At 40.4% G+C, this 467,546-nt stretch overlaps 3 protein-coding genes across 7 annotated transcripts; 1 reads left to right on the top strand and 2 right to left on the bottom strand.

The window, feature by feature from the left end:
- Window positions 1-5,240: 5,240 nt before the first annotated feature.
- LOC136002574 (interleukin-31 receptor subunit alpha-like) lies at window positions 5,241-35,423 on the bottom strand. The gene is made up of 15 exons (XM_065657753.1): window positions 35,376-35,423; window positions 35,121-35,171; window positions 30,934-31,045; window positions 28,235-28,401; window positions 27,015-27,154; window positions 24,168-24,309; window positions 23,924-24,006; window positions 21,175-21,385; window positions 19,357-19,515; window positions 18,236-18,358; window positions 17,498-17,650; window positions 15,518-15,661; window positions 13,782-13,878; window positions 9,171-9,234; window positions 5,241-5,726 (listed from the first exon to the last, which is right to left on the bottom strand). Exons 1-15 carry the CDS (start codon window positions 35,416-35,418, stop codon window positions 5,241-5,243), a joined length of 2,175 nt encoding a protein of 724 aa, XP_065513825.1. The 5' UTR covers window positions 35,419-35,423.
- Window positions 35,424-203,666: 168,243 nt separating this feature from the next.
- On the top strand, window positions 203,667-439,648 carry MAST4 (microtubule associated serine/threonine kinase family member 4). 5 transcript variants are annotated; one of them, XM_065657629.1, is made up of 28 exons: window positions 203,667-203,735; window positions 274,487-274,518; window positions 356,947-357,035; window positions 367,405-367,474; window positions 370,413-370,433; window positions 371,149-371,227; window positions 376,268-376,425; window positions 378,730-378,805; window positions 380,203-380,412; window positions 383,463-383,564; window positions 387,673-387,805; window positions 393,780-393,847; window positions 396,465-396,550; window positions 406,141-406,349; window positions 407,155-407,293; window positions 408,366-408,498; window positions 409,218-409,383; window positions 412,367-412,468; window positions 416,381-416,503; window positions 416,737-416,849; window positions 419,890-420,017; window positions 420,125-420,357; window positions 422,199-422,399; window positions 425,098-425,327; window positions 429,634-429,756; window positions 431,501-431,637; window positions 432,336-432,517; window positions 433,365-439,648. In XM_065657629.1, the coding sequence occupies exons 1-28, from the start codon at window positions 203,685-203,687 to the stop codon at window positions 437,246-437,248; spliced, it is 7,278 nt and encodes a 2,425-aa protein (XP_065513701.1). In that variant the 5' UTR covers window positions 203,667-203,684; the 3' UTR covers window positions 437,249-439,648. The 5 variants fall into 5 exon arrangements, with proteins under 5 accessions (XP_065513701.1, XP_065513702.1, XP_065513700.1 ...); XM_065657630.1 differs by lacking the exon at window positions 203,667-203,735 and adding an exon at window positions 224,138-224,221; XM_065657628.1 differs by lacking the exons at window positions 203,667-203,735; window positions 274,487-274,518 and adding an exon at window positions 326,251-326,627.
- A 4,359-nt stretch (window positions 439,649-444,007) lies between these two features.
- Window positions 444,008-449,133, bottom strand: CD180 (CD180 molecule). Its single transcript, XM_065657643.1, has 3 exons — window positions 449,083-449,133; window positions 446,398-446,564; window positions 444,008-445,733 (listed from the first exon to the last, which is right to left on the bottom strand). The coding sequence occupies exons 1-3, from the start codon at window positions 449,095-449,097 to the stop codon at window positions 444,008-444,010; spliced, it is 1,908 nt and encodes a 635-aa protein (XP_065513715.1). The 5' UTR covers window positions 449,098-449,133.
- Window positions 449,134-467,546: the final 18,413 nt, after the last annotated feature.

The following is a 467,546-nucleotide window of genomic DNA, read 5'->3' as shown; positions in this document are numbered from 1 at the left end:
ATGCTACAGTTGAGAAGCTATCTATGAACTTCAGTTTTTAAAATGTTTTCTGAAACCCTGAACTCTTACTATGCAAGAGGGCAAAAAAATGTTTTATTTTTAATTGACATGACAGTTATGATTGTTGTGCTTAACACAGCATGGACAGCAAAAATTAGTTTTTAGCTGTTTACATATTTTCTTCTGGAAAGTTTCAGCTTACACTTTTTTTCATTATATTTTTTATGTTCATCTAGTGCCAAATTTGACACAAGACTGTAGATTTTTGGTGTACAAAGTATGTTCCATACTAATCCTGTTAATGAAATCATTCTTCTCCCATTTAAAAGGTTACATTTGTCTTTTTTGACCTGAAAGACTGTTGTCAGCAATGGTAAAAGAATAATTTCATTTTCCTTTCAATTAATCCTTGATGTCATTAATGAGACTGCCAGTTAAGTGATTCTCTTAGAGGAAGAAGTTGTCGCTCTACTCAATAAAACCTTCCTTAGTGAAAAGATTTAGAACTACTGCTGCACTTGTGAGTAAATCATGGGCCACTTAGAAATTACTCTTCATAAATACATAATTTTCGTAACTTAATCAAAGGAATGAGTGATCTGTTCTGGAAACATGAAGAGAGTAGTTTGACATGCACACTTCATGTAGTCTATTGATAGATCCTTTCTGGTATTTTCCCCACAGATAGAGGCGCTGTGATTAACTTGTTATACACAGCACCTGTCACAGGCTGGGTTCAGATATGCCTGGGGAGCCTACACATTACAGCAGCAAAAATATAATTTCTCTTCTCTAAGTTTGATATTTCTGGCAAAAAAGTAGATCTTCTAAGTTTAATGAACATATAATCAAAATAGTTCCATGTTGGTAGAACATATTTTTGCATTAATGAAGCAACTATGAAATGGTACAGGTACAGGAATGCCAAATGCTGCTGTTACATTGTTGTTATTTTTGTAAATAAACAATGTCCCAAATCTTTGATAGTGTTAGAAAATGACATAAACTGTAGCGAGGTGGGTGCTGGTCTCTTCTACCACATAGAAAGTGATAGGACAAGAGGAAATGGCCTCAAATTGTGCCAGAGGAGGTTTGGATTGGATATTAGGAAAAAATTATTCCCAGAAAGGGTTGTCAGGCATTGGAACAGGCTGCCCAGGGAAGTGGTGGAGTCACCGTCCCTGGAGGTGTAAAAGATGCATCGATGTGGCACTTTGGGACATGGTTTCGTGGTGCACTTCACAGTGTTACCTTTGTGGTTAGACTTGATAATCTTAAAGGTCTTTTCCAACTTAAATCCTTTTGTGATTCTGTTCTATGAAGTACTGAAGGAGTCTCTTAAGTACGGGAGATATGAATGACCATGGCTAGCATGTCAGGTTGTTTTCAGTTTTATTAATCAAGCTGGTGATTCCACCGTAGAAATAAAATGGAAATGGGGATAAGATTATTCCCCCGACATTTGTCTTAGCAGCAATCTTCTGCAAACAGTGCTCAGAGGTGACTGATGTAAGCTGTCCCGAGTTTTATTACCTACATTCATATAGGTCCCATCAATGCAGTACCAGGACACGCTCATTATATTCTAACATAATTCAGGCAGTAGACACACAGTGCGATCAAGAGACAGGGAAACGGCAAACCAAGAGCCTGTGATAGAGTCAAGAGCTCTGACACAAGTATTGTCTGTAAGTAGAGGGCTTTAATGCAATGCTTAATTATTTTACAGTTTTTGTAGCAGTAACGAGTTGGCTCAGATTGACAGGATGTCCCCTGTGCTCTCTGCTTTTAGGAGGACTCTGCTCAGGTGCAGATACCATTGTGCCATAAAGGTGGCTTTTAAGGTTGCCAAAGTACCCCAAAGGCTTAAGTTTTTAGGGGATTTGTAGATGTTCTTCTATTGGGTAGCTAATACAGAGTGAAAAAACCTCTGGAATATTGTGGTTGCTGCAATCTCCTCTTCCAGGCTGATCAGTTGTTTATTTTGTCTCTGAAACGCTGTGATAATTTTCAGTGTTGTCTAGCTATGGCATTATAGTCTGACCTTAAGTGTGGGGAAAAAAAGTGTAAAAAAATCTCTGTGTCCATAACACATTAAAGTATGCAAGAAAAAGCATCTACTCTGGTTACCAGGAAAAACAGCTATGTACTAACTTTGCTTTGTGCATGTTTTTAGAGGTTATATTAGAGACTGAATATTACATTCCTTTCTCTGTATATGTAAAACACTAAAACTCTGTAGCCCTGCAGTATGATACCCCATGCTATGAATCACCACACTTATGTGCCTTCAGGCCTGCTGTTAAGTGTCTAAGCTTTTACAACATCTCAATTCTCACTAATGCTAACGGCGATCATCTAGAGCTATGTTGACAAAAAAGAAGAGAAAGGGAGAGGAGAAAGGGAAAAGGAAAAGGAAAAAAATGCCTCGAGTTTTATGGTCCTGAGCCTTCATATTTGCAATTTCACTCTTAATGTAACACATATTGAAGCTAAGAATACTGAAGCTAAGAACACTACTGAAACCACTTGAACAAGTACTGTAGCACACGAAAAGATGTATCTTACACGTTTATTAGTAGAGGTAGGTTTCTGCAGTCATTATAAGCCTGTGTATGCACACACTTTTCTAAACTGTCCGAAGAGGTCAGAAAGTTGGACTAGATGATTGTTCTAGGTCCCTTTCAACTGAAATAAAAATCCCCATAAAAGAACGAACCAAAAACAAATAAACAAACAACAACAACAAACCACACACACAAAAAATGTTGCCCCTAACCTGAAGACCTGAGCGTTATGGGTCTCCTAGTCCTGTGTCCCTGAGTAGGTACATGATTCCACCAAAACCTACTATTTGGCTGTATTAAACTGTTCAGCAAGTGTAGTCTCCTCTCCATGTAAGAGGTGCTTTATTCTCAAAGGATACATCACAATGGGATGAGTTCTTTGTTTATGTCTGATCTCCATACCAGGATTTTTCATGTGTCTCTCATTCTCTCAAATGTACAAATTACAGCCATTATACAAATACTGAGTGTTACAAATATCAAGTACTGCTCTAATGAGGTCAATTAAGAATTACATATACTGTGAGCTTTATAACTGAAAGTGGAATACGTCTATCCCTTCTATTTGAGGCAAATAGGTCCCTGTGTACTTCTAGGGAAAGTTTCCAGGCCTGTTAAATGGATTTTCTTCAGCAAGATGTCAGGCAATGGCTAATGTCATGGGGGCAATACCAAGTCAAAAGCCCAGACTTGAGTTTCATGTATGAAGGATTCTTCATATACTGAAACAGCTCACAAGCCATTGGTTTCATTCTACTTATTTGCTTTATACTTTATAAGTAACGTAATAATATGTACTGGTTTGGTAGGTGCAGAATAAGAAAAAATGAATTAAATGTTTACAGGGATGAGTAAGTTATTTAAGGTACCAACTGCACCAGGAAAATAAGTTGCTCTGACAAGAAATGAAATAAATATTATAGGTAAGGAGCATGGCTATTTCTTATATTTGGGAAATGGATAAATTAGGCTGTGTTCACATGACTACTTGATAATAATTATATATCATTTGAAGACTGTATTGTCCAGAACAGCTTTTAATTTCAGCCCCTCTACTAGATCCTGCAAGTAGAAACAGCTCTGCTTATAGCAGGATCATTTGTGTTCTCCTAAATTCAAATCAGGCAGAGTCACCTGACTGGAGTTAACAAAAACGAAGACAAATATTTCGAAGACCGCTCAAGTCTTTGAGGTGGTCTGGGCAGTGCTCCTGTTACCCCTTCTTTCAACGAGCAGAGGTAGCAAGGGTGAGGGATAATCAGTACATTGCTTTGTTTCAAAACAATGCATTTTAAGTGCTAAGAAAAAGTAATCCACAACACACAGCGAAATACAGGTTAGTTCCTGCCAGTCCTAACACACACAGAGAGCTATAAGGAGAATGAATATAAATAGGGAAAGCAAATAAACCAGGTTTTGTTATGGGGCCTCACTAAATCAGCCAAGTGGGGGATATGCAATTTCTTCAAGCTTTTTGTAAGCATGGTGTTCTATAACTCATACTTCCTAATATGCAGGGAAATATTTGAGTGAATGTGAATCATCCTTCACTTTTAATGAGAGAATTTTAAAAGTCGTCTGTCTAAGGAGCTCTGGTGCTTATGGCACAGTTGATCAATTTCTTTCTCCGCAAAATGATTTTAATAACATGCTCCATAAACTAGAGATGACAACTATAAACTGGGTCTTCTGCAACAACTGCATACCATTAATGCCTACAGAGTTCATGGGTGAGAACCTGTTTTAAGCTGAAAAACCAATTCGGACTCCCCGCATCATGGAGATAGTGGCGAAGTCTCGTAGAGAGCATATTAAGGAAGACCCTTTTATCCCCTATATTCTAATTAACTCCTTCTCTGTGCAAGCTTTGGAGGGATGACTAACTGAACTATCTGTTCAGCTCTTGAAGTCTGTGTGGCAGGTGTCATCACTGCATACAGTGTGAAATCGTACCTGCAACTACATCTCAGAACAGAACACAAACAGATTTCTATGTCTGTGTAGATAAATGCAGGAAGAAATAGACTTAATTTAATGCAAGTGAAAACTCCAATAGTAATAATGATACTTACCATCATCTTCATTTATATGGCACTATTCATCTAAGATGAATAAAGGTGTAAAGATCTAAGATGTAAAGCACTGTACATAGATGGATAAGCATCATTTTCTATTCCTAAATTCAAAGCTTTTCACTCTTTTGTTTGGTCAGCTTTGGCCAGCTGGAGACCTTCTTTGGAATGGTGGACACTTTCGATGCAATTTTAACTGAAAAACTTATCAGATCTGAAAATCAGGTCTTGAACCGGGCACAGTGATTAGAGAACTGTCCTGGTGACTAGAACAACATTGCGCTTAGAGTCGAAGCCTTGAAATGGCTTCCTGAGCACCTAGGACTAAACACCTACCAAGAAGTACCTTGCTGGAAGGTTTTTCATACAGTTCCCTGAAAGTTTTGCCTATGTGAATACAGTAGGAATTTCCACAGAATGACTGCGGTGAAATAGCTAATCTAATTATATAATGAATCTAACTCATCAAGGAAGCTTATTGAAGGATAAACTTACGGAAGTATTGTCACAAGCTCACTGTCCTATATGGTCCTAATGGCTTCATTCAAGCATCAGAGTTTTTGGAATTTGACTTTATGGTATTGGAAATTTTGAAGATGCTTCAGTTTGAATTGACTTGTCCCATCAAAGTTGGTCCAGATGGCAAAAAAACTACCTGGCTTTGTTTGAGGTAGTCTTGGGGACCAAACAAAACCTGACTTTTTGTTTGTGCTGGCTTGTTGCTTAGCTCCATTTCCAGATGAGGATGAGCAGCTCTTGCAGGTGATTTCACTGTCAGACCCACCAGGGCTTTCTGGCTGAACTCCATGCTGGTGTAGTCACTCAAGAGTGGTACTGTAATGGAAATGGTTCCTTCTCCTTCACTTGTAACTGCTTCTTCAAGAATTTCTCCATGCCTCAGGCTTATGTCTATATTATTGCTAGGTTCTTCTGACTGGCAAGTGTCACACTTGCTGTCTTCTCCACTATCTGTAAAGAGGTCTAACTTCAAAGGAGTCTTTGATTCATGCTCTATGACATAAAGGCTGATAGTATCATTGTCTGACAGGGCCTGAAGCAATGACCTTGAAACAGGTTTCCAATTAGTCTGCAAGACAAAACAAGAGAGTAATTTTAGTATCATGCTTTTGCCAAGTGCAATCGGCAATTTATGGAAATAAATAATGAATAAAGCTAGGAGAGAGGCAGCCTGGTCCTGCCTATATAATATGCTAACTACTCCATTTTATCTAATCTTCGTCGGTTTTAGAAACATGAATGAAAATATTTGTTTCCCTAATTCAGGGGACCATCTTCTCCTCTCCCATAGTATTTAAGCACAGTTTTGCTTGCTTTTATGTGTGCTTGGGACAAAATGTGGTGATAAAATGTAGGCTTTGCTATGTGCTGTTCTGAGACCCACAGCCTTCAAAAAGTTAAACAAATGTGTTATTATACAAAGGAACAACTTGAATTAAACAGTAGCTGAAAAAGTTTAGCTATCAGCTGCTGCAAGCAGTTTGTTATTCAACTTAATGCCATGTTGTGATTTAAGTATGTTTGGTTAAATTTTTTTGCAAATTCTGTGTGATCAAATGGAGAACTGTTTGTAACACCAAGCATCCTTCTTTTCCACTTAGATTATTCTGCTGGGTTTGCCCACTTTTGCCATAATATTTTTTAAATTATGTCCAGGTTGGTATGTTGTCTGGTAAAATTATTATCTTTCCCCTCTCCCCCCTGCCCCCTTCCTCAATTGCTCTAAATTTGTTTGAACTGTTATGGTTCTTTTGCAAGAAATAAAGTGTGTATTGTTTTTTATTTTCTTTCTCATTATAATTTGTTTTCTGACTCGGAAATGAGTATGCTGTTGTTTGAAATCTGAGCAATCCCACATAAAATATCTCTATTTTTCTCTTATAGTGGGATGAGTAGACACCTCTGCAGGGTCTGCTTTTGCCTTTTGTTGAGTAAAGACCTGTGTGATATGTATCCGCATTACCATATTTATTATAAACAGCAGCCTGAACTCTATGCATAACAAATCTAAAATAAACTGTGTATGAGCTTCTGTCTGAAAGAGGAACTAACAGGTGAAAAAGCAGCAGCATCTTTGAAAAATCTTGTCTAAACATGAAGAACGGGACACTGATGGGGCAGCTCGCTGGCCTTTGCGGCCTCCATAGCTCATTTTCCTTGCCTCTGTGTGCTGACTAAATTGACAGTGTCTCCACTTTCTCCTGCTGCTTTGTACCATGGGATGTATCATTACCTTAGATTGCAATAAAGAATGCTCTGGATTTAAAGTGCAATTTCTCTTGCCACCCGTCTGAACTATGTATGCGTTTCTATCAAGAGTTGTAACGTTGCTCAACTAACCTGATGCTGTTCAGTCTTGAAACAACTTACAAATATAATAAATATATGGAATATAGTAAGATTTTCTCCTTGCCTCCATTTTACAGTGCTCATTTGGGGAATACCTTTCTCCACATTTCATGAACTGTTCATAATATCAGATTACTTCTAGGCAATATATCTGGTAACTGCTTCACTGTATTGCCTCCTCACACAGAGCTTTTTCTGCTTCCCCCAAACCCCTTGTCTGATATCTGTTATCTCTGTTTCTGCCATATTATCAACATGACAGTATTTCTCTACCAGACCTGGCTAATACAGGCTTCATTCGTTTTATAGTTGCTTTGCCTCTATAGTTTCTATGCCTCTGCAGGAACATTTAAATGCATTTAAAATAGGTATATTTTAAAGTATTTATGTCCAAGTGGCACTCTGGCTCATAAAACCTATTTGTCCTTTCTATAACATGCAGCCTCAATGTATTTCACATGCACTTCTTCACAATGGCAAATTATTCTTTGGAAATGTTAGGGTTTTTTGGCTTTTAGTTCTTACTCCTTTCTTGCTGAAATTCAGCTCCACCTAAGCTTATTATTACATCAAAACGGCTTCAGGTCTTGTGCTTTCTTTAAGGAAGAAACTTCCCAAATGCTGAATATACCAGATTCTTTTTTTGGCTTTGAAAAGTCTTACTTCAAACAACTATTGAATACGCATCTTCCACTATCTAAGTGCATGGTGGAGAAGAAGCAAGAGGATTAGGTGGGGTTATTTTTACTGGAGTGGTCAGTGAGGAACAGCTGAATGCCAGCACTGAGAAAAGGAAGTTGCCTGGTGCTTGTAAGCAGATCAGTTTCTTTAACTGAACAGAACCGTGGAACTGCAATCTCCTAACAGCATTGCTTTCGAAACTCTGACCTTCTACAGCTGTGCTTTTGTACATCTGATCCTCCTTTGTTCAGCATTATCTGACTTTGGCACAATCACTGTCTGATGCTGCCTCTGAACTCACCACTTCTTTGTCTACATTTAGGTAGAAAAAAGGTATAGAGCAAGCAAGGAGTTCTTGATCTGGAACATGAAAGTTGATACTTGTTCTGTTCAAGGAAGCAATGTCCAGCAAAACCTTTGATTACTGGCAGCCTGTCAGGGTCTTCTGAAAATTTCGTTCTGTGTCCTAGGTTTGGACAGTGTCTAGCTTTCAGATACCTTTCAGCTTCTGCCTGATCTTTGACTACACAGATAGAAGTCTGTTTTGTTGAAGCTCACAAGTTAGCTTGAGAAACTAGATCTACGGACACCAAATTAAATTCAGGTTTGCTACAAAAATAAAAGAGGTTTAAAAAGGAAAGCTATACAAGTTCCTGCCCCAAAAATGTAATGGCTGGTAGTCTGAGACTTGGGAGATAAACTGAGGTGTCCTAGAGGAAGGACTTGTAGTATCAGGTGTCAACAAAACTGGAGCAGAAACTTGTTTAAAAGCGGGGAGGTAAGGAAAGGAAGATGCAAATAAGTCCAGTAATACGCGAAAGTGAATAACATGGTCTCCAGCAGCTTCTTCAGTCTTGAAATTCAGGTATCCTTAAACAAAGCATACAGGAAGGCCGTGGTCAAGATTTGAATGTGCTGCTGCACCTTGGTGCCCGTTGCCTGGAAGGTGCTCCTCAGCCAGCCGCCAGCTGAGCAGCCAAAGCCCCTGGGTTGCTCTGGAGGCAGATAGAGACTGAGGCGTGAGGAGCGGATTTCAGAAAACACCGTATACATGGCTTCCTTTGTGAGACTTATGTAGAATTAGGCCATGATGCATTACTTTGTATTTTGAGTAACTTGTACTTAATAATCGGTTCCAGTAAGTGAACACTGACTGCATATAAACCCCGCATTTTTCATTTTAGACTCCATCTCCCCCCATTCAGCTTTGCTTTGTTTTTTTTAACAACCATACCTTTAAATATGTTCCGTAATATTCTCAAAAATTCTGAGAACCTTTATAAAATTAAAAAGTGCATACAGACTCTGGCTAAACACCAACCCTCCCCCATCCTATATTTCTAATACTATCCTAGCTTCCCAGCTGTTGATATTAGACACTTACTAGGGTGAAATGTGACAAGCCTAGTAACTAGCATTACTGATTAATCAGTAGGAAAGACTGCCCCTGTGTATTTTTTCACATAATCAGAAAAGTACTTGCCATATCTTGGAGTGCACTGCTGTTTCTTGGACTTGGCACGCTGGGCCAGCATGATATCTTCAGCCTGTAAAGAAATATTATGAATTTATTGTCAGGTTAAATGACCGACATTTCCTATGCATTTACATTAACTAACATTTATGTTAATACATAACATTCTATTGGTATTTTCATGACCATCTGTCATGTACTGATAAGGATCATGGCTGAAACTTTGTGGCAAAACCAGTTCATCCAGCCACAGGAGATGATAAATTCAGTACAGGTTGAATTGCGATTTACATGTCAACGACAAGCTAACGAGCCACAGCCCAGGCCGGCTGGCTGATACAGGAGGTGGGGGATGTGCCAGAGGGCACATAGCTTCATCTTCAGATCTGCCTAGCATGGCACAAAGGGAAAAGCTGAGATCCTTCAACACGGCCAGAGACTTGTCGATCTTTCACAATCACCCCTTCCCCCCAGACTTTTCTCTCTTTCACAATAACACCTCCGCAAAAGACCAAAAGCTATGCAAGCAGGCAACCCAGAGGGCTATAAAGGCCCACCTTGTGCAAGCACTGGTGGCACCCACCCACCATCCTGTGGACCACTCTGCCCACCAGTCTCACCACATGAACTGAACAAGACACTGGAGGATGCCGCACATCGCTGGACCTGAGACTGCGAACTCCATCACACATAAAGTGGAGCCCTAAGGATGGTGAAATCTTTTTCTCTCTTTTCTTTCTTTCCCATACTTCTACCTTTTTTGCTTTCCATTTTATAAGTAATATAGTAACATAGTAACCCTGCATATGCAGCAAACTTTTTATATTTACCAATTGAACCTACAATAATGTAGATCCTTCTGCCACCGAATCATATACCATTTGGGCCAAGAGGCAAAATAAAAGCCTTTTGTTTACGGACCTTAATTACTGTGTGTACCGTTTTCCAACCAAAGGCAACCCACGAACCTGAGTCACTTCTCCCCCCAACTCATACCTGAGGGTGGGACGTGACACCACCAAATGAGACACTCTACAGTGACTATTAAGCATAATGCCAATTATTAATAAAAACTGAAGATCAAACTTGGTAGTCTATGCTGAAATGCCGAGTTAGTGCCAATTAGCATTTTTGTTTAAGAACAAAGAAGCTGCAACAGGAGCTGGTAATGTTGTCTCTTTCTATATGTATAATCACTGTATATGCCTAGTCAGTTATTATTTCCACAAAATCTCTATCTTCCTTGAGAACTCTTAGACATGTAGGAGGAAGTTTGTTTTAGTAAGTATTTGCTCCTGAGCTTCTTAGGAATAGTGTGGCCTGCTGGACTAGAGAAGTAATGGTCCCCCTGTACTCGGCACTGGTGAGGCCCCACCTTGAATCCTGTGTTCAGTTTTGGGCCCCTCATCATAAGAAAGACACTGAGATGCTGGAGAGAGTTCAGAGAAGGGCAACAAAGCTGGTGAGGGGTCTGGAGCACAAGTCTGATGAGGAGCAGCTGAGGGAGCTGGGGCTGTTCAGCCTGGAGAAAAGGAGGCTGAGGGGAGACCTGATCGCTGTCTACAACTACCTGAAAGGAGGTTGTAGCATGGAGGGTGTTGGTCTCTTCTCCCAAGTAGCAAGTGATAGGACAAGAGGAAATGGCATCAAGTTGTGCCAGGGGAGGTTAGGAAAAATTTATTCCCGGAAAGGGTTGTCAGGCATTGGAACAGGCTGCCCAGGTTGGTGGTGGAGTGTTTGAAAGGCATTTAGACAAGGTTCTTATGGACATAGTTTAGTGCTAGAGTTAGGTTATGGTTGGACTTGATGATCCTGAGGGTCTCTTCCAACCAAAATGATTCTGTGATTCTACTTAGAAGTTTACTTTCTCTCAAAGAGCAAGCTATTGCTGTTTTTAGCTTCTGTGCAATGACTCTGGTGGCCTGAAAGAGAGTCTGCCTGGGATCCACAGACTAGAAGAGGGGAGACAACATGGCTCCTGCTCTACCTTGATTGTTTTGAGTTTGGCTCTTTCTGGGAGCTATTACATATGGTGTCTCACTGTTTCACCTGACATGAACCTAAACACACTGTTACTAAAAACTCACACCAGTTCCTTCTGCTGTAGAGGAGGGGTTTGTAAGGTAGAGCTGAGTTTGCCAATTGATCTGTTCAAATGGGTTTCAGCTGGTTGCTTGTCCACACACCTCTCATCAGCCCTTTCTTTCAAGTGCCTTCCTTGCACCCAGGGGCTTGGAATCTCAAAGCTGACCACAAACTACTATGCTCTCCAGCCTCCGTGGGTCACCCCCACTGTGGGCACCACCTCAGGCATTGTCCTCCCTGGCCCTTCCCAAGAGGATGAGCTGTAATGGCAGCCCGCCTATCAGTCCCACCACCTTGCGATGCTGGTGCTGGCCCCAGGCTGGCAGAGCCCAGCTGTGATTTTGCAGCAGAAGGGCAGCAGTGGGGTGGGATGGGAATTTCAGAAGGCATTTCTGCTGAGCTGATGGATCCCACTGGCATCAGTCACCCCTGACTGCTCACCACTGGCTCCTGTGGGAGTGGAGGGAGACCATCTCTCAGCATTTTTGAGCTGATCTCCTCACTGTCAGCAGCTGCTCTCACAGCACTCTGCTGAGAGCTTTGGGAAATGACTTACCTCCAGAGGAAAAAAACTCAACATAGCTGTGAGAGGCTGGGAAGTTCTGTAGCCCATCACCCTGCCTTAGTGTTGGCTTCACTGTTGTCTGGTTTTCAGAACAAATCTAGACATTATTAACTGTAAAGTACTTTGCTTCTGTTTAGACTGTGATTTGAGGTAAAGCCTGAGGCTGTAGGATTACTGGATCTCCTTGTTGATCCTATGAAGATGAGTGCTGGGCTGGCTGGTGAGTGCTTTTTTACAAATCAAGCAGGCAGTTGAGGGGAGGGAATCCTTGGGACCCTTCACCTCAGTTCCAGGTCTTCAATACTACTACATACTTAATTGCTATTTTGTAGTGCTACACCAGTCTTCTGTGTGCTGTTTTTTCAGTTTTCTAAAAATTATTTCCTAATGGGAAATAAGACCTTATGTTTAATACGGTGAAGTTTGTTCTGTGTTAAAACTTCTGTCCAGGTCTCAGAAGTTCTTGTCAAAAAGGCTGGATCAGATACAGTGTATCACAGAATCACAGAATGTTAGGGATTGGAAGGGACCTCGAAAGATCATCCAGTCCAATCCCCCTGCCAGGGCAGGAACACCTAGGTGAGGTTACACAGGAAGGCGGGTTTTGAAAGTCTCCAGAGAAGGAGACTCCACAACCTCCCTGGGCAGCCTGTTCCAGTGTCTGTCACCCTCACTGAGAAGAAGTTTCTTCTCAAATTTAAGTGGAACCTCTTGTGTTCCAGCTTGAATCCATTACCCCTTGTCCTATCATCAGTTGTCACCGAGAAGAGCCTGGCTCCATCCTTGTGACACCCACCCTTTATATATTTATAAACATTGATGAGGTCACCCCTCAGTCTCCTCTTCTCCAAGCTAAAGAGCCCCAGCTCCCTCAGCCTTTCCTCATAAGGGAGATGCTCCACTCCCTTCATCATCTTTGTGGCCCTGCGCTGGACTCTCTCCAGCAGTTCCCTGTCCTTCTGGAACTGAGGGGCCCAGAACTGGACACAATATTCCAGATGAGGTTAACTTGAAGTAAAATCTGAAAATGAAAGTGCCCAGGAGACTTAATGCAGAGTGTCACCTGTTTCCCAATGGCAAGGGCAGGAGTTTAGCCTGATGCATAAGCTAAAGTGAGCTACCTCACACTATACGGCTTTCAAGCCACGAGTTGTACATTCTGTCTCTTCTGTCCTTTAGCAGCTGGGCTTTCAGCTTCTGAGGCAAAAAGGAGAAAAAGAGCAGGTAGTGTTCTAGGACATCAAAATAATATGAATGGCTGTATGCAACTGAATTTATCAGAAAATGAATATTACAGCCCATTACTATGAAAGCCATTTTTCTTTTAGTGATAGTGTATGCCTCTAGTATCGTACCTCAAATTAATTTTAGCGGTGTACTTTATTACTATAGGAAACATTTTTTCCTGCAATAAGAGGACCTCACCCATATCTTACAGGCACTTTTGTTATTTTATCTTTGTCCTACTCATCTATCCATTACTCCTTCTCACTGTGTGCTTATGTATGTAATTTATACAGTTAAAATCCAGATGTGCCTGTAGGAAACTGCCTAGATGGCAACATCAATTTGTGTATACTGCTGGAATTTATTTTTGTATTTCAGTAAAACAGACATGAATATATCTCTGCAATGAAAGAGTGAAAAATCAAATGCACGCTTTTCCCATATGTATAACCTATTTTCCACTGTGAGAAATGGTCCTTGCTCCTTTTCAAGGGTGTTTGAGACAGGAGGTAGTCAGATAATTGTATAAAAGGCAAAATATTATAGATTTTTGACGAACTATTTTAATCAGCTTGTCGTGGATTGTAATTGCTCTCACTGTGTAAATGAGTGGGGTGGCTTTTGTGTTGTGTGCCTTTTCAGTAGTGTTGCTTTTAATGACAAAAAAGGCCCAGTGCTATGAAACTCAGGGTTAAGCAAAACAGAAGGGCTGCTAACAACTTCAGACAATATTCCCATCTTACCTTTTAAGTGCTAGAGAACAAGTGAGAGGTGCAAAAACCAGAATGAACAGCATGCTGAAGCAAAGGCCAGTCACAAAGCCTTCAAATTCTCCTTTATCTGATGGGAAACAGAGACTGAATCAGACTTGTGGTATCAAGTATAGGAAGGCTATATTGCCTCTGCAAGACAAATATTTTAGACAGAAGTCAAGCTTTACACATGTTCTGAATTTATAAGAAACTATTTGCATGAAAGGGCCTTTTAATCTGTTTCAGGTTTTACTAATAGGGTTTGGGATTTATTTTTTGTGAGATCCCACCTGGTCCTGATAACAATAATACAGTTTCTGTATTTGGTAGGTGCCATGCTACACCTGTTAGAAACATTAAGATGATTTCACCTGTAATCAGCCATTTGTCAACCCTTGTTGCAAACCTGCGTCTCCTGTTGCCTATGTTAATATCTGCTTGAGATAATTCCCACCACCAGCACCCCAGCCCCCCTTAAGGAGATAAAGTGCTTGAAAGGTTAATGAAGATTAATAAAGTGTTCAGGCAGAGAGAGCAGTGCTGCTAACACAGGAACCCAAGCAGCCTATGATGTGAAGAGTGGGTCAGGGCTGAGGTATTCTTTACAGATAGCTAAACCAAACCTTTCAAAATAGCACCACAAAAGCGTGGTCGATACATGATAGTGTTGCTGATAATGACAAACTATATTTGCAAAAAGGCTGCTTGCTTTTTCTTTTCCTACCCACCCACCAACAAAAATATCTTTCATTAAAAATTGAACAGCTATTTTAATTTTGCTTAAAAAGGTATTTGAATAGCTGCAAATTGCTTTGTTGCTAAAAAGCTTTTGTGAAAAAGAAACCTGAAGTTTTTTTAATGGATTAAGTAACCTGCGAAATGTTGGGAAGGGGGAAAATAGTACATGTAATATTTACATTCAATATAATCTCTTGAATTTTTAAAATGTTGCATTAACTCTACACTTTTGTTATTTTCCTGAAGATTGAATCTATCCAAATATATGTTTAGTAGAATGAATGAAATAGAGTCCTGCAGAAAATCTCCAGTGGAGACACTTTAATTTCTTGTGTTGACAGGAGAAAGGATTTTGGGGAGGGGGAGGAAGATGTGGAAACCCTGTTGATTTCAAGGAAGATTTTGAATTTCTTTAACTTTTCTTTCGGCTTCACACTTGTGACCATTCAGTTATTTGTGTTTATACCTCTTTCACTTTATATAAAAAAGCTGTCGTGAGGAGAAACCATTTGCATACTTCAGTTCCTGAATGTCACAGGTTATTTTCCTGTGGCTGATACTGTCTTTGTCTGTTCTTTTTTTGTTTAGAAAACTTCATTTTTTTTTTACAGTTAATGACTCAGTGCTCTAACTGGAAATATGATTGCTCGGGATTTTGCCAACAGCAGAGGCTACTGAACTTAACTAGTCACAGGCAGCATACTTAAACTGCTGAAATCTATGACAGGAATCGGCAAGGAATAAAGTCTTCCCTGCGTGTTAGGTAACGGAATACAGGCAGAGTTGTTCTGTGATGCATAGTTTAGGTCTAACAAAGGAAAAATTTTGAGTGTTTGCTATCAGTAACTAAGGACTGAGTAATAAATCTTGTGCATAAGCACTTTATTACTCCTTGAAAAGCAGGAAAGGCTAGAGAATAATGTCATACATAGTGCATAAAGAAAGGATTGATGCTGGGTTTACACAGATGCATAGAGCTGCCACAGTACCATATTTTGGAGTGCTGAAAGGATGTGAAACAGTCAGAGGTCCTTCGCCAGCACTAGTGAATCCTGAAATCTGCACATAATAGATGGTTTTTGCCTTCAGTCTGGTAAGATGGTAACTTGTGGTAGAGGAACTGAGAGTAACAGCTGAAATGCAAGAGGGGTTGGGGAAGGAGATGATTAGATGAACTCTGATGGCTGAGTATGTGTCAGTGTAACTGACGGGGAAAATGGCAAAATTTCTGTGCCTTAATCCACACCTGGAGGAAGCCACGCTGTGCAGGTGTTCTTTGAATGGGTACAAGATTTCTCCAAAATACTCATGTACATTTTAAATCCACAAGTAAAAAGCATGAGCTTTTACCATACCAAGGATGTGCAGGTGGTAACTGCAGAAGGCTGTGTATACTGCAATACAGTAAAACACACCTAATGTGCTGAAGACTGATTTTCATTTTGGCTGTAACAGTTGATGTAAGGACTAGACCCTAGCACATGCTTTACTCTCACTACAGTATTCAGTAGTTATTCACTCAATTAATACCAGTGCTATTACTCATTGTTGAATACAAAAAAAAGGGAAAAAAAAAAGGGGGGGGCTACACATTGTGCTTCTCCTACTTTGAAAGGCTTTTAGCTCAAACTTTATTTTCTGATAGTGCATCAACCCTTCCCCTGGCCAGAATAATGCAATCAAGGATGCTGTAGTATGCCTTTAACAGGGCAGAAATTACTTTTCAAGTTTGCCACTGTGAATATAAGATCTTTGTTGAAATGGAGATGGTGCTGTAGCCTATAGGCTTTCTTCCCCCAAATTCTCCAATAAAAATTTACTTCCTGCCTGGAAAACATGGTAATGGAGTGTTGTGTCACTGCTCTATTGAATGATTAGGGCAGAGGAAAAAAAAAAAAGGTTTAGTCCTGGACACTGCACTTCTGTCTCCTCTCATGTTTTCCAATGGAAAGAAGGGGTAGAATAGAGCGCCCCTGAAGATGGTGCCAAACATCCTGCTAACGCTGTGTACTTGAAGCTTTTTTTACTTTTTATGGTCCTGCAAAGGCATGGGCCAACCTGAATCCTCAAACCCTTGCTGTTCTCTTTCGTTGAGTCTTAGGTGCTATTTTTCTTTCACAGCAGGTCTTTAATTTTATTTGAAAGTCAATATATGCAAAGTTAATGTATTATTATTTATGGCAAGAAGACTTTCCACTGCAGACCAGAGGAAAAATGTTTGTCAAAAGAAGTATGGGGAGGCTTTTTTTTGAAAGTCAAGTGGTTTGAGCTCACAACTATTCATTTATTTCAATGTATTGAAATTTCATGCTTTGTACTCAAACACAAAAGCTATCGATTTAAGAAAATGTTTCTAAAAATGAAAGTAATAAGTGTCTTTGAAAACAGGTAAGAAATACAAAGTGTATTTCCTGCTAATTGAGTTCAAGAAATAAATATATGATTTCTTAAGCCCTATAGAAACTCTCAGAGTCAAATTTGGCTGAGTTGCAATGAAACATAGAAGTATTATGACTGAGATCTTCATATCTCAGAAACACTGAGAGATTAAATCCTACTTTCAGTGTTACTAGAAAATTCTGCAGTAGTCTTCGAACTGTAAGTTTTAAGAAAATATTTTATTATCAATATTTAATTTGAGATTATATCTAAAAAATTCTAGGTATTCATAGAATCATCTAGAGCAGGGGTGTCAAGCTCATTTTCACTCCTACATTTATACAGTTCTAAAATTACATTCAGCCCTTTGAAGGCAACCGTGAGGCTGATGTGGCCCCCAGTGAAAATAAGTTTGACACCCCTGATCTAGAGCATTAAAACTCTAACCAGGAACTGACCCTTGAGTGCACTCTATTCCCACAGAAATATAAGTAACCCAATAGGGTGCTGCAAAAGCACTGAATGGTCTGTAGGAAGCTTTTCTGTTGTGGATCTGAGCTGCTGCTTTGTTCTGAGCAATGGTGACTTACTCAGAGACTCTTTCCTCGATGAATCTGTGTAGGTGATCCTGTATCCCTGGAGAAAGCCCAAACAGTCTTCGGCAGCTATTTTGGTCCACTTCACAAATGCAGAATGTTTTGTGATATTCAGAATTGTCACATTAGCAGGACCCGTCCTAGGAACTTAGTAATTGGATAATAATTTAAGTTCTGCATCAATACTTATGCAATAGACACAAAAGACTGAAATCTAGCTGCTTCCTAGAGAGCTCCTTGAGTGATTCTAGTTGTCATAAATATAACATAAAGGGTGGAAGAGAAAGTAGAAATCCCACAGAGTGAAAAAACTTCATCTTAAGCAATAATAAAGTAGGTAGAAATTGTGACTGATTCATGACAAACACTTTTGCTCCAATAGTCACATCTATACTCATTTCATCTTCCAATAGAAGACACTACCAAATTAGGATTGGAAAGTCTGAGTTTGGCCACAGTGAAATTTGAACTGCATAAAGTAGTTCTGCCAAAATAATGGAAAGAGGGTCTCAATGTCATGTGTAATAATAACATTTCTGTGGACCTGTCAGTAAAGAAAAACATTCAGGTCATTCACTGCCAGGGAATAACTGCTAGGACCAAAGGCGATGCTAACTGGAGAATGCTGTTAAGTCATCTGGAAAAGAAACTTTGTATAGGATTTCTTCTACTGCTGCAGATAGGAGATGAGAAGAAATATAAGGGATGAGGTTATATAAAGGGGAGGTATACCTCCTTCAACTGAGTAAAAGTGGGTCACTCCAAAAGTCTTTTCATGCCTTGTGAAATTTTCACACTGACACACATCAGATGCATGTACCATTATTTTGTACAACTTATACGGCTGAAAATTGTCTGGAAAACAAATAAAGGTGCATCAGGGTTTAATGAAAAGTTATGAATGATAAAGAAGGGGAGGAGAGACAACTTTATAGCTTTTCTGTGTAGTTCTTACTTTCTGAGACAAAGCACAGTATAAGTTTACAGTGCTTTACGCTGAGTACAAAATATGTGCATCCTTCTTCAGTGTCTCAAGATACTTAATACAAACTATTTCAAAAGCAGAACCAGATGTAACACAAGTTTACTTTTAAAAGATGACAGGTCTGCTTATAGTCTCCTTCTGGAAAGCTTGAGCTGCTCAAGTAGGGATCTAAAATGGCTGTAGATACCTTATTTCAAGGACAGACATTTTCCCCCTTAGTTAGCATATTTAAAAACAAGCAAAACAACTAGGTGTAATGTGGCAGTGTAGATGTTGCAGAAGGACCAAGGAAATCAGTACATTAATGTATAGAACTTGGAAGGTAAATGTTCTCTACAGAAAATCCAGTCCTGAATGGCCTTTGCAAGAGTCACTTTGATCATTTTAATCAAGATTTTTGATGACTGTCCTGTAAAGTCATCCCTGGCTGCAGCTCATCATGCCTAGCTTGGTAAGCAGAATACAGAAGTTGAGAACTTAGGCTTTAAGATAAAAAAATAATCTAAGGGAGACTGTAACAGCTGAGTTTATGCTTAAAGTTTACCTAGGGACAAGGGAAACTTTTTTTTTTTTAAAGCCAGTAGTGTACAGGTCTGCTTGGAATGTGGGCAAGGAGACACATCATACCAGCAAGAGCAGCTTAACTGCATTTCTTACTCAATTCTGACCTGAAGCGTCCTACTGAAAACTCTGCTTTTTATCTGCCTTGGTGTTGCTGAACGTTAGATCAGCACTGGACAAAGATAAGAGTTGCATTTATCTGGATCTTCAGTTTGTTCTTAAAAACAGGATGAAAATCCTACCCCATCAAAATGTAACCAATAAATGAAATGGCACCCCTGTAAGTAGTTGCAGCGGTTGCTGTTACCTAGTGTGAAATTTCCAGTAGCCGTAGTTATTATTTTCATGCGCATATCCTCTTTACCAGTGCCCCAGTCAACCACGAAACATTTTGGATTGTATTCTGGAATCCAGGTGACAACTGCATCAGTTCCCTGGTTTTTAACATGGATTTGGCCAGGCAAGTCTGTGAATAAATATACCATTAGAGATCAATAAACAGGAAAGCAATTTTCTCACTTGCTTTCTCTCTTTTGCTCTTTTTTAGAGATTATTCATTAGGTTGTTATAATTACAGGTGACCAGTATATGATAAGGTTTACAATACTATGTCAATGAAGGAAACTTAGCATCTAGTACTTTGCAATGGTCTGTAGGAGCTCCGATGTTAACTGATGTTCATGACTCTTAATTTCCCACAATCAGAAAAGAGGAAATATCTGTTCCGAGCCTCAGGAAGTGGAAGCCTAATGTTGCTATAATAAAAAACCTCCTGTGATCTGCTATTAACTGCTCTACATAGAGCAGCTAAAGGATAGTGCTTACCTGGGCAAGGAGAAGAGGCTAATTATGGATTATAGCTATGTAATTTCATATTTCATATACTCTGCATTTTCTGTAAGGATCTTAAGCATGTTGACATGTTTAAAGACATTGTCAAACTAGGAAAGACCTTCTGACTGAAACTAAGCAAGGAGAAAAGCAACGTGTCATCTTGGGGTAAGAAGTGGATGTTGTGAAAGACTAGCTGAGGAAAAGTTGTTCCTAGTGAGAAGGAATTTCTCTTGTGATCACACTTAAGGCAAGTGTCTTCCTATTAATTCATGATAGATACAGAGAACCTGCATAGAAGCACAACCAAATCTGAAACAGGTGTCTGGACAGAGCCAAGAAGAACAGGCTGAGAGGCTCAGTAAACAAGTAGTTGTCAGTCAAAAGACGGCTTGAGGCGGTAGTATGTGTTTCGTCAGAAGAGAGCTAAAGCAGTTAAATGTAAGGGCAAAACCAAATTGTTAAGTCTTTGCAGGGCAAAGGAGAATGGAATGATAGAACTATGTCAGAACATCCTGGAAAACCAGTTAGCTGCAGCTGTCTGGAGATCAACAATGGTACTTGCACTCTTGTTTACTTGTGCATCCTACCACTTCATTAAAAAACAAAATCTTTGGAAGAGAGATTTTTCTTATATTGCAATAACTATACTTCAAGATTATAGCAAATGAAATTAGCTTAGAAGAAAAACATTGTTAAATAGTTTTATTGTTTAAGTGGAAATGTGTATTTAGGGACCATGAAGTCTTACATATTCATTGGAATATGACGTGTACATCCTATCTATTCCTCCTCACAGGTGGCAGTAGGGGCAATACTGAAATAAAGGATAGTAGCTGGTCTCTTAATAGTTACTTAGCTCAAAAAACTTAGATTTGAACATAATTCTGTGAACTTTGTTTAAACTGCTAGCATCTACTTAACTTTGAGTACACTCCATAATCCCTTTTGATAGGTATGTCTAGCACACAGTTATTTCTCTAGCTGCAGAAAACAAGAAGTGCTGAAGAGAATGTTAAATTTCTTAGTCTGACAGTTAACTTCTATTGAAATCCTTTCTTAAGAAGCAATACAGACTCTCACTATGCAAAATACAGAGTATTTAAAAGAGACGGACCCAATTTGAAATGACTACTGCTTTGAAATTGGGTCCATCTTTTTGAAACACCTTGTATCAGCCTGGTAAATATTTAAGACAATGCTTAACCCTATCTCAAAGTTTGTAAAATGGTAGCCTCAAGATGGCTCATAAAACTTCTCCATGGCTCTAATGAACAAATTAAAAGGTAAGTACCTCTTGCAGAGAAGTCTGGAACAACGTAGATGGCTTGTGGAGACTCTCCTGCTTTGTTATAGGCGGAAATATTAACTGTGTAATAAGCCATGGAGAGATTTAGAAGAACTTTTCTATCCTTTAGAAAGATGCGACTTGGTGAATCCCTGCAACTGTTGGGTATTCTTTCCACATTAATGTAATATCCAAGGATGTTCTCACTTTGTGTTACCTAGAGGAAAGAGATTATTATCCTATAAATGTTATTATGTCTTCTGCAGAAAATCAAAAGGAATTAAATAGTATAAACAAAATGTCACCTTTAATGATGGGGAGAAAGTCCTACTGTTTTAATTAGGTCATTTTGAATCAATGAAGCAAAGCATTTCCTTAAAATTAAGAGCATGCTTAAACTGGGAGGATTTAAGCACAGGATTAAGAGTTTTGCTTAATTGGGATCTTAGTTATGTGTATCCAATTAGCAATAACAGCAGTGAAGCAGCTGTAACATTCTCTACATTTCACTGGAACATAACCCTCATAATTAGGAACTTGAAAGTTAATGAGAGGTGTTTAATTGCAATTTATGCCTCTGGGAATCTTCATCTACTAGGCTTTGTTAGGCATCTGGTCTCTTTGAGGATAAATACTAGTAATTATATGACAACTTTGGAATATGTTCTATATCCATTGATACAAACTTTTAGGTGATGATTGTTCTCTTGTTATTTTACTATACTAATCTTCATGAGAGATTAGAAAATGAGTGCACGGAAATGGAAATTACTGCAATCTAGATAAAAACTGAACTGAATACATGAAGGCCTGTGAATTCTGCAAGGATTACTCTAATATCAAGCTTATTATTGAGTTATTTCTTGGCACAAAATAATAGTGTGAAGATACCAAAAAGCTGGGAGATTAGGTTATCTTCATGAATAATTGCATAATTTTTGAGTAACATAGACAGGATGACATTCAGTAATTTAAAAGGCAGAGATACATGTTGACAGGAATTTCTGGTGAAGCTGGAAGCTCTTAAAATGGCAACAGACATTTTTCTCGAGACAGGGATGCAAGAATTGGTGCCATCATTTGGAGCTCTGGTAAAGCTGCTGGGGGAAGAGTGTTATGGTTCTCACAGCAGGTTTTGAAACAGGAAAGATTTCTGTGTAGGATAAATGATCCCTAAGATATGTGAAATATGAGGTCTATCGCACAAGAATAATCTGGTAGAATTTAGCTTCCTCAGCTTAGCAAAATGAGGCTGGAAAAGGCTGGCAGTGCTCTATCCTGTGCAGTCCTGCTGGAGACCAGACCCTGTGTTATTTGCAGCCATGAAAACAACACGTGCTGCCTGGTTGGGTGTTCAGAGCTGAAGCCAGCTAACCTTTGCCCATTGGTCTGAACCGTATAGAGGTTAGTCACTGAACATTAGCAAAATTAGAGGAGCCGTGGCCACCCTTTAACATCTTTAAGATGTTTTCTTTGTTTCAGAACAGCTTAAACAAGCATGGCAGCAGAGCTGAAGATTTTTTTTTTTCTCTACATTTGACAAGTTAATTGTTGAGTGCACGCCTTCCCTCTGCCCCTTTGATGTTTGTTGAAAACACCTGGACTTGAACCTTAGATTAATGTGTTATCTTGGATGAAGGTCCTAGTCCTGATACTATATTTAGTATTACTTTTTTGAACTAAAGCATTTAGATGGAAAATAATTTCTTCTCTTAGCATTTAAATTGGCATGTATAATCTCTTGCTTTATCATGAAATGAATCATGCTCTATGCAGTTTTGCCTACTTCTCAGGAGATAAGGGAGAAAGGGGATTTCTCATCCTTATCAGGAGATGAGGTGTCTATTTCCTCTGCTGTCTTTTCTTTCCCTTAACAAAAGTGCAAGAGGTAACTACAAAACTTTCCACACCTTCTGATCTTTCAAAACTCTGCCAGTCTCTGTCCTTTCTGCTAGGGATGTCCCCTATGGGAAACTTCTTGGAGTTTGCAGACACTCTCTCAGAATCTAGATAGAATTAATTATTTGCCATGCAAACACACCTGTTAACACCTCGCTCGTTGCAATTGCATGTGGGCCCCTGGACTAAACCTTCAGGGCTGTCAACTGTCCATTTCTTACCAAGAGAACTTCATCTGGTAAAACTGCCTGATCTGGTGTAGTTAGTCAGTTGACAATGACTCCTGCTGTACAAGAGGAGATGCATCTGACGTGTAGGTTTGAACTGTAAAGGTAATTATGGGAACTATGGAGCTAGATGCTGTTCTTGTAAGCCAGAGGCTCTTTTGCTATCCTGATTAAAATGCATTTGCACTTCTGAATTAGTAAATTTGTAGATTTACCAATCTTTTCTAAAAGGTTTTGGTCTCTGAAGAGTATGAATACTCTTTAGGAACACAAGAAACACAAGGTGTGTCACTTGTATGTGCTAAAGACTTATGACGATCTTTCAAAGAAAGCCTAATTCTGAGAGACAAACTTCAGGCACACCAATTTTTAATGCAAGCTGGAAATAATATTTATTCTAGTGAATTATTTTGAGCTCAGAGACTGCTGTTTTAATAATTTATATATTGGTGTAGTTTTCCCTGGCTAGCGTCTAGCACCTAAAACACCACCATGCAAATGCAGTGAATCCTGAATCAAGTGTATACAATGTAGTCTCAATACAATGAGAAAGTCTGTTTTCCCCTATGAATTAAAAAAATAATAGCATGGACTTAACAGAAGGTACCTAGACTCAAAGTGAACATTACCTCCCACTTTAGAAGAACACTTCTTCTGCCTGGAGAGATTTCTGTAGTTGCATTATATGATATTCTTGGCTTGTTCGTGAGTTCTGGTAAACATAGAAAAAGATGGAGACATACGCCTGTAGGAATCAGTTTGATCTTCATATTTTCAACAGTATCTGACAATGCTATTTCATGTGATATAAGATTTGAAAAGGCTTTTACATTCATGCTTATTCCCAGTAGGACAAAACTGTATTTCACTTACTGTGAGGGACCAAAATCTCTTTACTCCAAGTGCAAACACAGTGGAGACCATCCTTGGCTATGCATCTGAGCTGAACAACGTATGAAGACACAGCGTTTAGATTCAAAATGGTGACATTGACAGCATTGCTTTCTACAGGCACCTAAAACCAAATTATTTTTAATTTATGTGACAGCAATAAAATGTAATCTTACATTAACAATTTTCTCAGCCAAGGACCAGTGTTCTGACTGCAGCTGAAAGCAGGGGTTCCTATCGTCAAAGAGGAATTACTACATATTTTAGCCAAAACCTTTTAATACTTTCAAGGCAACACCCTCTTTTTCAAGAACTCCTTTTGCTCAGGCAGGGCATGTAACCAACAGTTTAGGTCTAAATATTCCTTTTAAAATCAATAAGGGATTATATATACTTGGTTGCTGACCTAACTCTAAGCCTCGTTGGCATTCTGAAGAACAAGACATCAAGGTTATAATTAAATATTTTTTTATATTTTTTTTAATTTTATTTTTTTTTAAATCCTCCTGTTCTAAATGCTACAATGTCTAAATAGATCCATGTGACTGATGTGGTGAGGAGTGTGGCTGTACTGAATGTGCAGCTGCCTATGCCTCAGCACCACGGGAGTAATGTGCGTCTGCAACTGATGATGGCACTGGAGCTCCAGTGACCGTACAGGGAATGTAGATTGTCTTGAAGTAAAGACACCACCTGTGTATATGGAAATCCTTGAGCTGAAAACTGTAGGAGAAAATATGATAGAAAACTGTTGCTATATGCTTGAACTATTTTACACTTCCCTAGACATCGATTGGTGGCTGCTATCAGAGCACAGTACCCTGCTTTAAATGGACCTTTGGTCTGATTAGTTCTAGGTGTTATGATGATTTTGGTAGAAGTGCTATTACAGATTGAATATTTGTTTTATCATTTGTCTACTGTGAAGTTTGTTTTCTTAATTATATGTGTTTCATAAAAAAACCCCAAACCACACATACATACAAACAAAAAACAATAAAAACCCACAAATAAAACCAACAACAACCCACCCAAATCCCCCACTATTAGGTGACCAATTCCTCTCTGGTTTTCTGCAGCACTTCCTCTTTTTAAAAAAAAAATTAAAGTTAAGTAATTAACTTTATATACTTTTGCTAATAAAACTAGCTTCATCACAAAAGAAACTCACAACACATAATACTACAGAAAGACAGAATCTCCTACTGAACAAGAGGGAAATGGAATGGACTTAGGACCCAAGCATTACATTACATTACGTGTACATTAATCCTACTCTTGAGAAGCGTTACTTCTCAGCTAGCATTATATATTCTCTGAGCTTGTATGCCCACACTCACCTTTTCCCTCCAGTCCCGTCTGTAAATGCAGCCTACATTCATGTGTTTAGGAAGCGTTTGCAGCCTAAATTCACAGGATCAACTGATACATGGGGGACAATGAATATGAACTGTAATCTTTCAGTAGTGGTCATTCTCATCACCTAGTGTGGCTGTCTCTACCAGTCCCTCACATTACTAACTTAAATCTCCTGTCTCCTCTGTCTCCAGCATCTGTGGGACACGCATCTTTACTGTTCTTAGCTCTCTGTTCTTCCACGTGCTGTGTATCAGATTGTCTGCGTGTGGTTATCAATCTGTTGCACTTCTGGGTGGAGAATGCTGGGGTATCTGGTTATCCTAGAATGGTCTAAGACTTGCATGTCAATGGACGAGGTGTCCCTTTCAAGACTTGCAAGATCTTTGTAACGAGATGAAACCTTCCTTACATGGGCCTCTCATGGTACTCCCAAAGTGGCTAAACAATGTGGCAGACAGCTACAAGAGAAATGGAAAAGATATCATAGGTCTTCTGATATAAAGGAAAGGACGTGGGAGATTCTGGTGGTACAAAAGAGGTGAAAAGACTTCTAAGAGAGTAGAGATGGCCAAGAAGTAGCAACAGTTGCTTTTTAGACTGTTTTCTTCTTGGGGTTCAGTTCTACCTGATAAACACATTCTTCATCCAAGTACAGATAACAGCTTGAAAAATAAACAATTTCAGGGACTCTGTGATACAAATCATGCATATGCGCATGCTAGCTGGTGAAGCCTTTGCATGATACGCCAGATGACAAGGCACAGGACGAGCAACATTTGCTGCTGCATGCAGATCCTACTGAAATTATGACTGTTTTTCCACCTCTTTCTTAGTCCCTCTAGTTCTATATAACGTCCTCTTGCTGCACCTTATTCTCACTGTAGCACATCGTAAAATGCTTCTGGAACCGATCCTGTATCACAGAGAAATTATTTCCCTTCTTGTCAAAGAAGGAAATCTTTCAAACTGATGCAAAAAACCCCAAGCGTGCAAGGTATGAATTATTACATTAAAAATCACAGCAACCTGATCTCTAGTCAGTTTGAAAAATTAATGATACTAGCAAAAAGGTAATACAGCCTATCACTTAAAGTGCCTTTGAGTTTATACGAGTTAATCATGCTTTGAGTTTATGTGGCATTTCTGATATCCTCTTCACCTTTTGCATCACTGATTGTTGTCATGTCTCATCAAGGGGCTAATGAACCAGCTGACAAACTGTTCTCGTTTTTTTGTATATAAAACTATTAATCATTCTTTCCCAAACAGCTTATGATCTATTAGAACAAAACTAAGAGACCTTTGTGAGATTTGCCTACAAATTGTCTGCATGCTGTGCCTCCTTGCTGCCCGTGTTGCGTATGCTCTTCAGTAGCATCCTGCTGATGTCCCACTGTACGCACCGTGTACTGCTGAACTGATAGCAAGGCAACTCATGTTCTCAAGTGTTTGTCATCTGGAAGTACTTACCAGTGTCCACCGAGTGGATTCTGTAAGTGCCTCTCTGTATCTCAGCTCATATGGTGTAGGAGTTGCAGGCAGGGCCCACTCTATTATCAATTGGTTTGTGATCTGATAAGCATTTATGTTAGATGCTGTCAAGCACTTCCCTAAAATGGGGAATATGCAGCTGTTATAAATGCATAAGAAGGAGGAAAGCTTTGGTAATTATGTTTGTCAGGTGCAGTTTACAAAAAATACAAGACTTGACACAGAATACTGAACACAGAAAGACTTAAAAGACTGGAAATAAATAATTACTAAATCCTCGTGGTATCAACAAAATAGTGTTGTTCCTCTTGCCTTTCTTTTGTGAATGCTTCTACTGATTACAGGAAAAACCTTTTTCTAAGCAGGTGCTATTCTGAATGAGTCTGAAAGGCAAAATCAAAACATCGAGAGTACCTATGATCATGAATTGTATAAAAATTTCCAGAACATTTTCCAATTTCAGCAACTGTACTTAGCTATATAAGTGTAAATACATTTTTACCTTTCCTTCCAATAAATACAAGGTGGCCAAAAGCCTCCAGAGGAGGTTGTAGTGATAATTTGGGTTGTACTGGCAGTTTCCCCCAGCAGTGAAAAGCACTGTTTTTTCTTGGGGTATGATTACTCTGAGAGGTGGAAGTTTTGGGAAGCTCTTAAAGTTATCCCAGTGACCAGATACTGTCTTTAAATAAACATCTACAGGACATAGTTAATAAGATTTATTTTTTTTTGTATCTGCCCTGCAGCACTGTGTAATGGGTAAGTGGCCTTCGAAAAGAGCTGAACTTTGGATTTTCTCAAAATGCTAATGCTCTATAACAAGGATTCCTTACATGCATGGAATTGAGTCAACCTGCTCTTTGTAAACCAATAAAGAACTTCAGAAACCATCAAAGAGAACACAAGAAGCTGGTTAAATACTGTAGACAAGTATCACTATATATTTTTCTGGGTATGACTATTTTGTAGTCTAGCAAATTATTTAAAGTAAAACCCTTCTCTCATAAAAGCTGATAGAATTCTGCTACTGACTTCAGTACAGATTTCATCCAAGGAAGCCAAACTGCAGTGTAGCTCTCTCAATCAATAAAAATAACAAGGGTATATTGGGAGTTACAACTTTGGAAATAATCTTTAAGAAAATGCTACCACTACTTCAGCTGGGCACTGCAGTAACACAACTTGAGAAGACACTGTACCTGCTTTGCTTGGTGTAACTGAGATGTTCTTCCCTTTCACACAACTGCCATGGGGATAATTCACTGCTACCCAAATAGATGCAGACCGCTTCATGAAAAGATCTTTGCGTTCTATCGTGATGCAAGATGATGATGTGTTTCGCTGAAAAAGTTTTAGAATTCTGTCCCTTTGGAGAAAAGGAGGCAGAACAAAAACCAAACATTTTATTGGATTATAGTTACTCTTAGCATCATTAGAGCAATTAATAGTTTTCCAGGTACCTATACACAAAATTCAGCATATTGAAATCTTGAAGATGAGGCTTGAGCAACTTGAAACAGTAAGTGTAATTCCAGTACACCGGTAACTAGCAAATTTAAACATGCAAATCCTTCTTGCGTGGTGGAGAACAGTTAAATTCCATAAACTTGTAAGGCACAGCATGATACAAGACAGAATTCATATGGCCTTCTTTCACATCTACAGTGGGATATGAGAGTGTTTAGAAGGTATAAAATTAAATTAGAAATTACTTCATAAACTCTACTTGCCACCTACCATAGGGGGACCTAAATTCCTTTTGAACAGCAAAATTTCCCAGTTACCTGGACCTACATTACCACAAAGGTATGAAAAACCTCTTACAAGTGATATGCCTGTCTTCTGACTTTTGTTCCTGCAAACCATCAGAGTTTTACAGAGATATTTAAATGCCAACTCAGTCCTCAGCCTTGTAGACTTCACTTGGTATACCCAATGCACAAAGTGCAGAAAGTCCAAGAGGTTTAAGGCCTTACACAGGAGGCTGTTCCTGCTTTGCCTAGGGTTTTTTCCCCATATCTCTCTCATTTATTCTCTGCGACACATAGGACAGATTTTTTTTCAAGGTTAAAGCCATGCCAGTTTAATGTTCTTAAAGAAATGGGCTGGCATACTAAGTGCCTACCTACATAATTCAAACATTAAATGTGCTGATCATGATACAATATTTAATAAGTGAACAAAGCCACTTGAAGGTTTCCCTGCCTTCTGCTTCAGACTAGTTGTGAATCAGCCATCAATATTTCAAAGCGTGATTTCGAATGCTTGGTTGGAACTTCTCTGTGGGAGTGTTTTTCTTTAATCCTTTTCTCCTGACAACTAAATCATAAGGAGCAAGGATAAGGAACAATTTCAATGTCAAACTGCTCTTACTTGCAGAAAGGGGTGATGTCCTACTCTAGATGAGCAAAAAGCCCTTTCAAACTTTGGTTTTCCTTTTAACCCAATAAAAGAAAGGAGAAAGGAAGTTTTTCTTGAAGATCACTGGGTTGAAGCCTAGAAGACTGAAGTTCAAGCCCTGGCTCTGGCTTGAGAAAATCAACATCTCTGTGAGGCAATCGCCTCCCTCCTGCCCCACCCACCTCTTCTTTCACTCTTTTTTTTCTGCCTTCTCTGTTCAAAACATCAACCCTGCAGCTTAGAAACAGCACAGTCTAATTTTGGCTGAGGACTCTAAGAGCTACTAGCTTAAAAATACTTCAGCTGATAGCATCTCTACAGAAGCAGAGCCATTTCATAGGTGCTTCTCCCCTTCCAAGAAATTGGGGCTCCTGGAAGACACAAGAGGCAAGACAGCAAATGCAGTGGGGTTTAGTGCTTATTGCAAGTCAACACCTGCTGCTGCCTCCAGTGGGAAAACATTGGAGGCGATGGGGGGAATAACCTCAGCCATGAGGAGGTTGCTTTGCTCCTCTGCAATGTGCAGAAGATCACCCTGGGGAATTTCCCAGTGTAGTGACATTTCCTTAGCTTCAGAAGATGCTCCTAACTACAGATCTTTTTAAATTCAGAGTGGTGGGTTATGTGGCAAGATAATCAGTAATGAGTACCAGAATTCAACAAAGGCATACAGTGTTGTGTGTACCCCATGACATGGTCTCACAGTAAAGATCATGTCTTCTCGTCTCACTTCTCTCTTTCTAAACATAGCCTTAACCTCATGGGAGATCCCAAATATGTAGCTATAAAATGAGGAAAATCCATTTTGTAATGCAGGTACTGAGACAGAAAACTGCCTTTTTTAAACAAACCCATGGGCAGCTGTTGATTAATCTACCTATCTACATTTTACCTGGCTTCTTAGTTTCAGCTTTTTCTAAAAAGGCATAACTGAAGACACTCATATTTTAAGATAATCGGTTTAAGATTAACCCTACAAATTCTGTACATCTATTAAACTAGCACTTAATAATTCAGAATTGCAAGAAAATACTTAAAAATCTCTTTTTCTTCTGTGATGCATCTGACATCTCCTTGGATACAAGGTATAACATAATTTATAATGTATAACAAAAACCAGCTTAATTCCTGTTGTTTGTTTCTGTGTTTTTTGTTTATTTGTGAGGGGTTTTTTTGTTTGTTTCGGTTTTTACTTTGAATACGTTAGAGTTGATTACTCAGTGGAAGTCAATAGATGCAAATAAACATAATTGATTAATGTAGTCTTTGGCAATAGCATTTCAAACAGTGTGTTGGAGGCACAGAAGGACATATAATGGCTCTTACCGAGCTCTTACCAAATCAACAGGTATTGATGAGATGTGAAGGAAGATTTTGACCAGTATTGTGTAACGACCTACAATGTGATTTAATACATTTGAGAAAAACTCTGGCAGGTAAGAATCATGTCAAAGAGCAATGACAGCTTTTGATTTTCTGAAAAGATTTTGAGACTTACCATTTTAAGAATACAGTATAATTAATGGTATTTGGAGCATTGGGTAGTGGCAGCCAGGTACAGGTTAGATCCTCACTTAATTCTTTGTAGCATACCAGTTCATTGTCCCAGTCTGCAAAAACAAAACACGTGGACTGGAAAAGACCCATTGCAGACAACTGTTTACCATTAAAATATGTGAGGTGACTATGAGAAGCAAAACCAAATACAAAACAGGCCAGACCTTTTTGTGCAACAAAATACAAACTAGCTGCATGAGTCCTTATGCCACATTTACTCTTAAGGCAAGTAGTTCACTAATGTTTAGAACAAGGGATAGAGACATTTAGAAAGGTTAAACCTTATCAGTCTAATGTTTCCAGGTAAAACCTGGTTTTCTTACGTCAAAGGAGAAAGGGATAACTCGTCCAGTATTTTCTGATGCCACTATCAGCTGTTATGTACCCAACAGCATAATTCTGAAATGCTTGCTATGGCATTTCCTACAGCTCTGGTATCACTACACCTTTGAATGGTGTTTCTTTGTTAAAATAGTGATATATTGCTTGCTGCTTGCCTCTGCAAGTTTTCTTGTTGTTTTGTTTTGTTTGGGGTTTTTTGTTCGTGGTTTGTTTGTTTGGGTGGGTTCTTCTTTTTTTTTCTTTTTTTGTTTGTTTGTTTTCTTTTCTTTTTCAATTGTGAATGAAGTATCTGTTCTACTATCGGCACTAAAACGGCGGAAACGAATTGCATATATCCAAGGAAGTATTATTAGCTTTTGGCCCTCTGCTTCAAAGAGAGTTATTGCAAGACAATCTCCTTAAACCAGAAGGAAAAGTTACTGTAAATCTCTGCCCTAAGAGACCTTAGATTTTGTCTCCCAGCTCTGCTCTAGTTTCACACCGTTCCCACCTGACAGAGAGTGCCTGTCTCCCCACTGTTGCTGGAAGCACCCAGTTGTCTCCCGAAACCTGCATAAAACATTGGCTTCTGGTGCGTTACTCTGGGTCTGGGGAGCAAGCCCCTTCTCTGGAGAACGTGGAGTATCTGCCTTGCATGGGAAGCAGGCACTGTTCACCCATAGGATTATCAACTGGACTTGGCAACAGCTCTGCCAGGAGCAGCTTATCGACTGTTAAGCAAAAATATATAGACATTTCTGAAAGCATAGGCCAGAACTGACCACACTCACCCTTGTGAAAACTCTTGGAAATTAATGCCATGCAATTAACTTTGGGGAAAAAGAATTAGAAAGGGACTGCATTTTAGTGAGTAACACCAAGGGCCAGTGCAATGATTCTGTAATTTCCAACTGGCAAGAATTATAGTGGAGCTTCTCACAAAGCATTATACACTGCAGCATGGGTCTAATTATCAACAGTAGAACCGATTGACTAAACTCCAGAATTACTCCAAAACCATCAGTCACCTCTATCTGAGGTTCAGAATAATATACTACTGCTGGAAAGAAACAATATGCTGCTTCTATTATCAGCTTCATAAAGATCACATTATAAAGCAGGGGAGCATAACTTCATGCACGAAATGACTTGTGCTTAATTTTTGGAAAGAAAAATATGAGGCTTTTTTGTGATTGAACATATATTTTTCAGCTGAAGAGAAATTGAAGTCTGTTAACATTCTTAAAGGAACTCATTTTTAGTCTCTGGCAGTTAAGATTATTTCAGTATTTCAAAAATCTCTTATCAGAAACAGTAGTGATAAAATATGACTGTTCTCCTTTTGCTTTCTGTCTTACTGTCTGAACTGTTAGTTCAGAAGAATCAGCCATGATGTCTCAAAGTACCACCCACACTTTTAAAAAAAAGACCCAGAATTTTTTTTTCTCTTCAGAAAAGTAGATAAGGATCTCAAGAGGTATAGGAAAATTAAGGTGACAAAAATGAATTTTCCTCATGAGTATATCTATTAGGTTTAATAAGTTGCCAACAGGCCCATCAGTCTTAATTAAGAAATGTTTTGCTATTTGATAAGTAAATATGAATATCTCTGGAGTCTGTGTTACAGCATGGTTATGGTATGTCATAACCTAAGTTATGAAATAAAAGATCAGTCCTTCTCATACAGACATGTTCCTTCCTACAACCTGAGTTACAGGGTATCTTTGGTATTCTTTTAATCACCCAGATGGCAGCTGTATATTTAAGTTAAAAGCTGATTTGGACCAAAAAGTGTGTCAGGTGAGCATAGCTTGGACCTTAATCCCCTCACTCTATGGCACTTCCTTGCTACTTCTAAAAGAAATGTGCTTTTCTAATAAAGTTATGCTGTATCAGCTTAGGTGTGTGCAGCTTCCTTTTAGGAAGGTGGAGCTCAAGTCTTCCTTGTTTCTACAGCAATATGAACAATTACTGAATTATTTGCTTTCCCAGTCTGACCACCAAACCAAATCTCGGCCACCTGACCCATGAACGTGGTGTTCTAATAACTGTGGAAAGCAGCAGCTGCTTTCATATTACTCTTTTACTCTGAATTAAGCCTCTCATTTACTTGGTGTTTCTTTTTTTACTGGTGTTGTTTCAAAGAAACACCTGAAAACAAAACCTTTTTGGAACTGCTTTAACACTTCATGTCAATACATTTGTAACATACTGCTTCTGAAACTATTTGAAATAACAGTTCTGCAGAGAGCTAAGAGAAGGAAATATTTTCACTCTTCTACTAAATTTCTTCCAACTTCTTCCCCAAATAATTTCTACTAACCGAGATCCAAGTGGTGACAATAGTGTTGCCGACTTGTCTCTGCTTACAGAACGGGGGGTTCTATTGTTCCTTAGGCTCTCAGTCTTACAAAAAACCTCTGGCTTTCTCTGTGAGATGATGGTATTCAAACAGATAAAGAAAATATAGTAGATTTTATGTGTGGAAATAGTGTATTAGCTCAGCTAACACTCTAATGCATCACCCTGTTGCCAAAATGCTGAGCTGCCAATATATTGAAGTGCTATGTTACTTTTTCTAGATGAACATAATGAATGTTGCACACTCTTTTTTTTCAGTTTTCCTGTTTGTTGGTATTAGTGTCCACAGGCACATCCAAATATATCCTTGCGTTTTGTTGTTGCATTTTTTGTTGTTGGTGGTGGTTTTGTGGGGTTTTTTGTTTTGTTCTGGGGTTTTTGTGTGTGTTGGTTTGGGGATTTTTTTTTGTTTGTTTTGTTTTGTTCTTTACTGTGTTGCTTACCATGAAAGAACATGCATATTGTTAGTTCTTCCCAGCCCTAGCATAGTACTACTCCTGTACCATGTCTGTGCTCCAAGAGCTACACAAAGAAGGAAAAAAAAATTTTCCCCATTCTAAAGACACCACAATCCACTTTCTTCCTCTTAAATAAAAAAAAAAATAATAATAAAAAAGCAGCTTGATTTTTTCACTCTAGAACTTTTTGTTTTCCTGGTGTTCTCAGAAATGCTTGAGTTGAATTTAGTCTGATTGGCTAATAGCAAGGACTAGCAAATTATTTGTGGCTCATCTCAGAAGAATATAGTCCTCCTGATAATGTCTTATCCAGTGCCACACTGTTCTCAAAAAACTTGCTCTCTGCTGGGTCTCTGTGCAAGTAGGATATTTCTGCCTACAAGAAGTTCAGCACGAAGTACACCAGATGACCACCAGCTGCTGTGTAATAACCTCTACTGAAATGCGTTGGGCTGGTCGTTTTTGCCATTAGCAGTAATTAATCAGTTAAACGTGGAGCGCAAATAATTGTCACACATAAGCACAACACATTCTAGTGTCTTTTGAAATCACGGACGTTTGTCCAGAGGCTGCACACACCAGGCGGGGTTTATTCGCAGCTTGCTGGTTGCCGCTCCCCGGCCCTCAGCGCTCCGGCATCACACACACACACACATACACACACAGGCGCCTCAGCCCGTGCTGTCCCGGGCGGGTTTTCCCTTCAGAAATCTGCAGACGCTTTATTTCCAGATAAAATCGCCCCCACGGGCGCCCCGAGCGGCTCCGCGGGCAGGGCGCGGGGGCGGTGCGGTGGTGGGCGGGGCCGGGCCGGTGGGCGGGGCCGGGCCGGTGGGCGGGGCCCGAGCGGTGGGCGTGGCGCCGGGGCTGATGGGCGGGGCCCCGCGGCGGCGCTGGGCGGCGGGAGCGCTCCGGCCGGCGGGTTCGTGCAGGGGCGGCGGTCGCCGCAGGGGTTGCGTAAAGCGTGGCGGGAGAAATATTTACCCACCTGGCAGCTGCTGGCAAAACGGAAAATCCCGGTTTATGCGGTTGCAGGAATCTGGGGAATTTAAAAAAAAAAAAAAAAGGGAATCGTTTAACAAGACAACTGTAAAAGGAATAGGAAAACAACTGCTACTAGCTGTTGTTTCTCCTATTCACAGAATTTAATTTCGTTATGATTTCGGTAATTCAGCCTTGTCTTTAGAAGGTTTTAAAAATTATTTATAAATACTTGTAAGTTATCCAGCAAATGAAAACTCACCGGTTGCAAATAAAAAGATAGCTGCCAGCAGGGAGTTCTTCATTGTCTCTGTAAAGAGGCATAATGATTACAATCAACATCACACTGTCTTCAGTCTATTTTTCGCACTTCCTCTTCAAACTTCCTATTCATTCCACTACCTATACTGTTACTTCCTGAACACAAGTAAGGGGTTTATTAACGACAGTGTGAGAGACACTTGGGTTTCTAATTATTAATTGTACCCATGAAATTCTAACAACCTCTGCACAAAACAGGAACTTTCTCCCTTGGGGTTTGTAAGAAGTCACAGTGAGATTCTTATATTCTTAACCCTGTCTGAGGTATCAGCAGTGCAAACCAAATTAAGCTCATATAGGTACTTCAAACTCCTTGGAAAATCCTAGCCTAGATGTCAATGTGAATTAGAGATATTGATATAAATAAAAAGTCAAGGTGTTTGACTTTAATATGAATGCTTGGATACTGTAGAAACAGTAACAGGAGAAGACCCTGACTATCTTCACTTTCTGATTTCTTCCCCCATTCAAAGTAACTTTACCACTGCAAAGATTCTGTATCTACATTGCTGGTAGTAACACTGGGAGCCACAATGTAGTAAAAAATCACCATAGCTGTAAATCAGATGTGACTGCCAACTCCACATTCATTAAGTCTGGTCAGAGAACATTTGAAATAACTCTAGGCACAGAAGCCACCAGAGCCACCACAGCTGGTGCTGCTAAAACAGTAAAGGGAGATTTTCAGAAAATTTTGGTACTGTGGGAAATTTCCATTCTGGGCTTAGAGAGCTATAATCAGAGGCTGGATTCAGACTTACTTCATGATAGGCAAATTATTAACTTATCTTGGCAACCATGTCATATTTCAGATTGAGTACTGAATACCAAAAAAAAAAAAAGTTTAAAATGAATCATTTTCTTAAAGGCAGTTATGGGCATGCTTCTGAGCCTGGCCTACAGTAGGAGTGGGTGACTAATGCACCAGCTATATCTTATCAGATTCTCTGTAAGGGCACAGCCATGAAATACAAGTGAACAGGGAATTCTACTGAGCGTTGCAGGGGGTTTCCTATTGATGAAATCATTTGGGCTTGGGAGTAAACTCCAAAATGCTGAAGCGTGGTGGACACAGTGTGTGCATGCACGTTCAAAACCCCTGTTATCTGTGCGACCCCAAAATCCGCCTTGACAATGCTTCACAAAAAACAGCCAAGAGGATGGTGCTAATTTATGAGCAGTAAGGAAAAAAACTTAAAAAGAGAAAATGCAGATCATCTGTAAGAAAGATGTAGGTGATGGTGGTTGAAGAGTTAGAGACTCAGAGTAGCGTAGAAATCAAGAGATGGAGAAATCTGTATAAACTATATGTGTTGGTTTGGCATGGTCAGGATAATCACATTTAAAATAACGTAACCCAAATAAAACCATGTAAGTAACTCAATGCAAGAGCAGGAAACTGGATTCAGCATGCACAGTATTGGGACAGAGCATAATGAGAGGAACAAATGCAGTTATGCAAGTCCATGTCCTCTTTGCTGCAGCTCTAGGTCTTAATATGAATGTTAGTGTCTTTTAAAGAAAAAAGGCAATTGTAACAAGTACAGAAAATACATTGCCAATCAAAATAGCAGAGGAGATAGAATCTCAAAAACTAGATTTTTTCATAGAAGTAAGAACCCATTTTTAATTATATCTCAGCTATCAGGTTGCCATAGTAACATTTTAATGTATAACAAAAGCTGAATTATTACTTTTGAGGTAAATTTTGCATAGAACCACTTTTTCAAATGTTTGATATTTTGGCTCTTTCACTGCTATGGACCTGTATCGGAATTTTAAATGCCTTAAGTTTTCTTGTTATTCAGACAAGGATAAATTATGCCATCTCCTGTGATATGCTCAAAAGTGCAAAACGACTGGGAGGATTCCACCCACTTTGCTTCATTTGTGACCTAATAGTTTATCAGGCCTAGGTTTATGCATTACTATAGATGTGTTTTTTTCTGAATGCTTTCCCTTGTCACTTGCTTATTTAAGTTCTTCAGTAAAAGACCAGACAGGCTCTCCATCTCCCCAGAATGCAATCTTGAAATAAATCAACTCTTCTATTTATATTGTGTTACATCATGTAAATTAATAGAAACCCCATAGCATTCTTCTCCGTTCCCTGCCCCAAATTTACCTGTTACCTGTTACACTTCAAAGGAAAAATAATCTGTGCAGATGGACGGGTACAGCGGGGAACACACTGCTGGCCCGCTCGTCCTGCTCCATCTCTTGTAGCCTTGCACAGGAGGACTGGTCAGGCTGTGAGCTTGTACGTATATTTTTTGCAGGTGACCCCTGTGCCCATGAATGTTAATGAACCAGGAGGGGCCTGAGATCTTCTTTGCTTGGTCCTAAATATGTCCCAAGACAGTCTGGGTTACCTGGGACCAGCAGCCTCCTTAGAGTGCACTCAGAACTTGGTGGGCAGCTGAAGCAGAATGTAGACTGCAGAGATAAGGCATCAGGAAAGGAATCTTGCATTTCTATTTGAAGTCTTACCTTGTCTGAAGTGCAAATAGTTAAGGTCTTCATTTTCTACTTGTTGAATATGCGTGTATTTTTTCTAGGTCGCTGTTTCTCTGGTGAAAAGTTCAGTTCCAATTGACTATAGTTGCTCTGTTTCAGGCATCTTGTAACAAATTCAATATTGTAGCAAATTCAAATTCAATTCTGGCCTATTGGTAATACATATTGAAGACCTATATCTTTCCTCTGTGGACCTAAAGTAGAGCTACACTATTTTTCACAAGCTATTTCTCATATAAATCCGCTTCTGATAAGCCGATCTCCAGATCTAACAGATTCTTACAGAGTGTTTTTTTGCTAGAGAAATGCATGAGTATCTGAATTCAAAGAGCAATGTTCATGTGGTCTTTGAAAAAAAAAAATCCCACACAGCTCTTAGCCACACCCTCTGGGGGAAATTTGCTGTGATAGGGAGAGTCTCCACCACACCCTCATCCTTTTTGAGTTCAAGTTGCATTGTGAAGCAGCTTATCATTCAAACAGTTCTGTGGTATCTTAATGAAAATCATTCTTCCCCATAACACATCAGCTGAGCAGAGAGCATTAAAAAAATTATATAAGAGATCTGCCCTGGAGGTTTAAGAAAATCCAAGTACAGATGAAGCATAAATGTCACTGAATAAACCAGACAGCCAACATAGAAGAACCAGAGATTTATGTATTTGCTTGAAGATTCCATTGAAGAAAAAAATGAAGAAAACTAAATTGATTTCATTAAAGCTAGATGTGGACTAAATTGTGCTTGTATTAGAGTAGGTCTGGGGTCTCAACACTGACAGTGATGTGATGCTAGATGTCCCTAGTGTAGATGCAGAGTTTTGCCTAGTGTATCAGCTAGAATACTTATGAGACATGAGGCAGTATGACTAGATGAGTCAGTCAACTTCTCTTTACCGCAGCACCACAGTTAGTGCTACAGGCTTGTTTGTGGGATAATGGGAGGAAATTCTGCCTGTGGCAGCTCAGACCAGTGATTTGAAAACAGAGCTCAGCAGATGCATGTTGGCTGAGCTGTGTGGAGAGCCAGAATCTTAAGTATTGTGGTTTGGACTGGAAACAAGGTCTTTACATCTGCTAGATCACCTTTGAGCACATCTTGTCAGTTTTACTAAGTTGTAGTCTCTGACTGCTCTGAAAATATAATGTTAGAGTCTGCTTAGTTGTGTGTTCATTGTGTCTTCCTGTGCAGCCAAGAATCAAGGATCATCCTTAACTTTCTCCATTTAAGACTTCATTAAAGGGAACTCCGTGCTTTTAATACACAAGCAGCTAATCAAGAAAATAAGCCTTCTTCCTTGCCATCCTGTTTGTCTTACCCAGTGGGCCTGCATCTACTACAGGGAGTTATTTTGGGATATGTGGTGTGAAAACAAAGACAATTTGACAAAACCTTGTTTACAGTCTCCCAACACACACTTGTGGAGTAAGCTTTAGCTTTTTGAAGTCTACAGGAAAGCTTGGATTTATTTTTGTTTCTTTAATGCCTGCTTCTTTTTATTCCTGAGGCAAGTGAGAGGGGATATAAGTATCTGAGTCACTATTTATTTATTTTTTCTTTTTTCCTGGGATTGCTCCTGGACAAAGAAATGCTTTCTAGTGAAACACAACTATTGTAGAAAGCATGTTTGGAGAAAGCCCAATAAAACAATGTGAAGAAACTTGCTTAGTTCAAGGCAGAAGGTGAACTTTTAAAACATATTGTTCTGTGTATATTATCCTGTCCTTTCCACTTCAGTAACAGTGCATGCATTTGTGCTGCTAGTGTAACTCTTTCACGATCAGCTTTTCTCCATGGTAATTTTTCTCTCAGACTTCTATCCAGTGTAACTGAGCTGCCAAGTAATTGTCTTTTCTTAATTCAAATATTTTCAAGCATCTTTCCTGTTTTGGAACAAAGTGATTTTAAAATAGAGTGATTATGGTTAACTGAGAAATCAGGATTTGCATACATGCTCACTTGTGGCTTTATTCATCTTGGCCATTTTCTTTTTCCTTGCCCTATTATTATCCAGTAGGTAACCTGGGGGAAATATTTTTTGAGACATCGTTTAATTAACTTTATAAAAACTTACTTCATCTTAAAATAATTCAAAAATAGCTCTTTGCCATTTATTTTTACAATAGAAAGCCAGAAAGGGGCTAGATTTGTCAAACTGGAGTAAGAGTGTAATGATTTTCATTATCCCCTGTATCTACCAGAGTTCAATGATTGGAATGAGTGCTCAGAGGGTGGGATCAGTTGATATACTTTGACTGCATGAAGGCTTTGCATATAGGACTAACCACCATGCTTTAAGACACACATGATGGCATGGCCTGTTTTAAATCTCACCTTCAAGATTATTCTGCTTTATATATATGTACATACATATAAATAATTAATAAAAAATCCCTTGAGCAAGGATTAGTATCTACTGAGGCATGTCCCATTTAAGCATTTTAACTCTTGACATAGAGCATCGCATTACAGCAAGAGTGACCAAAGAGTACCCCTACCCAAAATACTTAGCTATCCTAGAAGTTGGGTTATTCTTCTGACAGCTGAGAAATCCAGATTTCTTGTCTGCCTGGATAAGGATGCAGATCTGAGACAAACATTTTTGCAACTTTTGGGTTTGATTTGTCTGCCAATAGATTACTCACACTGTGCTGATTTTGATCTCTTTGCAGAAAAAGCTTGTCTGTCCATAAACTCTGTGAACTTGTGGATTTCTTGGCTTTGTTATAACACAGTGTGAATGTTCACACTCACTCTTAGCCTCCACCTTAGGTTTGCTGCTAGGAACACAGAAATATGAGGGGTGTCATGGACGCCTGAAGTTTCTGCCCTGCTATCAAGAATAACAACTTCTTGCCATCTCTGTTGTGAACTGACTAGTTCCATCTTAAGAGTGGTGGGTTTTTGTCCTTGTCGCTCATACTGGAGACTGTTCCTGAATTTAGCAATCCCTGGTGAAACTTCCTTCTAACTTCCAGCTTTATGTTTATTCCTGACTGGATTATATTTCTAAGTTTTTCTGCCTACTTTACTCTAAATGTTTTCTTTCATGCCTCATACTGATTATAAACCTGTGTTTTGCTAGGTTTAAACAAGTAATTTTTTTGTCTATTATTACATGAAAAATATCCATTTTTCTCAGTTATTTCATTAGCCTGTCTCTGCACAGTCTGATTCTCTGAGATTTTGCTACTAATGAAACAGTACCAAGGAAGAACACTTGCTTAGGGTCTTGCTGCCGTTGCCTCTCTTTTCTCTCTCTTTGACTACGTCTGCTGTGAGGGTGAAGTCTCTTCCTGCTGACCACAAAGGATCACGCTTTCATTTCAGACTTGGTGAACTGCGAATCAATGGTTAGCCAGGAAGTGTGACAGCTTGAGTCTGAACTGGCAAGTGTTTTGTTGTTTTTTTTTTTTTTAATTCTAAAAATGTTATGACATCTCATCAGAAAGAGGATGATTTGGATTCTGGTGAGTGGAATAGCATCAAGAGGTCATCATTTGGGCTTGTCTGCAAGTGTGTGGCAAAGACCTGGAGAGGACAGAGGGCTTGCATGAGTACAGGGCATTTTGCAACGTGAACATCTTCCACTTGCAAGCCGAGAGCACGAAGCAGCACAGTGCACCTCTGTGGCACAGTTGCAGAAGGAATCCTAACAAAGCAGTGCAGGCATGGTCCTGCTGTTTAACCAATGTAGGTAAAATGCATTGTGATTAAAAAAATAAGAAACATAACGATAAATTTCTGAAGGGGTATCGTTGACAAAAAAGAAACATTTCAGGCAAAGCTACCAATGATTCCTTACGATACAGTAATGCTGAACTGCCCGCTGCAAATTTCCCTCTCCCATTTTGAAGAACGCAAAACCTACTTAGCTCTCTCCAGTTAAAGAAGTTTACTTTAAATTTTTCATAGAATTTTCTTCAGTTTTCTGAGGCAAAGAGATGAATTTAGATCTGTCAAATGGTGATGAGTTTACTTCATGAGTTCTCAGCAAGAACCTTAAAGCAATGTGACGGGGGCATGAGGTGAAAGTGGCTGCATGAGACAGTGAAAGTCTGCATAATTACCATGATTGCAAACTCCTTTTTTTCATAAAGGTAGGGGAAGACCATGGAGGGAGCATAACAGGAAAATAGGAATTATATTAAGAGTGAAATGACATGCCAAAGAGTAAAACTGAACTGAAGAGGGTATAGAAACCCTGAAATTGGGGAAGTTTGGATCTAATCTTTGTGGCTTTTTGTCATTTACATAATGAATTGATGAATTTAGTGCTCAGTTTCCTCCGCAGGGACTAGTTCTTGGCAACAAAACACTACCTTGTCAATGCGTAGACTCCAGCACTCAGCAGAGAAAGATATGAGAAATGTGTGAAGGAAAAGGGTTACTGCAAGATGAAGTGGAACTGCGCTCAAGAGAAAATGCTTAACTGCACTTTGCAATTTCAAGACCTGGGCTATTGGCAAAGTAAAAGCTAGAATGAGCAGTGAGCTGGACTGCCTGTGGTTCTCTTTCTTGATCTTTCCTTTCTTTCTGAATGCGTAGAGATAGATGGGTATAAAACACAAAGTCAAAACACATAGAAAAGAGAGATGTTTTCCCTGTAGAACAATGCAGGTACTAAAGGATCCAGTTCTCTATGGCATGTGGCTATATACACAGTCAAAGCAAGTGCTGCCGCTCTGGGATAATGCACTTTGCAGTGGTTCAGGGCAGGGAACTATCATGCTGGAGACACATTTGCTTTACAGTTTTGCTTCGGCTACGTGGTTATAAGAGGATGTGAATGCAATCTGATATCTCTATGTACCACCCTGGTTTTTTAGAAAAGAAAGGCCTGGTCAAACAGGGGAGTATGCCTGATGGCTGTGAAAAGCTGTCACTGACCATTAGTCACATAAACAGCCTTGTGATGTCCTGCCTCACCTAAAAGAGGAGCTTGTGCTGCCATGGGAAGAAGACATATTGACTCCGAATGGTGGAAAGCTAAAGATGCTTTATGAAAGCTACCTTGCTTTGCTTCTAAAAGAGAGAAGCTGTGGCCTGGCCTGTTTGACCCAACATGCTGTGAACCTCACTTCAGCAGAAATGAAGCTGGAGAACTAATTCCATGCTTAGCCATGCATTCAGCTTTCTAGAAGTGAAAAAGCTCTCTCTTACTTGAAGGAACAACACTGCAACAAACAGAGAACATTTTTAATTTCATTTATCCCTTCTGTCTCAGGCTTTTAAATGAAAGGACAGAGCTTCTGAGTCACCAGTTCCAGTCCTGTTGAAGGCATTTGCAGTCAACCTGTTTGTAAATTTGTCAGGCTCGAACTTAAAATTGGTTGTTTCTGATTCCCATCACTCCTTATGGGAAGTTGTTTCAGAACCATGCATCTCTGACAGCTATTTGGGGGAAAGCGTCTGAGTGTCCAGTTTGTTTTCACTTTTGGAATAATTTGGAAGCAGAATTACAAAGAAATACTACAAACCACTTTTTGTTCTTCCTTGGTGGTACTCATTAGAGGGGAATACAAACTTGGAAGACACTGCTATGTTTAGTGCCTTGTCTTTGGAGTCATTGTGGCAATGGCTTTGTGACCCTCTAGTTCCATGTTTAATGGCAGCTCAGAGGTTATCAATATTCTTGCCAAACACAACAGACTCTTTATATGACAAAAAGAGCTTGAAGCATGCGTTGATGCAATAATTCTGTCACATAGCTCAGTAAAGAAGGTCTGGGTTTCCTTAATTTTATTACATCACATTACAAGTGGCATCACAAATGCATAGGACAAGAGGCATTCGCAATTCAATTTTTACTAGGGGTAATGGTCTTTAACCATACCTCTTAGTCAGTATGCATGGATAGAATCAAATAATCATTTTAATTGGAAGAGACCCTCAGGATCGTTGAGTCCAATCATAACCTAACTCTAGCATTAAACCATGTCCCTAAGAACCTTGTCTATACACCTTTTTAACACCTCCAGGGATGGTGACTCCACCACTTCCCTTGGCAGCCTGTTCCAATGCCTGATGACACCCTCCAGGAGGTATTTTTTCCTAATATCGAATCTAAACCTCCCCTGATACAACTTGAGGCCATTTCCTCTTGTCCTATCACTTGCTACTTGGGAGAAGAGACCAACACCCTCCATGCTACAACCTCCTTTCAGGTAGCTGTAGACAGCGATAAGTTCTCCCCTCAGCCTCCTTTTCTCCAGGCTGAACAGCCCCAGATCCCTCAGCTGCTCCTCATCAGACTTGTGCTCCAGACTCCTCACCAGCTTTGTTGCCTTTCTCTGCACTCTCTCCAGCACCTCAATGTCTTTCTTATGATGAGGGACCCAAAACTGAACACAGGATTCGAGGTGCGGCCTCACCAGCGCCGAGTACAAGGGGACAATGACTTCTCTAGTCCTGCTGGCCACACTATTCCTGATAAAAGCCAGGATGCTGGTGGTCTTCTTGTCCACCTGGGCACACTGTTGGCTCATGTTCAGCCACTGTCAATCAACATGCCCAGGTCCTTTTCCTCCAGGCAGCTTTCCAGCCACTGTTCCCCGAGCCTGTAGCGCTGCCTGGGGTTGTTGTGACGCAAGTGCAGGACCCGGCACTTGGCCTTGTTGAACCTCATACAACTGGCCTCAGCCAAATGATCCAGCCGGTCCAGATCCCTCTGTATGGCCTTCCTACGCTCCAGTAGATCAACACTCCCACCCAACCTGATGTCATCTGCAAACTTACTAAGGGTGCACTCAATCCTCTCATCCAGATCATTGATAAAGAGATTAAACAGAACTGGTGCCAACACTGAGCCCTGGGGAACACCACTCGTGACCGGCCACCAACTGGATTTGGCTCCCTTCACCACAACTCTTTGGGCCCGGCCATCCAGCCAGTTCTTTGTCCATCTCAGAGTACAACTATCCAGGTCATGAGCTGCCAGCTTCTCCAGGAGAATGCTGTGGGAAATGATGTCAAAGTCTTTACTGAGGTCTAAATACACAACACCCACAGCCTTTCCTTCTACTAGATGCGTCACCTTGTTGTAGAAGGAGATGAGGTTGGTCAAACAGGACCTGCCTTTCATAAACCCACACTGACTGGGCCTGATCACCTGCTTTTCTTGTAAGTGCCCTGTGAGGTCACTCAGGATGATCTGCTCCATGACTTTCCCCAGCACCAAGGTTAGACTGACAGGTCTGTCGTTCCCCGGATCATCCTTCCCGCCCTTCTTTTAGATGAGTGTCACATTTTGCCAACTTCCAGTCAACTGGGACCTCCCCAGTTAGCCAAGATTGCTGACAGAAAATGGAAAGTGGCTTTGTGATCACCTCCGCCAGCTCCCTCAGCACCCTTGGGTGTATCCCATCTGGCCCCATAGACTTGTGGGTGTAAACAAGTGGTGTAGCAGGTTGCAAAGCATTTCCCCTTGGATTACTGAGGCTTCATTCTGCTCCCTATCCCTGTCTTCTGGCTCAAGGGGCTGGGTACCTGGAGCACAGGTCATCTGGGTTTAAAAAGCCATTGTCCAAGCACTGCACATAGACTGGTTTTGGAGCTGGGGCTGTTGCTGACAGGCCAAAGAACAAATAATCATGTGGCTGTCAGCCCTTCTTCAGTGATTCCCCCTTGGGTGGAAAGTAGAAGATCTTGTCCCTGTATCTTCTACTTCACTGACTTTTTCCATACAAAACCTGGATATGAGTTCTACGAAGACTGCTTAACCTTGGCAGTGCCTCATGGTGACACAAATCCAGTAAAGCCTTTTTTCTTAACTGAGTTTCTGAATAATGAAGAGTAAGAAAAAAATAACACACACATCACAGATCTGAAACTTTGATAAGTTTCTGAGTAGTGTTGTGTAGGCTTTGTACATCTTTGTACATCAAGTTCTCACTTATGGTACTGGATAAGCTTAGCACAAGAAAATCAGCAGTTAACAGAGGGAAAAATCCAAGAAAGGTCCTTACATTACTTTCTTATGAGTTATTTAAAGGAAAGGGTTTTTTCATTAAAAGTAGTTTAAAAAGTGAAGATTATAGTACAGGACAGAAGCAATTAATGTGCATCCTGTACTAGTTAATCTGCTCACCTCGAGGAAGTTTATCTTCAGAGATCAACAGACAAAAGTCAGACTCAGAAGTATGTTCTCTCACATCACCTTCCATGCTTGAAAGAGCAAAACTTAAAGTAGAAGGAGATTCTGATGCTTGTGTTCAAGTAAGCCCTTAGGGGTTCTAGGGAGTTTGAAGGAGCTGGCATTTTTTTTTTGGTGAAAGTAGAGCTACAGGGTGCAGGAATTGAAATTCACTGTAGCTTCAAACATGCAAATCATACCAAGAAAGTTTTTGTATTTATGATTAACCCATGACAAAAGGGCAAAATCTGGTGGGCCATTTCTAAATTACTGGCAAACCCTAGAAATCTGTTGTTTGAGAAGGCCTTTTCAGAGAGCACTGCACAATGAGGTTGTGCAATTTCAACTACTGCTAGTAAATAAAGGCACTCAACTCCCATTGCACGTAACAGGCCATAATTCACAGCAGCAGTTATAAGAACCAGGAGTGTTTTGAATTGTCAAGTTATAATTTAAACACCTTGCACTGATCCAAATGGTTTTATCTGCAAAAGTCTTGTTTGTGCCACCATTATGACCACATAATGCTCTCTGTCTGGACAGACAGTGTAGGTTGAAGAGCTGCTTGACAGTAGTTCTCTTTTGATGCAAAACATTACATTAGGTTTCTTTTTCCATAACCTCTACTAGAAAACAATTTCTTGAAATAAGCCCCTGGACTTTTCTAACACATACTTCCTTAAATAAAAACATATTTTATCTTTAAGTGGAGATGAATGGCAAATTATTTGTATTCACAGAAATGTTCCTTTTTTATATAACCAGAACAAAACAAAGAGTATCTTACGAAAAGCTTAAAATGGGAAAACACTCCAGCCCAGAGGAGGTTTATGGTCCTGGGGCTCTGAAAAGAGACAGCCAAGAGCCGTAGTCTAGTGTGTTTTGGAGTAAAGAGCAGGTCAGAGAGAGCCTGGCAGAGTGCCCTCATCCTCATCTTTTGGATACTCCTAGTTTTTGTGCTCCTGTCCTGCTTCACTCCCTTCTAAAGGGAGGTTAGGCAAAGCTGGTATGGTTCCACAAAATGTCCTTATGTGTTAACATTTTTCAGAGAAAAAATACTGCCAAAAATGTCTTATCCATTTCTATATCTAAGTCTACTTGTGGTTTATATTGTATAACAATAATGTAATAATTTATGTAATTGAATAACTCATAAAGGCTATTATGACTGAATTTCCCAGACACATAGATATTGAATTGTTATAACAGCAAAAAGATAAAACCACTACAGAGATTAATAAAGCTATCAAACCTGAGCTGGAGTTCTGCTGCCAACCAAACTTTTCAGTTTGACCGCAAAAAAATGTGAAATTATGCTGACATTTTCAAGCCCGGGTTCCTGACCCCAGGCAGCCAGTCCTTAGGCATACATACAGTCACAGCGTCAAATAACATTGCTTTGGCAAATCAGTCCTACAACGGTCAAATTAAGGACTTCCTGACACTGCAGGAGCCCAGGCTTGAAAATGTAGGCTTAGCTACCGAAGCCTGCAAGAATTAATCCTGTCTAGGATTTCAGGTATTTCACACAGCCGTGCTGCCCAGCTCATGGAGCTGCTGGAGGGGGAGGGCATGGACCAAATGGGGCAAAACTGTACACAAGCCTCCTCCACCAGGTGCTGGACAAGGCCTATGGCTGCCTCTTCCCGGACACTTCTTTGACTGCCTGTGGTGTGTGTCAGGGTGAGGAACCAGCCAAGGTTTCTCACCATGAGGGTCATGAGCCACGGGGCCTCCACCCGGCCAGGCTAGGGGTGCCCTGCATCCCACCCAGCACCCCACAACCCCGTGAGGGGCTCGGATTTAGTGTTTATTACCTCACAGTGACACCTACTGGAAAAGGACCTTCATTTAGGCAGGAAATACACATTTGTAGCATGCATTAAACAGTAACTGGATGCCAGAAACAGGACATTATGTGTGGCAAGGGTCACAGAAAAGACTAGAGCAAGGGGAAAATACTAAGAGAATACTAAAAAAACTTTCTGAGAACTACCACAACCCTGTAAAGCGGTGTGTTGTGTATTCCTACAGGCATGTGATGATTGACGGCAGTTTTACATCTGAAGTCACTTGAGTCCCAGACCAGGCCCAGAGGAGTGCGCTGTGTTTCTCTGCACAGTGATTTCCGAAGATGCTGAAATCCTCTCCCAGGCGTCTGGGGAATTTGATCTGTAGATGGAACAACCATTTTTCTCCCATTCCCATGTTTTATGAATTGTTCTTTCATATATAAAGTGTTTCATTCTTGCCGGCAGTCCTTGTGGACTCTGTCAGCTTCCCATGAGATTCAGAAAGCAGAAGCAAGGTAGGAAGGAGATCTGCCACAGGGCATCCAGCATAGATGTCTTCGATTTAATAAATTAAGACTGAATGCGTTTTTCCTTCTCAAGAAAATACCACTAGGTGTCACTAAATGCCAGGGATTATCAGTACTGGTCTCACAGGACCTATGTGAAAGCAGTAACACCATGCATATTTCATAGATACACCTGGTTTATAGCTGTGGCATTTTTGTAATAACCAAAATACTAGGTCATTTTAGCTTTTAGCAAGATTTGCATTTGTATGGGGAAAAACTTCTGGCTTCCAAGTAGTACACATAAAGAGTTTTCTAATTTTAATGGGCATAGCTTATTTTATTTACAACGTGGGTGAAATTATCTTGGTCTATAGAAGCTGTGAAATTATACGTGTTTGCATTTGAGAGGGGCTACTTTGGTCTCAAGATTAAAACAGTGTTGGCATTTCACACGTGGTTTTCCTGTTGTGTGTGTTCAGAGAGGTTGCACTCGGTGGAACTCTTCTCATCACCTCATGCAGACAAAGCAAAAGCTACCCCAACTGTATGTGCTTTTAGAATATTTTTTTATGTGTGCATTCATTCTGTGTACAAGTCTTACAAGTGAGGCTGTCAATGTAGCTTCAGCCTCAGTTTTGTCCAACTGTCCTTTAATTTGCAGAGCAAGCATCATGTGGACTTTTTTTTTTTTTTTTTTAATGTGTGGTTTCTGTCTCAGACTGAGTTGTCTTTCCTTTGGAGGTGTGAAAGGGTGCAGAGAGGAAGGTTTTGAGTGCAGTGGCTGAGCCGATTTTGAGAGGTGGATCAGAGGTCTTTCCGCAACCTTGTAAAGCAAACTCTGCTCACTCCCCTGTCCCAGTGCCTGGTCTTTCTTCAGAAAGGAAGGATGAAGAGTCAGGATATAATTGTGCACATCCAGAGAGCAGGACCAAGGACTGTTCTGCACGCCAGCACAGCTACAGCTGCAGAGTATGTGGTCACCTCTACCTCTAGCATCTGCGAAGTGTCCGGAGTGACAGTGGCCTGTGCTGGAGCAACTGATGCCGGGCTTTGACCCATGGCCCCAGGCGTAGCTCTGTAAGGAACAGCCTCCTCAAACAGACAGTGCTGAGGACCTCCCGGGAATACCCCTGAGGGTATTTGCATTTCTTCCGTGGAATATTTGGCACCTAAGGCAGGATGGAAGTGTATCCTGAACAGGGAAATAACAAAGTGAATACTGAGTAACCATTACTACTACTGAAGAAACAGAAGCTCTGCAGCATAAAAAGTAGCGTTTGTGCCTCGTAGTAATGACTGCTTCATAATGCACGTAAAGAAACTGCTCTGAGACTACCTGGTCAAATTTTGTTCTTTGTCACATGATGGGAATATTCTCTGAATTTTTTCCTTTGCCAAATGTGCATTCCTTTTAATAGTTCTTTCAATATGTATTCAGTTCAACCTCTTCTCCTCTGAAGAAAAAAATGCCCCATCTAGAACCTCAGATTTTATAATTACAATTTTCACTGACAGGGAATAATAAGAATAAGTCTCTCCTTGATCTGATCATTTAGTTTGCCTGCACTTCTCTTCCCCACTCAAAGTGCTGCTAATTTTGATCTTGATGTAGTCATTCACAGAGCAGTAAAATTCTCTCTGGCAGAGTTTTTTTCACATAGAAAATGAAGATGACCTTATCTTATGTACCTCACAAGAATGTTTTAAAGTTTAATACATGCATGTTTGCAGAGCATATGGAAGATGAAAAGCAATATATGATAAGCATTACTTTATACTACTTTGATCATAAAAGGTGCATTAGTGCTTTTCCTCATCTCTCAAATAAGCAGAAATGCTGCCCTTTCCTAGATATCCACCAAAAATGTATCTATAAAACAGGAAGAAAAATAATTATAAGATAAAGAATTTAAAGAAGATAAAGAATATAAAGAATTATAAATAAACAAATACAGAAGTAATTTATTTTAAGATGACAATTGGAATCTCTCTCTTGGTTCTTTTGATCTCCTTGAGGCTCATTAAATTGTGGATGGCAGATCCTGCATCCATGTTTGAGTAAGGAACTCGAGTGCTGCTTATGAGCAAGCAAAAGTTTCAAAGGTAATGAGGCTTGGGACCTATGGACCAGAAAGTATAGCTTGATTTGCATGCATTTTCCACCTCCCCTGCTGCTTATTTGCATTGTTCTTCATTTTCCATCCAGCTCAGAAATCCTCAGCTGATTTGTTAATACTTGCATAGTGCCCGTAAGAATTACAGATATTCTTCAGGTATGCAGGGAAGAAAACCACTGACCACCCCAGTGAGCTTCCAATCAAATGACCTGAGTTGTGACACTCTCACTTTCATCTGCTACCTATCCTGGAGGGACATCAAGGATTTTCCATAGCAACTGTGAACAATAATTTCAAACACACACAAAAAGGGTTCTGAATGGTAAGCCTGTAATGAAAGGAAAGAGTGAAAAACCATTTCCTTGGGTTCCACCTATAAGGCATATAGACATCCCCTGTTCTTCTTTGTGTACTCCGTTTTCTTTTTCTTTCTGTTGATTTTGTTTTTCCTTTATATTCCTTTGCTGCTTAGGGTTGAAGTACCGCGCAAAACAAAGATCTGTGTAAGGAGTGGTGTGGAACTGTCTCAGCAGAGATGCTAAGAGGAAAATAGCTCTGGCTGCTGATTGATTGCCTTTGCCCAGCTTGTGCCACATGCTGTGCCAGGGAGCTCTGCAGGCAAGTGCTGCACATAAGCAGAGAGGAAAGTCAGACCCTCTGCACCTGGTATGCACTTCTATGGCAGCGAAGGCATGCAAACATGAGCCCTTTATTATTTACAAGAAGAGGTGTCTTAATGCCTGACAAAAACTATGAAAGTGCAGCTTCATAAAAGGGGAAGAAAAGACTTCCAAACATTCTATGTGAGGTAAAATAGACAAGCAAATTCTAAATCCATAAACAGCCTACACTGAAAACAAGATTATTACCAAAGTGGTCTGTAGTAGGTTCTTCCTTTGTTCTGATGATTATCAGTTCTCCTTTTCCATTCTAGTTGATGTAGACAATGATAACCCAGAACAGTATGCTGAGGTATCATAAATATGTGTTTATAAAATACTTGAGAGATGAAAGGAGAATCATGCCTGTACATCCACTGATTGCTACTGCATGTCCACAACATCTTCAAGCACAGAGGGTGAGACCTTACCACCGCAGTGAGCAGCCATGCCCATGACAGCCTGCTCTGTTGTGTGGCATCAAGATGGGTCACTGCTCCCCAATACCCAGCACAAGCCCATGCATGCTGCAACCTCAGCTGAGTGCTCACCGTGCTGCTTGGTTACTTAGGTGTAGTAAAGAGGTCAAGAAATGTGGCAACGGAGTTAAATTTTGTGCTTATTTTTATTGTGAGTGACCTTTCACACGCTCTTGAAAGTCTCTGATGGAGTTTTAAGGGCAGGGGAAGTTACAAGAAGACAGAAAAGGGTGACAAGAGCTGTCTACCCCTACATGGCAATACTAGTATGGAAGCTTTTTACCTAAACTGCATCCTCTCTTTATAAGCCCCTGATAAGACTCAATCCTAACTGGGACAAAAGCAAAACACAAGGAAACTGATATTGCTTAAATAAGCACTAGTTTACTTTCTCCCTCTTTCTTGTATGGTTTAAGGAGTGAACAGCAAGTATATAATGTTCCTGGTATGCTGCACTTCTACAATGCAAACAAAATTTCCTTAAATCTACAAAGGAGCTCCTGAGCATATGTTGTTATCAACAAAATTTTTGACAATAGACAAGAATAAAATAGAAAATACATTTTTGAGTAGCACTCCTACAGGTTCATTGAAGGTTGACTGTGAAATTACAGTATCTCTTATTAAGCCAAATCACAAAGAAATCACAAAATCAAAGGCACAGCTACGAAAAATATATCAGCTGTTAAAATAGAAGAAGTAAATTATGCTCAGAGAATAACATTTTCCACTATAAAGGCACCAACCAGCAGCTACAAATAGGGAAGAAAAAAAGCATTCTCTTCTGTTTCCAAACAATCCTCCGGCACAGGGGCCTGAGATCTGAAAAGATTTAGAGCTTTGCTTTCTGTGTCAAAACTGCAATGTTTTTATGCAAAGTATAGATTAAAAATAGTATGTGGATAATGGCTGGAAGATTTTTAACAGTGAGATGTTGTGACCTCTTCCTAACCTCCTTAACAGTAGCTGTTGATAGAGAGGAATGTAAGGTTTGCTGAATGACATTGCAGGATGTCAGCTGTTTTTTCCTTCAGCATTAGCCCCCTCAGTGATGAGGCAGGGCAATCAGAAGCCTGTTTGAACAGAGGAAAAGAAGAATATCAAAAGGCAGATTGGAATTTGTGTTCAAATGAATAGTGTGAAATCTCCAAGTGAGATTACCAGGGTAATGATAACACAGTCATCTCAAAAAGAAGGCTGTTATTTTAAGAAATGGAATTTCACCAAAAAAGAGAAAAGTGAATAAAAGAGATCAGCACTACTGAAACTGTGACTGTCAGATGAAAGGTAAATCTTTAATATGAAACACTTCTTTACCTACTGTCATGACATTGGCAAATATGTTTATATTATAGATTTTTATCTTTGCCTGAACCATAATACACTAAAATAAAGAGAATCACAATTTTATGTTTTCCCCAGAATCTGAGATAAAGACACCAAAGGGAATTTTTTAATTAATAATATAACTTTTGATAATTTAGGTTTATCCTTGCAGAATAAAAGCTACAAGATGCATATATGGCAGCTAAGAAAGATGGTTGGTTTACCGTCTTTGCTATTTGGTTGTAAAAAGTTTTGAGTACTTATTTTTATTTATTTTGAATAAGATGCTACCTCTTATTCTGTGATTTGCAACAAAGGCTAAGTGGCTCTGGAAGGAGAATGAGAGAACACAAGCGAGAGGCATTATTGCCTAATGAAATGCGACTGAGGCTTCTCTGACTTCATGAAGGTGACGAGCACATAAGTACCTGTATAGAACTAGAATGTACGGAACTAATATGTGTCATGCTGGTTTACAGTCAAAGGTTTACAGTCAAAAGTGATGAACCAACAAGATTATTTTTTGTACACGTCTCTGTACTTTCATCTTTCTTGCACACGATAGAAGTGTGCTTTTAGTTGTCTTCAATATTACTTTTTTTTTTTCCTCCATTAATAATTGATTTTGAAAATACCTTTGTCCATCAGTTTTAGGTTTTGAAGGAAAATTGGGGGCTACTTTTGAATATTCAGTGGCGAGTGAACCCCAGTACATTCCAGGAGAGCGCTGGACATTGACTACTTCACAGAATCACAGAATCACAGAATGTTAGGGATTGGAAGGGACCTCGAAAGATCATCTAGTCCAATCCCCCTGCCAGAGCAGGAACACCTAGGTGAGGTTACACAGGAAGGCGTCCAGGCGGGTTTTGAATGTCTCCAGAGAAGGAGAATCCACAACCTCCCTGGGCAGCCTGTTCCAGTGTCTGTCACCCTCACTGAGAAGAAGTTTCTTCTCACATTTAAGTGGAACCTCTTGTGTTCCAGCTTGAACCCATTACCCCTTGTCTTACTGTTGGTTGTCACCGAGAAGAGCCTGGCTCCATCCTCGTGACACCCACCCTTTATATATTTATAAACATTGATGAGGTCACCCCTCAGTCTCCTCTTCTCCAAGCTAAAGAGACCCAGCTCCCTCAGCCTTTCCTCATAAGGGAGATGCTCCACTCCCTTAATCATCTTTGTGGCCCTGCGCTGGACTCTCTCCAGCAGTTCCCTGTCCTTCTTGAACTGAAGGGCCCAGAACTGGACACAATATTCCAGATGAGGTCTCACCAAGGCAGAGTAGAGGGGAAGGAGAACCTCTCTCGACCTACTAACCACCCCCCTTCTAATACACCCCAGGATGCCATTGGCCTTCCTGGCCACAAGGGCACAGTGCTGGCTCATGGTCATCCTGCTGTCCACCAGGACCCCCAGGTCCCTTTCCCCTACACTGCTCTCTAATAGGTCATTCCCCAACCTGTACTGGAACCTGGGGTTGTTCCTGCCCAGATGCAAGACTCTACATTTTCCCTTGTTATATTTCATTAAATTTTTCCCCGCCCAACTCTCTAGCCTGTCCAGATCTCGCTGGATGGCAGCACAGCCTTCTGACATGTCAGCCACTCCTCCCAGTTTGGTGTCATCAGCAAACTTGCTGATAGTACACTCAATTCCCTCATCCAAGTCATTGATGAATATATTGAACAGTATTGGTCCCAGAACTGACCCTTGAGACACTCCACCAGATACAGGCCTCCAACTAGACTCTGCCCCATTGACCACGACTCTCTGGCTTCTCTCCTTCAGCCAGTTTGCAGTCCACCTCACTACCCGATCATCCAGTCCACACTTCCTCAGTTTTGCCGTGAGGATGCTGTGGGAGACGGTGTCAAATGCCAGCAGGCACTACTACTTGCCAGCAGGCACAGTTGCATGCCTGCTGCATAGGAATACCTTTATGTAGTGTTAGTTTTTTCTTTTTCATAAAAGCAAATGCTGAATCTTATGATGCCTTGTAGGGCTGTGTTGCTCCATCAACCACAGCTTGACTAATGCTGTTTTAGGGATTGCCAGGGTTCATAACAGTGGGATATTGAAAAAAGAATTTGTTTGTTTGTCTGTCTTAAATGACGCATATGTCTGTTAGGTGATATTCAGTAAAGGTTTTTATGCATTGAAGTAAAATGAGCCCCAGAAAGAGCTGGTGCTGAGTTGCAGGCAGGCTGTGGAGTTTATTTCAGAAGAATTTCCCCTGCTCTCCCTACCCCTCTCCACCTCGCTCTGTTAGAACAGACCAGCCTGTGCACTCAGTCCTGCTCTTGGAACCAGACACACAGTCACATTTTGACAAACCCAGAGAAACATAATTTTCAAATAGGATTCTTTGTTTTTCTAAGCATTACTTGGTTGTCAGTGTTCTTTCTCCACTGGAAAACTCAGCCTTTTTTTTCTGTTCTAACCAGTTTCTTTTACTGAAAGAAGATGAAAGACCAACGTTTTTGCTCCTTTTGAAGTTGCCCTCATAGTAAAATGCCACCTCCTGCTTCATGACAAGCTTCCTCTGTTGATGTTAGTGTGGAAAGCACATCCCAGTGACTAGATGAGCTGTCTCAGATTGACATGTGTTTCTGTTTCTGTTTGTGATTTATTCCCTATTTATCCAGAGGGATATTCCATACCAGCATCAATGCCTTTTGTGGCTCACATGATGCCTGCTCTGCAACAAAGACATCCCTGCTGTAGCACTCTGTTCCAGACAGGTGACACATCTGCTTGAAGAACCTGGCCCATCAGGCTGCTGTATGCCCGAACTGTGCAAATTCCAAGGCTAGATAAGATATGGATAAGATCCTAATTTATTCTAATAAAGGATATTTATGCCTCCCTTTCTGCAAGTCCCTCTACCTCTTTATGCCTCAGATGTTGTTTGTCCTCTTTCCCCCGCATACATCCTACTCACATCCTACCTGCCTGAACAATACAGCATATTGCAGACCAAACACAGGACTGGCAGGGTGAATTCTGTGCACTGGCGAAAGAGCTGAATGTCTGCAAGAGGGAAACATTTCCTGTGGAGATCTCCCAGCACTCACAGACTACTTCGTGTTGCCTTTGGTAGATGAGAAAGAGGTAATAGATATTTAACTGTAAAGAAAGCTAAATGAAATTACACTGGTTACAAAACCATAATGATTTCACTATTTTAATTGCAAGCATCTCGATGTGGTACTGACAGAACTCAGGAATCAGTTCTTCACCATGTTTACCAGCAGATTCTGTTGAAAAACAGCTAACTGCATGGGAATGTATATGTTTGGGGCTTTTTTCTAACAAAAGTGTGCAGCTGTGCATCCCTTGACCTGCTGCAGGAAGGCAGCTGTTCACAGGCCACGACAACACAGCTCAGAGTGGTGTGATCCTAAGTGTGCTAAGTGCTAAGTCTGTGTGGATTTCTGTGCTCAGTGACTCTCTCATTCAATACAAATAGATAAAGTATTTTGAACCTGTAGTCATTATGTCTCAGGTTTTTTTGTCTCGTTGCTGCCTGTGGATTATTGATGTGGATGTGACCAGTGTCGTTTCTATCTTTGCATACTTGCATGCCATCAGGCGCCTGGACCTCAGCATGTACAGATGAAAAGGTGTTGCAAACAAGTAAAAGAGCCTTCATATATTACTGCTATTGACAGTTTTGTTCAATGTAAAAAGTTATTGTGCAAAATACACATTCTGAAATAAACTGTCAAGGAAGTGCCCTGACACAATTATTTGAATGGATAAGCTCTGCTTGCTCCTGTGAGCTGATCCAGCTGACAGAATCAGATGGACTGAAAACCCAACTTTGTCATGCAGCCAGGATATTGACAATTGCTTTAATAAATCAAAAGAAGTTTTGCAATCATTAGACTTTCAGAAAGATGCAGCTAATTTGCATCACAGTTACTGAATATTAGTCTTGCCTTCTTCTAGTATTAAATCAACAGCTCACTCAGAATTAATAGCTGAGGCAGGGAATGAGTAAGTCCCCTGTGTGCAGCTAGTGCTGGTTACCTGAGTGATTCTTAGGCTAACGCATATCTCACAGTACAGAACATTTTGCCTTCTTTTGCTGAATACAAACAAGTATCTTCATCTTAACCCTTTAGGGTCATAGGTTTTTTTGTAACTTCAGTTGTAACTTTGACAAAACTTGCAGTGCCATCTAAATAAGTAAAAAGTATCAGATGTCTCAGGCTGCATTTGCTTTTCAAAACCCCCATGTCTTTGCAAAACACCAGTACATGATAGATTATCCTGATAAACTCCTACACCTGCTTTGGAAATTTTAAAATATATCTTTGATCTGCTGTGGCTGATTCATGTACTTGGGAACAGAGCGAAGTGGTTTGTAATAAGGAACCACTGCAATGTTGGTATAGAGACACATATTAGATAGACATCATACAGCATTTAACAGGTAGGCTTCAGACACTAATTCTTAATTGCTACCTGGGGGAAAAAAAAATCTAGCTTTTGTAAAGTTTCAGTAAACCTGAAGTCTAACTTATGAATTTTAATTAAGTTGCATGAGCAAATGAGTACCCCAGAAATGCTGATATTTTAAAATCCTTCTTTTGTACTGTCTACATTAGGAAGTGTGAGTGCTGAAACATAATGCACTTGACGTCTTAGAAAAAATTTAGACCTGCTGAGCCACCCTTCCATGGAGACACAGTCTTGAAGGTCTAAGCTCATGGCAGTAACTCATCAGTGAGATTCCTGAGGTAAACAAGTGTCACCAGCTGGGCTTGCTGTCATCGCTGTGCCATGCTCTGCCTTTGGAGGTTCCACACTGCTCACAGCTCTGAACCACATTCTGTGTACCTGACATGATCAGAAATGGTAGGGCTGGCCATAGGTCAGGAAACACATAAGCATGTGCTCAGGTCCTTCTGAAGTCAGTAGAGTTTCAATGTGTGTTAAAGCGTTTTGCAGAAGAGTAATGCAATTAGTTCTGCATTTAAAGTTCATTACTGAATTATTAAAAGGAGACCCTGTAAATAGACTATTTACTCGGGTAGGGATGATTCTGTTAATGATCCACATGGCACCAAAGCTGCAGCTCAGTTGATTTTGGTATCTGAAGCAGCTGACATCACACCTCTGACTGCAGAGAAAGAGATTCATAACTATATTCATAATCTTGAATGTTTCCAGGGATGGGGCATCTACCACCTCTCTTGGAAATCTGTTCCAGTGTTTCACCATCCTCATGGTAAAGAATTTGTTCTTATATCTAGGCTGAATCTATCCTCTTTCAGTTTAAATCCATTACCCCTTAACTTTTCACTACATACCCTTGCAAAAAGTCCCTCTCCAGATTTCTTGTAGGCCTTATTTAGGCACTGAAAGGCCACAGTAAGATCTCCCTGGAGCCTTCTCTTCTCCAGGCTGAACAACCCCAACTCTCAGCCTGTCCTCACAGCAGAGCTGTTCCAGCCCTCTGATCATTTCTGTGGCTCCTCTGGCCCCCCTCCAACAGGTCCATGTCTTTCCTGTACTGAGGACTCCAGAGCTGGACACAGGACTCCAGGTGGGGTCTCACCAGAGCAGAGCAGAGGGGCAGAACCACCTCCCTTGACCTGCTGGTCATGCTCCTTTTGATGCAGCCCAAGATACCATTGGCCTCCTGGGCTGTGAGTGCACACTGCCGGTTCATGTCCAATCTTTCACCCACCAGTTCCCCCAAGTCCTTCTCCACAGAACTGCTTTCAGCCCCTTCATCCTCCAGCCTGTATTGATACTGGGAGTTGCCCCAACCCAGGTGCAGGACCTTGCACTTGGCTTTGTTGAACCTGCTGAGGTTCACATGGCGCCATTTCTCATTCTTGTCCAGGTCCCTCTGGATGGCATCCTGTCCCTCAGGCATGTCAACTGCACCACTCAGCTTGGTGTAATCTGCAAATTTCCTGAAGGTGCACTTGATCCCACTATTTATGTCATTGATGAAGATATTAAACAGTACTGGTGTCAAGACCAATAGCAAGACAGGAAAGCTCTGTAACAGTAGATACAACTGTATTGAATAATTCCTGGCTATTTCTATTAAATGAATCTAGAAGATTCTTCTAGTGGCATGTCCACTAGCTTACACCTCAAAAGATAAAAATGTCAGCGGACTCCATAATATTTACTCTATGTGACCAGGCTAATATCTGCCCTTCCGGAGAAGGGTGAAAGGTCACTGCATAAGCGTCTGCCACTGTGGTGGTATCCAGTTCGATCTCATCAGAAGGGATTCCAGGTGAGCAAGATTACATGAAAGCCATGCTTTAGCACTGCTGGAAATTTAGTGATGTTCAAAGCTGCCCCAAGCCTGTCTGTTCATTACTACCAGCCTTTCTTTAACTTTCAAACAAACTTATTCTGTTTAGCAAATTCTCAAGTGTTAATAGTATTTGTACTATCTCCACTTTATGTGCACATGTCATAATACCTCTTTCTTTCTTTCTCTTTCTTTCCTTCTTTCTTTCTTTCTTTCCTTCCTTCCTTCTTTCCTTCTTTCTTTCCTTCTTTCTTTCTTTCCTTCTTTCTTTCTTTCTTTCTTTCTTTCTTTCTTTCTTTCTTTCTCTCTTTCTTTCTTTCTTTCTTTCTTTCTTTCTTTCTTTCTTTCTTCCTACCTTCCTTCCTTCCTTCCCTCCCTCCTTCCTTCCTTCCTTCCTTCCTTCCTTTCTTCCTTCCTTCCTTTCTTCCTTTCTTCCTTTCTTCCTTTCTTTCTTCCTTTCTTCCTTCCTTTCTTCCTTCCTTCCTTTCTTCCTTCCTTTCTTCCTTTCTTCCTTTCTTCCTTCCTTTCTTCCTTTCTTCCTTTCTTCCTTCCTTTCTTCCTTTCTTCCTTTCTTCCTTTCTTTCTTCCTTCCTTTCTTCCTTTCTTCCTTTCTTCCTTTCTTTCTTCCTTTCTTCCTTCCTTTCTTCCTTCCTTCCTTTCTTCCTTCCTTTCTTCCTTTCTTCCTTTCTTCCTTCCTTTCTTCCTTTCTTCCTTTCTTCCTTCCTTTCTTCCTTTCTTCCTTTCTTCCTTTCTTTCTTCCTTCCTTTCTTCCTTCCTTCCTTTCTTCCTTCCTTTCTTTCTTTCTTCTTCTTTCTTTCTTTCTTTCTTTCTTTCTTTCTTTCTTTCTTTCTTTCTTTCTTTCTTTCTTTCTTTCTTTCTTTCTTTCTTTCTTTCTTTCTTTCTTTCCTTCTTTCTTTCTTTCTTTCCTTCTTTCTTTCCTTCTTTCTTTCCTTCTTTCCTTCTTTCCTTCTTTCCTTCTTTCCTTCTTTCCTTCTTTCTTTCCTTCTTTCTTTCCTTCTTTCCTTCTTTCTTTCCTTCTTTCTTTCCTTCTTTCCTTCTTTCTTTCCTTCTTTCCTTCTTTCTTTCCTTCTTTCTTTCCTTCTTTCCTTCTTTCCTTCTTTCCTTCTTTCCTTCTTTCCTTCTTTCTTTCCTTCTTTCTTTCCTTCTTTCCTTCTTTCTTTCCTTCTTTCCTTCTTTCCTTCTTTCCTTCTTTCTTTCCTTCTTTCTTTCCTTCTTTCTTTCCTTCTTTCCTTCTTTCCTTCTTTCTTTCCTCCTTTCCTTCTTTCCTTCTTTCTTTCCTTCTTTCTTTCCTTCTTTCTTTCCTTCTTTCTTTCCTTCTTTCCTTCTTTCTTTCTTTCTTTCCTTCTTTCTTTCCTTCTTTCTTTCCTTCTTTCCTTCTTTCTTTCCTTCTTTCCTTCTTTCTTTCCTTCTTTCTTTCTTCCTTCCTTCCTTCCTTCCTTTCTTTCTTCCTTCCTTCCTTCTTTCCTTCCTTCTTTCTTTCCTTCCTTCTTTCTTTCCTTCTTTCTTTCTTTCTTTCTTTCTTTCTTTCTTTCTTTCTTTCTTTCTTTCTTTCTTTCTTTCTTTCTTTCTTTCTTTCTTTCTTTCTTTCCTTCTTTCTTTCTTTCCTTCTTTCTTTCTTCCTTTCTTCCTTCCTTCTTTCCTTCCTTTCTTCCTTCCTTCCTTCCTTCCTTCTTTCCTTCCTTTCTTCCTTCCTTCCTTTCTTCCTTCCTTTCTTCCTTTCTTCCTTTCTTCCTTTCTTCCTTCCTTTCTTCCTTTCTTCCTTTCTTCCTTTCTTCCTTTCTTCCTTCCTTTCTTCCTTCCTTCCTTCCTTTCTTCCTTCCTTCCTTCCTTTCTTCCTTTCTTCCTTTCTTCCTTTCTTCCTTTCTTTCTTCCTTCCTTTCTTCCTTTCTTCCTTTCTTTCTCTCTTTCTTCCTTTCTTTCTTCTTTCTTCCTTTCTTCCTTTCTTCCTTTCTTTCCTTTCTTTCTTTTTTCCTTTCTTCCTTTCTTTCCTTGTTTCTTTCCTTCTTTCCTTCTTTCTTTCCTTCTTTCCTTCTTTCCTTCCTTCTTTCCTTCCTTCTTTCCTTCTTTCCTTCCTTCTTTCTTTCCTTCCTTCTTTCTTTCCTTCTTTCTTTCTTCCTTTCCTTCTTTCCTTCTTTCTTTCCTTCTTTCCTTCTTTCCCTTGAATGGATGTCCCTAACCGATCCTGTGAAGCAGAGAGTACTTCATAGTAGACCTCTCCTTGTCCACCATTTCATGAATAAATTGAAGGGAATGATTGGGATACTCTGCTGATTACCAACGAAGGAAAGGAATTTCATTGGCAAACCTGATTTTGAAAGCTGTGTCTTTTAAGAGCAGAATATTTAACAGGATAGATTTTTACACAAATAATGTGTTGAATTCATTATATATATTCTTTTGGAAACCCATAGGGGATTTCACACTTAGAATCACAATGCAATTTGTAAGATACTGAGAGCTGCACTGTACTAGCACTTCTGTTTGGAAGATTCAGAGCCCTAAAGTGTGAGCTGGTGCAGATTCTGTGTGTATTATTACATACTAATCTTCAGCTGCAAAAATAAAACCTTGTGTTCTAGCACTTATCCTGGAGCTTGTTAAGTTAGTTAATTTTGAAAATGTGTTAGACTAGGAAATTGCATACCAAGGAGATAGAATAGCTTGTATATGACTCACAATGTGGAAAAAAACAAAGCCATTGTTAACAAGCAGATGTACATGTGTTTTCAAGAATAGGTTTTGCCAAAAGATATTTATGATTTGGTTGTTTTTAACAAAGGAGTCCACATGTGTCTCTGAGATCTGTTTTAAAAGCAGTTTTTCATTGCAAATGTTATTGCTGTGCACATGTGTGAATCAACATCCTCTTGTCTTCACCACGATTTTTACTTTTCACAAAGTGGGCAATAAGGTAGTGACTGCTTCTGTGCTTCATCTCCGCTTCTGCAAACCTCCTGATGGTAAAGTCTAGTCTGTGACTTGGGCTCCTCTGTGCTTCTCCCATACTAGAAATTTGCAATGAGAAACCGAAGCAGCAACTGTGGGAGCTTTGTAGTTCTGTGTTACTTATTCAAACCCATTGACTGAAATTCTACATTTCCTTTCCAAGCACTGGAGTTCTGTATTCTTGCCAAAACTCACCACATCTGTATTTTCCATGACCAGACAAAGAAAGCAAGACACTTGCAATAGCATTCTCCATGTCTGATATATACAAATGCTCTTTAAAAGAGAAGACCAGCATCTCCAGGCTTCCTGTTGAAAATTCTCTATTCTGTCTGAATCTACATACAGAGCAAATATCCGCCTGAAGTGCTCATGAACTGCATGGGTTTGTGCATCAGAACTTCTGTGGATTTGTTTTGTGTAGATCAGTGTTCAAGTATCCAAATCCTTGTGATCTCAGGAGTATGGAATATACCCCTCCCAAGACAAAACAAATGATGGCTAAGTAATGTGAGCTATCTACAGGGTAGAAGCAGAAGGGACATTATCTCCAGGTAAAAATAGCTCTTTCATTTGTGAATAGTGCCATGCTGCTAAACCTTTTGCTTCAGGCTGTGTAGTGTAGTCTCACAACTATTTTTTCACCTCAGTAATTTGCCAACATACTTTACCCATATGCAGTTAGTTCTTGCAATGTGTTCAAGTGACCTACAAGGCTTTTCAAGGTAATGACCTGCTTTGCATTAAAGAAAGATGAAAGTGTAGTCTTGAGAGCATTACAAAAAGACTGTCAGATGGAGAGGAAAATGCAGCACAGAGGCATGAGGTGAACAAAAGAGTTTAAGCATATGTGTAACTGGGACAGCAAGAACTGCTAATGCTGACTCAAGTTGTCTGGGGAGGACTTAGTACATCTTCTACTAAATCCGTCTTCTGTGGTATTAATATCATGGATGGTCTGCAGCAAGAGATGGAGGTGACCAAGAGATTGCAAGATAGATAAGTGACCGTATGGTGAATGAATTTTATCATATTTAATGTAAAAAAACATTGTGACAGCCTTGAAAATATTGCAATCCTCAGCGAGTCTGTGTAATCTGGAAATACAGAATATAGTACAACTCTACTAGTACAGTTGCATTTTACAGCTCCACCCAGAGAAGCACACAGAGGGAAGAAGCTGAATTTCAGAAAGCCAGAGAAGAAGAAAATGAGTTTTCACAGCTACTTTTGGTAAAAGAGCATAATATTCTTAAGGCAGAGAGCCATGGACAGAGGAACAAGTTGCCGCATCCCCATTTTAGCGCTCAAAGTGATTAAAAGTCTTTGGGACTGCATTTCCCACAGAGCTAGAAACAATTTGGGGGTTGATATTGTCAAGTGCTAGCACAAGGGGGAAATCCCATTAAATTGGTGCTCTGTTGGAAAGTGCTGAGCACTGCAGTGCCAACTCATGAATTTTGGGAGCTCTATTTTGTCACAATGAGTTAAAACTTGATGCTTATAATATTATATAGAATTTTGTAGTCTTCAGCAGAGGCATGAACATGCATAAAATCACACGTCTGTTCAGGGGAACTATAATTCTCATCTGTTTGTAATCTAGCAAGATAGAGATGTAGGGTTTAACCGATACATATGCACACCTCACAAGACCAGGCCAGTTTCATACAGCTGATGCAAGGTCTGTAATTTCTTCTGTGACTGTATTACAGCACAGACATACCCAAGACAACTTTAAATTAATGTGCTTGGGAAGTGCTGTTGATATTGCTAATCATCCAAGTACTTCTCTGATTTCATAGGTGGGTTTTATATACTTTGCTGAGCTCCCTGCTAAAAGAACTTGATTTACCTGCTATAAAACTGATTTAGATATGACTACACTATATGGTAGTTACTGTGGTGCAGCCTTGTTCAAAACATCACTACTTAAAAAAGCTTTTTAAACTGATGCACCTGAGAAATTGTCCCTCCAGGCTGTGTTTGCACGGTGAGGAAGCATTAATTCATTTATCTGCTCTAAGAGCAGCACTTCAGCTATCATGAATTGATGTGTACTTCATATCACCTTGTTATACTAGCGTATGGTTAATAATGACATTTGTATGGCTTTGCCCTTGTTTGGAAGAACTGTTCAGCCATCCAGCCACATATCCCAGCACATAGCTAGCTGGCAGGACAGCGTGTGTTCGCAGCAGTGTGATAACCAGCAATGGCAGCTGAGCTGTGGCAAGACAACAGCAATTTTTCTAAAAATCTTCACAGACCTGCAGCAATGGTCACTGATATGAGAGCTCCCCTTCTTTAGCTGCAGCCACTACTTGGGAACATACAGTGCCCAGGACCAGTCAGGTAATATTCAGCAGTTTCTGGCTGAGATATCAGCTCCTGGGATTATTCTACTGTTAAGGGTGTGTTACATCTCCACACACTCCCTTCCAACTTTTCAAGGTCACCGTTCCCTGCTCCCTTCTAAGAACACTCTCCTCCTTGAGTCGCCCTTAACAAAGGCATCTTGTAGCAAAGGCTGTATGTTTGAAACTGAAATTGCATTTTCTTTATAGTGTGGGCTGGTCAGTGGTTTTGGAGGAGTCTAACGTCCTTGTGTTTTACACAACCATTTTATAAATCTCAGTGACTAGATCCAGACTGGACTAGGGTTAGATATAGCAACTGCTGTCAAGGCAACAGAATTAAGACTATGAAACACTAAAGATAAATAAGACTGCGATCACAGTCTACTTTAGAAGTCAGAGTATCAGAAAATGCCATTACAAAATGAAGTTCAAGACAGAGAATGAGACATGATGGGAATAAATCTGATCTAGAGTGCTTGAAAGTATTTAGGAGGAAGAAGCAAGAATCTGGAGCAACAATGAGTGGTGAAGTAAACAGCACAGAGCAGCTTCTAGTTCTTAGAGGCTGCATTAGACACTCAATAACACGATCAAGTGCCAGTCGGATTCATTAGTCAACCCTTGGCTCTACCCAGCTTGATCAGATGAGGAAAGCACTGCTCCCAAAGGGCTGGCCGACTGCAGGGGCCCCTCCAATGCTGCTCCCCACACCAAGCAGCTGACAGAGCATAGAGGAGGGGACGTCAGTGCCTGTACACTGGGACAAGTTGTAAATGTCCACCGAGCTGCAGAAGTGACCTTTTCAAAAAGGAAGGGGGTGAAACAGGGATGTACACAGTGCTACCATTCAGGATCTTCCCAGGTGGCATAGGAAGAGAAGGAAACAGCAGCCACCATGGCAGTCCTGAGCACATTACTTTGCTATACAAGTTCAGACTAGAATTAAAAGCCTCTTTTTGTTCCAATTTCTTTCATATAATACTTATAAATCAGCATAAAGACAGCTGCAAAATTAGGAGCATTCTGTAGCAATTGTTATGGAGGTGAGTAGGCAATCATGCCTTAAAAAGAGCCATGATTTCTAACACGTCTCCATGGCCTGATTTGAGCCATTTATTTCTTGAAATCTCAACTTTAGAGAAGGCTGAGTGCACTCTCAAAGCTGTAAGTTAGAATACCTTTTCTATCAGTCTGTTGTGGGGTTTTTTATATATATATATATATTTTTTTTTACTTAAGCTTTCTGTACCTGAAGGCAAAATGCACATTGTGTATCTCTGTGTAGAGAGCTGATTGCGTTTTATTTCTTAACCCATCTGGTGCCAGCATTTTGTAGTTTTATGGAACCTGCTGAAGTGAGAAACCACGGCAAGATGAGACTAACCCAAGAAGGAGCTGGTTGACAAGAGCAGGCAATGCTCATGGGACTTCACAGTCAGAGAAACTCAGTGAAGAAATTCCTACATCATCTCTGTTCAGTTACGTTCAGGCAGAGAGAAACTCTTAGCTCTGCCATACTTAGGTCAGGACAACCCAGCACGTGCCTTTCCTTCTCTCCTTGTTTTGCAATATGACACAGTCCTCCACAGCAGAGGTGGTGTGGCTGTTTTCATAGGATTTTAGAGCAGGATCCAGATCTCTGAGGTGTAAATTTGTTGGTTCTTCCAATGACTCTCCTCCTGATGAAATCCCATGAAACATTTGAAGTTACCAACTGAGTTCCTGGGGGAAAAGAGTTAACTGTGATATATTTCCCCGTATCTCTTCTCCTACCAAGTCTGAATATGAAGTATACAATAAAGGCCAGGTCTTCTGTCAGGGAATATGAGGAGCCAAAATGGTCATTACTGAAAGGGGCATTTTTAGCTGCCCACCATGATTAGATGGGTGACGTCCAGTCAGAATAACCCCATGAGCAAGAATCAGTTCAACTAAGAACAATCTGAATGTGAACAAAAGACACTTTTCAAGTAAAATTAACTATGGCTGTAGCCTAGTACTATCCCATGCAGAATGGCTTTGTTGATCTCACTGTCCTTGGGTAGCAATCATAAGTAGAACAGTCCCACACCTAGTGAGATTTTTTTTTGACATTCATTTCTAAGCTGTTGAGCAATCTTTCCAAGATGTTATATCAGCTTATCTCCAAACACTCTTCAGGTTAGGACGCCACCATAGTTATATCCTAGAACAACAATTTGCCTCAGATAATCTAGTTTCATTTAATATGACTGCTTTTTTTTTCCAGCAGCCCTTGCACTAAAAGGAAGCGTCTCTCCAGCCCTGACACAGGATATAATATTTTAATCCAGATGAAAATGTACCTGCAAAATACTAACTACAGCGAGGCTCTAACTCATGAAGGTTTAAATGAAATATCCTGTAAGGTGCCATATTGCCTTTTTTCCTCAGTTCACGATCTCTCTGCTCTCATTGGTTTCACTGAAAAGCAAGGAAACTACACTATATATAAGAACATGAATTGTTCTGGTGATTTTTTTTTCTATATTACACTTAAGAGCTGCTGCCATGTGCAAAAACATTTTTCTAGGTGTGATCAGGAAGTAAATTGTCCCTGCCCTCCAGTATGCTCCAGCAATTACCTCCAATAGCAAAAACTGTAAGGTAATCACAGTATTTGCAAACTCAATCTCATTGTTCATATGCTGAATCTTTACCAGCAGAGTGTTATCCATTGAAATCGAGAGTTTACAGGAAATTCATTTGAGGCAGGCATTTCTTACAGGTAAGAATACTCTAATTATTATTTCTAATTAAATTAGGCTTTTTAAAAAGGTTAACCATGACATTTTAATAGCTTCAGCTCATATTGATATTCTAAGGACACACTTCAGCTCAACCACTTGTGACTGAAAAGGATGTTTTTCCAATTAAGAAATCTCTTTTTAAGGGCTTCTCCTAAATGACATCTGTTTTACAGAGAGATGTGGACTAGAATATAATCTGTTTCTCTGGCTGCACAATCTCATAGTTCAGCAGGTAGATATTTCAAACATTTTTATTTCAAAATTTTAAGCTTAATGCCACAATGAGTTTATAGTGTCCAACACACCAAAATAAAGAATAATAACAATAAAAAAATTATTAACAGTTAGTTGCAGTCAATCCATGCAAATTTCTTTCTAATACATCAGGGCAAATCCAAAGACATCCACAGAAAATTTATAGACATACTGGATTGATTAAGCAATGTATGATACTTCAAAACATTCCATGCAGTAAGTGCAGTACTGCTGGATTACAGTTAGAGTTTTCTTTCCTTCTGTCTTTACTCTATAAATTGTATGTGGGAACTCCTCTATGTATTTGAACTTCATTTTGTTAGGTGTTGTCCAGACACAAGAAAAAACACAGGAACTATTCCAGGTGGTCTACAAATAAATACATGTCAAAACTGTGTATGTATACAGCCAGATGAGATGGTAAAAAAAAGTAATGAAATAATATTAGTCAGATTGACAGCCAGCGATATCAACAAGTTTTCCAGTGAGTTAGAAGAAGAAATCTGAATGACAATGTTTGGGTACTTCTGCAAATGTGTCAAGTGGATTCCTATAAAGTACAATGAGCATAGTAGAGAAGGAAGAAAACTTTTAAAGCCTGGTCAGACAATGTGGGTCATTTGGCAATGGAAGCTGGGACTGGGATCCCGGGAAGAGCACAGGGACACTGCGCAGTTGTGCAGAGACAGGGTCAGGAAGGCCAAGGCACAGCTGGAAATGAATTTGCAAGGGGATGCCAAGAATAACAAAAAGGGCTTCTACAAGTATGTCAGCCAGAAAAGGAAGTTCAAAGCAAGTGTAGCTGGTAACATCAGATGAGGAGAAGTCTGAGGTACTCAGGCCTTTGTCTTTACTGGCAAGCTCTCTTCCCTCACTTGTTGAGAGCATGATCCTCAAAGCAGGGACTGGGGGAGCAAAGTTCCTCCCCCTGTGAAAGAAGACCAGGCTCATGACTACTCGAGCAACATGAACATACACAAGTCTCTTGGACTTGATGAGATGCATCCCAGAGTCCTGAGGGGACTGGCTGATGCAGTTGCCAAGCCAGTCTCCATGATATTTGAGAAGTCATGGCAGTCAGGTGAAGTCCCTGGTGACTGGAAAAAGGGAAACATTGGACCTATTTTTAAAAAAGTAGAAAGGAGGACCCTGGGAACTACCGACCTGTCAGCCTCACCTCTGTGCCTGGGAAGATCATGGAACAGATCCTCCTAGAAGCTGTGCTAAAGTACGTGGAGAACAGGGAGGTGATTTAAGACAGCCAGCATGGCTTCACCAAGGGCAAGTCCTGCCTCACTGACCTAGTGGGCTTCTGTTGTGGAGTGATTAAATCACTGGACAAGGGAAGAGCTACAGGTGTTGTCTATCTAGAGCTCTGTAAGGTCTTTGACACAGTCTCCCACAACATCCTTCTCTCTAAATTGGAGAAATATGGATTTGATGGACGGACTGGTCGGTGGATGAAGAATTGGCTGGATGGTTCCATTCAAATGGTAGTGGGCAATGGCTCAAAGCCCAAATGGTGACTGGCATAGAGTTGTATCCCTGGAGTCTGTATTGGGACCAGTACTGTTCAATATCTTCATCAATTATGTAGACAATGGGATTGAGTGCACCCTCAGGAAATTTGCAGATTACACCAAGCTGAGTGGTGCAGTTGACATGCCTGAGGGACAGGATGCCATCCAGAGGGACCTGGACAAGCTCAAGAAGTGGGCCCATGTGAACTTCAGCAGGTTCCACAAGGCCAAGTGCAAGGTCCTGCACCTGGGTTGGGGTAACCCCCAGTATCAATACAGGCTGGAGGATGAAGGGATTGAGAGCAGCCCTGCAGAGAAGGACTTCTGGGTACTGATGGATTGAAAGCCGGACATTAGCCAGCAATGTTCACTTGCAGCTCACAAGGCCAATCATATCCTGGACTGCATCAAAAGGAGCATGACCAGCAGGTCAAGGGAGGTGGTTCTGCCCCTCTGCTCTGCTCTGGTGAGACCCCACCTGGAGTCCTGTGTCCAGCTCTGGAGCCCTCAGTACAGGAAAGACATGGACCTGGTGGAGAGGGGCCAGAGGAGCCACAGAAATGATCAGAGGGCTGGAACAGCTCTGCTGTGAGGACAGGCTGAGAGAGTTGGGGTTGTTCAGCCTGGAGAAGAGAAGGCTCCAGGGAGATCTTATTGTGGCCTTTCAGTGCCTAAATAAGGCCTACAAGAAATCTGGAGAGGGACTTTTTGCAAGGGTATGTAGTGAAAAGTTAAGGGGTAATGGATTTAAACTGAAAGAGGATAGATTCAGCCTAGATATAAGGAACAAATTCTTTACCATGAGGGTGGTGAAACAGTGGAACAAGTTTCCCAGAGAGGTGGTAGATGCCCCATCCCTGGAAGCATTCAAGGTCAGGTTGAACAGGGCTCTGAGTAACCTGATCTAGCTGGAGATGTCCCTGCTCATTGCAGGGGAATTGGACTACATGACCTTTGAAGGTCCCTTCCAACCCAAACTATTCTATAATTCTATGGTCCCACTATTTTTGTCTCTGTTCTAGTTCACAGCAAAAAAATTGAATGTCAACTTATGACTTAGGTTCCTTGCACAAAAAAATACCAGATGGATGTTATGAGCATAGTGCCATCCTTACATTTAGATAAGAAAATACTCTGAGGACAGCGTCTTATCCCAGGACTAGGCAAAAGGCTTCCCTATCTAAAACGGTACCCCAGAATAGACTTGCAATTCATGAAGAGCTTGGACTGCGACCACCAAGGTTGTATACTTGTCTCTTGAGAAATTTTCATGAATGCTGCCCTTGGTAGGCAAAAACAAATGGCACAAGTAACCTATATGTAAGTACACTAACTTAACAATAAACCACAATATAACTTCTAAGAATAATTTTTGTTTGTTTGTTTAACCAAGCTTAAGGAGAATAGATATTGTGTTTACATGAGTTTGTCTTCAATTTAAAAGGTTTTAAATAACAAAATGTTCCACATTGAAACATTCTATGATACCAATGTACTTTGGAAGGAAAAGATTTGAGAGACTTTAACTCATGCCAGGAACAACACACCATCTGAGAATTTTATTTCATTGTATCTGTGTGTGATTTGGTTTCGTACCACTGCTCAAACTGTGGTTCAGTAGATAGGGAAGAAGAAGGAGGAACTCTTTGCCAGGACAAAGGAGAAAGAAATACTGCCCACAAGTCTCCACTTACTTTAAATCATAAAAGGATCAAAATCATGAGATACTTGATAGCTGACTTTGGAATCAGCAATGTCTGAGGCTGATTATTTCTGGCTCTGTCAGAAGGTCTAGCTGTAGTGAACTGAATTACTGCAGACCATTTCAAGGGATAAGGAAAGATAAATGAGCCAAACAAAAAAGGCCTGCAGAAAATTAAATGAAAACACAGACTGTGTTCTAATACAAGATCACTGCTAGAAATTACTGCAAAGGAAATAATGAACTTGCTAGAACAAACACAGGGGCACTAAGTCCTATTGCATCCAAATAATGTTTACATAATTTTCTTCTGTAGAATAAAAAGAGGTGGTGGCACCATACATACAAACTATGTTCCTGTTTAAACTTTGAAGGGTATTTAATCTTCTGTTCTGCTAATCAGACAAGATTTAAGCGATTGCACATTGTACAGCAAAGACAGTCTTTGAATTATGTCGTTGTTTATTACTTTTTGTAATAAGGGATGTTGATTTGCTTTCCTAATTTGTGTTAACTAACAGAGAATATCTGACTACATATTCCTGTAAAGGGTGGAAGTAATTTTGTTGAAAATACTGGCAATAAATGGCAGAAATTGCAAATTCAAGACAATATATGCATGAAAAGAATACTGGGAATAAAACACCCACAAGCTCAACATAAACTGCTAAAATGGTAAAGAACACATGACCCAGAGTATGTAAAGTATATTATCTAACTATCTCGTATAAAATCCATATACATGAATCGAAGGTCAAAATACCTAACATAACTAAGCCTTATGCAGCCTAGTGGTATAGGATGAATGATGAGAAGAGAACTTAGTGACACCCTGGTCTCCTAGTTTAAAGTAATGGTTTTGCTCATTTATTTTCAGATGTGACACATGTAATGCATTATCATTTCCTTTTGAAGCTCACTATTTAACCTAGCAGGCAGTTAGGCACCCCAGACTTTATAATATACTCATTAACTTGCTTGCCAATGGGTCAGATTTTATTGGTAATAAAAACATATATAGACATATACATATGTATGAACTTTGCACTCTTCTTACTGAGCCCTCCTGCGTTCGGTGTGACCCAGTGACTGAAGAGAAAAGTGAGGATTTCACAGGTAGCAACAAGGCGAAAGGAATAATATACAGAACTGACCCCCTTTCCCTCTCCCAGCTGGCTGACGTCCAGCTGTTTGCACTGTACAGAGGACACAGTGCAAAGACAATTTAAAGTTACACAACATAGGAGGGATGAATAAGCGGATCTCCTTTTTTGTCACAAGTAATATGTAACAAAGAGATGTCTTGCCCCAAGAATGCCTTCCCCTCGCCCCGTTTCATTAAGTAAAAGCAGCAAGAAATATGGGGATCCAGTCCAGGACTTTGGACATGATGAGCCCCAGAGCTCCCCTCCAACACCAGCTGTTCTGGGAGTCCATGACTTTCTCTAGCAGTCTCAGACAGAGGGATAGAAGAAAGAGAAAATGACATGAGTGGGTGTCACATCTGGTGTGCCATCTCTGGTTTGCTGATGGTAGAGAAGTGTCCGAGGTCTGGGAGCTGTACAGCACTCATTTGCACCTACTCTACATCTCTTGCTGTCTGGATATAGCTGAACTAGATTGAGGAGAGAACAGTCAATCTCATGTAATAAATATGTGATGAAAAATATATCCAGTGCCAGAAAATATTTTGGAATTTGGGAGATGTGGGTAAAGAGAAGGGAAAGACAAATACAGAGAATAGATATACTATTTTTCCTTCAGAGTTTCTGCATCTACGAGGGCCCCTTTTTGGTTTCTCTCAAAACCTGTGCATTTGCACTGCTGTGATTTAAAAGCAAAATGGGCATAATTTTTTCCTTATTCTAAGCCTAAGAAAAAGTAAAATTAATTGTCCAAATCTGCCACAGGAATCCTATGTCTTCTACCAGGCATAAAGCCATCTCCTGCATTCAACACTTTAACATAATTCTCTTTTTCTGTGAGTAACTGAGAGAAAAAGTGATTAGGATCACTTGGTGAAATTGTGATGATGATAAATGATGATCACTAATTATGACAGGGCCCTCTATGAACAGATCTATTAATGCTAATATGTCTTACCTCTATTTCCAGCGAAGGAAATCCATCTCCTTCTACGAAAAAGTCATCTGCTAATTTCCTGTATCAGGAGCCTAAAAAGAGCCTTCTGTTCCTTCCCTTAGTGTATGTGTGAGGGAGTTACTGAGACCCTTAACATTGCTCTGTTGATTAACTGGAAAACGAAAGAAGGGGATGGGCTCCTAAATGCCTAATTAGCTTATCCTCCTCAGCAATTTTGAACAAGTCTATTTGCAGCACATTTATATTATAACAGTTGTTGTTCAAGGGTGTTTATTTGAATGTGTCAAGTAAATCTATACATTATTCATTTGGTTTTGGTGATTTTTCTTGTAAGTGTCATCAGGACCTTTCATCATTTTCATGATTACCATTGTGGTGTTGAGGATTATAGAAATCCCTCAGATAAAGACTTTTTTATTTTTTGTGGGCTGATTTTCCTGTATTATTTCCCTTTTTCTCAAACCACTGTTTAAACTGAAGTAGATGAAATAGCTGGAGGTGTTTGGAATGGCTCTAAGTTTGCTATTTGGAAATAAAGTGTCTGTTTCTGTCTTCCAAATAAACAGCAACTAAAGACACAAACACCTAAATACAGCAGACATCTTCCAGTGAGTTAAATTCCATTTGAAATCACATTTCTCTAAATATAGGAATCATATCAGTTGAAGAAAAACTATTGGAGATTTGATTTTGCAAAAGCTGAGTGTTTCCAATCCAGAAGGAGAGGCAACGGAATTTAGCAATACTGATGTTGCCTGTAGCACTGACCAGTTACGTTAACCAGACACCGAATTCCCAAAAAGTGGCGTTTTTGTGCAGAGTGAGTATCTTAAGACATTACTTTGTTGTAACTCCCTGATTCTCCGTTGGTCTGATGGGGAGTGAGGAAGGAACCACTGGCAGGCCTTGTTCTAGTTATTGGTTTCTGTCAGGGCTGGTGGCAGACCAGGTTTGTAGCTTGCTGTTGTAGTCAGAGTCAGATCAAATTTTAATCAGTCAGTGCAGGAGTGCTTCCCTGAACCGCAGGTTCTGTGTGCTTCCAGTGGGGAGCCAGGTTCTTTCCCAGCCCCAGTGGAACTGGTGACTCCAGAGCAGGTCACATCTGGCATCTTTAGCCACCTCTGCAGCCAGCAGACAACCACAACCCTTTTTGTGGTTCGGGGCAAATCACCTTAAATTCTCTTGCTCTGTTAGAGATTTAGGTCCCTGCTGTGTCGGAGTTGCTGCACCTTCCCCATTTTGAGAAAGCCGTTTCAAAGGGGCTTCAATGGCAGCTGGTGCCTCGCCTGAGGGGAAGCTGTGGGTTTGCTCCCTGGACACACTTTCCCGATGGGACTTCAGTGGTATGAGAAGAGAGTGTCAGTGGCTGGGCATGCTTGGGGCTGTGAGGGAGACTCATTGAGGGAGCTGAACAAAACACTTTGACACCAGCCTTGGGATTTCCTTCAAAGGCAGTGTAGACATATGGCGTATTCCTGTCTTCCTGGAGACCTGTATAGAAATCTTGAGGACAAATATCCTCAAAGTCCATTTGATTGTTTGTTGCTATTTAAAAGTGTTGCAGAAAAGTATGTATCTTATCCCTACAATTTAGCAAGGTCATTAAAGTGCTATCATCTCAGGGGATCTCCAAAAATGTAAGGAATGAGAGCATACTTATTAGATTTGCTAATGACACTAATCTGCAAAGGACTGTGAGTATGCTGGAGGACAGGATTAGAATTTAAAGCAATCTTGACAAATTGAAGGTATGGTCTGAAATAAATAGGATGCTATTCACTGGAGATAGACATAAGGAGCTGCATTTAGTCAGGAATAATTGGCTGCACAAATGAAAGAAGGGAACAACTATTTAAGTAACAGTAACTTATTTGTAGGTTTCATGGCTAACAAACTGAGTGCAAGTCAACAGCATTGTGTCCTGCCTTTCCCCCTCTGCCAAACAAACCCATTCTGCAGTGAATAATGCAAACTTCAGCCTGTGGGGATGTGCAAAGTTATAGTCCTTCTTTCCTTGGCTCAGCTGGACTGTTGAATCCCACTGGAGTACTGCCTCAGTCCAATAAAATGTTTGAAGTGAAGGTACAGAGGATTCAAATGTTGAATAGTCTAGAAAACATTACTTAAGAGGAAATAGGTTAAATTAATTGGTTTCAGTCTTCACATATGTCAAAAGTTGCTATGTGGATTGACTTAAAATGATTTGTGACAAGTAATTAAGAAAAGCCAGCTGTGGTGTGTGGTTTAATTTGGCTAGATCCTGCACCTGCAATGGGAAATGTCTAAAGGTATTTTTGCAAGGAAAATGTTTAAAACCACCGAGTTAGGGACTGGAAGATGTTTGTAATGGTTTGGAGCAGGCCACCTGGGAATAATGTGCAGTCTCTATCTGGAGACAACTTCAAGGGCAGGTTAGATGAATGTCTGCCAGGATTGACACAGACACAGATGTAGCTGATCTGTGTTCAGGTAGAGGGGTGATTTGGATGGTTTCCTGAGGTCTCTTCCAGCCCTAGTATGAGCCATGCCTTAGGGAGATGAAGGCAGGAAAATAACTTTGAGACAGAAAAAAGCAGCTGAGCTGCTGATTCTTGACATTGCTTCAGAACATACTGCTTTCAGAGGGATTTCTTTCCCGCTTACACAGTTCCTTCTACATCTTCCCTCCTTCTGTTAAGTCTTTTTTCACTGTTGTTTCTATCATTTCCACCTATGCCTTCTTTCTTCCTTTTTTCTCTCCTACCTCAATATACAGGAGCAAATGAGGTTGTCCCTCATCTGAGACTAAATTCAAATTGATGACTTCACTGCTGCTCTAGCAGGTATTGTATTGACCCTCACCTTGACCCTTCTCTAACTACTGGTTCTTCAGGGATGCTTCACCGTGCTGCTCAGTGTGTTCTCATCTCAGTGTTTAAGGAGATATGCAAATACTTTGCCTGTACAGGCAAATCAATCAAAGATTGATCGCAGATAAACCATTTTGACCTGATGCAGAATTTATCTGAATATTCAATTACAAAATACTGTCACTGTTAATAAAGCACTACACACAGTTCAGGAAGACACAGGCTGAAGAACAACAGTGTGAAACTGCACAGGTGCAGCTCTTTTTGCCAGGGATTGAATTCTGCACAGAAAAAAACGGAGTTGAGTTGTACACAAAATTGAGAGTGCAGACAAGAGCAAACCCCATTAGACAAATTCAGGGTTTAGCACCTGGTGCAGAGTCATGGTCATGGCACTTCTTCAAGAGAGACACTTTCCCCCACACTATCACACAAACAGAAGGCATGTCACTTAGCTAGGCCAGGGATCTTGACTTAATTTGGAGCTATAACATTTAATTGATGTATGGCCTTAGGCAAATTACTTCTTCATTTTGACCTTTCGGAACTTCTCTTTCTCCTATTTATACTGCAAATGCTTTGATTTCAGCAAAGCCCCATATTATATGCTTACACTGCATCTACTGCTGTGGAATCTCATCAATGTCAGCCCTGCTACACATAACATTAATTGTTCTGATGTGAAGAAAATTTGAAGTTCGATACTTTTTGCCAGCTCACTAATTATGGAGAAAAATGGTGTGTTTCAAAGGCAATAAATGTTTACACAGAACATTTCTCATAGAACATTTCACTAGTTGTTAGTTTGCTCTGATATTTAGGACCCAGGAATTTTAGTGGGCTCACTGAAAGACCGTATCATTCTTTTAGGGATATAATTGATACATAGATTAAATATATATTGGTGGCACATGTGATTAATATTATTTATGTATGTATTTTTTTTCAAAGAAAAATCCCGTTTGACACAACCTTAATTATGATGATTCAAATCTCTGGTATTGTTAGCAACACTACTGCAAGCTATATTAGCAGAAAATACCACCTACAGCACTGGGGATTGTAGCCAGAAACAATATACTCCATCTTCATTTTATCTTTCAGCACGGAGTCCTTTTTAAATTATTCAGCTGTGCAAACTATAGGCAAGAAAAGCAAAACCAACACCCTCCCTCTTGAGAAATAAACCTCAAACCCTCTAGGTAGGGATATAGCTGACATTTACGCAGATGGTGTATGGTAGCTCAAGATATTTCTTTTATTTATCTGCTTGTGAAAAAACAGAGCAAGAGGATTCCATTGGGATTGATTCACTTAATACAGAAAAATAATTTTAGTAGACATTAATTTGTACTAAAGTCAGTAATTTCAGTACATATAAACATGCATCCTCCCTTAAATATGAAAAATAGCTAGAAAAAAATCCAAGGCAGTAGCCACAGCAGACAAACAGAAGTGGGATGCATTATTTAAACATACTAGATGTGAGTATAAGTTCTATAGTGAGCTAATTATATTCCTGTGTTAAGCGATACTTTAAAGCTCTTTTTCATAAACTTTCCACTCTGTTAACTACGGTGAAAAAAAATGTTGATTAATTGCAAATTAGCCCAAAAATCAGTCTAAATTAAGAAAACACCCACTAAAAATTGAAGATTAATGTAATACTGTGCAGAAAATGAGGAAAATCTGTATTTGGAGAGCTAGTGAACCTAGCTGGTTGCTCAGAGCACTCTTCCCTCCAACATGCAATTTTCCTGTGTATAGCTGCCTAGGTTAGATGTTAACTGAGGATGAATAAAAGAGTTTTTTACTCTGCTAATATGCAGGAATTTCTTTCCAGTACATCTACGCTTGGAGTTCAGCCCCTGGTCTTTTTATGTAGCGGCCTTTGTTGCTGGCACAGATATCAACATATTTATACCACTTTAATGATATGTCTGGCAGGTTTTGATCTGCTGTCTTTCTTACAGCTTCTCAATCGGCAGAGTGGAAGCATGGCTTGGAAATAGTTTGAAAAAAATCAATGTAAAGATAAACCGAAATTGTGGGAGGATAGGGGTTATACAAATATTCAGCAAGCTACCAAGAGCTTCTTGTGTGCATTCTTAAGGCAGGAGGATGTAAGTACATTCATGTGTCTTTGCACTCTGCTTTTACATTTTTTTGTCAAGAAGAAATTTTTTTCTGGTGAAGTGCAATTCGCAGGTGTTTGCTGAAACGAACCCTGGTAGTGACCTACATAATAAAGAGCTCTTTTCACTGATAGCTGACTCAGGTTATCATCAGCACTGTGTCTCAACTGATGCATAGCCTTTGATGAAGATAGAACAGTCTAGTCTGCAATGTTATTAGTGCTACTGGTAACACAGATGATAATGCTACACCTCTTGACATTTACAAGTGAAACAAAGTATTATGTCCTTCATTTATGACTGTGAGGACAATGAGACTTAAAATAGGATGTGGAATGGAGCCAAAAATGGTTTAGATGTCAGTGCAGAGGAATTAGAGTTCATCTTGTACAGGAGCAGCAAAATGAATAAATGTTGATTCACCTTGACTTAAAACTGCAATCTTTGCAACTAACAGACCTATTTATGCAGGTGTGTAGAGATTCTTGCTGTGGTTAGTAAACAAGTGCTTACAGCTTTGGGATGTGGGGAAGCTATACAGATACCAGTATACTGACCCAAACTTCAGACTATTCAAATAATAGACAGATCTAAAACCCGAAACATTGGTTGTATGCGTGAGGCTGTTAGAGAGGGGGAAATGGCGGTCAAATGAAATCAGACTATTTCTACTTTGTGATAGCATAAGTTTTGGCCTTTTCTCTCCTACCTTTAGACATCCACAATGAACACCCTGACATTTGGTGGGACATCTACTTCTGTTTATAGAAAAGGGAGAGAAACAGGGGGTTTAAGTCTTTATTAATGTGACCTAGTTTAGAGGCCTGCTTTAGGACTAGGTGAATCATACCCTAGAAATGCCTATGGGTTGAGATTAATTGCAGTCTCAGTACTCTGTCCCAGTCCTCCAAGGATGCCTTTTTGTAAAAAAGTGAGAAGATAGATGCTTGTGACATCAGCTTTGAGGGCCAGAACATCTAGCTTCAAGAGATATAATGTATGGGTTAAAAAAACCCCACCCAACCAACCAACCAAAAATGAGAGCAAGTAAACATATCTGCTACACACTACATCCACAAAACTTTCATCTAAGTCCTTTGGGTTGAATGCTCAATAGTTGGCTTTTGTGTCCTGAGTCGTTTTTGTATTGTTTCTGAAAGTATTATATTTTGGGTTGGGCTTTGTTTTAACTCCTAATGTCTATTCCTGTTCTATTTGCAGCTGATCTCAAAGGTTTACAAGCTGAGTTTCTTAGACTGTCAAAGTTCATTGTCAATGTCTCCGGCATGGTCACTTTTGATGTCTCTGTTCTTGGTTTGAAGCATTTTCAGTGGGACTTCCAGAAAACAATGGCCTTCTCCCTGGCCCCCATCAACTCTTGTCATGCAAACAGGTTGGGCATTCTTATGATCAGGCTTTTCTGACAATAATAGAGAAATACTAAATTTGCATATCGCAGTACAGGTAGGAGCATAAGTCTGGTGATAATACAGAATGAATGCTGACGTGGAGCACATTATCTTGGAGGCAACTGTTGAATGATAGTGTTCACAAAGGCATAAACACAAGAATGTAATACCTAATGAAACATAGATCAGCAGCAGGGTATGCATTTTCTCTAATTTGCTGAAGTATTGTAACTGCTGTCAATTATATCCTGACTAATCCTAGTCTGCACCTCATATAACTGATGGAGCTGTGACAAGTTGTTTGGTATGAATAATTGTTTACTAGATAATATGTCAGACAGCTCAATTACTTTTTTGTTTTACCTCATTTTGAGCCTCCTTGAAAACTTGGAGCTGGTGTCTGGAAACACTGCAGTGCCAGCCATCTGTTTTAGCTGGGCAAAATTTCAGATTTTCTATATTTTAAAAGTAATTTTGATAAATCTCTTGCAAATCTATTACACTATGAATTTTTATCTCTTAAAACCATATGTTGCCTCTCTAGTAGACCTTCCTCTTCTGTAGTATTCTCTTCATTCTACTTGGCCTCTTGGACTCTTGGCATGACATTATCGTGCTTTCAGTCTTCTGGAATTTTCTGGGTAGCCCACGATTTAATAAGTGTTAAGATAAGTGAGCCAGACTGTTCCTCAAATGGTACTTTTAGGAATTAGGTACGAATTTCCCCAGCCTGTTCATTTAAAAATAATTAAATGCAGTAGCTTTCTAATGTCTTTTGTCATTAATAGCCTAGAAAGTAGTTCATCATCATGCAAGAATCATCCTTCTGTGATCTCTCTTCGTTTCAAATACAGTGTGGAAATATTTCATAAACATTTCTACTTCTGCACTACTGTGAAAAAGTCTACCATCTCTGTCAAGCAAGGAGCCTATACCTTTGTCAGAATTTCACTTGTTCAAAATAGACTTCAAAGATAATTTTTTGTTGGACTCAGTCCTGCCATCCACAGAGTCTTCTGTCATCTTTAGCTTCCCTCATCAGTTTTTCACATTTTAAACTTTCTGCTACATATTGTTTGCTATCTATTTATCTTTTCTTTTTCAATTTGCAATATTTTTTCATTTAACAGAAGTTAAAGCTTTTGCAGTTCCAATATCTCTGCTATTCATAAAGGAATGCCAATGCTAAGATTCCAAAGACGTGCAGTCTAGAGGAAATAAAAAGAAACTGTGAAGTTGGGCAATTCCTCTGTAGGAAGAGAATCACAATTAGGAAATTACAATCCATTGCAAGGATTTCACCTAGTCAGGCTTTGCATTTGGTTTTGCACCAATTATATGTGATATTTTTAGTAAGCTATTAGTTGAATTTCCTTCAGTGGCAGGAAAATAGTCTTTGTGGACAAAAAGCATATGCATACATGCTGTACCTTGATTTTTGAAAGATTTTTGGCATTTTCGAATTACAACGTTGTATGCTAGGTAAAGAAATGTTGTGACCTGTGTGAATCTAGATCCAGAACTGGTTTGAAACCAATACTGAAAAAGTATTTATCAGCGGTCACTGTCAAAATAGAAGTATTCATAGAGTAGCATCTGAGTCTAATCCATATGCTGTTCAATAGTTTCACTAATAACTGGGATGATGGAGTGCAGAGTATGGTTATTAAATTTGCAGATGGAGTCAAGCTGGGGATGAATATACTGAGAATGGTATAACAATTTAAAGTGATTTTGACAAACTGGAGATATGATCTGAAAATAATCAGATACTATTTGACGGGGACAAATACATTAGGCAGGAGTTGTCTATTTTGTAGACAAGATGGATAAAATTTAAAGAACAGTTCTGCAGAAAAGGACATAGAGGTTAAAGCTGCCCATACAGTGGACTGGCTCAACACGATTCAACGATGTCATATTGATGAAAAAAAGACCAGAGCTCTTTGGGATCAAATGGAATTTATAAGCCAAATTGTAGCCTGCAAGACATGAAGGAATTCTTCCTATTGATTCAGCATTTAAAGGCTTCGCTCAAAGCAATTTTCCAATTACATGTGGACCAGTTGGAGAGAATTCAGTAGAGAAAAATGAGAATGTTTGGAGGTCTAAAAATGTGACCAATGAAAAATGATTGAACAAATTGGGTTATTTAGTCTTGAAAGGAGAGGACTGAAGGAACAAAACAATCTTCAAATATGTAAAAGGTCCTTGCAAAGAGCAGGCATAATCCATTCTTCTTGTTCTATGCCTAGATATAATGGGTAGAAACTGCAACTTAATTGGTAAGAGAGTGAAGCACTGGAATAAATTGCCTAGAAAATTGGTGGAATCTTCATCTTTTAAAGTCCTTAAGAACCAAATAGTGAAATATCTGTCAGAAATGACACTGGATAATTGTTCTTTCTGGAGCAAAGCAACAATAGACTTAATGACATCTTGAGGTTCCCTCCAGTCCTGAGCCACCAGAGAGTTATTGCATATAAAACACATCTTGATGGAGGGATGTGAAAAATGCCACAGTTCTGATTTCAGTAATGGAAGAAACCAAAGACACAAGAACTAGAAAATCAAGTCTACTAATTCTAATTCCTCGTCCTCATTTTTAAACATTGGTTAATCTTTATGGTTTGTATTTTAATCATTCATAATATGAAATATTATAGTACTCTATATAGTAATTTATACAGTACTTAATAAAACTCCAGTAGTACTTAATATAACTCCAGTTGTAAAATTACTAAAAATCAAATCCCTGTCATTTGTTGCAAAATATTTAAATGCAGCATGTGGCTGTAATATTTTAATAGATTTCTAAGTAATCTACAAAAAGTATTGTGATTTTGTTTAAACTAAGCAAAATTGAACAGTATACTTTATGTGATTTGGTGATTACAGAGTATTTTTCTCCCAAGAATAACACACAGTGGAAAAAAAACCAAAGCAAAACAACCCCTCAATATGTTTTTTCAACTTAGCCCAAAAAGCATCTTGCATCATATAAGCAGTTGAAACAGTAAAATAAAAAAGCAAGGTCTTGACTATGAGGGAACAACCATGGAATTCAACACAGTTTTCTTGAGTAAAATGATGGTAAAGTTTGAAGCATTCGGTCTCCTGTGCTTCAATGTTTACAAGAATAAATAGAAATAAAACAGAAACAATTTGTAAGTAGTATAGATGGTTGTGAAAGAAGCTTGTTCCATACTTGGGCAGTCATGAGATAGAAAAGTCAATCAATCTGACTGGGTGAAGAATAGCTAATTCAAAGTGAGCAGAAGCACAAGGACAGGTTTCATTAAAATCAAGGTAGTGGAGCAGAGAAAGAAACCCTGATGGAATGGATATAGAGCAAGGTTGTCCACAATGGACTTGTGCTTTCTGATAAGGAGAAATGACAGTTTTCATAGCTACGCCCAAGCTACTCCGCAGGAACAGAAACATTTTAAATCAGGAAAAAAACTATGACAAACAATCTGCACATCGTATTCTCCAGCAAGCATTAAGATTCAGCAGCAGAAATATGGTTACTTTTTAGTGGTGTGTTATAAGATTTGACATTTACATTTTCTACACAGAAAAAAACACTTTTTCCTGTTTATTGAGACTAAAGAAATATTTATGTTGTAGAGGCTTAGATTATCTAGACTAGAATGGATTAATCTGTGGTTATTTAGTTTGAGTTCTACAGCACAGGCTGTATAACTAAATAAACAAATTCTTGTTTAACCACAGTGCCTCTCCCAGAAAAACATTGAAGATTTAATTAAAAGTTGTCAGTGATAGGTCATATCACAACACAATCTTTGCAATCATTCCTTTATTAATAATACCTCACTTAAAACAGTAATAACATTTCATTACCTGTTTGAACTTCCTCACTTCAGCTTCCAGCTAATTGATCTTGCCATATATTTGTCTGATGGACTGACAAGCTCTCTATTATCCCATTGCTGTGGTGCATGTGAGTACTTACACAGTACAATCAAGTTGCCCATGAGCCTTCATATCGATTGACACACTACAATCTATCAAAACAGGTGAGGTTTTTCAATATTTAATGCTTCTCATTGGCTCTTGGGATGCTCACTCAATTATTGGTACCCAAATAATATTTCTCTAGATATTGCACACCTATTTTCTTTGGGTTTAGATGTACTATTACCTGCTTCCCAGGAGGAACAATAATATTGTCTATTACTGTACTGCAAGCAAAGGCTCAATTAATTGGTGAATGTCATGGGAAGATTTTTTCTTCATAGACAGATCCCCTGTAAAATGTGAAAATGCATTTCCTTGCATTGCTAACTCTTAAATAAACCTAGATGGAAATGTTGGAGCCATGTTTTATGGTGTTAGGCACTGCACAGTATATATCATCACGATTTGAGAAATTGAATGTCTGAGTATCCAGTCAGTATTCAGCAGATACTGTGGAGATGCCCTTAGCTTCAGCCATGGTAAGGAGAGCAAATTCAGGTATTCATTTGTGAAATCCTTGACAAATGATTCAGTTACACGTACAAGAAATAGTATAGTCATACAACCTCTGCTTATTCTAAGGCCAAATTTTTCTCTCCTACTTTGTGTTTGGCAAATGGTATGACCTGACCAGGTAAGAAGGGACTCTAGTTTTGAATACTCCAAACACCACCAGGTTAAGGAAACAAAAACTATAGGGAAACTATGCACAATCAGCCTTGCTTTGAATAACTGATAATTTCATATCTTACTTGATTGGCCAGGCACTTATGTCTACCAGCATGACCTTAGCATGATCTTTTAATGATTGCCCCCAAATAAAACACTGCTTGAGCTCTTTCTAGCTGAGTAGCCTTGTATTCCATTTCTGCATAAAACCCTTTCACTTGCTCAATCTATAGGACTTAGAAAACCTGTTTTCTGTCTATCACACCTTCCTTAGCTATATTAATGCATATGGCTCAATATTGGCTGTTGTTTGCAACATAAAAATGATAGCAAATAATCATTTTGGGGTGCTAATGGGCACAGAAGAGATCAATCATCAATCATCCCTTGGACACTGTGTGACTTTACATTTAGCTTTATTAAATACACTGTCTGTGCCTAGCTTCCAGGCTTTAAAATTACATGAGGTTAAGGACCTGTTTGCTCATTTGGCCTTCCATCAGTCTTTGTGACCACTGGAAATGTTATCTGTAATGACTTTGGTTTTTTTCCAAGTCATTGATTAAAAAATGTGACCTGTCCTAGGGCTATAGTTTCCTTGGGGAAATGAATTAGTACCTTGTCTATTCGGTGATGGTTCCCCAGCTGCATGCTGAGAGGCAGCCTAAAGCTCCATGCCTATGGATGAAGGTGGTCTGGACCTGGACATGGATACGGATAGCCCAGGCCAAACGTTGTACCCTTGCTAAGGTTAAATTGTTGTTATAGTCTTTTGAGGCCAATGGTCTTTGAAAATAATGTGCCCTAATGGCTCCAAACTTCTGGGGAATTGCTGCTCAGTCAACAACCCTCTCTGCTAATAATTTACCAGGCAACAACAATAATTCCGTTACAGATATTGACACACTGTCATGTCAGTCCTCCAGTGCCTCACCAGCCATCATGATTTATTTGCGATTGATGACACAGTGAAAGAAGAAACTAGAGCACTACTGTCAAAAGATCACTGAATTTGATTAATTTCAGCATAGAACATGTTTATTTTCCTGTGTGATGGCAATGAAAAAGGGTGAAGAAGTCAAGCCCACAATAATATTTTGTCTGATTGAAAATCCCTTGGGGTATTTTTAATGCCAGGATATGGAAACAGGGTAAATACTTGTGAAAATTGTGGGAAAATGGAGTGTGCCTCTATGGTTTTCAACAGAGCTACAGTAAGAGAGGATGAAACATGACATGTTGGGGCTGATACCTAAGAAGGTGAAAATTAAGTAAGTTAAATAATATGATTCATCTGAGAAAGATATCAGATGATGTGAAGGGACTACTCCTGTTAATCAAATTAAATATTTTTAGGAACAAGCATTTGATATATATTTATATAGGCAAAAGCTACACATATGCTTGGTTTTGTTAGATTTCATATTAAATGATTTTGATCAATTTTATGACAGTTTGCATTTTTAGATGGTAGCTTTTAGTAGAAAAGAACCTTACAGCTGTCCTTTGAAGCTGAAGACCTTGACATTTTAGAGCTATCGGACTGCTATTTATGTGTCAAACCATGTGTTTAGGTATCTTTTCTGGCACCAAAGCTTAAAAAAAGGCTTGAGACCTCATTTTGGGTGACCAGATTGTATGATTAATGGTACCAGACAATCTTTTTAGAGTTAAAAATGGAGGATCAAGAAAGACCTTTCCTGTGTTTATTCGGTTATTTACACATACACATGTACATGAAATAACCTCAGCAATACTGCGGCTGGAGTTATTTGACTAAGGATGGTGCTGAAAAGGCACAAGCCAGCTTTATAAATCCTTTCAAGCTCCACACCTATGGGAGTTCAAACACATGCAGCTAACACGTTGTTATTTAAAATCTAAAAGCATAATATGTTTTCAGTTATTTATTTAACCTGCATTATTTTGTGATGTGCAAGCTATGCCTGTGTTATATATATTTACACCACAAACTTATTAAGAGATTGTTATTGGTGTTGGCAACTCATACTCAAAAGACAGAAAAGACAGAATTAAGATTTCTAGCGGGGAACAGTGAGACTGAATGATTAAGGAGTACGTATGCCTTAGGAGAACAAACAGCCATAATTATGGAATTGTCTCGGTTTTCTGCTAGGTAAGTTCTGTGTTAAACCATATTTGGGTTATATTTAGTAGTTCCGTAAACAGTTCCTGAAAGTGTACCATTCTGTCTTGAGGATGATTGACTGGGCTTCAAATGCTTATTTTAGTGGTAAATGTGCTGTGCAGAACATGTAATTTAGTTCATATATATAAAACAAGATACATCAAATGCCTTTTGAAATCATGATGAAAAGATCTAATTAAAAATATCTTGATCAGTCAGATGCAGTTTTTGAATAAAGTTTAATGTCAGATTTGATTGAAACTTGTAGTAGAATATGAAGAACAGCATGCCTTATCCCCCGTTGCAAGGTTACTGTCTCCCTCAGCTCACTGAAATCATGGTCGATGCCTCTGTCTTTAAACTCAGCTGTTGTTCCCAGCCAAGGGGACATTTAATTTGTTGACAGGAGTGGCAGACTTTTCTGATACAAAGTAGCAGTAACTTGTCAATAGTCATACTTGAAACCACCAAAGGTGTAATTCAGTTCTCTTCCCACTATGTTCTAGAAACTATCTTTGCTTTCCATATCCAGTAACATGGAGTTAAAGTACTCAGTTCTCATTACCACATACTGGTTATAAACTTTGAGTTTATGGTACTGCTGGTGGTTGTTAGTTGCTGCGTTTTAAGCAGGCCAAGTAAAACTGTATTGCATGAAAGGATTAATTCACACCCTGCTCCACAGTAACAGAAGCTTGGGTAGAAGAAAGGAGAAAAAGTTTTCAAATAAGAAAGTGTGAAGACTTAAAAATGTTTCTAGACATCCCAAAATTTGATTCCTCTAGATATATCTTACAAAAATACTAGGAAGAGTACTACAGTCCTTTAATCTGTCACATTAGGCATAGCACTTTTGATTTATGGTGTTTAGGGATTTATTTGATTTTTAATGTTGTATTTATCCAAGCCAGTGAACAGTGAACTCCAGATGGGGTTTTGTACACTCAATTTACATCTGCACACTTAAAAGCCCATCCTGATAATTAGCCATGGATAGTCAGATTTAAGGTACTTAATTTTTTCTGAGTGCTACTCCATTCTAAATGGCTTTATGTGTGTTTGAATGTTTTATCAGTCAGGATAAGGGAGGCAGCACTGAACTTTTGTCTTAGCTCCAGCAAAAATGGACCGTTGTTGGTGGTATTTGTAGCATCAAGCCATAGAACAATGCTTCCTGTACAAATATAATAACCGTCCCACTGGTCTTGCAGTCCAAAAACACAGAATAAGAAGAGCTATAAGGATACAGAATGGTAGGACGGATTATTGGAGTCCTTTTTAATTGGGTGAATTAGTTACGTTCTCAGAGAAGAATACAAAAAAATGACCAAGACAAGGCTGGGGACAGAGAGAATGAATGGAAGGAATTTATTGGCAAATAAATTCTTGGCCGACATGAGGAGGGTGCTGCTGGCACCACTGTTTGATGCAAACAGCCAATTAGAAAAAAATCTTGGTGAAATCTACCACCACAGAGAGTTAACCGAGTTTTTGCAAGAGTCTGTAAGCATAAACTTTAATAAAAAACCTAATCAAACTGAGCTGCTAAGGAAAAAAAGAGAACGAATCTGCAAATTGAGCAAACCAAATTTTTAGCCAATTTTCCTTTTTGAATGGAAATTTCTGAATACTCCAGAACTTGGTTTACAATTATATTATGTGAGTTTATGTGTTGGTGCAGAAGTAGAGATACTTCAGTGCCTGCAGATATATGTGTGCATATATCAGATCAGTTCAAAAAAGTAGATTATATCGGTAGCTCCTCCTGCAGACTATAAAATTTTCCGTTTCTGTATTCTCTTTCAATTCAATTAAACTAAAATGGTGTTTGTACAGTTAGGTGACTTTTATCTCAGTTTTGTTTGCAGTCCAGCCTGTGTTTCAGTCTCATCTTTTGCAGAGATCACAGCAAGCCTACTGGCTCAATGAGAGTCTGCTTTTGCATTTTTGCTGCTTCCAAAATGAGATCATGGAAATTTTGACTGGTTATCCCAAATTTTTTTCAGTTAGGAACTTTACACAATTGGGAGAATAAATTAAGCTTATAAATAGAGGTCTCCTGTAAGCTCCTGAAAAAGAAAATTTTCATTTATCTGAAAAAAAGTATGCTAAAATGATCTTATAATGGATATTATGCAGAGGTAGAAACATCTGGCTCCTAATAAAATAACAAAAACTTATCAGCATACGGTGCTGATTCATGTTCATGCCTCTGTAATTTCACCTGATTAAACTTACTGAGACTTGTATTAATCACCCTGCCCTTTCTGCAATCAATTACACCTCAGTAAAGTGTATGTAAAAGGCTATTATTCAGAATTGACAATATTTTGTCCCCATTTTGCTATTGTTGAAAAGATTACACAAATTACAGGACCATGTTTGGTCCCTGTGTGCTTAGGGGAAGAGGTCTCAGAAAGTCATTTCAGGGCAACCAACACTGCAGGGAAAAGAGACCTTTCATGCCTTCTCTGGTACTTTCAGGCAGGAATAATATTTGACTTCTTCATGCCAGTCTGTTTTTTGGAGAAGTAGCAGATGTGCCTCCATATTCTATTTCCATCTGCTACAAAATTATAAAGACATTTTACATTCAAAAAGGGGAAGCATGTACCTTCAACACGGTTTTTACTAAAAAATTAAGATGGCACTGAAGGAGAAGCTGGGTGAAAGAGCACAATGCATGTCTCCTATATAAGCTACATGGTAGCTGCATCCAAATACTGCACAACCTCCTTTTCAGTCAGCTCGCTCTTGTTCTTAGGAAATGCATGGGGCTAGCGGGGAAGGGAGGAAAGCAGTTTCTTTGAAGTTAGATGCTTTATTTTGCATATATACTTAGCATAACCCCTTAAGTTGCTTGTCACAATCTGGGGAATAGGGCAGCTCTGGCAGAGTGGCACAGCCTGCTGGGCTTTGCTGCATTTGCCCGACAAGCCCCACAAACTTTCATTAATATTACACAGAACAACAGATATGAAGCTGGTGCGGAGGGTCTGTCAGAGGTGGCACATGCTTTGGTGGAAGCAATGTGCAAAACAAACTTTCCTTAAGGGATTCACATCTAGGGTATCTTCCAACATTCTTCAAACATAAAATGAAAAGTGCACGTGTTTATGGAATTAGCTACTTCAGTGCTAGAGCCTTCCTGTTTCAGAGGGGAGTGCAAAGAAGAGGTCATAGTCTTTTTATATAAGCTCTTGTTTCTGTGTAGGATTTTTTTAGAGGACAGTAGGTATGGCTTTATAGAAATACTTGGCTGCAAGAGAAATTAAAAGCCTCCAAACTGGTTGCTCAACAGCAACAAAAGTCTTTCTTTCCTAATAGTGTGGATACACAAATTTGTACACAGTGAGCAAACAACATAAAATGGAAGAACTGTAGTGCTTTGAATAAGTGGCTATTGAGGTTTACACCAAAACCTTTTGCTCCTGGCCCAGTACAAACAAGTGTACAGTAACTGTTTGCATTGGTCTTGCTCTTGGTGGGTCTGTAGAAATGTTTGGGTTTTGAATGGCACCAGCCCAAGTTTTCACATGAAGCATCAAAGACCTTCACAACCCACTGGATCTGCTGCTGTGTGGAAAGGAGCTCTGACCTTGCATGTGTCCCACAGCTCTCAACATAGGGAGTCTCTCTAGTATCTCTGGATTCAAGGGATCCAATGTTTGAGGCAGATGAGGCCTCGGAGGAAGGTAACGGTGAGGAAAAAGAGTCTAAGTTTAAAGAGAATATATTTTTACATAACAGCATTAGTCTGTTTTCTCCATTTGCTATTCCTGTCATCCCCAGGCCACAGCAAGGCTGAGCTCTGCCATAGCCTTCTCTTTGGGCCTCTGACTTCATTTCCATCCTGCCTGCTTTTAGTCTTGGGCCAGTCATGTTCATACTGTATTTTGCCATGAGCATGGCAAAGCTGGTAATTTATCCCATCTGCCTCTACACCCCTCTAAATCAACCACTTCTTGCAAATACATCTGCTCCAAGTCATTATGCATCACATACAACCTACGACTTTCCAGGGTGAGATATTAATAGAAAAGTCCTGCCTTTCTTATGTCAATCAGCATGCAGCACACTGAACTTGCTGAACAGCTGTGTTGCTTCCTTCTTGTTGCTGGTGAGATACACAGAGTGCAAGCAGGCCCAAGAAAACAGGTTTAGATCTTCCTATGCAAACTGTGCCAGGTTGGGTACACTGGAGGATGGAGGGCCAAGTGGTTCTTCTGTCCCTTCATTTGATCCTTGACACCAGAAGTGCTGCTGAGAGGTGGGACTCAGGACTCTGAACATATTGCATATTATATATATCATGGTGGTTATATCTGATTGTGGTCACAGTCATATTCCTTCCGTCTTTCAGGGATTTTCAGGACTGGAGAAGAAAGATCAACACCTTCTCATGTGACCTCAACATCCTCAGCATATGGAGCAACCAGCAGTGTGTTCCCCTTACAAAGATGAGTCTTGCTGCTCTGGAAGGTCAGGGAAAACCTCAGATCCCAGGATTTTCAGTCTCCATGTCCCAGCTCCACAGCAGGGACCAGTAAGGTCAAAGGTTTGAAGCTGGGGAATTTTAGGTCAGGAACGAGATGTCGTTCCTAGAGGCATAAGCACATCTATGGGCATGTGTAGCTACCCTAAGTGACACTGACAATGTGACTTAACCAATACCATCTGTCATAGTGCCAGAGAGCCTTTAATCTTCCCTGGGATTACAGTCTTATGCATTGACACCTGTGTTACTTTGTCTAGGCTGCTGTTGTATGGGTTTGCAAACACAGTTGCAAAAGAAAAGCTTTTAAAGATAGATATAGATAAGATTTAATGACAAGATGCTTCCTAGCTGCACCAGTGACTTAGTTTAGGAAACTGTCCGCTTAGTCCCCAGCTGTTAGGGCTGACCTGTCCTAAATCAGCTTCAGTGCAGATGTCTCCTCTGGCCCTTTGTTAGCAATGGCTCCCGTTTGGGCTGTTGAGATTTTCCTGCTCTCTCTCATCTCTTCTCATTAAACCTTCCTTCTTGTTCTTGGATTTATATCTCTCTGGCCTAAACCTCCTTTTCCTCTCCCCTTTCCAGAGCTGGATTTTAAAAGTGCAAGTATCTGTAGGTAGCTTTGATTCCTTCCTTCCTTCCTTCCTTCCTTCCTTCCTTCCTTCCTTCCTTCCTTCCTTCCTTCCTTCCTTCCTTCCTTCCTTCCTCCCTCCCTCTCTCCCTCCCTCCCTCCCTCCCTCCCTTTCTCTCTTCCTCCCTCCTTCCTTTCCTTTCCTTTCCTTTCCTTTCCTTTCCTTTCCTTTCCTTTCCTTTCCTTTCCTTTCCTTTCCTTTCCTTTCCTTTCCTTTCCTTTCCTTTCCTTTCCTTTCCTTTCCTTTCCTTTCCTTTCCTTTCCTTTCCTTTTCCTCTCCTCTCCTCTCCCCTCCTCTCCTCCCTTCCCCTTCTGCTTCTGCTTCCCCTGCCCTCTTTTTTACTCTAGCTTCTCTTTGTGTCCACTTCCACTACATTTTTTTTGTTAATACTTCTCTTGCATTTTTTATGTTTTATAATATTAAAAGATTATGAAATACTGAAATACATAGAATCCATTTATCTCAGCCATTTTAAACTCTGATCTTTGTGTATAGACTAAAGAATCTCTATTACCAATACAAATATGAACTTGTGCTCTGTCGTGATTTAACCCCACCTGGCAACTAAGCCCCACACAGCTGCTCACTCACTCCTCTGCAACGGGATGCGGGAGGGAATCAGAAGGATAAAAGCGAGAAAATTCATGGGTTGAGATAAAGACAATTTAATAGGAAAAGCAAAAGCCGCACACACAAGCAAAGCAAAAAAAGGGATTCATTCACTCTTCCCACGGGCAGGCAGGTGTTCAGCTGTCTCCAGGACAGCAGGGCTCCATCACACATAACGATCACTTAGGAAGAGAAACGCCATCCTTCTGAACATTCCCCCGTCCCTTTTTCTTACCCCAACTTTATATTGCTGAGCATGATGTCATATGGTGTGGAATGTCTCTGTGGTCAGTTAGAGGTCAGCTGTCCCAGCTGTGTCCCCTCCCAACTTCTTGTGCACCCCCAGCCTGCTCACTTGTGGGGTGGTGTGAGAAGCAGAAAAGGCCTTGACGATGTGTAACCACTGCTCAGCAGCAGCAAAAACATCCCTATATTATCAACACTGTTTTCAGCACAAATCCAAAACACAGCCACCTACTAGCTACTATGAAGAAAGTTAATTCTACCCCAGCTGAAACCATCAGAGCCTAAAAAGTGCTTTTTCCAGGTCACTATCACATTTTCCCAGTGCTAGGGAACTGGGTGACACCAGAGCTTACAACCTTCTTTGTTTTCTTCACTGAAGCACAGCAGCTTTCCTGCTGGTCCTTGGTCACGGATCTTGCAGTAAGAGAGTGGGAAGCCAGGCTATTGCACTGCGAACATGTGAAATATAGGGCTGCCTGGGAGACAGCAATGTTTTAAAAGCCTGTTGTGCTTCTCCTTTTCAATTTGCAAGAACTTGATAAGTTTGCTCTGTGGATGAGTAAAAAAGAGTAGATTCCTAAAGGAGGGTATAGGCAGTGTATAGTTTTGAATAAGTAAGAGTCATGTCTGTATTGAGAGTACCCTCTATGCTTAGTGATACAGCTGGAGCTGAGAGCCCCATATATTCCCCTCCTTTCTTGCTGAGCCCCAGGGGCACCCGTAGTGCTCTCTAGAACACAGAAGTTACAGCCCTTGTTGCAAGGGTTATTATTTAAAACCAGGTGCACAACAGCACTTAATAAATTGGTCCTGCCTTTTTATATAAAGTCTCTTGCTATGAGAATTGATCAGCTATCTCAGACAGTGATGAGTTTCCAAATACTGTCAAAGTTAGCAGGGACCCCTCGGGGCTTGTGAGGCTTTTTGAGTACTGAGTCTTGTTGGTGTGAATAGCTGGTCCTGTAGTATATACATCCAAGTTTCCCTCTGGCTATTTAAGGAGGAGATCAATAGCTCTTAAAAATGCCTCAGCTTTATTACTCCACAATATACTTTTTAAAAAGTTACCATTGGTTGGACTGTATCTCCTTGCTCCTGGGTACTGGTACTTCAATATTTATTTTGTTGCTGCTTTGGAACTAAATAAGTACCATCAATTCACATTGACAGCAAATAAGAACAAAAAACCAGAAAAAAACCTATTTAATTTGCTTTTAAATAAATTGGTGGTCAAGTTCCTAAGCATCGGATCACCTGATATTATCATGAGCGCTGAAATGAGTGCCTGTCGTTTGAACATGGAGGTAATGTTCTCCTTAATAATACCTGGTTACTGGAACTTATTGCCTATAAAAGCTTTCGCAATGCAAAAAGAAAAGCAGAATGTATCTTAGTTATGAGTTAGGTGAATTAAAATAAAATCAATTTCAGCGCATCAATATATATAATGAATTTTCCTCTAAAGGCTTATCAAATGGCATTTAGCCTGAATAAGTCTAGTAAGGCCAGGTGCTCAGCTGTGGCGTGCTTCAGTAACTGAATTGCAGTAGGTTCTTGAGATCCCATTTTCAAGAGAAAAATGGCCTGGCTAAAAGGATAATTACTATGCTAAATATTACTTATCTTCCTGCTTTCTGCAAACAAAGCTGGGTAGCAAAGTGATTTGTGTATAAAATGTATGTGCATATGAGAAGGCAGAACTGAAACATTGGTGATAGGTAAGCTTCATGTTCGGTATGCAGTGTGAAAAGACATTTAAAAATTGCAAATCAAAATGCTCAGCTAAGGCACTGTTTTTCACTTTACGAAGAGCCATAGTACATTAGTGCTCTTTGCAGGAAATTACAAATGTGATATAAAAGTTACACACTTCAATACATAATAAGGTTTAAAAGTCAAAATGCAACTTCCTTTTTTCTTCCCATTTTACCATGAACTGTCTACATTGTCAGTTTTCCTTCCCAAAACCTACCAGTTGACCTTCTTTAAGGTTAAACGTTCTCCAGCATTTATATATGGGCCAGGAGGAACCTGCTCTGAGGAGTTTAAAGTATTTCCAGCATTTTTATTGCTTTGTTATGGATCAGCTGAGATTGATGTAAACTATGCTGGAATCATTTGTGAAGATCTGTTAAAGCTCAGTCTGAAGAGAAGTCAGTGACCACTGGAAAGTCAGGCATAAGGAGATGTGGACTGCTAGTTCATCTGCCCAGGCTCATTAAGCCTCACAATGATTGCAGATAGTTAGCTGGTGGCAGTATGATATTCGGACCACCTCTCCTAGCACAGAAGAGAATCTGTACTCAACTAAACTGCCTGGCTGTGACATACAGCTAAGATGGGCATCACTGCAGAGTCAGTCAGGGTCCCCATCCTCAGGAAACAGAACAGATCTGATCCATGTAAATGTCATTAACTTCAAGATTCTCTGGAGTCACACAGGCATTCAGCAATCAGGCCCCCTATGATATATTTTATTTATTGGAGCAATATGTTAACACAGTTATTATTTATTGAAGCTCATCTGTAACTATGCATGTGCACATAATAAAACCCTCCTGCAATATGTTGTTAAGACACAGGAACAAACCTTTCAATATGTTATAGGTAACCTGTACTTATAGTGCTTCATGCTGTTGAAAATACCAGCTAGAACATAGACTAAATCATGCCAAAAATGATCCATGCATCTTGCAATTATTCATGAATCATTAATGATACTGGAGAGACAATTGTCACTGAAGACTAGTGGTCTAGTTTTGGGTAAGTCTGTTCCACCAGGAGAAAGAGACTGTATGCTGCTCAGACTTTTTGTGCTTATCTCTAACTTTCGTGCCTTTCTGTATGCTACACTTCTTCAATACCACCGACAAGATTCTGTCTGTTTCTGCTCAATAATGACACAAGAATGTGAGAGACAGTTGGATTCCTGATGTTTCTGTTGTCCTGAAACAGCCTCAAGCAGGAAGTAAGAAGTAGAAGAGTCACATTTTAGCCTGTTAATTCCAGGGTCAAAAAAAAGCCTTCTGCTGGTCTCTCCTCTGCCATACTTCCAGTCCTTCCTACCAGGGAAGTGCTTTTTTGTATCTTTTATCCAGCGAGATGCAGCACAAGAACTACCCCTTCATGCAGCTGACCAGTAATCTGACATCTGGGAGTTGTTAAATGAAAAAGCTGGGTTACATTTACTAAAAAAAAAATCTACAAAACTTTCAATGCAGTTGAGTTTGACAAGCAGCAATGACTACTCTGCCTTAAGTTGCTGTGGGATGAGTCATTTGTCTTTGATGATTTAGAGTTTCTGAGATGCTTCCTTCCTTCTTTGTCTAATGTTTCATTTGGGCAATATGCTTAATCAGTGTTTGCTAATGTTTATGGTCTAATGCATACTGACAGCAGGTGCAGCAAAAGTAAATCCCCATCTGCATAAAAGTCTTGCTGAAATTCAGAAGCATGCTGTTTCACTGTAATTTTCGTAGACAGGTGATTTTTCATGGTACCTCCAGAAGGTTCCTCCCAGCTCCCTGCTGTTACCTCTATTTTCCTACCTGCTGCTATCACAAGTTACGGCTTTGTTTGTAGCCCTACATGAGATGCCATTTTAAAGTATATTTATTTATTTTATTTGATGGACTCTCCTTTGATATTCAGTTCAGGTATGTGCTTAGGTTCCATGGTTTGCATCATAACTTGGAGTGTTCTGGTAGACAAGTGGCCTCCTTGGGCATTTCCTTGGATGTTTGCTGTTCACTGAGACAAAGGGACGTCATGACCAAGTCAGGGGTGGAGTTCCTGCATCCTAGGGACCAGACCCTCTGACTGTTTTGTCTGGTTTCTGGCAAGATATGGTGATTGATGTTAGCTTTTTGGGAGACTTTTTTTGTTATTGTGGAGCAGTATGTTAATGAGGTATAGTTAGGCAAACCTCTCTATGCTACTGCCAAAAGCTTTTGTTCTAAAATTTGTATCAGTGGTTTGAAGATTAGGGACGAGCAAAAATTATAGCAAGCTGTTTCTAAAAATGGGAGCGTCTTTGCAGTTGCTTATTTTACTGGTTTTTCAGGGTCAGCATTACTTTCCTGTCGCTTTTAATACACCCTTAGGAGGTGAGATGGCTTCCTTGCTTTGCTTTGCCTTGCTTTTTTCTGCGGAAACAGGAAACGGCATGGTTCGTATGAGCTAATTTATGGCCACAAACTGCTAGAATGTGTCTTAACTTTCCTGCTAAATTATTTGGAATAATTTGTATTAGTGTTCTTAGGGGTTGCCCAAGATCTGAGACACATTATATAAGCACACAATCCTCCCTCAAAAATTTAACCTAAAGGGAAAAGAAAAAGGAAAATAAAAGGCACAGATTTATCCACTGTGATAAAGCACTCCTGGAATCAGGAATAGAGAACTTGATTCCTACCCAGGTACAATACACAGGACCATGTTATCACCTAAGAGTCTATTTCTTAAAATTAAATAGTCTGATACCCTTCAAGAAGAACCAGGAAAAGCAAAATATAAGGAAATATTTTAAAAATAGCTTAACAGGAAATACTTACAGATTTAGTAAACAAAGTAATGTGATACTGCACCAGATAAGATCTGGGAGAAAATGTCTATTTAGAGCAGGAAAGCTCAAAAATCCACGTTAAAGCAAAACCAAAAAAAAAACCCCACCAAAACACAAAACAAAAACAATGACAAAATGGTACGTCACAAAACTGAATAGAATATGAGAAAGAACCATTACTTTTTATGGGATTTGGGGTTTTTTTTTGGAGGGGGAGCTGATTAAGGGATATTTTTTTGGTTGGCTGAAGGGCTGTTTTTAAAAAATAATATAACTGTATTATTCCATATACAGTTTTGAAAATGTTGAGCTATTTTATCTATTTTTCAGGTTAAAAAGCTAGGGAAAATTAGATAAGTTGAGCTACTGGTTCAAAGATGTAAAATGAAAATCAGAAAATAATTAAACCAAGCCACGTGAGAATAACCTCAAAGCAAGCTGAAGCTAAGCCAATGGTAGCTCAGGCTCAGCTGTGTCTATACAACAAAGGGAAAATGCAATACAGCAGGGAAAAGCTGTGGGAATAAATGCATTAGAACATTATCCATTACAGTATGCCTGAGAAAAATGAGACCCTGTGCTACTAGGTTTCTCAGAAAATATTTTGGGTAAAAATCAGCAACTAGCAAAAGCAAATGCCGTGCTATCCTTATGCTGACATTGGTAACTAGAAGATGTCCACGCAATATGTGGGATTGAATGCCAGCTATAACTGACACTTCCCTTGTAAATTAAGTCTTTGTCAGGACTCCAGTTATAGAAAAGAAATTGAAAGGTTATATTGCTAAGCAAGCTGGAGAGAAGACATTGAATAGCTGGGATTCTTCAAATATTAAGACAGTTGTTTCAGAGCAGTCATAAAATACTGGATGCTGATACATAGGAATTAAAAGATATGTGAACATAAAGTTTTTTCAGTCCTTTTGCACAAACAGCCAGAAAATTGTCCCACTTAGCAAGAAAGTAGAGGGCTACAGAGTGTAAAGACAATCACTAAGCTTGTCAAAATGAAAATTATATATATCTCTAAAAAATAAATATTATGAAAGATACTAGGAAAAACAGCTTGACAAGACAAACCCACTGTTAATAATTGATCAGTCTGTTGATTATACCTCAAGATGTGGAGGACTTTCTGACAGCAAAACAAACCAGATTATTTTTTGCACTACAGAAAAATTTTAGCCAGGGAGCTGGAAACCAGAATGTGCTTCAAAGAATGTTATTCTGAGTGTTCTACACAAGGTTTCATTTTTCTCATTTAACTTACAAGGAAGTGAAGTAATATTTTATGGTGAAAGCTTATTCTATTCTAAACATCAGGGTTATAAAATCTTAGTAATTATATGACACAGGTCCAATTTTCCTGATTCGAATTTCCACTATTAAGGTAAGTGTGTGCATAAAACTCTGGAAAAAAAAATTTGAAATCAAAGGCATTCAGTCTAGTTCTCTCCTTCGGTTTGTTTTCAATACAAGTGAATTTTAAGGGAAACAGTCTTGCACAACTGAAAACATTATCTACATCTGTTATATCTAAACATCTAGCCTAAATATTTCATAAGTGGTATTTCTTTCAACATCTCCTATTATTACCCTTGTTAGTTTATCTTTTTATCTTTACTGTCAATAGTGTTGATATTAAAGGTTTTCTTGGTCCCATTCTCATTATTCTGGAATCATTAAATATTATGCTTGTGACATAATGGACTTTTCCACAGCAATCAACTGTGATGTCATAAAGCAAAAATGTTATGATTTTGAATAAAGAATACATGACAGGAAAATGAAAATTCAGGTTCCCTAAATAAAGTAAGCTTAGAAGAATATTAAAAACATTCATTATTTTAGCTGTGATATTTTTGTTTTTCTAAGTAATTTTCATGAAATTAAATACCAGCACTGGTGGCATATTATTCACACAGTAATTTTGAGAAAAATGTGGGACAGCAGTGGGGAAGCAAATATGAGGAAGAATTTCTGCTAAGCTGTTTGGAACTAAAAGCACAAAATGTGCCAGTACAGATGAAGAGCTGCTATTTTGTTGTTCGATTCTCATTAAGCAAAAAGTCTGACAGAGTCAATGCTTTTGCTAGAAGACACCCACTGAAATTCTCAAAAGACCTGGCTTCAATACAGCGGCATGTAAGAAACTATAGTGCAGCTCTTGTAAGTGACAAGTTTTGAGGCTTTATGCTTGCAAAGGCATCCCTCTGAATGTGAACTGAAAACGGGTGCCCTTCATCATGGCATAAGGCAGCCTGCAGCTTGACCTTTCTCTGCAATCTCTTCTAATCTTCTGGATTGCTCCAGGTTACAGGAGGATCAACCACACATGCTGCAGCAGCTCTGGCTCATCCAGGTTCACGCGTCTCTTCCTTTTAAGGTCTTGTAACCTCTCACACGGGACCCAAAAACAACTTTGTTCAAAATATGACTTAATTTTAATAAGAAAAGAGGCTAACAGAAAAAGGGCTTTTTCAGTTAATCCAATAATTTTTCCTCTTATTGTCAGTCAGTATTGATCTTTAGCTATAAACTCTGTGTGCCTTGCATTTTATTTGTCTTGCGTGTCTGCTTAGTTGATCTTTTGGCACCATCTGTCAAAGGTGCTGAAATTCTCTTGTGCTATGGTTTCTGAAACTGTGTTAAACTAGTTTGGGTTGTTCAGCAGAATCAACATGTGTTACACTGAAGTCAATGGTCCTGAATGTTTGCTGATAGACTGATACTTCTGCAATTGTTCCTTCCTGTCTTCATTTCCTGATAAATCAGCAGCCAAAGTAATTTGAACACACACGGTAAACAGCTTAGTAAAAATAAAATAGAATGCATATTATTTAATTATTATAAATTACTACAAATAAGGCCTCTCTCTCTCATACAGTTGTACATGTCGTCTTCTGTCACCTTCTCAAGAAATACTGTCAGAGTCAATTAACAGGATATGGTTAATTTTGCTGCTTGCATTTAAGTGCTTCCTAGAAAAAGCAATCAAAATGAGGAGCTGAAACCAACTTTACAAAGCTACTGCTCCATCAGAGGGTATCACTGTTCTGTTTGTGTGCATGGAGCACTGAGGGCAAAGGAGGGAGTAGAGCCAGGTGCACATTTTGTAATTAATCCTTTTGATAATCACTGTGTGATAACGAAAATGCCAGAAGCTGAGAAGTGGTAGGAAGTAGAGCTTTTCAGGAGGAATTGCCTCTGACTTTGGCCATTCCTTTTTGACGCCCAGATATTTTTAACATGTGTCTCTAGTTACAACTGCTCTATAACTGTTAAATTACTCAAGGCTTGTTTAGGGGTTCCTCACCTGTGTAGAGATAAAGGCTGCAGTCAGTGCAACCTGTTTGAGTTGTATAGATTACATTTGTATATGAAAGATGTGCATGACTGGTGTTCTAGTTGTGGCTATTTATGCATATAAATTCAGTTCATCTTATACCTGAGATTTAAGAGTAAATAATTCAGTAAAACCTTCTCTACAGAAGGATCTTGCTGAAAAGTAGGTGCTGCTTCTGACCTGAATAAGGCAGCCAACATACATTTTCCTCCTCTTGGCTATAAACCTCCTAACTGAATATATAATATGCTTAAGTTTCCTCAGTCCAGGAAAAAACCCCAGAATTTCCTCTTTCAAGTTTCTGGTATCAATTCTCTCCTAGTCCACAGTTATTTAACTGTTACCAGAAAACTTCTGATATCAGGTAACAGTGATCTATTATCAATCATGCATAATGTTTAAGTATATACAAAAGGTCTTATCTGTTTTGTGTTAAACATGATATACAAACATGGCATATCAACTGCATTTTAAATGCAAGGCTGAGGCTTTACATAAATCTAATCTCATTCTGTTTCCAAAGGGCTGTAAATCCTGTTGAGGTGACTTTCAGAGAAGGCCATGGAGAAAATTTAGACCCTGACAATCCCTTAGCATGCACCGAAAGTGCCATGAAGGATCCCACATGTTCTTACCCACATGGCTCCTGGACTTTCATGCCGTAAGAATAGATGTTGGTGGCCTGATCTCAAGGTGCTTTTACAGTAGGTAGATGCTGGTAGCTAAGACAGAGGCACCTTAGAGCAGCCATAGGTGCATGTGTGTGTACATATGTATAGAGTCAAACTAGTGAGGTGTCAGATAGACCAAGCAGGTGGTGCAGAGTGTGCAGGAGAGGGCCATGTGTTCTTTTTTTTGTAGTAAATTGAAAACACAACAGAGATGGATTTTAATGTCATGTTAAACAAAATGGTTTTCTCAGTTTAGTTCCTTGTAGCACAAGCTATAAATCAGAACCAGCACTTTTGTTTGTGATTCCAGAAGTGAAATGGAGACCTCAAAGTAAATGACACTTTGGGGATTACAGTTAAATAACATTCGTTCATCAGCTTGCACTTATGCTCTCTGTCCTGTGCATAGTGGCTATGTACTTTTTGGACAGAGTCAATCTAATGCAGTTATCAAACATTAATTCTGCGTTTGAACAATGTTGTCAAAGAATAAGGATCACATATTTACCCTGGGCTAGTGCCAAAGATGTCAGGATTTGAAAGGTAGGTGTTACAGTGCCCTGCATCTTTGTCTTATTAAACTCTCTACCACACTGATTTCAAATGGAAAGGATGAAAAGCTACTGGCCAGTCTGATGGTGAGAGAAAAATACACATCTGAAATATTATGCACTGAAGCACAATCGGTGTTGCACCAATTGTACTAAGCTGTGCTCTGCTGATTTAGATATGTTGCTTTCCTGTACAGTGCCCAATAAAGTGAGGCACTTCCCATAACCACCTCCTAGGTTCAAAGGAAACTCAGTGCAGGTAGCCAGTGACTAGCTGACAACTAGGCATGTTTTCACGCTGTCCCTTCTCCAGATGTTGAGGCAGTAAGCAGGAAACCATGATCATTTGAGATCTACAGCCCAAAGCTGCCCATAGCAAAGGGCCAGAGAGGCTTGCTTTCCTCTTTCTAACCTGTTTTTTCCTGAAGCATATCTGTTTCTGTCACTCAGGAGAAGCCTCTTTTCTTGAAAGTCTGCCTCTATATGATAAAGCTAGTGTCTAGGGCACTTCCCATAGAGAGAAGAAATTTGTATGCTAACATTTGATCTGTGTCTAAGTTATGCCTGAAGAAAGTTTAAAGTGAAATGGCCACTGGAGTGGCTGAAAGTTGCATCTTCCTGATCTCGGTAGGGTGCTCTAAACACCTGGTTCTGGAGCTCGGCTGCTTCTCTCTCTTCCTCACTCTCCTTGTGAGTCTTCAACTCCTTGCTGGTTAACAGCACAGCTTCAGCCATGGAGGTGAGGGGCACCCCACTCACAGCAGGCAGAAGGAGACCTTATCAGGACACATACATTTTTCTCCCATCTGATTGAGGTGGTAATCTTGCTCTCTTAATTCCTGAATGAATATGTTAGCCTTCCAGCTCTTTTATCAAAGAATCAGGTGAGAGGAGGAGTACTCCTGCTGCATTTGGAAAGACTCTGGTATTCTATGGGGGCCAGAGCCTACCTGGACATTAAATAAGCTAAGAAAACATCTACCAAATGCAGCTCTCAAGGAGACATAGCTAGTTTTAAAATTCCAGTCAGATTCAATTGAGAAAGGTGGAGGAACCAGGTCTTGGGTAGAAACACTACATACAAAAGGAAGATACTTTCTTCATCTAAGCTCTTTACCCACTGCTATACTCAGCTCAGTGCCAAGACCCCATTCTGTAACAGGTGCCTAAAACTTGCCATGCAAAAGCTGCTGGCCACTTACTCAGCAAAAAATTTATTAAAAACCGTAATTCATTGTCATTAGTTGGTGCATGCCACTTTGTTTCGCAGAAAACTAAGGTTGTTCTTGCACTCTATGGAACATGGATAATGCATAAGCTTGAACCCACTGCAGGTATAAGTCACCCTGCCATGCATAAAGCAAGGAAGCTGAATAATTATTGATCACACTTCAAGAATTCAAATAGGCAGTGTGGGAACTATATTTCACAGCGTTTCATTTCTACTAAATGTATATACTAAAAGTGTACTATAAACTATATACTGTAGCAGCATTTCTAGTGCTGTGTAATTCAATAGGCAAACATAAACGCATATTTCAAGATAAACAGCATCTCAGTGCTTCTGGCACAATTTCTGATTACAGAAGTATACGTGTATTATAGACGTGCATCTGGTGGATGATACTTCATTTTCCACAGTGAAGGTGTTACTTTGCCTGTCTGGACTTTGACTTCAGAATAAATGAAGAACTGCATGGAGAGGTAATGTACCTGGAAATGAGAGGGCCACATACATCTCTGCTTCTCTGGCTGTTAGACTAGGAATGTGCTTACCCATGTCTGTGGTTCTACACAGTCTCACACTGAGTAAAATTCAGCAACTTTTAGTGATGGCATTGAATCAGCCTGCTCCAGTTCTGCTTTGGTGTAAGTGTCAAATTATGAGAGAAGCCAGAATGTTGTTATGGTTCTTCGGAGTTAACTATGAGCAATTAGTTATACCCCACGAGTCAATAAGTATTCTAGTGACTGTGGTTTCTGGAAAGTAGTTTCTGTAAATTCTTCTCATTTTTCTTTTTGAAGAGGCTGCATAACTTAGGATTTTGATGGTTGTTTAATACTTTCGACAGTTTAAATGCTCCTTATGGAAGAAGAGTTTACTTTCCTGCAGCAGGTAGGCCAAATACCATGTTTCTGCTGAGCCTGCTGTGAATTAAATGAAACTCTGTGCACTGCATAGTCTGAGCTAGTAACCTTCACTGCTTAATCTTCATATGGTACTTCAATTATTTTTGGCACAGAGGTTACTAAAGTGCAGGACTACAAATATTTTGCTCCTTTGCAGGATGACAATGATTGGACTCCATGATCTTAAAGGTCTTTTCCAACCTAAATAATTCTATGACAAGTATAAACACCTAGTACAGCCTATGTGATGAAATGAATGGATATTCATTTTCTGCCTAGAGAAGTATGAGGGCTTATTGTAACAAATTTTGAAGCATATTGCAGAAGAGAGCCACTCTGCCCTCTGTCTCTCAGTATCATGCGTTCTCACTAGCACTGTCAAAACACACGAATAACTTATTAGAGCTAAAAATTACTTCCATAAATACGAAGTGAGCTAGAAAGACATGTGCACTACAATGATCTGATCAAATAGCTCAAAATTCTTTAGTATTTCTTTTGTTCCAGCTCTCTTGTCTGCTTTTTAAGCTTCTGGTAGCTGTATTGCATTGTACAGGATCCACATTATAGTACAATAAAAGCAACATTTATGCCAGTAAAGGTGGTGAAATGAATTACAGTGATAGAAGTACATCTTTAAAAGCCATGAAATCATGTTTGAAAGTATACTTTTTTCTGCTTAAAACAAAGAAGTTTATCTGGAAAGCAGCCTACTCCTCTACCCTTCTATACAGTCTCTTTTATGCACAGCATCTATTTCTAAATGGCTTAAAGCAGAAGTAGCAGGAAAAAGCCATTAGATTCTTTGTGCAGACTCAGATTTAAAGAAACAAAAATAAAATCCTACCACTGTAGTAAGCACTGATGTGGCCAGAATGCCTCTCTTAGCAAGTCAGTCATGTTCATTCATCACAAAAATCTGCAAACTCAAAGTATTTGTCAAAACATTTTTATTGGTTACATCTGCTCATGTTGAAGAAAAATAACATAAAATTCTATGTATCTCAGTAGAGAAAGGAACCATTTTCTAAAGTAACAACACTGAGCATAGTGTGTGATTTGTGCTTGGATGTAACTAAGTTTGTCTCAGAAGCCGTTGCCTTCAAAACTGTTATTACTGAAGGAAAGAGAATAGAAACTGGCAAGAATTTGATAATAATTCTGTGTTTCTGTGGATGCAACTGCAGGACATATTTGGAAGAGGCAGACAGTTTAGCGCTGTATGGTTCTCAAAATATGAATGGCAACATGCTGAAAGTAGTAACATTCTATTGTTTTCCTCTCTGTGCTTGCTGCATGCAAAGAAGAGGAAAGGTGCTGCCACTGATTAGAAATGCTGTTTTGCAGAGAAATGTTTTCTGATCTGCATGCCCTAGAGAAATCCTACTTGTTAAAAAAACAGACATTGCTGAAAACCAGCTAAACTTCTTCCTCTGGATTCACTGCTGTTCATTTTAGCTAGGTTGGATGTGCAACTGCCTTTCACTTGAGGAGGAGTTTGCCATAAATACCAGGTGGCAAGGTTCCCATGCTAAGATTACACTTTAAAACTGAGATGTTGCTATGCAATTTTCAGTAGGAAATAACACGACAACTGTGAGCCTTCACTCTTTGTTTTCTCTTAGTCATTAGTAGCGTTAAAGTGTTAAAAATACTTCTTTGACACCGCTGCAACTCCCAGCCTTTTGGGGAGGGTTGCCTGGGGGATTAGGCTATGATTTGAAGTGTTATCCACTGTCTGTTACCACTTCACTCCCAGCTGGAGGAGATCTTCCTCTACAGTGCCTTGAGGTTGTGAAGTGCTAGCAGAAATTGCTTGTGTTCTTGCAAAGCAGCCTGCTGAAATGAGAAGCTGCATGGCTTAAGCCTGATTCTGCGATGTTTGTTTTTTTTTCTCAGCCCTTCCATGACACAAGCAGACACAGGTATCAAGATACTCTGTTCTTCTTTTCTGCAATATAAGTTCAACAAGGGCAAGTGTAGGGTCCTGCACCTGGGGAAGAATAACCCCAGGCACCAGTACAGGTTAGGGGTGGACCTGCTGGAAAGCAGCTCTGCAGAGAAGGACCTGGGAGTTCTGGTCAACAACAGGTTGACCATGAGTCAACAATGTGCCCCTGTGGCCAAGAAGGCCAATGGTATCCTGGGGTGCATTAGGAAAAGTGTGACCAGCAGGTTGAGGGAGGTTCTCCTCCCCCTCTACTCTGCCCTGGTGAGGCCACATCTGGAGTAATGTGTCCAGTTCTGGGCTCCCCAGTTTGAGAGGACAAGGAATTACTGGAGGGAGTCCAGCGGTGGGCGACAAAGTTGATCAGGGCCTAGAGCACTTTCCTTATGAGGAGAGACTGAGAGAGCTGGGTCTGTTCAACCTGGGGAAGAAAAGGCTGAGAGGGGATCTCATCAATGTTTATAGGGTGTCAAGAGGGTGGACCAGGCTCTTTTCAGTGATGCCCAATGACTGCATTTTTTATATTTTTCCTAAAGAACTTAATATTGCAAGAAGAGTAAACTGTACACTCTTTTCAGTGACCATGCTAGCATCTCTTCACAGAATAACAGAATGTTAGGGATTGGAAGGGACCTCGGAAGATCATCTAGTCCAGTCCCCCCCGCCGGAGCAGGAACACCCAGATGAGGTTACACAGGAAGGCGTCCAGGTGGGTTTTGAATGTCTCCAGAGAACGAGATTCCACAACCTCCTTGGGCAGCCTGTTCCAGTGTCTGTCACCCTCACTGTGAAGAAGTTTCTTCTCATCATTAAGTGGAACCTCCTATGTTCTAGTTTGTATCCATTGCCCCTTGCCCTATCATTGGTAGTCACTGAGAAGAGCCTGGCTCCATCCTCATGACACTCACCCTTTACGTATTTATAAACATTAATGAGGTCATCCCCCAGTCTCCTCCAAGCTCAAGAGCCCCAGCTCCCTCAGCCTTTCCTCATAAGGGAGATGCTCCGCTCCATCATCTTCGCAGCTCTGCGTTAGAATCTCTCCAGCAGTTCCCTGTCCTTCTTGAACTGAGGGCCCCAGAACTGGACACAATATTCCAGATGCGGTCTCACCAGGGCAGAGTAGAGGGGAAGGAGAACCTCTCTCGACCTACTAACCACCCCACTTCTAATACACCCAGGATGCCGTTGGCCTTCCTGGCCACAAGGGCACAGTGCTGGCTCATGGTCACCCTGCTGTCCACCAGGACCCCCAGGTCCCTTTCCCCTACACTGCTCTCTAATAGGTCATTCCCCAACTTATACTGGAACCTGGAGTTGTTCCCACCCAGATGCAAGACTCTACACTTGTTATATTTCATTAAATTTTTCCGTGCCCAACTCTCCAGCCTGTCCATGTCTCATTGGATGGCAGCACAGCCTTCTGGCGTGTCAGCCACTCCTCCCAGTTCGGTGTCATCAGCAAACTTGCTGACAGTGCACTCTATTCCCTCATCCAAGTCGTTGATGAATATATTGAATAATACTGGTCCCGGTACCGACCCTGGAGGCACTCCACCAGATACAGGCCTCCAACTAGACTCTGCCCCATTGACCATGACTCTCTGGCTTCTTTCCTTCAGCCAGTTCACAGTCATCTCACTACCTGATTGTCCAGTCCACACTTCCTCAGTTTTGCCGTGAGGATGCTGTGGGAGACGGTGTCAAATGCTTTACTGAAATCAAGATAGACCACATCCACTGCTTTGCCATCATCTATCCACCTGGTTATGTCCTCATAAAAGGCTATGAGGGTTGCTTAAGCACGACTTCCCCTTGGCGAAGCCATGTTGACTGCCCCTAATGACCCTCTTATCCTTGATATGCCTTGAGATGGCACCAAGGATAAGGTGTTCCATCACCTTCCCAGGGATGGAGGTGAGGCTGACCAGTCTATAGTACCCAGGTCCTCCTTCTTGCCCTTTTTGAAGACTGGAGTGACATTTGCTTTCCTCCAGTCCTCAGGCACCTCTTCCATTTCCCACGACTTAGCAAAGATGACGGAGTGTAGCGTAGCAATGACTTCAGCCAGGTCCCTCAGCACCCGTGGGTGCATCCCATCTGGACCCATGGATTTATGGATGTCCAGATTGCTTAATTGCTCCCTAACCCAGTCCTCATCAACTGAGGCAAACTCCTCCATTGTCCTGACTTCCTCTGGGACTTCAGGGGTACGGGGCTCCTCAGGACAGCCTCCGTCTAACATACTGCATGGGAATAGAGCCTATACCCATAGCGGTCCTTAGGTGTAATTGTGATATTAAGGCTACTGTGGGAGCCAATAGCAGTTCCCAGTTCCCAGGTCCAGGTATGTGCCCTGGCTCTGTCCCAGCTGTATGTTTGGGTGAAATCACTGTGTACACCCTTGTTTCTTCACACCCCAGAAACCTCTCATGGTTTCTGCTGGAAGGAATCCTGAGCACCTGGTCCAAAAAGAAGCTGGAGTGCGGTCATCCAAGTTCACAGGATGGATGGCTGGAGAACCGAGACCCTGAAACTACCATTCAGCTCGGATGTAGCTGTTCAGAAATGCAGAGAATAAATCCTGCTCTTCTCTGAGTCCTTGGGACCTGACAGGCAGCCAAAGAAAGGCATGCTTGTTTCTAGATGCTTGACTGCCTTCCGGTCCTCTCCTGGACCTAGGCATTTTAACTTTTCATTTTAAATTTTGTTTCTTTTAAAAAAACTCCTTAGTCAACTTGTATTCTGTGGCAGAGTAAGTAAGAATTTTTTTGACATTTGTGTTTTCAGGTCATACTATTTATTAATGTGATATGATATTGCATACTTAAAAATCACTGGTCCAATATATACATTTTAAAGTATTCAGAACTGAATGTTGTCCCAAAATAGAAGTTAATACTTAAATGTACATATTCTCCATAAAACATAAAGAAAGACAAACTACAAGCTTAGTGCACATTCAGATCTCTTGATTATATTTATGGATTTTAAATATCACACTGGTTCACATAGCCAAAATAGTTTGGCAGATCAAAATTTAACAATTATCTCAAGTTAGATAAATTGTAATTATATATATTTTAGAGTATTTACCCAGCTACAGATCTGTATAAATACTGTGATGGTTGAAAGAACATTTGTCACAGCAATTATTTTGTCGATAAAAGCCCTGATTTATGCACTGAGAGTGTTTTGGTTTACTTTTTTTTTTTCTTGCAGACATACATAAATATTTCTATGAGCCTTCAGCAGTTCATATTACTATGAACGGCAAAATCTGTCACAGCAGGCATACGTACCACTTAGGTATCTCACTTCCTCACGCTTGCGGAGAGGCTTGTCACAGGGGACAGATGTGCGGTGTCACAGCTGGCCAGCCTGACCCACGGCACCAGCCCCCAGCACGCAGCCAGTGAAGGGCAGACGCTCTCCACTTCTGTCAGCTCTCTGGCCCCCAATGAACTTTCTGACCCCAGTTTTCTACACGTTAGAGAAGTTAAAGGATTATTTTACATTGCATGTCTCACTTTAAATTTGTGTTTGTTTAATGAATTATGCTTTAGTTATACAACACTATGGGGTGTTTGCATAAACCGTGCTACATAAAGTGTAATAGTGGGTTAATAGCAGGATAATTTCCCTATGGAAAACAATTATGGCTTTGACCTTCCAGGAGTCAGAATAAAACGCTGCAGGGATAAGAGAACTTACTATTGTTAACTCCCTAAATCTTACCATAAGAGCGGAACTGAAAAATAGCTTATGTGCTTTGGGTAAATTTTTCATTCAACAAATTATCATGACACAGAATTGAGAGACATGTACATACTATCTTTTCCAACACTTCTTTAGCTTTTATGTCATTGATTTATTTTTTTTTTAACTGGATCAAGCATTTAATTATTTGATTTGTCTGGAATCTTATTTTAGAAGTCATTACTAAATCCATCATGACCTAGAGCTGTTTTATAAGGATTTAATATCCTTATATATTTCCCATATATTTGCTAGCAGTTCTAATTATCACATTAAATGCACTGCAATGACAGAAAAAAAAGCTAATACTTCAAAATGATTATAAATGGTTTTGGAAACTTGAAAACATTATTTCTGAAAGGAGAAAGTGTGGCTGTTGAAAAAGCCTTTTAAACTGCTATTTGAGAAGCTCTTTTTGTTCAACTGTTGATTGCATTTTTGGAAATAATTGCTTATTTTCATTTTAAAGGGATGGCTAAGACAGTTTACTCACCTTAGCATCTTATGAGTTTACTTCAGAATGTACTGTGTTGTAAACCTACAACATTGAAAGGACTTTAAAATCACTAAACCAGCTAATTGATTTTGAATCGGTCAGAATCAAGGTTTCCTGGGTAATTGTACACAATCAGATGCATTATTATAGTATTAAAAAATAGACTCATGTTATAGGTTACATGTCAAGTGCTCATTGAGGGGGTATCTTTTTTATATGTCTTTATATTCCCTTGCCTCATGGGTGAGCTCAGGCCTGGCATACCTCATAAACATTGAATTATTAATTTTTGCCTGGTGTTTCCTGTGACATTCATTGCTGTAATACAAGAGTGTTTCGTAATGAATTATTTTCTTATTGCAACAGTTCTGTGAGTGAAATAGATTTTATCTTTATTTAGGGTGAACAAGAGTTTCAGCTACTAGAGACACACTGATTGGGTGAGCTTGGCTGAAGACGCAATAGGACAATTTTTCAAAGTGCTTGGTAAGGCTTACTTAAAAATTTCCAGTGGATTTTTCCAATTCAATTTCTTTTTAGTGGTTTTGGCTGAAATTGCACTTTGTCTTCGGGAAAGAAATAACAAAGAAAAAGAAAGGATATCCTTACATTTCCCCAGGATATTCTGATTCAACTTTTAATTTTGCAATTATTTTGTTTCTAGGTATCTTTATAAAGTTGTATTTGAGTGGTTTTGAGACACCCTCATGTTGTAAAGCATAGTAATAAAGCAAACTATGGATTGTTATTGTATAAGTAACACAAAGCAGTAAAGGAACACAAAGCAAAATGTATGTGTATGCTAATTGCTGGATGGGAATTTCAGTTCTGTTCCCCTGGTATGGCTGCCATGGCTGTTAGAGTTTCGGTGAGGGAGCCTCTGTGCCTGCCTGGGCTCTCCCTGCCAGGATTTTCATAGCCCCCGTATCATTCAGGACACATTTTCCAGCTTTTCCCACAACTCCAAGCAGAGGCACCTGTGCCGTTGTCTCATCCCCCACCCCAGCTCACTTAGCTCCCAGATTACCATCTCCTGGTGCACTGAATGGGGCCCAGTCTATTTTGAAAGGCTAGATGTTAAAGATCATCATCCTTAAAGATCACTGTAAAGCACACGCACACTGACAGCGGCAAGCGTATTTCCTAAATTTGGGGTGCTTTCCCAGGCAGCCATACTGCTGTCCTCTACAGGCTGTGCTGCAGAAACACGCCCGCCCCAAGCCCTCGCTTTCTCTCCATCTCCGTCTCAGTGGCTTCTGGCTGGGCTAGTGTGCCCACTCTGGGCTCCACAGTGTGGCCTCACCTCACCCGAGTTCACACTAAACTCCGCTAAAACCAGCAGAGGTTTTCTTTTTTTCCAACAGTTCCTGCACATACTCATTGTACCTGCCACAATTCCACATCCTTGTTCCAACTCACCTTCTGCTCTTCTCCCTGTGTCTGGTGTCTAATGTCCATTCTTCCTGTGCACTTTGTAAAGTGGTGTCATTAAAAACCTCTTTCAGGCTTTGTGATTCTCTCTTACACATGGGTGAATATCAGGCACATTTCAGAAAAAATTTGGGCGATCTAGCTGTTACACAGAAAGACTTTTCTACAATCCTATACAAACTAAGATAGGTCTATCATCAAATTAGGCTAAATTCTTATAAGGATGGTAGTATCACATCCCTGACAGCAAGGTGATCCACCAAATTTTGGTCCAGGTTCTAAAACATAAAAGCACAGGAGCTTTGTATTGAGTGGCTATGAAAATTTTATAATTATTAAACAATGTATTTCCCCTGATGTATTCTTGGAGATGGCTGAATGGTTGAAAATTCCAAAAATTAAAAAAACCCCAAAACAATAGCCACAACAATAACAACAGAGAAAACATGGCTGATGATAATTTCAACTAAATTCTTATCATAGAAAACTTCAGCTTGAAAGAGTGCAATTTTGCATAATTATAAGCAGCCCAAGACAGACTTATGATACTGAAAGCATTGGGCAACACCGCTACCACATTTCAGTCTGGTATGAAAAATGAATCATTCTTTCAATACATGTCCCTAATTTTGGTATACTTCTTAAATTGTTTGTGTTGGCAAAGCTTAGGCTGAGACAGTGATTCATACCCACAGATTTTCTATTAAAGTGTACGACTATATCTTTCACTCTGAATATTTTTACTGTATCTCTGAGGTCTGGGCTTCAGTGCATCCCCTATAAAACTCATTAGTTTCAACAGAGAAAAGCTATCACTGGAGAAGCATAATCTCTTTACACTTAATAAATGAAGACAGGTTTGCATAAAGCAGTTCAAGTTTATTACATTGTTGCCATAAACAGGCTAGAAAGATGAAATGTCACATATGCAAAGATAATTTGGAGCACAAAACCCAATATTTAGAGAGAGCTGGTTGGAAAAGAGAGAATAATACACTGAAAAGGTGCAAATTTGATCTCTGCTGTTGACAACAAAACTGCTGAATTACTAAATCGAACGTAGAAAATTGCATTTATACATAAAAATCTCACATTACTTCAAAATAATTTATTATTATCAAAATTTATTATTATCATTGATTATTATTAACATCATCATCATCATCATCATCATCATCATCATCATCATCATCTCATCATTTTGAAGGTCTTACTCATTTTTGCCTGGGAGGAAAACTTGTTTCCTTAATACGTTTGACAGTTTGGGTGGGTTTCCAAAATCTCAAATGATCTTCTTGGCTAGGAAGCCATCTGGCACTTGCCCTTAACCTTTTCCACAACTCATATTGGCCAGATGAGTAACAACGTCTATTATTTTCACAGTGAGCAGCCTCAAATTGGCTCCCTACATTAAATTAACGCGGTTTCACATTTGCGAATAGTCTTTGTAAATGTTCAGGAATCTGATTTTAGGCATTTATTTTTTAAGTACCGACCACTATTTCCAATCTGGAACATAAAAATTAAACATTTGAATTTTAAACACGCAATGTTTGGATAGGTTGAGAGTTTCCTACATCCCTATTACGTGGAGCTTTTCTTTTAAACTGGCAGTGACTGGTATAAGCGGCACGGAAACTTTGGCAGTAAGTGAATCGAAGAATATGGGCTTGTCAGCTTCAGCTCTGAAAACATTATTGTAAAATACTTATTTTTAGACCTAACTTCCTACTATGAAACTGCCAATGAGACAATTACAAGATAGAATAAAAGCTGAAAAATCTATGCTTTAGGTAATATTTTCAGCAAAGTATGCCAGTGGTCACAGAATAGTACTATTGATGTAATTAGTCTATCAAGCAATGGATCAAGTGAAGACAACATTTTGATGTAGAATCCACTGAGTTCGTACTTACCCCTTATCTCATGCCATGCATGATACCTGAGCAAAGATATGTAAGATCTAGAGGCCAAACATCCCTATTGACAGGAACAAGCTTGCAGTGCAGATGAAGTAAATGGAGAATTCAGTCATCTTTAGGAAACCTTCCTCTCACGTATGTGCTTGTATCATAGTGGAGGATGATGGTGACAACAATGAATTTCCTCTCTATTCGGTCTCCACCTGAAAATAGAGAACTCAGTTTTGATATATAGTAGGACACATACATAGCCAATGAAAAATAAGAATAATAGAATAAAGAAAACTAAATGCCTATGTCATATGATTGTACTTTGAAAACTGAAAGTAGGCCACAAAAGATGTCATTTTAGCTATTAAAATCCTACCTAAAAAAATTTAAAGCAATATTTTGAAAAAAAACAAAACTGTTTTCTAATTCTGGTAGACAGAGCAAGTAAAAATTACCTTTCTAATATTTTACTTTATACATAAGATATATACACTAAAAATAGAACGCATCTTCTTAAGCATGCAATGTCTTCCTAGCTTTAGAGTCATGACATTTGAGTTAGGGAGAAGATTACTGTAGTTATTAACAGGAGAGAGATCAGAACAGAGTGAAACTCAGAATATTTGTCCCATTTACATGTACAATGGGGACTAAGCTTTCACTGTTTTTGTGAGCAACAATGTCTGCACAATACTGTGGCACCATTTTTAGGGCTCCCACACAATAGCTGATTTCTCAGAGAAAATCACAGCCTTTCCCCAAACACTGTGCCTGCTCTATTTAGGAACTGTGAGGCCTGAGATGAGGGCAGGCAGAGCTTACAAAAACCTCGTGGGCTGCCTCGAACAGGTTTCTGCTTCGGTTGTTGCCATGGAGCTTTGGAAAGTTTGACAGTTCAGGGCAATCACCGAATCTCATATTCGTCCCCCATGTTCATGTTGTTTTTCAAGGATGCTCTGGCTAACATTTGCCAAGGAGTATTTCTCTCCACAAACTTTGCAGCCCATCCTAACACTGTCAACTAGGGCCTTAACATTTATGGGAAGGATGCTGTGTAGACAATTGAGGGCATCTAAACTTGTCCAGGGAACTCCAGTACTCCCTGGAGCCTGGAAAGTCCAGTATTTCTCAGGGTGCAGGTGTAAATCAGGTTTACTTTCTCTCTGTTGAGCTAAGGTTTAAAACACAGTTTGGAAATGCTAGAAATAGTGACCAGAATACACCACAGGATGCAGCCCTGTATGTCTAGACTGTATTTAGCAGTCCACAGCTGACTATGCCTCTCAGCTAAGACCATGAGGTTGGCTACATAACTGCAGAGCAGGAAGGGTCTCAGAGCTCCTCTCTTCTCCACACTCCCTCCGCAGCTGGAGCTCTGGTTATCTGCAATTTCCATCCTTAGTCTGGACCATCTCTTCCTGTCTGTCTGTTCTTCATAAGAGCTCATGACTGGGCACTGGGATGCTGCATGGTAAAATGAGAAATTATCATCTCCTTCCTGCTTCTCTGGTTACAGCACTGTGATGGAACAGGGATAACCTTTGTTTAAATGTGTGGTGAGAAGTAATAGTTTTTCCATAATTTCATGAGAGTCATAACATTGACTTCTAATTTTTTATAAAAAACATACCTCATAAAGTAGAATGTGAATTTGGAAGCAGAGCTCTCAGAATGAGTAACCTTCTTGTTGTATGCCAGTTGGTAACAGGCCTGTGCCAAGCTCACACTGCTCTTCCCTGCTGCTGGCACATTGCTACATGTCCCTGATAGACAGCTGTCGTGAAGGTGAGGGAGAATTTGTGGAAGGCTCCCTGCTCAAGAGTTATTAATCATGATAAGTCAGCAGACTTGTGCAAAAACTCTGCACAATGTGCTGGCAGTATGTTCCTCTGTCTTAAGTCAAATTAAGACGGTATCACTTCTACTTGTCCCTGTCAGCCCACAGTCTCATGACCACCCTGAATCTGCCTGGAATCAAGGGCAGGGGTTTCTGATGTTCAGTCACAGTGGTACAACCCCACAGCAATGCCTTGAGGGAGTCCTGAAAAGGTGATCAGTGGGTTATGCTACCCTCTCGTCCTGTGCATCCTCCTGGTGCTCTGTGAAATATAAAGGCTTAAAGGGTGTTGGGCAGAATTCTTGTTTTTTACCCTGAAGGTATCAGAAATGTAAATGTCAAAGAGTGTAAACATTTGTCAGATGTTCCCTCTAAGCATGATTTTCTGCAGGTCTCCTGACAGTGATTCATGCAGTGTTCATGCAGCTCCTCAAGCGTCAGTAATCAGGAAAAGTGTCTTTAGCAACTAGGTTATTTAGTCCTGATCACATCATCTTTACCTGACAAGACAGTGGCACTACTTGGACTTGATAAAGGACCTACAGCAGGTGGAGGCCTACACTAGCTGATTTTCCTCCCCTGGCAGAGACACCTTACATCTGGTAACATATTCCATTAATAGATGATATGCTATATTTTTCTCAGGTTTACTATATGTTCCACTGACTTGAATGGAGTATTTCTGTTCATGCATATACCTATTGTTGCTAGGATTTATAATGTAACATGACCAGACTATTAATGCCTCTGAAGATGATCTGAAGCTAATCAGCATGTTCAAATACCCTTGCTTCATTCTTTGCAAGTGCTACGAAAAGTAAATTGTGCTTCAAATTCATTGTCAAAAAAAGCTCTTTAATGGCAAGAGTCTCAGAATTTATTCTTTCGGGAAGAAATGAAGTTGGTTCTGTTTACTATGAAGTAGGAAATTCAACCTATCCTAAAGTCTAAGGAGACTCTCAAAGATAAGAAGAAAGGACCTCCAAACCATGCTGTATGTTCAGTGGTGTCTGCCCCAGGACAGAGACTAGAGTTTTCACTACACATTGTTTTACTCACTTTCAGCCTACCACTGCAGCTGGCATTACTAGGTATTCCTGCCACTAACACCAGTGGGGTGTAGCACATCAAATAAAAGCTTTTGAATTCCTGATCTTTGACATTGCCTGAGAGTGAGTGTAGAGGTAAAGCACATAAGGTAAAAATTTAAGGTGGTCTTCATGGCACTGTAATATTTATTTTCAATAAAAATCCAGATTCCCAAAAAAAGAACTCTGATTCCAGAATTTACTGCTACAACTGGGATGAACACTCAAAAGCACAAGTTCCTGCTGGCCCGTCTTCTGCTTCTACTTCAGGTAGACAGCTTTTTTTCCCCCAGAGGTAAAGTAGAAATATGAGTGAATGAACAATCTCTTACAGAAAAGAGTGCATTAATGAAACATTTATACACCACCAGTGCAAATGTCTGGAATTAAAAATTGAAAGGCCTATTCATATTACAATTTGCTTTCAGGATTGGCACTAATTGGCAATGCTGTTGGCAGCCTCAACAGGGAGGGCAAGAACTGAGTAAGCATGTAGACTTACTCATCCAAAGAAGTGGTTCTTCCAGGTCAGGCTTAGTGCACATTTACTATGCAGAAAGAGAAGCAGAGTGCTGTTGTTGCTGGCAGTGTAACTATATTGTTTGGAGAGCCTTGCATTTGGCAGGTCTGTCAGTCTTGTCTAGGGATTTTCTCAGGTGCTAACCCCACTCTATCACTGTCTTTTGAAAACTTCTTCTTGCAGATGTGGACTTTTGCCTAAATATACAGAATCAAAGGGGGAGAAGAATATTGTAAGCAGTATAAAAAATAATTTGACGGAACACTGCCTAGTTCAAAAAGGCAACAATTTGAATATGACTTGTGTCATAAATCTGGTGCAAAACCAAAACTCAATGTTTTGCATTTGACCCATCGAAGCTTTAACATGGGACAGAAATTTGCCCTGATAAAACCCTTGTTCTAGCCTTTTAATTTTGTCTTGAGTTGCATACTTCTCTCTGACTTTACTCCCGTTTATTCAAAGCACTGTTACGTTGTCAATGCACTGCTGCAACATTCACTTTTTTGCTCCTTATTTTTACCATATATTTGCTCCTTTGATTCCTTGCTATCATTTAGTGGTAAAGACACTGATCCTTATCTTCAAAGCCCAATTACAAAACCAATCATTATCTTCTTATCTGTCTTTTCATGCTGTCTCATGTATAGCTATGATTTACCGACCATTTTTCTACACCTTTTCATGCTTTTGTGCAGCTTTTCCCTTATGCTTCGCACACTTGTGCCAAGCTTGTCAATAAGCATTAGCCAGCCATTCTTCCAGTCCTTCAAGACCACACAGCATGTAAGCATGTCCCAAGCATTGAAAACCACGTATATAATCAAGCAGTTTTGAGATGCATTTTATTTCTTGCATTATATTTTCCATTAGCTGACATGAGAGCACTGAGTAATGCCCATACTGAACAGCTGTACCCAACCATAGGACTGTTTTCCTTAATTATAACTAACATGAACATTGTGTTTCATTTTCAATTTGTGCAGCGCTGACCACAACTCATGGAGAGGATTTACGATCCTGCTGGAAGGACCAGGAGGAAAGCGACATGTTCTTGCCTGAGGTGAGGAGGCAGGAGAGGGGCAGGAGTAGCTTGCTGTGGCTGTGCAGAGCCAAGTGGGTGACTGCTGTGTATACTGGGGAAGAACAGAAAAGGAAAGCTGAGCAGATCAGAGGATGGCTGCTTGTAAACAGTGTGCAAATGGGTGAACGTTCCCAAAGCTAAGCCTGGCTCCTGCTGTAGCTGAGGTTGTACCACTCTGAGCTACACAGTTCTCTCTCTTCTCTCCACCAAATGAATCTAATGCCTGACAAGAGATGCTCAAAGCTTATGAAATATGGCCATCTTCTTAAAAAAGTTTTTTAAATGAGCTTCTCAAGTCATGCCAGATATTAAGAATTTTGCCACAAAGCACCTCACTGATTTGTGACAGTGAAGTGCAAGCAACAGCGCTCTTCCCAGGATGGAAAACAATGTAAACTTGTATCTTTGCTGCTTTTAGCTTTAGCTCCCTTTTAGCAACTATAGGCAGCATAGTAGCCCTCTTCTGTTTGCGTAAGATAATGTCAGCAGAGCACGTGATCTGGCGTAGTCTATAGGCCAGAGCAGAACCATATCGTCACTTGTCTTCTGTAACTCTGGGGTGATACACTAAATCTTGAGTGCCTTCTCAGATTTCAATGTATGGCATAAATAAGAGCAGTTCAGTGACTATTCTAATATATGCCTTGCTGCCCTCAGATTACAGGGACTGTTCTGGCAGATGATAATAACCGAAGTGCAGAGGCACTTTGGCTAAGATCTGTTTTTTCCAGCCTCATCTCAGGCATTAAGAGAAATAAAAGAAGTTACAAAGATCTGCAGTGTTGCTTTTCACCACCTGGCAATTTTCCTCATACATCGCAAATTTCCCAGGAAATTAAGCCAGTTGATCTGCTATGACACTAAACCAGAGGCAGAATCTGACTGGAGAAAGTTTGGAGAAATCCAAGGAGTCAGGAATTACAAGTAAGTGCAGGTTTTGCAGATACAAGAACTCAGAACCTGGAGTATTAAGGAAGAACTCTTTTCTCTGATTAGTTAAAACAATTATAGTTAGGTTTGGAGTAGTATATGTATATTACTCATGTAGCCAAAATTAGGTTTTGTGGGTTTGCATATATCTCGTGTTTCCTTATCATTAAATGTTGGTATAGGCAAATATCTGGGTCAAATTCTGTCCCTAGTGACTATTACAATCCTCTTCCCCAATAAACCAACTTGTAGGCATTTTAAGGGTCTGATCTAAGTACTGACAGGAAACCACAGAGAAGCATTGTTACATCCTAATATCCAGCTTTAATAGCTTGTTCAAAGCAGAGAAAGACTGAGATTTGGAGAATTTTATATAGTCATTTTTCCTTCCAGTATTAATCTGATAATCCACATAGTCATTATAGCATTAAGAAAATAGTTTTTTCCATTTACCATCTGGGAATACTGGATAAACTGATCAAATTACAAATCTGAAAAAGGGGAGACTTGCATTCTGTTCCTACTTTTATTATCTACATACTGTGTTAATTAGAACACATCAATAACTGGTTTGTGCTCACATTTCTTTTTCTATGAAATAGAGATGATATCTACTCCGTAGTGATGCTGTGGGACTTCATTCATTACCAAAGCGCTTAATCTGTTTTGGTTCCACAATTGGACTAGCCCAGGGGACCCTGGGCTGTACAGGCATAGGCAAATATGGCTCTGGTGTATATAGGTGTATATTTATTTATAATACCAGTACATTTATCATGCCAGCACAGTAATCATTACAGACACCTTGGGCCAGAAGAAAAAATAATATTTTACAATAATGTTTTAAAAATCGACAGGGCAACTATGTTTAAAAGCCATTTAGGTCCTTAAGGATGAAGGAGTTGCCTAGGAGTATTTGCAGAAGCTTTCAGGTGACTAACTCCTGTGATCTGCTTTGGTTTCGATGCCTCCAAATGCCTGGCCACAAATCCCAACGTCAATGCCCGTTTCAAAGTCAAACATTCAAAGAGACTTTGTTTGCTGCAAGATCATAACGAGGCGCCTGTAGCCTTTTGCAAACGACATGAAACTGGCAGAGCAGCAGCGACGAACTGCTGATAGCTCATTTTTAAATGGAGAAAGGTGCGTAGAAAGCCCTGTTGTCACGTGAAATACTTGCCGCTACTTAACCCCACGGCATTGCCCCCGGAGCGGAGCACGGCTCGCTGCTCCCCGCTCCGCCGAGGCGCACCTTGCGCACCGCCCGGCGGGGCGGTCGCGCCCGGCCTCCGGCAGACCCCGCTGCCCACTCCGCACCGCTGGCTACCGCCCGCCGCCACCGGGGCAGCCGCCGGGACCGGGCTGCTGGGGGCAGGGACCGCCAGCCCCGGGGCGTCGCGTCGTCGCCCCCACCTCCGCTCGCGGCGGCGGGCAGCGTGAGGGCTCCCCCATCCCTCGTACCCTCCTCCCCGCCCGCAGGCAGGCCCAGCCCGCTGCTGCCCGAACACCGCTCCGCCATCGGAGCCGCCCGGTCCCCGCGGCGCCCGCTGCCCGGCCTCCCCCGCCCCGTTACCTGCCTCCCTCCCGCCACGCTCCGTGCCGCTGCGCTCCGCCGCACCGGGCCCGCCCCCCCGCGCCATTGGCTCCGCCCGGCCCGCCCCGCCCGCCGGCACCGCCCGCCGCCCGGGAGCGCGGTGGCCGGCCCGGGGCGGGGAGCGCTGCTGCCGCCGCGGCGCTGCGCTGCGCGGGGCGGGGGGACCGCGGCTTCCGGCGGCCGGGCATGCGGGCGGCGCGGCTCTGAGCCCCCGGCCATGGCTGAGAAAGTTTCGGCGGCTCCGGAGCGACCGGGGGGCACCGGCCACGTCGGCTCCTCTTGCTCGGGCTCCTCCTCCGGCTCCGAAACTCTCTCCGAGGAGGGGGAGCCCGGCAGCGGCAGGGTGGCGGTGGCCCCCGGCGCGGGGGAGGCGGCGGGGCGGCTGCGGCCGGGCGAGGAGCAGGCGAGCCCCGGCGGGCGGCCGGAGGACGACGCCTCGCTGGAGGAGCGGGATGAGGAGGTGCGCGGGGCCGGGGCGGCGGCGCTTTCTTCTCCCGCCCGGAGGCACCGGGAGCCCCCGCCCGGAGTGGGAGGCGGGGGTGGCCCCCCATGCGGGAAGCGGCTTCGTGCTCACCTGGGTGCAGCCGCTTCTCGTCATCTCGCCTGCTAAACGCGGGGCGTTCTTCTTTCGGCTCCCCCGGCTCTCGCTGCTACTAGCTGCCGATACTGGGGATTTTTGTATGGAGGGGGTATTTTTTTTGTTTTAAGAAACCATGTTTTTTCTAGCGTGTCACCTTTGGGTAGCGTTGCTCTAAAGCAAAGTCTTCAATGTCAGGCGGAAGTGATGGGCAAGCCCCTAAACTATAGTAGTCCTCTTGGGAGAGCTAATGACAGGCTGTGGATTATGGAGGAGCTCTGTGGGTGATAGATCTGTAGCGTGATACGCGGATACCCGTGTTGTTCCCTTCCCTCTCCTCCCCTCCTGATCTAGTTGCAATACCTTCTAACGGCACTCTTAAAAACAAAACCAACCCGCCGCTCTGTTACAGTAAAGTGAGCCTTTTGTGTCTGAGACTGGTTGTTTTTTTTTTCCTTGTTGTTGTATGGTTCGCACTCCTTAAAGGTATTTCTTGCTGTGACCCCCGAGCCAAGTGCATTGTTTGGCCGCTGCTTTACCTTGCCTCTGTACGTCATTTTTGTATGCCTTAGTAGAGTGGCCGACTTTTGTTGTGGTCAACTTTTTAATTTGCTCTTACGTGGTGTTACTTTATTCTGTGCTTTTATGTGCCTGGATGTGCAAAGGGTTTTTTTTTGAGAAACCCTGGCATTATTAAAGGAGTATCTGTGAAGTGCTGGCTGAAGTTATTTGCAACTATTTAAGCTGTGGTTGTTGCCAGGAGTGTTTTCCTCTACAGTAATGGCTTGTTTATGTAGCTCCTGTTTTCCTCCTCATTCGCTGATGCCTCCTCTGTTGAATTGATGCAACTGTAGGACAGCATGGTGAATTGGATCTAAATATAACTTTCTCTATGCCCTTTTTTTCCCCTCTAAATACTCAAACTTGGACAAGGTTCCTGCACTGTTTCAACTGCATGAACCCACAAAGGATGGAATGTGTTAATAGCAAAGTACGTTTGTGATAGTAGTAGAATGAATTTGGATGTATTAATGTAATTTATTTTTTTGTAGAGATGTGAACTTGCTTTATTCACTGAACTGAGTAGCAGCTCTGTAGCTGCTGTTAGCATGGTGCTCACTGGTAGGTAATTAATATATCCTGCTTCTTGGCAGGTCTTGCATGTGTGGGCTGGGGGCTGTGCTTACCACCACTATGTGGTGTCTAGTTGGTTTGGTGCTTAGTTGGTAAGCCTGCAAAATACCGTGTAGAAATACACAAAGGCTGGCTGTTCAGTTAGCTGAACTCACAGACATTGGCAGACCAGTTAACTTCTGGTTAAGGCTAGTTATTTCTGTGTGTGCTTTGGAGATGAATTACAGGTCCTTTTTGAGCTGAAAATATAGGAAAGGTAAGCTCAAAAAGAAGTGAGCATTGCATTGGAATTTTGAAATTCTACATGGGCAATCTGATACCTCATCTGCAGTTAGTAATGCTAAAACTTACCAGCATAGCTCGTTTTAAAGTAGTGGGAAAGATTGCTTAGAATGTGTGGCCTTTTTCTCTGCCCCTTATTCCCCTCTGCTAGATTGCTTTGTTACATGAAACCAATCTGTTTTGTCTGTGGTTTTTGTGCTTTGGTTTTGCCCATCCTTCCATTTTGGTGTAGTCAGTGCTTGCAGCTGAAATCTTGCCTACCTGCAAAGCCACCTGACAAAGCCACCTGTATAATAATTTTTTTTGTACAAGGACACCACAGTGCATTAGACTGCAGAAATAAATGGATGCATGTTAGTTTAAAACTGAGAGAGCAATGATGTTACTTGCACACCAAAACCTTTAAGGGTAGTGGAAAAAGGCAAGGCTAAGGTCGGAGATGAACGTACAGATGATTTCAGACTTTCTTTACATGCTGCTACTTGTCAAAAGTGTAGCATTTAGAGAAGTGCTTACCATTTTCATACTGACATCCCAGCTAATTACTGTCAAATAATGAAAATTTTGAAGTTCTCTGCAATGTTCTGTTTCTGAGTTCTTTTGGTTTTATGGATTCCTAACACTCGATCCTGCTCCTCCAGGTTTCATTTCTGCTCTTGCTTTGTCCTTGTTGTCAGCACAGCAGAACTGAATCTGTTGTCGTAGCTGTTCAGTATCCTTGAGACAACAGTGAAACAGATTGTCCTGATACCTCTCTTGCTGCTACTTTAGCTGTCGGTAAATTCTTCAAAGCCCTGACATAAAAATATTTTCAAACTAGATCTAAAAATGAGTAATTAGAAAAATGCATATTTTCCCATGTGTTACTACTTCGTGTGGCATTCCAGTAGTATTATTTATTCTCCTGTGTCATTATAGATGACATACTTGACAACTCTGATCTCCTCTCCTACTAGACCTCTTCTTTAGACTAAACAACCCCAGTGCCTTTAATCTTTTCTTATAGAATGTGTCTCCAGACATCTGTTCATTCTCATTGCTGTCTTGTAGACTCTTTCCAGCTGGTCATGTCTTGAAGTGTGACATCAAAAACCAAGATGCCATACATAGATTTAGGCTTTGCCAGAGCTGAAAGAACAGGAAGATTATTTCAAAGGTCTCTCAAGTTATGTTATTTTTTATGTAGTCCAGACCGCTTGTTTACAGGTTGTGGTCCCTTATGAATTTTGTGTATTTTTCTGAAGAGTGATATGAACATTTCCGTTCTACCAAAAAGAATGGTTTGTCTCCTCAGCTCAGTGAAGGAAACTTAATGCTGTCACCTAAAGTAGGACTGCTTCTTTTATGTCCAGAAATTAAATAGAAGAACTGAAAGTTTGATAACTTGTCTTCTGAATTTCACGTCTGAAAGAGTTAATTCCTGGAGCTGACTGGGGAGGGGAGCTTCAAGGTGGGAAGAGAAGGTACATCACTCCTCTTTCCCCGCCCTTATTATTACTTCACCCTACTGCTCCATAAACTTCACCTTAAAAAAAATTACAAAATAACCAAAGAAAAGCAGTCTTTCATTTCATGTAAGCAAAACCAAATGATAGTTTACAAGATTATAGCCATCAGTTACTGAAGTGTTTTTGATATCTTACTCTGAGATCTTAGACACATGAGAATTAAACATGGGTTTAACTTCCTGTGGGATGAACTTTGCTTCTGGAACATGAGTGCATTGGAGTGTTGTGGGTGGAAAACACACAGAACTCAGATGAATTCAAGCAGATTATTTGCCAATGCCGTTGTGAGGCAAGTGGCTAACTGCTGACAGAAGCAGGCAGGATGGGATCGCATGGTGAAGGGCACTCAAGGCAAATGCTACATAGAGGATGGCTTGCTGCTTTCCTAACGCAGCATGGTGGTTTACTTTTTTAAGGGTTATTCTGTATTCTCTTTAGAACTCTTCTTGTTGGAAGGAATGTTTTCCAGACTATGAAGAGAGGAGTTGAGGCTGGGCAACAGCTTGTTTTCTGTTGTAATCTGTTTGCTTCTATGGTCTGTGTAGTCAATACCAGACCAGGATTATGAGGAAAGGGATGAACGCAAAAAAGAGCAGAATTTTCCCATTTTCCTTTCTGTTCTGTTTTTGTCTTCTCTACACGAGTCTTCCTTTTGACGGAAAAAAGTGACTCTGAACAGGAAGCATGTTTATGAGCTTTATTAAGGCAAATAGTGCCAAATGTCATTTTCGGCATTAGTTTCTGTCATTCAAAATGTCTTACAGTCTTTCAGTCCAGCATGGAATATGCTTTTTTGATTGTGGCTTCCAAATCTTAGTCAGTGTGTTACACGGCAGGTGAGAGCTCTCTTGGGTTAATCTTATTTCTTAAAAAGAGGATGAAGGCAAGCTATGGATATCTTGCCTATGTCTATAATCTCAAGGATCTGAAGGTTAAATTGTATGTCTTGGACTTGTCCGTCTTTCCCATCTCTGTCAGCTGACCTGGAAGAGCTTATCTTTCTACAAACCTTGTCACAGTGACTAGGAACATGCATAGTTTACCAGAGCAGAGTAGCAAGCCAGGGAGGGTCACTAGTCTTTCAGAGAGAATAATACTTCGTCATATAGTATAGCTATCTTGGTCTGAAATGCATCCAAAAACTTCTGAACCTGCCAGTGTCTTCTGAATTACAATAGCAAGTCGTCTTGATTATTTTAGATGCTTTAAAAAAGCCCTCAAACCCACCCACAAAAAACAGTGGGGAACTGGGGAGAGGAGATATGGTATTTTATTCTCAAATATCTTCAGTTCTTGCTCTCTAAACGTTTGACACTGCAGCAGCTATCAAAGCTGATAAGAGTTGGTCCTATGTTGAAAAGTTGATGAGCAATGTGAAAAAACAGGATTTCTTGTGAAAAATGTCCACTGACCTTTGAAGTTGATTATTCTACACTTTCTCCCACTCTATTGTTGATGCGTATCATATTAAAAAAGATACTTCCCTGCACAGAGTGAGAACTACAAAAGTTTTTTCTGTTGCTGCTAATTCTTCGTCCGAATCTGTCACCTTGCTGTTTATGTTGCAATCCGTTGTGGCTTCAGGAGCACTGTATGGTGGGTATTGATTACTAGGTAGCTAAGATTCTGTCATGAAAGTACTTATAGCAAGGCGAAGAGGATGGTAAAGAAAGTATTGCTCTAAAAGCTGCTTCTTCACACATTGTCCTTAAGCATATGTCCACTAGAAAGCTACAGTACCTCTAGTATTACACTGTCTACCAGATCTTCACCCCAACAAAACTGTAGTGTGATTTAAGGGAGGGGTGGAAATCAAATACTTTTAGGTAAAGCAAGAAAAGAATGTGTGAAGCTCTGCAGAAAGGGACCGGGGGGCTCTGGTCGATGGCAAGTTGAACATGAGCCAACAGTGTCCCTGGCAGCCAAGAGGGCAACCGTGTCCTGGGTGCATCCAGCACAGCATGGCCAGCCGGGCAGGGAGGGGATTGTCCCGCTCTGCTCTGCACTGGTGCGGCCTCACCTGGAGCACTGGGTGCAGGTCTGGGCAACACAGGATAAACAGGATATAAAGCTGCTGGAGAGTGTCCAGAGGAGGGCTGTGAAGTTGGTGAAGGGTTTGGAGGGGAAGCCGTATGAGGAGCGGCTAAAGTTACTGGGTTTGTTCAGCTTGGAGGAGACTGAGGGGAGACCTCATCGCGGCTACAGCTTCCTCACAAGAGGAGGAGGAGGGGCAGGCGCTGATCTCTTCTCTCTGGTGACCAATGACAGAACCCGAGAGAATGGCAGGAAGATGTGCCAGGGGAGGTTTAGGTTGGACATTAGGAAAAGGTTCTTCCCCCAGAGGGTGGCGGAGCACTGGAACAGGCTCCCCATGGAGGTGTCCCGGCCCCAAGCCTGACAGTGTTCAAGAGGAGACTGGACAACACCCTCAGACACATGGTGTGAACTGTGGGGTTGTCCTGTGCAGGATCAGGAATTGGACTCGATTGATCCTTGTGGATGCCTTCCAACTCAGGGCATTCTGTGATTCTGTAAGTGATGGCAGTGTCTGTATATGCATCCATGTGTGATGGACACAGTGGTATTTCTGTCAAAATGTCACTGTGACCTAACTAGTAGTAGTGGTTTTTTACCTCTTTCCCCTCCTCTTGTCCCGCTGAAGTACTAGGCATGGGACATGCTTAGACCATGTGGGAGAGACCACTGGTAAGTTTTTCTTTTAATTGTTTCAGACTTTCTTGTCTCTAACGGTGGTGGGTCATTCCCTGTTGTAGCATGTCCTGAATGTTACAGCTACCTGAAGATGAATGGCTTGATTGCTAGAGTGTGATCCTTAGATCATACTGAGGAATAATTATGCAGTCATTTTAACCCTGAAAAGTATACATTTTATGATTGCAGTGGGATTAAATAAACACTCATCTAGCCTAGAGCAGCCACAAAACTGTTCATGTGTCACGTGAGCCAGAGAAACAGCATTGCTTTTTGTTTTTTGGCTATGTTTGTGCTAAGTTACCTATAAAGTCAAATACTTTACACTTTGTAGGGCTGTCTCAACAGTCGTGTAAAACACTTTATTGATTTGCTTTTAGTATGAAAAAAAAAAAGTATGTTTTTCTCCTGCTTGAAACTTTCTGCATGCAGGATAGGCCTTTAACATGCATGCTGGTATGCACCCTTACTTCAGAAATGCACTGGGATGAGAAGAGGCACATGTTTGAGGACTTTATCTAATACAGCTGTGTGCTGTTGCCTGAGATTTTAGATGATCTGTACAATAGTAATGTTTGCAGCTCTTTGGAGCTTCTTTGCAAGATGTTTGGTAGGTATGAATAAGACTATAACATCTCCCTTCTCACTTGGAATCAGTGAGAGCTAAAGAAGCAGATTCATACATCTTCCAGCAAAAAGGTGGGTGAGGACCTGATAATTATGGTCTTCAAACCCAATTTGGAATGCATTTGCAAAATGATTGAGTGGGCCTTTTGCACCCTTTAAATTTTACAGACAGCATCTCTTAGGATCTGTATGTTTAACTGTAAAATCAAATGTAGAGAAACATATTTTTTGAAAAGTGGCAGCTCTGTAGAAGGAGGACAGTGTAAGTCAAACATAGTGTGCTGCCTCTGACGTAATTTTGGCTAGATGTAAGCTGCTTTGAACTCAATGTCAGTAAACATTTTGGTGTTACTCTGGTGCTATGAGGAAGCTCTATGTGATGGGCCTGCTCTACTAGCAGTAACTGCTTGCGGCAAGTGAAGTTTACACAAGGGGGTAAAAGAGCCCTTGACTCTTGAGGCATAAAATATGAGCACTGTCAAGTGCACTGCAAATGAGAAGATCCTCAAGGTAGCAAGGTGAGGAGCCAGGTAGCCTTTTACCGTGACAATCCATGTAATGGGGTAGCTTTCCTCTTGGTTTTGTTGCATGTTATGCACTCTCTCCACCTGCCTCCCAAGCACAGCTGTGGTCTCAAAGACTGCCATGTTGAAGCTTTAATACATGCCAATTATTTAGTTTATGGTCTTGCTATTTGGGTTGCCTGGAGCTGGCCAACATTAACCAGCAACGCTCTTCTGTACAAGACATGAGAAGGTGAGGTAATGCAGGGCTTATTTTAGAGGCAAAAATCTGAAATGCAGAATTTGGGAACTTAGCGAAGGGGACATGATGAATCTGAGAAGATGAGTAATGTGAACAAAGTCCTTAAAGTTTTCTACTAAAGCTTCCCTAGGCAGAATTGCTCTGACACTCGGACTGGAGATTTTCTCTTATCCCCAATGTGGTTATTAAGAACTTCAGTGAGGCAGGATCTGCTTGTTCTGCTGCTGGGTTGGGAAATGACCTGTTCAGGCTCTGACTTGAGAGAAATTCTAGTCTTTTTAATAGCTTGATAAGTGTAAGAGGAAAGGATGAACATTTTGGTTTTGTTGGTTGTGTATGGTACCAAGCACAACAGCATTCTAGCTTGTGTTGGGAGCTTCTCAGTGTTACAATATCCCAAGCAGTACTGTGCATGCTATTGCTATGGGCCTTTAAAAACAGTGACATGGCCTTCAAATACTCTGTAGTCCAACACCCCCAAATATTTTATCATTTGTTGCTTCAGCCTTCAGATTTGTGAGTTTATTTTTAGCTCTTTTCTTGCAGCTGTGGAGTTTAAAATTATTTTTGAAGCAAGGTTTTAATGGTTGAGTGACATTGGGTTTTAAGATGTAGGACTGATGAACAACTTGTGCTTAAGATCATGAAATGCTGGTAGCTCTTTGTGCAGTGATAGAGGGGAAGAAAAAAAGATGCAAGTACTTGAGAACAAGCAATCTGAAAGCTGAAAAACATGGGGAGTGGTGGTAAACAAACTCCACTTCGAAATCAAGCCAGAAACTTGTGTTAGCTTTTGATTTACTAAGGCAAGTAAAGTTCTGCTTATCCTTTCCTAACTGAAAGGAGTGCGCTCATCAAACTTCCCAGCTGAAAGACTGTCCTGCTCCAGCCAGGGAGCAGTGGTATGAATACCTCACCCTCCTGTACAAATGTAACTAAGCTGATGAATTTGCACTGTTCAGAGTTGAATAACAAGTATGTCAAGGGTTAAAGCTCAAGTGTTCTGCTGTATAAATAGCCTGGTAGTCCTTGCCACAGGTTTCTTTACTGAGTGCCTCTACATTTCAAGTGGGAACTAGGGATTAATGCAATACTTTTTTTCTATTTTAACCAGTATCACCTACAGTCTTCAACTAGAAAAACAGAAGTTTTGTGGTGTTCGTGTTTTTTTTTTTTTTTTTTAATTATTATTATTATTATTAATACTTTTTTAGTTTTTTGTTTGTTTGTGGGTTTTGTTTTGTTTTTTCCCTTCTCTGTTCAAACAGCTCTGGAAGTGACTTTCAGGAGAAGCAAAAAAAAAAAAAAAAAAAGGAAAGAAGCCATATGCAAGCTATGAAAAACCTCTTCCAAAATGATGAAGTGTGAATGAAAATAATTGTTTGTTGGATGGAAACCTGGATAACCAAGAAAGATGAATTCTCTGTTGCCTGGCAGAGAAACTTGTGTATTAGACGCATTTTGCAGTGTTTTATTGTAACCACTGTGTATATCTCAATCTGTCCTTTCTATTTATTTATATATAATTCCTGTAGGGCAGTGCATATATACTGAGTGACAAACTTTCTTTGTGAGGCCATGCTGCCATGCTAGTGGGACTGTATAATTAATTGCACCTGGACTATTAATGATCTCATTGTTTTTAATAGCCTTGCAATCCCCAGGAAGAGAGCTGTGGATGAATGGAGCAGATGCACTACTGCACTAAACTGCTAATTTGATTTTTGTTGTTACCTCAGGAAACTTTTACTAGAATGTAATAGTGATGTAGCTATGGCTCAGTGGATGTTTCATTGTAAAGCTGTTGTTCAGGCCATATAACAAAAATCTTTCAGATATCTTTCATGCTGTGTTTCAGGTTTTGTGCATAGTATATGACAGGGGAGGGCAAGGCAAAATGTGCCTGATAACTTTTGTTCTGAGCTAGCTAACAAAATAGATTGTTTACAGGCAGCCAAAGGGAAAACCTTAAGCTCTATTGGGTCTTTATAGTTTTGATAAGTAGATGGGCTAATGTAAACCTCCTGGATGTGTTTTAACCTGTTATCAGTGGTTCCTTCCCTGGCCTGTTAGTTCAAATACTGGTGGTGTTAACACATTACACCACTGGAGGCTATGTTCTGAAGTTAAATATTCCATTGATTGCTTTGGAGCAGCTCTGCAGCAAGCAGACTGCTGCATATTGAATTGGCTGTGCATGCTTTTAGAAAACGTGGGTCTAAATTACAGACTGATTAGCTGAAACAGCAAAGAAGTAAGCTTAGGCATATCACTTATTGGTTGTTGTAGATCACTGACAGTCATTGACTTTCTTGAGTTTCATTGAGTTCTCGAGTTTGCTGAACCACAGACCGTGTATTGGAATTATAGTGTGGGCTCAGGGCTGCACTGAATTCTGCTGAGAGATTGTATGTACACTCACAATGAATTCATGTTAAGGTTGTTGGTTGCATGGCATCTAGTCTTCTCAGGAAGAAGACACAAGTTAAAAAATATCAATAGTGGTTTACAATGCTGTCGTGGTTTGATTGCAGGGTGACAATAAAACCGTGGCAGATGTATTGTTAGCCCCCTCTCCCCTCCCTCTCCCCCCTTCCCACTAAGGACAGGCGATTGGGAGGAAACGAAGGACAGAGAGAAGAGAGTTGGAAAAATTAAAAATGTTTTACTAATGCTACCAATAAAAATAGAGAAAATAATGCAAAATATACAAAACCAATCTTGAAAGTCCCGGCAACTGCTCCGGCAGATGTGGGGCCGGCACCCGAAGTCCTGGACTGGACTGTGCAGCCAAGCGGAGCTGGATTCAGTCTGTCACTGGGCCTCAGTTCGCAGGGACAACTCGCAAGGTCCTCTCCCAATGTCGGCCATAAGGAAAAGGGGATGAGATCCTCGTGATCCCCTACTTTTATATGAAGTATGACGTGAATGGGATGGAATACTTTAGTTGGTCAATTTTTCAGTTCACCTCCTGCTTGCACATCTCACGGGATGCATCATTTTCAATAACCTTGCATTCCATTGCTATGTCTACCAAAACATGCACCTAACTTTCAGAAAAACTACAGTTAGTAAGAAGACTTTGGCTGACAGGGAAATTCACTAAAAGAGAAACCTGTTTTTACAAAACCAGGACAAATAGTATCACTCCATGCTGAGTATTACCTTCCCTCCTGGCACCCGTTTTTGTGGTCTCCCCTGGTTTGCTTCCATCCAAACTCAGCACGTTTAGTTTTAAATTCTCATCAGGGGTACTAACTAGTGGCTGAAAACTGAAGCAACTGAAACTTTAAGGGTTACATTCAGACAGCAGTGGTCCTACAGTTGAAGTAGGAGAGTTCCAGGTAGGATAAGGATGTGAAACGAGGAAGAGGAGAGATATTTGGTTAAGGTATAATGAAGTGCACTAGGGGAAAACCTTCTCCATAGTGTTCAATAACCTTTATTCTTCTAAGTATGTTACTGCTAGCATTGTGTTAAACAAGGCCATTAGACACAAAATGAAGGAAGTAGTATGTTAAAAATATGTAAAAACTTAAAGCCACATGATCAGGCACTGTAGGTATAAGCTTGTTTGAGGGTGAAGAAAAGTACACTCGAACTTTGGTGTGTTGGTAGCAACTCCCAACAGCTGGGAGGTGGAAGCCCTACTTTTATAGCCCTGCATTACCTCACCTGCATGCTGCCTGAGAAAGCAGCTGTGGCAGGACTGTGGCATCGTAACTAGTGCACAACGGAGGAACAGCCTCACAGCTCTATGCGCCCTGGTGACTTACGGGCAGGTAGAGGCAGGTTTTATAGCTGTAGGAGCTGAAGCACTTTCATTCCACACTTGCTTTCCCAATATGATACTCATAAGTAGTGTTTTTTTGGCATGGTAGTTAAATTAAAAAAGTAAACTGCAGAAACTGCAGATGACAAATGTAGATATATTAAGTCATAGATGTGTCACTGGAAAACAAAGACAGAACTGGAATTAGCAAACTAAACATCTCTGAGGACCTGGGCTCTGATCCAGGACAAGTTGGGAACGTTTTTCAAAGTATGTGCTAGTGTCTTGCCTGTAGCTAGTTGAAGTTACTGAAATCTTGTACGCTTCTGGATTTCTTTAAAACAAACAAAACCCCCTGCTGTCATTATAACAAAATACTTTAATGCTAGTGATCTACCTGTAATTACATTAATGCCTTTCCCTTAATTATTTCCATATGGAAGATTTAATAGATTGTGTTGCAGAAAAGTTTTTTTGACACTAAAACTAGTTGTGTGCAGCTTCTGGAAAAAGGATGTTACAGTTATCTGATGATGAGCATGATGTGAAGAAAGATTTTTCACAGAAATCTTGTTCCCACAAAACAAATAAGGAAGCAGAAAGAGCCTTGCCTACATAAACAAGTAGCACAATGCAATGGGAATGGATTTGTGGGGTGAAATGGCTCGTGTTGAAGACAGTGTTCACATTGTACATGTTTCGGCGGAACTGACTTTAGGCCAGCTTTAATCCAATCCCAAGGGCTGATGACCTGGTACACTGCCAGTTGTACAGGAGCTGGATATGCTTCAGGGCTTGTGAGAAGGGTGGTGGGAGCCTGCCTGACTTGGGCACTGATGGCGTTGCCTCCCAGATCAGCCCAGTTTAGACACCTGAAGTTCTTGGTTGGTGCCTGGCCATGTTTTTCTAGTATGTGTTGAGCTTCATGCAGCTGTTGATTGACAAACTGTTTTTTCTGGATAAGTTTGAGTGTCTCTGCAAGAGCTGCAGTTGCAACTTTGGTTATACTGTAAACATAAAATCATTTCAGTTGAAATTTCTGCTGGGTGTGGTGTTTTTCATTAGTCATTAATTCCTCTGTCCTCATTGATTATTGTTGAGGTAATGTGCTTTCATGAGAGAATTAACAGGGGTTGGTGTGTTAATCCTTTCTGTTTAGATTTGAGTTTGGTAATCTACCTCTTAGATGTCCTGCTGAGGTTAGAATTTCTCTATGCCTTAATTTTTTTGAACAGAAGCTTTCTTCCTACATGCAGTTAGTCCTTGGCAGTTTCTTCCCTATGTTTAGATATAGTTGCTTCTAAACATATTTGCCTGTCTCCTAGGAGACAAAGCAATACCATTGTGCATGATTTTAATCCTTAAAGGTGTTGCGTGTACATAAATAAACATAGAAAAAAATACATAGTATTCCCAATATTTTAGGGGGTGTGGACAAGTAGAGTGGCTTGGTCTGTTTTTGTCTCTGATGGTACTGCTAACAGATGCCTCCTGCAGTTTTGTATTGATAACTGTGCAATGTCTGTGCTTGTTTAGCTAGCATCCAAATAAAGACAGTTAAATAAACCTGTGGGCAAAATAAATTCCCATAAGAATAGGTATTTGTTTACTCTAAATATAAGGCTAGGTCTCAAGTTTTAAGGACTCCACTGAAACCATGCGGTTTTAGTGCATGTGTGTAGGAGATACTGGGACTTCAGCGGGTTAATGATACTTATGTACCAGAAAACTTCAGAAGAAACTTTTTGAACTTGTTTTTGATGTTACGGAGCATACATTGACAGATGTTGTATGTAAAAATGTATAGCCGTATTCTTTTCCTTTCATGTTAGGACAATTAAGACTCTTCTCTTTCTGCAAGTTTTTTATAGTCATAAACAAACACTTTTTTTTAAAGATCCGAATAATAAAAGTAGAAGTTTGGGGAAATTAACTTTGAAGGCTTTTTCCCACAGACACAGTATTTAAAATAATTCTGATGACTGCATTTGCAGATGATGTGGTAGAAGGCCTTCTGAAGTCTCTGAGAGGTGTCCTATATGTTACTGATCACTTTAGCACAGCTTGTGGGTGTTTGGAATTGTAGTACAGCACTATACAGCTAACTCCTACAGCACTTGGAGAGATTTTTATAATCAGGCTTTATCAAAACTATCATCATCCATTTTACTATGTTGTACTCATTATGCAGTAAGTGCTCTTACCCAGTGGCGATTATCCTTCAAGTGTTTTTATGTGGATGTGCAGACATGAAATGTAAGCCCATGTAAAATGTCGTGAAGCAAAACCAGTGTTGGATGTAGATAACAGAGCTGAGTCAAGCCTTCATTACTTGGCTTTTAGTTACACGTAGATGTAATACTAGTGTTTTTGAAGACTTTGTTGTCAAAAAGTTGTCAAAAGAAATCAAGTTCTCTTTTTCCTCTCTGCTTCCCTGGCCTGTGCTGTTAGGGACTGAAGGGTGGCTTTGCAGACTCTGGTCTCGATGGCTGCAGGCCCAGTTTGCTGAGTGTGTGTATAAACAAAAATAAAGACCTGTCTCACCTTGCAAAATGGTGAGCTGTCTGCCTTCCTCAGCTCTCTATAAAGCTGGAATTCAGATTTGGTGCTCATGAACACCTGTGTAAATCCATCACATTTGGTGTGGTTCAGTAAGCGTGTCTTTTCTCAGTGAAGTCCTTCTCAGATATTCTTGTTTCCCTTCAGCATGTATGTTTTTGCGGGGTGTGGGTGGCCAGGCACTGGCTGTGGGGGCTGCAGGGGTGGCCCCTGTGAGGAGAGGCGGTGGGTGCCCAGTGCCAGACACAGCCGGCTCCCAGAGACCCACCTCAGGGCTCAGCGGAGACGGTGGCACCTTGGAGAAAGTGTGTTTGAGAAAGGGCAAAATACCGGATGGCACTGAGGAATGTAGAGGAAGAAAAAGTGAGAAACAGCCTTTTGAATAGCAAGGTGGGAGAAGGAGGAGGGAGAGAAAGTGCTTCACCCTTCGGAGCAGGGATTCGCCTTGAGGAGACCACCCTGGAGCAGATATACACCTGGCAGCCCATGGAGGACCCCATCCCAGAGCAGATGGATGTTCGCTGAAGGAAGCTGCAGTCCGCAGAGAGTCAATGCTGGAGTAGGTTTATTCTGAAGGACTGCAGCTTGTGGAGCGGACCCATGCTGGAGCAGTTTGTGAAGGACTGTGCTCTGTGGGAAGGACCCACACTGGAGCAGGGGAAGTGTGAGGAGTAAGGAGCAGCAGGAAGGAGCTGTTGTGGTCCGCCTCCAGCCTCCATTCCCTGTCCCCCTGTGCTGCTCAGGAGAGAAGAGGTGGGAATGAAGGAGTGAAGTTGAGCTTGGGAAAAGGGAAGGAGTGGTTTTAATTAGTCTTTGTTTTGCACTATCCAAGTCTATTTTAATTGGCAGTAAATTTAATGAATTTTCCCCAAGGTGAGCCTGGTTTGCCTGTGACAGTAATTGATAAGGGATCTCTCTGTCTTTATCTTGTCCCACAAGCTTTTCCGTCTTATTTTCTCCCTGTCCTGTTGAAGGGAATGATAGAGCAGCTGGATGGATGGCTGGCAGCTGGTCAAGGCTACCACTGTCCTTTATTTATGTATATAATGCATTTAAAAAACTTTCTAAAATGAAATTGTCTGAAAAATAGTTGTTACATGCATTTAGGTAGGTGTAGCTCTATGCACTTATAGCTGACACAGGTTAGCAGCTGGAATTTTGCTCACTTTGCAAGTGAATTTTTGCTTTTCTTTCCAGAATGCAGCTCTGTAAGCTCATGCTGGGTTTACAGTTCAGTGTATTTAACACTTCAGATATCATTTTTGGTAGTAACTGCTGCTGGAATCTAGACTTCTCATCTGTAACCTTACTTTTTCTCTAAATATGCCTGGTGGTCTTGCCATGTGACAATGCCTACAAATTAATTTAAACTCGTAGTAATATCTGCATACCTTATGAACAGCAAAGTTGAAATGAGGTGTTGTCTTGTCTGCAGATCTGTTGGAAGTGCCCTCTGATGTTGGTTTCCAAATGAACCCCCTCTTCCATTGGAGTATGGAGCGGGTCCATAAGTGTTTGGTTATTTGCAATAGCTATGCAATTATGTCACTGCTCCTTTGGGAAAGAGCTGTGCAATGATTTCTTTATGCAGTGCTATTTTTAGAAGGTCACTTAAGTTGTGCATAAGATGTTTTTCTAGCATTTTTGTCCCTGAAGTTCCTGAATGTATATAGGGAAGTGGGTGCTGCTGCTGAGGTCTGTAGAGCTGAACATAAGTGAGTTCAGGTATGAATCTTTAACAGCTCTCCTGGTAGTGCTACGGGGTGTGTGTATCTGTCAGGTGTCATCTCATTAAGAAGAAAAATCTGTCATTTGAAAACTGTTAAGTATAAACAGTAACATTGATACCGATTTCGTAGTATGAAGAGTTACATTTGAACTGTATGTGTCTCCAAAGCTGTTTTGTGTGTGGAAGGGTAAGACTGTTTGATTTTATTTAGGGAGAAGATAAAATAAGTCTATGGATAAGGTGGAATACTTGAATTAAAAGAGAGCTTGAAAAAAGTTGGATTATCTGACACAGTCTACTCTCCCAGTTACTACTGCAGCCTCACTGCTGCCTGTTTGTTCGTCTAGGTAGAGGTGTAACTTCTTTTTCTGCTATGAGGGGACAAGATTAAGTTAGTAAATGGAGTCAGTTGAGAAGTCTTTGCAAATCAAATCAGTATTTATAGTGTACCCTTTCATTTAACAAAATATTTTTGTAAAAATATGTGGAATTTGTCAGAGGTGGGTGTTATAAGTATCTTAAGAGTACAAGTACGTAGCAGAGGAATGTAGTATTAATTAAAACCTTTGTTCTTACAGTATTTTTAGCTTTATGAAGAAAGATTGCCAAGAAAAACCGTTTAATAAAGTAGAAGTTGAGGGTTTGTCTATTTTGATGCTGGGTTCACCAGTCTTCTAATTGCCAAGATTTTAAAACCATTTAGTCATCTTAAATCAATCAGTCTCTTTAATGAATAGTTGTCTGTGAGTTTAGGATTTGAGTTGCATGGAGGCTGGAATCAAGCTGTTATTTTTATGAAAAACTGAAAATTCTGGGACTAATTGGATTAAGGATTATTTTTTTCCCCTAACAGGTGTGCTCTCAGGAAAGGTGCAAGAAACCCATTTCTTTTCCCATTGTTCTGTACATTATAAAATGGGCTGTCTGCACAAGGGCAGGGACAGCCTTGGAAGAATACCGCACTGGTAAGCTAAGGGACCTGTGGTGCAGGACTAGTGTTGAGGTATCTGTGGTGGTGTGCAGCACGCTGGTCTGAGGTTGTCCAGTTTGATGGCTCGATTCCACGTTCATGTGGCATGATGAATATATGTGGCCATGCACCTGGAGTTGTGATTTGCTGCCTTCATTTTGTTACTCTCTGCCTGGCTTCGGCCTCAAGCGCTTACTGGCATGGCTGATTTATCGGCTGTGTCACAGCCTTGGTATGAGTTTAAGACCGCAGAATTGATTTTGTAGAGAGAGCTTTTTTTCTCTCCTATATTTTTAGTTTATTTTCCCCAAACTGGTTGTTACTACTTTTCTATGGGTGGTAGTTCTTGCCGTAGTTCAGTCACCAATGTGTGTTGCTTTAGAAAAGTCATGTAGGATATTTTGTAAGCAGTCAAATTATTGTAACGAGGCTTCTACTCCAGAGGTATGTGTTCAGTTGGATGATTAACTCAGATGTCTTTGTCTAGAAGATATTGTACAGATGAGGAGATTTTGGAAGGAAACTAAGAGGTAGCCTGACTACTTAAAAACAAAGAGGAAAAAGAATAGTTGGCTTATTTGCATTGGCTTAATTTAATGATTTCCATGGAACACAGCTACTTTAACTGCAATGCCAGTAGTGAGTTCTTACATACATACCCATAAAGTAGATCTTTGAGAAGAACAAATGCCGGAGCTTGCAGACATGTAGCTTTTAAACTGTGTAAAGCTGTGTGTCTGTGTGACCGTATCAGCGACCTGAAAAAAACAAAGCATGGGAGTCTCAAAAGGGTTGTGAGCTTCACTTGTTTTGGGTGTTTTTTTTAGGTTTGGCTATTTTTTTGTTAATTTTTGGAGCTATCTTGTGCACTGTGTTATTGTTTTCCGGGATCTGGATTAGCATAACAACTCCATATTAGTACTTTCATCTGCTAAAGAGCTGCTATGCATTCGAGTCTTTTCATAGTGGCATTACACTTCTAGAGAGACCTTGTTCATTCTCCTGTATTCACACAGTCTGGATCAAAACACTTTATCCTTTCTGTCTAGCAGTGTTTTTATAGTGTATAGACCATGGAAGAATGCATTTAATATCTGTATTCACTGTGCTACAAGAAGATGATGGATTTTCAAAGCAAGTCAGTCAATTTTTAGTACTTGGTAACAATACAGATATTGAAATTTATGCTGCTATTTTTTTCCTCTGACAAGTTATGCTTTCACTGAAAACAGGGCATAGGAGAGCAGAGGAAACTACTGATTAAAATTTGCTGGCAGCTGATAACCAGTTTTCTTCAGTAAATGCAGTTGAGGGAGGCTCCTGATGAAGGGTCCGTTGATACTAATGTGTAAATACAAAGTTTTTAGTGTACCAGATGAAGTCTTGTCGTAAGGTGTAAGGACACTGTGTTCTCGAGAGTAAGAACGACATGGTAAAAAAGCATGTGTACTAGAGATCTGCTGTATTAATGGTATTATGCTGACCCCAAATAGTGAAGTTGGTAGGCTGCTCCTGCAAGAACCTACTGAAGTAACCTTTGCTACTGCTGAGAACCAGTACTCTGGTACTCCTTCTATTTTGGGTTTCTGCTACTTGAAGATTATTTATTATTGTCAGTGGTTTTTAACTGCAAGAGTTAAAAGGGGAAGAAGGAAAAATCTGTCCATTTTATGTGACCTAACTGAAGGAATTCCTACAATTGTCTTGCAAGGATTGTTGGCTGGACATCTGCGCAGTGGCCTCAAGACTCTCACAAGAAAGGGAAAGTAGTTTGATGCACAGTTTCATCTGTTCAAGCTGTTTCTCGTTGAGGAGACACTTTGGTTATTTGAGACATTGGGAATCTGTCAGTCCAACAGCTGAAGGTTTTTCCATGAACTTCACTTTGCACTGTGAAGAGAATACCTGTAAAAGAAGAAGAAAAAAAGAAACAGGCAGTTGATAAAATTTCAGAGTTCTCAGCCTGATTTTCTTGCAAAGTGCTGTCTCTCTATTTGAGAAAGTATATTGTTGCCCACTGTATGACTTTGAGCTTTTGGTTTTCTTCCTTGTATGTCTGTTCTCTGCCTGCCCAAATACATTAGTTGTTTTCCTTTTTAGTTGTCTTTTTACAGTATGCCCAGGTTAAGACTCACCCAGTATATATGTCACCTGAGGTTTATGATGCTGGTACTTGACTCCTTACATGCACACTGAAGTGTAGTTATGGCTGTGTGTGAAATGCATGTTGCAGGATCTCTGTTTATCTAATGGTAAGTGTGCAAACTTCACAGCGGTGCCAAACTGCTGTTTGCGCAAACTGCTGCCATCTGTTCTACATCTAGTGCTAACCTCTCTTCACAAAGCACTTGGTGATGCACCTAAGCAGATGGGACAGATTTCTGTGTTCATATGCACAGCTGGCTAGTAGAACAGTGATATTCCTGGAACAAAACTCTAATCCTTCTGCTTCTGGTGAAATCTGCAGGATTGCCTCTTGCCTCACCACAGACGAATGAACATAAAACGAATGAACATTTGAACTTGAAAAGCCTTAGGTACAGGTTCATAACCTGACATTATCCAAGAGAGAACTCTGCCAAATTACAGCATTGTGGATTTGTCTCAATAGGGCCAGTTTATCTGAGATGTTGTGGTTCAGATCATTGACCCCTTGGTGAAATACTGATTGACAAGAAAATTGAAGATGGCACAATGTTTCCAGCATGGATAGGGTGACTAGATTCAGAAAAGTGAAAGAGAATGGAATTTCTTTAATCTCTCGTGTCTTTACAACAAACGTCTTGTGAATGCTGCTTAGAAATTCAGGTTTTGGAGGGCTCATGAATGCATGTGAAAATCCTTGAGCTTGGAAGCATGATTAATCTCTGCGTAGCATCCCAATCTCTCATCTTAAGATGTTGCAGAATGTATCCTTGTAGACAGAAGCACTGTAGTCCAGACTTTCCTGTACAGAGGAGGTTGAACTATGGACAACGTGTCATTAGTGTGTTATTACTGTTACTGTACCCCCTGACAGCAGTGGTCATGACCCAGCATGCCCAGGCTGTGACCAGTAATTATAGCCTTAGAGGTGATAAAGTCTCTGCTGGATATTCAGTTTCCCTGCATGTATGTACTGGAGATGTGCGTGATAAACTTGCAGGAACCCAGGGCAGCTTCCCACTGACTTCCAGGGTAGCTTTCCAATTGAAGGCAGAAAATATATTACGTGTAGCCTCCTACTGATGTTAGTCATCACAGCCTGCTACAGATCTAGGGATAGATTTCTGTTCACCTTTCAGGCTTCTAGATGATTAGAGGTGCCATGATCAGAAACTTCATTCAGACTTGGTAACATCTAAGTTGAGATGCAGGGATTTCAAGTCTGGATGGGAGCATCTTGGCTGCATGCTTTAGATCAGGTACAGGCAGATAATGCAACCACAAGCATGAAGCTGGTATTGGATCAGTGAAGGAGAAACGGATTTCTAAATGCTGTAAGGGCTTTAAACTGGAAGGCTGTAAATGTTCATAAATGTGGCTGTTGAAAAGACTCAGTACCATGTGGCCCTATGAAGCAGTTTATGGTGACAAGATGTTAAAGCCATAATTACTTTCATTTGATATTGGGGGAAAAGAGGGTCAAGAAAGCATGGTCAGAATTCGATAATCTGATATTTTTTCTAGACAAATGTTAGCAAAATAACTTCTTTAATATTTGTTTAGCTTAATTGGAATGCCATAGAAAATCGTATGATTTTCTATTCTTAGTTTTCTGTGTCTGTTTTGATGATATGCTACATTAGATTTCTGTTGAATATTCTAAGCCATTGTACTTGTTGTCATATTGCATCTGCCTACGAGGAATTTGTTTGATCATTAAGTCACTGTGTGTGTGGGAAGATACAGCTCTGCACACTTTTTTCTTTTTAAGTAAATAATTCTGAAGCTGAGGTGTCTTGTTTTGCTGCTAGTGGGAGACTTCTCAAACATAGCAGTGACAGCATTAAAATATTCTTTTAAAGCCCCAAGAGCAGGCATCAGCAAGACTTCAGTCTTGCACCTTTAATTATCTGTTCAAATCTTGAATTTCCACAAATGCAAGATACTCAGCATTTTTGGGCTTTTTTTCCCCTTCCAGTGTTATGCTGTTGTGTATTATATTGCTATAAAGTTATAACTTGATGAGAAGGTTGCTAGATACTTCAGTTGAGGATAAGTTGCTTGGGAAAGAAGATGTATCTTTTTGGGTATGTTTTGGGCACAAAGCAATGGTTTGGTCCAGGCTCTACTATATATGTGGAATAATCTTGGGGGCAGTGTAACCAAATGGAAGTTAACTGGGTTGCCTGCATGATTGATTGCACTATATGAACAAAGGCAGGAGGTCTGGGAGTTCATGTTAACAGCAAGTATTTATATTTTTAAGATGTGCAAATTTTGAGCTGCAACCCTTGAAAATTGGTTTCTCTTGATCTGACAAGTTGAAGTTCATGCTTTGTTGGTCTCTCTGCAGCAGCACGTGACATCAGAAGTGTCAGGACCACTTTGTTAGCACGTTTATCTTCTTCAGTTAGAAAAAAACATGGATAATTCTGGTGATGCAGCCGCAGAAATGACCTCCCTTTCTTGCTGATTAATGTCAAAAGGTAGATCTGTTATCCTGTTTCTCTTTGCATTGTATATGAACTCTTAATAACTTGTTAGCTGCTGTAGTGTTAAAATTAATTACTAAATATATGTTGCACACATGCTTGATATTTGGTGTTAGGAAATGCTTGGTGTATATTTTATATAAAACAAAGCCAAATCCACAAATAGAAAGCTGTGTGTATTCAAAGTTAGATGAGGAGATTGTTTCCCTGGTGTTGAAGTAGCATGTGGATATGTCATGATTTTTTTTTTCTTTTTTCAGTTACGATTTGTTGATAATCATTATGTGTATTTGTCATTCTAATGATGGGAGGCTTAAGAAGGGAGAGAGGACAATTAGAAAAACAACACTACTGCTAAGAAAGAAACCTGCTGAGACTTCAGTGTGGTAAGACTGAGTATCCAGGGTCAAGCATAAGTAAAATCAAAACATCCAAATTTTTGTAAACTAATGCAGCTTAGTTGTCTGTCTTACTTCTCACTTCTTTTACCTGTACTATTCCATAGACATCTCCATGCTTCACTGGCCTGGTCACTGCTCCAAAGCAGTCAAATGTTCCGTGCATCTTTATGTAACTTGTTTATGAACGCACTGAAAGGTTAACCATTTAGTTTTTAAGCAAGTTACAACTCTATCTTTGCAAGCATAGAGCTGTTTTGAATTGAGACATTCTAATACCCTAGAAAATTAATGGTTCCAAATATAGTAGGAAACTAACTTTCTAATCAAGCAGTAGCTAGGAACAGGAAACTTTATTTAAAATTATATCCTCTTGACCACTATCTAGGAGAAAATCAGGGCAACACTACATGACTAATATATACATAACACAGCTTTTCACTTACAGAATTGTTTGTTATAAATAAGGTAAAGATGAATGCTAATCACATAATTTACTAGGAACCATTTTTGTGGGCCATGTAAGATTTTGATTTGTGAGTTTTTTCTTTTTCTTTCAGTTTTTGAAGAAACACATGAAGAGATAGTAGCAGAAAGCAAAATCTGTACAGAAGGCATTGACCTGCACTGTCTTTGCTGATCTGGCAATGTAAATGGAAAATAAGCAATCTGAGACCTCTCGGCTTTGAATTTATGTAGTCCAACTTGATTTGATTCTCCCTCTCTCCTCAAGTGAATTTATAACAGCAGATGTTTAGCCTGGGTCTTCATAATTGAGATGTATTGTCCCACATGCCTTGTGAGTTGTTATTGGAGTAAAAATCTATTGGCACTTGATTACAGCACTAAAAGTCTTTGTTGCATGGCTTGTTTTACTTCCACTGTTAAAAACAGTTAAGTTCTCACATTGTGAAATATTTCAGTATAAGTTACTACTTTTACTGTAGATTCTACAGGGCTTGCAATTTGATCTGTATTGAATTCTGCATTTAAGACACTGCTTTTGAAATAGTATGTCAACGTTGCTTTTTAGATACTTTTAGGATATTCCATTAACACACTCGCATGCGTTGTTAAAGTAATTAGGAGTACCCGAATCTCTTAGTATAATACTCATGTGGTTCTCACTGCTGCTGACATCAATTATAATTTGCTCTACATGTCCCTGGTGTTATTTAATAGCTGAAGCCATTCCTTTAGTGTGTATCTTATGCCTGAACTTCATTTTGTTCTGTACCGTTCCTCAGACTGGCCTGTGCTTGGTCACCCGGGCTGCTGTGACAGTGCACTCTCAGTGCTTTGGGTGCTTATTGCCAACAATGCGAAACCATCCATCTCTTCCTCCCTTGTTTTCAGTAGGGAAGTAGGAAGAGGTAAGCAAGCTATTAGATGTTTCCAGTTTTCATCTGCTTGGTTTTACCAGGATTACACTGGTTGAATGGAATGTTTCTCCTCTTCCATGGAGAGATGTTGCTCTTGGAAGCCAGCCCGGTGCTTATTAGTGCATGTAATTTCTTGTCATAATGCTAAACCATGAATGACTTTATAAGTGACTTTATGAATGTGTCTTCCTGTTTGTATTCATTTTTCCAAATGAAGGCATACTAATATCAAACTACGGTATGGTGTTTTATGATTCTTCTAACATGTTGTAGTCCTTTTAAAAAGATAGTACTTTAAGCACTTTCTCTCTTGGTAATGAACATTGAAAATAGTATTTCATATGCATTAGATAAGCTTCATTTACCACTGTCCACTTGAAGTCACTCCAGCTTGTTTACAGAATCACAGATCAGAAAAAAACTGTTCCTGGGGATAGCATTGTCACATTTTGGGGAAAATAATTACTGCAGTGACAGGTCAGATGCAGAAATTCATCTGTGGCGTTGTGTTAAGGATGGGTACTTGTGAAGTTCTGACTCACTCTTTGAGGTAATATTGTCCACTTATTACTTAAGTAGAAAGTTGGGCTTGTACTTTTTGAGATGAAAATAAGTGATCTCTTTCTTTAGTCATCTGTAGTAGTTATAAGAACCTGCTTCTCAAACCAGAAAACAGCAGAAAATGTGCAGACATAACAGCGAACTTCTGTTTAGATCAACAATCCTGTCTTACATTCAGAAAATCCAAACCTATAGTCATAGGGATTAAAGAAAGAATAAACACACAAAAAGACTCATTTTGGTGGCACGGATAATCAGAGACAGAATCAGCTGGCATTTTAATCTCTATTGCCTCCAACGAAGATGTTTGACTTTGTGGTCATGTGATTTAAAGATTTCTTAAATACAAAATTTACACACACACACACTCACACACACACACAAAGCCCCACCCAACCTTGGAAATGTTGAAATATGAAGTTTTTGTTTGGCTGACTTTGCTAGAAGATGCGCTCTGTAAGGAGTGCATACTGTGAGCTTGCTGAGTTTCATTTAGGAATGCCAATATTGAATCTCGAACATCCTTAATGAAAGAAACACTGGGGTAATTATTCACTGAATTGGAGTGGACTAAATGAAAAAGAAATGATGCTAACTCCTGGCTATTATTTTGTGTAGGTCCTGTTGCATTGATGAAGCCTCCAGTTTATTTCCTGTAGTCTTTTCCCAAACTGATCTTCTGTTGAGAAATGAAGCTGAGATGTTTGCAGCAGCAGACTCTTAATAATACTGTTTATGAATATTTTTTTCTAATTCAAGATAGAACCTCTTCTTCCAAAAAGCATCTGATGTACCTCTGTCCATGCAGTAGGTGAGCACTAGTGTTGTGTGCGGTGGTTTGGGAGAGATTTGGTTCTGCATTGCATTGCTCGATTCAGACAAGAGACTGAAATCCCGGGTGTTCTGCTCGGTCCGTGGGGCCGTTTCCCTGTGCTGGGAGAAGGGTCTGTACCCGTTTCTATGCGTGTTTGTAGCTGCTGTGTGTGCAACATCCAGCTGACTGTTCACAAAACCGGACAGAGAGGGACTTCATATAATCCGGTATCTGAAGCATTTTCTGCAAGCCTTGAAGACCTTTAAATGTGAAGTTATCTCAGTATAGTTTTTAACATGTAACCTATCAATTTAAATTATTCAGTGACTGGAAGTTTGTTGAAAAGAGTGGGCAGCCTGGTAGGGCTGAGGTCCTAGGTTCTGAGATGAGTTTCTCTGCCACTAGAAAGGGAGTAGTCTTTGATCAAGCTGCAAGTGAGAAATGCCACGAGGACCTTTTCTGATCATATGGAGTGCAAAGAAATCCTCTGTTTGAAGAACCAGTAAAATTTGTGTCTGTGGGGTTGCAGCATCAAGTCAGAGCACAGGGCAGTGCAGTCACTGCTGCAGAACTGAAGGCTGTGAATCCCCACTTTGTAATGCTGCTGCTGTGGCTTCCTTGTGCCATTTCCAGGTAATAAACATTCAGGAGATCTACCCCCAAATCTGCACTGACTGCGAACTAAGGTTTATGAACTAGTAAGTCTGTAGTTTACCTCTGCCAATACATGCGCTTGGATTAATTCTGATCTTTAAAAATTGTGTATTTGCATGGGATGCCCCCCTCCCCCTATGCAAAGGCTTATAAATGCTTCTACTACTCTTTTTTTATGTTGAAATGTGGTTGCTTGACACTAAATAATTGGGGTTGCTCAAAAGGTTTAATCCATATAATCTGCTAATGCCTTGTTTTGTAGGTAATTTATATTTTATGAAAAAAACCCCTCAACCATGAGTAATTTTCATAACTATATTCCTTCTAGCAATATGAACTGATCTGTGAACATGTCTCATACCTCTTGCACAACTGAATTGTGCATACAGCTTAAAAACTTAACTTATATATAGAATTAACAGGAATTAGAATTAAATTTAATATAGAATCAAATTGTTTAACTTCAGGCGTAATTTTTTTTTTCTGATAATTATGGTGCAGGGCTCAACATATTATCATGGTAATGCTTTAGTCATGTACTGCAGTCTTACCTAGGCAGCTGTAATTTCTAGTAACACTAAAAATACTGGGTAACTTGGGAAAGGCCAAAGCAACTGTTTTTAAAATTCTTTATTTAAAAAGCTGGATGGAATGCAGGACCTTTTTAATGTAAACTTAAAAAAAAATCCTAGCTAGGTTAACTTTCAGGCATCTTTAGTTCTCTCTTATACAATTCAGTTCAGTTATCTTCCTTTTTAATCAAATGTTCTTCATTCAGGCTAAGGGGATGAGATCAAGGGATTGTACCAGAATAGAACTGTAATCTAGTGATAAAACCTCATCGGCATTGTGAATGAAACTGAACTTCTCGACTCATTTCATCCTGTACCTGATTTCTCTAACTTTTAATAATTTAGATGAAGGCATTCATGAGTAGAACAAGTTCATTTAATATAACTCTTGGAAAAAAAATCTTTCTAACTTAATTTCAAGAACAAAGCTGTGAACATGTAAAAAGGCAAGCAGTGAAGCCTGATGTATGTCAGTGGCACTGAAAGGAGAGACTGTTTTGAATGGCACCAATGGAAGTATGTGTGATTGTGCAAAACACCCCATGCTCTGTTGTGGAAATGTAGGTGAGAAAGGGCCATGTTTTTATGAGATACAGCTATGTGAAGTAACCATGAAAGTGTTACTACTTGTGAGAAGGTAGGCCTGGGCTGACCCTGTTAGCTTTGGCACTTGTAGCTTCAAGGAGCTAAAACTTAGATTCAGTGACTTAAGTTTGACTTAAATATTAATACAGGACATGAAAACATTGGAGGTGCTTTGATGTTGTCTTCCTAGCAACATTGTCTCTTGCTATTTTAGTCTGTGTGGTTGGAAAGTGTACATAGTTGAAGAGGAGCAGCACGTGTCCAGTGTTAAATTCGAGGAATGGAAAGTGTTTCTATAGAATTACTTCTGTCAGTGTGTAACTTGTAAGGTTTGTTCTGTATGAAGCTTTTAATGCTCTTCAGGACTTCTACAAATTTGAGTTATTTGGTGTTAAATACTTCAGTCTTTTATATAATTTTATTTTATTTTTAAATAGCAGTCTGCAGTACCAGTCTTGGTTTGGGTGAACATGGGGTGCTGGTTGTTAGGAGTTATCTCCTCTTTCAGTTTTACCTGATGTTCCAGCACTGTGCTGGTTACAGAACTGCATGTTGACTTTCGGTGTTATCTGGTTACCAGTTGTGTAACATTGGAGTTGTTGCTATGATTTTCTTCAAGTGTAGCAGGGAAAGATTTGAGTTGTTTTGCTGTTAAGACAAATAAAACTGAGGATTTCATCTACTCTTTTGGAAGGAATATTAGGAAAATAGTTAACATCAGTCTCCTGAGCAGCCTTGTAGCTGTTTCTTGGGATGCTTCTCTTGAGTGGTGAGCAAAGATGGTGGCAAGTGAAGAGAGGGCTGGCTTTTACTGTGATGCTAGGTGGGGAAGGGAAGAGAGCCAGGCAGAAGAGTGAAAACATTGAACTTGTGCTCTAATGGAAAAGGAAAGAAGGAAGATGAGAGGGCCCCAAGGCTCTTTAAATACTGAAGAAAACTTTAGTACTGGGAGAGAGAAGCAGAGGCATGCAAAAAGGGATATTTCAATATATTCCCTGAGCTATGTAAATTGGAGAAAAGGGAAAACTTGCAAAAGAATTTTAAACACGTGCATCAGTACCTGTTTAGTTGAAGGAGTAGGTGGTAAACATGATTGCCTTTCCTTCTAATTGTAAATATACCAACCCAATAGCCTGGTACATCCCCTTGGTGATATTATGCCATACGCAATTGTTATACATTTGGTTTAGTTACTGTAAGAATTTCTGAAAGTTTGGAAAACTTTTTAAAAAGGCTTGATGATAGGACTTTATTTTGTGTAATTAAGATACTGCTATGGGCAATGGGCATATTTTAATGTTCAGAACTGTTGAAGTGATGCAGTAAAAAAGTAATTTTTTTTTTTCTTTCCCTGATCACCACTTTCTTTTCTTAGGCTACTTTTATCTAACAGAAATTTAGGTATACCTGTATTTAGTTTGAACATGTTCAGGTGTCTTTAAGCAACTTGCATTTCATGGGCTCCTACAGCTGCTGAATTTCTTTTGTTACAGCCTCTTATTCCAGAACTGGACATATTTTTTTTTTTTCTTCAGTGTTTGACTGAATGGATTTCTGAAACCATCACGTTTTAATATAGCTAGCAAAAAACCACTCCAAATTATAACTTCATATTGGATCAAGCAGGACTATTTCTGTGATGCTTAGTTGGACAGAACAGGTGGTCACATGCCAAAATACTGTGCAGTGTATACCAAGCAGCAGTTAAATGTAACCTTTTGAATTCTCAGCAGAGCTAGGTAAATAATAAGAAGTGTTTTGGGTAAATGATGCAGGATACAGAATTTCTGTAGAAGATGAAATCACAGGATGATTATTATGCTCAGTGAAAAATATTAATCTGTTTTTTACCTGGAAGGCACAATACTAATTAAATTACTGCAACTGAAAAAACCTTGCAGAATATATTTAGAGTTCTCTCCATGTGTCCCTCAAGGCTTATGGAATCAAGACGGAAGGTACTTGAATGACCGATGTATAATCAATACATGATGACAGAGTTTCAAGTTACTGGGGACCAGAAAAACATTTGGTTGCAATTTTGTATAATGGTGATTTATGCTAGAAAATGATGCACTGATTCATACATGTAGATGTCATTTTTTGGCTTTAAAGTATGTTTATGTACATACTCTAAAGGATGGCTGTGAAGTTTCCTGGGCCTTTGCAGTTAAAGTGGAAACTGCAAAGACCCCTTTAGAAATATGAGCGTTGTAAAGAGCAAAAATTGTAACTCCCCTTCCCATCCCTTCTAAATCTGGGGTGTGATTCATGGTAGGAGTTAACCTTCATAAATTCCATTCTCAGTAAAATATTAGTGCTGATTATAGCTGAATACAGAGTCATTTCAAAAGCTTAGATATGGGAGTTTGAAGAATTTACCATCAAAAGACATCCTTTTTTTCCATTCCTCAGAACTTCAGAAATCACATTGTGGATTTCTGAATGGAAAAAAATGAGAGCAGTCTCCTGTGGAGTGGCCACACTTTCATTATGTTTCCCTTCTCTTTGAAATTCAAAACTCTCCAGCAGCGTGGCTTTTTACCATCAACGATAACATGACCTCTGCCTTTCTTGGATTGTAATTCAAAGATAACTGAGATTTTCTCCTGTGCAGGAGAATGCATCTAGTCTGAAAGTCAAATGGTGCTTCTCTACTTGAATTGCCAAAGATCAGTTTGAAGCAGATGCAGTTTTAGAGTGTGGCCCCTTCCAAGGGCACTGCCACTGACGCTGTCCTTTCCCTTCCCTCTCCTCCCAGGTTCCTGTGCTTTTGTGTTCTCCTGTGTCTGCACAGAAGACCCACAATGGGGATTGTAGTGGACAGTGAAACTTGCCATCTTTTTTGGGGCAGGTAGACTGAGAATAGGCTGGTGGGTAGACTCATTGAGGTGTCGTGCTTATGGGAATATGTGTTCAAGTAGTTATTTTAAACATGTGCGATAGAGACGAAGCAGTTATCTTTTTCTTTTTTTAAAATAAATAACATGGAAAAAGGATTTATCTTCTGCCCAGCAAGTGTCAAATGCATGACTTGCATGCAACTTTTTGAGAAAAGTTCGTGGCTTTCTGAACTGTGTTACTTATTTTAAAACTTTCAATTTAATTGGGAGATGAGATAGTAACAGAAATCCCCGTCTCCAAGCCGGAACTGATGGGCCCTTTTGGGAAATTGACTGGTACCTTCTTCAGGGCTAACCCATAGGCGTATTCTGTATTTCCTCATCCTGTCTGACAGCTGAGGCCATCTCCTGAGGACTGCAGACTTTTATTTGTATGGCTACATTTGGTGGGCAGTTGCAAGTACTACTCTGTAGATTTGCCGAAGAATTTCACAGGCGCTTTGTCTCAGTGCTTCTGCTTCCGAGTGCACTAGTGCATGTGCGTATCTGTGTCTTAACCAAGGCAAAATGAAGAATGAAGCCCCATAATCCAACGGGATATGCTTAGTGACCTTCTACACCACTTGAACACTCACAAGTCTATGGGGCCAGATGGGATACACCCAAAGGTGCTGAGGGAGCTGATGGAGGTGATCACAAAGCCACTTTCCATTATCTATCAGCAATCCTGGCTAACTGGGGAGGTCCCAGTTGACTGGAACTTGGCAGAATGTGATGCCCAGACCTACCTGGATGGCTGGACCCAAAAAGTTGTGGTTAATGGAGACAAGTCCAGTTGTCGGCCGGTCACGAGTGGTGTTCCACAGGGCTCAGTACTGGAGCCAGCTCTGTTTAATCTCTTTATCAATGATCTGGATGAAAGGATTGAGTGCACCTTCAGTAAGTTTGCAGGTGACACCAGGTTGGGTGGGAGTGTTGATCTGCTGGAGGGCAGGAAGACCGTACAGAGGGATCTGGACCGGCTGGATCATTGGGCTGAGGCCAGTTTTATGAGGTTCAGCAAGGCCAAGTGCTGGGTCCTGCGCTTGGGTCACAACAACCCCAGACAGTGCTACAGGCTCGGGGAACAGTGGCTGGAAAGCTGCCTGGTGGAAAAGAACCTGAGGGTGTTGATTGAACATGAGCCAGCAGTGTGCCCAGGTGGCCAAAAAGGCCAACAGCATCCTGGCTTGTGACAGGAATAGTGTGGCCAGCAGGACTAGAGAAGTGATTGTGCCACTGTACTTGGCACTGGTGAGGCCGCACCTTGAATCCTGTGTTCAGTTTTGGGCCCCTCATCATAAGAAAGACATTGAGGTGCTGGAGAGAGTTCAGAGAAGGGCAACGAAGCTGGTGAGGGGCCTGGAGCACAAGTCTGATGAGGAGCAGCTGAGGGAACTGGGGCTGTTCAGCCTGGAGAAAAGGAGGCTGAGGGGAGACCTGATCGCTGTCTGCAACTGCCTGAAAGGAGGTTGTAGCGTGGAGGGGGTTGGTCTCTTCTCCCAAGTAGCAAGTGATAGGACAAGAGGAAATGGCCTCAAGTTGCCTTGGGGAAGTTTAGATTGGATATAAGGAAAAACTTCTTCACAGAAGGGGCTGTCAGGCATTGGAACAGGCTGCCCAGGGAAGTGGTGGAGTCACCATCCCTGGAGGTGTTTAAAAGGTGTTTAGACGAGGCTCTTAGAGACGTGGTTTAGTGCTAGAATTAGGTGATGGTTGGACGCGACTAATCCTGAGGGTCTCTTCCAACCGAAACAATTCTATGATTCTAAAAGTAGTTTGGGAAATCCTTGTAAGCCTTCGTGCACAAGAATTTATTGCAGAGTTATTTTATTGTTGTTTTAATACTGCAAGCAAGCTTGCTGTTTCCCTTAATGGGAGACAAATGTTTAACTTACAAATTTATATGAAATTTTTATGAAGAAATTTTGTTTGGCAACTTTTTTTTTTGTATAGTTGCAGATTATAACATAAGAAAATGATACCACCTGACCTGCTATGTAGCAGAGAATACTGGGCTTTCTTAAATGGTTTTCCTCTTGAGTAACAGCACATCTTTTTATGAAAAATGAGGATTTACTTCCATTTTGATTATATGAAGAATTAAAATCCTGAAAGCTGGTGCTGGATTGGTACAAAGTGGTCTTTTTTTAAAGTAAAATAAAATTAAATCTCTCTTAAACAGACAAAAAAAATGCAGCTTGGCAATTTCTAGAAAACAAATCTTATCCAAGTTGTAGGAGAAACAGATTTTTGGGATCTTAATGAAATGAGTTGCCGTGTTTCTTCATGGACTACAAAGTGGCCTTCTAACACAACCTCCCTGTGTTGGTGCTGTCTGGTGAGACACGAGTAACTGCTGTGCTCCTGCAAATTGTGCCCAAGCTGAACTAAAAAAATAATTAGAAAAGATGTATCTAAATATTCAACAATTTCCTGTTGCTTGAAGTAGAAGATGATGAACGTTTCTCAGAGGAAGTAGGAGAGGAAGAGAAATCTCCTCACAGGATACTTGCTGCTCAAGATAGGGAAACCCATTTAAAGTCTTGAACTTAGACATTCCAACATTTTATCTAATTCTAAATATTTTCACTTGATATGCAGGAAGGCTGTCCTTCCCTTTCTCCTCCTAATCAGGAGACGTCTTTTTATGAAGTAGATATGAGCACGGAGGATAATTTCTTCTGTGCCTGGGGTAAGTGTTAGTCAAAGCACGATTTCCTGCGGTGCCTTCTGCCCAGACACTGTCCAGCTACTTCTGCTGCTCTGCAGCGGATGTTCGCCAGGACTAGTGGTGGCTGCTTTGACAGCCTCTGGTGCCCCCTGTGTTTGACTTCCTCTGTGGTAGGCAACTCTTAGCCTGGCATGTTCATAATGCTTCAACTTAACGCAACTGCTCCTAAGGCTCTTAGGGAAGCCACGTTATTTTTCTGCATTAGCTGTTCCCTGCAAGGGGTTAATTTTCTGTATAGAGCAATCTCTGCCTGCTTTGCCTCTGCTAATAGTCTTTTTACTATTGTTTTCCTATATTTTTTATGAATACCTAGGAAAAGGCAGCTTTGTACTGTCATTGTCATCACATACCAAATGGCATACCTTCTCTTGTGGTGTGGTATGCAGTGTTAACCAAGTGAGTTGCTGAGGAACCATAGATACAGCAGCAGATACCTATGGTGCTGCTGCTCAGGAAGGTGGATTGAGGATGTGTGGCTGCTGAGGAAATGAACACTAAGTTGATGCATATGCCTGGGTCTCAGGTTTCCTTACCCTAAGTTTTGGATAGGCATTTCTTTGCCTGAAGGACTCTGCCTTCCAAAGAGTTGGAGAAATTCACACCTTCCTGGCAATTGGGGAAAACTCTGTTGGGGATTAGGATATCATTTGATCTATGGAGTGATCCTTTTGCCACTAACATCCTTTTTTGCATGTTCTTCATAGACTTGCGTGATCTCAGCAGAGCTGAGATGCCAGCTCCTCCTATCCAGTGGACTTTAGTTTAAAAAATAGAACTAAAAAAAAATTAGATGGTACCAGATGTACCTTGGTCATTTGGCATTTTAGAGCTCAGCGCTGCAATGAAGGCTGGTGTATTTCTGAAAAAAAGGCTGCCAGCTAACAAAGTAGGATGTATTTTCATTAGTATTTTTGGGTAAATGATGAGTGGCATAAGATTTGGAATAAAACTGAGAGCTTGTAACACTGACTGCGATTAATGTGATCGTACTGGTGACTAGGCTGATAACACAGTTAAACACAGGGAAGCTGAAAGAACTGTGGGCATCTTAAGAACATAACAAGTTGCCACTTGCTGTTCAAGCATGTGCTTGTGCAGATGTCCTATGTGCTGGTGTCAACTGGTTGTGTTCATTGTTGTGTGTCTTCTTGGAGTATCTCTGACTGGTTCCTGCCTGTCTACAGGGTTAACAGGGAAACAGCTCTTGGCTGCACACTTACACATGTGAGCAGGGTACCTTTAAAAAGTTCTTGCTTACTCTTCAGCTTCTTTAGAAGTCATAGCACAAATTCTTGTGCCTGTAGCCCTTCTAAAAATCTTTTACATTTCAGAGAAGGCAAGTACCATAATATTGTCATCCTCAAGCTGATTTCTGTAGGCTCCTTAGAGGAAACCTTCCAGCAGAACTTCAGGTAGATGGTAATGAAAAAGGCAGCACAGGGGGAGAATTCTACAGAGTGTCTTGAAAAACGTGAGTTTATCTTCCAGCTATATTGGAAGCCTTATTTTATATCCTGTTCTCAGGGATTGCTAGTTAATAATTCAAATGTTCTACAGTTACCAATTAAAGAAAAAATGAATTTGAAACAGCAGCAGGTTCAATTAAATATATTTGAGAATCAGTTATTTCTTCTATTGCTCAGGAAGGAAATTTAATTATTTAAAAAGTCATTTCTTTACACATTTTTCTTTTACATGGGCAAAAAGTACCAATGGCTAATTACCATTCCTGAGGAATTAACCATTTTCAGGCTCTAAAACTTAGGACTTAAAACCAGAAAAAAAAAGCCAGTTTGAGGTGAAATAGGTAGTTTACTTCAGTGCATGCATGAAGCTCATGACAGTCCTTACAAAAATGCGGTCAAATGTTGTCAGAAATCAAAACGTCTGCTTGAATGTATGGTGTGGAATAGCATATTAGATTGTATGTATAGCAAAATGAAGTAATTAGATATAAATGAAGTGAGTTGGAGTTCTTGCTTGGTCACAAAGAATGGAAAGTGAATCTGCTCCTTCTGGAGTGCCTTGCTTTCCCACCCCCTGCACCCCTCAGCAAGCGTTCCTTGCCACTTACACACAAGAAAGTAGACATGAAGGTGAAAAGGTCCTTTGTTATATGTAACACATATTACTGGAGTGTATTGGCTTTACTTTCTTCTACCTATTTGTGTTCCATAATTGGCTGCATTCATATGCCATATTAATCAGATTATGGCTATTTGCCATGGACTATAGGGAAAAAGATACTTGTTTCTAAATGGAAACTTGCAGACTTTCCTGTTTTGGTGAGAAGATACAGCTAGTTAACGTGCATTGCAGTTTTTTATATACTTCTCATAAGGCTATTGCTTCTTTTTTCCAGAAAAGCTATACTAAACAGGGAGTGATAAGTATTATAAACGTTTTATCTGTTTGCTTTTAAAAAGAAATGAGCTTCTCGCTTATGGTAATATTGCCCAACAAAACCACAAAGTTGGCTGTGTTAAAACAGCACAAGGAGAGATCTAAGTTAAATTATATTGATTCTTAGTGGGCTATAGCAAGGTTGAGATTATTGTTAGCTTTTGCTTGTAAGCCTGGCTTTCCTACTAGTAGAGACCCTTGACTTCTCCTCTCATGAACACAGCTTCATGCCTCATTGCAGGGCACCTTTCATAGCAGGAGCGATACTCTGAAGTGTTTCTGGTAGTACAACAGTGCACAGAATATAGCTGTCCAACAACCGAAGTCTGCTGGTTAGTCATGGCTTCCTTTATATTTTAAATAATCTTTGCTTCCAGTTGAATGACTGCTAGTTGATTCCATAGGCTAGTGCAAGTAGCTTGATGGGTTGAATAAATCTGGCATATGCCCCTTAGCTACGGTTGTAGCTACGGTTGTTCTGGTTTGTAATTGGCCTTCCGAATGCCGGTACTACCTATACAGCTATCTAAATGTCCTGTTAAGTTTCAGCTGGACCGTAAGCAACTCTTTCCTCCCGCTTCCTCCTTCTGAGTTTAAGGATGGTGTTAGTCTGACTCAAGATTGATTTGCATTCTTGAGCAGATAGCTCTGGAGAAGTCTCCTAGGGCAAGTTGAGATATTCGCTCTTGATATTTAGTCATGTATAATAAACCTGTTTTGAGGAACCAGAGTTTATGGGCACTGTAGGTTCACAATCTAACTAGGGAATACTTCCCTTTTTTAGTAATTACTGTCTTGATTAATTTGCTAGGGCTTTTTTTTTCCCCCCAGTAATATTCTAGAAATATGTTAGTCCTAATTCTGGTAAAAAACAATAATAATTTCAAGAGATTGAGAAAATTCACACATGTACTTTTGAATATTTGAATTTTGCAGCCATGGTAGGAAAGGAATACCAAATAAATTAACGTAATATTTACTTTTACATTGCTGACAATTTTTTTCATTAAAAAAAAGTTGGCCTTCTGTGTTACAGGGTTGATGGGAAGTTGCAAGAGGGATCAGGATATAACATCAGAGATTTTGGTTTTAAAAAAAAAAAAAAAAGTAAGTTTGCCCTGGAATTTTGGCAGAGGACTTATGCTTGAAATCAATTTGGCCTTCCAAATGTTATGAGAGGGCAAATTCATTTTTGACATTGTGATACCTGCATTTCCAGGCAATTTTCTGTGTAATTAAATTGTTTCGATACATGGTCACTTTTTTTTTTTTTTAAAGCAAGGCTGACACTTTCTCAAATTATTGCAGGAAGAATTTCCCTGGAAAACTGCCTGCATTAAGCATTTAAGGGCAACTCCAAATGTGAAAACAAATTTGTGGCTGTTGTTTTCCCTGAAAATGAGCTAAATGTCATTCCTGTCTGAACACACTTAAGAAAGGCAATCTTTTCTACATGAGACTCTTACAGTACTCTGTTCAAAGTGTTTCTTCAGCCCAGCTACCTAATGAATCACCTCTGTGTGCTAGATCAAGAGCGAAGTCAATAGTTTCATCTTGATGTGCTTTGCGTCGTTTGGACAACTGCAGAATGACAGCCGTATGTTCCTATCCCCATGGCAGCTGTGTACTTGATTAAAAGCAAATATCAGTTGTATCACATAGTGTTCATTTGAGATCTCTCAACACAACCAAGTTCTGATTTTGGCATAGCTTGTTAACTAGTTAGAGAATAGAAACTGCTCTTTTATTGTGACTGGAGCACAAGAGACTCAGGAAGCAGCATCTTATAAACTTGTGTAATTTGCGTGACATTTTAGCAGTGAATTAAAGGAAAACCGTAGATTCTGCTACACAGAGGTGCAGACAAGCCAGTAGTCTTGTCTGGTATATTAATGAAGTTACCTGTATGTTTTCTAGTGTGCACAAGCTGAATTTCCAGTTGTTGAAATTTAAGATGGAAATTTTTTTTATTAATAACATGATACACTCTATTAAGGAATAAATTCACATATGAAAGTGCAACTGGCTTCAGATTATTTTTATCACAGTAAGTTTTTTTGTTTTGTTTTGTTTTGGCTGCAAACATGTCATGCTTTATCCATGTGTTAGTTAGAGCTTGCTTTCTGTCTTAGGTAACCTTGGTAACTAATATTGTAGGTTTTCTGCCAAAAGTACTTTATGTGTCTTCAAATAACTCAAATTAGCTGTTGTTAAACATTATTGTTGATGGTTGTATTTATGGAAAACTCTTAAATATTGCACGAAAGGAGAAAAAATTCTTGAACATAGCCTATGCTGTCTTTGTACCAGCTTTGCGTAATTTTTAGTGCATTAATAAATAAAAGGGGGCTGGCAAAGTATTTTCCAAGTCCTGATGATTCCATGCGGGCACACTAGTGACTTGAAAAATTTTTCTCGTCATTTATATTTTGCGTCTCAGTGCTGTAAAATAGACAGATTACCTAAGAGTATGTAGTGGGCCACTAGCTAACATCAAAAAGTAACATTCCTTCTTAGCCTGAAGCAGCTCGTTTACCAGTAGTTGATATTTGAGTAAACAGTATGTAACCAAAGAGATTAAAAACGTTTAGTTGGAAGGTCATGGTGGTCATGGTAGCTTTTAGTGCTTTCTTTGATCAAACTTGGGATTTTTTTTCCTACTGACGTGCTGACCTTTGCTTTGTGTGTTTCTTTATTCCCCCTTCGCTCTGTATGCCCCCTTCAAAAAACAAAAAACCAACCAACCAAAAACCCCAAAAAAGAAAAGCTGAGATTACTGCAGGTACTGCTTGGTTGACAGGAGCCTGCCAGGAAAGGTAAGTAACTGGAAGATGTTGGCATAGCTGTTTTAAAAGCCAACTTGGTAAGAAGTTAATAATCAGCAGTAGTGAAGGTGTGCTTTCAGTTCCTAACATGAGGCTAGTTTTGACATTTTTAGTGGTTATTTCAGATTTGACATAAATGTGTATTTAAAAGAACTACTTCGAGTTCTAAAACTATCGCCATGAAACAGTCAGAAATGGGGGAGCCTGCCTGGGAAGATGCTTCTCCTTTCAGCTAAGCTTCAAAACACAGCATTAATTATGCTTAGGTTTCCTGGTCACCTGCAAACTTTCCAGGATTTATCTGGACTCAGCCCAAGTCTCTGTCCTGAGCCATGTCTCCCTAGGAAGTGGCGTCTGTGGACAGAGGAAGGTCCCTCAAGGCTCCCAGGAGCCCTGGGAAGGTAGGCAATGGTTGGGGAGCGGGGGCTCATGTAGTACTGGCCATGAAGCCTAACTTGGGGTGTGCTGCATTGCACTCTGGAGAGTTGCCCTTGGGGAGATGGTTCATGGCAGCTTCAAAAATTTCTCTGCTCAAGGAGCCATTTATGTGCGTGGTCGCTCTGCTGCTGGAAAACGGGACAGGCAGCTTTAGTTAAAAGTTGGCTTTGAGTGGAGTCTGAGAGCTGCCTTTGCTGAGCTGTGGTTGTGATGGTGGAGATATGGGAGCAGGAGGCAGGGCTGGATGACCAGAGGTACCTTCTGGCCTGGTGTGTTTTTTTCTTTGAAATGTTCTGATTTCCTGCTGCTCCCACCACTCTGCTGTCTTCACACCACATTGGCCATGCTGCCTTCATGTGTCCTTGACACAGGCAGGAATTGCAGGTTTTCTTACGGATAATAGGAAGATGGCAGAGCTGGGGCAAAGAAATAATCCATGCAGAAAGGTTTTGGTCACTGTCCCCCCACCTTTCCACTTGTAAAAAGGTGGGGCAGGAAAAGATGATATTTTCTAGTAGACTTCATAATGACTAAAGTAGGACAGTCCTCACAATACACAAGAACACCTGATATCCTGACCTGCTAGGGGATCATGATGTAGAAAATGGAAATAAACTCCTTTTAATTAATGCAGCCATCATATATAATGAATTAAATTAATATGAATATTAGTGTACAACAGTACACCAGTTCATTTTAAAGCATAATAGTAAATTATTTATTATTTTGAAACTGTGAGAAGAAAATGGACTTTGTGCAAAAGATATTTATAGATGTGGTACCTATGGACTTTAGAATATGAAAACATTGAAAGTACATGTAAGGAAGACCTGTTTATGTTCTTTGTGACTGTCACTTAAAAAGTTGGATGTAATTGCCATCCTATTTGCTAGTTAATGATGTAGGTATTTGAAAATCAACCAACAGTTCGTATAAATTACAAAAACATAGGAAAAGCAGTGGACTTCATGCAAAACTGGATATGCCTGTGGGCATGCAAGGTGTGCTCTTCTATTCCTGGGTTTCGGTGGGTGCACGTAGACTTGCCAGGTATTGGGATTTGTTTGTAAAGCAGGGTTGTGTTTCTGAGGTTGAACTACACAAAGTTATTTAATGCAACTTATTTCGGTATCTGCTTTGGCACCACCTGTGTGTTTTTACGCAGACTGGCCTTCCTGCTGCTTGGTACTCATTCAGCTGGATTCCCCGTGCTGCCTCTAGGAGAGGTACCACCAGGGTTAATATTCTTGCTTTTACTGAAGAGCAGGGTCTCAGATCTTCAGCCTGGGCAGCAGAAAGCATAGTAACAGTTTGAAATGAGCTTTCTTCTCCCGCAAGACTGCCTTAAAACTATTTCCTTAGGAGCATTTATAATCTCTCTTTTTTCTTGTAGATGCTGGAGAAGACAGACTCTATACTGCTGCTCCATACAGCTGCCTGCTCCCTGGGGAATGAGAGGGGCTGGGGAGCTGTGTGGGGGTGTTTTGGTTGATTTTTAAAATAACTGCCTGCTGTCTAAACAAAATTTCTTATCGTCCCTTCCTGTTGCATTACGTGGCTTGTGACTTGTGACCCTATGCTGGGAAAAAGTCTGTTGTGACTGCGGATTGTCACGTGCCTTGTCAGTAGGAGTCACAGCAGACCTGCCACTTCCCAAACTCCATCTCCAGCCCAGAACTGTGCATGTTCCTGTGCTGGCTCTGGAGCCCTGGCGGTGTTCTGGAGCGCAAAGCCCTGCAATGATGTATTGAGAGCCTTTGTGCAGTGCATCCCGTGGTCTCACTCCCTCCCTTCCTTCCCTGGGCAATACGTGATTGAGATGATCAGTAGTTGGCAGATGGCTACTAATGTGATTCCTTTCGGTAGCGTGAAGTGGGAAAGTACCTTCTGTCATTTGTTGCTCCTGGTGTGTCCCTTTTGGCTTCTACCGTTTTTCTGGAAATTTCAGGATTTGCCAGGGTTCAGTCACTGCTCCTTTGCAGTTTGATACCTCCCCAGTTAAGCCCAGCATTGGCCTAGTTTTTGGCTGTCTTTTCATCAGGGAAGTTCCTTCTTCCATGAGCTGCTGCTTTAGTTTCTGACTGCCCCTGTATGAGTCAACGGGATTTGTCTCTGGAAAGTTGTTTTAGTACTTCATCTCCTTGTTCCTTCTTAGGAGGCTCCATTGCTTCAGATCCAGCTTCATGGAGAAAACTAATTTTATGAACAGTAAACTTTAATCTGGGGAAAGAAGGGATTTGTGTGTTTTGGGCAACAAAGTAGTGACGAGTTTATAAGAGAACAGTGAAGTCCGTTCCTTTCCTTAGCGTCTGTGTGGGTGTCCAGAGGATAAAATGGTGAGAGAAGGTACAGAGAAGGCAGAGAAGGCAGAATTACTGAATGCCTTCTTTGTCTCTGTCTACTCTGCCGGAGGCTGTCCTGAGGAGCCCCGTACCCCTGAGGCCCCAGAGGAAGGCAGGGCAATGGAGGAGTTTGCCTCAGTTGATGAGGACTGGGTTAGGGACCAGTTAAGCAGTCTGGACATCCATAAATCCATGGGTCCAGATGGGATGCACCCGCGGGTGCTGAGGGAGCTGGCTGAAGTCATTGCTGGACCGCTCTCCATCATCTTTGCCAAGTCTTGGGAAACGGGAGAGGTGCCTGAGGACTGGAGGAAAGCAAATGTCACTCCGGTCTTCAAAAAGGGCAAGAAGGAGGACCCGGGCAACTATAGACCGGTCAGCCTCACCTCCATCCCTGGGAAAGTGATGGAACACCTTACCCTTGGTGCCATCTTAAGACATATCAAGGATAAGAGGGTCATCAGGGACAGTCAACATGGCTTCACCAAGGGGAAGTCGTGTTTGACCAACCTCATAGCCTTTTATGAAGACGTAACAAGGTGGATTGACAATGGCAGAGCAGTGGATGTGGTCTACCTTGACTTCAGCAAAGCATTTGACACCGTCTCCCACAGCATCCTCACGGCAAAACTGAGGAGGTGTGGACTGGATGATCAGGTAGTGAGGTGGACTGCAAACTGGCTGAAGGAGAGAAGCCAGAGAGTCGTGATCAATGGGGCAGAGTCTGGTTGGAGGCCTGTATCTAGTGGAGTGCCTCAAGGGTCAGTTCTGGGACCAATACTATTCAATATTTTCATCAATGACTTGGATGAGGGAATTGAGTGTACTATCAGCAAGTTTGCTGATGACACCAAGCTGGGAGGAGTGGCTGACACGCCAGAGGGCTGTGCTGCCATCCAGCGAGATCTGGACAGGCTAGAGAGTTGGCTGGGGAAAAATTTAATGAAATATAACAAGGGGAAATGTAGAGTCTTGCATCTGGGCAGGAACAACCCCAGGTTCCAGTACAGGTTGGGGAATGACCTATTAGAGAGCAGTGTAGGGGAAAGGGACCTGGGGGTCCTGGTGGACAGCAGGGTGACCATGAGCCAGCACTGTGCCCTTGTGGCCAAGAAGGCCAATGGCATCCTGGGGTGTATTAGAAGGGGGGTGGTTAGTAGGTCGAGAGAGGTTCTCCTTCCCCTCTACTCTGCCCTGGTGAGACCTCATCTGGAATATTGTGTCCAGTTCTGGGCCCCTCAGTTCAAGAAGGACAGGGAACTGCTGGAGAGAGTCCAGCGCAGGGCCACAAAGATGATGAAGGGAGTGGAGCATCTCCCTTATGAGGAAAGGCTGAGGGAACTGGGTCTCTTCAGCTTGGAGAAGAGGAGACTGAGGGGTGACCTCATCAATGTTTATAAATATATAAAGGGTGGGTGTCACGAGGATGGAGCCAGGCTCTTCTCGGTGACAACCAACAGTAAGACAAGGGGTAATGGCTTCAAGCTGGAACACAAGAGGTTCCACTTAAATGTGAGAAGAAACTTCTTCTCAGTGAGGGTGACGGAACACTGGAACAGGCTGCCCAGGGGGGTTGTGGATTCTCCTTCTCTGGAGACATTCAAAACCCGCCTGGACGCCTTCCTGTGTAACCTCATCTGGGTGTTCCTGCTCTGGCAGGGGGATTGGACTAGATGATCTTTCGAGGTCCCTTCCAATCCCTAACATTCTGTGATTCTGTGATTCTGTGATAAAATGGAAATCTCAGATCATATTGGGTAAACTCATGTGTGGATTGATTATATGGGCAGAAATAGAAATTGAGTATAAATAGGCAAAGTTAATAATAATTTGTCTGGTTTCTTTTGGAGCTGTTTCTTGGTGGGTGTTCGTAGTGGTTTTGTACTCTCCTAGTTAAACCTAGTGTCACCAGCCTTGTCAGTGTTGCTATTGTAGTTTTATATTTCAGTGTATGGGTTGTTTCTTTAAGCAAATCTGAAAAGAGATTTACTGTGGTACTGTGTGTTTTTTCTTTTTTTTGTGGTTACCAATCCAAGTACGTCTGTTCCATTGGTGATTTTTTTTTTTTCCTCCCCCTCACTTTATGCACACAAGACAAAACAGTTTGACACCAGAACTACAGGACTGCTTATTTAAAAAATAACATGGCAAGACATTTTTGTTCTTCTCTTAGTCTTCTGATTTTCAAGATTTTTCCCAAAACAGGAAAAACAAACAAATAAAGAATAACTTCCTGTCCAAACTTGTGGTCATCCAGTGAAGTTTTTGTATTTTTCTTTTTAAAGAAGCATTTTTAGCCAGAGTATGTTTGTTAATTTTCAATCTCTAGCTTTTCTGCCATCTCGCCTTCTAGATACTATGATCAAATCTTAACTAGAAATAGTAAATCTAAATACATTGCCCCCAAAGTGGTAAACAAAAAAAGGCAGCTTTATAAGGTCACCTGCTATATTTTGGCTCAGAGTCACTGTTTAAATCTTTAAAAGTAAATATTCGAAAATTCAGTTTACATGGTATAAATTTGTATTTCCAGTTCAGGAAACTGAGTTCATAGCATATTATCTGCAAAGCAGTAGATGTAATTCCAAGTTAACTTTTTTAAAAAAGCTACACATTTGTTAGCTTTAGGCACTTCCACTGTATTTATGCTTAGTTACAATTTTAAGGACATTAAAGAATGCCAGTATCAAGAACCATCAGTTTTATTCAGAGCAAACAGTTCAGTCTTCATTTCCTGTCGTCATTAGCTAGTCTTGATTCATTTAAGGGCAAAATGGCCCTTATTAATCTGGTCAGTCCTCAGGGTCATGCTTGTCAGCTCAATAAACATGAAAAGGTATTTTATCTCTTAGTGGCTTTTCTCAGAATTTGAGAGGGAATGCCACACAACTCATTCCAGAGCAAAATAGGTCATCAGTCTGGAAGTATCCTTTTCTTTCCCACAACTCCCATATTACTAACAAGTCATGTACCTGAAAATTGAATTAAGCACTGGATTTCCTATCAGTTGTGCAACTAGCTTAAGTCTGCAAAAATAAAGTAAGCTGTACCTTCTGAATTTGTCTTGTAATCGGGTACCACTGTTCCAGTTAATGAAAAGTTAAAATACTTCAAAGTAGTAAATTCCTGTGGCTTTTTAAATCTTATCTCACTTGTAGAAGTAAGTAAACCAAGAGATCAAAGAGAACTGTCGTACATTGATCTTTCTTTCTGAGGCTCTGCTTTTATAAATCCATAATGTTATGGAATGGGAAATGCAAAGCCAAGTGTATCCCCTAGATGCACATTAGCTTCAATTGTGCTAGTAGCAGCAGTTCGAAACCTGCTCTCTGTCTGACTCATTTGTATGTGATCTGCAAAGGTGTGATTTTTTTTTTAAACTTTTTCCTTCCTCTTAACCCAGGCTTGCTCAATATGTATAGATAGATATGTATTTGAGGTGTACACATATATAATTGAAAGCTTCCCTGTCCCGCCTTGTTAATAGAAGAATTAAAAAGAAAAAAAAGAAAAAAAAAAAAAAAGGAAAAATGGCAGAGAAGTGAAGTCTGAACCTTCATATTTTTGGTACACTTGATAAATTGCTGTTTTTATCCAAATACGTATATGAAGGAGTAGATAATGGAGTAGATTAACTGTAACTGAGTTAAGCTGCAAGTGTGGCCATGTGTTCAAATAATGAATGACCACCTTTTCTGTGATTAAAACTCAGAACAGATGATATAATAGTAAAGATGTGCTAAAAGTGCTTGAACCTCATGCACAAATCTGGACCATTTTTATGGAGGCTTATGATACAAATTATTGTTTTTTTCAGTGTGTATGTAAATCAGCTGCTTCTAGGAGCCGTGTTGCTGCTTTGATTAATATTGATGAAAGTAGAGAAGTGTTTTATGAAACTTCTGTGCTTAGTATAATTCTGCTTTATGCTGTACATCAACAAAGTGCAGTACAGATTCTTTTTGAAGACTTTAAAAATAATAATTTCCATGCTAATCTCACTTCCATCTTTTGGTGTAAGACTTCAGGTGTGATTTCTTGAGCAAAAGGTTGTCTTCATAATTCTAGTAGTAACGTGAGAATTTTTGTTTGCTAGAGGCTTCGATGTCAACTGGATTTTGAGTTTAAGTTTATAGATTTGCAAATGTTTAGATCTGTACCAGAATCCTTTCACCTTGAGCATTTCAGGTTTTGTGCATAAGCTCTTAAAGCTCTGAAGGACTAAATTCAAGTTTCGAATAATGGTCAAAGGATGCCGGCTCTTTGCGGCATGAAAGGAGAGGGATTTTGAAGGATGGAAGAAAATTCTGTCTGTGCAAGTTATAGTCTAATCTCTTTTCATTTTTCACTTTTTTGTCTGAAGTATTCCAGGGTCTTTTCTTATAAGGAACTTCCCCCCTGCCCCACTTTGATGCTTTATACCTCTGCAGGTGCTTGCGCTCCCCAATGTGGCTACATGTTCTGGTATATGGGCCATTAACAGAGAAGCCTACAAAAGCAGGAGTCGCCATTATAAACCACCTTTGTAACCTCAGCAATGCTGTCTAACCCATTAACTCCTGCCCTAAGCTCAGGTGCTTTCAGTGGAACTGTTGTCCAAGAATGCTGGCATAAGGTCCTGGCATATGATTCCTAGGTATTTGCTGGTCTAATTTTTTTACCAAATCAGACTGAAGCCAAATGGGAAATGTGGCAAGAACTTTCTCTATTCTGCCAGTGAAGGCCCTAATAATAAATGGATGGTGATGTTTTGAGATACTGATGTCTTAATGGCATGTCCCTAGAGCAGTCTCTGGGCACTGTGTTAAATCATCTACAGTATGTTAAATACATGTTTTGGGAGTGCTGCATCATCTGCACAGTGTGGGCTTTCCTCTAAGTTGTTGTGGGTTTTTTTGTTTGTTGGTTGGTTTTGTGGTGTGTTTTTGTTTTTTTTTTTTTAGCAGGGTTTGCTGTGAACAGGTGACTTTCTGATTCACCTGGAATGCAAACAGCTTAGGCCTGACTCATGAAAGAGCTTGCAGTTGTTAGTAAAAGTAGGCTTGCAGCTCCTCTGCTTTACTTTTTAAACACGCTGCTATTAAGGTAGGATAAGACCTATTAGGGAATTCATTTTTGGTAATGCAAAAGAGGGAGCCATGGAAACCTTCCCCAGAAAGGTTTGACTCTGCATAAATCTTGTGCTTTGAGACTGTAAACAAGTGATGAAAAAATTGTGAGGAGAAGTGGGGTCTTAGAATTTAAGTTGATCTGTAAAATGTATACATTTGTACTTTGCAAATACAAGATAGCATACTGGTCTTCAGTTTTCCGTATTCATGCCATGGCTTACCAGCTCTAACTTGTTCTATGTTCATATGATAACTAACTTTTATTTCTGACTTACGCATATGTAGGCATAAACCATTGGCACTACTTAACCTTGTATGATAGTGGAACTAAAACAAGATCGTGTTACTAGACCAGCACACTTGATCAATATAATTTTTCTTTTCTTGACTGTAACGTGAGTTTGTGAAAACTCAAAGTCTACTGTGCTTTTTGGTTAGTGGTCTCCCTAATAGTAAAGCTTGGTCTTTCCACAAAGTTGTACTTTGTGTGCTTGACAGCAAATCTAAAATTGCTAGCTGAGCTATTTCTTAATGAATGGAGGTCTGAATGTTGTGGTTTTGGAACTGATGAGAGTATGCTGTCTAAATGCCGGGATATCTTCAGTGAGTGTGGAAGAGTATGGTGGTTCTTCCTACCTAGATAAACTGCAGAGGAACCCTCACAAAAATGAATTGTGGGTGGAAGGCAGGAGGAAAACACATGTAAGAATAAAGTTTAAAAAACAATAGTTCCTCCTAGCACCTTGCAAACTTTCCCTCAAGGTTTGTTTTCAGTTGGATTTAAGACTTTGGCAATGTAAAGAAGAAAGGAATACCTTCAAGGTATTGGAAAGGAGCTTTGCTGAATTTTAAGGTCTTTTCATATTCCGAAGGGTACCAAACAGCCTCATTTCTTTTGATAATATCCTTAAGTATTACCTTTCTTTTACTGTGATCTCTGGCTTTCCCTGATGCAATCTGAAGACTCCTGGTAAGATCTCTCATATTGAGGTAGGACCTGACAGCAATACGGGTGTCCCCCTTCTGTTGCACCGCTTACCTTTTCTCTGGAAGGAATGTGGACAGAGCCCACAAAGATCCGGTGGGGCAGACTTTTAATGTAGTCCAGAGCCTGAGGATGAGAATGTGTCTGTCTTGATATAGATTTTTGACAGACAACTTACAGTGTAGCTTTCTCCTGAAGTTAAATGTTGGCTTGAAATGAGAGGATGAAGTGAGTGGATTGGTTGAGCATTTTATCCTTTATTCTGTTTTTTCTGCCAGGTCTTTACATCTTGGGGGACACAGCTGTCCAGTCAATGTACTATATGGGCTTGGTCTTCGTGCTCTGTTCTCAGAGAATTAGGAGGGGAGGGGTCTGCCTTTCTGCAATAACCTCAAGCCTGGTAGGCTGTTAAGTGACATGGTGAACATGTACAGGCTGAGCAACTAGTAAGAAGTCACTCGCGTCCAGTCTGCAATTCATCATGACTCTTTCGTCTTGTTTGGAGACGCTGGGATGCTTTCCTTCTCTGGAGTCAGATGGCTTTGCAAGACGGATGCAACCGAAAGAGTGTGCTGCTGTTTGAGCAGTTGTCTTTCAGATTGATCAGACAGAGGAGAACTGTCAACTGAGGCAGTCTCAGGACCCAGAGGCTTGTGATTCAGCAAAGGTTATGGTGCTGAGTTTAATGCAAACGCCCTCATGATCAGGCACTTTGAGATTTTCTGTCAACATTTCATCTCAGTCTTGTGATTGTTTTTCTGGCTGACTTAGACGACTGTTCTCTCAGTAGTGATGTTAACTCCATTTCTGTTATGAAGGCAAACATTGTCCATCTGCTGTCTGGAAGGGACTGCAGCCCCACCATGGTTCATATCAAACATCTCAGGATATCTTTCAGCAGTCTGTTCCTGAATATTTCTAGAACTTTAAATGAGCAGAATGGAAAAGAAATCTGAGTTCAGATTCCTATTTTGTGCTTCCTTATAAAAATAAGTGGTTTACAGGCTGTGCATCAGGAGCTACATACCCTGAGGTCATTGTTCTGGAGATAAAACACCTGACAGTGCCAGTTGTCTTATGAGAGTGGTAAACAGTAGCATATCTGCAATACAAACTAGAGAATAGAGAAGGCTAAAATGTCGAAAGTGGAAAAAAAAGTGTTAAACATTATGAGGTTTGCATTGCTTCATTTCTGGTTCTTTGCCTGAAACTGGCCTAGAGCTGCTTTCTTTCTTGTACTTAGATGACTTCCAGTAAATTAATTTCATTTCTGTAGTCACAGAAAATAGCATCCTCCATGGAAGCACAGCAGTTACTTGTGAACACATGTGCAAAAGAGCTTGGATACAATAGAGGACCCTGACAGAAGCTGGGCTGCCAGAAAAGGGCGATAAATGGGCTCAAGATAAGCAGGCTGGTAGGGACACAATTGCCTTTTCCCTCCCCTCATTGCTTCCTCCATGCTTCCTTCAGGGAAGGAAGTTTCTCTCTGTGCAGTTTCTCTCCTTCTCACCATTTTGGAGAAGGTATGAGGATGGGAACTCTGAACCAGGAGCCTGAGCTAAGGTGTTTGGAGCTTATAGAGGCTACTATTTTTAAGAAATGCAGCTACAGAGAAAATACTTGTGTTAGTTTTGGCTTGCTGTTGAGTCAGGATTTCTGACAGTGCTGCACTTCTTAATGAGGCTATAATGTGTGTTTGCAACTACAGCACAGTAGTAGCCTGGAAGAGATTTATGTTCTTTCACATTCTTTAGCAGTCACTCCTGGGGAGCCCATTGTTTCATGTTACTCTTGCATGACCTCCTGGTATGATGGCAATGTGAGATGTGAAGCTGTAGGAAAGGCTGTTTAATTGACAGCTCTTGTATGGGGCATGAACAAATGTGATGCGACACTCTGGGTCTTGCCACATGCATATGGTTCTATACCATTGCATCTGCAAAAATAGATGCAGCAGTAGCATTACTGGGGAGAGGATGGCTTTGGGAATCTATGCTGCCTGCCTAAATATAGAGGACAATTTATTGTGGTTACATTTCAATAGATATGCTAATTGTGCTAGTTCCTATATGATTTTATAAAGCAAGAGCATGCATGCAGCCTGCATTTACTTTGTTGAAAAACCTTGCCAAGGTTGCTTATTTTGATGTCTTTGGATGGTGTAGTGTGTACTTGTTACAGGAAAGAATTCGACATCCTATATTCACTGTACAGGCAGGTGGTAGTCCTACAGAGTAAATCCCTAAGAGAAATCTGGATTCACTGGTTTATGGGACAGCTGGGCTTTATAAAAGGGGCCTTGAAGTGTTTGGGATTGGTTCCTTCCTGGGGAGGAGTGTGCTGCAGAAAAGTTGTGTGTGGTTACTCCCTGCTGAGTAACTTTGGTAGGGTGCATTGCTGATTGATCAGATGCTAGTAGTCTTCAGGAAAACCAAATAGTAAAGCTGAACTCTGCCAAATCTTTATTCTATTGAAATTACATACTCAAACGTTATTATTTTTTTTTTTTTTACATATAAAATATTGTCTTTCCCAAATGAGCCTTATCTTGGAAACCACTAACTGGTGTGTGTAAGGAAACATATAAGTCTTAGCCAAAGGAAGCTTAGTGAGGTAGTTTTGAGATTCAAAGTTGTTTGCTCTCCTGTCTGTATGCTACTTACTGAGGCTGACCATTATGAGTAATTTTCTGGAGCTGCTATGCAAATAAAGACAAGGTCACTAAGAAACCAATTTGTGTATCCCAGTTGCTCTGCTTTTCCTTAACAACTTTTGCTATATCTTTATTCTAAACTATGAGAGGGGTGTGTGTCTCTCTTAGTGAAACAAGCAATTCTGCAGAATCATACTGATTCTGGCTATGTGTTGGAGGAGAGGACCCTGTTGGCCATTTTCACTGGTTTTGGAAGTGTACTGGTGTAACATACAGTACTGCTCAGGTCCCTCTGGGAAAGTGTGTTCTTGAGCATCGACTGTGGAAGGAAAAACCTTTGAAAATGTGTCCTCCTGTGCTGGGAATGGGGTTTCTGAAAAACTGAATGATTTCTAGAGAAAAGTCAGCAGATAAATTTTAGTAAGGAAGCTGGGAAAGCTGTCATGGTGTATATGTTTGGTGGTTTTTTTTTAATATAAAATCAATAAAGCCCTGATATCCAAATGATAAAACTAGAACTTGAATTTCCTTGTTATTAGCCTTGCCTCTTTTATTGTGTAGTAAGATGAAGTGAGCTTAAATACTGTCATGATTCAAGTTGATCGGTAGGTTTCTGGAGAGGTACACTGACTTCAGTGCTGCAGTTTTTCTTGGGGGTTAAACCTGGGCTTTGGCTTAAGATGATTCGATGTTTTTCTTTTTGTGAAATAGTTGTATTGAATAACTCTTAGATTCAGTATTAAAAACATCCAGTTAAAAGTGCAGTTAAACATCACTAAAAAACTGGGTTAACTCCCACAGTGGTACGTAGTCACACAAGTAATAAATTTCAAAGCTTTTAGCACTGCATGTTTTTCCTTGTGGGCTCTTGTTAGTATGGCTTAGCAAGACTGTTTTATTTGCAATTTAGGCTGTGGTTTCCTGGATTACAGCCTGCTATGTATCAGAATCAAAGACATCAACTAAATGAAGTGAAATTGTACTGTAGGTGACATGGCTATATCCAAACAAGATGCTATTTGTATGTACGGGTGAAACTAATGAAGTGTCCCTGATTTCATGTTGCATACTTCCAAACTGCTTCTCTCTACATTTGAGAGAACCTGAAAAACTAGATTATGTGGCATAAGAAGGAAGTTGTCTTGGGCCTTGTTTGTATATATGACATGTGTTTGATGCCAGCATGTCAACTGTTGTATGGAAAATGGCTGGTTTCCAGACAACTTTGAATCTCATTATTTTATTAGATTTCTCATCCCTTACACTGGTTTTGAGTACTTTTGAATAAAATGTCCATTTTCAAATTTGTGCTGTTATGTCTTCTAGAGACTTCAGATTTCTATAAAATGACAAATTTTTAAACCATAGAAGAGGTAGTGTCTTTGCCTCCTAATAGCTATAGTTTGTTTTCAGCTTTTGAAGTGGTAAAAATATTTCTGTATTTTGAAGCTACCAGTGTGGAATTACTCTAGTCCCCATAATAACTGGGCACAGATAAAAGGACTATGTGTGATTTAAACTTTTCAACATTGAATTGGACAGCTTTTTTTGTACGAAAGATGCAGGGTCCCATTATTTTGAATAAGAAGATAGAACTCTGAGAATACAGGATGTGGTATGTTGCTCACTTGAAGTGAGGGCACAAAGGTGATTTACAAGTCAATTAAAAGGTATACAGTCCATGCTGCCTTACAGGTATGGGGAACCCTAGTAGACTGGGGTAATAGAGGGGGTGTGTGTGTGAGTGCTTGTCCTGCTTTTGACAGCATTCCCCTTTCACTAGCAGAAAGAGGAAAAAAGTAGAAATAAGACTCTTAACACAGTGTGAAACATCTTTGGTAGAATTGTGCTTTACTTTTTATTACATGAGGCTACTTTAGCAAAATATTATTAGAAAACTCTTCTTATTCAGAGGTTACTGCCATGTTGCAGACATTGTCGTTCTTCTGTGCTAGTTTCTACACTCTCGGTGTTTTAATGAAACTTAGATTAAATTGCTTATGAGATTTGTGGTGACATCAAAGTAATCAACTGCTACAACTTAGTATACGACTAATGCTTGTAATTTAGAGATTTCTAAGTCATACTGAACTTTTAAGGAAGTGTGTATGAATCTCTGAGGTGGTATGATCTAAAAATAAGGCCGTAAAAGCCGTAAATCTTCTTTTGCTGTTAATTTTAGGTTTTCTGTACTAAGCTGAAGAAATCAGAGCAGCCTTCAACCATTTGTAAAGACAAACACAATCGTTGTTTTGATTTTGATATTTTTACCTGATTGTCAGTTTTGTGCCCTTCTACACATACATACTGATGTCTGTTCTTTCAGATACAATGTGTGATACATGCTGCTATCCTTTCCCTGCCTAAGAGGACTTAATGTATGATTTTTTAAAAATCTAAGCAGGAATCTTTCCTTTTCCCACCCATCAGTGTCATTGTATTAAATAGCTACCCATTTAAGTGGAAAAGCCTGGATAAAAAGGCCAGAGTGAATGAAGATAAGTGTACTCAATAAGTGTAGGTTTTTCAATGAGGCTATTTAGAAGGTAGGGTCGTTTACTTGCTTACATTACACAAAGAATTAAATAGAGGGGTAGAGTATTTAAATTCATCCCTCTTCACCTTCCTAGTTACATTCTCACATGGTCTTCATGGTTTTTTATAATTGTAATACTTTTTGAAGTCTTTAGGCTGAAGCCAATTAATGTTAAATAAACACTTCTGGTAATGATAGACTTGGGTAAATTGTCTGAGACTGACAAATGGCAGCTGACAGAAGATTTGAAATGCAGTGGAGGCACTTAAAATTACGAACGTGGTTCTCAGTTATTGTCCGTAACTACAAATCTCTGCCAAATGCAGATTGGGTTGTGCTCCCTCCTTCCCCAGATATGCTTGCCCTTTAATATTTTTTTGCTAATTGTGTTGATGGGACTAATGGAGAAGCATCTCAATCTCTGAATTCAGTATTAGACATCTAGGGTAAAACTGTAAAGCCATCAAATGCCTTATACTAGTTCACTTTCAAACCAGTTCAGGAAAAGGGTTTTTCGTGGCAGCTATTGTTCGATAACTGCGTGTTGTATCTTTTTCAGCACTGAACGGGAAGAAAGAGATCAAAAAGCCCTTGTCTGCAAGGTCTCTTGTGGCGAGGCTGCATTATTTAAAAACTTAGGAGCATGTTAAAGGCAAACTCAGGGAAAACCTGCATTTTCTGGAACTGTATATGCTGCTTGTTAAGGTTAATTAAAAAATATGAGGAAATACACTTACTGGTAATTATTACTAATTCATGCTCAGGTACACACATGCACATCACTGTATATTGATTAAGTAAAGCATTTCTTTTCTAAATCAGACTGTAAATTAACAATGCAGCCTCTTCACATAAATAATCTTGCTTTCATCTTGCATTGATTTATGGATCAACTTCAGCTTCATTACATGCTGAGAATCTTTTACTCCAAGCTCATTACATCATGGGTTTCTCTCTTTTGTTTTGTACCTGCCTTGCATAAATGTGTTGTGATTCGCTTTGATACAGTATTCCTAATGAAAGTGATGCTGGATTTGATGCTTTATATGGTGAAATGGATCATTTATTATTTTAACGGTCTGAATAGCTAATAAACTGAGAATAATTTTTTCCTTATTGTGTGTAAAGATTGTCTCCTGTTCTTAAAATTGAGGTACTTGTGAATTATTGTAGGTGGAGTGCCTGGTTACACTTAACAGTGCTTGGTAGTGCTTATTAGAAAGCTGCATTAAAAATGCGTTTTCCATTAGTTGGAGGAATAAGTTAATGAGTAGGAATTCTGTAAGTCGCTAGACAGGTCCCTCAAACACTGCATTATGGTCAAGAAGCTCTCGCTGCACATGGAGCAGCAGTCGTTCAGAGTGGCTTGTTACGGGGATCTGGTCAGTGGAACAAGGAATGTTTCACCTTGCATTTTTATTTTTAATTTCACTGTAACTGAGGGAAAACTGAGACCTAATTGAGCATGGATGGAGCGGATAGACCTGAATAAACAATTAGTTTTCTGAGGCCTCCAATGTGCTAGAATAAATGAAACCTTTATAGGTAGTCTAGGAGCTCATTGGTGAATGTGAATGGAAATAGATTTTATAAAGAGCTAAACTGCTTTCACTTCATTAGTATTCATGGTGTAACACCCACCCCACCCCCCTCTTTCCAGAGATATATGTTCTCCTCTGAATTATTTTTTTCATGAGACGAATGATGATGCTGTCAACAGCTGATGAAGATGAATAGGTCTCTTTCTTATGTATTTCATTTTTTTTCAATTGAAAGTGACTTTGAAGGTTAGTTTTAATAAATTTTCATCCTCCTAGTTAAAGAGCAACAAAAAAATGTTTCTTAAAAATCTTTGTATGAACAGCAGCATTAGAAATGCTTGAAGTGTGCATGTAGATGCCTGCACACACGTGGAGTATAAATATATATTTCCATGCATTTGTCATTACTTTCTTGTGCTGTAAAAAGGATCATTAAAATTATTAAGGGTGAAAATTCTGCCTGTGGTGTCTAGAAGTATCAAAGTTCTTTTCTGTTTGTGGTGTAGCTGATTTCTCCTTTCATTGAGAAATTAAAGAAATACTCAGTGTGGCTAGTTTGATGTTTTTTCTCTACAGCAGAGCATAGTGCATAGCATTGCTAATGCTACTAATAGCTCTGCATATGATTGTAGGAAAATTAATACAGCCATAGAATATTAAAGAACAAAAATCTGCCAAAAAGAGGTTTTATGCAAGGGAAAGTAAGAAAATACTACTTTGGGTTATATAACTTTTTTTAGTGATGCACAATATTGATAACTGTTCAAAGTTGTTGATGTTCGGTTCCTAGGGTTTCAGCTGGAAACTTGGTTGTTTTGTTCTCTCTCAGATCTTAGAAGTAGATAAATCAGTGCAAACGAAACAACCCCCCTGAAGCACGCGCTTTGTGTTGGGAAGGTGCGATTTTTACAGTGTGCTCTGCCATGCCATGTGAAGGGGATTGAGCAGGGGTCAGCCACCTCTGCTTCTCAGTGTCCACTGGCCTGAGGGAGGGAGCAGGATAGCGCAAGCCCTTGTGCCAGCATCTACACCTTAAACCTGCAGTGTCTGATCATTCCTGAAATGTTGTGTGCACGGCTGTTTTTTCTTCAGCACTGCAAGCATGCAGGTTTCCAGTCGTTGTTCTTTTTCCCCAGCAAAGGTGCTTCCCAGACCCTGGCAGCCGCCCACCAGGATTGGGAAATGGGTTGTGTCCTGATTTCCTCCCTGACCGAAGCAGGGCTGTTTGAGCAGCTTTCTGCTGTCTTTCTCTGGCTGCCTCCTGGCTGCTCACTGAATCTTTTGAAGCTGGCAGATGTGGCAGTAGTCACCGACAGCAAATTTCAACACTGCAAAACACTTTTTCCTGCCAAGATGGTCAGCAGGACAGGGACAGGAAGGGAGTATTCTTCCTGCTGCATAGTGGTGGCATGCACCAGTGCACATCTGGGCAGTGAAGGGTGGGTTTTCTTTTTTTGTCGTCTTTTGTCAGATCCCTTTTAAAGCTGTGGAAGCAAAGGTGAGATGTGAGCGTGCTTCCTGAGGTTCAGGCAGTGCTCAGAGGAGCTGTAAACCTACAGAAAGGGGAATTTTTTTCTGGAGAGTACATTATAGCAGAGCTGAGTGGCTTGGACAGATCCTTGAACCCTACTCTCTGTTTTCATCCTTTTTTGGATTAAATTATCAAACTTCCATACAGAATCCACTATGTCGAGTCTGGTCCCTCTGTGTCTTTACTGGTAGGGCTGACCTGTTGAGCTACTGCAGCTTCACCCTGGCTAGCAGCCTGTGTGCAACGCTTTGTCTTTTGTTTTTTGAGAGTGTTGGCAGTTGGAATTGAAGTCATTATTTTTTATTTTGGTCAGAAGCAAAGGCATTTGTACATGGTGTGCATTCCTGAGAAGATACCTGTATAACTGTCAGGTTAAAAAGAACATCTTGATGCTACCAGCAAGTAAAGTGCCCTATGTGATCCCCTTTAACCACAGGTTGAGCTATATGTACCTACAGGGTGTTTCAAAAAGATGGACTTGATTTCAAAGCAGTATGCCTCAAAATTGGGTCCTTTTTGAAACACTCTGTGTGTTTATTTAGAACTATGTTCTGGTTTTTTGCTCTTGTTGTAGGACCTTACAAGATATGTGAAGACCCTGCTTTTTATTAATCTTTTTCTTAATGGTCAATTAATCTTTTCCTTAGTGTTCATTAAAGCCAGGTGTGTAAATCCAAGGAGACTTAGGGCAGGCTGAGTTGTTGAAAGCAGTGTCTGTCTTCAGTACAAATAACTGTTGCTTCCTTCCCTGGAAAGAGAGCAGTCTGTCTGTCCATCTGTGTTTACAGAGCCGTCATACAGGAGGCTTTCAGGAACTGAAGGACTCAATCGTAGTGTAACAAAACTGTTCCATCTTAACTGGGGTAAAATAACAATTGTCTCAGACAGCAGTGTGCGTGCATATTTACAGGCCACTTACTGGCCTTGTAGCATCCTGTGAAGGCTGCACTTCATTTTCTGTGCAATCATGTGTAAATATGTTTGTGAAAAAGCATTGGATGCAAACTCATATTTTTTTTTAACATAGATACAACTGATTCTTCATATTCCTCTGAGTAGTATTTATTTATTTATTTTTAACTGACCAGAGGTCAGATTTGTTTTCAAGAAAAATACAACTGTTTTAAAGGCAAATCTGCATTTCTGGAGTGGGTGTGAAGAGGGTAGGAAAATATAATGGGGATAAGTGTTTATTGATCCTTAGCAGAATTCTTAAAATATTTCTGTACTGCCTAAGATATGATAGGTAAGAATATGCTATAGGACAGCATCATGAACCTTGTTTGCTGATTCTGTTTATCTATACATCATCATATATTCAGCAAAATAAACCAGACAATTTTGAACAGTGACTTTAGTTTTAAGCATTGTGTTTGTGTGTATGTGTAGGATGTAAAATCAGTTAATAAAATGGTTTAAAGTGGTGCTTTGTGAACAGCAGAGGTTTACAATGGGTTTCTCCTCTTTACCTTGGTAAGGACATGTTTGCAGTGTCAGCTGCAGGTTGTGTTCATATGTAAACTGAGAGTTGCCATATGAATGATTAACAAATAATTATCTTACTGTAAGCAAGACCCTTTCTGCCTCTGAGCCTTTTCCTTCAACAAGGAGTTTAGGACCTCACTTACTTGCTGTCCGTGCAGTAGCAGATGGGCTGGTGTCACCGTCCTAATGAGGAAGGTGGAGGTCATGGAGGGAAGTGAGATAGTCCAAGGCTTGAGGTCTAGAATGGGAATGACACATACCATTCACCTTGAGAACTAGCAAGGTCTCTCAACCCAAGCTGAGGGAGATCCTTCCCATGGTGGGACAGGTAGGAAGGCAATACCGAGTTTAAGAAATCTTGCTACTTAGCCTATGGTGGCTGGTGGTGGGGAAAAAAAGTATCTGCTTGGTTTTGAGGAAGTATGATAGGAAATGGGGGCAAGAAATGAGATCTTTCCTTGTCCAGTAAAATCCATGTGGCCTGGTGAGACTTCCTCTGTATCTTTTATCCTTCATTATCCATTGCTTCTTGGAAGTGGTGCTAGTTTTTGGAGAAGTGTTTCCTTTTATCTCTGTGTGGAATTAGATTATTTGAGATCCTCTGTTCTGCAAAGCAGAGGCTGCTCTAAGAGCTATGAATATTCAGAATAATTGCACGGTTCTCTAAACCCTGCTCAAAATTGAAGTGGGTTAATATTGCTTGTGGGCAAAGGGAATGCAGAATAATCCAACCATCAATTGATTTAATTGGAACTGCTAATGATCTCATTCAGCTCTTGGGTTTGATGCAGATTCCTTGAGACGCCTGTGTACCCTCAGATTGCATTCCCAAGCAGAATCCTTCAAAATTTGGTGTTGTGACCAAAAGCAGCAGAGCTGCTCCTCACAGATATGATTTACTGCAGGATATCTGTTGAAAATTTGTTTGCACCTCTGCTTGTGAAGGTACTGTAAGGCAGTCCCCTGGGGTGTATACACTACCCCATTGTAGCGTCTCCTCTTGAAGTCTGATTTGGTTCTCATCAAGTACTGGGAATAACTAAAGTGCGCTATGCTGACAATGAAAAGGCTTTTTAAAATACATTAATGGCAAAAGGCAAACTAGAAGTAGCATTGGCCCATTATTTGATGAGCATGGTCACCTTATTAACGGGGACATAGACAAAACTGAGACGTTTAATGCTTTCTTTGCCTTGGTTTTCAACACCAGTGATGGACTTGGGGGCCCCCATAACCCTGGGCTAGAAAACCATGACTGTGAGAACAATAAACTCCTGGTCAATCTGGAACTTGTATGGGATTTGCTACTCCAGCTACATCCCTACAAGCCGATGGGGCCTGATGGGATTCATCCAAGGGTACTTAAAAGAGCTGGCTGATGTTATAGTGAGACCTCTCTCTGTGATTTTTCAATGCTCTTGGGAATCTGGAGAGGTCATGGAAGACTGGAAGCTGGCAAACGTCCCAATCTACAAGAAGGGCAAGAGGATGACCCTGGCAACTACAGGCCTGTCAGCCTCACTTCTGTGCCTGGCAAAATCGTGGAGAAGATTGTTCTGGGAGTTATTGAAAAACATCTGAATGACGATGCAGTCATTGGTCTCAGCCAGCACAGGTTCTTGAGAGGAAAGTCTTGCTTGACAAACTTAATTTCATTCTTCAACAAGGTTACCCACCTAGTCGACAAAGGGAAGACAAGTGGATGTGATCTTTTTGGATTTCAGTAAAGCCTTTGATACTGTCTCTCACAGTATCCTCCTGGACAGGATGTCCAGCACACAGCTGGGTAAACGCACAGTGCAGTGGGTGAGCAATTGGCTGACGGGACGGGCTCAAAGGGTTCCAGTAAATGGGGTTATATCGGGCTGGCGACCAGTCACCAGCGGGGTTCCCCAGGGATCCATCTTAGGGCCAGCACTCTTCACTGTCTTCATAAATGGCTTAGACTCAGGACTTGAGGGATTACTTAGTGAGTTTGCTGATGACACAAAGTTGGGAGGAGCTGTTGACACTCTCAAGGGCAGAGAGGCCCTGCAGAGGGATCTGGACAAATTGGAGAACTGGGCAATCACCAACCGCATGAAGTTCAACAAGGGCAAGTGCTGGATTTTGCACCTGGGACACGGCAACCCTGGCTGTACATACAGACTGGGGAAGAGAGCCTGGAGAGCAGCTCCGTGGAGAGGGATCTGGGGATCTGGTCGATGGCAAGTTGAACATGAGCCAACAGTGTCCCTGGCAGCCAAGAGGGCAACCGTATCCTGGGTGCATCCAGCACAGCATGGCCAGCCGGGCAGGGAGGGGATTGTCCCGCTCTGCTCTGCACTGGTGCGGCCTCACCTGGAGCACTGGGTGCAGCTCTGGGCAACACAGGATAAACAGGATATAAAGCTGCTGGAGAGTGTCCAGAAGAGGACTACGAAGTTTGTGAAGAGTTTGGAGAGGAACCCTTATGAGGAGCGGCTAAAGTCACTGGGTTTGTTCAGCTTGGAGAAGAGGAGACTGAGGGGAGACCTCACCACAGCTACAGCTTCCTCACAAGGGGAGGAGGAGGGGCAGGCGCCAAACTCTTCTCTCTGGTGACCAATGACAGAACCCGAGGGAATGGCAGGAAGATGTGCCGGGGGAGGTTTAGGTTGGACATTAGGAAAAGGTTCTTTACCCAGAGGGTGGTGGACACTGGAACAGGCTCCCCAGGGAGGTGTCATGGCCCCAAGCCTGACGGTGTTCAAGAAGAGACTGGACAACACCCTCAGACACACGGTGTGAGCTGTGGGGTTGTCACATGCAGGGACAGGAGTTGGACTCGATGATCCTTGTGGGTCCTTTCCAACTCAGGACATTCTATGATTTTATGATTGGCTAAAATGTCTTTTTTTAACAAATTCTACGATGCCTTTGGCTTTTGGAAGATACAATCCTATCCATCAATAAGATCATATTCAGTGTTGCTCTCTGTGTCAATGCAGCTAATCAAAACTCATCTGTCTGTGCCAAATTTAATTAGACTTGGGGTGAATATTTAAGTGATAAGAACATACTTCTCCCCCATGGCCAACTGAAGTTGGTAAAGTTGGCTTCAAAAAAAGTGCTTTGCTGGGCTATGATGTTTCAGCATCTGTGCTTAAAATGCTCGCAAAGGAGCCAGGTAGAGAGGCAACGCGCTGTGAGGAACCCAGTGTAAATAATGTGTGGAAACAGATTGATTTATGATCCTAGCAGTCTGTTTAGCTACAAAGCCTCAATTGCTGTTGAACTAGCGGTGGGTCCTAACTGGCCTCAGATGCATGGTTCCTTCTGATACTGTGTTTGTCTGGAGATGCAAGAGACAAGGAGGGGTTTGTTAGGCTGGTGAAGCCATGCTCCTCTTAAGCATTTAGCTTTATAAAGATGAGAGCTTTTACTGAACAATTTAATATTTTTTCACCACCAGGTGGGCTCCTATACTTGTGTTTGGATGAGACCGGAGCATGATGCTTTCCATTCTCACTTCTTCAAACATCTGGATTAGTGTGATGCAATTTGGCATATTTGATGACAACATACTTATCAGTAAAATTTTATATTGGGACTTCTGGTTGATAATGAAAAAAACCTAAGCACTAAAAATATGCTGGGTATTTTCTGCTTTCTCTGTACTGTATGTGAGAGCTTTCAGGTGATAGATCTTTTCTGGATTGGTGCCTGACTGAGGAAGGCTTAAAATGGGTGACAACGCACAGCCTTTTTATGGAAACTTCAGCATTTAATGTGCATATACAACATGACCTGAGGTAGAGTGGAGCTGTGCAGCATTCAGGAGGGATAAATTAAAATGCTTAATAGAACATCTTTGTTCCTATTTTAAAGACTGAATACTTGACCTGTATTTCCCAGTTTACGTGGGAAGTAGGAATGTTGCCTATGGAGCAATTAGAGAAGGTTGGGGGTGAAGTATTTTGGACGATAAAACTATAGTGAATGTTTCAAGAAAAGGTGGAGCTGAGCAGATGAGTTCAGTTCTCATTTCCATTTAATTTTTATTGGAAAAAAAGTCCCATGTTGCAAAAAATCTCAGCCGCCCAGAATAGCTTATTTTCCTTATCCAGGTGTTATCAGTGTGATTGCATTATCTTAGCTTCATTCACCTTCTTGTACCGTGGATTTCCTTTCCTGAAAGCCATTATTTTCTTTCTGACTGTCCCATACCTCATTATGTACTTGGGCCAAATTGTACTTCTAAATTCACTGCCAGGTCTTATTTTGAACTGGCTTTCATGTCCTTAATTTTAATAAGGGCATGTGGGCTGATGTACTTGATGTCACTTTGATGGTATGATTATCCAACAGAAAATTCATTCTAGCTGTAGAATAAATAGATGATACTAGACAACTGGATTTAATGCTACTGAGGTTTTTAAAAACATGAAGAAAATCCTTTCTGAGTAGGTGAGCTGTTAAAAGTCCATGGCTAGTACACTGTAAGAATAATTTTCTTTAGAGGAATGTAGCAGATTCTATTCACACAAAAAATGAATAACTTCACAATATGGAAAAAAAAAAATTGAGGACAGATTGATTCAGTCCTGATTCCCTGGAGAAAAGTCCTGTATAACTGGAGGAGACTGTCAATCAAATTCCGTCTGTGTTTCTATAGGATCTTTAAATCTGCCTGTAGAAGTCTCTGGTAAGGATATTTTGATGATTCTGTTCTGTTTAATTTTGAAGCCATTCTCCTCTAATGACACTGTCTGTTCATTTTTGTAAGGTACATGGGAGGTGGGGGAATAGCATTTTGTGAAAGCTGTTATCTCCTGAATTTTGCAGTGCTTCTGTAGAAATTCATCATACCTAGAACACAGACAGATTTTTTTAATGATATGTATGGAAAAATGGATTGGAAGAAATTAATTTTGTAGAACAGTATATTCTGCATAGCTTGGAGTTTGCCATGTGTTTTCTGTCTTTCAAAGTGCCTTTGTCGGAAAGGAATTATTCAGTATTTAATGTTGGGGGAGGGAGCGCTTTTACCTAAGTTAACTATCCATGCATTGTGAATATTAACAGCAGAGACTGGTGGCGAGATGCGTACTGATTAAAAGTCCCTCTCTAAGCAGCCTGTACACACACTCAATGGCTAACTTAACTCCCTTTGTACTATAGATACAGGACAAGCAAGTATCCTAGTTTTCATAGACTTTGTCTTAGCTGTTATGGGCCTTTGAAGTAGTGACTTTCAGATGGAACTTCTCAAATTATTTTATTTGCTGCTCTGCAATTCCTTAGACAAGTGGAAAAACTGCCCTCCTTTATCCCATTGGTCCTTAAGTCACTAACATTTCTTTACAAAGGGTTTGGGGAGAAGTGTATGTTTGCAGCCTGAGTGCAGTAATAGTACAGTGGGCAGAGCATGTGATAGCCAAAACCTCAAAGTATAACAAAGTCTGTTTGTTGGAAACTGCCTTCAGGGATACAGCTATTGTATTTCTTGCAACTTGCTGCCAGGCAAGTTTCACTGGAAAAAAAGGTGCAACTGATCAAACCCTGGTTCTCCTGTTGTGCTTGTATGCTATCCAACATTGACACATGTCCGTTTAGCTAGTAAGCATGAAGTAGATACCAGTAAAGTGATGATTGTTGCTGGGCAAAACTATTTGATGTGCTGAGTAGAAGCAGCTTGAGTAAAATTATTTCAAATATCTCTGGTAGAATTTCAACAACCGTCATTCCTCAAGATACTTCCTTTGATGTTGTCTTGCAGACAGCAATATCCCATCTGTAGCTGGTAAGACACACAAACTGAACTTTCATAGAGTTCAGGTTTCCAGGAGGTCTTTCAAATAAATGTTAACAAGTTTGAATAGGTCTTGTTATTACTTATTTAAACTTGTGATAATCCTGCTACTGAACGATAGCAGCGTCATTTTGGCTGAATTAACCACTTTGTGTGATTTGAATATGTGCCATGTTATATCTCGTCAGAATCAGCTGTGTGTTCCAAGTAAGCAGGACCTAATACAATGTTCTCTGTTGGTTTCACTTACTTGGACTTGAATGTGGTGCCTGAAGGAGGGGAAGGCTGTTTTTTTGAGGACAGAGAGCTTCTTCATCTGCTTTTGCTTCAAGTAAGGTCTCAGTGGAGGCTAGAAAGCCCCTCTGGGTCAAATTGGTTCATCTAGCTGTCTGTCCTTTTGAGAGCAGCACAGGAGGTTATTCAGGGGAAGCTTGCAGGCCTGGCTACTCTCTGCAGTCCATTTTCCTCATGCTTCCCCAGCGTCCGGAGTTGTTATGTTAAGGCCGTTAAAGGGTATATCCTTGTCCGCTCTTCTCAGTCTGCTACAACAGCAGTTGCAATGTTCAGACTCCTTTCAAATACACACTCTGCGTGCTATAGATCTTATTTTGCCCTTTGGAAGCAAGAATGAGTGTTCAGATATATCAACAAAGCATTTCTGGAAGCTATGTGTAAATTGTTTCTGTAAAGCAGGTGTTGGCCACCAATACGAAAATGTTAAGTCTTGTATTTCCATATTGTTATTTGCAGTGCCAGGCCATATAATGTCTTTTGGTATAGTTGCTTCTGGTGATGAGGTACGGTTCTCCACATCCAGCTTGAAACCCGGCTAACAGATCTAAATGTTATCTACTATATTGACTGTTCCTATGTTAAAATGAACTTCCGCCCTCAAGGAACACTTAGTGAAACCTAATATTATTGTGATATTTTAGTCTTTAATTTGTCATATATAAGACTGCTGATTTTTGTTTTGTTATCTCCATGTAGTAGAATAATGTTCTCCTTCATCAGAATCTGAATTTCACCCTGTTGTGTTTAAAAATGGAAAACTTCAGAAATTTAATTTCATTCCCATGTTTCTCATGTCAAAGGATTGCATACAGAGTTTCAAATTGAGGGCAGGTTGACAAGTGTTGGTGGGAAGGATGTCTCCCCTCTTTCCCCCTTCCTGCTCCTCCCCAGTTCCGTTCCCAAGAACCTCCACATGTAGGACCCCAGGCATGGCCAGTTCATGTGGGGTCAAAATTACTTCCTCCTGGCTGGTAGCTTGTGTCCCACTGGCCAAGACCCAGTCCCTGGCCGCATGGGGTATCCTTCTCTATTTCCATGCAATTTCTTGAAGTTTGTATTGTTGAGAACTTCTGTGCCCTAAGCTGGTGCTGGCATTGTGTCAAACAGAAATTTTAGTTGTGGTAGAGTCACTTAGCAAGTGAGGAGGTACCTTTGCAAGAGAATACTGGTATGGCATTGCTGCTAAAACAATGAGCTAGTGGGAGTTAATATTTAAACAGTCTTAGCTTTCAATAATCATACTTTTCTGAAACTGCCAGTTTGGACACTGGAAAAACATCTTAAATATGAATTGAGGACCTGAATGATACTCTGCTGTGCTGTACTATAGCCCCATCTTAAAGTTTCTTCTGAAACCATGAAAGCTGTGGAAAAGGAGCACAGCTTAATTTGAAATAATGAATCTTGTAATCAGACTGCATGTCATGGAATGTGCAAGTCTGTTCATTGCGGGAGTGACTTGAGCAGCTGTAAAGGTTATATACCTGGTTAAAAAGTGAAATGGTGACAGGATGGAAGACACAAATTCTGTTGTGTTGACTTAAGCGCTAATGTGCAGGGAGCTTAGTGCATTTTTTGTTTGTTTTTCTTGTTTAAAGTTTCAATAAACCTTATTCCGGAAAAGAAATTTAAAATGTGGTTCATTACTTTGAAGTGTCAACCTGTTTTGAGAAAGTGCATGAATTTTTGCCAGTAACTCACCTAAGGCCTTGATTAGGTCATGTTGTCAGATGCATGGAGTCATTCGGAGTGCAGCATTGAGCAGTCGTCGCCATCCATCAGTCAGCAAGCAGTTTGAGTATTTGCTTATAGACTTATGTGAAAGAGTCTCAAAATAATGTTTTTAGAAGCCACTTGGCAGTCATTTTCTTTTTAAATGATTTGTAAATTCATCTTCTGAGGTATCTTAGCACTTGGGAATAGAAATATTTGTGATATGCCTGTGTTTCTAAAAGGTAAATGGTAACAAAGGTTAATTAAATATTCTTTGTGACCCCAAACCCTCCCTGTTTAGGAATTTCCTAAAGGCATGGGTGCGAGTTCATCAGTTACCTCAGTATCTGTTGTGAACATGAATGAGTCTTAATATGCTGAAGAAGTGGATTCAGAAACCACTGTGATTATTGATGCTTTAATGTGTACATCTGCAAATACTTCCAATAACCTGCAGACTCAATTTAAAAAAAAGAAAAGAAAAAACCAAAACAAAACCAAGAAAAAACTACCCCCAATACAAAAGAAACTCAGAACATGGAATTTGAAATGCTTTGTGGGGCATACAGTACTTTGCTGTGGGATTACCTGTAAGCAGAAATGGGCTTCACCATGCGTCTTCATTGGTGACTATGGTGACCTTTCCTCTTTCAGTGGACAGAGAAGATAAAGCAGCTGGATATGGAGATGATATGTAGATTGTCTGGCTGATAAGTCTCAGTACATGAACTGTAAAAACCTAAAATAATTTGATATGCTTTGTTTCCTAAAAAATTGTGGTAAGAATCAGGGTTTAAATGTTACAGAAAAAAAAAAATAGTGTCACTTTTTTGCAAACCAACTCAATGTGGCTGCACCAGTCTAAGGAGAAGGATGCTTGGAAAACGCTTTTTACTTTGTGCTCTTTCTTGCTTTGCCTGTATTCAATCCCCAACCCTTTTTTTGGTGCATTTAATCATATATTGAGACAAATGTGTTGTCAAAACCAGAGGGCTGAAATGTTGTGTACGGATGATGACAGGAACAGAATTTGAAGAACGAGGATTTGTATTTACACTTATTTCAAAATCAGTGTAAATGAATGCATTTTATAGACAGGATAATTTATTTTATTTTATTTTTTGCACTGGCTTTGATAAATCTATTTGTCAGTGTTTCCTTAGTCTGGGCAGTGGTTTGCATTTTATTGATAATACAGTGCCATCTAGTGACTGCTCACATGCAGCTGGGGAGAAATTGCCAAGGATAAGTGTTGGCCAGAGAAGATTGCTTAGATTGCAAGGTCAGATGGTTCACAGCTGCAAAAAGACTGCTTTATGGAAGGTCCAGTAAGCTGAAGTCTGATTCATAGAATTATAGAATAATTTGGGTTGGAAGGGAGCTTCAAAGGTCATCTAGTCCAACCCCCCTGCAATGAGCAGGGACATCTCCAACTAGATCAGGTTGCTCAGAGCCCTGTCCAGCCTGGCCTTGAATATCTCCAGGGATGGGGCATTGACCACCTCTCTGGGCAACCTGGGCCAGTATTATACCACTCTAATTGTAAAAAATTTCTTCCTCATGTCTATGCTGAATCTCTCCTCTTTTAGTCTAAAACCATTACCCCTTGTCCTATTGCAACAGACCCTGCTAAAAAGTCTGTCCCCATCTTTCTTATCGGCCCCTTTTAAGTACTGAAAGGCCACAATAAGTTCTCCCTGGAGCCTTCTCTTCTCCAGGCTGAACAACCCCAACTCTCTCAGCCTGTCCTCACAGCAGAGCTGTTCCAGCCCTCTGATCATTTCTGTGGCTCCTCTGGCCCCTCTCCAACAGGTCCATGTCCTTCCTGTGCTGAGCCCTTGTACCTGGATATGGCAGCACTGCAGAAAATGCTTCTTGTGCAACAGTGTGGTCAGAGGTAGTGTGAGCTGTACAAGATGAAGATGTCTTTCTTACACAGCCAGCCATAAATCTGGCATTTGTAAAATTTTCAGTTAGCAATTTAATTACCTTAATATCTTTGTAAACACTTTTTTGTTTGTTTGTTTCCAAATGCTGTCATAATCTTCAGGTCAAGGTAGCTTGCCTTTTTTTTTTTTTTTTTTTTTTTTTTGATGAAGGTAAGCATTTAAACAGTACATGTACATTATTTTTTTCTCTTTACAGCTTGATCACATATTGTCCCCCCCACCTATGCCTTTTCGAAAATCCAGCAGTCCTGAAGTCTCTTCTGGCTCTGGAAAGTCTTCTAAATTTAAGAGGCAGCTGAGTGAAGATGGGAGACAGCTCAGAAGAGGAAGCCTTGGAGGAGCTCTGACTGGTGAGTTTGGGTGTGTGTAATGTCACCTGAAAGTTTAGTGGCTGTGGAGCTGATGGCACATTGACTCCTGGTGTCTGCCTTGTGGCCAAACTCTTTGTGGGAGGTGGAGCTTCCATGAAGTCTCTACCACATGGGTTCCCTGACTTTTAGTGGGATGAGCTCAGGTTTGAGGCTCTGCCTCCGTGGGGTGGCCAGGCTCAGCCTGAAAATTAGTAATTTCTTGAATTTTTCAGGAATGTGTCATTTATCTTGCTGACTCTGGTAGCTTAAGGCTGGTTTGAGGTGTGCTCACATGCATTCATCTGTGGGATCACATACATCTTGTTTCCTCAAGGAGCTCAAGTGCAGACATGTGCCTTTTAGACTTGATTTCATTTTTAAAAAAAGGTCAGTTTGGCCTCATTTATCTAGTGGAGTCCTCCCAGAGGAGGAGGGGCATTGCTGGCTAGCCACTGGCTATGGACTCCAACTTCTCTGTGGAGCCATGCAGAGGTAGCAGGATGATTGAGGAGCCTCCCTGCCCTGATACATTCCGTGGAAGATGCCAGATTTTTAAATTCACTTGAATTTGGCAATTAAATATATTCCTGAAGTGTGCAGTTTCTAACAGTTTGAAGAAGTTGCTGTGAAGATCAGGATATTAAGTACTTGACGAGAGAGACAATAGACTTCACTGAATTTAGTGGAAGGGATAAATTTGAAACTCAACAACTTGTTTCATCTGTTCAAGTGATGTCAATATCAAAATAAAACAGGTGCAATTCAAGTTAGAGAAAGTTTAAATGGCATTTACTTGAGATGTGAATGACTTCTGTCTCTGAATTCTGTACTTTGTTCAGAGGTATTTCTGCTCAGGAATGAAAAATGGTGCCGTAGTCAATAGAGCTGACTCTTCTGCCATAAGTGTCTGGAAGTGCTTTTAAAACATTTGCTTTTCTCACTTCCTTCCCACCCCTCTCCTTGTCCTTATGCTGGAAGAAACTCCGAGAAGCTATTGCAATACTTCTTTATCTGTAACCAGTAGTTTGGCATTGCCTACAACACTTCTAATGAGTGACCAATAATGTTTTTTTTAACCTAATTAACTTAAAAAATTAAGTTGTCTCATACTATTAGTGAAGGAAAGACATATGCCACTAGAGTAACTTCTGTCACATTAGCATATAATTGTTACTGTGATTTTTAGGGTCACTAGGGTAAGATTTGCCATTTCCCTTGCAACTTCATTTTTATCAGGAGTTGTATTATGGAGATTTCAGAAACAAATACAAGTATTTGTGATTTGTATGGGCTTTTGTGAAAGATAAGTGACTTACAGTAGTCTGAAGTGACAATTTTGCTAATCATACCACTGAACTCTCTGGCTTTTCTGGAGTGTTGCTACTCTAAAAACATGAAGTGTAGACTAAACTAGTGTTATACTGAAACTAAAAATTGACAGCATACTACTTATTATTTCAGTAGGAGTTGGTGTGGGTTTTTAATTTTGTTTTCGTTTAACTTTAAATTAGGGCGTTAGTCTTTAAAAACTGAACTTTCATGTTTAAGCCCTCCAGATAGAGGGAGAAGGCAGCCTAATCAAAACCAAACAAAGCAAATGTGGTCTGCTGCTGTAGTCTCTGACCTTTATCTCTAGGCCTGAATTATTGCTTGAGATCTTTGTAAAGGGAAATGTATATGCTTTTTCTCAGCTTGCAATATGTTGTGCAGGGTTTCATGTCAGGATTTGGGAATATAGTGTGTAAGGATGTTAAACTGCTTTATTACTAATGCACTTTAAATGAACCTGAATACCCTAAGGCTTTGGTATCTTAAAATAGTTTAAATATCTTAACAGCTTTTGTGATACTGATTAAATTAATCAAAGTCATTCTGATGACAGAAGGTTCTTAATATTCTTTTGGGATTTTTCAAAAAATTGATTTTTAAAGAAAATTCTGCAGATAGAGAACTATTTCCTAGAATTGTTTCAAATGCTCAGTAACCTGAAGTTAATCCTTTCAGTGTTACTTTGGACTTGTATTTACCTACCTTTTTTACATACTTAAGGTGTGTGTGGGTTTGTTTCGTGTTGGTTGGTTTTTTTTTTAATTTTCTGTTCTTTAATGCATCATAGTGGCTCACTGTTCTGATTTGAAACTACAAGAATTATAATATCATTTATAAAACAAAAAAAGTGGGGGGACGAGAAGGCCTTCCATTAAAATGAATGAGCTGTCATGTCCTTGGTTTGGGTTTACTTCTATGCTCATGCATTCCCTCCCTCGTTTCCATTTGAGTCTGAATGTTTCTGAAAAGATACTCATGATCTGTGAGAGGGAAAAAGATATTTGGAGCCCTCTCATTTGGAAAAGTACTTAATCTTCAATATCACTTTACACTGGTTACTATCTTCCTTTATTCTTCTGTTTTGTTGCTGTTGATACTCTCTTAAGGACTAGCTTAACAATGGGAATCAGTGCATTGGAAAATAGTTCAGAAAGGTATTTTTTGAATTGTTTAAGGTACAGCCTTTACCTCTGTAATTCAAAAATGTTACCTTTGCTAAACTCCTAGAAATACATAAAGTGGGAGTAAGTAAAGCAAGAGCAAAGACACCTAGCGTACAGACTTGCAGAGTATTCCTATGCTGATGCTTGTTGTTCACTCCAAGTGTTAGCAAAATACGTGAATTGTGCTTTTATGTGTTACTTTGACTTTCCCTCTGCTGATAAAAACACAATAATACTACTTATGCTCTATGGCTCAATAATAAGGATAAGAACAAAAATAAAAATTTAATTTGTTTATATAAAACTGTATAGTTAAAATCCTGCAGGGCTGAATACCGATAGAGGTAAATAGATAGGGTTTTTATCTCTGGGAATAGATCCCAAATAAATGAGTTTATTGTGCTTTACAAGAGGGAATAATGTTATGCATGACATATGTGAAGAAATAAAATCTATATTGTTGCAATATATTGAATGAGACTTGCAAAACCTGAAGGATTACAGTTACTGAGAACCTAGTGCTCTGAATTGGCTAAAGTAAATTACAAAACTCTATACAGGAATATGAGAAAAATTGAGGATTAGGCACAAGGTCTTTCCAGTGGGAAATCAACACAAGGGAAAGGAGGTTTGGAAACCTGGAGGTGGGGTAGAAACTGAACTTACATTCTACACAGCTTCAGGGAAACTGGAATGCAATTTTTTTTTTTTTCCCCTTGAATTACCCAGTTGTAAGCAGTCTAGCAACCACACGTTTTCAGTGACAAGCAAAGAATGCTCTTTGGAGTTGAAGAAAATTAAATCAATGTTTTTGACAATAAATTTACTATTGCTTCCTGTTGAAAATTGCTGGGAAACCACTGATATTAAATAAAGTTTGGCGAATAAAAGAAATTAGTACTGCTTCCTGGAGACACCATGCTATTATAATTTGGAAAGTCGCTTCAGTCTAATTGTTGCGACAGTATTGCCTTCCTTAATCTTCATTCCCAAGGAGGGGGAGGAGGAAAACTGTTGGAGAACAAGAGACTGAATTTGGAGTGAAAATACTTTATTAGGTGTGGCCTGCTATTAGTCTAGCAAATCTGCTTTAATAGTTCTTGTTGTGAAGTGCAAGCAGTACTGCCTAATAGAAAGAAAGGATGAAAAATAATAATTCATAAGGGGGAGCTGCTAATCATAAGCATTCATGAAATACAACAACTTCAGAGTAAAAGTATTTGAAAGGAATGACCACTTCCTCTTTTAAATTAAAATTTCTTGTTTCCAAAGGGTTGTAAAATTTTGGGTAGCAAAAGCACTTATGCACTTATTGGATGTCATCTCCAAGCATGTGGAAGAAAATAAGGATATCAGTAGTAGTCAGCATGGATTCACTAAGAGAAAATCATGTTTGACCAACCTGATAGCCTTCTATGATGGTATGATTGGCTGGGTAGACGAGGGAAGAGCAGTGGATGTTGCCTGCCTTGACTTCAGCAAGGTTTTTGACACCGTCTCTCACAACATCCTCATAGGCAAGCTCAGGAGGTGTGGGCTGGATGAATGCATGGTGAGATGGATCGAGAACTGGCTGGATGGCAGAGCTCAGAGGGTTGTGATCAGCGGTGCAGTCTGGTTAGTGGTGTTCCCCAGGGGTCCTCAGGTCCAGTTTTGTTCAACCTGTTCATCAGTGACCTGGATGAAGAGACTGAGTGCACCCTCAGCAAGTTTGCTGATGATACCAAACTGAGGGGAAGGACTGACACAACTGAGGGGAAGGGCAAAGCATTGTTGGGTGAGATGCGCTCTGTTCCTCTTGGGACAATAGACTTCTGCACGTTCATGTGTATGTAAATGCCTCTCCCCCTAACCTTAGATTGCCTTCTTAAGGATTCCTAATAGTGCACGGACTGGGGCTTTAAAACTGGTTTCTAATCAGGAGAAAAGATGTTTAAAAAGCTGCTTTTCTGTGGTGGCAGGTTTTCTTGATCTCTACAAACTTCAAAGGCCTGTCTGCAGTCAGAGGGTTTTTGGCTTAAATTGTCTACAGATTTTGGTTTGCTGTGTTCAGAGATGCTTAAATATAATTTGCGGCAGAAAGTAATGTGAAAGGCTGAGAAATTAAATGAGCTTTTAACTGCGGAAGGGGTTAACCTGCCAAATCTCTTGGACAAGCAAATCGAATTGGCCTTGCTTTCACGCCCCATTGCTGCTCCTCAGTTTGCACCGTGGTGTGCGGTACAGCTCTGTTCAGTCTCTTCAGCTGCTCTGGTGCAGCATTTGGAGACTGCTATCTCCCTTTCTGAAGCTTTTGAGAGCTTATTGCTGGGAAGAGTTTCTATTTTGCAGAGTGCTGCAGCTAGCTCAGTTGTCTCTATACTGTACTGATAAGCTCCACAGTTAGATAAAAAGAAAAAAAATACACTTTGTTACTTACAGTTTGAACTTCTTATCTTGCTTCCTGTTATCAATAACTGCCTGGAAACAGACTGCCTGCTGGGCTAATTGTCTCTAATTGTGGTAGGGCTGTTATCTTGCTAACCTTAAGTTGATCTTATATAAGTACTGGTGACATAACACATACAGATTTCATTTTACAGCATTTTTAATCCAAAGATTCTAAAGCATTTTATATTAATGAAGTTACCTCATGATCTAGTGAAGAGCTAAAAACTAAGAAATCTTGGGAGGTATATATTTTTTTCTTCCCTAATCTTCCTGCTTTGATCATCTTTCCACCTCTAAGTCATCAGTCATCCAAATATGCTCTAGCAATTATTGCTGTTCCCATATAACTAATCTGTGGTTGATTTTAAATGAATTTGGGGATTATCAGTCTGGTTTTTGTATCAGAGATTCATTACTCTACTAGCACTAATTAGCAGAAAGATCAACAGCTTTATGGGCCATGAAGAACAAGCTGTTCTCTTATCCATGGGTTGGCATGTGCTGGCAGGACTTAGAAGGGGACGTTTTCCCCTTTCTTACAGGGGAGCAGCTGGCAGTGGTAGAAATCCAGAGTTTTGCAAATACCATGCTGTATACCTGTGTGTTTGGTGTTTTGGTGTTTTTTTTTTTTTTTTTTTTTTTTTTTTAAATTAATGTTGTTGAAAATCCAGATTAGCTCATTAAGCCTCGTGGTGTCAAATACTTGATACAACTTGGGGGATGGGGAAAGTCAGGCGTAAAATCACAGGACTTGCACCTTGAAACCACTTTTGAAATGGTACCTTCCCATTCTGTACAACTGCTTATCATAACGATGATGTGATTATTTTAGTGGCAACATTTTAACATTTTTAAAAGATTTTTTTTAATTAATTATGGTCAGTTGGTGTAGATAAGGGGAAGTGTTCCTGTTTCCTCTGTGTAATATCAGTTGTTTAGTGACTTCCAGTTATGGGACTAATTAATTATGCATGTGCCACTCCATAAGAAGCCCTGTGATTTCGTAGCTGTCTCTGGGGATACAGCTTGGTGGGCTCCATTGTCCAGCCCATCTTTGGCTCCATAAGCTGGAGTGCAGTAGGCTGCAGGGAAAGGATGGCTGCCAGCACCGAAGCTCCGTCAGAGGTGTCTTTTGTAGGAAATTTTACCTCCTGCGTTTTCTTCCTCTCACATATCAGAGCAGCAGTATGTTTCAAAGTTGCTATCATCTTTGTGATGCATGACAGGATTGTATGCACTCAGTTTAGAAAGTCTTTGCAGCTGCGGCTGCCCCGGGGCCCTCCCCGCCAGCAGTGGTGGAGGGAGGGTAGCAGCTCAGCACCGGTGCTGCCACCACTTGGACCCTGGGTACAAAAGGTGGTAAAGTTCACGGCCAGGTGTGCAAGCACAACATGCTTCATTCAGTAGCATTGCCTACCCAGAGCATGTCCTGGAGTCTTTTCACTGCCTCCCTCACAGGCTTCCTTAAAGCACTGTACCACGTGTTAAACTTCTTCCAGAATTGGTATTCTCTAATTACACACCTGAGATTTTTTTTTTAAAGCATGCAGTATAAAGCTGTCTTCTACAGATGAAGCAAATATATTCTGCTATGAAGTATGCATTTTTAAATAGTTCTTGGTGCACTGATGGTTGAGATGACATTAGGTTATATTTGTCATTGTCAGTTACCTTTATCATTTAAGGCTTCAATCAACCTGCATAGTTGAGTTGATTTTTACTTCCCTGTGCACCTAGCAAGATAATTTCCATATTCTTTGACGTCTGGAGTCTGCATCATGTAATAGTCTGAGATGAGAATAGAAGATATTGTATTCCTTCCTCATTATTTTGCCCTTAACTCCTCAGTTGCTGTTTAATTGCACTTGTATCATCAGAACACGAGAAGTTGATTGTTGTTGAGATCAAAGCAAACTGTAGCAGTAGTGTGCCTAATTAGCAGATACATTTGCAAGTTGCCTGTTTTGAAGGGTAGAGAATTAGAGTTTAACCCCCTTTGGGACGCTTATAAAAGCAGCTTGAAAGTTGTTAAGAGTCATTTGTCATGGTGGAAACATTAAATGTAGAGAAAATGAATATGCATATTAATTTCTGAAGTTTGAGTGGGGAGGTGGGGAAGTAGAGCTGTAAATGATAACTTCAGGCCGTAGGGCTTTTTTTATCATGTAGGTATCAGTGTCACTGGCTGGCTAAAACTGCTCTTGTGGTAGACACTTCTGGTATGGAAAACTTAAGAAAACCCCACAAACAAACACAAACCCCAAAAAATCCTGAAGCCAACCACCACCCTCAATCTTCAAACCTTAATAAAACTAGAGAGATTTGCTTGTGATCCCAAATGCCTTTCAAATATGTTATTGCTGCCACGGCACTTCAGTAATAGATTGTAAGTTGTCAAAATATAAACCTAACTTCAGTGAGTATCTGTTAGAAGAGGATCTTTGAATAATTTCTGTATAAGCAAAATTCTGTATTGTCTTTCAAGTGTCTTTCATTGAGAGAAATTTGTTCCAAGTATAGAAATGATATTTATTTCTGGGAGGAAAGCTAACTGTATTTCATGACTTTTTTTTGGTAATTGACTTATAAACAGTCTTTGTAGTTAATGGAGGCATTATTGTTGTCGTTGTTGTTGTTATTTTTGGATACAGATCTAAACTTGCATCCTCCTAGTTTCTGGTCCAAAAATGGATATGTTCTTTTCCGGTTCCAATTTTGCCAATATTGATGAAACTGTAAGACAGCTCTATTGCTTTTTAAAAAAAATCATAATCTCACCCCAAAGTTTTGCATTTGGTGGGGCTGCATTTATTTCATGCTTGAGCAGTTACCACTTTTTCACGTAACTTTAGAACATGAAACCAAGATAAAACATTTTAAGAACATCGAAAAGTGAAAAATCTATAATGAGTGCAATACCATTTTTTAAAAGGGCTTCTTGTACAGTAAAAAATAAATTATTATTGAGTCAGTTGTAATTATAGGCTTACCTGAGTAATGTTGTGTTTAGTGGACAGATTGGTTGAAAGAAAAATTTCATCTTTTGCATCAGACTGGGCAATTGGCATTGTCCATTAACTTCAACCATGTGCAGCTAAGTAATATGTAAAATGTGATAATTTTCTGAAGTTGTGGGCAATAAATGAGGCATGAATAAAACAGTAACTCTTTTATGCCTGCTTGTAGTCATTTGAAATATAAGTAAAGTTTGTTGAAGCAGCCACAGTAAAATAAGGCAAAATATTAAAAAGTTTCCTAATATGGCTTTAAATCCATTCCCTTCTCTTTTACTTTCCAATTACTGCTAATGGGAGTTATGGGCTTTAATTCCCCCCACACTGATGTGAGAGTAGACCCTAAACTTTACAGCCTCCATGTAATTTCCTACAGCTGGGCTGTCTGCAGCAGTTAAATGTGAAGCAGTAAAGTAGACTGCCCTAACCTGACAGTAAAATACTCATGTGGGAAGCTCTTCGCCTTTCACCTGGCAGGTTTCTGAAGCTGTAGTGAGGCTTCATGTATGTGTCTGTGGCAGTGAAAGTGATGGTATGTTGCCTCCAGCTTTGGTTTGTGCTGCCCAGGCCATTTGCTCGTGGCTGCGGCTGCTCTGGGACGTGCTGGGGCTGCCAGGGAGCCAAGGTGGCAGGGAGGTGACTTCAGTCTTTCCTCCATTCGCAGTGAGACCTGTCAATGAACTGTTCTGGTTTTCTGGGGAGGAAAGCAGAAGGAGTAGGAAGATGGAGAAGTACCCAACTGTGTTTCCATTCAGTGCATTTCTATGACCCAGAGCAATCTGCAGTAGGGCCCAGTTTTGTCTTCCGCCGCGGCTTGTGCCTGTTGGTCTGAGGTAGCTCATGCTCATGAGGTGCCCCAAAGAGAGGTGTGGAGTGAGCAACCCACTTGAAACCGTGCTTGGCCAATCTGACTTGACCACAAAAGTCAGTTCTTGAGATAAGATCCATTATTTCTTTTTTAAGTTAAAGTAGTGAGGGAGAAGAATCTAGCTTTCAGAATAGTTTTTAAATAATCTGCACTTACATCATAAATATACATAATCGATTTACCAAACAAGTGACATAAATATTTCTTGGCTTTTGCTGTAAAGATCTCAGGACAGCAAGAGGCTATTTTGAAGGCTGCTGTTTCACAGCAGCTAACACAAACACATTGATGCTTTCTTCAGTTCAGTCTGTGGTACACTGTAATTGTGTGCACAGCTTCTGCTTTGGACTAATTGTGTCCATAGTTTGTCGGCCCAAATCCAGACGCTTCCATTTTAGCAAAGTACATACCTGTCTTCTGTTTACAGTTGAACTGCTTTTAATATTTTTGTAAAAAACAACAACAAAAAAATATATTTCCATCAAAAACTTTGAAGATGCTTCCTTTGTATTTTTCTTTACGTTTTGACTAATTGCGAAACAGATTTCTCAGCAGTGCCATCTACAAAGTCCTAAGTTCTTTTGTGAAGGCAAAAACTTGCTTGGATGCCAGAAGGTTTTCTCCATCATATGCAAAACATCAGATCGCTGAAGATTTGAGACAAGTGATTTCTAAACTATAACTGAAAATGGAAGTTTTATAAATATTAGATTTAAGCTCATTTAGTAATTCTCAGCCATCCCATTGGGATATGGATTTGAGAGGGAGAAAGGAAGGACAGTGACGCTGTAGCAGTAGGAAAGATTTTTATAATTAGAATAAAGCAAAGCCCACCTTCTGTGACTGATCTCTGAGGAAATGTATGTGTTTTTTCAGTCTTTTGGCCTTACACAATAAGGTATGCAACAAGTATGCACATACTGGATGTAATACAAGAAAGAAGTAAAAAAGATTCCATTTTAACTTTCTACAGGTATCCATTATAAAGGAAGCTAGATATATGAGAGCAAGTTCAAAGGGAAGATGATGCTCTGAACTCCAGCAATGTATTCCCTTTGTCTACCAACGATTATGTAATACCATTAAATAATGCTAAGTAATTACCATTACATAATAACCTAAGTCATCTTTCAACAAAATGCATTTTAATAAATGCTCTGGACTAACAGATTGGATTCAGATGTTGGAAGAGATGCCCTTGGTTATGAGCAGTGTTGTGACTTCAGGCTGTCTTGATAGTTCCAGGCATGGGAATTGTAGCAGGGATGTCAGCAAAGCCTTTGCAGAAGGCACAGGAGCAAGTCAAAGGCCATCTTGGGGTTGAACAGGACAGCAGTAGGGGACCTGTATTGGTAGATGACACATCCATATCAATAGGTGATGAAAGTAATAAGAAAATTACTACTGGTGTGGCAATGGTTTGTTGCTAGATGGAAATTATGCTGGATACTGGCAGTATTTGTGCTGTATATGGACCAAAATGCTGAATTAAGGTGGAAGGGATGAGGTGGAGTTGAGGTGACGTTGTCTTCTCTGTCCCCCACAAGTCAGTTCACTCAGAAATGAAAGGCACTGCTTGGACCATTAAACTTGAAGGCAGAAATGAATGCTGTGTGAAAATCAATAATGCATTTCAGCTCAAGTTTTATGTGTAATACTGGTATTTAAATCACGTAACAGCGAGAAGAAGTGTGGATATGTGTAAATTCAAGAGGTTATTAAAGAAAATGTAAAAGGGGGAAAATGCATGCAATTATGAATAAAACCTATCAGGAAAATGTGTAGGAGTACTATATTGGCAAGAAAAAGGAGGACAGATAGTCTGAGGGGATTATTGATTTTTATATATATATATAATTTTTTTCTTTTTTTTTAATGAAGGAGTCCAGGGAGAGCTACTGACTAATTCATTGCAGGCAGGGACTCGTTTATTGTTTGGTGGTTTAATGCTGTGGTGCCACAATCCTTCAAAGAAAACAGACTGACAGACTGAGTTTTGGAAGAAGTTTTTTTTCCCGTAAGAAATTTTGATGTTCCATTTGCTTTTGGAAATGAAAGTGTCTCATTGCATTCCTGTGGAGTATGTCCAACTTTTCTTAAGAAGCACAGTATTAAAAGTACAGTTTTTATTTTCTGGATATTTTGTTGCAGTTGATTTCTTGTTGGTAAGGCTTGGGCATTGCAAGGAACAACTGCAGGAGATTTAGACAGTCCTAGGGAGCACAGCAAACAGGGTGAGCAAACAGGGGCACAGCAGTTTGTGCGGCAGTTCGTGCAAGCAGGGCGTGCAGGAAAGGAGCTGCGGGCTAGTCGGAGGTCCAAAGCCCAAGGTAGTACTCTAGATCTCTGCCATAATGGTGAGTGCTCACCTCAAGAGTTGAAAACAGTGCTCCTGCAGGGGAAGCCCGTGAGATATCTCATGCTTTCACCCAGGTGGAACCAGTAAGGAAGGAGACTTCAGTACAGGCGGTAGATTGCAATGAGTGCCAAGGCCCTACTCCTGGAGAAAAGATAAGTACCTGCACAAGGTGTGCACAGGTGGTCGATCTGCTATGTCAGGTGGCTGAGTTGCAGGAAACAGTCAACAGACTATGCAGTATTAGAGGAGCTGAGATGGAGATAGGTGGTTTCAGAACCGTGCTCCTGTAGTGGACATCACTGAAAATGTAGTGGACACCACTGAGAATGAGGCACCTTGGACCCTGGTGACCCACAAAAACAGTGCTCCATCTCAGTCTTCACCCTCCAACATCACGACCAAAACCAGATATGAATCTTTAACAGCTATAGACACCAACGAGCAAGGTCTGCAAAGAAAATCTGTACCAGCATCACGCAGTGGTTACCATAAGAAGAAATGAAGAGTGCTTGCAGTGGGTGATCCTCTGATAAAGGGCACTGGAGCACACATCTGCCATCCTGACAGAGAGCCATGGGAGGTATGCTGCCTTCTGGGAGCTAAGATCTGAGATGTTGCTGAGAGGGTTCCACAACTTGTCAAGAGCACAGACTACTGTCCACTGCTGCACTTTCTTGTGGGCACAAATGACACTGAAAACTGGAACCTAAGCAGAATCAAGGAAGACTATAAATCCCTGGAGTGGCAAGTTAAAAATATTGGTGCCCAAGTTATCTTTTCCTCCATTCTATCAGCTGGAGGAAAGGGGGCAGCCAGAAATAAATGCATAATGCACATTACCTCCTGGCTTCGAGGTTGGTGCTGTCTTGAGGGTTTTGGATTTTATGACAATGGGACATTCTTTTATGACTATAACCTGTTAGGGAGGGATGGAATCCACCTGTCTAGAAGAGACAAGGGAATATCTGGCAATAGTCTGGCCAGCTTGGCGAAGTGGGCTTTAAACTGATGAGCTTAGGGGGTGGGATCTAAATTGGCAATGCTCATGCCATCACATCCAACTGGGGAATAAGCCAGGCAAACCAGAGCTTAGCTGCCTCCCAAAATGAGAACCAGAAGGCTAAGCACTTCAAGGGTACTTATGGCTATGGTGGATCTTTCTGCACCTTTCATGGGAAACCCGCATACTCAATTACTCCTCTGAAGTGTTTGTACACCAACACACATAGCATGGAGAATAAACAGGAAGAATTAGAGATCTGTGTGTGGTTGTGGGGCCATGGCCTCATTGCAATTACAGAGGCCACAATCAGGAAGAGGAAGTTGAGGCCTTCTCAGCTGAAAGTAGCCTCACAATCATGTGCCCTCATTCTTATGGGAGACTTCAGTCACCCTGACATCTGCTGGGAAGACAACACAGCTAGGCACACACAGTCCAGGAGGTTCCTACAGATCACTCATGCCAACTTCTTGCCACAGGTGGTGGAAGAGTCAAAGAGGATAGGTGTGGTGCTGGACCTTGTCCTAACAAACCAAGAAAGACTGGCTGGAGATGTGAGGGTTGGATGCAGCCTTGGCTGCAGCGACCATGAGATGGTAGAGTTCAGGATCCTGTGTGGAGGAGATGGGAAGAGATGTGGTGAGGAAGGCTGAGTTCCACTTGGAATTAAATCTGGCCAGGGATGTCAAGGACAACAAGAAGGGCTTCTTCAAGTACATCAGCAGCAAAAGGAAGATTGGAGAAAAGTAGGCCCACTGCTGAATGAGGTGGGTGCCCTGGTGACAGAGGATGAAGAGAAGGTGGAGTTACTGAATATCTTCTTTGCTTCTGTCTTTACGGCTAAGACCAGCCTGCAGGAATCCCGGATCCCGGAGGTAAGAGAGGAAGTCTCGAGAAAGGAAGACTTTCCCTTGGTTGAGGAGGATCAGGTTAGAGAACATTCAAGCAAGCTGGACACCCACAAATCCCTGGGCTCCAGCGGGATGCACCCACAAGTGCTGAGGTAACTGGCACATGTTATTGCCAAGCTACTCTCCGTCATCTTTGAAAGGTCGTGGAGAACAGGAGAGGTGCCTGTGGACTAGAGGAAAGCCAACATCACTCCAGTCTTCAAGATGGGCAAGAAGGAAGACCCAGGAAAGTACAGGCCAGTCAGCCTCACCTCCACCCCTAGAAACGTGATGGAACAACTCATTCTGGACGTCGTCTCCAAGCATGTGGAGGAAAAGAAGGTCATCAGGAGTAGTCAACATGGATTCACCAAGTGGAAATCATGTTTGTCCAACCTGGTAGCCTTCTATTATGGTATGACTGGCTGAGAAGACGAGGGGAGACCAGTGGATATTGTCTACCTTGACTTCAGCAAGGCTTTTGACACTCTCACAACATCCTCATAGGCAAGCTCAGGAGGTGTGGGCTGGATGAGTGCACGGTGAGATGGATTGAGAACTGGCTGGATCGCAGAACTCAGAGGGTTGTGATCAATGGTACAGTGTCTGGTTGGAGGCCTGTAGATAGTGGGGTTCCCCTGGGGTCAGTACTGGGTCCAGTCCTATTTAACCTGTTCATCAATGACCTGGATGAAGAGACTGAGTGCACCCTCAGCAAGTTTGCTGATGATACCAAACTGAGGGGAAGGGCTGACACACCATAAGGCTGTGCTGCCATCCAGCGAGACCTGAACAGCAGGGGAGCTGGGCATAGAGGAACCCGAAGAAGTTCAACAAGAGCAAGTGTAGGGTCCTGCACCTGGGGAGGAATAACCCCAGGCACCAGTACAGGTTAGGGGTGGACCTGCTGGAAAGCAGTGCTGCAGAGAAGGACTTGGGAGTTCTGGTCAACAACAGGTTGACCATGAGTCAACAATGTGCCCCTGTGGCCAAGAAGGCCAATGGTATCCTGAGGTGCATTAGGAAAAGTGTGACCAGCAGGTTGAGGGAGGTTCTCCTCCCGCTCTACTCTGCCCTGGTGAGGCCACATCTGGAGTACTGCGTCCAGTTCTGGGCTCCCCAATTTGAGAAGGACAACGAATTACTGGAGGGAGTCCAGTGGTAGACTATGAAGATGATGAGGGGCCTGAAGCACCTTTCTTACGAGGAGAGACTGAGAGAGCTGGGTCTGTTCAGCCTGGAGAAGAGAAGGCTGAGAGGGGATCTCATCAATGTTGCTGAATATCTGAAGGGTGGATGTCAAGAGGATGGACCAGACTCCTTTCAGTGGTGCCCAATGACAGGATGAGGGGCAACGGGCACAGACTGAAGCACAGGAGGTTCCATCTGAATATGAGGAGAAACCTCTTTACTTGGAGGGTGCCAGAGAACAGGCTGGAACAGGCTGCACAGAGAAGTTGTGGAGTCTCCTTCTTTGGAGACATTCAAAATGTTCCTGGACACATTCCTGTGCAATCTGCTCTAGGTGAACCTGCTTTAGCAGGTGGGTTGGACTGGGTGATCTCCAGAGGTCCCTTCCAAGCCAAACCATTCTGTGATTCTGTAATAAGAGATTTATCTGTTACTATCTTTTTTGCATAAGCCATGGCTATTTTGCTTCTATAGAAAGCATATTTATCATATGCCATTTCTCTGTTTAAAAGCATGTATGAATTTAGTATGAAAAGAAGAACTGGAGTTCTGGATAGTCTACTCCGCTTGTCTCAATTTCAGTATGCTGTAAAATCTGTTGTGCCCTCAAGGCTCCTGTTTGGGTTAAGGATGGAAAGAGAGATCATTCCAGCATCACACATGTTCGTGTTTTTGTTGGCAATTTTGATTGTGTCGACTGCCTAGTTAGCTATTCCACAGGCCCTCCAATGTTATTTTAGATACTTCTTGAGGTTAATCATGCCAAACAAATAATGGAATATTAAATGAATTCTTAGAGTGCAGACACTGGCCATGATGCTGAGTTAATCTACTCTGCTTTCTTGCCAGTCAGGCAAAATCTTATAGTTGAAGGAAGGGCTTAGTAGATGATTTTGTTGTCATAAAGAGTAGGGTTGCCTCTCCTCTAGCCTCTGTACCAAAGTATCTTAGACTTTCCTTCACATGTTTAAGCAAGACAAAAACTGAATATAATACAGTTGCATGTAAAGGACAAAGAATAAAGGTGGCTATTAGTGATGTTCTTTGTCAGCATAGCCTTGCATGTGCTAAGGTACAGAGTGCTCTGCTCTGCTGAGTGACTGATGTGAAGAGGAATCGCGTTAGCTCTCCCTTTTTGGATCTGGCTCCCATTTAAAACAAGAAGTGAGTACAAGCATTAATAACAGCACTTATTTCTCATATACCTTTCTCTCCTAGACTTGACTTGTTATTTAAACCTTTTTGGCTTGGCCTCCAAACCTAAACAAAATCAGATTAATCCGTGGACAAAATACAAATGATTGCCTTCAATTTCTTCTCTTGGGAAGCTCAGTGGGATTCATCTGAATTGAAAATTAGTGCCGTCTGGGCAAGGCTTAGTTGTCTGACAATGGATTTCAAGACGAGTTTCAAACCCCTACTAGAAACTGCATTGGTTAACCAAAGAGTGATGGTCTTCCTCAGTTTTAGAACAAGCTTTATTAAAACAAGCCTATTTCTTGCTTGCATCCTCCTTTGTTCTAAAGATCAGAGGAAAACTCTATTGCTTTTCAACTATTGATTCCTATGATGATAAAATGCACTAAGATTGTGCTACAGTGATCAAGTTGCAAATTGTTTAATGTAATCTTCCTGGTGGCATCTAGAGTCAGTTAATACAGAGTTTCTAAAAGGGATTTGTGTAATGTATGTCTACTTGACAAAATAGGTGTTGCCAAAGTGTTTTACTGGTATTACTGTCAGTGACATGATGTCTTATTTGGAGCTGTCTTGACTAAGCTGGAATTTTATGAGCCTTCTTGCAGAGTTTCATTACAGTATTTGTAGTCTGCATTCTAGCCTGAGAGATTTTCGTAATTGGGGACCCAGCACCAGGAAATATCTGGTTTCACCTCAAGAACCTTGTCTTACCATTGACTCTCAGGAGAGGAGTCAAAAAGCAAGTAAAGAAAATGTGTAGACCTCTTTTGATGTGGAAAGCATTGAAGAAATAAAACATACCTGTTTAAATGTGAGGTGTGCATAACTTAGTTTTTTCCACTCACTTTTTTTTTTAAATGATTTTGTTTCCTGCCTGGATGTGAAGAAATTTACCTTTTGAGGTGATAGATAGAAGCTTTGACTGCATATGTCACTGGCATTTTCCAGGATTGACATCAATGGAATGTGGATGTTGCAATCGATGCTTTAAGGTATTTATGGCATCCTTTTAGTTGAGGATGGTGGGAGCCCGTGTAAAAAGGTAAGCAAAATGTGATAGAAAGAGGCAGAGAGAGCAGATGGGAAATTAATTCAGTTTTTCCAGTTCTGTAAAATGTTATTCTGGATAATTGGGCAAGAAACCACAGCTTTGTACATTTTCCTTCTAGTCTGGGGCAAGCTGTTAGCAAATTGTGCAAAAAGTGTCTGTGGGTTGTGCTCTACCAGTGTAACAAAGAACAATAGCACATTTTGAAGACTATTCTGTGCTGCTGCTTTGGAACTCTTTGTCTCCCAAGACAGTCAATTTCCAGAGACCTCAGCAACTCTCTGGATCTGCTGTTAAAAAGAAGGTTATGAAGCTGAGGCCTTTGATTTCCTGGCAAACCTGTGCCCATCTGCCAGGGTGCAAATCTGGTGTCAGTGGTCACACACATACCCACTCCATAGTTCCCTGAGGTGACAAGATCAATGAGGTGGGATTAAGTAGTTTCAGGAAACAAATGTTTAGGATGTGTAGTTTGGAAGACAGTTCTCATTTGAGCTGTTCAATCAAAATCTTGCTTGTGTTTTTTGAACCTGGGGTTGGTTAAAAAAAAAAAAAGTATTTTGAATTGTTACTTTGCATCAGGTCCCTGGTCTTCTAAGTCAATTGCTTTAGTACTGTGATTGTCTCACTTTTGCATGGTTTTCAGAGATAACTAAGAACTTAAGGTGAACATATTTGTTAAGACCATTATATAGGCTCTTGTGCTGTTTCTTGACAGTGGCTGAAAGGAAGCAAAAAGGAACTGTATCATTACATGCTTGTCCTCTTAATGCAGTTCCCTGAGTATTCTCCATGCTGCTGGTTTGCAGCTCAGGGGCTTCCTGAGCCAGAGATGCTTTCTGCCTGATTAGTACCTGTGGGGAGACAATGCAGACTGAGTGGCAGTGCTTTGATTGGGGGTGTGACCTTCTGGTCAGCACTGGGCCTGAGCTTGCCTGGGCACAGCGGCATGAACTTTTATTTTTAATTTTTATTTTTAATTTGTTTTATTTTTATATTATTTTTTAAAATTTAATTTTATTTTTATTTTTGGCTAGCCTTCACAATTTGTTTTGTTAGTTCAGACCCACTATTCTGGATGTTTGCATCTGTTGTTGCATTAATTGTATTTCTAGGTAGGGAAAAGGTACAGTTGATAGAATATTGAAAAAACGAATTTGCCTACGAGAAATGTAGCTTGTGAAAGGGTGATGTGAAGGGTTAGCAAGTGAATAGTAGGAATTCTGTTCTGATGGAATCCTTCTGGTCAGGGCGATTGTGAAAGAAACAGTAGCTTTAGAATGGTAAGAGCGTTACCTTAGGGTAAGCTCTGCCAATTGCATTGCCTCATCTACAACATCTGATTTTTTAACACACTCTTTCTTGACAGGCAAATATCTGCTTCCCAATGCAACTGGACAGCAGCTGTGGCAGTCTGCAGAAACCTCTAATCTTGTTCGCATGCACTACCAAGCACTTGGGCAATCAGCACCTTCCCTTACTGCTAGTTTGGTGAGTAATTTTTTTTCAAAGCTAGGAGTGTACAAAAAAAATCTGTTGTATCTCTGTATCTGCTGGTGGAAGTATGAGGATCAAACCAGAGTTTATTTCCAGATCAACCTCTCCTCCTTAAGCTGCATTTTTAAAGTACTTAATGTATTCCTGCATGCAATGCTACTTAATATGTTGAGTGCAGCTGAATAACATTTATGGTAGCAGTAACTCTGAATTGGGTTACTGGATTTTGCATAAAGTCTGAGCTGAATGTTGCATTAATATAGCTATTTGCATTTAAATGGTTTCTTTCTAAAAGAAGAAAAAAAAAAGCATGCTTTTAAAGACAGCAGTATAACTGTCCTCTCTCTTGAGCATGCTTTTCTGTCAGAGTCCTTGTTTCCACTTTCTGCAGGACTCTGTCCTCAGGAGAACATGAGTGTATGAAACATGAGCTTAATTAAGTCTCTTGGATAAAATGGTAGGGGAAGAGAAAGGGAAAGAGATGCTTCATACACTTGAACTTTCAGCTTTTATTTTCAAACAACCATTATGCTGCTTTTTGCTTCTGTATACTAAGATCTTAAGAAGAGCTGAAATTTAATGCAGGACCCTGTATATGAGTCTGTACTTTTCTTCAAGGAATTACTTTAAGGAATATATTTCATATTGTATTAAAACAATGTAGAAAAGTTTTATTAATGTTTCCTGTACCTCTTCTGCCTTTTGGCTGGTTATTAAAAGTTTGGTGATCCATGTCTACTTTCTAGGGGGAAACTTGCCTTTTTTTTTTTTTTTTTTTAAATGCGATGTTCAGGTTAAAGGATGCTATGATCAGCCAATGCTGAACAGATACCACCACGCCAATTTTTCATATCATATTGGTATGTAGGTGGCTGGTTTCTCCATTAATCTATCTGAAATAATATTTCATTTCAAGTACAATGAATCTGCACATAAAAATATGGTCCTGGTTTCTGCTTAGTGGTGGTGGTATTATAATTATTTGGAGCAGATGTGGTTAATTTGACTCCATGCTTATTACAAACACTTAATTCTATTGGAAGTTCTATGCTTTGAGCCCTAATATTTTTCAGGGAACTAAGTATCCACCTATATATTTTTGTTTTCTAGTTTGTTAGGAGAAACATGGTTCATTGTGAAGAAAGTATTCAGATTATGTATAGTTGAAATGAAAAGGAAAGAAGATGAATGTTCAGAAATCAATTTAAATTGCATCAAAATGGCATATTTTTCCCTTTTGTGTAGTTAGGAATTAAAGAAATAGTTTCTTCTCGTGATCTAAATTAATTAAATTTAAGCTGCTATGTTGGTATTTGATTCTCTGTTTCTGTTTGCACAGCTATTAGATGTCATGCCACTAGCAGCATTGTGCTTTTATTTTGGTGTAATGCCTAAACTTGTAGGTAGAGGAAGATTCAGCAGCATTTTGACAAAAAGTACTTTAAATGGTCATAAACCAACAGACTAATGAAAAATTCAGTGAGCCATACTTCCTTAAGAGCCTTTCACTCATCACCTATCAAGTTTTATGGCATATTTGTCTGCCACAGGCTTCTTCCTTCGTGTCTCTGCACATCTTTTATCTGTGCCTGACTGCAGCTTTCAGGCTGGTGCAGGCGAGAGCCTTCTGGGCAGATCAGAGCAGATTCTGCATAGGGTGGAGATGCAGGTTCCTCAGAAGTATTTATTTCTTATCTGGAACTGACGATCAGGGGCTCCTTAGTCGCATAAGCAGAGCTCTTCTCAAGCCTCCTTTGACAAATACTTTGCTGTCAGACTTCTGAAAGACTCTGGCCTTTTCTTAAAAGGGGCTATAAGTTAGGGGCCACTCCCTTTCTTCCCCCCTGCCCTTTTTTTTTTTGTGGTCTTGGTTCCGAGCTTTGTCAGAGTCTGGCAGGCCTATTGTTATATTCTAGTAATGGAAGCTTTTAATTATATTTAGGAAAGAGTATATGGAAGAGATTTGTATGAAGAATTCCCATGTTATCTGTTTGCAGTCTGAATTGAAATGATTTTAAATGTAATGTCTCACTCATCTGAAAAATTATTAGCCTGTTATTAATTTCACTACAAGGACTGATCATTCTCACTGGAGTTAATAGCTAGCTGATGTGGATCTGACTGTGAGCAGTGATTATGTGCCAGTATAAACAAGAATGACAAGTGAGCAGCTCAAAGATATGAATACATACCAGTGTTTAGTGGAATTGCAAATGGGATACAAAAGACTTTTTGCTTTTTCTGTCAATAATTTGTAAAAACTTTTCTAGATTACATACTGTGTCACAGATATAAATCCTTTCTGTGGGAAGTTACAGATTTTTTTTTAAAGTGAGTTATGGAATGTTGATTAAAAATGGGCTGCAGGTGTTGCTTTAGAATCAGTTCAATAGCTATGCATGATTCACTCCTGTAATACAAGCACTTGGACAATAAATTAAAAATACAGTTCAAGTATAGAACCATATAAGTGGATTAAAAATGTGTATGGGGAGGGCTGATTTTCAAATGAATGGACAGTGTATTGGATTTGCTGGGGGCTCTTAATTCAGAGATGGCTAAGGGATAGTCTTGTTACTCTTTTACTTCTGGCAGGAGCATGTTGAGCTGTCTATGACAGGCATATTTGGTAGCGGTCAGGCAGATGGTGGGAGTCTGCAGAGAGTATTAATGTGGACTTAGAAACATTAAGAAAATGATCCAGAAAGTCTCCAAAACTAAATAGAAGGGCGAATCTGAGGTGTGGAGCAGTTCTGCTTTAGGATGTTCTCGCAGGTCAACTGTTGGTTTGGCCCATCTCTTCATCTCTATAGTCAGTGGAGAATAATACATGTTCCTGGAAGGTAATCCAGACTGTGTCTCAGTGCTGAACTTTGCAGGAGTGTGGGGAAGCTACGGCAGAGCCAGCTTGACTCTCCTTGCTCCACAGCCTGACAGTCATCCTGCATGATTTCAGACATCTCTTCCAGGGTAGGATGAATTGGCCCTTGAATGTGCTGCTTTTCTACTCAAGTGGTTTGGGAGTTGACTTAGAGTTGCTACCTCCTTCAGTGGCCAAAATTTGGGAGTGATTCTCTTGTCATCTCCCTGCCCCTCTGCCACTCCACAAGTGTTTAAAAACACCATTAGTACATACTGTTTTGACCTGTCCATTTATATTACTGCTAGCAGAATTTTGGGAAGGTAGTTAAAAATAAACTGAAAGAAAGCCATTTTTGTTACTATTTCATTGTAATAAGCTGATGTGCTTAAAATGACGATAATGAGTGTGAAACTGTGTGAGCAATTACTTCCTATTTTATAGGAAGAAAGAAGTTGTCTCTGAGTGGCATGGATTGAAAGAAGTTCTATATTTTAACTTTTTCTGGAAAGCTGCATACATAAAACCAGTAGAAACCTGAACATAATGTGTCTTTATGATAAATGACGATAAATGTGTAGAAGAAAGGAAAAGATTTTGTCCAAATTAATTGGGCAAAACTTCTGTAGATTTGCTTGTCTTTATCATGAATTAATATCAAACTCCTTTCATTTTTTAAAATAAAAAAGTGATCTACTTTAAGAAGCATAAAGTTTTTCATTTTGTCTATGTTTTATTGAAATTAAAACAAACAAACAAACCCAAACCCAAACAGCTAAACAAACCAAACAAACTCAAAACCAAACAACCCACAAAAAAGACTTCTCATGCTCCAGAAAGCTTTTTAAGACAGTGTATTTATGGCTAGTGGACTGCTGAATGATAACTTGCTCTTTAAAATATCCACATAATAAAAATACTCTATGAACAAGATACTAAAATGAAACATGTAAGACACTTGGCTTTTAAATTCAATCAGGACTGGTTGTCTAACTTCAGCTTTATGGCAAGTACTGAGCATAGGTTGGCTATAGCTTCTGTTGTGGAAGATGAATATTCATGATACGAAGCAAAGCAAACTCTGAAAGGCATGTTGTTTCTTCTTGGAAACTTGAAATACATCAGTGAAATTACTAAATTTTTACTTGGTTTAGTAATGGAACATCTTTGACTACTTGTAAATAGTACCTAGTAACTTATCAAAACTTAACAAAAAGGTAAAACTGGCCTTTATGAATGGCTTATGCCCTTTTCTAGTAAGCAGTGAAAGGATGTTTTGTTTAGCTGTGACTAGAAGCATTTGCTACTTTTTAGCATACTCTTAACCTCTTTAGTTTTTTAAAGATTACCTCTTAATTTTTTTTTTTTTCCAACTTCCTCCCTCATCCCTCCCAGCCTTAACTGCCAAAATATAGTTGCCTTCCCCAAAACAATGGAAGGCTGAATTTGCAAGCATCTGTACTTTGGGATACTTGCTTTTTATTGCCAGTTTATCAGTGTTAATTTCTAAGAATGGTCTTACAGAACCTGGAGAGTCGTAATTGTATAAAGTGCTGTTTTATAAGATGGATTGCTGAAAGGAAACAAAATAAGAAATGTTCAGTGTCTATGAAAAGGAGCTTTACTTCTTCAGAAAGGGCCTTGCCGCCTCCTTGCTTTTAAATAGTATACTGAAAATAAGTGTGTCTTTGTTAAGTATGCCATTAACTTCAGCTAAATTGACATAATGTTGACAGTTATTATGAGAACTGCTTCAAAACTAATTATGCTAATTAGAATCTAACTACCAGTAATTGCATGTATTCAAACAGCACACCAACACCCTTTTGTGTGTTTTATTCTCCAGATGCAAGACAGCCATTTGTTGCCTGAGAAGCTGCAAAATTATAGCTTAGATAATAAATGATAGCAAACAAATAAAATACATTCTTTAGAAATACTAATTGGTTAAATAAATGAATGACAGTATCAATTGTGCTTTGGCAAACCACATAATTAAAAAAGGCCTTTATTTAAGTGTTTTATTTTAGAATTGTAGGGAATTTTTCAAATCATTAATTGTCTGTGTTCAGTTTTATCTAATGAGTATCAGATGTAGCTGAATTTATTTTTAAATAAACTTATTGGAGAGCAAGAGGAACCTGCATCGTAAACTTGAGTTGCTTTAAATTTTAGCTCTTCCTGTCCAGGAAATCAGGTCTTCAGTGCCTAAGAATCTTGGCTGTATCTCTGAGCAGCTATATAATACTCTGCATGTTAATGAATGTGTACAAGGATGGCACGTGTGAGAAACACAAAGATATAACAGAAATTGCCTAAGTAGCTAATCTTGCATCTGTCTCTAAAATCTTCCCAAAATAGTTAGCTAAATTTCAGAAATACTGAGTCTGAACTGTGGAAGTTATCTGAATGCTAAGCTGTTGTATGGATTTGAATGCCATATTCTTGTTTGCCTTAAACTCAGCTCAACATCTAAGACTAATCACTGCAAATCTCTTTAAAACATATTTATTCCTATGAAATGCTAAAGTTACAAAGTAATGGTAGCAGGTTTTCCGTGCTTCAGTGGCTTCTGGCTTTTAAGACTAGAGAGTTGTTCTCCCTCATGTATTTTATTTCAGTAACTCCCCACCCATGAATATGTATTTGCATTCATATTTCTTTGTCTGTATTTGCCTTCTAACAAATTCTTAATAGCAGTTCTAATTCAGTAGTTAGTTCTAATTTAGTAGTAGAGAGAGGGAAATGAACATACGTCATCATAAACACTCCTTTATACTCAGTATTTGTACACAGCAAAAGACAGGAGTAGACTGAGTCCAGAGCCATGAAACTAATGCGTCCTGACAAACTGATGCAAGAAATTGATGACTGGGCACTCTGTTTCACCAATATAGCTACATCTCTATTTGTCTGCGTCATTATTTTTTAAATATTCACTGCACATTTGGGTTTAAAACACATTTGTAAATTCAGTTGCTTGACAGAGTTCTAGATGTTTGACTTCTTTCCTAAGTTGTCTGATTAAAACTAATGGCTTTATTAATTCTGATGCTTTTCTTGCTCATTGTTGATGGATGAAATACAGAAGTGGTGATGGCCAGAGTTAACTCTGCTCTCACAGGGAGCTTTTGATTTCTCAGAATTGAGAACACATCTCATGCTGTAGAGTATTAGTTAAAAATAACGGCAAAACTAGGTAAAATAATCATCTCTCATAGAAGACTGACCTGGGTTAAAAAGTCTTGCAAGCAAATCCAACATATCTTCCAAACATACCCACTTTGTGGTGAAGTAGGTCTCAAATGTCAGCCTCAACTTCTAGTGACAGGATGTATTTGAGCATATTCTAGAACTGAAAGGAGATGTTACTCAAAGTATTTGCACAGTTTATTAGAGCTGAATGTACGTATAATCCTCTTCTGTATTCTATTAACAGTACAGACCCAACAGAAATCAAATGTGTTTATGAGCAATCAATGCATTCCTATTTTGCACATGAACACTATACTTCTGTTTTCCAGGCATCCTTTATAATGATCTTCCTCCCTATGACAGACTTTCCCTGAACAGTGAAAAGGCTCACAAGGACCAGTTCCTACTTCTGGATAATGAAGAAGCTAGGGCTGTTAAAATTAACTTCCTTAGCCTGTCTTGTCAGCTGAGCATGCCTTATTCTTTGAGATTTTCACTTGGCGTGCAGGACCTGCACAGTCGAGATCAGTAAGCAAGATTACATGTAGTGTTTCACCCCTAGAACTGAAGCTTCTGACTCTTGTTAGTAGTGACTCTGAATAAGGGCTTATTCTGCTTGTCTGCTGTGATATATGAGTCTCTGTGTGTGGTGTTAGGTTATCTTAAAATGTCATCTAGAATTGTGTTGCCAGTATCTCTTACAAAGAAAAAAGTGGAAAAAGTGGAAAGTGTTACAGAAGTAAGGCCATGAACTTTCATGCTGGTAAAATTAGCCACATGAGAAACAAGTAATGGTGGTTTGGCAATGAAATATACAACCAGAAGAAATTGATGTGTAATAATTTATAGTGTTTGAAGTTTGGATGCCTTTCTCAGAATACAAGCTTTCTCAGCTTGTTATTGGACTTCCCTTGGTGAATAACTGGATAAAATGTTATAATCTGTGATTAACAACGAATAAGAGTCAGGAATATAGTGATGGACTATTCTGGCCTTGGATGAAAAACTTCTGCAGCCTCTTAAAGGATTTATGGGGTGGAAATGGGAGGGGGACAGAGGGGGTACAAAGGACATGGAGAGCAGGAATAGGAGAGACTGGAAAAATGACTGGCACAGGGATGGATTTAGGAAAATTCAGCTATAATGCTGTTTCCTGATCCCCATCACAAAAAGCAGAAGAAAACTGACTACTGTGATTTTATTGTCTAGCCAGTTAACATGTTAGATCAAACACTGATTCATCTATAGTTTTTAAAATTTAATGAGAAAATACTTAACAAAAAGTTGCAAGGGGTTTCTCCTTTGCTTGAGGAGAGTGTGCTGATCTACAAATCTGCTGTTGATGGTCTGATTTCCACTCTTGGAAGTATGTGATAAAATATTAAATTAATGTCACTCACAGCTCTGACTTCAAAGTAAATGAGATAAAGGTCACATGGGAGAGTACTATTATAAGTGTTGAAAAATTTTCTGTATACACTACTTCTGTCTGCATTCAGGATCTGAAGGGATAGTAAGAGGCGTTGATAATCTCAAAGTGAGTATTCCCTCTGCCTAAGTGGGTAGCAGTAGGTTTGGGCATTATTTGGAGTCTTTATAGGGCAGTTACAACCTCTCTGACTGTTCTTAGTAGTCTTAGGAGTTTGATATTTATGCATAATAATTAGGAGGAGATGACCAATTAAAAAAAGATGCTGTAGAGGATAAGGTACCGGTCCACTGATCTGAGTTTCTATAGAGAAACTAAACATTGTCAAGAAACTTAATCTTGAGCATTGTAGCATTTTTTTTCTTGATGCTGCTTGAGAATAATTATCACTGTAGAATACTTTATTTCTGCTGTGGCAGTTTTAGTTAATGGCTTGGAAGCTGATGAGGTATATTTCCGTTCTGTTTTGCTGTGGACAGTATCCTTATATTAAGGGATAACTAGATAATGCACATTTTAAATTGATGAAGTAACAGCTTTATTTTCATCTCTTTATTGCAACACATACTCATGTCTATAATACTTGCAGTGATTGTAATGTAGCAGAGGATGGAAGCAGACAGTGTGGGAACAAAAACTCTCATCCCTCAAACTGAAGTAGTCCCATGGTTCTGACAACGGCCATAACTCAAAACAAAGAGACTCAAACTGAGCTGAATGACACTGCACTGGAATGGGGAGGGGAATGTAGTTATCCAGATCGCTCTGGTGCGAATGGAAGTTCCCTCTCTTTGATTTTTCTTAGTTCCAAGCAAGCAAAGATGCATAGCAGGGATTTTTTCTGCAGGCATTTTTCAATTTGAGAACATACTGCAGATCCTGCTTTTGTGTTGAATGATGCACTGCTACCTCTTAGCTCTTATGTTTCTAGGTTTAAAAGCAGATGCAGTTTTACTGACTTCAGATGGGCTGACTGCCACAGTTTGGCCTTGGCACATGCTCCTGGGTATTTGTACCTCTGGGGTTTAGTCAGACTTTCCCGTACATTCATGTGGAATCTGATGTCCTATTGTAAATTACGCTCCTGTCCTGTGGAATCAAGAGGGAATGTGGACTTCTGGTATTTTTTTACCTTACATTACCTGTTAATATTCCTGCAAGCCCTCCCTTGGGTTGTTATAGCAGCAATTTACATTTTTTTTTACTTCACTGGTGAAACGCAGTCACTATGTTTGTTCCATTCTGCTGTCACAGTGGACAGATGATTTTTAGCATCAACGCTGTTTTCGTCTCAGTGACGCCAGAAAATGCTCTACTTGCCTTTTTTTTTTAAATCACAATATGCCCTATTGTGGTGCATATGCCTATATCCAGTTCCATCATATATTTAGTAAAGTAATGCAATAGTATAGTAAGATCGTTGCATCTATTAAGAATTTTCTTTCATTGTGTTGTGGAGATTAAGAAACCTAGATAAGTGCTCAAGTCAACCTAGTGTCACTTCAGTAAAAGATGTAATAATCAGCAGGAGATTGGTTAACTGCTACTCTTGCATGAATGCATTTAACCTCTTGATCATTGCTGAATACCTGCAATTATATGGTGCAGTGGAAAGTACTCAGTATGTGGTCAGTTAAATTCAGAAATGATGATTTGCTTTGCAACGCATGGAATAACTTGATAGTAATATACACTTGGCTGATCATGTATTCCTAATTCACTGTGTTATCTAATCATAAAAGGATAAAAGTTGATAGTAAGAAACAAAGGTGAATTATGAGATTGCCTGCTGTAAATAACAGGAAAGCAAGTGAGCTCAAGTTAACTAAGAAAACTAACCTACAGCTACAGTGGAGTTGGATGTCAGTGTATTTCATTAATTATGTGGCCAGTAAAAGCATTTCCTGAACAAATTTCCCTAGCATGATGCTGCTTTTCCAGAAACTGTAACTGTGAATAAAGGGGTTTTGGTATGCTTGTTATATATGCCCTTCTTATGAAATATGGTACAAATTAAAACTACTGATCAGCAGGAGAGCATTCCCTTTTATTCCAAACTTCTGTACTTTGTCTGGTTTGTAATGGATCTTGGGTCCATGAGGAGTCATGACTTTGGCAAAGTGAACCTTCTGAATTATATGTGAAAGTTGAAATGCCTAACTGCTGCTCTCTAATGAAGGAAGGTGCTCTTGTGAAGAAGAATGACCATGTAGTGAGAAATGTTGAATCTTAGAGTGGAGGAAACAGCCAAAGCACATTAGGAAGAAGGACACATCTTTAGGGGAAAGTACAGTAATATGTTATGTCATTGATAACATATTGCATTATTACAAGTGTTGAGATTTAAGTGCTTCTAAAAAGGAAAATGAGGCATAAAAAGTAAGAAAACTAGACACATCATTGTTCAGAGTTATTTAAAAATAAAACAAGGACTTAAACCCTTACAAAGGTTAAAAGTTGTGGTTGGAATGTAGCTTGCCTATTATCATTTTCACCTAAGAACCAAACTTCTAAGTATCTAGGAGGGGATTATTCAGAATCTAATTGATAGTTATTGTTTTGCAATGAGAATTTTTAACGAATTTGTTTCTTTTTTCATATACAGAATCTAAAATATTCTTGTGAACTGATTGTTAGAAAATGCCCCAACTCAGAGGATTCTTTTTATTTTTTCTCTGAAAACATAGCTAGATATGTGGAACTGCAAACTTCCAGATTTAGAATGGCATAACTCCTGTATGTTTTTTGTTTGGCATTCCTTGGGGAAATACTGAGATAGATAGTTCACCAACTTTTTTGAAAAGGAAGAACATTTTGGTATGCATGTAATTTCTCAGTTCTTGTTGAGAGGAGATCTGTGAGAGAAACAGACTGTACTCACTATGTGCCTGTGCTTTCAGAAATATATTTGTTTTATGCTATTGTATAATTATGGAAAACTTGGAAAATCGGAGGGCTTGCATCTTGGTTGAATTGGTGGTTCATCTGTGCTTTTTGCTGCAATACAGAACACTATTTGGTGCAAAAGGCAAAATCACCGAAGTTGAAATGTCTGTTGTAACCAATGTTCTCCAATATGTTCTGTCATTGAAAGGGAGGTTAATTACTTATTTAAAACTTATTTTTAAATGTTTGCTTCTGCGACAAGTATTCTTCTTCTGATATTTTCATGACCAATTTATGGCCTTTGTAAGCCCTCTGAATGGCCAAACCAGAAATGGGTTGGTGCAAGTAGGATTTTGACCGGCAGGTGGCATGAAAACCCAGTGTGTACCTATACTGTCCGTGGCTACTCTTCCATGTATAATTGAGACTGTTGACAATGTATATATGCTTTAGTATGAAAAATTAGTTTAATTTCAAGAACCTTAAGATATAATAAGAAAAGTAATAGTATTTAAAATAAAACAAACACAGTCAACTGGACTTCTTTATGTGTAAGAAATTGTTGCACCCCTACACTGACCTGTGGCTTTCTGCTTCTGTAGATTCATCAACTCTAAAGGGAAAGAATTAGAAGCTTTGCTAACTAAGGAATCTTGAATCTCTCCCTGCTCATGATGTGTATTCTTAGTAACAGACAGTGGCTCAGCAGGATAGTAAAATTGCTCTTAATGTATTGCTGGACCTAGTAGCTGGTGTGTTCTCTTGGATACAGCAAATCAGCCTCACTTATCTAAATGTGTTTTTGTGTAATGTGTTGAAGGGGAACACAAACTAAATAGCACCCTATCAATCCATGCAGTGTATATTGCCTAAAAGTCTTTATTTCTGAAATAACAAGAGATGTAAAAGGACTAATGTGCTTTGCTCTGTGTGCAGGGGTGGGATATTAATACTGAAGGGGAATATAGGAAAATACTACTAAGAGCTCACAATTGTGTTGTCACGCCAGCAGTGCCTTCTCCATACTGTAGGTGAGGACTCATAGGAAGTGCCTTGAAAATATGTGGCTGGTGAAGCAAGTCTATTTTCTTTTCCTGAGGGGTAATCGTTATAATGTTGAGCCCTGCAAGGGAGCTGTTGGTTACTTGATTCTCTTAAATGAATTAGGTTCTCAGAATCACAATGTATGTTGTTAATAAATTATCTTTACCAATCTCATAATTTTAAACAAGGCACCTTTAGCTCCAAACACTTTAAATGCGAGAGTTGCTTTCCCTGTTGCCTCAAGTAATGTGCAAATTCATAAGATATCACTGCATAGCTTCTGTGGGTAAATAAGATCTTAGAAAATACATCATGAAAACCAAGTGGTAGATTTTCATTACCCTGTGCAGGTATTTTGTGATAAAGCTGGCCTATATTCCCTCACTGACTGAATGTCTTAAATATGCTTTCCTATTTAAATATTGAAATGAACAAGCCTTCCTGTGGTTGTGTAAGAGGAGATTCTTGCTGTATGTAGAACTAGTTGTGCTGCCATTCAGCATGACCTGGACAGGCTGGAGGACTGGGCAGAGAAGAACCTGATAAAGTTCAACAAGGGCAAGTGTAGGGTCCTGCACCTGGGGAGGAATAACCCCAGGCACCAGTACAGGTTAGGGGTGGACCTGCTGGAAAGCAGTGCTGCAGAGAAGGACTTGGGAGTTCTGGTCAACAACAGGTTGACCATGAGTCAACAATGTGCCCCTGCGGCCAAGAAGGCCAATGGTATCCTGGGGTGCATTAGGAAAAGTGTGACCAGCAGGTTGAGGGAGGTTCTCCTCCCGCTCTACTCTGCCCTGGTGAGGCCACATCTGGAGTAATGTGTCCAGTTCTGGGCTCCCCAGTTTGAGAAGGACAAGGAGTTACTGGAGGGAGTCCAGTGGTGGACTATGAAGATGATGAGGGGCCTGGAGCATCTTTCTTATGAGGAGAGACTGAGACAGCTGAGTCTGTTCAGCCTGGAGAAGAAAAGGCTGAGAGAGGATCTCATCAATGCTTATAAATATCTGAAGGGTGGATGTCAAGAGGATGGACCAGACTCCTTTCAGTGGTGCCCAGTGATAGGATGAGGGGCAACGGGCACAGACTGAAACACAGGAGGTTCTGTCTGAATATGAGGAGAAACTTCTTTACTTTGAGGGTGCCAGAGAACAGGCTGGAACAGGCTGCACAGAGAAGTTGTGGAGTCTCCTTCTTTGGAGACATTCAAAACGTTCCTGGACACATTCCTGTGCAATCTGCTCTAGGTGAACCTGCTTTAGCAGGTGGGTTGGACTGGGTGATCTCCAGAGGTCCATTCCAAGCCCAGCCATCCTGTGATTCTGTTCACTAGTCTGTACATACGGACTAAAAAGATATCTGCTGCTTCGGGTAGATTACAGCGGCCCTTATCTCAGTGACAGCATCAGTGTGGGTCTGTCAATATTGGCTGGTAATTTTAATGAAATATCTCGCTTCCAATTCTGTAGCCAATTTCAGTGACACTTCACAGTGCAACAGAGCTTTCAGAACTTGAAGGAACAAGAGGCAGATGGGTAGTGTGCTTCCATAGCCTTTTTTCCCCTCAGGAAACACTAGAAGCATTGCATTAAAGTAAAATCTTGGGGAATGTAACAGTAGGTAGTGATACTATAAGTTTCTCATTTTTGTAAAATGGCTAGGTGTTGATCCCTATAAAAGTCTGTAAAGATTGTCTTCATTTTGACTCACTTCCACAGTGATTTTTCAAACTGATATAAGAAATATGTGCAAATCTTCCAGCTCCCAATATCATTCATTACTTTGGTTTTTCGTTCTTCTGTAACTTTACTTGCTGACGGTGATCTGGTATCTGTTATGATTTCTAATGAAATCCCTGTGTCCCACACCATTGCAGAGTAACAATATGGGAGGTTTGCTGTGGATATATATGTACAAGAGGGTTGAAAAGTTTTGGGTGATATAGTTGTTTTTACAAGATGGGGTTTTTTGTGTGTCGTTATTGGGTGTTTGAGATTCAATGTAAAACATAGTGGGTGAATTCCTTTAGAAACTGAAACTATATTCAGAATGCTACAGAACAGAAATGTCATCTGTGTTATGATTTCTTACTCATATGCAGAATATGATTTATTTTGGTGTGGCATGTAAAGGTGGCTCGATTTCTCTTCCATTCAGAAGATAACCTTGGGCTCCTTTGTGGAATTGTAATGTCATGCTCTAATCTATCCTTAAAAGTAGCTTCAAAAGGCTTTAATATACACTTTTTGTGGTTGAAAACTGAGACCTATGGTGTGTCTTCAGAAGAAATAATCAAAGTGATATCCACCTCTGGGAGATGGCCAAAGATGTTGCCAGAATTTGATTCACATTTCATTTATAGTGGGTAGGAAGCTACACTGCCATAGGGTCTGAAAGGCTTTACAGAGTCAGCTCTGAAGTATCATTCCTAGAAAACTTGATATTCTCATGGGTTTGCAAGTCTCTGTGGTTGCATGGATGAAATAAATGTCCTTTGTGGTCAAGAACATACATATGACAAACTTTTTTGTTTCAGATGAAGTTTCTTTATGTCCGTGTTTTCGTGTTTTGTTTTAAACCTGATGTTTGCCCTTAGAGTGCAAGAAGGAAGAGACGCTATTTCTTTGGATGGCGAGCAGGTTATAGTGAATACTACTGAATGTTATTTCTTGGAGCTACAGTCTGAAACCCTCCTTGCAGCACCAAATACCCCTTTAGAATAGAAAGCTTTTAGTCATTCCTATGTGCAGTGAGGAAGATAAACTACTGGGCTGCTAAATCTTGGATATCAGGAATCGCTGCTACTTTTATGTGAGTCTTCGCATTTGTGGTGAGACAGGAACATTGTATTTTGAATGGTCCATCATTGCTATGCATTGTATAAACTGTGTTAAGAATCTGCTAGGATATTTGTGCTTCACTCTGAGATCAGATTAAAAGTCTTTCTCTAAGAAGACAAGCTCAATAAACTTGAAGGCTCTAGGTAGATTGAACTTGATGCAACCTTGGGATTTCAGTTTTAAAATAAAAAGCCTTTTCGCCATATGCCAGTATTGTTCATACTCTGATGTTTCAGTTTTCCTTTTTGTTGAATTCTGTGGCTAGCCTTGTGCAATTTTCCTTTGCAAATTTTTAACATGCTTGTAGTTTGCCTCATTATGCTAAACTTGTTGCACTGAGAAACTTGAAAAAGAAGGTATGGCAATGCATACAAAGAAAATGTTGAAGAAGCATTTCTGAATTACAAGAATTGTCTTATTTAAGCTGTTTCAATCTAGAATTCAAAGTTGTCTTAAAAGGTATGAAAGCTTTGAAATTTGCAAGAAGAATAAACTAGGACTGTGGAGTGTTGCTGAGAGAAACAGTAGTTTGTCACGTGAATTGCAATTGAGCCTTTTAGGACAGTAATCATAACACCTCGTAAAGCAGCTCAGCTGGTAGCTGCTGTTTGGCAAAAGTAAACCAACAAAAAAGTACGTTGGCAATTGTTTGGCTGTTTTGGTGGTTTAGTAAGATAGTTACTGTCTGGGAACTGGTGGGACAACAGTTACAAAGAATAAAAATTTCTTTATGCTCATTTGGTTGCCTCTTCAGTGCTGTCAGATTTTTTGGGGGTGGAGGGAAGGGGTATAAGGGTGGAGAGGGAACCACCTTTTTCTCTTTCTTCAGTGCTGTACCTCAGTAATAGCTTTTCTTAAAGTTATCTCCTGTCGTCTTTTTCTGTTAGTTGTGCATTAGTCTTATCCAGCATTATGTGTTACCAGGATTCTGCTGGCAGGAGACCTATAGAAATTGGAAACTGGTTCTTAAAGCTTGAAATTGAATGATTAGAATGATAAAGTAGTAATTGTGGATTGAGTTTGCGGTGATGTGAAGACCAATATACGGAAAAGATGTGGATGATGATTCAGCTACAGAGGTTAGGTCAAGTTTGCGTGAATTGGTGTGTCTGTGTGTGCTGCATGCACATACACATAGTTGGTAAGTTAACTTGCACTGCTTCTGCTTGCCATTTTCACACATGCAAAAGCAGTGTTTTCATGAGTTTGTTTCAAAACCATGTTAACTACAACATCCATCAGGGCACACTCTTCTACGCTCTAGCTGCTTCTCCTCTAAAGTGCTTAGAGAAAGGCTGCATAAGAATTAGGATTAAATACTTCCAGATTTTTCCATTCCCATACTTGTAAAAACAAGTATCTGTAGTTATAGTGTGTCCAGTTACCTGGACTTCTGAAAATATGGCACTTAAAATATTTTAATTTTTCTACTAACAGTTATTTGAATAGCTTATCTGTGGACAAAAATACAATGAAAAGCTTCCTTTTTACCAGCACTGGAGAAAAATGGTTCCTATTCTTCTGGATTGCAAGTTATCAGAATGTAAAGCAATTATTGCATTGTGTGTTATCTATTCTAAGCATTGGATTTTTCACATTTGGGAAAAAAATAATTATTTTAAAAACTCAATTATGGTGATTTGATGCTGTATTTAAGGTATAGGAAACAGCACTGACAGAGATAGATTTAGAGGGCAGAGTACAAGTGACTTGTTCCACGGTGCATAATAAATACAATTTATCATATGCTGCCACCATGTGTAGTATGAAAGCAGCAGCCACACACAGATCTGTGTAAACATAAAATTAAATCAAATCTGCATAGCAAAACCATAGTTAAAATATTCATCTATATTTTCACGCGCTCAGGTTTTATCTTTTAATTGGGTGATTTCAGTAATCACAGTAATTTCTAAATTCGCTTAGAAAATAATATTGATTGACAGTACTAAGTGAACCAATATCATTAATGCAAAAAAATAACAGTTGAATGAGGAAATAAGCATTCTGAATTTGTGTAATTGTCCTGAAAACTATCTGCAACATTTATTTTCAGCTTTAAATAAACATGTTCTTAGGTGTATGTATCTAAATTAATTCTGAAACATCTTTCGTATTTAGTAAGTTTAAATTCTGCATTTATAAGGGAGAAAGATTTTTGGAAAAAGTTGAGGTTATTTATTGTCTTTCTTAAAATAATTTTGAATTCCCTGATGGGGACAAAAAATGAAGTTTCCTTCTTCATATTCTGTATACATGTGCTATTATGTGGTGCATGTACAGCTGAAGTGTGCCTTTCTGCTACAAGTGATGTCAAGGAATCTGTGAGGTAGTTTGCTGTATTTCATATGTATATAAGGCTAGTATTGTTAAAATGTTCTAAAGAGCATGTTTATGCGTCATGATTTTCCTTTTAAAATGTGACTTTTTCAATTCTGCAATCTTGTCTGCCATGGTTTTGATAATATTACTGAAATAATAAGCTGGAAAGTAATGAAAGCCTCCAGACAAAAATAGCGGCTTTAAGCTATTTTAAACACCTAGCTGCACCTTTGGTAATATCTAAAAAGATTGACAGATTGGGAGAAAATTGAGCTGATGCTTGCTTTGTGGTCATTGCAACCCCCTTCCTTTCAGTACCTTCTGATATGCCTTTAGAACTTGCAGCATAAGCTTAGGAAAATGCCACTTTCAGAATTGGCAGTGAATGCACTTTTCATTGAAAGGTAGTTTTTTTACTTTTCTATTTGGGATTAATCTCATCTTCCACTGGAAGGCAGTCTTCTCTTTGTTTCATTCTCTTGCCTTCCGGTATTACTTAGGTAGCTGTACCAGTGCTCTCCAGCTTCTTGCAAAACAAGAAGCTGTAGCTTCTTCATGCGGGTGACATCTTTTCTTTGCCTGCTTGTAATTATTTCTGTAAATTGCCCATGTACACAACTGTAATGTCCATGATACTTGAGGTGGTTTGTTAGGTTCTGGACCTTCTGTGTCTGAGCCTGTCAGTTCATTCATTACTTGGTGGTATAACTTTGTGCTGTTGTTATTCAAGTAATGAATTAATAGAATTTTTCGTGCCTTATAGGCGCCTCAGCTAGATGGGACAGAACGCATTTAATTCATGCATTAGTCAGTTATGTATAGTTAGATAATGTTAAAATGATCATTGGAACAAAACCAACTACACTTCAGTATTATTTACTTTTAAAGGAACTGATAAATTGTGCGTTGTGGTTTTTTGTATTTCAGTGATTAAGATAAAACTTGTGTAAATATTTAGACTGGGTATACAAATGGCAAACAGCCTTGCAGCTGAAACCTGTGGTGTGCCGTGAGAGACAAATTGTAAGGTTTTGCCTCTCACACTTGAAATTTGACAATCTTTGGCTATTGCCTTAGATTCATTTTATTGTCCTCACTGGAAGCATAACAGCAGCATTTAAATTGTGGTTCATTTGCCTGTCTTTGGAAACAGAGACATATAGAAAAGATAGGACATGAGAGCATGTGGATGTGAATGATTGGGAGAAAGTTTTAAAGTGTTAATAGAGAAAGAAAGATGACATTTTGAAGTGGAAATGAGAAAGGAGGAGTATTGAGAGGAACCATAAGGAGATACCTGTAAATCCTTAATGTTACTCGGTTTTCCCTTTGTTTCACAGAGGTGAGAGATCTAGCCACTTTTTAGTTTGAATCTGTGGAGTGAAAAGGTTTTCACCAGGTTCAGCATGCTGTTTAAAGAGATGTTATGCTTCTAAAAAAAATAAATTAATTCAGGAGAGTTGTGAGTAGCTTTTGTTGCAGAGGTCAGACTTGACGGTCTTCTGGCCTGCAAATCTATAAATCTATCAGTGTGTTTGATTTTCTTGTCTCCCTCTTGTGGAACTGAAATTTTGGTCAGTAAGAGCTTCTTTTTGTCTGAAATGAAATACAGCTCTGATCCTGTAACTGAAATGGGTAATGGCTAAGTTTACACCATTGACCTGATGTTATGGATGCATTTGATGCTGGACACAATGGAGACAGGGAAGAGGAAACATGTCTAGTTAATGTCACTGTGTAATTCTGATAAAAATAGACTTTTTAAAAATAATGTACTTGGAGGTCTCAGAGAAATGTGGCTTAGTGAGAGTGCTGGAGTTTCACTTTTATTGTAAAATGTGTGAAAAAATAATGTTAATGCATTTCAGTCATATGAAGAAAAGGGGAGGGAGCAAATAGAGCAGCCTTTTCTTTCTCTGTTCTTCAGATAAGCTGTTATTGCTGAGCGTTATCCTTTCAGCAATCCTTCATTTTTTTGTTCTAAATGCTTTTGCCCCTAGCAGGTTTTACTACTATGGAATGTACATGGACCACTTCTCAAAATGATGCAATCTGACAGGAAATCAATATTTTTTTCATACTAGATTTGAGGGTGTGATTGTCATAATCCTCATCTTAGACTGTTAATGGGTGAATACTAACCTTGATTCTTATCTCTATTTGTATCCTTTAGTAAAAAAATGTACCTTTCTCTTCCTTGCTGCTTATTGCTCTCTAGAAGTGGTTTGAGGTGCATTGTTTCCAGTGGAAGAATACCTATATATTAGAATTGGCTATCCACAGGTATACTTGTGTTTTGTAAGTAAAGCATGGATATTCTGCAGATGGATCCTGCTGTTGTGTTGTGGTGTCTTACATTCAATTAGACTTTTCAAACTGAGAAATTCCTTAAAGCCATCTAATCAGGATGTTAGCTCTAGGTAAAGCAACTGCTCTGTTGTTCAAGTTTAATTATGCAAAGGAAAGTTGAAATGGAATTGGTGCCATTTCTTAACTGTTTGCAGTACGAATACAAGTCCTCTTTGTGTTTGACTTTTGTTTACAGTGTCTGGCAGCCTTGGTTTAGTTTTTATGCTTTTGGTTTTGTAAAGAGGGAAGCATGCTTTGCCTTCAAATGTTATAGTGTGAAGACATCCTAATTTTAAGTAAGATCAGATGAGGATTCCTAGCCGGAAAATATATAGGCATATTTACAGGGCTTTTTTTCTTGATGTTTAGTATTTAAGAAGACTTCCCCTTTAAGTCTACAGATGTATGCAGTGATTGCTTTTGAACAAAAAATGCAAGCAATTTTGCTCAGTTACTGGGTTTTTAAATCTCAAAACATATTTTTAATGATACAGCCTAATCAGTTGATACCATGGCTAATAATGTGATGACAGCTTTTGGAAGAAAAATCAATGATTTGTTTAACAAGCTGCTTAGATGGTAAGAATTAAGTCCAATACCTTTTTCCTCCTTAGAATCTGTGTCTTCAGACGTAACCTTTTTGGATTCGGCAGCTAGGTTTTGATGGAGGGGAGTTTTCCTTGCTTCAGTCAGGACAGCTGAGCTGATGCGAGGCGCCTGGGCGAGGTGCCCAAGGTCAGTGTCTGACCTGGTGGCTGCGGTTTTCTGCACCCCTGAGGCAGCTCGTCCTCCCTCTGCAGCTCCTCTGCTGCTGCAAACGGGAAACCCTGGAGGGGTAATTTCTGATAAAGTGCTATTATAGTATGTCATTAGAGCCGCGTTTTGCAAGTAAACGAAAACTTATTATTCATCGCTTGCCAGCCTTGAATTGAAAGAAAATGAGACAGAGCAACGTAAACAAGCTGAAACAGACTGTGAAATTACACATGATGGGAATGGTATTTTCTGACTGCTTATCCTAATGCCATGGGTTAACGCTCCACCTAATGACTGCATTTAAGCAATTTTTACCTCAGCGTATTTTGATCCGGTGATAACAGCACCGTGAGTGACACCGGCCGGCGGCGCGGTGCCCGGGGCGGGCCGGCAGCCTGGCGGTGCCGCTGCGAGGGTCGTGCCCGGCGGCGGGGGGCCGCGCTGCCTCCTGTTCTCCTCAGGGACAGGCCGGGGGGCGACCCGCGGGCCCGGCCATCCCTCGGCCGAGCTGGAGCTGGGGCTCCTCGGCCTCAGCAGGTGCGGGGCGAGAGCGGCGGGCGGCGCGGCGGAGCGGAGCGGCCCGGCCCGGGCCCGCCGAAGTTGCCGGGGTGCACAACTCGCCCGGTCACGTGCCGCGGCGGCGCCAATCGGCGCAGCCGTGATGTCAGCGCCCAGCAGCTGCGGGGATGCGGAGCGGCGCGCGGGCTCCGGGCAGTCCGGCATGGCCAGGCGGCGGGCGGCGTGAGGGCGGCGGAGCGGCGCCATGGACGAGCCGGGCATCCTGCGGAGACGGGGGCTGCAGGTAGGGCCGGCCGGGCGGTGCCCGCGGGGGCGGCCCCCGCCTCCCCGCAGTTTCGAAGTTGCCCTCACCTGCCGTGAGGCGCAGGGGCGGGCCCGGCGGCGGCGGACGGGGACACCTGTGGGCGGGGAGGGGCGCGCCGGCGCCCGCGCTTCGGAACGGCGCGGCCGTTGTCCCCAACGGGCAGGGGCCGGGGGGCGGCGGCGGCCGCTGAGGAGTTGTGCGGGGGAGCCGGCGGGGCGGGAGCAGCGGGGGCGGTGCGGGCTTGTTCTCCCCGTCAGCAGCGCTCTGAAGCGGGGAGGACGGCCGTTACCTGCGGGAGAAAGTTTCGGCTGCTCACGGCGCTCCGGTCGTCCGCCACGCACTTTGTGGAGCGGCGGCACGGGAGCGTTGCCGTCGTCAGCCAGCTCTTGGCTGACTTTTCCGCCGGCGTTCGCAAACTCAATGGCATATCGCAAATGGCGTGGGGGTTATGGCAAAATATTGGTACCGTGTGTTCTCTGAACTCAAGACTCGAGCAGTATACTCCTTCTGGATAGTGTATTAAACGCCCAAATATATATATATATATATATATATATATATATATTTTGGCGGAAACGGTATTAATAAAGAGCATGTGACAGCAAATCCAGTATAGGGTGTAGTTACTTTTTTACTATTTCACCAAAATGGAGCACCACCTCAAACTACATCATTCTGGCCCATTGTTTAGAAAGCCCCTTTGCTCAAGTCGCTCTCAGCGATGAATGTACTTCCTTTCTTTTGTTTTCCTTCACAATGTTTCAAGGGGAGGAGGGTGAAGAGGAAAGCCTCCTTGTAGTTGGGATCGTTATTAAGTAATAGAAAACCGCTTATAATGTTTAAAATGCACTGAACTTGCACAGCTCTGAACTTTTCAGAAAGATGCCCTTTCTGATCAGTGCTTTCAACTTGGTGCTGATCAAGTGTGACAATTTCTACTAGACAGATGAAGACAAGTAGGATCTATAGCCCATGTTGTCACATAGTCCTAAACCCCTCTGGGGCCTCTTAGTCTTTTAAGAATCCGTTACCTTTTCTTTAACTTTTTGTGTGACAGCATTTGCCTGTGGAAAGTGAATAACTTATGTAAACAGATTCTGAGATTTTATTTAGTCCTTAAATCCTACACTTTTCTATTAATTGATTGTAAAGTGGAAAGGACAAACTCTGCTGCAGGTTGGGACTGCTGACGACAGCTTTTAAAGGAGAATATTTGAAAGATTTAAGAGGTAGATCTTCACAGTGAAACCGGATTTCCTCCTGCTAAACCTGCTTGTAATACATTGAGTAGTGTAAACCGGATTTCTGCCTTTTCACAAGAATTGAACAGCAGTCTGTTCTGATTAAGGGGTAACTTAAATCTTACTGTGAAAACCTATTGTTGAGTTCTGGAAACGTTATTTTTTAGGTATTTTTTTAATCTTCTGTAACTTGAACAAAGTAATTTTGAATGAATACTGAGAATATTTCACAGAATACTTGCTTACACCTACATGTGCTTACATAGTCCCTTAAGAGCATTAAAAGCTATATAGTGAATAATCCTTGTATCAGAAAGACAAATTCACATTTGCAGTATATGCAGTTTTTGTAGAGTGTTTTTAAAGATGTATATCTCATGACTGTCATTAGAATCTGGTCGTACAGTGGAGAAGAATAGCCGATGGTCAAAAGTGTGCAAGTTGACATGCTGTCATCTAGAGAAGGATGGAGGCAGAGAAATCCTGTTTACACTCAAGTTGTATTCATTAGACCCTTAACTTCATATTATCCTTTTGCTCCCCTGTTGTCCTTGCAACTAGCCTAGAGACTACTGTGATGAATTTGTGAGCTGGTGCTTTCCAGCTGGTGATATGCCATATGACAAGGAGTGTAGCACCTGCTTAATTCTTGCTAGTAAATAGTCCTTAGATGAAGCCTCTGAGTTGTCCGCTTGGCTGACATTTGCTTTTTATAGTACATTCCAAAATAATGAATTTGTTATTTTATAGTAGTAATATATGTTCTTACCATTTAAAAAAACCCCACTAAATAATTCTTTTGTCGTTGTATTGTTCTCTGGGAGTAATCCATATATCTTTTGTCCCCTTTTTCGTGTGATATTGATACTTTTGTTTAAAGGCTATTGAGAATATTCCACGACGGATTAAAAAAAAAAAGGGGGGGGGGGCGGGGCAGAAAAGCCCAGAAAGGTCCTGGATTAATACTCTTCTGAAATACCTGTGCTCTTCAGTGAAAGGTCAGCTAACTTTACTTCATGTGTCTTTACATGTCTTTTGGTTAGAAGTAGAAATGATAAAAGATGGTAAATCTGCTTAAAAGGTGTGTGCTTTCTTAGCTGAAGGTGCATTTAAGTTAAACCAGTCATACAATGGGAAGTAGCACATGCTTAATTTAAAAACCAAATTGGTGTCACTGCTGTTTTTTTTTTTTTTTCTGTATGTACACAATTTGATTCAAAGCTTGATTTACAAGACACACAAACCATTTCCTTTTAGACGAGAACCTGATGCAGTTGTGTTTAATGTCATGCACCATCATGCTGTGTTTAAAAAAAGCCAGGAAGCAGCTTGTATTGAATCTCAAAAAGTAAGCCTTAAGTAAATATGTAGACTTCGGTAAATCTTGGTTTAAGTTGATACGTGGAAGGTTTTTCTGGTGCTCAGGCTTCTAAGAGAGAAACTGAGCCTTTAATATGTTACATCCTGGATGCATACACCTATTTTATCTTACTACAACCTCTTCCTTTGTGTCCAGTTACTCATATTGCTTGTATTCACAGAAAAAGAAAAGCTTCTGAATCTGTACTATATGCCTCTTTTTGGTGAGCAGATTCTGAAACTTTAATTACAAAGAACTCATTTTATTTTTAAGAAACATCAGGACAAAATTGATCGTTTCTTTCAGCTTCTAAAAATGCCAGGTATAGTTTAATGTGGATTGAAATAGATATATCTTGAAAATAAGTTAAAAAAAATGAAAACAGCTAACTACTTCTTGCATATTCTTCATCACGGTTCTTGATTGCATTCTGCTTAACAGCCTGTGTTTCATTTTTCTTCCATGAATTTGTCTAGTAGGTGTTCATCCAAGCAGTGTGTTTTATACTGCCTTAAACCAAAGACTCCAAACCAATGTGACGGTGGGCAGAGGTAACATGTATTTCCTTCAGTCTGTTAAGAAGGATATGGGAATGTGGGAGAAATCTTACTGCCAGATGCAGCCAGCTTCAGTCATGCTTCCAGAGCTGATAAAGCTTTCTCTTTGTTGAACAGATGTGCTAGATGCTTTGGGCCTTCCCTTTTCCTTTTGCTAATTTCAATTCTGCATGTAAGTGGCTGGTAAGCAGTGTCTGGTAAATCTTGGGTAATTACATGAGTTTTTTTAATTAGGCTTGCGGAGGAATTGACCAACAGCAGAGAAATCAGCTATACATGAAATCTCCCTAATGTCAAAGAAAATGCTGTGTTTATTTATTTTCTTGTCTCTAGGTATATTTTTTTGTAAATGCTGGAAAATTTTCACAGGGATCTAAGACTTCTTTAAATTCAGGATGACTGCATTGCATTAAGTTTGCAGAGATAAGATTATAACCAACATGGAAAATTCCAGTTGAAAATCTTCTAACACTGTACTTCACGCATTTATTGGGGGGTTGGGGTGAAGTAAAAAGAATTTAATTGCAAAATTCAGACTCATTACTGTAGAAATGGAAAAAGACAGTGTAAATGAAAATGTGATGTAAATGGAATGTTGCTGTTTTGGTGGAACTGAGGAGTCGGTTTATGCTATATATTATGCCATCTATTTCTAGAAAAGGTGACAAGGGCACGGTCATTACTAACCCTGACCAATCCTTTCCTCCACTTCCAGTACAAGTGTATAATTGGCTTTTGCAGGCAAACTTTTTGAAATTTGGTACATAAAGTGTGCAGACCTTTGCAAAAAGTAAAACCTTAGAGATATTTCCAAGTCTCTTGCTTATTGGCTTATCTAAAAATGCATTCTGAGGAATCAGACAGAGAGGAAATAATTTCTGAGGAAAAATGGCCTTATTCATGTCTCCTAAACAGGTGTGATCTTTTTGGGGTAAGAGGCTTCATTAAAATAATTCTTTCCCAAATACTGAAAATTGTCATGTGAAGTAGAAGAGTCAGCTTGGAAGCCACACTCTATAAGAGAGGAAAGGAAATAGGGAGACTGTAACTGTCTATTCTGTGGATGCAGTTAATACTTGGGAATGTGTTCATGGGGTGGTCAGCTTAGGAAAAAATGGTGATAAAAGCTGGAGAATATTAATTAGACACTGGCTTCTGTTGCAAACCGAAGACAAAGAGTGGAAAAGTCAATCTCACAGATGATGTTCTAGAAAGATTCTTAATAATTTTCATTGGTTTGAATGCTGTGTGCAACAGTGTTCTCCTTCCAGCTAGTCAAGAGAGACATGATCCGTTTGCTCGGCTGATGTTTCTGTACTGATGGCAATAGATTTACAGTGTGAAAGAGGAGTTGTGTAATTGTGAATCAGGTTAGATATGTGTCTGCCTTTCAGTGAGCATGTAGGAAAAAAAAATATGTGGATGGCGTGGAACCAGAGAAGAATTAAAAATAATCTTTACAATTTTCAGTATCCAGTAGATTGAGATTAATGAATTGAGAAGAAGATGTGATATATGTCTTCTAGTGTTGTGTGGTAATAGCTATGTGAGTGCTACACTCGTCCTCTGCTTAGTAGTTGTGTCCAGTCCTGTCTAAAATAGTATTTCTTCAGGGCCTGCATCTACAAAGTAATGCTCAGATTTACTTAAATTGTGACACTTATTCTTTTATTTTATGGGGTGTTTGCATGATCAGCTTACATAGGTGTAAGATTTAAAAAAAAAAAAAAGTATATTCTTGGTAAATTATTGATTATATTTTTCCCCTCCTTTGATAGAGCCTTATTTATTTTTAAGTCAGTCTAGGCACTGTTATAGGAGACAGCATCTTAGATCTATTTTTGTTGTAGGGGAGGGATAGTGCAGGATAAAATAAATGTTTTCTTTGCTTAAACAATGATAGGCACTGATAGTTGCCCTTAGAAAGCAAAGGACCTGCCTTCTGAGAGAAGAGACACTGATATAAAGAACACTTTTCCTCTTCTCATTAACTGTCACTTCTGCAGGCCTGATAGAGTATACAATCTCTTGATCAGTTAAATTCACCTTTAATTTCCAGGCTTTCATGCATTGTTACATGTTTGTCAGATCCTCTAAAAGCCTTTGTGTGAGACGTGTATTTTGCTATTATTTGAGCTGTGAAAGCTTTACTGAAAGAGTTAGCCTTTTCTTCTGTCTTTGCTTCTCCTGGTGTTATGGTCTCTATTTCAGGGTCTGAAATAAAATTTGAGGGAAAAAAACCAAACAAACAAACCCACTGCTGCATTCAGAGCTAAAGTATTTGGCATGGGGGCAAACTTGGTGTCTGTAGCCCATATAGCACTTCTCACTAATGACTTCTAATAATTGAAGTAACATTTCTTGATAACGTCTACAATATGTCACAAAGCTGACTGACTATTTTGTATTAGGCTTGGAAGGCAAAGCGTAAACTTAATGTTCCTTCATGTCAAATCCTTCAGTGAGCTCAATGGTGGAATCTGTAATGATTTGAACTGAGCTTCCTTGTGTTCTAGGAGTTATAATGAAAACCATCTTTGGAGTCCTCTGTGCACTCATTAGCTCCTGTTTCTGAGTCACTTGGCTTATCCTCAAAATCGGTGGGTTTGGGTTTTTTTTTTAATTTTTATTTTGGTTTTGCCTGCTTAGTTAGTAATAATAGGAATAATATCTGCAGGAAGAGTAGTAACTTCTGGTTGAAACTTTTTTTTTCCTATTCCATGGGTAGTTCTTGGTTTGACAAACGGTTTTGTTAGCATTGTTTTTTACTCACTTTGTCACATCTAATGACACTACTAGTTTTCCTTGTGTTCTTTTTAAAATTTTTCGTAAGATGCTTCATTTGAGTTCGATGCAGTTTTTTCTGTGATGCCACTTCCTGTGTCATGTTTAACATAAAGGTTAGAGATTGTTTTCACCTACGGATAGACTACATTTGCTTTAAAAGTTGTCTACTTTTTCAATTTCTTAAAATCAAAATTGCCCATGGGCGTGGTGGTTTTTTTTAATAGCAGTGCCAATTATCCATTAGAACATTAAAAATACAGAAAAATCCATAAGTGATTGTTGCAATCACAAAGCAAAACACTCAAAACTGCAATTTCATAATTTGTTTTAATTTTGTTTTCTTAGCTTTATTTTTTCCCCTTTACATGTAACACTTATTCTGCAACCTTTATTCTCTAAATGATCCTTGCTTCCTCTGTAAACAAGAACAACATTTTTTCCTGTCAACAGCTAATGTCCTTTTTAATCTAACTCATTTAATTGGTCTTCGCTTCTACTCTTATGTTCCTCTTGGATTCTCCCTGCTTCTTCATTCAAGTCCTCCTTGATTTTAGTTCTCACGTTTAGCACTCCACAGTGGCACGCAGGAGCTGGGATTAGTAACTCAAAGAATAACTGCAGTCAGTGTCCGTGCATTTGAGAAGCAGCAAGCTCTTCAGAGACTTCAGGTGCTAAACTCAGAGTCTCTACAGAGCACATTGTGTAAAAACAAGGGAACAATTGCCTTTAAAAGTATTAAGATATTGTTCTTAAGTTTTACTGTCAGAAATAGATGGTCCAGTTTAACAGCACTGCCAAATCCGTCATCCCCATGTAGGTGATTAGAGATTAGATCAAGTGATCTAATCTCAAGAAAATGTTTAAGTAATCAAACCCACAATCTTAATCTCATAGGTGACCCTTAGTTAAAAGATAGGGCTTCTGGCATTATTGGTAAACACTAGTTCCTGTTACCAAATAATTTGTTTTCCTGAATTTTCTTTTTAGCTATCTGGAAACTGGTAGTTTTTCAGAATACCTAGCTCGTACAATGTGTTCAAGTGCTATATTGTGTGGAGATAACTGTCATGTTACAATTCTTCTGGTAGTATTTTATCCCTAGAAAGCTAGAACTTCACGCATCCGTATGTTTTTGCATATGTTTTGTGTATTTGAATATTCTTGGTGTTCTCTACAGATAAATGATACTATATCAAATACAGTAAAGTATCTGAAGATGCTTACAACTGATGCAGTTTCCTCTCCTGTCCTACCATGTAACTTTTTCCTCCTATGTGGAAAGCAAGGGAGGTATAAAAAGTGTATAAACTGTGTGCTTGCATTAACTTCTGTTTTGAGTTCTTTTGATGTGAAAAGTTTTTTTAATGTATTTAATCTCTTTGCTTTAAATTGTGCCATAAGAAGGATACCGTTTCACTTGCTCTAAGAAAGTCTAGTTGTACACAAGTTCTGTGTGTACATTGGGGAATTTCAGTCAGAATTTTTGTGCAGAAGAACCTGAAAATAATCCCTATCCTCTTACGTTTTCTGAATACAACACTCATGGGCACAGCTGGAAAATTTAGGTTATGAGTGGAAAATTGATTTTAGGACTCCAATGCCTCTTGTGAACAGTTTCCTAGTTTTAAATTACTTCCAATTTTTCAATATTTTAGTAAATGTAGAGAAGTGCAAGAAAGGAAGGAGTAATATAAATGAAAAATTAGGAAGAGCAAATAGTTACGACCAGGGTAAAAGCTATATTTTATGGTACTCTGATTCTTCAATAGTTGTGCTGTTTCCTTTTTTGGTTCTTTAAGACACAGTAGTGTGTTTGTGTTTAAACATAAAAGATTATCACAATTTATTTGGTGTGAGCTGTGTAGTGATCAAGTATGTTGTGTTATTGGACTGTATCTGTGACAGTTTGACAATGATAAATAGCAGATTTTAACATTCAAGCATGAAGCTGAATAGCATTTTCTTATTTTGTCACTTTTGCTATGAATATTTTCTCTTGTCTGTAACCTATAGTTCAAAATTGTTCTTAGGACGAGGTGGCCAAAATCTACAATTTTCTTGGACTGGCTGGCAACAGAGGAGATCTAATGTAAAATGTATAACGTTTATCACTATGTATGGGGTGTTACTGCATTTGCCTACTCTTCTTTGCCATAGTGATGAGAGATTTAACTATTAACAAAGCTCTTTGTATGGGATGGCTGGAAAGACCTCATTGTGTTTCTCTCTGATCTCCTGAATATAGCAGTCCCTACCTAAGTTTGACAATGTGCCTGCTGAAGTGATAATGTCTTGATTGACTGTTAACTTGGTTCCATTTCATTTCTCCAATAGCACTTGATTGACTTTCCTGTCTGTGCTTTGGGATGCTGCTTAGGTCATCTTTCAGCATAGATTTCTTTCATGAGTCTTTGCATTTTGGTTTATGTTGCTCGCTGTTTGCCAGTAATGCCAACTTTGTTGCTCTGCTGTTTGTCTTTTGTCTTTCTTACATTTTCTTTAAGCTCTCAGCAAAATCCTGTTCTTACTGAGATTGCAGCTGAGGACTTGCTTTTTGAGGTTTTAAAACAGAATTATCATAAAACAGCCACTTTGTGTGTGTGCATTTTATTTTCTCCCTTTCAGTTCACCGGTACTTATTTGTGTGTGTTTAGGACTGTGGTCTTTCTAATGGTTTCTGTAGCAACTCCTTTGCTTTGTTTTAACAGGAAGAATGGAACATTCCACTTGGTTCTTTAGCACTGCTGCAAAACATAGTTGTGTATGCTTTTTGATTGCCAGTTTCTCGCTCAAGACACACTCAATTATTTCAATATGATTCCTCTCTGATGTGGAGTATATCTGACAAACCAATACTAAGCTGATCTGATGTGAACCCAGTAAAGCTGGTTAGGCTTATAGGTATGTGAAGTGTGTTCCTGCCTTAGGTTCTGTGGAGATGCAGGAAGAAGATTCAGGCGCTTTTAAATTGATGTGTTCCACAAAGGAGCTGTTCTACGAGAAAAAATGGTATTTAAAGTACCTGGTTTTCATGTGTATTCTCTCTAGCATCACAGAGGAAATGCAGTAATCAATGAGAATCCTGTCAGATATTAATCCTTGCATTTTTCTCCTTCAAAATGCCCCAGTATTCTTTGTTCAAATACCGTAATGATTATCTGTGTTCAGCAGGATACAGTCAGGGAGAAGAGGGCAGTGCCGTAACTAGCAGTGCTAATGGGAGTGTATCTGACACACTCATGTTAAACTGCTGAGCAGTTTGAGCAAACCTGTTAGTTACATGTTTTTATGTAAAATTTAACATCTATGGTGGTGTTGCAAGAGCGGGATCCAGAAAGTTACCTCAGATAATTTTTTCCTTTGGCAGTAGTTTTTGTTACTGGACAGATTGATTGGCGCAAGATACAGTCCTGGCCTTTGATTTCTGTTCTCTTTGGGGATTGATTTCAAGGTTTGTTTTCTTACTGTTTAAAAATTGAAGCCACACATGTACTTTTTTTATTGACTTGATTTCTAGCCTTGGCTGTAAGGCTTGCCAGATGTAGTGTAACACAACGCTCTTCGTCAGATAACTGACAACACATTACTTTTTTATTTTCTAAAAATCTTATAACTAGATAAAATCTTATTATGCTTTGGGTGTGCTGTGAGGTAGCTCTCTAGCAGATTTTTTTCTTGGTCAGCCTGTAGATCTTGGCACAGAGCCTAGTTAAGTATTACATCAAAGATCTAAATTTAAGGCAGTGGAGATCAGTAAGAAATGAACATCTTACTAGTTAAAAAAAACCCCAAACAAACAAGCCAACCAACCACTCCAGGCCAAATAAACCCCAAAATGTTTTACACTTGCTTGAAACTAAAGCTGAGAGGAAAGAACTGTGTGTTAGAATTTATAACTTGGTCCTGCCTCCACACTTGGCACACCGAATTGCCTACAGTCTGAAGATCTTGGTCTGTTTTACAACAATAAGTTATTTGAATTCAGAGTACTTTGAAGTAATGGAGACTATCATGAGAGAAAATACTACATTGTTACCTCTCATGCCAGTGCAAGGCTTGCATACATTTGTCTTACATTGTCAGAATGGTAAGTTTTGAGCCTCTGAACTTGTACTGAAGTTGTCCAGCTCTGCTTAAATTAATCCTCTTGGTTTTCTCATTAATCTGTTACATTCGTTCATGTCACCTTGAGTAATTTGATTTTCCTCACTGTATATTCAAGTGTTGGTGAGTTTTCAGTGTCATTTCATGTAAGCAGAACATGTTTTGCTGTCTTTTTGGGGTTTTATTTGAATCTATGTTGTTGTGATGGTTTTTATTCTTCCTTCTAACTCTGTGAAATTTTTTTGGAAACAGACTATGTGCCATCTCCCTCACTCCCTGAACATCCTGGGTACTTCTTTCTGCCTATGTAGAACCAAATTGGTTTAATGCCTTAAACTGACCTTTCTGGGAAAAGGGCTCCCAGTGCCTGTAAGGGCAATACTCCTTTTCCCTTTTTCATAGTAGTGAAAAGCTTATTAACCAACCTGCAGCTGTAGCACTGAGAACTGGAAACTAATTTATCCTTTGAGTCTCCCTAGATCTTTCTATTTTCTTCTTTCCCAGTGTCTTGTTATCATTCAGACAAGGGATAGCATTTCATTATGTCTTAGGTAAGCTGAGGCACAGAGAAATTTATTTGTTCAAGACTGCAAGACTGCTGGTGACCTTGAATTTCCTGATTGTCCGTCGTTAGCCATGAACTCATAACCTTAGAAAAGGCCATTTTGTTTCCTGTCAGCTATAACAAAATAGGGAGATGTCAAAGTTCAAGAACTTAGAGCACTAAGTGTGAAGTGACTGTAATACCTGGACAGAGCTTACCTAAGCACCAATCGTTTTTCTCAAACATCTATCTGATAGAGGTGGTCTTGGTAGTGTTCAGAGATCTGTTCAACAGGTAACCAATGCTAGAAAGCTGTGTGTATGAATAAATGCTATTGCTTATACAGTATGCTGACTTTATGAGTTGTGTCTATAATTAATAAAATCATAACTGGATAATATGGTGAATTAGTGTTGCAATGGTACTGGTTAAATTTTTAGCAACATGGAATGATGGGGTTCTGTATCCATCCCACAATATTTACTGCTTCCTTTGCAGTATATTTCATGATGGCAACATGTTACAATTACACAACAATTTACAAACCATTTAATGAGGCATCTAGTGATAATCATTTGAAACTCTACGTCCTGCCCTTTCAAGTGGTCATAGTTTCATTCATGGGTGGTTCCTGGTTGCAGAGATAGTGTGATTTCAAATTGGGTCCGTCTTTTTAAAACACCCTGCACTTCGAAGCTGTCAGAAGTTGAATGGCATCCTTTCATTACGGTGTTTTCGCCCCTGAGAGGCAATAAGGGGAAAAATCAGACCAAGATTTTTGTTTCTAGATTCATTATTTGCTTTGTCTCTTTGTTGTATTTTCTCTGTACTCTCACAGCTATGTTTATGAAGCTCTCCTAAAAAGATTAATGGTGACAGAGAGGAAATTTGACTTTTTGAAGGACTTTGTCTTTTGACCTTTTTCTTACACTGGAATAAAAGGAAAAAGTTTATGAATCTTTGGAGCATTTAAAAATTATGCAATGTTGTGGTTTGATTTTTTTTTCCTTCCTTTTTGATATTATGTCTCAATAGAGCTTTGTCTTTTTAAATAGTATTTGTGTGTTAGCACAGTTCTGTGTTTCACTTAGAAAATGTTGGATTGCATTATTTGTGATTTTTTTACCAGAATTTTATCTCAAAACAATTTTAAAAGTTGACTAATTTCATGAACGATTTTTATTTTGATATACTGAAATATTCTATCAGCATGCTATTTCAAAACTTTTCTGACTATTTTTAGCATGAATAATGAAGAACAACATATCAGAGAGGGAAGAGGGAGAAAGTCTTTGTATTCACTAATTATATTTGAAAAATATGTCATATGTTGTCATACAATATTAAAGAGAAAGGCCTTCCCTTAAACTGGATTTTTTTTAAGGAAAATTTGGGCAATTCTGTGTCACTGCAAATTTCTAAGCTGACTTTCTTTGTGAAACACTATTATGATTCCATGTCTGCCTTGTGATTTCTTCATAAAGCACTGTAGCTATTTAGAGTATCAGCGTGGGTAACCACTTCCCTGGGCAGCCTGTTCCAATGCCTCACAACCCCTTCCATGAGGAATTTTTTCCTCATATCCAATCTAAACCTCCCCTGGTGCAACTTGGGACCATTTCCTCTTGTCCTATCACTTGCTACTTGGGAGAAGAGACCAACACCCTCCATGCTACAACCTCCTTTCAGGTAGTTGTAGACAGCGATCAGGTCTCCCCTCAGCCTCCTTTTCTCCAGGCTGAACAGCCCCAGCTCCCTCAGCTGCTCCTCATCAGACTTGTGCTCCAGACCCCTCACCAGTTTCGTTGCCCTTCTCTGCACTCTCTCCAGCACCTCAATGTCTTTCTTATGATGAGGGGCCCAAAACTGAACACAGGATTCAAGGTGTGGCCTCACCAGTGCCAAGTACAGTGGCACAATCACTTCTCTAGTCCTGCTGGCCACACTATTCCTGTCACAAGCCAGGATGCTGTTGGCCTTTTTGGCCACCTGGGCACACTGCTGGCTCATGTTCAGCCACTGTCAATCAACATGCTCAGGTTCTTTTCCACCAGGCAGCTTTCCAGCCACTCTTCCCCGAGCCTGTAGCGCTACTTGGGATTGTTATGACCCAAGTGCAGGACCTGGCACTGGGCCTTGTTGAACCTCAAAAAACCGGCCTCAGCCAAGTGATCCAGCCGGTCCAGATCCCTCTGTACGGTCCTCCTGCCCTCCAGCAGATCAACACTCCCACCCGACTTGGTATTGTCTACAAACTTACTGAGGGTGCACTCGATCTTCTCATCCAGATCATTGATAAAGAGATTAAACAGAACTGGCCCCCATACTGAGCCCTGTGGAACACCACTTTTCACAGGCCATTAACTGGATTTGTCTCCATTCACCACAACTCTTTGGGCCCAGCCATCCAGCCAGTTCTTTACCCAGCGAAGAAAATGCCCATCCAGGCCATGAGCTGCCAGTTTCTCCAGGAGAATGCTGTGGGACATGGTGTCAAAAGCTTTACTGAAGTCCACAGAGACAACATCTACAGCCTTTCCTTCATCCACTAAGCAGGTCACTTTGTCATAGAAGATCAGGTCGGTCAAACAGGACCTGCCTTTCATAAACCCACACTGACCGGGCCTGATTGCCTAGTTTCCTGTACGTGCTGTGTGATGACACTCAAGATGACCTGCTCTGTAGTCTTTCTTGGCACTGAAGTCATGCTGACATGCCTGTAGTTCCCCAGATCCTTCTTCCAGCTCTTTTTGTAGATATCATGAGTGTTACTAGGAAGTAGCTAAGTATACTGATCCAAGAGCTCTGTTTCCACTCTGTGAGGTACGTGAGTGGTGGGGTTTTTTTAGAACTATGGACACGGACAGGGACAGTGAAAGAACTGGGGCTCAAGCTTTCAGAATAGAATATGTTTTTCACATTTTTTTGCCTTACTATCATATTAAGTAAGATTATAAAGATTTTTAGATCTTTATATATTTATTTATTTTGTTCATATATATATATCTCTAAATGAAAATCCTAAGTCACCTTGATCTGTTCTGATCATTATTACCAACAGAGCCAGCAATTCTGCTTTGGTATGGGGAAGAAAAAAGGTGAACTAGTTTAGTTTGTGTTTCCCTATTTCCTTTTATGTGTTTATCAGATAGCCCTCTAACACACTTAGACGGCAGAGAGAAGGGACTTAATTCTTGACCTGTGCTTTGAAATTTAAACTTCAGGTGCAGGTGCGCAGCACTGTGTTATGCTGTCCTGTGCTGCATGCAGCATAGCACCGTGGCCTCTCACTGATGCCGCCACGTTGCGCTCATGAGCATATTTGGTTAGGTAATTGAGTGGAACAGCTGCATCTAGTATTAGACACTATAGAGCAAGAGGTAGATTGCAATGTGTAAAAATGTTCAAGATATGGTCTTAACAGTGACCGGCAGGCCTTGGCCACGAGCTTTGCTGCAGCTTTTGCTAGCTGCAAATGTTGAGATGCTCAAGCTGAAGTGTAGGGCACTGAAGGATGTGGCAGGGACTTAAATGTTAGGTGCAGATGTGTCTTGAGGAGATAGCACAGGGCTAGTCTTCAAGGAGGAAGCATGCTTAGAGATCATGGTTTGGGGATGCGTGAGGAGATCTTCCTCAGTATCACACTCAATAACATAAAAATACTGAAATAGACCTGCTGGCATTAAGGATTTGTCCAGCTTGATGTGAATGGAGCTGTTGCTGTGAATTTTTCTTCTTCAGTGCCAAACACTTGCAAAGCTGTCAGGGGCCAACTGTGTTGGTCAGTGAATTTGCCTTCTCTGTATGGAATTACTGCCACTGTTACTTCTGATCTTGGTATGACAGCTAATAAAAACAGGAAAAAAAAAAGGGCAATGGCCGCTTCAGTCTCAAGGTAGAAATCTCTTCAGATAAGAGTGCATGCTTGTGTCACTTGATATTCTTGCTTGTCTCTTGATGTTGCCATTTTCGTGAGAACAACTATACTGTTGATGGTAACTGCTGTTATATGGAAACTGCTCGTAGTATCAAGCTTGTACATGGTTGAATTGGCTACCAGCCTATACAGCCAAAACCATGTTTTCTCCTCATAACTGCTTTCACACTTCTGTGCCTTCAGAAATAAGCTGTGTAACATGTGCAATACCTGATGCCCCTTATTTCTGTGGGCTTTTAAAAATTTTTGTATTTCTCTCCTTCCATTCCCAAGTGATATGTGTTTTCCACTAGGTTGTTTCTGGGACTACTCACCTGGGAAAGTCTCAGACTCTCTGGCTAGTTTTCTGCATGCCATCTACCTAAAATACCTTGTCATGGACGGGAATTATTTAGGATACTTGTATTTTTCCTTCAGCTGTCCTTGTTTATGTGAATCATGGTGGCCTTTCCAAGGTCTGGTTCTCTGACTGTTGCTTTATTATGTGAACTGATAGTTTCAGTGGAGTTATTCTTCTGGAAAGGGCATTCAACCTGTGAATGTCTCATGGATCCATAGCCTGTACTTTGCTGGTAGTAACTGCAGTTTCTATGAATGCATAGCCTTTTCAGTGTGTACGTTTTTTTCCCTTTTCTTTTTAAATGAAAGATAGTTCTGTGTCTGAGACACTGATGCTGATCCTAGCCTTTTTCTGTGGTTTGTGGCTTATTAGACAGTCCTGTCTCGTGAACTACATACAGCCAGTGTTTGCAGAAGGTTTTTTTCTTTTCCTGTCAGCTGGAATATAGTACTAAGGGGCATAAGATAATGATATAATGAAAAACCTGTATGCATACAGTCTAATGTCTCTGCATACTTCACATGTTCTATATTGCTCCTCATATGGCTTCCTCTCCAAACCCTTCACCAACTTCGCAGCCCTCTTCTGGACACTCTCCAGCAGCTTTATATTCTGTTTATCCTGTGTTGCCCAGAACTGCACCCAGTGCTCCAGGTGAGGCCGCACCAGTGCAGAGCAGAGCGGGACAATCCCCTCCCTGCCCGGCTGGTGATGCTGTGCTGGATGCACCCAAGACACGGTTGCCCTCTTGGCTGCCAGGGACACTGCTGGTGACTGGTTGCCAGCCTGATATAACCCCATTTACTAGAACCCTTTGAGCCCGTCCCATCAGCTGATTGCTCACCCACTGCACTGTGTGTTTACCCAGCTGTGTGCTCGACATCCTGTCCAGGAGGATACTGTGAGAGACAGTATCAAAGGCTTTACTGAAATCCAAAAAGATCATGTCTACTTGTCTTCTCTTGGTCAACTAGGTGGGTAACCTTGTCGAAGAATGAAATTAAATTTGTCAAGCAAGACTTTCACAGAATCACAGAATCACAGAATGTTAGGGATTGGAAGGGACCTCGAAAGATCATCTAGTCCAATCCCCCTGCCAGAGCAGGAACACCTAGATGAGGTTACACAGGAAGGCGTCCAGGCGGGTTTTGAATGTCTCCAGAGAAGGAGAATCCACAACCTCCCTGGGCAGCCTGTTCCAGTGTTCCGTCACCCTCACTGAGAAGAAGTTTCTTCTCACATTTAAGTGGAACCTCTTGTGTTCCAGCTTGAACCCATTACCCCTTGTCTTACTGTTGGTTGTCACCGAGAAGAGCCTGGCTCCATCCTCGTGACACCCACCCTTTATATATTTATAAACATTGATGAGGTCACCCCTCAGTCTCCTCTTCTCCAAGCTAAAGAGCCCCAGCTCCCTCAGCCTTTCCTCATAAGGGAGATGCTCCACTCCCTTAATCATCTTTGTGGCCCTGCGCTGGACTCTCTCCAGCAGTTCCCTGTCCTTCTGGAACTGAGGGGCCCAGAACTGGACACAATATTCCAGATGCGGTCTCACCAGGGCAGAGTAGAGGGGAAGGAGAACCTCTCTCGACCTACTAACCACCCCCCTTCTAATACACCCCAGGATGCCATTGGCCTTCTTGGCCACAAGGGCACAGCGCTGGCTCATGGTCACCCTGCTGTCCACCAGGACCCCCAGGTCCCTTTCCCCTACACTGCTCTCTAATAGGTCATTCCCCAACTTATACTGGAACCTGGGGTTGTTCCTGCCCAGATGTAAGACTCTACATTTTACCTTGTTATATTTCATTAAATTTTTCCCCGCCCAACTCTCCAGCCTGTCCAGATCTCGCTGGATGGCAGCACAGCCCTCTGGCGTGTCAGCCACTCCTCCCAGTTTGGTGTCATCAACAAACTTGCTGATAGTGCACTCAATTCCCTCATCCAAGTCATTGATGAATATATTGAACAGTATTGGTCCCAGAACTGACCCTTGAGGCACTCCACTAGATACAGGCCTCCAGCCAGACTCTGCCCCATTGATCACGACTCTCTGGCTTCTCTCCTTCAGCCAGTTTGCAGTCCACCTCACTACCTGATTGTCCAGTCCACACTTCCTCAGTTTAGCTGTGAGGATGCTGTGGGAGACGGTGTCAAATGCTTTGCTGAAGTCAAGGCAGACCACATCCACTGCTCTGCCATCGTCAATCCACCTTGTTACGTCTTCATAAAAGGCTATGAGGTTGGTCAAACACGACTTCCCCTTGGTGAAGCCATGTTGACTGTCCCTGATGACCCTCTTATCCTTGATATGTCTTAAGATGGCACCAAGGGTAAGGTGTTCCATCACTTTCCCAGGGATGGAGGTGAGGCTGACCGGTCTATAGTTGCCCGGGTCCTCCTTCTTGCCCTTTTTGAAGACCGGAGTGACATTTGCTTTCCTCCAGTCCTCAGGCACCTCTCCCGTTTCCCAAGACTTGGCAAAGATGATGGAGAGCGGTCCAGCAATGACTTCAGCCAGGTCCCTCAGCACCCGCGGGTGCATCCCATCTGGACCCATGGATTTATGGATGTCCGGATTGCTTAACTGGTCGCTAACCCAGTCCTCATCAACTAAGGCAAACTCCTCCATTGCCCTGCCTTCCTCTGGGGCCTCAGGGGTACGGGGCTCCTCAGGACAGCCTCCGGCAGAGTAGACAGAGACAAAGAAGGCATTCAGTAATTCTGCCTTCTCTGTATCTTCTGTCACCAGGGCACCCACCCCGTTCATCAGTGGGCCTACATTGCCTCTGGTGTTAGTTTTATCTGCCATGTATTTGAAGAAGCTCTTCCTGTTGTCCTTGACCCCTCTCGCCAGGTTTAACTCTAAGGAGGCCTTAGCTTTCCTAGTTGCCTCCCTACATTCTTTAACAACAGCCTTATATTCTTCCCAAGTGGCCAGCCCCTCCTTCCATGATTTGTAAACTCTCCTCTTCCACTTGAGTTTGCCCAGCAGTTTCCTGTTTAACCACGCAGGTCTCCTGGCTCCCTTCCTTGACTTCCTACATGTCGGGATGCACTGATCTTGAGCTTGGTAGAAGCAGTCCCTGAATGTTAACCAACTATCTTGGGCCCCTTTACCTTCAAGCAGCCTTGCCCACGGGATTTCCTCCAGCAATTGTTTGAAAAGGCCAAAGTCGGCCCTGCTGAAGTCCAGGGTTGCAATTCTGCTCGGTATTCTGCTCCCACCACAGGAGATTCTGAACTCCAACATCTCATGGTCACTGCAACCAAGGCAGCCCCCCACCTTTACTGCTTCAACCAGACTCTCCTTGTTAGTGAGGATGAGATCCAGCAGCGCACCTCTCCTAGTCGGCTCCTCCACCATTTGCATCAGAAAGTTGTCATCAATGCACTGGAGGAACCTCCTAGACTGAGGCTGGCTGGCTGAGTAGTCGTTCCAGCAAACATCAGGGTAGTTAAAATCCCCCATAACAACCAGAGCCTGTGACTGTGAGGCCACGCTCAGCTGCCCGTAGAAGGCCTCATCAGCATCCTCACCCTGATCTGGTGGCCTGTAATAGACTCCCACAACAGTGTCACCCCTGCCAGCCTGCCCCTTAATTCTCACCCACAGACTCTCAACTTGCTCCTCAACCACACCTGGACAGTACTCTATACATTGTAGTTGCTCTCTCACATAAAGAGAAACTCCACCACCACGCTTGGCTGGCCTGTCTTTCCTGAAAAGGGCATAGCCATCCATGACCACATTCCAGTCATGTGAGCTGTCCCACCATGTCTCTGTTAATGCCACCAGATCATAATCTCCTGACCGAACGCAGGTTTCTAACTCCTCCTGCTTATTCCCCATGCTGCGCGCATTGGTGTACAGGCACTTCAGGGAGCGAGCCGAGTACACCGATTTCACCCTAGGGGCCTGAGGGGCCTCCCGGTCTTTATGTATTCCAGCATGCTGCCCCACTGATGCAAGCCCAGCTACAACCCCATCCCCCTTCGAATCTAGTTTAAAGCCCTGCAAATGAGCCCTGCTAATTCCTGTCCCAGCATCTTTTTACCCCATATACCCCAACCTTTCCCACATATCACTGACCGGACTGGTGTCTTATAAAACCAGCCGTTATCAAAGAACCCAAAGCCCTGCCTGTAGCACCAGTCCCGAAGCCAATCATTTACGGACTCAATTTTTCTATTCCGTCCCACACCATCATCCGAAAATGGAAGGAGGGAAGAGAAGATAACTTGAGCCCCAGACTCTTTCACCATTTGTCCCAAGGCCTTGAAGTCTTTCTTCATTCCCCTCAGACTACGGGGTGCCACTTCCTCCCCATCTGTCTGGAAGATCAGTAGGGGGTAATAGTCCGTTGGGCGCACCAGTTTGGGGAGCGCCCTGGCGATGTCCCTGATCCGAGCTCCAGGTAGGCTACGAACTTCCAGATGCTGAGGGTCAGCTCTGCATATCGGGCCCTCCGTCCCTCTCTCCCTCATGACCTTGTGCTGGCTGAGACCAGTGACTGTGTTGTCATTCAGGTGTTTTTTCAATAACTCCCAGAACAATTTTCTCCGTGATTTTGCCAGGCACAGAAGCGAGGCTGACAGGCCCGTAGTTGCCAGGGTCATCCTGTTGCCGTTCTTGTAGGCTGGGACAATGTTTACCAGCTTCCAGTCTTCCATGACCTCTCCAGATTCTCAAGAGCGTTGAAAAATCATGGAGAGGGGTCTCGCTGTGATGTCAGCCAGCACTTTAAGCACCCCGGGTGAATCCGATCAGGCCCCATCGACTTGTAGGGATGTAGCTGGAGTAGCAAGTCCCATACAAGTTCTGATTGATTGAGCGTTTATTGTTCTCGCAGCCATGGTTTTCTAGTCCAGGGTTATGGGGCCCCCAAGTCCATCATTAGTTTTGAAGACTGAGACGAAGAAAGCATTAAACGTCTCAGTTTTGTCTATGTCCCTGTTAATAAGGTGACTGTGCTCATCAGTGAATGGACCAATGTTATTTCTAGTTTGCCTTTTGCCATTAATATATTTTAAAAAGCCTTTTTTATTGTCCTTCATGGTACTGGCCAGCTTCAATTCTAATTGAGCTTTGGCAGCACGAACTTCCTCCCTACAATGGTGAGCAGCATCTCTGTAGTCCTCCCATGTTGCCTGACCTTGTTTCCACTGACCATGTAATTTCTTTTTTCGCTCTTTCAAGAATAAGATTCCTTCTCAACCAAGCTGGATTTTCACCTCACCTGCTGGATTTTTGGCATTTTGGAATTGCCTGGTCCTGTGATTTTAGTAGGTGGTACTTAAAAAATTACTGACACTGATGGACCCCAACACCTTCAAAAGCTTCTTCCTGGGGAGTCTTACTAAGTATTTCTCTGAGCAGCCTGAAGTCTGCTCCCCTCATATCTAGTGTTAAGGTCTTGCTGGCAGTTCTCCTATTAGCAAAGGTCTTGAACCTGACTGCTTCATGGTTGCTGTGGCCAAGGGAGCCACCAGTTGCCACTTCTCCCACGAGACCCTCTCTGTTAGTGAGAATCAAATATAGGAAGGCACCTTTCCTGGTCAGTTCCCTTAGTACCTGCACCAAGAAGTTATTGTCCAGGGGCTTCAGGGATCTTCTGGACCTGTTGGTGCCAGCTGTGTGATATTCCCAGTTGACAGCTGGCAAGTTGAAGTCTCCCATAGGAACAAGGGCAGATGACTGGGAGGTTTCACTTAGTTCCTTGAAGAATAACTCATCAGTGTTATCATCCTGGCTGGGTGGCCTGTAGTAGACACCCACAAGGACATCCACTTTATTTGTCTGACCGTTAATCCTTACCCAGAGGCTCTCAACTTTGCCATCGCCAGCTGCCAGCTCCATGCACTTCAGCCCCTCCGCGACACAGTGCCAACACTGCCTCTCCTGCCCTGTCTATCCCTTCTGAAAAGCCCGTAGCCATCCATCATGGTGCACCAGTCATAGGACTCATCCCACCAGGTTTTGCTAATGCCAATTATATCATATCCCTGGGACCAAGCCAAGGCCTCTAGTTCACCTTGCTTGTTTCTCATACTGTGCACAAGTGTAGAAGCACTTCAAGTGTGTTTGGTTGTAACCTTCACCTCGTGGCGTAGTCTGAGGAATGTCGTTGCCAAGCACCTCCTCGAGCTTTGGTGTGCCATCCTGCTGCTCACCACTGACCTGCTTGCTACCCACCCCCTTCCCTTTCCAATCTAGTTTAAAGCCCTATCAATCAGCCTTGCTAGCTCCTGAGCAAGCACCCTTTTTCCCTTCTGTAAGAGATGCATTCCATCAGGTGTTAAGAGACCTGCGAAGGACTGACTTTTGCATGGTTGAAAAACCCGAAGTTCCATCGATGACCAGTCCATCTCCTTTTCAGATTCTTTGATGCTCCTCAGTCTGGACACCTCCTCCCAAAGCTCCGTCACCAGGCTGAGCAGCTCTTTCACTTGGGCACATCGCCCACAGGTGAGCTCACTGCTGCCATCAGTCTCCGAGCAGAAACTTGGGCACACTCTGCAGCCTGGGACCTGGACAGTTGCATCTTCCCTCCCGAGCTCAGTTTGGGTGGCTGCATCAGTTCTTGCAGCCAGAGGGACTGTGATGGATGCTGAAAGTACCGTTCTTCTCCAGGTGGATACCATGCCTCCTGCTGTACTTAGCTCCTTGCTAGCAGGTTGTAGCCTCTGTTTGAAGTGGCAGAGTCCTCTCTGCTCACCCTTACTGCTTCTCCTTCCACTCAAACTGCTGCTCTAACTGCCTCACCCCTGTTTGATGGCCCTATTCGCCATGCCTGGTTGCCTGTGTTCCTGGTCACCTGCACTCCCTAGGGGCCCTTTAAATATCCTGGCAATGCCCCCGCTGTGTCAGCCTCTCTTGCGAGATCAGCTGGTTTCTGGGTGGTACCTCTGCCCCTCCGCGGATTTGCCTGCTGCCGGGTCTGCCCCTCTTTTCTCCTTGATCTGTGCTCTGCAGCAGAACTTACCATAACTGCTGCTGTGCTCCTTGCTTGCTTGTCGCTGACTGAGATAAATTGAGATAAAATGATAAACTTTCATCCCTACTTGGATTTGCCTGCTAGGCTTTGTTGGCCGTTCCATTATGAAGAGTTTTAGCAGCAGAGTGGCATATGGAATTTCCAGTCCAGCTGTTCTCTTTAGTGGTCCATTTCACAGCAGCCTGACTCTGAGTTCATCAGAAAGACACTAGACTGGCTATGACCCCTCTGCTCCCACAAAATATATGTTTAACCTGGATTGTTTCAGTGTTGGGGTTTAGAGAACACAAACCACACAGAGTTGTACAGATGTGGTAGAGAAGTAGTGAACTCTGGCCTCAGGGCAGGAATGAACTGGTAGGAGAGCTGGGGAGAGGTGCTGCTGAATCTGGTTACTGTTGGAAGTCTTCTTGATGGGAAGCCGTGGCATGACTCACATCCAGACTTGTTCCTTGTCCAGGCAAGCAGGTGAAGCCTTTGGTACCAAGCAACTAGGGGCACAAAAGCAAGTGGAATGTATTTATGATTAAAAATAGAACTGAAATGTCCTTTGTTGTCCGCATAGGGGATAATGAATCTGGTGGCTGTCTTGAGTTTTACTACCTGTTAGTATCAGAATCACTATGTGTTCTCTGCAGTCCAGCAGTGTATCGTGTATCTGCTCATGTTAACCCTGCCAAAGGACAGTATTGCATGAAATCTACCCATCTCATTATTTTCTTCTAACAAAAGGAACAGTTAATATATTCCAATTCAGAACATTGTACTGGTGTACTGACATGGCTGGTGTTGTTAGAGGCATAGCCCATATAAGCATTTTAGTAGTCTGAAGACTCTTTGTTTGTTTTAGGAATAATCACATCAATTTGGGTATACTGTTACACTTTTGAAATTGTATGCGTGCTGTATTGGGTTTTTTCGAGGTATAAACTGTGTCGATTGCAGCTCTTAACTGCTCCTGAAAGGCATTCTGAAGGAGAGACAGGGAGGAAGGAAAATTACCAATAACAGAGAAGAATTCCCAGCTTCTCAGTTTGACACAGGATCTGATGTTACATGGGTTAATAACCTTAATAAGAGAGAATGTAGGGCCTCCAAAGATCAGCACTCTTGCTAGCTAATGACAAGATTAAGTTGACCTGGCTGCAGTTCCAAGCTGTGATAGAAAGGAGATCTTTTTCAAGCATCCGTTTTTAAACTATATTAATGTTTATGTTAAATGATAATGGGAGGACATTGAGAAATTAAAAAAGAAATTATTAAAGGTTTTAAGAATATTCCTCAAGAGGAGAAGTGACAATGTCGCCTAGCCCTCATACTTACTGCTAGTTTTAGTTAGGTATACCAGTAGTTTAGCAGTGCGTTATCCGAAAACATTACTGTCATCAGAAAAGCCTTCTGCAATTGTAAACATTTACACAAGTGTTAGTTAACTACTTTTTCTGTAATGCTGGTTCTATTAATAAGGGTTAGTTTGCACTACGACGACTACTACTGCTACTACTATCATCTTTGCTTTGGTGAATATGATGTAACCTTCCCAAAGTGGCTGTAATCTTTGCCTATTTCTGCCAGATCTTTTTGAGTTACAGAGCTGGCCTCTGCATAATCTCTTGCTGAGAGTGGAAATCTTTTTGTTAAGGAGGGGTAAAAACTACTTTTTGAAAAGCAGAGTCTTGAGATCTATTTACCAAGTTGAGCAGAATTTTATTTTCAGTTAAAGAACCCTGTGGATGTATTTTCAGAAGTATGAGCAAGTCCATCTTGCATTTGTTAAGCATTCTGATTTTTTACAGAGAAGACTCCTAGAAGGAATTGTATACTGGTTCTGAAGCTGAGAAAGAAAGGGAAACAGTCTCATTAAATTTCATCCTCTGCCTCATGTTATTTGGAGCAGGCTCTTGACCCATATCTTGTCCCTGTCAGATGCATACCTTAAATAGCAGACTGTACAGTTCATACTTGCTACAGCAATGAGGGGCTGTACAAATTGGAATGTCTGTGGAGAGACTGAGACAGAATATTTAAAGTATCTTGGGGAAGAAACTAAATGTAGATCTTCTGGCTCCTTGGATGTTCAGCAGGTAGAGTATTTTGAACCAGTATCTCATAGCATGGAATAATCTTTTAACTGTTGTGCTGTGTGAGATGCAGAGAGCATTGGGTAAATACCTTTTGTCTTAATTTCTTCCTGATTTCAATAATAGTGCTCATGTTGTGTATTAATTAAAACTTTACTTTCCTCTGTACTTACTTAAAAAGTAGTGAAGAGAGTATAAAGCCAAAGAAGAAGAACTTTTCAGATTAATTCAAGTGCTTTGATGAGAAACAGCACTATTTTAAAACTACCTTAAAAAATGCAGTTACAGGCAAACCCAAGATCTACTCCAGTTTTGGCTGTTTGGCACAATTATTCAGATGACTTAGTGTTTTGAGGCTTCTTCCTGCATGACTTTTGTGTGTGTGTGTGTGTATGTTAGTGGAAAATGCTCTCATTGAATTCTAATGGAAGCAGTGGTGTGTAGAAGTGTTCCTGTTTATCTGGTTGTCACCTGTTAAAATATAAGTAGTTCTTAGGATTTTATGACATTGATGGACAAACTTGAGGTTTTTTTCTGGTGTGTTTTGTTTTTTGCTGTGACATATTTTAATATTAATTACTATGTGTGTTCTTCCTCCCAAGACTTTTAACAATCTGTTTAAACCATACTTGTTTCCTGTCTTAATAGTTCTTCTGTACTACTGTCCAAAAGTAACACTGGAAAATAGCACATCTAAATGATGTATCCTATGATTTGGTAGTCTTCTGTGATCTGAGAAACAGACAGTGTGTTCAAGATATTTCTTATGCCACATACTACACAAGTAAGCATGCATATTTGCTCACAGGCCAGCTTAATTCTTATTCATTAGATTCAGTAGACTGAGTATGTTGGAAGAAGTGACCAAGTAGTTCAGTAGCAGAATATTTCATGTTCAGTACTGACCATAATTTTTATAGCTCTATGTAAATTAATGTAATTTTTTTTCAAAGATTTTTCTACAAAAAGCTGTTAATGAATAATTTAAATGCTAAAGACTCTGTATTTCAATCTGTGCATCTGAAATTAGCTTTTAAAAATGGTCTCTTGAAGAAAGGAAAGTGTTCCCTGTTTGAGACTTTTCAGAGCAGTGAAAAGCCTGAGTTGGGAAGTATTTGACTGTATATGTTGAAGTCAGCAGAGCTGTGTGCATAGTTTTGCATGTGCTTAATTGGCTTGTGTAACTATGGCCATTCTGTATGACTTCTGGAGAATAAAAATATTTAGAAGAAGAGTTAACGAATAATTTTTTGACATGGTTCTTTCTCTAGGGACTGCTTCGGAGCATTCCACAGATTGAGTGTAGTTCTGTAAGGTTAATTTCAGAAAGCCTTTTAAGTGTCAGTAAGCAGGCTAGGATGAGGTATTCACGTGATTAATTGCCACAGTTCTGTTGCTATAAGACAGCCACATGAGGTAAAGTTATTCACAGCAAGCATGATGGAGGAGTACTTTATGGTTATTGACAAAGACACCATAATAATTCTGGTTGGAGACTGTGCAGATATGATTCAGTCAAACCTAGATAATGCTCTGTCAGTATCTGTCTTATCCCCTTTTCTTGATTTTAATTTCCTTGCTGTTGCTCAGCAAAGCCCGTAATGCTCTCATATCTGCTTGCCATTTCTGTTAGTACCTTGGTAGGAACTGCAGTTAATGGTTTATTGAGTGTGTAGAAATGAGTTTCTAGCAACTGGCAGAAAAAGCAAAGTGTTTCTTGACTGGCAGCCGTGCTAGCTGGCATTCTGACTTGATTCACTGCTTGGCTCTTGCTGTTTTTTCACTTGGTGGCTTGCAATGTTCTTGTTCCTTCCCCCCCCCCCGGCCCCCCCCCGCTGGATGCAGCTGTTTATTCACATGGGAAAATGTATCTCCTGTAGGCAGTCTTCTGCTCATAGTTCATTTTGTCCTATAGATTTTTCCAACAACTGTCTCTCTTTACAAAGACTTTAAGTGATGGGCCTTTTATCTGTTGCTGGAAAGGAATGAGACCACCAAATTCCAGCAATGCTACTGACCATAAAGAAGTAGATTATTGAAGTTCCTATGAGTTTTCTTATTGTTCTTTGCATATTAAGATAGTAATGTTTTATAATGCCTAAAGTTTGGTAAGGTCAGATAATGACTTATGTTTAGGCTGAATTTTGAAAGATAATGGAGGGTTCATTGTAAGCGGTGTTTATTTTTATAAAAGTAGTGTTCGTGAAGTTAATGATCAAGTTAATTTTTGTGGTTGCCCCAGAGTTTCTAAAAACGATGGCATAGATGTTTAATCCTCAGTCCTGTTTGTGACAACTTATCTCCTGAAAATTCAGATGACATATTTGATAGAATTAATACAGAAAATTAACTTAGAAATTTTCTTAACTTTGAAAGCAGATGGAGCAAGTGCTTTTGTTTCAGCTGGTTAAAGCATTGCAAGACTGTTTAATTGAAAATAGGTATTTAGGCTGCCAAGAAGTAAGGAATAAATTGAACCAATTTCCAGAAAAGCTGTTCATCCTAATTTCAGAATTTGCCTTGTTTCAGAATATTTCTTAGATGTATTAGAGCAGCACTTCTTCAATATGGCTTTATGATGTCTGTAGAGTATCAAGATAATTTCAGTAAAGGGGAAAGTGTAAATGTGAAAGAGAAACAAAACTTCTCCAACAGTCTGATCTGCTGAAAGCCTGAGGGGCAGGAAGACCAGCAAAAGAAATAGAAATCTATAGTATTCTTTCCTTCCATTGTAGGAAAAGGAGATGCAGACACTAAGTTTTCCCTTTGTAAAGTCTCAGGTTGTACAGTATCATTGTTCAAAATACATATCTTTGCTCAAACTTTATATTTCTTTCTAGTTTATTTTTGTGGAACTTAAGCAGTTTACTGTGGTGGTTGTTGGTTGGGTTTTTTTTGTTTGTTTTGGTTTTGGGTTTTTTTTAGATTTTTTTTTTTTTTGAAAAGTGAGCAGCTCCATCCATGTAGGAAAAATTTAGGGACAGATTGGTCCCTGTTCTAGAGGTTGTTCAGTACCAGTTTCAATCAGTGAGAGGGAACCACAAGAAATACCAAGAATAGACAGCCAAGTGATGCACTGTTCAAACTCTAGGAGGCAGTCCTCCTTTTGCAGCTCCAGCAAAGCCAGGTAGTTTTAAGATAGCCTGCAGTGAGGTATTATCCTAAATAATTTTGCAGATGTAATGAAGACTAATGTGCTTCTATTTTTTCAGTTGAATCCTCTTTCAAATTTCTGTTTCTAAGAGAAAAAGCTTATGCTTTACATGTGTGAGCTTGTTTTTTCTCAAGTTTCCTCAGGGAAAGGTATTAATATCTGCTAGTTGACCTAGCTCTAGAACTGAAGGTGGTTGATAGTGTATTGAAGCTCTGGATGGAGAATGTGAATCTAAAAAGTCCTATTTTATTAGAGGATCTGCTGGTTTTTGGGTTAGAGTGTGAATCCGGCTGGATGGGATGGCTGATGGTTTGGGTTCTTCCGTGTGTAACAAGTTCTTAAGTTGATACGGAAATGTAGGATAACGTATATGCTTGGAAAGAGTGAGATTAATGTTTTTTTCGACTTGAAAGTGTGTATCCAGAAATGATGTAGGCATGTGTACATATGTGTCTATATGTGTGTTTATAGTAGACAGTGTCATTAAATGTGTATGAGTAATACATATATAAAAGCCTCATGAGGCTGCTTCTAGCAAAAGCTTCATTTTCTTTCTGATATTTGTATGGTGGTGTTATTGAAATTGATTTCATAGAGCTTTTACAAAGTTAGTGAAAATACAGTCTAGTTAAATACTCTCCCTCTCCCTTCTCCAACATCTTCCATTCCATCCCCTCCACGATCCATTTCCCCCCTTTTTTCTCTTCTTTTTCCTCCTCTTTCTCCATTCACTGTCAGGAAGGGGCGCCTCAGAAGAGTCATTTCAGCTCAGCACGACACCGTCAGAGACTAGTGGAACCAGCAGCTACAAAAGTGAGTGCCTTAATCAAAGGACCTTTTTTAAAATGGAATGTCATGTCAGCAAAATGTTTGTTACTGAAGAGAAGCTCTTCTGTGTGCTTAGTGGGAGATTTAGTTACTCTTACTTATCTGCAAGTGATACAATCACTGTCTCTGGAAGTGAACTTCAGCACTGGAGAGATTTGTATTCAAGTGCAGCTGTTGTACTTTCCTGGAAAAGTTGGGGTGAGGGTTTTTTTTTCCTGTATCTGCAAAGTGAAATAGAAACTGTATGGAGTGTTCTGCTTTGGTTTTATTACTTTGCATTATATCTGTTTTCTTAACCATGTGTGCCATTCATTTACCTCATTCTTAAAGGGCTTTCATTGACTAAAAAAATGGCAAGGATATGGAAAATAATCAAAGTCTATTATCAAGCTGTGATATGAAGTTTCAGAGTAAAAAAAAAAAAAAAAAAGACTTTGGCATCCAGAGATTGTATTAGCAGATATAATAGCAGTACCAGTTAGTTTGTAAGATCATTCCATCTTTTTAGAGACATCCTTTTTGTTAACAGTACATGAAACAGTTTGAGATATTCAGTGAGTGTGGTATTATTATAGAACTTTTTCCCCTAGGCTAATAAAATGTACTATAATGCATATTTTAAAGCACCAGTAGCTGTTCAAGTGTGTCTCTTTTTTGCTACTTTTTATGAGAATTCAGAAACAATGAAACTATATATCCATTACTACTACCTCCCTGCTTTCCTTTATATTTAGATTACTTGGAGAACTGATTGCAATATTTACCTACAACCTTAGATACAATTTGAAGTAGATCAGTGGTAGTAGTCCTGGTCTTGAAAGAAAAGCCCTGGTTTTAAGAAAGAAAAAAAGTGGACATATCTTGCATTCTAAATTATGACTCTGTTGTTGTTGGACTGATTCGTTCTGTTACTAAATGTGTTGACACTTTAAGTGTTAGTTTTGTTGACTTTACTGTTGCTAGCTTTTTTGAGTGAGTCTGTACTGTCTCCTAAGGAGTCCATTCTCTTGATGAGCCACTTTCCGTGTCCATTAATGTACACTAGAGTCACTCCAGGTAATTCCCTCAATGTGGAAAGCCAAAAGAAAAATGTGTACTCAAGTGCAGTTCTGTGGACATAAGCTGTGCTAGCTTTTGGCCCTCCTCTTATCCAGTTTTCCATCAGTTTTCCACCATGCTCCGGTGCCCTACTGTACCCCTGGATGCACCTTGTTGAAGGTAGGTGTGCTATCAAAACCTCAAACCAACTTTTGCAGTAGTTGCACTTCTGTTCTATTTGGGACAAAAGGACCAGAAAAAGGTCTTGATCGGTGTTTCCAGGGCCCTTAACTGCTGCCCTTTAGTCAGTTTTTGCTGCTGGGAGAACATGACAACCTGATGCCCTGGGAGCACGTCTGTTGGCATCTCAGTGCTGCTGAATACCAGCCTAGCACCTGGAGAGAGGCAGACCACAGACCACATCATCCTCCACCTCTCCTCCAACAACCATTGTGAGCAGCTTCAGAATGACCATCTGCCTGGGAAAAGACTTTTTGGCACACAGAAGGAGCACAGATCTGGTTGAGTGTTTTGTTTTGATTAAAATGTGTCCGTAGAGAAGAGAAAGAAGACAAACAAGAAGCACTGCTTCATTGTCGATACTGTGTGACGGAAGAGTACAACTACAATGTATAGAGTACTGTCCAGGTGCAGTTGAGGAGCAAGTTGAGAGTCTGTGGGTGAGAATTAAGGGGCAGGCTGGCAGGGCTGATACTGTCGTGGGAGTCTATTACAGGCCACCAGATCAGAGTGAGGAAGTTGATGAGGCCTTCTACGGGCAGCTGAGAGTGGCCTCACAGTCGCAGGCTCTGGTTGTTATGGGGGATTTTAACTACCCTGATGTTTGCTGGAAGGACTACTCAGCCAGCCAGCCACAGTCTAGGAGGTTCCTCCAGTGCATTGATGATAACTTTCTGATGCAAATGGTGGAGGAGCCGACTAGGAGAGGTGCGCTGCTGGATCTCATCCTCACTAACAAGGAGGGTCTGGTTGAAGCAGTAAAGGTGGAGGGCTGCCTTGGTTGCAGCGACCATGAGATGGTGGAGTTCAGAATCTCGTGTAGCGGGAGCAGAATACCAAGCAGAATTGCAATCCTGGACTTCAGCAGGGCCAACTTTGGCCTTTTCAAACAATTGCTGGGGGAAATCCCATGGGCAAGGCTGCTTGAAGGTAAAGGGGCCCAAGATAGCTGGTTAGCATTCAGGGACTGCTTCTACCAAGCTCAAGATCAGTGCATCCCGACATGTAGGAAGTCAAGGAAGGGAGCCAGGAGACCTGCGTGGTTAAACAGAGAACTGCTGGGCAAACTCAAGTGGAAGAGGAGAGTTTACAAATCATGGAAGGAGTGGCTAGCCACTTGGGAAGAATATAAGGCTGTTGTTAAAGAATGTAGGGAGGCAACTAGGAAAGCTAAGGCCTCCTTAGAGTTAAATCTGGCGAGTGGGGTCAAGGACAACAGAAAGCTTCTTCAAATACATGGCAGATAAAACTAACACCAGAGGCAATGTAGGCCCACTGATGAACGGGGTGGGTGCCCTGGTGACAGAAGATACAGAGAAGGCAGAGTTACTGAATGCCTTCTTTGTCTCTGTCTACTCTGCCGGAGGCTGTCCTGAGGAGCCCTGTACCCCTGAGGCCCCAGAGGAAGGCAGGGCAATGGAGGAGTTTGTCTTAGTTGATGAGGACTGGGTTAGGGAGCAATTAAGCAATCTGGACATCCATAAATCCATGGGTCCAGATGGGATGCACCCGCGGGTGCTGAGGGACCTGGCTGAAGTCATTGCTGGACCGCTCTCCATCGTCTTTGCCAAGTCGTGGGAAACGGGAGAGGTGCCTGAGGACTGGAGGAAAGCAAATGTCACTCCTGTCTTCAAAAAGGGCAAGAAGGAGGACCTGGGTACTATAGACTGGTCAGCCTCACCTCCATCCCTGGGAAAGTGATGGAACACCTTATCCTTGGTGCCATCTCAAGGCATATCAAGGATAAGAGGGTCATTAGGGGCAGTCAACATGGCTTCGCCAAGGGGAAGTCATGCTAGACCAACCTCATAGCCTTTTATGAGGACATAAGCAGGTGGATTGATGATGGCAAAGCAGTGGATGTGGTCTATCTTGATTTCAGTAAAGCATTTGACACCGTCTCCCACAGCATCCTCACAGCTAAACTGAGGAACTGTGGACTGGGTGATCGGGTAGTGAGGTGGACCGCAAACTGGCTGAAGGAAAGAAGCCAGAGAGTCATGGTCAATGGGGCGGAGTCTGGTTGGAGACCTGTATCTAGTGGAGTGTCTCAAGGGTTGGTACTGGGACCAGTATTATTCAATATATTCATCAACGACTTGGATGAGGGAATAGAGTGCACTGTCAGCAAGTTTGTTGATGACACCAAACTGGGAGGAGTGGCTGACACGCCAGAGGGCTGTGCTGCCATCCAGCGAGATCTGGACAGGCTAGAGAGTTGGGCGGGGAAAAATTTAATGAAATATAATAAGGGAAAATGTAGAGTCTTACATCTGGGCAGGAACAACCCCAGGTTCCAGTATAAGTTGGGGAATGACCTATTAGAGAGCAGTGTAGGGGAAAGGGACCTGGGGGTCCTGGTGGACAGCAGGGTGACCATGAGCCAGCACTGTGCCCTTGTGGCCAAGAAGGCCAATGGCATCCTGGGGTGTATTAGAAGAGGGGTGGTTAGTAGGTCGAGAGAGGTTGTCCTTCCCCTCTACTCTGCCCTGGTGAGACCACATCTGGCATATTGTGTCCAGTTCTGGGCCCCTCAGTTCAAGAAGGACAGGGAACTGCTGGAGAGAGTCCAGCGCAGGGCCACGAAGATGATTAAGGGAGTGGAGCATCTTCCTTATGAGGAAAGGCTGAGGGAGTTGGGTCTCTTTAGCTTGGAGAAGAGGAGACTGAGGGGTGACCTCATCAATGTTTATAAATATATAAAGGGTGAGTGTCACGAGGATGGAGCCAGGCTCTTCTCGGTGACAACCAACAGTAAGACAAGAGGTAATGGGTTCAAGCTGGAACACAAGAGGTTCCACTTAAATTTGAGAAGAAGCTGCTTCTCAGTGAGGGTGACGGAACACTGGAACAGGCTGCCCAGGGAGATTGTGGAGTCGTCTTCTCTGGAGATATTCAAAACCCGCCTGGACGCCTTCCTGTGTAACCTCATCTAGGTGTTCCTGCTCTGGCAGGGGGATTGGACTAGATGATCTTTTGAGGTCCCTTCCAATCCCTAACATTCTGTGATTCTGTGAGGAGTGAAACTACAAGTTCATAGCTCCCACGGATATGGATATTTGCCATTCAGATCACTATGAAAGCAGAGTAGGAAAGTGCTCTTAGCACAAAGCCTCCAAGAGACAAACTGCCTCTCCCTTGTATTCCTGCTTGCACTTCCTGAACTGCTGTTTTCTGACAGACTCACCTGCAGACTGCTGTATGTCAGTAGAGTGTCATCAGAGTCCTGTCACCTTTCTTTCTTCCTGTTGTGTGGCATTAGGGACCCTTTACCAATATTTGCAGTGAAAGCCTGACCAGCCACTCTGCTTGAAGGAATCCGTTTGCAATGCAGCTGATGAAGAAAGACCACAACTTTCTCTTACAAAGTTATGAATCCAGCTGGGAAAGTTGGACACCAGTCATCTTAAAAGGCAACAACAGCGCAGCCTGTCTCCAAACCCTACCAAAGACTTAACCTGCTTCCTTGGCGTACCTCTGCAGACACACCTGCTGCAGTGCCCTCTTGGTAGCCCCTTCCAACACTTGTGTGCACAGGCAATTGATCATCCATTCTTTGGGGACCAGGGAAGCTCTCCTGATGGAGACTAGGAGAACAGGGCCGAGAGTCAGCTGTGCAGGTAATTCCAGAAGTAGGAAGCTGTAGAAAGGCAACAGGACTGGCAGAATTTTCCCAGCAGCTTGGTCTGTCACACACCTTAGTCTGAATTTATTGCCTTAGGTAGAGCTGCCAATTGCTCCTGGTGGTAGGAGGGTTGGTTCACAGAAGCCAGCAGTTTTATGGTCTTGTTGACATCCTAAAGCAAGAGCTACTTTGCCTGCTGCTTTTAGATTGAAGATGACAAATTGCCATGAACAAAGCTGACATGCCTTTCTTTAAGCTTGTTGATTCAGCTCTTTCTGATTTAAAAAAACACAACACAACAAAACATCCCCCCCAAAAAAACCCCAAACCTAGCACCCCCCAAAAACCACCACAACACACACACACAAAAGAAAACAAACAAAAACCCACCAAACAAACATGTTACTTTGAAATGATGAGTTGTCTCTTGGCTCTGTAAAGGCTGGTGGGGATCCCTTTGACTCGTTTTGCCTTCCTGTGTAGCAGCTGTTTGCCCAGGTGGCAGGATGTTGTGGAAGCCCAGGCTGCACAGCTTGCAGACTGCTGCCTGTATCAGAGGCACTGTTTGTGGGTGGGGCAAGACTATCACAGACTCGTAAAGTATTACTGTTTTTTTGCCTAGGAAAGCATCGTGGTGGGTTTGTAGGGCTGTTTGTTCTGCATGTCTGGTCCCTGGGTTTCCTGCATCTGGCTCCTATCCTCATGGGTATGAGGGAACAACTCTATTTGGGAGACTTGGTAGCAATGAAATCTCATGATTTCATGATTTCATGATTTCTCATGTATCTCATGAAAGCAGCAGCAGTGGTTCAGAGGACACTGAGGTACTACTTGCCCAGAAGATCCTTCACCTATGGTCAGCTGACTACAGGTGATTCACCTGCATCTCAGTGTACATTCAGCAGATTGTCCTGGACCTGTATGAAGTGTATTTGTGGGTTAGTGATTTGATGACCTAAAGCAGCAAGGGACATACTGTGTTGACTTCTGATGTGGAGACTAATGTTTCCTGAAGGGAGAGGATCTTGGCCTGTCCTAGCAAAATGTAGCAGGGTTGTAAACACGTTGTGCTGTGAACTTGGCCAACCATGAGCTTGTGTTCAACCTTATGATTGGTTGATTGATTTGATGCAAGTCAAGGAAAGCTGGGCTTTAAACATTGATGATGAGCCTCTTTGTAGATTTCTCTTTTTATGCCAGTTTTAGGGCATACAGCTGCTGGTGGTTAAAGGTTCCTAGGTTAGTCCAATTTGTGAAACCTTGTATCTTCAGTCTATATTGGGTCAAGCTTGGAACTGGTTGAGACTCATACCTGCGTATGAGACAGGAAATAATAAAAATGTTTTGAGAGAACTAACTCTGTTTTCTCCAGGTGCTGGAGGAAGTACTTCCTTTATCCATTCAGTACTGATTTTCCTCGCGTCATGTTTTGGGCATGAAAGTGACTATTTGACAGCAGAATGAGCACCAGTGGCAGGAGTATTTAGTATGCTTACCTAAATAATGCTAAGCAGCTGTGGAGAAGGTATGAATAGGACCTTTATGTATTTGTTGGTGTAATCACAGGGCATGCAGAAAGTAGGTAAAATCAAAGACCTTACCCTCTAGGTTGAGGCAGGGACATAGAAGAGGCTACTGGAGAGTGTCCAGAAGAGGGCTACGAAGTTGGCAAAGGATTTGGAGAGGAAGCCATATGAGGGGCAGCTTAAGTCACTTAGTTTGTTCAGGCTGGAGAAGGGGAGAGTGAGGGGAGACCTCATATCAGCTACAGCTTCCTCCAACTCATGACATTCTATGGTTCTAATTATTCTCCTCTATTTGACCCTTAAGAGATGCATCTGAAATAACATTGTCCAGTTTTGTGCCCCTGGTATAGTACAAGAAAGATACTGGAGTTCATGATGTACAGGGAACAGCTGAGGAGCTAGGTTTGTTTAGCATTGCAAAGGCCAAGAAGGGATTTAATAGCTTTCTTGCACTATCTAATAGATGGATATAGGGTCACTCATAGAATCACAGAATGTTAGAAACTGTAAGGGACCTTAAAAGATCATCTAGTCCAATCCCCCTGCTGGAGCAGGAACACGTGGATGAGGTTACACAGGAAGGTGTCCAGGCGGGTTTGAATGTCTCCAGAGAAGGAGACTCCACAACCTCCCTGGGCAGCCTGTTCCAGTGTCTGTCACCCTCACTGAGAAGAAGTTTCTTCTCAAATTTAAGTGGAACCTCTTGTGTTCCAGCTTGAACCCATTACCCCTTGTCCTATCATTGGTTGTCACCGAGAAGAGCCTGGCTCCCTCCTTGTTACACTCACCTTTTACATATTTATAAACATGAATGAGGTCACCCCTCAGTCTCCTCTTCTCCAAGCTCAAGAGCCCCAGCTCCCTCAGCCTTTCCTCATAAGGGAGATGCTCCACTCCCTTCATCACTCATGGAGGTGCACTGCAAAAAGAAGGGAAAATCTGAATAGAAAGAATACATTTTTCTCAGTTAGGGTGTTTAAGCATTGGAACATGTTTCCCAGAGAGTTTCATCCTTGAAGATATTCAAAACTAGACTGGCAAAGGCCTTAAGCACCCTGATCTCACTTTGGGTGCTTTGGGTGGAGAGTTGGACCGGATGGCCTCCAGAAGTACTTTCCGGCCTGAGTTATTCTGTGATTGAGGGGTGTGGTACTTGCCTGTTGTGTAGAGATGCAGATCTCTCAAGTGGCCTTTTCGGCATAGCATCTTCTTAGCTTATAAGCAGTATAGACAGTGCAAAAGATACTGTAACATTGTGGATTCTAACTAGTCTGCTTTGACCCACAGAGCAGGTTTGTTTCTTAAACATACATAAAAACAGTGTAGATACAGTCTGCATAATCTCTTGCTTTATATATTATATTACTTGATAGTGCCTTAAAACAGAATCTTAATTTAAAGGGTTGCTGGGTAATTTGTTTGCTAGAACTTCTCTGTGGGTAACAAATATGAACACAGGTAGACAACATTAAAGAAAGTGCTGCAGGAGTAATGATATGAAGGATGAAATACAACATTTATGAAGCTGGGAATGGTAATGGTCAAATAAAAATCAATTTCATATGGGAGCATTGAGGATCAGACTGAGTTATAAGGGAAAGCATTCAGACTATATTCGAACTCTTACTGTGTTTCAATACATAATAAGAATAAAGCTGTATTCTAGATAGGCTGCCAGTATAAATTGGGAACACTTGTAGGTAACACTTATGAAGATTACTTTGTGTCACAGAGGCAACCCAAAATGACTCCAAGCAAATGTGAGATTAAACCAAGTTTAATTTGAACTGAAGTCACAACAACAGACTGAAATCAAACTACAGAAACCAGTGCAAGCACTGGGGGGTAATCCTGAATCGATCACCACTCTGGCAACATTTAATAAAATGCAGGTTTGATATACCAATTGGGGATATGATTACCATACAACTACACAAAAATAGTGATCCACAGTGTGTATGCACTCACGCAAAAGAGGAAGGCTCTTTCACTCAAGGCTACTGAGAAGAAATAATTGCTTACCCTCTGTGGGGCTGGTGGGGGCAAGGGCTTACTCATGGATATATCTGGGAGAAAATAATCATCCACCAAGGAGGAGATGAGGGCACTTAATCCTGGCAAGTCTCCTTAGATGGTGTCCGTGATCTGAGGGGAGGGCTCTGATCACAGTCCTGCTGCTCCAAGAACACCACTCAAAGCGGACTTTGGCAGGGGCCTCCTTTTAAAGCCTGGTTGGATCTGGCTGTGATCATTACAAGCGTGGTCCAAAAGCATGGCCTGGGCACCTCCTAGGCTGAGGACTCTGTCTGTCGACCAAGGGTCCAACCCCTTCTGTTCTCCCACCTGGGGGACACAGGAGTAACCGTGCCCCAGGGTGTGGGGGAGTATGATGGTTGGGAAGTGAGGAACAGCCACAGTGGGGCACAAGAGGTGCTTAAGATCCATCAACTGTCATATTGAAAGCTCTGCTCCTATCAGGGTGTATGCAACATATACTACTTGAATTTTGTTAGCTTGGAATAAAACTGATAGTAGAATGAATCAAATGAAGAACTTCAAACTGTTTGTGAAGAGAGAGGACATTTCGGCAGAGATAGTTTCTTTTTTTTTTGTTTTGCTCAACTCATGCTGAACAATTTATGCAATATCTGTAAATAAAGATTTAAAAAAAAATAGGCTTTCTTGCTTATAAAGTCACTTCTGGAGTTACAGTAGTCACTATTGCACATATTTTACTTTCTAAGCTGATAATTTTCTAGAGCTGTTTTCTTCTTTTCCTACCTCAGTGACTCATGACTCGTATTTGTGAAGAGATAGTTTGATGTTGAGAATCACGGAATGGTTGGGCGTGGAAGGGACCTCTGGAGATCATATAGTCCAATCCACCCGCTACAGCAGGTTCACGTGGAGCAGATCACACAGGGATGTGTCCAAGAACGTTTTGAATGTCTCCAGAGAAGGAGACTCCACGACCTCTCTGGGCAGCCTGTTCCAGGGCTCTGTCGCTCTCCAAGTAGAAAGTTTCTCCTCGTATTCAGACAGAACCTCCTGTGCTTCAGTCTGTGCCCATTGACCCTCATCCTGTTATTGGGCATCACTGAAAAGGGTCTGGTCCATCCTCTTGACATCTACCCTTCAGATATTTATAAACATTGATGAGATCCCCTCTCAGCCTTCTCTAGGCTGAACAGACCCAGCTCTCTCAGTCTCTCCTCATCAGAAAGATGCTCCAGACCCCTCATCATCTTTGTAGCCCGCTGCTAGACTCCCTCCAGTAATTCGTTGTCCTTCTCAAACTGGGGAGCCCAGAACTGGACGCAGTACTCCAGGTGTGGCCTCACCAGGGCAGAGTAGAGCGCGAGGACAACCTCCCTTGACCTATTGGCCACACTCCTCCTCGTGCATCCCAGGATACTGTTGGCCTTCTTGGCTACAGGGACACATTGCTGACTCATGGGTAACTCGTTTTCAACCAGGACTCCCAGGTTCTTCTCTGCAGAGCTGCTTTCCAGCTGGTCAGCCCCTAACCTGTACTGGTGCCTGGGGTTGTTCCTCCCCAGGTGCAGGACCCTACAATTGCCCTTGTTTAATTTCATAAGGTTTAATTTCTCTGCCCAACTCTTCAGCCTGTCGAGGTCTTGCTGGATGGCAGCACAGCCTTCTGGTGTGTCAACCACTCCTCCCAGTTTTGTATCATCAGCAAACTTGCTGAGGGTGCACTCAGTCTCTTCGTCCAGGTCATTGATGAACAGGTTAAACAGGACTGGACCCAGTACTGAACCCTAAGGAGCCCCACTAACTACAGGTTTCCAACCAGACTCTGCACCGTTGATCACAACCTTCTGAACTCTGCCATCCAGCCGGTTCTTGATCCATCTCACTGTCATGCTTCCTGAACTTACCTATGAGAATGTTGTGAGAGTGTCAAAAACCTTGCTGAAGTCAAGGTAGACAACATCCACTGCTCTCCCCTCATCTTCCCAGCCAGCCATACCATAATAGAAGGCTATCAAGCATGGTCTCCCCTTGGTGAATCTGTGTTTACTGTTCCTGGTAACCTTCTTTTCCTCCACATGCTTGAAGATGACGTCCAGAATGAGTTGTTCCGTCACGGTTCTGGGGATGAAGGTGAGGCTGACTGGCCTGTAGTTTCCTGGGTCTTGTTCTTGAAGACTGGAGTGATGTTGGCTTTCCTCTAGTCTACAGGCACCTCTCCTGTTCTCCACGACCTTTCAAAGATGACGGAGAGTAGCTTGGCAATAACATGTGCCAGTTCCCTCAGCACTTGTGGGTGCATCCCACTGGAGCCCAGGGATTTGTGGATGTCCAGTTTTCCTGAACAATCTCTAACCTGATCCTCCTCAACCAAGGGAAAGTCTTCCTTTCTCGAGACTTCTCTCTTAACCTCCAGTGTCTGGGATTCCTGAGGGCTGGTCTTAGCAGTAAAGACGGAAGCAAAGAAGGCATTCAGTAACTCCACCTTCTCTTCATCCTCTGTCACCAGGGCACCCACCTCATTGAGCAGCAGGTCTGCATTTTCCCTAATCTTCCTTTTGCTGCTGATGTACTTGAACAACCTGCTTGTTGTCCTTGACATCCTTGGCCAGATTTAATTCTAAGTAGAGCTCAGCCTTCTTCTCTACATCCGTGCACACTCTAACAGCATTCCTATATTCCTCCCAAGTGGCCTGTCCCTATTTCCACATTCTATAAACTTCCTTCTTCCATTTGAGTTTTGTCAGAAGCTCCTTGCTCATCCACACAGGTCTCCTGCTTCTTATACTTGATTGCTCATAGGGATGCATCGGTCTTGAGCTTGGAGGAAGTGATGCTTGAATTGACCAGCTTCCTTCAGCCCCTACCTTCTAGAGCCCTAACCGATGGAATTTATCCAAATAGGACCTTGAAAATCTCTTGTTGGCTCTTCCACCACCTATGTCAGAAATTTATCATCAGTGCTCTGCAGGAACCTCCTGGACTGTGCATGCTTAGCTATGTTCTCTTTCCAGCAGATATCAGGGTGGTTGGAGTCCCACATGAGAACCAGGGCCTGCGATCATGGAGCTACTTTCTGCTGTCTGTAGAAGATCTCATCAACTTCTTCATTGTAGCCTGTAGTAAACACCTGCACACTGTCACCTGTATTAGTCTGCCCTTTAATTCTTATCTGTAAGCTCTCAACTTGTTCTTCATCCACTCCGAGGCTGAGCTTGATACATTTCGGTTGCTCTCTCACATAAAGAGCAACTCCACCGCTTTGCCTTGCTGGCCTGGCTTTCCTAAAAAGTACATAGCCTTCCATGACAGCATTGCAGTCATGTGAGTAGTCTCACCACATCTCTGTAGCTGGAATGAGATCATGGCTCTGTGACTGTAGATAGATCTCTCATTCTTCCTGTTTACGCTATGTGTGTTGGTGTACAGGCATTTTGGAGAGGTAATAGAGCATGCAGGTTTCCCAGAAGGGTGCAAGAGGATTCACTGTAGCCATACATAACCTTGAGGTGGTTGGCCTTGTGGTTCTCATCATGAGAGGCAGCTAAGGAATATTTGTCATTGCTCTGGTTGGCCTGGCTTATTGCCCAGTTGGATGCGATGGCATAAGCATTGCCACTTCAGACCCTGCTGCCTTGAGTCCTTCAGTGTCATGTCTTCACCTTCTAAACCTAGACTGAAAATTTTAAATATGTGGGAAACCTCAGTAAAAGTAATTATTTACTTACAGCTGTCAATAGTAGATAGCTAGATGGATCAGATACTATTGTATATCTTGTGAGTCTACATCTTAAGTATGTTTTAAACCCACATGCATTCTTAGCATTTTATTGCTTTTGACCTAAACTCAACACAAATTGAAGAGCCTATTCCAAGAGTAGGGTATTACCGTAACTTGCTTATCACAGGATTGGCTCATTTAAAAAAGGAATCATCCAGTCGGCAGGGGAGTGCAGAAAAATAAGTACTATTCCCTAGCATCCTTTTCTGGCAACAGCTGATAAAAGTTTGATTTGATGGTCAATTGATTGCTAGAAAGTTATGTTTAGCAAAGGTTAGAGAGTCTGGCAGACATATAAATAGAAAGAGAAGATACTTTGCAGTCAGATATTACAGATGGATCCTCTCTTTAGCAAGTTAAGGTTGTCTTCCTTACAAAATTAATCTCTTGAATAAGTCAGTCTGTCAGTAACATAATATTCATTGTATTAGATAGGTTTTAGAACCCTCTATCTCAAAATGGAAACAAAATAAATCCACAGTACTCCCTTTTCTCCTTACTAAAACTTAAGTTTTGTAGAAGTTAATACCAAGTTATAATTAGATGTTTGCAGCTGTTACTTCAAATCTGTGGCTTCCATCCCAGTGCTGCTTGCATGCCTCCCAATTGCTTAAAAATAGAAATAGCTGTGTTAGAAATAGTGTTAGAAATTGTTTGGCTAGCATAAATGCAAGTATGTATGCGAAAGAATATTACAGAAATGTAAAGTTAGTGTTAAGATATCGTTAAATTAATGGACATAGATCTTCATTTAGGTGTGGGATGTCTGCATAATGTGGGCACAAAAAAAAAGGGGTGGAGTGAGACCAAATTGTGGACTAGAATCTCAAATGTTTACCAAGAACTGAGGCAGGAGGGACACCAGTATTGAGGAGTATAATATTTTGACCATACTGAGATAAGATCTGTGTTATCAAAAAGACAGAGGTTTTTTTTCTACCTCAGAGAAAGATTTTATTCTACATGTATTTAATCTTCACTAATGAAATTATAATGAAAAATACACTAGTGCTTTCCTTTTCTCAAATATCCTGGTGATGTGACTGCTGGAAAAATGAAAGCTGCTGTACTTAGCCTGCCAGATGGCTCATATAAATCAATATAGGAAGTATTTTTTATACTGCTCCCTATTGCAAACTGTTAAGGACTGCGTTACCTCCTACTGGCTTTAAAACAGCTAGAAAGTGTAGAGAAGAAACTATGGTTGGCAACTCTTTTAGCTTTTGTTTCATGTTGAATAGACGCATAAGTGAAGATGTTTGTCCTAATCCTTTTTGATTTTTTTTTTTCTTTCCCCTTTCCTTTTTGAAGGGTCTTTGAGACTAGTCACGTAAGAAATCTCTATGCCTTTGGAATGTTCTTTCCATTAATTAGTAGATATTTCATGACAGAAACTTGCAGGCAAACATATTAGATAGAGGTATAAATTCAAATAACCTTCACATATCCTGTTAGACCTTATTAAGGCAGTATAAATAGGATTATCAGTCGAAAGTAGAAGGGAATTAAAAAATGTAATGCTTGCATGACTTAATACAGTTGCTGATGTGATATACTGTAGTTTGACTTGAAGCAGTCCATCTACCATATTGGACAAGGAGTGGTATGAAATTGGCTGTAAAATGCCAATAAAACAGAAGATTATCTGGGTCTTAATCTCAATTTACCAAGAATATTAGTAGTCCAAACAAAAACCATAAAATATACCTGACTTTACTGCTAGCAGATACAGAGACCAAGTGATGATATAAATTGTGGAAAAGAACTTACCACTGTTACATGTTTGCTTTCTGTAGGTAAGAAGGATTGCTGGTCCATTGTGGTTTTTAGCTGAAAGCCTTGCCTAGGCTGAAGCAGTGATTTATTTCACATCAAGAGTTCAGAAATTCTTATACACAATGGTCTAGCACTGGTCTAGTAACCTGCATTGTTTTTTCAACGGTTTTTCCAGTGAAATTGTCAGTATTAAGAAACTGGGTTTTGCCTCAAGGTGGGTCTTTGTTAGACATCAGCTTCCTGCCTGCCTCAGAGTTTTTAGACCAGTGATTGATGTACCATGTATATCTGTTGTTGCACACATTTTGGGAGTTTTGGATGAAAATAAAATAGCAGACTGCTAATGTTTGTGTTATGATCCCTTTCTGATAAGGAAAGGAACACTTAAAAAGCGTATTCAAATCCCCAAAGAAAAAATTACCTTTCTCCCTCTTGCCTTTCCCTGCAGTGGATACTCGAAATTGAGATTGCAGCTAATTAGAGAAAACTGGATAGCATCAGCAGGGAAAGCCATGTAGTATCAATAAGGATCATGGAATTTTTTGCGATATTGTCTTTGAAATAAATTTTTCTTGCTTTGTAGTGTTGACTAGTAATTGAAGATTTCATGCAACAGCTGGCTTGGGGGGGTGTCCTCTTGCCTACCATATAGGAAGAGAAGTAGTGACAGTAGTCTTTTTGCAATTCAGCAGCAACTGTGGCAAACAATTGGGAGACAAGGTAGGAAACCTGTTGACAAGGTCCTTGAAGAGCAATGTTTAGATATATAATACTGGCAAAGACAAAACATCATGACAGTGTGGCTCCCTAAGCTCGAATGGGCTCTCTTTTGGGATGAGCAGACACTAGTGGGGATCTTTCGATTTTTTCAGGGCATTTAAAGCCCTGTAGGAAATAATTGAATTTAAGCCCATTGAGGGAAACATGTGACAACAGTTTTGAAGTGAAAAAATAAAGTATTCATTTTGACTAAGCTGTTTTCACAAATGGGGTTAATATTTACCTTGCTTATCTCCAAACAGTCTCAACTTTTCCAGCGTGACCTTTGCCCTAGAACTTGAACCTTTCTTCCATATCAGTGGAGTATATTACTAGTAAGCTGTGGGGTCAGGTGAACCAATCAAATTTGAATTTATAAATAGTGATTAAAATGTCAACATAAAGCATACTCTCTAATTTTGAGATCTTTAATTGCATAAGGGGCAGATTATGTGGAATCATTAACAGAGCAAATATACATTAGCCTTTTTCTGCAGAAGAGATAATTCTGCTGTCTGCCAATAGCGAAAAAGTAGTGTTTCGCCACTGACGTTCTGTTGGAGTTTTTTTGGGAAAAAGTGAGTCATTTGTGCCCTTTGTTTCTGGCCTGCCCAAAATCTTCTCTACCCTTGTGTGTGAAGATTAGCTGCAGAGCTCAGCTCTATGTATCCTAGAGTGGGCACAAGAGTGCCTTGGAAAGACTCTTGTGACTCAATTCCTCTGATTAATGTGGCTTAGAATTTAGTTCCTGTGTAATTTTTGCTTTCAGCATGTGTGGTCTCTTCCAGCTGACAATTGTGAATCTGTCAAGGTAGAGCGAGGCCTGTGTTTTGCTAGTGGTAATCAGCCCTGGAAAAAAGAATAAATGTGTTTGGACTTTTTTTAGCCACTTCCATCCTGTGCAAAATGACCAAAACAGTTGCAATCAAAGCCTAAATGTAGACAAATCTCTTTCATGCTGAAAGCAGGCTTAATAATTTTGTCTTCTAGTTACTGATTTCTACAGCGGTTTAGCAGCAGCTGCTGAACATACTCATTGTATAATACAAAACATGATCTGCAGATGGGAAAAAGAAGACAACTAGATTCCTGTGGGCATAATGGTCTCCAGCAACTGTATTGTCAAGAAATGCCGAAGCTGGCTGCTGCGTGCTGCGGTGTTGCTTTTTCTTTTGCTTTTTAATAGTAGACAAAATCCTGTGTAGGTATGCCTGTGTAAAAAACACTGTTTCTGTTTGATGAAAGAACCTAGAGAATCAAACAGAACCTAGAGGAATCCTTGGCTTTAGTCAAAGTGAATTCAAGGTGTTCCAGTTCTGGTAAACTTTATCATTGTTTATATTTGTTCAGCTGAACAGTTGTACCAGCAGCTGGCATTTATGTCTTGTGTGTGATTTTGTTTCCCTTCCCTTTTCCCTTAATGTATGACAGCACTCTTAAACTGTAAAGATTGGAATATTCATGTGAACTCGGTAGCTGGAATCTGTTTAGTGTTGGTGTTTCAAACACTTTGCAGTCTATGCATTTTCTCCATTAGTCATGTGGTGATGTGGTACTTTGCCAAGAGGTGAAATAGACTGTAAGGCAGCAGGTCAGAACGGAGCATGGATTTTCTAACACTGTGTTAGATGAAGTGATTTTCTGTACTTCGAGGTGGAAAATTCATTCCAAATTTTTATGCTTTTTTGTTAAAGAATCAGGGTTATTTATTGCTACTTTAAAAGGTTAGCTAAGAATGCAATATGGTAGGCAACAAACAAAACCTGAAGTAACAGTTTTCTATTATATTTTATTAGGAAGTATTTGAAAAGGGTTTGGACAACTAGAAAATTAATACAAAGATTTATTGAGTTAATGTTGGCAGCAGTCAAATGGTCTCTTTCAAAAAGGTTCGTGCTTCTTATTTAAGGGAGTTTTCACCTTTTACTGATTACAGTAGCTACTCTACAAGCAAGTTATGCTGCATTATTGTTGTAAGGAACTGGAGTTGATGGGTTCTGCCACTGCTGCTTTTGGCTGAAAACTCGAGATGTAGCAGAGATAATGTGATTAAGCAGAGCCTGAATAATTCTCAACTGCATTACCATTTCTCATTTGACCGGTAGGTTACTGATACAGTGTTTGGAGTGGTTTTTTTCATTGATTTGATATGTCCCTGAAGCATTTATGGATTCAGCTGGTGTAAACTAGACATGTCAATAAACACTTTGTGGTTGTGGTGTTTGGTTTTGGTTTTTTATTTTTTAATATCTTTTTTAATTGGCATTTCTCCCCCTCATTTTCTGTTGATGAATTTTATTTCCATAAAGAGTATGTTTCTAGCACTTTTGATTTTTTTTTTAATTTAATTTTTTTTGTGGTCAAGGTAATTTGATTATTCATTCTTCTTCTTTCCAGGGTAAATAAAGTGATTACACTCAAAACTTCTTCCAGTGACTGACTCCTATAGTACATCTCTTTGCAGGGAGTATCTTTGACTACCAGGCATTAATTTAGATTAATTTAGATTATTGCTACTGTCTCCGAAGAAGCCACTGTGTTACTTCTTCTACTTTAAAAAAACGAAAGAGCTAGTTAAAGCCTATACATTCTGGTGTAGGAGTGCTTCTTTGATTTCTGTTAATAAATTATTCAATAAATTGTTTCAAAATTTACTTGATAGTGTCATGTATTGTATGTCTTAAACAAAGTAATTCTGAGAAAGTTTTTTTCATTGCTAAATGTTATTAACAATCCCATAATTGGAAAGACTTCAGATTATAGTGTTACTCATAGAAGAATCCTTTCTATTAATGCGTAGAATCATTCTGAAATGTTTCACCTTCCTCCATAGGGATCAGTGGTTTTTAGTGCTATAAGTGAGTTTGTAGAAGAATACCAAGCAAAGCAAAACATGTTCAACTGCTGTTTACTTAGTTCAGTCTATCTAGTCCATTATAAATCTCAGTGTTGTATCTGGTTTATCTGTAGGAAAATACAAATAGATTACTTAAATTGCTTCTGTATTGTACATGATAAAACAATTGATTTCTTTTTATTTTAAGTTTTTTATATATAGTCTGTTTGGCATTCTTTTTGATCCAGTTAATTTGCATTTAAATTGATAATGCCTAGCTTTAAGTAGGCACCTGCGTATTCCTTTTGCATCACATTTCAGAACGTGTAGAGCTGACACACAGATATGTTTTTACTTTGAAAGATACAATCAGCAGTGCCTGTAACAAAAGGAGAAAGTTAACTGAGGAGATAAAAATGAATTGTATAGAACACAGAATATTGAATTAGACAAAACATGACCTTTTCTGTTTAAATCTAAGTTCAAGTGCCTACTTACTTTTACAGTGTATGCCCTGTTAAAATCTGTGGTAGTTGTTGCAAATTTGTGACTTCACGTTCATTATATACAATTTTTTTTCAGTGTTTGGGCATGTGAGGGGAGTAAATTTCAATGTGGAATAACATCTTTGTACATCAAAATGCACAGTTAAAAATATTTAAAAGAAGCCTTGTATTCTGCTCCAAGGAGTGTTCTCTGGGTGACATGGGAGAACTGAATGGAGTCTGCACAGAGTAGTGGTAACAACCTTCCTGAGGTTGCCAATGCAGAAGTGGCAATTTTCATTCATGAAAATGCTTGTGAAGAGATGACTTTTGATTTAATTGGTCAGGGTACACACTAAGCAAAACCCCTGGTAAACTGGTGGCTGCAGCTAGATGACTAGAAAGAATGTGAAAGCCTTCAGCTGAAAGGCAGAACATCAGGCTTCACCGTAAGGCGTTAATGATGCCTGTCTCCATGGCAGCCAGTGTGGAAAGACAGTCATTTTGACTAGGACTTGCGTTACCAGTGAAGAAGGTACTCGTACAGTTTTCCTGATAAAAGTGAATATAGAATTTGCATCTTGGACAAACCAGTTCAGACTAGGATTTCTGTGAAAGAGGTGGTCCAAACACAAGCTCATTAAGGTCATCTGGAAGGGAGAACAATTGTATAGTTGTATCTGTTTTTGCAAGATGACACCTTGCCTGACAATGAAAGAGCTGAACACCTTTCTGTACCTTTTTGAAAATCGTTTAATCCTGTCTTGAACTATATAGCCACTCCTAAAATTCAACTCTAGTGTTAATAGAAAACAATTTCTGAGGCACAGACCTTCTGTTCTTGGAACCAGGAAACATTATAAGTTGTCAGAAGAACAAATGACAGCTTTGACAGAGACATTTAGTGTGGGACACCTACACTTGGCATTTGAGGTGGTCAATCTGTCTCCACACTGAGCCCTTTGGTAATGTGTTTTGTGAATCCGAAGAACTGAATATTGGCAAAGTTGGAAGCAATCAAATGAAAAGCATAACCTTCCACTGCTTCATTTAGAAAGTATTTATAATGGGTTAATTCAATGGCTTGATATATTAAACTTACAAAAAGGTCAAGATTAGCCTGTAAAAAGCTCTTGCACAGTGCAGCAGCCCCTTTCCTTGATAGATCAACCCAATCCTATGCTATGTTATTTGCCCTGCTTTTTTTCCTTATTCTCATATCCAAATGCAAGATATGCTGTCATCCCCCAAATTTTCCTCAGCGAAAACAAAGTAATTGCTTAAAAAGAAAATCCTTCAAATTCATCACTCACAGCAGTGACTCTCGCTGTCAGCAATTATGATAAGAAGGTGAATTGTCTGCCATTGCTGATTTTTTTTTCTTCCTCCTGTTATTAATGCAGTGTTAATGTTACAATGTTAACCTATTCTAAAGGCAGTGTATTAAGATCTAACACGCATTAACAGGAATCCCTCAGATGCTTACAGCCTATGATGGATGGGTAGAGCAACAGTGCAAAAAACCCCCTCATATTAATTTTACCACACTTCACACCTTCCCAGCTCAAGAATGCATTACTGAAATTTCTCCTGAAAAGGTTAATTTTTTTTTCAGACTACTTCATGGACAACTGAAAACTCTGAAAGAGAAGACTTCTGGAATATTTGAACTTTGCAGTTGTTGTTGCAAGATGAAGCAAATTTACTGATGCTCTAAAACCAACCTGCACTGACAACATTAGCTGCATCTTTAGCAGCCTATGAATGTGTCAGATTTTTATTGATTCTTTAAAATTGAAGCCAGCAACAAGCAATAAGTTAATGGCATATTTTCTTCCTCCCATGTAGGGGAAGAAATCCAATATTCTAAATTTTCTGTAATTTGCAATTGCAAGAACTGAGATGACGTTAGTGTTTGCTAAGTCACCTCTGTTGTTCAAACCTTTTTATATGGTTCTGGTATTTAAACTATGTTTCTAGTTAGTGAGGTGAAGATTTTGACCCAAAATAAGAGTTCATTGTACTTTATTCGGTCAGTGTATTTTGGTTTCTTTTAAAAGGCTGGATATCTGCACTCTGGTGCATTGGTTGAACTTGTCCATAGTGAAGTGTCTTACAGATTGTGTAGGTCCAGACTAAGAATTATAATTACTGAAATAAAACACATCTATGCTTGTGAAACCATGTTATTGATAGTAAAATGCACAGAGTATGTATGGAGTTTGAACTGATTAATAATAGGTGCAGTTTGATCTAGTACACATGGGTCTTAATGCAACATCACAGCGATCTGGCAGACTTGCACAGATCTTTTAAACCTGAGGCAAGGTGTATTATGTTTTCAGACCACGGTTTTTGAGACACAAAGGGCAAGAGTCTCTGATCCAGTAGGTCTGCTTTGTGTTATTGCAGTGGAATGAAACAGCCCTAAAACCAGGCCAACTCAAACTGTCCAGAGGACGATTTCATGCAGGGCAAGGGCAGAAGAGCATAGCGTTGTCCTCTGGGGCAGAGCTCATGCCTGAGAACCATGCAGAATGGTAGTGAAAGCATCTTTTTCTCTTTTTAATACTCCAGGGGCTTGCCTGCGAAGTACGTGATCCGAAGGTCTTAACATCACTAAGTTTTTACCTTCAGCAGTCTGTGTGTGTGCAGCAGGACTAGGACAGCCAGTCTTTTGAGTCTGTTTTATTGAGACTTTTAGAAAGGAAACAGTGTAATGCCAGAAAACTGTTAAGTCATTATAGGTCATTTTGCAGTGTAACCAAGATCCAAGTTGGAGCGTGTTAAGTCTGAAGAGCTGAGTAGTTTTCAGTATGGTATTATTCAGTGCTTCCCTGTTTTCACTGGCTGTGAATAAAACAGGTGGGAGAAACAGAGTAAAATGGCATAGTTAGCTTTTGAATGGTACAGAATGAATTACATACCCAAGATTTTATTTTGTTTTTTACTTTGTATGAGGCAGTTTTGCTTAGTATCTTGGCAGTTCTTAATATCTTTACCAGGAAGTCATTACAGTGAATAATCTCTTCCAGAACCTTTATTCTGTAGTCAAAAGTAGTGCTTCAGGATGGCATGCATGAGAATGAGCCAAGAGATTAATGTGACTTCAAGTGTCTACAGAAGGCAGTGTCTGTCATTTGGTGTGCTGTTTCAGTGATAAGCTATAACCAAAACACTCCGATTTAAAAACAAACAAACAAACCCAAAACCTGAATCAAAGGAAATAAATTTAAAGTACACGTTGCAAATCTGTTAAATGGTATGCAAAACCAAGTATGATTCTTGCTCATACATTTTGGCAGTTTTTCCACAATCATTGTCTGTTACAGTATGACAGTGCCTAGAATTACAGGTAAAGTTTTCCATTAGAAATAGAACACAATGGCATTGTAAATATTAAAGAACAAAACATGCAAAGGGAAGTACGTGGGTTCTAAATTGCAGTTACATTTTGTTCATGATGAATGTGACATTTTAAATTTAGGGGAATTACTCAGCTTCATAATGCAATATTGTATGCAGGTGTAACTGTTCTTTTGTATGTAAGCACGTTATGCTAAAAGATGTTGTTTTAAATTGCAAATTCTGAACAGTTGCTGGAACTTCCTAGGAAGTGCCAGAATTTGTTACCAGGGCCCCTAATTCTGCTCTCCTATGCCTTTGCATTATGATCTCTAATTACATTGTTTCACACTATTTTTTCCTGCCTCATTCAGTGAACAGGATGGGCGGTGCTCAGGAATTGAGCCACTACTTGATATTTTAATCCTTATCATTCAGTTAGCAGCCTGGGCTTTATTTACTGCACACCGTTTAAAAGTCTCTAAAGAATACACAGTTATTCATTCCCTTATGGCCCTTTTAAGTTGCTTTGCTGAACTATTTTTATCTCTTCAATTCTATTTTCGTGTGCATTTTCTGGTCAATACTATATTTGCTATGTGAAATAAACACGTATGCACACATACACAGCATGCACATATATATTTATGACTGAAAGAGAAATATAGGATTATTCCCTTTGATAACTTCTAGAACGGAAATTGAATGTCTGTTTTGTACTTTAAAACAGCCTTTCAGGAGGGTGTTGAAAGTAAACATAATGTTTATAATTACAGTCCAAATGCACCACTTCTGTCTGTCTGCTACTAGTGGCATGGGATGTTTACAGTACTTGTCTTAAAAAGGCCACTGCCAGTTAAAATAAGTTTTGTTCCTAATACATTATAACTTTTTTTTTCTGTTGCAGAAGGAGTTGAGCCTTCCAAGAAGAGGAAGTTTGTAAGTATATGAAGTTATTTCTATTGTGCTCACAATATAGTATGTAGTTTTGACAGTTTTTGAGTAGGCTAGTCTTCATTTCAGGGTGGTTAAAATGAAGGTTAAATGTAGCAGTCAATCTGCCTTAAAATACATACCAAAAAATCAAGATTGTAAATGAAAACCTTTGGGTTGTGCAGTGACCTTTTTTATGCCCACCCCCCCTCTTCTAGAGGAGGTATTGTGAAGGATTTCCAAAGTGGCAGAAAGTTCTTATATTGAAGCTTTTCTTTGTATTGAAGTTTTCTCTTGTTAAAAATCAAAGAAGAAATTTGGTTACTTTGTGAATGATATAAATGAAACTTGACACGTAAGTAAAACTGTTTCCTTAGGAAATTCTGTGATCAGACCTATGGATGAAAAGTTCTACTAAATGTATAGGGTTGTTAAGCTACTATTTTGATTAGTGGAAGTGAAGACTATGTTCTCATGTAAGTTGTTACTGAGAGTAATATGAATTCAGATACCGTGGTTTGTTGTGCTTTGCTCAGATTTCTGTACCTTGGCTTTGTTTTTCTAGTGTTCAGCTGTTTGGTTTTAAAGCTTGCATTTTTATTTGTATCTATTTCATGTTTTCTAGTAGTAATTTATTGAGAAAATATTGGGATAAGAACATAGCGAAACATCTTCAGAAACAAGCTCTCTTCACTTACTACTTTCTTTCAAAAAATACCTTAGGACTATGAGGCTATCGCTGTACTTGAATAAGCTTGTATTAATGTGCCAAAATGTTGTGAATAAAACCCTAAGCCCTCGCATAAAAGACTGGTTACTTGGTTTTATTTTTCTATACTTGTTTTCAAATTGGTAGTGCTGGGTAGCTTTTGGTGATAGTAGGGTTGGTGTGTGAATAACTGGAACTGGAATTGCTGGAGATGCGTAGTTAAGTGCTCTGTTGTTCTGAGTTAAATGGCATACCAGAAGTCTGTACTTCGTAAGACATCTGCTGACTTGGAAGAGACTTTCTTGATTTAGATTCTGACACATGTAAAGTCTTATACTAAATAGTAAGCAAACCCATTATCTAAGAAATTCAAGAAAATATAAACTAATTCCACATCAAGTATTTGATTATTGTGATGACAGAGAGAAAAACAGTTAATGATTTTTCGCGCCTTCTTTTGGTGCCCTTGGTGCTTTATGTTAACCTAACGCTGTTGAAGTTAATAGCTAAACTCCTGTTGACATCAGCCAGAGCAGAGAGTGGCTTTTGAGGCTTATTTTTTAATCTGTAGCCATGGCCTTGCTTACTCTTGCTATGATGTTTGACATTGAACATTATTAGGTATTTTTCTCCAAGTCCGAAAAATGGCTGCAAGGCAATCACCTCAATTGCATTCATATACTTATTTTTTAACTGATTAGTGAGGTGTAAGTGCAGATTCTGTAATGTTGCTGAGCCTTCAATAAAGTATGGTAAAGGAATAGCCCCTTGTCAGCAAAATCATATATCTAGTTATTAAAGTGCTTAGGGTTTTGCAGATGGTATTTTAGTATATCTAGTACTGCGATGTTAGTTATCAGGGCTCGTAGTGCTGAGGTTAGAAAGGGCTGTAGCATCAGGGGTTGTGAGTGTGGGACATGTTGGCTGGTCTGTGTGTTAAATGCGTGTTGACATGAAGACTGAATTTTGAAATGTAAGAGGTCCTATGCTTTTATTGCCATAAACACCAAGAGGTCTTGAATGGCTCCAGGAAGGTGTATCACTTTGTCTGCTGGAGCTTCCGAGCCAATGGCATGCCAAGGATGCAGCTTTGAGCAGGACAAGGAGAGCTGGTTCAGAGGTGATCAAGTAGAGAAGCTTGGAAAGCAAGGTGTGGGCTGATGAATGACTGGTACTGATTCTCTCCCTCCCCCTTCCTTCTCTTTGGAAAGATCTCTTATTCTCTTATATGGAACAGTCAGAAGAGGAAAGGAAAGAGAGATGCATGAGGAAAGATGTCTTGCTTCTCGTTCACCACATGTATGTTTCAAAGAACTAGTGTGCAAAATATTTAAGCTTTCTTTTATATCTGTTACATGATTTTTAGACCTGTTTTAGACTGGCTACCGGCTGGACCATACAAAGTGGTTTTCCATATATGTGCAGATAGTTTCTAAAATACGTTTTCTATGACAACATAAAGGAGGCTGCTGTTTCTAAGTCTCAGTGGGATGGGATATGGTATATGTAATATGTTTGTATGGAAAGGTGGATATTTGGCAGGAAGCATACTGAGTTACAGATCATTTGAAAAGAAGTGGTATTTGACTGATATGGAGTACCAGCCTTTCCCTACCTATTCTGCTGAACCAACTAGAGCTCTTGGACTTATTTACCTACGTGCTCAACTCAATACCAGAAGTATGACTTGGATTTCTTTTACTAAGTTGATCAGATACGCTTACTGCCAGCAAAAGTATTAGCAGAGGAGTCTACCTGTGCAGTAGCTGTTATTCCCAGTTCATTAGCTGTGGCATCTGTTCCAACACATTGTGTTACCTACTGCAAGTCGGCGATGTTTGTTTACTTGTTGAGCCTCATCTGCCAGAGGTATCCCGATTGTGCCATTGGGCACGTTGATTCTTGCCATGTGTGGAGTTATTCCCCCTAACAGCTGGCCTTTTGATCTAGCTCTGTGGCTGTCAACCTACAAGGCAACTTCAGTTAAAAAACATGGCCTCTGTTTTCCCTGACCTATTTGTGTTAACCATTGCTCAGTACATACAGAGACTTCTCTGGAAACCAACAGCTTCCCTGCTTTTTGTTAGACAAGATTCAGCTGAGGTAAGGGCAGGGTGGTATGAAGCTCTATTTCTTGGTTTTGGAATAGAAGACTACAGGTTAAGGGCAGAAGTGGTGGCAGAGTCAAGAAAGAATCAAGAGGGGATGGAAAAGGAGGCATGGGAAATTTAATGTGTTTTAGGTGGAACTATGGGAGGGGACTGAGGATAGAAAGTGAAGGAAACTTTGAGAGGGAGAGGGCTTAACTTTTCCATTCTTCCCCAGTTGTGGCTGTGGGCCTCATTTTGGATCTCATTAAATAAGTTAATCTTTCTGTACACCTCCTACAATTAAACACAATTCTAATTTTACATAGTTGTTACACAGCAACTCATATAAAAAAGAACCGGAGACAAAAACACACTAGAAGGTTGAAGTTAATTTTGGCCTAGTTGGCATAACTGAGATAAGGGGTGCTGGCTGAGAAGGAAAGAAGCGATCTTTTCCATCCTCAGAGCACCCCCTGGCTGTGACGGCACAAGTGCTTGTGTGGGCACAGGCAGAACTGATCCAGGTTGTAATGAGCTGTGTTCAGGTTCTTTGGTGTGTTTGACTGTACAGCTGCACAAATGCCTTGCTGGCAGCAGGCTGTGGTAGTATGGAGACAGAATGAATGGTTGGGAGCTTTCTCTAGGGCTGTGTCCAGCAGCAGAACTGATTTATATAAGCTTAACATGATTGTAAACCTGCATGGCTGTTACTATCCCACTTTGCAACTCTATCAGAAAATTATATCAAAGTGTATTTCTGCACACTGCCAGTACGGGAACAGATTATTTATATGTTGTGATGATGTTTTTATTGATTTCCACCAAACACTTCCAAATACCAAGGGAGACTTTTGTGCTTAATGTTAAGCCAGACTCAGAAGTACAGATTTAATTTGATCAGAATTAAGTGCTGCTAATGTCTGTGTATGAAGCATGCAGATCCTCTGATGAACCAGAGAATGCCTAACTGCATCTAAAAATCCTTTTCCTTTACATATTCAGAGTGTGGAGTAGCTGGAGTAGGTAGCCAGTGATCTCTCAGTGTATGTTGTGCATTAACTGGGTGAGTTTCCATCAGTGAATTTAAGGCATCAATGTCTTTATCCTCTTAATGTTTCCTTCGCATACCCACAGAGTACAGCAAAATGAGAACCTACAGAGAGACTGGGCATGACCTCAAAGGTTGTGGCACAACAATGACCCTCAGCTTTAAGTAGGTACGTTCTGGTTTGAAATGCCATTCTCCTAAAAATAAGTTAACAACTGGCTTCTGTGGGGTGGAGAGGAGCCTTTAGAAACAGTAATACTTGCAAAGTATGCAGATGGTAGAGGATGTTCCTCCTTTCTTTAGAGCTTCAGTGGTTAAAGCACCTGCTGTAGAAATAAAATACCTCGCTTTTACAGACTTAAGTTTCTCTTTCCTTTTTCTTTTATTTAATCTGTCAATTTCAGTTTAATTGAGAGCTAGACAACTTTTATGTGTTTATTTTTGCTGCATCTGTCCTTCTCTTGACATTTCTGAAACTAATTTCAGTAATTATAAAATATGGACTCTAGTTCAGTAGCAGCAATTATATAATCTACTTGCACCTGTGGAAATGTCAAAGTTGGTCACAGAATTTTCGTAGAATTCATTTACGCATTACAGTGAAGCAGCTAATATCCTTAGATAACAGCAACATAAGAGTGTGACGGGCCAAGAATTCGAGAAAAGCACTAGTTTAAAACCACTGCTTACTGAGGGTTTTAATTAAATAAGTTTCAAGAAAGTTAATAACAGTTTTATAAGAAAGTTTTTTTCAATGACAGATATGGACTATCAGTTAACCTCAGGAAAAAAGTGGGAATGAGAAATTGAGTGGAATGGAATTATGAAATCACGCCAACCGTACTTAAAAAAAAAGCTCTGAGGCCAGTGTTGTGTAGGTGGACAAAACTGGAATTCTACAGTTTTTTTGTGCCTGTATATATGTACGCTTACAGATAGATACATGTATAAAAAAATAATATATAGATGACCTGTGATAAGGAAAAGTGCTTAGATCAGATGCCAAAGCACTCAAAGGAAACCTCAAAAATTAAATACATTCATTGTACAAACCTAACTCTCTTCCAACAGCTGCCCCTGAGTTTTGTCTCCCTAATTGGATCGGCTTCTTTGTGTCCTGAAGGGTACAACTGTCAAAGACAGTCAAGGAAATTAATTTTGAGTAACTGTGAAGAATTCAAAAATAACAAACAAAAGCCTTCAAGCACCCCAAAACATATAAGAAAGATTGCTACTTCCTTTGTTGTATGGTTGTATGGTTGTTTGAGGACCTGTGTAGAAGCTTATGCATGCAGCTTTGCAGCTTTTTTCATCGAATGTATTTTTGCAGAGGGGCACAATTGTGCTGAAAGTGCTTGTGTCACGACACATCATTTGCAAAGTGCAGAAATTCAAAATTGGCTAGTTATAGCTGAAGACAGAAATTTCATTTAAGTTCTAGAAAACTCATTAGTTTTGGAAAGCATAATCTAAACAATTTTAGACATATTGCTATAAATAATACTAGATTTTTGAGAAATAACATATTTTCCTTGTTAATTATAAAAGCTATTCAAAATTCAGTCTTGAGATACTCCTGTTACTGAAAATTTGTATTCCTAATTAAAATAAAACCTCTGTTTATGAAAGTCTCAGGGCTTGTTTGGAATCTTTTCTCTGAAGGTGCATGGCCTTTGCAATCTGGTGTTCACTGAGAGAAATTGAGTGCCTTAGTTACAATAATGTGCAGTATCCCATTAAAATTCTTATGGGAGAAAAACTAATACTTTGAGAAAACTTTCTGCAGAGCATGTGTAAACAGTTACACCTAAATCTGAGCAGTGAGTTCTTCATGCTGTGAAACAGTGTTGAACTGGAAACTTGTATTGTTTTATATCTCTTTTGTGTATACTTTTCTGGTACTGCTGTTTATGTTTGTGTAGAGAAGAAGTAAACAAGTTGACCTGAGGTGAATGTTTTGATAAGTACCATTGTCACACTGGAAGCATAGAGATGTGGATCAGTTAGAGTGTCTGCCTCTGTAGCGGTTGCTCACATATCTTCTGTTGGCTTGAATATCTTCTATTGCAAAATAGTGTATGCTGACAGAAGAATGATGGCAGCTTAAGGAATTTGGTGTGCTTGGACAAGGGGTGTGAGGCAAGGTTGCCCCCAGGAAAGTCTGTGTTGCATGTCTTTGTAGTGTGTTGGCCTTTTGCTGGAAGCACAGGGGGCAAAATAGGTAAGCAAGAAGAATTCTGAGCCAGGACTGGCAAGAGCTAGCCCTTTTTGTCTCCAGACTTGGATAGCTTGGTGGTGCAGTCTGTACTGTGGGTACAGCTCATGCTTAGCTATGAATCCTGCTATTCATGGAAGTTCCACTTATTACATGTGCATCAGATACTTTTATCACTCTTTGCCTGTGTGTTAGAGCAACAGACTTAGTTTGCTGATCTAAATTTTATCTAAAAAAAGAGTAACTTTCCTCTGTTGGGTTAGTTGTGTCCATGCTTAGAGTTTTTCAGGCAGAGTAGCAAAAAAAAAATCGTATTTTTTGGTGTCACAGTCAAGAATAACTGTTTTGATATCAGCAAATAACACAATACTGCTCACCTGTCTGTCAAAAAGAGAGCTTTTCTGGAAGGAGTGGAAGCTGTGGGTAGAGTTGAGAAGGTCTTACACTTTAGAGCCCTGAAAGTATAACCAGCTATTTTTTTTTCTTACATTTAATTTTCATTTCCATTTTATCCACTCATTTTCTTCAACTTCATTTGTGTTTAAGCTGAAACTCCACTTTGGATTTTAAAATGATTGCGCTCAAGATATTAATCTTGTACCTTTGTAACAAACAACAAAGCATTAATCATGAAAACTAGTCAGTTTTTCATCTTAAATTATTTGGGAGATTATAATTATCTTAAATTTGGAAACTGGAGTAGATTAATTATTGTTGCCAGGTAATCAATCTCTCAATTCAAATGTGGATGGTTTGTGCTCAGATGGATACTCTCCATCACCTGCATTTGATTCTCAAGACATGTATGCTTTAGTGTTACGTGTTAACTGGCACTATTTCTGTATGCACTTCTGTGTTAAACAAGAACACGCTTGTTTGGCTGGTTTTTCTCCCTGGCGGCAGTATACTATAGTTGGTATACTGCGTGGTGTTCAATAACCACGTTTCTGTCTTTCTGACAAACTAAGTAGATTAAAGTCCATAACTTTCAGCATTTTTCTATTGCTGTCATTGAGGCGATTTTTTTTCCTGCATGTCTAATTTTGTGGTGTTTGCCCACGCTACAGGTAGGCAGAAAAATTCTGTCGCCCTTTTATAGCTCTGTGTTACTGTTTCTATCAGCACCTTTTGTCACAGCCATGCACCAGGGGAACAATATCTTCCAAGCACCCTTGTATTATTTTTCTTAGTGGTGATTTCATAGGTGCAGCTGACACACACTCTTAAGTTTCTAGATGCTTAACATTGCATTTGTCATGAAAATGCATTTTTGTTTAAAGGAGTACAGATTACCAACAGATCCAGATCACTTCATATGTGACAACATTGTCATCCTTGGTATTTGTCATTTCTTCATTGTTTTACCTTTGAACTTTCAGCAGTGGTTTTAAATCTAATTTCCTTGCCACTGGTGAAAATGCTGAATAGGATCAAACTAGGCGATAAAATTTTATGAACTATTTAAAAAAAATCTCCTTTGTACAAAGGAGATGGGTCCACTATCAACTTTTTTTTTTTTTTTTAGATTTGATAATGAACTCTAAATCTATGTAATGTATGCTTTTTATTGAGATTTCGATGCAAATTCTGAACAAGGAATTCAAATACTTCATGAATTCTTTGTGTCTGGGCAGGTCACTTGTGTATGACATGGGGGACAATCGCCACCGGCTGTTGAACCTTCATCACATCTTTTAGCTTCCTTGTGACTGACAGTGGAAAAACTCCTTTTTGGACAAGTTTTTTGTATGCTTTAGGAGCCAATAGTTACTGTAGCATGATCCTTTTGCCTCACAATCTTGCTTACTTCAGCCTCCATAAATTTTATGCAAGTCTGCTGCCTATTGTTTTTGTTTCCTTGTTGTAGAGTTGTGTTGGCCAAACGGGAAGAGTCATGACACGTGCCTTGTGCTGTGTAGTCTTGTTGCCATCCTCCTGTTGTCAGCACAGGGTCTGCTGCAGACAAGTGCTTTGTGCCGGGGACGGCACAGCCTTGTTTTTGATGTAAACAACACATCCCTTGGTAACCATTCTGTGATTTTATTGCTGTTAGTTGTGTCCTTGGCTATCAGTATAGGCCATTCTGTTTAATCTTCTTCCTTTGTTTCTTTTGGTGCTTTCACATGCACATTTGCATCCCTGCTTCATTTGTACCAATATTAATATTGTTACATATCTCTACATCTTGTCTCTTGACTCATGTTTCACTGGTACATATGTAGGTTTTACACAGTGACGTCCTCTCTATGATTTATCACATCACATGTTAGAGAAAGGAGCTATCTGTTTTAATGTAATGTAACACATCCCTTCTTGGTGAAAGATGTATACACTGCTTGAGGATATTTTAGAGCCTTGTGAAACCTTGTTACCGGTAAATTCATGCTCATCTGTGTGTGTGCATGCACACAATCTTTATGTATACAGAAAAAAAAAGTCAGGTAGTGATGACTTTATGTGTTTTAAGACTATTTTTTGTTGTATTAATGCGACATATGTTCATACAGCATTGTCCATTATATTCTTTGATCATGTAGATATGTTTCCAAAGCCCAGGACATGACAAAATTTATTGAAATAACACAGCTACCTGGAGGATTGATGACCAGAAAATGAGGTGTTCAGGTTTTAAAAGCTTGTGTAACGTGATATTTATCTGCTCTTGTTCTGTGAGTGGTGTGGTGTCTTAGTAATGTAAATTATCACTTGACCCATGCTTGCCAAGGTACCATGCTTCTTCACAATGCTCTGGGTGTGCTATGCCCTGTTGGAATTTTGTTTTGGCTACTTAGGCAAAGACAGGACAGACTCAAAATTGAAAAATAACCTTAAATAATTCTGTATCGTAATTGTGATGAGATTAAGCCACAAGGAAAATGCAAAATGAAATCAATCTCTAGGGTCAAGTTGTGGTCCTGTAGGAATATTGCAGAATTTTAGGATAAGGGAATTGCATGATTCTTGGAAGGAGCAAAGAAAATCAAGTGTCTGGGTGTCTCCATACTTTGCCTAAATTAATTTTTTTTTGCAGTAGCTTATATGAAATTTTAAATATTTAAAATATTTGTATACTTGAAAATAATTATTTTATAGCACATGAGGTTCAACCTAGATGTTAGAGGGCCAGATCTCATGGCTAATATATTGCTGGCACATGAAGGCAGGTGCTGAGGTGCTAAAGTAATTAAATTTCTACAAAGAAGTAGCAGTAGAAAAGACCTCATCACTGCTAAAACTTGAATAGTGAACTTGACAAAATGTGGCAAGAAAGAGTAATGGGATGGAAGTTTGACGAACTGGCTAACCTACTGTTCTTGCTCTTCCCATGTGACGGTCCACTCTCCTCAGCAGTCTTTTCAGCTTGCGGCCTTTTTCAATGAACTGTGCTTTTTCTATTGGTTCTGCCTTTGTATCCTGCATTACCTGTTGAACCCCTAGTTCCTGGTGTTTGCAGTGTTTCTGTGTGCATAAAAGCAGCAAAGTACATAGCAAGAGAAGAGGGAAAATGCTAGGGGAATGTAATGGCTGGAAATACCAGCTGCTGAAGCAAGGGGGTAGTGATCTCTGAGCAGCAGGTTGGAGTCTAGAGGTAACTTTGTGAGCGCAATAATTACATTATTAAATTCTGATGTTCAGTGGCAAATGAGAGAGATGCATGCTGAATAACAAAAATATTTTGGAAAACTACTTGCTCTGAGTATTTTTAAATTAGCATTGGCCGTTTCCTTAAGTTTTTTGTGAACAGAGGTTTCATTGTGAGTAAAATTATTTCTCTTTGGTATTTGTTCTAGTAAAATTTAAAAATTGTATCACATATACAAGAAGAATAAATGACCATACAACCACCTGTTTTATTCTGCTGCCTGAGAAAGTACTTACCGAGTGAGAAACCTGGCAGAAGAACATCATGTGGTTAATTACTGCTAGTCAGCGCTGCTTGAATTTCAAATAGTAAACCTTGAAAATCTGATGTACTGAAAGAGCTTCTTGTTCCTCGTTTGTGTTTTCCCAGTGGCATTAATTTTGATAAGTCCAGTTTTCTTCAGTTAAGGAAAATTTAAGTTGTGTCAAAGAGAATTGTTTGTCACAAAGGAGTTATAATGTCCTCATGAATTGCATGATCGAGGCTGTCCTATGCTGTATTGATCAATTGATTTTTTTTTTTTTGGCACTGATGCTACAAAAATTTGAATAATCTCTTAATCTACAGAAAGAGCTTTCTGAGGCTGTGCAATTTCTAGCTTGCACACATTTAGCCTCTGTAGGATTGGGGTCATTGTGCGGCTCTGGGGAGATTACGTGATTGTTTGATGAACCTGTGCTCCGCTTAAAGAATTCTAATGATAGATTTTTTTTTTTTTGTGGAGATGGAAGGTGAGGTATAACATAAATAAATGCTTGTTTGCACTTAGGTTTCTGCACAATATATTTGTTCCTCTGATAGAAATATCACCAGTATTCTAAATATCTGCTTTCAAGTAAAAGATGCAGTTGCTGAACGTCAGGGATCTGCCTGCCTTGTCTCTTCTGGCAAGCATTCTGACATTACAGATTATCCCCTTGAAATTTTTGGTATTATGGTCATTTCATTATGTGAAGTAGAGGCTGACTTTGTAGAGATGTCAGGATCATGAAATCCCGATGAACCACTTCTGTTTGTCTTAGGGGAGGAGGGAAGTCTTTTTTTTTCCTCCCTATTTCCTATGAAATGCAAATTTGAACATTTTTTATTACTGTCAGTATTCTAAACTGTTTCTAAACATTTTTTATTACTGTCGGTATTCTATTCTGTTGCTTATCATAAAGGATATTCATGTATTTGTTATCTGTGGTTTCTTTGTGATTCAGCTGGAGTACCACAGTGTTATGTGCCTTGACATAAAGCACTTAGGAAACTCCTGTTTATGCAGAATGCTTCATTATCTCCTGAGGGGCAAATGATACCTGCTGACGTGTGCTGGCTTTCTGCAGAACTCCAAGTCAAGATCTTCATCCTGGTTGCTGCATGGCATGGGATAAAAATATTGGAGAGACTACGTGAAAAAGTAACTGTGTAGATGGTCTCTAATATTTGCCTCTTAGTTTGCATTAGTGTACTACTACATTTTCTTATACTGCACTGCTCTGTTACGTGCATCCTAGAGATTTATTTTGGATTAAGCCAAATGGGAAGATCTGCTGCAGGCTATGAATCTGATGTACTCCTACCACTAATGGGGAAGTAAGGGACCAAACAATGAGTGTGTAGAGAGCACATGTGTACTAGGAGAATGTTCTTGGACCACTAACTTTGTGTAATGTCCTCACATGCTTCCTTTGCTATGGAAGGGACAGAAGATACAGAGGAGGCAGAGTTACTGAATGCCTTTTTTGTCTACTCTGCCGGAGGCTGTCCTGAGGAGCCTCGTACCCCTGAAGCCCCAGAGGAAGTCAGGACAATGGAGGAGTTTGCCTTGGTTGATGAGGACTGGGTTAGGGAGCAATGAAGTGATCTGGACATCCATAAATCCATGGTTCCAGATGGGATGCACCCGCGGGTGCTGAGGGACCTGGCTGAAGTCATTGCTACGCTACACTCCGTCATCTTTGCTAAGTCGTGGGAAATGGGAGAGGTGCCTGAGGACTGGAGGAAAGCAAGTGTCACTCCTGTCTTCAAAAAGGGCAAGAAGGAGGACCCGGGTAACTATAGACTGGTCAGCCTCACCTCCATCCCTGGGAAGGTGATGGAACACCTTATCCTTGGTGCCATCTCAAGGCATATCAAGGATAAGAGGATCATTAGGGACAGTCAACATGGCTTCGCCAAGGGGAAGTCATGCTTGACCAACCTCATAGCCTTTTATGAGGACATAAGCAGGTAGATAGATGATGGCAAAGCAGTGGATGTGGTCTATCTTGATTTCAGTGAAGCATTTGACACCGTCTCCCACAGCATCCTCACAGCTAAACTGAGGAAGTGTGGACTGGACAATCAGGTAGTGAGATGACTGTGAACTGGCTGAAGGAAAGAAGCCAGAGAGTCATGGTCAACGGGGCAGAGTCTAGTTGGAGGGCTGTATCTGGTGGAGTGTCTCAAGGGTTGGTACTGGGACCAGTACTGTTCAATATATTCATCAATGACTTGGATGAGGGAATAGAGTGCACTGTCAGCAAGTTTGCTGATGACACCAAGCTGGGAGGAGTGGCTGACACGCCAGAAGGCTGTGCTGCCATCCAGAGACCTGGACAGGCTGGAGACTTGGGCAGGGAAAAATTTAATGAAATAGAACAAGGGCAAGTGTAGAGTCTTGCATCTGGGCAGGAACAACCCCAGGTTCCAGTATAAGTTGGGGAATGACCTATTAGAGAGCAGTGTAGGGGAAAGGGACCTGGGGGTCCTGGTGGACAGCAGGGTGACCATGAGCCAGCACTGTGCCCTTGTGGCCAAGAAGGCCAATGGCATCCTGGAGTGTATTAGAAGGGGGGTGGTTAGTAGGTCGAGAGAGGTTCTCCTTCCCCTCTACTCTGCCCTGGTGAGACCTCATCTGGAATATTGTGTCCAGTTCTGGGCCCCTCAGTTCCAGAAGGACAGGGAACTGCTGGAGAGAGTCCAGCGCAGGGCCACAAAGATGATGAAGGGAGTGGAGCATCTCCCGTATGAGGAAAGGCTGAGGGAGCTGGGTCTCTTTAGCTTGGAGAAGAGGAAACTGAGGGGTGACCTAATTCATGTTTATAAATATGTAAAGGGTGAGTGTCACGAGGATGGAGCCAGGCTCTTCTTGGTGACAACCAATGATAGGACAAGGGGTAATCGATACAAACCGGAGCACCGGAGGTTCCACTTAAATATGAGAGGAAACTTCTTCACAGTGAGGGTGACAGACACTGGAACAGGCTGCCCAGGGAGGCTGTGGAGTCTCCTTCTCTGGAGACATTCAAAACCCGCCTGGACGCCTTCCTGTGTAACCTCATCTGGGTGTTCCTGCTCCGGCGGGGGGATTGGACTAGATGATCATTCGAGGTCCCTTCCAATCCCTGACATTCTGTGATTCTGTCAAGAGTTGGATGGCATTTGAGCCTTCATATTGGCTGTTGTCCATGACCCACAATCCTTGGGTCTCACGTTTCTCTTTCACTAAGTTTTCATATCTGCTAATGTTCTTTATAGCCAACCTACCTTCCGTGTCAGTCTCCGCATGATGGACCACTTTCTGAACCTTTTAGCTCTTCATGATTGTCTCCCTTTTCCCTTTTCATTTTACTACTGTCCTTCCAACAATCCTTTGCTCTCTTAAAAATGCCAGCATGGGGCCTGAGGACTGGAATCTGCTCATTAACCTGTGCTGTGAGGAGAGTAAAAGCTAGTTCAGTGTCAGGCAGTTGCTGCTGGATGTGAGAGGGACTGGCAGGCAGATAAAATTTCAGCAGATGAACCCTTCCTTCTGGAGGACCAGGGACAACAGCTGGATCTCAGTGGAGGAGCAAAGCGGGCTTGTCCTTACTAGCAGAGATCTTGAACAAACAGGGCGATGTTACTGATCCTTATGCATCTTCCTCTGAAGGCTTTACACTGTAGTCCTATGCAGCAATGGGTGACACAGCTGTAGGAAGAGTTGGAGGAGGAGAAATGCTGGTTTGATCTTGGGTAGGAATATATGTCCATGGTCCATAGACAGACTTCTACGCTTTAAAGAAGCCAGAGTACAGCATGGCAGGAGAAGGCACCCTGTGCTGACTGTCAGGGCATCTGTTGTCCATGGCTGGGAATGATGCCTGCTCTACGGCTAGGTCACATCGGCTGTTTCTTGTTTGTTAGTCTCCTGTGAACATACTGCCTAATGTTTGTGGCTGTGGCCATTTTTGCCTCTACCACCACTTCTGTTTCTGCCTGAAATTTCTGGGCTCTCTTGACTTCCCTCCATCCTAGGATCTGCCTCCCCCTCCCCATGGGGGTTGTGGGTCATGTTTACCCTCTGGTGAGGTTTTGTGGAATGAATGCAGATCTTGGCACACTTCTGTTTTGTTGGAGGTTTCCCATCCACTTGTATTTTCAACCTTTGCCTAAAACTGAGCATTTTCCTTGCAGGTGCGTTTTCAGGGATAGGGCAGTTGAGATCTGGGGCAGGGATCCTGAGACAAGTTTAGGCTTGCAGGACTTGCTCTGTGAATGTAGTTTTCATATGGGGATAGGCATGCCAAGAACCTGGTTGCCAAGTGCTTTGTGCATGGGAGGATGAGTGATGGCTCCTGGCACTAAAATGAGGGGCAAGGAGCATAAGCAGTGCTTGGACCAAGGTTGATGGCTCACTCTGAGACTGGAGGTGGCAGAAACCAAATAGGTTACTTCAGCTGAAAGCATGGGCAGCAGGAAGGTGGGTGGCTACTGTGCTTGGCTGAAAAGCAAAGCGAGGATGGACAACAGCAGGACAGAGCTCTTCTCTTCTAGGTTTGGAGAAGGAAAATGCTACTTTGGCAGGATTCCTTTCTGTTCTGCAAAGGCTAATCAGCTGTTTTAGTCTTTAGTCTTAGCTCTTTAGTCTTTAACAAGTCTTTGCTACCTGAGTTGTGGTAGGAGCTAACCTAGCATTAGCATACATTTCTGCCATCCATGTGCTACTCTTCTCTGCCATCTCTGTCCTCCTTTCCTTTCTCCCAAATGCTATAGTGTTTCTGCTTCTCCGTCACGTTTTTCCCTAGCGAGCCAGTCAAGTTTACACCTGTGAGATTTACTGAGTTGTGTTGTGACAGCTTTTACAGGCACATGAAAAGGTCAGGAAGGGTACTGGGGATAAGTGGATCTGTAATATTGCCATGCTTGCCTGAAAGGGATGGCAGAAAACTGCCATTGGGGGAGCAAGTGACAGTCTAAAAAGCTGACACAGGTTTTGGGAGTCTCTTACTTTATATTCATTGTGCGTTGGTTGGCACAGAGCAAAAGGCAGTATGATTGGATACAATCACATTTCCTCATATTCCAGTGGCTTCGCTGATGAATTTTTCATGTGGTCATGCCCTTAGGCAGTGAAGGCAAGCATAGCATTTCAGACAAACGTGCTGTCCTGGGTGTCCCTAACATGTGGCTGAGCATGCCACTGGCAACAAGTTCTTGCTGTTCTAGCCTGAATGGAAGAGCTCACCTGTGCCTCCGTAAAGGTTGTGCAGGGAACATAGATGGTGAGAATGCCTTTTTCCCCTGTTACATAGTATTATTTGCAGTGAGGCAACTAGACACACCTCCAACTTCAAGGTGGCATGTGATGGAAATGGAATTAAACCAGGCATGTTCTGCATCCATGTTTGGGTATGGCCTTGAGAGCCAGCCCCAACTGTTCTGTGATTCTTCTTAGTATCATTGAGATGCTGCTGAAGATGATTTCTTATAGATCATTGTCATACTTTGTGGATGCTTCTCTCCTAGATTCTGCTAGGAGACACAAAAATGTTCTAATTTAGATTTTAAAATATGGCTGTTTTTATGGTTGAAATTAGTCTGTCAGAAGCAGCAATAATATATCTATCTCTCTATATATCTAAATCCAGAAAGCTTTTAGATTGCTGCTATATAAATCTGAACTCTGCTTCTTTTTTTTCTTTTTTTTTCTTTTTTTTTAAGCCAAGTTTTATCGATAAGCCATATCAACAAATCTGTCCTGGGGGAAGAGGTTGTGGGGTGGGGATATGGTCACTTTCGAGAACCTTTTGCTATATTGCATGTAGGGTAGAAACACAAAGCAGGAAATTACGCTGGGTTGCAGGTGTAAGAAACCTGGAGGACTGGCTTTAGTCATTATTTTTCATTAGTGACCTAGCTGATGGAATAGACAGTGTTTATTAAGTTTGCAGCAGACAACAAGCTGGAAAGAATCTAAGTATATTGAATAACAGTATGAGGTTTCAAAATCATTCTGACAACCTGGCAAAATATACCAGACAAAATAGGACAAGCTGGAGACTTCTTACTTCAGCAGAAAATATTCGGCTTTTCAGATGAAAGGTAGTTGGCTAGGTGCCAGTTTGCAGAAGAGGATATGAGAGGTATGATGGTTCCACAGTGTGATGCTGCTGGAGGGGAAGAAGATGCTGAGAAGCTGATGTCTTGAGCTGCAAATTGTGCAGCATTATTCTGCCCCACACAGAACTTACAAGGCCTTATGCTGGAGTGCTGCATTTGTTTGACCACTGTGCGTTGAGTTGGATCAGCTGAAGAGCTAATGACAAGTGTCAGCTGCTTCGAAAACCTGACATGATCTATGGAAAAACATTTATCAAGCTGTGGTTATTTGCTCTGGAGAAGGGGAGTCTGATGGGTGATCGTGAAAGTCTTCAAGTATATGGAACGTCTGCCACAAGCAGGAAATAGAAGTGTTATCTATGTTATTGGGGTGTAAAGCAAGACATAATGTGTTTAAATTGGAACAAGGGGGATTCAGCTTAGATATTGTTGCAACATTTACTGTCTCTGAATAGCGAAGCAGAGGAGTGGAGTACCTGGGAGTATTGTGGAATTGCTATCAGCTTTTAAGAACAGATGAAACAAACAGCTGGCTGGAGTGATATGGGTAATATAGGTATAATGGACCTCTCTTGGGGAAGGAGATGATGATCTCTTGACTTCCTTCTAGTTCGCTTTATAATGTATCATTACTTTCATGGGATTACTTGCCAAAACTTTCTGCTGAAACTTGATGCCGTATTTTAAGTATCTGCGTTCATAGAAGGAAAGACTGTCTTGCAACAGACAATATTATTCATTTCTGCCTGTCTGTAATAACAGAATTCCGTGTGGAAATGTGTATAGGGCTTTACTTAAGCATAAGACAGACTAAAAAAGACAACAAACTTCAAACTTTTGGAGGGTTTTTTGTGAAAGACTGTCTGCTCTATTTTTGCTGCTCACCTGCTTTCAGAGTGCTTGTTTACCCCTGTTTGTCTAATGGGTATCTAGAGAGAACCAGGAGGTGGATGTATTAAAAAAAAATCAGGCATACAGGTAGCCTTACAGAGCTGCTGGGAAGAACTTTCTGCAGGTATGTATGTATTCGTGTGCATGATGGGGCCTTACTAAGGAATCAGTTATCAGTCAGTCAGCCAGAACAGATCAGTAACTCATGAGGTGCATATTAGTTGTTGATAGATAGGTGTAGGGTGTTGGGAGAAGGGCTGCAGTCTAGATTATAGAATAATTAAATTTTCTATTTGTGCTTTAAATTTTTGAAGAAGATACCACGATGATTTTACAAAACTATTCAATAGAAGATTTTTAAAATGTTTTCAGTATATTTCTTTTGTTGGAAAAATAAATACAGGAAACTCAAATGGCATTAATTAGAACTGAAATATAGCTTAAATAAAGACCAGATAAACAAATGCCCATTAAGAGCCTGGGTTTGCTTATCCCTGTGTAACAAGGCTCTTGAAAAAACGAAACGAAACAAACCAAACAGTTTAAACCCTATACGATGTAGAACTCTGCTAGAAGTAGATCTGTTTTTACCTGTGGTTTTTTTTAATGCTGTTTCTTTTGTATTGAAAGGCAGTGCAGATTGAGACCGTAATTATTATTTAAGCCTGATTTGTCAAGCTTTTTATAGTTTTTATATTAACTTGATATCTGTCATCAAGAGACTTCATTAGTTGAGCAATTTTTATTGCTTTCTGATTTCAGATTAGGATTTTTTTCATATTCTTATAGTATGTGAAATATGACAGGAGGTTGTCTAAATCTGAAGTAGCTACTCTGGGAGTGTTCCAGAAGAAAAAATTTTGACCAAAGGTGTGCCACTGTAGTGGTTGAGCTTTTGATTTTGTATGAAATGTTATTTTGGAGCTTTCACAGACAGGTGCAAAAATGATACTGTCTAATAAAGGGAAATGGGAGACAGTGGTGGAATATGAGAAAGGCTACATAAATATATTGCATTAGATGGCACCTGTTGCTGGGGTTTTTTTCTGTCATCTATAATAACGACCCAGACGATATTTAGACAAAGAATAGAGAGCTTTTCTCTTTCACTTTTCTGCCAGATATCTTCATTATTTTTATCTGTCTTCCGAGCTCACAGTGTTGCAGGACCAGCCAGCATCAGTCCGATTTTAACTTACAGCATCTGCTTCTGCATACAAGGAGGGCGTTCGGGCTGCAGGGAACATTCCAGAGCTATCTGTTGAAACTCACTGTGGACAATTGGGAGTGAGGCGAGGTTGCAGAGAGATTTTGCCAGGTCTGGGCTGATGCACCTTATTGAGTCCTTTTGTCTGCAATGTTTTAAGATCAGTGTTGTTAGTTAAGATGTATAATGTGACAACCAGTTGCTAGGTTAGCTTAACCAGTGGTCTACACAGCAGTTCTGTTATTTTAAATGGTTTATTAATGTTGCTAATAAGCATGCTTTTTTGATCTATTCCTTTATTTAGTAATATAAAAAATACCATAAAGCTGTCAGCCGAATATGCAACTCATTTATAAAAGTTATTAAAATACATTTGAATTTAACAAAGTACTTTTAAAACAATAATTTAAAAACAAATCCCTTGCGGAATAGTAAGAATTACTGCGCTAAATAGGCTCTGGCAAAGTGTTTTGTAAGACCACCTGGGCTTTTACTGTGTACTCCAGTGATACAATAAAACGCATTATTGTAAATTGCTTACTGGTGTCAGATTTATGGGTGTGACTGTAAATGTCAATAAACCCATGATGCTGAGATTTACAGAACTTAAGGCTGGAAGGGTTCATCTGCTGTGTCTTTGTGTCATGGGATACCAGTTATCCCCCTACCCTATGAGTTTATAGTCCTATGGGCTGACATGTTTTGAACACAGATAACCAAGGAATATGCAGGTTCTACCAGAGTCTAACCACTGCCCTGCAGTGATGAGAATTTATTTCAGCAGGCCGTGCTGAGCCCATTGTGCACACTGAGCTCCCAGGTACAGGCAAGTAACAACACCTTCCACCATTGGCACCCGCATCTCCTCCCTTCCCCAGGGAAAAAAGTGGAAGACAGTCCCTCTCCTCTTCCTCATGTAATCTGACCAAGATGAAAAATTCTTTGCCATTGCAACTGTGCAATTGAGCCTGAGCATATGAGCAAGACATACCAGACAGGGATGTAAGAAAAAGGATTCCTTTCACCATCTGGTATTGCTTCCTTAGCTGTGGCCTGTCTCAAATACTTCTGGATAAAGTACATGATAAAAAAAAAAAACAAAAAAAAACCAACGACCTAGAATAATCTAGCCAGTTACACATCGACAGGAAGAATACTTGACGCTTTCTGGCAGGTAGCTGAAGCATGAGATCTGTTGGAAGCATTGTGTTGGTCAGTCTGTTGACTTCAGCCAGAGGTAACAAACCAGTAGATTCATATTTCAGACTTCATTTGTGACTACTAAATAAAGTGCCCAGACATGGTGTGTTGGAAAAAAATGTAAAAAAGAGGTTGGGCTTGTCTTTTCACCCCATTTCTTTACTTCTCTGTTTTGCTTCTCACTGATGCCAAGAAGCAGTGTTGCACTGAGCTGCTTCTGCATCACTCCTGCTGGAACCTCTTTAGAAACAACAGTGTTACCAATGAAGCAGCTGTTAGGATGTTGAGTGTTCTCAGGTTTATAACTCTGCTTTCCACTTGCTAGAGAATGCTGCAGTGTCTCAGGTTAGAACATCCAATCTGATGGTAAAACTACTTACCTGCTAATCTGAGAGAATTTCACGAAACTAAGTTTTGACTATAGCAGGAAAAGAAAGCAGACAGGTTGAACCACCAGGGATGCTAGAAGCTGATCCATTGAGAGAGCCACTGTGGCATCATGGTGAACTGTTGTTCATTTAGCAGTAGATCCTGAGATCTTAGATTTTTCTATTGACATGAGAGGATGCAAAGTTACCAGATGCCGGAGACTGCTGCTGAAAAAAATGCAAATATATACATAAATGTAGAAGCATGTTATATATATTCATGCTTATACATATGTATAGATAGACATACATTGCTAATATTTTCTTGTCCTTACAGGTTGTGCAATACAACACTAAACTGAGGAAAAAATGGTCTCTGAGTAACACTTACCAGTTACAAATCTATAACTTTCATGCAGTGACTTAAATACTTCATCACTTAGTGTGTGCAACTGACTCTTCGCAGATGAGCTTTGCTAGTAATTGTGACACAGGTGCATTTCACTTAGTGATTACTTTGTTGTAACCATGATTGCAGTTCAGAACTACTAATCACAAGTGCTTGTCTGATAGTCCCACTGGGAGAATGCACACTGGATAGATAGTCATGCGGATGGAATTCAGTGCACTCTTGCAAATAGAAGTTTCAACTTTTCTTTTTAAGCATGAGAAAATGGCATCTTGACTTATATAGAGAATGTGGACAAAAGCATTGCTTCTGTTATTGTGACTTTTAGAAGCTATTCTTAGGCTTCTCAATCACCTGTGGAATTACAGACTGCAGTACAAAGGCTGCAGTCAACAAAATTAATTCTGTCTCTAAGGTGTACTAATTTTTCTCCTCATGAGGAAGAAGGGAGCAGAGACCAAGTAGTAACTGTGAGTGCCAGGATGATGAAGGCACCACAATTTCCATTTTTGAAACCATGTTTTAAGAGTTTTACAATGTAGTATTGAAAAAAACAAATCAAGATAAAATATACTAAATAAATTGGCATTCTGAAGTTGTTTATCCCGTGCTAAAATGTGAAATCTGTTAAAAAAGTATTAGTAAATTCAGGCGTTTTCCCTGCTTATTATCCCCAAAGCATGGTATACAGGTAAATCTCACAACGTCTCCGTAAGATAAGTAGGTGTTGTCCTTAACTTGCAAGTTGAGAAACATGACCAACAGAAAATCAGGGAGAAATCATAAGTTGCTGTATGCTGGTATTACAATATTGGCATTCTTTAGCCTTGTATTCATTGGATTCTGATGACTATTTTTAAAGCAAAGCACGTTTTTTGTGTGTTACAATTTCAAAACAGAATTCCTCTCTGAAAGAGAAAAAATGAATGCTGTATGTCTATATAAGCGTTGCTAAAGAGACTGCTGGAAATGCATAGATGTTTGAACTGCTGTGCTAAGCAGATTAGATGATAGAAATTCAGATTAAATGATCTTTGGTTTAAGGACTGTCACAGAAAGAAGGTGTCTATTGTCATTGTTCTTTGGGAGTTGATTAGTAACTCTTGAGTACCTCTGGAAAATATTAGCCAAGAGTACATGCAGAACCAAGAGATGCACTGACTGCTTATTACCTCAGTGTAATTGCTGTTAAATGTTAAAGACTAATGAAAGTCAGAGGCATCTGCACTGTTAATGGTATTATTATGTGTTACCATCATTTAAGGGAAAAAGCAAGCATAGTCAACAGCTGCAGAAGAAAAAGGCCCTGAAAGCATAGAATATTAAACTGGAAGAAATGGAAGAAAAGTCTTCCAGGTTTGTGTTGCAGGGCAATAAAACGTTTGCTAGTTTTGCTTGGTTTCAACCACATATCTGAGATTACTGAGCCAGAGAGACCTAAGTAAGGATTTAAATTGCTAACTTGAGCCCTATATTCTTATATTTCACTTTTAAATTTGGCTTTATCTCTAGAACTATCTAAGAGGAGACCAGGGTTTACATTTGTGAAGGAATACAATTCTTTAAGTCCTTCAGTGCTGTTCCTGACTTTTGTTTGAGATTCTTTCCAGATGAGAAATTTTCTCTATAGAAGTTACATCACCATAGGCAAAATTCGTCAGTATTTTCAGGTTAATCTAGATAAGAAGAATACTTTAAATTGCAGATTGGATCGTGTGATATTAAAAGGGGTACGAAGCAGAAGAGCAGATACTCGGCACTGCTGTGGGGATTGACGTGTCTTGAGGATGAGCGAAAAGACCAAAAGATGTTCAAGGGACCTCTTTGGGAAGTTAAAGCCCTGCTTGATCTAACTAGTTTTTCTCATGGAATAACATTTTGCTTGTTTTGTTGTCTTCCTCAGCTGTGTATAGCATTACTTACCCTTTGCTTTATCTGATACTTCTGTGCTGTGTCTTCTGTACCAGTGTCAGAAGAATGTGATGTACAAACCTGAAATAGCTGCTGATTTGTTGGTTGGTTGGTTGGTGGTTTTTTTGTTTTTGTTTTGTTGGGGTTTTGTTTGGTTGGTTTTGGTTTTTGTTTTTGTTTGTTTTGTTTGCTTGCTTGCTGGCTTGGTTATTTTTAGTTTTATGTAACAAAATTTCTGGTATGTCTAGTACCAAGAGTGAATGTTTCTGGTCTCTATCATATTGCTAGTAGAGGTATCCTTCTGGTGAAACTAAGGTACTTTTTAAGAAGAAAGAGTAGACTTTCTTCCAGTAGCCATAATACAATAGAGCCATGAGGTGAACATCCAAGCTTTTTAGTTTCCAAGTGCCGCAGATTTCAATTTAAAATCTCATAAGTGATAAATGAAACTTTTTATTTATCACAGAAATTGCGATATTTATGGTAATTTAATCTCTTACGGTCATCATGCTGTGTTAAACTAATGGAATTGGTTTTATCAGCAAAGTAGCGCTCATGATGCCTATTTTAAGGATGATGCCCAAGATGAAGAAAATGGTTAAAACGCTACCTTTGAGACAGTGACCTTACTGTAGCCTTTGCAAGTATAATGAATGTTATTTATCCTAGAAAAAAACTGCAGTTACTTCAAGTGAATGAATGAGATTTGTCTTTTGTGGTACAATGAGCCTGCTTTTAACTTCCACTTGCTTCCTTAACTATATTTTGATGGGATGATATCTAGGCACTCATTAAGAGAAAGAATTGTTTTGATCAAACCGAAGTCAGCTTTTACTTGCAAGGCTTCATCTAATGAAACTGCTGCTATTTTTTGCCCCAGATACGTAAAGCAGCTCCTATTTACTCCAGCAAAAACTGTAATACTGTAACAATGGGCAGAATTTGATCACATGCTATGTATTCAAATCTCTATTTCATTAAATGATGATTTTCCAAACTTCTGCCTGCATCAGGCAAAATGCATAGAAGAAGAATTTTTCAGACCTGACTTATAGCTCAATCTCAGAATAATTTACCATTAATGAGATGTGAAGTGCCTGCATGCATTAGCTCAGGAAAGTGGTTGATTTATCATGGTCTCAAAATAGCTTTTACATGCAGTTGCTTATGTTTAAGCTGCTGTGTCCAGTTGTCAGTCCAACTCATTCTCCTTTAGACAAGACAAGCTGTCAGGCTTGTCCTCCTGCAGGTAAAATGTACTTGCTGCCTAACTGTAATGTTCCACATTAAAGGAGTGCTTAGTGACAGACTAGGCTTCTGCATGGTTTTCATCATTGCACCGCTTCAACAACAGCGCAAAAAAAAGCACCTTGATTTTGGACTTCTGTTCAGCCTAGTATTAAAAATTTGCTTTATGGGAGCAACGTGTAAAATTTATATTGTGCTTTTGAAGGAAGCACACCGTCTCCTTCCGATCCAGTCCTTGTGCTGGTTTGTGTATGGAAATAATTTTGATACCGTCCTGATTCAGTGGAGCTGGCTATCCTCCTGGGGCTTTTATGCTGTCTCCTGCTCTTTGCCTTCAGTGAAAATTTAACAGCTTTATACAGCTAAAATGAAGTACTTTGGTGTTACATGTGTGTGCATATATTTACGTAGATAATGGGATGAAGTACCTAACTAAAAGTTGGTATCCACAAAGTTAAGCCATTTGAATATTATATAAGGCTTACATAAATGTGTATGTGTGTGGTGTGCACACAGTCACAATTTACCTGTTGAAATTTTCTGTGTCCATCAGAAATCGGACTTTTCAGTGCCTGCAGAACTGTTAACGTACAAAAGAAATGTTATCAGAGGAATTTTAAGAGAACAAAGCCTGGTCTGAGAGGCACTGAGCAATGGGAATAGGGAACTGCCTGTTCTTGGCAGCTAAGGGAGAGCTGGGGCCTGTGCCTGCAGTCATACCTCACACTCTGCTTCTCTCGTTAAATTTCTGTTCCTAAATGGTTGTCTCCAAACTCAGTCATGAAAAAAACTGTAGATATGGACAGCTTCACCTGATAGTTTGTGTTGGAGATGTTTAACTGTTAGATAGTTGATTCTTGCACTTTTTTTTTTCCAAATTCGAGAATATTTACCAAAAATGGATGGTTTGCTGTGTTCTGAGTAAAATTTGAAGAAAATATTTTGAAAGTACCAATCATAGTTGGGCACCTAACTAAACTGTGTGCCCTTGCAAATCGGTGAATACACCCATTGCGGTTTGTGATCTTGAATGTAAACCCTGAGATCCAGTCCTTTCTTTTGGGAGGCAGGAGGATTTCGAACTTCCTTAGAAAGATTACTTACAGCATGTTTGTCTTAGTAATGGTTGCTGTGGCCTGAGCTAAGTCATCAGCATCCAGATGTATGTTAGGTTTTAGAAATTCAGATGCATAGTTCAATTTGTCATTCAGTTTTGTTTTCAGTGTCTGTAAAAGAAGGCTCCAGGTAATACATTGCTTAAATTTTAAATACTTACCAATAGAAATATGTAGGAGAAAGAAAAGAGATAATATAATGGTTATTTTCTACTGTTTGGTTGAAAGAGCATTCTAGTTCACCAAATCCAGTTCAGCAGTTTCAATAACCAGGAGATTTCCCTCTGTCTCTGAAACCCGTGGATCTCTACCTGTGAACTCAATAATTTCTCCCAAAAATGAGCTAGGGACCCAAAAAAACAGCAGCTACATTTAGTACTGTGCTTTGACTAGTCTGTAGAAGTTGTCTATGCCCAGAGCAGGGCCAGAGCTCTGGCAAAAAATAAAATCACATGGTTGACATTATCATAATGTGCAAAAGATAGAAATTAAGAGTCACACAGGAAAACTATGTGGGTGAGATAAAATATTCTAGCTCTTAAATTACTAAAAATAAGTATTTCCACAGTGCCCTTGCTTTTCATGGTGTTTTACAGCACATTAAAAAATGCTAGTCCTCATGGAACAATTCACAGTATTTATTTATTAAAAGGATAACCTCAGACTAAGAGAGACTACGTAAAAAAAGGTATGTAATTATATTAAAACCAGCATCCCATACAGCAGCACTGATCTAAAACTGCATAAACCATTGTATACTGGCTTACTTGTAAGTGAAATGACATTTAAACCTGAAATTTATATACTTTTCTGCAATTTCTCAGTCTGGCTCTCACCTTTAATAAAAATTCTAGATTATTTGCCTTTAAAATTCAAGTGCAATCATGACAGCACAGAATAATAACTTTTCCTTTTGTATTGACCTCAGTGTTACAAGAAGATATTTGTTCATCAAATGCCTTGGCAATTAATTTTCCCTGTTAAAGGAGAAGAGCCTTGTTTTTCATTCAGTGGTTCTATGACTGCAGGAACTGCCTGCCTGTTTACCAAGGAAAGGGATAATGTGACTTAAACAAGATGGCTAAATCCTATTCGGCAGGATCAGAGGGGGTGGCGAATGTTTGACATTTCCCGAGAGGAGCTGTCCGTCCGAGACACCGCGGGTGTTTTTGCGGTGGGCTGGCGCAGCGCGGGGAGTGCTCGTTGCTCTCCCGGGGTGCCGCGCTGCAGCGCACCGGCCATGAATCACTGCACGGGCACCACGGAACGCGCCGCTCGCTTCGCAGGATCACTAACCCCAGAGAGGCAGCCGGCAGCTCCTCCTGACAGCTAGAGGTGGAAGGACCCAAACTAGCGGTCCTCCCCCTGTCGTCCCCCCGAGATCGTTAGTCCGTTCCTTTATAGTGTTTCATTTGGCTCTCTGTCATCGCCAGGATGCTGCCAGTGAGTGTGTGTCATGGTTACAATAGAGTGTGGTAACACGTAACAGCAATGAAAGCCCAGCGGGAAAGGCTACAAATTCCAGGGCTGACCTTGGAGTAAGTATTGCGTGTCTTTAATATTTTAATGGTTTCTGCATGATGCCGGCTTTCGTGCAACCAGGAGCTGTGTAACATACGTTTGTGCTGACAGTCTGGGAGCGCTGCAGCTCCAGGTTGAAAGATCACGTTTTAAATGCATTGCAGTTGGTTTCAGAAAATGTGCAAGCCCGGAGCTGGGGTATTGCAGTACCTTTGGAAGGAAGGCATTTCTGCAAATTTAAAGTTACTGAATCTCAGTGCATGGAGTGTCCTGTCAGCTCGAAGGGGAAGAATCTGTCAGTAGGCCATGGTGTCTGTCTTTCTCTTCAGCTCTCTATTACTGTTTGTTTATTCCTGTGCTGCCTTTTAGAAAGGCCTCTGTGTCTGCTGAATAATAGAGAGCACTGCGAGAGATCAAAGCATTATAGAAATGCTGTTCCTGAAAATCCATCAGGAACAAGCTGCATTTTACGTATGTAACTACACTAATGAACTGTATTGACATTCTGGAGGATTCGTGATAGTCTCTGCAGTAAGTATGTTTACCTAATTTAGCGGTATGTTTACTTGGTACTCGCTTAAAACTGATTAACTCATTTGCATGCTTTCAGCTATTTAGAGAGTAACTACATGAAAATATGTAATTTTAATATATAGTGACAGTAAGTATAGTCTTTTATTCAGAAATGTCAGCATGTGTTTACCCAAGATTAGTTAGTTAAACCCAAATATTTATTTCTATGCATACATACCTACAGTCTTTGTTTACATGTCAGGCATGTATGTGTGCATGTCATAATCATCATGAGAACTTGCTAATTTTATCTAAGTGAATAGATATGGTTACGTCAGATCCTTTAGTATTCCCTGGGACTTCCCCATTCTTGCTGGAGAAAAAAACCCCTGAATGCTGCAGATGCCTGCGGTAAAGTTATTTAGCTATGAAAGGTATTATCTCTGACATCTGCCATATTTTAAAGAGAAGTCTATAGGTAAGCATGCAGCGTAGCAAATAATTTATTCTAATAATCACATGAAGGTGACAGAGCACTTTTTTTCTCAGAAGAACCGTAAATGTTACATTGGGTTCCCCAGAACTACGTTTGTGAAATGTCAGCGAGAAATTCTGCGTTTCAGTCTGGCATCTTCTGCTGAGAGCAGTGTGTGTTAGCTGTGAGCAGAGTAAGCTCTAGATATTTTTCTGAAAAAAATAGCATCGCTAATTTCTCAGGAGTTTTGTAGGAGGGGTCTTATCAGGGAGCTCATTAAAATGGTTTCCATGAATAATTGATAATTATACTCCTTTTGAGATGTGGCAATTTAAATGTTTTTAAATCAATCTTCACTGAATTATGTAATCATCATATGAGAATAACATCATTAACTGCAAAGGACAAAAAATGATTCATGCTACTGTTTTTTCAACATATGTGTCTGATTTTGTAATATGAGGTAATAATTTACTGCTTCCTCCTTTTTCATGCTAACGTGACATAATTACACTTGCTTTACCATATTTTGACAATATTTAATACTGATAAAATTAATAATTCTATTTTGAATTCAGCTTTGATCATTGTTTTTGCTAAAACATTGCCTGGATATATTTAATTTTTCCATATATTAGACTTTCTTTTGCCATCACACTTGCTACTTTCTAAACTTAATTTACTTGTAGAGAAAGTATCATATTTTGGTTGCTGGCACTTAATGATTCCCATAGAGTTGTTCTCTTATAATTTGTCAGAGCTGAGTCAATGCCAACCGAAGTCCTGTCTCCCAAATTCTTATTTTCAATCACCTATAAAAGCACATACCTGGGGGGAAAAAAATACAACTTATTCCTCAAAACATTCTTCACACACTGATTCTTTTCTTCCAATAAAGTTTAAATGTTGGGACTAGAATTATGTTGTCTCTCTCAGATATTAATACAGTCTGTCTACTTTATATTCATTACTTGCAGAAAGCTCTTTCAAAGAATATTAAGGATCCAAAACGAAGCAGTCCAAATTTAGTAAATGTAGGAATTAAGGCTGCTGTCAGCCTTGTGCATATGCTCTGTGATAATTTGTTTTAACAGGTTTTTGCATGTAATTTGTAGGTCTTAAAACAGCAAAGCCGAGAAGGAAGTTCTGTAGAAGAACTGGATTGACACTCCAGTGTCATCACTCAGTGGGAATTTATAGATCCATAGTACAAGCACATCTGATATTGAATGCCCTCAGAATCTGCTCCATGGCTGAGACTGAGGTGTTACAGTAATGTAAATGAGGAAGGTTATGAGTAACTACTATCAGGTGTAAGACTTCCTTTGCTGTGGATGTGCCACCCACTAGCGGGAGGGAGATGGGCTTTGCCACTGGACGTCACTGGGATTTGGGGTGATTTAGGGATCTCATTCTGGGGTGTGAAGTTAATATATTATTCTCCTTCAGTGCCAGAGCTGTTTTTCCCCTCTCCTTTTCACTACTGTGGCTTTAGTAGGTTCCTTGCTCCCAGTTGTTACTCCATAGCAGTCCCATGCTCTCTTGCTGCCAAAGCCCTGTGCTTTTTGGCCAGCTGGTGCCAGTTCTCCTTCTCCCTCGACCTGGCTTCTATTTCCATCAGTGTCAGCTCCCGTCCCTGCATGTGGTCCCGCTGGAGGCTGGTTGCTGTCTGCATCACCTGCCCTATCTCTTCCCCTGCTGTGCACCCCAGGAGCCGCAATGTGAGCACTGATGGTGCAGCACAGGACAGTTTCCCAGTTTATGAACAGCGAAGGCCACACTGACAGTCAAACGAAAGGGGGATGCACAAGCAAGCAAATGGGGACAAACCGCCAGCTTTGCTGCAGCAGACCTGTAGTGGAGAATCAGAGATGGGGCATATAGAGTTTAGAAGTACAAAAAACCCCTTTTTGCAAGCCTGTACTGATCACATGCAAATAAAGCCCTTTCCAGTGCATGTTGCAGCAGGTCAGTGCAGTGCATCAGAGAGTGCCCCAGCAAAACAGCAGAGTCACTTAATCCAGGTCTGTCTCTGCAGGCCTGCACAGGCAGACTGATGTGAGCCAGGTTCAGTTTAGCCATTTTCATAGTGAAATATCGAGCCGTTGGCTCTTAATGGAGCTTATTATCTCAGACATACTGTTGTGCTAGCACAGCTAGTCCGCAGCTGAAATTAAACTAGCTCATATCCAGCTGCTGGGCTGTGTTGGCAGCGTGCTCTCCTGTGCACCTAGTTCAGGGATTATCCAGGCACAGCCAGCAGCCAGAGGAACTTGCCCTAACTCAGTGGCCTTGTCAGAATGTAACAACAGGCCTTAGTCTGCAATGTCCCTGCCAAACTTTGTGTCCTCGCCAAAGCATCTCAAGAAGGAAAGGTTGCAAGAATGTACAACGTCAAAAAGTCATCCCTAATCTGTTTTAGAAGCAATAGTACTATTGCTGCTGAAATGTGCAGAAAAAAAACCTGAACCAGGTATCACTCTTGAAAAGCTTTCATGGAAAATTTTTAAAATATGGCAAAGTGTCATGCAATTGAAAACAAGCGTTTAGAATTGGAGCTAGCTGTGCTTAGCTTATTGGCCATCTGCGCCTCCCCTGGGGACAGGACAGGAGTGCTAGCGTTGGCTGACTGCAAGGGTCTGATCTATAGCAGAACAAATCTTCATGAAGGTGATCTGGAAAAGGTTTCCCGTAAGCTTCTGCCTTTGCTCAGTCTGCACAGAAGGCAGAGCTGCATGTTCTCTTGGGCAGGTAACTTCAGCTAAAAAAAAAAAAAAAGCTTTATTTGCAAGTTTCGTGGGGGCAAGTGCATGTGACTGAATGAGTATATTTTAAAAGAGCATCTGTGAAACCTGGAAACCTGTCAGTGGCCTACTCTTTTTTTGAGAGACCTTTTGAATCGAGATACGCTTGAGGCAACTTCTCAAAGTCACCTTTAAGCCAAATATTTGATATTTGTGAGGGAACATTTTATAGTGAAATTGGTGGAAATTGATGCTACATAGCATCAGTTTTTAGTAAGGATCTGAAATTGGATTTTTTTTATTATTGCTGATGAAAGCTAAAAATCCATTTTAGTTTTGTTTTTAATAAACCTGATTCACACATCAAAAACTTTTTAAAAACCCAAGATTTTTTAAAATTGAAAAAGTCCCAGTCACATAATCCTGTTTCATACAGAATGCTTAGAAGTCTGAAACAAGTTACCATTTTTTTCCCCCTCTCTGTGGACTTTGTACACAAGTATTGTTCCCGGAAGGAGTGTAAGATAGTTAACTATATGCACCAGCACCAGATTTCATATTTATTTTTATTTAAATCAATTTCATCTTAGTCAAAAACTGTGTGGCTACTGTCAATCACTTCATTCAGGAGGACAGTAATGTTTTGGTTCTAACCGAAACTCCTTTCGTAACTCCTACGCTAAAACATGCGACTCTTGCTAAACCTTCTGTTCACTAGAGTTGACATTATTTTAACTTGCAGTCTCACCCCAAGGAGCCTGAGCCCAACCCCAACAAGCCCCTGCAGTCCATGCAGTCCTCTGTTCGCTTTTCATTTTTGGAGGTAAGCAAGTAAACTTCCATTGTTGATGTTTTCTTCTGCATCCAGAACCTGACAATCAAAACACATTGCAAAGGGAATATTGAAGAAAATTAAATATGTCTCTGCAATCCAAAATATGTTTTACTTGAGCAGCTGTTGTTGTGAAGTATTTCATGGAAAAAATATAGGGTAATCCATATTTGGAGAGCTAGGATAGAGATAGATATTGGTGCATAATTCTGCCTTGCTCTTGACTATTTGTTTAGGAACATATCTGCTATTAAAACTTTCTGGTTTGCTTCTCGTGATCATACCTTACAGTGCATTCTATTATGTCAAAAGTTTAAGGTGAGTTCACACGTGAGGGTGATTCATTAAACACATCGTTATTTTTTACTTACCTGAGAGGTAGTAGTATGCTTAGTGATGCCAGTTGTGAGGAGAGTTGATTATCCAAGATCCGTTTAGAAGAACATGAAGTCATGTATAGTACATTGGTAGGACTGTTTCTTCTTCAGAACTAGGAGGATTTAAAGCCTTATTTCTAATGTAATGATGTTCTAGATGAGCCCTAAGCAGTGACATACAACAGCTGTATCCTGGGCTGAATGAAGACGAACGTGACCAGCAGGTCAAGGGAGGTGATTCTGCCCCTCTGCTCTGCTCTGGTGAGACCCCACCTGGAGTCCTGTGTCCAGCTCTGGAGTCCTCAGTACAGGAAAGACATGGACCTGTTGGAGAGGGGCCAGAGGAGCCACAGAAATGATCAGAGGGCTGGAACAGCTCTGCTGTGAGGACAGGCTGAGAGAGTTGGGGTTGTTCAGCCTGGAGAAGCTCCAGGGAAACCTTATTGCAGCCTTTTGATACTTAAAAAGTACCAATAAGAAAGATGAGGACAGACATTTTAGCAGGGCCTGTTGCAATAGGATAAGCGGTAATGGTTTTATACTCAAGGAGGGGAGATTCAGGCTAGACATGAGGAAGAAATTTTTTACAATTAGAGTGGTATAATACTGGCCCAGGTTGCCCAGAGAGGTGGTCAATGCCCCATCCCTGGGGACGTTCAAGACCAGGCTGGACGGGGCTCGGAGCAACCTGATCTAATTGGAGATGTCCCTGCTCATTGCAGGGGGGTTGGACTAGATGAGCTTTGAAGGTCCCTTCCAACCCAAACCGTTCTATGATTCTTCTCACTCTCTTCTTCTACTCCCATGTTCATTCAGAAGAACAATTTTTTTGGTACTCATCAGAAAGAGAGTTATTTTTATAAGATCAGAAAATCATTACTTGATTTAAAAATACTATGTCACACCTGCTATTATGGTAAAATTATCATAATATATAATAATTGAAGGATGTTTCTAATACAGAAAAGCATTTTTTGCCTTTTTAATCTTTTTTAATGCAGAAAATTAAATTGCAAGGCAGGGATCTCAGTGTGAGTTACTGAGGTTCTGCTCCTTCAGGAAAGTACTTTTCAAAATGAGTTACTAATGAGTTACGAATGCCTCATGGATTAAAAAAAAACTTTGGATTTTGATCTAAGGTCTCACTAGATACTGAGAGGATAAAGGAGTCTTAGAGAATTGTTACATGACATAAGGTGCATTTGTGCCTATTTAGAATGACCTATTGAACACAGCATGACAGAGGGGTAAGATTCTTGGATGTGTTAATCTGCTTCAGCATACTTTAAAGTTAGAAACAAATCAATACTTAAGGACCCTTCTAGCAAGGCTTCATGTGACACTGAAAAGTGGAGCAATAATTTTGTGTAACTTGCTATGTGTTTCTGAAGAAATATTGTAATTCTTTGTGTGTACTGTTTTGTTAGGGAGGAGATAGTATGAGAATCCCTCATTTGTGCATTTTTCAGTATGATTTAAATAAATATGCTTATTTTTCCTCATTGAAAACACCTCTGTGATGTTTAAAGAATTACCAGCAAAATCAGTATATTCTGTGAAGTTATTTTGTAGGGAATACTTGGTAAAAACTAGCATTTTCTCATTGAGTGTTTATTTTATACAGCCAGGACAAATCACTTTCCTCTCTAGGGGAGGAAGTGCTCTTTTGAAAATGTCTATTTCGTGGAATCAAAAGCTGTGTACAAAGTTTTTAATTCGCATAACCTGCTGAACTGCATCTCCAGGTGCATGGATGTCCTGCCATGCAAACTGTGCTAGGGACACAGCCGTCAGTGTCTTTGTGGTCTTTGGAACCGGGACCCTCAGGGCTTTTGAATTCCCCTTGATGGAGGGCAGAGACTCCCAACAACACTGAGCTTGAGCTTTCTGTCCTATGATGGAGGACGCTGGGAGCAAACTTTTTTTTTTGTTTTGTCCTGGAATGTATGTAAAACTCTACCAGAATGATGATTTTTCCCTGTAACGGAAATATTAAATCTTTGATTAATTCTGAATCTTTGTGCTGTGTGTAGCTATAGCTGTAGCGGACTGCTGGTGTACTGAGCAGCAAATGTTTCAGTATTAGTTACTGTTCAAGTTTGACCCAGGTTAACAGGGAAGAACATATGTGTTGATTTTTAGGATATATAACTAATTAGCATTTCCTGTTCCGTTAGCTCAGAGTACTCCCATATGTGGGAGGAGAGGAATTATTTTAGTGCAGCTACTTTTGCTCATATTCAGAAGCGTTAGCGGCCTGGGAACCTTACCAGAGTGAGTGGATAGGATTTTCCTGTGGAACCGTCTCTCTCTAACATGCTGGCTCATCTCCCTCATGGCCTTTGACTTGCACAGCTGCTCCTTAGGTGGTTGTTTTTGTTGAAGTTCTGCTTACAGCAGTTGTCGCATGCGGTAGTAGTCTAATGGGAACCTTTTGCCAGCTAGATGGTGAAGATCTTTTCAAAATAAACAGTACCATCCTGTGAATAGAAGTACCTGTGGTAGCAGAGTATTTCACTGATACCTCTTGGAGAGGATGGCGGATGGAGAGGTTTTTAAAATTTCAGGCAGCTAGCCACACATTGCTCATCAACTTTGTACCTATTGTTTGGGTCATCTGAAAAGTTTCAACTGTGGGGGAAAACTTACGTGTTATTTTAGTACTAATTAATATAAGCAGCAGATTTGCAAGGGAAGACAGAGGTGAAGATAATGTAAATAGCTGAGCACAGCTACTGAGATATTTAAGATACTCATGCTTCTAATATAATTTTAGAGTGTGTTTTTCTTTGCCTTGGACATTTTGTTGTTCTTTGTGTTAGTGATGGAGCAGTGAAAGTATTGGAAGAAGAAACACTAAGTGTGAATTTGTAGTAGTTTCTAATAAAAAGAATAAAGGAAGCGGAAATAGTAAATTAGAAATGTAGAACAGCACGCATTTGAGCTTGATTAGTAGAGCTGGTGATTGTCAACAGACAAAATTTTTTGCTCAGCCTTTTGCTGTAGTGATGCCACTGATACTGGACTGGGGAAAAAATTGTCTTTAAGCCACAGACGTGATAATGATAGCAGTTTCTGCTGCTGCCTGCTTGGAGTGGTGGTCCCAGGGAAATATTCATGTTTGCTGCCTTTGAGAGCTCTAGGTCTTCTTCATGACCAATAGAGGATGCATGCTGGCTGGTCTTTTCTCTCTGCTTGAGATGGGCATGGTATGTTGGTTTAGTTTGAGATTCTTTCCTGCCTTTGGGAATTTACAAAAACGTAAAGGCATTTAATGCTTATAGGCAGGATTGGGAAAAAGTACTTTATACAGAGAGCTACTTTGAACTTCTAATCATCTTCATTCTCAGTCAGAAGGTTTCAGTTTATATAAAGCTCTTAGTTTCTTAAGGGAAAAAAAAAAAAAAAAGATTGTGCTGAAGTCTCCAGAGGCCTTTACTAAGGAGCATGAGGACTGTGTGTCAGGTGCACACACAAGCGTTAGTGACCTCCTCAGCATGCTGAGGGGGTTGAAAGGATTAATTCTGAAGCCTCGAAAAACAAGGTGGCAAGTAAAAAGAGCCCAAGCTTGTACTTTTTTTTTTTTAATGGTTTTAGGGTTGGTTGGTTTGTTTTTGGTTGGTTGGTTTTTGTTTTGTTTTGTTTTCTTAATAGACAGTCTTATTTCTTTAGGAAAATCCAGTTCAGCTCACTGTATTGAAAACCATGAGCTGGCAGAAAGGTGAATGAACATTATTAACTACACCTTTTGGTAATGTAGCCTGTTCTCTTGGAGAGCTTGCAAGGCTGCCGTGCTGAACAGTGCATTTTACATGGGGTCTTGTTGTCAGCTGATCACATGTGTGTTACCAAGAGCAGCAATTAACGATTAGAAGTATAAAGGTCACTGAATTGAAAGAAAAACAAAATGTCAGTGTCGTAGATAGCTTGGAGCTCTTAGTGACTTGCTGGTACTTAGTTAGTTGGTTTTTATATCTGGAAATTGCCAAAAAAGGTTGACAGTCACATTTTCATTAAATGTAACCTGAATGTATAATATGAATGAGGAACCATTACAAACCCAAGGAAGAATTAATATTGCATTATTTAATAATTTTATAAAAAACCAAAACCAAATCAAATGTTTAATTTTACCTGAAACTATATTTAAGCTGTTTAAATTCAAATACCAAATTGTTGTATGCAGAAATCAAAATCTACTCTGTGTCCTCCTGTTCTTCCACTTTCTCTTTCTGCATCTCTTTTTTCTTCCCTCTTGACTTTCCTGCATCCCTGATCAGATAAAGGCAGAAAGCTTAAAACAGCTACTTTCTAACAACTGTATTGGTCTGTTTCATGAAACCCTCAATGCAATGGATGGATCTTGTAGGACAACAAGCAGGAAAGTTTCTAGTAGCTTTTAATTCTTCTTGTTCTGAAAGTGAACATGTTTAAAGAGCTTTTAAATGTTTTCTAGGTTTGCATGATGCTGTGTGCGCATGTGAACATATGCACCCTTGTGAAAAATATAATGGACAGCGGAAATTTAGTTTGCTGCTTGGCTTATACATTACAGAAGGCAATAGTATAATTTTTGAACTTACCAATATTCCTGTTCTTCAGTGGGGAGGGACGTGGTGTGGCCAGTCTGCATTTCTCTCATGGCATGGTGCAAGCTGCGGATCTGGGGAGGCAGCTGCAGGGTGGGAGCTGCTCATGACACCACTGCCCCTGGGGATTGCACAGCCCAGCTGGTGATGGAAACCCCTGCCAGTCTTGCCCTTCTATCTGACCCGCGACCGTGCTCCTGCTCACCTTGGTGATTAAAACTGGTGTAAGCATATCGTCTAGCTGGACCAGACAGTGAATACTGTAGAAAAGGAAGTATTAGTATTCCCTCTGTGATGGGGAGGGACTTGTGCAGGGGCATGATGTGGTCCTCTCAAGTTAGAGCAAAATTCTTGTAGAAGAGTTAGCAATTAAATGGGTACTTTGTGGTCTCAGAGTAATTACTTCTGTGTAATCTACTGTAGAACTGCTATATCTTGGATTCTTCAGGTTTTAGAGAAGACACTGGAGGAGTGTCTGTCAGAAAATGCCTCTTTCCCTGTGTCGGAGTGCTGCAGCTGCCATACCCAGGGATGCTCAAGCAAACATTTTTCATTAAAATGTATTCCCACCTTTGCTTTCTGAGATCAGTACAAAGTATGTTGACCTTAAGGTTATGCTGAAAGATGAAGTTGTTGATTTGTTACTCTGAAACAGGAAGGTCATGAGAAGGGCTGACGTGGATGAGGTAAGGAATTACTTTACTCAGTTTATTTCCCAAGCTATTAATTTCTGTTTAAAATGAGGAAAACCTGCTGTTTCATCTCTCAGAATAATCTGATTAGCATTCATGAACACCTACCATAAAGCACGAGTTCCCCAAGGTGAAAGAAATTATTCTTTGGCGTTCTCCTCCAAAAGGAGTTTGTCTACTGTGAAGTCGTTGTTATGTCCTTTCTGTTCTTTTAACTCTTTCCAGGGGCATGTATTTAGCCATACAAAACATTTTCCTCAAGTACTTCCCATACTTTCTCATATTAAGACTCATGACAGGTCAAGGGGAGAGCTGTTTCCGTTTGGACTTCAGAAAATGGAAAACTAGAAATGACTTCTTTGTGTGTATAAGATTTTTGTGATGTAGAACTGAATTTTGAGGAGTGATTAAGTAAAAGCAGCTACTTACTCAGCAGGTCTGTCTCTTATATATGTAAACGTGCTATACTAACTTCAGCTTTTGAAACGTTTTCAAAGCTTTTAAGTTTTCTGAGCCCTGTAGAGTCACAGCAGAGGAGAAGATTTTGTTTCTTTTTTTGCTTGCGAATAATCAGTACTTTATTGAGTGACAGTCAATGTCCGTGTAAGCCTATTAGTGTCTTAATGGAGTTGCACGTGTGTAGATGAGGGTCCAGTTGAGAACTGCAGGAGCTGCACCGATGTCATTTGTGAATAGGGGTCCCCTGGAGCACCGTTACTGTTGGTTTGCCACCTAGGGTTATGTGGATGTGAATTTCTGATCCCATGTGGTTTCTTCGGGCTGGCGCTAAAGTGAAGTTTTACTTGCCACACACTGATGCAGAATCAGAGAGGCTAAGCCTGTGTTGTAACAGTGATGTTTGGTAAAACTTCATTTGCTGATGTCATAAAGATTCAATTTAAGTACATTTTTAAAAGCTCCGAAGAGGAAACTGCATGCTTCTATATGTCCATGACAGTTATATGGAATATGGCAATTTGATTTATGACTTGTGCTACTTGATGTTGTTCAGAAGAAATATTTATTTCAATTTATTTTTAGATCATGTAAAGCAAGAACAGCAGCCCCTTCTCCCAACAGCATATTCCAACTTAGAGGGATAGATAACAGAATTTTAGAGAGCTTGCCAGAAATAGAGTTCTTTGCAGTAGTGCTGTGTTTTGTGGTTGTTTTTTTCCCCTTTATGTGTAAGGTGCATCTTAGGAAATCAAGGAAAGTTCTTGTGACAGTTATTTCTGTGGTAGTTTGAGAGCTCGCCTGAATAATTTCAAATGCCAGTTTGTTGATCTCCTCTCCCTGAAGTCTCATAAAAATCCTCCAAAAGCAGTTGTGTGCTAGTTTTATTAAATCTTGTGGCCTTTTGGATTGCATTTTGTATGTACTTTAAAATGTTAAATTTTGAAGTTAGCATGTTAGGCTTTCTAAGAATTTTGAGGAGGTAATACAAATGTAAATTGTAGTAATTGTGGAGTGGTGTTGTAACACAGGAACACTGAGTCTAGAGACAGTAAAGATTTGTTATTTTTGTTTTAAAATATTGTTTCAAAAAATGTCTTTCTAACATCTATGAAGGCTACACAGTCACAGGAGTGACCTGAATGGAGATTTCTTGAACTGCTTTACCACATAGAATTAAAATCTTCTAGAAGTATTTTCCACTAAGATACACCCTCATAGTGCTCATTTTTACCATAGTTTGGTGTGCTGCTCAAGTTACTTCGTTTCGAAGCCTAAAATGTTTAAGTCTTCACTAGCTAATCTGTGAATATTTTTGCAATATAGCTCTTAAAGACAAATGACCTAGTATAGTCCCCTTTTGAAGTCAAACCTGGGATTACTTGTTGGGCAGATTTTTGTTTACCTTTGGGACAGATTTTGGTTTTCCTTAACTGTTACAGGTGATGCAATAAAAAAGAGCTGGTCCAAGCTTTTAATCACATTCCCTGTGTCTTGTTTGAATGATGAAAGAGTGAAATGAAAGCAAGATGCAGAGAGAGTAATTCTGTAGATTTCCTTTTTCACATTTTCAATTAAAAAAAACAAACAAAAAACCCCAAACAAAAAACTGAAAACAACAACAAAGACAAAAAAACAACAACAAAAAAACCAACAGTGAATGTTTGTAATATTTACAAAAAATATGCCATACCTAAATCAGAAATTGGAGGAAAGGAGGGAGGACAGCATGGAGCTCTGCATGGGGTCACACAGAGACTATGTGAGTTGAATACTCCATGCATGGTGTTAAGAAATCATTCCAAGCCAAGGAGATGGCTAAAATTTGAATAACTGATCCACATATCTAGACAGGTCTTGCAAATAAACAGTCTGGACTCTTCCTATGCTGTCATACCACAGAGTTTCATGTACATGCAAATTACCTGCTAACAGCAATCATTAGTCACTGCAGTGACTGTACCTGTTGACCTAGAGGCTTTGCTTGTCACATGGTGACATATCTATTAGTAATGACCATAAATGTCCTGAGGCTCAGTTGCCTCAACCTGTATGTAAAATTTTGACTTCTGTAGTATGGCTTCATAATTGGCTTCATCTGATTTAACAGGAAAGTATTTAAAACATCTTGAATTCAAGGTTCATTTGTTGTCCAAAATGTGACTACTTGTCTGTAGTCTGTTGCCAATCAATTCTTGCAGGTACGAAGAAACTGCTAGGTTAGCTTGCCAGTTGTCCTTTACTTTTCTTTGAAAGTTTGGTCTGATACGGGTGTCATCAGCTCACTTCTTCCAAGAGAGGTATTTCCTGAGGTAATTCCGCTCCTGTTATCCCAAATATAGAAATTCTGCAGTCTGTGCTTAGCACAGTGACCAATTTCAGCTGGTCCTTGCATGAACTGACAGAGAAACAAACCTGCAGCTAAATTCTTGAGATGGAAATTCTCAGCCTTGTTCTGTGCCAATGCTGCAGCATTATGTTGCGTCTGCATCATTTTTTATTGCACCTTGATAAAAATAGATGCAGAACAGAAACAAGCACTGCACATATCAGCCTTCCCTATGACAGAAAATTCCAGCAGAAGAAATCCTTTTACACTCTCAAATCTTTAAGTGAGAAATGCAGAAGAAGGACATGTGTGTCGGAAAGGCACTGCTGTCCTTGCGGTGGACTTTTTTGAGGGCTTCATTATTTCTGCGGGATGCAACACAGCTTGTTTTCACTGCTGTGCAGGCTGAATTGCTTTGAAATGAAAGTTGGTGATCCCTTAGAGAAAGCATCTTGCTTTGGTATTAGCTTTTTCTTGAGTACTATTAAAGTGATAACTTCACAGCTGCAAGTTCTTAAAAGTCTTTTGAAATGAATGTTTTGAAAACAGATTGGTGAATAGGAATGAAGAAGCATGAGACCCAGCCCCATTATAAGTAGAAATCTTCTCAGTCCTTTTGTTTTTCACAGAATCACAGAATGTCATGGATTGGAAGGGACCTCAAAAGATCATCCAGTTCCATGCCCCTGCTAGAGCAGGAACACCCAGATGAGGTTACACAGGAAGGTGTCCAGGCGGGTTTGAATGTCTCCAGAGAAGGAGACTCCACAGCCTCCCTGGGCAGCCTGTTCCAGTGTCTGTCACCCTCACTGAGAAGAAGTTTCTTCTCCAATTTAAGTGGAACGTCCTATGTCCCAGTTTGCACCCATTATGCCTTGTCTTATCACTGGTTGTCACCGAGAAGAGCCTGGCTCCATCCTCGTGACACCCACCCTTTACATATTTATAAACATTAGTTTATAGTCATCATCAGTCTCCTCTTCTCCAAGCTCAAGAGCCCCAGCTCCCTCAGCCTTTCCTCATACGGGAGATGCTCCACTCCCTTCATCATCTTTGTGGCTCTGCGCTGGACTCTCTCCAGCAGTTCCCTGTCCTTCTGGAACTGAGGGGCCCAGAACTGGACACAATATTCCAGATGAGGTCTCACCAGGACAGAGTAGAGGGGAAGGAGAACCTCTCTCGACCTACTAACCACCCCCCTTCTAATACACCCCAGGTCCCACTGGCCTTCTTGGCCATGAGGGCACAGTGCTGGCCCATGGTCACCCTGCTGTCCACCAGGACCCCCAGGTCCCTTTCCCCTACACTGCTCTCCAACGGGTCATTCCCCAACTTATGCTGGAACCTGGGGTTGTTCCTGCCCAGATGCAAGACTCTACACTTGCCCTTGTTCTATTTCATTAAATTTTTCCCCGCCCAATTCTCCAGCCTGTCCAGATCTCACTGGATGGCAGCACAGCCTTCTGGCATGTCAGCCACTCCTCCCTTTCAGATATCTTGTTGCTCCTTTCACTTGCCACTAACCATTTCAGAAGAAAAGTGCATATGTAATTTCCTAGAGGCACTGCCTTGCAGCTGTAGAAAACTGAAGAATGTCACCAAACTGCTGTATTTGAGACTTAGCAGTTCTTTCCCTGATGCCCGTTCTGGCTAGTTTGTCATCTTGCACAAGATGTGTTAGTGGTTAGAACAGGGGTGGCCAGTACTCCTGATCTGTAGAGCTCTTCAGCAAAATATTCTCTTGGCTTTAAACAGGAGAACAGTTCCCCTGCATGTTTTAAGGGCAGGGGGGAAATGACAGCTTGTGGCATGATTCAGGCACAAACTAATCAGCTGTCCCAGTGACTCCATCCTCTGCTATGTGATGAGATGCAACTGGCCTGTTGAAAATGTGCAGCATGGTCCTAGAACCAATGTGGTGAATGTAAGTCTGAGTGATTCCACCTGCTCCTGGGACACCAATTTTCTGAGAAGGTCTTGGAAACTAGTCCTGGGCTAGAGCGTAGTGCTGGGAGACAGGGCGTATTGAGGAGCCTGGTGTTGGAATGACACCAACTCGAATGTGTCCTTTTCTCCACCTCCTGGTAGCCCTGCTTTCAAACACTGTTTGTCAATACGTGGAAACTGTTCCCTGTGGGTGAGTGGCAATGTCAGTATTCATGTGATACTGTGTTGTTTGTATTGTCTGGGGTGTATGTAGTGACATCTGGCTTTGATGAGCAATTTGACTTTCTGAGCCCCATCTAGAGCAGTCAGGTGCTGATATCCACAGGGCACTCTGCGGCAGTTGTAGTCTGATTGCTGTAGTTCTGTTGGCAAGCACACTAGAAAACATGCTGCTGCTGAGTTTGGGAAGGTGCTTAGTGCTCTGTGACCTTTCAAGCTGATGAAAACTGGAAATACCTCTAAAAATTGCTGTACTACCTGAGGGAAGGAGATCATGACAAGTGCCGGTGTAGATATATATCAACTGAAGCAAGTCTCTTTCATTATGAGCAGTCCGGTATGTTCCTCTTTCACCTTCATACTGTGGTTTCTTTGCCAGGAGAACATGTAGGCTCCCCACATGCTGTCTGCTACTGGACTGATGAAATCTTCTCTTGTGCCTATGTAGAAATGTGCAAGTGTGGGTGTTAAGGAAGAGCAGGATAGAATAGGCTATACCTTTGGTGGAATATGCTGGGATAATCCTTTGTCAATATTAAGCATGGTTTCTTGTAAATTTTGCTGAATTGAAGTGTTGTTTTTTTAATTGCTGGCATATGAAGAAGATACATTTTGCAGAGATAAATGTTTTGAAGTCCCTTTTGTATTGAGGTATGGATATTTCCATAAACAAATGTCCTTTGCAGTTATATGAATGAAATAATCAAGTTGTGTGGTACCAGTGAAATTAGGATTCTTAGACAGTAGTTTGAACTGCTATTTGAAAGCTGAGCAGTTAATTCTTTCATTTCCACTATGACTGATAGAACTTTCCAGGATGCTGGAGGTATAAACAGCTAGTGTGAGTTGTGCTGGTCCTGCACTTATTGTTGTACATGGTTTTGACTAGAGCATTGGTGACAAGTGAGGTGCTGACTGTAGTTTGTGTGTTACAGAAAGCTGATGTGCACTCTCAGTCCTATTATACAAAGCTGAAATGAAATGTGTCTGCCTGTCTTTGGAGAGGGAATGTGGAAGTCTGTGACTTGTCATGCCATCCTCCCTGGTTCTTGTCATTCTCCCTGATACGCATGAGAGCTTTAAGACTCTTTCTTAACTCATCTGCGTCCCTCTCAACTTCTGTTTGCATGGTCTTTGTCTTTATGGAGGAGGGGATTGTAGAAATCTTTCAGTACCTCTGAATCCGTAGAGTGGTCAGTCTGAAGATCTCCCTGCTATTGTCTACTCCTTTGCTTTCCTTCTTGTTTAGTATCTGAGCATTTAATGCAGATATTTCTGGAATTATCTTCACTGCACTCCCAAGAAGTAGTGGGGCATTGTTATCTTTGCTTTACAAGTGGGGAACTGAAGCACAGAGATTAAATGACTAGATAATAGTAGGTCTTAGACCCTGAGGCACCATAGCCATGAGATCATTTTTAGTATTTTGTCCTTCATTTTGAGGGTTTTCTCTCACGTTTTCACAGGCATAACTATCTAAAATGATCTTTAGCACTCTTGTACTTCCAGATGCTTGGTTTCCATTTCGTTTCTGTAAAATTACCTTCTTTCTGTGTAGTTAATTCTGCTGCTTCCAGTGATGCTTTGTTCAGCAACCATATCTTCTGCATGTACAGTTTGGATTATTCAGCTGCAGCACCATCTGAGGGACAGGGTAGTTAACTGTTCAGAAAACCCCACAGACATAAGAGTATGAGCTGAATGTAATTAGGATTATTCAGAAATTCAGATGTAAACTGTGGGGTGTGCATTGGAACAGAACTATTATTATTTATTATTTAGCCACTTGAGTAGAAGAGCATTAAGGGTGACATATAAAGAGATTTAAGGATGTTATCAGCTTGCAGTGCTGTGTACTCAGCTCATTGTTTGAAATACCAAGGGTAATGTTAATGGGCAGCCCATATAATATTCTTTTAAGCATAATGTTTCCCCTTCTAACTTCCTATGTCCCTGAGTTCCAATTTGCTGGCTTGCACTGCATGGGGTGCTCCATCTCACACCGTTCTGCTGACAACAGATCCGTCACACAGATCAGCTGAAGCATGAAGCCAGATGAGTGCAGGGAAAAAGCTCAGGAAATGCAGCTGCTTGGGTGTATATATACCGCAAAGCTCTGAATTCTTAGCACCCGATTTTTATTTTTTGGGATTTAAATCATGATTTGAAAATAAACTGTGTCTTTAAAATACCTGAAGTAAACACATTACTTGCCAGTACTGGGGAGCAGCATTTAATTTCCTTGTTCTGACAGAGACCTGTAATGGATCTGTAGCCATCAGTCTTGTGGTGATCGGGTGATTAATTTAGGACATTCAGTGTGTAAGCATTACAGCTGATGAAGTTTTCTTTCTCATTGAAGACAGCATTTACGCTGAATAACAGCTTTAAAATTCACTATCACCAGAATCGATCTATTTAGACTTTGATTGACAGGCTTGAGTGCTCCCCTGTGCTGACCTCCATTACATTTCTCCTCCCCCCAGGTGTTTTAAAAACGAGAAAAGTTACAACTCATGAGGACAGCTTTCCCAAACCTATTAGGGTTGAATGCTATCGCACAGAATTGCACTTGACTTCTTTCCCAAGTTCATTTGACTTTTGCATAGAGAATCCCTCAAGTCTGTTCTCTGGTGAGTGCAGCAGTGGCGCGGCCAGCGGCAGAGCTGAACTCGAGGAAATAGCTCTGTGTAAGGGGCTGTATTCCTCTCGTAGGAGGATGTTGTTTGGGATTCTCCAGAACAGAATGCTGTGGTGGCGTGACAAAATATTCTACTTAAGTGCCCTTCCCTCTGGATGTAGGGAGTTTTGGATTTTCACACAAAACTTAAAAATGCTGGGAAGTGTTTTTACAAATGTATTTCCAACTGTATTTTAAACAGTCTCCTCAAGTAAAAAAAAGTCTGATATGAGTATTTTCACCTTAAAAATGTACAGAAAGATTATATACTATATGTAATGTTTATACAGTCTACCAGAATTATTTGGTTTTAAACTTTAAATAATACAATTTTAAGTTTGCAGTTTAAAAAACCAAAACTTTCTGTTTTAAAACCAGAAGTTTTTCTGTAATTGAGTTACTTTTCTCACAGAAGTTGTGACTGCAGCTGTGATGCAGAACATGTAATAATAGCTAAATACATACTGGTTTAGAAGAATGGTTGAATCCACATTTTCTTAAGAAAGCATTTAGGAATTTCACCTTGACCCCTAAAGATAATGGCATTTGCCATATGGGCTATGGCTGTTGATTTTAAAAGACACCTGGTAAAATACTGCTGGATGTGTAAGGTCAGGAGGTCTACATACATAGAGTGGTCTGAGCCAGTGCAATAAAATGAGTTTCTTAGGTGTATGGTTGCTTCACATGAGTGCCCAAAACCATGGAAAACTTCATGTATCTGTTGGACAGCACATCTGCCTTCACATTTATACTTGTGGTGCTGCCACCACAAAAATGTTTAATGAATGATTTGAAAAGGTTGTGTGATCCTCTTAGGATGCTGCTACGTGCTGGCAAAAAGGCTCCTGAATTAAAACAAAGCAGGATAGGTTGATACTTGCTATGCAGTACAGTATTTCCTCACCCCCCCGGCATTTGTGATAAAGAAGTCAAGGTGCAAGCACCACAGTGCCTGGAAAATGATGACATTTTTGTCAGCTGTTTTCTGTTTTCTCTCCCTTTCTGGACTTGCTAACCACCTGAAGTAGCACTTCTGAACTGTAGTAATTCTTTCTCTACTTGCCAAGATAAATGTAAATTCAGTGATAAAAATGGGAAATACCTCTTTTATACTTTTTCATTAGTCTGCCTGTTTGCTAAATTAGCTTAGAAGGAGAAGCTGATCTTTGGGACCAGAGCAAATAGGTAGCATAGTTGTTAGCATGGTTGGCTCACTCCACCACAGAGGGGAAAACGTTGAATTAAGAATAGTGTTGACTGATGCGAATTTCGATGCCTGACGCAGATGGCTACACAAGGTATTTAGCTTCCAATTAATATTGTGCATCTATTTAGAGCCTTTCAGAAATAGGAAGAGATGCTGGGACCATTGCTTTTCCTAAATGTGTTTATATTAAATGAGCTATAATAAACCAGAGCAGTGGGAGGTTAATTTGAATTTTGCGTATTACTTCAGAACTGGTTAGAACAATAATGTTTACTTGTATTTATAAACAGTTCTAAGTAAATGTAGAAATTTGGCAGATATACATTGTACACCCACAAAATATTTCTTTCCTTTCTGCGATTTCTTCAACTTATTTTTACACTATACACCCACAGTGAAAATCATGTAAAGTCACTAGAGGAGGGTAACAAACATCAACATCAACCGCTAGAGGGAGCAAGATTTCAATTATTGTAATTAAGAGTAATATAATTATTAATTAGTACATTTTAAGGAGTGAATAAACCAACAAGATCTTTACGTTTGACTTCCTGTATAAAACAGGCTCTGGTACCTTGTCTACTGTTTTTCTTAATGCATCCTCTAACTCTTGTTTGAAATGTGATTATTTTTTTAATGTAGAAAGGCATATAAAATATAAGATTTATAGTGATGATAAATCCACTGTGTTACAATGGGTAAGGTGAAATAATATAAAACTGCTTTTTCATCTGACTCCTGCAGTTTGAACCCCTAACTCTGCTATGTGGACAGGATAGAATTCACTATTCTTGCAACCTGTCTCCTCCCAAAAATCTCTCCCTGCTGGGGATACACTTATTGGACAGCCGAAGTACTGCTTTAGCCTTTGCTAAATGAATAAATTAAGCTTTTCAAGCTGCACACTGTAGTTCAGATTTCATTATCTTTTTTCTTTCTTGATCTCCTACTGACTTCTGCAACCTTTGGGAAATGCCACAACTAACAGTCTCTTAGCCCCTCAGTGCTGACTTGTATCATGTCATTACTCCCATGAGGGATTTTCCTGCTTGTAGATCTGAGGGACGTTTATTCTTCTAGCTATATAGAGTTAAGACCTCCTATTTAGCTCTTTATCTATGACAGAACCTAGATTCTTTGCATTGTTCCTGCCTTCCAGAATCTTGCTGTATATTATGTCTGTGGGGGTTTTTGTGTTTTGATATGGCTTGATGTCTAGCAAGACCAGAGTGCATGTTGTTCAAACAAGGCTGCTTTATCCAATGATAAACTGTCTTGTTCCTGTTGTTATTTACCTCTTTGGTTTTGTTTGCTAGAAAGGGTATCATTTTTTCCCAGACTACTAATAGCTGTATTGAATTGTATTAAACAAAGAACATAAGCCTGTATGATCCACTAGAAACACTTAAAGTACAATTACGTTTTCAAATCTGTTGGTGAGTTTTAATGTTTCCTGTATCATGCATAAGTTTTTGTATTGTGTGAGTGAGTTATTAAGTCGTTGTGAGGAAATAGGTTGAATGTTTTAGAAATGTCTCAGTGTATAGATTTTTATTGACTAGGCTTGAAATCTCATTTGAAACAAGATCCTTTTGGGCAGACTGTTTTATATGTAAAACTGTGTTTAGTGACACCAAGTTTGTTACCATACCTGAATTTATTCCTGATGGCAGCTGTTTGTTCTTTTAAAGGAGAGCTACGGCATGACAGCTTAGTTTCAGTATTATAGAACTTTCAGATTTTCCAAGACACTTGGAAAACAGCAATAATTTGAATGGGCAGGTTAGCCAGTTCCTTTGTTACTCTTTGGATAATAATTACCTGACTATGAAGACTCATCTAAACCAAAACAAACTCCTCTCAACCCTGCAAACTCAGTCCTAATGTAACATCCTTCGAGTATATTGATGGAATGAGAAGCATTTCTTTGTTGCTAAAAGATGTTATTACATAATCTTCCTTTCCCACAAAAATAGAGGCATTAAGGCAACCTTTTTTTCATGGTTCACAGGTTTACCCTCCTTATTCAGTATGAGGCCTATACTATTAGGATTTTACTACTCTGACCATCTTTAAGGAACTGTATTATATGTACTGTTGCTGGTGAACTATATTCATCTTGCTATAAAACTGATAAGACTTGAGCAGTCTGTAATGCTTTTGGGCAGTGACTCCAGAATGTTTTCATACATGTTTTGAAAAATTCCAGTGCATATTAATGTAATTATCAGTGTGAAGAAGGTAGTTTAGATAACTTTTTCATTGGAGTACTATGTGCAAAATATTGACTTAGTATTGGTATTGCATTTTAGTTTTAAAGATACACTGTTCAACTTACTAAGTATTTCATGGTGGTACTTAAAATCAGTAATCAGTGTTATAGAATTAAAATGTTTGGGGGGAAGAATTATTATTGCTGTTAAATACTGGAAGTAGATGTTGACATTGTGAAATCTTTTTTGCTTATGTACTGAATAAGACTCATCTAAGGATGCCATTTATAAGTTTGCTTTTGGAAATCCAATTTTCTTCAAAGCAAGGGTAGATAAGTCACCTTTTCTGACTTGAGCGATGTTTTTCTTTGCAAGTGAATATAAAAGGGAAAACTTAATGATCCTTATCACTTGTTTTGTTATGTGCTACCTTATGTAATGCTGTGTGATAAATAAAACTCATCATCCGAGTTACATAGTAAAGCATCTCCTAAGTGATGGACTTGCCCAAGCTGCTGGTTGTTTTGGGAGTGGCTGTACAGCTGAAAAGTTAGGCAACAAATGCTGTTAAAGACCTGTTTACAGGTTCTTAACTGTTGTTATTTTATTTATTTGTTTTTGACAACTACAGCATTCAGTGTTTTTAATTGGACACTGAGAGAGAGGTATTTACAGTTGCGGAACATATCAATAACATTTCATTTCAGGGAAATATATCTGTCAGGTATGCATTTATCAGTGTGCCATTGATCTGTTCCTAACAATTTTGGGTTTACACATTTTGGAACACTATCATCTGCATTGTTCATTTTTTTTGTCCAGTTGTACATGGCAGAGGTGAGTAAATTGTGCTGGCTTACAAAACAAGAAAAAATCTGTTTGTTGAGCCTGTGTTTGCAGAGGATAAGCAGCATTATTGGAAAAGCTCCACTCTAAGGGATAGCCACCGCCAAAGAAGTGGTCCTGCTGCCCCTGCCTCCCTGCCTGACCATTCACTCTATCTGCTTCCCTTGCACTGGGTCTGGTCCTGGGCTGCCCCTCACTGAGCTGATTCAGCTCACCAAATTGGGGGAGAAGGTGTCCCCTTAGCAGCCGTGTAGTACCCACAAGATTAGCGTGCAAAACCTCACTCTCCCCTGAGGTGTTTGCCTTGAAATTGGGCATTTCTGTGGCATGGAAAGTCACAGACTGCAGGCATCACTTTGGAAGCTGTGTTGTTTATTGACAGGCATTACAAAGTTTTCACCATCATTTACATGTTGTGCTTTTAAGGGTAAGGACTGTGTTTCCCTTTATGAAGCTTATTAATTCTTATAAGGTTGTTGTGGGATGATGATGGAGTCCTTACAACTCCTCCCCTCATTTCCATGCCTTTGTCAAAGTCTCTGTAGTGCCTTAATATGCATATGTCCACCAAGCACTTAAGAAAAATAATTACTCGTCTCCTTGCTTTCAAGCCCATGTTAGAAACAGCCTGACTAGTCAGCAGGACTGTGTGTGCTTCCAGTTGTGCACAGAAAGCCAAGGTGAAGCTGTGTCATGTCATGTAACTTGGGGAGCTATTGCTGGTGAATGGTCTGTGCAGGGTCTAGAGAGGGAATTGCAAGGGGTTTGACCATGAGGAGCCATAGTTTGAAATCAATGATGTTCAGCATTGAATGTAGAATGACACTGATGTGATTATGATACTCTCTGTTGCTGTATACATGGACAAAAACTTCTACCCAGAATTTCTTCATTTCTTTCCGCTTTTGCAAAAAATCCAGCTTATCAGATCATGAAATGTGTGTTGCAGTAGCCAGGTCTGTGTAATGGCTTTTGGTATAATCATCTCTCTGGTTTTACATAGAAGGATTAAATGTGTTTTCCATCAGAATTTGTCTGCTTGCAAGCAGCAATCATCTTTTTTCAGGTGGGTCTTTGTCCACAGTATGATGGACTAGTCTTGCTTCATTTCTGTAAGTTTTTTGGGTATGTTTTAGAATTGGATGTTTCACATCATTGTTAATAAAGTGGTAGAGATGTTTGTAAAGAAATCTTGAGTTGAATTACAGCCTGGCCTTGCAGCAGAAAACATTGCTAATTTTTGGCCTTGATATGAAATGAGTTTCGTCCTCAGTGTTCCATGGTCAGCCCACACGTGATGTGCTTGGCTGAGGTACAGAAACCGAACTGCTTCTCTTACTCAGAGAGGGAAGGTACTTCTCTAACTGCCTCTTAGGAAGGGTGAGGAGAGGGGAGAGCTTGCAGGGTGATGGGAACACTGAAACATTTCCTGCATGATTGGTGGAAAACTGCTATTATTCTTTAGCCAGTGCTGTTCACAACTTCGGATAGGTAAAATTCCCTGGTTTTGTGTTTATGTGCATTTCTTTCTCCAAACATGCTGATTACAGGCAAAAACTCGTGTACGTAGAAGAGAATATGAAGTAGTGGGGTACATGGAGGAGATGTTTCTCAGTGCTTATGTAGAGATCTGGGAATTTCCTTATTAAGTTTTAAGAAAGGAGGGTTGCCAGCCATGCTTGCCTTTACATGAACCTTTAAAACTTCACACTGAGTATGGGCAAGCATGCCTCAAAGCAAAAAGAAATGTCTGAGAGGTTTTCTGTTCCCAGATACAGCAGGTGTGAATACTACTTCTCCGTCCTAATGGCGGGATATAAAAAGAGCAGGCATACAGGCTGGCTGGGAGATGCCCTCCTGCTGAGCCCCTATGAGGGATGCAGGCCAAGAGTACCGCCTTCTGCAGCCGTTTCAGCCTTACTCGTGCAAGAAAATCTCACCTGAGACCTACATGGGGCTGTTTTCTCTTCTTCTCATATGGAGTTGGTCTCTTCTAAAATTAAGTCATCTTTAGAGAAGTGTTGGATGATTCTTTTGTGTCTGACCAGTGTGAAACTGACTTGTTTACAGTGGTGTGTCAACAAATGGTATCTGCTGGGGATTTCTACTAAGGCTGTTGGGTGAACACCTTAATAAATGCATGTCTAAACCCATTTCCTGCATAAGATAAAGTTTGTACCTGTGACTTATAAAACTATCCCAACAAAATATTCTTCTGCACCCCAAAAATAAACATGTTTTAGTTTGAGGACACTAGTGCCTTCTTTGCAACGCGTATCTCTGGAGGCTTTTCCAAACAAGGGCTAACATTGCAAAGCTGTGTTAGGTGCTGAGCTGATATCCTGAGAACTGCCTCATCCCCAGCGCTGCGTGGGCGGTCCCAGCTCTGCTTTGCAGCGCTCTGCGCCACCAGTTTTCTTTCACTCAAGCAATCGACTAGTCTGTATTTACATCAAGGTTTTCTGTTTCCCATGATTTTCCTCCTACTATTGCAGAGAACCTTGAGAGATTTAACTGCAGTGCCACATAATTTATCTCAGGGAGTGCAGTGCTGCCATCACAGTAGTTAGTGTTTTTGTAAGATACAGCTCCTGCAATGTTGAGATTATACAGGAATCTTGCTTTCAGTAAAGTAAACAGTCTCAGTACAAAACTTGCAGCATTCTTTCTGTAGCTGTGTAAATGTGACCAAGTCCCTTAAATGTGACCCTTAGAGAAATGAAAAGGCAAATGGAAATTTTAAGTATGTTAGAACAGACCTACTGATTTTTTGAATCCACAGTAACTGGTTTTCTGTACTTGACCAGCATGGCTTTTGACAGCTTGAGTTTGGCATTAATGAATGACTGTGCAGTATGGTAGTAATTTTAGAAACACTTCTATTTGTGACATGTGAGGAAAAATGCCGGTCTAGACGGAGCTGTGGAGGGAGAGAGGAGAGGGCTTGAGAGGGGTGCTGGAATGAAGAGTGAAGAGACTGAGGAGAGCAGCCAGCACACACGGGGCTGAAGTGAGAAGTAGAGGTGGAATGATGGGGGCGGGGAAGTCAAGGAAACAAACCTGCTGAGCTGGGAGGCAGTTGGGGAAGCCCGAAGAGAGAAGCAAAGAAGAAAGTGGGGAGGAGGAAGAGGAGGAAATGACTCAAAGTACCTGAGGCATTAAGTCACTGTTTTGAGTAGCAAAGGTACTCAAAGCCTTTCTGTACCCTTTTGCCCAGTGTATGTTTAAGGGTAGCTTTCTCAAAAGAGCTGGTAATGGAGGCAGGTGTCCCAGCTTTCTGTGGCAAACGCCTAGTGCCTGGAGTGGCAGCTGGCCACTCTGAGAAATAGCAGTTAAGTACGTGTACTGTCAGTTCTCTCGGGACTGGCACGAAGTTATCGTAATGACATATGTACACTGTACATTTAAATAAATGGTCAGTGGTCTTCACTGGCTGTTCCCGCAGAGCAACGCGTGCCAGCCAAACCTCGCTGGTGGGCTCTGCTGCGCGCACCGCCTGCGTTTTGCACTTGCGTGTTTCTGCCTGCGAGGCGCTGCCCGTGCTCGCCGTGACTCCGAAGCGGGCCGCACCTGGCGCCGCCGGCGGAGGGAGCGGCAGCGGCCGGCCCGGCGGCTCCGAGTCGCCCGCTCCGCGCACAGCGGGCAGGACGGGGCGGCGCTACCAGCCGCCGCCGGGCGGGGGGCGGGCGGGCAGGAAGCGCTGGAGCCGCTGCCGGTGGCGAGCGGAGGAGAAAGCGAGGCTCCTGCGGCGCGACCCCCGCGCGGGCGCGAATGGTCGGTGCCGGGGCGGCGCCCTGCGGAGCAGCCGCACGGAAAAGTTGCCGTCGGTCCGAGCTGCCGTTGCCGCCTCTCTCCTTCCTGCGCCCGCGCTGGCTCGCTCGCGATCCTCTCTCCGTCTCCTGGGAGCAGTCGCGGGCGCTCTGCTTTTCTTCTCCTTGTATTATGGCTCTGAGTTTTTAGGAATTCGAACGCAGGGATATGGATATGTCTGACCCAAATTTTTGGACGGTCCTTTCGAACTTCACGCTGCCCCACCTGCGGAGCGGCACCCGTCTCCGCCGGACGCAGAGGTAAGGCTCGGGCCGCCGGGCTTCCTGGTGCGGCAGCAGAAAAGCCCCTGGAAGGGCGGCGGGACCCTCGGCCTCTTGGCTTCTCCCGGTCGGAAACTGCGAGAGCTGCCAGACTCTCCTTGCGAGTCCGTGGGGGTTCTTCTAGTTGGGTATTTTTTTGAACCAAACGCTGCTCATTACTCTGCCCCTTTTATAAGATGTTTTGTTTTCTCCTGCCCTTCCACCCTCCCCCTTTTTAACAATTTTTTTCTTGAAGACACTTTCAGCTTGCTCTCAAATATTTGACCTCTTATATAGAGCAGTTATACTTTATATGGACAACTCAGGATAGCCTACTTTGTTCAGTGTTCTTAAAGAGACAGCTTTGTGTAACTATTTTTTTAGGCAGGCTAGCTGATGTTTGCTAATACAGGAATGGTCTTTTTATTTTTGTAGCATTTTAATTATTGTCAGAAGGGGAAAATAAGTTTTGGAAACAGTAAATGATAAGTAAAAGTTGGAGAATTGTGCCATCAATGGACAGAAGACTGACAAGCTTTTACATCTTTGTAATTTTTTGTGCCGTGGTATCCATTTCAGTTAAGTGTATGTATCTATCACAAGGAATAGCAAAAGTTTATAGGAGTTTGTAACTTTGTTCACTAGTACCCTGTGTGCCATTTTGAGACATACCAGTTGTGATGTTGAATTATCATATACTTCTGTCTGTGAAACTACCTTGAGTATTATTTTATGAATTATCTTTGGAGAACGTGTGTGAAATGTTTCTTCTGCCTGCTGAAGCTGGCACAAAGCAAGCAGGACAGAGACTTAGCAGAGCTGGCTGTTCCTAAGCCTTAAGTCTTTAGGTACTGATATTTTTCAAAAGAAAAAGAACGTCTGTCTGTTGAATGGCAAAAGGTTAACAAAGGAAAATCAAGTGGCCTGTTTCACATGTTCCTTCAGTGTATATCTCTTCTTTATGTGTCTAGTTGAGGTAGCTGTAAGTGCTGAGTTATTTTATGATTATTATCCTTGTCTTGTAAATAATTTTTTTACTCTTACGTAGCATCAACTGAGTGTTTAAGTAGGTGTTATACATTTTTCTGCTGCAAATGCCTGTGTTTAAAGATGGGAACATGCTGGGGCTTTTTAAAATCATCTTCACTTTTCTTACTCAAGTAGGTTTGCACCTTTGTGAAGACTTTAAAATATAATACATTTTATGAAGTGTATGGTTGTTTGGCAGGTTGAGAAGAGAGACTTGGTGGACTTCACAAGAAGTGTGAATTACAGATTCTTTGTTTTTGTTTTGGGTGTGTGTTTTGTTTTGTTTGGATGCTTTCCTGCTTTCCAAACACAATACTACATGGGGTTTATTTAAATATTTGAAATAAATTTTAGAGCAGCATTGAATACAGCCTCAGCATATCTTATATAAGGTGTATTAGTGAACAGTAGATGCCATGTATGCAGATACGTTTTATGTATTACAGGGATATTCAATACTTAATGCCCTTTCTGTAGGAAAATCGGAGTGTCATAGCATTGTGAAACTAAACAGTAGACTTTCAAGGCTCTTAATGGGCCCCAATACCCTCCTTTCTTAGCCTGGTTCTCTCATCTGGGTGGGGAGCTCAGTGTCTGCTGCATTGCCATCTCCAGGGACAGGCTGACTAGCCCACTTCTTCAGCTCTCTTCTTAAAGGTGGACCTGTCCCCTGTGCCCTTACGCTCATAATTCATCTACTAATGTAAGTGATTGCTTCAAGAGTGATAAAACTGTCAGAAGAAATAAAAACAATATGGAGAGTGCAGATTCTCCTAGTTCTGCTGCAGAAATGGGCATGGGTTAATCAGGGTACCAGCTGGGTCTGCACGTTCTGAGCTGTATCTCATCTGAACTGTCTTCACAGACTCATAGTCAACCGTAGACTGAACTGTTACATGACAAGACTGGAAGGATAGCTGCTTACTTGCCACAGGATGTTTTCCCTTTGTAAAAGAGTGCTTCTGGGTAGTGATAGCTGCTTATGTTTTATGTAGCTTCCCAGGCGTTTTAGAGGACCAAAAAGTAGGCTGTGAGCCGGCCTGAAGGGAGCCTAGTTCCTATGATCTGAGTCTTCTGGCTGTGCTTAACTGAAAGGTTTGGGTCCACTGATTTAAGAGGGTTTTTTTCTTAATAGTAACACTGCCTGTGGAACTGTTATCCAGTTCATGACAAGCCTGGGTGCTTCGTGGAAACTTTACAAGGGACATTCATTGTTCTTTCTGCTTGTATGCACAGTTGGCTTTGGGGCTCCTTGCCAATGCAAGAGCATTAATTTTATGTTTTTGTTGGGCATTTTATCATCTTAGGTATGTTCCTTTTGCCTGTTCAACTACTTTTACTTACACTACCAGGATTCTTTTAGACTGCTAGGCCCAGTCCTTTCTGTGAGCACTGTCCTACCTTCTTGGCACTTGGTATAAAGAGAACTGTCTCGTAGGTACTAAGAATTTTGTTTCTTTCCATAGATTTATTTGTTGTGGGCATTTATTTCTCTTTTCATTCTTCTTATAAACTCAGCAAAGATAGTCTGTTCTCCTTCAGATTGCAGTGTCGAGCATGGCAGCTAAGTTGTAAAATTAAGTTTTATGGTCTTACTTGCTGACCAAAGTCTTTACATGTTTGTTTTGTTTGTTTTTAACTTCTGTTTTCCAACAGTAGATTTAGATGAATTGCAGTTGCAGCAGCTCTTTCTGGAAGTGGTACCTGAACAAGAAATATCCTAGCCTGACTTTCAAGTCGTGGAGTGGGTTTTCAGGACTGGTGGGTAGAAAAGTTCTCTTCAATTATACATTGGAGGCTTTTGGTATTCAAATCACTGAGCCTATGAGTGACATGGATTATGCCATGTGTGTTTACACAGAAGAAAAATGTTAACTTATTTTTCTATTGCTATAGGTGTGTTTACCCTTCATAGTACTAACTTTGTGTTCCTGCCTGAACTGATATCCTCTGGAGCAGAACTAGAGGGAGACAGAGGGACTCTGTGTATTTGTATACATTTATTTATATAGATCAATGTGTAGATTTATGTATGGATAGATGTGCGTCACGCACACGCTATTTTCATATGGATAGATCAGTAAATACTTTCTACTTTGTTCTGTGCTGTGTATTTAGTTATCTTCCACCACTTTCTCTTTTCTGTTATCTGTTACAAAACCAACAAGCCTGTGATTCTCTTGTATGTGTGTGCTTTCCTCTTGCTTCTTCGTGGTAGTTGCACTGAAACAATGTTATTGCAATCATTCTTCCTTGGGGTCAGTGTTTGTGTGTGGTGTGTTTTCTTTTTTGTGTGTGTTTTTGCAAAGGCATGGAATTATGAATGCTTGCCCAATTGTGTTGAAACTTCATGTTATTTGTGTACAGTCACTGAAGTGGTATTGAGACTTTCCTGATATGGGATTAAAATATTCATTAATTATCAAGTAGTAAGTCATACCTTCTAACTGTTTCTAACCATTTCTGAAACATTAAAAACAAAGGAAAATTACAACTTTTATTGAAAACTCAGAGAATAGAGTTGTCAAACTTTGCTGTGGTTTTATTAGTTTGGGGACATCATACTTCCTGGAAAATGTTGAGCAGACTTTTTGATCTTCTTTGAGTTGGTAGTTTTAGTAGGTGTAGGGATTTTAAAATTATGATATGAACTCTTGCTATTGGTTCTTGCATAGGTATTGTGTTTTTTTTTCCTTTGTCAACAAAGTATTATGTGTAAATATACTGTAAATGGATTGTTTTATTTAATAATAGGTGTTAAAAGTGGTCCTGTTGGTGACATAAGAAAATGACACTTACTTATGTAAAAGCAGCCACAGAAATGAAGTACAATTGTTGATGCCAGCAGAATCTGTCGGTGCCCCACTTGAGTTATTTTATTACATAGGAGTAAAGATCAGTTAAACAAGGATTGCTTTTTGCTGTATTTGTGTCATTTTTAATGTATGTTTTGGAGTGTGGCAATCTGAAGAGCTTTACCTCTTTCTTACTTTCAACCCTCTTCATTCACCTTAATTCCTACATGTGAGAGAGAGAAGCTATTATCCTACTGAATGCTGAATAAGTTTAGAGAGAAGATCGTTACCCCAAAACTGGGGGGAATAAGAAAAACCTCCATGCAGTCTGTCTCTGCTTTCAAAACACTTTATCATCGAATATTTTTTATTAGAAGTTAATCTGTTGGTCTAATGATCCCACTGGTTTCTGTGCTACATAGTGAAGTGTTAATGTATCTTAGTTAGGGCAACAGTCTTACAGTCTCACTGTCGAAGTGAATGTGTTGGTTTTATTCTGATTAGTTTACTTGGCCCATCTTTTTGTTCAAGCAACTAATGTATTTCAAGTTCCGCTTACAATCTGAATGTTGGCAATAATCAGTTTTCTCCAAGGAGCCATCGTTTCTTAGCTTCAGTCAGACTGGTAAGGATTCGTCTGGTCCTATTCCTGTTTTTTGCTTAATTTTCACTCTGAAAAAACCTTATTTTGTTAGAGTTCAGTGAAGATATTTAGGGTTTTACTGTAGAAAACTTGAGGAAAGCTGAAAAAAAGAGCAAAATAAAAAATAAGCTTAGAGAAGTGCTAGAGAGAAGCTTTCCCCTCTCCCCACCCCGCCCCCACCGTTGTGGCTAGTGTCTACTGTTATATGGTAGGAGACAAACTTTGCCTTTCTTACCTGAGGAATCAAAAGGACAGTAGTCCAAACATCCCTTCGTGAGCTGTGGTTGTTGGGGCACATTACACAATCTTCCTGCTCCATTTGAATTTGGCTTACATCTGCTATCGATATTCTGCAGAGCCATTACAGTTCTTTCTGTATTATAAGCAGACGGATCCTTCTCAAATGTAACTTTTAAGCACACGGGCTCACTCAGGCGGTGGTTAATACTTGCTGCACCTTTTGTCCTAGAGCTTTGAATTTCTGGAAGCAGTATGCCATGTACCCACTTGTGTGGCTGCACATACTGATTGATGGGCTTGCCTCTGGTAGTTCTTTGTGAAAGCTGGAAATGGTGGTCAGATAAGTGGATTTCAGGGTTAAGTTCCCTGTGACAATGTTAGACATGCCAGTGCGCTTGGCTTACAAAATAGGAAACATGAGTAGTAACAATTTGGTTAGTTATGAGACATTAAATCATTCAGTATTTTGGGCCACTGTGTTTAGAATATGAAGATACTGCTAACTGATTTAGGCTGAACATTTTTAGTGAAGCTTATTAAATGTGTCACACAAATTTAATAATGGGGTAAAACTATTTAATGTTGCTAGCAGTTCTTCTGTGTATATTGCCACATTATCTGTAGGCTGTATCAGACCTGGATCAGGATGTCAAGTTACATGTCATTAGAAAAACGTTCAGTAGGAGGTAGGTTCTTTGGAGGAGCACTGTGATGGCACCAGGACAGATACAAATGTGATGTACTGTGTTTCCCAGACTGAGGAAAACAGGGAAGTTCACATATGTTTGATTCAGCCTTATTCAATAGGTGCGTCACATTCAGTGACAACTCCTGGATTTTTTGGGAGTGGGAACCTTTCGGAAGATTATTTGTGTCTGGATCTTTGCAAATTCACTAACTGCAGTAATTGCGGAATTTTAAAGCCACCCAGAAGAACATATAGTATCAATATATAAAATTGTGTTTAGACATAATATGCTACTGTCATATTTGGACTCTGAATTTCATCTGATATTGGGGTCTACTGTGTAACACTGTATGGTTACTTGACTTAATTTTTTATGTCACTTAAATGTACACTGGTAGAGATGTTATTACAGAGATCACTCGCACTTAATATACTTGGCATTTTTATACCCACTTGTGAGACCACATACTTCTCAGCACTAATGTTTCAGGCCTGTTTTTGAAGCAGTGCATATTATATATACATTATTGATACATATTAGTATTAGATCTACTTCAGTGGACTATTCCACCTGAAAAAAGCTGAGATTAAAAAAACAAAACCAAAAAAACACCAAAACCCCACACTTCTAGTGTATCCTTAAATCTCATGATAGGTCAGTTCTGTGGTTTTATTTAAAATGCTCAAACCAAATCGAGTAGCAGTGAGCTAGAAAACTCCTTTTGGCGTGGTTCCCAGTAAATATAAACATATCTCAGAAGTACTGTAAACCAGAACAATTCCCAGATTGATCTACCCAATACAGAGACTTCAGAACTACAAACTGCACTTTACTGGTATTCCTGCCGCTGACAGATGAGTGCAAAAATTCTGTTTAGGAATAATGAAAACTATCATGCTCTGTTGTTCTTGAAAGATTATAATTATTATTGTAAGTAGAATCTGTTATTCCCATGAAATACTGGCATGTTCAGTTTGGAGATTAGAAGGTAAAAGCTGCTGTGATTTCCTTATCCCACCCGTTCTTTTTTCTGCATATGCAGTAATTATGTAGATATTCTAGCATGTAATAGCCTGCTTTTGATTTCTATCGTTTGGCTTTAACCTAGGTTTAAAATAATATGTGTAAGAAAAATTGTCAAAAGTTTACCCACTAGTGCATCTTCCTCTCCCCTCATAAAAATGTTGAAGATGTTGTAAAATGAGACACTGCTTACTAGTAGGAAAATGGCTATTTATACATGATCAAAGTGTCTTTCTTTTCTAACTAGACTAGATGCTAATAACTCTGTTTTAAACCAAATAAATTACAGGGAAGTTAAGGATACGTATATTCGGTTTTATTAAAAATAATAGGGTTTATCTAAATGTTTACATGTAAGCAATTTTAAAAATCTGTTTTAATGGTGAGTAGACTAAAGTTGTCCTGTATAAAGTCAAGGGTGTTGATTATTGAAGAAATACCATTCCTAGTGCTGCTTAATTTGCTGAAACAAATAATAATGTAAAGTGTTATATGTTGAAAGAATTTAATTTCATAAAAACATATATATTGTCAGTCCTCTTAGTGCTTCATTGTAGTATTTTATTGCAGAGTTTAAAAAACATTATTTCTCTTAAGGCAATAAGGTGGTTCTAAAACAGACTTTGTTTCTTTTGTGTGTGTGTCAATAAGGGAATACATCAGTCTGAATGTTTTTCTTGTGTCTGACAAAATTCCTATTTTTTGTTTTCAGAGGACTTGAGTGAATGTAAACTTACCTGTTGCAAGGTTGGAGAGGAAGTGTTATCAATATCTTTTGTATATTTTCATATGTATCAGTATATATGTATACATCTGTATACACTGTAAATACACACACTTAAGGGTGCACAGGCATTTGTATGCATAAATACTCAAGCAGTAGCTGTAAAATACTGCTTGTTGAGAAGCTGAATGAAATTGATACCATGGGATCAGTTCAACAGTTCGAAAAATGTAATTTTCTTACATGTGATTTATTCAAAGGCATATCTAGGCATAAATTGGATAGGCACTTTTCCATCTACAAGGATATTTATGCTGTTCTATAGTGTGCATTCATACTATGGCTTTTGAAATTTCCCAAAGCGTAAGCGTTTATAATCTTGTTTCTGGGAAATGTGGCTTGTTTCTCCAAATTGAACAAGACTGTTGACTCTGTTCCACCACTGGAACAGGCTGGTTTATTTCTTTGAATTTTTGAACTTGACTAGTTCAAACTAGTATAGCATTTACATTGTGAAATACCATGATATCTATCTCCTTTTCCCTTAAGAAATGGGAAGGATTCACTTTTTTTTTTCTTTTGAGGTAATTCTGTGCATAGCAGTTCATCAGAAACTCAATTCGAGAGGTCTAATGAATTAAAAGTTACTTTGTTTGAATGCTGGTACTTGTTATCTGTGATTGTTTTAAGTAGCATTCAAGATGTTCATAACTGAAACAGTAGTCCTTTATTTTCCCTAGATACTTTCTTTAATGCATTTGGGAACACTGTGTAGTCAGTCTTCCCTCACTGGGCTGCTTGGCCCCTATCCTATGAGATTTGGCACAGGCTTCTGAACAGAATTTCACTTCTCACAAGAGGTATATTTGCACACGTGGAACAACTTTCAGTGTTTTTTTGACTCTTTGCTTTTTATCATGAGCATCTGTGAGAAAGGCGTTTAGCTATTTGTTAAAGCTGTTAGTCAAAGATGGATTTCTATAAGAAGCCTTTACTTTGTTTTTGGAATAAATTTTAATATGATGCTTTTATACATCAGTTTTAAATCCCAAAGTTGTTACAGGGAAGATGGGTACAGTAGTTTGAACTAACTGAGCTTCCTTTGATAAATCAGGGTACAGTGAATCAGCTTCTATTTTAAATTCTTATTCTTAAAATGCTTTTGGGGCAACTGGTATTATAACTTCTTGTTTGAGCTGCTGGGTTTTTCTGGAAAGGTGTTGCTACCAAAACAAAAGGCAGAAACCTCAAAAGGAAACAAAAGAATGGCAGTCCTAAGATGAGCGTGTTTTGTAAGGGTGTACTTTAACTCCGAAACCTCCCCTTCTCAAACCTGAACCAAACTCTAGTACAGCATGGCAACTTGATGGTGTGCCTAATGGACACACAGAGGTCTCTGTAACTGTGAGGCAGGACATTCTTCCAGCCAAGAGGTGGTGGCATTCTGACTACATGTCCCAGAGGTGGCATCGCTGTGGCTGCAAGAAGCATCTCGTGCACTCTGGATAGCTAAACAAAAAGTGAGGGAAGGTGACCCCAGAGGGAGTGGGGAGAGTGAACGGAACATGAGAGAAGAAATATTTGCAGAAGGATTGTAGAAGGTGTAATGCTGTGACTCAGTGAGAGGACATGAAACCTTAGAAGGGGGAGCATTCCTGGTTCTTCTCTTGACAGAATTATTTGTAACAGGTGTAATTTAATTTAACAATATATAGCTTAATATCAATGAGCCTAGCAACTTATAGTGAAATTCTACCTTCAGTGATGGATGTTTCCTGTTGATTACAGTCCACGCTGACTGAGAGGAGGCAAAAATCTTTGTCAGAACTCTTAGTTGATAACTATATCTTTACAGATTTGACGTAGTTCAAACATAAACATAGTAGTCTAGTCCTTGATGAAATGGAAGTTAGATACTGATGATAGGAATAAATCAGATTTATGTTACTACCAACAGATGCTTTGGAATTTACCAGAATTTGTTGTCAAGACAGTTTTCATAATGTAACTCAACACATGGCTTTTTTCATTCCCTTTTATGGAAACTGGAAGGAAGATGTTTGAACATTAAGTCATTCGTCTGACAATGCTGTTCAGTAAGAGGTCATAATTAACTAATATCCTTTGTGATAATAGTGTTAACCCTCTTGGAGTTAAATAATAAAAAGCAGATTTGTGTACATTTGTTTCACAAATTTTCAGTGAGTCTAGGCCTGTCTAGCTTGTTCTTACACATGGGTATGTCAAGGGAATTTCCCTAAGCGCTGTAATAGTAGAAGTAAAGGCAGTCAGACAAGTCCAATATGCTCTATTCACCTTGTCTATGAACACCCCACGCAAAAGGATGATTATGTCAGTTCACTGTACGATCAAGTCTTACCAGAACATCTTCCTTTTGCTTCTCCCACATAATGGACAAATAAGTAACATATTTTGCGAGTAAGCTTGTATTTTATTTTTTTTCTTACCTGAGGCTTGGTGACTTGACTTCTTGTCTGGCCCTTCTGCTGTGATTTGATGATGGAACTGTTGTGTTTGGAGGCATCTGCTCCCCATCTGTGACCTATAACTCATGAAAGAACATGAGTTCTGTTGGGAAATACACTTCTGTCTAGTTTTTTCCTTCCTGCTTGATTGTGTCTTACATGTCTTGCCAAATGTCAAAATATTATCATCTTTTGCAAAGCTTTGATTTTGCTTGGTGGCAAAAAAATCAAAACCAAAAAATGAAACTTCTTCTTGTTTTCCTGTTAAGTTTAAAAATTTTTTTCTTATGTGTCTTCTTCAAGTCTTAGAACAGCAAACTGCTTTTTTTTTTTTTCATTTTTATAGAGGAAATGTTTCAAAGGAAATATATAACATACTAGAGTATATGAAAATAGTAGGTTCTTTTATTAAATATGCAAATTGTTTGTATAGGTCAGACCTAAGCATTCAGCATTATCTATAAATTAATACCTTTTAACCATCATGTGTTTCCTTCTTCTGATTCATAAATTATAAGGCAAGAAGGAACCAGTAGGATCACCTACTCCGACAGTCTACAGGAAACAACACACAGAGTAATAGTGTTAGCAATTTAGTCATTTGGCCCTCCCACTCATGGTAATGTGTTTGATTTATCATTGACGAGTTTGAGAAAATCTGAAAAGTTTCTCACTGCTCTGGTCAGCTTTCTTTTGATTCTTCTTGTTCCTTGAGTGAGCTGTGTTTTACCACTACTAATTTATTGCTAATCCTATTGTCTCTCCCACTAACCTTAGTAATGGCCTTAGAGACATTGTGCCAGTCTTTTTATAAACACAAAAAAATGTTCTGTATGTTCTTCAGGACTGTGACTGCCTAAATTCAGTCCAAGGGTCAACAGATGGATATTAATAGAAGGAAACAATTTGAAGAGAGGTCCAAAGGACCGTCTGTGTTTTCTGCATCAGATAGCACGGAAAAATGAGTTTTCCTTTCAAGTCATATTGAAGGAACAATGATGTCATGTTTTCTAAAAGAAATCTGCTCCAGGAAGCTGGCCTACAGGCCAACAGCTTCGTGTGGCTTCTGTCCGTGCTGGGGGCACTTGGCCCAGATCTCCACGAGAGTGTTGGGCGTGTGTGGGGACATGGGTGGAGGGAGTCATGTGGTGCTTTCTTCTCCTGGGTGGGCTGGACTGCCTGAAAAGGTGGAAGTGTGTGGGAGTTGTGTGAAGGAACACGTCCTGCTGAGGTGCTGTTGGAAGACTGTAGTGCAGTGGGAGGCAAGAGTGTCCCTTTTGTTTTGTTCATGTAGACTCTAGGGGAGTAGAGCTGCTCTCAGGTTTCATTTTGTAGGTCAATAGTTGGATCATTCCACAACGTGGTACAGGAATGACATAAAGCACATGCAGTACGGACAATCTCAAGACCAGGGTCCAGGAGCTACATCATCATATGTGGTAGGAATGCCCAGTGCATGCTAGAAATCTAGCACCCTAATGAAAGGAGATGTTGCTGAACATAGTTTTAGTACAGGTGTAGTGTATGTGTGTAGAATATTAGAATATCTGCCAAGTTTTATTATAGATTTGAAGTTACATTTTAACTTCTTTTTTTTTTTTTTTTTTTTAAGCAAAGGTGTTACTATTCCAATAAAAATAAGCGTATTAAAGACACATGTAACAGAAGATACAAAATTATGAAAAGCAGTGTAATTACCCTATTTTATGGAAAAGCTCATTTGAAAAAGCATTTTTTAGTTGTGAACATTGCTAATGTCAGAGGAGGGGTTGGAGTTTGAGAACTGACTCAGTGTTCTGTGTTACGCAGTGGCCTCTTTGGAGGCAGAGTAGCAATGCACATAAGGCCACACAACCAAAAGCAGCAAATGGAGACTTAGTTTTCATTCTGGTTTTTGTACACGTTTACTGATATTTCATCTGAACAGTTTGTGCTGTCAAAAATAATTTGGTTTTCTTCTCTGCAAACTTTGTATTTTTACAAAAGCACTTTTCTGATAGATACCAAGATTCTCTAAACATAAAACTCATAAACCATGAGTGGATGACTTATCACTAGAAAATAGCCATCCTGAGGGCTAAGGCAGGAAATATTATCAACACAACTATTTAAGATACGTGAAGGCAGGTAAGTATAGGACTTTCACTTCAAATACAGTAGAAGTCCAAGTAGTTAAAGTAGAATTCTTTATAACATGATTTGGGAGGAATGCGGTGCTGTATGTTCTTAAGGTAAGAAGTGTGTTGTATCATATTTTTTGTTTCTAAGGCATTCGTTTTTAATTGTCATTATTTTATAAGAAAACTCCCATTAATCTACTGACTTCTGCATTTATTAGGCAATGGATTATTAAAAGTCTTGTCAAAAATGAGGGTTACTGTTGCATCATAAAAATCTTGCAGAACAAGAGAAATTGATGTGGAAGGTTAATATGCTCCTGGCTGTTAACTTGGCTATGACTATGAGGGGATTTAAGTAGATTTTGGAGCAGTCTCACTTCTTTTTTTTCTTTAATTCTATGGCAGTGGTGTTCACAAAGCATAAGACACTTTCCAAACAAAAGCAAAGGCTACAGACATGGTGGTTTTATCATTTCTGCACATGCTTCTTCAGGCATACTTAATGCTGTGATGCAAATAGAAACCTTAAATTAGCTAATGGTCTAATGGGCCGGATGAGTAGTGAGGTGATTACTCTTCCTGATGGCCAAAAATTGTAGCACACCCTTTTCTGTCACCTTACTTCATCCACACCCTCTTCTAACCTGTTGGAGGTGTTTACCTCATCTGCATATTATGCCTGTGTTTTTTGGACTGTGTAAGCTCTTTCCAGCAGCTGTCATTTGTTGTGTTCGTATGATGTCTGAAAAATAAGTACTTGTAGCACTATTGCATATATAAGGAGTAATAACGCTTTTCACCACTGGGCTCTTTCACATGTTTGACCAAGTGATTTAGTTCTTGAGAGTAAAAAATGTGGGGTTTTCTCATTTATGGCAGATCTTCCCTCAACGTTCTTTTTCTTCAGAAGTCTTGGAACAAAGCTGACCTACTCCATTTTTCCAAAGTTTCTGCAAATTGACTCTATTGCAGCTTAAAGGAGGAATGGTACAGTATGAAATCATTGTACAGTTTTGAACAACAAAAAAATCCAGGCATTACTTAGTTTTAGATAAAATCTAGAGTAAGAACATCTAAAAAAATCATAATTTATTCCAAAGACTTTTTCAACCAAAAAGCACCATTGTATCTACCTGTAGTGGCATAGTTGTTTTGTTTTGGTTTGTTTTTTTTGGCTGGAAAAAATACCACATGGTTGTAGGGACATACGTAGGAGTACCTACAATCTTCTGTTTTCATTTGTCCTTCTAGAAGAAGAAGAAAGATATGTAGAAAATAAAAGCTACAGATTAAAATGCAGCAAGTATATGAACAATAATAGTGGAATAGAAAACATGCAACAGCATTAATGTGCTTGGCGAGTTTAGTGGTTACTGAGATTTTTCAAGCAAGTGCCTGATGTATAATGTGATTAATTTCATTGATTTGATTTGTTTGAAGTAAGCTAGAAGGCATCTTACTGTAGCATTCTAAGACCATAGTTTTTCTTAAGGCTTATTGGATTTTTTTTTTCCTTCCTTTCTCTCAGCACACTGAATTTATAAAATGATGATATTGTACTATACCGAGTACTTTTTCTATTGAAAATATTTGTATGTATCTCGAGACTATGATTTAGCTGCTTGAATGTGAAAATCTGACTTCTGTACTTGGCCACACACCACCTGTTTGAAGTTCACTGATTTTGTTGAGGCAATGTTTCTCTTTGCATACTAAGTGGTGATAACCTTCTGAAGAGCTTATTTGTATAATTCACCTACTTTTTATACTTGGCCTGTGATTTGATAAGAGTTTGATTTGTTAAACAGAGTAATTATGTATTGCTGAATTTAATCTCAAAACATTCTCATGGGGCTTTATTGTCAGTGATGATAAGTTCTCTTGAATTATAGAATTGTGTATACATAGTGTGTAACAGACCTATTTTTGTTAGTTGGGGTGGTTTTCAGTAGCTTGATTCCATCAAAACACAATTTGATTTTAAATTAAGTGTTGGTAGAGAAAAGCTTAAGGTAACCAGGGGTTTGCTTAACACAATCTGTCAAAATGATTACACTTTTTTTTTAATTAGCTTGTTGAGATCTTGAAGAGCAACCCAGGACTGAAGAAAACACATTCAGTTGATCTGGGTTTCCGAACGTTGGGAAGGTTTTTCTTCTTATATGCGTGCTTGACTACCTTTAAGCTTACCAAAAGCAGTGATCTTTAATGATCTCATGTGGTTGGCAGCCCAGATTCATCTGCAAAACAGCACTGTGCCCTGCAGCACCATACTGGGGTGTGTTTCTAGCTCTGACTCAGAGATCGTCATAGTTTCCTGCAGCAGCCAGTTAGCCTAATGCTGCGTAGCCTGAGATGTGACAAAATCGCAGCATGAGGTGATATGGCTACAGGCATTTGGACTATTAAAGTTAGAATGGTAAAGGGTATGACGTGTAGCATTGTATCACGTTGCAGCATGATTCCTGTCTCCACCACCGATGAATGATGTTTCTACTTTTCTGCAGTGATAAAGTGTGCTGGGACACGTTAGTGAATAGCAAGATGAGAATTTGTCTTTTGGAGAGAGTGACTGTATTATCTGTTTGAAATATATGTCTGATATAACATACTGAATAGTCAGAATTTAAAAGCAGAATATTATTTTCTGGAATTACTCTACTAACTTGTTTTTAGAGCTCTGAGTGGGTGATGTTTCAGTGGCTATCTGCTGAGCTGTAATATGAAACCTATGGCTATCAATAAGGTAATGTTCAGCTTCAGTCTTAACAAAAACTCTTGGGAGTAAGTAAAGCAGATTTTTGCAAAATGATGCTGTACCTCTTCTGTGTTAAGCAGGTGTGAAGCTGCTGTTCTTGTTTGAGTTCGTTTACTGGAAAAAAAATCAATAAAGAAAGGTATGCTATTTCTCTGAAGAATATAAAGAAATAAAGAATCTCTGTCAATCAGCAAACAGTCTCCACAATCGTGTGAAATCTAATGCAACACTTTGGAAGGAAACGAGTATTGGATTGCATTGCTATTCTGCCAAATTGTGGGAGAAATGATGAATTGTTGAATGACAGTTTACCAGTTAGAGTCTTGGGGTTTTTTTTTATTGGTCACTTTAAAAAATTTTGTTGTAGCTGCTTTCCTGTATCAGCTAAATTTTTGCTAGTCACAATGAGGCAGGAGATCATACATCCCCATAAAAAACAAGTCAGAGCTCTGTAATCAATTTAAGCTAGGTTGAGAAAACAATCAGTCACTTTTTAATTGCTCACACACCCATATGTACATCAAATTAGTTGTCCAGCCCTTCTGAATGGTGTGCTACCATTACCTGCACAGACTTTCTCAAGGTTTTGAAAGACTGAAAAATCATTTTAATTGAATGTTTAGTTATGCATTTGTAGAAAGGAGATTATTAAAAAGCATGTGATTATATTATCATTGATTTATGCGAATGCTTTATAGTTTAATTTACATCATCAAAAGTAAAATCTGTTTATATGACTAGTGGTAATTTTTGCAGTTATGACTGGAAGAAAGGATAATCCCAACTAATGTCTCTACTCTTTTAGATTCAAGACTTTTGGGGAAGTGGCTTTTGCTGACATTATTTTATCTTTCAGATGTGTGCCTACATTTGGCTTTCAAGCTGAACATAGTCTGAGGTCATTTGTAGTGATTATTTGAGAAGTTGAGCTAGAGCTTGTGTTAATAGGAAGTCTAATGTTTGATTAAGTCACTGAACCAAATCAGAGGTTAGAGGCCTGTATTTTGCGAAACCCAGGAAATTAAGGATTAATATTCAAACTCTCAGCGTGTTCTTCCTTACTGCTGAGGAGGTTAGAAGATCATAGAATGCTACGTGTGGTAGTTCCACTTGAACCTATCTCCGTTACATTAAACAGACAATATGTGGAAGTTGTGCCAAAGCAAGTTTTCAGTGGGACAGAGTAGTCATGTGTTAAAACTACTGAATTCATCTTAAACCGTAGATGCAACTTTAGGTTCTCTTCATCCACACTGCTTAAGATGGCTAGTAATCTGCAAGACCTCTTTCTGTGGTGGAATCGTAACAGGAATGATGATGGTGTAGACTTGTGGCAGTACAGCTTACAGAAATGCGTGGATAGTCTCAGTTTAAGCTCATGTACCTAACAGTCAATTGCTAGCATAGTAGTATGTCTTGGAGAATTTGAGGAACATAATGTGATGTGGTGGTACCTCAAGACATAGTTGAGGAAAGGGGGAAATTTGCTAATTATGGATCCCATTGTTTTATGACAATTTAGGGGTTTTTAGGTGTAAATCCAATGTAAGTCATGGGCACAAATTCTAATTCAAACCAGTTATGATCCATGGAAGCAAAAAATGTGAGATTTTTTTCTGATTTTTCTTGTAAGAACGTTGCTCATGTCTGAGATAACAGCTTTTGTATAATTAACACTTTATAAACAGCAAAGACTTGTGTAAAATCGCTCTTTGTAGGAGAGTTCCAAGTCCTCTCATTGACAACTTTGACACAAATTCCCTTTCAGATTTACTCTTGCTACCATCATGTCTTTGCTGTCCTGGGCATTGGTGCTCCAAGGTGGAATTTTAACTGAAGTTAAAAAGCCAGACAGATCTGTTCTTGCAGACTGAACTCTTGAGATTTTTTCACTATGTAAAACTAGAATTCTTGCAGGGATCGATGTGTAAAGAAGAAAGACTGCACACTGAATTGTTCTGTTCAACTTTGTGTGCATCCAAGCCAACGTTCCTTTTTATTTTGGAATTCATTACTGCAGTATAGATTTTGGCACTTTCTGATGTGGAAATGTTCATGGATAGAAGTTTTCCATCCATTTTAATTTGTTTAGGGTTCATGTTAAATCTCCCCATTGCCAAAACAGGACTTGAAACATGAACTTCCAAAAAAATCAGCAAACAGACTTCAAAGCAAGAAACCACCACCAAGGAAACCCTACCCTCAAACACTGAAAACTTGGAGTTCTAGAGTCATTGCATGAATTCAAAAGATAGAATTTGAAGAATAGCTGCACATACTACATCATACAGTTGGAACAGCTGACAACACACCTGCTTTGGTTTTCTCTTTTTTATTGTGCCTGCAATCCTGCTTGTTTTGGAGCAGATATTGTTTAAACTATTAGGTTTTGATACAGACATATGCCATCCTGTGTTGCACAGTTTGACAGGCAATGTTTCTGTAGCATCTCAGGTTGTTCCTGTTGCTAGCAGCACTGCCAGATCTGGCACCTAAAGCTATTGCAGCTCTTGCGTCAGGTAGGTTGTAGGCTTTCATAGCTGTGGACAGTAAATTAACGGATGTGTCCAAAATTAAAATGTTAACCGTAATTATCACTGCTGGGTTTTTTGTTTCTACAGTGGCTGTTGCATTACTAGTAATTTTATGTGATACTTCATTCTTGACACACCAGGGTGAATTAAAGAAATCTTTATTGTGAAATTGTTCCTTTTCACAATATTAGCTCATAGCTATTTGCACACCATAAATCATATCCTTGCACTTGTTTTTTCCTTCTTTCTTCTACACTGAGTCACTGGCATTTGTTTTCATGAATCCTCTGTGACCTACTTCTATTCATGAGCAATTAGTACATTACTTTGGTAGTAAAATACTCATTTCCTGGTATGGATATTTTGACAGGGTGAAGTATATGCAAAATTTGTTTTCATAAATTGCTTGTGTACTCTGCTGTGTTTAGGATGGACTTAATCTTTTCTGTATGTTCTTGTGGTATACTTATCATTTTCTAGATCTAAGTCTAGTACAGGAAAGTATACTACTGATAAAAGCTAATTTTAAACTATCATTTTGCCTTATTTCTGTGTTCTTGGATTTTCATTAAAAAATAGGATGTTATTGTCCACTGAAGGGATCAGGAGAACTACAAATGAGAAATCAAGCTTACTTGATCCCGAAAATTCCAAGTTTCTGTAAAACTTTACTCACAGAAAGAGGTCCTGGTAAAGACAAAGTATGGATGGATTTTGTGGACCAGATTCGTTCCCAGAGGTACATTTCATTTCATTAGATCTCTACTCTGAGACTTGCAGTGTTGAATGCATACTGGGTTTTTTTGCTAGGAAAATGCTGCTCATTTTCCAGTTTCACTCAGATTCTCATTGGATGTAACCATGTGGATAAATTTAAGGTCAGATTGTGTCTTAGTTATGCTGTGTCACAAGTTGTGGGAAAGAGCTTGGAATATATACCACGGCATAGAAGAAAAATTCCCCTCTCCCTGGGTAATGCGTCATCTCTTCTCAGAGCCTGTATAAAAGATTGCAACGTAGCAATATTGTGTTTTGATCTCCAGAAAACCTATCTTAGATAGACTTAAGGGATTCTAATGTTGTACAGTATTTGTGGTGCAGGTATTTCGATACTTGGGTCATTAAAATGACATAGCATGTCAGGGGGAAGGGAACATTTGGTGGCGGTACTTATTTGGGAAGACCTAGATAATTTGTTTGACTTTACTGTTTGTGTAATCGAGCCCTTGAAATGCACACCACTGAAACTTTTAAAATACTGCACCATACTATTTTTAATAGTATAAATGTGCATGTGTATGTATATATAAGTGCTATGACTGTGGCAGCAAACTAAAACACTTAAATCATCTAATCTTTCCTGGATTGTGTGGTGTTTGATGATTAAGCATTACTGAAAAAAAAAAAAAAAAAGAGGGCAAGTGGATGTCAGAAACCTTGTGTTGTCATCCCTGCTGATGACTCTGCCTGGAGATGTTTGAATTGCTTCACTGGAGATTATTCAGATGATTCCAATTACCTCACTGGGACTTTGTGGCAAAGCAGCATGAGCTGCGTGTGTGAGAGGTTGCCCTCCTCAGCTGAAGTTTGCTCCTAGATCTAGTGTACACACTGGATTTTATGCAGGGGGAATTATTTGAGCTGTAGCTAGTCAGTTAATTTTTCTGACATAGCTTTTCTAGTACACAATTACAGTTGAAAAAGACAGTTCGTGTTCTCATGGTTCACTTTTTTTTTTCCTATCTGGGAAAATCAGAACCAGTTACACTTTTACGCTATAGCGTAACTATGTTTGTAGAAGGGAGAATATACTTGTGTAACTGTAGCACTACCGATACACAGCTAACTCTTAAGAGTAGATACTGTATATCCATAAAAATTTTTGGTAGGGAGAAGCGATTGATGTAGTCTCTGTGGTTTTTTAAGTAGTGCGAGCTATGTGCCAGTACATACTTAATTTTTTTCTGTTAAATTTCTTGTGGAGCTTTTTAAAATGAAAAATAATAATCGTTATGTCAGTTACATAACCTCAGTTTTCATTTGGAAGAGACTGAGACCAGACATACAGGTTTTTTAATGTTGGTTATTTGTTGTTTTGCTCATAAAACGATGTAGCTGTGTTTGGAAAGTCCAAGGGCAAAAAGACTCTAATTTGTTACAGCTCCATATGACTGATGGGGAATGCCACCTTGCTGGCTACTTGTATGTGTCCAGTGATGTCTTAATATTGTGAGTGCTTGGTTGTGTACATTTCAGCATGACTTTGCCGAGGGACGGTTCCTACTGAACAAACAGCCTCTTCATGAAGGCCGCCATAGCTGGCATTAATTGATGCCCTCTTCAGGAGGCCCAGCAGACACCAACAGCTGAATGGGCACAATGAAAAGATTTCACTCCCCACTCCTCGGGAAAACAGTGCTTCTAGGTGCTTAATTATGATTTAATTAAGAGAGAAGGAGAACGTGAGTCTCAGTAAAGAGAGGGGATCTTTTGTTTCCAAACTAAATTTCTGAACTGCAGTCAATGTGTGCATGCTCAAATGTGGGGCACTGATGGTGCTGCCAGAGGTCTATGAGAACAAATGTGATTTTGGGGTTGAATGACTCCCACTTAATTGTTCGTATTCAGGCTCCTAACCAATAAAGGGCATCATTTTCAAACACCTAAATAGTGATTTTTATTTTTTAAAATGTTTTCTTTATTTCCTTAATTCCAGTGTATTAACTGCTTAAGCACTACTGACTACTTATGTCTAAGCAAAAGGCAGTAGAGAATATTAACTGCAAAATGTTTATTACTTGTATGGAAAATGTGTTACTTCAGTTACATAATATTGCCTTTTGCCTTTTAAAAAAGTTGAGAAATAAAAAGGAACAGCACCATTTTCCTGTTACTTGCATTAATTCCTTTAAAGAAAGGGTGCAAACTTATCTCATATTGCTTAGTGCAAAATTAGACATTTATTGCAAATTTTTGCCAACTCTCATACATGTAAAAGGAGGGGAGATAAACCACTGCAGTTAATGCCAAAGTGCCTAAGGAGAGATAAAGCTCATTTCCCTCATGTCAGACGCTCAATAGGCAACTGTGCTTCATTATGGCAGTGCTTTCCAATCTGTGAATGTGTATCCTTACCTCTGGCTCTCAAGAGGTTAAATAATGGCAGTGCTCAGGACTTCCCACTCGTGGTTCTCCCACTTTTTTTTTCATTTTCTTCTCTCCATGGCACCCGGGCTGCAACAGAGGGAAATCTGTTCTTGTTGTTGTTTTGGAAACTACTTTTGGAAACTTTCTGCTGAATTAAGTTGCTTGAGGTGGTGGCTCATGCAGCTGTACTATTTCACCATAATTCCAGCTGTTTTTAAAGATCGTGTGGTCCTGGCAGCTGGGCGGGAGTACATGGGAGAGGAAGGCTTGAAGATGCCCATTCACTAGGAAGTGCTCAGTGTCTCTGCTTCTGTTTCAAAACTGTGTGAAGCATTTGCTTTTTAAGAGGTGACAGGCCTTATGTATTTCAGTGTATTATGAGCAATTTTGGTGAATACAGGTGAGCCCTGCTTATGCTTGTGCATGTGTAGGCTGTCATCACCTATGTGTTTCTGTTGACGATGTGAAGTTTGTAGAAAAGAGAGTTACAGTACCAGAGGCATCAAGGTTTGCTGGGTTGGTGTCCGTGAACCACCTTCTTCCACAAGTGATTTTTGAGGTGGAGGTTGAGTCTACTGGGTTTGAAAGTGAAACCACGTAAAAATATCTCTACTTCAGGCAGCTCCCTATTTCCTATCCTTGAATTTTAGGATATGATTAATTTAGTTGTTCTCCTTTGTGATTATTTGGAAAAAAGGGGAGGGGAATAAAACCAAACAAACAAAAAGCTCAAAACTGTCCTAAAGTGTTGTGAAGTAATGCAGGGAAAAGTATTTATAGGAGCTTGTTTTTTAGTGGCTTTTCTCATGGAGAAAGTCTGTGGAGTGCAGAGGAGACAATGTTTCATGTGATAAAGGGTATTGTGTATCTTTTTGTTTTAATAAGCCTCTGCTTCTTTTTATGTGAAAGTAGCCTTGGCAACTTAAATTATTTTTACAAGTACAAACAAATTGAGGAGGCGAAAAGGAAAATGAAGCACAACTTTTGTAGCAAGAAGCAGAACAGGCTAAATTGTTCCTTCTTCCTTCCCCCAACTGGACGGAAACGGGTCAGTCATTTCTGAGGTGTCTCCTAGACATCTGCTGTGGCACCAGACTTTCTAGGCTTGCCTCACGTATAACCACATGATAATTGCAGACCATGGCAGGCTTTAACCCCTTGAGGCTCTACTGAGTATTGACACCATGCACGCTTTTTTGGCCAAGAGAAGCGCTTCGTAAAGCTACTCTTTGTCATATTTGGGGAATGCTTTTGGTGCTATGTGGAAGTCCCTCTGGCTTATTGTCCTTGCCCACTAATTCTGTGAAATACGGTGAGTTCCAAACAGTGCTGCTTAAGAGCTGTGGTTGTTGGAAACAACCACCAGCAAGGAAAAAGCAAAGAAGACCAAAATGTGGTAGATTAAGTGGAAAACAGAATGAGAATGCTGGAGAGGTGAACAGGGTTTCACTGTGCTAGCTATCTGGATAAACAGGTCTTCTGTCTGTAGTTTGGAGACACTCCCATGGTTTGTCTTAATGCTTAACTATGCTAACCTCAGTTTCATCCAGAGTTAAAAGAAAGCTCAGGGTATGTACTTGGCTCCCTTGCAGTACTGAAATGACCTAGGGAATTGGCTGTGGTTAGTTCTTCAGTCCAAATGGACGTTGTTCAAAGGAAATATGGCTGGAACAGGACTTGTTTATTTATTGGTTTTGTTTGGGTTTTTGGAGGTCTGAACTGAGTAAAAGATGCCAGTACATGGGCTGCTCTGTTCAGTGTAAGTGTGGAAAAGGCTCTTGCTCTATAACTCCAGCTGCCAGTGGAAGGGTGAGGAGGAGGACCCCTCAGCTACTACCTCTTTGCCTGAGTTTGACTTGTTGGTCTTGTGAGCAGCAACAGCAGCCATGGGGCACCAGCCTGTCTCCCAAACTGGGGACAGAGCCAGTGACAAGCACCACCTGTGACAGTGTCAGTGCTACAGCCTGGCAGACAGCACACCAGCCTGAGGTGGAGCAGAGGCTCTGAAGGGAGCAACAGCAGTGAATGGCATCTGACAGCACTGAATTGCCTCCCCATGCTCCCGCAGGTCCTCACAAGCTGTTAACAATGAGCAAAGGAGCAGAGTGGGAAACATTCTGCCCCCAGGCTGACCATCCCAACATAAGAAACATCTGGTGGCATCCTCTTGTCCCAGGAGATGCACCAGGAACTTAACAGTCTAGAGTCAAAATCTGGAGTAATGGATGTTAATGCAAAACTGCTGGGGATGGCCCAAAGCACAGTGAGACCTGTGTTTTAAACCTCCTGTCTGTGCTGCAGCCATGATAGACATGTGCTCCAGTACATAAAGTATTTCCTGTCTAGTGCAGGTGGTTTTGCGAGGTTATCTACTATGCAAGTCAAGGCCTACTTCATTTGGCTAACATCTCCAAATTGTTGATGCTTTGATCATCACAGGTGTGATGTATGACACTTTTATTTTTTTTAGGGTAGCATTTGCTAAATAATATAAACCCATCACTGTGGCTCCTGGTTGTTTTTTCTTTTTCCCAAGGGAGGTGCTTCTGCCTTTTTTTTTTTTGCACCTCCTGAATTACATAAAGATAATCGTACTTAGTGATGATTCAGGCCAGCCCTGTGTATTTTTCTTCTACTTATGGTACTAGCTTCTACTTACCTTTCTATTTTGAAAAAGTAATATTTGTGCATCAAGGAATTTAGTGAAGTATCTCAGTATGACAGCAAACGTGCTGTTCATCTAATAACATGGCTTATGTCCCTTCCCAGAACACAAATAAGATTAAAAAAAGAAATTCAAGAAGCAGTGGGATTTAAATGATCCCATCAGCATGTTCTCAATAGGTTGTATGATACGAAGATACAAAACCTGCATTTTGTGGATAATGAAGCAGAATTGTGCAGTGGGCTGGTTCATGATCCTGATTGTTCTTTTTGTCTGCTCTCTGCTGCCTGCCCACTTTGTGTGCATCACAGACTTTCTCTTGTGTGCAGCTGATTTATGGTACAACTATGGAGTTAGTAGGTAGTTTAATACTCTTTTTCATGTTACATAATTAAATATTTACCTCTGTAACAAGTTACAACTGAATCAGTTGTTTTAGGAAGGAACAGAACAGATACGAAATACACCATGAAGGAGAGAAATTGTGGATCAAAATTGCTTAGAGTAAAAGTGAAAGCAGTCACTGAGCTGAATACGTATCTAACTAGCAAGTGCAGTTGAGAAGGCTTAATGAAGGACCTGTTTATTTATTTTATAATACACTGGAAGGATGGACATTGAAAGGCCTTTTACAGCATAATAAATCTGTCTTTATGACAGTCTTCCTCAGGTCTGAACAGCAGAGATTTTTCTGATACTTTTGCAGTTCTGTGGTATGTGTTGGTTTTTCGTTGTTGTTTTTTCGTTGCAGATATTTTTGCAATGATGCTGTCTTGCATGTACTTGAACCCTTCAGGCAGTCCAGGCAGAGGGTGATGATGTGTCCAGTTGGTTGCATTTTAAGTTTTATTTTCCTTGTAGTTTTGGTTGTTGTTTTTTTTTTTTTTTTTGAGAAAGATGAAGAAAAAGCCTGAGATCTCCTCTTTTGTATGGTATAGGAAAGATGAGGTTATGGTGGCATGCTGGTAGGTGGTAGTAATGGCAGGGGAAAAAGGTGTTGGGCACAAATGTAAGTACCTAGAGAGGACCCTTAGCTTACTTACTGTCCATGCATACCTGGCCAATAGCCAGAACTGAAACCCTCACTGTAGTGTTGCAAAGATTCAGGACAAATTCTGCCAAATAGGGCTGCCAGCAGCTGCATACTTTGTCGTGTTGTGTTGTGTTCATTGTGTGTTTTGATAGCACTTTTGTTTCTTCAGACTAGAGCTGGCCTCATTTAATTGGCTAACCCTTAAACACAGACGACTAAACCCTGAATCCCTAAGTTACAACAGTTACAATTTAAATCCCAAGACCCATTTTTTTTCCCCATTCATTAAAGAATGATATGGAATAATTCCTCATGGAGAGTGGGATAGATAATAGATAGAATGCTTGGCTGTATGTAAAATGTTTTAAATGTAGGATTATATATGTCATTATGTAAATATATGTATATATTTTATCCATGTACATATGAATGTATATTCGTATATGCTTATACATGTAGATATGTATGCACCAGATCTTGAGAGTTTATATGCAGACATATGGTCTAGTAAAAATGTATCTGAAAATAATTCTAGGTGATACTAAATGGATATGAGTGTGGAACACTGAAAGCCATTAAAAGAACAAAAAGAAAATTCTGCGTGTTACTGATGGTATATGTTAGTCACATTCAGATGGTTTGCACATTTCTCTGATTGCAGGACCTTGAGAATTTACCTACTTTAGTCTAGGAAGTATTTCAAAATCATAAACCTTTGCTTGCTTACTCTTCAGTCTCTCTTAGCTAGAAGGTAGAACACAGCAGCAGCAAGTAGCACTGAATGGAGCCTGTGGATTTTGCTCATGTAAACCTAATTCCACTGTATTTAGAGAGGAACATGCTTGGTTGATTCATTTTCTTTTATAAAGTGATCTAGGTGTGGAACTACCATTAACTGCAGGCCATGTGTTACTCCAACTTTCTAGATCAGGAGCTGCTTCATCAAATACAAGCTTAAAGGCTACTTTTGACAAGGAAGCTGCTGCAGTATCAGTGTGCGTCATCTCTTCATGGCAGTGGGTTTTTGCGTTCATTCAAGTTAATGTCCCACAGAATTTGCCTGGATTCTGGAGAGCTTGGAAATACTCACAAACTGTTTTTTGATGCAAAATGCTTATTTTTCTTTAAAAACAAAAAACTCAAAACAAGCTAAATTCCTCACTTTAAATATTACAGTTTTTAAGTCAGTACCTTCTGCACTGTTGACTCTTCAGTGTTGCTATTTATGAAGATAATAAATAACTATGAAGTCATAGGTTAGCTACCTTCATAACAAGTTAAATATAACTGAAATATAACTCAAATTTAACTTTCCTATATAAACAAAGTGGCCACATCTGAAGTCTTGCTAGGGACAGCATGTTCCTACTGAGGTAGTTTTCAACTATGCAGTTTCAACACCAGAGAAATTATAGCCACCTTTTCTATCTCAAGAGCTGTTACAGGAGTGCTGGTCTTGCATTATTAGTCTCTCTGGTGTCTACATGGTCAGGCTTTGCATTCTGGGTATGGCAATAGAATAATTTCTCTGCACTTGTATTAGCAAATGAAACATTTTGTTTGCAGCCTCTCTTAAAATACGAGGAGTCCCCTTTTAATCTTTACCTTCAGCTAATAAGAATCTGTGTTGTGGAGCAGCGCTGTGCTCAGCATGGCCTGTGAAAGGTGGTCAATTGTCATAATAGCTTACAGTCCAAATCTATCTTCATTATAAGTGTAGATATTAATAATTCAGGATGTTGAAATCACTGTAAATTACTAAAGCAGATGCCAAATTTCCCATGAAAAGCATGGCAAGTGGTAATCTCTGTCAATATAGCCTTCTTTCCCTACTTCTTTTGAAAAAAGCAATTAACCTTTACTGCCAGTAATTTGCTCATATATTAGCCCTTGTTCTGAGGAAGAAACTTCAATTTCAGTGCATACCTCCGCAATTTTTGCCATTTCTTGATTACTTTTATCAGGAGATCTGCATTTAATATTTCATCTCTGGATGAAGTATTGCCTGTCCTAGAAGTGGATTTCTGCTTCAACTTTTTATTCTGTTAAGTGTTCCCAAGAGCTTGTGGAGTGCAGTTCTATTTTAATTGCCATACTACTATAATAGTAGTTTTGTCTTGTGAGTTGCTGGCTTCAATCTAGCAGTTGCCATAATCTCTACCTGAATGGCTTTTGCCTCATATGGGAAGAATTGTGCCTATTTAAGGAGCAAAGTGATCAACCTTCATGCAACTGGATTGCATCTTTCAGCAGCTGTAGTTCACCCTTGCTTTGCGATTGATGAAGTTGAGCACAAAGTACTTTTTGTGTAGTGTCCCATATTTGTTTTAACATGAGTGTGTCTCATGGAAAGTGTTGATCACCTGTAACAGCTGGAGAAGTGACTCAGAGGTTAGTGTGTTGGGCCTGATACTGGAGCTGGGATGAAGGAGGAATTCTCCAGCAGCGAGACATGGTGAGAAGTCCGGAATAGGGAGGAGAGGCGTGAGTGGGCAGGAACCTTAGTGGTGGAGAGCAGGAGGTAAGGCAGAACTGGGAGGGGAGTGAGAGGGGAGGAGGCAGATTTGGAAACCAAATAGGAAGTTACGGATTGGATTCCAAGATAAGAAACAGTGCCAGTAGTCAAGGGCACTGCTGATTGGGTGTAGTGCCAACAACTTCCAGATAGGTAGTCATCGACGACTGCCACTTTATGTTGTTGGCAACAGACTAAAGTCCAGGAAGGTTCTTCCTGGGGCAGAGAAGACAAAGGGCAAAAAATGTAAACTTTCTATTTTATTCAAGTTTTGCGTGCACCATAAAGTTTAATTATTGTTGAACATGACTATTTTTCTTGGGTTTTTTGGGGTTTTTTTGTGGTTTTGTTTTGTTTTGTTTTTTGTTTGGTTTTGGTTTTTTTGTTTTGTGGTCGTTTTTTCTTTGTTCTCCCCTACTCCCTCCTTCTCCTTGGAAAAATATGTGTGTGTTTGTTTTTTGGTGGTTTGGTTTTTTTGGGGGGGGGCGGGGTGTGTGTTTTGTTTTGGTTTGGGTTTGGTTTTGTGTATGTGTGTTGTTTTTTTTTTTTTTTTTTTTTTTTCCAGCGCTCTAAACCCTGTGTTGTATCTGTTGCCTGGCTTGGTAGACTCTTCTCTGTGGCATGCAACCTGATCATAACATGAAATCCAAGGCTTAGAGAATTGCATTTTGAGGGTGTAGCACTCTGTGGTTTACCAAGGTTTATGTTTCCCTCTGTTACAGTCCCTGTGGACTGTTCCACACTGCTATAACTTTCCTGCAGACAAAGAGGCTTTCTTTCTGGGCTGCCTCTTATCAGTTGGTGTATCTTGTCAGATTTGAATGGGAGAAGAATAGTTTTATGAAGACAATAGAAGTGGAAATTTACTTGATGTGTTCAGAGATCTAGGAAGAAGGATTTTTTTCTGCAGAATGGCTTTAACTTCTGAGATTCTTTTGTATACAGAAGATTGCTGTTTCAAGGCTAAATACAGTTCAGTCAGTAATGCTTTGATACTTCCTTAGTGTGACACTGCTTCCCATTTGTGGTGTTCCAGCAGCTTAGATCATCTTTCAAGGTTCCCTGAAGTTTTTTTTTTTTTTTTTTTTTTAAACCACACACAAAGAGCCTCTTCTATAATAGTATTATTCTGGGGAAGGAGTTGCATTTCACAGATTATACTGGATGGATAACATAATTTCAAAATCTTTGCGAAACAGAATGAAGGAAACAAAGCTTCAGCGGGAGCTCTAAGATGGATTTGTGTTTTCATGAAGTGATTTACATCTTAGCTTACTGATAAGACAAATAGAGGAGACTTCATATTTTTTATTTTTTATTTCTCAATAGAACATTTCATTTGTGTGTGATGAAACATAAATTATACATACAGTTGCAGCCATGTCTAAGCAAAGATTTATTTATTTATTTATTTAATGGCAGTTGGGGGAAAGTTTTCTTATTACATAAGATCTTGATGTTGAAGGTAATGCCATCGTATTTCCCAGAAATAATTCTTTAAAATAGCCACCCAAAAAATCAAGGTAACTTGAATTCGATATCTTTCATAATGATTTGTCAAAGATGTTGCACTAACTTCACGTAAAGAATATGTAGTTTGAATTTTAATGTAAAAATGAATACCAGGCAGTCAATTTATTTACATTGGGAATTCTGGCAAAAAATGGTAAAACTCTGAATTTCTACGGATAAAGGCAAATTATATCAATAAACCTGTATCTGGAATTATTGTAGCACAATCAGTGAAGAGTGCCTAGAATTTGTTGAAATTGATGTTTGTTTTGCTGAGAACATATACAGGGATTAGATGTTTAAAACAGATTCCCTCCTTGTGACAGGAGATGTGGTGATCCTGTAGACCCCAAACTTCAGCCGTGCAGAGCTGCTTTAAAGTCACATAGTGGGATCTCTTGATGCCAACCTGCACCACAGATGCAATAGTGATATCATCACATCGTCATGGATAGGTGCAATCTATATATCCTTTAATGAATGTCTAAGGAATGCCAAAAGTTTCTATTGGGTTCAGTTTTATGTTGGCAAATTGCAAAGGAACACTTATTCGAGCTTTGAAAAAACATCGTATCAGATAAAGTGAGGCATATCATAGTAAGATACAACAAAAGTTACCAAAAACACAGTGACATTGCATGAAGCAAAAAGGAAGAATTTTGACCATTCTTAAATAAGAGAAGGATTGAATATGACTCTTGAGCTGGACAAAATTTAGAGATGGAGGGGAAACAATACAACTTTGAGATTATTATCAAATGAAATACGGAATATTCGCTCAAGTTCCATCATTTAAAAAGTAGATTATGTGCTGAATACGTTAAAAATACTTGTAGAAAGCTGATCTTAATCTAGACAGGTTCCTAAAAAAATTATATATAATCTCACATTTTAAAAGTTTGCCCTATTTGTTCAGCTTAGACATTGAGTGTTATGTCTTGGCTTTTCCGATGCTCTAAATGTGACTCTTGCAATCGTTTTGTGCTTGCTTTTTCTTACATAGATCTGGAGTAATGATAAGTATACGTTCCTGAGTTATTTAATTGATTATCATAATAAAGTGATATGGCAATTCATCATGCAATTCATGGAAGCGAACTTTGCATTAACCCATTAAACAGTTAAAATGGCACTCTACTGCATCACAAAACTTTTTTTAAGGGGAGACTGGTCTTAGTGTTTGACTCTTTTTTTTCATATTGCAGGTATCTTCTATACTGCTTTCATACTCAGCATTTCCTCTGCCATTGTTTTCCTTTGTTTCCTTATTTTCAGTATTAGTTTGGATTACTTTTTAATCTGTTTTGCTTAGCTGCTTATGCTGTTAAACACCATCCTTTCTTTTGCATCCTATTTGACTTATACCATATTAAGACTAATCAGTCTTGCTTTCTGGCTGTTACATAGAGATTGTATTGTTACAAAATTCATCTTGGAAGACATGTACAAATACGATCTGAATCAGCTTCCGTTGGAAACTACTGTGTTAATGAGATGGCTTTTTCTATGAGTTTTTCCCCTTTTAGTGGTTTTGAGTTTTTCCAAATGTTTAAAGAAGAAAATTCTGATTGCAGTGCTGTAAACATTAGCATATGCACTTAAGTTTGTACAGTTATGGTCTTTTCAGCTTCAAGATACTATTTTCCTTGTGCATGAATGTTTGCAGTGTTGGGGATTCATGTTTGTGAGAATATTCATTACAGTAGGAGGAAAAACACTTCTGCCAACAAATATTTAAAAACTGTATAATCTATTTAAAAAAATATCTCCTTTCCCAAGTTTAATAGATGTGTTAATTTACTATTTATCTCACCTAATGATCTTGTGATATGGGAAATTAGTGGCTTTGCAGATGAAAAATGAATGAGTAAAAAAATTCATTTATCTTCTTAGGCATCATCTGTTCTATTGACAAAAGGCACAGATGTGAAATTTATCTCAATAATTAGATTTATAATTATCGTATCATTCTCAGAATGATAAATCATTGCTCTTCATGGCATGTGATTTGGAGCTATAGTTCATGCAACAGAAACAGGTTTAATCATTGAATGGTGGTTCTAAGCTTGAGACTGTTTTTTCACATTATGCTTGTATATTTTTATATACTATGAAAAGTGTATGGCAGAGGAACAAGCTGCAGTCAGAGAGGAACTCTGGTCTCTGCACAGAACAGCAAATGTGCAAGCCTGGAAAGTATCTATGGTGCATTTTCTTTGGAAACTGCTGTCTTTGCCATTATCCAGTATGATTGTAAACTTCCTGGACATGCCCACAAAAACAATAGCTCTGATTTTAATAGGAGACTGGGAAGTGAAGAAACAAAGTAGCAGAATCTCAAAATGTCCATATGCTGTACATACTGTATTTCTGATGTTAATGTTTTTCCTCTCTTTTTGCCCACAGTTGTAGAACAAGCAACAGGAAGACTTTGATGGGCAATGGCCAGTCTCCAGCTCTGCCTCGGCCTCATTCACCTCTCTCAGCTCATGCAGGTGATTTTATATCTATGCTACTACTGCTGTTATTAAATACTTAAAGTGTCTATATGAGGAAAGAAAAACAGACAAATTTGTTATCCTGCCACTCTTCTTTCCACTGTTTGTAGTAGCAAAAAGTTGCGTATCGTTCCATCCAAATTTCTTTTTAGATCCGTAAATGCTATGTTATGGTGAGAAGTAGGTCAGAAATACTTAATATGGATCCAGTATCTATTTTTTACTTCCTCACTTTGCATTCTGACATTCTGATGCATTTTTCTTTCCCCTGCTCTCTTCCCTTTCTGGGCCTAGTTCAATGTGGAAAGGATATAAAATAACTTGCACATGTGGTAAAGGCAGTGGAGTCCATCAGTAAGGTATTACATTCTATCCCCAGTGCTTTTGATACCTATAATTTGTGGTGTTAAGCACATTACAGGAAATTTCTGTGTTTAACTTTACATGTCAACAAGTTGATGATCATTTTCTTTTGCTTCTAAAGCACCTGAAGCGCTTAAAGCCTGAATGGACACCCATAAATAAATGTTTTATTGGTAATGATTGCCTTGATTTTAAAAAATAACATTTTTAGCATATCAAAACACATTTCCTCAAAGGTTTGTTATGTCTTCAAGTATTTTGGACATTGGCTGTAGCTACACACCAAAATTAAAGCCCCACACCAATTTCTGTGAAGGCAATGACACTGAATACTTTGGAGAACTGCTCTCAGATGGATACTAGAAGAGAAGATGCAGAGTTTCAGCTGAGTTTTTGAAGAGGATAGTGAGTTTAGTAAGGCATCTCCAGTTTTCTTGAGGACACAATGTTATTAGGGAAAATATGTTGGTGGTTTTCACTCTGAGCAGCAGGCTATCACAGAGGAATCCAGACAACATGAAAGTTTGTGGAGAGTTCAAGGCAACAGAGCATTCTAAACAAAAAACAAAACGAAACAAAACAACCCCAACAAACCATGGAACAGACTGTTTGAAAACTGAAAAATGAAATATTGGACTGTTCAGAATCCCTCTCTGGGTCCCCGAAATGCAGAAATTGTGTTTGGAATAAGGGATCTGTGGTCACCATGGAAAGAGGGTTCAGTTGTGCTGCGCTAACTTGATGACAGCAATAGCAGTGCTTGCTGTGGGAACTAGCACGTCTGCTGCTATGAGTGTCTGTACCACCCGTTTGGAAACTGATGATGTAGAGCAGCAATGCCTAACAGGCTTCAGAAGTGTGGAGTGACCAGCATGCATTACCTGGGGTGTGTACGTGGATTGTGTATTTGATTAATGCCGAAGAGTTCCTGTTAGGCAGTGGATTCATGCTTTCAGCAAGTTGTTTCATGTTTTGAATCAATTTCTCAAACTGTAAAAAGGGAATAATATTGTTCATGTCACAGCCGTTGACAAGTGGCTCTGAAGGTGGAAAACTGATACTATAAGGACCCTGTTAAAAACACAGAATTTTCTTCTGGAGGGAGAGAAGTAGTGCTTTACAGGCCCTTTGCAGTATTTCAGTAGGAAGATGAGCTATTCTGAGCACCGAGAGCTAGAACATGTTCATTGGTCAACCAGCTGGGTCCTGGCTCAAGTAGAAGTCTGGTTTGTGGTTCTTTTTCAAATGACATTGGAAACTCAAGTTTGGGACTTATTTTAATGTCCTTGGACATAGTGGTATATACTTAATAGCTTTTTAGCCCAGAAAATATGATATTGGGTTATTTCTGTCCATATGCTGCAAGACAATATTTTACTACCTTTTCACTTCTTGGAAGGTTAGCTGAACTTGGGCTTGATATGTCAGGCCGGCATCAGATTGCCATGCCATGGCCTATCTTCTGACATGGTTTTAGGAACAGTCACATTCGCTTCAAGATAAGAGATTGGAAGGGACATCTCTGAGGCTGCTTTCAAGGTCTGGACATACTATGAAGTCACTGGGCTTTGGTTTTGGAAGTGCCCAGGGTTTCTTTGTTGGGCATCTTCCTGATTCCATGAAACAGGAAAATGAAGACTATAACCTGCTGTGGTTTGAGTAATTCACATGGAAAGATGGATAGATTATGCATGACCCTGATTGCTTATGCCTTTTTAAAACCTTTTTGTCTTCTGGTTTTGCAGCATCAGTGCTTTTCTGCCAGATCTGTTTCCCTTAGGGTACTGTATCCCACTACTGTACTCTCTACTGTCAGGGTACTCCAAGCATCTCTGGGGAGGGCCTGCTGTTGCCCTTACTGAAAATAGTTCCATTAGATGCTCTTATTTAAGTGGATTACATTCTTGACTTCATGTTTGTACCATCTTAGTTGTTATTGCAAGTCCTTATCCCTTTATTATAGACTGTTCAAGCTGAAGGGAATCAAGATTGTCAGATTCTTCAAAATCCACCCAGGTTCAATTTCTATTAACTATCATCTTGATAATCTTCAGTGTTATCCTGGGCCTTTCTTGTAAAGTCCTAGTAAGATTGTTCATTCCTTGTGAATTCAGTGCATCATAGGTATCTCAAGTCAGTATTTTCATCACTTGTGAGGATACCCTTGGATCTACAAAAAACCTGTTCCCTTCTATGTTAATTCATTGGGTTTTGGGAGAACAGGCAAAATACCTCTGCATCTTGTACCCGAGATGAGTTTTATTTGAACGACTAGTTGAAGGTACCTGTCTGGTTTCTTTTCCCCTCAAGAGCTCACATCTTTGAGGGCAAAAACGTGCTATGCACCTTCTGTGTCAACTGAAGCAAGGTGTGTGAAGGCACATTATGAATCTCAAGGTGGAGCTCTCTTAGAGTGCAGCCCATTAGCACTCAGGCCAATATCTATGGCTTTGCTCAATAATGTTTTCATCCTTGGTCTCTGCAGAGTAGTCATTCAGAAGTCTGGCCGTACCTTCAGAAACAACGTGTCATTACTTCAGACCTCTCAAAGAGCTCAGGTTGCTACTACATAATCATAATAATCTGGATTGGAGTTAGCCAAAACAGACTGCATGTGAAGAGTATTGCTCTATTTTAGAAGAAACACTTCTTGAGCATAATGATAATTCTTTGAGGTGTGTTTTATACCCATGTTCTTCCTTGTAGTCCCATTTTTCTCACAGATGCAGTCTAAACTGAAGGCACTGGCTGTTCTCTAGTTTAGATAGACATTCTTTGAGGAGGACCAGTGGCCCAAGTTTAGGATGATGATAATTACCTTATATAAGAAAGTCATGTAGAGGTCTCAGGCAAATGTATTTCCCTCTCCCCAGTTTTCATGGTTAGCTCTGAAGATAATAGAGGATGGTTCCTACAGAGGAGTCTGTCATTAATCTTTACAGATGTAAACTGAATTAGACAAACACTGAATACTTACGTAAGGTTTTAAAATTGTTAGCCTTACTATCTCGGTCATTCTCAAATTCATGTGGTAAGATGGGAGGGAGAGACAAGTGAGACAGCACCATGCTGATGAAGTAAGTATATTGTGCAAGGTGCAAATAATGCATGAGTAGCACCTATCAAAGAAGAGGCAGAGTCATTTGTAAGCAACAGGGACCATGAAGGCTCATGGTCTGTCATGGAGGTGTCCCAAATATAAGTTTAGGCGGACTAGCACTCTGATAACATAAGATAAAGGTTCGGATATTAGATTAGGAAATTATTTGGGGTGCAGCGAAATAAGAATAATGAGGATCCACAGCGTGCACATACGCACTCACAAGAAAACAAACCAGAGCCCTCTCTGCCCCGGTTTGCCCATAATAGATAAACACTAGCCCACTGCGGCCAGGACTTTACACTCATCTGCCCCAGACGAGGAAGGTACACTTGCCTACCAGGCAAGGACTTATTAAAGCATATATTCAGTAATTTATCACTCACCCACACGCGGAGGTGAGGCGCTCCCCATCCCGGGAGGTTACCTTAGACGGCTTCTCCGTCTGAGGGGAGGGACTCCAGCAGCCTGGCAGACCCGCAGCTCCGAGGAGACCACACAAAGGGAGTCGCCGGCGGGAACCCCATTTATAGTCTGTTCAGATCTGGCTGTGGGCATTCCAGAAGCTCCTCAGCTTCTCCCTGCCTCCCGAGTGTGGGCCTTCGAGAAGCTTCTCAGCTTCTCTGGGCTGTGGGCGCTCTTGGCCCCTCCTCTGCTGACGACCCTGCCCAGCGACTCTGGATCTCACAAAGAGCCGTCAGCTGCCCCATTGAAGGCCCCAGTTCTGAGAGGGGGATGTGCAGCTACCAGTGCAACTGCCGCACCAGTTCCCAGGGCGTGGAGGAGCGGAAAAGTGCAACTGCCAACACATGGTCTATAGTAAAGAGTTATTAGAGCAGCAAGTAGTCCAAGGCTTGGGAGTGCACAGAGAGGCCTGAGACTGAGGGTTAAAAAGGGGGTAGGAAAAAGACAATGTATACAGCAGATATTAGATATCTCTGTTATATACATTAATTACTAGTACAATACATATAATGCCCTTTTCCTCTGTGCAGGACCTAGAGCTAGCTGCGGAGATACTTGATGTTGGTGGAAAGTCATATTTTAGTTTGCAGCTGAAGTATCCTGCTATGCCTTATGCATATGTGTAAATATCATAGAAAATTTCAAGAATAATATCAGCTTTCACTACGTGAAGTCTTTCTTATGAAAAAACAGATTTATAACAGGTCATTTTTTGGGGTTCAAACCTTCATCATTCTTAATAACTGTCTTAGGTTAGTTATTTGGACATCCTTTGCCTTCAGTATCTGACTTGGAAGGTGTTAAACCTGCTGAAAGGTCCTTTTAATTTTTGCATGAACTGTGGATACTTTGAGAATTGTGGAAAGTGAAGGGTTGCAGCATCACCTTGGACAACATCTGGTGCCCTGGTCATTAATGGGTTTTTCCAGCTGACTGCCTGCTACTGCGTAGGCAGGTCATCTGTACCACCCAGCCTGCAAAATGAATGATTATAATCTCAGCAAGTCACGGCATTCAGGTGTCCCCACCTCAGTAGTCACAGGAGCTTGTTGATGTGGGTGATATTAACCCCTAATGATTAATAGTCACATGTGGTACTGTTTAATTATATCTGCTGTAGGAACAAGATTAGCTGTTAGGAGCAATGCTGTAAATCTTACTTGTCTGTATTTTAGTAAAACGTTTCATGTGATGCCACTAAGACAACAGGTACAAGGACAAGAATTGCAAGATAACTAGGAAATTGTTTGAAGAGGGGAAGATGTGGGTTGTACTAAAATGAGTAATAATATCAAATGGGAGCAGAGGTTATCAGTAGAGTCCTCAGGTTTTTGGTTTTGTGACCAAGCCTTTTTAATCTTCTCATACATGACACTTTTGATAAAATTACTGTAGCTGATGTAAGTTTGGAAGACATCCAGTATGAAACAGCATTGGGAAACTGTTGAAGTGACTGAATGATCTTGAGGACTGGAATTAAAAAGGTATGAAATTAGATAGCAACATGCAGCATTTTGTGCTAGAGGACCAGTAGTGGAAATGTCTGCTGTAAGCTATGGAGATCAGAATGTAGGGAAGGACCTGACTGCACTTTTGGGATCAGATGATTTTTGCAAGGACCAGTCTGGTGCAGCTTTGAAAATCAAATCTCTGAAGATATATAAAGGAAGTAATTTTCAACTGAATTTTGGAAGATTTCATGCTACTGTACAATGTCCTGGTTAGATTTCATCTGGAATACTGTGTGCTTTTATGGTCATAAGTGTTCAGATGGGATCACATGGGGAGAGAGACTGGTAGGATAATGTGAGAGCTTTTTTTGGTTTTGTGGGACTGAAAGAATATAACTTACTTGCCTTGATAACAGGAAGACTGAAAAGCCTGTATTGTCTTCTAAATAAGTCAGAGGTGTCTTCTTCGTGGAATGGAAAGAGGAATCCATGCTCGCCATTTGTACCAGAACATGAGGGTTCCGAAATAATTGTCCACTAAGTGTGACAGGGACAAGCATGACCTTTGCTGTTGGATTCAATAAACTTATGAATAGGATGACATGATGCAATTGCTTAAAGCAACATATAAGGCCAAGGGGGTCTTACCTCCACTTGTAATCCTTTTCCTAGGGTTTTATTTTTTAGCTCTGCCTAGACCTTTCTAGGCAGACACTGCTAGTCAGTGCTGACTGCTGATATTCTGGTTTTACTAGCTTAGGATTTATTGCTTGCATCAGATACTTTTGTTTGATACACTTACATTAGCTAGCTACATTGAAGTAGAGTAGTGAACAAAGCTGCACCATATATTTTAGTTGTGTTAGACTCTGAATGACACTGAAGGCGTTTGTGTGTATGCATCAAATTTAGAGTTATAGTTTCCCTGGATTTTTAACTTTATCCTGTGGTTTTTTGTCCAAGGTAGATAATAAGAGTACTGTCTTACTACAGTGCATTTGAAGCAAAGAAGAATGTCTCTCATATGCAGCTTCTGTGCTGCTTTAGCTACAGTCTGCATTTACTGGATTTTGGGGAATGGAGAACTAAGTTTGTAAATGAATGAAGCCTCCTTAGTGTGTTTTCATGGTGAAATACAGGAATACTGAAAGTTTAAGATTAAGGCAGGGTTTGAGTACTTTTTTTTTTAGATCTTGATATTTACAGGAAGGAAAAGAATACAATAATTCAATTATTCTGACTGTCACGTGGAGAACAACAGAAATGGTTTTGCTAACTTTTTATATAGTCTTGCTTTTGGGTGAAGTAAAACTGTTATCGGAATTTCAGAGCATTTTCTACTAATTTAGGGACAGGAGGGGAAAGTGTAAATGGTAAATTACATGCAGATACAACTGGCTCGAACATTAAATCCCATTAAAACATAGCACTGCCAGTATTTTAAGTAGTGGTCAGAACATGTGAAGCATCCTGGCAAATGGATTTAAGGAGCGTGGAAACCTTCCTTGCTGTTACTGGGGAAAGTAGTTTGCTAATGTGAAGTATAATTAATCCAGGTATTGAAATAACTTGAGCTTCTCACCTCTGAGTGGAAAGCACCTGCAGAAGTATTCAAGATGATTCTGCTGCCCAGCTCTGTGTTCTGCTGACTGGCATGGTGTGTTGTGCTATGAAAGTCAGACTTGTAAACTGTTGGTGGATGGTTTCTTGTGTATTGTTCACCACCGAGTAAATTGACACAGGGGAACATATGATCCATTGTTATGTTGTATTACTGTAGTGCTGATGTACTGTGATTCATTGTAAAAGACCATCAAATAATGACATCAAGACTTCCAGCTGAATTTGTCTCTGATCCCTCAGGAATTTGGGATAACAATTATCGTTAATCTGTTATTCCCTCAGTACTAACAGAAAGTCATTGCATCTGAAACTCTTTATTTTTTAAGTAGACAGCTATTAAAAATACATTAATACTATACAGTGACTGTAACATATGCCTTTTAAAACTGTTTAAAATAACTTCCCTCTGTGGCGAAGTCACAGGACTTCTTGGAGCTACTTACAAAAAAATCACAATTTAATTAGTCTCAATGTAGTTTTCTTAACAATAGCTGCTTGCAAAATGAGCAGCTCTGTGCGTTGTCATGAGGTAGAGTATTGTTTTGGTATGTTGATTGCCTCTTCACTGTGGCTCCCAGAGGATGATGGAGTTAATTACTTACCTAATGCCTGACCACCAGTCAGGTTTACTTTCCCAGGTCAGAAACACAGACAGTAATCTCAGCAGTATAGAGCTACCCTAGGACTAAAATGTACAACAGCCAGCAGTCCCAAAGAACAGCAGGATTTGACTAATAAGCAATCACTGCACATATGGACAGAGAATTAACTGGCACTGTTTTTTGTTTGAAAATCTCCCAGGTATTGACTTGCAGATGGGTGGATAAATGTGTGATGGTTGAAGGTCACATATAGGACTCTCCTTCTAACCTATCGTGCTTTTCTGGAACACCACACCTTAAACCAATAATAGCACTAGCTGTTTCTCCAGTCATTTGGGGTTTGGATTTTCATTCTATTTTTCCAGGCTTGTCTGAGTTCTTAGACTTCTAGATAAAACCCACAGGATTCAATATCCAGGAATTCTGTATACAGCTTTACCAGTTTTGTTACATTTAAAAGCTTGTTTGCTATGGAAATAGTGCTTGCAAATTGATTTTCCTGATAACAGGATATGATGCTCTTCCTGAATAAGACTTTAAGTTCTTCAGGTTTTGTCAGTAAGAAAGTGATGTTTGTTGATTCTAGCGAGGTAGTTTGCAGCATTGTGTCTCCTCAAATCTACTGCAATAGCTATAAAATTACTGCCTTCTCCAACCATGATTTTTGCTTCTATGTGAAGTTTGTGCGTATGTTCTGACCAACTGATGGACAGTTAGACATGTCCGTGATGTGTGTTAAATATGTGAATATATCCATATATAACTTTAAAATAGTTATAGGAAAGGAATTCATTAATGAACCCCCATGTGCTGGTTTGTCAAATCATTTCCTGTCAAAAGCTGTTTACGTCTCACTGAATTAAACCTAATTCTCTGATTTTCTGCCAGAGTTTAAGGTAGATTCGTTGTATTTTTTTTTTTCTCTAAGTCCACAACACACTTCAAATTACAGCTAATTTTTCTAGTGCAGTAGCTGAAGTTTGTGACAGTGTTTTATCTGCACAGTGTTACAATTTTTTTTTAGCTTATCTTTATTAAATAAGCTCTGGTAGCAGCAAAACAAATCCAGTTAGCTGTTGAATTAGATGAATTCTTGCTCTTAGTAATTTGGTGTTTGCAGTTCCTGCAGGACAAGAATAGATTTTGTTGGTCCCCAAATAAAGATTGAAATCTATTCCCTCTGCTTCTCCCCTTCCCCCCACCCCCATGGGAATGAAAATCCTTGCCACCTTGAAATTATTGAAGCTCTGAGAAGTGTCTGAAGGGTAATGAAGAAGCTGGAGTCTTGAGGGGGAGGAGGGAAAGCCAGAAGAACATAATTTAGCCATGATAGATAAATGGACAAAAAAGGAGGTATTGGCCAGTGAGAGTGGAATCCATGTCTCTCGGGGCCGTGGGAAGAGCAGCTGTGAAGATGTGATTTAAGCACAGCTCAAAAAGCATCTTCCATCTGCTTCTAGCCAAGAAAAGGCAGGGGGCCTGGGTGTTTTCTGTATGTGCTACCTAATGGCTCCATGATTATGCTTCCTCGTGTAGAATTAATGGGATCTGTTAAGGACATCACTATGATAAATGCAATGCTAATTCCAAAATTTGAGTAGAAAGCAAGCCCACTTGAAGTCCTTTTAAGGACTCATTCAATTGTACTGGCCTTTTCACACATAGGTAGTAATTTTCTCCTCAAAAATTAAGTGTCGATTCTGACTGGGTACATACGAGCTTTTTTAATTTGTTCCTTGATGTTGTGGTCTCATTTATGTCCAAAAATAAAATGCTACAACGAATATATTAATTTAACCTATTTTTGTTGCAGTCTGTTCCCTATTTTAAGGAAAGATTGACTTTTAGGTGGATGGTAGTGCTACTTTAAATCGAATACTTTTAGTTGTGGGGGGGGGGGAGGTTGTTTGGGGGAGTTTGGTTTGTTTGGGTTTTTTAGGTTTTTTTGTGGTGTTTTGTGGGTTTGTTTGGTTTGGGTTTGGTTTGGTTTGTTTGGGTTTTTTTTACGGGTCATCTTTATTTCTTCAACTACTGTGTCTCCTCTAGTTGTGGGTGCTGAGGAGCAGAGGTGACAGGAGCAGCCCTCAGCTCGGCAGCTGCCTTCTTTCTGCACTTGTGCCGGTCAGCAGGGCGTCGGGCGCTTTTCATATGAAGAAGTAACAGACCCTAAAGTTACAACCTGTTCACAATGTGCATTCGCTGCTTCTTATCTCAGAGGGTGGTCGCCTTTCCATGCCTCAGTCTAACAGAACTGAGGCGGGGGGGGGGTGGGAAGTCATTCAGCGTGTTTTGTCCACTTGTTTTGGAGCAAGAAAAAAAAAAAGAACAATGAAAAAATCACAATAAAGCTCCTAAGGGAATGCTGTAGAGACTTTGTGTAAGGGCTAAACCATCCCGATCATGATTCTTCTATTTTCAGATGTTTTGATTTTCTTTTTTTGTTTAAACCACCTTATTTCTGACACTTAAAATATGTTTCTTCTGAGCTAATATTCTGGTTTTCTAAACTTTAGTTCTCAAATTAATTTGAGTGTTCTCAATTGAAAGGATGAAATAAAGGGTTTCCTATGAGTTATAAAATGCAATAACTAAAAATCAAATATAAATGAAATGTGAGTAAGAGACGAAATTCTGAAATTAGTTTCTATCCTGACTGGATATGCTTGGATTAATATATCTGAAAGTTTTTTAGTGGGTTTTTTTGTTTGTTTGTTTTTTTCCTCTCTCTCTCATAATTATTTTTTTTGTATCTCCCCCAACAGGAAACAGTCCTCAAGACAGCCCTAGGAATTTCTCTCCTAGTGCCTCAGCCCACTTTTCTTTTGCACGAAGGTAAGAGATTGTTTGTAGCATGCCGCATGCATTTTGCATAGAGGAAATGTTGTTGTACACCGTTATTAAAAGATGTTTGCAAATATATCTGTCAAGTCTCTCACTTAGAATGACCAGTGTTACCTCACTTACGGAAACTCTCCTAAACCTCAGTTGCAAAAAAGTTGTACTGGATGATTGAAACAATGCAACCATACCTTTTTGAAATAACAAAAAAAAAATAATGACTTAGTGTTTCGCTTGGATCCATTACAATTATCTCCTCATCTATAGAGATATGAGGAAATTTTAAGATACATCTATTTTTTTTCTTTTTTTTTTTTTAACAGTGTAAGAAGTGCATCACTTATAAGAGCGCTCTTACAAAGTTCTTGAGTTCAGGACCTGATTTTAGTGGCAGCAGCAATACTGTCACCATACCTTTAATACCTGACCTTGACCTGTTTTACTGCCTGTACCACTGAGACAGTCAGCTCTGTCATGGGAGTGTTGTGAGGATTAATTAATACTAGTAGAATTTTTGAAGTGACCTATGAAGTAAATTATTATTAAATGAACCCTAACCAAAGTTGATAGCATGTCATGGGAAACTGTTCATGCCGGTGTGGTTCCCTGTCACTTAACACCTTGTCAGCCTACCTCAAATAATATGTTCATTAACTCTAGGCCTGAGAGGTTAGGCAGAGTTTATATGTTGACCCAAGAGTATGTACACAAAATGGAAATTTGAATGCAGTGGCTTTCTTTGTCATTAAGTAGCGCCAGGCATGCAGCTGTTACATTCTCTCTGAGACAGCACTTGCTGCTGTAGTTTTGCTTCCTTTATCTTGGGAATTCAGTGAAGTAACACACACAAGCTCTCAAAACTAAGTGCGAGGAAATAGTGTGATTCTTTTTAAAAGCTGCGAGGGAGAAAACTTTACTTGTGTATTCCTTTTATCTGAACCTAATTCATTTGTGACAATAGATCTTGTCAATCTTTCTGATAGCATATGTCACTTTTAAAATCAACATTTTAAAGTTGAGTATTACTTTTGAATCTACATACTCTGTATAGTATCTTTAAAAAAAGGAAAGCTGTCTTTTCATAGATGGCATTTGTTTGTGACCATGTTTTTAGAAAGATTCATTAAATCCAGAAATAGCTTGTAATGCAAAAAGCAGTTGTGAAAGACTGAGCATTACTTAGAAAAACAGTGGCAGGAAGTAGTTTTCCTTTCCAGCTGTAATCAACAGAAAGTTTAAATCATTATGTTTTTCCAAGACTTAAAATTCAGGAGGAAAAAAATGAATTTGTCTACCAGTGTTTCATTTGGATTTTGACCATTTTTAGAGCCCTGTAATAAGCTCTAAATAAATTGTTTAATTAAAGGAATGATAACATGAGAACTTTCTGTGTTTTTAAAATATTTCACCATTTCAGTGGGATTCAATAAATTTCTTTAAAACAGTTTTCTATGGAAGCTGATTTTATTCTATGTTTATAGTGAAAATGCCTGATGACACTTAAGTTCAAAACAGTGCTAATGTAAAATTTTCATATGAATACAGTGTCTGTGTTGCAGTTGTCTTCATTTAAGTGGTGATTGGATCCATTTGGTAGTAAAATGGCCTGTGGCTAATGAGAACAGTTGTCAGACTTCTGACTTTGTGCCTCTTCTGTTATGTTTTGTAAATTTAGTGATGGTACAAAGGAAGGGAAGGACAGTGTGTGTGTGTGATGGAGCAGGCTGAAGGAGCAGAGGTGGGATGGCGTATAGGTGTATGGATACACCTCTTCCATCCACTGCTCTCCAGTCAGTGGGGATACCAAAAAGCTGGGGAAGCGTGTGGAAGAGAGGGAAAGGTAAAAGAAATGGTTTGGATGGCTCCTGTGGGACAGGGGCAGGAGGGCAGGGAGCAGCGGTGGGAAGGGGCACCCAGCAACAGCCTCTGCCTCTGGCAGACACTGCTCAAGCCTCTTCTGCTGCTCATGTAAGTGCAGCATTTACAGGCACATGGGTAGGTGACAGATATTTTCCAGAGCTGCTCAACTGGGTAGGACTGAACTGTAGGGCAGGGACAAGCAGCGTATGAGCGTCCACGGGAAAATGCTGTTGGGGCTTCCCTTGTGTTTTGGCTGCTCCCTGTTCACCCACGTTTGCTTCCCAGATAACTTTCCATGATATCCCATCCCTACCCTCAACGGCTCTTCTGTGGGAGAATTGCTGGGTGGTGCAGGAACCCTGTTCAGTAGGGGTTATTCAGTAAGGAAGTACTTTCTGTTTCAGATTCAGATTATATGGGTCTCACCAGTGTTTAATACCTTCCGAGTTCTTGTTCTTCCAGCTGTGAACTTATTTAGGTTGTGCAGCTGAGCCAGAGTGAAGAGAGAACTCCTTTTGGAATTGTTCATTCATCTGGAGATAGCTCATGCATAGCTGGGGGAAGGGGAGAAAGGAGGAGATTAAATGAAATAAAAGCAAAATTATGGAGGAGAAGGAAGTTTTTTTCAGAGTTTGGTCTTTGATACTGTCATAAGTCCCCTTAGTGCATGTTCTCTTTATATTTTAAACTAATTATTTACTGTAGTTCCTTTTCTCACACTGTATGTATTCAAAGTCCCATGGACTTGGGTTGTAGCTTGTGGATGGATAAATGGGAGTAGGAAATAGGATGTTAGAATGGAGAGACGCAAGGAGATTTGCTTGAAGGGTAGGGAAGCTGCATCAGGTTTAAGGTTCCTGATTTGGCATGACTTCACTTCTCTTTTATGGAATTACATGTTTTGTGAGAATCAGACTTGAGAGATGACCTTCGTACTGACTGTAAAACAGCTTCAATTCTCCTTTCTCCTCTCCCCCACGATCATACTGTTTATTTATGAAAACTTGTCCTGTTTTGTTATTTATATTTTATTTTGCTTTTTCTTAACATATTGGATACAATTTTGCTCCAGTCATGGGCACCGAAATGACAGGTAAATGTTACCCCCTCAAAAAATCCAAACATGGCTCCCATAGTTTTTTGGTTGGTCACTTTGAATGTTGAAGTTCTATGTTGTCTGTGTGTAGCTCACCTCAAGCGGTGAAGAACAGAAATTGGTTTTGTTGGGTTTTTGTTTGTTTGTTTTTAATTCTGAGTGAGCATGTTTTCTGCTGCAAAGTTGTTTTTCTTGGTTTACATAGCTAACATTTAACAGGTTTGCTTTTACCTGATCATTCTTTGCAGTTATTTGACCTCAGCCTGCTAGTTTGCTGGTGTCCCTTACTGATGTAACTTTAGTGGTTATTCTGTGGTTCAGAGCATTATGGTTTGCATTTGTTCATAATTTTTTAATTTGCTTCTCATTGATTTTCATCTGATTGACCTGAGGGTTATGAAGACTCCCTGTGGTCCATTTCTTTGTGTATTAGTGAGACATCAATTCTGTGGAGCTGTTAATTCACTTTCTGGTTGTTTCATCTCATAGAATTTTAACTGGAAAAAACACTCTGAAAAAAAAAAATCTGTAAGCCTAAGTCATCCTTGCTGAATGCTTGTTTATTGTGGTCTTCTGTGAAAGTTTACTCTTTATTAAAATCCCTGTTTGTATCATGCTTTTTGGAATGCAGTTTTACCCAGTAATACTTCCACAAATGTTTCTGTGCCAGGAGACTGCAGTGTTCATTTGACTAACCTTGGTTTCACAACAGGACTGATGGTCGCCGCTGGTCTTTGGCTTCCCTCCCTTCTTCTGGCTATGGTACAAATACACCCAGCTCAACTGTTTCCGTAAGTACCCGCTATTCTATTACATACCATGTCTTCTCAAATGTAGCTTGCTTCTCTTGGGTAAAGGCAATGTAGGTTTTGTTAACTGTTGATAGACTTTGACTTAATATGTGGTATAATCTTGCTTCACTGAAACAGAAGACTTTAAGCATTATGTGCTTTGCTCAGAGATATTTTCTGGCAGTGGTGGTGAACTGCTCACTTTTGACCTGTGGGGCAGTGGGCATGGAGACATACTGCCTTATTTTAACCATATGGTAGCTAGTCTTAGGTGAGGCTGCCTTGATAACGAGAAGAGACACTCTATGACACGATTCATCCATGCCAGATTGGACTGCTGTCTTAAGATGGGATGAATCACACATTTGCCTTTATTTTGGCAATAGTGAGATGTTAGCGGATGATAATAGGTTAGATATTTAGCATTTCAGATGGCTACAGTTAGAATGGAATAATCCTTTGGGTTACCTAACAGGATAAATATAAGTCTAATTTGTTAATTTTTGCCTGTTAGAGCAATCCTTTCGATGTGATCTTGTATCAGCTCTCTTGTCATTCATGTACTATGTGACTCGTGACATGCACTATGGCAGTGCATGAGACCTTGCTTCAAGACTCAGGAGCGAGGCAGTGGGCAAAGTATCAATCTGTGCTTTTGCACATCTTGCACACCTCCATACTGGAGAGGAAGTGTAGCGTTGTGTTACAACCTGGAACTAAGCTGTCTGTTGTGATGGTCAGAGAGACTATGGAGAGAGAGCTGTGGAGGAAGCCTGCTTTGGAAATAGCAAATAGTTGGCATTTTGACAGTTACATTACATCTTCTGCCATAAAGTGCTTGTCTTTGTAGATCCAGCTATGACTCTTCAAAAAGGGTTTCGTATCTCTAGCCTGGTTTTTTACCTTTAGGGTTGCATCATTAACAAACCTACTGTTTTCTGAATAATACATATTACTGGACACTTGATACCTCATTTTTTTAAAACTCTTTCTTTTACAGTTTAAGTAAGTTTTTTCTTCCCCTGGGTATGTTCTGTTTCTCTTGTGAAATAATTTGAGTTCCACATGCTGTACACTAATGAAATGTGACCATTTTATGTTATGATCAACTGTATTTTTTTGTTGTTGTTCACAAAGGCTTCTGGAAAGTCAAGTCGGTTCTTGCTGACTTCAAACCAGGTTGAGGGATTTCATGTATCTTAAGAACTATTACTCGGCAGCACTGATTCGTGACCTCTGCTTTCCTTCCTATGTAGATCTTGCTTTTGCCAAGCAAGTTGCTTGGTTTCACGCTAATTCCCTAACCACTTTCCATAGTGCATGTTTGTACACCTCTTGTTGGAACTAGATCAAATATGCTGTGCTCCTCACTTAAAATATATTGACGTAAAGGAGGCTATGTCAGATAATAAGTAATTGCTATAGCAACTCCATCATTATTATAAGAAGCAGGCTTGTGCTAGAAAGAAAATGAAAAGCTGTGTCAGAAACATATCAAAACAGTTCAATTTTCAGTCCGATCTCATATGCTTTTTCTTCATCATCTTTAATTTTAAAATGTTAAGTCCAGTACATATACTTATTTCTGACCTAGATTTACTAACTACGGTATGCGTGCTGGACTGTGGAGCAGTTTTACATAATTTTTTGCATTTCTTATGAAAAATATACCCAAGTCTATAAATGACAGTAGTATCTTTAACTTCTTTAATAGGCTATTGTTGAGTTTTTCCTTGTTACTTCATGACTAGACCACATCGTATAAATATTGAAGTAGATGTCTTCCCTAGCATTGAACAAACAGTTTGTGACTTCTGGAAAGAAACTTGTTTTTCCAGTAAATAACTTTAAATTTTGTTGAGGAAACCAGCAGTAGAGAATTCATGCCATATTTCTTATGGTTAGGTGTGGGGTTTTTTTCCCCCCCAAAAAAAATCCTATGCTGCTGATGAGCCCTGCAAAAGTACCGTGACAACCTCTGAATTTTAAATCTATCCACTATTTCTTTTGTTCTTAGGAGAGATGCTTTTCACTTTTTTTTTTCCCCCAGTGGATGAATATATGAATCAGAAAATGAAAACTGTGCACTGACACTGTGCAACCTCCTCCTCTACCAAATTCTTGGAGGCAATGAGTGACCACCCACAATAGCCTAAGTGCACATACAGAAGGCTCTCTTTTCAGTGCTGGATAAATAAGATTCATGTTAATCCAGAGATGTATCAGTTGGAGACCAGAAATAGTTTTTACACATCACATTAGCACAACTTTGATCTTTATAAGCAAGTGAAAGTCAAAGCAGGGGCAGGGGGGTCTGTGGTAATCACAATTATCCTCAGATGAGTGTAGCTCACCATTTCTTGTTAGCCTGGTTTTTGTTTGGTTGTTGTTTTTTTGTTTTGTGTGGGGGGTTTTTGTGTGGTTTTGTGTGTGTATTTTTCATTTCAATGTTGAAAGTGATTAATGGAATTACCTATCTAATGGAAGCTCATGGGTTTAAAAGTGGTGCAAGTACCACTACGTATAGTTGATCTCACAACAAAATCAAAATGAAATGGAAATATCTCCTAAGATGATTAGATTGAAAAGAAGCTCTTGGTATGTTGTATTGTATCAAAGTTGGATCAGGTCTTGCCAGTTAGGAGGTGCAGTTGAGATGATTGTGTGTCTTCTAGGAGAGCAAGCCTATAAAAATGGTAAAGTGAGAGAATACTCAGTTGCATATTACTGCCAGTAGATTTTGGGTTTTGGAAGCTTATTCGTATTGGTAAACAGGGGAAGGAGATGAGGAAAGAGACTGTGGGGTAACATTAGCTGATATTGGTGGCAAATTCTCTTTTCTATGTTAGAAGTACAATTTGCATTGCCATGATGCCTTGTGGTTGTGCATATTAAAATACACTAAATCGTACATGATTTTTGGAGCAGCTATTCTAGAATGCCAGGAGAGCTAATTTTTTAGAGTTTGGGTATAAGAATTTGGATTTGTAGAGAGATCAAAATTCAGACTTCCAAGAAAACACACTCTGTGCCTGTGATAGTCCTGATAGAACTGAGAGTTGTTAGCGAAGATTCTCACTTTAATCTGTTGGATCTAGACTCTGTGACATATGAGGAAAGGTATGATACAGATTACTGTCCTCCCGATCTTCCCAGAATCCCCTGAAGCCAAAGAGGTAGAGACTGATTTTTATAGCACTAGCCATCTGTGAGGGTCTGTATTGGGAAATTTCCCTTTGCTAAGGGTATCTTTTATCTAATGGAGCGTGGCCGTAGGACATACGCCATGAGGTTAGCTGCAACCAGCTGCTATAGTATGAGATAAGAAAGAAGACTTTATCTATGGTGTGTGCTGAATTACACACGGTAATGTGCTAAGGCTGAATATCATAAATGAATTACTGTTACTCGACAAGTTGCTACCCATCATGTGAACTGTGGTAAATTCTTGGTGTGCATGCTTCTTAGCCAGCAGCAAAGCAAGGTAATGTGATCTTCCTAACTTGTTTCCATGTGATGCAGCCTTCCCACATAGACCAGTCCTATCTAAGTTAGCCTTTCCCAGCATAGGTTTTTCTTCTTTTTTTCTTTTTGCTTTTAAGATATGACTTCATGAGATCTAGTGTGATAAGTAATCTTTTATTGAGTTCCTAGGAATTGGGATATATTCAGCCTTTACCACACAAGTTGCCAGGAAGTTATCAAGACTTTCTAGTTACTGTGCTTACCAGCCTGGATAGTACCTGCCCACCTTAGCAATGTAGGACAGTGTCTGTACAGCCTGAAAGTTTATTGATTTCCATCACTGGGGGTCATATAAGCAAAGCAGCTTTTACTGTGCTGGCCTCCAGTAAAAGAGCAGTTAGGCAGGGGCCTTGTTGTCCTGTACAAGAAGACAGTTAAGAACAATAATGTGCAGGTGAAGACTTGACATATAGAAGAATCTGATTTTGTCGAAAAGCCAGATGGAGACTGAAGAGGTCCAGGAAGAAGTACAAGCTTTTGGACTTCTTTCTCTCTGTGGGTAAAATAAAGGGAACGTCTGCATAATACCAAGCAGCTTTGTGCAGTCATACAAGGGTATTTGTGGACAAGCTATCCTAGAAACTGGTTTTGCTACCAGAAACAGTAGAGCATTTCTGTCTACACTCATCAGTCCAGACTAGCAAGGCTGGCTGTTAATGCATTGAACTATGTACATGTTCTTTACAAGGACCTCAAATCTAAGCTCAGGGAAGTAGTTGCAGAGTTCTGCCTCAAGACGTTTAGTGTGGCTCAGGTAGCTACATGAAAGACAGTAAAACATGATAGTATGATCATGTACACTGCTTTACGTAGTGCATCTTTCTGTGTGCAATTTTGCAGGGCTAGTTATAGTGGTAGCACTTCCAATTTCACACTTGTCTGTATCTTCCAGTTTTATAAGTGGATGGTTTGAGTGTAGTCACTTTCACTTTTGTCAGCCATAGAACCTGTCTTGATAAATGTATTAAGTTCTTTCACTTCATTTTAAATGTACAGGGGTTTATAGGAAAATAGGGTGTGATTTTTTTTTTTTTAGCAAGAATTTTGAGACTTTATTTAATTTTATTTTTAAAAGTATCAATAATGTCTTAAATATGGATTATGAAGTACCTTCAGCATGTAGAATTACAATTTGTGTTATAGCAAGAAGTTGTACTCTATGTTTGTTATACTTACACCATCTTAATTTTCAGCAGATCCTGTTTTAGCTGTTCCTTATGTGTTGTTTGTAACATTAGATACCATCTTTGCCTTAGAGGAAATTTGAACTTTTGTAATGCAATGGTTCTTTCTTCTGGGACTGAAGAAGGTTTTTTTGTACTTTTTATTTAGCTCATTAAGTTGAGACTAATTATTTCGTTTCTTTTTTATTTATTTTCATCTTTAAATTGGTAGTCAGGCATGGGAGACAGTAACTATAATTTTTAAATTAAATAGCTTTATTCATGAACACCAGATATAGTCTTGCAAATGTTTTTTTTCATTCTAATAGAAGCTTGTGTTCTGTTCTTGTAGTCATCGTGCTCATCCCAAGAGAAGCTACACCAGTTGCCATACCAACCGACACCTGATGAACTACATTTTTTGTCTAAACATTTCTGTACCACTGAGAGCATTGCCAGTGACAGCAGGTGCAGGACCACTGCAATGCGCCCTCGGTCCCGAAGTCTCAGGTGAGTTTGTCTATCTGCGAACAGGGGTTGGATCTAATGTCACATACTCTGGAGAATCGTGGGTTTGTACACTGGGAGCATTCCCTATTTTTGAAATTGCTGAAGTATAATACGCAAAAGACATATCAGGCTGTATTACTAATAGTGCTGTGCTTTTAAATCCTTACTCCTAGTTTTGATCATGCTTTACTTCAGTGCTTAATATTGTAAGCTAGGTCTTTGTGAAGGCAGCTAGCTTGCATGAACTGTCTTGATGAGCTAGTCGTTGATCTGACTGTAGCTCTGGTTCTCTTCCAGAGTTCAAACTGTTCACAGGATCAAGTCTTTATTTAAAAAACTAAGTCAAATTGTATTTATATTCTAGGGCTATATGGAAAGAAACTTGATAAAGAACAAATGGGTGGGGGGTGTCTGCACTCATTTATTTTCTGTAACCAAGCTTTTCGTTTGCAGTGGCCATTTGCATAAGATGTGTTTTATCCAAGATCAGTTCTAAACCATCAGAATAGTTTAGGTTTGCAAAATGCAGGTGAACTCTATGGATAAGTTTTCAAGAACAAGAAAGAAAGAAAAAAAAAATTATATTTCTAATCATCATATTAATCCTTTCAAGTTTAAATATAATTTCAGAGGTATACAAATCCTAAGGATTTAAGGTTTTAGTGCAATATATTTTAACTCTGCTTTTTGATTATTTTATTTAGAAATCTGTGTAGACTGTAGTGACAAATGTAGTTGCTACCTACATGAGACTGCACAACAACTACTAAGAAAAAAATCCTGTTTCTTCATTAGAAGATTACAGATTGAAACTGTATTGTATTTTTTGCCACGTCTTTATTTTTTTCAATTTCTGTTATGCTTTTAACACTTAAAAAAACGATCTTCCACTTGATCTCACAGAATGTGTAAAATGCTCCTGAGGAAAAACAAGAACCAAGCATTTTCAGCAAGGGAATTATGCTGTAGAATTGTGATGGAAATATGTAGCTACTCTGTCCTTAGTCGATTTGCCTGTGGATGTCCGTAACAGATTGTCCATATCAGTTAAAGGACCCACCATTGTGATATCTTGGGACAAATTTTAGTGTTAATTTTTGCCCTTTTAAAAAGCCAAAATGCAGTTGTTCTCCTCTCGCAAGAAACCTCCGTGTACATGTTATGATAAGGTCTTTTTCCTGTTCCACATCTTCTAGACCAGATGGAATAGGCCAGTGTCACCAACCCAGGAAAATCAGACTGAGATTTTTCAAAGGAATTGATACCAGACAGTGAGGCTCATGATAGCAAAACGTAGTTTTGTAGATTAGCCAAGGCCATGGATACCTTTTATGGATTGTTTTCCTGCGAGTCCTGTGCTTTTCTTATAGCACAACACCCCATCACTGAGGGACACCATACATATGTATGGCATTATTTGTAGGAAGTTGCTGCCATTATCTGCTGGTCAGATGCAAAATAAATTGTTTGGGGTTTCTTTAATGTTGTGTTTTTAAAAAAATACTCATTCTTCTCAACTTTTTCACTTGCAGCGAACAGAGTTCTTAGTCAAGTCTTGCTGTATTGATTGTAACCTTCAAAGAGGCAGGCATAGCCATAATTAACAGTTAAATATATCTCTGTTGCCCTTCTGAGAGAAAGATTATGTTCAGAATTGTTGCAAAACTGCCTGCATCCTGAACTGTGGTTACAAACTAAGAAAATAATATAGTTAGTAATTAGATGTCAAGGACTTCAATCATAAAACCATAGAGTGGTTTGGGTTGGAAGCAACCTTGAAGATCATCTAGTTCCACCCTCCTGCCATGGGCAGGGACACATTCCACTAGACCAGCTTGCTCAAAGCCCCATCCAACCTGGCCTTGAACACTTCCAGGGATGGGGCATCCACAGCTGCTCTGGACAGCCTGTGCCAGTGCCTCACACTCTCATGGTGAAGAATTTCTTCCTTATATCAAATCTAAATTAACCTCTTTCAGTTTAAAACCATTACCCCTTGTCCTATCACTACATGTGCTTGTAAAAAGTCCTTCTCCAGCTTTCTTGCTGGCCCTACTTAGGCACTGGAAGGCTGCTGTAAGGTCCCCCAGGACCTTTCTCTTCTCCAGGCTGAACAACCCCAACTCTCTCATAGGGTTGGTCAGAAATAGCAGAAAGGAACCGTGTCTACCACTAGCGAGAGAATGTACCTTTCCAGTGAAGTCTGTGTTGACTTTTTGTTGCAAATAAACTGTATGAAAATATAATAACTAATTCTAGTTCATGCTGAGACAAGTTTAAAGGGATAATTTGCTTTGCTTGCAGCCCTGGACGTTCTCCTGCCTGCTGCGACAATGAAATAATTATGATGAACCATGTCTACAAAGAAAGATTCCCAAAGGTAATGAATTATATTTAAGACACCCAGTATCTGAATTGATAGGCTACACAGGTTTTAAGTAAGTGGTGTTTTTGTTATGGGAACTAATGATCCAACCCTGTAATGGCTTTCATAAAGCATCACCAAGCTCTTATTACAGAGATAAAATCACAATAAAGAAAAGCCCTGCTGAGAACTGGACATTCATTTGGCAAAGCTGCTGAACTGGTTTTGAAACGAATCATCCTGGTAATATATTCTACTGATTGGAAAACAACAGTACATTCAATTTGAATAGGTGATGTGTACTTGGGGCAAACACATACTGAATTAGTAAAACATAAATGGTTTCTTCTGCTAGGTCTTGTGCAGCATTTGCTGATACACCTGCAAATTCCTTCCTTTAGTGACATTTATTCCTTTTCCCCAGCACTCATTATATACTTATTTTAGTTGTGAAGCTCAGTACACAGTTCTGGGTGTTTGACTATGAGATACCAAACGAGGACACGTTACTGTCGTGTCTGGAGGTCTGAGACATAGGTGCAGGTGTGTAGCTCAGAGCACTGCACTCTCCATTGCCCCTAGGATTTTGATGACCCCTGGAAAATAAAATGAGGTGAAGCTGATACTATTCAAAAAAGTACCTAAAAATAGAAGAATTTTTTTCATATTTCTTTGTAGAAATATGACGAGAGATTTGTTGGGATTTGCAGGGTGACTGAGCAGCAATCTGAAGTGTGGAACAACCCACTCGTTTCAGTGTTCAAGATGTAAACTAAGAAATGTGGGTTTACTTTTTAATAATAAAAGTATTTTAAAGGTGTTTTAAAGCATCTACATTTTTGTGAGAACCAGGTGGTTGGTTCTGTAAAACACACATTGAGCAACCTGCAGACACATCTGACAAGACCTGTGAGCCTGTGGTGCTTTTAATCAGTCAGTATTCATTCAAACTCTGCCCAGTGAAATATTTTTGTGGTATAACCTTTATGAAAGTGAGGAAAATACTCAAGCCTTTATTATCTGCAGTTTTAGCAAAACAGACAAAGTAGACCTCCATGAGTTTTTTTGTGATTTTTGACTTGGACTTAAAGTTGTGAAGTCATGAGTGTTCCTTTGGTTCCATTCAGTGATCATCACAAGATTAGTGCACAGTTAATCACCAGTGGCAGACAAAGGGGAGGATCTGTGTAGTAGAACAGTAAGGCTGTTGCTTTTCTGGACTGGTAATGTGGGAAACGGCGTCTATCACTTTGACTTTCTCTTTGCTTGCTTTTTTGCTTCAGTCGTTTCACATATTCCAGCTAGGTAACTTCATAGACAATACAAAACCACTGCAGAATTGGAAATAAGCTCTGTGGCTGTTATTTTCATGTAAAGTTGATTTAATGTATCATGTATCTATTTGTGTATAGGCCACAGCTCAGATGGAAGAGAGACTTCGGGACATTATAACAAATTATTGTCCAGAGAACGTCCTTCCCCTGGCAGATGGAGTGCTCAGTTTTACCCACCATCAGATCACAGAACTGGCTCGAGATTGTTTGGATAAATCCCGCCAGGGCCTCATCACATCACGATACTTCCTTGAATTACAGCAGAAATTAGACAAATTGCTACAGGAGGTATGAGCCATGAGACTACTGTTATGTTTGCTTGAAAAATTGTTTAAATCTGTTTCCTTAAGAGTTGTTGTCCAGACATCATCATGACTGTTCACTCAAATAATTGTCAAAGTGGTATTCACAGCAGTTTTAGTCTATATAATGATTACTACAAAGGCATCGTAGTGTACTAGCCTGAAATAGATGGGTCGTAAAGATTTCAGAAATAACGGCATTTTGTCATGCAGTGCAAGTTATAAATTGCTTACAAAGCGTGTGCATAAACCCTAAATGAGGAGGCTTGCTATTCCGTTTACTGTGGATAAATGAGGAAACATGCACACTTTCCACTTTATCAACCCTACTAATTGCCTGCTGTGTTGAGAAAGCAGACGGCAACCCTTAGTTTTCCATTAGCTGGAGGTTATTTAATTATTTAAATATTTATAAGATTCATTTCATAATTAAACTGTTTATTAACAGAAATAATGTAGTTTATAAAAATGTTGAAACTTCTATAGAACAGTCGGCTAAATGAATTAAGAACTCATAACTTGACAAGATAAATGCACTATGACAGGAGTCACCACAGTTTATTAATGTATCCTTTTTTAAAAAATGAGTACAGAATGTATAATGTACTCATTTGTTTGTGTGGGATTTGATAGCACATTATGAGCCAAAGTTAATGTGATAGAGCAGCAGATTTGATATTGACTTGAAATTTTCCAACGGAGATAAGATACGGTGCTTGTCTTAATTTATGTCTTGGGTTTTTTGTTTTCTTTTGAATGCAGGAGCAGTTGCTAAAGGTTTTGGTTGATTTTTTAAAAAATTATTATTTTTTTTATTTATTTATTTTTCTTTCTCTCTCCCCGTGCTGCTTTTTTGTTAACTTCTATTCAGTAACTAGGTTTTCTGCAACTACTGTATTTTGAACCCTAACCCTTCTTCATAAAGCAATGCAAAACTTAAGACGTAAGTGATTTATTTCTGGATTATCTAAACCCTGTTTTTCAAAAAGAAAATACTTAGAGCTTGCTTACTCGTCAAAAGGAGGTTTGAACTAGTGAGCTTCTTGTGAAATGCTTTTATGATGTCAAAGTGCAGGCAGAGTTGGCCACTTGACTGGAGATATGACTGTGAATTCTGTTATGCTAGTGATAATGTAAAAATACAAGGGAACATGCCTGAGCTAAGATTCACAGAACACTGTTAATCACTGTTAACATATCACTTAGAACAGCTACATGGTAAGTAGACTTTAGAGTATATGTTCACTCATGCACTTAAGCCCCTCAATCTACTAAAAAAAATTCAAGCAGATAATTCTTCAATCTGCATGTAAAGCAGTGCATTATTTTTAAAAAAGGCAGCAACACTTGATTTGTCATGTGCTGTGATGCTAGTTTTTTATTTTGCAAAAAATTTCCTGCTTTACAAAAACATAATACCTTAAAATATTCAGACTTAACTTTTGAGTCAATTGTGTAATACTGTCATATTATGTTATTAACAGGCAAGAAAACTTCCTCTTTGCACAACTCAGTTACAGGCACTCAGTTATGCTTTGGATCCATGTGATCCATTTATTGTCAATTCCCAGCTGCGACGTTGAGTAGAAATCTGCGTCTCCTCCTTCTGCTTCACATGTTGCAATTGCTTTGCATAACCAGGGGAAAACTCCGTTGAGATTTGAGCAGCTTGGTTCAACCAACATTTTTAAAATTCTGAGGTCACGGTCAAGTAGACCTGAATGCTTTCCTGCTTCATCTCTCTTAAATGTAACATATATTCAGTCTCTCGTTCATGTATGCACCTGAATGTTCACAAAGCTGTACAAAGGTGCTTTAAATTTTGCTGGTGATTAAAACAGATGGATTCTTTTGTTTACAGAAGTGTTTTCTTTGGACTTGTTGATAGTGTGCAGAACACGAATGCTTGTATCCAGTTAAGATTCTTCCGAAACCTATTGCAGAGTGCTAGATAGTATTTGTGCCTTTTCTTTTTTCCCTCTTTAAACTTCCCAGATTAATTCTTCTCAAATATTTGATGTTTTTAAAATTGTAGTCCTTATATTGAAAGCAATATTTAGCTTCATATTTTCATAGTTTGTTTTTTTAACTTCAAAAAAATGTAAGATGTATATTATATGAAAAGTACTTATTTGTACAAATTAATCACTTTAAAAATGTTAGTTTCTTAATTGTCTTTGTGGTTTTGAATAGGCAAGATATGAGGAAAAACTGAAGTCTACGGTTTCTACTGTTCAGAACAAATAAATGCTTTGATATTTGAGTGAAGGGCTATTAGGCTTTTTTAATTAGAAGGAGAGTGATATGGTTTCTTTGCATTCATTAGCATCCTTAAATTATATCATTTGTTCTTAGCGGGGTGCATTTGAAAGAAATTTGAAATGCAGCTCAGACCACTGTGCAAATGTTACCAAACCTTCTAGAAGTATTTTTCCTGTATGTGTTCTTTTATAGCATTTTCCCTCCTTTGTTGTCATCTTTGTAGAATTTTTTAATTTTTCATTTTCTTTCAATGTGTACCTTTATATGGAGCCTCTATGCAAGTATAATTTTACCTATATATGTCATTGTCATTTTAGTATGATATGCGGCCATAGGAAATCAGTATCAATTTGGCATGGAAGTTGCTTATGTTTATTAATGTTACTTAGGTCAGTTTTCATTTCATCCTAAAATTATCAACAAATTGAGACACATCTGTACATATGGAGAGGTGTATGTTTGTATTGAAATGTAGTACCTTTTGCAAAGCTAATGGTAATAATACTGTATAAGTTAAAAAAAAAAGGTAGTAAGTATTATGTCTATTGTAGGCATTTCTGTTTTGTTGTTGTAGTGTTAGAATTGTCCAAATGGAATTAACTTTGATTTGAAATCACAGCATTGTTCAAATCCTTGTTATTTCTGCTGGCATCTTGAAATTGACATCTGTTTGTCTCAAGTACATACTTCAAACCCTCAAAGGTTTGAATATACTTTCCTGAGTAGGGTCTCAAATGCAGTTTGTTTTGTTATCACGTTATTTTTATCTCTTAGGCTCAAGAGCGATCAGAGAGTGAAGAACTGGCATTTATTAAGCAACTTGTCCGAAAAGTCCTGATAGTTATTGCTCGTCCTGCTCGCCTACTGGAATGCCTGGTAAGGTCATGCTTGCTATAAGTAGGTTTTTCACTTGTGTAGGAAAGTTTCTGGGTTAGTATTCAAGGCCCTTTACAACTGTTATTTGAAATATGTCAAACAACAGGGCAGGGCTTCATTGTTGGTGAGATCCTTTCTGCTTTTATTTCAGGAACATGGGACTGACAGGGACCTCCTACAGTTGTGTTTGGTTCCCTGCTGTTGCAAATACGATGTTATAGAATCCCTTTCATCAATTGAGGAAGTTCCAGTTCAAAACCAGTTGGGTTTTTCTGTTATTTTGTTAGACTTTGCTGTTCCCGTGGGACAACTGTTCCAGAATCATAGTGGCTTGGTGGTTTTCCTGTTGTTGTTCTTCTCCTTAGAAGTTTCATCATTTTGTTCACTCAGCAGCTGCCAGAGCTGTAAGCAGCTTGCAGTCAGCTCTGCAATACCTGATCTGGGGAGAACAGCAGCAGAGGGTTTAGGGTATCTGCATATATAGTCCAAGTTATACTGACGGCCAGAAGAGTTAACCTGTCGATGCATGAGCATTGCACTGATGTTGCCAGAGTGGGCTAGCTTGTGAGAGGCCATGTGGGTGTCTTTCTGCTTTTCCTGCCCATGCTGGGGGAGTTGTGGTGGCTCAGGTGTAGGGAGTTGCTCCTACGCACAGAGCCAACAAGCCTGAGTTCTTCAGTGAAACTAATAAGCCCTCACAGAACACAGTGTACTCTGGAGGACAGCATAGACACCCAAATACCATGTAAGTGCCAGCCTGAATCCAACAGACCTGGCAGGCAGCCGGAGCTGACTTTGTTGAGCCACTCTGCTTGCCAATACCAGGATCACAGTGTTGATGCTGCATACAGCTATTTGAGGCTGGCAAGGCTTATGTGGGAGCCACTAACCTGCTGCTAGACTCAAGTTATGCCTTGAAAGTGTCATAACTGCATTTGCATGGCATTGAATCTGAGCTAGGAAGTCTTTCCAACCTGCTTTTGGCTCTGTGCTGTGTCTCTTCATGTGTGGCACAGTTAATCCACAACCTGGCTCATTCAGCCACTGGCATTCTGAGAGCTGCCTCTGTTTTGTTTTGGAAACACCATGTCTCGGTGTTCCCAGTTTGTTCACAATTTGCAGTTTAGAAGGAATGTAAAATAAGATATGTGCTCTGAATCATCATAAGAGAAGCTTTTTTTTTTAAAAAAAAAGGCAGGCTTTAGAGAAGAGGATACCTTAGAATCTGCTGCCTCTGCCATAGAATCAAACAAAATTTGCATTACTCCTTCACCCTCAACACTGAAATGCTCATACCATATCTAGGGTGATCTTCCCTGCTCCATTCCCAGGGTTCGCATAATCCTTGTCCAGCTCTCAACCCAGTTCTCATATGATGTCTTCCCTCTGGTTTGCATCCTTCTCATCATCACACATCCAAAAATGCCCTTAAATACATCCTGTGGACTGACAGACTGAGGCTTCTTTATGATGCTTTGTCCTTTTCTTCCCTACCTACTGGCTCTCTCCCACCCACCCCTACTCCCAGTGTCATCACTGTCTTCAGGTTTTTTAATTCAGGTTCTCTACTGGTGACCTATTTGCACATTAGTTCATTCTCCTAAATGCTAACTTTATAGCTAGCAAGTCCAAATCTCTGTTCACATAGTTCCCAGTTTCTGCCTCTGGCATTTTATCTAGGCCACTTCCCTGAAGCAGGGTAGAGCTGCTGTGCGTGCAGTGTCCTTCCTTTTGCTGGGCCTGTTGATGCAAGTGGAAGGACAATCTTGCAAGGCCAGGAGATGACTGTGTCTCTTAGTTCAGAGTTTCAGAGGAGCAATTGCAGAGAAAACCAGCACAGTTTCCCCAGTTCTTATTTGCAATGGGATCTTTAGAAAATTTGAGATAGACTGTAACAACTCAGCACAGTATGTTTCTTGAGAGGAGAGCAACTTGAACAAATTTACACATACTGTCATGAAAACAATACATTTCTCATGGAAGAAAGTATTAAGCGTGCTCCATAAACATCACTGGAATCATCTAATCTTACAGAAACAATATTGTTGCTTTTTCGTAGCTTCCTGCTGGAAACTTTTGAATAATACTGGCTAACATTTTAGAATGTCTGTCTGAAATAGATACTAAGTATGGAAAACTTCAGCCTCTGTAAGGAAGTTCTTAGTGTTGTAGGAAATAAATCGAGCACTTTTGTCATGAGAAGTTTTAGATACCATGCTGTCAGTTTTCTGATGCTGATCTTTGCTCAGGTGTTCATGGTATGTGAATTCCTATTTTTATTCACTTCATAATCGTATGAATAAAGCTTTTGCAGTTTTACATGTGCCAAAAAGCTACTGCCAAATACTGGAAGTTTTTCTTCATTTGCACATGAAAAATGATACACAGAGTTGGAAGTAAACATCAGAAAATAATTTTTTTGCTTCCAGTTATTCATGCGTGTGTATGTGTGTATATGTAATATATGTTTGGAGATATACACACACACACACATTCAGATGATTCAAAGTATCTGTTTTGAAATTACACTGACTTAGCCAAGTGGAGAAGCTGTATATCTACCACTGCAGCAGGTAAGGAGATGATGATGTTTTCATGAAGGTAGATAGGAAGTTTTGGCACACATCATTGCATGTTGTTGTGGGGAGAGCATGTCAGATGACGAGAGTAGTGCTAAGACAGTATGTGATGCTTAGTTACTCTGTTCAGATTTTTAGGCAGTGTAGCAGCATCCTGAGACTTTGAGCTACATAAGAGAGTTTGGGGATTTCGTGGGTTTGTGGTAAATCCTTTGGAGTAGGCTGGAGATGACGAAAATTCTTTCATGACAAATGAAAAACTAAGATTGTTTTCACAAGAGTGAAAAATCCAAAGGTATTTCATTTCAGACGCACTTGCCAACTCCTCCTGGTAGCCATAGCAGTTTCACTCCTTCCAAAATGAAACATGATACCTGATTTCTCAAACTATCTTCCAGGTTGGGATGTTTTGTTCCCAAGTCCTGGGTAGCCTGAGGAGCTAGGACATGAGCCTTGTGACCCAACATGCAAACTAAATCCCCCTGGAGTTATGGCAGGCCATGAAATGACCTGCAGGGAAGCAAACTAGCTGAGCAGTCTGCCTGGCTTCCACAGATATTTTTGACAGAGCTGACTTACTCCAGCAAAAAGTCCATTTAGTTACATCAGTGTTTCATGAGTCCAGCTGGCTCTCACTCTATTGAGCATTGCACCTGTCATGATCTATGGTTGGCACAAGCATCTTCGAGAATGTAATGTCTGTATGAGAGATATTTTAGTACGAATTCATACTGGTAGATGAAGGAGAAAAAAATACCCCATACAACTGTTAAAAAACTTCCTTCTTCCTTTCAAGGCTTTCCTATTTCTATCATCTATCAAGGTAGTAAAATAAATGTATTTCCAAGGGACTTAGGGGATAAGCAGTGTTTTGGGGTTTTGAGTTTCTGGGTTTTTTGTTTGTCTTTGAGGCTTGCCTTTTAGGCATGGTATAAATGATGGTTGTAATATAATTGGTTCCCAAAGGAGGATGTTTCATTTCTAGATTTGCAATAATTGGATCAATGAAGTTCAAATGTTGTTTTCAGCAACTTACGATTTTGGCTTCTTTCTAAAGTTAGTGATTTATTTAATTGTATTCTCTGTAAATCATAGTGCATATATATATTGATTAAAAATACTTCAAAATAAGTAAAAGTGGAAAGCAATATATTTATATAATTTCTTCATTTCAGTAATGGATTTCTACATGCAAGCAGGTGCAGGGAGATGATGTCTTCAGTGTGTGAAATCTTATCACTGCTGGTTGTAGGTCATTTCACCCTGAGCATGGGACATTTTGAGGGCAAAGAACTTACTACTCTTATAAAGCAGTGCTCTGAAGTAATGGTATGAAATTTCATTTCATAGAGCATGTTACATTGTGTAAGAATTGTAACAGAGTAATAGGCTACTAGTAATAAAGAGGTACGGGTTCTAATAAGGGAAATGTCTAATATTTGCCATCAGAGAAGCAAAGGAAGTTTTTATGTTAGGTTTTAAGAGTTCAGCTTCTGCAGAGAGAATGATGGTGATTGTTTTTCTTCTAGGAATTTGATCCTGAAGAATTTTACTATCTTTTGGAAGCAGCTGAAGGCCACGCTAAAGAGGGACAAGGCATTAAAACGGACATCCCTCGATATATTATTAGCCAGCTGGGCTTAAATAAAGATCCTCTGGAAGGTAAGGGCACCTCCTGGTCCAGCTATAGGCTCCCAGATGCTCCTTCTCAATTCGCTTAATCACTCTGGTGATCTGTGTGTACCTGAAAAGGGTCAAAGTAAAAATGGTAGCAGAACGAGCATTTGCTAACCCTCACAGTTCTCTCACAGCTCAAAGGTATTAGAAAGGCCATCTGAGATTTTTTCTGTTGTATCATTCACAAATACACTGTGTCAATGATACTCGTCATCTTCTTCCAGCTTGAGAGTGTAACTTTCTTATTTCAGCTCTAGCTGAAATTTACTGCTACAATTTGATGGTGACTATTATCCAGCCATAGGTATAAATGAAACCAGAGTGAACTGTTACTTGCCCTTCATTGCCCCCAGGCTCCCATATCTGAGAAGAATATCCACTGTTCCTATTAAAACTGCAGAGATTAATTTTCCTGGGCAATTTATGTGTCCATGTTGAGGACTTCTGTAGGGAGAACTTGAGTTTCCATGGAGCTTTATCTTCGCAGAATTTTTGTTTGCCTGATTCTTCTTTTCAGGATAGTGTTGGGAAAACTACAATTATTTCTGTCTCCTAACCAGACCATCTTTTCCATCCTAAGTTCTATCACTGGTGACAAATGGAAATTGGTTCATTTTATTCAGACCTAGTCCTACAATTTGGTAGAAATTGGCAGAATTGCGATTGTGGAAAATCAGTCTACCTAGTGCAATTTGGCTTGTCTTCTGTGTTATGACCCAGGACAAGGAGGATCTCTAGGAGAGGACTTAATGACACAAAATAATAGCGGGAAAAAAAAAAAAGATAAACATCTTTTTTTTTAAACCAGTTCTTATGATGCAAGATCACTTTTCTTTAAATCGAAAGAGTAGTATACTGTGAGAATGTCAAAGGTAAACTTTTTTGGTCAACTTCAGCAGCGTTTGAAGTTCAGCACTGCCAGATGTTGCCAGGAATTTGATTAGATCAATTAGGTTGGATATTGTTATAGATGATATTCATGTTATATTAACAGATTTAAAGAAAGTCAACCCTGTTATTGGTCTACTTCTTCACAGAAGAAATTCCTCATCTAAATCTAGTCGTATTTTTATCTGAGATACAGGCTGAAGCAGCTTTGACACTTTTTGCTTGGATTTGGTGTGCAGCAAGGATACAGGGCAAATTGGAAAAATATATGTAAATATTGTTTTCCATGTGGTACTGGAGAAGATCAAGAAGCATCTTATTTCTCTGCAAGATAAAGATGTGCCTGCTGGATTTGGAGAGCTGTTGGTTTGGCACAGACTGACAATTTATAAATTCTTAACTGATGAAGTATACAAGATTTAATTTGGAGTGTGAGTTGAGAGTTTAGAATTATTGACCCTGGTTCTGCCACTTAAACCCGATCTTACTGACTGACTCTTTCTGACCACTTGCATAAAAGAATCTGACACTCCCTAAGTTTAATAGTATATTGTAATTTTTTTGACAGTTTATTGTGAGCGAGGTCTAGAATATTTGTTTTATGTGAGTGTACTTCATCTAGAACACATAATTACGTTTAATAAATTGGATATTAGTGAATATAACAAACTTTGAAGCATTCCAGAATGATTTAAATGTGGGGAGTTTTCTGCAGGAAAAATTGGCTCTGTGGTTTGTCAGTAAATATTGAGGGGGTATATGCTGTATGGATTACTGACCTTTGGTGCAATGGGAGATTTGGGTGATTGAATTATTTTGCATAGCATTTTAAAGGTTAATGGATATGTAGATTTGTGATCAAACAATACAGGCCATCTGGTTTGTATTAATTCTTTCCTGCTTCCCTGCAAAAAGTTATGTTTATAAGCAGTATAAATGACTGTGCAATAACTTAAATGATCTGGTTTTAGTTTTAAATTGATGCCTCTATAGGCAAGGACATTTCCTAAGCAAAAATAACAGAATGGCACTATGGGTTTGTGCCCTGGAATTAATCAGTTACAAAGAAAATTATTTGGAAACACTGTTTTCATTGCTATAAAAAAATAAATGAAGATCATCCTTCTGAGAGAACTTTAAATTCCTTGTATGCAAAACCAGAAAATATTTTAAAATATTTAAATAGCAGAAGACCAGATTTTTCAGAACAAACAAAACCCACCTTAGTAACACCACTTATCCTGAAACACAGAATTGTATTTTCAGCTAAGCTGTTAAATTATGTCTGCATTGTTCATCAATGTTCGTGCAGGGGATTTTACTTCCTCTGCAGAGAAAAGGAACCTTCTTCTTTAGACCCTTCTCTACTTACCTCCTTTTTTTGCTGCAATAGCTATAGTGTCTTTGAGTGAAATGATGCATGCATTCCTGGAGATAATGCCAGATAAATTTATACTGTCCTGAAAGAAATACCACAACAGATTCATCACTTATCAGAGACTGGTGGCTGCATTTCTGAAGAGTTCTCCGGGGAGAAATTTTTCCCTATGGCTTTTAGATTACTATCTTTACCTTTTTGAATAATGAGTCTTCAGAAAATGGTTTAAATCAATGAAAGAAAAAGGGCAGATGTTTAATGGTATTTAGATGAGTTTTAAAAATCTCTTCAAGCATTGCAAAATGGTTCCATAGCTCCCCATTTCTAAAGCTGACTTTTGGTTCCATTCCATTACTACCTACTGCTTGCAAATAATATGTATTTCTCAGATAATGGTTATTTTGTGAAAGTTCTCTTTTAAAATGGCTCTTTTTAATTTGCTGTTTATGAAAATAAATTCAGTTGAGAAGGCTGTCAAAGTATATTATTCTAGCTTGCTTGGTTCTCACCCATACAAGATTTCATCAACACTTCTATTATAAAAACCCCACATTCACAAAACTGACTTTTGCCAGGTAGGTCCACTCCAGTTTCAAGTTTGGCTTGTATCATTTTAGCTTAGGCCGTCTTTTTTTTTTTTTTTTTCCTAAAGGTTGTTTTGTTCTCAGTGGAGATATTTTTACTGCATATAGACTTGATATTCAGGATTTTTAGAATGTTTTTATCTTCTCTGACACTTTAAAGATATGTTTATTTTTTGAAGTGACACTTTCATTACTTCTGATTCTTACACTTAACGAACGTGTTTTGGGTAGTGATTCCAAATAAGAGTTACTCCTTAAATCTTTAGCTGTTCCAACAGAGAATTATCTGTGTGGTTAATTTGCTATTATTGATTACAGCATGTGTTGTGCAGAATTTCACTTGTAGTGGTCACTTCTTGTTTTATAGAAAAATCAATTTTTAGAGACTGTATGTGAGTATTCAATTATTTTTCATATTCATAAATTCGGTTAATAGTCCTGATATAAAAGTGCACCTCACAAATTTCAGATGGTCTTGTCTCTGATCCCCAGCACATAATTATGATAAAATGTGCATCTTTGGCTGTGTCTAGTATATAATTCACTATGTGTATGATTAAAGTAACATTGGGCTTCATGAGGTCTTTTGGTTACCAGCTGTCCTGTGTAGCTTTTATTACCCAGATGAATTCTAAGTTACTGGGCCCTGAAGAACAGGATGGGCTTAGAAGCTCTGCAGCGTAGGGTGACAAAATTCTAAGAAAGAAGCAAATCGGTTTTAGCTTCTTCTGTTAGGCATATCAGCATTTCCATGTAGAAGATGCAAACCATTTGGAGCCCATCTCTGTCTAAACTAGAACCTTTTTTGCTCTGTGAGGAGTCCAACAGAGATGGGGCCTACTATGACTCTCTATGCGATGACTCTTATAACTGGAATGCTGCATCAGATGGCTACAAACTCTTCAGAAGGGGGATAGGTGAGGAAGGAGAGGAGGCGGGGTAGCCCTGTATGTTAGGGAGTGTTTCGATTGCCTGGAACTTGATGAGAGTGATGATAGGGTTGAGTGTCTATGGGTGAGAATCAAGGTGAAGGGTAACAAGGCGGGCATCCTGATGGGGGTCTGTTACAGACCACCCAACCAGGACAAAGAGGCAGATGAAATATTTTGCAGGCAGCTGGGAGAAGTCTCACGATCGCTAGCCCTGGTTCTTATGGGGGGCTTCAACCTACCAGATGTCTGCTGGAAGTACAACACAGCAGAGAGGAAACGGTCTAGGATGCTCCTGGAGTGTAAGTAACTTCCTGACACAGCTGGTTAGCGAGCCTACCAGGGAAGGAGCCCCACTGGATCTGTTGTTTGTAAATAGACAAAGACTCATGGGCAACATGTCAGTTGGAGATTACCTTGGGCATAGTGATCATGAAATGACTGAATTTTTTATTCTTGGAGAAGTTAGAAGGGTGGTCAGCAGAACTGCTCTTTTGGACTTCCGAAGGGCAGACTTTGCCAAACAGCCTTCTAAACAGGTCAGAGTCCCTTGGGGGACAGTCCTGAAGGACAAAGGAGTCCAGGAAGGCTGATCTCTCTTCAAGAAGGTAATCTTAGAGGCACAGGAGCAGGCTGTTTCCGTGTGCCAGAAGGCGAGCCGGCAGGGAAGAAGGCAGCCTGGCTGTGGAGAGCTGCGGCTGGAACTTAGGAATAAAAAGAGAATTTATAACCTTTGGAAGAAGGGGCAGGCTACTCAAGAGGAATACAATAACTCTGTGAGGTTATGCAGGGAGAAAATTAGAAGGGCCAAAGCCTAAGTAGAGCTGAGCTTTGCTACTGCTGTAGAAGGGAACAAGAAATGTTTCTATAAATATATCAGCAACAAAAGGAGGGCTAAGGAGAATCTTCATCCTCTGATGGATGTGGGGGGACACATAGTGACAGAAAATGAGGGAAACGCTGAGGTGCTAAATGCCTTCTTTGCCTCAGTCTTTAATAGTCAGAACAGTTGTGCTCTGGGTACCCAGCCCCCTGAGCTGGAAGACAGGGATGGGGAACAGAATGAAGCCCAAATAATCCAAGGGGAAATGGTTAGCATCACAACAACCCCAGGCAGCACTACAGGCTCGAGCAAGAGTGGCTGGAAAGCTGCCTGGCAGAAAAGGATCTGGGGATGCTGAATGACAGCAGCTGAACATGAGCCAGCAGTGTGCCCAGGTGGCCAAAAAGACCAAGAGCATCCTGGCTTGTGACAGGAACAGTGTGGCCAGCAGGACTAGAGGAGTGATCATGCCACTGTACTCAGCACTGGTGAGGCCGCACCTCAAATCCTGTGTTCAGTTTTGGGCTCCCCATCGTAAGAAAGACATTGAGGTGCTGGAGAGAGTTCAGAGAAGGGCAACGAAGCTGGTGAGGAGTCTGGAGCACAAGTCTGATGAGGAGCAGCTGAGGGAACTGGGGCTGTTTAGCCTGGAGAAAAGGAGGCTGAGGGGAGACCTGATCGCTCTCTACAACTACCTGAAAGGAGGTTGTAGCATGGAGGGTGTTGGTCTCTTCTCCCAGGTAGCAAGTGACAGGAAAAGAGGAAATGGCCTCAGGTTGTGCCAGGGGAGATTTAGATTGGATATTAGGAAAAAACTTCACTGAAAGGGCTGTCAGGCATTGGAACAGGCTGCCCAGGGAAGTGGTGGAGTCACCATCCCTGGAGGTGTTGAAAAGATGGGTAGACGGGGTTCTTAGGGACATGTTTTAGTGCCAGAGTTAGGTTATGGTGGGACTCGATGCTCATGAGGATGTCTTACAACTGAAATGATTCTATGATTAACCACTCAGGGGGTAAGATCCTCAGGGTTTTTTGCAGATTAGTGCTGTCTTTCCCTTAATGATCTGATCACACTCAGATCTCACAATTCCCCCATCTCAGCAGTGATAACAGTGTCACTCTTCATTGCTTCGTGGCAGTTTGGATTCTTCAGTGTAAGATTATGTAGGCATTGAACAGCAGGTCTTCGTTTTCTGGGTGATTTTTTTTTATAAATGCTTGGGCATGCCTTAAAAGATTTTTATCAAGTATTACAGATAGGACATCACGTTTATTAAGTATCCAAGAAAAGTGTCACTTCTCAGATTTTTTTCTATTTGTAATAGTTTAAAATTAAGTTTCTAATCTTTGTTTCCAGAAATAGCTCAGCTAGCTAACTGTGACAGTGGGACAGCAGAAACTCTGGAAACGGATGAATCAATAAACGTAAGTTGCCTTGTTATATTGCTGCTTTTGCTGAGTCTGAGCAAGGAGAAATGAATGTGTTTTGTTACATTCCCTGCTCCCCTCCTGCATGGTATTTTCTCCTGGTATGTGTAGAGGGACTGAATAGAAGAGTGGTTAATCCTCGCACTAATACCATGATGCTCAGCAGACAGAAGGCTTTAAAAAAAAAAATTAGAACAAAACTTTCTACCTAATTTTCTAAATGTTGCTGTATCTGTAGGATCCACAAGGTTAGTGTTCACCTTGTGGCAGTTGTTCTACCACAAAATCCACCACTCTCTCCTTTATTTCTGTTTAATTGGTGTATTTCTTTTTCTTCTAGAAGCACTTCAAAACCCTTTCATAAAAAATAAAGTATTTTAAACAGTTTTTTAAAATAGTCCATTTACAGAGGCAACTAATGATCAAATTGAGAGAATCTGAACAGATCCAGTGAAGAGACAAGGAAGAAATGAGCAAGTTAGCCAATAGCCTGGATTCAGAAAGTTAGTTTGCAATCTGGAAGATTGTGCATTGTTTTTCTGAATCTGTGTTCAAAAATATTTGACTACAATAATGGGTATAGTACAGTAATATTTTGTCAGATGCTTGTTCAGGTTGGCAAAAAAAATGAGGTTGAGGAATTGTTTGGGCTGAATATTGTGGGTTTAAATGCTCTCAATTTAAATCCTTATTTTAAAAGTTCGTTCTTATACCTCAGGTTTCAGTCAGAGTAAATGGTGTTCTAATAATGTAGTGTCAATTTTCAGTGCAAATGAATAGAAAAAGCAAGTGCAATTTTGGAGGATGCATAGGTAATGCAGTGGTACTTTACAGGTATTTACAAGTGTTAGGAGAGTTTAAAATACGGGCATAGGGTATCTGTTAAACTAATTGTGATACACTACAGAAGAGACATCATCCTCTGGTCCATGTCATATTATCTTGAGATAATTTCTGGTTTTCTGGCAAAGTGCCACCTATAAATGCTTCCAGAGCCATGACATGAAGAGTGTTTCTTATTCTGCTGTGTTCATCTGCATTTAAAATAGTGTATTAGACCTGAGCGGTATTTAGTGGAAGGATACTGACGAACTGGAGAAAAGACAGAAAGGATAACTGGAAGGCTTAAAGGAACTGCTAAAGTGCTTAGGAAAACCTAAGGTGCAAACTGGCTTAGCAATAGCTAAGAAATTGCAGTTTTAAAGTTATTCGTATTGTGCTAATGTTGGAGAAATAAAGGAAGGATAATACAGTGTAATAAAGGAACATAAGCAGGGGAGGTGATGCAATGAAATCAGTAAAAGAGAAACAGAGAATGAATACTTAGAAACATTTGCTCAGTGTGTACCTGTGGAATAAGCACAAATGGGAAGTGACAGGAAACATAATTTATAAGTACAGGACCATTCAAAATCATTATAAATACGCGATTAGGAAGAATCCTGTACTGGCAGGCAAGTGGGCTAGACAGTTTAATAAATCGTCCCTCCCTGCTCCTGTTTAGTTCATTATATTAACAAATTCACTAATCTTGGACTGACTTTTCTTTAGCGAGGATTTAATTGAAAATGTTCCAACCAGGTCTGCTTTCAACATTAACTGTTACCAGACTGCCTGGTTAGGGCTTGCAGAAGTTATTGGAGATCTGGCACACATCTCAGAAAGGATCTTGTGGGTTTGGAATATTGAATTTGAAAGTCCCATGCCCTCTTCATCCTCTCCCACTCCCCACACACCAGTTCTAACTCATGCTTACATCTTCAAGATTAATTAAAAATGATAGCTAGAAAAACGGCCGTGCAGTACTTGGGACAACTCCATTTTGAAAATGTTCTGGCATACAAGTAGGTAAAAGTCACCTTTGTAATGGTAGAATTATTGCGGTTTTTTCTTCCATATTTTTCTCTTTCATTTTGTGCCTCTTCGTAGTCTATTCTAGGTTATATCAGAGTCTATCCCAACATTAGTTCAAAATGTGCAGAGGCTTATTTGATTAACAGGAGCTCACCTACATTTTTTTACTACCAGGCTGTTCAACTACAATCAGATTTACTGAAGTGGGAAGGCAATGGCCAATGAGTGCCTAGTGAGATTCACAGAAGTCTGTAACTCTGGATAGGAATTGCCAGTAACTCCTTACCAGCAGCCTTCGTGCTGCTGTAACCTGTGTGTGTAGATAAGCAGACAGATAGCTATGGTGCAACAGGTTTCTTTTTGATGAAAAAGCAGCTTTGCTTCAGCAGTCCCTTTGGTCTCTCTCTGTGCTAGCTGTGTGGCTCACTGGCCAGAGCCTTTAGGTGTTCATCAAGGTGTGACAGCCTGGTGATAGTTTGCTAGTTGATTTTTGGTTGTGTGTGGTGCACTGTGGTTTGTGTGTGTTCATGGTGTTGGTTGGGTTTGTGGATGTTTGTCTGTTTGGGTTTGTTTTGGTTTGGGTGTGCTGTGTTTGGGGTTTTTTTGGTGTGTTGTTTTTTGTTGTTGTTATTTGGTTTTAAGTTGTTGTTTGTTTTTTGTGGGTTTTGTTTGTTCTAGGGGTTTGGGGATGTTTATTTTTTTCCTGATTTTGAAAAAAATACCACATTAAGTTTGTTTTTTCTCCTCTTTTACTTTAAAGAGCTCTAATACCTCACTGAAGCTGCAGAGGAAGCCTCGGGAAAGTGATTTTGAAACAATTAAACTGATTAGTAATGGAGCTTATGGGTGAGTAATCCATGAGTACAACAGCTCTTTTACATTTTATTTTTTGTTAACTTCCCATTACTTCTTATTGCAGGGATGTTTATGTGAGGGAGTTTGTTTGCGTGGCTGCTTTTTTCATTCTGCTTTCCTGTTTTGTTGCTAATATTCAAAGTTTGCAAGAAAAGCTTTTGGGAAAGCTTACTTGGCAATAATGAATTACTATATGCTGCAGTAAATTAAAATACCGAAGATTTTTCAGAACTGGGTGTCATGTAATGTTGAAGATGAAATCTGAACAAATCAAGACAGATTTAAAACCACCTTTATAATACTGCAAACAACCTGTGTTTATGCAGATGTGAAACAGAATGAAAGTGCATCTGTGGGGGGACAAATTGTTAAAACTGAGTGCTTACTTGACTGAAAAATATTGGTGAAGTAGAAACAAATTTCCTTGAGTAGGGCAGCACTGTTTGGTTGCTCCTCCATGGACACTCTTATCAAATTCTAACCAGTTGGCTTTTATGGAATTGCTGTTTATTGGTTAGTTGCTGTGTACTTGCAGAGTGTGTAGCTCACTGCCCAATGGTATGAGTCATCTGGAAGACCAAGGGAAAATAATGTTAGCATGGGCCTTAAATGAACACAAAATGTTTTCTGGAAGTACCGTGCAAGGGTTGTGTCTGTCAGCAGGCAGATGTCTGTCTTCAGTTGCCTTTTCCAATGAGATATTATCTATTGGACCCTTGGTTGCTCCTCGTCTGCACTGAAATGTGTCAAGACAAGAACTGTTGGTCTATGTAACCTGCAGGACCAGGAAGGAGGCATTGGTTCATAACAGACAGATTTCCATCTTGAGGTGAGGAACCCATCACTAAAGAAGATGGTGTCACAGCCCAGGAGTGGAGAGGGCTGCGCTGCTCTCCAGCACAGACCCCATTAGACTGGCTTTGCTCAGTGGTACCTCTGTCAAGGCAGGAGGCAGCAGAGACCTGAAAGGACTGAGCGCTCTTTGCAGAGACCTTGGAAATACAAGAGAAGGCACCTGTGATCTGCGCACTGGAGTTTTGCATGGCATTTTAATGGCCTGAGGCTGATGGACACAGTAATACTCTCTGATCATATTTAGTTAAAGGTAACCCTGAGCTCTGGAACAGGAGGCATTTGGTACTGCCTGATAGCTTGCGTTGAGGCTATTGCTTGTGTCCAGACCTGCTTACATAGCTCAGCAAAAAGCCTGAGGGGAAATAGTATGATTTTCATTAAAGTTATGTAAATATTGAAATACAGCTTCTCACTAGTCAGCCTCTCCACAATCCATTTATCAGAATTTCTCCCTAGGCAAATTCATTACTTACCATACGCCAGTTTCTCCCAGTTACCCCAGGACTTCAAAAGCCTTTCTTCCAGTAGTTAGCAGTAGCTACTGCTCCCCTCCGTGGCTGCATCCCTTTCTCCATTTCTTGGCAGATGCTTACTCTCTGCCATTCCTTCATCTCCTACCCAATTTCCCCTTTGTCTTACTGGAGGAGGATAAGAACAACTATGTGTGGTGGATCCCCACCAGAGAAAATGGTGACTGATTCACTAGACCTGCTCAGCTTCCCAACAGTTTTAGGACACTGAGGGATGAGGAGTGGAGGGAGCAGAAGGATATGATGCAACCAGCAGCGTGAGGCCGGCCACCTGTAGTCAGAGGTTGGGTAGACCTGTGGCTCTTGAGCCATAGGTGTTACAGTCAGGAGACTTGATGGGCCATTAAGAAATACAGACTGGAAACAGCTGTCCATTTGATACCAGAGACAAGTAAGGATCTGAAAAGCTGGAAAAGAAAGGATGAAAAGCTATGGGTTTTTTCCTCATGTTTGTGGCAGGGAAAATCAATACTTACAAAACACTTTTTTAGTGCCAATTATATGTGGAATTGGCAGTATAAACGTTGAAATTGGATGACACCCTGATAAATTTGTGAGGAAAAGGAGAGCTGATAGAGGGTGAACAGCTTGGAGTGTATCCAGATTATGCATATGAATCATTATTGTCTTTAGCAAAGGTTAGGACAGGGGTAGGCTGGTGGGTTATACTGTGGTAGTATTAGAAGTGGAAATAGAAAAATCTCATCGGTTTAGTAGAATGTCATTACTTACATCCTTAAGCAAGCAATAACAGAGTAAATTTTGTTCATTTGGATTTTTGCTTTAACTAGTTACTTCTTAGAAGAAAAATCAAGAACAAGAAAGAAAACAAAGGTAAAGCCCCTGTGCTGGTTTGAAAGCCGGTTAATTTTCTTCATGCAGTTAGAAACCTTTATTTTTTTGTAGCTAGCACAGTCATTGTTTGGATTTAGTTTGAGAACAAGAAGACAACACCCTGGGACAGAGCTAATGTTTTTAATTGCCCTGGTCTGAGAGCCAAGGACTGTTGTGAATGCTCTGCCCACAGGTGTGAGGAGCGAGGAAGCGGGGCAGGGATGGGCAGAGCTTGACTGACATCCAGGGTGATCAATAAGAGTGTTCCATCCCATTAGCATCATGCTTCATATTTAAGGAGAGTCAGGATTTTCTGGCTGAGTTCTTTCCTCGTTTGATGAGAGGCAGGATGGAGACCTGTTGGGGGAAGTTCTGTTGGGGAGTTTCTTTAGTTCAGCCTTTTGCCATCCTGCCATTTTGCAGAGGCCTCTGGGCCTTTCTGCTTTTTTCTCTCTTTTCTCTCCGGGATCGGCTGTTGGGTCCAGGTGCTGCTGCCTGGGACTGGCTGCTCCGTGTGAACAGAGTTTGTGAGGAATTGCATTGAGTATCTTTTATTTTATATTACATTTTTATTTTATATATATATTTACTAGTAGTGTATTAGTATTTTGTTATTTTATTGAACTGTGTTTATCTCAGTCCACAAGTTTTTCTCTTCCCTTTCAGTTTTCTCCCCTGTTGGGGGGTGGGGGGAGTGAGCGAACGGCTGTCCTGGTTTCATTGCTAGCTTGGGTTATACCATGACAACCCCTTGCTAATTAATATAGAGGGAAAGGAACAGTCAGTGAACTGTGAGACAATGGACTTTTAAAAGTATGTACTCAATTTTAAATGTGATTTTAGCACTTAGTCACTCCACCTCAACTACTGTAAATTGAGGAGGCTTCTGCTCCTAAAATGCTCCAGGATATAATTTTTTCAAAACTATATGTCTGCTTGAAAGTCTCCACTGTGGTATGTCAGATAAGAGGGACCATAATATCGACAAATCATATTTTGATCTTTAAGTGGCACCAATATGAGCGGCAGTTACTTTAAAGTTATAGTCAAGTTTAAAGGGGAACACATCAGGATAACCTAACTGCCCTTTAACGCATGTACAAAATGGAATGTAATAAAGCAAAAATACCTGTTCCATTTGTGAATACAAAGCAATAAACTGCCCCGTAGTCATTTATTGCAGTTTATTTACAACTATAAGCAGCTGAAATAAAAGTTATTGTTGTTATGCTACAGGGATTATTTTTTTTCCCTTCCATGTTTTTCCACACCATGAATTTTTTGAAATAACCTAAATATGTGTGAAGTCTACCTGTGCTTCATTGTTGTATTCTCAAAAACAAGTGGGCGTATTTTGTGCTCTTACTAAAGATTCCGTGTGCTATTGTAATTTTTTTATTTTTATTTTGAGGCTATAATGAAGGGTTTAATTCTGAAGCAGTTTTTTAAAAAAAACCTACATTTTGTTGTCTTTGATTTTGCTGTGGTGTTTTTGCTGTCATTAGTGAAATGGAAAGCTTTGCTTGACAGGGTAATTGTTGGTCTTGGCATGCTGTAGCAGAGATTTGTCAGATGTGCTAAACTCGATGAGTTTCAATATAAACTGTTGGTTTTGTGAAGGTTTGAGTAAATATCTTAGCAGTTCTCTGCTTTTAATTGATTGGGTAAACTCATCTGTAGTGCAATTAAATGACTGTATAGTACATGAGGTGTATCAGGCTTTTGGGAATGGCTAGGAATATACAAGAAGTTAAACAAGCTGTGAATCAGTAAACATGTAGGATGCTGGCCAAGTCATTAGTGCTTTCACAAACTGTCTATCTGACTCTTTTCAGCCAGCCACAACTTTTCATACTTCCCAAGTTTTAAACTTTTGCTGCAATCACAGCAACATTATTTCCATATTCCAGCTTGGAATAGGAAGCAGGTAGTTGTGTCTCCTTCTCTGGAGACATTCAAACCCGCCTGGACATCTTCCTGTGTAACCTCATCTGGGTGTTCCTGCTCCGGCGGGGGGATTGGACTGGATGATCTTTTGAGGTCCCTTCCAATCCCTAACATTCTGTGGTTCTGTCATTCACTAACATAGAACTGTATCTGCGTAAAGCAAATACATGATACCACTTCTGCGATTGCCTGGAGTGGTTTTGCTTCTATGAAGATGGTAATGTCAATATGTACGCGACATACTGGCTAATGGTCTTGCCTGCTAAATTTAAAAACTCTGAGGTGGTGTTGGCCTGAGCAGCAGCTGCCCCTAACCTGTGGGTGCTCATCCCTGTCCCTTTTCCACTGAGTTGACAGTGCTTGCTCATGTATAGTTGCATTGGGAATGGACCTAAAAGTTACCAGCTGCAGAATAACACCCTGTCAGTCAGGTTAGTTCATAATCAGCCTGACAGCCACCAGTTCAGAAGTGGAAGGGGATAGGGGGAAGTGTGGCTTTGTAGGTTCACTTAAGTGGTGCCACCTCTAAATGGACTACAGCTCTAATAAGCTGTATTTCTTTCTGTTCCATTTACACCTGTGAGTGACTGGTCTATGCAGAGTAAGAGGCTTTGATTCCTGGAAGCCCAGAGCTTTAAAGAGCAGTTTAGAAAGCAGAGGCTGGTAATTTCTGTGCTAGGTATCTTATATTCATTGTTCGTTGTGAACTTACTCAAAATGATGAACTTTGAACAAATGCACTTCATTGCCCCCAAGTGAGCCTCCCAGTACAGCACAGGCCAAGTACCTTATCTTTATTCTGTAACTAATATATGTGTGAGGATCTAATACTGGCAGCTAATGCAATTCTCTCCATGGTAGAAGAATGTCGTGGTTGTGTTGAAGTTCTTGAATTCTGTCTTCCCTGAATGTTCAGCATGCTATAAACTGGTGAGGAGCTCAATTTCTCAAGTGTTTCCTTTTCAGACAGTTTACCCATAGGAAATCTGGACAGCAGCTTCATCATTTTGCATCTGTCTTTACTCGCTGCCATAAAGACAGAAGACGTTCCTACTGTTAGATACAGAGAGGTGGTTTTATTAGTCAAAGTTTGTGATATATTTGAACAACTAGGACTAGTATGAGAGAACGATCAGAGCCATCATGTTCTCTTCTTCAGATGGCCAGCTTCTCATTTCCTCCAAGCAGACTAGGTAGGTCTGAAATATTGCTGAGAGGAGGCTGTGCATGTTGTCCCGGGGCTCGGAAGCACTACGCTGTGCTGGATGTTCATGTTAGGAGTGCTGCAGTGCTTCGGCAGCGTTTCCTCCTGCCCCCGAATAAATCTGATCTGGTCATGGGCATCGCCTAGCTAGGAGGCAGCGCAATGCTGCTTGTAAATTCTGATCTTATATAACTGTGCATAAACTTTACCATATTGCTGTAACATGAATCACAGCTTTACAAGTGGCTTCTCTTCACTGGAGGCAACGTCAGATATAATTCCAAGGTAGTACAGAATTTAGCAGTCTCTTCTCAGGAAATTGCTTGTGAGAATGAAACAGAACTCCTGGTGAGCAGCTGTAACTTTTAAGCAGCAGGTACAATGCCTACAGTGCCCGTGTTTCCCCAAGGAGTTCAAGGTCCTTTGACAAATTAGAGAATCGGGTCAAAGCCAGCGCCCAAGCTATATTAGCCCCAAACACTTAATTGTAGATTCTAAAATGGCTTTTAAAGTTGAAGTTACTGAAGAGCTGTAAACTAGGCCTGAGCCTGTAAGTAATTTAGAGAAAAAACCAGGAATCTTGGTTGCAAGATTGGAGGGATATATTGCATAATATTAAAGTTGGAGCAATTTGGGAACACAGTTAAATGTGTTAGCATTTTTTGGTCATCTTAATACATGTGCACAGTGCCTAGCTAAAGGTATTTTAGAGATACTTTTTCAAGCTAAGGCTTATGTTGGAAGTGGAATAAGGTAATGTTTGGACAATGCCAAAGTTTATGAATTTTCTTATTTCTCTTGAAAAGTAAGCTTTTCTTCCTGTGTTGAAATACAGCATCAATAAAATACAGAGCACTTGTATACCTGTTGAGATCCATATAGTGAAATCAGAGGACATTTTAGAAGTCTCTTGTTGCCATGTTATGAAAACAGAAAGGGGAGAGGTAGAGAAGCAAATTCTTCATTTGAAATCACAGGAGACTGCAACAATACCACTCTGATTGTGGCTTTGCAGGCAGACAGGGCATGCCACTGCCATTGAATAGGTCAACAGGGCAATCAAATGGTCTGGATGTTCTTAATACATTGCTTTTGTGTTAAAGGAATCCTCAAATTTATAATTATCTTTATAATATGCTAAAAATCATGAGCAGCATTTAATGATCAAGACAAAGAAACCAGCAGTGAGGTATTGTCCTGTCTCTTAAAAGCACATACAAAGCAAAGGTAAACTTCTATCTGGTTCTCCAGCTGTAGCATTCTGAAAAATAAAGAACAGAGACAGATGTGGGAATGTGGGCCTGTGGTGGGGGGAAAAAAAGGTGCAAGTTCAGTGCCAGGACTGAGAGAATGTAGCAAGATGATAGCTTCAAGGGCAGTGGACAGAAACTAGAAGTCCATCACAATCTACACAAGAAGTTGATGTACAATAACAGAAGCATACTTCAGGTGTGGAAAATCAGGGTTCAGAATCCTCCAAGACAGAGTTGTTTTGTGCTAGAACTTAGTGTGGCTATTCCCATCATTTTACCTTAAAGTTCAAAGTTATATCTCAGCAGATATGTGCTTTGCTCCAGGTTTTCCATTTAGATTATGTTGAAGCCTGGTTGTGCAGAAACGTGGAAGGTTTCCTGTTTTGGGGTTTTTTTAAAAATATCTGGGCAATTTGTACATCTTTATTTAATTTTTTCTCTTTGGGAAGATTTCATTTTCTATTTATCATTTTATTGACATTTCAGCAAATTCTAATATGCTCAGATTCTAATACGCGAATTCTAATACTGTGTAAGCTGAGAACAGTGGTGTCACAGGCAGGCCGGGGTGCAATAGTCACAGTGTGCTTAGTTTAGTGTACTGGCAGGCTGACGAAATGGCATCACTCCTGTGAACTGGGAGCATCCTGGGGGAAGAAAGGAGGTTTTCTACAGGAATAACATGCTACTGGCTAGGGCATAATTTTCTTTGTAAAGCACAAATGCCATTTGCTGGGGTTACTGTGATTAGAGGATGTGAGTAAGTGATGTTAGACATTTTTATACATTGAGGATCGTTTAAAAGCACTTTATATAGCATAAATAGTGTATGCATCTGTAAACATGAGAGAGACAATTGTGTTGCAGTTGTCTGATGAGTCTGATGCACTTGAACTTAACAGGTTTTTTTCTGAGGAGTTGTAGATAACTGAATCCTCAGGTTGAGTTACTTAGTTGTCTGCCTGTGTCTGTAAGACTGGAGAATGCAATTTAGAGAGTTGGGGGAATATAACCAGCATGTCCCAGATATTTACTGGACTAGGTAGTCTTCAGAACTTAACTGGTTCTTCATCTTCAAATATGGTAGTAGTGACTCTTCAGATCCACATGATCTGCAGAGGGGGTTTATTAAGATGCTGTAATAATATGCCCTGGTTAATATCTGTCTCTTAAGAGTTCATCTTGGCACACTGTCCAAATTAAAGCTCTGAGAAACATCTGCGTGACCAGTCCTCGAGCAGTCCTCAGTTCATTCGTGTAACTCTTTTTTTTTGAAGGATTGCGCCTTCAGGCACCTGAACGGCTCACTTTTCTATGTGTGAGGAGTGCACAGGGGTACTGAAATAGAGAAAAGATGGAATTACAGGAGATTAAGAAGGTCGGGCTGACTGACAGGAGCTAGCAACAAGAGAGGGGAAAACTAAAACGTAAGGCAAAGAAAAGCAAAAGAAGAGTTGTAATGAAGGGGTGGAGAGACGTGAGTATGAGGGGAGCGGTAGGAAGAGGTGCAGGAGAACAGAAAGCATGAAACCAGCAGGGAGGAGCACTGGAGCTGAATAACTCAGTCTTTATTCCCCTTTGGGAGTGGCAGAAGGGAGTGAGACTTAGTAGGAGGCACGAAGGGTGGGGTTTGTCTTGGGTTTTGCCCAAGGTACTTTTTGCCTACTTTCATAATGATGTAATGTCTTTTACCTGCTCTGTGCTCAGACAAGACACAAGAGATTAATGAAAGCTTTTGGAATCAGTAAGAGAAACTTGTCTAGGAAAAGTTTTCCTCCACAAAGGAAAGCAGAAACGTGGATTTTTTTCAGTGCCTGTAACTTTGGTAGCTGTGGGAAGCTCCTCATAGAAATAGTAAGGCAAGAACTGCTCTTTGCTTTTAAATAAATAATTGTATGCTGACAATTGGACCTCATGGGGACAAAAAATTGAATTTAAAAACTACATAATTGAATCCGGTTTTCTTCCCCCTCTCTTTTCTCCTTTTAGTCCTCTCTTTCCATAAGAACTGAGTACTGTGGTACTTAATATGCTGGAGATGCTATAAGCATTAAATGCTACAAAGTAGATTTCAAGCAAGGCAAACACTTTCAGGATTTGCCACAAGGGATTTTGAGAAAAGCGTCAGTAATGTCCTGTGTCGGTGTTTCACGGCAGGGTGATTCCTTCTCCTGAGTCTTGAAAGACAGAAGGCTTGTCCATGTGAGGTTTTCCTTCACTTCGTTTCCCTCACTGCCTTTACCTTATCTAACCAAGCTTACAGGAAGCGTTGTGCCCAGTGGAAATTCTGCATGTCAAGAAACATCTTAATCCCACATTACCATGTGGTTCTGGCAGTGATCTTTCTTTTGGATTACCTACTAGTGACCTCCCTCTGATACAGACCAATGCTGATGTCAGGGACTGAACAAGAATGGAAGATTTTGCACCTGGCAATGAGTGAGGCACCTACCCAGCAACTTCTGAGCAATCTTCATGAGAAACCCGTGACGTGTTTTAAAATCTCCTGGACAGAGTCTGACTCATAATTATCCAACAGCACACTTGCAGAATAAGCATTTGTCGGAATGATTTATAACACTGTGCCAAAGCTGGAGTTTGTATATGATCCTTTGCCAATGGAAACGCCCAAAATCTGCCTGAGCAGAGAGCATTTGCTGTATCTGCTGGGGGCCCATTTGCTTTATCAGTTGTTTGCTTTGGGGGCAGGGAGGGTTGTTTGGTTTTCGTTTCTGTACTAATTTGTGTTGGCTGAGACTCATCCTGGTTATGAAACAAAATGAGGTTTGTGGCTATTTTCTAATGTGAAAGGCAAGTCAACTACATTAAATTAAAACCAAGTCTTTATGTAATACTTACACAATTAAAAAATATTTGTTTAAAAAAGGTATTTTAAAACAGATTTTTAATAGTTATGCAGACGTTTTTTCTTTTTCTCTCCTATTTGAACTTCTTCAGTGCGGTTTATTTTGTGAGACACAAAGAGACCAGACAAAGATTTGCCATGAAGAAAATTAATAAGCAGAATCTCATCCTCCGAAACCAGATCCAGCAGGCGTTTGTTGAGCGTGATATCCTGACATTTGCAGAAAATCCATTTGTTGTCAGCATGTATTGCTCCTTTGAAACAAAACGTCATTTATGTATGGTCATGGAATATGTAGAAGGTAAAATGTTTGTTCTGTTTTACAGAGGAAGAAGAGAGTTTTCTTACACCAAGAAAGAAAAATAACCCATAGAGTATTTGCATTAGAAAGGCCACCCGTGTGTTGTCTGTACTCTGGCAATACAGATTTAGTATCTAAATCTAGCAATAAGGTGGCTTTTTTCCCAGTCATTATCTCACAGTGAGAGCTTGTAAAAACTCTTGTGCTTCAGCTGTAATAGGAAATAACTGCTCTTTGAATAAGTTCCTCATAGAGTGTGATTTTAAGTGTCCTAACGTTCACATTTCATGTGGAAATGCTGTTTGCTTTTCTGGAGTTCAAATTTTCCGTTAGCAAATGTTGAAATGTTGGGATATTTGTAATCATTCTTTTTACAGAGAAAGAGGGAGAAGGATGTAGTTTGAAAAGGCACTAAGGCACTGATGCTGAAGGAAAGCAAGGGACTGTAGTTGTGTGGGCTTTTTTGTTTTTTTCTTGTACCCCATTCCCCCTCTTTGTGGTTTTTTGTTTGGTTGGTTTGGGTTGGGTTTTTGGGTTTTTTTGTAGAGTGGGTCAGTTGGTTGGTTTCGGGTTTTTTTGGAAAGTGGTAGCACAGACTTCTAGCTGAACCCTTGTACTACTTGCTCCCAGCTTCACACACTGTTTCCAGTACAGCAGTTGTTGTGGTTACAGGTTCAGCTGAATCATTAAACTGGAAAATAAACATTTATGACTACCGTTTGTCTCTTCCTGCAGTATATATGGATTATACCGATACACCTCAGAATTCATAGTGTCATCTGGAACATTTATCCTGTTTCCACAGGTGGAGACTGTGCTACTTTGATGAAGAATATGGGTCCTTTACCTGTAGACATGGCAAGGATGTACTTTGCGGAGACTGTTCTGGCTTTGGAATACCTTCATAATTATGGAATTGTACACAGGGATTTGAAACCAGACAAGTATGCATATAGAATGTAACCAAAAGAGGACTTTGAAATTGTTAGATAAAATATGAAAGGTGTAACCTTTCTTTGAATGTTTTTGAAATATTTTCTTGTTTGTTTGTTTGATCGTGAATGTTATGTAGGGTTCACAATTTCTGCTCAAAATTTGAATTTTCATTATCTGCAGTTACAGAAGGTAGTTCGGTTTGGTTTTGTTTTTGTTTTTTTTTCCAAAACTGCTCTTTAAAATTTTCTGTCTTTAAGATGGAATGAGGCTATTGGAGTAGCTAAAACAAATGTACTTACCCTTCTGGCTAACATGGAGGGAAATGCATTTTGGTCATTAAGGAAAACATCATTCAAAGTATGCTTAAAACACTGTTTAACATAAAGTATCATCAACTTGGAGATATTTGCATACAAAGACAAGATTGAACAGATGGGGAAATCTTTCCTGTTACATGGGGGTTTTGTTTGTTTGTTTGTTTTTTACAATATTTAGAAATACAGTATTGCTCCTATACATTGCAGCAAGTAGCTGCAGTAAGAGGTATGGCTGTTGCAGCTCCATTAGTCTTCTACCCCTTTCACACTTAAAAACCCATATTTATATATATATATAAAAAGAGAATTGGAGTTAATGTCCGTTGAGTGGCAATACCTTCATGACATGATACCTCTGGCCAGTGTAGTGTTAGTTACTAACTTAATAGCTGATTTTTTTCAAATGAAAGATCCAGCTTGTTATGGACAGAAAATGCTCACCTCACTTCAACATTTATTCTAGGTCTTTCAGATGATGAGTGTTTCTTTTTCTTTAAAACATCTAGCATTCAGCTCTGAACAGTTATATAGTTCTATAAGATATTGTGCAATTGCATATAAAAAGTTTGTTTACATCAGATAATAATAGTAACAAATGTAAGACTGTCAGATTTTTAACCTGTTTATTTTTTACCTGGTTAAATTACTTTCAAAGCTGTCCTTTTATTTTTGCAGTGCTAATGAAACGTTTTCCTTCGAGTATAATAATAAGCACATGATGTTGAATTATACCGCAGTAACTTCAGGTCTTTCTAATTTTCAGTTTATTGGTAACATCCATGGGCCATATAAAGCTTACAGACTTTGGCCTGTCAAAGGTGGGACTAATGAGTTTGACAACCAATCTGTATGAGGGTCACATTGAGAAGGATGCCAGAGAATTCCTTGACAAACAAGTAAGACGCAGCCTTTTTCACTTCTACCTTCACTGTTCCAAGAAAGTGATGTTTTGCCAGCAGAATGTACCATAATACTATGTAATCTGTTGTTATTTCTGCATCGGTGTTCCAATTGTGTATGTCAGTTACTTTTACTTAGACCCTGCAGATCATTCTAGGCTTTTTTCTTTGCACATTAGGATCTATTAGTAAGACAAACAACCTAATTGTGTGCAAGTGAATCTGTGAGAGAGACAAATGGAAAACAGTTTTTATAAGGAATTCAAAGTCTCAGCAGAGTACTTGTGGAGCTCATGATGCATTGTACAACCAAGGGTGCTAAAATCCTTGCTATGGCCCATTTCCCTTTAAGCATGCCTCATTACCATTACTCACAATCTGTTCACTGTAAGAGTTACTTAAGATAAAACCATCACAACTTTCATGTGAAGACAAGGATATGTTTAAGTTAAATAAAATATTTGCTGTGATGGTCTCCCTTGTACGAAATGCAAACTGTGCTTTGCGTGACAGGTGCACAAAAGTTGATTATGATGTCTATAGATGTAGCTAGGTCATTCTAAAAATATTAGCTGTTATGCAGACTCAGCAGACTAAAACCTACTGAATTCCATTTTTCAGTGTTTCAATATTATTTTACATTTCAAGAATTATAAATGATGTGACATAGCCCAGTTATACTTGTTTTACCATCATGCTTATTTTCTATATTTTAGGTCTGTGGTACACCTGAATACATTGCTCCTGAAGTGATACTGAGACAGGGTTATGGAAAACCTGTGGACTGGTGGGCTATGGGAATTATCCTTTATGAATTTCTTGTTGGGTGTGTGCCATTCTTTGGAGATACACCAGAAGAGCTGTTTGGACAAGTAATCAGTGGTGAGTATCACAGACAAACAAAAAACCCCCAAACTTAGCTTGCTGTGAAATATTTCAATTTCTGTTAGTAGTAAAGATATTTACAACTTCATTGATAGACTAGGTTTTCAAGCTAGTTTTGCTCAAAAAAACCCACATTGTAATATTATAATACACAATTTGCTGCCAAAGCAATAGGAATAAAATTGGAATAAAAGCTGATCTTGTTGTATATTGTTGCCGTAATGTAGCCTCCAATGGTTAAGCTGCACTGTTTGAAAAAAGAAAGCAGTATTAGTAGAAAAGTAATACCACTATGGCACAGTGATTTCAGTCTTTAGTAAAGAAAGTATACCAGAGAAGAAACAGTTAAAATAAATTTGCATAAATGGGAAAATGCCTCATGGCACAATGAAGAAATTAACAAAGATGTAATAAAACCCTAAAACAAATGTCTCCCAAATAATAAATAATGAGAAAGAGAAGGAAACAAATTTAATTCACAGATTGTTAATGATTTCATTGATGGTTGTTATAGTATAATGTTATTTCTGTAGCAGCTGTTCTTCTTCCATTTAAAATTCAGTAACCTTTTAGATCTTAACCTGCAAGCTGACCCTAAGTATTGTTATGTGGCTTGTGGCAAAACTGAATGATAATTAAACGGAATTGTTTACTATCCTACCCGCTGTTTCCATAAATTTCCCAGATGCATAGATGTAGAAGGCCTCTATTTATGCCAGAAGTTTAACAGAATGGCACCTTTGTTACTGAGTGTTTCCTAGTCTGCTTTATGGTCTGCTTAAAAGGTCCAGTAGCTAAGACCGAGGAGAGAGAGACACACAAAAAAAAAGCCAAGCATAGAAACAAAGCTGGCAGCACCTCTGGTTCCTTACTCTCTGAGAATGTGACAAATCCCCTTTGTACTTAGGGAGACACTCTGTAATCATCTTGCTTGCTTCAATCTCTGAAGTTGAAAGCCAGACTTGTTTGTAAACTGTAGTGAAATGCATTTGCGAATTGCTTCTAGTACAGGACCTCTTTATGCAACATCCTAGCTGTTCATGGATTTATAACCACGTTGTTTTCTGATGTGATACGCCAAGGCCTGAGTGGCAAGGAGAATCAACTGTTTAATTAACACAAGCAGCAAATGCTGGCTTTTTTCTGGATGCCTCATGGCTGCGATGCATATTCATGCTTTATTTTCCAAATCAGATTCAAACTGCAGTGGAAACTGGAGGCAGGCAAACATGGAAATAACTCATGTTTTTATTGCATTTTCAGGCACATGCACATGTGTTTTTATCTTTATGCTCTCTGACTGGGAGAAGCGGGGGGAGTAGTCTAAAATTAATGACAAAATTTGCAGTTTAGACTGTATTTTGTATGTGGTATTAATTTTATACTTTGTAAAACAAATTGCTGTGTGTTAAAATGTAGCTGATACTTGCGTAAATCACTTTATCTGTTTGAATGTGTCCATTTATCTTACAGAAATTATCTGTGGAAGTGTATGTTAGTAAATCCGATCTATTCCTATTCAGTCTCCAAGACTGTTGGTCAACTTAGTTTCTTGTTTTGATGTTGATTTGTCAGTTTCTTCTCTTTTATTTTAAATATCCTTACATACTGAAACCATTTTTACTGTCAGTATCTGAAGGAGAACTCTATTGTTTGATACATTTCGTGTGCTAAAATGTATGTTGTGTTGTACTCAACTGTAACAGCCATGTTAAAGAACCCAAACTCTAGCCTAGACTTCTGTTCTAGTTTCAGTGGGTTAAATCTACATTCTGTTTGAAAATCTGCTTTAAAGTCTTGCCCCCTTATTTTATCACAATGGTCTTCATTGTAGATTGCCTTTCCTGCTCTCAGCTTGTATGAGTGCAACTGTGGGAGGCCTCAGTGTAAACTTAGATGCCTAAAATGGTCAGAATTAAAAATAATGCTCCAGAAACAGGCTATATTTCATACCTGTTTATTTCAGTTCCTTTCCTTAAATTCTGAAATACAAATACTAAACTTGTTTATAGCTTCTGATGATTATTTCTCCAATGATGACAATTGCGAAAGAAAAGTCTAGATCATATAATGAGAACAGAATTCTTAACAGTCTTCTGTATTTCCTGAACTCCTAGCTTTCAGTTTCTCTGATGTCAAAATCCTTGTACCTCATAAGAACCTTCTGCAGAGTTTTGTCTAAACCTGCAATATGTTACATCTCTGGAGGCAGCTTCTCCTAAAAATCAGACAAAAGTTGCTGTGTAAGCTGTTATAAAGTTATCTTCAAACTGAAACTGACTCATTTTTCCATCGTTTAATTTAAACGAAAGTTTGGTGGATTTTTATTCAGCCTTACTTTGAATACTACAAGGTTTAATATCTTGACTGGATGATTTAGGTCCAACTTGCTATGAAGTACAAAAGCTTTAGTAGTATAAAAGTCAGCAGAGTGAGGTGGTTTTCCTCTGAAGTAGGAGACGCTTGGAAAAAAGCTCCATTGGCATGTACCTCTCGAGAGCAGAGTCTGATACCTCTGCCCTTAGTCATGGGAGTGATGACTTCAGTGAGTCTACTAGCATTAGAGGAGGGTTGCAGATGTGAGCAGTGACTGCTGGGTCAGGTCAGCTGTGTCCATCTGAACAGTAGTTTCCGTGGAACAGAACTAAAATTTAAACTGTGATTCTTGGTGGGGGAAGGGAAAAAGGATAGCATACAAGTCGTGCTAATATTTTGCAATAGTTTTCTATGAGCCGAGCGTTCCTGTTGTTAAACACTGTTTTGGGCTAAAGGATACTTCCGAGGAAAATGAGATCATAACATTATGTTTATGGAGTCTGTATAGAGAGTATAAAAATTGGAAGTAATTAGTATGCAGCAGAGATCAACTTGAAAAAATTACCTTAACACTGACTTTACTGCTAACTCACGAAGAGCTCTTTCACACAGTTTGTGCTGAATGTTGGGATGTTTGTAATAACAAAAAATTTTGTGTTACTAGATGAAATCAACTGGCCTGAAAAGGATGAAGCGCCACCTCCCGATGCCCAGGATCTGATTACCCTGCTGCTCAGACAGAATCCTTTAGAAAGACTGGGAACAGGTTAGGAGGCACTGTTTTAAATTGTTCATGTGATAGAAATAGCTTCTATATTCAACACTGGGAAGCTTGTGTTTGCTATTTGCTTTGCCCAAGAAACATCTGTCAGGGCAAGTAGCATGACAGCATGCCATTATAGCAGAGGGTATGTTATAGATTCAGACCAGTAATATGAGCTTAACAAGCTGATGGCTGTCTTTTTTTTTCTCCAAAGTTTACATGTGGTCATTTGCATTTACTTTTCTCTTAATTTGATAAATAAAGCAGAAATTCCTCACAGACCCACTTAGCCATTGAATGGGGTTCCTTCATTAATACAGTATTAAATAACTAAACACAGAAATAGAGAAGAGGAATTGATGCACAAAGGATGCTTCCTTTTTCAGAAGTATCTTAGCCTGGCACATTAGTTCCTCCAGACTTTAAGTGATGAGTACGCAAACTAATTGTTCAGAAATAACTGTCTGAGGTTGTGTTGTGAAAAGTCTTGTCATTGTCATTCAGCAAGCACTACTGCCTTGCATGAAGTAGAATAAAACCCAAAGTATGGATGTTAAGGAAGTAAATGGATATTGGTGAGAACACAAGCTGCCAACTTATTCCACTGTGGTCATTCAGTGCTGTGCTCATTCCATTTCAAGAGAAGAACATGTTATGTCATATTAGGAGCAGTGAGCCTGTATGGGCTAATGAAAGCACTGTGCATTTATATAATAGAGTCTGTTAGTTGATGGAGCAGGATTTATTTAGGAATTTGGGTGAGAGGCAGTAGTGAAGAATATTGCATGTGATAATTGAAGTGCTAATGTATGGGAGCCCTGGTCACTGACTGCCATCCCACTGTGCAAAGCACTATTTAAACACAGCAAAAAAAAAAAAAAAAGCCTCCTACATAAAAGAGCCCAAATATAAAGGTATAGTCTTATCTGTAATGAACTCTATATGCCATGAATATGAATACTTTGGGGATGCTAAGGAAACCAAGTGGCAGGTTGAGTCAACATGAGAGTGCTTGGAAAATTGCTAGCAAAACTGAGTCCAGTGGTCAGATAGTGCTGCATATTTTTAGAACTCACATGAAAAGGAGCTTTATGAATCAGTTCATAACTGGCCTTACCACAGCCACTCAGGGGAAACATGGGTGTGACACAAACCCCACATACTATTGATACAGCCCAAACAACAAGTCTTCCCTGGGACATGATGACATGACTGAGATGAGTGAATTCCGTGAACATCTGGGAGCTGTGTGGACAACCCTTAGACCTCACTGTAGCTGATGGTGTGGAGTAAGTGGCATCCAACTAAGTTTGTTGTCCTCCCTTGCCCCATCTTGAACAGAGTGAGGGAGGTGTGATGCCCCTGTCAGCTTCTCAACTTGCTGCCTGCTTCATCTGCTGCAAAGGGCACTGCTGCCAAAGGGGAAGTGAAGAGCCACAACTAGTTCCATTCCCTTGTTTTAAGTGTACTCCTTTCAGGCGTTGTTGTTTCATTGCCAGGATGCTTTTTCCTGTTAAACACAGTGTCAATTCAAGACTATCACCCTGTAAGAGGCTGGATCAAAAGTAGATGGCAAATTCTGCCTTTTTTGCTACAGTTGGTTGAGAAAGTGAATTGGCTAGAATGAGGCTGGCTTAACTATGGTAATGGCGAGAGCCACCACATGGATCATCAGTGCAGCTCGTTTATGGGCTGATTTCTTTCAACTATTCGTGGTCTATCAAGACCAGGCAGTCCGAAGAAGGAAATTATGCAGCCATTTCCTTGAAGCGTAGAGAGGTGTGTAGAAACGAAGTTTTTAAGTATCAGAAGCAACTCACAGAAAGGGAGGCTGAAATGTGACGGGTCCCAGGGGGTCACTGGAAAATGGCACAGTTTATCCCAGGCTCCACCATGCATTTCAAATGCCAGCCCTATCTATTTAATATATATTAGCTAGCTGCATAACACTCAATGAAAATCATAATTGTGTATTTGCTCAGGAGACCTGAGTGGCATAGTTGAGTCGAAGGAAGAGAGGTAGACACTATACTTGTTTTGGAGAGGGGAAATGACAGAGAAAAAGACCTTTGGGTTTGACATGTCTGATACCAATCAAGAATTATATGATTCTGAAGTGATATCCCATTGCTCTTCTCAGAAAAATGTTCACTCCTTGGCTAGTGACTTAAAATGAAATGTGATTTTGGTTTCCTTTGGGAAGCTTGGCTTTTATGAATTTATTCCTTAGTGCCGTCAGAAATGCAAAGAACCCAACCTTGTAATCTTGACACTCTGATTTAGAAGACCAATTCTGGAGGTTTCATGCTTTTTCTGTGGCTCTCTTCTGACTTAGCCTTGAGATAGAGATGTTTACATGCTGTATCAATGTGGTGGGTTGAGCTTGGTTGGCCACCAGGTGCCCACAAAGCTGCCCTGTCAGTCCCCTCCTCAACTGGACAGGGGAAGGAAATATGATGGAAGGCTCATGGGTTGAGATAAGGACAGAAGATCACTCATCAATTACCATCATGGGCAAAACAGACTTGACTCGGGGAAATTAATTTATTGCCAGTTAACAACAGAGTAGGATAATGAGAAATATTAACAAATCCTAAAACATGTTCCCCAAACCCTTCCCTTCTTTCTGGGCTCAACTTCACTCCTGATTTCTTTACCTACTCTCTGCCACTGGCACGGGGACAGGGAATGGGCAATGTGGTTCGTTCATCACATGTTGTCTCCGTCACCCCTTCTTCCTCACACTCTTCCCCTGCTCCAGCATGGGGTCCCTCCCGCATAAGACAGTTCTCCATGAACTTCTCCAATGTGGGTCCTTCCCATGGGCTGCAGTTCTTCACAAACTGCTCCAGCATGTGTACCACATGGGGCCACAATTCCTGCCAGCAAACCTGCTCCAGTGTGGGCCCCTCTCCATGGGGCCACAGGTCCTGCCAGGAGCCTGATCCAGCAGGGGCTCCCCAAGGGATCACAGCCCTTTCAGGTGTATCCACCTGCTTTGGCACAGGATCCCAGGCTGCAGGTGGAGATCTGCTCCACCATGGACCTCCATGTGCTGCAGGGGCACAGCTGGCCTGAGCATGGGCTGCAGGGGAATCTCTGCTCCAGAGCCTGGAGCACCTCCTGCCCTCCTTCTCACTGACCTTGGTGTCTGCAGAGCTGTTTTTCTCACATATTCTCACTCATCTCTCTCGGCTGCCGTTGTGTAGCAGTTTTTTGCCCTTTGGTAAACATCACAGTGGTGCTGCCACCATCACTGGTGGTCTCAGCCTTGGCCAGCAGTGGGTCTGTCTTGGGGCTGGCTGGCGTTGGCTGTCAGACATGGGGCTGGCTTCTGGTGTCTTCTCATAGAAGCCATCACTGTATCCCCCCCTGCTACCAAAGCTCTGCCATGCAAACCCAATGTGGTCAACTTGGCAGTAACTCTTGCTGCTGCAGATTACCTGTTCAGTTTTTAGAATTAGGTGTATGCATATTAGTGACATCCTTGCCCACCTCCCTAGGACAAATATTCCAGTATTTCATTGTGTTCTTCTGGTTGTTTATTAACTTGAAACTAGTGTAATTTTTTGACACATATTATAACAAGTAGGCCACTACTACATCTGGTGCTTCTGACTAATATGTAGCTGACAGATAATAATCAGTATATCCAGAAAAACCAGAAGTGTTAAAAGGGGTCAGATGATAAGGAAATGCCACCAGTGTTAAAGAAATGGCAACAACAAAACAGGGACAAGGAGGTGCTCTGATAGATGTAGGAGATTCTAGTGGAAATGTGTAGTAGATGTTCCTGCCTACAGTGATGAATATGCCTTTCCATGTTAACTTGCATTTTTTGGCCAGGGGTTTAGTTGCCTTAATGTCAGAGGATTTGGTATGATTTGCTCAGTGTTTTTTCTCTGGCTCCCCCAGGTGGTGCATATGAAGTAAAGCAGCATCAGTTCTTCAGGAGCCTTGACTGGAACAGTCTGCTGAGACAGAAAGCAGAATTTATTCCACAACTGGAGTCTGAAGATGACACAAGTTACTTTGACAGTAGGTGTTTGATGGTATTAAAAAAAATGTTATGAACTCCTTGTTTAAATAATCACTGATTTAGCTTTTGCTTACTGCTTTGAAAATCTCCTTTATCAGAACGACTGACAGCCTGCATTTTCACTGGTGGTTTGACATTTCAGCAGAAATAATCTTAAGAATAAAATTACACCCGTAATATTGGTACTCTTTCTTCCTGATAAATTCAAGTACTTTATTTCTGTTGTCTGTAGCTCGTTCTGAGAAATACCACCATATGGAAACTGAGGAAGAAGATGATACCAATGATGAAGATTTTAGTTTGGAGATAAGACAGTTTTCTTCATGTTCACACAGATTTTCAAAAGTAAGTAAAAATCACTGTAATGTTAATATATATTGTGTACCTAAACATTTTGCTACTATTATAGAGTTTGGAAATATTAGATGTAGAAGAAATGTACAGGGTATTATTTCTTCAGGACATGTTAACTGAAATTGAGCAAGAATGAAGTCAATATCATTAAATCAAAACAAAGAAGATTCTGCAGGAAAGTTATTTCTTGAGTCACTAAGAAAATAATAGAAAATTCACAGAATCACAGAATGTCAGGGATTGGAAGAGACCTCGAAAGATCATCTAGTCCAATCCCCCGCCAGAGCCGGAACACCTCAATGAAGTTACACAGGAATGTGTCCAGATGGGTTTAGAATGTCTCCAGAGAAGGAGACTCCACAACCTCCCTGGGCAGCCTGTTCCAGTGTCTGTCACCTTCACTGTGAAGAAGTTTCTTCTCCAATTTAAATGGAACCTCCTGTGTTCCTGTTTATACCCATTGCCCCTTGTCTTATCGTTGGTTGTCACCGAGAAGAGCCTGGCTCCATCCTCCTGACACTCACCCTTTACATATTTATAAACATGAATGAGGTTACCCTTCAGCCTCTTCTTCTCCAAGCTCAAGAGCCCCAGCTCCCTCAGCCTCTCCTCATACGGGAGATGCTCCACTCCCTTAATCATCTTTGTGGCCCTGCGCTGGACTCTCTCCAGCAGTTCCCTGTCCTTCTTGAACTGAGGGGCCCAGAACTGGACACAATATTCCAGATGTGGTCTCACCAGGACAGAGTAGAGGGGAAGGAGAATCTCTCTTGACCTACTAACCACCCCCCTTCTAATACACCCCAGGATGCCATTGGCCTTCCTGGCCACAAGGGCACAGTGCTGGCTCATGGTCATCCTGCTGTCCACCAGGACCCCCAGGTCCCTTTCCCCTACACTGCTCTCTAATAGGTCATTCCCCAACTTATACTGGAACCTGGGGTTGTTCCTGCCCAGATGCAAGACTCTGCACTTTCTCTTGTTCTATTTCATTAAATTTTTCCCTGCCCAACTCTCCAGCCTGTCCAGGTCTCTGGATGGCAGCACAGCCCTCTGGTGTGTCAGCCACTCCTCCCAGTTCGGTGTCATCAGCAGACTTGCTGACAGTGCACTCTATTCCCTCATCCAAGTCGTTGATTAATATATTGAGTAGTACTGGTCCCAGCACCGACTCTTGAGGCACTCTACTAGGTACAGGCCTCCAACTAGACTCTGCCCCATTGACCATGACTCTCTGGCTGCTTTCCTTCAGCCAGTTCACAGCCCACATCACTACCCAATCATCCAGTCCACACTTCCTTAGTTTAGTTGCAAGGATGCTGTAGGAGACTGTCAATTCTAGAAATAGGATGGTGTTTTCTGTAGAAAATTTGTGATAGCATAAGAGAAAGTTTAGGGAAGCTGTTCTGTTAAATGCTCATGCATATTCCTCACATTGGTTTCCTTGTGCATAGTTTGCACGTTGCTCCAGTTGTGTCCTGGGTGCCTTGCTGTAAGAAAGCATAACAGACTACAGTACTAGCCTATAGTAGCAATTAATTAAATGACATTAGGCTGAAGGGAAAAAAGCAAAGTAGTGGTTATCATGTGATTTGGTCAAGGAGAGATGTAGATTTGAGGGAGTGATTTGAATGCTGTGAAGGTGAAGCTGACTGTCAAAGAAGTAGTATATTTCAGTAGCTGAGATGAGAGGTAATTATTGCTGGAAGGGGACACCAGTCGCAGCAGAGTGGACATGCTCAGGAAATACTGTGGAGGGCTGGCAGAAAATAATGGAAGTGGAATGCCTAATGAGCGTGCTTTTAGTCTTAACGTAGTATCCAGCAGTGATTTTCAAAAGCTTTCTATTTAAAAAGTTTGGAACTGTTTGAAGGTGTTTGGAAAGTTTGTGTTTGTATCTTGTTTGTCCCGGGTTATGTTTAAAGGAATTGGTGGATTTCATGTTGGCTCTGCAGTACCACATATGTCATAGTGTAGAAGAGCAGAGATGGGAATTGTGGATGTAGTTCTCCTTGTTCTATGTAAAGTTCTTATTTTGAGTTGGTGGTATGTTTCAAATTCAGATACTGGTAAATAACAGTCTCTTTGGGGATAACTTGGACCAGAGGCAGTAAGCACAAATTGAAACACAGGAAATTCTGTCTGAAGACAAGGAAACACTTTTTTTAGTGTGAGCGTGACAGAGCACTGGCACAGTTTGAGGAGATTGGGGAGTTGCTATCCTTGAAACTCTTCAAAAGCCATCTGGACATGGTCCTGGGCAACCAGCTCTAGGTGACCCTCCTTGTGCAGAGAGACAGCATGACCTGCAGAGGTCCCTTCTAATCTCATTCTGTGATTCTGTGAACTTTTGTCCTTTTGAAAGCTCTGTACCACAGTAATAATTTGGTTTGTTAATGCTGTTATGTCGTTGCATCTCTCGCTGTGCCTCTCAGGCTGTAGAATACACAACTGACAATTGCTGTGTGCTGTTTCTCAGCTAAGCAAACAACAGACTTCCAGTGATCAGAGTTTAATTTTTCTAAGTGCTTTATCTAACTAATTTATTCTTAACTTTAAAGTCAATTCAGATTGATTTTTCTGCTTTCCACACCTGGCTGGTAGATACTAAGTCAGTATCTTAGGGTTAGGGCTTTTTTTACCTTGATTGGCTTTATGTTTGTGAGTTAATCCAAGATGTGCATTAATCCTGTAACCTAGAGACCCCAAGGCTATGGATTTTGTTTGTACTCTCTCAGTTCACACAGTGAAATGGGGAGAAAGCTGATGAATTCATAATGAGAAGAGATGTTACTCATGACCCTGTATGTGAGGAGCCAAGAACGCAAAAGAGTAAAGCATTTTAAGAACACAAACTCTTGGAAATTTAAAAAGGCTCAAGAAGTTTGAAGTTTGCACTCTGAAATACTGTATAAGCATTTAGAACATGCAGAGTACAACCTGAAATGTGCTTTCCTGCATGTTTTTTTACATAAAATACGTCAGTGATAAGGTGGCTTTTTTGTATATATTTTCTTTTTGTCTGTAATAGGTTTTTAGTAGCATAGATCGAGTCACTCAAACACAAGGTGAAGAAAAGGAAGATACAGGAGACAAAACAAAAGGTGTAACATTGCCTTCTGTGGAATCTTTAAGCTGGAGTTCAGAATATTCTGAAATGTAAGTAGAAGGGGGTACTGGAAGTGGTCTGCATCCAGTCCTGCTTCCCAGGTAGCAGGGCTCCTCATCCCAATAACTGCATGAGCATTTGGTTATTTTTAATGCAGACAACAAATATCTACACCCATCTCCTCTGACACTGAGAGCAGCAGGCAGCGACACAGTTCTGGTTTGCTTCCAAAGTTGTCCATATCAGCTGAAGGAGAACAGGATGATTCCACCAACTTAGTGGGGCCCCGGGAGGAACAGGAAAAGCACACGTTTGTGAGTGAAGAAATAGTGCAAGACGAACCTGAAGTAACCACTCCAGCAAGTACAATCAGCAGCTCCACACTATCAGGTAATTCACAGTGGGTCTCTTGACTAAAGACATTAGAAACAGTTGTGGACCTTCTTTGTTTAGCAGTAGCTTGCATGCATGTGGAAGTCCTGTATTTCAGAACTGCATTTAAAAAAAGGCATCCCAAGATGGATCTGGTTTGTGCTTAGGCTCAGATTAATAAAATCTCATGAATGTATGTATGGGAAAATTTCAACATCTTTGGAAGTGCCGACATTTGGTGTCACGCCACTGACTCTGGAGGGCTGCTAGGCAAATGAATAAGATGGTGACTTGACCATAGGGCTTTTGCAGGATCCTTCCGTGGAGAAAAGGAGTCTTAGACCCCTTGAGCTCTTAAAGCACTGTTTTTGTATCCCTCACCGAAGTTGATCTTTTGATCATCCTGGAGTCATTCCAACTGGTATATGTTGCTGTTTTCTAACACTGTGCTGCACAATTGTGTGGTTTTAATTAAGATATCTTAATAATGTATGCCATTCAGAACTGGCAGGTTTGTCTTTGATATGTGGAAATCACTTTTGGCATTAGGAATCTAGGAGGGAGTGTTGTAAATCTTTCCCTACTTAAATAATTGCTTTATGCATCCCTTTCCCAACTCAAGTATTTGCATGCATTTCAGTAGGATCCAAGGCCCTAGTATCTTGCTGGTTTTGTACTTTCAGAGGAGAGTTTGGTATAACTGTTGAAAGACCTTATACACAGACTATATCAGTCTCATGATTGTCCATATGTAGGTTCCAGTTACCTTCTCTACACATTTGCCTGTTTTCAGCTTATTTCTCTTTTGTACCTCACTGAGTTTTCTCAAGATACCCCTTTCTGTGCCCAGATGCCTAATTTCCCTTGTAGTCCACATTTTCCTTCCCCTTCCTCCTCTCCGTTTCTTCCTCAGGTTCATCCAGCTGTACAACAACTTGCATCTCCTTCCCTTGTCTAAAACGTTGACTGTGCTGTATCCCAATTCTTGCTCACTTCCCCCAGCCCTGTGTTATGGTGTTGGCATTAGCACAGCAGTCACAGTGATAACTCAAAGCATCTGCTCTTCTTCTGTCACTTACCAATTAAACTTAAGAATAATTTCATTTTTCTATGGTCCATTAGCAACTGGATATTCAGTGACCTTAAACAAATACTAGGGATTACTGCTATGTCTTTAAACAGGCAACCTACCCTTAGTGCATATTTCATTAGGTCATACAACTTTCCTGTGACATCTTTCAATTTTTGAAGAAATCCCATGCAGGTTGTTCACCTGAGACAAGACCTTTATGGTTTTTTGGTTGTTTTGTTTTGTTTGTTTGTTTGTTTTCCATTTTTTGAAATATTGTTGTCCTTCCTCCATCCAAAATTGTGGAAGTTAATTACCCATGATACGTTAATATCAATGTGGTTGTAATAATGAGTATAGTGGTGCAACGTATCTTTCTCCTCTGTGGTAGAAAACCACCAAACAATTAAAAAATCATTATTTTTGGAGTTGTTAAGCTGATAACAACTTCCATAGGATTGGAGCCTTGCATTTATTTTTCATGTGAACTACTCCTGAAGTAAATTAATGTTTAAGTTCTCTAAGGTGGGTGCTGCATATTGAGATACCCAACTTGCTTCAGCTTTTGTCTCTTATTTTACTTTAGTCAGTGACTACAAAAAGCTGTTGATTCAGTTCTTTCTGTTAACGTTTATGCATTCTGTAAGTTTAGAAGAATTACCTAAGTTTCTGTTATGTTGTTTTATGAACTTACTAACAGGAAGAAAAATTCTTGTCTCATGATTGTATCATTTCCCCACCTTGACCCCCAGTTTTCCCTCAATGTGTTTATCCCTTCTTCTTTGTACAGTTGGCAGTTTTTCAGAGCACTTAGATCAGATACATGGAAGACATGAGAGTGTGGACAGTACAGATAACTCCTCAAAGCCACCCAGTGATGTTGCGTCTCACATGGCTCGTCAACAGTTAGAAAACACAGAGAAAAAGATCATCTCTGGAAAAGTCACAAAGTCCCTTTCTGCAAGTGCTTTGTCCCTCATGATCCCAGGAGGTAGAGATAAATCTTTTTGTTTGAAATGTTATGATTTATGCAGACTTGATGGTTTATGATGCAAATTCAATATTTTGGAGAGCCCGGAATGGATGATGTCACACTTTTTTGTTTCTCCTGTTCAGCTGTGTTATTAGGTGGTGCAATCTCATCGCTGAGTTACAGTGGTCTTGTTACAGCTGTGGGGCCTTCTCTGGCAGGCAAAAATGTAGCTTAGTGGTGCCAACTTTGTGTTTGTCTGTGTGCATGCACAGCAGGATGCAGGCTTCAGTCCTTGGCCCACCCTACAGCAGGGGTGTAGCTTAAGTTTTAAGTAGCTCACTGTGTACAGCTCCAAGAATAGCTGTTTGTTACAGCAGCACATTCAGCCTGATTAGTTCTCTCCCATCGCCCATAAGGAAAGGCAATAAGCCAAAGAGAAGTGTCACAAAAGTGGAAATAGCATGTAGGCTCCTGTTCTGTACTACATAGGCTTACATGGAGTGCTCAAAATCTGAAGCCAGAAATACTCCTACAAGTAGGTGGAGGAATAACAGTAGTATTGAGTGTTTCCAGATGAAGCTTTGGTGCTTTGTGTTTTAATGGTTCAGAATCAAAGTCCAAATTTCCCAGTGTTTGAGGGTTTTTTTTCCCAAAAGTGGGATGACATCTCAACTTTGCACACTGGCCATATGCTTCTTTTAGACCTTAGGTGAAATACTGAAGTGTCTGCTGGTCTGATAACCCTCCATATGTTCAAAGGTGGCTTTGACAGTAACTTCAGCAGGTTGCATTGAGTCCTCAGGCTAGTGGAGAATTGTTGAAGAGTTGGTTCTGGCTCTTCTCTTCACCTGTTTTCTTCTTCACCATACAGTTTAAAGAACAGCATAGGCTTCCTGTGCAGTAACTAATTCCAGCAGCTAACTATGAGGATTTTTTGATAAATAAGTCAAGAGGAAAATATTGAGTCTCAGTTAAAACGAGTATTTTGCCTCTGCTTGAATGAGAACAACTGGGTGACAATGAAAAGAATTCTTAGCATTTCTGTGATGCTGTCTGAATATGAATGATCATTCTCACAAAATGCATGAAGATCACTTTATTTTTAAAATGAGAAAATTGTGATTTACAATGAGACCACATGCTCAGTCTGTTCAGGGCATTGAAAACCACAAGCAGCTTGCAAACACTCTGGGCTTGTTCCTTGTGCAGACTCTTCCTTCCAAATAGTACAGGGTGTTTCAAAAAGATGGACCCCATTTCCTGTTTTCAGTGTGTTTTCAGTGTATTTTCAGTGGTTGTTGCTATACCCCTGTAACAGATAGTACCAGGACTATTTTTTCCTGCTTGTAGAGGGCCTGTAGTGCATGCCAGTTAATGAGATTAGCTGTCACAGAAGCATGATATACACACAGCAATCGAGTTATTCATCAGTTTGTATTCTAGTAGTGCTTCCAGAGCTGTCTAATAAGAGTCACTAAGTTCAGAGATTATATAGACTGAGTTACTGTGTTCATTAAACTACAGTTTTCTTTCAGTTTAATCTCAGCATCATTCTATAAAATCCAAGCTTAGCTTTGCCTACGCCTATAAAATCTTGTCATTATATCATATACCAAATCTTACATGTTAGCTGTACCTAATACTGTCCAAAAAACCTACCTTATTCATGCTTATCCATAAAATAAACTACAGCAACAGATGGTCAGTGTTCCCAACCTGAGACATACAGTTCAGAGTCATAAGACATGTCCCACATGCAGCAGAAAGCAGACCTGGCATGTTTCAGAGCCAGCGTGTGACAGATACAGCCCCTTCGGGGCTTGGCTCTTTGGGATTTCAGCATTAGCTGGTGATACCAACCTCTGGGAGCCTCTGGTGAGTCGCATCCAGGGAGTAGCGCCTTTACTGTCAAAGCGTATCTGCCCTTGCATGACAGGGCTTGTCATGGACACCAAACCTGGGATCTTTCTGGTGGTCTGCATTCCTTTGCAGAGCTGTCACCTTGTTACAGTCACCAAAGTGTGTTTTATGCTGCTGCAATTGTTTTTTATATTTGCACAAGCATGAGCACATAGTGCTTTCAAAACAATGAAATAAAATGGAGCAGTAATTGATATTGTTGTTGCAAGAAATTCTTGTGGTTTTACATGGTGTAGCAGAATGTAGAAATGGGGGCTCGGTACAAGCATTGAGTTACTGTCCTATGTAACAAAATAGATATTGTGGTTTAATTACAGTACTCTGTATCTATATATAACTGAAAATGAAAAAACAACTAGTGCTTTGTTTAGCACTGCTAGATGCTTTGGGGGATGATTTGGGGTGTACTCACAATAACATATGCTACCAAACTCGGGTTTTCTTTTCATGAGTGTTTGTTAGGAAGAGGCTGAGAATTGTTTTTTCAAAATTAGCAATGAATGTGTTTCCTGTCTAAGAGAAAAAAGCAGTCTGCATCTAACAAGTTAACATTTGCTTTAAATAATACGGTTTATGCTACAGGGAATGAAATTTCATTCTAAGATATAGTGTTGGTTAAACTTCTCATTCGCTAACATACACACTGATAGAGGAGGAGAGAGTATTTATGTAAAGGCAATGGTATATTTTGACACAAAGGTGTTAAAACTAAGCAGCTTCCCTGTTCTGTGTCTGTATATGTGTGTGCTCACAATACACTTTAATAGGCAGATTGTTTGTTTGTTTGTTTTTGCAGATGTGTTTGGTGTTTCTCCTTTGGGAAGTCCTATGTCTCCTCATTCCCTATCATCTGATCCTTCATCTTCCCGAGATTCATCTCCCAGCCGTGATTCATCAATTGCTGCTGCAAGTCCTCGTCAACCGATAGTAATTCACAGTTCAGGAAAAAAGTACGGCTTCACCATCCGAGCCATCAGAGTTTATGTGGGTGACAGCGATATCTACACTGTGCACCATATTGTTTGGGTAAGATAATATGGTTTTTTGCTTATGTACAGTCACAGAAAACTGTAATGATATATTTGGTTTGGGTTTTTGTACCTATAGTATCTGTTTGTTGGGAGTTACTGTGTAAATCATGATGTTCTGCAAAACAGTTTTCTTAGAATGCAATTTGTGCCTGTACATAACACCAGTGTTGGCTGTAGGGAGAACATAAGCCGCTTTTGGCAGAAGTGATACGTACCTACAATGTTGACGTTCTGCATGGGTCACTCTCACTTTTGGCAAGTTCGGCAATTAGGAACAGCCATGTCTTAAGTTCACAGTACTGCGGCTTAGAAAACCAAAGGTTTGATGCAGCCTCTCTTTGATTGAGGGCAGGATCTGCAAAACTAAGAGACTGTAAACAGAGATTGTCGAAATATACATGGAATTTATTTATTAAACTGCATCAGTTAAGGGATTCATAAAAGTCCACAGTATTTTACTACACACAAGTAGGCTGATTTCAAGCACTGACATTCTTTTGTGTAGAAATGTGCAAATCATTTGGAATCGTGAATACCTCTGAGGATCTGTGGCACAGGAAAAAGACTGACTGTCTTGAATAGATCATGTGTTTTTCATCCTCTGTTCACTACTGATTTGAACGAAGCGGGAGGCAGGCTAAGGGAAAAGGCAGCAGTTCTTGCATTTCATTGGTTATTAACCTCCTTAATTGTAAAATAAATAAGTATTTATGTAAGTATAGGTGTAATTATATTAATTTTGTAATCGAGGTTCATAACAAATCATATATTTTCTATCATTTATGTATTATATATACATAAATATTGTGTGTGTGTATAAACTAAAATATTTCAACCACCTTAAAATAGTTTTGAAAAATGGATTATAAATATATCAAAAGCTTTGAAGTTTTGTACAGATAGGGCACTCAGCCAGGATGATGACACTGAGTTATTCTTTAAGTAACTAGGGGAAGCCTCTGAGTCATCTGCCCTTGTCCTTATGGGCGAATTCAACTTGCCAGCTGTCAACTGGGAATATCACACAGCTGGCACCAACAGGTCCAGAAGATTCCTGAAGCATCTGGACAATAACATCTTGGTGGAAGTACTAAGGGAACTGACCAGGAAAGATGCCTGCCCGTATTTGCTGTGCACTAACAGAGAGGATCTCGTGGGTGAAGTGGTGGTTGGTGGCTGCCTTGGCCACAGCAGCCACAAAGCAGCCAGGTTTAAAATCCGCGCTATCAGGAGAAACACTGCCAGCGGGACCTCAACTCTGGGTATGAGGAGAGCAGACTTCAGGTTGCTCAGATAACTACTTAGTAAGGTCCCCTGGGAAGAAGCTTTTGAAGGTGTTGGGGTCTGTCAGTGCTGGTCATTTTTTAAGAGCCACTTCCTAAAAGCGCAGGAGCTGGCAATTCCAAAATGTCGACAGTCAAACGTGTGAAGCAAAGCGCTGGCTTGGCTAAGCAGGGGTCTTCTTCTTGAACTAGAGTGAAAAGATAAAGTACATAGTCAGCAGAAGCAAGGTCAGATTGTCGTGGGAGGACTACAGAGATGCTGCTCACCACTGTAGGGAGGAAATTTGTGCAGCCAAAGCTCAGAGTTGAAGCTGGCCAGTACTGTGAGGAATAATAAAAAGGGTTTTTAAAATATGTTAACGGAAAAAGGCAAGCCAGAAATAATATTGGCCCATTACTTGATGAGCATGGTCACCTCATAAACAGACATAGACAAAGACAAGACTTTTAATGCTTTCTTCGTCTTGGTCTTCAACACCGAAGATGGGCTCTGGGGCCCAGAGAGTCCTGGGCTAGGGAACCATGGCTGTGCAAATGATAAACTCCCAGCCAACTCTGAACTTTTATGGGATTTGCTACTCCAGCTACATCCCTACAAGTCGATGGGGCCTGATGGGATTCATCCAAGGGTGTTTAAAGTGCTGGCTGATGTTATAGTGAGATCTCTTTCTGTGATTTTTCAATGCTTCTGGGAATCTGGAGAGGTCCTGGAAGACTGGAAGCTGGCAAACATTGTCCCAGTCTACAAGAACGGCAACAGGGATGACCCTGGCAACTACAGGCCTGTCAGCCTCACTTCTGTGCCTGGCAAAATCGTGGAGAAGATTGTTCTGGGAGTTATTGAAAAACACCTTAATGACAACACAGTCATTGGTCCCAGCCAGCAGGGGTTCATGAAGGGAAAGTCCTGCTTAACAGACTTAATTCTTTCTGTGACAAGGTTACCAACCTAGTTGACCAAGGGAAGCCTGGCAATGTGATCTTTTTGGATTTCAGTAAAGCCTTTGATACTGTCTCTCACAGTATCCTCCCGGACAGGATGTCCAGCACACAGCTGGGTAAACGCACAGTGCAGTGGGTGAGCAATTGGCTGACGGGACGGGCTCAAAGGGTTCCAGTAAATGGGGTTATATCGGGCTGGCGACCAGTCACCAGCGGGGTTCCCCAGGGATCCATCTTAGGGCCAGCACTCTTCACTGTCTTCATAAATGGCTTAGACTCAGGACTTGAGGGATTACTTAGTGAGTTTGCTGATGACACAAAGTTGGGAGTAGCTGTTGACACTCTCAAGGGCAGAGAGGTCCTGCAGAGGGATCTGGACAAATTGGAGAACTGGGTAATCACCAACCGCATGAAGTTCAACAAGGGCAAGTGCTGGATTTTGCACCTGGGACACGGCAACCCTGTCTGTACATACAGACTGGGGAAGAGAGCCTGGAGAGCAGCTCTGCAGCGAAGGATTTGGGGGCTCTGGCCGATGGCAAGTTGAACATGAGCCAACAGTGTCCCTGGCAGCCGAGAGGGCAAGCGTGTCCTGGGTGCATCCAGCACAGCATGGCCAGCCGGGCAGGGAGGGGATTGTCCCGCTCTGCTCTGCACTGGTGCGGCCTCACCTGGAGCACTGGGTGCAGGTCTGGGCAACACAGGATAAACAGGATGTGAAGCTACTGGAGAGTGTCCAGAAGAGGGCTATGAAGTTTGTGAAGCATTTGGAGAGGAACCCTTATGAGGAGCGGCTAAAGTCACTGGGTTTGTTCAGCCTGGAGAAGAGGAGACTAAGAGGAGACCTCACCACAGCTACAGCTTCCTCACAGCGGGAGGAGGAGGGGCAGGCGCTGATCTCTTCTCTCTGGTGACCAATGACAGAACCCGAGGGAATGGCAGGAAGATGTGCCAGGGGAGGTTTAGGTTGGACATTAGGAAAAGATTCTTCACCCAGAGGGTGGTGGACACTGGAACAGGCTCCCCATGGAGGTGTCCCGGCCCCAAGCCTGACAGTGTTCAAGAAGAGACTGGACAACACCCTCAGACACATGGTGTGAACTGTGGATTGTCCTGTGCAGGGACAGGAGTTGGACTCCCATGATCCTTGTGGGTCCCTTCCAACTCAGGACATTCTGTGATTCTATTATTGTTTTAAATAGGTACTGTAGGTTTTGAAGTAGCAGTGCTACTGATGTGGTATTGTATTACTCATTTTTCATTCATGTTTCTTACCTCTCGGATGTATTAAAGCACCAAGAACTTTGAGTCTGGAGAATGGGGTACATTTGGTAAAAAATTTGATTTCTTGCCACTGGTGTAGCATCACATCAGTGAAAGGAAGGGGAAAAATGGTACATTGCAGTAATACTGAAACCTTGCCTTTTTTCCAAAACTCTATAAATTTGGGGGTTTTTAGCTCTGTCTGCACTGTAGGCATCAGCAGTGGCTGCGTGACTTTAAATTCTTCAGAAGCTCATTTTAAAATATAATAAATTATTTAAGCCACCTTCAAAATAATTTGCAATTCAGTTTGTTTTGGTCCTTCATCACCTTTGTGATTCCCTCTAATGGGCAGCCTGGTGAATTTGAATCAAATGAAAACCATCCTTAACTATATGGTGGAGCTAATTTTTGTCATTATTAGGGTACTGCATGTGACCACTGCCTTAATTACATCAGTATTTCTCAGAGTCAGGTGCTAAAATCTTCATTCTGAAATTTGGCCATGGAGAGTGAATCACCCCTTTATGATGCATGAAAACTGTGCAGCTATACCGAGCTTAATACCAATGACAACAAACAGCATTTCAGTGAACTTTGAAACCATTCCAGGCCTCGTGTAGGTAGGAAGTTTGAATAAGTAGTTGATGGTGAAATGGCTGGTCTGATTTTTCTTCTTTTCCTCCTTTATGTAACTTAATATCTGTAAGTTTTCTTCATTGCCAGCTGGTTTTATAGAAGGAGTTCATTAAACTCTTGAAGTAAGAAGGTTAAACAGGAGACCATTTTGTTCTTTTTATCTCTGATTTCCAGAACGTGGAAGAAGGAGGTGTGGCTCACCAAGCAGGTTTAAAAGCTGGAGACCTGATTACTCATATCAACGGAGAGCCAGTGCATGGTCTTGTTCATACAGAAGTCATTGAGCTGTTGTTAAAGGTAACTCTTGGACAACTGGAATACAGAAGCCCTTGCTGTTTTCACCAAGGATTGAGGGGTTATGTTTGTTTCCTTTAGAGATTAGTTATCAGATTTTGTGGTTGTTCAAGTACAAAATTGAAGCTACTGTTGCACATATCTGGAGAAAGGTCAATGACTTCATATATTCTGCTGTGGTTTTCATTTCTCTGCAATGAACTGACATTGCTGCTGAGGTAGCTGAAGTACATTTGAGGCATTGACACAAAAACATGTCTCTGTATCTAAGAAATTGACTTTTTCAAGCATTTTGAATTACCCCATGTTCATCAGGTAATTCAGACCTTTAATGATGATACTACTTCTCAATCAATGAAATCAGTTAGGTAAAGTGGAAACAAAGAACAGGAAATGTTTTCTTGCCTGCTATATAGGAACTTACCTTTCATAATCTTAAGGACCAAAAGGGTTTTGTCTCGTATGTAGCCAGGCATGTCCCACAGAGCTGCTTTGCTTAATGAAGTTCTGATCCTGCAGTTGGACTTTTCTGAATAATCTACATTTTTCTCTTGTGGAGTTTTCTGAGGTCTATCCTGTTAGAAAACTATAATTTTTCCTTGAAAACAAAAAACCTAACTTTTTAAATCTTAACTTTTCATTGTAGCTCATCATATTGCAGTTTTTATGTAATACTTTTTGCACAGACTAACATAGGTCAGAATTATTTTAGACAGTTGTATTTTTACTTCCTATATTATTAACAATTTATGGTGTTACATGCAGAGCTTTACCTGTCAAAGGGAGTAGTCAGTTATAAAAAGATTGGAAAGCAGTAAAGTAGTGAGGAAATATCAAGAGCAGAGGAAAGAAACAAAATACACTTTTTCTTAAGCCTTTGTTTTCCTTTTCTGAAACCAGGAAAACTTCCAAGTTTTACAGTTTTGCAAGAAAGACATAAGAGAAAGTTCTTTAATTTTAGGCAGTTGAGTGTACAGTTATTTTCTGTCTCAAGTACAGAAAAAGAGAAACCTGACAACCCTGCACACTACTTACAAGAATAAACTCAAAATGAGAGATTGTTGTTTATCTAAATGTGCTGTATAAATTAACTTGGGCTATTGAAATTCCTTTGAAAAGAAGTTCACTGTAGTAGTATACAGCGCTGGGAAGAAGGTATGGATTTCTGAAACATAAAATAGTTATTTCCGGTTGATTTTATTTATTGAGTCATCTGTTCATGAGAATGGTCCTAAAAAGCTTAACTAAATTATATTTGTTACCTCTTTTGAACAAGATAAAAGGATTGTTTGGGACTGGTAATGAAGATTAAATTTTCTCCTCCATTTCATCATTGTAACAGTTGGTACCCTGAGACATGAATGGCCAGCGAAGGGACCACTGCACAGTGACAGCTGTTCTTTGTGGGCAAAGAGGATGGTTTTGTAGAAGCTTCCATCTTAAACTGCAGGTTTTGTCCATCCTTGGACGACTCCTGTCTAGCTACAGTTATTGGAATTTCTCCTTGTCCCAAAGCTGGAATGGAGGAAGTTTAGGAGATCTGGCAGAATTTGAGAATTTTCCAGTCATCCTTTTTTCTGATATAAATTAGCCTGGCAACGTCTCTGTAGGGTACCGTGCTCTGCCAGCTCTTAACTCTGATGCTGGATTTCTGTCTCATTGCATTCACATTTGTGGTGTAGCTTCAATTTAAGGCAAAATCATCTTGCATTGTTCATGCCTAAAGGTTCCTCCTCCTTTTTGGCAGAGTGGTAACAAAGTCTCGGTAACAACAACTCCTTTTGAAAACACTTCCATCAAGACAGGACCTGCCAGGCGATACAGCTATAGGAGCCGAATGGTCAGGCGCAGTAAGAAAACCAAGAAGAAAGAGAGTTTAGAGAGGTAAGTAATCCTTTTCTTTCATGGCAAATATGTTTCTGTTTGTGTATATGTAACAATTAATTTATAATATGAAGTTAATGCAGTTCTCTCTCTTCTACATCTTTTTATCTTCTTCAATGAGATCCTGTGGTTGTAACACACCCTGCAAGTCCTGTTTTGCCTAAACTAGTTTTGTTAAAACAACACCTAAAAATTTTGCACAATGCACACACAGATATGGGGAAGAAAGTCAATGACTGAAGTTCAGTCTTAATTTGATTTAAGTATATCTTTTTGTACTTGTTCAATTAAAGTTTCTAGTGTTAAGTTTATGGGAATTTTTGATTTGATAAGTTTATGTGTATTTTGTAAATACATTGCGAGTACTTTATAGATATTCCTACAGTTTTGGTGGGCTCTTAAATTAAAAAAATGTGAGATTTATACTCATAAGAAGCTAACCATTCTCCTGATCTATGGTGAGTAAATTTTAGTACAGATAGACCAGTTACCATATCTATCCCAGCTATTAGCAAATCAGGATATTTTCTAAACTTCACCCTCTGCCATGTGTTTTGTTTTCATGTAAACATAGATTTAATATTTGCTTTTCTGAGAGTAGTGGGAGAAGGAAGCAATGTCAGCTTGCAAGAATTTTGCCTGTGGTAATAGTAGCTTCTGTGCATCTTCTGATTAATGCTGTTTTCTTCTCATGCTAGGAGAAGATCTTTCTTTAAAAAGCTGGCCAAGCAACCCTCTCCTCTTCTTCACACCAGCAGAAGTTTCTCCTGCCTGAACCGGTCACTTTCATCAGGGGAAAGCTTGCCTGGGTCTCCAACCCACAGCTTATCTCCTAGATCACCTACCCCAAGCTACCGTTCTACTCCTGATTTTCCATCTGGTGAGTGCGAAGGGAGTGGAGGGCAGATGAAAATGACTTGAAGTATATTCTACTTCTTTTGAGCTCTCTGGATCTGTTTCACTCTGCTGAGAGTAGTCAGCTCTGACAAGTGTAATCATTGAACAGCTGGTTTCTATCTTCAAAAAAGGAAAAACATTCCTGATGCAAAATCTGAGGTGGTTCCATGCTATAGAAATACCTAAAAGGGAGCTGTCTACTAGGTTTGTCCCAGAGTTTAAATCCAAGTCCAGTGGCTATATTGAGTAACAAACAACCCAGATTTGGAGTAAAAAGTAGAACCTTGACTAGGAGAGGCTGATCAGTAGAAGAATGAAACTGAGGAAAAAGGTGCTACATAACGGAACTAGCATGGGCACTCATGAATGCAGATTTATTGCTGAAAAGATTGTTGGGATGCTGAAATAAGCGTCTTTCAGGCTCCTAAAAGCCTGCCCCTTTTTCCTGTTCTACATCTGTTGTGATTTTAGTGTGTACTAAAAGTGACTGCTTTTGTACAATCCCTTGGCAAAGGTAAACTATTTGAAAAGCTTTGGTCACTGCTTTGAAGTGGCAGAAAGCATTAACTATTCTATTTAAATAGAAGGAAGCGATAACAAAATGGGATGAAGGAACAGAGGGAAAAAGGGAAAATAGCAATGTGGTTAGAATGTTGAGGGTTTTACAGCTCACTCACTCAATACCTTCCAAGTTTTGCAACATTGTGACAGTGGATGGCACGTAGACCTTTTGACCCAGTGAAAGTTTTGTCTCCTGAGCATTTAGACAAGTTTAAAAAAATATTATTAATCTTATGTTTGTTTGGTTTCTTCATTTGTTCTTTTTGCAGGTACTAACTCTTCTCAGAGTAGCTCCCCTAGTTCAAGTGCTCCAAATTCTCCAGCTGGTTCAGGACACATAAGACCCAGCACTCTCCATGGCTTGGGTCCAAAGCTTGGTGGGCAAAGATACAGATCAGGAAGACGCAAATCAGCTGGCAGCATTCCTCTCTCTCCTCTTGCACGGACACCTTCTCCAACACCCCAGCCGACATCCCCTCAGCGATCTCCATCACCATTGCTAGGACATTCGATTGGAAATACAAAAATAGCTCAGTCTTTTCCTAGCAAAATGCACTCCCCTCCAACTATTGTGAGGCATATTGTTAGGCCAAAGAGTGCAGAGCCACCAAGATCTCCACTGTTAAAGAGAGTCCAATCTGAAGAGAAACTTGCACCCTCTTATGGTGGTGATAAGAAACACTTATGTTCACGAAAACACAGTCTGGAAGTGACCCAGGAAGAAGTGAACAGAGAGTTGTCCCAAAGGGAAGTGACTCTTCAGAGCTTGGAGGAAAATGTGTGTGACGTGCCATCACTCACACGAGTCAGGCCTGCAGAGCAAGGCTGCTTGAAACGACCCATCTCCCGAAAATTAGGTAGGCAAGAATCCATCGATGAGCTAGACAGAGAGAAGCTGAAGGTGAAGATAGTTATGAAAAAGCAAGATTTTGCTGAAAAAGCAAATGCTGCTATACATGAACCTAGCAGTGAACAAGAAAATCCTAATACATTGAGACTGGAAGAAAGAGACAAAAAAGCATTCCAGAAGGTATTAGAAAGATCAAATCCATTTGAAACAAAAATTGTTGCTTTGGAGACCCAGTCAGCTGGTGGCATACTCAAAGACACCCTTCAAAAAAATGCAAACTTGAGATCAAATGATGGTGTTGTTTTAGATGCACAGATGTCATGTCATGGGCATCCACCTAATGAACTCAGTCATATTTCTTATGACTTCAAAAGAATTTCCCCTCCGTGTACACTGCAAGATGCGCTACCTCAGTCTTCTGACAGAATGCTAAATGGAAAGGGAGAAAACACAGATAAAAATGCACCAACAAAAGAATTTGTCAAATTTGAAAGATTAGATGGTAAACTTTCAAATATTGATTATTTTAGAAAGAAAATGTCAACTGAAGAAAAAGATGACAGCGTCTGTCCAGTACTAAAGCCAAAATTGACATCAAACGTTCATGAATGTCTTCAGTTTAATACAGGCAGGCCCATAAACATACAGCAGGACTCCACTGCAGTTGCTGATGGCAGAGCGTTTATTGGCAGTGCACATGCTGCTCAGATTAGCTCAGTTTCTTTTGTTCCTCTCAAGACCTTGAATGGCCGAGCAGACACGAGTGTGGAAAAACCAACCCTTATTTCCACTGAGGCTCCTGTCAGAAAAAGTCCATCAGAATATAAACTTGATGGGAGGTCTGTTTCCTGTTTAAAGCCAATAGAAGGCACACTAGACATTGCCTTACTTTCTGGGCCACAGGCTTCGAAAACTGAACTGCCTCTGTGTGTGCTGCCAGAAGGACAGAGCACCAGCAGTGATGGAGGATCTCCTAAAACCCCAGCACCACAGGGGAGTGGTGGGAAGCCAGAATTGGCCTGTCAGAAGGAGCAGTTGTTAAACTATTCAAAATCTGGCAAAGTCAATGTATCAGAGCCTCAGGTTCTGCAAACAAGCAAGAGTTCTCCAAATCCACCAGTCGCCCCTGTGGCTGCAGAAGTAGTGACAGAGAAAAAGATTTCAGGTCCAGCTACTAAAGGCAATATTTCTGTTACTGAAGGTGTTCAAAAGAAAGACACCTCCCCTTCAAAACAGAAGGACAGTTCAATGGAGATGAAGACTTGTGTTATTCAAAGTCAGAGTATTAAAGCTACTCAAACATATTTCAAACTTTCAGCTGTCCAAAGCACTCCTGAAAAAGCTGTAGGAAAAGAGAAGCAGATACAGAAGGAGTTGCCTGCCAAACAGCCAGTAGTCCAGAGAAGTTGTGAGCCTATCCCTGCAAAGGTGGAGGTGATCAGGGAGTCGTCTCTGAAGGCATCTGTCTCGGATGTCCTGATAACAAGCTACTGCAAAAGCAATGAAAAAACCTGTGCTGATTTTGCCATTCCATCTCAGCTGCAAGGAAAAATGCATGCAGCTGGCCCCAAGGCACAACCTAAGGATGGCAGAGAATCACTGAAACAGCTAGGCAAAGATGACAGCAGTGCTGCTAGTCATTTTGTGGAAATGGATGTAGCTACACAGAAGGTTCTAGGTGAATCTAAGAAAGTTACCACAGAATCAAAGAGTGAAGCCCTTCCATCCAAACGGCCCATGCAAGCCTCAACAGATTGCAGTCCTAAAAATGAGAAGTCTGCACTGGTTTCCTCTGTGCAGAAGGACAATGCTAAAGATTTAGGAAAGAAAGACGAGAAACAGCTCACTGACATAAGGCTTCAAACTACTGAGAAAGAGCAGTCCAGCCAAGTTCCTCGGCAGCAACTTCGCACTTCAAGCTCCCCTGCTGTGAGAGACACTGTAAGCAGAAACTGTGCTGTAGATGTTCACGTAGATGTTCAAGAACATGCGAAACCTGCTGCTACCTGTGTGGAGAGCAGCAGTAATAAACACAGGCCAGTCTCTGAAATGAGTTCCTCTAAGTCTAAGTACTTGGATAAACAGACATTGTCACAGAAACCGTGTACTCCAACCATAAAAGAAAAAGAAACTATTATTCAGGCGTCCACCAGCTCTCAGAAAGATGGGAAACCCACCAGTAAAAATGTGCTAGATCCCCTTTGTTCTGTATCAGGCTCTTTGACAAAAATGAGCACTGAACACATGCAGACTGAAAGGCCTGTGAGTTTGGAGCACAGCTCAGTATTCACCCTCCAGATGAGCAGCGTCACTCCTGACACCAAACCCAAATGCTCTGCTGTCGGCCCAGTACCAGCAGGCCCAGAGAGTTCTATGCAGATGCAGAGGCAGGAACCAGCAGGCTTGGTGGAATCTGCTAATCAAAAGCAACTTCACCTCAGTGAAAAACAAACTGTGTCTCCAAAGTTTTCCACTGTGAAAGACTGTCTCGTGCTGAGCAAACAGGCAGACAGAAGTCCTAGTAACCAGGTGATCTCTGCAGACAAAAGACCTGAAGGAAAAATATGCACTGATGCACTTTATGTTCAGCTTGACAGTGGGAAAGTGGAGCCTACCCTTTGCCTGACAAACTGCGATGCCAGAGGGAAAGGAGTAGAAAAAGTGACCGCAGGTAGCAAAAGCTCTCAAGATTCAAAAGGGAAAGGACAAGTTAATCAAAAACAGCCAGAGGATGCAAACAAGCAGATTGCAATGAAACATTTGTCAGCTGCCAGCGGGCAGAATTCTTGTCGTGTGGCTGCAACACCAGGAAAGCCACTGACTTACACAGCCAATTTATCTGAATGTAGACAAGAAGTATCTGCTTTGTCTTCAGCGAAGGGTGATGCATCTTCAGCAAAGGTTAAAGCAGGCTCACCTGAGCTTCCTGCAACATGCAAGGAGCTAAATAAGAAAAGCACCGCTTCCTCGGGGATTGGTAAGGCAGAAATGACTAAAAGTGTTTCACTGATGGCCTTGCACAGTGCTGCAGTTGTAGTAGAAACCCACCACCCTGCTTCAAACCTTGGAGGAAAACCTGGAAATCAAGAAAAGTCTTTTTGTGTTAGCACTGTGGATGTAAAGGGAAAAGATGCCGTTCAGGCTCAGCAGTCTGCTTCAAGAAAACAGAATGTAGGTAAAGATTTACCCAGGTCAGCTACCACACCTGACCGCCCTAACGCACTTTCTAATGACAAAGACGCGGCTCGGCAGCGGCGGGGAAAGGAAGCTTCGCGGAGCAGTCCTCACAAAAAATCCTGTTAAGTGTCTAACACCTGGCAGGTGTGAATTCAAGACTAGCTGAAACAATGTCAATATACTGGACTACCTTTGAACCATCACTGTGTCGTGTCTTTGTGCAGCCAAGCTTTCATTCACTGAAGAAAGGGGATATGTAAAGAGAAGACTTTTTTTCAAAATGCCTTCCTAATTGTAACCGGTAAAACTGTTACCATATAGTATTTGTACAAGAATACCTTTACAGCTCAGAGCTGTTGAAGAAAATATTTCCTTTGTAAATACCTAGTGGTGTGTTTGGGGTTTGAATGTAGCATATATACTTTGCTGCTGATTGCGTTGTTTACTCTCCCCTTTTTTAAGACAGTTGCTTTGCCACTTATTTGCCATACTCAAAATATGAAACACAATTATTAGAACTCAGACCTGGCATGGACATGCACAAGCATTGGTCCGACTGGAAAATAAAAACAGGCCACATTTTTACTTACTAAACATCCTAGCTAGAGGTTAAAAAAAATGCTAGTAAAGAACAAATACGGTGACTTATTGTAGGTTTTTACATATATTTTTAATAATCCAGTTTTGATAGTGCTGTACCTGGCTGACTGCTTCGCCAGATCTAACACCAGACCTAACTGCATCTCCCTACCGCACAAAGCCTGTCTCTTAGGGTGGGTGTCTGTAAAGCTACGAGAGGATCACCTGGTTACCAGTGTGTCCCAGCAAGAGTTGTGTTCTGTGGTGAAATGGTGGTTCTTGTCTACTGGGAGTGTGTTCTGTGTCCTTCACCTCAGACAAGGCTGATTCTCTGAAGCACATGCTGTGTGCTCAGGTTTTGCTGCAGTCCTCTCTTGAGTTCCTTGAGCTTTTTAAATGTGGGCCCTTGCAGCGTGAGGCACAAGGATAAGCACATGACTTGCAGTACTAGTATGTTCATGCCTGGTTTTTAATACATTGAGAGAATACATATTATCATGGCATACAGGTCTGCATAATTAGCTTCATACAGCTGTAGCTTTATTTTCTGACAAGGTAAAAAGGAAAAGAAGCAGTTTCAGTGTCATTTCTTCAAAAAAGTTCAGGACATCTGATACATAGCTGGGGCCTTATGTTGTAGACTTAACTTGCTGTTTTTAGCAAGTAATTCCAGGTTTCACGTTAATTTCTAAATGCATTGAGTAGCTCCATACATTTCATAACAATCCTTTTATTTGTATGCAAAAAAAAGTTAATACTGTAATTATAAAAGAAGCATTTTGTAACAAAGGAACTTGTTGGAGCTATTTGGTGCTAGAATGTTACTGTCTTTTTACTTTTGCTAGGCCTTATTTAAATTTTGTATACTGTGGAACGTGTAGACTTTGATCATTTTCGTGTGGAGGTATTTAGTTTGTTGTGAAGGATGAAAGGTAGAATTTGAAACATGTACAGAAGCACTACAAAATAACCTTGCAGACACATGTTTTTTAATGATGGGGATCAATAGAATGCTAGTTTTGCTTATTTCTGTTATATGTTCACACAGTAGAGCTAGGCCCCTACCTGTTTCATCAGGGCTTACAGATTGTCTTTCTGCCTTGAAAGCTAGGACATAGTTCATAAAAGCACAGTGTAATCTTGACTTGGAGATTTGTATGACAACTGAGAGTGTGCAGAATTCATTTCCCTCTGGTGAAAACTTTATTATACTCATTAGTTGAGTTGGATTACAGCAAACCTGTCATGGAAAGATAATATCACAAATAAGTCTTTCTGATTTTTTTCATGTGGCACTAGAACATTCATACTGCCTTTGCATTCACAGAGGAGCTAGTAAGCAATGGATAACAATTCTTACGCAGTTTTAAAGATAAAATGGTCTCGACATTTACAGTTCATCTGTGCTTTGGCAGTTACTACAAATGAACGCTAATGCACTTCAAAATAACATTTCTGTCTGGGAGGTATTTCCTAGTTTACAGTCTTATGCATTTTTTCAGCTCTCCTGTTGTTTCCTTTAAAGCACATGTAGTTATTTGTTTACAGTATAACTTCATGTATATTTTGTATAGTTCATTATCACTTCTGACAACTAAGTTCTTTGCATTTTGGAAGTGTAACAGTGCTTAAGCTTGTGTTTGTGTAGTACCTGTTTGTTGGTGTTTACCTGATCAGTGAGCTGTTAGAGATCCTCCTGCCTGTGTTCTACTTGGTCAGTCTTTATGTGATTGTAGATCTGATGTGTTCTTTTGTAGACTTCCTGCTGTAGATTCCTCAGCTTACAAAAAAACAAAACAAAAAAACATCAAAAAAAATCGTTAGGGTCTGTGCAATAAAGTGTTTGCAGTCTTATTTTCTCTAAGAAACTCCTTATGGATGTCATAATTGTTGTATATTGAACACGATTATTTATACTTATGCAGTTGCATAACATTGAAATAAAAATTGAGCATGAAACACTGTTGTGTTAGCGTTTTTCCTTGAACTGCTTTCACTTCTGTAACTTGGGGCACATCTCTGCTCTGCTTAGAGCTGGGCGGGTTGTTCTTTTTCTCTGTGGCCGAATCAGTGCACCCCTGGAGGCACATGGTGGCTGAAGATTTTGCGTCAGGAAATGCAGTGGAGTTTGGGGTCAGGGAGGTGAGCACAGTGGATTTCTTGTCCCAGGCAGTGGCTGGAACTGCTGCTCTGCTGTTGGGTAGGTAGGCACAGAGTGATGACGGATGACAGATCGTGACTGGTAGCTAACCATGGCAGTAGATTGTAACGTGACATTTAAATCTTCCCTCCAAAACTTGTCATCATTCATTAAAGTAGGTCAGTTATGGTTTTTAATACCTTCTCAAAATACCCAAACTTTGTTTTTTTTTATTCACAGTAAGTTTTCAGCCTTAACAAATTTTTGCAGCATGTGTGCCATATTTTCATCAGTTTTGAAATCTATTCCCCTTGAATATAATCGAATATCCCTTTTTTTTTTTTCTTATAATAGAAGATAAAATAGATGCACTGAACCAAACAGGGGAGATGGACCAGTGCACCTTAGTATCCAGTGACCTCTTTGATGAAGAAAAATCCTTCAGGCACAAGGAGCAACAGGGCAGGATTATTGCTGCCCTGATTTTCGTCTTTCCACTTCTTCCAGACAAGCAGCATCTATTAAAATGCATGTGTTTTTTGTGTTCCAATGCCAGTAGCTCTGCGCAGCTGGTTGGCGTGTGCCAGGAGCTGTTTGCCCAGCAGGGATGGTTACTTTTGTGCACGTCTTACTATTGCATTGTTTTCTTTGTGGTTTTCTTCTGTACAAAACCCAAGTGCAGTAGTGTTATAGCATCACTTCTACTGCTTTGCTCTCTGTTTGAAACCAATGGGTGAGGGGCAGCTGTGGGTCACCCCCAGCCTTTCCAACTTGCCGCAACCCAGCATAATGGCAGACAGTCCGCAAAATGGGTGCACTGGCAAAAAGTTCTTACAAGATGCATCATCGACATCAGGATATATTTTTTTAAGTTAACAGAAAATGGCCTCTTCAACCATCCTGTTCAGAGTAAAATCCTCTTTCAAAAATGGGCTTGCATCTTACTGATACTGTTAGGGAAGGAAGAGCTTGGCTCTGAGTTTTGTTTTGTCCAGTTGAAATAAAAATTATTACCAGTGTTTGAAGTGAGATTTGTGAGCTAAGATCTACTTGAGTTTCTTCTCTGTGTAAATACTGATTAAAAAATACTGTTTCTCAGTTTTGCGTTGTGCCATAAGTTAAGTGACATCTGTAGCCCAGGAGCCAGGGTGGTAGTAGGCTCAGTCCTGTTAGGCACCATTCACCTCAGGTGATTTCCCTTGTTCTCTCTGTGCACCGGCTCTCCAGCTGCATTGGAAAAAATAAAAGGCTTGCCTGGAAATGAAGGACTGCATTCAGATCAGAGCTTGACTGGGCAAATAGATTTATTTTTCTTTGTAGAATTTATCTTTCCATTTATATTCTTGCTTGTAATCCCATAAAACTTATTTTTTGTACTTCAACAAGTTATATGATATATAATATACAATATTAACATATAATCTGGACATTTTCATGTATTATAGCCATATATAAATTTTCCTTCAGAATGATCAGTGCCTGTATTTAGGATTAGTGTATCCTGAAACACACAGTGTGTGCTGTTCAGCAGTGTTTTTTACATCATTTCCTATAAATTGTGTTCTGGAGGGAAATAAAGCAGAGATGATACTGTAAAGTAAATCACAGAGAAAATAAAAAGGCCAACAGATTAAGATATTGTCATCAAAACCAACTTGTGTAGGGGGAAAGGGATGGGCCACAGGAAAGTCTGTCTATAATATTTTATGTGTAAATATGTATTGCACAGGAACATATTAATCATTTCACCTTTTCAGCCATCTTTGATTCTACATGTGTCTACGCCATGACACTGGGTAGCATTTTGGAAACTGGTGATGTTTAAATTCTTTGTTCTCTCCCAACAAAAAGGCACTTCAGAAAGCATCAGCCCAATGTGCAATTTTCCTCTCAAGTCACTGATATTTGCGAATCTCTTGCAGTTACTACCTGATACTGACAGTAATTTTTTTTGTGCCTGTTCCAAGCTATAAACTGTGTCATACCCCTTTTTAACATCACTGTCTATCACTTTCCAGAACCCACAAATTTAAGAGGGAATTGGTGGAAGACGCAGGTCTCCTTTGGATGGTGCACACGCTGGCATTCATGCTGGGTTGTTGGATAACGCAATTATCAGAGGTTGCCCATTTAACCAGTCGGATTTGCAGAGGGAGGGCAGAGCGCACCTTGAACCCTAGGCTGACTTCAGGAGCTCCCAAGGGCGAGTTTGGGAGTCCTTGCCTTGGGCAGTGTGGCTTGCTCGGTGACGTTTCCCTGCCTCAGACCAGTCCTTGGGGAAGGGCTGGTCTGGTGCAGGCAGCCTGTGCAGCTTTGGTGTTCTGCAGCTGGAGCACAGTCCTGTCGATGGGGCCAGGAGGGGGCTTCTGTGCACAGCGTGTCAGCAGCTGCAGAAATAGAGAATGTGGATCGGCAACAGGGAGAGCTGTGAGCGGAGACAATGTCCTGGTACCCGAAATCTGGGAGTGTTTAATGTGCAGCTGCAGAAGAAGCATCAAATGTCTCTCCCTACCTGCCCTTTGACAGCTTTCAGCTGCAAAGGCAGGAGGAGGAGAAGCTGTGAGGTAAGGCAGGTGGTACACATGATGTGAAGGCATCTGAAAGCTGCAAGAATCCAAGTTGTGTTAGTCTGGTCTGGTAACAGACAGTAAAAGGGGCTTTTCAAATAAGACAGGTATTCCTTACTTGAGAAAACCAAGCAAGGATTCTTGTCAGCAGTGTCTTCAGAAATGAGCAAAAACTTTGTAGTCCAGCAGAGATCTTTGAAATATTAGCTAGTCAGAATGTTACAGAGGAAAATGTCAAGGAAATGCCTTTGGGGCAGGAGCTGAAGCTGAGTCTGGAGTCCTTCACGGAAAGTTGTGAGAGAGAGCTCACCTTCCACATCTCAGTGAGCAGCCACAGCTCCTGGCTTAGCACGCCGGGGAGATTTGCTGGGCAGGGTGAGACTCCACGTGGTGTATGCTCTGCCATGGAGACAGAAGGGTCATACCCTTCGAGGAGGTTGTGTCTATACATCAGGGTCAGCCGGTTATTAAAGCACTAGTGCCCCGAGTCACTCTGTGGTAACGCAGGGCAGACGAGTTGGCACAGCAAGCTCCCATCAGACCCTCGGTCAAATGCACATACTCTGTCATACCACTGGGTTTATTCACATATAATGGCAGAAGAAGGGATTTGATTGTTTAGCAAAAATAAATAATAACAAGTCTATCTTTTTTCCCACCTAGCTGTTGCATGTCCCATTGGAGTGAAGAGACTCTGCACACCAGGGACACAGGCCAGAAGCAACATGAAGTCCCTGCCAGCACCAGGAGCACCCCGGGATGCGGTTGCTGCTCCCCACTGCACTGTCCCCTTTGCAGGCTCTGGTTTTGTCTCCTGGGCGGCTGCTGGAGGAAGCAGTCCACTCAGGCTGGCACGGGAAAGTCTCACATGGAGTCTGGTAAATAGTACAGGATCAGGGCTGGTGTCAGCATGAGAGATGGACAGACGGAGGGTCAATGGCAAGGAACTTTCTAAGGATCAAAAATATTTTAAAGGTATTGGAGACATGATGCAGGTTGTTTCTGTCAGTCCTGCAGGAGTAGCTCTTATGTGACTATGGATGTTGTGCCATTTCTTCACAGAAAGTTTGATGCTTTTTAGCAGAGCAGGCTACACTACTGCCAGCACTTCAAGAACATTGTTTTTCAAAGGCACTTGGTAAGGTGAGGATTTGGTTGGTTTGGTGTTAGGTTTTTTGTTCGGTTGGTTTGTTGTTTTTTTGTGAGTCTTTGTTTGTTTTGTCATGTTTGGTTTGGAGGTTTTTTTTGGGTGAGGGGGAAGGGAGTGGTGGTGGTGGTTTGCTTTTCTGTTTCTTAAAGACAGCAAGGTTTTCATTTTGGTCGTTGGATCTTCCCTTTACAGGTGCATTAGCTGTAGTAGCTGGGTCACCAGGCCTAATATTGAGTTGAACTAGGATTTCTCTTATTCATGTACAATGCTCACATCATAGTTTATTTTTCCGGTTCTCAAATAAATGGTTTTTATTATTTTTCTGAGTTACAATACAAATGAAACTGTATTAAAAAAGTTAAGAAAATGCAGGTCACAAAAAACACCAGTAGGTTGTCATTCATCTTAATACAGCTGCTGTACATCTTTTCTATATCTCCATCATAAGCTTATATTTGCTGGTAATTTAGCTTGAAATAGCGAGCACCCCAAATGAAGATGACACCACAAGATAAAATGGCCAGGACAACCACAATGACTCCTGCTGTGTTGATCCCACAGGAGAGCGAGATGGTGGCCAGCTGAGCCCCAGCTAGCAATTTGGGTTCAGAGCATCTCGTTCCTTCAGGATCTTCAATTTTATCCAGATTCTGCTTGTACCAGGTGATTAAACCAATATTGGAGCAGGTGCAGTCCAGAGGGTTGTAACTTAAATTGATTACGCAGTGACCAGATAGGGACGCCAGCTGGTCACGTGGAACAACATGGATCCTGTTGTGGGCAAAATTGAGATAAATGCTCTTGAGGTTTGAAAAAGCATCTGTGCTGAATGCAATTAGTTTGTTGTGGCTCAGATCAACATGCCGTAACTTCTCAAGGCTGTGAAATGCTTGGCTGCCTATTGCTGTCAGTTCACAGGATGATAAAATTAGCACCTCTAAATTGGATAGCTGTTGGAACAGTTTGTCTTTTGGCATGATCCCCGACTCAAAGTTATTTTGACTAAGGTCCAAGAGCATGAGGTTTTCCAGGCCTTGAAAGAGGTGCTGAATGCTAGTGTCAATGTGAGAGGAGGAAAGATTCAGCACTTGCAAGAGATGTAAATTTCGGAATGGACCCTGTTCGGTGTTGATATGAAGAGGAGTGAAAGCCAGGTCCAGCAGCTCCAGGTTAGCACCATCCGTAATGAGCATGTCTTGGAGGTGGAGCTGTATGTTGTGGCTCAGATTCAGGTACCGAAGACTGCTCAAACCGCTCAGGGCTTTGTTACAGCAGTTGAAGCTTTCAATATGACTCTTACTTAAATCGAGATGTTGAAGCTTTGCTAGTTTCTCCAAGCAGCCAGAGCCCAGCTGCAGGACCTGTGAGTTTCCCTTGATGTGGAGGTGGGTGAGGGAGGGGAAGGAGGCAGAGCTGATGTTGCAGAGGTGCTTAAAGGTGTTCGCGTTGAGAACTAACTCTGCCAGTGAGTTCATGCCACTGATGCCAGCGGGCAACGCACTGATGTAGGTTTGAGTTAGGTCCAGCTTTCGGAGTTTGGTCAAGCACTGAAATGTGTCAGCATTTAGGTTTTTGAAATGCCGTAGTTGCAAGTAGAGATCCTTGACAGAGACATTACAGAGGCCTTGTAAAACATTCGGGCTTATATGCGCCTCCTTTCCCACTCCATGAAATGTTCCCAGCCAAAGGGTCTGGGCTGTGGAATTCTGTATGCCCGCCAGGACCTCAGGGATGTCAGCACAGCCCCCGAAGTCCAAACTGTAGAAATGAGACTGGAAAGCTCCAGGTTCGATGTATGTAATGTCATTGCCTTTAAAGATGAGAGTTATATTGCTGGTCTTCTGCAGAACACGAACATCTGCTGCTGCAATCGCTCTTATGTTGTTCATTTGAAAGTCAAGGTATTTGAGGTTTCGAGTGGGAAAGTTGGGAGGAAGCTGCAGTGAAGAGATGTGGTTGCTGCCCAAGTTGAGGGTATCCAAGCTGTCCAGATTTGTCATTGGAATAAAGGACATACTGGTTATTCCTGTCTGCGTCAAGACAAGCTGCCTCAGGGACTGTAGGCCAGTGAATGCTGTGTCAGACAGAAACATGAGCAAGTTTCCAGTCAGCACGATTACCTTTAACTGCTTGTTGCTGTGAAAGGCACCTTCATACACCCAGCTGATCTGGCACCTTGAGAAAGCAACAGAAACCAGCGTCAGTGGCTTGTCTCTCAAAACTCTCCCGGTATACATGATAACCCAAACTGCACTTCATATCTGTAAGAACTCACAATCCGTTGCCTTCACTAGCCTAAAAGTGTCTGTCTTTTCCAGGGATGCTTGCCTGATATTTGTAAACTCACACTGAAATACAGGGTCCTGGTGAGAAGAAAAACCTGCCCTGAAATTATAGGCATGCGGAGGCATTTGTAGAAGTCAGGGAGACGTGCGATTTCTAGTGTCTGTCTTAATAAAATGAAAATCTCTCTTCCTATAGAAAAAGATGGGCATTTACAAGGACCCAACCCGTTTTTGTCTAGGGTTAGGGAACAATATCTTTATAGAAAAGTGATTTTTAAAATTGCTTTCGTGACCTCGCTGTCTCTACTGTCTTAGCAGCAATAATATATGGAAAATGCATATTTCACCCACTGTGCTGCAAATGATTGTCACCGGAGGAGAAGCCTGGATATTGCCCAATTGTATCAATCTCTTCTTAGCAAAATACTTCACAGCTGTCTGCAAATGCTACTGGTGGTTTCCTTGTGAAGTCAGAGAGGTGCTACTCTAGTGTGCTCCAGAACCCGGGGGGTTTGACCAACCTGATGTGCAGAAGTGAGGACACTTTCCTGTACCTTGTTAAGTCCAAGTAGAGAAGAGACTTCAGTGCAGAGAAGGTTGAATTCTGGAGGGAAGGGATCACGTTGAAGCTGAAGTCAAGGATTTCGGTTGTGGCAGGTAGTTCGTCAGGAATCTCCCTCAGTCCTAAACCTTCACAGCTGTAGCTTTTATTTACTGTAATCTGTGGAAAGTATATAGTGAAACTGCAAGAGGTATGTACTGTGAATATAAATAGGAAGCTACGGCACTTCAAAAAAAGCAAACAATTTTGAATTATTTAAAAACATAGCAGCTAGAACTCTAGGAAGCCTTAGCACAGGCTTGCAATGCACAGCCCTGAGGTTTTGTGGAGTGTGTTAAAATGAATGCCTTGAATCTCTCTTGTACTGATTTGAAGTGAGTCTCATCTGTAGTACTTTCTTATTGAAGCTAGCACATATGAGGATTGTTTACTTTTCTGGATGAATTATTAATCCCTAAGAAAGAATCCTCACAAGGTAGTTTTAAATTCTGAATTTCATGAATCTTGTAACAATGCTTATTCTAAGAGAAGTCTTAAGAAAACCTTGCAGAAAAGATGTAAAAAAAGAGCAGGTCTGGCAATGTTTCTAGAAGGAACATGTCCAAATTAATTGGATCTGAATGGCAGTTACATGCTGCAGCAAGTGGATGGTGGGAAGGTTTAGCTCAGGTTAGACAAAAATCATAGCTGATATGCTGAGTCTTTAAAATTTCTACGAAGGCTTTTCAGTTTATCTCAAAATAAATCTATCTATTATGTAGAGGAGTCTACTCAGTGGATATCAGGGAAGTTCATTAAATGTACTTGACCTGCGTATGTCTGGTGATTGCACAAAAGTCAACCAGAGCCTAGGACTATGGCATGCAGGGAAACACCCCTTCAAATTGCGTACCGCAGCTGCTCAAGGCAGCGGAGATGCTCAAGAGCATCACACTTGTCCCAGCTGCTGAGCCATGATGGGGAGCAGCATGGATGCAGCCAGCTCAGTGCCACCCATCTCCTCGCCTAGCCCTGCTCCCAGAGAAAGCCCTGGGTGACCACAGGGCCAGCCTGGGAGGAACAGGGTCCCTGGGACCACATGGGACCTGCAACTTCCACAATATCTTGGCAGGAAACTCCGGGATGTACCGCTTGCAGGGTGGTAAAGGCACATATTGCACGGTTGGCCAGTCAGAATGTTTACATGAGATTCAAAGCCATCTGTTAGCCCAAAGACAGCAAGCACAGGTGGTGAGATGTCCCATGAGAAATGCTCTGGAGCCCGGAGTCCATGGTGAGCAGAGGACAGCGCAGGTGTGCACCCTGTGAGGCAGGAGCACGTGGCTCGCCGGGGTTTCATGGAGGTGAGCGTGCATGGACCCTGGGGGATGGTGTTTGAGGTTTGGGTCTTTCCATCCACATAGGACTGTGAGTGAGACCAAACAATGTCTCTACCTGCCCGTGGCTTAGGAAACACAGGCAGGTCAGTGGAGGCACCTGGTAACCTCGTTGCAAGGGAAAGAGCAGTATTTGCTGCAAGCCACAAGCTGGCGAACACTTTTTCCCTTTCCTATAAGAGCAAATCCTGTAAGCAGAGAGTGCCGGTGAGCGCCATGGGACTGTCACAACAAAATGCCCCATGTGGGTGTGGAGCACAATGGGGACAGCACGGGGTCCAAAAAATCATACAGTGCTGGTAACTATAGAAATGGCAAAATACAGCCTTAGAAAAGCCAATGTTTTCAATACTGATAAGCAAAGAAGTATCGGTGGAGCTGACTGCTGTGACATGCGGTTTAGACAGATAAAAAATGCTTAGCTGTCTCTATAAATGAGAACAGCGTCTATGTTTTACCATTCAAATAAAATAGCAAGCAAGCTCTCTCTGTATGCTTTGAGGCACGGAGCAGCTCTCACAGGGAGCTGAGGACCAACCATCCCATGGGAGATCCTGCTGTGCAGCTCAGAGTGCCTGGGGATTTGTACATTTAGTTCAGTAGGGAACTTGCTATTGGTCCCAGCTGTGCTGTGCAGAGTTGGGTTTTCATGGTGCTTCTTCCCTGAATCAAAATCCTTGCCTTATTTTTTCCCTGTCTCTCGCTTAAAAAAAAATTTAAAAAAATTAAAAATAATAATAATTTTAAAAAATCTTATTTGTCAGCATTTTCCCCTGCCCCTGGAAAAACCCTGGTACCTTCTTACTGTTCTCATGTGGCATCACACATCAACCAAATTCAAATTGCAAATAGAGATACCATCATCCCACCGCTGTGTGCAAATTCCTGTATGGAGAGTATGATCATAAGAGACAAAATCCTTTTATCTATTTCCTGTCTAGCTCTGGTACCTGCTAAACACCCCTGTGAAACTTTATTGTCCTTCGAGCTCTCTGGGAGGTGAAGTGCAGTGCTGGTTTGATGGCTACCAAAGTCCCAGGCATCAGCAGGAAAGAGCATGAGGGTGCATAGATGCATGGGTGTGAGGAGGAGCAGGGACAGTGACTGATGACCGTGAGCACATCTCAAGACAACTGCCTTATCTTTCCAATAAAGGCCTTCGGATCCCACTGAGAGAAAGCCCTTCGGAACAGAAAACAGTTGTCCATCAGTAGGCGAGTATTCACCAGAGACCGATCCTCTACACCCACGGTTCCTGCACCTCCAGAGGGACCTCAAGGGGGACCACAGCTGTCACTCACCTCCATGCACATCATCTCTGCAGCACTGGATGCTTTGCAGCTAATGCAGGCGAGCGTTGTGAAAATCAAAAGGTATAAATCACAGGACATTGCGGAGTGAGGCGGGTTGTTGAAATGGATGATCTTGTGTTATCTTCCCTTAATGAAAGCGAGACATAGCAGCAAAGGTCAGGCGAACTGGATGGGTCGGCTAGAAAGGCGATTGTAAGGAAAAGAAATTCACTGTGAGCAAAAGAGCAGTTTCAGAGTGAAAGAGGAACTTCCCTGCTTTAAATATCGTCAAATGGCTCTGCACTGGCAGTTTTTGGGGGCAGAACACATTTTTTTCAAAAATGGAAAGTGAGTAAAGTTGGTCTTTATACTTGTGTAGAGTGAAATGTCTCCACTAAGTAGAGGGAAGGAAGTTAGCTCAGCGTGAAACGGGAGGTAGAGTAAGAAGGAGCAGATGGGACTGCAGGATCTCACCAAAAGGGAATTTAATGCAATGGAAAGTTTGAGTCAAATGAAATTTGGTGCATTACTTGTGAAAGTCACAAGAACTTGTAAACCAACTGAAATATAGGCACAAGATCTGGGCCTGTATTGCTGCAAAAAGGTTCATGATGCTGAAACATGCTTCTCTTGTTAGAAACAGTAAAGCTGAAAAGCAATAATTCGACCTGAAAACTAAGTATTTTCCTCTTTTATTTAGATTACGGGTAATGATTAGTTTTCTGAAGGGGGACAATATTTCTAACCCTCTCTGAGATGGGCATGTGTGCGGCAGCTGCAGGTGGGAGCACCTGGTCCTCACTGCCCGGGACAGTGCTGAGCACTGGCTCCAGTCAGCTCAACCTGCCTTTTTCTTCCTTTCTTAAATGGCTGAGTTATTAGCTTGATAACTTTGTTTTCAGCAGGCTTAACTGGAACTCTTTCTTCACTATCCATTAGGGAAAACATACTGGGCTTGGCAAATGTGACCCAGCACTTTGAAGAGAGGCTAGGTGGGCTGAATGGCAGAGCTGAACCAGCTCCCATAAGTTCATCGGTGAGCTTCAAGCCATTAGAATGCCATCTGGAGAGCATCAAGCTCGACACTGTGGAAGATGGAGATATTTGGCCTTCTCTGCTGGCAAGGACATGCGCAAAATCAGTGGCTTTGGTTCTGAAAGAGTGTATGAACTCCATGACTGCATTGGCAGCTGGAGTTGAAGTGTACATCAGATTTTACCTGAGCTGTGCAGTGTTCATCTCTGCAGGTGGCTCAGGAGAGGGGAACAGGCAAAGTGGCAGCAGCAAAGCTTAAAATCCAGCGCAGAGCTGACTCCCTTTTGCATCCTTGCCTAAGCCTCTCAGGTGGGCTGTTGTGGCTGGTGGGCACAGAGAGGCCATGGCACCGGTGCCCTGCTGCTGTATGTCTGCTGCTAGAATGCTTCTGTGCTGACCTGATTCAGCTGTTTGTTTTTTTTTTTTTTTTTTTTCCCTTGTCCTTAATCTATAAAATTTAAAAGAAAATAACTTATCTGAACGACAAGTTAAAAAGCTTACTCACTCCATATCCCAGTAACAGCTCTGCTTCTTCCCAGTCAGCTCTGTGTTTGATGGAAATCCTGCTCCCCCTGCAGCTGGCAGCAAAAATTTCAGAGGAATTTGTTGTTTGGCCCTTGTTTATTTGCTGTTTTCCATGCTAAGGCTCAAAGGTTAAAGCTTGAATTGTCCCTGCCCTCCCCACTGTGGTTTCCTGGCTGGCAACAGCTTGGACTTGCGCTTGCAACCTGTGTCGTGTCTCTGGCAGGCTACGAACCCTGGTGACATGGATACTTCCTCAAACCACCCATATCAGAAACCTTGAATTTAAGATGAATGTGGTGGTTTGGAAGAAAAATCCTTTAAATCAGGAAGGGTTATCAGCTGAAACTGCCTCTTTCTGCATTGCGAGTGTATTACTATACGTTGTGGAATTTGTGTGACATAAAGGGGTATAAATAACTCCAGAGTTTTGTGGGGTTTTTTTGTTGTTGTTTTGGGTTTTTTTCTGGGAAACAGGAAACTTTATAATGCAAATAATGAATTCCAAGGCCTACCTCAATTTCGGCTACTGAAGAATTCATTATGAAAAATACATCGGGTGACTGAAGTTTCTCATCTCTTCCATACGCACAAGTAATCACTGAGCTTGGTAAAAATGACAAATGATTAGAGGTGTCTAAATTATTCATTATGTGTACCTATTCGATCAATTTAGCTCCTTGTGCTCATAAAGGAGTGAATGGGGAGGGGTCAGAGTTGATGGCGGGAGGGGGTTTTGGTGCTGGCAGGGGCTCTGTTGCGGGCGCCTGCCATGGGCTCAGCCAGGCTGCAGCTCCTCTGCAGCCAGGCCTGGGCACCTGGAGACATTGCCGGCTGATCCACCTCCCACATTCTACAAGGGGAGCACTCCTTGTTTGCATATGTTCTGCTTTTAATGATGTTGTTTGCTGTTGCCAAGCGCTGGGTGGATCTTTTCTCCATTGCAGTGTGCAGAGGGGTTGTCAGAGCACAAGGATCTCTAAGACGGAGCTGTTGAGAGTATTTTTCTCTTCTTAATATTACTTTCTGTGTGCTTGGCTGAAACTCTTCCCACCCTGGTGATGGGAAATTTAAGAGTGTGTGAACAGCAGTGGTAATAATTGGCTTTAGTGCAGTGGTGCTTGTCACCGAGTGTTTGTGACGTGCAGAACACTGCTGAGGGCCAAATAAATTGGTTCCTCTCACTGCGTCTCCAGGATAGGGCCACCCCACAAACAAGTCGCACTGCCCTGCATGCAAAAAGTCCCCTGGTGAGGGCTGTACATCTGCCCACAAGTTCTCCATTTTAAACTGATTTCTGAGCTAGACAGGAGGAATGGTTCACGAGGCTCACTAAAATGCGGCAGGTCACCCATAGCGTGTCTCCATGGGTGGTGGTCCTTCCCTCACTTAAAAACCACCACCGACATGGTGTTGGTCCTAGAGGGAACCACAACGGTGAAGTGCTGCTGTGTTCCTCAGCCCAGCCAAGAGGTACGGATACTGAAGTCACGGGATGCCAGTTCCCACCCCGACACGGAACGGTGTGTCCCATTTCTAGATGGGATTCTGGGTCCTGCAGGAGCCTCTCCTGCTGGGCAGGAGGATGGCTGGTCAGGACAAGGGGAAATCCTGTCTGGTGTCAAACCCATCTGGCTGGCCCTGTGCATGGACTGGCCCTTGCGTTGGGAAAGGGTCCCGGGTGGAGAATTGAGCACAGCACCTCCAAAAAGCCTGGCCCCTGAGGGGTGCTGTGGGTGGGAGAAACCTAGGAAATTGCACCTTTGCTAGGGTTGCCTTGGAAAAAAATGTGTAATGACTATAGGGGTAAGTGGGAATCTATCTAAGAAGTTTTAAAAAAGAAAATGTGTGATGAGTTTTGTATATATATATTTAACAGACTTTAGCACCCTCAGAATTCCTGTAAGACATTTATTCTCTCTTATTTAAGAGATTAATCATGTCAGTCTCTGGGTCTTCTCTAGCTCTGAAGAAGAGATTGGCAACCCAACACAGCAGGGCTTCCAAAGTTCCTGTTTATACAGGATCAAAAGATTAAGATAATTTTCAGTCATCTCCTTGAAGTACGGATTTCAAGATTTTCCTTTATTGTTGTTTTCTTCGGTACCACAAACAAGAGATAGGAACTCCTATGATTGGTTTAAATGCTGGATGTTAAGAATCAGGACTGGAGTTTGCCTGAGGCAGTGGGATTTGGGCAGTGGGACTGAGAGGACCAGGACCAGCTGCCCTGTCCTGCCACAAACCCACATTTTCCTGCAGGGAAACCTGCATGGTTCCTGCTGCCAGTGCAGGACATGCTGTGGGCTCACTCTGTACTCCAAGGAAAAGACAAAAAAAAAAGTGAGCAGCAACAGCATGAATCACCTGCAGGGAGAAGAAGTTGCCATAAAAAATGTCAGACTTTGCCAGATTTTATGTGAAAACCCTCTGCTTCATGCTGCAGTAGTTGATCTTTCTGAAACCCTAAACAAGGGCAGAAGCCAGCAGTCAGATGTGCTCTCCACCCCACGCTCCTGTGCATGTGAGCAATGTCCTTTGCCCGCTCTCTGGCGTGGTGGGGACACAAGTGGGACAAGAGTGCAATGCCCTCCCCAGTTGGTTTGTGTTTTGAGCAGCTGGGGGCCAGGCTGCAGCATCCCCCTCCTCAGGGGTTCCTCTTCCTCTGCTTTGCCACTACCCCTTGGCAAAGGACCCAACCACCAGCTTCTCTCCTCTGGTATTAGTGGTGAATGTTAATGCCGGAAGCACAGCACAGCTTCAGTCCAGAATTTCCGTGACTTGAGCAAACCACCTGCAGAGGTATTGACCTAGATGCCCCTTGAAAAAGAGAGGGAGTGTGACCAGAGATATGATGTGAGCACTGTGTGTAGAAATATCCCAAACAAATAAAGTGAGCATTCCTCTGGCCATCTCTCCATGGATGGCTTGTCCTCATGTGGATTTTATTTGAAGCAGCTTTCAAAAAGGATGATGGCAAAGGTGCTCAGCCAGGGTGCTGCTGCTGTGCCAGGTCCCAGAACCCCTGGCCTTTGCGGGGGCATCGGTGCTATGTTTTTAGTAGTCAGGATGAACAAACTTCCAGCTGATGACGACAGCTTGCTGGAGCCCAGGGGCACACCAGGGTTCCTGGCCCCCATGCCTGCATCCTGTGTTCTGCTGCTGGCCAGGAAGCTGGGCTGGCCACGGCTGGGCTGTGTGAAGCTGTGTGAAATCCTACCAGACACAAAATGGAAGTACTCAGGACAAAGGCACTATGCAGGAAGGAAATTTCTGACAGGAATTAGCAACTGATTAATTACCGGCATCTTGTACATCCATGTTTCATCTGCTAAGGGAGATGTCTCATATACTCTCCCTGTAGATACTGTTTCTGCATTACTACTGTTGTTGTGTTATCCTCCTTGAGTATGTTGTGATTTCTTTCAAAAATTCAGAAGATATTTTGAGGATCTCCATGCTGGAACCCGCAGTTACTCTGAAACAGCTGTAGGACTTTTCTCTATCTCATAAATGCAGCCTCTGTTCCCTGCTAAGCAAGCAAAATACCCAGTATTCTAGCACACCATGTGTTGTATCAGTACTACAAAGCCAAGATAAAATGCAGATTTCAATGATTAGTAACAAGCGATTCTTTCTCTATCTGAACAACACAGAATCTGACAAGCTGGGCTGCACAAGTCTTCATGCTACATTTTAGACTGTCAAGAGAGAAATCTGGTTTTATCTGTAAGTCCGACTTGAGTAGCAAGCAAAAAATTGGAATTTAAAACTGTCTAAGCTTCCCCTTTCCTCAGCTGGTTTCTATTGGAAGTAGCTTGGCTCGGCTTTGGGGAAGGAGCTTCCCAAGCCTTGCATGGAGCAGCTGGACAGATTCCTGGGAGTCGTATTTTTGTTGGGTTTGGTTTGCTTTGGCTGGCCAGAGATATTAACCTTGCAATGGGAGGAAACCGGGCAGAAATAAAGAAAAAGAGCCAAACTGAGGGAGCCGGTGTGAGTGCAGACTATTTAAAGAACTTCTGGCACAGAGACTTTGAAATGACAAAAGAGCATCTTAAAAGGAAGTCCTGTTGCTAAGCGACATTAATTGCCGTATATAGAGCTCCAAGAAGAGAAGAGAGAAACCTCTCCCCCCACTTCTAAGTGAGAAATGTTGGTAAGGAGCACCCATGAGTGACCCAGGCACCATAGCTGGGGCTGGTGTGTTGGAAGTGTCCAAAGCCATGTCCCAGCAGAGAGAGGATTTCAAGAACCCTTCGGTGCTGGGTGGCCACCAGTGGGGCTGTGGGCACACGAGAGCCCTTTCTCCTCCACCCTGACGTTCTGAGAGTACTGAAAAGCAGAGCAGGCAGCACCTCTGGTCTGCGTGGGTGAGAATAATGAGAGAAACCCAAAACTGCCATGACGAGGAAAAAAATATAGGTCCTGCTTAGCCAGATGGCTTGGGAACCAGAAATTTTGTCTCTGCAGTTTTGACTGCTTCAATCCACTTCTCAAATTTCTTTCCTCTTTCTCCCCCATTCATATTAACAAATTCTTGCCTGCTCATTTAGCACTGATGACCTTTTTCTGATGAGCATCCACGCAGCTGCTGGGTGATATCCTGTGCTGGTTATGACTGCATGTGAGGTGACAAGATAAAATGCATGCTGCTCCAGTCAGCAATGTGTCGATGCCCTAAATATATTTTGCTGCAGGATAATGTTTGTTCCTTTGTCCTCATCATGCTTCAAAGATCTGTCTCTGAAGTCCCTATCCTTGCAGCAATCTTGCCTTTCTTGCCCAGTGTGAATCCTTGACTGATCTGGTTTGCTGGTGAGAGAACAAACTAACCTCACTGCTAAAATTCAGGATTTTGTTCTTAGTGTGGCTGCTAGGAGCCAAGGCTGCAGTTGGTTGCTGCTAATGAGCTGTTTCTATCAGATGGGTTTGAAAGGGGAAGTTCTTACCAGAACAGCAGGGCTAACGATGTGGAAATAAGGCAAGCGGTCCTGTGCGTGGAGGGCAATACCTTGGCAGTCCTTGCTGGAGCCATGCCTCCTCTGCCTGCTGGCCTCGGCAGATACCAGTGACCTGGAGCCATGGATCACTTCTTCCATCATGTAGTTATTCTAGAAATCCCATCTGCTCCAACATCTGCTTTCACATTTTATATATATGTGTGTGTGTGTATATATATATATATATATATATACTGAATATTGAGTCCCCATTTGCAAAGGTATGTGCAAGGAGAAGAATTTGCCAGATGTTTAAACTTGATGAGTTTGTCAGATCCTGGATGGCTAGCTCCTCAGCACACCGAAAGATCACTGAGCAAATGTCCTGCAGTATTGCCAGAGGTTGGTGATTATTCTTCTGAAAGTATTCCACTCAGCAGCTCAGTCTTCTGCAAGGTTTCATTGCCACCAAAGAAAGCACATTAGAGCTTTGCACTGCAGCTTAGCTTGGTGTTAATTCTTTGTAGATCATTGTCACCCCAAAATATCAATTGCTTTCATGTTAAAGCCATAAGCAAGCAATAGCCCTCTCTTCCTTTTTGCAACAACTTTAGGAAAAGCATTGAAATGCTTGAGAGACCATACCCCAGTGGTCTGCACTCTCTTTGGGCAGCTGGGAGCAGCCGAACTACCACCCCACTGTTCAGCCCGTAGCGGGGAACGGCTGAGGTGCCTAATCTTCCTGGCCCAAAAGGCAGGGAGCAGCGTTGGGTCACACATCTCCTTCCCACGGTGAGGCTCTGTCCTCCCACAGGCAATGATGACAAAGTCTCACTGGGGTGGTGTTGGCTGACAGTCAGCGCTTCCTCTGGCACCGGGGCCTGTTGCCTAATCACGCTTGCCGTCAATTATAGGCTTTTTCCTCTTGGTGTAGCTATATTTTCCTTGATCTAATTTAACTCATTGCTTATTTTGCTGTTGAGTGTGCAGAACAATTGACCCTTTCCTCTGCCTAACATCCTCTGCAGCATCCACAGGCTGTTGGTGCCGCAGCCCCTCTCCCCGCTGCTGCTTTGCCACCCATTCAGCTCTGATGGCTGTTGATCGAGGCCATAATCTCTAGCTCATGGAGACAAAACCATGTTTAAAGAAGTGTTCACAGCAGGTGTGTGTCACGCTGCTGTGCTGATCTGAACTGCGCTGCCCCGGGGCAGAGACGCACATCTCTGTCAGTCTGCAGTGCACCACAGGATATATATTTTCCCTAGATCATGGAAGAGTGGGTCTTAAAGAAACACAATGGGCTGCACACTGGCCACATGTTTTAATAAATAAAGAGGCTGTTCCTGAGGTTGTGCTGGTGTGACAGAAACAGGAGTGTCTTTTAACATGCTGCTGTTGATGAGCAGTAAGTCTGCGCTGGCCAAGGTTTGCCTGGCCTGATTAAACAACACAGGCTAGGGGGGCAATTGTACTGTATGAATGGTCTTTTTTGCTCATGAGTGGAAATGACTCTTTAGGGGAGTGCGGTAGAGTGAACAATGGCAGAAAGTGGAATTCCTGTGATACAGATGAGATTTCTAAAATCCACCTCACATATTACCCTTTTATTTAGTTTTACCACATGTCTCTTCTGGATTTCAGCTGCCTAAGCAGCACGAACAGCAACATGTGGTTTGCTCCTGGACCACATGCCATGCTATCTGGTGCAGAGGAGTCATGCAGAGCCCTGCAGAGCGAGCAGGGGCCCGAGGAGGTTCTTGCCTGGAGAGGACAGAGGGAAGGGGACCGAGCCAGAGCTTGTAACAGATTTGGTGGGTTACTCACTGCCAGAGGAAAATCTGCTCAGTTACTCGGGGGGCGGTGGGGGGGAAGGGGATGGAGCTTCCTTTAACCATGACTGTGTCTAGATTTTCAGTTAACAGCATTTTCCTTGGCCTTTTTTTTCTAGGTCCCATCTCTAGCCTGCCATCAGCCCAGACCTCATCATGGCCAGCTCTGTGGGATCCCCGGGCTGCATGCTGCTGTGTCGTTCTGCAGGCAGCTCCTGGGAATCAGCTCCAGCTCTCATGTCCACGTGCTGCGCAGGTGGTGTTTGTTAAGGCACTCTGGGGTACCCTGAGCATGGCAAGGCAGTGCAGAGCTCCCCTGAAGCCCAAGGGGTAATCCATCTTATTAGCATTATTTATGTGTTTGTGCACCTTCCAGGTAAATGCAGTTTCACCAGAGGAGACTGTTGCATCTGTGTTCAGCGATCTAAGCTGGTGGCTTGTTGATGTCTTGTATAGGTCATGGGATGTTTGTCAGACCTCTTAAGCCTGAAAGGTTTCATATTTTCTTAGATGGTTCAAAGTGATCGTAACAGTGCAAAACCAAAAGGGCATGTCCTTGATGCTGAAATCCACTTCTTATCTCCCATGTCCTCCAGGACGTGGATTAAATAGTCTTGCAAGATAAACTCTGTTATCAAAGGGTAAAACTCAGAGGCTGGATAAACAGGAGAATAAATCCAACACTATATTTGGAAAGAGGGAGTAATAATTATTTTTAAATGTAACCTCATGGTTTTAAAGCTGTATACTTGCTTTATATTCAGGATTGAAATGGTTGCTTGTCTGAACTGGAAACTCTCCCAAAGACAGGAATGTGTTTGAGCTCTGCAGTACAGATGTTCCCTCTGATTTACAATGACATGTGCAGGGGGTACAGACACTCCTGGAACAAGCTGCAAAATGAGAAGAAAAAGATTATATAGATGATATAGATGGTAGAGACAAGAAAGAACTGCTGAGCAAGGTACAGCCACAGCTGTAAATTAACCAATGGAGTGACAGAGGGAGAAGGAGTATCTCTGGGAGATGGTCTGAAGTGGAGCTCTGTGTGGCAGAGCTTGAAGCCATCCACAGCCCCAAACTTTCCCGTGAGCTCTGAGCACAATGATACAGTAACTGTGTAAATATTGCAGTTATATATTGAAAGTCAGATAAAATATACCATTTATGTTGGCTTTGCACAAAGATATTTTTCCTTTTTTTCAAAGCTGTGGATCAGAGTGAAACTCCAAGAAAGACGGGACTGTGAAACCTCTGAGGATGGGAACTGGAACCATTACTGGCACACACAGCCAAAGAGCCCTTGCCAGCATTTTCCTGCAGCTTTTCTCCTGGTTGATCGTTGTTTGTCCCCACTTCTGCTGCTCATTTCCACGAGATGGAGCTATTCTAACATGGCTTTGGTGGCAGCCCCTGGAGAGCAGTACGCTGCTGCATATTTTATTTTATTTCCATGACAATATTTCTGAAGTGGGTAGGCTTTTGTCAAAAATCGTCATCCAAAAAAAACCCCAACAGAAACTGCTGGAGCTCAATGTGCATTTTGCCAGGCTGCATCATCAAAAGGCTCCTTGGAAAAATTGCTCCAAAGGGATGCCGGTGTGTGCAGAGCTGCTTTGCCCTGTGTTGAGGCATCTGATGGGGTTTGCATCCAGCTTCATCTCACCAGAGGGCTTATTTTACCATAGCTAAGGAAAACTCCAATGGTCCGTGTCCCAGGGGGCCTCCACGCACATACTGGGGGAGTTGCCCTTCAGCACCCACTGGCCCTTGCCCAGAGCCCTGGTCTGCACTCCTCAGCCTGCTGGGGCACCCACCTGCCTTTGCTGAGTTGTGATTACCCCCACATGTGGCATTCTGCTCTTTACAATCTATTTTTTTGATCTAGTTTTGTTTGTTTTCACTGGCTGCCTTCTCCCTGCTGCAGCACCCACTTGTTCCCTCTCTGCTTTGCCCTCATCAGCCCTGTTTCCCATTAAGTCACAACTGCAGATGAAAAATCGTGCAAATGCTGTTGTTCCATATATGTCTGCAAACCTCATGGCATGACTTGGCCTTCAATGAGTTGTGCCTGTGGAGCCAAGCTCCTCCTGCCCCTGTCCTTTGAGCAAGCTTTCCCATTGCAACCCCTAGAAAGAGCATCAGCTCAGGGAGAGGCTTTTATCTGGTGAGTTTCTACAGAAGTTGTCAAAATTAGGGCCAGATTCATATGTAATATTTGTAATACTTGAAAAGAGGATTTCCCAAAAACCTCTTGCCCACTGCTTGTGTTGTTTAGGGCTGTGCTGGCATTGTCACAAGAAGCCGGTGTTCTCCGTTTGCACACAGGAGATAAGTGGTATCTCAATGACAAGGTGTCGCTGGCAGCCTGTGTCTGTCCCTGAGCATGTGGCCATGCACGGAGACAGAGGGCAGAGGTTTCCCTCTCGAGCAAGTGCCCAGTGCTGGGGGCTGGTTCCTCCCCACATCTGCCGCAGTAAAAGAGCCGGTGCTGCTTCTCAGGCACACAGAGCCTAAAATTCTCACTGCCGGGGGACCCGGACAAGTGGAAACCACAGCAAGATAAATAAAGGGCAGCTATGTAAGGCAAGGGGGCTGCCATTGCCAGATCTGATAACATTGCACCTGTCCAAATTCCCGTGTGAAATCTTAATTTGCAAAGACTGGAGTGTAAATGTCTTTGGTAGTTATTTTTTTTTTTCTAGTGTGGTTTAACATCCCTCCTTCCCTGTCTCAAAGCACGCACTTTACAGGAGGGGAGCTTTAGAGGAAATATAAAAACCTCTTGCTGGCCTATCTGGCTTGGGTTTGCACATACAAGTGGCTGTGTGGGTGCACAGACTTGCCATGTGCATGTCTAAATACAAATGGGCATTTGAAATTGGGCAAGAAAACATGCAATATGCAATTGCCTGTGCATGTTCAGGAGTGTAATTCTTGGGGGTGGCAAAGTGTCCATAGCTCTTTATGGATTTCATCGCCGTGCAAATTCCCAAAGCTCCTGACTGACTCTGCCTCTGGGAGGGCTGCCCAGCTGTAGGGAGGGAAGAAACAGGCTGATTGACGCACGTGGGAACGCCGTGTGGCACAGGCAATGTGGGTTCCAGGAGGAAGGGATGACTGAAAAATTGATGAGCCCAAGCAGATTATTCACCTTGCATTCGGGTTCCTGCTTTGGGCCTGCAGTCAAGCAGGAGCACAGCAGAGAGGGAGCATCTCACTTGCCAGCCCCCTCGCAAGCCCACCACCTGGAGCCAGGGAGAACTGGAAACACCCCGCGAGGGGGGTCTGCTCTCCCCACCAACAGTGCACACAGCAGTAAAGGGTTCTTCCCCATGTTTCTTTGCCAGAAAGATGAGGCATGCGATAGCTCCTCCTGAACATTGGTGCCACAGATATTTATTCCTTCTAGGTCAGAAGAAAAATATGATAAAAGGACCTAATAAACCACAATAGAAAGATTACTGTTTGGAAGATCAAGGCAAGGAATTACTTGGACTTTCTTGAGTTTCACATGGCAGGCGTGTGGGTGATTAAGGCTGGTCATTATTCAAGACATGGGGTGTGATTGGACTTTTAGGATTTGAAAGGATTACACTTGCTTGTGAACTGGGTGTTTAATTTCTCTTCAGTTTTAAGTCATTCTTTGTAAATGTTAAATCTACAAATTATCACACCCTTGGCCTGTGACACAGGACAAACATTCCTAATTTTCTCCCACCTCGGTCTAGATTAACTGCTTTTTCTCCAGTGCTACTAACGCCACAAAAAATATGACTTTTCTTTTTAAAGTAATTCACACTGGTGTGTGCACGCACACACGCAGGCAGGCATGTGTTTCGCAACAGGTTTCTGTGCTTGTGACTCAGAACTGAACTATTAAACCATAGCACATGCCTGACATCTGGAATTCACTCAGACATTTTTGTCATTTGAATATTGGTAGCCATGGTTTGCTACTCTCCTTTACTCCAAAATGTAACTTCCTTTATTCTCAGCTTATAAAAACAGAGGTAGAAGATTTTACTGAGCCTGTTGGTGTCACTTGATCAATATATATAAAATATTTTGTCCAAGCCTGCTCAAAAAGCACATGTTCAGAGAGTTTGGCAGACAGATTTTTCTTTAGAAAGCCTCTACTTTGTCTTTACATTTGAAATGATTGCTTACCATGAGAATATTCAGAAAATTACTCATTTTTGCTCAGTAAGAGTCTGTGGTTGCTTAAAGCACAAGCAGTTGCCTGTTAGCTAGTAGATTAGGGTAAAAATTGCAGACGGATTGCCTCGGTGTTTGAATCTAATTAGTTACATTAATTCCTTTAGATGAATGTCTCTCATTTGGCTGGTTTTAGAGCAAGATTAAAATATGCTGGTGTTTTCTGTGAAGTGGAGCAGTTTGTCTCACCTGTGTCTCACAACTGCACTGTGTGCTGTTCCCAGGGCTGTTTGCTGTGGGCTGTACGGTCCTGCAGAGATGAAGATTTTGTGTTCTCATTGAAAATATTGTGGGGACACCAGTCACAGTGTTGTAGTCAAAGGTGTGTTGAATCTCACATTGATACCAAAAATTTAATGAAAAATGCCACCTAGCTGCTGCTGTAATGAGTCTCAAGCAAAAGGGGTGAATTGGGGGAAACTTTCCTTGCTGTGACTCAGAAAAGCAACTAAGCATACTTTTCAATCCATCCCCATAAGCACATCTTTAACTTTGGGGACCATCTAGTTTCCATTGATTTTGAGAAGCATGCATCCCTGCTTCAGTGCCACTTCAGGAAGAAAGAGGAAGTGTTATTTGAAGCCTATGCTGACTCCCCTCTCTTTGAGAGTAAATACAGTATGTCTTCAAGACATCTTCTTTGCCTGGTGAGGGGCTACAAAAGAAGAGTGACTTTGCCACTAGATTCAAGAAGGTGATGGAAAAGGTTTCCGAGAGATGGGCATGTGAAGTTTTATTGTAGAGGCCTTCCAGTCTTCGACTATTGGCATAAAAAGTGGCAGCGGTGGTACAGCACTGTGGTGCCTTTGAGTATTGTAGCGGTGAATTAGCATCACTTGATGCAGAATTTTTAATGTAGTTCAGTGTAAGTCCTCTTAGCATCAGCAGGGAGGGCTTCACATGCAGCACATGTTCTATGGCACAGGTCTGTCACATATTGCTGACTCTGGTGCTCACTTGACTGTGGCCTGAGCTGTCAGCTTTTCACTTTTTTTTTTTTTTTTTAAGCAGTTTTATTTCAGATCTAGTCATGTCTGTTCTATTCATAGTAGTGGGGTAAAAATCTCATGTTAGTACTTTGGAAAATTTGTGCTCTGGGCTCTCTGACTGTTACCGTTGTTTAGTAATCATATCGTACCAAGGGCCTCTCATTGTGGCAGGCTGTGATGCTTAAACAGAGCATCCTGCCCAGGGTCCTTCATCCCCATAGCTGCACTCTGCCACTGGCTGGATAAGGTGGACCCGCATGGCTCCACTCACCTGTCAAGATCAAAGTGGAGTCCTTCAAACTCCTACAGATCGATTCCTTCATCAGGAAGCCCCTGGTGCTGGATGTGGCCCTGAGGTGTACCCTTGTAATAAGGTTTTCCAGTGCATCTGGGTATGTACGTTAAGGTGACCCTGGTGGCTGTGCCCCTGGCTTTGGTGAGGGCAGGAGGTGGCCCTGGGCAGAAGTGGCAATGGCCAGAGCACTGCCACCCCCTCTCCAGCCCAGAGCAAGCCAGACCACCCCATCCATCACCCCGAGCTGGTGTGTGAATGCCTCTGTGTTTAGATGCTGGCAGCTCTGCTAATTGATTATGTGGGTACACAAAAGTACTGTGCTATAGACAGTAATTAAAACTATGCTGTCAGGCTGTCAGAATCAATCTCAATTATGGTAATGGCCAGACATGCTACTTTTTTTTTTCCCGTTATGAGAGTTAGAGCTTATTGTTATTATGGTTATTTGGTGTTTCTGATTGTCAAATTCTGTTTTCAATCACTTTGTAGCTTTATCTAAAGTGTGAGCTCCTGCATTGAGTACTTTCTTGCCAGATCCCTGGGTCAAGATGATTTTGTGGGGAAACTCCAGCCCAAGCAGCTTGGCCATTTTTGAGCACAAATACTGTGCACATAAATCCTGGTGCACACCATCTTCTGGGGCTCCCCAAGCTCACTGCATCCCTTGCGGCAGCTGGGTGGGGCCAGGTGCCCTGAGACTTGCAGCAGCCCATTCCGGTGCCTCTGCCACCAACCAAAACATGTGCCGTCCCCGCGGAACCCAGTGCTGTGCCCCAGCTTGGGGACGGGTGATTTATGCTTCTCTGATCTGGAGTGGAATGGGAACAAGTACTGTCTTTGAGTCTGGTCCCCACTGAGGATCACAGTTTGGCTTGCTTCTTGTAAAATGAAAATTATTACCTTCTCCACCTCCTTAGCCCTTGTCCATTTCCCCGGGCTACTGTGAAAATTAATATGTAGTTTCTGAAGCACTCATGTAGTGTAGTAGCATGGGAGATAAACAGGCAGAAATTAATTAGTCTGTCTTCAGAGCAAGGTTTTGAGTATTATAGAAAATAAGCCTGTTAAACATTAAGGAGAAAGCAGAATGCTCTGTACTGGGTCCTCATGCACCTTGGGTACTTAATAACATGTTTTCACTGGAAAAAAAATGTTATGATCACGTTAATTAAAGGCTATGCCAGAATGCATATGTACAAGGGGGGTAATTGAAGGATGCAGAATGTCTGCCAATTTGACGTTACCTAACTAGCTTGATTTTTCAACCATAGCAATATTCTTGTATTTATTTATTTTTTTGGATGCCATATGAAAGAAAAATATTTTAGTAAAATAGCATGCTGAGCAGAGTGAATTACACCAGTAGGGTTTCGTGTTTCTCTGTGCCTGATGGAGACAATGAAAAAGGGTAGTAAACAGAGCAGAGAAGCAATGGTGTGCGTATCATACATAAAAAGGTACTGTAACAGCAGTGATCTGTGTGCCACAGTAATGAAGTCAACTGTTTGGAATAATATGAATTCACAGCAAGAAATGATAGTAGAGATCTGCTGAGCTGAATCTATATTAAACAGTTGTGACTTATCCACATGAAACAGTGGAAAAGGTTAAATCTTAATTTTATTAAATGGTGAGCTGGAGCAGGCAGGGTCACCTTACAGCTTTTCTAAGTTCCTAGCTTTTCTCATCTCCAGCTTTTTATTTATTAGAGCTCTGCACAGCTCTGTGGACTCCATGCAGCAGTACTGGGCTTGCAAATTCGTGGTGCTAGCCCTCTTCCCCACACTCCTGCCCTTACTCTCGTACTCTGCTGTCAACCACCATATTTGAAAACATCACTCTCTTTAATCTCTCTACATTCTCTGTATATACCTCTGGTAGAAAACCAGCCAACCAAACACCAACGCCATTTCTGCCCTTCTTTTGCAGCTGGGAAGCCCTGCAACAAGAGTGTGTTATTTTCTCAGCAAAATGGCACTGATACTCCCAGATCTCCAATTATCTTAGACAACCAGCTCCTAATCTGATCCCCTCTGTGACTTTTTTCCCCTCTTTCCTTGGTCTGACACCCTAAATAACTCATTTCTCTTCTCCTCCCTTGAACTCACCTGTGCTGTTTTCAGACTTCCCTTTCTGAACTAGGACAAAAGCTTTGGCCTTTTACAGGTAATTTCCATTCAGAATTATTTCTTCTGGTACCGCTCTCAGGAAAGAGAAAAATCAGATTAAAAATAGGAAAACCAAACCACACACAATGTAATTAACCCTGAACCTGTTGGAAGGTCAGCTGATTTTTAAGATGATTTGTAACCATTACACTAGTCAAAGGCAGATATGCATCATTACTTGATCTTATCTTCATTGCCCTGGTCACCTTTGATCTCCATTTGTCCTTCTCCCATTTGTTTTTGCTGTTTCATGCCTTGCTTCAAAGCAGACTGTAAAGCCTTTGGGGCACAGACCAATGGTGTGGTGGTAAATGCAAAGGACAGACTGACTCCTGTGGCTGCCAACCCAGTCCTGACTGTGGGAAACGGGTGAACGCTGGGCGGTAAGGATGGGTAAATCTACTCTTGGAGTGGGGAAATTTCCCCATGGCCATGCCACAGGCAGGGGCCGAGTTTCACCGAGCAGCTTATCTGGATTGCTTGGTGGCCAGGGGAGGAGCTGCTTGGGGCACCTGTGTGGCAGCCAGGAGCCAGTCTGGCCAGCACTGTGACCTGTTATTGGCCAGAAGCTGTGGCCGAGGGACACAAAAGAATCTGCTACTATAAAACCAAAAAAAACCTTATAGAAACATCAGATGTCTGTAGCTTTAGCTTTTGTATTGTTTTCACTCCAAGGGAATGTTCACAAAGAGTTTCAAATTTTATCTGCAGAGGCATTGATCTTCAAGACACTCTCACATAGTTATTGTCAGATTTTACACAGACAAAAAGAATACTATGAGGAAAAGCCAGAGATAAAGCAGTCAATGAGGAAGTATCAGAAAATTACCCTATAAACGTACATTGATCTTTTTAATGCTTTTAATTGTGTTTAATGCTTCAGGGAATAAACTGTGTGAAGGAGCTGTTGTAATGCTAAATTAGGGAGGAACAGTTGTGAGACAGCCAGGTCTTAAACACCTGGCACAATGCAAAATCCCAAGCCAAACCAGAAATGCTACTTACAATGCAAATAATAAACAACAGAGTGCCAGTAGCTCTGCTTTCCCTGAATACTCACTCCAAGACTTCGTTATGGCGGTCAGGGGTTATCTTACCTCTTATTGACCTTTTACTTTTTTCTTGCTTGATTTCTGTCTCCATCCCTTGCTATAAGAAAGAACTGCATTAGTACCTTAGTGCTGGATTTCTTAGAGTTATTAAAAATGAAATGTGCTAAACACCTGAAAGTTGAAACAATGGCTACTGATCTATTTTAATGTGAGGTTTCTTCATTTGGGTTGGCAGTTCCTTTGGCACAGGTCTTTGGAACTTTCTCCAGTTACTCATGATGGCTTACGTTTCAGAAAATTCCATCCCTCATTTGTGATATCTTTATTTCTAACTTTCTCACCATAACTAGAAATGAAAGACTGGGCTGGGGTTTTGGGGAGATGTAGGTGAATTCATTAGCAATAAACCTGCCCTAGTCAACAAGGAGGCTGGAAAACTCATGAATCAAAAATGGAGAATGTTTTGAGAGGTTTGACTGAGGTTGGTTTTTGTCCACCATTACTCGACATTTTCATAAAGCAGAGGTAGATTATTAAATTGGCAGATCACATCAAGGTGGGAATGCTGTGAGCACATCTCAGGAGGGATTTGAATTCTAAAAGACCTCAATGAATTGAAGATTTGGGCTGAAAAAGGATGTCATAACTCAACAAAGATAAATCCAAAGCTCTGCTTTCTCAGAAGCAATGAGATGAATAGTCACACATAGGGAAGGGCTAAATGGGCAGGAGTTTCACAGAAAACGATCTAGGGGGTGTAGTTAGTTACAAGGTGAGCAAGAAGCAATGTCATCCTCCAGTTGCAGGGAGAGGGGGGAAAGTGTTGTTAGGGACAGCAGTACAAGCTATAGGAGGATGTGCTGAGCCTGTTACTGGACGAGCCAGCTGAAAAGCTGTGTCGGCAGCACAGAAGTTGGGCACCAACTGGAAGAAGTCCACAAAAGAGAGTGAGAGTCCTCAGAGATGCCACGAATAACATCTGACGGTGAAAGATTGAGGGCTTTTCAGCCCAAAGAGTGGGAGACTGAGGAGGGAAGAGAGAAAAGTTTCAGTGCTGCAGCACTTGGGGGGCAAGGGAATGGCAGTTTACAAATAGCAGTGAAGAAGTTTCTGGTTTGAAAATGGGAAACACTTTCTGCTGGTGAAGGGTAGGAATAGGATGCCAGTTTTCAAGAACAGTTGGTAGAAACACCTCTTAGTAAAGACAATGGAGCACCTGATTCTGCCTTGGGACAGTGGTAAGAAGTTCGTAGCTTTTAAAATCATTTTGAGCTATATAATTCTATGATTCTACAACACAAATATTTCAAAGCATTTTGCACTGAGCAAAGTGAAAGAGAAGATAACCTGGCTTCAGATTTCTCTTGCTTGGCATGCTTAGCATCAGGTGGTTCATCATTGCTTTTCACAGGAATAGGTGTC

Source organism: Caloenas nicobarica, chromosome Z (assembly GCF_036013445.1).
Source record: "Caloenas nicobarica isolate bCalNic1 chromosome Z, bCalNic1.hap1, whole genome shotgun sequence".
Classification (NCBI taxonomy): Eukaryota; Metazoa; Chordata; class Aves; order Columbiformes; family Columbidae; genus Caloenas; species Caloenas nicobarica.
This window is presented reverse-complemented; position numbering and strand designations above follow the sequence as displayed.

What these genes read in the sequence shown, in the direction of transcription:
- LOC136002574 (XM_065657753.1), bottom strand. Translation starts at nt 35,418, where the DNA reads ATGAAGAACTCCCTGCTGGCAGCTATCTTTTTATTTGCAACCG. An exon ending in AGTTACACCAAGCAAAGCAG is followed by an intron (nt 27,155 to 28,234) that starts GTACAGTGTCTT and finishes TCCCCATTTTAG; the next exon opens with GGAAGTGCTTGACAGCATCT. An exon ending in TGTTCTCTAGCACTTAAAAG is followed by an intron (nt 9,235 to 13,781) that starts GTAAGATGGGAA and finishes ATTTCTTTACAG; the next exon opens with GCTGAAGATATCATGCTGGC.
- MAST4 (XM_065657628.1), top strand. Translation starts at nt 326,536, where the DNA reads ATGGATATGTCTGACCCAAATTTTTGGACGGTCCTTTCGAACTTCACG. An exon ending in TGACACAAGTTACTTTGACA is followed by an intron (nt 416,504 to 416,736) that starts GTAGGTGTTTGA and finishes TGTTGTCTGTAG; the next exon opens with CTCGTTCTGAGAAATACCAC. An exon ending in TACTCCTGATTTTCCATCTG is followed by an intron (nt 432,518 to 433,364) that starts GTGAGTGCGAAG and finishes TTCTTTTTGCAG; the next exon opens with GTACTAACTCTTCTCAGAGT.
- CD180 (XM_065657643.1), bottom strand. An exon ending in CTCTACTTGGACTTAACAAG is followed by an intron (nt 445,734 to 446,397) that starts GTACAGGAAAGT and finishes TGCTTTCTCAAG; the next exon opens with GTGCCAGATCAGCTGGGTGT.